The sequence below is a fragment of the Lonchura striata genome, chromosome 3, assembly GCF_050655825.1.
Source record: "Lonchura striata isolate lonStrDom1 chromosome 3, ASM5065582v1, whole genome shotgun sequence".
Classification (NCBI taxonomy): domain Eukaryota; kingdom Metazoa; phylum Chordata; class Aves; order Passeriformes; family Estrildidae; genus Lonchura; species Lonchura striata.
This window is the reverse complement of record NC_140705.1, coordinates 53,365,538-53,834,417: the sequence shown is the minus strand read 5'-3', so window position 1 is coordinate 53,834,417 and position 468,880 is coordinate 53,365,538. Positions and strand designations below refer to the sequence as shown.

The following is a 468,880-nucleotide window of genomic DNA, read 5'->3' as shown; positions in this document are numbered from 1 at the left end:
TTCTCTTTATGATAAAATGTGTGTATTGTCCATGATACAGACCATCTGATGAAGATACTACAAACATGACACTGTTTGCTGCTTTTATTAGATTATGTATCTATAAAATTACTATATTATAACAGTACAAATGCCATTCATTTACAATTCTATTGCAATCATAAATTCTCCTTCTGAGCCACATTCTGCAGAGAGAACCTTGCTGATGTTAGTAGCTCATGGTGAATATCTGTTCTCAACCCTCATTTCTCCATTAAAAAAATTCAATATTAGCCAAACTATGTCTCACATAAATTCTAGCATTCATAATGACAATTGCTGCTGTAGTACACCAGCCTCACAATGGAAAATTGTCTCAGACTACCAAATGCAACTCAATTTAGTCACCAGAATCTTCTTTCGCCTCTTCTCTGAAGTTCTGCCTGCAGATTGTGTTCAATTATGAACACTTCATTCTCCAGGTGGAACTGGATGCTTTTATGTGTCAGAATATGATATGCTCAAGACATCTGAGAGCTCCTATATTCTCCTGACACTTCATCATAATCACCTTATCCATTTTAGAGTCAGTGAACTCTTCTGACAATACTCAAAGTGCATTTTGATGGAGTCTATATTTATATGGACTGTACCTCTTCATTCCATGGAGCTTACTCAAATCCTCTCCCAAGGATTTCGTCTGCAGGCAAATCTCTGACTTCAAAAGGTGGTAGCTCTTTTTCAGATTCTTTACCCATAATTACACCTAATGCACTGCTCCTCTGTTTCAGCCTCACTACCCCGACATGCTCATCTGGCATGCTGAGGTTTGTCAATTTGTACACATCTCAAAGAGGATTGCAAGTGGAAAATGTAAGAACAGGAAAGAAACCTCAATAACTGTATTAAACCAGTTAGATACTGTAAAAAGAACATATGATGATCAGCTGGGAATAAGCCATCTATTAGCTAATAGGATTAGGAATTTATTTCCCTCTTCCAACAGCTTATGCTTCACTTGTCCACTGTGAGTGACCAAATACTTTATCCTGAAAAGCTTTGTTTTCATCTTTAGCATGGTGAAAATAGTGGGCTAAATTTTTAGTCCTTTGAATGATTTAAAATTTTCTGATTTATAGCTTTCTGCTAGAAAATGATGATTAAATCTAAAAGTTCTTTTTGTAGAAAGCTTCTGACAGAATATAAACAAAATACATGTTACCCTCTTGACTACTGAAATACACCTGAACATGATGCAAAAAAAAAAAAAAAAAAAAAGTTAAAAAATGGTATAAAGTGAAGCAATACTGAAACAAAACTTCTGAAGTGTATGTTTTATTTCAAACATTTGGAAGGTCTTTTTAGAAATTATAAAGCAGACTTTTCAGAATTATTTTTTCATGGATAGTTTAAATTCTTGCAGGGAAAAAAGGGAAAAAATGGATATCTGAGATAAATTTTTAGTCTAGCAAGATCACTTAAACATTTTAGGGAACAAACAGTTTGAATTTTAATAGAATTTTAAAGCTACATCAGATTGTTGATCTTTCTGAAAGAAATAAAACTGCTATATGGATAATACAAGCATGGAATTAGCAAGTAAGTATTACTTATGAAACACAACTGAGAGCCAATTTTAAGATAAATATGAAAGGGAGATCATTAAGCAAAAAAAAAAAAAATAAGCCAACTGTGCTAAAGCTGCTCGAGATGAAACACTTTCTCCTTTGTAAAGGGTGTAGAGAGCAGCACGGAGGATGAGAACAAGCTAGCAAGTGAAGGACAAATATTTTGGATTGACATTATATACACAAAAGGAAGTACAAAAAGAATTTATGAAGAGTAAAATAATGGCATTGATGAAACAAGAAACTTGAGGACATGAGATATAAAAACGTATATACAATGAGACAAAAATATCCAAGCTGCAGTATTTGCCCACTACCAAAAAACCCCCACAAACTTATTTTAACTATCTACATCATCTCCTATATGTTTACAGAATCTGTATTCTGTCTGATTCATCAAACCCTTCAAAAATAAATACACTTTTCTCACAAATCTGACACTGTCAAGAATGCATAGACAGAATGGATTAGAGACAACAGGAAACCGCAAAGTGAGTTAAAATTCTGACTCTCTATGGGGATTTCCAAGCAATTCTTTCTAGAAAAACTGAAATAAAATTTACAGTAGCCATCTCTCTTCAAGATATATATATATATATATATATATATATATATGTATGTATGTATATGTAAATGTACTGAATATGTGTATATATAAGCATATGAATATCACAGAATCACAGAATAATGAGGTTGGAAGAGACCTCTAAGATCATCAAGTCCAATCTATGCCCTAACACCTCAACAAGACTATAGCACCAAGTGCCATGTCCAGTCTTTTTTTAAACACATCCATAGATAGTGGTTCTACCACCTCCCTGGGAATATAGGTCCAGTACTTTATTATTCTTTTGGTGAAAATTTTTTTCCTAATATCCAACCTATACCTTCCCTGATGTACCTTGAGATTGTGTCCTCTTTACTGTCAGTGCTGCCTGGTGGAAAAGATTGACCCCCACCTATCTGCAAGCTCCCTTCAGGAAGTTGTAGAGAGCAATAAGGTCACCTCTAAGCCTCCTCTTCTCCAGGCTAAACAATCCCAGCTCTTTCAAATGTTCCTTATAGGGCTTGTGTTCCAAGCCCCTCACCAGCCTTGTTGCCCTTCTCTGGATGTGCTCAAGCATCTCAACGTCCTTCCTAAACTGGAGGGGCCCAGAACTGGACACTCAACAACGCTCAAGTTGCGGCCTCACCAGCACCGAGTACAGGGGATATGAATATGCATATATGTGTGTGTGTGTGTGTGTGTGTGTGTGTATATATATATATATATATATATATATATATATATATATATATATATATGAATCAATAATAGTTTACAGGTAGAAATTTCTAATTTATAGCAAACATTTAAATTGTATCTTTGTGGCACTAAGCTTACTTCCAAGCTGTCCACAGACCCCATATACTTTCTGATGGCTGGAACCATTTCATGTACTGTGGGTTATCTTCATTTATAAGTATCAGTACTTTGAATGTTATTTACACAGTGAAATCCTTCATTAGAGTAAGTAATTTAATCAAGCATTTTGAGTCAGAAAATATGAAATACAGTTTTCTGTGCAAGCTTTTTTCATAGAAGGTAATGTGTGCATTATGAATATCTTTGAATTACACTTAACACATACAGCTTTCTTCAAGAGTCTTGTCTTGTTCAGTGCCCACAGTGGATGCACATGAATGGGAGAATAAGGCTGAAGGGATACTCTTAATTTGGAGTGCACCAGAAATTAAGGAATTCGTACATTTGAAAACATGGATCTACTGTTCTAATCGTTTGTTCTGTGATTATTTCAGTTGATCTTCACACCAATAAAGATCCCAGAATTTTCTCCACAACCCAAACCAAACAGATGTAGAAATTACTTATATGTGGTTTGTATGAGGGTCATTCACTGTAGAGATGAAATGTCAAGAGATCCAAGATCCAATAGTGTTTTATATATATATATATATATATATTTATATAGTGTTACATCAGTTTTTCAGTACCCTTATGGTAACACCAACGATGTTTTATTGCTCCCAGCCTTAATTTGACTGCCTTCTGCTCCAGTCCTTTCAGTTCTTACTGGTAGATTAAAGAACTATGACAAATCCTCCTGAGTAAAAGCTAACACCCCAATCCACCTTTCCTTCCCCGTGCTCTGCTGAGCTGAATGGAGCGCAGACCGGTTTCGTACGGCGAGGCAGGTTCCCCAGGCCAGCAATCACCTCCCTTGCGCCTCGTTTACCTCTTCCCCATTGAGCAGCGATTGAAAGAGGCACCGTGCGGGTCTCAGCCGTGCCTGACGCTGGGACGGGACCGGCACCCACACCGCACCTCGCCGCCCGTGTTCCCGCACGCCCCCCTTCCATCTGCCTGGGCACGGCGCCGGGGGAGGGCAGCGGCGGGGCCGCCCCCGGCGGGCACTGCCCGCGCCGCACCGGCCAAGCGGCGCCGGGGCCGCGGCGCGGCCGCCCCAGGGCCCGCCCCCGCCGGACCCCCGGGCGGGCGGAGGAGGAGGAGGGGGCGAGGTCGGGCTGTCCCGCGGGGCCGGCCCCGCCTCTGCCGGGCGGGGCGGCGGTGTCCGAGTGTCCGCGGCGGCGGCGGCGCGGGCCGGGCGCGGCCGAGGGGCGAAGGCGCCGCCGCCCGAGGGGCCGGGAGCGCTGAAGCAGAGGCGAGGAGCCGCCGGCGGAGCAGTTCCCGGCAGCGGCTCCCTTCGCGTCGCGTGTCCCTCCCGGCCCCGAGGCAGCGGCGGGGAAGGTGACCCGGGAAGATGGTGACCGTGGTGACGAAGCTGGTGCACTACCTGCACCTGAGGTAAGAGCGCGGCAGCCGGCAGGGAGCCGCGGAGCGGAGCGAGCGGCAGCGGCGTCCCCGCACGGGGGAGCGCGTCCTGCCCTGGCCGGGCGCTCCCGCCGCGTCCCGCTCCGCTCCGCTCCCCGCCGCGTCCCGCTCCGCTCCGCTCCCCGCCGCGTCCCGCTCCGCTCCGCTCCCCGCCGCGTCCCGCTCCGCTCCGCTCCCCGCCGCGTCCCGCTCCGCTCCGCTCCCGCCGCGTCCCGCTCCGCTCCGCTCCCCGCCGCGTCCCGCTCCGCTCCGCTCCCGCCGCGTCCCGCTCCGCTCCGCTCCCGCCGCGTCCCGCTCCGCTCCGCTCCCCGCCGCCGCCTCCTCTTCCCAGCCGCTCCCGAGGCGCGTCTTGCGGCACCGCAGGACAGCAAGGCGCGCTTGTGGAAAAAACGCCAGTTATCGGTCTAAAGCTTGGAAAGTCGGTGTCCCTACTCCTAGTGTCGTGTAATTACAGTAGCATGGATTAGACAAATTGCGTATTTACTTTTTTTTTTTTTTTTTTTTAATACGACTTGTGTCAGGGTGCATTACTAAGGCGTTTTCCCCACTATCATCTATTCTAATTAGAATTTAGACGGCAAATACAAATACTTTCGCACTGAGTGGAGGGAAAGCAATAAAGTGCGCACTCCTGGTGATGTTCCACTTGTGTTTTGCTGAATCAGTTTCTCCCCTGTATATGAACACTTCATGTACATCAAAAGAGTTGATCGAAAACTTAAATAATATGTATCAGAAACAGCAAAGAGAAATTTAATTTCTGAACATAATGATATTTTAGTGTAGCCTTTTCACATAAAGCTGCTCTGAGAGCCGATTTCATTACCTATTTTTTTCAAGTTAGCAGTAGGAATGAGTGCAAAAAAGGGCAATCAATTGTACTGTAACTTTTTATTAGTATGATTTAAGACTTGATTCCTAGAATACCTGCAGTCTGTAGATATATTTTAAACAATTATTGAAATAAAAACATTTTGACATGAATTGCATGAGAGAAGTACATAATATTACCAGTTTTACCTGTTTTTTTGGTTGTTTTTCCCTACTGATTTAAGTGCTACCACTGTTACACCTATTCTGTAAGTCTGACCAAAATCACAGCTCTAATTTTATAAATTTATGTGGTTTTATACTGTGTTACTTTGCTGGGCAAATAGAGAAGGAAGTCCAGAATAAAAAAACCCTGCCAATTCCTTTCTCTTGCCTTTCTTCTGTTCTCCTCTTACAGTGGTTATTTCTTTAAAGGAAAATTCCTGCTGATTTTGAACCAGAGCGTCATTACTCTATTTGCTTTATAAACATCAAACTAAAAAAAGTCTCAGCCTCAAAAACTTTATAATATAAAGGGAATTAGGGAATAGCAATTAGTGCAGACAGCTGAATGAATGCAGCAAAGCAAAAAAGTTACGTTCTTTATCCAGTGGCAGCCTGATCGCTGTCCAGTATCTTTTAGATGTCATGAGAAAAGATGCAAAAAGGCTAACAAGTTCAATGAACTTTAAGGATGCTCTTCTTACACTGGATGAGCATTGAGAAGGAGTGAAAAGCATATCTGAAAGTTTAATAAATGTCCTGGTCAGTGCCCTGCCTGAAGGCAGAATTTCAGTAGTCTATTTCCGGGTGAAAGAAGTCAGTGCAATAAGGGAAGATGTTAAGAAGTCAATGAATTTGCTTTTATATAAGAAGTAGAGCTGTTGGAGATACAGCTGAAGAGGGATGCAGTAAATGCAACATTTGAAAAACTGAAGGGTATTAGTCCTAAATGAGTAGGGATAAATTTCCATTTGTCAGTGCTAAACAATAGAATAGATACTTCATACTTCACTGAGGATTGCTGGAGTGGTAAATACTGGCAGTATCTGTCAGGATATAAATGAGCAAAAGGTGTTCCCTAAAACCACTACCCATCAGCAGGACAAGGAAGTTTTGCACGTTTGCTCATCATTAGTGAGTCTGTAGGCTTAAAGTGTGGATTGATTTTAGCAAGATCACATAATAGTTTTTTTCCCATTCATGTCACAAAATCATGATAGATAGGGGATGGATGTTTCAGTCAATATCTGTCAGACATAAACAGCTATTTTTATTAGGTATTACCAGGTGCTTATTATTTTCCTCCCATAGTAAGTGCCCAGCAATATAAAGATGAATCCAGGAAACAGTAATGTAGAAATGAGTGCATACATATGAAATTGTCTGACATATTTTTGAAATACTATGATTTTTGGTTAAGTAATTTTAATAGGCTTCTGGATAGCCACACCATAATATTTATTTTACTACTCATGAGAATGGAAGTAGCTGAAAACCAATTAACAGCAAGGAACACAAAAAAATTCAGTCAGACTGAGTTAAGAGTAGTTAGTGTGATGGGAAAAATGCTTGTCATCAGCATTAGGCTTTTTTCTCACCCTAGAACTCTAACCCTTGCTATGCGTAAGTTGTAACTCCTGAATTCTGTTTAAATTCTCAGCCATTGAGTCCCAGTCCATGAATTTAATTTTAAGGTTCTGCCACAGTTAAGTGAGTAAATACTATGCTTATACACATTAATAAAAATATATTTAAATACTAAAAATTGTACTTAATAAATTTCTAAGAATAGTTTGTGACAAGATTGGACTATGACAGTAAAATAGTACACTGGGCAGCACAATTACTATAATCAGATCCTTGGAGTATAGTAACTGTGCCCTTAATTAAGGTTTTACTGAGAAGTAGATAATTAATTCAAATCACTTTATGACTTGCACAGTTAGTAGCAATGTGGACATCATAGGAACCTGTCTTTGAATCTGACACCTTACAAAAACTCAGTATCCTGAAGCTACAGGGGTAATACCTTAGGCACTATACAACTGTTCCAAAAAGTCCCCTTTCTGAAAATCAGAAGTAAACACACTGATGCAATAGTCATGATGGTAGTAGAAATCATGTAGCAGCACTTGGTCTTATATACTTACCTCAGCTAATTAACCCTCATAGAGCATGATTCTGTACCATGTAAACCCCATTCTGCTGAGTCATAAACTTCTGATTAGTTTCACTCAGACAAAAAAGCAGGGTCTCTGAATAGGAATGGATCAGCCAAGAAACTAATTGTAAAAATACTAAATTAGGTTCTCAGCCAGGCGAAATGCTTCCATATAAATATACTTAATGTAATTAGCTTTGCATAAGTAAAGATTGTGCATCAAGTGAAAGCAAAACAGTCCACAAAAAGAAAAGAGCAGTGACTCTTAAGAACAACAAAGGAGATGGCAGCAGATAGAGCAGTTTGCAATGACAACACCAGCCAACACAAGCAAACTGAAGACAAAGATGTAGACTTATGAATGTAAGACATTCATGGGGAGAGTGAACATTCAAGCTACCAAAGAGATTTCCATAGTAAATTGTATTGCAAAAATTCAAACATGGCTGGTGTAGTTCATTTAAGGAAGTGCAAATTCTTAAGCTACAAATGTGGAAAAGCACTGTCCCAGGCTTGAAATGCTATTTTGGAAGTTCAATGTTTTAATTATTCGCTTTTACAATCTGTCTCTGAAAGTGCTCACATGAAATGCAACAAGATTTTTAGTTGAAGCAGCAACTAATAATACTATTTTGGAGCTGTCATGGCATCCCTGCTTTTTTATAGGAAATTTTTATATCTTTAAAAAATTGTAATCAAATAAAATTACTTCTGTTGACACTGTCAGTTACATCTGATTCTAACACCTTTACAACTCACTAAAAGATCTCATGTAGGTTGTGCAGCTTTGAAATTTATGTGAACTTCACAATCTACTTCTTAAAAATGCATAGTTTGGGTCTTCATGGTTTAAGATGTGGCTGATGGACTGAATCCTGCCTGAGCAATGTTCCTAACTGGCCTGGCACATTTTTCTCAATGGAGTTTTGTTTCAAGAAGTTTTGGCAAGACACTATACTGATGCTACTCCAACACCTCAGCATGTGGTGGTGCATGGTTATCTTGAGGAAGAAGCATCTTCCCTTATCCCCTCTTCAGAGAGGATGGAGGTGCAGAGGAAGGACCACAGCTACCTCAAGCTTAGAGGTCATTGGCTGGTCTTGTATTCTTACCAGCCCTGACTCTCCCCTCAAGCCAAAGGTATACTTGTAAATGATTTTCTTTGCTTTGTAAAATTATACATTAAAAAAAAAAAAAATTGGACACACAGAGCTGATGTTGTTGACTTCTGAAGTTCTTGGATTAATTTTCTTCTAGAAGCTTAACGTATCCTTAACATAAGTTTTTTGTTTTTTTTTTTAATATCTAATGTAACCACTCTCCATTGTTCCTTATATCCTGGTGCAAGAGCACAAGACATAAAGATGCCAGATTGAAAAGAACTTTCTATCTCTCTGAGTGCTACCTTGCAGCTTACAAGAATGCCACTGTCTTTAATCCACTTTATAAACATATGGAGCTTTTTTAAAGATTAGGCTATTTGTCCTTCTTGATGTGTGTGCTGGAACCATGCTTCTCTTAAAATTGAGAAATGAATTTCTAATTTTCTACCTACAGTTGCCAGTGGAAAGTTTCTACGTATTTCTTTTGCATTGACATTGTCTGTGAAAGGAAATTGATTTTCCCACCTAAGATATATATGTTCATGAGTACTCACATGCAGGAATTTTGTTGTTGCTTCTTAGCTGCTCATGATGAGTAGACTGTTCTTTTCCACGACTGTCCACATTTGACCACATCTTTCTCGATTATGGGTGATTGAAAGTGACACTTACAGTTTTGCTTAATGTGTGATCAATGCCTGTGATATTAAAAGTCTGCTCTCTAGCCTGATATAGCTAGATGTACACAAAACTGCCTATACTTTTTTATTGCTGTACAACACTGTGTTTGATGGCTGCCTTATGACCAATTAGTATCTGTCATTTAAAACTGATGAGCCCCCTGGTTTATAGCATAAAATGTATTTATTAAGTCGATTAAATTCATGCACTTGTGCATGATTTTTTATTTTTTCAGTCCTTTCATTAATCAGTTTTTCCTGTATAATATCCTGGACTTTCTCTAAATTCTTTCTGTGCCAAAGTTATGCATGAAAATATCACATAATAAGATCATTAGTTGGAGGGAACTCAGAGAAATCTTAATAGGAATACTTCCCCAATTCATTGGTTTGTTTTTCAATGTAATGTATTGCTGTCTCTTTTAAGATAAACCTTTCCCTCATTTACAAACTTGCACTCTTCCCACTGTCTTGTTTGTTTAGCTCTGTATGTGGTTATAGTACTTATGTGTTCTAGTATCAAATGCAATTCTGAAGGCCATATAGGATTCATCTACTGCAGCCCCTGCTCCTTAATATATGTTATTTTATTATTAAAATCTGTATTTACCTTGGTAAAGGTAAATGATGCCTTGTATTTTATCCCAGTTTTCCATTTACTGCCACATCTCAAGATATGCTTTCCTTTGGAGCTCTTAAAAAAGATTTGTACACTGTGAAGCTCAGAGTAACAGATGTAAAGTTGCCAGTTTTTCAGTTGTTTCTGAATTATATTTGTTTTGCCTATTTTGATATTCTCTGGTAATATGGCATCATGAGGTGATAGATTATTGTAATCACTTACCATTGAATTCTTAGGGAAATTATTTTAATATCTAAGACAGATGATTATCTGTTCTGCCTGCTTTAATTTTACCAAACCTTAAAAACTTTGCATCTCACTTGAATACAATGTAGTGTTACCACAAATTTTTCAGGACTAGTCTGTCTTTTTTATTATCCTAAATATCCTGACAGAGTATTGAGTTGGGAAGTTTTGGGATGGCCATGCCAACATTATCTTTGATCTCAACTTCATTCTTATTGTGCAGCAAATTCATTGCCATTTAATTTCTCATTTTCTCCATACTGTCCAATAGTACTATACATAATTTAATTTATATTGCTAGCTATCATGTCAACTGTCAGGAGGAGCCTGCTTGACTTTTGGCAATTTTTACTTTATCCCTACATTTTTGACTTTTAAGACAGCGCTTTCTTGCCATGCCCTGCTGCTCCTTCCTCCTTTCTTCTAGACTTTTTGCTCATACCTTATGCAGTGGTTAGATAAATCCATTTATTTTTCTCAACTGAAGATGCTATGCACTTGTCAGTGATCTTTATGGAGCTCCCAACCCTTTTCCTTCAGAAGATACTGAACATCTGAGAAACCTGTGGTGAGGCTGTGGAACAGAGAACTCAAGGTCTTTAGGCTTGGGAATCCTCTGTGTGTAAGCCTGAACTCTTATTTTTATTTAAAACTGACATGCAAATTAAAAAGCATGGACTCAGCAAAATGCTGTTAGTAACTACATGCTATTTAAAGTTGTCAATTCAGCTCATTTTGACTAAAAAGGATTACTAAATGATTGTATTTCTAGGTCTGCAAAGAAGTCACCCTCTTCCAGCAGCACTTTTGGCTCAAGAAAAGGGTATTTGTTCATCACTGCTTTGAAACAGCTTAAACCACTTTCTGACCAATTTATGATAAATGACAAAAAAATTCTCAGAATGAATGAAGAGTTTCAACCTAGCAGTTTTCTTTCAATTGAATTTAATTAGATCTTTGACTAAAGGCCATTACTGATGTTTTGTTATCATTTAATTTCTCACCATTCTGCCCCATGGGATACCGCCTGCAAACCATACAAAGACAGGAGGATTATCAGAGCCCAAGGAACAAGGGACACTCACCATTTCAGCTTCTCACTGATAAGAAAGCTTGCCAGATGCAATAGAAATGGAGACACTTGTACTGGTGAGGTGGAAGGTGACTTTTGCCACCAAGGAGAAGGATGGTTGGCAGATATTTTCCAGACTGCATCTCCTCTCCCTGATACTACCTGGCAAACCAGGCATGGCCTTGGCTGGGTAGCCCACATGGTGGATTTTCCAGCACTGAAAAGGAGATGGCTGCAGTAACTGTGGGCTTGTTTTCCTCATTCTCTTAGGGAGTACAGCAGTATGTGTGGCATACACATAGATCTTAATTCCCTCACCAATCCTGCTCAGACACTTATTTCTTTCAATCCTTCCTGACATATCATCTCAGCAAAACTGACTGCATTAAGAATTGAAAAGCATAATATTACCTTTTTTTTTTTCTGCAAGAGTGATCAATAGAATCCATGGATACTTGCTTTCTATAGTGTAATAAGTATAATTTTTTACCAACCTCATTCCTCTATTGTACTTTCAAAACTTCCTTCATAATCTCTGGATTAAAAAAAAAGAAGCCAATGTGGCTATCAGAATCCATCAGCTTGGAGGGAAGGGTTGCATCCCTTCAATAATATTTCTTTGTGTACCATAAAGATGAAAATAAGAAACAGTGCTGTATAAAGTAAGATTTGAGATGTCAGAGATTTAAAGCAAGAGCAGTGAAAATTAATAGAAAAATCAACTCAAGAAAATAATATAGGCAAGCACATTTTACATACTAGAAGACAGCAACCTAGAAAGAGCTTTTAGGCACTGTGTGTCCCCCTGAGCTGCAGAAATGTGAATTTGAATCTGATAGAAGAATTAGAAATCCAGGCATTTTGTGGACTTACTGATACATAAATCAAGCAATGTCATGGCAAGAACTTGGTTTCTTTGAGAAAAAATAGTATATAGTTGCATTTGTAAAAAATATTTTTCCTAGGGAGCATAGTAACAAATAGTTACAGCAAACAAATGCATGCCAATGCTATTAAAAATGTCCACCTATACTGAAATGCAGAATACAAGAAAAAACAAAAAACTAGTCATGAATGCCATTTGGAGGCAAACTCAACACAAAAATGTCCAGCAGAAAGGAAGTAGTCATAGTTATTCAATAAATTTAATGTTTTTAAGAACAGAAATGCTAATACTTCATGTCTGCTGAAAAATAAGCTTTAAGTCAAGACAAGTATCATCTATGAAGCTAAAAATTCTGTTTAGTTCTATTTTGCATCAAGTCTGGACAAAGATATTTTTTCTTATTGCATTTGATTCTGCTCTCAGAGATGAAATGTCTGTAGGTAGTGAAGTGGTGAATCTCCTCGTGCTCGTGGCAAGGGCATGCATTGACATCGTGGATTTTATCATAATTTCTGAGACAGAATCAAATGGCCTAAGAATTTACACAAAGTACTGAGAGCCAGACCAACATTCACTTGTTTACAGGTATCCTTACCTTAATTTCCTTTCTGCAAAATTGACAATTCCTCTAGCAAAAATTAGAGAATCCCTGCCCCTTTCTACAGGTGCAAGCCAACCCCTTTGGTCCAATATATAATGCTATCCAATTTTAAAAGTTTTTTCCAAACCCCAGGTTTGGGGACACTACAGCAAAGGGTGGGTACAAGAGGAGAAATGACCTATCATATATGTTTCCTGTAGGAAATTTTAATTCTTCTTAAAAAGAATTTTGGTCCTCTCTGCTCTTCCCAGCGGAGAAACATAGTGCCCTGCATTTGGTGGCCAGCACTAGCAATAGATTAACATATCCCATAAATTCTACATTTTGCCATTATGACAATAAATGTTATTAGACCTGGGCAAAATGAGACAAGAGATTTCATAGCCACAGAAAAGCACGTATTCTCTATGAAATAGGGACATGGTATTGATTTATAATTACCTATATAAGATAGAATGGTTTATATCTCCAATAATGTTTAAAGGCTGCCATCTGCCTCTAGACAAACTTAAGAAGGAAACCTAATTTGGATAAAAACCTGCTTGGATAGTTAATTCAGTTAAGGGATCAATTTCTAATAAAATTGAAGGATTGGGCTGTGTGATAATCCTTTGAACTACCTGCAGCAGCAAATTCGTCCTTAGCTTTTCTTTACCACAGTGCCACACTGGCTCTCAACTTTCTGGTAAGTGAGGTAAAGGTGATTTACCCAGTAAGGTAAATAAAAACTGACTAGAAACAAAAATGGAAGAGTTTTAAAACTACTGCTGTTGTAATATGAATAAAAGCAGTAAAACTCTTCAACATATGATAATAAAAAAAGAACATTAAAATATGTAGTAGTGATATTAAGTAAGTAGAGGTCTTTAAGATTTATTTAAATGTAAGAATTATGAATGCATGCTCATGTACATGTACTCACTAGAAATGAGATCAAGAAAGGCCTTCAATGTTAGGGGACAGACAGACATGAAATGGAGGTGTTTATGTAAATATCACTTTGAAATGTCTTAATCTTTCAGAACTGTGTTTCTGCTCCTAAACAAAAGTGGTTTCCATGCAATGAACTGCCTGGTGTTTACTGACTTCCCTTGCACTCTGTGCCCTTAGCAATTTGCCTTGAACTCTTTTACATAGCAGTGTATAAGGTCCAGATCAATTTGATAATTAGGAAATCATAATGAGCTGTTTATAATAGATTTAAGTGCAGTAAAGGATGTTATATTTTCTTTCAAGGTGTCTTTAGAGCTAACATAGAGACACCATTTTAATGTTTAGGGCTTCATGGTGTTGTCAATTTAATGACATCAGATTTGTAACTTCTTCATGACATTTTTATTAAAGGAAATATTACTTCATCTACTACGCTGCTAACAGCAGCACTTAGTTTCCCTAGTTAAGTGAGAAGTTCAGACCAGTGTCAGAGCTTAGCTACATTAGCCATTTGTGGTGAAAGAAAAGCCTCTATTAATGCTTATGCACTAGAATTAAGATGACCTGAATGCTGTAATTCTTCCTGTTCAACTATTGGCATCATTCTGCCATCTGACAACAGCTGTTTCCTTCTTAATCTGATGGGAAAAAAATGGTGATAGATTTTTACTGGCACCATTACAAGCTCAGTTGTTCCATTTTATGTTGTAGTAAATATGAACAGGGTTTCGTAATAAAACCCTGTTTAATCCTCTTTAATGTATCCTTGTGTTACATATAGTATAGTCTTGTTTATTTTTGTCCTCTGCTTTAGTAAATATCCAAAGAACCAACAGACATTGTTCTGCACCAGCATTTTGCTTTTAGTTCCATAGTTAGGAACAGCAGGATCCAAAACTTGTCATGAAGAAAAAACCCCAGGCATTTGGGGCACATAAGAAAAGTGAGTAAGCATTGCATATAATCTTTGTAAACTTCATAATCACCACTCTTGGCAGAAAGCCAAGCATGGAGTTTATAGAGGCTTTTGAAGCTACTGGAGCTGGAGATGGATATCATCTCCTGCCTTGGAGATGGATATCAGGTTGACATCTCTGCATTTCCTGACAGCTGCTACATTCAAAACATAAAAATACATTTGTCTCACCTATTCCCTGAGCTTCAAATTATGGGGGTACTTAGGTGAATCTTGGAGTTCCAAAACTTGTCCATGAGAATCAGGTTTGAACACTGCTGGATCACAGTCCCATTATAGGTGCTGGTTTGACTGACAGCTACTGGTATGGCCACATATATTGAATGCATTTGTAACTGGAGATAAAAGCTTGCTAAATGACTAAGTATTCCTTGAAAGCAAAAGACTGAGCATTTGTATTTTTTTTTAACACAAAAATCTCCTTTTGAGCTGGTGATACACAGAATATTGACCACTGTTGGTTGTGAAGCTGGAGAATTTGACTGAAGAACCTGTCCTTTATGTGTTTTCTGAGTTTAGCTTGGGAACACAATGGAATTCAGACACTGATAAAGGGGAGGAAAAAAAGGGTCATACTAAAAATCAGGCAAAATTAGGCAAATAATTCTCTACCTTTCGAAATTATGAACTTTATTTTAATTTCAGGTGAAATCTTCTGAATAGAAAACACAGATGACAATATTGACAAGAACAATGGAAGCTACAGAAGGCAGCTGGTTTGCACCCACCATTACCCAGCACTGTGTGTATGTGTGCTGTAGATCACCCTGAGGGTACAAATATCTCTGATACACAGGAAAGCGGGGAATGATTATGAGATTGTCAAATTAGGAACTATTTTTCTTTGATCCGGACAATTATTGTGAACAATTCTAATTATTGGTGGAAGAAATACTCAGAGTCATCCCAGAATTTTCCACAGCAGATATCCCAGCTTCTGGGAAAAATAGACTTATGTCCAAAATTGCCTAAAATCCACCTTCTCTAGCCCAGCAACTGTTGAGGGAAGTGAAAGCAAAGCTGCTGTCTAATTTGCAAAACAGAAAATATTGCAGCTAGCAGGATAGAAAGGAAAAATGGTCATACTCTTCTGCCTACTCTTCCTATCAGATATATACTCTGCGAAACAAAATTCCTTAATGTTTGTGGCCGATGGTTCCTCAGGCTGGAACACCCACCCCATGAACTGGCTGCACAGAAAATGAACTGCTCACTCTTTTCTCTGGAATTTGTGCAACTATTAATTTGTAATTCAGAGGATCTCTGAACCTACTCTTGTATTAGCTAAGAGCCATGCTGAGATTGTTAACTTAGCAAATCACTTGATTCTGCAGTTCTCCTTTGTGTTAGCTGCTTCCAGTAATGAGACTTTGCATGCAAAAACAAATTGTTGGAGCAAAATGAAAAACTCTAGGCCCTAATAGGTAAAATTAAATACTGCAAGTTTTTTCATGACACTGCAGAATGTATGAATAATGATCAAGTGTTTTGGAATGAAATGGAAGGAAACAAAAGATGTAATTCTTCACTAATATTAAAGATATGCAATGTAAACTGTATTTAATACCATGTTCAAAGAGATGAGTTCTTGGGAGTATTCTCAAGGGGATTTCTTTTATTTGCTCCTTCTACCTTGGTTTAATCTGAAGTAAATAAAGTTTATTTAAAATACATTCTTAGGTTTCTGTCCTGCTGACTCAAACATAACACCAAAACTAAACAATCAGGACAGTCTTTGGGCATCAGTATGAACTGGGTTATGAGCTCTAGCAATGCCTACAAATGTAATTTTTCAAAGGACATTGATTTGATAATATATACTGACATTTTACAGTGAGAACAGATCTTTTTTTAGGGAAGTGCTCTAATCCAGAGGCTTTCTAAATATTTTTACTTTTTGCTGTAGCAAAATGCATTTGACAGTTTTTATTCATTAACTCAAAATACCACTCAGAAATTCAGAGTGATGCAGATGTCTTTCTCTTTGTCCACTGACATTTTTGATATTTACATTTCCAATCAGGGTATAAACACAACAGTTTCACTGACTAAAGTGCACTGTTAAAATTTAAATGCACGTTTATTTTGTGAATACATCATTCACTGAATTAAGATAACACTGAACATCCACTATGAGCAGGGAACATGGATTGCAATTTAGAAAAGCGCCTGTGTTCTGCAGATAAGTACACTGTCAGTGTTACTCTGTGTTTAAAATGTTTCAGCTACAGGGGTTAGAGTTGGAGAATTGCTTCATTTCTGCAAAGCTGGAGCAGGCCAACCTGTACATCACAAGATCCACGGTCGGAAATGAGTTCCTGGGAATTGCTTGTGACAACTCTATGTTAAATGTGATCCAGATTTCCTTGAAAGGTGATGGTTTTAAACCTAATCAGGAAGTTGTATCCTCAGAAAATTCAATAAATTAAATAATAAATTAAATAGGATGTGTTACTTAAAAAAAACCCAAAGATTAAATAATGCAGTGTAAATAAAGAGACTTTTATAGTGTGTATTTTATAGTGTATTACTGAATAGTAACTTCTATTTTTGTCATTCACATACATTTACATTACTTACATTGTTGCAAGGACCAAGAATTATTTTAAATTATGGCCTATTTGAACATAAAAGTAGCTCTACTGGTTTGGACAGGAAGTCTATCTCCCTGGTATTCTACTTGTTTAAAAGACACCCATAAATGAGTTTTAAGGAAGGGGCAATATTCCCAATGTTGCTACCAGCTTGCAGCCATATGCTGCCAGGCAATTCCTGAGCCAGATGTTCTTTCTGTGTGTTTAGCAATAGTCCATGGATAAATTTTCCACAAACATGTCTGGTCTTGCCAAGAACTCATGTAAGCTTTCAGCTTCACCAGTGTCCTGTGGCAAGCAATAACACGATAATGACACATGATGTGGAATGCTACCCCCTTCAGTTTGTTTGGAATCAATTTCTTCATTGTAGTTACTGTTAATTCCCCTTAATGTTGCTGTTGGAAGAGATTGATTGAGTGGAATATCCATTGATGCAATTCTTTTTTTCTCCCTTGAGGTTTGTGTCACACAAATTTAGCTCCCTGTCTTTACCTGTAGACCACCTTCTCTGTTCTCTGTAAATGTTTGGTGGTGTCATTTTTTAAAAACTGATCTTATAATTACAGTAGCCTGCAGTCAAATCACTACGATTGCTTGTATGAGCCAGGCATATTCAACTAAGTCCTGAATTAGAAATGGTATTTAATATAGTTTAAATCAGGATATTTTTATAACATAAACACAGCTTTATATTGTGTTTGGATGTTTAGGAAAATCAGCCTCTTAATAGAAAACCTGATCTGACTGTACAATTTAGGCGAATATTTATTTTATTATAAATGTACATTGTTTGCTTCTGTAAGAATATGTTATGCCAGAAGAGTTTGCCATGTACTTTTATGACTTAAAAGTCTTTCTGACTTACAGCCAAGCATAGTATAGTAAATGATATTGGGAGATTTGTAAATATATTCCCAGCATTCTTCTGTACTTTGCACTATGTCTGTAATTTAAGAATGGTACTTAATAATCTATCCCAAAACTTTTGTACTTTCATATCCTAAATGTGAATAATACAAAATCCAGTACATGTAGTGGGTCCTTGCAAAGCAACTGCGATGAAACTTTATTTTAAAATTTTGTTCATGCTTTTCATTAAAGTACTTATCTGCAGCCAAGAGAATAGGAAATTAGGTTGACTAAAATAGCTACAATAATCTGAACTGAATAGTTAAAAGTAGAGAATTCTACTGATTAAAACAGGGTACTTGAAACATGGCAATATCCTAAAGTTATAACTATTTCACAGCTTGTTGGCAGCTCAAAAATTATGTACTTGCTTCAAGGAAAAAACAATATTCCAGTTTTGTTCATATGACTAGTACATTAGGCAGTGCTTAAGACATTCTAGACTATTATGGTTATATATTGTAATATATATTTCTCCATAATGTTGCAGCACATGTTATACATTGGGCTGATTCCTTGTAAAAATACCTTCCTGTGATTACTGTAATGAAATGCACTTTGGATAGATAATAACCTCATGCTGCCACAAATAGATAACTCTGAAACTCAGGCTAGGAAAATTCAAAATATTCAATTTGAAAACTTCTCCTACGAACATTTAGTCTTACAGTAGCGATAATCTCTTATAGCAATTTTGTCTTAATTTTTAGTGATGATCCAAAGCAACTGAAGGGAAAAAAAAACAGGCTAAGGAAAAAAAAATATTATTTTGCTGAACATTCAGCTTTTTTCCCCTTAACTGTTTATTCATGGCCAAGATCCCCAAAACCATCAGGGAGACGTGGTGTTTGTGAAACCAGTCTATTTCTGTTAGAAATGTGGATTTTTAGAAATAATAATTATACTAAGAGAAGCCCTACTGTGGCTGCAATAGAAAAGCACTTTACACTACTAGAGTCACCTAAATACCTGAACAGGTATTAAATGTCACAAGTACTCTTATATTGGTAAAATTTATCTACACTAGTATGTTTTCTCTGTACCCATTCTGGAAGAGTCTAGCTGGCAAAATTGAAGTGTAGAAGGTCGTAGTGAGAAAGCTTTCATTCCAAAATTCTCCTAATTTCTTTGGGATGTGCTCAAAACTTGGGTGCTGTCAGTGCCCAGCCTGAACTGTAAATATCTTTCTAAACATGAAAGGGAGAGGGATCTGCCACTTGGTAATCACATCATTTTGGTGGGAGCTGTACAGGGAATAATTGTAAATGAATTCTTGTGGAATTTCACACTGCAGTTTCATTCTCCTTTCTGTTCTGGGTTTTTTACCCAAAAGAAAGAGTGCTCTATTTTTTTTTACCATTGTGCTATTTCTTAAAAGACCTCTTTGGTGCTAAGAATGATGTTGAAATAAATCAGAAAATAATCTAAGCAAAAAATGCAAAAAGAAAGCAGAATGAAGAAATATTGGTTGTCCTATAATTATCCCCCAATGAAAAAAAAAACCAAAAAACAAACAAACAAACCACAAGGAAAAAGCTATTTAAATACTTAAAATTGAGAATCTCTTATGAATCCAAAACCCAGACAGCAAACAATTCACTCATGGATATATTTATTTGTTTCTCAGAGCATTTACAAGCCCAAAGCCAGGCTGGTGGATCATCCAGCTCCAGCAGCAATGGGCCAGGGGACTGAAGTCATGGTAGGAGCTACCCTGGTGCCCGTCTCTCCTGCATCCCCTCAGAGATGAGTGTGAAGGAGCCCAAGTGTTGCAGCAGGTGCTGAGCTCACAGGACAGCTGGGGCTGAAATATTAGTCCAGGAAAATCAGAAGAGGCTTAGTCTCTGACTTTGATGGGGTCACCATTTTGCTTCGTGTGCTCTGGCAGCAGAAAAACTTCAGTATTCTACTGCCCTGTCATTTATAACCCCATTTCCCAAGTCTTTTTCAGCCTTTGATGGAGTAAAGCTACCTTCCTCACAATACTGATGATCTCAGCTATGGAATAATAACTTCTTGTTCTACAATGTAGTCATTTACCTTATAATTTATCAATTTGCCTTTTGTCTATTTATCAATCCTTATCATCTGTTGCCTTAAGAAGAGAACCTCAAACAATTTATGGTAGTCCTATTAGACAATTAGAAAATTTGGAGTGCTGATCATTATATATCTGCATATATGGGCAATGAGGGAGAAAAAAAATCATATTTGTATAATAGTTGAAGTTTTCTTGTTTGTGGCCTGTGTGCTGGTTTACCATGCTTCTGGTTTGTCCTTCACCTTGCAGCTTGAGAAAAGCAAAACACAAACAATAGGATTTTAATATGAGTATTACTTGATTGTTCCTTACCAGAGAAGCTAACAGAAATGTGATTTTATGGTACTTACTCAATTACACTTATAATTCTGAGAAAATTGTAAAGATTTCTGGAGTGGAGGTACTTGTGTATAGCTGAAGCTTTTGTACATCAGCCAGCAGGTGATGAAAAATCCTACAGATGATTATCCCCTTGTACTTCTGTAAGATGTTCCAAAACACAGGTAAAATAATTAGGTTATAAGTCTCCTCAAGAATATAAGAACTCATGGTATTAGAGATATCTTCTTTGTAATACTTTCTACCAAATTTCATTGTCATTTATGCTTACATACAAACTGAGTCCCCTTCTCAGTGAGAATTGTGAAATAATCAAATTATTGAAAGTGCTCACTGCTTGTATTTCAGTTTTAAAGATGATAGAAAATGTGCTTGGAAAAAGTGGTGAAACCAGAAGTTTATGCAGCTGATTTACTATACTGGGATTGTTAAACTGTGTAATTACTGATAAAGAGATGTTAGTCAGGCTGGAAATTATGTGGCCCTTTAAAAATGTTACCTTTCATTAACACAAAATGCAATCCTCATCTCTGTGCTTCTGCCTGTCTCTCATTCGCAGTACATAAAGTAGCACAGCACAAGAAAGAATAGAAAAGAGATGCTGGTGATGCTTTGATATTTTAAATAATCTGTCCCATTATAAGAGATAGATGGAGTAATTTAAATTCTGAGATGGAAATATTACTGACCAGATTATAGTGTCTTCTTCCAATTTGCTTTTGTATTTAGTAAAAAATACTCTGCTTAAAGGAGGCTATTGTCCCACTCTGCTCTGCACTGGTGAGGCCTCACTTTGAACACTATGTACAGTTTTTGGCATAAAAAAGATATTGAGCTATTAGAGAGCCATGAGGGTGGTGAGGGGCCCTGAGGAGAGGCTGTATGAGGAGGGCTGAGGTCCCTTGTCTGTTCAGCATGGAGAAGAGGAGACTGAGGGAAGACCTCATTGTATTCTGCAGCATCTTCGTGAGGTGAAGAGGAGGGGCAGGTACTGTCATGATCAGGCACAGGACCTGAGGGAATGGCCTGAAGCTGATTCGGGAAAGGTTTGGGTTAGGTGTCAGGAAGGGTTTTTCACCCAGAGGATGTTTGAGCACTAAACAGACTCCCCAGGGAAAGGGAGAGATAGTGTATAAGGAATAGTATTCCCTGATTCTGGGAACTGCTTTCTGTCCCTGACAGAAATGCATTCTTCCACTGATGCAAGTTAGTAGCACTGCTCCGATTGATTTTCAAGTGTCAAGAAGAAATCAAGGGCAGCCAAGAGCTGCAGATGGTCTTTCTCATCAAAGACCAAACACCAATGCAGCTGTATGTTGTTACTGCTCACTCTGACCCCACTTCCCTGTGGCAGCCATATGGCTTGGAACCATTCCCTGGGTACTCTTCCCTCTTGCAGGATACACTTGTGCATCCTACTCCAAACCAGCCCCAATTCCCTGGATGGTTTTGTGTCATTCAGTACTGTTCTGATTTTACTTGTGACTGTATTAATTTCTCCCAGTAAATCTATAATTATCTTTGTTAGATTAAAATTTCCCGAGACTTGGTCATAGATGTCCCCACAATATTTATGTTTAGATATATGTAAATTTGCATTGCCTTACATATATGCATCCTCATTGAAAAGTTACTTCAGCTTCTCTCTTTTTTTTTTCTTTCTGGACATATGGTGAACAGTATTGTACATAGCATGAGTTATTAAATAGTAAGACACTAGAGTAAATCAAAGTAAATCTAATCACTATAACATAAATACAGTTTTTGGGGGGTGAATATCTTCCAAGAACTGCAAATGTTATGTTTTTCCTGCAGAAACTATACTATAGTATCTTGATGTAGGCAACTGTTCAAGTTTAGCCTTCTATAATTCCAGCATTTGCTTCCAAAATACACAGCAGTGGTAGTATATTCTTGTTTTGTAATTCTGCAACTCTGTCTGAACCTTGCTCTACAAATCTAAAACAATTTCTTTGCAATCAAAGATGAGCAAATTCATGCAAGTTTATTAAATCTAGTCACTTGTGATTTTAACAAATGTACCCTTAGAGGACTGAAGCCCTGAAGGCTACAGATTTGACACATTGTTTAAAATTATTTGTGACTTGCCTGTGTGGCTACCCATCAGTCTAGAAATACTCATGAACTTTATAGTTATTGCTTGGTACATGGTACTACAGAATAGCTGTAATAGTGCTGTGAGTTTTTATTGGTGTATTATGGGTATTTTTTCAGGTTTCTAACTGGCTTTCAGCCAAAAAGAAACAAAACCTCAAATATTTATTTCTTGTACAATTTTTTGCACAAGTATTCATGCTAATTTTCTTTGCAGTTGTTTTTGAGAATTACTTTTGAATACCTAAGAAGAGTAAATAAAAAGCATCAGAAGTACTATCATAAAGAATCAGTTTTTTCTTGAGGCTTATATTTGTAAATTTTTTCGTTCAAAATTTGTCCAATCCTTGTTACAATAACATTTCCAAGCCCAAATATCATATTACATTCATTTTTAAAAAAAATTTGCAAGTGCTAAATGTCATTGTCAGAGCTATTTTACACAAAAGATCTCCCCCAAAAAATTGGTTGTATGAAAAGCATGAAAGCTCATTAAATGGGCAAGACAAGCAAGAATGTGGGAACTTCCATTCCTTCTTTCTGATTTGTCTATGATACTTGCAGACATGGTTTTAAAAGATATTGTCTCATTAAGATGGTATATCTTATACTGTAGTCAGGACCTCACATATGGTTAGGTGGCCTTCTTTTGGATTTAAAATTTTTGGAAAATGCTGTTCTGAGTTGATATAAATAATTTTTAAAATCCATGTTGAATTCAGAAGATTGTTTCCATTCAAAATAGCAAAAATAAGACTGGCATCTTGAAATACTCTCTATTAAGAGTGGCTGAATTTGATTGCAATGTAAAATGTGAGAGAAAGAAATACTTTTCTAATATTTGTTTGGGATGAAAGAAGATGATGCACAATGAATATTTTTGTCAGCAAGAAAGACCTAAGAATATTTTGCATTGTGTTAACTTGAAGTTTTACTGGGTATTCTTCAACCCTTAAGTGGTTTTCTTTCTCACAGCCCGTGACTCATGCAATTGTTTCTTTCTTTGTTCTGAAACATTTTTCCTAGGCGCATAATGACATTTCTGGATAGCTCTGGCTTGCTCAGCTTAGGATTGTGTCACAATTTTCATGAGCTTTTCTGACTGACTAAACTCTCCTCCTTTGTGGCTGCTCTGTTTTATTTCACCAGATGTTTTTGTGCTACAACTTCAGCTGTGATCAAATCTGCAGGCAACAGCACAATCAGAAGGGTAAGGAAGCTCCCAGTCAATGTGCTGACTGACTTAGTTAACATGTGTGGGCGAGAGCTTGGTTTCAACTTCCTAGCCAGATTCAGATTGCAAAAAACTATCCCAGACCCTACCGAAGCCTGATCTAAAATGGGGGGTGTGGATGGTGGCAACTGACACAGACCCTGAACCTGAGCAATGGATTCAGCCTGTCTTTAAAACAACAAATCATATATTTACTTCCAAGTATCTTCTCTGCACTTGCTAGCACCCCACCATCTTTCTTGATGAAACTGTAGCTGATGAGTTCATCAGTTGTTACATCCCAAATACTGGATAGAGGGGTCTATTTCCTCACCTGAAGAAGAAGGGTGGGGGCAGCTGTTAGCGACTGGATTCTTCTTCACTCCTGCCTCTTCAGTGGTGTTGGTTGCAATGTCCAAGAGAAGAGACAAACCCAGGATTTCTGGCTCATGACAGCAGCCTCTCAAGAACAGAGTAAATGCCCCCTTCCACTCAGAAGCATAGTACATGTGCCTGAAGAGACCTTTCAGAAGGAGCTTCCTCTGTGTGCTTTGATGTGCAAGCCAGTCAGCAGGCCTGCTCCAAGTGCATCAGACAATGCATGATGTTGAGATCAGTCTCACCAGTGTGAGAAGCAGCCATGTGAAAAGCTCATGTTTTCCACAATACTTTGCCTGTGATACAGTCAAGAAAATATCTGTGATGTACAAGGTCCCAGTTGCTCTACAGAGTTCAGGGACCTCACACTCAAGAAAGATGAGTTCAAAGTGAACAAGATGCAGAAAGAGTCAACAAAGAGTCAAGAGGATGGAAAATTTCCCTCTGAAAGAAAACTGAAAGTGTGTTTAACCCAGAAAAAATATTTTTAAGGATTATACAGCTGTCTTGTATAAAAGTAAAACATGATTGAACAGAAAAATGAGATACTATTCTCCAAGCTTTTTATTTTATCAATCTTCATTTCATTATCATATGCTAGTAGAGGGTATCTATCTCTCCAGTGAATCCTTTCAGTGTGCACCATATTTAGGTATTACTTTGGGAGAATTACGAAGGGGCAAGGTGATTATATTCTGATAATACAATCACCTTTTCATAATTAGTGGCATATCTGAAGTCATAGTTTATAAAATCAAAGTTGTATCAGAAGTAGTTAAAGAAAAAGGGGTCATTCAGAGTTACCACTGAAAATCCCTTTGTCTAAAACACTCATGCTGACTTCTCCTTTCCCAAAGTGGCATAAAACATCAGTTGTGGTATTCAGTTTTCCTCAAAAGTCCTATACATCATGTGGAGATGCTATACAGTGCACTAGATTTATCATCTGTTCTCTATGCCTGTGGATGCAGAAATCCATGCAATTTTATCCCTATTAAATCATGCACCAAATGAAAGTAAATCTAGTGATGTAACAGGAAATAATTTTCTGCATATTTTGGTACCTTTCAATGTAATTGGGCATATGGTGAATACTCCTGAAAAACAGCAAGATATTATTAGCCCTGTTATATGGATTCCCTGTTACAAAGGGAAACAAGAATTGATCTGAGGGCTTGATCAAGGTCACACTACAAATAGATGTGGATAAATAACTTCTACAGAAACAGATATACCTCTCTTGGTAAAATTCAGCAGCTGTCTGACCATGAGCAAAAACATAAGGCAGATGAGAACCTCAGCTGCTCAATCCCTGCGCTGTGATTTACATAAGGTAAGCAGATGGGCAGCAATGGGCAAGATCTGAATTTCTCCAGAGAAAGCATTTAAGAAGAAACAAACAGGATAAAACAGAATAAATTCACGTGCTCATTAGTCTTCATATGGATAATCTCAAAAGCAGCGCTGGTAGTTACTGTTTCACCTTTTGCGAAGTCATGGAATTAAAAATTACCTAGGCAGCCACCAGAGTGCACCAGATACATTTTAGAGCAACTCACGAGAAAAGTGAACAGCCTAAGAACTGTTACTCCCTTTTCTTGCGGTCTTTTGTTTTTGTTATGCGAGACGAATGATCAGTTCTTTAAATATGTGTGCGGAGGGCAGTGAGGAAGAAGGTGAAGACTCAGAAAGCTAGGAAGGCGTCACTGCTTTCTGTGTACACGTGTGACTTCATCCCCACCTTTGCCATTTGGGGATGTGTAAGATGATCTGAAACACCTCCTACATATCAGTACTGTACATTTTGAAATACTGAGTACTCCACGCTGTGTATGCCATATGGTGCACATTGTAACTGAACATTGCATCTTCCATACTTTGAAGGGCAACATAAAAGCATTAAAAGTGAAGTTTACCAGACAGATGTGCACATCTGCGTGTGACCTACTCATGTAGTCAGCCTTTCTAGTCAGTGGAAATAAATGGACAATTCTGGCACAGGATTTGTCTTTTTGTGCTAAAGTGGAGGATTTTACCCTCTAAAAGATCATTTCTTTCACAGACTTCTAGTGGAATGTAAAACCAGTTGCATAGCTCTAGACATCAAGAATTAAGTACCTGTAATCTACATTTTTGTATTATTCCTAGCATTGTTATTAACAGCTGCAGAACACTCTTCACATATGTTGTTCTTTAGGTAGTGGAGTGCAGCAATACATGAAATGTGAAGCTTAATAAGGGTTAGATTTCATCTTACAGTGAACAAACAACATTCCGTTTAATGTATTTTCTGGCAGCTGGCTGGAACCCTGGAAATATAATTTGGACAATGGAAGTGCTGCCATTTTATTTCAATGTGAATTAGATGAGTGAGCTGGTGAGACATTTTCTGCTCAGTTTAAAACCCATCTGGGCAAATGCTGGAATAGATAATAGAAGGGAAAGGTTGAAACTCCCCTGCATTAAAAATATTCTTTAAAATTCAGTTATACTTTTACTGCACTGCAGTAGTTGCCAAAATGCTCTTGGACAGGGGGATTTCTAGACCTCAGCAGGAACAAATCCATCTACTGCCACTGAAGTCAGCCTGTGAATTTAAATTTGTCAGCTGACCTGTTACTATTTCCTCGAGCCAATTCTTCTCAGTGGGTTGCATTTTTATCTGCTGATAATTAACATCATTAGGAACTGGAATGTGAAAAATTACCTAACACATATTTAAAAAGAATAATCAGATATTTATACAAAATATGAAAAACAGTGTGATTTATTTTTTTACTTGGGAAAATTTTAAAAATGAAAATAAATCACTTTGCAGTGAAGAGACAAAAGCACATGTTGAACACATGCCTATTCAAACCCTGTAAAGCAGTGATGAAGGATGGCACTGATGAGAAGTTCTCTTTTTAGCAGTTGTTTTGTAAAGAGAGCACTAAGCATGAGTACTCTGCGTGGTCTGCTTGGCTTTGGTGACTGAGTATATTGAGCGTAAAGGCAGCGCATGACATCTTAATCTAAATATTTAAACTCCTTCAAAGAGTCTTGGATTCTGTAGCAATACAGACTGATTTCTAATCTCCTTTCTCAGTTATATCCTCCTTTTAGCACATAAACCTATAAGCCTCAAATGGTGCATTCTCATCTTGTTGACTATAGCGTTATAGAACAGTTTGAGTTGGAAGTGACCTTAAAGATGATGAAAGGGATGAAGATGATCAACAGGCATGCCACTCACTAGATCAAGTCCCCCAGGGCCCCATTCAATCTGGCCTTGAACACTCCCAGAGATGGGGCATCTACAAGCTCTCTGGGTAACGTGTTAACCACCCTCTGAGTAATGATTTTCTTCTTAACATCTAATCTAAACCTGCCTGCTTTCTCTCATTGTCCCTTGTACTGTCTCTATCTGCCTATATGAAAAGTCCCTCTCCCTATTTTTAAAAAAGCCTCTTTAAGGTACTGAAAGGCCGCAATGAGGTCTCCCCCAAGCTTTCTCTTCTCTGTGAACTACCTTTACAAATAAGTATGTCTGGACCTTATTAAGAACAAAAATATTAACTGAAAACTCAGGAATTAATGACTATTTAGTCAGAGTTAGGTAGAAGATATATACCAGTGAGACAGACTAGTAATATTTCTGTCAATTTACAGTAATAATACATCTATAGGTCAAACTTATCTGTGTCTAGTGTAAACTGGGAATCATTTAATCAAAGAAAACCTTTCTGGTTTATGATGTCACAACAGGATTTGCTTTGATCCTCTCAACAGAGGAAAAAATGTGTCAAGAGTTAGCTCCTAAATTTACTTCTGTGTTTGAAGTGCATCATAATAAAGTCAGATGTAAGAAGGGAATCAACACATCTTGTGATTTTATCACTAATTTAATCCCTAGTCTCATTTTTAATAGGACTTTTTTTCTTTCTAACTCCTTTTCTCAATTTCCTTGTTACATGCTTATAAAAACTTTCTTAAGCTTTCTTACTTCTTACTCTCCAGTTGGCTGGTAGAAACTCATTCTGGGTTTTGCATCTCATAATCTCCCCCCAACCCTAAACAAGGCAGGCTCTTCCCTTTCTCCATTTGCAAGATTGTCTTTTGAGCAGCCCCTAGTGATGCCACATTGACTATATCTTGTTTCTGCATTCTTCTTTTAACAGCGAGGATGCAGCATTGTGATGTGTTTTAAGATGCTTATCAAAGAAAAAGCAGTTTACATTTTTGTGTTTATAGCACCTAATATATATTTAGTTTGGGCAAAGGGCTTTGGAAAGCACTCATTAGACATGGAATTCTCTAAATATTTTACTTTTATTTCTGTTTTATTTTAATTATTTTTAAAGGAAGTTTTATAACTAAGTGGTGTATTTGGCATGCAACCAGTTAGCTGAGGCTTTAGACAAGGCCAGCTCCTAAGGACCCTGGTATTTACATTTAGTTTTTCTAGTTTAGTTTAAAAGGAAGAAAATGGGTCCTTCAGAAAATAATTTTGCATTCTGCATATGCTGTTTAACAATTAACCACATGTACATTTAAAGAAAGCCAAATGCACTAGCAGATAGGAGTGCTAACATACGTTAATAGGTTAATAGGATGTTTTCTCACCTCATACTGATGTATTTCCAGAATTCTTGTTTGCATGCTTGTGTGAGAAGTTAGGCAAATTTTTGCTTTTGGGACACAGCATGAGATGTAGAGAGAGTGCAATACCTTTGCAGTGGGAGTAGAGTGAAATCTTTCCACAGTCCTAGGTTTTGCAGTGGTTTCATGTCTTTGTTTTTGTGAGTCTGTAGGTACATGCAGACAATTTGTCTCAGTGCTTTTGGTGCATACTGCTAGCTAAACTGTTGTAACCATAGTACTTAGCTATTGCTGAAGCTGCACTGAAGCTGTCCCTTTTACCCATTCCCTTTGCAGAAGGAGAACACCTGTGGAGGTGAGGCAGCATCTTTTTTATGCATTTTGAATATTAAAAAATTCAAGAATCACATAGTTAAAAATGGACCTGTTCCTTTTTCTAATGCATAGTGTATTTGTTGGTACTAATGTCTTTTTAATAAATTGGGTTTTTTAAATTTCATGTGAAAATTTTGATTAAAAATAAATACAAAATATATTTTAACCAAAACATCTTGGTTAGCTGCCTACAGATAAACCATCCAAGAAAACTTGACAGAGGCAGGCTTTATCAAAACGTGCCCCCCTTTCAATAGTTTATATGCATTTAAAACTAAGGCAGCACATGACCCTCAGGTGTGTGAGAAATGAAAAGGCAACTCTGTAATGGTTGGCCTATTTAATGACATCCAAGTTTTCTTGTGCTTGTAATTTTGTTGCTCAAAATTTAACGGCAACTTTATACCCTTTTTAAAGAAATCAGGACTTCCTGTTTGGCACTCTGTAGAAGTCCATAATCAGTGGCAAAATTCTGTTTTTCTGACTATTATCCCTCCAAAGGTATCATCTGTAAGAATCAAGGACTCTAGAGGATCTTGCTCAAACATGACAAGAAGCTCTGCCTGTTTGCCTCTCTGCTGGGACCGACTTCATAATGGCTGTAGGACAAGATTTCTGTGCTGCTCATGCATGGCATGCTCATGCAGAACAGAAACCTGCATGGGCCATCCACAACCTTGCATACAGTGTTCCAATTTAGGTACAAAGTTAAGAGAGTGAAGGTTCAGAATTCGATACCCATGCACTTCAGAATACTTCACAGAGGCCAGCACTGAACTTTGCAGATTTTAACTGCAAGCAAAGCAGTTGAATGATTTGGTTTGAAAGGAAAAAAAGTATTCACAATGAAAATTACACTCATCTCAACTGAAGTTGATCCATTCACTTACAGAACAAACTGATAATAATTCAGACAGATCATATGCATATGTGAATGAGGGCACAAATTACAAACATAAATAGCATATGTTCATTGACGTGTTGCCATGGAAAAAAACAAACAGGTTTGGGTGTTGCGTTACAGGTCTTGCCTACCATTTCAAGACTAATACTAAGGCAGTGAATCCCATCTGATCAGAGCCAGGCACAGAGGAAGATTTGCCCACCAAAAAGGCCGACCCACTGCTGCGCTCCTCTGGCTGTCACTGATAAAGCGTGACCGTGGAGCTAATGGCGTCTTGTTTAAAGCCCAGCAGCTCCGAGGCAACTCAGTCAGCAGTGCCCTTGCTTGGCATTATTCCTTGTTGTGATTTTCATTATGAGAGCTTGTAATCTAAAAAACATAAACTTTTTGGTGTGTGTATGAAAAGTTAAAGCCATCACCGAATACTCTTGCGATTCAGTGAAATAGACAAAGTGCGAAGCAAACGCTGAACACGTTCTTCGTTTTTCTTATTGCCGTGCCGCACTTGCCACACCGCAGCCTCGGGGCGCGGCAGTTCGCCCGCGGCAGCTGACCCGTGGCCGAAAGGGCAGCGACTTTTCTTTAATCGACGGGTTTCTCAGCGCCGCCTTCACACAGACGGCAGCCTGCCCGCAGGACGCTGGTTTCCCACACCCGCGGCGTGAGGAAGCGCGCAGCGCTGCGCAGCGGGCGCGGCTCGGCTCCCGCGGGGCTCCCGGGCCGGGAGGCGGCGCACGGCCCCGCCGGGCCGCAGGAAGCGCTGCCGTCACCCGGCCCTGCCCCGCTGCGCTGCCCCAGGAGGCTGGGCCGCGCCGGGCCGTAGCCGGGCCGCCCCGCTCCGCCTCGGTGTTGTCTCCAGAAGGGATGCGGCGGCCAGCGCCATGAGCTGGCGGTCCGGCTCCCGCGGCGTGGTCCTCACCGCCTACCACCCCAGCGGCGGGGCCGGCGACGCGCCCGGCGGGTGAGTGGGGCGCGGGCGGGCGGCGGGAGGCGCGGAGGGCGCTGCCCGCGGCAGGTGCGCTCGGCGCTCGGCGCTCGGGGCGGCTCCGCTGCCGCGCCGCGGAGGAGGAGCGCAGCCGGCTCAGCGGGGACCTGCTGCGCGGGAGAAGGGGTTTTCTCCGGCCCCGGGGCTAAAGGGTTTGCCCAGTTTTCCGCTGTGTCCCGTAACTCCCAAACGGTTTTTCCGTAGTTGGTTTGGGTTTTTTCCCACCGCTTTCTTGGATACGCTCCGCGCGTCGAGGAAACCCCGGGAGTTTTGCTGGTCTGCCGAGAGCTGAGTGCAAACGGCAGCCGCCGGCTGTTGTTAAGGCGTTTGTATCCAAGAAAATCCCGTGGCCGCCCCGGGTGCGGTGTCGGTGTTAAGCCCGAGCTATTCTGGCCGGTGTGGTTTTGGGCTCGGAGAGGTGGGGGGTTTGTGGGTCGCAGCGGTGACTGCTGTCCCGTGGCCGCGGGGGCACTGGATGTCAGAGATTTTGGGATCAGACTATCGGTGGGATGCTGTGCATATCCTTGGGGTTTTCAACTTTGCATCTTGCATCTTTGTAACTTGCTTTTTTTTTTTTTAATTTTTTTTTTTTTTTTTTTGGCCTTTTCATGTGATAAGCGGGACGAAGGGGTAGATAATAATGCGACAAACTTTAAAAGCATTTGTCATTGAAACTGATAATGGACAAGAAGCTGGTTTCACATACAGCTTGATATAGGCAGAAGTCACTGCTGGCTTTTCCATAGCAATGACCAGAGGGACTACTGTATGATGGACTGACTTGTGTTTATGGCCCATTCAGTCTTGCCTCTTCCTTGCTGAAATTGTCAACAAAGATCCCATTGATAAAGATGGGACTTTTAATAATGCTGAGAAGCCAGCTGAAACTGGGAAGGTATTGAAACTGGTACACTGTTTCCATGTGTGCATAGGAAGAGCGTGTGTGATCAAAGAGATAATAGTCTGATTAAAAGAAGATAGCAGGCAGTACAGTGGGTTGCCCTGGAGAAAAGATAACTATGACCTATCACACCAAGAGTCCACAGCAAAAGCAAGGATTGAACTGAGAAATACTTCCTACCCTATGTTAGAACCACAGAGTTGTCTTTTGATTGAGGTACTTCCTTCTCCATAACTAATGTTATTTATCAGCCTCACTTGAAGTCCTGATGTCATCTTAGCTACACTTATAAGGGCCCTGCAGACCTGGCCATTTCCAATGGAATACAAAATATGTATATGTTTTCAAGAAGTCACAGAATCCAAAAACTTCTCTGTTATTGTTTGTGGTGTTCCTTTGCCTCTCATAACTCCCGTCAAACTCCCCATGGATGTGGAGAGATAAGTTAAAAAAGTGCTCTCCCTGCTCCTAGGGATAACTTCTAAGTAAAGATCTGTGTTTCTGTAGACTGTTATGATTGGTTCCCCTTTTTTAACATGTAGCTGTCTGGACACATGGCTCTAAGCAGCAGACTCTTAGCCCCTAGAGGCCCAGGACACATGAACACAGTCCCTCTCTGTGTCTTAAGAAACTTGTCTCCTGTGCTAATGCCACACCATTAGGAACAGCAATCTCATGAAATTCCAGCTCCTCTGCAGCTGCTTCTGCAGACAGCTTCCTGGGTAAGCTGGGACATTGCCAAGCAAGTAACAGCAGTCCTTCACAAATTCTTTTGGTTTGGGATTAAGAGAAGGGGAAATAAATGGGAAAAGTGGTCTCATTTCTGTAATTACAGCAAACAAATATGTGCATGTTTCAGCTGTGCAGAGCAGAGGATTCCCACAATTAGTTTTCCTGAGTTCCACCACAGTAGTAGTGCATTTTTGCAGGCCATGTGCATATGGCACTTTGCTCATTACACTAAAATCATAAGTACCTCTCTGCCTTTCTCCTGTGCTGCTCTAAATTTGAACCTTAGGTCTGTTTCTGCTCTTTTTATTAACAAGGACCTCAACCCAATGGTCCTGGTTGACCCTCTCCCTTCTGCTGTGCATCCCCAGTGTCATCCCACTTCGGGAACAGAGCGGGAGGGGAGTGGCCACTTTTGGTTCTCTTTTGGTCTTTTTAGAAACAAACAAACAAAAATTTCCTGAACTGTTGTAACATTTCTGTGGGATTTCTCTCCCATGCGCTTCCCCCTGTTTTTCTAGCTATTTTCCTTCTTCATCAACATTCCCAAGGTGTGCAGAGATGCATGATACTAATGATATGCCTAAACCCATATAGTTCTGAAATATTTAATGGAAATATTCTCTTCTGTTAGGCTTTTTACACTGTGCAAGTGGACCAGTTCTGTGGTCCAGATTTTGTATTTTGTTGCTGATGTGAAATTGAGCTTACTTTGCCTTAAAAAAAATAACAAAATTAGAACGATTTCAATATCTAAGTTAGCATCTTGCTACTAATTTGAAAACTGTGTAAATTTTAACAGGGATCAGAATACTAGGAAGCCAGTATAATATGGTACCAGCTGTAATGAAGCAGCCCTTTTGGAAAGATTAAGAGAGAAACTATGTTGAATTATTTTTTTAATAGGCATTTAAAACAGTGTGTGTTTGCTTTATCTTTGGAGGGAAGTGTGACACTGGTACCTCCTGGAAAAAGCAGAATGTTGGCTGTGCTCCAAACAAAGTGACATCGTAGGAAAGAAAGAGCTGTTCTTCCTACCCATGTTTTTTTCCTTCAGGCATATGAGAACTCTTGCTTCATAAGACTTAAAATTTTACTGGTCTAATAGATTGTTGAGCTACTTGTCTATTCTGAGGTTTTTTTGGCCCTTTAAAGGCACAATGAGTCTGTGAAATACTTTTTTTGGAAAGGGAAGTCTTACCATTGGTTCAGTAGGCTAAAATCTAGAACAGCCTCAGTGTGATTACTTCCAAGTTTGTCAATTTAGGAATATTGCCTTAACAGTAGTGATGCATAAAATATCATCAGAGCTGCTGTCTTTGCACAGAGAAGTTTATTTTGCTGTAATGTAGCAGTTAAAGGATTATATGGTGTATTGGTATTGCACATTGGTATTGATTTGAGTGATTTCTGTGGTCTACCCAAATATTTATTAAGTTTGAAAACTTTCTTGGAGAAATCAAAATGGTAGGATACACAGTATTCAGTTTTAATAACATTAAATTTTAATAGTAACTCTCTTTTCCATATTGCCTTAATTCACTTACTTTTAAGTTTTAACCTGTTAGATTCAGTAATGTCCTATTGGCTGTCCTGCTATTTGCATTTTGGTGTCATCTACTTTTCTTCATGCTTATCCATGCACAAAATTTTAAATAATTTGTCTTTCTGTGGGACCATTTGTTATTATTTGGGCTGAGGAAACCAAGAGCAAATCAGATAGGTTTCAGTCCAAAACTGTTTCAGTGACTGACTGTAAGCATTTCACCCTTGTACATGAAAAATCCAAACCTGTAAGCATGGGTTTCCAGTGCCATTTAGGTTCCTCAGGAATTTTACCCCATCTCCTTTGGCAGAAAGCACCACAGGTCCTGTGTCATATTTGCCAGCCAATACATATAAGTGTTTTAGATATTCTCCTCATATGGCTGTGTGGGCTTACCCTCAGGAATCAAATGCCATCCAGAGAGTCTTCTACAGGACTATTTCTGTCCTGAAGAGTGAGTGAATGTGTGTGTGTATGCGAAAATGTTTTTTGAATGTGATTATAAGGCTGAGACCAAGCCTGGAGTATCCAGTGCATGAGGAATAGATTTCTAAAAGTGAGAGGAATAAATTTCTAAAAGTGAATGCATGCAGAAATAACTGAACTGCACCGACACACCAGTGCATGAGGCAAATAAACTTCTGCTGCATGGCATTTTCAAGAGCCGAGCCTAAATTGCAAATCGAGTAATAGATAAATGATTCTGAATATGTTGGCCACTGGAGGTAGAGTTGTTTTCCTCTCCATACCTCTCTCCTATTTGGGATGCTACTGTTCAGTGTTGTCTCCTGTGCTACACCAGCTTGTCACAGTCTCCCTGTGTCTGTTTCCAGTGAGTCACCGTGCTTGCTCACCAGCATGTGCACTTTGCTGCCACTTCAGTGCACTGCATTAACTTACATTGGAGGACCAGTTTCCATTCTGAAGCTTTGCAAGTCAGTGCCTGTTCAACTTAATATATTTCCAAAGAGCTTGTAAATCTTTGTATTGCTGATAATTTAATAAAGACTCCAATGTTTCACAGAGCCTAGGACATGTCTGCTCCTCCTCAGAGGCTCTGCAGTTCTGTGCACTCTCTCTTCTTTGCCTTTTTTAAATCTTGCATTTAGTTTGCTGATACTAATCTAAATGCAAGATTTAACTCATTTTGCTGATACTAAACTAAATGCAAGTTTAGAGAACAATGACTTGAGTTTCTCTGAGATGGAACTAAACCCTGAGCCAGTTCTGGAATAGAGTGTTGTAAGAGAAAGGATTGCTGCCACCTCAGATCTCCTTTTTTGAGTGGCACCTGCTATTTGGGGCTTGCAGCCTTTGGGCTTCACTGTCCTGCTTTGTTGCTGAATCTACCTGACTCTGGGAGATGCCAGCTGAAGCTTGAGTCTGTGTGGCAGTGAAACTAGGCAGTCTCAGTTGGGTTTTGTTGTAGAGAAGTGCCCCTTTTTGTGGGTTAGTGTATAAGTCTGCTTAAACATGTTAACATGGGCTTTACAGACTTAATAGTGGTAGCATGTGTTCAACTTTGGGGACAAGCAAGGGACATAAAATATTTGGTGTTTTCTACAGACAACTGTAGTCTAAATCACTCGCTGTTTGATCTCTTAGTAAGAAACTCAAATTACAGATGTCCTTTGAGCATGGAGAAATAACAGATTTCTGTTGTGAATTGCCCACAAGATATGCTTTTTTCGAACATTGACCATAGTTGATGTTGAAGATCAACCATGAAAGTGGAGTTTATTCTTTTCTTACTGGAATAATCTGCCTGATTCTTTCTTCAAATGTTTGCTCAGTTTAATCTGAAGTCTTGATAGTTTGTATCTTAAGTCAAGAAAAAAAAATCTAGTATTAAGTGCAAAATCATGCCCTTTTCCAAGGTCATTTTCCATCTCCTTTATTTCAGAGAAAAGTTTTTATTCCCCTTCTTTTCCTACTAGTGACTCACTCTTGGAATTGCAAACCAGTGAAATCCAGTATAAAGGAGTAGAGTACTGTGAGGGATACATATAATGCTCAGTGTACAAGCAGCAAACTCACAAGCTGATGACTCACAACCGCCTTAAGTTGGTGGAGCATTTTGCAATTTCATTTGCAATCTGCTTGCACAGAAGGGATTCCAGGTCCCTGCCCCGTCATCACAGCAATTGTTGTTCCTAACTCCTGTAACCTTTCATGATGCTAGTATATGGATGGCTCAGCACAGTACTTTCCATGTGTTGCTTTGTGTCTATACAAGCAGAAAGAGCTATCTGCAGAACAAAGATCTATCCCACTACAGCTGACTTTACAAAACCATCACAGTATTTTAATCTGCTACAGGTTTTGTATAAGCACAGTCCTCATCTGACTGCATTAGAAAGACCTTTCTTGCCCTGGCTTTGCCTGCTAATTTGAATGAAGTTCATTGTCCAGTGCTTACCAACATCTTCAGGTAGCGCTGACAGGCAACAAGTCATTAAGTTGCTTTATTTGTGTCTTTTGTACTTCATGCATGGACTATATGGCAGCCCCTAATGTGTTGCTCAGTTATTGATGTATTAATCCCAGTAATTTGATCTAATGACCGCAAGATGTGGTATCCTAATATTTCCTGTTTCCTTGTGCTGGATTCCTGCTTCATGGGGTTCCCCATCTTCCAGTTTGCACCTTATTTCTGCTTTGAATTTATCTTGCTCCTGCCTTTGGTTCTTGCTATGTCTTGCCAACTGATTAAAAAGCCCTCCTAGTTCCAGTTACCTATGGTCTGCTTTCCACTCGATTTTAACTTGGTGGGTGGAGCAAAGGATTATCTTTGAGCCTTTGTTTCTTCAGTCTGAAAATCTTTTTTGTGACACTTTTCTTCATCATTTTAGCACCCATCTTTACATTTGCCCTCCTACTTTGCTTCTGCTGCTCACTATTCTCTCTTGTTTTGTGACTTCCTGATAAAGCATCCCAATCCTGTTAGAATAGAAATGATTTTTTGATAATTTCAGATGTTTTATCTGTCATCTTTCTACAATAGCCTTCTTTCCTAGGGAGGCTTCTTAGACCGAAATATGACAATAAAAATTTGTTAAAAATGTTTCCTCTACAAGGCCCCCAGTATGCTTGGGGAACTTAAAACTATTTGGGGTGAAGTATTTGGGCGGGAGCAAATTTGAATGTTTTTATATGCTTAGAATAATGGTTGAAGGTACAGCATACAAGAGAAAGCAACACAGTAAGAAGAGCGTTGTCTTCAACAAATAAATGAGTACCTTGTCATGCATACTCACTGCCCAAATGCAGCAGATTAGTTATCACTTTTGCTTGCTTTAGCATCAGTAGGAATTTCGATTTATCACTCCTCCAGCTCCTTTTTCTTCCAGTCCAGCAGTCCCTAAACCACCCCAACAGCTTTTACTCTGGCTTTGGGAAGTCAGGTATTTTGAATTCATATCCCTAATTGAAAAGAAAGGAAAATAATTAGGATGAAGTGTGAGAATTGTTTGGTCAATGTTTAGCAGTATATGTTTAGTAAGGTGCATTGCTCAATTTTTAGTGGTTTTAATCAGTTGATGGTTTTTAGCAGATTTTTATGTAATTGTTAGAACAATGCTGGGACTCAAGGGCACGGATGAAGTATCACCTCTGTTAGAAATACTTTGTCTTTAATATAATACAACTGCAAGGTCCAGGAGTATACTGTATCCAGAGATGAAAGGGAGCTTTGCTCCAGAATAGGAAAGTGCAAAGTTAAATTTTAGTTGCACAAATAAAGCAAAAAGTTCTTGTAGGCTTGAGGTAGCCCAAGAATTCGTGTAACAATTGTGGTTATAGCTGTATTTAAGAGTCTGTTATTCCAGATACAAAGAGGCTTGGAACAAGAAGCTTTGGCTACTGAACAGAGAGGAAGCTCTGTCACTGCTGTCACATGCACACAGTTGTGACACAGCTGTGTCTCAGTGACAGTCACAGCTGGACAGCAAAGCTATGGTTATCACAGACCAGTGGAAGATGCTTTCTGTCTCAGCATTTGCTAAGAGGATGAGAGGTCCTACAGATCTGAAATGTAGCTTCTCGGCCTGCTTGTCTTTGCCACAGCTAGATAAGGGAATGCTGATAATTATCCTCTTAGTGGCTTGCACATTGTGGGATTGATCACCAGGATCATTGTAACTTCATCCAGAGAGTGGGTTTTAATGTCCTACTAAACTCATTTGAGTGTCTTGCCTGTGTTATCTTCTTCTTAGAAGCCTGTATTTCAGGTAGACTTGAGGAATGTCTCCAAGTTCTGTGAAAAGAGATAATATTTGATGAAACTTTTTTTTTCTTCTCAGTGTTTCCTAAGGCTTGTTCTGAACCAGCAGAAGTTTTGATGTGCAGTGATGGTGGGTGCAGGTCATAGTAGGCTGAGATAAATGGGTGCTGAAAAGAGTGGGGAACACCACTGAAAGTAGAGTTTCTTTCCATCTCTTACACCTTCCTAATATTTTTATTACTGTGGTATTGGCATTTCTGAGTTGACTGAAGTAGGTTGAGCTGGATTAACAAAAAATTCAACTGAAAGCAGTATTTTTTTTCTAAGTGCTGGTTTTGGGCAGATTAGTTCCTTAATCTAACTCAGCAAGTTACTGCATCAGTGATGGTGTTGGTATAAGGGGAGTGAAGGAAACTCCCAGGAAAGGGAGTTTGACAGAATCCTCTGGCAGTAGCCTACATCTGTGCCAGCTTAATGTGATGGCTGTGGGGATGTGATTTGACGAGTTAACTCATTTTTATGAGTCCTAGTAGTGGCTGTGGCCACATCCTGTGGGAGGCTCATCTGAAATAATTTAGCTCCATTGGTTCAGTTTTATTGAAAAGATATTTGGTGGTGTAACTTTGTACTGGCAGGATTTTAGTCAGTTCAGGTACAACTTGTCCTTTAACAACCTGTCTAAAGCTTGTGTAAGCTTAATCTCCTGCTCATGTTGTCCTGACTCATGCTATTCAGTGGTTCAGTCGTATGTACAGTCTCTACCTGCAAAAGGCAGGCTGTGATGTGAGAACAGATCCTTGGAATCCAGGTGTGTTGCACTTCAGGGAACACTTGCACTCCTCCTGCAGAGCTGCCTCCCCAAAAGAAACAAAAGCCCAGCTTGGATTCGCACAGACTCTAATGAGGTAAATAAAAGTACAGTTTCTAAATTATGGTTGGTCATCCACTGATAAGCTCTTAAAAGCTTGCTGATCTGTGCTTTGTTTAAACACACCTTTCTTTGCTCTGAACTTTGCACTAGAGAGATTGCTTTGGTTTCTTAGTGCCCAAGGTATTGCATAAAAACAGTATTGGGAATGAGAAGTATAATCAGAATAGCTTGCATGATTTCCTATAGGAAACACAATCTAACTTTGAGTTTCAGTAATATTTTCTGGTTTAAGAGTGAAAAAGGCTAAGATATTAAATATCCAAGATATTTTACAAATATAAATAATTAATAATACTGTGTACTAATGAAAATGTCCAAGCATCTATCCAGTGCCTCTCTTCCCTTTTCTCAAAAGGGTATCTACACTGTGATGCTTGCTCTCCCTTGAAGTGAAAGATAAGAAAGGGACTGTATTTCTTTGAAATCCTTACTGTGGACGGTACATACAAGAAAAAACTAACACAGAATCTATTTTTCTCCTAATAAGTAGGAGCTGCTTATGAAAGTTTATGGGAAGCTATGAGCTTCATGCTGTGAAAGCTGGTATTTGACACTTTGGACTTGAAATTAGAAAACAGCTTATGAAGATGTATGGTATTAAAATTCATGTGATTTGTCACAGTGTTTAGGTTTTTTTTGGTCTTGCTTGAGTTTTTGAGATAATTTCAGAAAGGTTTGTCATCCTGTATTAGGGAGTATAAGGAAAACATTAACTTGGACATTTTTGCTCATGCCTATTTGCAGAATTATTTGATATATATCTCAGTAAACACAGACCTCAGTATAGCTTGTTAAAATTTCTCTTAATTTCAAATATATGTGTAAACTTAATGTCTGACATTTAGATTAGGTATAAATTAAGTTTTAGTTGTATGATTTTGCAGAATTTGCTAACTGAGATCAAGTTAGTTAGCAGGTGAGAGTTAGCTAGGGTGAAAAAATGCATCTGGAGCCAGACTGTTGATCAGCACAGGGCTGCGCCAGCGAAAGGTGGGGCATGGGACACGATGGAATAAGATGAAGTGGGGTGACAAAGCACCCAGGATGTGCAACCTTAAATGACAGTTTTTTCAAACCTTTCAAACAGAGTACTGTAATCTTAGCTTGTGTGTAAAAGTTTGTAGGAGCCTGGAACCAGATTTTTGTCTGTCTTTTAGCAACAGGAGTTCTCCTTCCTTATGAATGCTGGGTTTTCTCCTGGAATACAGATTACTGGGCTGCGCTGAGTGGTGGCACATCTGCACTGCACTGTGCTCCGACCAGCATCACCCCATCAGATAGCTGTGTAGCTGTATTCATAGGAGTTGGAGCCTAGACTGAGAAACCTTCCCATCATCCTACCTTGGTCTTTAGCTTTCTGATTTCATTTTTCCCTCCTGTGTGTGGGAGGGTGTGGACACAGGTGCACAGCCTCTGATTCTGGACAAGGTTGCTGCCTTTTGTATTGTGCTCTGTTATGTTAGTCGCCTGAGGTTTTTTTAGCCCGTTTCTTTCTCACCCTCCAAGTTGTCACATAAATATAAAAACGTATAAAGTATAAAAAATATAAAAAGCATAAATATGTAATTCAGTTTTGATCCAGAGGAGCTTCAATAGTTAAGAAGTATTTCTTCAGGTAGATTATGTTGCATAAATCACTAGGAACAGATACTGTTCTTATTTTGATAGATTACTTATTTTTTAATTGAAATATACATTTATGCCAGTATAGTCTTTGCATCTTAGGGAATGATTTTCAGTCTGGTGTTAAGAACTTTTAGTCACTTGCCTATTGTTTAAGTTATAGCAAGATTCCTCTGAAGACTGATGAAATTGATCTGAATCAAAATATTAGTATGAAGTTAGATTTTTTTACTTAAGATGGAAAATTAAAACTCCTCAGGTAAACATATCCTAAAAGCATAAGATACTTTTGCAAGTAGAATGAATACTTCACACAGTAACTAGTAAAAGAATGGTAGTATTTTAAAGCTTTGCTTTTTATTGTTAACTATTACTTTGGTTGTGTGCCTTGTTGTTAGGTAGCCAGACATGAGCCTTTGTCCCATTTCAAGCTGCTGCTCTCACAAGAAACCATTGCTAGTACTTTAAACAAGAAAATTACTTAAAGTAAGTCCCAACGTGCCTTGTCATCTTCAAGAAAAATACTTTAATTTAGTGATATGTGTGGTGCCCTGTAGCTGACCTCACTAGCTCTGGTGGTGTAGAGCATGAGTTTCCCAGGTCTTTTTCCTCTCCCTTAGTACAATGCATCCATCACTGATAGCACTCTGCCTGGGTCAAACAATTGTTTGTCAGTTTTACCTCAGGAAGTCCACCGTCACCAAAAAACTTTTCAAGCTTTGTAAGTCCATGTGTCATCCAGTTTGCTTCAGCTGGTTGCCATCAGAGAAGAATGTGTGAATGGGACTACAGAGAGTTGTCATGAGATGTTTAGCTGTTCTAGGCTGCTAATAGGAGATTCATATCTATTTAGTTTCTTAAGGAGGAAGCTTGTGACCCTAAGAGCAGAAGAGGATATTGCTTTGTGTTTTTCCGTTCTGGAGGATCTCTCATGCCACAGGTTTTGTTTTCTCAGAGCATCTGCTTTGCATGTTTGTTGCAGTACAGGTGGGGGTTTGCCTGCTTGAGTGAGCTCTTCATAAGACTGAAGAAATTGTTAAAGTTGAGGAGATACGAGTACCACGTTTTGCATGTTCCTTCAGCTGGGCACACCGGGGTCTGCTGGCTTCTGATTTTCTGGGTTGATAGCTTGGAAGAAGGGCAAGGATGCCTGGCATATCCAGTTATGGCAGGCTAGTGGATAGATGAGACCATGTATATATACTCTGGCTCCCTTAAAGGATGCCTTGCAATAATTAGGATACTAATTACCTCTGGGATTAAATGGGGTTAAGAAAAAGCTAATTACAAGGTCCATCCCAATTCCTTTGTACAGTTCTGGGAGTTCAGGTTTTCTTCTGTGTCAAGATTAATGAGCACTGTTTTTTGGGAAGTAGTTTAACTACTCAAAAGATGACTGTGCTATTTTGTATGTCTGCTGGGGGAAGAAAACCTAGCCATTGGCTGGAGGTGCTGTGCTGAGGTGATGCTGATGCTTTCCATGGATGTAGACCCAGCACTACCTCTGAATAAAGAATTCTCTGCTGTGGCCTCAGAGAGTTAACTTTTGCACTGGGCTGGTGGCATGATTCAGTTGTATGTTTAGTTGGCTCTGCTCAATGTTACCATGTGATCTTCTGTGAGTCCTGGTAGCAATTTCCCATATAATCTCTTAGTAAAGAGACACCTTTGCCCTTCCCTTGGATTGGATTGGATGTACAACAGGCTGGCTGCCTTACTGCTTGTGCTGATTTGGTGGAGCCTGCCAGTAAGGACAGGGAGATCCCAGGGTCTGGCACATGGTTGGTTGGGTTTGGATTTAGGCTGCTCTGAGAAGTGTTGGCCTTATATGAGGTGAGTGACCTGGAGATGTGCTTGGGAGCACCCCCTGGGGCACTCTGAGATTGCACATGAGTGAAGCTTGTGTGGCAAAGAAGGAACTGGAGCCAAAGCAATGCTTTGGCATTCTTGGTGAAGAGGCAGCTTCATTATGTCATTGTTTAAAACAGTAGTGTACATACTGGTAGTAAAGGTCATATTTATTCTGAGAGGGCATTGTACAAATAATTCTGATTTACTTCCCAGTGAGGTGCCATGAGACAACAATAAAGGGAAAATTAAATCCATTGCCTAGGGCGTACAGTCAATGAAAATATCCTTAAATTCTTCACTGGACCTTCCTAACCTTCAAAAATGAAGGAGATTAGAGCACCTCTGGTGCAAACACTCAACAAGGGTGGCAGAAGCTGTAAAGTACACACACCAGTTTTGCATTTAGAGAACTGAGAATTGGGAAAATCATATAATTTAGGTATATGGACATTTGTCCTTCTTTGAAAGTCTCCTTTTCATCTTTATGTTAAAATGTGTTGTAAATTTCCTGTTACAGAGTTTCTACACCAATTGCTATTGCTCTGTTGACTTTCATTGTAGTTTTTAAACTATTTTCATGCTGACAAGTGTGTGATTCCATTTCTGTGTCAGTCTGTCAGCACTTTTATAGTTCTTTACAAATGACTTTGTCCAGGTGCTTTATTTTGGCAAAGGAATTATTCCTTATCCTGTGAGATAGAATTGGCTGCTTATGTGGATACAAGAAATATTTGATCATATAAAATTTTAGGACTGCAAGTGTGCATTTTCAGTGCAGACAGTATTAAAAAGGAATTTACTTTAATATCTCTGGTAGGAATGGATGTAGCTGTGTCACCCTGCCTGAGCTCAGAGCATGTATTTGTCACTCAGATACTGCCCAGTGTGGTGAGGTGTCATGAGGGCTGAGGACAGGACAGAATGTTTAGGCAGTGCAGCTGGGAAGCAGGGAGTGAAGGACTCGTGGGGTGCCCTGCAGCTTCTGCTCTGGTTTGCCTCACACCTGGTTCCCTTGGCTGCCTGGAAATGTCTGTGCTGTCTGCACCAAGGTCAGGTCCATTCAGGGTGCCTTCCCTTCCTCCACCTACCCACTTCCCGCCCTTTCCCCCAAATTGCAGGCTTAGGTCACTGTCATAATAGGATGATTTCAATTTAATTGAAATGGAGTTTTCATATATTACTTAATATTGCAGGCAGCAAATGTTTTTTATTTCCCTGTGTACGTATTATATCGTATAAGAACATATGGTATTCATTTGTAGATGTGTCTCATAATGGGAAGTACAGCTGTCTAGCATGAGGAGCTTGGTTCTGTAACTAAAAATCATAGATAGCAATACTCAAGAGTGCTTTAACATTGCTCTTGTTTTTCTGTACACAGTGTGTGTACACATGGCAAAAGAAAATATGAATTTGTATTTATAGAAGCATCTGCATATGGATTGTGCCTTACTTCAGGTTTAATGTGCTACATGTATTGTATTTCATTTGCCTTGGTTATTACTGGGATCGGTAATTGTAGCTACTTAGTATTACAAATAAGTGTTATTTTTGCCCTGTTTATGCAAAGGAATATGTCTGAAGTTAAAGGTGAGGATAGAACCTCTAGATTCATAGGGAAAGTTAAGAGTACAATGCCATTTTTACTTGCATTTTTTGCTGGCAGTTAGCCCTCCACTGAAGTATTTTGTTTGGGAATGCAGAGTAAGAGGTATGGCTAATATTAGTGACACAATGATGTTGAAAAGCATCAGTCATGGTGTTTCACATGACTGATCAATTTCTTTCAAAATAAACTGATTTTTTTTTTAGAACAATCACAATGGAAAGTGTTAACAGCTGAAAAACCACGTAGGAGGTTGCATGTTAACTTAGAAAACAATATCTTTCATGTTTTTAAGATGTTGGTAAATAAAGGGATGTTGGTTAGGGAGGAAAAAAAAGAATTTTCCTGAATAATTTGTATCAAGAAACATCAACTAGATAATTTGCAAATCTAAAACTAGACTTATTTTTTTTTTAACTACCTGTGTTTAATATAGAAATACTATAATTCTTGCAGACTCCATCTGCATCCTCTTTGATGAGTGTAATTTAAAGTAAAGTTGGTAAGAGCTCTTTTGGTTTTCTTTTTCTTTTTTTGTCATTTTACTAGCAGCCCTTTTTCTTTTCAGCTGCAGAGCAAAACCATATTAAGTTTTCCTGCACTCTCTACCTAGGTAGAGACTAGGAGAATGGAGACTGCTTACACCAAAAAAAAAAAAAACAACCACATTTAAAAGTAAAGAACAAAAAAATGGAATGCTGGTAGTGGAAATGAGAAACAAGGACTACATGTGTGAAACTATGATCAAATAATAATAAAATACATACGAAATGAGGTTTTTAGGGTTTGGTTTTAATTTTGAATGGTTGTTTCTGTTAAATGACTGATATTTAATTTGCATGTTTTGTTTATTTTTTTCTTAATTTCCAGTTTCATGTCTGTTTCATGTCTGTTTTTCCTCTTTTGTTTGGTTTGTATTATGTTCTCTTTCCCCTTCCGTCCCTCTTCTGGAACAAAGCAAAAGCACTTTCAAATCCTTTTCACTGAAGTTTTGGTTTTGTATTCAAGCCCTGGAGCTCATAGCTTGTGGACAGGTAGCACAGTGGTGAACCCTGTGGTAGGCTACCTTCCAAATTTGCACACGAACACATCTGTATATCCAGACTGGTAGCTCTACATCTGTATTTCTAATTTCTAGGTGAAGGGACATACCTATGCATACAAATTCCAGCAAAGCTTTGCAGGGCCCTTGGTTGAAAAAAAAGAATACACATTTTTATGTCTTTTCTGCTGATGTTCAGAAAACAGATGTGGCAACAAAGGGTGAGAGAGAAAATCTGTGATCCTGAGCTGCTTCCTGCTTACTTGGTTGCCTACAGACATTTAAGAACTACCCAAGAAAAATGAGGAGGGAAGGAGTATATTAATGTGATTTTGTTTTGCTTTGTGAGATCCTTGCTTGGTCATAGGACGAGAAGCCTTTGGAAGTGCCCATTAGCATAAGTGAAGCCTTTGGAAGTGCTGTTAGCTGGTAACAGAGCACACGTTGGCATGGGTTTGCTCTTCTCTCTTCTGCATACAGTTCAGCTGTTGCAACCCTGGAACAAGTATTTCCCAGGAATATTTGCTTAGAAGAAGGAATTTGATAGGCAAGGAGACATTGCAAAGACTCAGAGCTTTAATGGTTGCCCTGAAATATATAAAGTTAGGATTGCCACGGGGTGTACTTTTCAGCCTCTTTTCTTTCTCTGAGGTGGGAATGGGCTTCTCCGCTGCCCTCTTTGTGCAGTGCATCTGTGAGGAGAGGGTGTGGAGGAAACAGCTGGATCAGAGCACATCTGCATTGCCCTTTGCTCCTGCTGTGGCATGTCCTAGATGCCTCCTATTAAGGAAATTTCTCAGAGCAGGTTTTCCTCATGTGCAGAGGCATGTGCAGCATTGTGCATTATCTCCTCTGGCCGTAAGTGAAATCCCAGGCACCACTTTTGGAGCTGTTTGCAATGCCTCTTTCCGTATGCTGAGTCTGAACTAAACCCAGATGGTCCATTCCTTGCAGCATCCTCAAGGCCTCCCTCTCTCCTATCCCCTTGCTGTTAGGCATCTCTCTGATGTTTTGCTTCTGAACAGACCTGTATTCAGAATCTTTGAGTGCTGGCCCGGTGCTCTCCTCAGCCCTTACTGTTTCCTCCTCTCCCTCTCTTGTCCAGCTTCTCTGAGACCAGTTTTAGCTTCTTTGTCTTAGTGAGTCTTTGTTGGTGGTTTGTTTGGACAATGAAAGTGGTTTCCTTACAAAACATCTTTAGATTCCTGCATGAATTTCCTTGTTTGTGAATGCTCATAAAAATTCATTTACAATTTATTCTGAATGTAAGGATTATATTGTAATATATTGCCTATGTATGCGTGCCAATTCCCTTCAAGCATAAACAAAATTACTGAATTGTGCTGTAAGCCTTATATTTGCAAGTAACAAGGTTATAGGCCTAAGAGGTCCTTTAAAATGGTAAGAGCTAATGATTTTAGAGAACTAATTGCTTTTAAGGGCACAAAAGTAACTCCAGTATAATTTCGTGGCTATAACTGTACTTTACTAAATGGTCTTCGTATTTGCCAGGATATCTTGAATTGGGCTTTGTTGCCATGCTTATTTTTTCCAGTGTGAAAAGAAAAATAAATTATTTAAATCTTTCCTCTCTGCCTCTCAATAATGGAATTACAAATACTGTATCTGTTTCACTTCCTGGTTTATTCTCTTTGATATTTGTGGAGCCTGAAGTGATCTCACACAGGCTTTATTCTCTTCTTTGGGATAAGATTAGTTTCAGTGGTTCTCTTGGAAGATTACAGAAAAAAGTGTACTTTCAAAATGTGTATTATATGCTTGAGTATTTTCCCAATAAGCAGCATGAGAGTGGTTACAGGGAACATATTTTGCTCACATTTTTGTCATTGATATGAATTGTAGAGAATAAAAATAATCAAAATTACAAATGAAAACAGCTGCACGCATATGAAGCCAGGTGATATAGAAGACATTTGGAAGGAATGAGAAAGGTAGGTCAGTTGACTGTAGGACAGTGCCAAAAATGTGGCAAAGGAGACTCATATGAGTCCCCTCCTGTTTTTATTTTCCTAGCTGTAGGCAGTTTTTTTTTTAACTGTAGCTTTAAACACAATTAGGGTTGACTATTAGGGAAATATACTGAGTGCTTGTGGAATTTGGAAACTGACTTCTGTTTTCATTCACTGGGACTTGGGACAGGGTGAGCTGTCCCAGCTTTTCCAAAGGTGTACATGACTTGCAAACCAGCTCCTAATGTGGTGCCACTTTTGTGATTTTACCTATACAGGTCTCCCACATTCCATTGTCCCCCTGTTTTCCCTTACGTATTTTGTTCTCCCAGGAATAGCTGCTTTTCTGAAATGTGTTATTTGGAACAGAAATGGATAAGTATGTGCAAAAAATAGGAGTGTGAATCCTAAGCCTCTGAGAGTCTTCATTCAAATAGGAATTAAGAGGGTCAGAATGTCAGGACCTGAGACAATGTGGTTGACTTCATTTTTTCAGTACAGAAATACAACCAAAACAAATTTCTCCGCATACTTCTCAGTATAGCTAGATTGTTATAATTTCATTGCAAGTATGTATTATTATTACATATATTATGTGTCTAATAATATATAATGTCATCATGTTTTTAAGTTTTAAATAATCTCCAAATCTGAGTCCCTGAGAATCATCTTTTTCTAAAAGAAACAAAGAGGCTTCTGCATATTATGGTTGTAGAGTTGAACAGCTTGGATGCTGGAATGCAGCAGTACCTCAAAACCCAGGAAACACAGCTGATGCAGTCATCTTGTGGGGAGAGGCTTTATGGATGTACTTGTCAGTTCTGAATTCTTTCTCGCTTTTTGTAGAGTGGAACAAGGTCATGTTTTTCCTGAAACAACCTGAGATGGCTTAGCAAATAACTCCTTTGGCAACTGTTCAAATGTGTGTATGTTATTGTTCTAGCACCTCTTTTCATTCATATCATACATGGGGTACCAATGATCAATAACAGAACCACAGAATCACAGGACACGCTGAGTTGGAAGGGTCCCACAAGGATCATTGAATCCAACTCCTGGCCATGCTCAGCACCATCGCCAAGAGTCACACCATGTGCCTGAGAGCCTTGTCCAAATGTTTCTTGAACTCTGTCAGGCTTGGAAGTGACCAAGTGACCTTCCCAGGGGAGCCTGTTCCAGTGCCCAACCACCCTCACCACCCTGGGTGAAAAACCTTTTCCTGATACCCAACCTAATTCCCCCCGACACAACTTCAGGCCATTTCCTCAGGTCCTATCACTAGTCACCCCAAAAAAGAGATCAGTGTTTGCTCTTTCTCTTCCCCTCACCAGGAAGCTGTAACTGCAGTGAGGTCTCCCGTCGGTCTCCTCCAGGCTGAACAGACCAAGTGACCTCAGCTGCTCCTCATGCAGCTTCCCCTCAAGCCCCTTCACCAACTTTGTTGCCCTCCTTTGGATGTTCTCTAATAGTTTAATATCATTCTTATATTCTGACTGTGAATATGTTCTGATTGTGACTGAAACTGCACACAATATTCAAGGTGAGTTTATTATTCATTTTAAGTAGAGTATGTAAATTTATTAGCTTACCATAATTGTAATTTATGTCATTGGAAGTAGAAAACAGAGTCCAAATGTAGGAACATGAGGTCCTGTCAAAAGAAATGTCATGAAATATTTTAATCTTCTTAGAAGTGCTGCATGTAGTTCAGGCAGATTAAGTTTTGGCATCATATCTGGAATCTTACATTTCTGATGCAGTGGATTAGAATGTTAAGTGTAATAGCCTGGGCCATTGCCACAATTTCTTTCCTGTTTTCTTCAGTGACAGTCTGGGGTTGGGAAAGTAGTAGGGGTATGTGCATGAAGGAAAAAAAAATTATAAATAGTAATGAGAATGTGGCTGGAAACAGTATATATATATATATATATATATATATATATATATATATATATATATATATATATATAACTTTTTGAGCTTAGACTCTGGCAACCCTAACTTTGGCCTATTTTGAATTTCTTATTCATGGAGGGGCTTAAAATGCCAGTTGATGGTGTTTTTTGGATTTTTTGTTTCGTTTGGTTTTGGTTTTCTTTGTTGTTTTTTGTTGTTTTGTTTGTGGTTTTTTTTTTGTTGCTGTTAATTTCCAGAGCAGTTTTGAGCAGGTATTAACAGCAGCTGATGGTATTACAAAAAAATCCTGAGAGACCTGATTCTCTTTGCTCAGCCTTTTTTGTGTTAATTTAGAAACTGAGTACTGTTTTATGCCTTCTCTGCAATCACTTTGTACTCTTTGGAAAAACAGCTTTGCCTCAGTTCCTACTTCTGGCTTTTCTTTGGCTTAAGGGGGATTTTGGGGAAGTTTGATTGCATTTGACATTCAAAATGTTCCATAAGGTTACAGAGTAACCAAAATGATATTATTTAATGTGGGAGAGAAGAAATGCTAAGTGTCACTTGATGAAAAATACTGTAAATTATGTTGCTTCATTACTTATTATTTTTCCATGTTCTGTATAATTCTCTTGAAAAGACTGAATTGCAGGAGAGTTTGCAGTCAGTCATGGAAAGAGCATATGTCACAAAAGGTAGAAAAGAAAGGATGCAGCTTTTACAACACGTGACAAGATTTGGGAGGTAGAATGAAAAGCAGCCATACAAGCCCAGAAGTTTCTCTGGTGCCTTGTAAAAGCTGTGAAGCACTTTAAGGGTGGTAAGAAATATTTTTGCATTGCTCTGGACACCAAATGTCCAGACTTGGTCTTGCTCAAGTGTTACCTTTACTTACGAAAGGTTGTGATACTAGCTTTTGTTTGATGAGAAGTTTTAACTATCAATTAAATTAAAAAACAACAAAACAACCCTATTTTAATATATTATGTATTGTAAAAAGATGACATTTTCATTTTCAAAAATTTATTTTCATCTAGGTAGTGTCAGTACTCTGTGGCTTTATGTAAAATTCAATTGTTTTAGGACAACCTGCTTTGATAGCCACATCAATTCCAACTTGATTTATTTTTTTTTCCACAGAAGAAGTTTTAAAAAAATGCTCAAAACTCCACTGCAAAATGGTGGATAGTCTGTGAGGGGGGCTTATGTTAAAAGTATCTCAAACACTGGGTTGAAACCATTAGGAAAAGTGATTTGGTAATAAAAAAACCCTGCAGCTTTTCCTAGAAATCATGAAAAATCAAGATGCCCTTCTGGTAGGCACCATGGCTGTAGGAAAGTCTGGCAATCACTTCCCAGTTCAGTGATCCAGCCAAGAACGGGCTGCAGCCACGTGACTGCTGTAGCCATTGGATTAGAGCTTTATTGATTAATTCAGTTAAGAAGTTTTTGTATCTTGTGGTGCTGCTTGGGTTCTTAAAAGGAGGGGAGGGATGGGGAGAGTTTTGGGTTTAGGAGCTTGACTTATTCCCACACTTCTCAGAATTCAGAATGAGAAGTGGGATAGGAGATCACACTGTTTTCCTCTCCTTGTCTGCTTAGTTTAGATTAGAGAGGACTTAAGAAGTCCTGTATTTATGTTTAAGGGCACAGCGTCTCATGGAAGTGATTGCTCAGTAAGTAGTTTTCAAAATGAACGAGTACTAGTGCTGGCATTTTTTTTGGTTGTTTCAATTTAGCTAACCTTTGTACTAACTAAACTTAAAATGACTTACACATATTACTGTACTTTGTAACTCCTATGTCAACAAGATAATTGTTGTTTGAAAGTGCTGTTTTATTTATAGCACAGTGCTGGAGTCGATCACAAACCCACAAAAGCAAAGCGTCCTTTTATGTGTCTTGCAGTATGCCATGGGGTCAGATCTCAATCTTTAACACTCAGTGGTCCAGTGGTGAAAGGCTCCAGAGATCTGAGAATTATTGTTGTTTCTGTCACTGATTTACACTATGAGTTTGAGCAGCAGGCTTCACCTCTCTGAGCCAAGTACCCACCCTATTTTTCTCCCCCTCTCTTTGTGTCTTGTTTATCAGATTAACACATCTAAGCATGTGTTGGTGTGATGTCCAAAATCAGTGAGCCTCATTATCAACTCGATGTATGGCTGCAATAATACTGACAAACAGCTTTTATAACTCGCTTTGCATGGACATTTCAAAAGTTGTTGCAGTAATGTAGCTGTAGTCATATATGTTTTTGTTGCTTTGTGTAACTCTAAGTAAAGTGCTAGTTTATTGCAACGCCAGAAAATGTGTCTAAAGGGCAGCAGTGCTCAAGACATTGCCTGTACAAGAATTTCAACAGCAATGGTTAATGGCTAGGATTTAAACATACTCTTAAGGCCAAACATTGTATTTTCAGTGTACAGTTTAAGGATATGTAGTAGTTCAGTTTGACAAATAACTGCATCGTTTGATGTTGTGGTTTAACCCCAGCCAGCAATCAAGCACCACTCAGTCACTCCCTCACCAACAGGACCAGGGAGAGAATTGGAAGCATAAAAGCTACAAAACTCATGGTTTGAGATAGATGCAGTTTAATGGGGAATGCAAAAGCCATGCACCCAAGCAAAGAATAACAAGGTATTAATTCCCTGCTTCCTGTGGGCAGGCAGGTGTTCAGCCATCTCCAGGAGAGCAGAGCCCCATCACCTACAATGATTACTTGGGAAGACAAACTCCAAACTCTGTTGAAAGGTTATATTCAGATTCAAAATTAGTGGTTAGCACTACAAAACTGACAAAGATTATATTTTTTCTCATCACTCACTGTTTTAGAACACAACACAGTCTTTCATTCTCAAGTGAGAAAAATGGGATTAAGGACAAAATTAGCTTTCTGCAAAGCGAATTTATTCAAAATGCCAGTGGAAGTGCACCTTACAAACTGATTCATCTCTAGCTGTTGCAGTTTAGACATGACAAATGTCAATTATGAACTGCTAAAAAGGCAGTGGAACAGACGGGAAATTTAGTTTTCACAGGGAAGAAGATAAGGAATAAAGACAGCTGCACTGTTATAAAATGTTTCTTGAGGAAATCAAAATCAGGGTGACAGAACTGGAAAAAAAGCACAATTTTATTATGGCATAAATCAATGATTAATGTAAAGAGTAATATTTCCTTAAAGGCTGAGAAAGGATGCAGTTGGTCACAAAAGGAAAGGCTGGGAAGAAAACATTTTTATGAAAGATAGGCTGGAAATAAATCCCCATAGACCGATGTCTATAGAGCAGGTATTTCTTTATTACAGAGGTGGTGGTGAGGGGGATATTTCCTCTTAACTCACCCACCGTTGTCAAGTGCTGTGGTGTATTTATACACTAAGTATTGCTTAGTATTACTGTGTCACTACAGCATCATCATATATGTGTCAAAACTAACTTACATAGTATGATCTCAAGGTTATTAGATCATTCTTTTGCCCTACGCTTGCATCTCCCCAGTTTGGGGTTATCAGGGGTCTTTGATGAAGGCTTTCAAGGTCTTTGCTTCTGAACTTTTCAGCTTTGTCTTTGGAGCATGCCCAGTTATGGTGTTCCTTGGTCTGTCTACACTTACCTGGCCTAAATTCATTGTTTTGTGGCTAATTTGGTTTGTACTTGCTAAGTTTTCATTAGCACTATACTTTCCTATCTCTAAAATGATCCACCTGGTGAGGTTTTCTTCTTTTTTTGTCTATTCAGCATGAAGAAACTAGTTAACCATATACTAGCCATTACATTGTATAAAAAGTTATTTATATCAGGTTATATAGGTATCAGGTTATATAGATATCTAAAAAGTCATGATTTAGGGTATATTGATATTAGGTTATATAGATATATTAGGTTATATTGAAATCTTATAACTCAAACCATATAAGCACCTTGTAACTTTCGTCTAAGTTATATGGGCATCAATTTGCACACAGTTCTTCTCCTTTAACTTGCCACAACATGAAGCACATCAGTACTTAGTAAAGTAATCCAAATCTATTTTTTCCCTTGTAAATGTAATGAATGGTGTTCATTACAGGAATTGTTTTTAATGGCTTCCTTCTGGAAGACTTGGAGTGCTTTGTCTTGCATCCTTGATGTTTCCAATAAAAAAAAAGTATCTCTGGTGCTGGGTCAAGAATATTAAATCTGGTAAAACACTGCAATAACTATATTTAAGAATGAGTTTTATGCTTGGGGGCTCTGTTTTGTACTGAGATAAGCAGGCAAAAATCTCATCAGCTGCAAAGGTCAGTGTCTGAGTATCAGAGGTCAGAGCTGACTGTGCCATCTGGAAATGAGAGAATTGCACTACTCCCTGTAAAGCTATTTGAAGAGTGAACTATTTTGCAAGTGGAAATAGATGTTAATAAGATTTTAATGGAGTTTGAGTGTGTTGTTAGTTGAGACCTTAATAAAAATATGGGTTTTCTGGGGATGATGAAACTGTTGGTGAGTAAGCTTGCTATTTAGTAATCTGAAATGCCTGAAAATTGCTTCAAGTGACTGTGTGTTAGCAGTACCTTACATTTTCTAGGAGAAAAAAAGAGATCTCCTTTAAGATCCTTGTGAAAAACAGCTGCATTTTTCAAATTTTAAGTACATAAACTGGACACCTGAAAACAACAATGAGAAGTTACTAGAGAAGTAACCTATTTTCTGCAACTGCAGTAATAGCTTTTTTTTTTTCATATTTATTTCCTACTGATAGTTTTTTGTAAATCAGTTTTCTACAAGATTTCAAAGTTTGTAACATGGGGCATTTGAAATACTTCTAAAATAATTTTTAATGAGTCTATAAATGTGGCATTAAGTATATTTAAAAAGATCTCTCAGCTCAGATTCCTTATATTATTACTAAGACTGATTACTTTTCCCCTTCTCTCTGTTCTTCTTGGTCTTAACATTTCCACCTCTGCATTGCTATTGTGGAATATGCAACAAATGCTTACTGAGGATAAGTTTGGAGAAGGGTTGAATTTTGTGGAAGGTCACAGCAGAAAACCCATATTCTCGTTCTTGTCAACAGATATCTAAAAATAAAAATATTAATTGGCAGCCTATTTTCCCATATGCTTTGAATTTTTTTTTTTTTTTTTCTCATCTACACCAAGCCTGTGGTATGAAGACTGTCATCATTATCTTCAAAAGGTCCTGTTTGTGCCTTTTTGTACCCAGGGGAAGGTTCATACGAGAGACAGAGATGAAGATGCCTGAAGCCATTGCTGTGCAGATTATGCACCAAATACTGCTTCACCAATATCTTTATCTGGTGCAGTATGCAAGGCAAGAAACTCTAAACCAAGTGAAGTTAAAAAAGGATCTGATCCAGCTCTGTCAGCTGGAGCTTTAGCAGTTGTTCTCTCTGAACCTGATCTCTCTGTCCTAACCCACAGAAATGTAATTGTGGCTATGAACAAATGTAGATGGCTTTGAAAAGGTTTGCAGTCTGAGCAAGTACTGGGGATAGGGAGTTGATTGAGTCTGATGAGGTAAGACAAGGAATCAGTGAGTGGAGTGGGAGTGGCGTAGCACTTGATTCTTGAGGAGCTCAAGCATTGCTGGAGCTGGGGTTGAGCTGGGCAGCTGAGAACGGGCCTAGAGCAACACAGATAGTGGAGGAGAGAGTCCAAGTTCACAGCAGAGTGGTGAGGTTTTTGTGTGAATATTTCTCATCAGGATCCCCTAGTCACTGATGTTGAACTGTCTCAGAAGGCTTTCACAAGAAGGCATGGCAGTACTGCTGTTCAAAATTAGAAGTTACTGTATTGGTTTGTTGGTGAGGGGTGGAAAGGTCAGGCCAGGAAGAGCCTTGCAAGAAAAGCTACTTATATTTGGTGGAGCAAAGCAGCCCTGTGACCAGAGCCTGAAGGGCAGGATGCTGTCTGAGAGTTAATGGAGTGTTTGTGATGTACAGCAAATGTTCATAGGACCCTGAAAATGGCCTTGAGTGCTCTGTGCTTAGTGTCAGCTCTGCATTTCAGGACACAGGCTTCTCTTCTCAGAGACAGAATTTAGTCTGGAGAAGGTAACAAGCCTGGCTTTTATAGAAGGATTGGAGTAGCTCTGCCCTGTCAGTGTGGCACAGAGCCACAGCATGTTGGAACCTATCCCACCCCAGCCTGCCAGGGCTCCTCAAAGTGCATGCTTGTAATGTATTAGTCTGTTAGCTTGTTTTCATGGTGTGTGGTGGTGGTTAGATTTCAGCTGAGGTGGATCAGTGAGAGCAGGTTGTTCCAAAGGTAAAAGGCCACCCAAGAGCTGCTGAGCAGCTCCACAGGGTTAAACTGAGTGACGATAAGCTGAAATTTGACCTCCTTCAGGCAGCAGTTCATGTGTCCAGAGTGTATTTCTGAGAGAGACCCAGTCTGCTCTGAGCACCTCCAGCTGAAGGAGGAGGGAAGGCTGGTCAAGGGCTGGGATGTCTGTACTGCTTTGATCACACTCAGCACCCCAGCTGCCTGATGGGGACACTTACTGTGACTCCATGAACATCTTTCTGCAATAATAAGTGCTGAGTTTGCAAGCAGCACAGGTCACACATGGGACACGCCTGTGAGAGGAAGTTTAGGAACTGAGTAGCTACACAGAGAAGTTGTATTTACTGGGTAATGTGCACTATGAGCATGATGGTGTTATTGCCATTGATGCAAAATCTGATCAGTCCTTAATGTTTTTGAATTTTTTTCCCCTGAGCTTTCAAGTAAGGGCAGGTTAAGCAGTGGTGTTGAGGTGCACATTAGCTCGGTGATTAATTGTAATTTATTAACTTACACTTGGATCAGAGAGACAGGGTGTGTAGAAACTCAGACTCCTTCTATAAGGCTCTTTACTTTTAAAGGCAAAGTCCATATGGTTAGTATTTCTCATCAAATAATCAAGCATGTCTGGTGTGAAAGGATTTGTGACTTGGACACACAAGGAGCTTATCTTCAGAGAGAAAGGCATAGCTGTTTTACCTAGAGGCAGCTGACGAGCGTCAGTTGTCCTGAGATAAAATGTAAGGATGAGAGACTTTCATTTTAATACTATATAAACTTGCCAAGTCAGCTAGATAGGAAGGTAGGATTTAATTTACCGTGTTTACATTGTGATAAATCCACAATGCTCGGTCTTTGATATGTTTTTTTCTCCAAGAATGAGTCATATTTATTACTTAACCCCAAACTGTGTCTTCTTTTTTAGAATGAGGAGACAGATTCATACAGTACTTTGAGGCTCTTCCTGAAATACAAAGAAATTGCTATTTCTTAATACAATATTGTTACAGCAGTAGTTTAGAAAAATATTATGGAAAATCATCAATGTCCAGTCTTACCTCTACAAAAAGTAGGGATAACTCTGAAGTTAAATCAGCTACTACTCATGTAATCAACTGATAATCTGAATCAGTTTGTATCTTTTAATTTAGTATATTTAACTGTAAGGGTGATATATAACTTCAATGACATCATTAAAACCTGTCACCTTTTTAAGCTGAATTCTTTACTAGGTCAGTGGCCATTTTTGCCAGTGACTTAATAGGTCAAAATGACACCTAGAGGTTTCAGCTTGTTGGTTTCTTTTTTGTAGTTGCTTTACTTAAGATGAAAGATCCTTTTGGAAGCTTTAGCATTATATGTTTGGCAAGGTGAACCAAAAACCACTGACATCAAACTATAAAAATGGTAAGCATTCAGTCAAAGAGGTGGCAAGATAGAAACAAATAGTTTCTATGGTCTTTATTAAACATTTGGACTTGCCAGTTTACTTCACAAAGTGTAACTGCAGTAATTCTACTACAGTTAGAATTACTGCTGGTCAGTGATGACCAGCTGTAATTAAGGTCATAGATACCAGAGTAAATATTAATAAAAAATAAAAGCAGAATAGCAAAGGGAAACAGTAATTGTACTGTCAAGCTGTAAGAATTTACTCAGGCAGAAAGGCAAATTAAAGAATTTGAAAAATTCTTTAAGTGATGATTCTGGGAAGACATGTGCCATGAATTTTGTGGACCTGACTCTTGAGAATTGAATTGAAGGTATATGTAATGAGGATTACTAGAATTTGGATTCATTTTTTCCTTTTTAAGACTGACTCCTATGCTGTTCCAGATTGGGAGATACCTAGAGCAGAAATATTAAATTAAAAATACATTTTAGATACTAAAACTAATGTGTAATATCTTGGTTTGCTTGTTGCCAGTGGTTTGCTTTGATACTTTGACACAATTCATGGTGTCTTCATGCACATTAATACATTCTGTATCTTAAGATATTAACCAAAAAATTCTTTTTGATTTATGTTTATAGCCGTCGGTCTGGACAGTATACAATGAACCATGACCATTCCAAGAAGATTCCTGATGGAGCATCATTTGACCGCTCAGGATCCCAGGACTCCTTGGATGAACTGTCTATGGATGACTACTGGAAAGAACTTGAAAACATCCAGGAAACCAGAGGAAATAATAACGAGGAACGAGTAGCACTTGTAGTAAAAGAGCCAGATGGTAATGAAATCTGTTCTGTCAGTGTTCATCAGTTTGCTGATTTAAGGGTTTTTCTTCAAGTCTTATTTCAAGACATGGCACCTACCTAATGCAGATCAAAAAAGGAGGTCACTTTCCTGAACATCTGCTTTGAAAATTCTGTTGCCTCTGATGCATATCACCAGAAATGGGCAGTGCTCTTAAAGGCAGTTTTATTAGAGACAAGTAAAAGGTTGATTTTTCTTTGAATGGTACTTGCAGAATATCACAAAGGTGCCTGTGCTTGCAAATCACAACTGAGCTCTTTGCAGTTTACTGTTGAACTAACTTACCCTTTCACTCTCTGTGTATGTTGTTCATTATTGTAGCTATTGTGGATAGAAACCTCACGCTTTAGAAGACAAGCCAATGATTAACCGATTTAAGTTTAGTGAGTAACTTTCTATGCTTGTAACTGTTGTGATTGTTCACTTGTACTATTTGTGTTTCTCAGAAGCATGAATTATGGGCCACTCCTTGGGGCATAGTCTTAGAGGCTGGGCAATTTTTTTTTTTTGTTTTGTTTCGTTTTGTTTTCGTGTCCTCTTAGATAAAAGAGGAGTAATGTCCTTAATTTCAATTTTCGCTCAAAAATTATTTTTTAACAATGCAATAGCTGCCTCTCTCCCATTCTTAGAGACCCACAGTCTCAGTAAATTAAAACGATCAATTTTGCATTATGGAATGGCCTCCATATGAGTGAGAAGAATGTGCTCCATGAGCTTTCAAAGGGAATTGCTCTTCTGCCTCCCTCAGCACTTTGAAAAGTCATTGCTCTGAAGAGCATAACAACGAGGTCCCTGGAGAAAGCAGCAAGGCTCCCAACTCTTGTGACTGGCAAGCTGGGGGGTTTTCTGATGGAGTCATGGGGCTTTGTCCAGAGCAGCAGAGCCCCCTGTTGTGCAGTACACAAGCCTCTTCTCTTACTGCAGCTCATTGGTGCGGCTGTGCCTTTAGGCTTTGCACCCCCAGCCCCACCATTTCCACTGGGTTTATATGTGGCCTTCTTCCCCCTGGTTACTGCAGCTGACTCTGGCGTGAAGCCCGAGTGAGTCAGCACAGCTGAGTTATCAGCTCCAGCACGTGTTGCTGTGCCCCACACCTTGCCTAATGTGCAGCCCCTCTCTTGGGCACGAGGATTCCTGAACATGTGGGATGCTGCAGCTGGCTGATGGACCTGCCTGATATTCAGCCAGGCAAAGGCAGGACAGGGGAGAGAGCTTGCTCACAGCTGCTCTGGGACATGGGTGTAGCCCTTCTTTCCAGCCCTGATAACAAAACCTGAGAGTTTTGTCAGAGGCTCAGGATGTGGCTGCACAGCCGTAGCAAAATTCATACTTAAATTTTGGTGTTTGTTTTCTGGATGCTGTTAATATTAAGGTACCCACTTGGATGTGCTCTAGGCACAATGGTAAAATAAAAAAAGCAATAGTGAAGTTGACATGCCAGCTTTGGAGTATTTTTAGGTATCTGATAAATGGAAATATTGCTTGAACATTTGAGAGAATTGTTGGCATTCAGCACAACCTCAACTGCTACAGAGACAGAACTTAGTGTTTATAGAAAATATCATTAGGGTGATACAGATTTCAGAAGCAGAAGTTTTGCCATTGGTGACAATATTTAATAGCTTTCTTTTCTTTCATGTGCAGTGATCTGTCAATAAAGGATACCTTATCAGCTCTAAGACTAAAGCAAAAATTGTTCTGTGGGCTGTCAGCAGGCTGGAGATCATGTCATAAGAATTGATGAAAAAATAGCATTAATCTGGTTCATGTAGGCTGGTATGTCCTTTGTTAAATTGAGCTAGTGGAAGGTTGTAGAATTAATGTATCAAGAAAAGTGGGCAGAACCATGTCAGTAAGAGAGCTAAAAAGAGTGAGCATTGAACTAAAAATCAGTGGAGCAGCACTGATCTGGTTTTCAGGCTTCCCCATACACATTTTTATTCAGGTACATTTATAAAATGGTATATGATTTTAATGGAAGTGCTGTAGATTATTATAAAGATTTCCACATAGCAATCTGTATTGGATTAACTACTTTAAAAGCTTTGATATCCTATATCAAACCTTTTGAGACTCCTTAGAAACAATAGCTTTTTTCTGAGTCATGAGAGTGTAAGTAATTCTTAATTGTATATCCCCTTGGTACTTTTCTGTGACTTATATTAACTGTGCCATGTCATTAAAATCCAATGTGCTTGGCAGTACTAGAAAGCCAATGTTTCTGCTTTTTTCTCTTCAAATTGCTCAGAGGGAGAACTGGAAGAAGAATGGCTGAAGGAGGCAGGTTTGTCGAATCTGTTTGGAGAGAGCTCAGGCGACTCCCTGGAAAGCATGGTGTTTTTATCCACCCTGACCCGAACCCAGAAAGCGGCGGTGGAAAAGCGAGTAGAGACTGTCACACAAACCATGAGGAAGAGAAACAAACAGCACCAGATTCCTGATGTCAGAGATATCTTCAGGCTACAAAATGACTCAAAGGGAAAAGTGAGTTCCTGTCGGTTGTTTTGTTTGATTCTGGCAGAGAGAAGAGAGGGACACGTACGGATGGGGGAAGAGCAGAGTGGCACATGAAAGGGATATTTCCAAAAAATTTGTGCCCAAGTTCACTGATTTCCGAGGGCATTTTTCACTGAATTTTCAGGGATGGTGTTTGTCCAGATTCAACATCACATTAAGCAATTTTAGTATTTCTAAAGAAGTATATTGGCCTCATCTTACTTAAAGGTGATGAATAAAACAACTGCTCATTTTAATTAGAATTATTTTTCACATGGATGTGAAACTCATCACAACAATCACCCAAAGTGCTACCACAAGCCTACCTTTGAATGGTTACCTCTTACTTACTGGTGCTTTTGTTTGTTTATTTACAAAAAAGGGGGAAAATGGGGCATTAGCATAACCTTCTTGGTTTTGGCTAGGTTTTTATGCCTATCAGCTTGGGGTGTAAACCCCTACTAACTTCCAGGGCTATGTGTGTGTTAAACTGTGTATGGGAAGTTACTCTGACAGGCCCCGAAGGGTCCCAGTTTCCTGTCATGGGATATTGAAGACAATTCCTTTCCCATATACAGGAAAGGGGAAGGAGGGAAATGGAGACTCTGATTAGAATTCCTTTTCCATGGAGAGGGATGTGTGTCTTCTCTGCTCCCTCAGAGCACTGAGATCTTCAGCCATGAGACCTTATGGCATGACTGGGTTATCTGACCTCAACTCTGTCCCTTGTTCTCACTGCTGACACTGCCTTTCAGTGCAGTGGTTGTGATGATGGAAAGCACGGTGAATTTTGATGGGATTTAATTTCCTCCTTCCCTCAACAGCTTCCTCTCCTTCAGCAACTCCTTCTAAATTCAGTTGAAGTGTAGTGGGGGAAGTGGTGTGCTCTGGAGGCACAACTTCCTTTTCACTGTTCTGCTTTGCCTGTGGTTGCAAAAGAGATATTAACTCCATAAAGGCTCCCTGGGATCTGATTTGTAATTGACTCTGTCTAAAAATTATAAGATCTAATAGCAGAGCAATTTAGGTAAAATATCATGTAGCTTAAAGCAGTATAATTTATCTTTTTTTTCTTTTATTTCAGTAAAGCACAAGAAATATTAATGTTCCTACATAAGTAAGGACTACAGTAAGCTACATACTCTAATGTTTGAAAATCCTACGTCACAGTGTTCAATAGCTTTTCTTCTCTTAAACTACATGTTTTGATACTGAAGACTCTATTGACAAGACAAATTATTTTAGGTATTTAAGATGTATAAAACAAATGGTTGTTTATTAAATATGGAAATATTGCTGGGGGAAAAATCCTTCTAAACTTGTCTCCTTGACAGAAACAAAGTAATGCAAGTATAGGTCCTCAAACTTGTACTTCATTCCTTTCTCCAAAGCAAGATAATTGTTCAGAAATCATTGCTTCTGGTTATTCACCAAATTTGTCACCAAAAGGCTGTGGGAAGTAGCTTCCGCTACCTCCCTAGGTAACTTGTCTCACTGCTTTGTTACTCACCCATCATTAGAAAGCTTTTTATGTAACAAAAGAGGACTGAAGCCACCTGCAGCTGTATGAAGTCATTCCAGTTTAATAATAGCCTCTTAAAATCCTGTAGTCTCCCTTCATCTGGAGGAAAGCAGGAGGAAAGGTGAAACAATAGTGTTGATGTTTTGCATCAACACAACAATTGTGTTAATATTTCTCCTGAATTTCCTGCTATATTCCCAAAGAAAAGCTAGGCTTTTGGTACCTTGACAGCTTCCCATTCTGCTTCTGCTGCTTTGTGAACAGACATAATTTTCTCAGCAATCATGGTAACTTCTTCCTCCTCTCAAGATACCCGATTTAAAAAAAAAAAAAAAAAAAAAATAGGTGAAAATACAGATTGTGCCAGTTGGATAAATCTTTAAAACTTGCATTTGTCTTTTCAGTAAGAATGGAGTTATAAATTGATTAAGTAAAATACAAGTAGAAACACAGTGTGCTAAATATTCATTGTTAATTTGTGTTGCAAAAAAGTAAAAATTGTATGTGTGTAAAAATGTATATGAGTCTACATATACCCATTTATATGGACATAGATTTTCTACATGTTCTGAAATATTTTGTCAATAGTTGGTGTCATCCAATTCACAAAATGCCAGATCTTGAGACTGGGTAGGGCAGTGTTACAGAAAGGAGAGGATGGTTCTAATTCTTTCCCATTCTTCATCTCTTCAAAGTGTCCTGATTTTGTTGTTGGAAATCTAAGCTGTAAACACAGATAATGTCAGGCTTCCCTGCAAAAGGAATGGGATTGCTCGCTAGGGGAGGAACCATTTAAGCTTTTTCAAGAGAAAGGAACTTGGTCTAAGTCAGTCAAAACATCTCCTCCAGATTCCCATTCCATATCCTTTCTAGTGCAAACTACAGCTTCAGGTCAGACTGCGTTTTCTTATTCTTGGCACTCTGGAAAATAGTCATTTACCCACGTAGCCTTCTAGGAAGAAGAGGAATTGACTAATTACTTCTTTTAATTACCTAGGTTTCAGATCCCCTTAGACTTTGGCAAGGGGTTTTCTGTTGAAACACAGAGATGTGTTTTTGCATACCCCTGAGTTGCAGAAGTGTGTGTTTTAATCCCACACAGAGTCAAAAGAGTTTCTACAACCATGCACTAGATTTTTATAGCCGTGCATATTTATTGTTCCTTTCTTAGGTCTGTGATGGAAGTGAACCTTCAACTGTGAGAACAAGTGAAAACAAAAATGAAACACATGATGGAACAAAAGGTAATGTCAAATTTCTCTCTATTTTATTTGTTTTTCTTTTGGTTGATAGGTGTTCAACTACACAGGACAGTACGTATTTTAAGTAACTTTTCAGCAAAATAAAATTATAATGAGTAATCTGTTCTGGACTGAATTGTTGGTGTGTAAAATTTGAAGTGTGCCTGTAGGTCATATCCTTTGAGCCACCTGAGAAACCCTGTTTATTATCAGGGATCAAGCTGTCTGAGAGAAATCTTCTCTTGTAGCTTATGCTCAGGTTTTTTCTGATGCTTAATTTATCGCTTCTGGTCTGTCTCTGCTGTACAGTACGGGAATTGAAGGTCTATGCATAAACTCATCAGTGCATACAAAAGAATAAAACCACATGGACTATAAGCAATAATAAAAAAAGAGAACCGGCTGGACTCAAGCATCTAAAAAATTGTGAGAACTGGCTATATACCTGTAGCTTAAGGGAAAAACAGGGATTAAAGAAAAAAGGTTGTTTACCTTTTCAAGGAAAATGGAAATGTGTGCCTAGGTTGTGTTCAGTGGCATGTTCTCACAAAAGAGAGGTGCAGTATCCATGGAAGACCCTTTCCTCTCACTATAGGATAGTACATCACAGAAGTTCCTTAGCTGTCAGTTTGTGTTTTGAGAGTATGATTTCTGATGAAAGACTTTGACAGAGCTTTCTGCTCTTCTTCAGGTCCAATAGTAAAAGGATAACTGTCCTGCCATGTTGGGTTTCTTCAAAGTAAGGGTTGCACTGTATCTGTTGTATCACCCTACCTACCCTTGTAGAAATCAGATTATTTAAGTTTTAAGATGCTGCAGTGTTTTTCTGCTTTGTTTATATATTGGGGTTTTTACTTCTTCTGGAGGACTGGATAGCACATAGATGTTACGTTGAACCCTATACCCACACTGAGCAGGCAGGTCAAGTTACCTATTTCAAGTTAGTTAGCTGTAATTAAGCCACCAAATAAAGTTCTGCTTCAGTTGTAGAATACCGACCAGTAGTATTTTGGAAAAATTGTTACTTTATAATTAGACTTGGAAGACAGCAATGGACAATACAGAATGTGCATGGCAGTTGAAGTGGGAGACATGACTATAAACCAGCCCTGAATAACACTGAATCTGTGTGTTTCCAGAAGTGTGTATTTCCTTCCCACCCTCTCAGCAAACCTCACTCCAATAAGAACAGTAAAAAAATTGGGAGGACTGCCAGACTGCTGGTTCAGCACAAGGGAAGGAAGAGATGCCTGGTGCTTGTGTCAATAAACTTCACTGTAGGATTCAGAGCTGGAAAATTACCAAGCAATTATTACAGAGTTTTTATCACATCTGGTTCTTTCTTTCCCCGTGGCCCTGATGAACTCTTCAAAAATGGGAAGTTCTGAAACGCAAATCCCATATGCTAGCTCTCCTCAGCACAGATGGTGATGTGGATGGCAAATGCAGCCTGCTCACATCCTGATAATACTCCTGCTCTAGTCAACGTGCTACAGTGGGCTCTGCTCCTGAGATTGGAGCAGGAAGAAAAACTCAGTTCCATCTGCAGTCAAACCATGCAAGCTTGGTGGTGTTAAAAACATGCATCTGGTTCAATGCTGTGCTATGATCTTTCCTCCAGAATAAGTACATTAGTGTTAAGCAAACAGTGAATGAATTTAAGGCAAAAAGTAAACAGTGCCTGATATTTCAGAGGTACTAAATATTTATGAAATCCAAATCCAAGGGCATTATTTTAAAATGGAAACCCTGTTTGACAGAGAAGTAGTCCCAGTTTTACCTGAAAAAATATGAACGTCATCTTAGACATTAAGGACAAAAAGCCTAAATTGAGACATTTAAAAATTGTTATAGTAAAAAACTCTTTTTGGCCATACTGCAGAGGTGATAACTGTTCCTAATGGGATATTTGAATGCATTCCCAAGTGCTTCTGCCAGACTGAAGTTGTTAGTAGTTTGCCTTTAGAGCATGCTTGGGCTATGTGAACCCGTTCCCATTTCTCCTTTCTAACCAGTCCAACACACCTTTTTTCTTGACTAAATAGTATAGTGCCTTTGTTTCATGTAGGTATGAAGTGTGTCTACAGGAAACAAAAAGAAAATTCAGAGTAATTTACTAAGCTCTAAAAAGGTATTATCATTTTAACAATCCATGACACTCACTAAAGGCCTGCAAAGCTAGGAATATGTTCAATAGATACAAAAGAAAAGAAGTAATTTTCTTTGGAATCCTGTGAAAAGAGTAAATAACTGTGTTAGTTAAGACCACTCAAGAAATAAATAGGAAATAATAAAACATATGAAAAGCTAAATACCTACTAGCTTAAGTAGGGTAGTAGCAAAAGTCAGTTTACTATGACTGTGGTTATTTTTCTGAACTTAGGATTTGCTACAGGGGAAGAATAACAGATAAAATATCTGTATAAGAGCAGATTCAAAACATAATCTAGAGAATGGATGAACAAATTGTGTGTACTGTGTGTAATATGAGGGTAAAGAGCAGTAATGTTTGCTTCTTATAGGGAGAAAAACTGTAATCTGGTGTTTTTTAATTAAAGAGTTTGGTTTTGCTTTTCATTATACATGATAAATGAGGATCCTATAGCCAAAGTAATGCTGTCAGTGAAATGATTACAAGATTTTTTATTTTTAATTTATAACCATCTATGAACTAGCATTTTAGAGAAATGCTTTGTCAGTCAAAGAAAAATTAAGTCATAAATTAAGATCTGTCAGCTTAGCTCCGTTGTTGTATACTCAAGAGTCCCTTGCAAAACTGGGATGTAGCACAGTTGATACTTGCAATGTTTCCTAGTTTTATTCCTGAAGAATTCCCATAATTTTATGTAATCTTTAAATAGCTCTGTGAACTAAGGGAAGGGTACAGAATTAATGTAAAATATGGTTTCCACATCCTCATAGACAATATTTGCATTTTTCTGTATCACATTTGCATTTCTCTCATTAAATATAGCATGTGGTTGACAGGTTGGCAGAGCACCAAGGCTGCTTCCTCTTACAGCTGCTTACTAGCTCAGGAATGTACAACAATGGCAGCAAGGCTATACAACCAAGAAAAGACTCCCCACCACAGCAACACTTCTAGAGCTTTAAAATGTGCAGAGCATTACTGAGACATCTGCTTTACATGACACCTTCGTATGACCAGAGGACTGAAATAGGAGCTACTGCTTTTTGCTTGTTAACATCAGATCTCTCCTAGGCTGGTGGGAAGTATGTAGGTCAGGTACAGGCCACATTAGCATGACAAAAGTTTTGGGGGGACGGGAAACTCTTTTCATTCAGTATGGATGCATTGAAGAGTTTACATGATATATACAGATATACCCAACGATGCCAAGAATCAGAGTCAGGGATGAATTTGACCTTGGATGTGTTTGCTTCCTGAGGACTTGGATATCTCTTTACCAAAAGGAGCAGCTCTAGTTTCAAGATCAGCTTAAACTTTAGCGTATGCCCTAGGCATTTTGAGGTTTGTGGAAAGTGAGCAGAAGCCACTCTGGAAAAAACAAGTGATGAGTAACACACAACTGACAGAACATGAAAATGTTCTACTTCTCACAGCATTGCTTAGTTGTAAGTAGTGTCAAAGTATTAACTCAAATCCACCTCTCCCTGAAAGTGTCTCAGCTTAGGTAAGTACTTTGATGTGGGAATGGTTGTGTAAAGCATGGTGCCTTACCAGAAAGTGGCTGTGGTGGTTTCAGCCATTTGCCTGTCAGGTCCCCTGAGTCTTGCCCTGGCTGACTGAGGTTCTTTTCAGGACTTGATCTAAATAGTGTCAGAGAATAGTTTTGTGTTTTTAAATAAGATGTAGATATAACTTAGAAAAATTGTCGAGTTGCTGTAATTTTTTTTTTAACTTCCTGCTTCATATGTTGTTTGGATTGTGTGCTTGCAGCTCAGTTCTATTACAGACCACTGATACCATGGGTGTAGATCAGCACTTCCTTGGCTCCTCTTAATCAGCCTCTCTGCAGGCTTTCCCCTGCTTCAGAATCAGCTTTTGCTGTACCTGTAACTTTTTTCTGGGAACTTTTTTTTGTCTTGGCTTAAGGTAGTTACTCTAGGCCATACAAAAATTCCTCACAACAGTGTAGAAAATTAGTTTATTATGTTGCACAACAGTCTTACACCAAAACATATGCATTGCTCGTGGTTCTCCTTCAGAACTCATGTCCGTTTCTGTCCACTTTTCCTACACTTGTGGTATATTAGCTTTGAACAGTCTCGTGTGAGTAGGAGCCAGTGGCAGAATCATGGTCCCAGGACTAGGGAAGTGATTCTTCCTCTGTACTCAGCACTGGAGAGGCTACACCTCAAGTTCTGTGTCCAGTTCTGAACCTCTCAATGCAGGAAGAACACTGACGGTCTGGAGCATGGCCAGAGGAGGGTAACAGACCTGGTGAAGGGTCTGTAGCACAAGTCTTATGAGGAGAGGATGAGGGAGCTGGGGGTGTTTAGCCTAGAGAAAAGGAGGCTCAGGAGACTCTTACCCCTCTCTACAACTGCCTGACAGGAGACTGTAGCCAGGTGGGGGTTGGTCTTTCTCCAGGCAGCAGCAGGACAAGAGGACACAGCCTCAAGCTGAGCCGGGAGAGGTTTAGGTTGAACATTAGGGAGAAGTTCTTCACAGAAAGGCTGATTAGATATTGGAATGGACTGCCTAGGGTTGTTGTGGATTCCCTGGAGGTGTTTAAAGAAAGACTGGACACACCACTTAGAGCCATCGTTGACATGGGGATGTCTGGTCATAGGTTGGACTCCATGATCTCAAATGTCTTTTTAAACCTTATTTATTCTGTGACTTTACTCTTCTGTAGTATGGAAACCTGCTATGATTCTGCGATTCTGTAATAATCTTGCAAGAGAAACCAATTCCCTGATATATCCTTTTGGATAGATATCATGAGAAGGATGATGGAGAGATTGAAAGCTTTCTTAGACTTATATGTTTTCTAGTAAATACTGGTTTTTACTGTATTATTTTCTTGCTTCTTTCACAATATATTTTAACTTCAGACAGTGGTTGATTTACTGTGAAATTGGGAAGCTTCTTTTTCTAAAAGCAGAGCGTCCTCTCCCTTTTTTGATTCTTTATTCCTTTAACAAAAAATATTCTAAATTTGTCTAGTGTTTGATTCCTTTAAGGAACAAAGAAAGAGAAGTAAGGCCATTGTTGTGTACTTAGTCCTTCTCTGTATCATGGAAACATGTCAAAACTGTTTTGAGGAATCTAGACTCTTCAGACTGAGGTGAGAACAGGAATAATGGAACAAAGATAAGGTCTGTGTACTCCCTGTTATTTCCAGATGTTAATGCTTTGGGTCACAGAGGACATATTCTCTATTGCTTTTGAAATTTTAGCAGCTGAACAATTTGCTGATTTGTTTGCAGGATGTTACAGACTTTTAGACTAGAAATTGATGACAAGAAACTTCTGATGCCAAAGCTCTTTGGCTTTGCAAGATTCTGGGAGTCTGCTGTTTGTTTAAGGTGGATTGCTCTATCTTTTCATAATAGATAAATAGTAGAGAAAACCCCATTCCTTGGCAAAATTATTTAAGAAAACCTACAAAAGTTGAACACTTGTCAATAGCTAAATTTTCCACTGACATAAAAAATACAGGATTAGTGACTTTGCAATCAGAATGTCCATTGCTTGCACAGCATTAATTTCTACTTGGTTTAAAACTTATGTACTGAGTGGTGCTCAGTTGTGCTGCTGTTGATTTTTAGCCTTTTTTTATGGTGTTTTCAGGTCCAAAGTTCAGTCTTGGAACAGATGAACAGAAGAGCCTGCTTGAAGACATGCCATCTTCAGACACTGACATCAATTTAGAGATATCATTTTCAGAACAGGCAGCTAATCTCAAAGAGAGCTCAGCAGGCAAAATGTACAAAGGTGGAGGGGGTGACACTCTTCTCCCGGTAGGTTTCTTATTTATTCCTCTTTATTTTTAGCTAGAGGTACTGTTTAGGTGATATTTAGCTGAGACTGAGTGAATTAGATTTAGAAGAACATTGTCAGATTTAGCTTTGTAGAGATAGAAGTTCTTAAGGTAAATGATTTTTGGGAATAGTATGCTCAATAACATGAGAATAATTATATTTATGCCTGTTTATGTACTTGTGTGTCTGCAAAAACACGCTCTATATGTAAGCAAAAATGAACTTCTAATATTAAGCTGGACTAAGGCTTAGTGGTGGTTGTACCACTCTCGTTGCTTCATTTGTTTGCATCCCCTTTTTGTATTATCTGAGGGAGATGCTTTACCTCTAATAAAAAGCTCTGCTGTAATATAAAAAGGGTTGGTGGATTCCCGTAGAAACCTTATGCAGTTGTCTGATGTGGGTAGGTGAAGGGTGAGAATGAAGAACAGAATTGTCTATAGAATTTAGAGGTCTGAAGTCAAATGGCAGGAAATTAAAGATTAATTTGAACTCAGGTTTTTTTTCCAACTCTTAATAAAAAAAGGCTCTTTTGGAATGAATCCAGAAAAAATCAAAAGAAAATCCTCTAAGGGATTTTGTTATTGATCCTCAGAAATCTCTCTTAGGATCTTTCTCTGCTTAACATTTCATGAACATGCAAAATGTACATATAACTAATGTCTGCTATGAAAACTGTCTTGTTGTTTTTGGTTTTTTTTCCTAACACTGTATGCAAACATGTCTGAGTAAACACAGTTTCTGAAATAATGTTTCCCTGTTCTTCAAACACTTAATTTAGATAAGGACTTGTGCAGTTCTTCAAGTAGTAATTACCCCATGTATCCTAGTTTAAACATTATAAACCAGACACTAATGGATATTTAGAGATGGATTCTAAAGTGTTTGAGTCGTGTTTCTCTAATGCAGCCTATAACAAGGAGATAAAAGCTGTGCTCTAACTTCTGTATATATGCATAATACATACATTAGCTCTACTTCTGGCCAGGGATGTGAAGGATTGCTCAAAGACATGGCTATGGGATTTCTTCTTCAGTTACAAAAGGAGCTGCAAAGTGATGGGAAAAGGAAGAGAGTTACTTATTTAAATCTGTAATATATTGGTTGGTCCTTTATCGTCAGCAGCTATTTTTAAGCAGACGTGTTTGTGCAAGTCAATGAAAGTTCAGGGTGGGGAACTGGCTACTCATCTACCTTTTGTAAATTATGTTTATGTTTTAGCCTGTGCCCTTGTAGTCATGTACCATAACCAGCAATTCAGCTCTGCTATTGCTGGGTTTGCACAGGGTAAGAAAATAATTCATGAGTATAATGTGTCTTTCCAAGTGGAAGAAAGTCTTGTCAAGCTTCCTGCTCTGAGTCATGCATACTTAGAGGCCTGCAGGTGAGAGATGGAGTTAGAAAGTTCAATGAGTTGGGAAGTCTCTCACTCTTTCAACTAAATTCCTTATATCGATCTCTGACTGCAGCCTCTGAATATCTAGTGCAGTAGAAAGGAGCCATGAATAAGTATCCCTGTTCCCTAAATTTATTATTATTTATATGGCAGCAAAATATTTTATTTTGTTTGCACAAATGCAGAAGGATTTCTATACAAATTGTATATGCACAGGATTGTTCATGGACAGCCATTTCCACCACTATCAACTGGAAAAAGATGTAGAAGGTGGAGCGGGAGTATATGGTTGCAAGCAGGACAAATGACAAATACAGATTCTTCTTGGAGGTGTCAAGTAAAAGGACAAGAGTTAATGGACACAAGTGACTAATGGTGAAATTGTTTTTTGCATAGTAAAGAAAGTACCCATGAGAGCATTCCACTGAAACAGGTTCCCACAAGGGTTTACTGGAATTTTCAAAATTCATTTGAACAACAACAATCAGACTTTGAACTTAGCCTTGCTTTGAGCAGCAATTGAATTAAGTGACCTCCAGAAGTCACTGGAAACCTAAATCTTCCTATAATTTTATGATCATCTGCTTTTTAACCTATTTGTGGGATTCTCCTTTGATTTAGACAGTAACAGCCAGCTTCATGATGAAAGTTTGTACCCTGAAAGAAGCACAGCCTTTGAGCTAAGTAATTTGTCATTACTTAGATTATTTACCCTGCTGCCATTCTCTACTTTTAGAATTTCAGACTGCCGAAGGACAAAACAGGTACCACAAAGATTGGTGACCTAGCCCCTCAGGACATGAAGAAAGTCTATTCTTTAGCACTGATTGAATTAACTGCTCTCTATGACATACTTGGGACAGAATTCAAGCAGCAAAAAGCTGTAAAAATCAAAACCAAAGGTAAGTTGATGTTTTGTATTCTGAACCAATTGCATCTGTTTAATCCAATGAAAAAATGCACCATTTTTTTTTATGATCTTCCAGCAGAAAATTTATATATAATATATAAGCAGTAACATAGGCCCTAAACAACATTTCATTTTACACCTTAACTCAAGGCAAGCTTTAAACAAGTTCACTGACATAATGTCTCCAGCTCTTTGTCTAAAATTAAAACTGAAGGCAGTCACTGAGCAGATAATCTAAGGAGTGAAGGGTAACTATTTTAGTAGGATGCCATTGCAGCAAGAGTTGCTTCCCAGAAGTTTGTTTGTACTGATTTATTCCCAAAGGGCATGAGCATGTGCTCTTTGTGGGTATTCTTTTCCTGATACCTGAAGGTAGGTACTGGTTTACTTTCAAAATAGGACTTAATGATTTCAATGGTCTTTTTCAGCCTTTGCAATTCTGTCATTCAGGTGAGTCTACCTGACTTTTGTGCTTTTGTTGCTGCAGGTGGGAGATGCTGGGAGCCTTTTTCACCTGTTTCCTATTCTGTCTGGCACAAATGTCCTGTGTCATATAGGCCTTGCCCATCCAGTATTTTCTTAGGCTATAATGCAGTTGTTATGATGAATGGCACCATATAAAGTGAAGATCTAAACTGTTGCAGAGGAGGCAGACACAGCTGCACCATGTCACTTTCATCTGCAAGCAGTTGGAGCATATATGTAATCATAGTACTTTTCTTGGGAGCGGATGAAGCATGGAAACCAATTTCTTGATGCTAGAGGTTTTCAGTGCTTTGTTTGGTTTTTCTATTTTTGGCTTCTACTAAATGCTTTACAAGAGCTTGAGATGTGTTACCACTTAATCACAAGCCTGCTTTGGCCAAAACTCTGTTGTCAAGGTTCAGTGAATGTGACAGTGCAATAGCTCACTTTAAATAATTGAAAGCAACAGAGAGCATAGAGAGATACACAGCAAGGTACAATAGATTCTTCAGAATATGTTCTTCACTTTACAGTAGTAGTAAACAGCTTTTTTAATACAAAAGGCATACACAGAAACATCAACAAGGCCTTGAATGCATTTTTTTTCTTGCAGAAGTACTTGTGCTGTCACTAATAAACAGAGATAAAGCACTTTCTTCTCTTGTATTTTGGGTCTTACTTATAACTGCTTCTTCTTACAAAATTAATTGTTAATTGAATTTCACTCTCAGCATTATTATCTGAATGGCAGGCATTCATAAAATGGTGAATTGATTAAAAACTTCTTTGAAAGGTAAAAAAAGATAGGCTAGCTCATGGCAATATGTAGGAAGTGGACAATGACATCAGCTTTTCTGCTAAGCTAATCTGCTTTTGCAATGTACTGCCTTCAGTGCCTTGTTGCACTGTCTGACCCTTACCTCCTCACTCCTTAAGTGTTTGGCCAATTGATTCATACAGTGGTGGGTCTATTAATTTTCTCCTTTGTGCTTGAGTATGTAAAGATGATGAAAACATCATTCTTCTGGGGAATGCTGTGCTGTGCCCAGTGCTGCTTTTTTATTGACCTCCTGGAGTTTGTTTCTTCAACTACATTTCAATGGAAACTTTTATTATTTAACAAGGACTTAAACATAATAAAGCTATGGGGTATGGATATTGCCTGTAGGTATGAATCCCTTGTATTTTATACATAGACTTTGTATTCTGACAAGAGGTACAAGAACTTCTGGTTTGGCACTGAAATTGATCTTTCTTTGATGTATATCATATTTTCTCAAGGGCTGACAGTTTTTTAGTAATTGCATCTGTTCTGTGTTCAATATTGGCATGGCATCATACCAAGCAGCAGATTTTGACTACTTATATTGTTATATGTTGCTCCAGAAAACTTGCACATACAGCAATTTTCAATACTTCTGACAGAGAAGTTCTGTCTCAGCAAACTTTGGATTGGTCATTATTAGCATAGCTCTCTTTAAATGGTTATTCACTTCTGTTCAACTGGGCCATAACACGAGTCCCATTTACATGAAGACTAAGGTTAGTTTGTCATCAGGGCTAAATTAGCAGCAACTGAATTCCTTTTCAAAAACAAGTTTGTACTGCTTTGGCCCTATTATAGAAGTTATTTTTTAACCAAGAATTAACTGTACTTTTGCTGTTTTTAAAAATGGACCTTTAGTGAGTTGGTTGTCTTGCTAGTCTGCTAGTACTGTATAATTCAAAAGCACGGGAGTTGAAAAGCTGTTACTTCCAAACTCTTGTAGAGAGAAGTGTTTAGAACAACTCTGGGTGATAATTGTATTTGTCTCATTTTAGTGAGTTCTGGATATTTTACTCATGACATTTCCATCTCAACTATAATAACTTGCATTGAGTGGTGAAGATCTGCATTGCAGGGTCATCATCACATCCATTCTACAAACCAGAACTAGGCAGATGGTTCATTTAAACAGTTTGCTTTACTCTGCTGCAGAATATGTGGATGGCAATTTGAAGTCAAAACAGAAAACTCCCGAGGAAGAGATGATGAATCCTTTTAGCCAGAATGTTTTGTGTAATAACTTGATTGTCAAAGACATTAAAACACTTTAAACGAAAGGTCAATAGCTCTGAATGTATTGAATAGACTTACTGCTTCAGAAATGTGGTTTTATGCCAGTATCTCATGTACTGGAAAAGATGTGGATAATATCTCAGTTTCTTTTGCTTTATTTTCCAGACTCTGGCTTGTTTGGTGTCCCACTGTCACTTTTACTGGAACAGGATCAGAAGAAGGTCCCAGGAACCAAAATCCCACTGATTTTTCAGAAGGTAAATAGGCATGAAGAAGTTCTTCTTACATACATGCAAAATGGCAAAAACATAGCATTTATTCCTGGATTTATTGGTTTCCTGTAGCTGTTTTCAGTATAATACTCTAATCCATCCAAGTTACTGTAACTTTTAATTCCAACTTTACTTACTAATTCTGTAAATGTGATATTTTGCATTGCATCAGACCTATTTTGAATTCAAGAAATAAACTCACAAGGCAGGTGCTTTTCCAGAAGACTTGTTGCTTCAGTACAAAGGGATATGCCTTTGCCCATATTGTGTCATGGTAATGGGAGAGATAATTGGAAAGAAGATGGAGACTCTTGATTTGTTGCCCACGCATAGCACATCTCATTTCATTAGAAGAAAATAAAACACTGTGTGTGGACCTGTCCTAACACTGACAGAAACTCAGTGCTCCATCATCACCATTTCACTCTGTTTGTAGAGATGCTTTTTAATTTTTGAGAAGCAGAAATCTCAAAGTAGTTTTGCATCACAGTCTGAAAACTACCACTGTGTGATTCATGCCAGAAATTGCTTTCTCAGGATCATAAAAACACATTTCTGGAAAAGATACTATCTATAAACTGAGAAATCAAGTTGCAAACAGTGATTGATCACTCTGCTATCCTAGCAACATCAAAAATTCTACATAAACATTAATATCTTATAGATGTGATTTGTTTTGGAAGTTGCAGACATCAATTGGAATACAGTTTTACTTCAAATAAGAATATGAAAATAAAAAGTTTCCCATTTCTTCAGCTTGTTCTCAGCAGCATGTGCTTTCCAAAAATGGGAGATTTAAATAAAGTGTAAGAAAGCAATTTTGTTCATTCTTTTAAAGACATCTTGTTTATCACTGAAATGAAACAAAGCAAGCTAACAGGAAGGCTGCTTAATTAAAAATAAAAATACATCTAGTTTTTATTTCACTGAGGAATTTAAATTTAAAATAATAACATAATTTAGTCAGGGGTTTTGCAACTGGAAAATCTGGCAGTAATAGCAATTCATGTGTTGTCATCAGAATCCAGTCTCTGGCCTGCTGCTAAAGCCATACAAAGCAGCCCTGATAGAGATGGAGAGGGGATTTCCCACAGGCAGGAGGTTGGTGGTGGCCAGAGGCTACCTCTTGCTGTTTGCTGAGGGGAGTGAGTGTTCGTGAAGGAGTAGTGGCCACCAGAACTTGCCTTCCCCAGAAGTGGTGATGATGGCAGGTCACACACTGCCCACAGCGTCTTTGTGCCCAGCAGATGTGAGTAGCAGGCACTGATTTGGTGTAAGCTAGGTACAGGATGGGTTGAATGAGGCCAGTTGGCACTTTTTTTTTTTCTTTTTTTAACCAGGGAAAATGCACTAGGGTGACACTTCTAGTGCTGTTCTCTAAATTTGTGGGGTTTGTTGTCCAATCTTTATTATGACATTTATCTGTTACATAAATGTAGTGGTAGGTAAACTCCCTTTAATTTCTGTAACTGGAAAAAACTCTGTTGCATAATTTTTCTTACTGAAGCACTGGTGCAGGAAGGCATGTAACAAAGGCACTGCCCTAGTTAAACATTGTGGGAACTATTTGTGCTGAAATTATGTCATCAGCTTTTGACGTTTAGAGATTTGTTTTAAATACTCTTAAATCCATCCTTCAGTGAATATTTCTAGGCATATTATTTAGGGAAAAATATGATACAAGTTTTAAGTACTTTTATGGAATTTCTGCAAATTTATCCGTGTGAAGGGCTGCAAACTTTTGAGTCTGTTAGGAGAATGTCAGAATTTGCAAACCAGAGGCTTCTTGAATGCCTAGAAATCTGTAGTTCTCTTCTTGTAAAGTCCTAGAGTATTCATGAGATGTTACCTTAATTATTTTGATTTCTTTTGATTTGGAGACATTTTAACAAGGGTAGTGATTGGGATATAATTTTGAAGCCACAGTAATATTTGAAAAGAATTCTTCAGTCTTCGGAGGAGGCTTGAAGGAGGTAAAAACCATACAGGTTTCTTTTTTAATAAAATAAACAAACTTTTCCTTAATAGTACTCATAAAAATGTGTAAGAACCACATTGAAGTTTTCTTCTACAAGAACTGTAATGCATTTGCAAACTGTGTTAAAACCTCTGCTTGTTACAAATCTGTGTACACAAATGCATATGCACAGAGAGGTAGAAACATAAAGGCTTCAATATATCAGAACTCTCTGCCAGTAATTTTTAACTGGCATCTTTGCTCATGCCAATTTGGTTTGTGTTTGACAGCTGATTGCCCAGATAGAAGAGACAACACTGGAAACAGAGGGACTTCTTAGAATACCAGGAGTTTCAACACGAGTAAAGGTAAAACATTGCACAGGTCCCCCAAATGTACATCCCCCAAAATGTATGTGTGGTTGCTGAATTTATTTTGTCATACAAATTATATTTTAGCATCCCATTGTTATTAAAATCTTTAAAAACCAAAAGCAAAATTACTTTACAAGTAAAACTGAATTATGTTGGCCAGAGAAATTATGCTTTCACTCAGTGTAGTTTTGGGGAAAGACTGGAGTTTAAGTTCGAAGGAGAGTCAAAGCTACATTTCAAATTCAGTTGTGCCAAAATCTTATTAATTCTTGGCATGATATTTCCAGCCTTTTGCTTTTTTCCCTGAACCAGTTTAATAATCTGAACAGTTCATACACAGTCTTTCTACCCCAGGAGGAAGCTTTTCCCTGGCATTGTGAGCCTTTTTTAATAGCTAGACTTAACCTACGTTACAGGGCAAGGCAGGCAGCGTGCACTGAAGAACCTCTCACATTTATTTTTATGAACAGCAATATAAGTACTCGGCTCGCCGAGCGCAATCTTGTTAGGCACGTCTGTGCACAGCGACACTTCGCAGGGCGAGTGCCAGTTACATGCAGACTCTTCCCCAGTATTTGCCTTAATGTAGGGAGCTAAATACACTGTATGATTCATGCCAAGGCTCAATGTGTTAAAAAGACGGTCTGAACTGGCCTTAAATTCTAAACAGAAAGGACCATTTAAGTGGATTCAGCTGTCCAAAGATGTCTGCCAGCTTCTGTTGTGTAGAACTTGGCCCAGCTGCTGGTTCATTAGAAACAACTAAAAGAAGGGAATATTGTGGAAATTGGGTTTGTTTATTTACCAGTAACTAAGATACGATTTTTTTTTTCAATTTTCCTCCATTCTTTATTTTTCACTTAACATTGGTTCTGCAAACCGGAGTGATTTCTTAGTGATTTTGTTTATTTGTTTGTTCTTTGATTTTATTAGCTTAATAAAATTTCCCAGGCAGTGGCTCATTCACTATTTGGCTTTCATTTATTTTTAACCTCTCTATTTGCATGAACTACTTATTTAAATTAAGCAATAGTTTTGTTAGCAAATAAGTTCCTTTAGTTATTCTAATAGAAATTTTTTTACAAAGCAAGGAATTTAGCATCCTAAAGAACTGAAATTTTCCCTTAATTTTCTTAAACAGAAAAAAACATATTTTCCTAATTGTATAGTTTTATAGAAAGACACAGAAAAATACTTTGCTATCATATTCTATAGATTTTAAGGTTATTTTTAAAGTGCATTGGATATACCCCATAGCCAAATATATTTACTTTAAAATGTAGGCATTGGAGCACTAGGACACATAGTTGAAATTTCTGCCTTAGCCTCTCAGTAAGTGCCGTATTAAACATATAGATGCATAATTGTATCTATAGGTTTAATACGGCACTTACTGCAGTGATTTGCTCTGAATGTGATGGAGAAGGTGATGAGTCTCAGAGGGAGAATTTCCATCTGTTTCTAAAGCTTGCTATTTTTGATGATCAGGAAATCCTACCCACTTAACTTTAGACATCTGAATTATGACTGTTGCACATTTGAACCTCCAATATAGTCAGTGGAGACAGAAGATCTCTCTGGAGAACAGTCGAGAATATCCAACTTTTATATCAAACTAACTGTCCACATTTTCTTTGTAAGTAGATCCATTTTTGACTTGGACAAAGTTAAATTTAATGAGAAGGGTGTCTTAAAAATGTATCTAATGTATCCTCTGTTCAATTTGCCCCTCTTGTCCAGATAAATAATTATGCCCATATTTTTCCACAGCACATATTTTACAAAACATGCCAGTGTCTCTGTCCTCCTTTTCTGTCCAGAATATCAGAGATAAAAGAAAGGAGGGACCTGTGAGAGACCTGTGCCTCAGGGCCCCTGGCACTATACTGAGGTTACTTTTCACTCTACCAGACTAAAAAAAATAAATGAAGTGGGTGTAAGATCAGAACTGATACTTAGCAATGGATGAAGAAATACTTGGTCTTTGCAGTGTGTTCCTATTTGTGCATCTGTGAAAGGCCAGAAGGGTAATGTCTGCTGCCAATAGTATCCCATTCTTTTCCAGCCCCAGAGTTATGACCTTCCACTGAGATTTTCAGAGCTCTTTACTGTAAAACTTCATGATTTGCAGGACAGTCTGCTTCCACACAGGACACGTTTGACACCCCATGCTAGGCAAAGCTGTATGTGCCCAGCAACATGGAATTTCCCTGTAGATGGCAAGACATTCAGCTATTCAGTTACACAAATCCTTCCTTGTGTTTTAAAGAGAGAACCAGCCTCACCTTAGTGTATATTTTGATAAGAAGCTGTGTGTCAACACTCATAATTGCTTTATTTGTTTATGAAAATGGCCATGCATGCACTGCAGCACCACCCTTGGGTAGCAGTTTCAGAATTGCTTTGTGTATCAATCTTAAAATTTGGGCGGAGGGGAAGTCATGACCCTTATGTGCTTGAGTATGATACCTGTTTCTTACTGTGTATTTATTCCATATGGCCCTTGCTCAGGCCCATGGGATTTTTTCCCATATGATTTGACTGCTGCCTGTTAATGTGTGTTTGCTTGCAGTACTTCTGATCCCACATTTATCTGTTTTGTAGCAAAAGACCAGCAGCAATTGGAGTTAAGCGATATTTCAGATGTCCTTCCTCCCTTTTCAAAGTGTGGAAAGTATTGCTGTGTGTATAACGTGTGACTTCAGCAGCCAAATATTACTGGTGCTCTCTGTATCCATTGCATTTCAGGGTCTTTGCCAAGAACTGGAAGCAAAATTTTATGAAGGGACTTTCAACTGGGAAAATGTGAAGCAACATGATGCAGCAAGTCTTTTAAAACTCTTCATCCGTGAACTGCCTCAGCCACTCCTCACTGTAGAATATCTCAAAGCTTTCCAAGATGTGCAGAGTGAGTAGTGTCCTTTCTGTCTCTGCTGAAAGAATTGATAGCCGTGCAAAGAAGTGCCTCTTTGCTGAGAAGCAAATTGAATAACAACAATATGAGTTCTCCTGGGAAAAGATGGGCATAATTTTGCTACTGTGCAAATAGCATTTTTCATGTAACAGCTATTTTAATAGCTTACACATACTATGAAAGCACATTTTCACTTCTTAATGTTTCTGATAGTAGTTAAGGGGTATACAAGGGTTACACAGAAAATGTATATTACAGTATTAGTTTATAAGTAGTGTTTGCTTCAAAAGAAAACCATAACAAAGATAAGCAGCTCTTCAGGAAATACAACAAGTGATAATTTATACTGTTTAGGGTCTTTTATCCATTTATAAGAGGAGAAGTTAGAGCAGAATAGTCAGAACTGCTGGTAGTCTGTGATCCCTTGAGATCTGTAAGTTCTTGTGAAAATGCCCTCTTTGCCAACTGGTTACAATACAGCAAACATACCAGCTTTAACAGAAGAGAGTGGGGTTGGTGATAATGAATCCGGAGTGAGAACCCACATACATTAACTCCCCAGTCAACACAGGACTGCAAGTTCTATTTCCCTTGCCTGCAGGCAGAGCAATGGCTCATTTCTAAGAGGAGCTTTCATAGAGAATGGTTCATATGGGGATTAAACCATCAACCTTGGCATTATTAGCACCATGCTTCAACCAACTGAGCTAAATGCAGGATCAGAGAATTCACATGGACAGACAGACTGACAAATATTCTTAAAAATTCTTGACTTCTGTGTCAAGTCTCCCAGGTCTGAGCTGCCTTTCAATGCTGTCAGGTTAGTTGGAGTAGGGGGCTGGTGCTTTGGCCTGCTACACATTGTTGTTGATTTTGCAGTACTGAGTGTCAAGTTAAAACTGGCCAGAACACTTTCAGATGGTTCTGGCAGCAAAGAGCTCTACAAGGTTGTTCCATTTACTGGATAGTGATTGGAGCCAGGTGGGTTTCTGCTTGTGCTCCTGAGCTGTCTGAAGGCTTATGTGGTTTTACTTACCCAGAAGTACTCAGATGCCAGGATCCAAACCACTTTCTATACTGAACGAAAGGACTTGCTTCAAAACAGACACAGCACTTCATAGACTCCTGTTGTTTAAATAGTTTGTCATGTTGGTTGTATGCAATAAGATTAGTGTAGAGACAAAGAACCATCTTTTTTTCATGATACCGTGACTAAGTAGTGTAGTTAGAATTAAATATTTAAAGAACATAAATTGAACAATTTAATTTGCTAATTTAAATAATGTAAGCAACTAAAATTCAGTTGTTACTTAGGTAAGCAGACAGAAACTCTTCATTTAAGTAATGAATTTTAATTGTTTTGGAATTGTATTTTTGCTTATGTTCCTAGGAAGAGATTGATTCTCATTACTTTTTTTGAATATTGTGACATATGGTGTTTTGAAACTAAACTTAAGCCTCACTTTTAATGTATGTCTTTCTAAAGCAGGTAGATAACGTTACTCACTACTTGATGTTTTAAATGGCTATACAATTTGCCACTCATTTCTTCAGATCCTTAATTTTTGGTATGGTAGAAGGTAGTCAGCAAGGGTTTTTTTTATTTCATCAATGAACTTTTATTTTTGTTTGGTGGTATATCCTGAATTGATTTTGATGAAAGGTATTGGGAATACCAGTTGGAATCTCAGCAGGATGCATGAGAACATCCCTGTTGAATTTTGAAATCATGTGATAAAACTATGTTGTGCAATTATCTCCTTCTTCACTTGTTTTATGCATGGCCTGATTCATTGGGAATCTTCTGAGAAGACTTGCCAGAGCTTGTACTCTAAAGCATGACAGGAGGAAGTTTATCACAAGTGACAAATGTGGGGCTTTCTGCAGTTCCAGAATGTAGGAGCTCTTCTAGGAGATGGAGGAGTGTAGGGATGCATTCATTGTGCAGCTTGGGTGAATGATGCACCACTGAGCAATTGGTAAAAGGCAGAAGCAACGTTACTTTTCTTTAATTATAGCTTGCCTCATTTGGTACAACACTCTCTGCTGTAGATACATGTTAAGCTTCTCTGCTCTTGATTTTATCCCTTCTGGTTTGCCATTGCAGCTGCTGTTGGTTATGTCGCTGGAGACCTCCCTTACTCAGTTACATGTGGTATTCATTCTGTGTGGGTGACTTGGGAGATCGTGCGACTCTGAAGGCAACCAGAGAAACTGTGAAAGCAGTGTTGAATATACCCTTTGGTGTGTTGGGGCACAGGCTCAGAAAGGGAAGAACAGTTAGCTATTCCTTCTTGTATCATAGCAAAATTAAGAAGGAATCACAAGGCATCTAGAAAACATTGCCAAAAGACTGCTGAGTCACACACCAACTGAATCCTAAAAGAATATTTGGAAATGAGTATCAGAAAACCAGCATCTGCCAGTCCTTTGTCATGCTATGATAATTAGCCATGTGTATGCATTTAGCATTTCGCAAAAAGTTTCAACTTAGAATTTGTGCTTTTTGAAGAGTACAAATAACAATTTCAAAATCCTGAGGTCTGTGTGCTTTATTGGCAGATCTCCCAACGAGGAAACAGCAACTGCAAGCTTTGAATCTTTTGGTTATCCTTCTACCTGAAGCAAACAGAGACACTCTGAAGGTTAGAATTGTTAATACTGTTTTCCTGCATAAATGTTTTCTCTATTTCTATCAATCTACTGTAATGAATGCTGTTGTCTTTTTATTTCAGTTCAAAGTTAATGCTGAAACTACTGATTCTTTTTATTCCCCCATATTTCACATAACTTTGGGAGAAAAAAACAACTTAGGGACCTAATTCCTCCCAAATGACTTTAAAGAATGTGACTTGACATTTTTCCAGGATTGCAATAGTAATCTCTCTTTTCTCTCAATAGTTTTGCTCCCTTTTTTTTGCATCTGTCATTATTTCCAGTACAAAAAATAAACAATGTTAGAATATGATGAATGTGAGTTTCCTTTTATGAAGTGGGTTTAGCTCTTCATTTTTATGCCTCACTTTTCTCTGTGCTCTCAATAAACTAGACATTTACACTTCCTGTTGCTATTTGTAGCATATTACATGGATTCTTCCAGTTTGTGCTTGTCCTTTTGTAGAAAAGCTATTAATGTTTTTTTTTTTTTTCAGAATATGCTTACTGTTAGAGCTGTTACAATCAAGAATGAATGCAGGATTTGTGTAGAATGCAGAACATCATCTATTACAGGCAAAAATCCTACTAGGTCTTACTGTTCAAACAAGACTTTGAGTTGATTATTGTGTGGAGGCAGTCAAGAAGGTTGAGCTACAAATATCTGGAACCAAATTAATTGAAAATTGCCAGTTTTTCACTGGCTGTCATTCACAATGCAGTGCTTTACTCGTGAATTGCTTACCTTACAGAATTAGCCACTCCATGTTTCCATAACCATGACAGCTGGCACTATTGAGTTCACTTTCAGTTTAACAAATGCCAACAGTAATGTCTTCGCAAGCATCTGTGGGATGCTGCTTATACACCTACATAACAAAGGCTTTGAAACAAACCTTACTGTGCAGGGCCTCAAAGTCGCATGAATGCTTTTGCAAATGCTACCCACAAAAACAACAAGAATGTTTTACTTCATTACTTGAAGGAAACAAAACTTGCATTACTGTTCTGTGGATAAATATAGTCACACTTCTATTATTGATTGCTTTTAATGTGGTTTTATTAGGAGTTAAGAGCTTTTTCAAAAAAAAATGCAACATTGTGTTTCACTCATATGTTCATTTTCAACTCTGCACGTGCTTCACAATTCACATACAGAGGTGGGCTGAAAGTCCTGCTCTTATTTCAGGTACTGCTTGAATTCCTCCAAAGGGTAATTGATCACCGAGACAAAAATAAGATGACGTTGAAGAATGTTGCGATGGTGATGGCACCAAACCTTTTCACATTTCATGGGTTTGGCTCAAAGACTATTGAACAAAGCGAGTTTGTTATGGCAGTTGGGACAGCAAATGTCATGCGCTTTATGATTCAGTACCAAAAACTTCTCTGGACAGTAAGTGTGTTTTTAGGCGGGGGTGGAAGATGATAAATTTCACAACAGGGTATCTGAATAGAGAAGTCATATGAAGTTACATCCATGATTTAGAAAAGGATCAGATGGATCCAGCTGAGTTCTTGGTCATGGGTAGCTCTTATGGGAGTAAAACAAAAATATTACATCTGATGTTAAGCTCTGGTGGTCAGAGTTTTAATATTGTATGTACTACAGGTGAACTCAAAAATAAGTCGTTGGGGAATATGTATATTTGGTCTATCAGTATATATTGCTGTGGGCAATTCTTTTTGGCTTAGAGATATTAGCAGGAAACAGTGTTTGAACTCATTGCCCTTTGGGCCAAACTTAGTATTATATAAAACATGTTTTAATAAAGCATGAAGTTGTGTCATGGTCTTAAGCAAAGCTCTAGCTTGGACAAACTGGACAAGTTGGAGATGTGTTGTCCATCAGCAACTTGAAACAATTTTGACCTATGTTGCATGTGAGGAAAAGTAATTAGCTCCATTTTGCATACTGACAAGTGAATGTTTTTGACTGACAAAAGTAAAAACGCCGTATGATTCCACATCTCTTCCCCTAAGCAGTTATAGAATAGAATATTTTATCACAAATTGAGTGGTTTTAAAACTGATTCACAGTTTTATATTATTTGAATCTACAGTTATTACTGGAAAAAAACACTGTTTTTGAGTTCTACCTGATAATCTGGCCACTTAGAAAATTTTGGTAAGAAAATTATGCAGTTATTCATGCTTACTCTATATTTATTTTATCTAGATTCCAAAGTTTATTGTTAACCAAGTGAGAAAACAAAATGCTGAAAGCCCGAAGAAGGAGAAAAAGGACAAAGCTATGAAGAAACTTCTGAAAAAGATGGCATATGACCGGGAAAAGCATGAGAAACAGGAGAAGACTCCTAATGATGTAAGCAAACATACATCTGAAATGCTTTATGCATAGGATTGTGATTTTTAGTGAAAAAGTGGATGTAGCAGAGGGGATATATACATTTTTTAATTGAGACTGTCAATAGATAGCAACTCAGTGTAGATTTCACAGTTTGTGGGTTACTGACATGACACATTTAGAGGTTTGTACTGGTTTTTTCTTTGGCTTCACAGAATTTTCAGGATATTTCTCTTCTGAAAAATGATAAGCACTGAACACTTTGTCCTAACTAGCTGTCTTTAGCTAGAACATGCACAACCTGCCCAACCCAAGAAACCCCAAAGGAAGAAACAAATGTGAAAAACTGATAAACTGCTTCTTATGCAGCTACTGTCCAAGTGGCTGCTGCCAGCCTACCCCAGTGTATATAACCCACAGTTCAGTATCTCTCTCCTTTAGGAAATTGGCTTCTGCCATACCCATCAGTGATGTCAAGGCATAAGTTTCAGCATAACACTCTTCACACACTCCTTAAAATACAAAAATACTGTGGCAATTGTAGGGTTAATTTTTCCTGTAGTTCAGAAAGATTTTAGTTGAGCTGTTCCCACTGACATCAAAACTTTAAAAATACATCTTGTGCATGTTGAAATTGTTGATAATTTTTATAATTACGATTTTTTGGAAACTTTTTAGCCTATACAATATAGTACCTTAATTATAAAGCATTTGAAATACATTATTCCAAAGTTAGTTTAAATACACGAACAGGTAATACCAAATACGTGTATTCTGGTACCATAATGAAAACGTATCAGATTTGGGTGGTATGAACGTATCCCCTTGTGGGTTGAAATCACAGTGAAGATTCTGGTGAGGTAGAGTCATCTTGTGGTCGCTGGTAGAAATGCAGTCTGCTCTGAGCAGTCTGGTTTTCTTACAAAGTGTGTGTATGTCAGACTGCTACCAAGAGAAGGGTTGTCATATTCTTATAAAGGCATTTTTTAAGCTTTTAAGCCAAAGCAAATAGAATGTGTCAAATGAATATGCTATATATCCAGAATCTGCTGGAGAATTACATTTCAGTGTTTCTACCTTGTTTTGTATGCAGTATTTGACATGTATCCTTATGTCCAAAATTGATTAATTCCCCAGGGATCACTTTGCCTTGCCTTGGTATCTGTCTATATTCAGGAATCTTTACACCAAATGAATTGCATATGATTTTAAAATAATTAAACACTGGAATTTGTTTTTCTTGGTCTAATAGGAAAATAATCAAATTGAATTCACTTGAGTCAATGTGATGACACTTAATGCTGCCATCCTGTGTTCAACACCTAAATAGCAGCAAATTCACTGGAAAAAGTAAATGCCGTTTCAAGTTCAGATATTAGATTTTTTTTTTATATAATTCAGTGCAAAGATATGTATTTTTAATCCACTGGGGAGTTAGGGTTGAGGTATTTTAGAGTAAATTATGCCTTTCTAATCTACTTGGGATATAGAACTGAAGCCGCATGTAATATTCTTATTCAGATGTAAATGTAAAGTTACTATTCAATGATTTTTTTAAGCCCTAGAATTCTGTGGAGATTTTTGTCAAAATTAAATGGTACAATATTTTACAAATCCTTCATACTTATTGCAAGCATTCAGTAATTTTGGGTGCTTGAGAACATATTAGTCTTAAAATCATATTCACAAATTGATAAAGCTTCATTGTGAATGACAATTTATACATTTTTCAAGTAAAAAAATGTCTTATTCTTTCAGAAAAAATTATTTGGGTTTTTCTTCTCCCTAGAGTTCAATTCATACTGCTTTAATTTACAAATGAGGTAAATTTCCCGTGCAGTTCTTGAACTATATTTAACTATCAGGTTGCAAGTGAGGCACCCAGACGTGGTGAATTTCCCACTCCAGGGAAACATGTTTGAAACTTTCATAGAATTTACAGAATCTCTAGGTTGGAAGAGACCTTAAAGATCATAGAGTCCAACTCATGCCCTAACACCTCAACTAAAACATGGCACCAAGTTCCACATCCAGTCTTTTTTTAAACATTATACCTAATTAAGTTGTGTGCTGCCGAATAAAGCTGAGGAAAAATGTCTATTTTCTAACACTTGCTGTGGCACCCTACATGATTAAACATAGATGGGCAGAACCTGAGTCACCTCCATATTCTCCAGAAATAACTCAGTATCTGAATTCTTATTAGCAGCTCATTTGGATAAAATTTCATATTAGCTCTGATGAGGCCTCTCTATCAATCACATTTCCCCTCTGAGACAGAGGTTAAAAAGCATTTACTGCAAACTACAGGTGAGATCTCTGTACAGTGTTGAGAGTGGTTGATATTAGAGGGCTTGCAAGGGTTAATTGCTTTTTGGAATACCTATGCATACTTATGGCCCCAAGTCAGTGTTGGGGATTAAGTCTTTGTGTTGGTGTTGGGCTTGAATAATGCTCTAGACAGACAAAGAAAGATGCCCTCAGGACTGGAAATTTACCTACTGCCTTTAGCCACATTTCTAGCATCTATCATGTATTCCTCTGTATGGTGCAATTGTTCCAAAAAAGGGTGATATCATGTGAGCAGCACAACAGCACAACAGGGCTGAGCTACTGCAGGTTATAAAACCCATTGTATCCCACACCCTTCTTTTGCATGATCTGTTTGAATTTACTCAGAATAACCTTTTGACTTCTGCTGAATATGTCACTCATTGCAGTGCCAGATTATTTACTTTAAAAAAAATTGCTACCTGCTAAATAATTTCTCTGTGTATGGTTTTCTAGTTTTTTGTCCCAAACTAGGTGCAGTATTTTTCAGCCCAAAGAGAACAACTCCTTTGAATTTCTTTCAGCCTTTGCTTTGCATGTAGCAAGAACCTTTTGAAAATCAGTTTTGTTCTTCATAATGTTCATGCCGCATACCTGCTTGGTATACTTTACACCTTTAATAAGTATGCATAATATTCCTTAATTATGAAAATATTGCATAGTCACATTTCTCTCTGCAGCTAGTGTGAAAAATATTCAAGTGGGACACGAAAAATGGATTAGAAGAAACTGGGAGAGACTTACACAGTTTCTCATACCTAACTGGGAGAGATCTACCTAGTGGATCCTGTAGCCAGGCAGCTGCTGTTCTTCTCTGTGATATATAGATTCTAAGCCCCTCTGAAAAGGAAGGGTTTGAAGAAGATTAGTACCTCACAGGTGACTGCTGTTCCTGCTGCAGACTAAATGTTGTAGGCCAATGTATTTTCCATCAAGCAAAGATGTTCTGTCTTCAGTTTTTTTAATAATGCAAGTGCCTAATTCAGCCAGGGGTTGCAGTGTTTTAAATCTGACCTGAGAGGGCCTGTGAAGCAGGGGAGGAAACTTGCAAACTGAGTAGCATTGGTGACCCACTCTTCAGTGGGTTGTCAGTCCTCTTGTAGGTTCATAGCTTAATATGTTGTGATATGAAGCCCCTCACTTGGGTATTTTGGACTGTGCTGTGCAGAGAATAGGCCCTGTCATTCAGCTCTTAGAGGGTTTAGGCCACATTTTCTTTCCCATCAACTTGCACTGTGTATTGGCTAGGGGATGCTAAGGTTCTACTCTCTATATAGTTTGGCAGCATGAACATATTGTGCAGCTGAGCATGATTTCTCCTGGAAATGCAGGTGGTGAAAGTGGCAAAATGCATTAATTAGCTGAGCTAATAATGATTCTCTGTGAATAAACAAAGTAATTATTCTGTTTGATCTGTGACCATAATGTTAGAGCTCTGTGGACATTTCTTGTTCTTTTTCTCATATACTCAAAGTGGACTGCTTTTTAAATAATTTATCATATGCCTGCTGTGTAGCAAAGAAAAAAAAAAGTTATCCAGCTGAAAGTTGGAGAAATTCCTATAAAATCAGCTGAGACACAATTATCAAGAAATGTATACAAAAATGAAAGCTAGTTGAAATTTACCATTTTGAATTTGGTGGAAGACCAGATAGGGACATCTATAAACAATCATTTCATCCTTAAAAATGTAATTTCTTTTTGCCAGGATCCCAAAAGTTTGGAAAGAGACAAAAAAATTTTTAGCAGGATTTACTACCTAGCAGATGGCTATAGACACTGGTTCTATAGGTGGGGGTCTTAAAGAACAGATGTGACAAATTTAATCTATGGGAAATCTCATAGCGATCTCTTGCAATCTTATGAGTCTCTGATTCCACAATTAGTACTTAGCAAATTCTCAGTATGATAATTCATACTGCTTTAGACAGAAATAGTTATGATGTCTAGTATTTTTAAATTGATAAATAATAAGACCGGACACAAAAGGATTGTTTGGTTAAAATTGCTTACTGTAACTCATCATTTGTATAGTAATGAGCCTTCATCTATCTCAGGAAACTGTTCTTGTGATTCTGCTCACGTTTGTACTTGTTCTATACTCATTTAACTCTGATGGTTTCAGAGAAGCTATTCTAGATTCACAGGTGCCCAGATTTATTCATTGATTATGGAAGAAAAAAATGTTCAGCCTTGCAACTGGGTAAATCGAGATGTGTGTAGTGGGAAAGGAGACAATGAACTGTCATAATCAACTTTGAATACAGAGATCCTTACTTTCTTTTCCTTTCAAAATGAGTAGGTTTGGGTAAATGATAATGTTATAGGAATAGAAATGTTTCTAGGAACAGAAATTAGGACCTTATTCACAAATAAATTATGTCTTTTCTAACTTCAAATGTAATGTACCTGCAAGTGGAACAGAAAAGCTGTCCTTTATCCTCCTCTGTAGCTAATATGATTAGTATTCATCATCAAGGACTTGTAGGTTGAAATAAAATACAAATCCATTATAGAATCAGACTATTATATAGGGCAGGTTGCCTAGCTGAATATATTCTGGACAATAAGAAATAGGAAGAAAAACTTGCAGTAGTGAATATCTGGTTTTATATCTGTTTTTAAAAATTAAATTTATGAAAAGGAAAGAAGAATCCTTTAAAGTAGACTGATCCACCACCATCAGTACTTTGTGTGGTTTTTTTTTTTCTTTTTTTTCTTTTTTTTTTCTTTTTTTTTGGGGGGGCAGGAGGTTCAGATTAAATGGAACTGGACAGGTTTCTTCCAGAAGTTTTGGCAGAGGGTTGGTGTGGGGGCACTGCCTGGTTTTCATGCCTGCAGGAAGACATTTCCATATCAGTGTCACATGCTTCTTATAATATCAAAGGGTGTTCTTAATATAGAATAATTATTATTGTTATTCTTAACATCTTTGAAAAATAATTGAACACTATTGCTCCTTTGTTCTGAAGTTCTCCCTGTTGTTAAAAAGAGCTTTGAAGGTCGGATGTAATTTACTGAACTGCTGCGTAGTTATTGTATGTTTGTAGAGAAGTGAAGTAAATAGTGAAGTGCAGAGCACTGTACTTACTTATTCCACACTGTATTTTGAGAAGCTCATCAAAGCCAGCTGCTAGCAGCTTTGTTCCACCACTCTTATTGCTTTGCAGACTGATGTTCCTCAGGGAGTGATACGGGTGCAAGCGCCTCATCTTTCCAAAGTTTCCATGGCAATACAGCTGACAGAAGAACTGAAAGCTGGTGATATAGTAGCCAGGTTTCTCAGCCAGAAAAGGTATAAACACATCTTTGTTTAGTTATCGTGTCGGGAGAAGTGTCTCTTCATTTATTATATCAAGAAAAAAGTTTTAAAATACTCAAAGTCCGGGTCAGTTCATGAAATGTTTGGCTGAATTTAGCCATCAAAATACACGCTTGAGGAATTAATGCTTTTATATGTTATTAAAGCTCAGGAAGCCTTTAGGAATACATGAGTGCTGTTAGTAAAAAATTAATTGTTATTTAATCTGATGGGTCAGGAATAGTTTTGTAATTTTGTGAGGACAAGTCAGAAGGGAACTTCAAGAAAACAGAGGAATGAGGTAAGAAGAGAGATTTTTTTTTTATTTTTTTTTTTAAATAATGAATTTATTATGTAAATATATAATGCATTTATATATATAAATCTATTTAAAATGCAAGCATCATAAAGTCACCCCCAGGACATGCATTTCTGTATAACACCATAATAGGTACTGGAGTATAATGATGTGAAAATGTCACACACATTAAATTATTTAAAACAAAAGCTACATTTTAGTAATTCAAATCCATTTAGAAATGGAGAAATTTTAAGCAATCTTTTGAAAAAAAATAAAATTAATGCACATATTCATCATATCTAGCTATTTATCTAAAGCAATAATATGATACACTAGTTGAGATTAAGAAGCTGCTTTTTCCTAAATGCTGTTCTTAGAGTTTTCCACCATTGTCAGAAAGTTATTTTCTAGCTGGGCTTTAGTATATATTATTACAATTAAGCAGTGAGAATAATAGAATCCCTTTTTAATATAGGGACTTCATTTTTCCACTGTCTGTTTTTTACTTCTTTTAGTTGCAGTACAATTAAATCCAGCAAGAATGTGTTTTTTTCCCACCCAACCAGAATGCTTTTTCTGAAATATGGCATATTTGAGGGAAATACTTATTTTTGCAGCAGCAGTAAAAGAAAAATCAGAGGGTAAATATCAAGCTACTTGCTAATAACAATAAAATTCTTTCCTAAAACCTGCAGCTTCTTAATATTTAACTTATTTTACCTTTTCTAGTGTATTGCTCACTTGCAGGACTGTTAATTTGCACTAGTATGCAAGGGTATTCTTGTTCACTGATTGTGTCAGTAAGGATTTGTGATGGGTGCAGTGCTGATTTTAATTAGCATAACTTGGCTGATCCACAAGCACTTTTGTAATATCATCATTCATTGTGTTCTGTTCCCCACAGTGGAAATGTCCAAACACTCAAGAGAGAAGAGGTCTTTCTTTATGAAATAGGAGGAAATATTGGTAAGAATGGCTTCTGAATGACCTCTTTAGCTAGAATAGGATTCCTTGGCATGTTGTCCATGGGCTTTGCTGTGGTTGTATTTTTTTTCATGTCCCTCATTCTCACTGACACTAAAGCAGACAGTTAACCTTGTGGAGAAGGCAGCAGAGATGTTGGTGTGATCATTATATTAGTAGTATCTTATTGTATGTCCCAGAGGAAGTTGGCAGCTCTAACTGATGTTCCTGATATGTAGGTACAGTGAATAAGCACAGAAACGTTGGATACAAAGGTGCTTGAAGTTCATCTTATTCATCTCTTTGTACTGAGGCATAATAAGTGAACTTAGATTTCTTCGTGTTCTGCATTTGAGTGTCACTTGCAGGTTCTTTTAGGGGGAAGAAAATGCTCAGCCAAAAATATGACTGTGATAAAATTTTCCAGCAGTTAGTCTTTCCCTGCTCTGCTTATTCCAGATCCTTTTCATTAAAGTAAATAGCAGACCAGCAAGGTTAATGCCAAGGATAATTTTTGAGCACAGTTCTAAAGTTTTCTTCCACAAATGCAAGAGTATTTTTGCATTAGAAATCAGTTTCTAATAAAAGTATTTTTCATATGCTCAGGAAAACAAAAGGAGAACTAGAAAGCAGTAGTAGATTGGACTTAACATTTACTTTTTCCTTAACTGTGACCTGTTAAACTTACATGGCATTATAAAATTACATGCAGTAATTTTTCTTTTGCAAGTTTCAATTCTGTGTGTAAATTGCTACTTCTGGCATTTTTCTTTTATTCTAATCACTACTATAAATAATTTTTTGCATGTTTGTCTAAACCAAAAGACTTAATTAAAATAGCACTTACCTATGTTACCTGCAACAGGTATGTTTTAGTGTCTTTACGAAGTCTGGTAAATAAGTTACCAAGATAGTTGGGTGCCAGATGAATGTATTATATGTTCTCTTGTAAATCCAGTATCTACATACATTTCCTATGCCCATTAAAGCAGGTTGCAATCCCAGACTTTTTTAAAAGAGAAGAATATCTTATTTATTCTACAGAGGTGTAATCATTGCAGGAAAAAAGGTTTTGTAACAGAATTCCAGTGAAACTGGAACAAGTTACTGTTACTTTAAACATGTGATAGAAATTGTATTTCTCTTAGAGAAAGTGCAGATTTATTTTGTTTTGTTGTGACATAGTTTAGAAAGATGTTTTCTCTGTCTGAATGGTTTACTTCCAGAGGATTTCAACTTTAATCAGTCCTTGTTAGTTCTTATTAATACTCTCAATTGAAGTAAGAGAAATTCCCTGCCTTTAACCTGCTGTACAGGTTTAAGTAAACCAGCTGTCCTGACTTTTGCCATCTGTCTCTCTTTCCAGTGTGCATGACTCATATAGAGGGAGCCCAAAACAAGAAGACTTGAGGGGCTCATGACACACTTATGTCCTTACACTTACGCTCATAATTATAACAAGCACAATGCTGTGATCTTGTCCTCTAGCAGATGCAGCTGCTGGAGTCTGCAGACGTTTCTTTAGTAGTCAGTACACTGTAGGACTTCAGGGCACTGATGGGACTTCTGCCACTGCTTTGTGCCTGGGACTGGCTGGATGGGGACATGCAAAGTGCTGTCCCCATGCTCTCACTGCCTGAACATGCTGTACTGAGCAAAGGAGAAGACCTAGGTCAGCAACATGGGCAGTACTGGTCACAGAGGTTTGAATTAAAATCCTAGAGGGAGCAGATGGAGTCTGTGCCTGGTTGAGCAGAGAGTCTTGCCTTCTTGCCTGCTCTGTGCAGGGCATCCAAAGAGCTGGCAGACAACCTCAGCTGCAGCATTCCACCTGTGTTTGCCTCCCATCTCAGGAGCACTGGAAACGTCTGTCTGGCATGAGCCATCCACCCCAAACAACTGCATAGCAGAGTAGAAGAGGAGCTGTGATGCAGAGCTGCAAATGCATGAGATAGTGCTTTGCCTGTAGGAAAATGGGAAGAATGTGCAGATCTTGATGGATCAGCATATGCTATTTTCTTCATAGCTACTAGACATAAATTAATTGCATCTAGTGCACCAAGTACAGTGTACTACTTTCCCCTCCAAGGACAGCAACTATTACAAATGCTATGCAGAACAGCTGAGTTAAGAGGAAGAGGATAGGGAGTAACACCTTCTTAGCAAGGAAAAACCTTGCACAAACTTAGCATTTAAAAAGGGGAAAATAACCTGAAATTTTAAAGAGCCTCTATGCAAATGTGAATGTAGTTTTTGGATATAATCATGAGAGGATCAGGACATTGCTTACTTGCAGAGGGGAGTTCCCATCTGTATGGTCTTTGTGAGAAATCTGACCTAGAATGTGTCACAGAGGTAGAACAGCCCCTTCTATCCTTCCTTCTTCCTCTTGTCCCTTCTCCTACGGGGAGGGTAGGAGCACCTCCAACTTTTATGTGCCTTGTCTTTTGTTAAACACCACAGAGAGACTTTGAAAATCTACATGGAGTAAAGCACTAACAGGAACTTTGGAAGTTATTTCATTTTTCTTTTGGTACTGGTGTAACCACGTGTCTTTTCTGTTTCTAGGAGAACGCTGCCTTGATGATGATACCTACATGAAGGACCTATACCAGCTCAACCCAAATGCTGAGTGGGTTATAAAACCTAAACAGAGCTAAGATCATAACTAATAGCAAAACCTCCAACCTGTGGACTTACCTTGTACAGCTGAATGTTTCAAAGGGATAGTGTGTCCTTTTAACATTCAACCATTATGTATATTAATAGAACTTTATCCAGTTAAAAAAAAAAAAAAAAAAAAAAAAAAAAAAAAAGGCAATAGTGACCCAACAGTTATAACCAGTAAACTTTCAGTTTTACTTGCAGAAAAATTTTGGAGATAGCACAGTTTTCCCACTCAAGTTTGAAATGAGCAAAAGTTCCTTATATATTTTATATATAAGTAGCTTAAATATTTTAATGGCACTAAGCTACCTCCCATCTGGTAGGTCTTGAGTCAGAAGAATTTATTTTTCAAGCAGATGTTTAAACTCTTTGTATTAAGGACCTACAAATTGTTTGTGTAGAATTTTGTGTTCATATAGGTTTTTTCAATGCTAGTACAATAGAAAACCGGTTCCTGATCAGCACTTCTGAATGGTACAGTATTAAAAATACCTGACCGAGTGATATGAATTTCCCAAATTACTGTGAATTTCACAGGAAAAAACTGCAATGCAATCTATTTTGTCTTTGGAAGTCCTAATTTAAAGTTTGATGAAAACTATTTAAAAACAACTGTGAAAATGCTTTCTATGCAGCTTTTTTGCTAGATCTTTTAAGTAATTTTATTTTTACTTCAGTTGATTGTGCTCTTGAGATTATTACAAAAAAAAAAAAAAAAGGAAGAAAAAAACAAAGGTCCACATAACAAGGTGAGTCTTTTTAAAGCTCACTACTCTTGGTATTGTCCTTTCTGGCATATTGTCATGCACTAGAAAAACCTTTTAGGTATTTCAGCAGCCATGTTACATACCCTGATTTCAGGTTTTCTGGGCATCTGATTGATTGAGTTTTGTGAACTGCCAAAACTTTTCAGCTACTAGCATAATAAAAACTTTCAGGAAAAATAAAATAACTGTGGAAGGAAACTGTACTCTAAATTCCATAGGTAGCAAACCACTAAACCTTTCACTCAAAACCATTGTAAGGGTCTACTGTGGGTATTACCTACCATCGGCTATGTATCTGGTTTATCCTGGACGAGGCTAGAAATCAAGTTCTGATTTCCCTTATGGTGATAGATGCTGTCTAAAATTAGTGGTCCAACAGAGAACTATTGCAAATCCATCCCCACTCAGGAAAGGACTGAAAGCTCCCCAAGGAATTCACTGATAATGAATTATAGACTGAGGAGGCTTGGTGCAGCACAAAGAGCTCTGTGGCCTGGAGCTCCAGAGCCCCTGTTCTGCAGCGACACTTTGGGCTCACTAGTTTGTGTACCACTTCACAATTTATTTATAAACTAGCTCAGCTGTGCTCAAGTGCTTACACCTGCATGCTGACTATCTGAGGTAACTACTGTGAAATTGTATCCTTGGAATGAAATACTTTCTTTCAATGCACACAGAGATTTATACTGACCTCATAGGGAGTATTCTACATGCAATCAAGGACTGAATTACATTTTTTTACGTGATCAAAGCTGATTAAAGGAATAAAGGACCTTTCTGCTGAGCTTTGGATGTGGGCCCTGTGTTGACAAAGTAACTACTGGAACTCTCCCTTTTATGTACAAGCAGTGAAATAGAACTCTGAAAGATCATAGAAAAATTAGACATCTGCTGATTAGTTATCCACAGCATATGAACAATTTTGGGGCCGTGTACATTTATTGTTTCTTAAAGTTAAAGGCTGTCTTCATATGAAGAAAAAGCACTGCACTGGTTGGTTCTAAAAAGCAGGATGAGTAAAAGAGGAAATTGTTCTAATGTGACTGTACTGCCCTCAGTGCTCCATCTATCTGGGCGTTCCCACGTGGTATAGCACCGTGCCACTATGGACACATCGTCTAAGACAAATTACATTTTTCTGTAGAACAAACTCCCTGTTTTTCAAATGGAAGGAATAGAGTGGCAAAGCAGTACAATGCTTAGGTAAACATTTATGAATCTATTGTAATAAATATAAGGGGGTTTTTTTTGACATGTAATGTCACATACGTTATAGTTCTGTGAAAGATTACTTGTTACTGGAACTCTAGGTGTTATTTTAATCAGGAGCAAAGTGCAGATGATAGGAACAGCTGTTCCTAACAGTTTCAGCATAAAATTGCAACCAACCTGTGGTTATGATCTCTTAAATAACTTTGTTTTTGGTTTAGTGCCATTGTTTGGTGTTTTTTTTAATTTAAAAATGTTCTTTTGTAATTAAATGTTGGTTTTTTCTGACTTTTTCTGACTTTCTCATTCAAATACTTATTTTTCTGCGTAAAACATATCCAAATGACACTAAGTGATAATTATTTTGTGATTTCGCATTTTACATCTTTGTAGAGAGCTAGTAGTATTGTATATGACAAAGAGACATTGATAAGTTAAAATCCTGCAAAATGAACACCTGCTGAAAAAAGAAATAACAGGCTAGAAGTTTATAACTTTGCAATTGCAATACACAATTGCAATATAACATTTGCTGGGTACATGCAAAGGAACAGGAGACTTCTCAGCGCTCATTGAAAATACCGGCTCTACATTTTTCATAATCAAGTAATTAAATTAGGGCACAAGTGGGAAGTCCAAAATGCATTCAGGTAAGCTGATAAGACTCTTCTATAATTAAAAATACAGTGCTTCATTAGTTGCTTATTTGGGGTGATTTGGTAGGCCACCACTGTTTGACTGATGACTTGAGAAGCACATCTGCATGAGATTTTTCACCCAGTGTCAGATTAATGCTGTGTGCAGCCCTGTACAGGCATTACAGCAACCAGGACTGGGGAGAGGAAGAAGTGGGGAAGCAGGTGATGGTCCCTCTTACCACTGCCTGGATGTTGTGGAGCGTGTAAGGATGGTTTTGTGCTCAAAAACCCTCTGGTGAAGGAGGAGGAAGGAGGAGAAATGTCCCCAATGCTTTTATGAGGTGCAGACACCTTTCTCACACTGCCTGTTCTTCAAAGACTACAGAGTTTGTACTCATCCTCCATAGCCTCCTGCTCTTTTCTACCTTGTGCAAAGCACATGCACCATCCCTGGATCTCCATGGGTGCCAGGAGGAAAGATGTCATCCCAACCAGCTGCCCCCTGCGTGAACAGCAATGAGACAGGTTTATCTCGTGTTGCAAGTCAACAAGCAGCATCTCTGAGAATTTCAAGAAGACATTAGGGAGCAGGTAGATTAATGGATCTGAATGTGTTGGAAATATTAGCTGAATTTCTATCAGCAGCATGACTGAGATGAATTCAAGGATAAGGAGATGCACTATTTGGCAGTGAGCACCAACAAAGAAGGAAATGTTTGAGAAAGGCCTGCTTTGAACTTTTCCCAGCCCATTATTTCTTTGTCAGACATTCTTTAAAGCAATGTAACTCTCCAGTAAAGCACACTGTCTTCCTAAGTATTGAGTTAAATTGCAGAAGCAAGCTAACTTGGTAAAAGATTGCTAAAGAAATTGTTTCCTTGGTATCACATTTAAATGCATCTTAGGATTAATTCTCTGTTGTGCTACTATCTTTAAAAGGTTGCAGCCATTCAAAAAGTATAAAATGTGTATGTGCTAATCTTGGAGCAATATTTATAATATTTTTTAATGTAGAACAATGCTTTAAAAATATTTATACTACTGTTTGTGTACCACTGTGGTCTGTTGCACATAGACCACATCTGAAGTAGGTAAGTACCTATTATCCCCATTTAGCAGGTAGGAAAAGTGTTCATAAATGGCTGGCTTCTGGCTAGGAGGGATGAAATTAATCTGATTTGTATAAACCAAATAATGATCCTCCAACAATTGCTTTAAGAATCTGCTGTATTGCCAGTAACAGCAGTATAGCAATCACAAGTATGGCTTCAGGGGATTCTTTTAATAAATATAATGCTGTAATTTTTAGCCTGGGTTCCAAAGGAAATTTATCTGGGGTAATCTTGCTACCTTGTGTGTATCTTCTCCTAATTACTTTTCAGTCTGTTGGCAGACTTTAGTAATTTTTGGCAAATGCAGTGGGAGGAAAGGCGTGTGTCAAAAAAATAATTAAGCTTCTACGAGCTTCATAAAACCATGTAGTAGGAGTCCTTTGTTCAATGGGGAGATGACAGCATAAGCTCCACTTCTGTTTAGACATCTGAATAGATGCGTGAGAGAAACCATACACATACTCTGGCCATGGAGGAAAGCTGTGCTTGGAGCTCACAGCCAGCCATAGGGATTTGGCATCAGGCCTTTGGAGGCCTGAGGAAGCACTTGCTTGTGTTGCCACCTGCTTTCTGAATTTTCTTTGTTGACGTAATGTGGGTGATTCTTGCTGGAGCTGTAGTTGTTCTCCTGGGCTGGCTTTTGGGGTGCAGCCTCTGCCACTCCTGGTTAGTACAACTCATGCCCATACCCTCCCTATGGACTGAGCGCCTTTCCAGCCTGAGCTGTACCCACTGCTGAAGGCGTTGATGCAGGTGAGGAGGTGGGTAGAAATACCTCTCCTCTCTCTTCTTGTAGGGCTGTTGGAATTTACCTTCACCCTGGGGAATAATCAGATCTAAAACTAGGCAGTATCAAAGGACAGCCTTCACTTGTAGGTTTTAAACCATCGTGGGAATACAGCTTGCCATTCATGAATCATGGGAAGTGGTGGTGGTTCTAAAGCCCCGCAGATATTATTACTCCTTGACGATCCATTCTGGGATGACTGAAAGGATCCTTCCTTCCCCGTGTGGCGCTGTAAAACCAGTAACTAATGCTTATTTGCATTGAGAGCTGCAGTCGCTGTATTTCACTCATGGAATGAGTTTTGCCCTCTGTGTTACCATTGTGCCTCTGTAATGCGGCTACTCGGGAGAACAAATTGTCTTGGTTCCCGTGAGCAGCCTGCTCACATACTGTGTCGCTGTCCTGCAGGGCAGCCAGTTCTGTGCTTCTTTCCCGTGGGGATTCCCTGTGCCTTGCGAGCGGTGCCCCCGCCGCCTGGTTATCCACACGCGGGGATGTCGGGGATGTGCCTCTGCCGTCCGCTGTCATTCACCGCCTGCCGGGGACAAGCGGAGGCTCATTCCTACGGCACTCGCTTCTCCGTTCCGTGTCGGGGACACGAGTCCCTGGAAGCTGCCACAGCCGGCGGCCGCGGCTCGGTGTCCCGGCCGCCCGCGCCGCGCTTTGTCCGTGTGTCGCTGGCGGGGCGGGGGCGGCAGGTGGCGGTGCGCTCCGCGCTGCGCTCCGCGGCGCGGTGCAGCGGAGCGCCGCTCGCTGGGCTCGGAGCAGAGCGGTGCGTCCCGCGCTCCGGCCGCGGGGGACAGAGCTGCGCTTGGAGCTGGCAGCCAGCCGCCGGGATTTTGCTGTCAGGGAGTTTGGAGATCCCGTTCAGAGAAGTGGTCACCTTGAATGCCTGTCTGCTTTCATGCCAGCCACCCTGGCAGCTGCACAAGGTCATGTATTTAGTTTAATGCATTTTTCTCATGGCTGGTGATGCAGTACATAACTCATGTATCCGAGATGGTGCATCAGGCAGGGACAACTTCGATGTTCTGTTCTCTGAACGCAGCAAAACTGAGAGCAGACAAAGCTTTGCACAACAGAAAAGCACAGGCTTGAGTGTTTTACTGGATATCCCTTGCTGATTATCAAGATGCAGATGTACAACACACTCCAAAATTTCTAGAATAAATTCAGGAACACATAATTTCTTGGAAACATCTGAGGTCACAAACCCTGAGCTGTGTTGGATTAGCAATTGGAAACTGGTCTTTTGCTTATTCACTTTTCCACCTAATCTCAGAAGAATTTTTTGGTTTAATTCTTGCCGCCTTCTCATTTTTGGCTTAGTTAAAATTTCTGCTGTGTATTACCTGATCTGGTTGTCTTGATTATATTCTAATATGTTCCCATATTTTGCTGTGTTAGTTGTAAGGCAAATGAGCTTCTGAGCCCTTGTTCTGGATGCTCCTCCTCTGCTACAGTCTGCCAGAAGTTGTCTTTATTCATAACTCTCCTTCAGCCAGCACAAAGACAGTTTATTCCAGCAGGAACCTGAGTAGGTGAAGTAGTGCTGAGACTGCCATGAGGCTTTGCATGACTGTGAAAGACAGAGCAGAGAGGTGTCCATTGCAGTATTTCTGTCTGCTTGCTGTGCATCAGCCTCATTCAGTGTTGCATTTTGCTTTCATGACAGAAAAATCTTATGATGCAGCCAGGTGATATCCTTTTGGATTACTGTTGATCTTGAAATAAGCAGCATTTCTTGGGCTCTAATAAGGCTGAAACCTTACTGTTCACCCTTGGAGTACTGGCAGAAATGTCTGCTGGTGCTTTTAATGTGCCATTGTGAACTGAAAAAAAAAAAACTTCTTCTCATGGTGTTTAGCAATGAAAGAACAGACAATTCTGACATAGATTCAGTTATGATTTTGAAAAAATAGCTCCGAAAACATACTATGCAGTTACCTTTTAAATGGTTCAATTTTTTCCACCAAGATGGTGTGTTTTGATTTTTTATATATCTTTGCTGAGAGGTTTTCCTGATTTTCCTTACATTTTTGCCTTGGCTAGGTGGTTGAAGGAAATGTGAGAGAATTGCTCTGTTGATATTTGGGGTTTTTACTTAATGAAAGTCTTATTGTTAAAGTATTGTTAAGATAAGGATAGGCCTGTATGTGAACATGAAATGGAGTCCTTCAGAAGAGGATTTTTATTTTTTCCAGTTCCCTACAAGCTGAGAAAATGTGGCAGTCTGTAGACTGAATATGTCTGTCATCCCATGTAGACAAATGTGTCTGTCATTCCGTTCCATTCCTGTTTCACCACAGGTTTTCTAGGAAGAATCAGAAGAAAATACCCACATTCCCCTCCCTAGAATGAGGAGATGATCTGTAGGTGGTGTTGCCGGCACTTATAGACAGGGAGAACAGCATGAGGTTGAGCGGGGTTTTTTCTCTTTCTTATTTTTTTCTTTTTAAATTGGCAAATTTTTCTCTTTGAATGCTGCTGTTGTGGGGAATAATGAAAATTATTGTGAAAGCTCAGCATAAATAGTTTTTTTCTGTACAACTACAATGTGGGTGTTCGGGGTTTATGAATATAATACACAGGATTCCAATACTCTGCTCTGAATTTTTTCTAAATAATTTCTAAGTTGCTTATAACAAATCCTCTTGGGTCATTATAAAAAGGAATTTAGCTCAACCAGTGATAAACCATTGGTAATGCTAAGAACAAACTATTTTTTTTCTGCCAATGCACCTGTGTCTGTGGTGCAGTAAATTCTAAAAACATTTGGTTCTAGGAAGAAATAATTAGTGCATAAACTGTACTACTAAACTGCATAATTAAATATGCTGATGATGACAGGTCTGGGATCCCAGGTCTGTCTGTTAGGCACTGTCTTACAAATCTGTCTGCTGGTGTCCTTAAACTTACAGAATAACTTTCTGAAGATTCCTTGCAGATTGTGAGCAATCCTGTTTAGAGTAACTGTTCTTACCTTACTATACTCTTACTTTTAGGTAATTTTAGCTCTCCTGCTCTTTTATAAAGTCCTTTAGCATAATTCAAGCAGTCAGTAAAAAAAGTCCACCCTTATGGTGTTTCCATCTGTGCCATCGTGCTTTACCTACATTATGTACAGAGGAACAGGCCAGAAATAATATTCATCCATGTAACCTTAGAAGGCAGAGCTGTTCCAGATAAGTATAAGTATACTTTAAAGAGGAGCTGATGCTCTCAAGGGATGCTCCAAAAGGTGTTTCTGAGCACAGGAAGTCTCAGTCTGTGTGTAGAAGTGTTTGCTGCTGGAAGAGTGTCTGTGTGCTGTGTTGAAGGATGACCCACTGCTTCTCCAGCATTGTTGAGTGTGAAGTGGCTGCCTATTTTTGGAGAGAAATTACCTCATCCATGCCATTAGCAGAATTGGCAGAGTGATCGGTGCTGGCTGCTTCAGCATGATGTCACTGGACTTGGAAAGCTTTGTTGAAGTTTCAACTTGTGTTTAGGCATGCGCTTTGACTTGCCATCTCACCCTCTCATCTCTGAATCAAAGTTGGAGTTTTTCGGCAAAACGTGTGGGCTGTAAGAAAGACTGCCTTTGGCCAGGTCTGATTAGTTTTGTCACCTGCGTCTCTATGACGGTGAGTGCTTGAGGAAGTCAACAGTGAATGCTTGAGGAAGGACTGAAGCATAGAACAAGAACCTTATTATAATTTCCCAATACACTTTCTCAGTTAGCTTGTCACTTCCCAGTGTTCCACAGCCATCACAGAATCACAGAAAATCCTGACTGGGAAGGCGTCCACTAGGATCATCAAAATCCAGCTCCTGGTGCTGCACAGGACAGCTCCAGGAATCACACCATGTGCCTGAGGTTTACTGAGGTAATGAGGTTTAATAAGATTTACTTCCACTAATTTTCTTAATTGCTTTTGGATTCCTAAAAATTCATGGCATTCACTACATCCTATGGAAGTAGGTTTCACAGTGTAACTGAATTGTCCCTTAGCAGGGATATCTTTGCTCAAGGAACAACCCTACATGTTTACCTTTGCCATGCTACTTATGGTTTCACAGATCTTCTTGACTGTCCTTGCCTCTGGTCAAAGAGTAAAAGATTTTTTTATTGTCCTGGGTTTGAAAGCCATTGCTGAACTTTCATCATTTTTGTTGCCTTTTTTAAACCTTTTCTTACTCTGTTCTATCTTCTCAGGTAAGGGGAAATCAGAAACATACCTTGCACTCACATCTTAACAGGAGGTGGGAGAGTAATTCTTTTTTTCCTCTGTACCTTGATGACTTTGATGCTTGTTTGGTTTTGGGGCTTTTTCTGGCTTTTTTTTTTCATCTGGTTTTTTTTTTTTTTTTTGTTTTTGTTTTTGTTTTTGTTTTGTTGGTTTTGTTTTTCTTCAGTTTTAATCACTGAGTCAACATTTTCATAGTTATTAATGCAGTGACCTTTCATGTCCAGTGGTAGTTCAGATTCAGTGACTGTGAATGCAGTATGAGACTTTTTCTCATTTTCTCAGTTGCTGTGTACTTAACACTGGATTTAATATGCTGTTTTTTCACCAGTCATGAGGTCACCAGTATCATGAGGTCCCTCTGAAGTTTGTTCCCTTAAAGCCTTCAATAATTCAGTGTCAGTAACCTACCTTATCAGTTCTTTGAGATCACTTGAGATCAGGTGTATGTTGAACAGTGTGGGCTCAAAGTGCTTCACTAGTGACCTGCCTGCAATGCAACTGCATTCTTTCCTTTTCTTTCTTGTCTTTTAAACTTATCCACATGCACACCTTTTTTTATTCTTTTTTTTTTCTTTCTCGTGGCAAGTTAATTAAGAAATTTGATGTTTATTTTTATTGTTTGTGTCTTATGCACATGCTTATAAAATTCCTCAGAAACTGAGTCATGACATTATAAAAGAATTGTGTTATCTTCTGTAATGGGTTATACACAAGCTGTGTCATACTTGATCTCTCTTAATTTGTGGGTAAAGACCATCTGGTGCTGGTAATTAGCCAGTGTTATTTTTCTAAATTTGTGTTACAATGTTTTATTGAAATTCAGTGTGAGATAACTTCTCTGGAGTCACTCCTGTAAATCCTAAAGAGGTAATATATAATCATGGAATGGCTTGGGTCAGAAGGGACCTTAAAGATCTAGTTCCAACCCTCCTATCAAGGATAGGGATGTCACCCATTAGACTAGGTTGCTCTGAGCCCCATCCAACTTGATCTTGAAGATTTCCAGGGATGGGGCATCTCTAACTGCTCTGGTCAGCCTGTTCCAGTATGTTACCACCTTCACAGTAAAGAATTTGTTCCTAACATCCAATCTAAACCTGCCCTATTTCCATTTAAAGCCATTACCCTTTGTCCTGTCACTTTCTGTGCATATTAAAAGTTCCTCTACCTCCTTTTTGTAAGCCCCCTTAGGTATTGGAAGGTCTCAATAAGGTCTCCCTGGAGCCCGCTTTTCTTCAAGCAGAACAGACCCAGCTCTCTCAGCTTATCTTCATCAGAGAGGTCCTCTAGCCCTCTGACCATTTGTGTCATTCCTTGGGACTCACAGGTCCATGTTCTTCTGCTGAGGACCCCAGAGCTGGATGCAGGGTTCCAGGTAGGGTCTCACCGGAGCAGAGCAGAGGGGTAGAATCTTCTCTCTTGCCCTGCTGCCCACGCTGCTTTGGATGCAGCCCAGGACACAATTGGCTTTCTGGGCTGTGAGTGCACACTGTTGTAGATGATGCAACAGTGTGAAAGATATATGCAGAAAATTAATTTAATTTTTCTGTTGTGGTCTCTTCTTCAGTCACTCCATTTACACATTAATTATTGATCCTATGAATTTGGCAGGCCTCCTACTAACTGAGAAAAGAGTAACTTGGTTGCATGCTAGTTTAACAAGTTATGTCTCAAAAGCCTGGGCTGGTGTGCTCACTGTAATCATACACCAAATATGACAGTGAGTGTGTGGGCTTGGTTTGATTTTTTAAAAATGTATTTCCTAGATGGACATGTCTTTAAATTGTCAAGGAATTAATTCTTTTGTTAGAATGATTGAATAACAAAAGGGTTTAATATATTAATTCATTTTGCCTTTATTATAGTTTTTGCCTCTTACAAACACTTTAACTGTTGACTTATATCTTTGAAGTTTGTTTTTTTTACATAGCTGTTTTTTTTTCCATTTACATTTAGTCTCACTCAAAGAGAATGCAGTTGTAGATATGTGGGAAGGTACTGTTGCTGCTCCTGCAGTTTGGTGTATCTGAGGAATAACAGAATGATCTCTGTGGCATTTGGAACCAGATACTGCACATTCCTCAGAACCAAGACAGGAATCGCTTTGCCTCTTGTGCTCTGAGTAATTGCTCTGCTCTGCAATTACTCAGAAATTATTTGTGTTTCAATGTATAGCGCCATGTCTTACAACACATAAACTTAGGAATAGTTGGCACTCTGATTATTCAGCTTGAAGCCTCTGACCTCCAAGCCTCTTTCAGGACATGACTCACACTTCTGCTTATGACTCATCCCATGTACCACAATCTACTTCTCTCTCTGCCTAGAATGTGAGTTCAATGAAATATGTTGTTTCTCAGTGCATGTATCTCACTCCCTTGTGCATGCAGTTTATCCATTACTGTCCTGCAGCCTATTGGTCCCTACTTCCTGGTGTTCAATATAACTGTCATAGTAATAGCCTTCATCAAATCCATTTATGTGTGTCTATTAAGACTTCTAGTCATCTTTACAGAGTACATCTCTATCCTGTGTTCCTCTCAGCCTGGTCAAAGAGATTGTCTTTTTTGTCTCTGTGCATGTCTCACTTGGCCCAGGGCAGAAAATTATACAAGTAACAGTCATGCAGATGTCTGCATGGGAAAACTTCTACCTCTGGATCGACTTTCATCTTCATTTTGTTTTGTGTGAGATCCAGCAGATGTATTCAGTTTCTTCCTCTCTTTCACTGTGACTGTGGCTTATTCATGATGAGAGGGGGCTGCAGTCATGGTGACTCCATGTATTGCTGTTAGTGTTCAGCTGAAGAACTCTCTCAGCACATCAAGTGGATTCTCAGTTTCTAGCACATGGATAAAACTCCTGTGACACACAGGCTGCTGCTGCTTATCGGTCTTGGGCAAGTTAAGCCAAGGAAGTCACTGGTGCTGACACTGTCAGATTGCCCTGGAGCGAAGCTTCATGCCTAGCTCAGCCTCTGAGTCCTGGTGCCCTTGAGGAATCACTGTTACTTCAGGCCTCTGAGCTGTGCCTTGGCTGCTTTTCTCTCTTTTGCAGTATATGAGGTATTTGTTTTGAGGCTGATGCCATTATTGGCATTTTGGATATTTGTAGGATGAGCAGACTTGGCCTTTTCCTTTGCACTGTTATAGCACATAGTACACAGTGAAAGGAGTTAAAGAGTGTCCAGATCCTTGTTGAGTCTGACTTTGAATGCAAATGCCTCTACTGCTACTAAATATATATATATGTAAATTTTGCTTCAGCAGTATCAGTGCAGCTTAAAAACCCTTCTATTCTCTTCTGATACCTTCCCTGTACTGTGCTACTCAAAGGATCTGATTGCCACATGTGGGCATCTCTGCTTTTCTTTGCCTTTTAACTATTTTGCTTTTTAGCTTTGCTGCCAGTCTCTGTTGGGCTTCTTGATGGAGTAGCTCCCACTTCACAAAAGCACATCAATTCTCTCTTGGAATTCAGGTAAAGAGAAAGTATCTGGGGCTCTGACACCGTTGCAACCTGACAGTTTAATGTCATGGTGTGCTTTGGTAAATCAAGGCAGGAGCATCTGTGCTCTCTAGATACCATTTTATAACCATTTATCATGGCTAGCAAAGTACATTTTTTTTTGGTTTTATTTCCCTTCCCCCAGTTGTGCAGTTACGGTGACTCGAAGTGGAGGATTTTCTGGCTTAAAGGCTGTATTGGAAGAGCCAGTGTGAGTAATGAGGCACTGACTGCTCTCACGCCAGTTCACATTCAGGGCCCCAGGTCACATTTGAAACTGCAGAAAAGCTTCCCAGCATCCCTTCCCCCACCAAAAGCCTGCCCCAGGGTCTCTTGCATAAGATCCAATGTGCATGAGTAAAGTAAATTCCTGTTTTCTGACCGATTTTTAAGAAGAGCAAGTGTCACTGGAGGGTCAGTGGTGGGCCCAGGAGGGTGAGTACTGTCTCCTTCCAGGGTGTGTGTGTTTTGGTGCACTGTACCTCAGTGCAGCATTTGAGAAGCTGAGCCTCATTGGACTGTCGCCTTTCTCGTCAAGGTTTTGCTCTGACACTGGTCGTCTCCTTCACAATTTAATCCTTAATTACTATGTAAAAAACCCGTGTCTAGGTGGAATCCAACGCTCTCTCTTGAACTGTTTGAAACCTCATGTAGTATTTCTTTGTTTCCCTCCCATTTAGAAAGAGTGTATTTTCTTTCCCACCTGATTTTGTTTTCTGTCTTTCTTATCTTTCCACCCCTTTTGTTGTGTTCCAGTCCATCGTGCTGTTTCAGCATCCCAGTGACCCTGAAGGCAGCCACATGATGTGAAAGGAGGAAAGGCAGCTGTTATAATTCCTCAGTTAAGCTGCTACAGACGTTCAGGATACTCAGAGACTGCAATCAATCAGCAGTCCTTTGCATTTAAGCTTTGTCTCTTCATTCTCCTAAAGGATCATCCAAAGAGCTGCTTAGAAATGTTAAACAACTGCTGTAATTACCCAGTCTTTCTTAAATTATTTTTCCTCTGTGTCTAACTTCTCACAGATGCCATTCATTTCTGAATGAAACTGCATAGGCACAAATGATCTGTCCTTGAGCTATTAATTTATTTCTCCTCTGACCTTCTGTACCACTTTTAAGTATTTACGGTGTCAGGAATGCCCTGGCTCACTGGTTTCAGTGTGGCTTTTATCTGCTTTTGGCTTCGCTCAGTTTAATAGGTCCCTTATCAATGCACCTCCTGTCTACCCTCTAGCAAGGGCGTGTGAGAACAAGGAAAAAGTAGTTTTTAGTGTTGGATACAGATACTAATCTCAGAAGTTATGGTAATGGCCAGGTCTTCAATACAGAGCCCTAGTTTTACCCATTGGTTTAGTGTAGAAATTTGGTTTAACTGGGAAATATGCAGCAATTGCAGAAGACTGGGGACAATTTGATACAAAGTTTGAAATTGTTATAGGTAATGAATGGTAAAGCCGAATTATTAATAAAAAACATAGGTTTTTATTTTGCAACTGAGATTCGGTCTCTGATAGCCACAATCAAAGCACGAATTATTCCATAACATATATTACAAAGTTAATTATTCAATTTATTTAAAAGACTCTTTCTAAAGTAGAGACCTCTGCAAATTTACCCTAATAGAGCAAATCCTTGTGTCCATTATCCCAAGAACAGATTGTTCTTACTGCCCTTCAGAATGTCCTGAGTGTAGCCAGCTGCCTGTGAAAAATAAAAAAAAAACCAGCAAAAAAATGCCAAACCAAACCTAAAAATTAATACCCACAAAAAGTTGACTAATCTTGTATCAGAAGAAGAGAAAACATGAAGTAAGCAGAATTATTCAACTTAGTTGTCTTGGGTACTTCACTGAAGTTTATTAAGAAAGAGAACAGCCAGTCATCAGGTATTCTAAAAAATTTAGTATCTTACTAGCTGTTTTCTTAATATTGCATATGTCACACTGGAAACTTGTTTCTGCCTGTGTGTTTTGTTCCTGTTTTCCCTAAAACTATGATCCCACACACTCATTAAACAGTGATATCTAAACAGTGAGAGACTGGTTGGCAACCAGTCAATTATTCTTCATAGCAATCAACATATAGTAAATAGCACCTTTTCTTTTTCTCTCCTTGTCTTTAGCAAATCATCTGGCATAATTTTCTATTAGTTTTCCATTAAAAAAGTTCAAACTTCTTATTAATTTGCTTTTATAGTTTTCATGTGGAAAATACTTCCTTTTTTTGTATTGTATTGGAGTGTCTTTGGGAGCTGGAGGCAACTAACTGGTCAAGCAAGTTCTAAATAGACACTTAAGCACATTTTTAAATCGTTACTTTTTCAAACTTTCTGTGCCCTTGTTTGGACTTGACATTCTAGCAGAATCTATTAAAAATCAAAACAAAAACACCCACCTGTATTGAACAAATATCCATCCTGTAGTCCCAAAATATGCACTTTGAATAGCTTGCATGGCAGAATGAGCTTCTCATTTTCTTTCCTCAGCATAGTAGAAAATGAGAATGTCTCAGTTCTGTAATCCAGAAAAGATTTAGAAACAGATTTATGCTGTGAAATGTAATCCATAATGAAGTAACCCCATTCCTTGTTTTATTACATGGGTAGAAGGAAACATTATGTGAAACTGAACACTGTGAAATCAATAACAATCAAAATGAGAATTTGAATATTTTATAGAAATAACAAGGCTCTGATTAGTAGCAAAGGAAGGAAAATTTTAATTTATTTATTACATTGTTTGGACTGAATGTTGGTTTGTTCAGCTGGAGGTGACAGCAGGCTGACATTGGACCTTGTTTGCTTTGAGGTGAACATGATCAGCTTCTCTACATATCTCTGAAGAGGTGCAGGTTTGGTGTAGTTTGTTCTGCTGAGAAGGGGCTCTCCCTGCTCTCGCTGGGCCCCACAGACATATAAGGTGCACCAGGCTGGCAGGAGCAACTAAGAAGGAAGTAGTTTTGGACAAAAGCTTTGGGCATAATAAAAACAGCTGGGAAAGGTGCACATAGGTTTCCCTCTGTTTTTATAAACTCTCTTGTGTTACACGTGTCTCCCAATGGGGATAATCCTTTCCCTGAAAGGCAAAGATTTTTTTTTTACATAATTTCCATGTCTTAGGAAAAAGTGGGAGCAAGGCCAATCTGTGAGAAATTCTGCTGTGTTGAAAGCGTGCTGTGTTGAAGCTTCAGAAGAGAGCTCCTTCTCCTTGCTCAATTGATATGGGCCATTCTGCAGCTGCCAGAGTCATAATTGAGTCAGGTCACCTGTGGGGGACCCAGGAGTTCTTGTCAGCTTTGTGCAGTGTCCTTAAACCTTACATGGATCTATCAGCAGCTGCCTTCTATGTCCACCTGTGGATGAAGCCTGACTGAAAGTGACAATTCCTGGGTCCTAATGAGCTGCTGATGTCTCACAGGCCGAGTAGCTGATAGAAATAATAGACTGTATTGGCAGTGGTGACAGGAGAAGGATTAGACCTTTTGGAGTAACATGCCCTAGGTACAGCCTTTGTGGGGCTCTTGAGCTGCGGGTCTTGGAGGAGTTGCAGAGGGCTGGTGGAGGCACGAACTGCCAAAGGCTCACAATTATGGTAGAGATGGAGAAAGCATCTACTACTCAGCACATTGTAGAACCTGCAGCTTAGAGGAAAACATTCTGCTCCCCATCTCCCACCCTGCCAACGATGGAGCAGTGCCATTTATCCAAACATCACAGAAGGGAAAATCATTCAAACCCTCCAATAATAAAAGTATCTTGTAACAACATAATCAGTCACTTCTTACTTCTGCAGACAGTAGCAGCAATATGCATGAAAGAAGGGAGATTTATGAAATGCACACTGTATAGGACTATGCTGAATATTAGTAACACTTCCAGATCTTTTTCATTAGGCTGGATCAAGCAGCAATAATATAGATGATGCCATCAATAACATCCTTTCTACCAGTGACACATGGTCTTGCTGCAATTGTAGTTCAGAGTGGGTTGAATTACAGATTTCTCATCATAAAAGGGTTGAGATGCATATTGAAACTTGAAATCTCTTTCTGCAAAGATTCAGAGACATCAGCTTGCTTAAAAATGAATACAAAAGAGTTAGAGAGTTACATTTATTCAGGCTTTTAACATTTTTCTCATGAATAGAATATTTGCCGATGTCTGCCAACTCTGTACCCTTCATGGCCCTTTCAGATCCTTAGGAATAAAAGGTTTTCTTAGGAAAGTAAGAAAAAAATTCTGTTCAAGTATTTGGAACTCATTCACACAAGGGTTTACCTTTGCTTTAAAGAGATGAAAGCTCTGCTAGCCTTTAATTCTGCATCTGTGATGCCCTGACTTGCAGCAGGGAACAGAGAGATTGTATAGATCAAATTTTTTTGTTAATAAGGAGATTCTCACCTGATACCACTGAACACCAGACTGAGAATCAGCCATGGAACATCTTAAAGAAGGAGTGTCAGTAAAAGGTGTTTCTGATATGATATTAAGTGGAATTATTTAAATTTAGAAGTTTACTGTAAGTCAAACATGTTGAGGATGCTCTACAGCATTAAAGTTGTTTTCTGTTTCTACTTGATGTAGTCCATACTATCCTGTCAGTCTCTGTGGGTGGGGATCTTTGTCATAATTCTTACTTCCAGCTGACAATCTGGTATGTTTATAGTACAACACTGAAGAGAGACAGATAACCCTATTTGCTGTTCTATATGTTAATTCTATTTTAGCAATGAAATATGCAGTGTACAAGTGCAAAAAGCTTTCTAGTAGCATCTGGCAGTTTCCAAAAATTGGGTAGGGAGACAGTTGGAAAAGAGTATAATCAAAATGTTTGTACATCTGGAGCATTTAATCTTTTTTTACTCCACAAAAGTGTTCCTGTCCTTCTTATCCTGTCACATAGTTATTTCTGCAGTTAGGAATATGAAGTATTTATATTTTATATAGTATATTTTATGTAAAGTATTTATATTTTACATAATTGATCTTTATTCAGTAGTGTCTGGCCATTCTGGTTTTTCATATGCTTGTAATGCAACTCTCTCCACAGTATCTTTATCTGCTTTCATGGTAAAATGACAAGAAGTTTTTGCCTTCTTTCTACCATTCACGTAAAGTTTGCAATGTATTAAAAAATTATTTTCACTTGCTCATAGTCACTACTAGACAAAATGTATTAGACTATATATAAAAGAAGCATTGAGAAGATACTGCTTGCAGACTACTTGCTAGTTTGTTTTCTGCTGGTGAAAGAGATGGATCTTACTTGTTTTTTCAAAATGCATTTATATTGCTTTTAGCAGCAGCAGCAGCTGTAAAAAAGCCACTACTCATTACTACCTTGTCAAGCAGAACAACTTTCTTTCTTGTTAAAAAATAATTTAATTATCTTTCACCTAAAATAACTGTGTGAGGACTAATGAATAGTTCAAAACTTTCACTCCTGTACATATATAATCCAGAAAATAGTTTCTTATTTTCCACTATTATTTTCTTGGTTCTAAGTACCCCTTCCACTGGGCTTGTGAGGCTGTTTGCAGAAAGATTGGAGAAATATAGCTAATGTGATGATATTAATGCAAACTGACATGCACAGAAATTTATGTCAGAAGAATGAAGCAGGGGACCTTGCTGTAGGGTTATATGGCAAGCAAATCCATCTTTCAAACTATGGCTGAATTTGCAAAGTGTGAGTGGTAATTAAAGTTGGCTGACTTGGTCCCCAGAGCAGGGCACCTCAGAAGGATGTGGGTTTTCAGTTAGAGCAGGGCCCTCCTGAGTGTGTTTTTTCACTGTTTTTTAATTGACACCTCTTGCTGTGTCCCAAGCTGAGGATCTAGAGGCAGTCACAGTCATTAGTTGTTTATGAAAAGCTTTACATCCATGAATGAAACCACGGTAGATGTGCTGAACTGTGTTTCTTTGGTGACAGAGAAGGTGCAAACAGAAATGTCAAAAATTTTGATGCTGAAAGATGAATCTTCTCCATAATATGCTGGAATAAAGAAGTTAAATATACCCAGAACACTGAACCATTCCCACATGACTTTTATCTCCTCCTTCTAACCAGCTAGGATAGGTTTCCAGGTGATCAGCCCAGAAGACTTATGTGGATTCCCAGGCTTTGGGAAAGGACAGAAGTGTGCCAGTGGTGGCACCAGTAAAGGCTGTCCTGGGGGAAAGTCAATAGAAGGACTTGTTCTCCTTCTTCCCCTCACACTGGTGTCACCCAGTTACAGATTAGAAGAAAAAGCCTGGTCCCAAGCATCTGTGGAATGGAGGAAATGAAGTTTCAGTTCCGTCTTGTTTGTTGTGGCTTTGGCTTTGTCGCAGTGCACTTGGAGAAGTGCCAGTGCCTTGCCTATTCCCTTGCTCCAAGTCTGAGCAAGTTCAGTCAGGCAGATAAACAAAGTTTGCATTCTGTGTATCAGACACAAGATAAATTACCTTCTCCTTCTGAAGGGGCTAAACAGTATTTGATTTTTTTATTAATAACTAAGAAGGAGAGATTGATCTAGCAATCTCCCTTGCAGGTGGGTAAAACCCAAGCTGTGCAGTGCCTGGCTGCACAGTTCCATCCTAATCCAGCCTCTGATGCTTCCAGAGAAAGAAGCACTGTGACAAGCTTAACATGTGCTGTACATACAATAAGTGTGTTTTAGTCAGCTGGCATTACTTTAAACAAACTCTTAGAGCAAAATAGGGGGATTGAATAGAGTGTCTGATAGTGCACTGCAAGAGGACAATTTAGAAAGGCAGTAATACAATGGTTGCTACTGACTGGAGTCTTGCTCACAGTGAATTAATTCTAATATATTTGCCTCTTTATTTGATTCCACAGTGTTTCCTCTAATTGCATCATTGCCTTAGAGGGACAGTAGTTCTTCATCAGCTCCTTCAAATTTGGTCTGCAGACAATGTGAAAAAAATGCTGTGTCCTTTACAGTGAAAGAAACCAACTAGAAAAAAACACCAGTCCTTTAATGCCGCTGCTCATTAGCTGTGAAGAGAATGATTGTAGCTGTATTGCTGCAATGGCTGACTCCTCCATGCCCCTGCCTCTCCAGTCACTCCAAATGGGCTTCAAGGCAAGGGAGTGAGTGATGAATATTTATTCTGTTTATTACTTTGAAACAGCACTAACCATAAGCAGATCGGCAAGAGACAGACTGACAGTGTGGGTATGTGTAACTGCTGTGAAAAATGAAGAACATGCACCATGGCTAAATAAGTTTGTTCTTGTTTGTTGCTGTAGACACGGATGTCTGATTTTGAGGGAAGTCACAGGAGGAAAGAGGGGCTGAATTGGATTTAATGAATTTTCGTTTTTAAGCCACATCACTATGTACTGTACAAGTCTAAGAGGGTTTGCAGGGTATGTAAGCCTTCTTTAGAGTCATTTGGCTGTCAGCTCTCTTCCCACAACTGGAGACAGGAACGTGAGGTTACATTTAATTTTTGTGTCATATGAGGTTACATTTTTATGTGATGTCTGTGTGGTTGAAGAACCTGTGCATCTGATGACAGCATGGTAATCACAGGTGTTGGCAGCAGTCCAGAAGGAAGAAATAGTATACATACACACACATACCCCCCTCACTCACTTTCCCTCTCACTCCCACACATCCTCCCTGGTTTCAACCTCCTGAAATCTGCAGTTATATCATCTCTTTGATGAGATGGTGATTTTTGCAGATGTACTCAAGTGTCTTGTCTGATAGATGCATCACAGCTACAGAATATGCTCCTTTAGCAATTTCCAGCCTCATGATGTACTCGTAGATCACACAGCACTTTAGCCTCTAGTAGGCAAGGTAATGCTGGTGGCATACACTCTTGAGGAGAAAAGGAAGTGATTAGAACACTACAGCTCTTTTTTTTTCTAGATCTTTGTGCTTTAGGTGAACTGATTTTGGACAGGGGACTTCTTAGAGTGGTAACTGGTTTTCCATAAAGGACGGAACAACAGCTGATGGATTTTGATAAACCTCTGCTTGTACTGGAATTAAGGCGGTAACACTGCTCTGGCTTTCTTTTTGGCTTTGCTTATTCTTTACATCACTTATTTCCTTAGGATACAGAAATTTAATGTGTGAAATTCCTCTAGTGCCCAAGCTGTCCTAATTGCAAGTGACATATATCCAGAATTTAGTATTTAAGATGTGGGTCCATGAAAGATGTGATTAATCGTGGATCTATTCCAGTGGGTATATTGTAGTATACTATTTACTGGACTACAATTTCCATATAAAGATAATGAAAAATAAGAGGGAAGCTCAGTATAGAAAAGTAGTACAATTTCCTAAGAACTCTTAAGTAACTAAAGTTACCAGACCTAGACCCAGGAACTTCTATTCACATTATTTAGAAATCCTGTCCTCCATAATTTACTAGGAAGAATCTTGCTGAGTAACCTGATTGGGATTTGTGTGCCTTTTATACGCAGGGCAGACATAGCAGTTATTAACTGGAAACTTAATAAACAAAATAAATTAGGAGATGTGCTCAAACTTCCTAATTTTAGTGTTTTGATATCTATAATTTCAGTCCAGCAGACAGAATTCCCTCAGTGGCTGCTGTTTGAAGAGATACGTTTATGAAGCTTTCTCTGCTGTCACTCAAAGTTGCCTCCCCTGTTACCTCCTGCTCCCTCACCCACCTGCCTTTGCAGTGTCCCTTTCCTCCTCTTTTTAATCTCGGTTGTTGGGCAAGGACCTGTCATACAAAAGATTGGCTACACACACAAATCTTTACAAGAAGTGTTGCCTTTTGGCATTTTTTTTTTACTACCAAGGAAGGATGTGCATTAATCCTTAACAGAAATATTTTTAAAAAGTAATAGTAGTTATACAGCACTGGCAATTCCCAGAACCTTTATGTTCTTGTCATCTGCAATAGAGAGAGTGGAGAACCGAAGCAATATTGAATAATTTCTGCTACAGGACACTCTGTATTTTTGCTATTCAGGGCCAATCTATATGCAGCTGCACCAGAGCTACTAAGGCATGTTTGAGGAAAATCTGTCTTTGGTAGATCTGTACATAATTCTTTTACATGTTATATTGCAAACCACAAAAGAGTCTTGCTTTTTGCTTTTTTGATGGAAATTAGCAGACAGGGAAGTGAAGACAGACATTTCAAAGGATAAACAAATAAAATTGAATGGTGTCATTATTGCATCGGGTAACTTAACTTCCTGGTTTTATGGGTTTCCCATAGGTATGGTCTTTGTAGTAAACCCAAATTATGACATTTGGTTATTAATAGGAAAACAGATGAGTTAATATTCCTAAAGCATCTTAAAGACAAGTACTTAATAAATACTATGATTTGTTACTATTTTGTGTTTAAAACTTAGTTTTTATAGTTGTTATCAAAGTTAGTCTGCATGTTTAAGACTTTCAGTTCTGGCTATATATTTATTTTACATATATCAGCAAACAAATGTTTAATTCTCTTACTAATTTTGGTAAGACTTTTTTTTTATGACAACTAGATACACGAAGTTTGAATTTTAGCTCAGAATGAACTTGGATATTTAACTTCCCTTGCATCATAGCTTGAAGGTGTAATCATGGCAGTAACTTCTGGTTAGACTACTCAGTCTAGTTACAACTGCCCTGCAGTAATAATTCTCCATATCAAAACAACCATTCGTATGTGAGGTATCTGCCACTCAGTTCTCATTCCCAATACTCACAAAACTTAAAATACTTTTAATCCAATAGTGATTTTCTCAATATGATGTAAAGTACTAGATGCTGGCTTCCATTATGTTCACCACCATTATATTTAAATTGCAAAGCCACTGAATTAGTTTATAATAGTGATATACTGGAGGTAGGCTCTGGTGCAGTAGATCAGAGCTTTCAATTCTTTTTGGGTGGATCCTGGTTTGGGCACCCTTCATAAAGAGGCTGAATGCCCTCCTGCCTGATGCCAATGTGTTAATTTTTTTAATTTTGCAATTGCAAATCAATATTCCTTTCTAAGTACCAAGTCAGGGCAGTTCAGTTTGACTCAACTGTAGTTGCACTGCTGTATAAAACATGTGGTGACACAATGATTTTATGACCTTTTCTGCAAATGGATCCCATGTGCTAGGTGGTTGAGAGCTTTGTGGTTGAGAACTTTGAGGCTGAGATTTTTGGTCTAGCTAACATACACATTAACAGGGATATTCAAATGTATCTTTCTTCACTGGTGCCTTTTCATTACACTGAAAAATGAGCTTTAGTTGCTTTGGTTGCAGTGCTTGACAAGCTATGAATACCTCTTGCCCTTCCATTTAGAGGGGAAAAAACATTAGAGCCCTCAGACTTTCTAATAAAATAGAGGAGAAACACTGTCATTAGTAGAAGTGGTGGTTGGCTCCTGAGCCAACTCTTCCACTGTAAGGAAGCATTTGATGCTCTTAGGAGACTTGCTTATTTCAGTGATAATGGTTCTGCTTATTGAGTTTGCGCAAATGCATTTGATTTAGTCAATTTAGGCTCTGCATTTAAGCAAATTACAACTTAGGACTCGATCAGCAAGAGGTAAATTAGTTTGAACGCATATAAAAGGATCTTGCTGAGGGTAAATTTACAGTCAAACCATTACATGGAAATCAAAATGTGCAGTACATGTCAGGTTTGATAAATGAAGCAGGACTGTAAATTGCCCTTATCTTGAAGTGTGCTTGCATTTAGCCAGTTACAGAGTTCAAGTGCTTGTTATGTCTGCTGTCTTGAACTGGCTCAGGAGAGAGAAATCTCTCCAAAGCTGGAATTACTAAATTAAAAAAAGACAAGCTGAATCCTTGCATACCCAGCTTTTCTTCCTCTGTTCCTTGGTCTCCTGCTCACTGGAACACTTGCCAAGTACAGGCATGGGGTGCTGATGCCTATTAGGGAAAGACATTATCACAGGAGAAACCTTGTACACAAATAAAAATGTGTAATTACTGCCTAGGCCATTGCTCTGCAAATATGAGAGAGTGAACTAGGCACCCTCTTCAAGCTTTTTTGACTGTGAGGTGGAGGATTCTGATGGTTAGGGGTTTTCTTTGCTGTGAGATTGTTTACCCTAGAACTAGGGCCACACATCTTCCAAGATTATCCCCCATGGTACAGGAAAATAGTTATTTTACTTCCTTAATTGCCTCAAATCAGCCACATAAATGGTTGAAAAATCAGGAAGGCAAGTAGTTTTTGATTTGTAACTAAGAAGTTTTTAAATTTTGAAAATATACTATATCTGTAAAGAAAGAAACCTATTGATATTCTTAAGGTCTCTGATTATTTGATCATCAGTGCAAAATACTACCAGAAAAAACTGTCAATTTTTATATACAGAAAAGCAGAATATTACAAAGATAAATGGTTTATTTAAAGCACCATGAAAAAGAGAAAGGCCAACTAAACAATAAAAATTTTTAGTTTCATAAACAAGGAACGGAAGACTGTCCATGAACAAGGCAGCTAAATGGTAAACTTAATTCTCCATCTGTTCTAGTACTTTTAACAGTTTCTAAGCAGCAGCAGCATCCAATGTCTTTTATGGAATCACATTTTAGAGACTTCACAACCCAACATGCCACTGCCAGCTGGTGTTTGAAAGCACACTCCTGCTGCAGTTCAGTTTATAAAACTGCTTGGAGGTTTAAAATAACAGATACCTTATGGACAACGTGTACAAGGGTGTGCTTGTGCATTGTGGCCAGGCTTGCCTCCGTCTTGCACTGAATATATCAGCACCTCACAAACTTGGCCTTAGAGCTGCTGTAGGGATGAACATCGAGGCTACAGTTTCGCTTTGAACCTTACTTGTCAGGTTTAAAGGAGGTATGTTGGATTTTGACCAGTGATGACTGCTTAAACCTTCTTTAACTAAACTAGAAAGCAACACTGCTGTCTTTACTTTGTATTTTCAAGTGTAATGTCTGGATATAGGAGTATTTTTCCCTCTTCTGTTTTCCCTTTGTAGGATGGCCAATAAGCAACTCAATAGCATAGGAAGCAACCTTGAATTTTCTGGCCCAAAGTAATTTAGAAACACTGTTGAAAACCTACTTAGACCCATAACCATTAACTGCTTGTTGAATAGTTGTAATCTTCAGGAGAGTAAACTGTATACAAATGTACACAGACACAATGTGTAGAACTTTTTTGGGTTTTTTTTTACATTCTTTCATTTACATGAGAAAAGCCAGAGGAAAACCACAGTGAGCTATTTTGTATCTGGCCCTGGTGCAGATTTGCAGATGAATTACTCCTATCTGTAGCAACCTTTTTCTCAGCCCTGCTGTAATGACATTCCTGACCTGTTTCACTGCTGTCCCTTTGGCTGCATGAATACCACTCTTGTATGGAGATGTGATTCCAGTGTTTTGCATGTTGTAACCTTTTCCTTCAATGTGCACCAGCTGGACACAGCATCGGCTGAAAGCTGGGTTTTATAATTAAGGACAACCCACAGTTGCAAGTAGGTTTTGTCTGGGGATTTCACTCTTCTGCCCAGCTGATCTCCTTCATGGCCTGGAGGAGATACAGTAGAATATTAACAATACCCTGGTCCTTTGACCTTGAGACTTTGCACAAGGCAGTGGTTTTTAAAAAGCAGTCAAGAAGTTAGTAGATTTTCCTACTTGCCTCAATGTCAATGAATTTTCAACCAATCTAATAAGTTATTCAAGCCAAATTCACCTCATTTGTTAAACCTTCTATTACTTTATGGGAAGATTTGTTCAGATTGTCAGAATTGACTGAATAGTAGCAATAATGCAGCCATTAACAGAAAGAAATGGGCTTAAGGGAATACATGTGCAAGGTTTATTTTCACTTTCTTAATGCTGCAGATCTGTGAGAAAGATGTAAGAGGTTGTACTTGGTTGTACTTGCAGCTTGGGTTTAGTAAGACTTTTTTTTTTTTTTTTTTTTTTTTTTTTTTTTGTGGAAAAGGAAAGTAGCCAGTAATGTTTGATATTACCCACATCTGGAAGTTTTTCCCTAAGCTGGGGTTCTGCAGTATTCCATGAAGAGTAACCCTAATGCTGGGTGCTGTAGTGGATTGCAGCGGAGCTACTAAGTGTAAAGGTTTCAGCAGTGACATTAAGTGAAACAAAACACCCAGGGTGGCAGCAGGCCTGTCTGCAGCTTCTGCAGTGAGCAAAGTTTGCTGCAGAGTCAGCCCATGCTGTCCTGCTGTTCAGTTGATGGATCAGGCTCATAATTTTGATTCTGGGGCAGTGTGGGCCAGAGGAGCTCTGGAGGTGGCATTTGCAGACACAGTGAAGGACAGCTTGTAGCTTCCTCTGGTCATTTGAAGTAGAAACTCTAGTCTGTGTCTCAGTAACAGTTTGACACGACATCATTTGTTTCTAAGCAGGAATATGTTTTTGTAGTTGAAGGTTTACTCCTCTCTCAACATATTTGTCCACAATGCAGACAAAGAACAAGCCAAGAAAAAACATAAGAAGAGCAATAACTTCCCCTTAAGCAAATATAGCATAAACCCGGAATCTTTAAATAAGGAATAAAATAAGAGCTGTTGCTTGAACAGGTGCTAAATGAGAAATACTAGAATGACCTGTAATACTTGCATCTTTCCTGGATCTTCAAGTGGTCTGAACTGGTGCAAACTGTAGAAGAATCACTCTCTGCTGTCTTAGGCCAGTCTACGCCTCCAGGCACTTCAGTACTTAGGATGACTCTGACTTCATGTAATTCAAAGTTGTGGAGAAAAGAGCTCTGGTTTATTCCACCTACCCCTCTGCCTCTGGGGTCATAGGAGTCCTCTCACCCTACATGCTTCATTCCCTCAATTCAGAGAGATAGGTAGTTTTTCATCTCCCAGAGAGCCATTCTGTTGACATGGAACTCAGTGAAAGAGTGAGGCCTTTGGCTGTTTAAAACAAATTCACGTTGTATTGCAGTACAGAATCATAATGAAGAAAACCACAGGAAATGTAGCTACTCTAGGGCCTCAAATGCCAGTCATCCTTCCTTGCTCATGCCAACTAGAAGAACTAAAGTTGTCAAAATAAATTATATTTGAAAGGGTAGATGTCACCGCAGATTATTCAGCCTTGCAGAATTTTTCGTAATACTGTATATCATAAAAAATAGTCTTTGAAATTCTAGACACCTACTTTCATTATCATCATTACAGAATGATAGATAAATGCTGGGCAGGCAAGAAGCATCAGTTTAATATTATGCAAATGTACTTTAAAAAAAAGATGAGGTAAAAGGAGGGGACTAGCATTAGGAGAGTTTTGTGCAGTTCTCTTCAAAATAAGTGAAGAGTCAAGTCCATAGTCAAGTGAAAACTGGGAGATGGGTGTTAGATTTGGCCTAAAGAATGATGTTGGTCCTGTGGGAGCATTAAATATGTATGAGAGCACTGACTGCTGAAGATTTTTCCCATGGGTTTTCTTTCTTTTCTTAAATTAGATATTTTAGTTTCTGAAGTGCTGTCATTTTATGCTATGTTGAATACTAAGTTTGAACAGAAAAGGATTTTTTTTTTGAGCTAAAACAGATGGCTCATATTGGGAATTATGTGGTACTTAATTATTTTTACCCTTGAGTATGAAGAATAACACCACAGAAATATATAACATTGTTTACATTTCATGACATGACACATTAGCAGTGTATTTAAGAAATAGTTTTCAAGAAAATTCTGTATGGTTTTGTGTCTTGGTATGAAGCATAAAATGGTGAAAGTGATAATCCTTTCTATATATTTGCAGCAGACATTCAACCCATGTGTGTGAACTAAGACTTGATGGACGACTGGTAGACTTTTGTCACTAGGAAATGCAGATGATAAAAAGAAAGAAAAGGTTAAAAAAACATTGAGGATAATTTCAGAAGAGTTTTATTTGCTTTCATAAAACCTTAACTGAAAAGTCTTCTTAAAAGTTTAAAAACTAGTGTGTAGGTGGGGATTGGGAACTTTTGATGGTCCTTCAATAAATGTGTTCTTATGAAAGGTATGGATTACACTTTTCTTCTTGGTCAGAAACAAGTCAAGGAAAAATTTAACTTGCATGTACTGAGAAACCCTTCAGTAGGTATCTCAGACTTCCCAGAAGCTGAACAAGGGAAGGCCTAGAAAAGACATTCCTGATGGTTTCTACGATAAAAGAGAGATGGGAGAAATGGTTTGGGTTTTTTAGCATTTTAAGTTCTTGTGCATTCTAAAGAAAAATACTAAGCCAGAAACATTCTCTTTACAAGCTTCTATAGAGAGCTGAATGTATGATTTAATAGAATAAAAAAGAAAATTATTCTTTGCAAAGAGTTTGAGAACTGCTTGTATTCAAAACTGAAAACACAACCTTTTTCAACATAGCAGTTGGCCTAATGATGAGGGATTCGTCTTATTCAGAGTATGTCTGTCATAAATGTCTAAAAGTAACAAGACTCAACAAGATCAATTTTAAAACAATTTAAAAACACCTGGATGTGAATTTTTTGTTTTGAAGTTTAGCAGCAGAGTATTTAGACTGTGAGGGGGGAAAATGGCAGCAAAAACATCTGTATGCAAAATATCCACCAAAAAAAGGTTTTAAATATTTGTGGCTTGTAAATATGTATTAGAAGTTTTGAATTGGAAAGGTATTGCATTGTTCCCAGCACAGTCAGCAGTGGCATGATCTCCAGCAGCTGCATATGGCTGTGAAGCTCATAACCTGCTGGTTTCAAGCAATTTTAGTCTTTATCTGGAATCTGACCTATTAATCTCTTGTATGGCAAAAGGGAGTAACAGGGAGCTGGGATAATTCCCAGATGCTCTGCTGAATCTTCAAAGGCAGAAACTTTACTAACAGTACTCGGTACATCCACTCACTGATATATGAAAACAAATTAGTCAGGTTTTTCTGTTTCCTTTTACCTTATTTGCTGAAGTAGCTGTTGTTTTAGCCTACTGAGTGTATTTCCTTCAGCAGAGGATAGCAGATGGTTGATTTTTTTTTCCCCACTTGAAAGTTCAAGAAATGCAATAACGTGCATTGTTTCATTGTTTTTTACTGTGTCCGACACATTCCTGGAAAGTCACGCAAGAGAGAAATAATTCACAGAGCTAAGAACATAAAGGCTTCTCTTTTTCTTTTTTCCCATTCCAGTTCTTTTATATAGAAACTCCAGTAATTGTTTTGAAGGCAAGGTCATATTTATGTGAAAGACCATTGCTGATGCAGCACTGAGCAGGGCAGTGGCAATTTCCTGCCTCTGAGGCTGGGCAGGATTTAACTCATGGAGCTCTAGACTCCGTTGTACAAATTTCCCTTGTGTCTTCAAGTCTGCCTTCAAAGAAACCCCATAATCAACTCCAAAACCTTTGCAAGCATGTTTGGGTTAAAAAAGAATTGAACATGTTGAATTGACTCTAGAGGCTAGAAAATGTGCCTGGGTAGTGTAGTGAGACATTGATAACAATAACATTGTCTTGGGTCTTCCTTTATTTATATTTTTTAAGACTTTTGGAAATCCTAAACTGTGTTTGAAGTGTTATGGCCTCCTTTTCTTGAGCTGCTCAAACTACCATGAAACTTTATAGACATGAGAATAGGTAAATACATGAGGCATAAAGAATAACACAGAAACGCATGAATATTTTACAGTGTGCTTGTTAAAAGCACATCCATGTAGAAGTTGAAGACGGTACATGTCCAATAATTAGATTTTTTCAGAGACAAATGCATGCTTTACTAATTCTTAGCACTTTAAACACTGAGCAGCCATTAACTGTTTCTTAATATTAAAGGCCAGTTGCAACTAAAACTAGAATACTTGCTGAAGGCAATTACTTCAAGATTTCACAAGAGTTAGATGTTTTTTCTTCAGGTGTAGCTGATTGATGTAGACTCCCCGACAGAGTAACAGTATACATATTTATTACCATCTCCTTAATGCATTTTCCCAGTGTAAAGGGTTTTTTTTTTTCCTCCCATGGCAGTTTAAAGAAATATTGTAAGCCAAAAAGACCTTTTGTACAAAACAAAGCACTCCTGCAGGAGTGCTCGCTGGCAAGCACAAATTTTGCAGCTAGACTATGCACAAATTTTGCAGCTGCCTTTCTCTTAATAATGTCAGAATTTCTGAAAATGTGTATTCAAGGCTCTTTGTGGACAACAAAATAGTTTTAAAAACTTTTTTCATTTAATTGCATGGTTGTGCTACCTTAGTGCCAGGGGTTTTTGTGTTGTTCTTTTTTATTTTGCACAGGTAGGTTTTTTACTTTCCTACAGCATCTGCTCTGGAGGTCCAATCACAACCTTTGCAAAACTACAGTTTAACAACTTGAAACAATCCACAGAAAACATAACCCACACTTCAGTGAAGATTTCACAGCCCTCTGAAACATACAAAGCATGACGAAAATAACTAAGATTTGGCATTTTACAGAGAATCTAGGAAGCAATTTTCCTCTTTCCATCTATCTATCCACATAGCAGTTATCCACAGTTTAACTTCCTTAAATTTTATTTAAGGAAGATTTGGGGTAGCTTCTGCATTCAGTATTCCTTACAAACTGACAATAGGCAGAAGCAGCAGAGTTGAACTTTGGAAGCTGCCATTATGGTAAGAATTTCATTAATAGAAAACAGCAGAGAGCAGTAGTAGGTGTTGCATTAATAATCTCTGGAATATTCTTGCTTCACCTCTATTCTGCTCTAGGACTCAATATTTCATCTTCCTTTAGAAAACTGGTTAGAAATTTTTGCTATGTGTATCTTCAGAATCATGTGGGAGAGAGCAGCAATGCCCAACTTTAAGGATCACTTAAAACTGTATTTCAAATTAAGTAATAAAATCCAATTCAACTCCCTCCATTAGAGACTCAGTGTCCCAACAGCAAACAATGTAACCTCTGTTAAAATTCAATGCTGTTCAAGTGATATAGCAGGGATTTTAGTGCAACATACTTTAATCAATAATCCCAAATAAATTAACTAAGTACCGACATTTTCCTTCCTGCACTCGGTTCCATGACAGCAGCCATATAGAGCACATATAATTTCTCAGTGAAACTTCATGGGAAATCGTATGACCAGAAAAGTTTCGTAAAAGCTCTTGGGTGTTACCAAAGCATAATTTTTTTGAAGCAAGTTAATATGCTAATGAAGGATAAGATGGTGCATGCCCACAAGTGCATTGTATTTAGGCTTGTAAAGGAATACAAGTTTAGAGCTCTACCCCACCAGAAAGCAGTTAGGGAGCATTTCAGAGAGTTGGACTCGATGATCCTTATGGTTCCTTTCTAGCTTGCGGTACTTTCCGATCCTGCATTCCATAGAAAAGAAACAACCTGCAGAATATATGGTCTCACTCATCAAAAGAAAGATGAAACATTTCCATTTCAAGCTATAAGGAAAGAGATGGATAAAAACTATTGTGTTACTCCATTAATGAAGGTGGTGGGGGGAAGGGATTACTTCATGCATTCCTGGGAGGTACACTGAAAGAGCCATTGGAGTATACAACAAACACTACTCAAATACTTGCACAAAGACATTTTATTATTAATGCAATTAAGATATAGTTTTTTTTTTTTAATCTGAGGTGCTTATATAAACAGACCAATACTGGCTGAGTGACTATCAGTCTGCAGGGCACGACAGTGGCTGGACACCCTTCAGCTCCAAAGCTTTGCTAAAGTTAATCTCTTGAGGTTTTGCAGTACCCTTGGTGAGCTTCAGAAATCGAATACATCCTTTAAAACGGATATTAGTAGTCAGCCCAAACTGGGTCACACCATCTGAAGGAAGGAAAAAAATTAGAAAGGAATTATGTTAGTTTGAGTTGATACTTAATTTTGTTCTTTGAGAGTTCTGCATGAGAATAGATGCCCCCAGCAATATGTGAATGTTTTATTTGCTGTATATATTCATTATTTTAAAATTACAAACATTATGAGCAAATGCTTATGTTAGATGACAATCCAGACTTCTTTTCTTTTCTATCCTACTAAGAAAGTGTCAGAATCTGAACACATATAAACTGCCATTGTAACCCATGTATGCAGCTTGCTAACTACAAATGGTGTAGAACATACACATGATGCTCTGCAGATATTCAACTTCTCTGTTGAACTGTTCAACTTCTCTGAATATTCAAGCTGTTTATCCACAGAAAATAGAGGGAGAAAAATTTGCCCAAATGAATGCAATTCTCAGTCGTAATGTCACAAAGAAGCCAGTTCCTCAGGATGGATTTCAGATGTCATTGACAGACTGGTTTTAATAGTTCTCAAGTATGCTTTATTTTCCCTTGCTGATAGTAAAGCCAGGGGTTGGAATATATATCTTGCACTAATGAAGGAGGGGATGGAAGTGAGGGAGGTTTGATTGGGAAGCTGGAAATATTTCTCTCAACTGCTTGAAATTCGTGACTCAACTTGTTTCTCAGTGTTCTTCCAATTGAATTGCAGAAGTAACTCTACACTTGTAGAGACTGTCTGGCCACAGCATTATTCTGTTTCACAGAGGATAACATGGCTGAATCCATCTGTCTCTCCTTGCATGGAGAAGAGTGATACCAGCAGATGAATTCTAGCTTTTATGGGTACACAGGAATCTCTATTCTTGTCCACACTACTGTGGTGAAAATTTTCCCTACATATGAAATTCTCCATCAGCTAATTCTAGCTGATTTACAAGTGTTTTGCTCTATTTATGCAGCCTGAAGAGGACTGGAAAATACAAATACTAATTTTACAAAATCCCATGGTACTGTGGTTCAAATTTGTGATGCGGGTGTCTAGGTATGAGAATGTTAAAACAAATCCTGGATGAGCTAGACTAGGCAGCAAAGGAAGAAGAAAGTGTTTGCAGTAGGTTTATTAAATAATTTAATAACTTGCCATGTGGCTGAACTCACGAATATCCCTTCAATGTGAAGTAAGTATAGGTTTGTTTTCTACAGATTGCAGTGTTACTGTAATTTGTGTCTCTCCTCTTGACATATAGTCCAGAACGAGATAATAACTCCATCTGCAGTGTTTCTTCAGTGCTGGCTCCTATGCTAGAATCTTGTTTTGTTATAAAAAGGCTGCCACAAAGCTGTTTTCCTTCTGGCACAAAGTTGTTGGTTTTTATTGATAGTCATTGTGACTAAAGTTCAACTCTCATATGTCAGTACCAAGGACAATTTTTTAAATGTTCCAAAGCTTGAGTGAGAAGGCTTTTTAGATACACTGTATCACACATTACAAGGGTGAAAAAAACCAGCTTCCAGAAAATAATTTAAAAATTAACTAACTCAGAGGTGTCTTGCCATTGACCTCAGTACGTGCTAGAGCAGACACATACTACAAACATACTTCACTTTTTTTGTTTTGGTTTGCAAGCTAGAGGGAATATTTATTACAAATGCAACAAAATTGGTACTTTGCAAACATATTAACTGTAATTTCATAAAGTAAACCTGCTGTTAGAAAATTTATTGACTGTCTATGAAGAGATGAATACTAGCATTCATTATCAGCTTAGTGGAAAATGAAGCCAGCTACAGACCTCAGCTCAATCCTCAATACTGTTCAATTACCTCTGCATAAAACAAGCTCTCTAGAGGGCTTCCAGAATACTGATTAGCAAATGTCTATTATGGGTTTTTTTCCTTTAAAACCCAACAGACCACAAGTAAAGGCATTAATTAGAAAGAGATGGTGCCTTCTTACCTTTCTGTGCAAGCTGTTGTTCTTATTCCTCAGTTCCTCAGGTTTTACAGGCTGATTTACACATACACTGCCCTCCCTCCTCAAAGGCATATATACATTCTCTGGTTAAAATCTGCTGTTTCTAAGTTAAATTTAAATATGCCAAATGCTGTTACTATTGCAACGTAACTATTACACTATTGCAAAACAAAAAGTTTTAAGAGAGGCTGTGTGTGTGCGAGCAGCAGAAGGCAGAAAACCTGCCTGATCCCTTGTGACAGTGCCTACATTTGAAATGGGGCAGGGGTATCTGCAAGAGTCTCTTGTTGCAGAACTTCTTCTTCTGAAATGCAGCTGAATGCAGAAATGAGCATCCACGCCAACTGATATAAACTCAACCTGTCTTATCAATCATCTTTAGCATACTAGTCCTACTTACAGTTAAGTCATTACCCAGGCAGCATTATTGGAGCCTATGTAAAGCAAAATTTGTGTGCTCACCAGGATAGCCTCCGACAAAGAGAGGGTCATTTGTGTCTGCTGAGGTTGAGGCCCTGTTTGGGCTGTCAGCCACCACCTGTCTGCCATCCACGGTCAGCTCCAAGCGGTGTTTGATCTTGTTTGCAAAAACCTTGTGCCACTCCCCGTCACACAAACTGCCTGGTGCATCCGGCTCATAGACAGCTGAGAATCGGCCTGCACCATTGTCAACGTGAAACATCACCTGAAAAGCACAGCATGAACATCAGCAAAGTTTGCAAAACAGTTCAGTTGTTTTTGCTTGTTTGTTTGTTTTAAAGTCAACATGGTTTGACTGTATGCACAAAAGACCATTGCTGTCCCTCTGGGATCTGCGTTCTAGCACTGAGTTAATACAGGTGGAAGTATGGAAAATTGCTAAGTTGTCATTTTCCCATTTTTTGGTCTTAGTTTTAGGATGATTTACACTCCTCTAAAATCTTTATAGTGATAGAATAATGACTGGTTTTCCAGACTGTGAACCAAAAAATAACCAAGAGAAATTAGTATTATTAATGACAAAGCCTTTCCTCAAAACTTCTTATATGATCACTAATTTAATACTTGATTGCAGTTTTAGGAGACTCAAGTGTTACAGAATCTTTTAAACTATCTTTTAAAAGTGTAGGATCCTCTAGATGTATGGAAAGATCCAAGTGTGGCTCTCTTTCTAGTGCCCTGATATTGTTTGAGACATCTTGAGATTGGGATAGTGACCTTGCATTTAAACTACCTATGCTGTCTAAAACCAGTTTATGAAGAAACAAAATGGCTTTGCTACTCACTTTTCCATCTACTAATTCAATGCCAAGCCCATCCATTTTCTGGCTGCTGACTCCTAGGAGAACACCATTCATTCGTGTTGTGCGGAATTCAAATTCCACAAGCAGATCTGTTCCCACTCTGTATGCACCAACTTGGAGAGAAAAGGAGAAACACAATAAAATGAATATAAGCATCTAATATATTATTCCTAATAATCATCACACAAATTGTGCTGAGTGTAAGGCAAAGTAACTAACTTGGCATTGTTAATGCACTCCCTTTCATGTGAAACCATGTAAATAACTTTTATGGCAATTGTACTTAGTGCAAGACCTTGCTAGGATGTCACACAGTTTCTCCTCAGGTGGGATAACTAAAAATTATTATCAAGAGTTTCAAGTACTGGTCTCACTCTGCCTCTAGCCAACAGGAGTTAGATAACACTGGGAGTTTTTGAAAGCAGAATCTCCTCTTTCCCTGTTCTTTGACTATCCCCAGAATTGTTGTTCATTACCTGTTTTGGCAAAGCCTGTTCCATCAAAGTACGTTCCCTTCTGTGCAGTGACAAAGCATTTTCCAACATTGAAGCTGGAAGTTGGATTATTCAGGTCAACAGGTGATTCTGTCATTTTAAAATTCCTGATGCAGCCATCAATGCTATGAAGGACCTGCAGTCAATATTTCAAACAAAATGTAGAACTATGAGAAGCAAGCCTAAAGTATGCAATCAACGAGTGCATTTTCTCTGCTTCTCTGCTGGATTTATGGAGCTGAATAAAACTTGAATTTTACATGGCTAATCCTTAATATCTGATTGTAATTGGAATCTACTCTTAATCATACTGAGGATGAATTACATTACTTTTCAGGGATGTTATCTGAGTCACATCTCTTTGGCTTACTGGAAAGGACATAAAATAATACACCACATAATGAAACATAGCAAATTACATCAGCAATGCAGGAATTTAATGGCCTATACTTTGCCTTTTTAATTGACTAGGTTATGAGGTTTGCAAGTAGATGTAAAGAGTGGATATAGTTCTCTGGGCTGCTGGTAATTTTACTATGTGGGTTTTCTTTTTTCCCTTCCTTTAATCACTTTACTGTGGGACTAATGTTGCGTGGTAAGACAGAGGTAGGTAGGATGCAGGTAACATCACTACTGAAATGAACAAAGTGTGAAGGCACAGTCTGATGACTCCGCTGATGAGGGCCATGCAGTCGGCCAGAGAGGCAGGTGGAGGCAGGGAATGTGCTCATGTCCACGGAGGCTCCTGTGCAGGGTAGGAAACTGCACCTCCAGTTTGGCTCCTGCACTGGGCACACTGTGACCCCCAGCCAGGGGTCTGGGCACACTTAGAACTGTGCTTCGAGTATCCATGAATCTGCCTGGGGCAGGGGTTGTTCTGGATGGGAGCAGGGCATCCCAGTGGGACCTCTGAAAACCATTGGCATCTCCTCCAGAACTTGCCCTCACTTTTTCTCTCCAAGGTCAGCATAAGCTGCATTTTGGTCCTCAGATTCAGAGAGAGGCTTTGATCTTTGACTTAAAGAGTTAGGAAAATCTATCCTTGATACCAGTGAGATAGAGGAAAATGATACATCCTACACTTAGAGGAAGAAAAATAAGATCTATTCATAAGCAGTGCAGTGGAAAGGAGGAAAATAAACATCAGCATATAAAATTCAGCCTAGAAATACATACAAATACAAAAAGGACAAAGGCACACCTGCAGAGAGAAGTCTTGACTCTGCCCATTACCCCCTCTAACAATATTCTGACCTGTAACTGGAAAGAATTTCCAAGAATTTATTTTCTTGTAAATCAAAGCTGTATGTACTATGAAATTGTATAGCTTATTACAACTAAATACACCTGTGCAATATTTTAATGAGAACTTTAGCAATACCAGTGAATAAATTCAGTTCTGAGATGAACAATGCTTTCTGTCAAATTTCTCATAAGTAGTTCTTTTCGTAATTTCTAAGTACGTCATCTCCAGATAACAAATCTTGTTATCAAAAAAGAGAAATTCCAGAAAACAAAACAAAACTTCACTGCAAGAATAAATCACAGAAATGCAAGATTTGTAGATGATTCAATAACATTCTCTAACTTTACAGTTTTCTTTTCCCTATGGAAAAGCAAATCTGGTTATACTTTAGCACGGGAACAGTAATAGGACCTCTTTTGCTGAAAGTAGAGTTTTGAGTGCTCAAAATGTGACATCTGCAGAAGCTCAACAAGTGGCTATCAGTCTTCTACACTGAAAAGGAAGCCAACCCACCATGGTTATGTAATACATTACTGTCTAAAAATACTAATGTGTGTACAGAAGAAGGCCCTGAAATAGCACATCCTTTCAACTTGGTTTGCTTCAGAGCCTCTACATGAAGCTACAACCCAACACTGTCTCATATATCACAGTGTATTTTACTGAGCATGACTGGAAGGCAAGCATTGGTTTTTAAATGACATTTGAAGTCACGGCTTCATTTAAATCCCAAAGCACATAAGGCTGTCAGGACCTGGCATGACTGTTTTTGCCAGACTGAGCCATTTATCTGTATGAGCTCCCTCCATTACCTTTGACAGATAGCAATAGGTAAGGACACAGTGTTATCTTGCTCCTTAGATTAGTATGTATAAATTGCAGATATATTTCAAAGACCACAAATTGATAGTACTAGGAATTATATATTGTGGGTAAAATATTACTTTTGGTTTTCAGTGCCTCAGATTTGGTTTAGTAAATCCTAATGATTTAGACTTGCCTCAATTTGGGCTTTCTGCACATGAATTTTTTACTAAGAAACATGATCTTACAGGTCAGTTTTCTTTATGGAATACAACTCTCAGATATAGAGTGGTTACTCATCCCCTTCATTCCCTATGCATGAGTTAATACATGGACTTAAGCAGGATCTAGGAATTCCTTTTCTGTATTTATCTTATCCACTTAAAGAAGCGAACTCTTGCTTGTCTATAAGGGTATTGGACACTGGGAAATGGTATTTTTCATTCCAAAAAGATCTTGGTATAATGGTATTTACTAATGTACAGTTTCTTTGCTAGTCTGTTTTGTTTCCTTACCAGGTTAGTGCTCTGCCTGTTCTTCATGGGTTCTCTGTATCTACCCAGGATGAAAGCAGACATAGCTCCTACTGACATTCCATTCTTTGTGTGTCTGAATTGTGCTGTGCTAGAGGCCGAATTTGTTCTTTACAATCATAAAATTCATTCAGGTTCTGGCTTCTGCTTTGAAAGAACCATCTTCACAGAGAGAAAAAGAAAGCATGGAAGAGGTTTTTCTCCCATTCTGATACTGGTGTAGCTTGGGAGGCTGGAAGGGCATCAGTAAGATGACTGGCATGGAGTTGTGCAGACAGATACAGTAAATGGTCTGGGTGACAGAATACAGTGTTCCTAGTTAACTCTACAAAATTTGGGACAAAATGATATTGATTTCTCTGGGCTCACTGTTACCTTCCATGTAAGCATGGAAGCCAGGCACTCTAACCAAAAGAGTGATATATTGATATAGCCACATTTAAATTGGAAACAGAAAGAGGACAACAGAATTTGCACAACCTTCCCTCAAAACACACTCTCTCCTCTTTTAGTAATAGCAACACAAAACTGATTATTACAGTGAGCAGCAGTATACTGGGTACTTTGTCCAGGTTAATTTTGGCTTCTGCTGCTCCTTGTAGGAGATCCTTTCACCGTTTATTAGCATTTACTGATAGATTAATTACAGCCAAGAGAAAGGACAAGTGGTACTCAGGAACCTATACTCTAGCTGTGCAGTGATCCAAGTGGATTCAAGTGTATGGAACTTTCGTCTTTTCCAAAACAGTAAATAACTCTGCTATTTCAATTTTTTTTTTTTTTTTTTTGCATTAACTGGATTCTGAGTCAGATCTTTCCACTGACAGAATGTTGTTCACCTCCACTAAGGTCCATTTTATCCATATCTTTGATCAGTCTGAAGCAGAAGAAAGACAGACCAAAACTAGGAAGACATTTGTACAAATCAAGATATACTTAAAGCATGTAAGATAACTTAAACAAATTTGCTTACCGGACCGATTCTCCTGGTTGTGTAGTTAATGGGCAATCCTCCCACATACAGCATTCCTACAACATCCAGTATATCAGCCTTCTTGGGGCTTACAGTCCCATTAGAAACACCATCTACTATGAGGTTTCCTTCTTGCTTCATTCGACTTACTTTTACCTAGAAAGACACAAAAATGCAATACAATTACAAATCTTTTTCTGACAACCAAGCACTTTCAGACTGTAACTAGTGTTACAGTCCAAAATATATAACAATACACAAGCAAGTAATAGGAGTGGTTACAGAAGTACCACAGCCGCAGCTATGGATAATATTTATAGAACAAAGCTCCTGAGCAAAGTTTTGTGCCAACATCTGACTGTGTTTTACTTGCATCTGGGTCAGGAGGCATCATGAAAATTATTTACTAGAATTACTGAAAAGACTTGAGATGCCTTTAAAATGCTTCATTGTTATGTTATAATAGGCACGGCACAGTATTTTTTTTCCTGGAATCAGACAGCAATTTTGAGTGCTGAGAATAGATAAGTACTTCAGAATAAATGCTGAATGTTATGGCACTGGTTGCAAATCTTTATAGCAGCACATATTTGCAGAAAATATTGAGTTTATGATTCCACTAGCTTGGACATGCCTCAGATCATAGTTCATGCTAGAGTAATATAATCCCAACTATGTTCTGTTGGTATTATGGCTTCTGTTCAGACAAATGGACTGTGAATCACATGGAGGGTGTCCAGTTGCTGAAGAGTTGAGAAAATTCTAGGCCAATGTCTTCCTAAAAGTTTATATAGAAATCTTTACAACTCAGTATAATAATGGTTCTGCATAAAAATGAATAAATGCAAAATGCATCATGCATGTTAGCAGATTCCTAAACAGTGTAGGAGTTGGCTCACCAGAATAGCAAAGAGAGACAACATTTTTGGCTTTTCTTTAACATGGCTGCTTCTGCTCCAGTGTGGCAGCGTTATCTGTCATGCAGTGGGAATGACAACACTGCCAAGGATGCCTGAAGGTGAGGGTCTGAACTTGGTGTTTACAGGCAACTGTAAATTTGAGATGGATAACTATGCCTTGGGCAGAAGGATGATTAGGTGAGTGAGACAGGAACAGAGAACAGACATTCTTACAGAGGACCTAAACAGATAGCAGGATCGCAGCAGCACCAAGTGGCTTCTGTAGGACTGATGGAAATGTTTTTAACTTAAATCATTCCAAATGGAGAAAAGGATGACACCAAATGATTGTTTTAAGGAGAACCCCCTGCTTTATCAGAAACTAAGAATATGGCCTACTCCTAAAAGCATTTCCTTCCCTCCTTCTAAATTTTTTTTTTTTTGCTTTTTGGGAATTGTGACTTTGTCTCCATTCTCCACTACAGAAACAGGATCTGCAAAAACAGGCCCTCTCTTGTGGAGTGGCAAGCTGCATGCCCAAAGAGCACAATCTTCCATTAAGAAATATATGCTCCACTTAGTTCTCTTAGAATAAAGAGTAAATGGCTAAAGAAGCAAAAGTACCTCTTCTGTATGTACAGAGGGAGTAGCAGAATGGGGCCTTGGTCTGCTGCCAGTGCTTACAGGCATTATATGAAAAAGATAAATGATTAATACAATTTCATTTTTTCCCTTTCTGAAACACCTCGGTGTAGAGCAGTTGCTATAATAAAAAACTTCGTGATGAAAAACCTCATAAAAATAAAATTCCTGGAGAACAGAGTGGAAATGAGGCAATAAAGTGTAAGAGAAAGTGCAATTCTATTTTTTTCTCATTTGGGGATGAGATGTGGATGCTGAATTTCTAAATATCTGTACAAAATTCAGTGTAACTTATAGCATATAAATTCAACCCACAGTTACATATATACTTTGCTTCTCTGTCTTGAGTGGTGCCTTTCCACCATGTCACCTGATGAATATAATAATAATGTGTGTCTGTTGTCCTTGGCCCAGTAAATAATAAATTTCATGGCTGTGATAGCATTCCTTCTCTTAGCATCCAAATGCCACAGGCGTTGCATATAATCCTCCCTCATAAAGTCACAGAAGGTGATGCTAAATAAATCCATGAATATCATATTTATTCCCTACTGAATTAATAATCCAGGGAAGGTTTACTTACATGTTACTTTTTTTTTCCTTTGTTCTCAGCAATCTGCCTTATCAATGACATTATTAATGTAGAAACAACTGATTTTAATGATGTATTTCATCATCATGAGCTGATACTCATATGAGCCCTATTAAGCAGGAAGGAACATTTTCTGTAGTTCCTTACTATACATGGCACATATTTTAAATATGTTCAGAAATATGTGTTTCCTGAAGGATAAATTTCTTTGTACCAGTGCATCTGACAGAAATTTTTTGCTAGATTGTTTTCTTTTTTCCCCAGAAAATACTAGCTGTAAAGTTTGGCTTGTGTGGACTACATTGCAAATATCTCAAAGCAAAACAAAGCTCACTCTTACCATTACAAATAATTTAGAATTAGACTATTATACCTGGTGCCACTGGCCATCATTTATTTTGTTGGTAATCATTGTGCTGGTGTTTCCACTTCCCAGATCATAACTGAAGTAAGGCAGACCATTCTTTATCTGAACTGTAGCAAAATCAGCATGGTTGATGCGGGCCATATAAAACAGCAAGCCAGAATCAGCTGTTGTTCGGACTTCAAATTCAATTGTAAGCCTAGGAATCAAACAAGCAGGAAACAGTAAAAAAGGAAAAGATATTTGGAGTCGGGTACTAGGCAAATCTGCTTTACCTTTTTGTGTTTTTTCTAAAAAAATTTTATACCACCAGTGGCCAATTTTACTTGTCCATTACAATTCAAGAAAAATAATCTGGTTATATGCAAATTACATTTCACACCTATCTGACCCCTGACATGTGAGCATTCATTAGTTCCCTTGCTATGGACATACAAAACTACAGTCTTGGCATAGAATTTCAAGATGTAATTCTCAGCTGCAGTTGTAGCATCTAGAAAATCCCATCACTTGTAAAATTCCAGCAGCATTATCCATCATCCACACACATCCTCACAAAGAGGAGAGAGCTGTAGTGACAGCTGGCAAATGTTGAGTTTCTAATGAATTGTATTGCCTGAAGACAGGTTGCAAAGCTTTTAAAGATGCAGACAGAAGAGTTCAAAATGAGGATATAAAATACTTATTCTGATTTCTCCCAAGAGAAAATGAGGCTGTGTCTCAGCAAACCTAATGACCCCTTGGACAGAATGTCAACCTAATGTTGAGAACCTCCTCTACAGAAAGAACCTTTGAAGAAATTATTTAGATGTTCTAATGCTAAAGTTGTACTGGCAACACATCACTAAACTTGCTCAAGCTGAGCTGCAAAGTCAGTAGCTGAAAGCAGCTGATAATATAAATGAAAAATCATTGCATGAAAATGATCAGTCCAGGATCATTCCTGGACTGTAATTTTTCTAAAATTACAGTATGTGGTACAGCATCTTTATAGGGATAAATAAGTGTGGGGCTAATGGATTTGGCAACTATAAGCAGCAAAACTGCTTAGTGGTGTGACATGGCACATTTCTTAATGACCATGTGCCTGCAGAGCAAAAAAAATAAAAACAGCTAACAAGTTCTATCTTCACAAATCCATTGAAAAAAGCTGCATTTTTATAAACAGTTCATGGAATTCCTTTGCATGCCAACAGTTATATGTACATAATGTTATACTTTGAGGTAACAATATATTTTTTCCTATTTACTAAGCAAGATTGATCTTAATTATTGGAGGAAAGGGGAAAAATTCCTTATTAAAAGAAGTTATCAAGTTACTGAACAAAACCACCTTCCTCTGCAAAAACTATCTTTGAAGTCAGTTGCACAACCCGATTCCATTACTCTGGTTTTTAGCAAATCAGTCTGGGGTCTGTGTGTGCCCAAACCTTTACAAACAAAGAGGTAAATTGTTTTTGTGAGAGCTCCTTAGGTGGGCATTTCACTGCCTAGATTTCATGCTTTAATGCTTTTTTAGGTTTGGTTAATGAAATTAATTAGTCATATGATCTTTTCAGATTATGACCACAGTTTTCAGAGGTACTTTTGAGAGAATTAGGAGGGGCATTTTATTTTGACACTATTCCATCATTACTCATTGCTGAAACAAACAACATACCTGTTTTTCACTTTGGTGTCATCAAATGCAACTGCAATGTGGCTGTTCCTTGAAAGACCAAACTGCTTGCCACCTTCTAAAATGGCTGGCTCTGTGTCAGCAGCACAGGAATCCTGCAAAATATACAGCAATCATGCAAACTTCATATTTTGTATCTGTCTCAGCTGTGCATATGCTGGGAGTCTCTCAAATGTGCAGGACTGAGAATGTTGTACCTAGTCTAGAGACTGGCCCTGCAATTTTCCAGTGGGCTGATGTCTCATCACACCAGCTAAAGTTATAAACCAGTCTGACAGGAACTTGGTGTAAAAGAGGTCATTAAGATAGCGGTAAAAGCAAATAAAAGTAATATATGAACATTGCTGCTTTCATGCTTTCACCAGTGGGCATTTACAAGAGTCTTAAGTGATTTCCAGGCAGTTCAGTGTCTCTTAGCTCACATAACTGAGTTTTACACAATAGGATGCCCTCTTACAGAAATGAAACAAGATTTAAGCTTTAAAGGGATGCTTTGTTGTCAGCTTGAAATCCAGTCACCTTAAAAATAATGAGTTAAAAGTAATTTCAGATCTTGCAGGTGTCAATGAGTCCTTCATTTTACTTCTTTATATTGTTTTACAACTGTATTCTTTGCTTAATGTGCTGTTGTTTCCCCTGGTGCTGTTGGAAGGCCCCCACAAACAATCAGGGAATCTGAATAACTGGTGGATAGATATAACAGCTGTTGAAATCCCCCAGCTGTCTAACCTAGAGACATTATCCAGGTTGTAAAAAACGAAACCCCTCCCTGTAGCTCCACTTCCATTAATCATGAAGTAGTGCAACAATGCAAGGTAAAATATCTTCTGTCCACTATAATTTTCTCGTTTTAATTTCGCCAGGTCTTTTAATCTCCGGTCCTTAAAGCTCTTGTATAGGCGTGCCTGGGGCAATGTGAGACCATGGTAATTACCAGCTTCTACTCATGTCTGGCTTTTGCCTCCCACTGAGAGTATTGTGAGGAAACTACTCAAAGGATCTAACTCAACAAAATATTGAACAATACTGCTGGGAAAGAAACAAACTTTGATAGCTGCAAGCTCTGTTTTTAAGCACTGTGGCTGCTATCATTTTGGATTGGTGACAGTCTCTTACTTGAGCCCTGACTCAGCAGGGGCCTGCAAAGCACAAGGTGTAGTGCATTGCTGACATTGTTCTTTCTCGGAAACATTTTGAAAATGTTAGGAGTGACTTTAGCCCTGAGATTTCACCTGCAAAGAGGAAATTTATTTCCCTCTCTCACTCAGTTTTTCAGTAATATTTTTTGCTTTTATACATCAATAAGATCTTCACAACAGTATAGAACACCTCTAAAATATAGTTTTGCATAATAAATGCTCTAGTTTGAATATGACAGAGTAGAACACCATGCATTATGACAGGAACAATTGATACATCAATATGCAATGGGGGGGGAAAAACAGGGAAAATTCACCAGGACTAAACAGGGTTACGAATGTATAATGCCAGTCTTTCAGTGATCATCAAAAAGAAAAAAAAAATAATATTCTCATAATGCAGGGTAAAATTCTGAATTATGTTAAGTTTTACAGGCTTATCTAGAAGTCTAACAAATAAGCTAATGAAAATACCATGCATATAATACCTTCAATTACATTTGAGCTTGCTAAAATTTAAAGATAGAAAATAACAACTGGTACTGGAAAGAATTGAAAAATACATGCACACACCCTTTCTTTACACACTTCTACATTTTACATTGTAAAAGGATATATTCTGACAGTAAATTTAATCCTTGGCTGGTAAATGTTAGTAAAGGGTCTGACCCTGACACAAGCTGCTCCCCAGCACCAGCAAACACTGTAGGTTTTCTTCATTACAGCAGGGTGACTGTAAGAAAGGGCAAGGAGTATGGGAGAGTGTCCAATACACCATGATGGCCGGAATCATAACATACACTGATTGTTTACTAATAACTACTTATAATAGTAAGCATTCATTAGGAAAAGTCAGCAAAAGGAAAAAAAAAAACCAGCAGAGCATGTTTAAAAAACATCCATATTTTATTTACAAGCCTGTGTCCATTTTTGTTTTACCTAAGGACAGCCAGCTTTACAGCTTTCATCAGACTGTGCACTGAGCATGAGTCATAAGCCTGTATTAAAATATCTCAGCTTTGCTTTTTGAGTAAGGGCCTTAATGTGTCCTGGCTGCTTAATAATCTCCCACATTACATGAAAGACTGAACTCTTTAGCTGCACTTTACTTCAGTCTTGTAAGATGTCAGGGACATGACCGATAGGTCAAGATGTTCAGTGTGTATGGCAGTGGAAATGAAAACCAGAAAAGGCCACTGGTGGACTGTCACACACTCTCCATATTCTCATTTGCTGCATTAATAATTACAAAGAAAGCAATTAGTAGATAAAGCACTGAAGCAGTCCTCACAGTTCACTGGATACTGTTAATAACACAAGGCAGAAATGCATGGGTCAAAAGAGGGAGGTACCGTCATGGAGTCAAAGGCAGAAGAAAGGCTGGCGCTCTTTATTTCAGCGGCAAGCGGACCCTGAGGAGCAGGGAACAATGTGAGGCAGAAGCAGCAGTTACCCAGTGTTGAGGAACATTCTGGCATTCACAGCAAGCAGCAGCAGACTGGTGGCTGGTGTATTTTCCAGCTGTCCTACTCATGGATCTCGTCTTGCATTTAGTATGGGTAGGTTTTTTCCTCATTTGGGATTCAACTGCCCTCCCCTTTTACATGCAGATGGATATATGTAGATAAAAAAGGTCCTAAAAGTACTCAAATAGAGCATATCAGTTATTTAAGCCTCCTATGTGAAAATACATTTTTCTGTTGTACATTTTCCATATGCAGTCCTTCTACACTGAGATTCTGTAACATTTACTGTAGTATGATTACCACCTTATATGAGTGCCACCTCATTACCAGACTGTAGCTACTTTTTTGAACAGTCCCCTTAAAAATACTTTGAAGAACTCACTAATATAAATGTAACAGCTATCCAAAAGCTTGCGTTATTTAAAATATTTTCAAGTCTTCAGCATACTAAAACAGTTTCATTATTTCCAGGAGAGAAGTGGAGTAGTGGTGTTTTATTTAGAATTCCTGATTTAAATTGTCACTGATTTAAATTGTCACTGTGATATACAAAGCTCACCTAGTTGGAAAGGGGCTAGTTTCTGATATTAATGAGTAGATCTATTCCTCTCAATTTTGCTATTTTAATGGTGTTTATAGTCTTAAGAAGTGTGCACTTGCTCTTTCATGCTCTTCTGTGGTTTGTTTGTTTGGTTTGTTTTTAAGGCTTGATCAAGGGATACTACAACTGCATTTGTCACAACAGTGAGCATTAAGCTGGATAATTCTTTTTACCTTGTTGCCTGGTTCCTTATCTTTCTATAGAAGCCTTACTCTACTGCAAATTTGCTTTGAACTCCAAACAGAAAAGCTGCATGGGAGCCCTGGTGCTACAACTACTCCACCTTGTGGGAACGAGTCAAAACCACTGCCCTAGAGCTTGGAGAGCCCGGTGTTTGTAACTATGGGGCTTGGGGCACGGTAATAACTGAGATACAGCTTGCCTACCTTGAACCCAAGGCTCTCATTTCCATGCATGTGAGGCGGAGATTTCAGTAATACGTGGTAAGTCCTTTTAGCTAAAGCTGTGCCATATATACTGGCCAACAAAGATGGTCATGTATCTCAAATAGAATTTGGGTCTTCTTGAAACTATTTCATTACTATTGAAGTGTAAATTCCAAGAATGCAAATAGGTTTCTAACTGGGGAATGTGCAGACTTTTCACACATTTTGAAACCTCACTCATACTAAACTATAGACTGCATAAACCTGTCAGTTATATTCAGGTCTAAGAAAATACAAATAATTTTCCCCTCAAAGATATCTTCTGGTGTATGTATTAATCATTTTAATATTCGTATGTGTAAACCTGTGTTTGTGAACAGTAAAATATTTTGTCAGCTTATAAAACTACTACACTTGTAAGAGAAGGAGTTTCTTCCTTAACTTTTGTTGTACAAGACTGCTTGCCACTATCTCACTGTTTATTTCTGGTAACAACAGTTTAGCTCAATTTAGCAGTGACTGGGGTTTCATTTTGTAATTCTCCTGACTGAACTTATAAAACAGCAGTGGAGTAATTGCTATATCAAATAGGCCTCCTGGTTTATCTCTTTTTTCATCACGTCACGTGACATGACTGTTATGTGCATCAGAGACCAGCACAAGAAATATCATAATGAAATGGATTTCCTGTGGGAAAGTTTCCCTTCCAACCCCGAGCAAATATTGCTTGGTTTACACCCTGAAGTGTAAGGGTTTATAGCTAAGCATGCAAGCCAAATATATTTCTAAAGCTATATCATTCTTTAAATTACTGTTGTGATAATTCAAGCAAATGATATCAACTAGTTTTCCATTATCCACAGGTTTTACTGACCTGCAACAAGATGTTCCATTTACAGTATCATGCTAAATTGTCACTATTTTTGTGGCAAAATTCTTCATTATTCTTCATGAATAGCCTTTCAATTTTGCCTGGAAAAAAACTTTTCAAACTCTACCTGACCGAAGTGATTTAAACTTACAAGAGCTAACGATAGAGATGGTGTTGGAGGAGGAGAAGCAGGAGGGACTCTTGGCCCTTCTTTCTCCCCATTAGTGTCTGTTTCAGGCTGGACCAGAACTGTTGCATGAGTTGGTTTGTCTTCATCCTCAGTTGGCCTAACTTCTGGTTCTAGTGTGGGACACCGGCCAATATCTGCATTTTCAAAGGACACAGGTTGAGCAAAGTCCATGGGGCTGAGAACACACAAAAAGAGTGATGTCTGTTATTAGTTTTCCTGCCTTTTTACCACCCATTTATAAAAAACAATTATATGCTGCAGAGTAATTTCACTTCACAGGACACAAAAGCCACCCTGTACAGGTAGGTACAGGTACAGAAGCAAGACACTTGAACTAGAGGTGATAGTGACCATTGGCTTTTCTTCCTATGGTCTGTGCAGAGAGACAGGCATCATCTTTGGCAAACTTTACAGGTCTACATATTTTCAATGATATTATAGAGAAGTCACTTACTCTGATGTGGAGTGATAAAATCCTAATTTAGGTACGTCAGATATGAGAAAGGAAGATTTACATAGAAACTTTCTATAGAGGTTTGATTTTATTTGCCATTGTGTTTCCTTTTACTCAAATGCTCCTTGCAGATTACTGCACTTTCCACAAAGTAAATTGATTCCCCATGGTGGTTCTCAGAATTTTGACTTCTCTTGGAAGTCATCCTTACCTAAAGAGTTATAGTTCACCATAAATACCTATTGCTGATGCATATCTTACTGCAGCATTACCGCTGAATTTCTCTGATTTCATTGATAAACAGACAGTGTTGGCTTGTCCGTAAAACAGCTCATTAATAGCATAGCCTATGGAGCATATACTGTAGACAAAAGAAAGGAATGGCATATAAAGAAAACAGATCATATTCTAGGATTTGCTGCTAGTATGATTAGCTGCAACAATAAACTCTCTTCTGGCAACCAAGGCAGTTTAACCAGATCTCATTAAGTGGATGTTTGTTGGCATCATTGAGACTTACGTGGCATTTATGACAAGATTCCATATACAGCCCTCAAATGGTGGTATGTTTCTGAGAGGGGAAATCTGAAACGGAGAAGATGTACCCCCCACAAAGAGTTTCTTAACAGAGATGGGCTGGTCTGATGGCAACCTCTGAGTCTGGACTTTGTCTTCATCGACTTGAACACTGAACATTCTGTGGAAAAGATTTGAAAGCAAAAAAATATATATTTTACACTGGTTATTGCTTGTATTGAAATCACCCCCTTTCAAGTCCTGTTTACTCCCACACCAGCTGTAACAATGAGCAATTCAAATTATGTAATTGGCAGCTCACATTAAATGCATATTAACCACTAGAAGGGTTTCAGCTGCTGCTGTGCTTCCCTGGTAGTTGTTTGACATAGCCTGGCAAAACTGTGCTGTGGAGGGGTGATAATGTCAGACACTGGCTGCATAGGAAGAAGTGGTTTGTGGTGTGGCAATACAGACACAGTAAGGGCTGAGCTGGCTGGACTGTCGTGGTAGATATAATCATCTAGAGCTCAGCAGGATGGGAACAGCACAGGGTCACATTTTGTTTGGACTCCCTATTTCCTTATTATCTTCTTGCTGGGGCACAACCAGACTGCTCTGACTGCAGGATCAATAGCAGACATACAGTACACTTTTTAAAGATCTCACAGCTTCTTCTGGGGGAGGTGGCGGAGGAGGAAAACTGCTGATTATTCACAGTGTACCAATACAGGAGCTATAATTCATTCCAGTGGGTATTTCACATGGTACAAGCAAAAGACAAAGCAGTCCCATGTTTACTGTTAATGCTGAAGAGAAGAAGGTAGGAGCCTCTGCAGCACCACTGGCTGACTAATCAGCCTCTGACAAATAAATTCCCTTTTGTCAACTGCAAAATTAGATTGAACTCTGATATTCTTTCTTAACTATAATTACAAATGCAAGCAACTGAATATTGAAAATGCTTATTGAAAAGAGACCTGTTTCCAAAACCAAAATGCTTGGCTTTGTTATTTACACACATCCTAGACAAAAATGGACAGTGACTTAAGCACTGGCATTTTGTAAGTGCTGTACTATGTATAAATTGTCCAATTTCCTCATAGTTTTGGATGAATTAATTTGGTTTGGTAAGCTACAGAGTAAGAAATATTAATTTTTCAAAGGGTTAGAGAAAGCAGTTATTAAAAGACTTATCTTTCAGGACAATCCCTGTATCTCCCAGTCCCTTCAGCAGTGGAAGCAGAAGGAGAGAAATTTCTCTGGAGGCAGTTCAGAGAAAAAGACTAATTTAGGTTCCATGAAGTGTCTCAGAGAGGACATTTCCCTTCTCTGCCTTCAGAAGAAGTGTAGTGAAGTCAGATTTTCAAGATTCAAGTTATACTTTTTGCTGTATCTTAGTCATGGCTAATCAGTGTATACATTTTGGGTCCAAGCAGAAGCCTGCAATGAGGTTAAATAGTCTTCAACAATATCATTTTTCATAATTATATGGACAATTATCTCTGGAGAGTTTTCACAGGGTGTTCCTCACATTTAAAAAACATAAAGCTTGAGTTCATGATGAGAAGAGGAAGGGTTAATCTTAATTTATGTCTTTTCATATCTGTTTCAGTCTACAGGAACTTCAGAGTTCAGGCATTTGTTTTGTAATAAAGCTACTTTGAAAACACAAGAGGTTTCATCTGAACAAGCACCATCACTGGATGGCAGTGTACAGCAATTTTGCCTTGATATACTCCCACATGTACCCTCATAAGGTCAAGCTAACTGGATAAAATAATTTACTTTGTTGTTTAGATTTTTTTATTATCATCTGCATATTTGTGTTCTGTCACAGTGACACAAAATGTATCACAAAGTGCAGTCATTAATTTCCAAAAAAACCTTTTTTCCCAAAGCATTTACAGTATGACTTTGACCTAGTCATCGAAGTAGAGGAGTCTTATTGACTGTAGGCATTATTTGTGAGAGGCTTTTTAGCAATAGAATAGAAATTCAGTCAGAAAACTATACAGAAAGGAAAGCAAATTACAGAGAGGACAGAAGGGCACCTGGGGACTAGACAGGAATGGCTGGTCAAGAAGGCTGCATTGTTGTGGGGTAAGAGGGTGAAGTGGATAAGTGCCTTTTGTAACATGCTGGATGTCACATCTTCTTTATGATTTTTTTTAACAACACAGAACATTGTGCATAGTGCACTAATCCAACAAATGTCTGTATAGAATGTACAGAATTGTATGTTCAAATGTCCATAATAAAGTTTGCTTGGAACAAGGGCTATTCCAGGCCATAAATATTATTGGCTGCCTGAGTCCTACACACTACAGTAGTATTGTTTTTAATCACTTTCTGAATGGTGAAGTGCAATAAGAAAGTTTTAAAATGTCTGAGAAAGGGCAAAGGAATTCAAGTGAAATTCAGTGTAAAACAACATGGTCTGAGAAGGTCTGTGATGGCTTTTCCAATAAGAAAAGTGGGACTGTGTTTTCACTGTTTTGCTACATTTAGCTGGGCACCACTGTGTCCAGCATATGGACAAAAAGGCTACAGGCTGCTGTGCTGCTGCAGTTTGAACCCTTTGAAAATGGTATTTTTCTATATGTCCTGAAAAGGAGATTTATTGCACCCTGACAGAATTTCTCACCCACAGTTGTTTTATAAAATATATTTGCAAAGAATCAGAAGGTTAAAGACGCCATTCCAAGCAAACACAAGTCTGGAGAAACAGGCTGGTAGCCTACAAAAGCATGTAAACCCAGCTCTTCAGAACAATAATGACCGTCAAACTTCTTTGGAAGAATTTCTGGATAATGATCGAATGAAGCTAATTTTTTTTTTCTCAGAAGAAGCATTTACATGGATTGACAAAGCCCTTAACACATTTGCTTTGTTGAATTAGCTGTGCTGTGTGGTCTGTAGCACTTGTAGGTATCTGTTACCCTCTAGCTCGCTCTATCCGGATGGAATGTGCTCTGCCGTCATGGAACTCGCCAGCCTCGGGTCTGACGGTGATTCTGTGGGGATCCCGGATCCCAGTGGAGACGTGCACTTCCAGCCGACCTCTGTTCAGGAACACAGCATAGTAGGCCTGCAAGGCACATGTTGGAATGAGTTACATTTGGAAAGAAATTATTTCACTTGGTTTTGCATTTTTATTGTCTTACACTGGCTGTTAATGTGCTCACCATAGACAAGACACTGCTGTTTCAGTCCTGCTGCTGCTGCTGTGCTCAGAGTCCAGCATTTTATAATGAGGAAAGGGTAAAATGAGGACATGATGGAAAATGACAACAGAAGATTTAACTCTCTATCTATTTTCAGGGAAGGATGGAGACTTCTAACCTACAATGCTTCTGACTTTTGTTGTTAAAAGACCTGCTCTTAAATGCATCAAGCCCTGAAGTGCATTCATCTCAGCTTGAGTTCTGGGTTTGGAGGCATGCAAATCACACCAGTATCATATTGTGGTAGATTTCAGGATCTAAACTCCAGTTAGTATAGCAATAAATGGTCATGTTCACCTCTGTGACCTGAAGAGCTGGGAAATGATGAAGGAGCCCCTAACCTGAAGTAAATGTCATCCAGGTGAGCCATTACAATGTGCTGTCCCTGGAGTGTGTTACTCTAGGTCACCAAGAGCTCTCTTCCAAAATAGCCAGAAAGGAGAATAATGAAATATCACTTCCCAGAAGTCCTGAACAAAGAATGCAACAACACAATCTGTTTGTTGCTTTTGTAGTGTGCCTGTCTGTCAGGATTTTAATCAAGATTTAATCAAGAGTTGAATAATTTCTAACAATTTCTAGTAATCACACTTTTACCAGTCACTCAGACACTCTGGACTAATACAACACATTTGTATTTTATGATACAGAAGATGAGGCCAGAGCACTCAAGTGTTAAATTTCACATTGGTGATGCCAAAGTAGTGGCTTATCTTCACTGTGTTCCCCAGCTTTTTTTTTTTTTTTTTTTTTTTTTTTTTTTTTTTTTGTTTGGTCTCAGGGAAATTAGAATGATACTCATTTATGTTTCTATGAACAGAACTGAGAGAGTTTCCAAGTAGTCCTCAAAATGAGTGAAGAACAGTATTTTCTAATATTTGGGTTTGGTTAAAAAAATAAACATGGAATATAATAGAAAACCAAATCTGCTGCTTAGCAACAAGCAATAGATACATGACTATAAATCTGTAAGAGAAACAATTTCTCTAAGACAAAAAACCAAATTCTGAGCTTCTATTAGATTCTTCATCAGATAAAGGATGACACTAGAAATAATTTATTCCAAATACCTGAATTTTAACTTAAGCATAAGCATCTGACTGTCTTGAAACAAACTGTGTCAGTTCAGTAGAATTGTAGGGTTCTTTTTAATCTTTTGCCAGGTTCCTCTTACCTGTCCTGTCTGCCTGCGCTTTCTCTTCAGAGGAGCAGCTTTCCTTGCAGAGTGCCTGCGCTTTCTCCTGGGGGGGACAATTGTGCCACTTGTGCCAAACAAAATGATCCCAGACTCATTCCTGGTGCTAAAGGAGAGATTGATTTCTGTGCCCACGTCAAAGGAGACCGGCTGCAGTTCCACAAAACCTGGCTTGGAGAAGCTGACTGTATGAATATTCTGTAGGAAAGAGCATTAGTAGAATTAAAAGGAATATTATGAATGCACAGGAAGATTTCTGAACTAAAATAATAAACTATGTAAATATAAATGGTGTGAAAATATGGAAAGTAATAAACATTAGCAATTTACTCCTCAAAGTCCTCTGCAAATACTAGTTTATCTCTTTACATCTGGCATCATTACTGTATTTGTAGAATCCTGCCTAACAGGAAGGCAAAGTTCCAGTTCTATGTCGATATATCCTCTTGGATTTAAAATAACTGCTCAGGGTTGTTCTTATTTTATATGTGTTTACCATTGAGTTAATACAGTTGGAGTTTGCTTTTAAATCTATACAACAGGTAATAAAACACATTATGAATGTAAACTAGATTCTATTATTTGTCTGATGAGCTGAGAAAATACTTTTCATTAATCTTCATTACTTCACTAAGCACCACTGCTTTCTTGGTTACTCAGAGTCATAAACAATGCACATGTTGCATGTGGCCCAACTCTTTGGACATTGGTAGCCATTAACACAATTTAAAGAGTAGAAGATGTCATCAAATTAGAAGTCAGTGCATACTCCCAAAGATTTTCTGTCATCACTTCCAACTCATGTACTCTTCCAGATGTGAAAGACCAATCTATAGAAACAGTGACTTTTTATAAAGTAGCTCACCATTTTTTTCAGTACAGCAGAACTATTTCCAGGTCTAGAGACAAAAAATTATGCTAGATAAAATCATTGCTGGTGGTACCCACCTTTCTCTGAAATCTGAGGACATCTAAATGATTGAAAACATATCCACTCTTTATCCTTTACTTTTGCTTCACTTCTTTTTAATTTTCCTGTCTTGTTTTGTGCAATCAGAATATTTTATTTATTTTCCCAACAAAAGGATTAATCCAATTAGATTTCATACTCTGAAACCTCAAGTGTTACAAAATAACGTGAAAGGCAAAGTACTTTCTAAGATCCATAGCACCAGAAGAAAATGAACACAACTAATTTTCTTTCTTGTTTCAGAAAGAATATACTATAAGGAAAAATAAATATGAACTTGTATCAAATTTTTTCTGAAGCCATATCTGTAAGATTTAAAAGCATTGAACAATCTGCTTGTTTACAATTTAGTTTTGCTACAAACTTGAAAATACAGATCTCATAACAAATCTAGTCTAATATCCTGTCTGAGAGTCCTACTATTGTGTAGTTTTTGCTTTGATGAAGACTAAAGGTACAATGGATAAACACAGCAAAATAGGGCCCTTGTCTTTATTTTGGCCCAGCCAAGTTCCAGTTGCTGTTCAAAGTAAAGTTTTAATGTTTTGTAGAAAAAAAAAATGGAGAGCATTGGATTAACAGCAAGTCACTTGGATTTACTGTAATGGCATCTGAGATGGAATATCAGATATATGGTATATATGGTATGTGAAGGATATTTTCCATCTGCTTTCAAAACTATCTTATATAGTAGAGATTACATTGTAGAAGAAATACAAACTATTGATTGGGACACAAATGTCAGTGGAAGTACTTTTTTGTATAAAAAATTACTAAATTCTCTCCCAAATTTCACATCAGATTCCTTGCATTCTATATACACTGAAAGGCTGTTAATTGCAAGCAGCAACAACTTAAAACAGATACATTTAAAGCTAAAATAACAACACCAGTTTTGCACATTCTTAGTGATCAGTAAGAAATGTGTCTTCCAGCTCATGACAGTAAGTATTCATACCTGAGGTTTTATGTAGTGAATGACTTTATAATAACAATTTTAAAAAAATTAAATCCTTGTGTTTTATGTGCATCATATTTTTTTTTTTTTAGTTTTTGCAGTGTTGTCAATGCCTATCTTCATTAATGTCAATAATTACCATTTTAGTGAGCTGAAACAAAGCTAAACCACTGCCAAGCAGTTCAGAAAATCCTACTCTTTAGGGATAGGGATATCACCTGTGGCCAGGGATACTCTGCAAGAAGTCAAGATTGGAGGAAACGGATCTTCTTGCTGATCAGATTTACTCACCTTTCTTTCTCTTAAATGTAACTGTTTGGATTCTAAGGTTAGATTCCTATCTAAGGAATATACCATATATAATTAATCTACTACAACATAAAATCAGAAACCAGAAAACATTTATAAACATTAAGGCCAAAATACATGGAAATCAGACTAACCTCTAGTGTGCATCCTTTGGTTAGACCAACAAAGTCAGGACTGCTCAATATGTTATAGGGTGTCCTTGAAATTTCAATGTCTTTGAGGCAACCTGTGTATTTCTCCAAGTTCACTTCAGGCCTAAAAAACATTTAGAAGTACAATGTGTTTTCAAAAATAGAATTTAGGGAGAACAGTCAGCCAGACACACGTATGTACAGTTTCAGTTGCACAGATGCTTGATTTTGATTTTTATTTTAACTACACACATACACTTGAATATGTATTGCCGCCTACAATCTATCAGTACGCATTGCACTCTGCCTTGCACCACTTGAAGTTGTTACAAGAGGTTCATCTCAACTCCAATTGACAACAGTCCCTTCTCAATTTTTTCTTTAAGGGTTTATGGTTGGTTGCTTTGTTTCCCATGTTTTTCCTTTGGTAAAGGAGAACTATCACCTTTGGTGTTAAAACACAATGAGCTACAAAATAAGGAAGTTGTTGTTCCTTAGGCAAAGCAGAAAGATGCAAGCTAGGGAATCGTAACAGTAAGGAGAAACTTTAACTGGAAGACATTTTTTGTTCCTCTTTTTGCATGCTAGATCCAACGAAAAAAGAACTTTAGCAGTGTACAAATATTTGAGTAAAGTTTTTGCCCACACACTTCAGGAATGCAATCAGGTGGATAGACATTTATTTTATATTTCCATATATTATCCTTCTTATGAAAACTGCTGCATGTTTTCTTAGGATACAACAATTCATCTGACTTTTTCAGGCAGTTAAACAAAACAAAGTCCTTGGGTTTGTTACAGAATGTAACTATCCATCCAAAACAGGAAAATATTGTAATGGAATTCAAGTTCCATGTTTGACTCATCAATTGGCTGATGAGAGGAAATGAGAAACCCCTTGAAAGTAATATCAGAGCTATCATGTTTGACTGCAAAAGTATGATTTCCTAAGCCTGGGTACACAAGATGAGACCATAACTGCTGGTAACCTCTGAACCAGGCCTTTATAAAGTCACTTCAGAAAAAAAGCTGCCATTGATACCACAGAGAGTAAGAAAAAAAAAAAAAAAAAAAAAGCAGCACTATTTAATTCACGAAAAAGAATTATCCATGAGTGTTTGCTAGAGCATCTGAATAGTATGAACAGCTCAAAGAGAGAAAAATTAATTTGGGAAATAAATAAGGACTTAAAACTGGGATGGGGTGGGGAAGGGGGGAAGCAACAACCACTTCAGTTCCCTGGAAGGAAATAAAACATTTTAAAGAATATTAATTAAAAAATAAAACAAATTTTCACAGATACTAATCAGCCGCATGTTTTGGCACTGAAGCCATTTTGTATTATAGCCAACTGAGCAAGCATGATGTATTCTCTGGCAAATTAGTACTCTCTGCATAAGTTAAAGCAAGCATCTGGTTAACTAAAATGATCCATATGCTACTTTATTTACATTCAAGTAACTGTGTTCACCTTTCAGTTTATTTTCCCTTGCTCTTCTACACTTTCTTTATGGATTTATCTCCCAGCAGAAGAACAGTTTTGCTGTTGTCATTGTCACTGGTACCCATAGCCTTTGCCATCTAGAAACCATTCTCATAATACCCCTTCCTGCCTTGTCCAGTGACATACTGTCCTCATCCTGTCCTGCTACAAACAGCTGCTATTATAATTTCCAACTCATATCACCAAATCAGACAATGGGTAAGGTTGGAAGGGAGCACTGATGGTTGTCTGGCTCAATCTCTTTGAAAACACTGAACACTTGCTTGATGTTTTCGCAAGACTTCTTTTTTCCTTTTTCCTTTCCAAAATACACCAAATAAGGTCTGAGTTCACTAAGATATTGCATAATTCTTCTTTTGTTTTTTGGGTTTTTTTGTTACTTTTATTTTGCCAAAATAGGCCAGTTTTGAGGGAAAACAAACAGCAAGTTCTGGAGCTTGAGAGGAAATAATTTTTCTAAAGTTCAGGGCAGGAATGTGGGGTTGAAGTTGTATTTTTCCAATTCAAGCCAGGAGTTAGACTGCAAAACACAGCGAAGATCACATCATATCTGAGCACACCAAAGCAAAAGCAATGGATACAAATAGCTGCAAACTGAAAACGCAGTCAGAAATAGTTGACCTCGTCTCTCTGCCCCTCATACTCCTGTTCTTAACACGAGAGGCGGCAAATTTCACAAAAAATCTCCCGCTTGTTGTTATGCTCTCCTCGGTAACTACTTCACTGCCTCTGAACAGGGCACTCCCCACCTCGCATGGGACTGGAGGTCGGATCCAGTCAGCCACAGAGCTGGCTGGAGCTCCTCTCCAGAGGCACTGCAGGGCCACGAGCAGCACAGGGCTGAAGGAAGCAGGTGCGTGAGGAAAATGAGAGTTGCTCGTGTAGGTGTGTGCACGGCGTGGAACGTGGTGGTGGTGAGTGCTTGGGAGCAGCTTTGCTGGCTGAACTAAGAGCCTGAGCGTAGCAGCTGCTCTAACACTGCCCAAGCTGCTGCTGCGGGGCCACCCGTGCTTTCAAGCTGCACTTTAACTAGACACATGCAAGTCATGCAAATAATCTGATTGTTTTTACCTTGCCTTCATACTGGGGTGAGAAAGACAGACAAGAAAAGAAAACAACAACATGGCATTAATTGTAGCAAATAGTACTTCTGGTTTTGTTGTATTTAGTAGCAAGGTGTACCTTAGTAGCAACTTTGTTTTGTTGTAGCTTAGTAGCAAGGTTCAGCTATTTCGCAGTGAAGCAAGTGTACACCATTTACAAAGAACATATAATAAAAGGTCAGATTCTATGTACACTATCCGGCTATAACAATTAACAGGTTTACTCTGCAAGCAGCTGCCTTAAAGCATAACACATCAGAGGGTTTTTGTAACTTGATACTCTATTTGGTCATGAGCAAAAGCAAACCATGTAAAAGAATTTGGCAGAACTGACATGACCTGATAATTACAAAGTCATGGATACCTCAGTGTCTATTGTTTGCAGTAGCTCAGCTTTGCCCTAATCCCCCTTTCACTACTTTTGATTCCAATTTACCATAACGTTAATCTTGCCTCAGGCAGTGACAAATCATAGCTGTAGGCAGAACGGTTACACAGGTCAAAGTAGCTGTGGTACACTGATTTTCTGGGCAGCCACAAAGGAAGTGGAAGATAATTGCTCTAGACCTCTTGTTATGCACCGATGTGATTTCACAATTACATAATATAACGTTATATTTAATGAGTAAAATAGATCTTAGATCTTTTTGTTGCTGGGTGATTTGACATCAGAGGTCAATTATTATCCTAATAAATTAACAAATATGTCCATTCTTTCAGTGGCAGAAGGGTCTGTGGATTAAACACAACAGTTCCTTGTGCACAAGACCACTTCAAGGCTCTCATTATGCCATGTAGTTAAAGCTGACATAGATTAATGGGCCTGTTTCTGTGTTGCTCATCTGTTCATTGTAGCACAGAATTCTCTTGTTCTTGTCATTGCAAAACTGCTGAATATTCATTTAAACTTTAAATAAGTTTTTTGGTCTATTTAAAGCCATGAAAGAAAGTCACTAAATTCAAGTATTTGTTATCCCATTTCCTTAGCTTATTTGCTTTGAAGTTAACATTTCTGAATATTACTATATAATATTTTAAAATAATTACTGAGAATTTTATTTGTGTAGGAAATTCAAGATCAGACTTTGAAGGGAAAATATGTCATTCTGCTTACATTAAATATATGAAGAGTATCATATACTATACTTTAAGTCCTGAATACAGCGTGAATTTTATCTAAGGAGATCAGGAACTAAAATCTACAAATAATTTAAAATAATATTAAAGCAAAATAATTCAATACATATTTAAAGTATACTGACACTGATTATGCAAGAACATAAGAACGTGGGTACCCATTAAACAGTAATCCCATGTGGAATAGTCTGTAGGTAAATTTTTGATTCATGAACAAAGTAAACACTTTTCCTTAATTTTGTGAAGGTATCGAGCCAATTCTCTGAATCTGCAGTCACAAATTCTGTGCATCAAATAAATACTTAAAGAATCAACTATATCATGGTTCTTGCACAGAATCAGAAAGAGGTACTGCACTGCATGCGTCATTTCCATTGTATCTGTGTAAGGTGAGCTGTGTGAAATACAAAACATATGCAAACAAATCACTATTCTGCTGTGGCAGTACAGGATAGATTGGGAATTCACCATTCACTTACTGCAAATGAACTTGAGAAATAAAGGCAGGGAATAAGATTGTATTTACATCCCCTTACCAAGATTAAAGAAATTGGTTTGAGCCACGTTACCTTAGATTCCTCAGGGTTGGCAATCCCCCAAAATATATTTTCTCGTGCCCTTTTAAGTTGAGTCCAAAGTGGCTGCCTGTAGAAGTTGTTGCTATGGTCTCTTCTTCATTAGTGTCTATGTCTACAATTGATATGTTGGCTAAAAGATATTTGAGATTAATTACAAAATATCCATCCTGAACAATGATGTCTTAATATAAAAACCAACAGAAAAATATTTGGTGGGTTAGCAGGTGAGGGAAGAGGCAAGGAAGGCTGTATTTTGCAATTATGATACTGGATTTCCACATTATCAATTATAGGCAGGGGAAGAAAGCTGCACTTTCCTCTGTTTCCATAACAACCTGAAAATCTATAGCAATTCTGTACACTTTATTTTTTATATATTCTCTAAACCTGTTTCAATTTGGTGCCTTCTTTGTGTCACTGTAATTTGGAACTAAAACTTCAGGACATAGTCATGACAAGAGATCATTTTACATTTAATTTGTGATCTCAGTCCAAAGATTGCCTCTTGAACAGGATTTTTAGTGTAAAAGTTTGTTAAGCACTGTCATTATGTGACTTAGAGATTGGTGAGCAGTCACTCTAAACCACTTTCAAACCCAAAGCAGTCAGTTGCTGTCATGTCCAATCTCAGTCTAGAGTCAGTGATGTGCTACATACAACCATCCTATTTAGATGCCTGTTCCATGTATATTTTTAATGTATGGATTAATACAGAATATAAAGTTCAATAAAATAAATAAGATTTGGTGAAAGATGTTGAGCAGGCACCAAGATATATAGGGATCAAAAAAAACAGATTTCTTTCCTTTCTTCCTTGAGAATTGAATAGACAGAATTTCTGCTACACCCCACCAAAACCGAATTAATTTTCGTTTCATTTCTATACCTGTATCTTCTTTATAAACAAATGATGTTTGAATGCTATTGATACACTACTATTACATTACATTATATTTTATATTAATACCTCCCAGGTTAAGTATGAACTATGACAACTGGCTAGCAATAAGACATTCCTCCCGTAAAGGTCCAGAAAAATCAGCAAATGAGATGAGCAAATTATTTTGGCCACTGTCCCAACTTCCAAGTCTCCTTCAGCCAAATGACACAGAAGAGGGAGTGTGTGTGAGTTGTGAAGGCCAGGTAGAGAGCTGGCACTGCAGGGGGCAGAGGCAGAGGAGTGGGTTTGTGGTGACCCTCAAGATTCACAATGCAGTAAAAATTCTAACTGCAAAAGCACAGAGTATGTCACAGTAGCCATAAACAAAACTAATTTGGCTCAGGTAAGATTCTACCAGCTCTATAACCAGACTACAAAACAAACAAACAAAAAAAGGTTTTGCCAACATGATAACCAGTAGTATGTGTGATCTTATAAAATTCCACCACTTCGCATTTTGTGCCAGTAACATGTTGAAGAATTAGTAGAACTTCTGGAGATGTTCCCAGTTGTTTCCATGCAGATTCAGTTCACGACACAATACACATCATTAGGGAAGATAAAGTTAATGGTGTTTGTCTTGTTAGATACTATCAATATTAAAGTCACTGGTTTTTTTAAGCACTTTGGTATATGCTGAGCATGAGAGGACTGTACAGGATAAAAGCAATTGCTGTCCTAATAAAAATCACACGTGTGTTTCATTATTTGGAACAACATCAGGGACCTGATGAAAAGACTTATTTTTTCCCCAGTCAGAAGAATTTTAGAATGAAATTTATGACTGTATAAAGAAATTATGCCTGAAAAATAGGCTACCTTTATAAAGTGCTATTTGACAATGCAATCACTCACATGCAACTCAACACAATTATAATCTAAACAAAAGAAATTGCTAAATCACCAGAACTTGTAAATCCCACATCACCATCCCTGTGATTAGATGGTTAGGTGTACTGCACAGATAACTGGAAAAGTCATGCTGCTGACACCACAGGAACTTACCTTGCTTTAGAATTCTTGACAAGGTGAAAGATTTCCATTTGCCATCATTATGATTTTGGTTGCTGATAACCGAAGTTGTACCTGAACCCAGGTCATAGCTGACCTTTATACGCCCACCACTGAGTTCTACACTCATGAAATCCTTCTGTTAATGAAAAGGGTTAAATAGATACACCATTATGATTCTTGTCCATTTTGGTAAGAGGCATAAGACACTAAATAAACACTTTTTAATCGCAGGTGACTACAGACAACATATTTCAAGGTTTAAAAAATGCCACAACTTGTGCATTTACTACCCAGGACTCTCATGTAGAAAAGTCTAATGCCAAGCTCTTTTTTCCCCTTACATTCTCTTTTGTATTGCTAATTTAGTTGGAATTTTTCTGTCATCTTAGTTGCAGTTTTGATGGGGTAGTTGCACTTTTATTTTAGATTGAAGATAAAAGTGTACATTATAATTACCTGAAACTAATACTCAGCTTTGAGTATATGTTTGTACTATAGTGTATTTATTGCATGCCTCAGCTAGATTTAAACTTGAAAGGTAGAAAAAAAAAATAGTGGGGATGTTAAAATGGGCATGTTCTACCAGATTTCCAGAGAGTAATCTACGGAAGCAACAGAGCAAATGAGAGATGGAGACAAAGAGAGCTATGAAGGCTCTTATTTTCATCAACCACTGACACCAGTATCCAAGCAGCAACTGGAGATGGCTGACTGGAGCAATGATATACGCTGCACTATCTCCAGAGCTGGCAGGATACAAAGAGCAAAACAAGAGAGAACCAGACAGCATGAAAGCCATTAGGTAAGTAATGGTGGAACTATGACCCAGGATGTAAATGTATCAGAGAAATTTTTATTATTTTGCTCATGGCCAGTTCCACCTCTTCTCAGAGTAAAACTGAACAAACTCAGTATTCTACACGCTTAGGCACATCTATCAATGCATCATTAGAAAGAGCATCTCCCAAGTTTTTATGTGGTGGGACAGTACCACAAAAAACAAAATATACCAGGGACCAGTTGCTTGTGTTTTTGAGATTTCAATTAAATATCTTTTTCATAGAAAAATATATGTCACAAATAATGGTATAAAATAATATAAAATAATCACTGTAATTTTGCTTTTGATAATCAGTTATAAAAGTTCATTAGAAAAGCTACATAAATATTTTATTATCATAATAAAATTCTAGTTTTTGCTGCAGTCAATCAGGAGGAGCACCCTCCTCCTTCATAATTCCAGCTATTTTGATAATTATTTCCAAAATACAGGAATCTGAAAATAAGACTGATTTAAAATCTTATTTTTTGTAAAGTATCAAGTGCTCAGTAATTCTTCAAGACATCAGTGAAAATTACTGTACATAATTTCTGCCCCATATGAAAATGATAAGGGAAAGAATCTGTTTCATGTCAGTCATGCAAATCAATCTGAATCACAGATACCAAAGGTGAGCTATTCAGATCTGGACAGGTGCCTTTATAAATAATTTCTCCTGTTATCCACATACATTTGATACTGTGTGTGAATTAAAACCTTGAACAACTTTAAAACTAATATTTCTATTCTCTGTTTTAGCTGTCAGAGATATCATATGTACATATTGGAAAAACACAATCTTATTTGTCACACCAGTCCCTCTTTAAATCCACTAAATAAAACATAAACATTTCCTTTATATGAGTAGGATTTCTAGATAAGACTCATCTCTTTCCATATTCTGCCTGCCATCAAAGTATGATATTTTAAACTATGAATAGACAAAACCAACTGAAAATGTTCACACACATAAACATCTGGGATAAAGGAAAATTAATTAATCAATTCAGAAAAAGCTGGAATTCTCCCCAGACCAACATAGTGATCCCCATCAGTAAACATTAGGCAGTCAACCTTCCACACTACAACTGTCTTCAGCTGTCTTCAGCTGGTCTGCTGTGAAGCACCATACCAGGATAGCGGTACCTTAAATTACTAATTGTTTTCATGATCTGATGAATTCAGTGAATGCAAAGATGGCCTGAAAGCTACAAGGAGCATAGAGATTCACTAGCTGTTCTTACCAAGTCATCAGTAGCGAGATACATCAACAGAGCATTTGATGAGAAGGTCCTGAACTTGAACATGACTGTGGAAATATTGGGGTTCCAGCGGATTGGGCGGCTCACCATGGCATAGCTGTCACCATCAAACTGCACCGTTCCTTCACCATCTGCCACCTGTGGGCTGAAAATAACAATTCCAACCATTTTCTTTTGCTGTGTGAAGTTAAAATAAAAAGTGCAGGGCTAGGAAAATGTGGGCACAGCTCCTGGGAGCCTTCCTGAAATTGGTTTGATATCTTACTGAACCTCCCACTGACAGGGACAGGATTTCCCATTCCATTTTGAGAATTCAAATGCCTTTCTTTTGTGGGGTCTTTGCTCACTACCCTGGTGGCTGTGAAAGCCACCTTGAGGCACTGGACTCTGCTCCATGCCATCTAGAAGTGCTGGCACCCTCATCACGGCTGTCCATGAGCCACACCCAGTTCACTGTGGTTCCCATGCTCTCTCACGCTTTGACTGTTTCTGGTTGCTGGCTGTCAGGAGCCTTTCTATCACAGCCTTGTCACACCAGCTCACTTCTGGTAACTCAATGACCACACTTACAACCCACACTGACTGCTTCCCCTCTCGGTGGAATTGCAACCAAACTTGTGTGGCATGCATTTTGGAGTTTGATGGCTGCTGTGGAAATTCCTGCTACTTACCACCGAATGCAATGTCACTGCAGGCAGGTTCCCGAAAGAAGCACGAGAAACAGTTTGTGCTTTACCTACCTAACAGCACACCCTTTGCAGTCGCCTTCAATATCCCTGAAATTCCAGAGTCCGATTGGTTTGCTGTCTAGAAAGGTTTCACCCATGCAGCCAGTGAAGGTGGTGACTCTTACAGCATCTGACTTCTGCAATAGCGAGCACAAACCTCCTTAGAACTGAATTTAAAATTATCTACTGCATCTGAAAGCATAACTGGTGCAACAATTATAAAAATAAATACTATATAAAATTCTATATAAAATCTATAAAACCCCCTCATAAGATGTTTTAAATATCAAAAGTATTATTTAATCTGAGAAGCCCTCCTACAGAACAACTGATCACTGAAAATGTGAACTGAACTTTGTATCAGCCCAAACAAGAAATACCTTTTAGATTTGAGACTCTCGGGAAAGCCAAGGGAGAACAAGTCCTGAAGAATAAGGAGCTGCTTTGGTTTCCACCATCAGTTTTCCTGTCTGTTCAGAAAGTTGGCTGCTCTCACCTGTTCAAGGCCTAGCTGTGTTTTCATTTCAAGAAAGGACTATGAGCAATCTTGCCCACAATACAATAAGCAAAGTGTTTCTCTTGCAATGCTTGAAACCCTGGAAATCAAGCAGACTGTCCAAGCTAAAAGACAGGCTGAGAACTCAACTGTTACACCTGTAAAGTTCATGCTGAATTTTGGATGTAGAAAAAAGTGCAGAGGGCAAAGCAATTAAAACACGTTTCCCATCAGAACGCATTAAGCTAGGGTTATTCACATAGAGTAATGCTCATCAGAACATAACATGGTACCATGATGAAGGTAGTAATAATTGACAGTACACAGAGTACTCCACTAAAAATTGTGCTTCTAAAAATACCCTAATTCATTTAAATTTCAGTTCACCAATAGAGCTGATTAAAAATCTATACACTCGGCTATTTGAGATAGACAAGCACCTGCTGTTTTTACAGTAATTACAAATATTAAGACCTTGCAAGAGAACATGGAGAAGTGCAATTTGAAAATACTCAAGGAAAAGTATGACTCAAAAGACTTAATATGCTACTGATATCTCCCAAGGTAATTTTATAGGTTTTAATTAGCAACAAGTATGAACTTAATGTCACTTCTAAGAAATTCTTGATATCTAAGAATCATAGTCTTCTACAAGTCAGATGAAAGATGTTTCTAAAAACTGAAATGAACTTTCTTATTGAATACACTGCAGAAATGCATGCAAAAAAGGGATGTGGACAAACTGTAGGACAAATCTAAAGCATTCCAAACCCTAATAATATGAAAAAGCAGATTTCTGAGTAGAAATAGATATACCAGTAACCTTGATTAAATGTCCAAAGAGCTGCACAGTTTTAGAAAAGTCTTGGTTAAGGTCTTCATTTTGTGAGCCTTACAACTGTACTACATGAAGACAGAAATTCCCAAAAAATGGAAGTTATATTTTAATTCAGAGATCGTACTTGAACAAAACAAGTCTGACAGTGTTTAAAACTCTACATTGCAAATATACCAGCCATACCAAACTTAAAAGAGACTGTCTTCCTACTGATGCCCTTGTCTTTATTTATCTGGAGAGGAAAAAATAATTCAGGAAGATTTTCCTGAATAAAATGAAAAAATAGAGAGTTCTTCAGATAATATTTGGACAACTCTTACTGAGGCTGAAAACAGCTGTTCTGACATTGAGTTTTGCACTTTAATTTTTCTGCATATTGTGTTATTTTAACACCTGAGCACATATACTAACTTGAGAGTAAAAAAAGTTCAGTGAGTTCGCTATTTGGGAAAGTCTAAACTTGAGCTTCTTTTCAAATGCTAAAATATTGATCAGGAACAGAATACTTAATTTAAATTGTTTTGTAAAGAATGTTTTGTAAAGAGTGCTAATTAGCTTTTGTTGGAGAATGATTTCTTCAAAGTTTTCCATCTATTCTATTTGGCATACATCTTCTATTCATCCCATGAAGTTTAGCAAGGTAGAAGATATCACCAGATAAACAAACAGACAAAAAAAACCCAACCAGAAAATAGATCAAGGGTACAATGTAGATATCTGTAGGGGAACAGGGAGGGAAACTGGAACAAAAATAAAGAAAATAAAGCAGAAACACCAAAAGCAAACTGCAAAGGAGGAGGTGATACTGTGGATACATGACAAAGGAAAAACCCCAAATGCAAGGAAAAATATACTCATATATGTTGTTAGGAGACCAGAAATGTATGGAAACAGAAATGAGTTTCTGTCACTCAGGAACCAAAATCCTGTCAGGGCAGCAGTGTGTCCAGGGTAAAGCATCCATCCATCCAGCAGGAATTAGTTGTTTGGGCTAAATATTCCATCAATACAGCCAGCTACAGGGCTTCTGATCAGAAGGTAACACCGTGTGCAGTGAAATCTCACATCTGTGCCCTTGGTCTAGGCAAATCCCAATGACCTTTGAAAAGTGCAAGTGTACTACTTGCAATTAAAGCATCTACTACAATGACACCAGCATATTAAAATTTACAATTTCTATTTTACGCAATAACAAAATTTGTCCACACAAACAGCCAGCTAACACAGTAACACAGAAAAGGCATTACCTTAATTTTTTCTGTTAAACCACCAACAAACAGCACAGCGTTAACATCCACATCCAAAATGGTATATCCAGGTGGGGAGACTGCACTGAATGTGGCTGGCACGATGCTGGCTTTAGGACCATCCAGAGCTCGCACTGATATTGTGCCATTTTTCCCAGTCCTAGAGATTTTAAAAAATTAAGCAAACAAAGTCAGTAGTTACATCAAACATAGGAAAACTCCATTTTAAATGGTGCCTTTTAACAGAAGCACACATGACTGACGTGATTATGCCTCATTTTGATACAAATGAACAAACACTTATCCTTGTGTAAGCTAAAGACATCATCACAGAACCAGATCTTTTCCTCACCTGAATGTCCTTTTTGAACAAAATTCACTATACACATGACATGGACCTTGCATTGACAAAACAAAGAATGTTTATTTATTTGAACTGAAATGAAGTGATAAAGCACTTCAGTTTCCTTCACTGTGAGAAACAGAATTCACATTTCCTGCAGTGAAGTTGTCAGGATGCTTTTCAAACAGGTACAAAACCCCATTATGTTCAAGAATTGTCCTTTATGAATCACTTCAAATATTGATGGCAACACAACAGCAATGGACTTTGCCATTTATTAACAGTCTCTGCATCAGTTTATTTTCTACTCCTTTGATTATATTAATATATTAACTGGCATTGAAGTAGTTAGCTGACATATTTAGCTGGCACAGGAACACACTGTGGGGAGATATGATTCCTGAATCCTCCTTCTGAAACTTCTTATAGATGGGTCTCGCATTTGCCAGTTTGCAGCCACCTGAGATGTCCCCAGCTGAAGAGGACTGCTGGTATATGATTGAAAGTGGCTCCCTCAGAAGTCTTGGGTGGATTTCATCCCCATGGACTTGTGTGGGCCTAAGGTGCAATTGGTTTATAGCAGAAGGTTTACTGATATGAAGCCCTTAAAGGGATAAAAGTAATAATTCTTGAAAAACCAAGAGTCACTGGGCAGACTGACACTTTTTAGGGTGTCTAATAATTCACAAATAGTATGGATGTCTTTCATCTTCAAACAGAATGAAATGCTCACAATGGAGTCTCTTCTATAAATAATTCTCTCTTATTTAGGGAGGACAATGGAGCTTGAAGACTAACTTGACAGCAAAAAGACATTGCTACCCTGTGAATGACAAGTTATCAGGTTGGAAGATATTGTTCTAGTGATAGTCAGTTCTGTAAAACTGGAGGATTACAGAGGTTGCATCAGCACTATGTTGCTGATATGCAAAATGATACTGAAAGAACACTAAATTGGAAAAAGTTTGCAACCTCCTTGAGGACAGACAGGCCCTGCAGAAAGACCTCGACAAACTAGAGAGATGGGCAATCACCAACAATATGAAATTTAACAAGGGCAAGTGCTGTATTCTGCACCTGGGATGGAGTTGTGCGTACAGACTGGGGAATGAGAGGCTGGAGAGCAGCCCCATGACCTGGGGGACCTGGTCAATGGCAAGTTGAACATGAGACCTGGCAGCCAGGAGGACCACCTGTGTCCTGGGGGGCATCAGGCACAGCTTGGCCAGCTGGGCAAGGGAGGGGATTGTCCTGCACTGGGGTGGCCTCGCCTTGAGTGCTGGCGGCAGTTTTGGGTGCCCAAAAAAAAAGACATTAAAGTATTAGAGAAAGTCCAAAGCAGGGCTGGTGTTTAACGTTCAAAGCAAGAATGTTGAAGAGTCTGGAGGGGAAGCCTTATGAGGAGTGGCTGAGGTCACTTGGTCTGTTCCGCCTGGAGAAGAGGAGACTGAGGGGAGACCTCATTGCAGACTTCAACATCCTCATGAGGGGAAATTGAGGGGCAGGTACTGATCTCTTTAGTCCTGTGATTAGTCATAGAACTTGAGAGAACAGCATGAAGCTGAGTTGGGGGAGGTTAATGTTGGATATCAGAAAACAGCTTTCCATCTAGAGGGTGACTGAGCCCTGGAACAGACTCCCCATGGAAGTGGTCACAACACCAAGACTGCCTGAATTCAAGAAGTGTTTGGATAATGCTCTCAGGTACATGCTGTGTCTCTGGCAGGTGTCCTGGGTAGGGCCAGGAGCTGGGCTTGATGATCTTGATGGGTGCCTCCAACTCAGCATATTCTATGTTCTACGAAAAGTTTATGTAATGAAATGCACTGTTTTCTCCTGAGGAGAAACTTTAGCATGTCATCAGCATTGTATTAAACTACCACATAGTAAACTCTGCTCCTTGACTCCTTGAAAGCACAGAAAACCTTCACGGAAAAGCATGGCTTATATTTGCTACAGTACTTTAAGACTGAATTCTTGCTGAACTAAACTGGATGTGTCTATAGTGAACTTGTGATTCAAGTATCCTTTGTTCTCAAAAGAAGGGCACTGCTTAAACTCTGTCACTAACAATCAAAACAATGGCAATACTTAAATCACAGTTGACTAAAATCACAACTAATCAGGTTCTGCTCCTAATTGAGGCCTACAGGAGTCAAGTAACACTGATCTAGTGAGTCTCAAAAATATTCTCTCATCCACCTGACTGTCTCACAAAATTGACATTATTTGCATGTTGTAAATCTGCTTTAAATAATTTTGTCACATACTTTTATGCTAGATTTTTCTCTGTTAATTGATACTTGGATTGATTGCATCTTGATGCCAATCAGATTTGCTTCTGTAAGCAGGTAAGTAACTTGTAAATGACATTTGCTATACTCCTGTACCATCAAATGATAGAGAATTCCTTTAGAAAGTCCTATAGGAATAAACAAATTGTACTTCAATTCCATTAACAAAAATTAATGGTATTTCCATTATAACATCTGAATATACAATAAAATGCAAAGGATAAGTATGCTTTAAATAAAAAAGGTGATGAAAATTAAAAGTGTCCCTGGAAAAGTGATGCAGTAATTATCAATTTAGTCTAACTAACTGGAAATTTTGGTGCATGCATAAACTGACCATCTCTGATCATAACCCAACAGTCAGATTTTTCATTTTTAGATTTAGATTTAGAATGCTAAGTGAACTTGAGAATTTTCAAACATCTGTGCCACATCTTTTCTTTCCAAGGCCCTTTGGGACTCTCAGGAATGGCTATCAAACTATGGTGGGTTTAACACTATATCATTATTATTGTCAATCCTTGTCACCACTGAAAACAATGGCAAAATTCAGTAAGGCCTGAATTTCATTTTATATCCTCATGCTAAGCAGTTGACCTGCTCCAGCTGCTCAGGCCATTCTGTTGGGCTGAAAAAGTCTGTAGCTGGAACTGAGCAGAAATTTGGAGAAAATATGTGGGGGAATAAAATGAGTAAAACTCTCCAACAGGTTAGGAAGGGAGTTAGAGTAGAGCTATCAAATGGACTAAAATATTCAGAGTTGAAGACTCTTCCACAGGGTATGTGATTTGTGAAGTCTGCCTTAAGAATGCAAAATCAGTCCCTAGCTCTTCATCTTAATCCCACAAATCCACCTAATGCCTCTGTAATGTAATTCTCCTAAACACTGCTCTGTATTTCTGATTTGTGCAGCTGTAATCATTCTAAATTGCTGATCCAGCACTTTGATCAAAACTAATGGCTTGCACATCCTATATATCCAGAACAACCAGCTAATAGGTAATGGGCTTTTGTAGGATGTGTGAATTTTATACCATGTTCTGGCTACATATTCTGCTGAAGCAGCTTTCTTGTAAATGAAAGCCTGGCATTACTGTGTCATGAAGCTGCTTTGGTATGCATAATGTGAACTGGTGAAGATTTCAATAATTTGTATTGTACCCCAGTTTGTATTTTCCTAGCAGTAAGGTTTCATTAAGCCAGCTTCTGGAGACCATGCCATAATTTAATTCTCTGCTCTGAATGGCTGATTTCTGTGATTTCATTAAATTATTTAAACTGAATGCCATTTCCTCTTCTGGGAGCTATGCATGTTAGCAGAATTAGAGTGCTTTGTTTTCTTCCTCCTTCGTTCTCTCATTTTCTAACTATATTATCCATTCTGTGTTTAATACTATGTGAAATTAACTGTAATGATGTGGGAGAAATTACTCAGCTTTCTATCAAATTGCAATACAGCTGATGTTATCTAAATTACTAAGATCTATTCAAGATACAGGCTATAGAATTATGCAATCCTTATGCTGTGATTACTACACCATATGCCACGTGTTTGCTATTTGAATGAAAAATACAAGCTTTGGCTAACAAATCTGGGATTTGAATACTTATGCATCTATATTTATAAAGTTCAAAGGCATTAAATAGATTAAATATGTACAAAATATATTTTAACTTTTCAGAGGATCTCCACCTTCAATTTTCATGAACTGAATCTTTCATAAATATTTCCAGTTTGATGAGACATTTTGCCTATGGGAATGACATTCTGAATAAGAATCAAGATACTCCTGTGTGACAGACCATTCACTACCAGTACTGTATCAAGACCAGAAATTCAGAAAAGCCACTCCTCTTTAAAATTCAAGTAGAAAAGAATAGTAGTTATTCAGGTGCCAAAACCTGTAACTGATTTTAAAAGTAAGCTAGTTAAAGAAGGAAACTGATAGAAGGCAATGATAAATAAACAAAAGGGAATAAATATAAGGAGTCATAGATTGTTGATGCTAGAGAGGAAATGTGTGATTAAAGTAAATTCTTGATAGAGGACAATTGACATTTCAATAGGAACTGTAGTGTACACATTTTTGGTACTAACGGATGCAGCTCCAAAACCTTTTGTCAAACCAGACTAGAATTTCTTATAGCAGCCATTTTTTTCTAAAATCTTGGAAGTGAAATATTTACTTACCTAGAGGCTTCAATTCGGTACCAAAACCCATCATCAATGGTCAGATCTGGATATTCTACCCGTCCAACTCCAGATCCTACATCCCACAGGAAGCTCACCTTGCCTTTGCGCATCTCTATGGCCAAGAAGTCAGTCTATATGCAAAACATGAAAATAAAAGTGATCTCATACCTTAATTAAGGAATTCGCTTTTCCAGAACTTTCACTTTTCAGAAGGTCTAATGAGGCATCAGAAACCCACACATAGAGGGTAGAGAATTAACACTGATTCTCACATGGACTCTCTTTTTCCTGTTTTTATTGGTTCAAACAAGGAATCTTAAGCTAAAGACAGCAAATTATTTCTCTCAGTGATATGCAGCAAATGGCTGATAGAATTACAAAATGCTAATATTGTAGCCATCAATAGAAGGATTTAACTCAGAGGAAAACTGAAACATCCATTGGATGGCAGAAAGGTGTCAAGATACATGATGCCATCTAGCCTTTTCCCTTTGTATTAGGAAAATAAAATACGTGTTGAAAATGTTGAAAAATAGAATACTTTTCCCATTTACTGAATTATTATTGGTTGTTCTAGAAGTCTGTCTGCTATAGGCCTCATGGGAAACTGAATCATTCACCGTTATTATGCCTGAAATTGTAGTCTTGATGTAAAATTACAATAAATAGGAGCTTTGACAGATGCAATATGATTAGCTACTTCATTCCCTGAGGAAAACCCACAACCAACTCCAAAATTACTTTGGTTGCACTGTGAATTTTAAAGCTCTAATGTAGTTCATGTACAAGCCTGCTATTTCGTATGCAGTTAAAATAAAGATATATGTAAAAAAATTGCTGGTCATATTTTAGAAATCTCTATATTAATACCAAAGACAGGAAATGTCTAGATTATTTTAGATTCTCTACGACTGCTTTGAACCTCTGGGTGAAAAAAAAGCCTTTCTCATCTTCTTTATTTATCTACTGTCAGTAGTCTGATTGGATCGAGCAACTGTGACATGAAAGGCAGGAGACAGACTCACAAATTTGGCACTTCCAAGGTAAAAAAGCAGATTGTCAGCAACTACAGTCTTCACATTGACAATGATGGTGTTGTATGTTCCCTTCTTTATTTCTGGTCTGTATGTGCGAATACAATTGCCTCCAGAGGACACGGACACTTTGATCTTCAAAAAAAGCATAACAGAAAGAATTCAGTTCATTGCTTATTATTCCAGAATTAACCACAGATGCACCCAAATAATTATAAAGCTATTACACTTTTTTTTTCCCTTCATATTTTTCTATTACCTGTACCAGGAAGTGACTTGGATATGCAAATAAGGTAGAAATCGAATTTTCTTTCTGGGATTGTTTAGTAAAAGGAAGTAAAATCTCTTTTTAAAACTCGCATTTAAAGGGAAAACTGTGTAGATTAAAAATATCTAGAAGTTATACTGGTTTAATGCTAATAACAGTGGAATTCTAGCAGTACAGATAGTCTATTAGTAGAAGATGCAGCTAGGAAAATAAGCAGCACTCCTGAAGGAATTACTGCATATTGCTGTTGGGTAGTCATAATTATCTAATTTTCCCTTGTAATAGTTTTGATTGTGCCAATTTAAGACACCTTTTCACAATTATTTTTAAACCAACACTTATGTCTATTACTGCTTTTACATAGTCCCTAATGGAGTTGGCATTAATAACTAAGTTTTATTTCCACAGCTGAGTGACACATGCATTTGGATCCATGTATTGGTTTCCTCAGACTCTGAGCACAGTAAAAACATTTTACTGTTTGCTTTCATAATGCCAGCACAGACATAATGACAGTACAATGGTGTTTCAATCCCAGCTAGACATGTTTAAGCATTTGAGAAAATGTACCTAATGGTATCACCTTATGCTGACGGCAAACTCTTTTAAAAAGGAGATCCATTATAGGACCAAACTCCTAATTTCCTTATCTCAGAATTCTGAGCAGTTAAGTACTTCAAAGCCCTCAGACAGAAGATGAATGTAACAAAACATATCATTACTGTAGCCTGCCTTTCTGTTCTGCACAGATTTCATCACATATGTGCTGAAAACTTCTTTCACCGGTATCTCACTATTTATCCTATCACTTCTTTCCCAGTATCCTATTACTATGTTGATTATTTTTTATAATTATTTTTCAACCATTTTTGAGGAAGATTTCTTAAGTATCATCTACAAGATTCTTTTTCCTTTGCTATTTAAATCAAAAGCTGAATAATCTCAGCATTAACCAGATGATCCTAGAGTTGACAGTATTACTGAATCAGGGAGGTGGATTCCAAACTCACTGACTGGATGAGAAATACATTAAGTTCAAGCCTTCAGTGCTGCTACTGGACAGATAAAAATCAAAAATATGGGAAAAGGAGATATACCCAGCAATTTCAGTGAGTCTGCAATGGTGTAATTCTTGAGAAATGTAACTTCTATGAAATGAAATCAGGGGCTTAATATCAGTGCTGAAGCAGAAAAATACATTTTTGTTTTCACAAAAAAATCAATGATATTGTGACTCTTCTGTACTATCACCTACAATAGTTCTTAAAAATAAACTTTTGAAATCCATTCCTACCTATGTTATTAATTTAACAAGTGCATGTTTTAAACGAAGAAACAAGACACAGAATGAAAATCATCAGAATACTCTCTTATTTTCTGAGAAATTATACTCCATTATTTGCTCTCTTTATGCATGTTTAGAATTAGGAAAGATTCATACTGTAGAAAAGAAATACCAAAAGTAGAAAATAAAATCCCATCAATACTCAAAAGGTAGTTTTTGTTTTTTTTTGAGAAATGGCACTTACCGAATTGGCTTGCTTCCGAGCTTGGTTTATCAGCTCTTTTATCTGAGAAATGTTTTTCCCTAAGTTATCCTGGAGTTCTTTGATTGGCTTGATTTTATCTAGCAAGCGATCTGCCTCCTTTTCCAGGTTTTTAATACTGGAATCTGCATCAGCAACTTCATAAGAAAGAACAAGGCAGAGCTTTAGAGAATAGTGTCGGAGACTAATTATACATTGCAATAATAAAATCCAAGAAAATTCTGCATACACAATGCTCAGGAGATTGTATATGCAACTATGAGGTACACACAGGCCAGGAAGACACCTGAACAGAATAAGGTAATTTAAGAATGTTTAGAATCAAGTTAAAGTAGCAATAGCAGCAAACACTGGTGTTAAAGCAGGACTTTGAAGATGTAACTACACTTCAAGTCAGGATGATAGTTATGGAAAATATGTCCTGTAGCAAAATACATTTTTGAATGAAATATGTGCTTTCTGCTTTAAAAAAAAAAAAAAAAAGAAGTAAAATGATGGATTAATGAAAACTAGTTGGTTTCCATAGGTAATTTCTGAAATTACTGGGTTAAAATTAACTTGAAATGAATTCTTGAACTGTAATGGACACAAATAGAAAAAGGTTTTATTCTGGTCACAAGCTTAAAATTCTGTATAAGTACTGAAAGAAGATTTAAAAATAGTGACAGTAAACTACAAATTATTACTTTTTTTTTTTTTTTCAGATGAAGTAAATATTTTTACCACAATATTTTTGCCTCTCTTTTTCTTTAAGTATCAAATTCCATTTTTCCCCCTCAACATACACCTAGTGAATATTACCCTCTCTTTGAGAACTCATGAGCAGATCTATGGATTACAACCCTTGGTTCACATAAAGGTGCAGGTTTTTGTGAATGACACTGAAAGGGACAAACATGCATTTACCAGAAAGATGTATATTACATGAAAATAATAGTAATAATAACAGCAATCAAAATAATGCTTAGACAAAGCATTAAAAACTGAATATCTAATTTTTTGAGCTAAATACTCATACCAAAACCTTCCAGATACTTCTTAAGATTTCATGTGAGTTAAATTAGCTACTGAGTCACTTTATCCCAAAGTTTTCAAAAAGTAACTATTTAGCTATTCCAATGAACGAGAAACACAGAGGACCATGCAGAGGCTTTGGTGGTAAGCAGTGAGTAATTGTTTACTGGAAAATGCACACTATAAGCTGCAAGTAAGAAAAAACATACGTACAGATTTCTGCAGGCAAGGTATGGAGACAAAGAAAAGAGAAAAAACAGAGAATAACATAAGAGAGAGAAGATAAGAGAATGTTTTGAAGATCTAAACAGAAATATAAAATAAGGTAAGGGACAGGATGAGTCTATAAATAACTTTTTACCTTTTAAATATTTCATATCAATCAAAAGGAGAATTCAGCACCTGAATTTTGATATAGCAAGGCTATGTCTACTGTTGCATTTAGTTAGGAGCACCAACCTACTCACTTCTTACATCTGGAATGGTTCACCCTACATTACTTTAATCTCATTCTGTAATCCGAGTATCCATTAACATTTGGAGAAAGACAGAAGTGTACTTCTGGAGAACACCTCACAGTTCAGCTTTATCTGACATGAGACGGTTTGTAAGTGTTAAGACCACTCTTCCATGCAAAGAAAATAATGGTGTCTGGGGACAATCAAGAGATTGAATTTTAAATTCTCATTCCTAATCTCAACTAAAGTGCTACTGTACACACACAGGCTCAGAATACTTGAGCTGGGACAGGTGGCCTAGTCTAGATTCAGCAGTGCCAAGAAACAGCTGCTTTAAGACTGCTTCGCAGTTGTTTCCCACTACTCTGAAAGAGACCTTACAGATGTGCTAGCTCTACAACCTGCTGTAATCTATTTCAATCAACAACTACTTTTCATATTGTCTAAACTTGCATGCACCCAATGGGAATTGTACTGTCACACATGTATCTCAGCTGATGAGTGACAGGGAACTTGCTATGGGCAGGCAGTGACAAACAGCCATTGGGATTAATTTCTTTCACTTGTACAGCAACATTGTCCAGCAACAATTGGCAGAGGATATTTGTCCACAGAATGAGAATGACAGCCTCCTAAACTGTATGGTTTTAGGTGTCCAGCTTCATCAAGCTGAGCACAACCTGGGGAGCCCAGAATATCTGAGAAATTAGCCCTTCAGTCATTTTCTAAAGACACTCTAAATTTTGTGGCTGTATACTCCTAGATGAGAGATGGTCTAGCAATCTACCCTAAAATGTATTGTGATATAGAATTCATTTTTATCCATCCTAACCAAAATGCAAATGCTAAAGTAATTGTCACTTTTGATGACAGAATTCATGGGAAAAAAGAAGAAAAATAGCAGATAAAACCCCATTCCCAGAATATTTTTTCTTTTTATATGTGTCTTCAGTATTCTACCAAAAATAGTAACATATATGAAAGAAGCCATGCATTTCTCCCAGGACTGATTATCTGATTGACTGAAGACAGATTTAGTGTGGGGTATTTTTCTTGAATCAGGCAGTGAATTGTCAGTCAGAATCTTTGATTAGTCATCTCCTAAATACTTTAAAAAGTAATCTGAGGAACAAATCTATCCATTACATGTACATCCTGCTGACATTAGCTTTTCTTGCAACTACTAGCACTAGTCTTTAAGATTTAAAATTCTTTCCACAGAATGGTTAGCTTTCAAAGAGACCTCTGGTCCCTTTTAATATATAAGAAGCCCAGAAAATAGAAGTGATAGAGAGTCCTTTTATCCTAGCATACTGTAGTAATGCTATATAAGTGAAATTCTGGAGTATCTCTGTTTCATTTTGACATATGAAATGAAAAGTACAAACTGAAGAAAACCACCACCAAACGACCCGAAAAAGATCTTACTGTTCTTGACTGGATCCTTCACAACTGCATTTGTTTTGGCCACATCATCTGTAAGTTTACTGTAGTTTTTTCTTAAGCCCAGGAGATTCCGATTGAGGTCTTTAATCTGGGCCAGGACGTCATTTGCAGTATCATTGGCTTGTCTTGCTTTGTCTTTGGCTGCCTGTACCTTTATGGCTGTATCTGTAGGCAGAAAATGATGATGAAAATGATTGCCCAAAGTGCAGAAGTAACTTTTTTTAGAAATGATATATATCTGTGCTCCAAAAAACTCCACTTTATTTCTGCACTTTTGGCTCTGGAAAACCCCTCAAATGTAACAGCACCTCAGAAATATGACAGGAATCTTTAATAAACCATTAGCATTGTCAGTCCTGACAAGAGAAAGAAAAGAGAACCCTGATTGCCTTTTTTCATCATATTTAAGTAGTTTCTTTTGGGTCATTATTAGAGGTCATGCACCTTTCTGGCTGAATGAAAGTTGGAGTTACTGTGTTACTTCCCTCTATTAGTCCCACAAATTATTTTCAGCCATACCTTAAATTATGACATCCCTGCACATGTTTGTTTTTGTCCCATGTGAGCTCTATCTCATTCAGAATCTTTCTGCTTTTATCTGACTATTAGTATAGCAGGTACAGAAGAATTATTAGTTTAAGCTGCTCTCTGCTTTCTCAAATCCTTGAACAAGATATATGACAGGGTCATTTTCTTTCCCTTCCTCATTTGATCAATTTCCTGTTGGACAACTAATTTACTCCATTTTCTTATCTATGCCATTTATTGCTCTGAATTTTATTCTTAATACTCATCTGCTTGTTTTTATGAATGTTCTTGTGCCAAGAGTAAGCATCCTGTAATTCTAATCTGCCAAGAGTTTATTACATTGCTAATGATTGCATAATTCATATTACTTTTACTTGTTCCATATTTAGTATTCTGTGCCCTAAGGTTAACAAGCCTTAGAGGTCCATTTTGGTTGACTGAGACATCTATCTGTGCTCAAGACAGATAACCATGTCAGTATCTTGACCAAAACCCAAGAAATGGTACATGATGAGCATAAAATATTAAACCACTTATTTTGTGAGTGCTGATTTCAAGGATTATTAAATCTAAACCAAAACTTTTCAGTCAGCTGGAATCTTAAAGCCACAAAAATGTACAAGATGAATACTAAATTGTTTTTAATGCTAAGGAATTACTAGCAGTCTGAACCTTCTAGATCATCAGAAATCAGACAGAATACAGATTTTCTACAGAGACTTTTCTTAAGGTGAAACTTCCATTTATAGAGTGCTCCTTGGAAAAAATTTCATAGTAAAATAGAATGATTTAAAACATTTAAATTTTAAAAACATTAATTTTATCTTTCACTATTCATTATAATGAAAGTGAGATGTAGCTCCCTGTCCCTTGCTATCACAATGCAATGTAGCTAACATCCCAGGACTTTGGGATTTTAATTAGTATTACATTTAAAAAAAATAGTCGATAAGAAATGACAAATGTTCATATGTGAGACGCTGAAATGTTGAGGGCTAATGACTCAAGCAATGGTCCATTGGCAAAAGCAGCAGGTTGCTATGCTGAGGTCAGATAACTCCAAAACTAAGGAGAGGAGCAGAGTTTTTGGGTGTGTGGTGATGAAACTTCTGATTTACATAAGCACAGCCCAGGTGTCTCACCCATCACCAGAGGATACCCAAAATAAAGCAACCTTTGTTTAGCAAGGAGATTTTTTTCTTTTGAGCCAGATTAGGAAAAAGGTCAAAAACAAGCAAATCCTGTGGAGCTGGGCTAATGCTTTTTATCCCGTCAATATCCTCCCTTACACCACTGATTTGGGGCATGTATCAGGACATTCACACACAGGCCCAAAGGTGTTCATTGCTTCTGGGGATGGCCCAGAAGGGCCCAACTACACTGGTGGGAGTAACAGAAATCATGTCTTAGAAGGGGTCATAAACCACCAAAAACCCCAGACTCATTTCTGGGGCCTTCTGCCAGAGAACAGCACATGAGCCACAGTGTTGCATCAAACAGTGTAAAACCACCCTCCAGGGAAAGTACCTGGGAGTTCCCACCTGAACCTGAAGGCACCTTAACCCACTGAACCTTATGTTGTGTGGGGTTTCCCCCACCCTGGAGGAATCAAGACTGTGACCATTACTTCGACCAAGGGACATAAAAATTGCAACAACCAAGTCTTGTTGATGGATCCACATGTGGATCTTCCCTTCCCTTCCCTTCCCTTCCCTTCCCTTCCCTTCCCTTCCCTTCCCTTCCCTTCCCTTCCCTTCCCTTCCCTTCCCTTCCCTTCCCTTCCCTTCCCTTCCCTTCCCTTCCCTTCCCTTCCCTTCCCTTCCCTTCCCTTCCCTTCCCTTCCCTTCCCTTCCCTTCCCTTCCCTTCCCTTCCCTTCCCTTCCCTTCCCTTCCCTTCCCTCTTCTCATTTTTATACTTTTTATAGTTAATACCCAAAATGGCTACATACCTCCTTTCTACTGCAACCAAATTTTTTCTAAAATTAACCTGCCATAGTTATATGTATATATACATGTACATATACATCTATCTATCTATCTACACTGGTCATTCAGTGTCATTTCACTCTAATTCACCTCAAGGGATGTATTAATAAGAACCTCAGTCACCCTTGCCTTCAGGGTGGGTCACAAGAGCACAGCACTTCAGAGTCCACTGAGGACAACCTGTTCCAGTTCTAAGCAATTCACAGGCTAAAAAAGATGTACAACACCAAACAGTGGCTGGAAATGTTGAGAGTGGGATAGAAATGTACGACAAAACCCAGCAAATTTCACCCTGCTTTTTCTGTAAACTCAGTAAGATTTCTTCTTGGGTTAAATTACACTGGTGAAATTATAGTGTTTCATTAAAGATTAATTTCAAAAAGACTTTTCACATATAAACAGAAGACTATTTGTCTTGGAGTGTATAATAATTTCTGATATCATAATTATTTTCTTTGAGAAACCTTCTGCAAACTGCAGAAGCATGGTACTTTTTGCCATCCCAAAATTCGAACTGATACTATGTAAATATTTTCAATTCAATTTTCTCTCTCACATTGCTCAACTTTGTCTTATAACAGACTGTTGTAACACCTTTGTCTTATAACTGGCTGTTACCAGTGGTCAAAGTAGAACCAGTGTGACACAGACAAAAATTGATGAGACAAATGTTAAGTGATGGAAAAAGAAACAAAGGAGCACAATTGAGTCAAATGTTACAACACTTTTCCAACTTACCGTTAGGAATAGCTGAAAGCTTTCCTAACGTTTCATTCAAAGACCTCAAGAGAATGGAATTCTTCTCATCAGCATCTTTCAGCTTGTTCTGTGTGCTGTCCAGATTATCATCATTTTCTATAAAAAATGCATATGATACAGATGCTTTAGCTCTTTATTTTCTTTATTCTTTCTTTGCACATAATTTAAAATGCATAATAACAAGCAATTCATTTTTCATTAAGATATCAAATTGTGTAAATAAGGAAGTCCAGTAGAACTTGTTCTGCTGATCATCTTCTCCAGTTTCTTTAAGTTCTCAGCTTGCATAGTATCTAAGTGCATGAGTTCCTTGAACTGTTGTATATATTTAATATGGGTTTTTCAACTGTGTGCAGAGGAAAGAATTTACGATGTTATGATTTAGGCAAATTCACACAATGATCCACTGATAGATTCAACAGTTGTGATGTCAGTCATAGTTTTGATTCCTAGATTAAGCTACTGTCTTCTTAAGGTGGTTGCCTGAGCTGAATGAGTTGAATGTGGTGCGAAAGAACCAAGACTCACTAGGCCAGGTTGCTCTTGCAATTAGAGTGGCCAGAGCCTAGTTCTCTTGGATTTTCTCAAAGATTTTGAGATAACATCCAAGGAAATATTCAAGATCACTAACTTTCAATATGAGATGAATACAGTAACAACAGGCTATTATGAAATAAACATTCTAAATTCTTTGGGAAAACATCCACCTAGTAAATAACATTCATAGTTAAGAATTGGTTCAAATCAAAGGACCAGTACAAATCAATGGCGCAGGTGTGTCATATTTAGTACATCACAGTTGAAACTTGTGTCTTCATTTACAAGCAAGTTCCTATTTTTCAGCATTTACTTTGAATATAAGTTATGCAAGGTCTTTTGAACCATATCTAGCAGAGCAATGAAACTATCTCAAAACTGAGATCCCGGCTAAGCTTTATGGCTACTGAAACAGACATTATACCAAAATTCAGAAGTAAAGTTTGACACAAAAAAATGTAGTTAGTGCTTTAACTACTATTGTAGTGGGCAGTTTTCATTATTTCTCTGTATCAATATGAAGCTCTTTGGAACAGACAGCTGGTAATATCTTACCTTAAAGGCGTATCCTACTGGGAAACTAATTTAACATCACCGAGCTTGGCAGCCGGAAGAGAAGAATAATTTGTAGAAAAGAAGTTCAGGATGACAAGCTATGACTGTGACCTTCAGGTATGTGACAGGTTATTGAAAATAAACACCTATGTGGTTCACATTCCACAGATTCTAAAAAGAGTATGGTTTCTTAAAATTAGATGTGCAAGAAACAATTTGTAAGGAGAAAAATCAAGCAAAATTCATATTGCCTACAAGAAATTATTAATTAAAATTTGAAGGCTATAGCAAGGCTGAAACAGCACATGGAATTTAAATGAGAACTACTTTTGTTGTTAGACCTTTTGAAATGTCGTTGAGGAAGAAATCTGTTTGCTTTATTTCAAATAGAGCAACACACTGGACTGCAGGAGTACCTGGAGATGCAAAATGTTCTGCAGAAGAACAGGACATTTGTGTGAAGTGTGAGAGGCACAGTTAACACTAGAATAAAGTTTGGAAGAATTGCATATATTATACGATCATTCTTCTCCTTAAAAACAGCTCTATTTTTAAGTGATAGGTTATGTCCCCATTGCTGAAGGAGGCTACTGGTAATGTGATATTTTTAAACCAGGATGAATTAATGAGATTCTGGTCTTGTATGCTTTGAGATTTTATCTGAGTTCTTTCCTGTTAAGTAATAATACCAAAAAAACTGCTTTAATAACTGCTTTAATTTCCAACATTTAATTCTGAAATTATGGTCTGCCTGATAATTTCTTGGTGTTTCTAGTGAAATGCTAGTGTTTATAAAGTGTGTCAATATTTCTGAGAAGTTTGACTCATTTATAGTGATGGTGTTCTAACTTTGTAAGATACTTTTAATTAATCACTTTTTCTCCTCTCTACTCTGCCTATCCAGTGTGCTAATTATCACCTGATTATATTTCTGAAGAATCACGTTTCCAGATTTCTGTTTTCAGCTTTGTAACCATAGCAGCAAACTGGTTTTTTATGGAATTTAACAACGGAAGTTTCCCTAGAAGTTCTGAAATTGAGTATTGAGACTCTACCTGTTTAATATTTTTTCTTTTAATTCCTCAACTACAGTTTTACTGTGGGTGGGGTTTTTTTTTAGTTACAATAATAAAGCCATAATTAAGTGTTCCTAGGGATGCTCTTACACAATGAGAAGTGGGGAGATACTATGTCCTGTGTCAACTTTTCAAGGAAATTGTTTTCAGAGAAATATTAAGTTTTATTTTGAAGTAGTTTCTTATCTTGTAATCCAGATGGCATCTTCACTAAGCACTGGACTAATCTCTTGCATAAATCACAAACTGAACTGACTTCATGTCAGCTTTTCTACATGCTTTGATTATTAGCATTTATGAAAAAAGCTGTTGATTTGAAGGCCTAAGATCCTCCAGTTGACTACTGAGGTTTGTCAAAATGCAGGTAGCTACAATCTAAGTTTTTCCAAACTGCAGAACCTATCTGACTTGGAAGAGGTTAGTAGGTCTGCACTGAAAGATGCCAGGCACTGTCAACTCTCATTAAAGTGTAGGTTGAGCAGTATCATGAGAAATTTATCTCAATCCTGTTTTTACTTAATCAGCTCTGCAAAGAGATGGCACAAGATGCCAATAAATGCACTGTTTGTTGTTCAAATCAGCAAAACTAGTCATGCATTGCTGAAACTAAACCCTAAAGAGTAACCGAGAACCTGAAGGACTTTGCATGTATTGGCCTTTGCATTTGCTGGCTTGGTTAACATGAACAAAGATTTTCAATTTCTGTTTATATTAAACAGAGCATTACAGGATAAAGCATGACCCCTTATTCCTCTGAATGAATGGAGTCAAATGAAAACAAACAATGCTGTGCACATATATTTCATCTTAAGATGAACTCAGGAATTTAGTTACTGTTTATAGAGAGTCATTTACAAGAGATACACGGTTTTACAAGACTCTGCAGATCACAGAAATATGTGTCGCTGGTTAATTGCTGATGATGTGCCACCATCATGATGGAACAAATATATAGAGGAACATAGTGGAAACAGGTAACATTTGACAGTACGGATAAATGCAGTTTTTTCCTCATGAAACTGTCCAAGGAAACATCAATAAGGCTATGCTACCAAATTCATGTATCCCAAAACCAGACTAAAGTTGGAAATACACCAAGGAGCAACAAATGCATCTGTTTTTATTGACAGAAATTAACTGACTGTTACATACATCCTTTTCTGTTATCTTTGTGCTACTTCTTCCAATTAGCATTCCTGCTCCCCACAGTCTCATCCTATAAAGAGGAACATGGGTCACAAGCTGATTCTTTTTTTACTAAACCAAGCAAGACTTAGAAACTGGCATTAGGAACAAACAGGAGAAAGAGATGTAACTAGAGAAATGCAGCTAATCAAGTTTAACTTTTTAAGGAGTACCTTCAGCACTGACTGCCATAATCTGGTGAAAGCAATATGCCAGATCAGCAGAAAGACAACACAGAGGAGAATACACAAACAAGGGATCTATCGGCTGGATATGCTGCCTATCAGCTGGAAAATGTTTTAGTTAAAAATATTCACGTGTTGTCTGACAAGATATCCCCCTCAAGCTGTCAATTCTTAAGCAAAAAAAATTACGTTAGCAGAATTTCAGTAGCCACCTGACAGCCGTCTCTAGCTGAAGAGGAGTTTATGTATCTTATTTTAACTTTTCATTTATCAGCAGCATTTATACACTGGTAGCCCAAATTTCAAAATTCCTTCATAGCCACTGTACTACATACAGATTTTGCTTCTTACATCAGGTTTATTTTTTCTAACTCCTAACCCCACAGAGAAAGAAATTACTAAATCTCCATTTTAATAGCTTTTGTCACAAGCTCTGCTTTGTAAGGACTGTTTCAGCAGTCTTTGGTGGTAATATAAAACATTTTCATGATTAACAGCCATTTTATAACTCAGGTAATTGGCCACAAATCAGGGGACTGTCATAATATAGGAAGAAAACACTCCCATCTCTATCATGGCCCAGGCTGAATTTTTGGAGGGTATATTAGTTGAGTGGCTTATGTGTCTTCATTACTTAAACTAATGTACTTCCTGTAGTGCAGACAGAGAAATTTTAAGCTAGTGATTAGTTCTGTCTATGAGATCTTTACAGAGTACCCATTAGCCACACTGCACTTCCAGCTGAGACTCTGAAAGGGTGGCTTTATAAGGATTCTAAGGAAATATCTTCCTATTAGTTTGACACTGAACTCTCAATTTCTCTCATGGGAAAATCAAGACATCCAGAAAGGATTATGTTCATAATACTAATAACTTATGTTCTATGTTATTCACAATACTAATAATATCACCACTTTGGTGCAAAAGCAGAGTGGGGAATACAAGTCTGTAATTGCATTTTTTTCTTACACATCTGCATTCTGGGCACAAGGTTAACTGATCTCCAAGGGTCTAGCTGTGGAGCATGGACATGTTTTACTAGATGTAAAAAGGCATACTGTTCAAGTTCAGAATGTTTGTCTTTATGAAGCACTCCAAGATGTATCGGGAAGCATTAAAAAAAGCTCCATCTCATTACCCTTCAGTTTGGGACAAAAACATAGACAAAGATTTAATATGTGCATTTTAAGCATTGCTGCCTGCTTGCATTAAGTTTGCTTTATGAATCTTTAGGCTGTTTGGACATTTTCTTCTGAATTATGAAACCATTATCAACTTAAATTTTCACTGGTACAATGGGAAAATAACTTTTTTCAAAATTCTCAGCAGTAATGGTTGCAATATATCTTGTTTCAGGGTTAAATTGAACAGTAGAGGCACCATCTTAATTTGTCCTTGAAAACAGGGCACTGTGCTTTACTGCACTACACATGCCTGGGGGGTACAGAGAGCTGTGGACTCCAGGACTCCACTCTGAGGTGCTGAGTCTGCTCACTGGAGTGCTGTGGCTGGGGAGAGCCAGCACAGCCATTTCAGCGTCTCTTAGCCATGGTCAGCTACAGCAGTTTGCATTCCAGAAAGAATCACTATCTTTTTTTCCCCCCCTCAGCCATGCTACTGAAATTGCACATTGGCCTCTTTCAATAGTCTTGTGATTTTCTATAGCATATTTCCTGAAATATGTTCTTCCAGCCCTAAATCTCTACTGAATCTGGAAGTAGAGAGTTGCAATAAAGAAGACCCTAAATATACACCCAAGATTTACTAGTAACTCAGACACATTTCTTTCCCTCAGTTCAGCTACAAGAAAATAGTCACGGTTTTCACTTTCAAACAGTGTATGACGATGAAATGCACTTAATGACCTTATGAAACATTATGCTTTATGACCTTATTAAACATCATGTTTACTTGTTAACTAGTTCTGCAGTTGGAAATCATAGAGCTGCCAAAACTAAATAAAAGTGCAATGATAGCCAAAAGATGACTAAGGTGTATGGATCACCTCCTTTATGCTGTATGTTCTTCTTAATGTATCTCCCAGGAGGCAAAAGAGAATTTTGTATACAAAAACATAGAAGACAGGGATCTATTATGAAAATCTGTCTTGACTGTAATAAGAAACAAGTTTCTTATTAGTTTCTTAGTTTAACTAAGCTAGCAGGATGGGGAAGATTCATGCATCATCTCTGTGACAAATTTAAAACTCAGCCTTGAATATTTACTGTGTGCACTTTTTCTTGCCCTTTTTGTAGTTAGCAAGAGAATACCTAAATTCCCTCCTTCTCAGCCTTCTTATCCAAGAAAAAGAGAGGGGACAGGAATTCCTGTATTATGTCTGGACACAAAACAGGAGAATCTTTTCATTGATACAGTGTCCAATTTCAGGTAATGAATTCTAATTTTTTCCTATACGGATTCTTCATATCAGAAGCATAGCAGTCTCACAACAGTTTTTTTCCCCTCTGTTTAGTGGGGCTGAATGCCATATACTGCACATACCTTTGACATCACTTTCTAACATCTTGGCTCTGTTAAGGACCCTGAAGCTCTTCTTAAGAGAGCTCTTGGCGCCATCCTTCAGTGATCCTTGAGGACCAGATGTCTGTAGACAGAGAAGAACAAAGGGTCAAACAGGTAGGAAAGTCTGAGTCCATAAAAGACATGTGATCATGATCTAAGTGAAAAATCAGCTACATTTTATGTGCACATCAGTGGGCTCTGAATTACATCCCATAGCCATAATATTAGTCTAAGAGAACCAAAATTTAAAAAATCTAAAATTTTCTAAGAAATATTTTTTTAATGGAATGTCAGATCCCCTTTGGAATATGAGAGATTACTTCAATAAAGAGATACAATGCTTACAGTTTTAAAGAAACAGAAACAGATTTGACTCTAAGAGCAACACTGTCCAAAACCAACAAACAAAACATATTTCACTTAAATATGTATTTATCCTTCCAGCTATGGACAGAACACCATGAAATACAGTATTTCTCTCTAACTGCAGCTACAGAAACTCTACAGAGGCCAGATGACTCTAATAATGTCAACTGAGATTCCTCTGTGGTTAAATTAAAGAATTGTGATTGCTAGGCGAGTAAAGAAATAAGAAATAGAGTTTTAAAAGAAGGGCAAACGGAAGTTAATCTGAAAAAAAATTATTACTAAGTAACCATCCTTCATCATATCATACTACTTAAAGATCTCCTGAAAAGCATCCATCTCTACCTTCAGTGCAGAGACTGATCAATAGATGGAATGATTTTTCTAAATTAGATTAGTTATTTCAGTCAGTAGGAAATGCTCCAGGTTCTGAACCACTTACTGTTCAGTTTGTAAGACTGAACTCAGGCCACACATCATACTGAATACATTTTTTGAGAATACTCCTGACAGCCAGATAACATTCTATATTAGTCATGGGTCATAGCCTTGTAACTGGTATGCAATTAAGAAGCAGCTACTTTTCATTTTCCAGGGCAGATACATATACTCAAAAATTAACTTTGTGTCAATGAAATGACACAATTATTATTGCTATTCATTATTTTTATAATGAGCAAGCCCAGAAGTGACATTTCATGCATTGCTGAAGCTCTGATGTTTTTCAACAACACTGTACAGAACATATAGTGAACTTGCCGTTTCTCTTTCTTTTAAAAATCTTAGTGAATGTTTTGGATACTTTCAAAATTCAGAACCAAGCTTTTTGTTATGGGGTATCTCATGGTATATATGTTGCCATGTCTCAGGGATGGAGCTATTAAAGAATTCCTTGTATTTAGATGGGATGTAAATATAAGCTTTTATGTGATTTTAAGAACTATGGCACACATCACTGCCATTTTCTAAGCTCACCTGAAATATTAAGCTGTGTACACATTCCTTTCAACAACAAAAACATATACATTCAAAAGATGAAAAAAATTAGTTTATATCTTATAGTTTTTCTCTACTATATAATAACAAGCAGCACTGGTAACAGAAAAATATTTAAAAAAACAGGAAAAAAAACCCCCCAAAAAACCAAAAGTACCCAGTGAAGCAAAAGACTGCTCCAGAAGGAAGAATGTTTGGCCAAATTTTGGGACAGATGCACCTGTCAAATCAGATAATACTTTAAAATTTCTTTTCTTACTAGAAACAGAACCCAGAGTAGCTCTGTGACTACAGACTTAAAAAATAAGGATTGTTGTTATTGTTATTATTATTATTACTACATAACTAGGCAGGGCTGACTGGCTGTTGGAGAAGCTTATAGTGAAGTTGTAAGGCCAGATTTACAATGCAATACCAAGAAGTTCATCAAATCAGGGACAGTAATTGGGCAAGCGTTGACAATTAGCCAGAAACAGATTTCAGCATAAAGTTACTACCAGAAGAGCCCTTTCAGAGTGAAATAAACTTGTACTTATTAAAAGCCTTAAATTATATTTTTTAAAAACAATCTTGAAAATGACAATTAATTAAGATATCTGATAGGAAATCTGATAGTAATTTTTTACTAGTTTTTCATGTGGCTCATGAGATGACAAGTTATGAAGAAGTCAGTAATTAAAACCCAGACATTTTACAACTTTGTGTAAGGTGAGTCTGTATGCTTGTGGCAAGCATGGGTCATGGTGAACCACTTTATAATTGAAAAGGATTTACAGCCAACAGACTTTGGCATTGTTTTCTAAATTAGGACAAACCCTGTTAAAAAAAACATAAAAAAGGGGAAAAAAGGAAAAATAAGATTATGATTCAAAATAAATTTGAAAATTGCAGTGTCTCTAGAATATAATTTGTTCTAATTCTGTCTCTTCCAAAATATCAATAATCTGCAGTTAGTGTCTTCCTCTCCCTGTGCCTTTCTTCATGGCCTCTGTCCTCCCCATGCAAAGCCTGTGCAGTTTGAATCTCTGCTTTGTCTTCTGGCAGAAGTGGGACCATGTTATGTACCCAGTCTCAGTCATGGTTTAGAGGCATAAACACACTGGGGCAGTGTTGAGGATCACTTATACAGGTACAAGGTTTTAGCCTCAGTGCTAATTCAAATCATTGAAAAATAGTTCTGCCTTGTTCTTATTTTTTTTTCTTTTCACACACACTTACATTGTGAAGTTTTCTCTTATGCAAGAGATAGGGCTACTATTTCTACCAGTCCTGAAGATGGATATCAAAAATTATTTGCACCTCAGGGCATCCTCACAAGGATGTTGAGGCAGCTTTATGCTGGAAATTCAGACATCAACAGAACTGCTGGGGTACCACCTACAAAGAAAGTCAAAATCAAAGAAGAAAGCAGGACCCTAAACACTCAATGTGTCCCCTGTGCTTCCTACAGTCCCCAGCCTAAAAAGCCAAAGACTAATCCACTTTTTTAATATATAGTGTACAACTATTATTCTGATCAATGACATATGACCAGAATATGTTAACCTAACTCCTATCAGTTACTACCTAAGTAATGGAATGCTGAAACAGACTGAATGCTAAAGATTTCTCATTTCTGATGAATTTATTTTGATTTCAAAGGGGAGAGCAAATCCATCATAAAAACCTCAGGAGGAATTTTTCTGTCATATTTTTAATACATTTTTTCCAGTCATTTATCAGGCATTCTGTAATCACGATGGATTTTGAGCATCTTTTCATTCATGCTTTAACAACATCAGATTAATTTGAAAATTAAGTCTTTTTCCCATTACAAACCAAAACCCAAAAAACCCTTGAGATATCACTAAGGTTCTTGTAAATAATTTGATCCAGTGATGTACAGGATAGAACCTAAACCCAAAACCTGTCCCTACTGTCTCTGGTTCAAACACCAGCTCATTGCTGTTGGGAAACCTTTGTCCCTCTGCCCCAATATTTTTCCTGCAAATATGAAAGGTGAAGATCAGAGATGCATAGTGAGCTACAGCACTTCTCTCCATTATCTGTTCACCACTGGAACCTGGAGTCTTTTACAGAAGACAGACATCCACAATAGCTCTCATAGAGAAGAGAACATGGCTCCATCTTTCAGAAGAAGGGGAAAGACATAATCTCCATCATGTCACAGGGTCCCCAGAGCAACTTTTCAAAAAGTTTGCAACACAGTTTCTAGGTGATTATGCTGCCTTCTAGGAGCAAATTCACCAATACTGCCTTCTAGGAGATTTTTTGAGCCATTGTGCTCCAGACCTAGTCCTGACTGAGGGTACATTCCTGGTCTTGTGCTGAAGCTCAGCTAAAAGCTCCTCGGAACCTCCAGAAAGTGGGACCCTGATTTAACTGGTTAGCAGTTAAATTCCTCACCTAGCCTGAGCAAACATTCAATGCTCTTTAAATACAAACAAGGAAATAGAATAAAGAAGTTATGACTGTAGTTTACAACTGACATATTTTTAAAATCTGCCTCAAAACCCTGAAATGATCATTTAAAAAATAACAGCTAAATCTATTGCTCTGCAGCAATTTCATGGCAAGCCACCAATGACCTCTATATCAAGTCAATTACATTTAAAAGGCATCAGCTGCCTCAGTTTTCTTCCTTATCAACTACATCCCCATTTCACATATACTGCTTATAAGAAAACCAAGCTCCTTCTAATGAATACATGCAAAGGAGATGCTGAAAACATCACCTTTAATATTTTCGTCTCTTTCCTTGCTACTCACTTGCTTCTACTTACACCATGTTGTCCATGTTGACCTCTATCACTTAAATTATCAACCCCCTTTCTCTTTATGCTATAGTCATCCAGTGATATATTCACTTCTGTCACCATCCTGTAATTTCTACCTTTGTTTCTTTATTGCTCTATGTGTCCTACTTTCCCCCTTTTCAATCCCTGAAACAGATGCCTGTCTCCCTCATTCCAAGTCATCAAAGGAGAAAAAGACAGCACATATTAAATTTTAATGAGAAGGAAAATACTAAAAGGGCCTGGCCCTTATTTACTTCTGTGGTGTAATTAGGCATTCTGCTGAAACAAAGAACTATTTAGGGAGAACTAGCACATACTAGTATGTGAGGTGAATTTTCTTCATCAAGAGAGAAATATAGTAGTTAGTGTTATTTGAAAAAAACACTAAAAATGTAAACAGCATATAAAAATAAAATTTTTTGTGCAGTGGCCTCTTTTTTTTTTTTGTGCTCTTTATCCCTCTGATGAATAGAGAACAGACCTTCACAGCACGTGATTGATTTTGCTATTCTCACAATCCATTTGACTGAAGTAGCTCTCTGTAAGCTACCTTTATTAATGTACAAGTGCTGTAACTACAAGCTGTTTCTGCTCATCTACATGTTTTGTATCAAAAGTAAGTTCTGGCAATCTCATATTATGCTGTCACTGCTGCACATTTCTGTAAGCATGTGAAGTGCATGTCTGTTGGTCTCTGACTGATTCCCACAAATTAACCATTAACTCCTTTGATATCTGACCTAAAAGATAATTTTATGTTAATGTTTTCTGCTCACAGTATATGCATCAAGGAGCCAAGATCCTCATTGTGACCCAGAATGGAGAGCTGACCTTACCTTACAATCCTATTTTTAAAAGTTCTCTTCATTTTCTCTGGAAATTTACATGTGCTACCTCATACTGAGAATAATATTTCTCTGCAAAAACTGGCAGAAGTCACAAAGTGAATAAAAGTTCCACTACCCTCCTACAAGTCTCTGTTTCTAGAATTCTGGCCAGGTGCATGCAGTTAATCTGATGTGCAGGGAAGTGTCTCCAAGCATTTTCAGGGAACGAAGTTGAAGAGTTAATTAAGGTATGGAGTTCTTTATATTTAATGAATGTATTACCTGCATCTAAACTAGAACTTCTGAATATCAAATGGCCTGTACTCCTGACTCAAAGCTGTTGGCTTGAGCCATACACAGGGACCAAAAGGTGGAAGACAGAAGGAGGAAGGATAGTAAATAAAATGGAGAAGAAGTAAATAAAATGGGGAAGAAAAGCAAGGATGATGAGTTAGGAACAAATAGGGACTGTCTGAAGGTACACATAGCTCTGACAGAGACATAGCTTTCTGATCACAAAAACAAGAATGTTTGATGGCAAAGGTCCTCACATAAAGTTTTAAGATGGTAAAACATGAATCTGAGATCAGATGTAGCACATTCCACAAAAAAATCTAAACTTTCTTCTCGATTTACTCTTTTTTCCTTACCTCTTGCATAGCTTCATTTGCAAGAGCCTTGGCTTCCTTGGCAACTCTTTCAGCTTCATCTGTGTAATCCTTGATGTTAGTATAAGCATTGAAAGCACGTGTGGCATTGAAAGAGAGGTTTTTTGCTTCAGTAAGGATTCTGTTGGGATGAGGAAAGTAAACACACCATTAAACCTGCTGCCAGAGCTCAACAGAACAGAGCATCCTACATTTTGAAACACAACAGCCTGTATTTCTAAGGCTGTTTCTAAGGTGTTTAGAGAGCAATGCTACATTTGAGATTTCAGGAGATCTGGCATCATGTGTTTAATGGATTCATATTTCATCTGGGCAGAAAGACATAAAGAACAATGTTTGCTAAAAGAGGAAGCTCTATGAGATAAAAATAGATCAGTCACTGAGAAAAGATAGCACTGTGCTTAATGCTCTAATACAAGTAACATATTCATCATGTGCGTTTTTAGGCTATGTGGTGAGCCAGGCAACTTGAGGAAACCTGCACTATATGAACATGAAGGATCATCACAGACATGTTTTAAAGTAGAATCTCTGAAAAATTTATTTTTTGGTCTGGCTGTCAAACACAGAATTGTTTGTCTTGAAGGAGATCTCACAGTCTAAACCAAATCCCAAATGTTAATTTTGCTGACCAAAATTGAAAACATAGGTAGTAATGGTTCATATTGAATGTGATGTTCAATTTACGTGAAATACTTCATTGTGATAGCTATAAATAGATTAAATACAGTTAGTATTTGCTGGTGCAGAGACAGCATTCAGCTAGTCTCCTTCCTACAGGAATTTCTAGTCAGCAGGCTGGGGAAATAACATTTCTTGCACTCTCTCTGTATGATGTATTAAAACATTTTCTACAAAGAATTGCTGCACCTACAGAATGAATTTGAAGACAAATATCTCAGTAGTCATTATGACCAATGCCTATGTTGATTTTACTGAATAAAGTGTAAATGGGCTAAAATCCCTTCTTGAACTGGATAAGAATGGATCGGAAGTTGTATTTTTGTCTCTCTGGGAAATTCTCTAGCCATACAGGTATATGGCAATATGACAGAGATAGAGACTACTCCTGTTGGACCTGTTCCAGCTTGTTTAAACTATTAATTGAGAAAGTGTGTGTGGAAGAAAGGAAAATTCATCCCAGTATGTTCTCTGGAGAACTGTGATAGCTGGGCTCTGATCCTCGCATCAATTACTTATTGATTTCTACAAAATGCCACAGAGAAGACAAAGCGGACAGAAGGTGTAGAACCTGGAATCAACATGAAGGAGAGAGATTCTCTTTAGGTTACTGCAGAAATTGCATGAGTGAGCTGCCTCTGCATCACCCTTGGAAAAGTGTATCCCTTTCCTCAACTATGGCTGGAGCTCACTAGGCTGCTCTAAGTTTCTGTGATGCCCTGTTAGACAAATGTGGAGCCCAGAATAGCTACTTAGCAAGTAGCTCAAGAACTACTTAAAAACATGGCTCAAATCCCTTCTGGTTAGGAAAAACCTAAACTGAATTTGCCAAATATCAATGGTGTTTGCTCATGAGCAGGCAATTAGCCATAAGGGAGAAGCCTGCACTAATGCTTCCTTGTACACAGCAGAAATAACATTTTTTTTTCTAGGTTAAGTTCATGAATGGTTCCATGTTCTAACACTCAAGAGAACATCCTCATTGTCAATCAATATATTATTTGAATCCTTAGAGGGTGACTGGAGAGGCAGGGCTCTCCCTCTATTTCTCCTGTAAGAAGAAACAGCAATCTATACCAAATTCAGTACTGTCTGACAGACACTCAAGTTCCAGTTGTGAAGATAGATGCACTTTTTAATTCCTCAAACTGATAGAGACTGTATATGGCTGTAAAGTACAACTATTTATTGTCAGTGCATGAAGTAAACAGCTTTATCCTGATTACACAGGACCATGCTATTTCTTTGTCCTTTGAAAATATATATTATCTGACCACATCAGAAATTTATACTTTGAACACTCTGCTTTTAGACATAATTTTTAATGTCCTTGATTCTGTAGAGTTTATTGTCTTTTTTGAGAAACTGATGTTGATATCTGGATCAGACATAGGTATGCATGGTGCTGTTAAAACATTTAAACACTACCCTAAGCTCCTTAAAGGCCAAGCTGTCACCTACATTAAGACAGAAGCATGTACAAACACCCATAAAAAGGTCTCTTTTGAATAGTAAAAATTTATATCTCAAAGCCTGTCTTGCCTACATCTGACTAGGAGGCACTATCTTTTTTGCTTACATTTTCTCTCTTAGTGCCTTCATGACAACCTTCCATGCATTCAGATATTTATGCGTGGTTGGGTGTGACACTAAAGTCACTCATTTTCAAATTCATTTTTACCTAGGAAACCATAGCTATCATTATTTTACACATACCTTAAAGCATGTATTACATTGGGTGTCTAGAGTAGTGTAACTACACTGTAAATGAAGCCAGTAATTTTGCAAATATCACAGCTAATTTCCTGTATTTTCCTCAAAATTACAGATGCTGGTAAGAAAAAAATTGTGTTAAGCATCTGCTCACAAGTCTTTGCGATATGCAAGTCTTCAGGTAAATCTAAGCAGCAAAAAGTAGCAGATTGTTGATGTTTAAAAACCCTTTTTTTTCCATGCAGTGCTTCTATAAAATAATGAAACTCTGAAGCTATGCTGGGAACAGGTCCAACAGGCATAATATCCATGGTCAATTTCTGAGTATTACTATTGTAAATTGCATTTGCTATTTATGGCTTGCTTTCTTAACTGCACAGAATGCAGTAAAACAAAAGACACCCCTCTCTTTTTCCCCAAAAATTCCAAAAAGCCAACAAACCCTTGTTTTATCTTCTTTCCAGGAAACTGTTTTCATGATGAGTTATATAGTATCATTCTTTTGAAAGAGCTGTGGTCAAATAAATGAAGGGCATTGCAATTCTCATATTTAGGACTATTATAGCGGTAAACAGAAACTGAAGTTTCTGTTCTTGGGTTTAAGCATTTTGGTCCTACTTTCTTAGGAGGGAGTTTTGAAACTGGTAGAGTAATTACTGTCCATCACTAAGGGGGACTTCTGACAGTAAACAATTTAGTATCACAATAGTTGTCTCCTACCAAAATGTTCATCTTAAAAAGGAAAACACTACTTGTTTTTAACAAATGCACATGGAAACATGTAGTGAGCTCTTTAAGAAGAATTTCTATTTTTTTTCACAACATAGCAGTAAGCATATGATAAGTTAAACTGTGTTATCAGTGCATCTGAGGGCACTGCTGTCCATGCAGCCTGTAAGAATCACAAGATGTAGGCAACTGTTTACAAGAGATACATAAATTGACTAACTCAGTAGTTGTACACATCACTGGTTATTTGTACACCCCCAGTGACAGATGTCAAAGAAGAAGAATGCCCTTCAAGTTCTGTGAAGCAATTTTTCTTCATTATTTTAGCATTACCAGTGAATATCTGCCTTACCCATCCAGCACTGCAGATGATTCATTCAGCTGGCCTGCATGGTTCTCAGCTTGCAACACCTTTTCTGGAAGCATCCTGTCACGAATTTCTTGTGATAAGTCATCTATTTTATCTTTCAGCTGATCAGACATTGGCTGAATCTCATTTGCAACACCTTCTACATACTGAAAATGGCAAAACAAAAGCTTTTGAATTTCTGATTGCAAGAATTCTGTAGCCTTATCTATATATACAGGTGTTTCTTCTTTCCTTGTGGGCTATTATCTCAACTTACCCATGCATTAAAATTTCAGGGAACTAGTATAGAAAGAGAAACAGGAATGGCTAGACTGGAAAGCAGAAAGGAGATAAACAATATTCCAAGAGCTACTTGTCTCTCTTGAGCTTAGTAGAAGCTTTTCTTTTAAAATTAAGGAATTGTACAGTTTAAAAGCTTATATACTCTAATTTGGATTTGTTTCCTAAACGTAGATGCATGTATAGCTATATGAAATTGTTTCTCTGTTCCACAGTGATTACTAATAAGTGGCAGAAGTTTCATGTTTCAGGATCCTTTGAGTGGCTATAATGTCTTTTTGCTTGTTAAAGCTTCTCAGTAAGAACCATGCTTTTTGAAGACTTGCCATTCCTGTTCCAAAAAGTTGCCTCACTGTGTCTCCTTTTCCATTTCTCCAAAGAGCATTTTTCAATTTATTATGGCAAGCTGCAATGCATGCTGGAAATTTCTTCAGAACCAATGATACTTCAAGATACTTTTTTTTTTTTTGTAGTTATGACACTGATCTCAAACTCTGTTGATATAACTTCTAAGGTAGAATTTTCAAAAATATTATGCAAAATGAGAGTTCAATCCTCTCCATGATTCTGTCTAGACTTAAAATTGTGGCCACAGGCAACAAATTATTTCTGAAGTTTCCTTCTGATATATACACAGTTTTTGTGCAGATAAGTCTATACCTAGATTACAGAGTTGCAGTGAGACTGTGAATGGATCTGCTGCATCTGTAATTCTCAAGATAACGTTAGTACCACAATCAGAATACCACATTTATAAATGGCAGTGTCCCTAAAACATTATGAGCTAGCTCACATGTAATCCAATGAATCATTTGAAACTCCAAATTATTAATTTTTATACACCAGACTAGTTTTTCTGTTATACAGCAATGGAAAAAATAATTATCCCATGCAAAATATTTCAATATAGATAAATACAATGAAAAAATAGGTTTTACTTTATTTATCTATTTTGCTTCCATAATGATGTTTTGTTGTACTAATTCTCTGGTAAGGATGATAAAATACTCACCTCTACAGCTATGCTGATGTCATTTGCAAGTTCATCAGCTTCATTAAGGACATCATTCCCTTCCTGAAGTGTCTTTTCAACATCTTGTCTGCCATCTTCTACAACTTGCTTCCTTTTCTATAGGATGAGTTCACACAAAGAAAAAGAAGAGCTGTTTACCAGAACAGTTCAAATGCCAGCATCTCAGTATAAGACTGCATTTTGTCATCATGCCACAAGGCCTCTTCTGCAACTCTCTGAGCTCTCAGAGCTGAGAAAGTGACAGCCATAAAGCACATGTAAGGTGTCTTTCCTTTGTCCTCCTATTCCCAGCTGGGTATTGTCCTCCCACAGGGCAGGGTTTTTGTGGCTTTCTAGCAGAGGTAATTGGCTGAAGCACTATTGCAAAATGAACACAAAATTATAAGACCTAATAATTAGCCAGATGTTTAAGTTCCTCATGTTGTAAATCACCGCTGGCAATGAAGAAAAAAATTATAAAAATATTCTGCTGCTTTCCTACTTCCATCCACTGGTACTTCATCAACTGCTGAATGCAAAATAAAAGATTTGGAGTAAGCTACAGATTTCTGGCTTTCCAACTAGTAAAACTACTGCATATTGTGTGGTAAGAATGGACTTCTGAATAAGGAATTAGCAATTTCCTGTGCAAGATCCATTGATTAGTTTGATAGGAGGCCATGGCTGCCTTGTGGGCAGGACTGCTGGAAAGGCACTCTGCTACAGTGATGCAGAGAATATTTTTTAAATTGAAATAGCAGGCAATTTGTCCAACCTTTATTCATCAACTTTTGGGAAGAAAATACACAGAACAGAGATCACCTAAATTCATCAGAACACTGCATTTCCTTAACTCAAAGAAGAGCACCGTTCTCTGCTGAGAATGGAGGTCTCAGAACTCTAACCTCATATTGTACTTGAGGTGAAAGCTCACCGAGATACAGAGCTGAAACATTTGTCTTCATTAGGTTGACTCTGCTCTTTATGTCTTGGTTAAATGCTTGTTAATGTACAGTATAATATGCTCTTTAAGTCTCTGCAATTTAAATTAAATCACAAGCAGACCCCTTTTCTATGAGTGAGATAATTTATAACAGCTGCTAACTACCAAGGATAGAGTTTGATTTATTACTCTGTAATATCCACACACCCCCTTCAGTCTTCTTCCCAGGGGTTGGAGAGGGAGATGAAAGTGTAAGTTTTCTAGAAGCAAATATACGACAGCAAAGATTTTAGCAGAAATCCTATTTAAATATTGAGCACATGCTTTGAATTTTACATGACTATTTATACTGGGATGAATTTAATTTCCCACAGAATAATAAATCCAGTGCACCTTCCACAAAGCAGATGGTATTATTTCAATAAAGCAGGTGAGTAATTCTCCTTTTAAAAGCCAGTGCACTTCCTCATTCTGAGAAACATGTTCCCTTTAAATTACACTAGATATGATTATATTTTTATCATAGTTTTTTTTTTTTTTTGCTTATATTTTTGTTTCAATATTCCATCATGCAAAGGTTCCATCTTTAATCAGAATCAAAGTAATTGAGGATAAAACTTGTGAGCACTCACCTCTAGCATGGTCATATTTTTTTGGTTGACTGCAGATAAATGATTGGCCTCCCAAATTTTACTTGCAGCTTCTTTTAGCAGATCTTGAGCATCAGCAACTTTGCTGTGGTAGCTTGCTAGCTTGTCCCGGACCTCATTTTTGAGATCCTCATTTTTCTCACTGGGCTCACCAAATAATTTCTTCACCTTGTCCAAAAGATCTTCTGCACTCCTGAAATACATTACCACCATTGAAGACACTGAGTTTATATTCCCTACACCAAATAGTCTGAATAGTCTCAATAATATGCAAATGAAATAAAAAAAAAAATTAGTCTCAAAGAAAATTAAATTAAATTAAGTCTCAAAGTAATTTTCAAGATGACACATGCTTAATAAAGTGCAAGAACAGCTGTTCTTAAGCCCTTTCTTGAAAGAGATTTTTAAATTCCACTAAGGTCCTACTTATGAAACAGAATATATTCAAATATTCTCCATTGAAGACTATATTTTTAAAATTTTTTTGGTTAATTTCCATTCTTGAGATCTGACTGGCAAACTGAGGTTTTCTGAAACATTTCAACTTGTCTAAGACTTCCTTCACTCACAAAGTAGTTTCCTACCTTGAACGGAGGAGGATTTGTAGATATGACCAATTTCAAGCTGTCTAGAAGCAGACAACTGCTTTAGACTAGACAGTTAAAATCATAAATGCTTTCTGGTGAAATAAAAAAACCTAAACCTAGATTCTTGGATTTATGACTTCCAGTAGTCAAAAAATTTTGCTTATCTAAAATACACCTTGGAATATTTTTAATGGATTTTGCTGTTTTAAGGGACTGGAGAACTGTCATCTGCCTGCCTCAAATCAGTTTCACCCAAGGCAACACCACTGTGTTAATACAATGATATGTCAAGGGCAAGGGGAAACAAAAAAAAACAAAAACAAAAAAAAAAAAAAAAAAAAAAGAGACACTTCAGGCATTTCCAAAATGATGCTTTAGAGATAAGAAAAATCCTAAGTAAACAGGAATATGTAGGATAGATAATAATTATGGAAGATATTTATCACGCTTCCACCTAGGACAGATTAAGTTTTGCTTCCTGTTTCATTATGCTGAAGAGTGGAAAGCAAGAACTGTACTTTCTAAAAAATGACTGCAGTTTGGTCTGCCTTTAGTCAGTTCCATTAGTAATCTTCTAAAAATAAACATATAAATAAATGCACACCAAAAGATATAGGGAAGGAGGAAAAGATATGCTGACACTGGACATAATTGAGATGAAGGGTCTGAAGTGGAGCTAAGGGAAGTCAAATTGTTATCTTAGTTTTGGGATTTTCTCAGATGGATTGGAGTTTTTATTTCCCATCAATTCTGCCTTTGGTTTTGATGAAAAAAATTATTCACATAATGAATTCGCAACTTCTGAGGATAAAATATTTAATCAAAAACTAAATCCCAGTATTGACACCTTGTCACAGAAGTGTAGAAAGGAATTCACGATTCTTCTCATACCTCCTCCATTATTCTTCTGTTAAGAAGCTCCTGTCTTACACTTCTGGCAAATTTTGACACCATTATGACACTGCAGTACTGGAGGAACAGTACAAAACAGATGGATTTTCCTTTTATTCCCTTGCCTCATAGCACAGTTCAAACTACTTATCAATCCAGTAGTCTACCTGAAAACTCCTCCTTGGTGCTCCTAAGATAGCACTTTCATATTGATCTGTTGTGCATTTCCCCTCTGCTCTTTCTAATGAAGTATGAGGCAATCTGTTCCATGTAATCCCTTGCTTTAGAATTTTTGTGTGACTGGACTGCACCACATTTCTTGAAATATTCTCTTGTACACATAAACTATGCTATTTTCTATATTTTATAATATGCTATATTTCTATAGCTATTATATATGCTATTTTCAGTGGATACCATCCTAGAAAAAGAATAAAACTACATAAAATGCTTGAAGTTTTAGAAAAAACAATCACAGATCTGGCCTAACACATGGAATGGGGAATGGTCTGAATACTCAAAATGAGTGCAAGAGAACAAACAAGATTAGAAACTCATGACAAAATTATTAAAACCTATAAACTGCATATGAGAGTCTAAATATGTTAGAACTGTCCTACCAGGAGAAGAAATAAGGATTGTAACATCATGAATAGCATGTATAAGGTGATCAACTGTCCAATGTCTCTTCAAAAACAAAACAAAAAATATCAGGAAGCAATGTCAAAACATAGGAGGCATATCTTCCAACACTGTATGGCTGAGTTGTGCAATTCATTCTCCTAGGAAAGTGGATGATAGAAATTCACAGAGGTTCAGAAGCCATCAGACAAATTAGTGGAAGAAAAAAATCACACAAAAATAAAGCTACTCAGCATACTAAACAGAAAGAAAGAATTCTGGCTCACAGCATCCCTTGATAGCAACTCAATGGCATCTGAGAAAACATGAAGGAATGTCATAAAACAGTGAGAGATATACTTCATAAATATTAAAATAATGGCACTTCAGAACAGCAACTGGTGTATTTCTCTATATGCTCTTTTTAGAGAGAAATTATTGACTAATATGCCATTTCAGTACACTAAGGCAGTAAGAGCTGAATTTGAAAAATTTGAAGGAAAATAAGGGAAAAAACGGAATATTTAAGAGAAGCTTTGCCATCTATGAAAACAAGCAAACTTTATTTGTCTTCTTCATTTAAGTTTTGAGAATTCACTGGAAACATAGGAGAGAATCCACTGAATTTTGCCATTCTGTTCTTGGACAAAATTCTGAAAACAGAATACAATCACTGACAAAAGACAACTCACCAGAGTGTAAGCACGATTAACTGCTTCAGAGTGATCATGAGGCTTGTAAGAGCCTTACTTTATTCATAAGTAAATATTTCAAATGGGTCTGTAGATAATACATACATGTGTGGAGCACAGCAATCCACACCCATGCACCTGTACCTCCAGAGTTCTAAGAATGATTAATTTCTCTTCATTTTTCTTCCTTGCAGAGTGTAGCCTATCCACTATATTACTCCACTATTTAAAGAGTTTTATAACATTTTCCTTCAAGAGGCATTTTCAGAAAACACCTCCAGTGTCCTTTCCTCTCTACCCTGTAACACACAGTGACTAATTTTCCTTTTGCTGAGTTGACTGCCAAAATTTCCTGGATCTCAGTGACTGCCTATGAAGAGGTAACCTTATCCTTAAGATAAAAGATAACACTTTATTTGAAATCAATGAATATAGTCATGTATCTCTTGGTATACAATGCATTCCTATATCAAGAAATTTAAACACCTGCTTTGTACATTTCAGAAAGAATAGAGGAAGGACAGAAGTTCTGTCCCTCAAAAAAAAAAAAATCAAAAAAACCAAACCCCTGCTGCATTTTTTACTCTAGCTGTTGGGCTAGAGTGGGAAATTATTTCATCATAGTCAGACAGTTTTATGTTGTCTGTAGCATTTGAGGACTAATAACACCTTGTTTGAAAGGACCTTTTCCAGCCAGTCCTAAATTTGCAGGCAGCGCTTTCAAAGGTTCGGCTAAATTCTTCTATTCTCTGCTTTTTTCTGGTTTATTTCTGCGTGTGTGTAGAGAAGGCATTGAAGAGACTCAGTGGAATCAGATGAAAAAGCAATAAAACATTGCTCACAAATAAGTTTGCAATATATTCTTTCTCAAGAGAATAGAAAGAAGAGCTATCAGTTATTGGAAGAAATACTGCACTAACAGGATTTCCAGAAAATGATCTGGTTTATAAAGTCTAAGATAGGCAGAGAAAATCTGATTCTAAACTGCTTGGAATTCTCAGCTAATTTTGTATTCCATTTACATCTCCTTACAGTATGCACGCATCTGACAACTGAGATTTTCAGGCCCGCATAACTCTATCCCAGACAGTTTTCTGATCCATCACAACTTCAATGGACCATGTCACTGCTCAGCTGGATTCCCTGCTAGTTCTTTGCACTGGTGAAGAGCTGAGCAAAGTCCAGCTCTACAAATATGCCTGGTCTTACTCATACAGACATAACAAACTACCAGAATTTTTAACTTCAAGCCAAGTATTTTTCCCAATCAGGTAAGTTTTCAGCATTTAGCATATTGCTTTTTAAACAGCTGACAATATAATAATATATATACATTTATTTACAGATAATTAAATAATAAAACAGCAGGCTTCTGAACTATGCCACAGAAATAGTTTATTCTGACCTACACCATTCTAAACATGGCAATATATTCTTTATAATGTCTACACTATTGAACAAACTTTTCAGACAGTTATTATTTTTATTAGACTAACTAGTTTTCCAGGAAAAAACCCAAGCTTCCAGATTAAATTTTTAGTACAAAAGCCATTCATCAGATCTGAAGTAGAAACTAAAAACAAACTGAGAAAAATTAGAATTCAATTAAAAATGTTGATGGTACCTGTGGAGCAGGGAAATAACTTCCTAGGGATTTCTTTCCACATATGTAAGCATTTTCAAAAATGCAAATGCTATATCAACAGATCTTTGCTTTCTTTCACATTTCTGTAAGCCTCAGCCATTAAGCTTGACTGGCAAACATGACAATCACATTTACAAGAGTCAGACATTGTCACTAGAGGTTGAAGACTGGGGTCTCTCTACTCACTTTAACTCATCTTGAGCTATTTTTTCTTGTACACTGAGGTCTCTATTTCTCATCTCTATGACCATTCCTTCAGCTTCACTCTGCAGTTCTGGAAGACTCTTCTCCAAAGTTTTATCTTGAGTTCTGAGTGTCTCATTTAGCTTTAAAGCATCTTCTTTTGCAGCTGCAGGGGACCAAAATACATTTATGTAAGGAGCTAGTAATTAAAAATAACAGAGAAGCTTGTCAACTCTATCAGCAAATGGAACACAACTTGCATTGGTTATTTCTGCTGTGAAATATAAAGGATGGTTAATCCAATGGTCAGCAACAAATCAGATGGTCAAATCAGATGTAACAAATCCAATGGTCATAAAAAAATGAGAAAGTAATATATGTTTCATCAAACCTTTTATTATAGTTCACTTTTCAATAATTAAAGAAGTCTTTGTATCCAGTATTATAAATACATTTCTCCCTTCTTCATCCCCTTGAAAGAAAAAATTTGCACTGAACCTTCAAAACAAGCAGAAGATAGTTTTCTATATTGCTTGTAGAATTAAGGAGCAGGCAGGACAAGCAATGAAAATTAGGCTTAAATTACTTTTGGAGAACCTCAAAATAAGTAATTTTTAGCATGCAGACTTAACAGTGCTAGGAAGAATAAGCAATTGTGAAATTTTAGGAAATGAAGCAGGAGTGAAAGATATCCACAGAAGTCTAAACTCACTCATGTGTTTAGAAGAAGATACTCAGAAATGGAAAAGAAAAATCTGGAGGTTGGAATATATGAAGGTACACTGTAAATGTGTTTGGAACAGTTGAATTATTCTGAACAGATAAAGCTGTACACACAACATCATACTCACGGATGGACTAAAATCTTTCTGCCGTAGTACATGACAGCATATTAGAATACCCACTTTCAGAAGCAGCTAGGTAATTTATGGCAACCAGTTCCATCTTCAATTTTTAAAAGCACAGCTGCCCTTCCATAGGTACAGAGCTCCCAAGTAACTGATTTCTCCAAAATGGCACTGTTCCTGGTCACAGGGGTACTTATGAGTATTTAAAATTAAATCTTTAATTTAAGAAATGAAAATCAGTCTTTCAAACCTCAATAAATTACTATTTCATCTACACATCATATTGGTTTGGAGCAAATTATGAAGAAAATACTAATCTAATGTCTTTGATTAGCTGGTGAGAACTGAGATTTGTCTTTAACAATGAGTGGTTTTGTGAGGTCTGGAAAAAGACTACACTTTCCTCAAATGGATCATGGATGACTCCTCTATGTACTATATTATGTATCATTACTAAGGTACCTCAGGCCAGGAATAGATCTATATTAATATTTTAAAAATTATATTAAAAAATAGGGAGTAACCTCCCTGAATATTGACCTTAAAAGAGGAAATGAGTATGTTTGCTAAGCTTATCTTAGGTTTGTAAAAACTTATACCCAGTTTTATCCTTCTCTTCTAACAGTGTTTTATTTTGTGTCTTGGTAGAATGCAAGTATCAGAGTCCAATGGTGGTAAAAAATCTGGGTGAACTGACATAGAAAAAGGCTAGGGACTGCAAAGAAGGGAAATCCCATAGCTAAGAAGGAAAATTAGTTACAGCTACTCAGAAGTTCAGAAAGTCGACAATCAGCTCAGTAGAAGTGGATAAGTATTCAGAGAATGGTCATTAGAACCAATCACTACAAACTTCTCACTTTTAATGAGGAGTTTTGTCAGTGAGGTAAAAGGTGTGAAATGAGAAGAACACAGCTGTATTATGAATCACCAGTGGCATCCAGCTGTAAAAAAATTATTGAGACATTATTAGGAGATCTGACATAGGCAAGTTTTACTCCTCCTCAAGAGCAACACTGAAGAAATCTCATTTAATGCGTTTTACCTGTGGTTCAGAAACATGGATAGAATTTTCAGCAGAGGAAGGAAAATTACATGAAAGTGAGTAGGAGATTTGGGAGAACACTCTTTTGTTTGATTCAGTCTAGAAAAAAAAGGGACCAAAGTTGAATATGATTCCTCTCTGCAAATATATTTGGTGCTGGGGGAAGGAGGAAAATAACTAGGTTATGGAAAAAACACTCTTTTGAGCTGAAGAACAAGGCTTGCTAGGGAACATGATGATAAACTAAACACAAATATATTTTTCTAGAAATGTCAACTATGGTAATTATGAAGAGTACTGAAACTGCCCCCTATCTAGATCATGTGTATTTGTAGAAATTACTTTGAAGATGAGCTTTAGAAAGTTTTTGATAGTAGGGGAGTGGATGCCTTAACCCACAAGGTATCTCTCAATCCTGTGCTCTTGTATTTTATGCATTCTTAAAATGTTAACTTGGCTACTAGGCAAACACATTGATTTTAAAGTTTTTGTCTACTTCTAAGATACTGCATAAATTTATTTCACCCCCTCAGTGTTTTCTAACTCTGTATTTTACTGCTAAACCTGTTTGAGGAAATTTTTATTTGGGCTACAAACACTGGGCCTAAACTTAGGAGAGTCAAAGACCTTGTTTTGTTCATCATCCCAAATTCATCCTGAAATAGGAGAAACATGGTTTTTTGTTTAAAAAAAAAATCTCAAAAAACTGCTCACTTTTTCTTGTTGCTTTTCCCACATTTTTTTCTTGTCAAAGTTACAAGTCCTAAGGCTATCCTGAAGTGCTGCTCAGTTCACTTCCAAAGCACATACTGGGATGTGTTACATAAAAGGCAATATAAAATGTATTTTATAGCACTTGGACAAAAGTGGAAGCTTTCCCTTTCAATGACATAGGCCTTCAGAAGCATAGCTACAAAAATCAGTACTGCAGTGAACATTTGGATGACGATGAGGAAAGAAGTGAAAAGTCTTTTTCAAGTAAAAAACACATTTGTATTTGCCTATTATTTAAATATTTTTCAGCCATTTAATAGCTTTATGAAATATATAGGTCTTAATTCTTAAGGCCATCTAGAAACTACTTTTCTCATAAGTATTTACTGCAGTGTAAGTGCAGTGAATCAGTCTGTGGAAGACAGGGCGTTGACTTTGGCTCCATGCTTAGGTTGGGTTAGGAGTCACTTGCAAATTCCAAGCAGTAGATGTCCATTAACAGCAAGAAATAAGTGCATTTTTGAAGTAAAGTGTTAATGTACCAAGTACTAAAATTGGATCAAACTTTTTTGCCAATACATATTAACTGCTTTGAAAATAAACAAAAGCTAAGCCCTGTTTGTCACTTCATCATAACAGCTCTTCAGATAACTGCAAAAATCCTGAAGGAACATGCTCCGTTTTCTTCTGGTCTTTGTTTGTAATTACCAATACACTAAGTGTTTATATAAACTCTATATGCAGATTTGAAGAAAATTTGAAGACTGTGTACTGCCTTTCCTTCATCAACATTTTAAGCACATGACATTTCTTAGCAAGTAAAATTTTCCTCACTGTCTCTCAGACCCTCTTCACCTACCATCCTCCAGTTTTCCTGAGAAACAACTCAAGTATTTTAATTTTTTCCAATACCTTCAGCAGCTTGGAGAATGCCTCTGACGAACTGTCCAAGAGATTTTGCTCTGTCATTAGTCCTCTCGGCATCCTGCCTGGTCTGCTCACCATCTGCTGTCACCTTGGTAGCCTGGTGATACAAATTCAGGGAAAATATAATTAATGAACAGGACAAGGCTGCACTGTGTTATATTCCTACTGGCTGAATACACGTACAAAAATTTCCTCAGGCCAGAGGCAATCAATGAATTATTGATCAGATGCATGGGAAATGAAATGCTCTGTTCAAGTACACAATTAAATTTTATTACCTTTTCCTTTAAATGGAAATTGGAAGGCTTTGTTTTATGTTCTTAGAAACCCTACTTGTGTACAGCAGCACATCAATGGAGACAGGATGAAATTATCCACTGACTAATAATATCTTTGCTTAAAGAAATGCTGTTTGTGTCCTTTTAATAGATTCTTCAGGGAATACTTTCCATAGTTTCACAATTGTGTACTTTTCGATTGACAAAGTGCAGCAGGTATCATGACATCTTTGCTTCTTCCCTGGAGGTGTTCTCAAAGAGACAGTTCATTCCAACAAGCAAGAACTTTAAATCAATACATTAATTTGGCCAAAAAAGAGGGAGAAAAATAAAGAGTAGTTTTATTCAGCTCTAGTGCTTGAAGTAGTTTATAACATATTGAGGTGCTCAGTAAAATTTAAGCTCTTTGTCACTAAATGCTTTATAATTGCATTGAATCACAGCAGCAGCAAAAAGAGAGACATCCGCTGCAGACCTGAAAAACATACCGAGGAAAGGAATCACCTTAGGACATTCTACTTGCTCTTGAGGTCCCTAGTCAGAAAATGGACCCTTTTCTATTAAAAAGAAGCTAAACATTTCATGACAGAAAACTTGAGCTGTACTGCAAAGCAAATGAAACCTGAAAAACCAAAACCCCAAAAAATCCCCCAAGAAATAAAACCAATAAACCCCTAGCTTTTTTCTTTAGGGATTACTTTCCCCCAAAAAATCTTGAAATAACGCATTATGAATTTCCCAGTCTCTGTGAAATGGCTAGAAGGTCAATAATTCAAAATAAGCTTCGGTTTTCCCTGACTTGAACTGCACAAATTGTTTCTCCCTTATAAAACCCCCCACAGTTTTCAGTAATAGTCAGAGAAATAGTAGTACTTAAACACATTTATTTCTGCCTGATTAGCTTCTGGATGGCAGCCCTCAAGGTACTTTACATCTGGGTTTCTGAAATGAAATCCCTGGCATTATCACTCCACTTACAATTTTGGGCTACTTTAGAGTAGTTACACTGAAAGTAATTTACACCAAAAGTAATTTATATGAAAAGGGTTCAGGTAAATAGAAATACACAGGAAGAATTGAGACCCATACAGACGGTGGGGAGTTTGCTCTATTCCATACCTCTATCAGTAGAATATCAGATGTCTTTTCACACTTATACAGCTTTAATCATAATATTGGTTACTTCCTCTAAGATTTACAAACCGTTTTTACCTGCCTGGATACAAAACTAAAATATTGCTACAGTGAGCTGCAAGAGGCAATTGGTATAGAAAAAAGGCAAAAATTCCAAATGTTCTTGATGGACCACGTCTCTAACCCTGCTTGGCATTTCTGGTGCTGTTTAATTTTTCATGTAACTGAGAATAACTTATTTATTGTCAAACCCTCCATGAGCAGCCTTTTATTCTTTGAGTTTTATTTGTTTGGAATATTCACAATCAGTTTTATTGTACTCTGTAATATTTCTAGTCCTTTGCTACAAATGGTGTTTTATAACTTACATATTCATTTCTTAGTTTTGATTACTTTTTCCACATTCATGCTAATTCAAGTTGGCCACCTTAACCTCTCTATTTATGACTGAATAGCATGTACCACATTTTTGTGAAAATTTATCTGTCATTGAACAATTTTCATTTCCTTTCAGTGACAGCTCTCTTTAGTACTTAAATCCCATTCAGGTCCACTGAAGGCCTTTTGTATTTTGACAGAATTTCCTTTGCTGAAAAATAGGCTTTTGCTTCACTATCTAGTCTAGCTTTAATTCTGTAAACCATATTAAATGGCGAACATCCTTCATACTGTAGCTGGCCATTCCATGGCTAATTAAATGTTTTCATTTGTTAATAAAGTCCTAGTAATTTTCTACATATCCAATTTACTACAGATCAGCACTTCTACAAGGTCAGTTTCCAGCATCTTCTAACAGTTTAAACAGGCCCAACGAACTCTTGCTGTGGGAGCAATAGCGGTGAGGCAGACTGGATGCAGAACAAGTGTTTGGAATCTTGAAGAAGTTATTTGGAAACAAATAAAACTTTTTGGCATAAAGAAGATTCCTACCACTGAAATCAGTAAAGAAAGTATATTAGATAAGTGAACATGCGTCAGTGATGTCCACAGCTTATACTTAGTGACAGAGATTCCATGAAAGGCTTTGCTCCAGTCTGCAGTACCCACCTAGCAATTTAAATGATAAGCAAGTATTACCAACTATGCACACTTTTTTTGTTTTGGCTTTGTTTCCATGGTTATTTAGTCTGAGGACTTAATCAAGCCTTAAAGAACTCTAGATAGCATCTGGAGGATGTCTTACAGGAATTTCTCCAGCTATTGAGCTGCAGACCACAGAATGAGGTGTAAACACAGACATATACAGATGGAAGTTCTTGGCTCTCTCTCCAAATGTTCTCAGTTATTGCAAACTAAATTGCTTCTGCTACTATCAGAAATTTTTGAGTTAGAAAAATTCAGTACTTTGGGAGAAAGGCAAAAGAAGCATTTAAATCAAGATTAGTGATTCTGATCCCTGTCTTTCTTGAACACTCTAAAGGTACCTAATTAGAAGGGAAGTGGGGATTTTGATGAAAAACAGTGAACTGAAAGGAACTGAAGATATCCAACCTTCCTCTGAAGGTGGTAGGTGTGGGAATGTGCATGCAAACATGTGAACATAATGCAAGAAACACATGAGTATCTTCTATATGGCAAAGTAAATGAAGCACAGAATAATGTAAGAAAAGAGAAAGGAGTGCTGCACTGAAGTAAGAGATCATTAGCAAAAAAGAGACCACAGGGAAAGAAAATCCCTGAAACTTTTGCAGTGACTAAATACTATTTTCTTCTATATTTTATCTTAAAATTATCAGATTTTTTTTTATGGAAATAGATTCCTCACCAATCCTCACCAGCTTTTTTCTTCATCAGTACTGGTTTGACTTTGAAAATATAGTGAGCTTGAAAATCAGATACAGAGAAAAACTTTGGTATTTATGGTAGTACTCTGTAGTCCATGTGCCAGCCATTATGTAGTTATCAGCTGTATATTCATTTGGAAATGAGCCTTGAACACACAACATCAGGACTCATACTTCTTTTTGGAACACTATTCTTATTTACAAATACAGGAGAAAGGTAGGACCTGCCACCAGTTTCCAGTCCCTAAATTAAAAAAAAATAACAAAAAAAAATCCAACCAACCAACCAACCAAACAAACAAAAAAAAACAACAACAAAACAAAACAAACAAACAAACAAAAACCCAACCCCCCCCCCAAAAAAAAACCCCACCCCAAACTGCTTCAAGCCACTCTGTAAGGATAACTGGAAATCATAAGTCTCACAATGATAAAAATCTGCAAAAGGGGAGTGAGTGGTGATAATGTGGCCACCATAACAGCTCCCCTAAGATAACACTTTTGATACGTTTTTCTTCCAAGAGTTGTCTACAGAAGGTCAGAATCTGCATTATTTTAGATAATTTCTATGGGGGAAATTGCAAAGGATATTAAACCCAGCAACTTTACAAGAGGAAAAAAGCCTGTCTTAGGCTAAGATTGAGAAATATTAATAGATCAAATATAATCTTCCCTGCTTGTAGAGGTGACATGGGTTAAAATTCCAGCTAGACTTAAAACTACTGCAGTTGCTTCTTGCAGAAAAAGAAAAGACCAAACAGAAGTGGAAAAGCAAGCTTTCTCACAATGCCAGTTGGTACAGACAGATACTGGTGTATGCATGTACATGTAGGTGCCTACATTCACAAACACACTACAGATGCTTTCTCACCCACTACCCATTTCCAAATTGCATAAAAACCACAAAAAGAAAACAGTTTCTCTGAGAATTTTGGTTTCTTAAGCCATGTACAATTTAGAGACATTATGCTAAAACTGCCTGGAGTTTGTGTTTCTCTGCAGTGTATATTGATCAGTACAGTACTCCACATCTTTCTTATTTGGTTCTTCCAACTCACAAGCATGACTTTTGGTATTATTTATACTTTATTTATACTGAGGCTGGTTCATGTCCCTATTTTTCTCCACTAGGTGGCACAATTTATATTATTTTCTTAGACATTGTCTTTACTGACCAAAAGGAGGTCAATTTTGAAATAAAACTTTTATAATAAAAAGAGTACACAGCACATCTATTGAAATCCAGAAGCTGATAACTATGCTCATCAATAATATGACATAAATATATGTCTTCTAGATTTCAAGAAGACATATTTAACTAAAATCACACTCTTCAGTGTCATGCTTTCTAGATAAAATCATTCTTGGGTCATCTGTATGGAAGTGAAAAAGCTTACTTACTTCATTAGGAAGTTTTGCAGAAAATATGTGTCAATATATTGGCCCACAAAGAGAGATTTTTAGAGGACTTCCTGTCACTTTAGACACTGAGACTGAGAAGCATCTTATAATTCATCTATTCATTCATGTTTAATGCATATTCACAAGATTTCTGTCATTATGCAGCCTCAACCAAACCCATAGACCTCAATGTGATCACAGACATACTCTTGTCAGTAGTTCATCCATTTCTGTCACCAAGGTATCCAGATTTTCTCGCGCTAGCTGAAGAAATCTCTCTGGTGCTCTCTGAGGTGAAAGCAAATGCTGTTGGGAAAGAGATGGGAGAGTGAAAAATCTGTACATGATGAATGTTGATGCTTCCAAATATTGAAGAGAAGAAGTATCAAACATTTCATTACAATACATAATCCTTTTTGTCATTGACTTGTGTCACATTCATCCAACATGTTTTTTTTCAGGAAAGTTGACAACTTTGCATTACTTGTAAGTATGGTAGGGAACATAAAACATATAAATATATAACATACAATATAAAATATATAACCATTTTATAGACCAACAGCATGAAAACTATTTTATTTGTACGCAACATTGCTTTTCTATGCCTGAAGTATAACTCCTTGCACATATGATCAGAAATTACTGTTGCAAGATTTATTTATTAAAGTAAAAATAAATAACCATAATACTTATTTATCAACCAAAGCAAGCCTGAAATAATTAAATCTTGAATTTTGCTTCTTTCCTGAATGTACTCACAGCTGTGAGGTTGAACAGAATCAAGTATAGTTGTACTGAAGCTCTGTTATTTATGTATGTGAATACTGCCAATGTACCTTTAATTCCTGTGTCATGTTCTCAAACCCATGTAACATTTTATATGGAGCAGGCAGTGGACCACTAAGGTTAACACTCAGGATCATCTGGTTTAGCCGATCCAGGTCATTGAGAAGGAGTCCTGTGCATTCATCATCACAAGCTGGAGGAAGAACAACAAAGCTGCTAAACATTTAAGACATTTGATTTAGCTATTTTATGGCACATATGCAACTCTGTGGGAGGTAACACTAATTTCATACATACTACCCCAGTTGTGTAGGGTTAGAAAAATGGAAACAACAACTAGGGAGTATGAAAGACATTATTGCTTAGGATTTAGTAATAGACAGTTTAATATTAAACACAAAGATCAAAATTGATAGGCTTACGTCACAAAAAGAGGAAATAATTAATTTTGTCCACTGTGGACTAGCCAATATAAAATATTAAATTTTACAGGTAATCTGGATGAAGTTTGAGAAAAACAGATGGGCAATTTGGAGAATCTAAGGAGCTCTGTAAGAAAGATAGTACACCTATGGATTTGAATACAAGAAAAAAACCAAAAAAACCTTCCATATAACAGCATGGCCAAGCATACTAAACCTGTAATGCAGATAGCTGAAAGCATCCAGGTAGAAATCCTGATTTTCTTTTTAAAAAATGCTTTTCTCTACTTCTTTTCACTAACCAGCCTATAAGCTTTTTGTGTATGCTTTTCTTGCAAATATCCTTCAGGAGGAAAAATATTGTTGTGTGCTGCATATATCAAAAGAAGTTTGCATTTCCTCCCCACCTTGCTTTCGATTAACTATCACAAGAAATTCTCATCTTGTATCATTTATGCAGCAGACAGGAGAATTCTTCATCCTTTAGAACAGAGTTGTGGGAATACCTTTCTGTTTCTCTGCATAAAGAGCTAGCAAACCCAAACATCTCAGGAGATGAAGAAAACTGTGAAACAATGAATTCACTGGTGATGTTAAGAAACATGGAGAGTTGTACCTAAAATTTTACAAGCGTGTAATTATTTATTTTAGCAAAGCAAGGCAGTTTAATAGCTAAAAAAAACCACACTAAGCAAAGTGTATGCTTTTGTAGAAAAGAAAAGGATTTTCAAAGGAGAATTACTTCTTTTTTTCCTGAAATCTGTTCTTCATGTAGATGAATTCTTTTCTGTTCATTAAAGTTTTCATAATTACCTAAATATTGTTATTATTCTGTTGACTGTTCAATATACCAAAGACAAAGAGTAGAGTCAAATACAGAGAAAAAAAGAAGCAAACTATTTCAATACACCATGAAACGCAAGTGGTGACTGAAAAGGAGACATGGTAGATGCTGGATTAGTGTAGTAAGAAGTGGGTGCAGAAGGCTAGCTACTACTGTTATTTTAAGACTTCTTTTTGCATTTTCATGGCTTCCATTTGCAGACTTCTTCCTCCTATTTCAGTTTGTTACATAAACTGAACTGCACTGGAACTGCAGTCAATAACTGTAGGCATGATACATTCTGATTTATGCTCCTACATTAAATTTTACCTCCCCCCAGCTTCTTATCATCCCTGTTCTTGCCATCTGTGTGCTTGCCTTTAGAAGCCTGAGAGAATTAAAGGTTTTAAAGAAAATAATGTTTTATGTAACAAATACTTGTTCTCTAGCTGATCAAGAAGGTAAGGAGACCTATAATCATTTTACAGGATGAAAATAAGTGATCTTGAACCTGAAAACAGTTTGCCTTTATAGTTCAGTTTTTGTTGTGGTGGTGGTTTTTTTTCATATATTATTTCACTTATGAAACAAGTGAAATCTATTCACTTTCAAAATTTTCCTAGTGGTTGGTAATAAATTGCTAAAAACTTGTTATGTACTAAAGAAAAACTCAATTCACACCAATAAGAAAAAAATGAAAATAAGAAAGCCCAAGAAGAGATGAAGTATTCTCAATGAGTGTGCAATCAATAAGGGAGTGTTCAGTATAAATTTACACCTCTTGCAAAATAATCAGGTTGAAAAGAGGAACTGCATCAAGTGAGTCCACAGCTGAGTAGATGAGACAGGACTAAGTTACTCCCTTACACAGTCTGTAATATACTGTAGCTATGGGAAATATTTCAAGAACGTGATTATATTTTGCAAGACTAAATACTTCTGTGTCTATCTATAAAGCTGTCAGGATAAATTTGTGTCTAATATTAACAAATACAGCACTAAATTCAGATCATTACAGCAGTGCAAGCATGTCAGAGGCAAATCATGCAATCAATATTACAATAGTTCAACAAGCAATTAATGCAAATGACTGCATTTTCCATTTTCCCCACACTTTTCCATGCACACTAAGTCTCTAAGGATTTTAACTTACCTCTTGTTAGAAACATGCCCAAAGTATGCATGCGAAAAGAAATTCTTTTAAGTTTATTCCATTTTACGAAGAAACATAATGTGTAATAAAAGGAACACATCTGAGTCACAATGTGTTCCTCCAGAGTGTATATCTGACACAATTTTGCTTTAATTCATTCATTTCTGTGAAGATTCAGAAGACTGATATGACTAGGAAATTTTTGGTCGAAGGGCAACCATGCAGTCTCTGATGGGAGGTGGTATCCTATGACAGTCAGTGACTCTTCAGTATCATCTTCCTGTCGTTTCAAACTAAGTGTTGAACTACTGTTAGCTCAGTAATCTATTGGCTACTACCTAATTTTTTTTATTTCCATGCACTACTTTCACACCAAATAATAAAACAGCCTTCCTGTGCCTTCCAAAACAGAACCCCAGCAGAAAGCTGAAAGCTTTATCTTCCTTGCCACTGCTGCTGGTTTCAGGTAGCTTACATGATCAGTATGTCTTCAAGACCTGGGAAAATTCATAAACAAATCAGGGTCTAAAACATCTACTTGGGTTTATTTCTGATTTTTATTATCTAGAAATCCTCATCTGCTGGTTCTGATACGTACCAGTACTAGTTGAGCTTAAAGATTGCTTGAGTTGGGTGAAAGACAGGAGCATGGGTCTAAACTCAAGAGGAGATCACTTTCTCACAAAAATGGAGAACGACAGCTTATCGGCTTCTAGGCCAAGCAGGCATGGTCTAATTGAGCCCATGCAGGCTGGGAAGCAGCTGCCCAAGAGATGCAAATTTAATTCTCACAGCTGAGACACACAGACACTCAGCAAAACTCAGAACACCAAAGAAGCTACTCCAAGGCTTCATAGATGCAGTGCTACTCACAGGGTCTTTCTTTTCAGCTCACTCTGCAAAGGTTCCCAGCTCCTGCTTAATTAAGCACTGTGTAAGAGCTGGGAGAGCCTTCGTTTCACAGATTCTACAAGATCTACCTCTGACAGAGACAGCATCTCTGCCTAGTTCTGAATTTGGAATGGTTGAGATCATGGAGCTCCTCACTGTTTTAAAGGGAAAACCTTGATTCTGCCAGGACCAGTGGCTGGGAACTCCCTTGCTGTTCTTGGTTTAGGGCTGTGATGAAGCAGAGATTGACAGCTGGGAGAAAAAAAATCCCTCTCATTGCAAGCATCAGTCTTGAGTGCAAATGCTTAAATGCCCAAGATCTGTTATTAAAGGTATCTCATTATATAACTTTCTTCTTCTACCAAGACCGAATATTTAAATACATAAAGATGAAAGTTTTTTTACTTCAGCAAGGCTGAGGATCTTTTTCTTTTTTTCACCCCAGAAGACTGAGTAAAGGAAAAATTCCTAAGAATGAAATATCTACTTGATCTCCCTGTACCATGACTGCTTCCTGTTCAGTCACATCAATTGCTTAAAATTTAGACTTTTGCTTGACCCCAAGGAACATTTGTGACAGGAGCACACATCCAAGGAAGGGTTTTATAGTTTGTGTTGCAACACAGCTCAAAACAGCTCAAAACACTGAAGACCTTTTTTCTGAAGTCTCTACTGTAGTTATGACAATACCCTGAAAGCATTCAGAATGTGAGTTCTGACTTGCCATATAATGTACAGAACCACACAACAATAAAGCCTTGAAGTTCTCACCAGGATTGTTTTGTTCCATGAATATGGCACAGTGGTGAGCTGAGTCACTGTTCCCATAACACTGCCATCTAGGCTTCTTCATTTTATGTACTACAAACTCTACAACTGAAGTGCAATGTCACAAAGTATAACAAAAAACACAAGAGGATTACTATTTCTAAAAAAATGCATGATTGCTGCAGGCTTGATTCAAAATCTGAGAGAAGATTTGGAACAACTTTTCTCATACTTGACAGTATACAAGGATGCTGGCAGCATTATTGAAATTACCTTCCAACCACCACTATATATTCTTTGGGTACTGACTTTTTCAAAAGAGAGGGAAAGTGAACCTACAAAGTTACTTGCTTAAGTCCAAAAAATTGTAAGAAAGTATTCATCAGCAGAGTATTGTGAATATCTGTATAGGACAGCCTAGGTGGTTATTTTAGCAGGGAAAATAATCCATTCACTAGCCATTAGAAATTTTCCTAATGTGTGGTAGATGATACTCTTACTTATTAAAATAAAATTTACTTTTTTGATATAATTTTTCATTCTCTGATGGCATCCTAGAGGAAAAAAAATTGCTGTTCTAAGCATATAATGGGAATGGAATTCTGTCTGTGCCATGCACCTATGATTAATAGATCATCATTGTTAACTAACAGATAATCATTGTTATTTAGCTGTAAGTGAAACCTTCCCCTTTAGGCAACAGCTTTCAAAATGAATATATATACTATTTTACCTGTATCTCTCTAAAATATAACTGGTAAAACACAGCACTGAACAGTGACATGCAGTAAGCAACTGAAAAATGACACATTATGAAATAAACCTGCAAAAACCCAGTAAAACAGATTATCAGCTATATCAGAAATAGATCACTTTAGTGAACATGCTTCTTCACTTTCCTCCTCCTAACCTTTTTACTGAAAATCTTCACTTAAAAAAATCTTTAGAATACTTATGATAAGAGGTATATTAAATTCTAAATGTTATATTTAAAGAAGACTGCATTACAATATTTTGGCTAAAATACCTCTCTGATCTGATGTAAATATGCATTATTTGGTTTTCCAGGTCATACTGTGTGATGACCTTTTATGGAATTTGCCAAAAATTCATTTTTTAAACAGTTATTCTTTCTTAATTTTTCAAAATAAATTTTCACTTTCTTAAATATTAACTATACCATACTAACAGAACAGATTAGTCACTATGTCTTATACTACTTACAAATATTCAAACATGAGTGACTGTATTTGAATGTGTTTTCTTTAGGTTAGACCACGTTACCACCCAACTAGGGGTTGTCCATACTTCTGACTGGCACAATGCAATTGCAGTAGTTAAAATGAGCAAAAGTAGTACAATTAAGAGTAAAAAGTAGTACAAAGAAGAGTACAATTTTTTTTACTTTCAAGGTTTTGTTACAATTGAAGCTGGTCAGAAGGGAATTTACTGAGTATTTTGCAACTTATTGATATATGAAAGCAAAAAAGTACATTGTATACAGAACCAAATTCCCAGCTGCATTAAACTCAGATTGGAACAGAATATCAGTATTCTGACAGCAAGGAAGGAAAACTTCAAGGTTGCCCCAACGGTGTTTCTAATGGTTCTTTGACAGGGCAAGAACCATTAAAGCACATTAGCACACAATCCCTGCCAACAGCTGCACTCTGAAGCCTGTGACATGGCAGACACAGTTTGCCACAGGCAAATTCCCACAAAATCTAGGCTTGCCACACTCTCTTTGACACCATAGGCTACAAAGGTTATTGATCAGGCTTCTTTTCTACCAGGTCAGGGGTATTGTACCACATTAGCAAAGGAAGGTTTGAAGTAATATGGGCATCGAGGAACCTTTAAATGAGAGGAAGACCATACAGTAAGACCTAATAGGCACATAAAATGTCTACTGAAATATTAAACTGCAGTTTTTACAATTTATGATACGATTATAATTGATGTGGTATCAACGGTAAAAAACTACTTCCTGTGACAGGGGGATTTAAAGTACATCCCATCTGCTCCTACAGGTGATTCTTATCTTTGTGACTAAAGAAAAGAAATCTTTGCATTTGATTCCCCACTTATAGAGGTCAAATAAAATGTCCATATGCATATGTGAAGAACTGTTTTTATGGTGAAAACTGATTACTTAGTTAAAGTAAAAATGTCACTAAAGATAGTGTAGGTACATTTCAACATGCATTTAAATATGTTGCAGTTAAATCAGAGATCATAGGAAATAACATCTTTCAAAGCAAAAAGGTGGAAAATATAATTTGCCTGCAAACAGCTTTTTCCATTCACAAGTAGGATTTTTAACCTTATAATCCACACAATGAAACAGCCTGATTAACAAATTGGAAAACCATTATAAATGATAACTTGCACTTAGGCTGTTTTGTACAATGAAACTCTGTCCTCCTGGATACCCAAAAGACTTTTTCAGAATACTGATAAGGTAAAAGACTAATGAAAAAACATACTAAGTCATGCCTATGACTGGAAAAATTGGATAATACTGGCAATAATGTAAGAGCTATTCAGGATATTGAAAAATGAAGTAATTTTCATGCAGATGGCACTCTGTAGAACACAGTCCTTATTTTAAAATTTTGTAGCTGTAACACTTATGAACTTAACTTGCAATTACAATTCTCCTTGACACATAGACCACAAAATGGAACTCAAATGGTAGTTATTTCAGCAAAGGGAGTACTTACTTCAGTTGCAATCATTTGGATGTTCAAAACAGAGCTTAAGGTAGTAAGTTCAGAATTAAGTCCTAAACTATGTCACACTGCAGGACATTAGAAATTTATTTCTCTTAAGTACACTACACTTTTAATAGATGAATCAATGCCATGTTGTTAATAGCGAAGAAATAGAAGCAGTTATATCTATATTCCCAGTAATTTATAATCTCTACCTGGGAATCAGGACTGATGTAAAAGCACTTATTTCAATGGACTTAGAAGCTACATTCTGGTAACTGTTTGAGAACTGATCACAACCATTAGGTTGAGTGAAAAAATGTTTTGCATTGTGTAGTTCCTGACTCTATGTGCCTAGTATCTCCTCTTTAAGCATCCAGGAAGCCATGCATTCTATTCTTGTATTATATGATGCCTTCAGACATTTAAAACACTTGTTTATATTTTTAAGTTTACTTTTAAAATGTTTAAAATGTTTACAATTTGTTTTAATACTGGAGAGGTGTGCACCTCTGTGCACCAGTTATATCTTAGAAATGAACAAAAAAAAAAATAGATGGTACCTACTGTTATTGATGTTACATGTCCCTCACACAAAGAGCCCACTCTCCATGGAAAAGTTCCAAGATAAAACATTTAAAACAGTTCACTGTGCCTAGCCAATATTTTCAAATATGCAAAGGTTAATAAATATTATATACTGTGGACTTACTGGAACTCTACCAGTATTCTACTTTAAATTTAACAAGCGTGGCATCGAAGGAAAAAAAATCACAACAAGGTTAGTCCCTCTACATCCTGGAGGAGATGGGGAAGAGGAAAATGCCTTACTGCAGTCAGGGCTGACCAAGAGTTCTAGAAAGATTTTGCTACATTTTTTTATAAGATACAAGCATGCAGCATTATGTGGTATGAGACTGTTGGCCTAAAACAAGCACTATCCAATATAATGAAAAAAAAAATCTAAACAGAAATACAAGATAATCACTTGGTATGTATCAAAATTGAGGGTAAGACAAAGATACCAGTACTGTAAAATATAAATTGATGGTTTAGGCTATTAGTTCTATATTTTTAACAAAAAATGTTCTTTGCTGGATGTAGTGTACTGTCATTCCTTATATCTTTTAAATTTCAATGGTTGTTGAATCAGCATGACCAAGTAAACCTTAGCAAAAATTTTGTGTGTGCCTTATGGAATAGAGCACTGAAATTGCTAATTAAACATTTAGGACAACACTAAAAAATCTCCAAGAGAAAATATTGTCACAACAGTAGCAAAAACCTTTGGCAAAATTACAGACTCCAAAAAGAATACCTTCAAATGTATTTTTTGTAAATTTTCAATGATTAAGAATATTGATTGAAAATATTGAGAGTTTTTCTTGACATCTCAAGGCTTGTGAAAAAAAAAAAAAATCAGACCAGATGCCAAAGTAATAAAAAATGCGGCAATTCTTTTCAAACAAAGCCATACAACTCCCCATTACACATGCAGATTTGAATTTCTGAAATATGACAGACACAATCAGAAGCAATCCAAAATCCCATTAGTATACGTACAAATGCATCTCGTGCCATGACGCGCATGCCGATGCTCACAGCCAGCACACTTCCACCCCGTGAATCCAGGCTTGCAAGTGCACTGCCCAGTGACAGGGTCACAGGGGACAGGCACAGAACCATGTGGATCACACTCACATGCCTGGCAGGACCCTCCTGGAATCTGTGGGTTTCCTGTGTAGCCAGAAGAACATCTAGACATTGCAAACACAAAATAAGATTTGTCCAACTGAGATGCAGTGCACAAAGAATACTTGGCAGTATTTTAAACATAATTTACATGAACATCCATGAACCATTAAAAAAAAAACTTTGTTGCTTCATGATCAAAAGAGAAATATTGCAAGCTGTCCAACAAAGCTACTTCTAATCAGGACACAGAACAGTCTGGATGGAGGAGGTATTCAAAATTTATTCCATATCCTTAACAATTTTCAATTAAATTTCTATTAAACTACAACACAAAAAACCCTCCACTATCATTGTGTGGCCTATGGAACTAGCCACTTGTGTTTTGTGTCAGGCATGAAATCTCCTGGTAGACATTTGCCAATTTTGATCATCTTAATCCCTCAGTGTTTTTGATGGATGGGACAACAGAGGCTGTTTAGGTTATTAATTTACTATTTGGCATTAAAATGTTTATATGTAACTGTTTTTTCACAGCCAATGCCCATGAAGGCACCACAGTCACTAAAACAAAGGGTATGAGTGACATCAAGACATACTATTAGTATGGCATCTAATTTTAGATAAATTTTTTTGACTTCTGAGCCCTGGAGGAAAAAAAGCCTCACACATCAAAAAGTAAGACTAGGACAATACCTGTGATATAAATAACATTGATTATCAATTTACAGTGGTGTATATAAAGATTGTCTATGTTGGCTGAGTTTTAACAGCATATAAAGGATGTATTTAAACAGCAGTATTTAAACAGCAGTATTTAAACAGCAGTAAATACACGCTTGCAATATTGAAAAACATCTATCTCCTTCATGCCTTTTCCTCATTTTATTATTCCTCCTGCTTTTTCCATTCATCCTACCTTTGGCAGTACTGGCCTTCGTATCCAGGTGGGCAGGCAGTACATCGGTAGTCACTAGGTCCTTCAGCAATACAAGTAGGGCTAAAACTAAAACAAAAGTAAATAAAGATTTTTTTTTTTGTACTCTCTTGGGTCATTTTACTTTGGTCAGCAATGCAAAAAGGTCCAAGAAGTTCCACTCTTATTTTAAATAGCAGCATTTTCTTATCTGCTTATAAAAACCTGTGAGAGGTCTCTCCTTTCTATTGTAATTTTTGTGAATGCCTTGCTATGACACTTGCACAGTTTGGCCAAGGGCTCTAAGGGCTGTGTCCAGGGGGCTGTAGGCTTCTGTGATTGAATGGTGCTGTCACTCAGTGAGCACTGGGAAGAATGTGAAACAAAAGATTTAGAAACTGAGCTAATGAACATTCAGCCTTTCCAGTCTGATTTAATCTTATTTTGAATGAAATGAGATAAGGTGGGAAGAGTTTACTTGAAGGTAAAATATAAAGAGGGAAAAGGAACCAAAGTCATAGGTGTGTGGAATCTTCCAAAAAGGCAGCACCAGATGATCTGTTCAAGGAGTTATGAGAAAAGCAGTCCACAGAGAAAATAAACCCTAAAAACTACCTCCTTCATGATCAGGGAGAGGTCTTATTTTAATCACTGAAACCCTGTATTATCTTTTCTATGTCTCTTTACAACTGACTATAGTGTAAGCAAGGTAGCACTTAGCTGAAATGTTAGTGTATTAAGTGCCTGTACAGGCAGTTAAAACAAGCAAAAAGGGTGAGTAGGGTAAAAGAAAAGAACTAAATATCAAGACGGTGTAAAACCATGGAACTTTTTCAGCTCTTTGTGGAAGAAGAACTTGAAAAGCACAGAGATGGCTAGTGGTGAGCACACGGCTCCTTGGTACAGTACAGTCAGCATCCTCATCGAACTTGCTTATAATGCATTAAATCAATAGTGCTTGAACAAGTATATAAAATTATGCCTTTGCAAAAAATGTAAACAAATTGATCTATTACTCACAAACTCATTATCCAACACATTTTCAACTCCATAAAAATAGATCCATACTAGGAAAAATTCATTCTCTGTTCTTTTTTTTTTTTCCCAGCTCATCATGTTTGAAACTGACTGCTGATTGTACAGCAGTATAAACACAGTATTTAGAACTTTAGTGGAGTTTTATACAACTTCATAAATAAAAATAATTGCACTGTACAATTCACAAATACTATCATATCAGTCATGACATAGCAAGCTAATGAGATAACTCATTAGCCATCTGTATTTCATGTAGATTATGATTACTTGACTACCATAAAATAGCTGCAGGTAGACTTTTTCCTTAATAGCATCCTGAAGAGCTTTAACTGATCTGCAAAAGATATAAATCTATGGCCTGATAATCTCATTTTCCACTTAATACTGTGGCTTTATGGAATGAATCTATTCCACTCTATCCATCTAAAAGTCAGGCATTTAGTCTAAACAAGTTGCTCAGGCATCCTCTGTCAGCACTGGAAAATGGACATGTACAGACAGACTTATACAGACATTTGAAACATCTCCTTCCCTGCCCTCTCTCCAATGGTGTTTTCCTTTAGGTTTAACATGAGTGAGATGTACAGTTGTCAGTCTCTATATTTACTATACAGCTACTGAAGTTGTTGATGGCTGTGGCTAACAGAAATAGAAATCCCTCCCATGATGTCTAGAGACAGCTGAGTTAAGCTCCATAAAACACAAGCAGCTCTGTTCTTGGACATGCTCAGAACTGACTCCTTTCTCAACATCACTAAGACATTGGATGACTATCTCACGATTAAGTGTTTTTATTAAATTCAGACTAGATGTTATTCTCTTATCATCTGTGAAGTTGTATGAAACTAGGGAGTCTCATGATCATTTCCACGTGAGCATGACACAAAAGGCTGTGACAACACCCACAGCCATGCAGGCTATGGACTAAATGAGGTTCAGGCACATTGCTTTCGCTCCCTCAGGCAGCTCAGCAATTTGGGCATGCACCTAGGACACCTAAAGGGAGCTTTTAAAAAAAGATGGAGATAAGACAACAGGGAATGATTTTAAACTAATAGAGGGGAAACATAGATTAGATGTTAGGAGGAAATTCTTTGCTCAGAGGGTGGTGAGACACTGGAACAGCCTGCCTAATTAAGTGGCAGATGCCCCAATCCCTTGAAGTCTCCAAAGCCAGGTTGGATGGGGCTTTGAAAAACATAGTTCTAGTGGAAGGTACCCCTGCCTATGGCAGGAGGGCTGGAGTTAGATGATTTTTAAGGTCTCTTTCAACCCAAACCGTTCTATGATTCTGAGTTACACATACTACCTACAGTCCACACATTTCTTACTTGTAGAGCACTTCAGCAACACCCACTTCCTGAGTTTATGTTAGGTTTTAGATAAGACACTGAAATTATCTCGGAAGCACAGTGTGGAGAATATGTCTAAATTCTTGTAGCATGGTGCTATAAACACCAGGTGAAGAGCCCTACTCATTTTCTGATCTGATACATGTATTTCTAGGCAACCAAAGGTTCCTAAGCCTCATGAAAAAGATAGGTGGAATATTTGCAGCCCTTCATACTGCCAGTTAGTAACATAACATTTTTTCCAATATTTGCTGATTTGCAAAACTGAGAAGTTTGGTTGATCTTGCTCTTTGCAACTTGAATGTCCTTTTCTGATACTAATAGACAGAACACATAATCAAGTTGTAACAGAAAGCACTCATGAAATGGGTAAACCTCAGAAAAACCTGTAGTTAAGAATGCATTATAGCTTCTGAGATAAAGGATATTTCTTTAAACACCTGATTTTGGAAGTATGTTTAAAAACTCATGCTGTGGACTATGATGTCTTTATCTAATAATGTTTGAAAAAGGACTTCGCTCCTTCAAAATAAACCCAAGACCAATACAAAATGATAAAATGAAGTAAAAAGAAAACCCCTAAACTCTCAGCTATACTCACTGAAATCCTCACTAAAACATCCTAAAGGCCAGACAAAGTACAGAAAAATGGTTTTACAGAACACTTCCAGCTTTTCAAAAGCACAATCATGAAACACAGACCTGTTCATTGCACTACTATGGTATGATGCCAAATATCATTAAGAGCTTCTCAGCAAAACAACAAACAAATCTCAAGTGCTAAAATATCATCTGTTGGGAACACATGCAGAAGCATCATGGAAAGGCTTATTAGCATAAAACAACCAGTAAAATTTATGCTGCAATAACTATAATGCTTTAAAATTATTCTATTTTTCACAAATTGCCTAAAACTCATGTAACATTAAATAAGAAATCAATAAATTCCTTAGTGGAGCAAGAAAGGCACTGTAACACATTTACACCAACGTAATATATAAGACTTTTTGTAGCTCCCTTGTGGGTATATAGTACTTGGGTTCTGCTCTGGCTCCATTTATGAAACTACCTTTATAACACACACTCATTATCTTGAGTACTGTATTTTCTAGCACTTATTAATTTATTCATCACAAATTAGCAAGGGAGCAATTTCTGACTTTTAAAGGAAGATCAATTAGCAAAAGTAGATAAGAAGTTTTTATTATCACTTCCATGAGGCAATTCTCCTGTAGGCAGCCATCTGAGAAAGGACACAGGGAGCCCAGAAGGAAGCTCTGGCTTGCTGGAAAGGCAGTTCTGCACCCTGAGTTTGCTGACTTACTTGTTACCAGGAATGGACAGGGGACAAGCACAAGGCTGGCAGTCATCCGGAGAGCCTCGGACAGTGCCGTAAAATCCCGGAGCACACCTCTCACAGTGGTGACCAGCAGTGTTGTGCTGACAGTCCTGCCGAGGAAGGAGACAGAATGAAAGCGGCATTTGATAATTACAAGAAAGCAGACAACATTCTGCTCCTAGCCCTAGGGATTCAAACCTACTTCAATACATAATTTCCCTGATATGATTCTCAGTGGGAATGCTTGCTTTAAGCTTCTATCAAATGTCTGCTGTGTAATGTATACAGGCTTAAAAGGAGAAAGAATACAGGTCTGTAGCTACCTAGATGTATCCTACAGAATTTCTTATCCCATTCATCCTTTCTTCGCTCCTTTGTTCCAGCCATTGGAAAAGGAACAATAATTAAAATTCAGTCTTACTGTACCAGGTCATGTGTATTACTGCCTCTAAGAGTAGAATTGTGTTTACTGTATGACACATGGCACATTGTTTCTCTGTTTTGAAGCTGTCTAGCTTTTCTTTTTATGCAAATAGTAATTCAGGGGTGAAAAAGCACTGCAAAATCTGAACTCGAACAGAAAGCTTCAAAAGTTTGCTTTTATCACTCTCCCTGAACTTTGACACTTAAGCTATTTAGGCAAAATTGTATAAAATATTGTCTTCTATTTTTTTTAGATTAGTAGCACAACTTAGGAATTTTACATTAACTGCTGCAAAGGTTTAAAAGTGTAATACCTGACAAATTGATGTTTCAGAGTCACACATAGTGCTGTGTCCATGACACTCACATACAGCACAGGTGCCTAAGGACTGAGCAGGTGTCCATCCCGCAGGTGGAGGTGGAAGTCTATAAAATCCTGGAGAGCATGACTGCAATAAAAAAAGATGAAGAAGAAAACAGATCATTACAGAGTGGACTGTGTGTGGGGAGCATTGCAAGCTCATCTTTCCAATCACCAGTTTTTACAAGTTGTGAAAAGAATCTGACAGGCTTCCAGCCGTGTTACAAACAATATACAGTACTTTACAGATAACAAGAGCCAGCCCTAATTGGAAACATAGCTGAAAAATCCCTGGAGCACTCTACTGGCATCAGGCTTTTATATTACAGCTTGAGAGATCTTTCATTCAGATGCAGAACACCTTTCTGTTCTCACTGTGCATCAAGCATCATTCCTTTCATTACTTAAGAAAAGAGTTTGTTTTCAAAATGATTTTTTTGTGTGGACTGTAGAGAGCAAGCATGATGATTCTGTTTCCTTCATCCCTGCTATGCTTTGCAGGTTCGACAAGCTAGTATCTGCCTACACACTACCTGATGGATAACAAGCAAAAGCTGAATAATAAACAAGAAAATGGCAGCATGGCTGCATTATTTATAGCTATATAATTTTAACACCATAAAAGTACAGAATTCAAAATGTTAAAGGTTTTCCATGTCTTGAATCTATCAGCCCCAAACCAAGTTAATCCATCACTGTTTCCTCTACTGCATCTTGGCAATAAAATTTCACGAATAACCCAAAAATTGCTAGCAAAGATGACACATGCAAAATCAAACACTTGATCTTTATTTCAGGCTTATTACACAGTTCTGTGGATGCCCTAACAACTCTCAGAAAGCACACAGCTATGGCAGCATAAAAACACAAACAGGAACGTTTTGACAGTTGAGACCATTAGAGGTGAGTGCCTACTTGTCCCACGTATAAATCCCACCCCCTAGTGGTGCCAGGAGCCTGTGAAAGCCGGCTGATGTAATTTCCTACTGATGACCACAATTTCTGCTTTTTGGAAAGGATGGTACACTTTTCACACAGCAATAGAATGGATGAAAAATAAAATAGAAGAATCTGGAGTAAGTAAGTTTTGTGACCAAAAGCAGGATTTTTTAATGAATCCCTAGCTGACATGCTAGATTTATTCATATATCACCACTCTGACAGTTTTATAATCATTGCTAAAACCTCCAGGAGTCTAAGTTATGGAAAGAGTATAAACACAATTATTTTCTTTAGAATCACAAAGAAATTAATCTTAACTCATTCTGCTTTTCCCCTTCTATTTTGACTTAGACCACATTAAGTTCCCTGAAGCATAGAAACAGTCTATCTTCCTTTTCATGGTTTGTTGAAGAATTCTAACCTAGATAAATAATCTCAAATGAAAGTAGTTCTGTTTCTTTACTAAAATATCCTTTTTCCCCGCCCCCTCTATCCCCACAAGTATGCTTGTCCAAACAAGGTTCAAAACACAGCTTTACAAGTTCTGAATGACTTCAGAATCAGATTGTATATACATGGTACATCCTCAAAACTAATATAAGGGTTTTTGTTTTTTTTTTCTGACATACCATTGACAGTCTTACCACCTATTTTGATCGAAGCATTTCTGAGATGAAATGAAACACAGACAAAAGATAAAACAGACTACATTTTTCAGTTGCAATTTGGAAGCTTTTCAGAAGTAGCCATTAGGAAAATTCTTACCATGCTTCTGCAGCCTACAACTAGTTGTGGAAAAAAAAATGGGGGGATATAAATGTCACTTTTAGTAAACACTGCTGTGCATAAAGTCTTCACAATATTATTATATGGATAAAGCATGCACAAACACATACACCATGTTAACACCTGCTTAAAAAATGTCAGGGTATCAGATATTTTTTTCCTGCTAAACTTCACAGAACACACCTTAACCTTGACTGAGCACACTAAAAATAAACTAAGTTATGAGTATGTGAAGATCACACAATTAAGAGTGATGTATGAAGGTTGCAATTGAGATATTTATTGAGCCCCTGGTGGGTGTGAATGAAAAAAAAGTTCTAATTACATTATCATCTATTTTTCTTCAAAAATCCAATTTGCTACAGTAATTAAAAAAAAAAATGTACTTCTAAGCAAATAGAGTCCATTAAATTCTCATGTATTTACACAAGTTCAGGTGTATTCTCTTATTGAAATAGTGTGCAAAGAAAATTCATTCACTCTCTTGTACACCTTTCCCACGAACATACTGTTTCTGTTGACTTATTTACTGCATAACACAATCATGTATAACATCCAAAGGTATCAGAGTTCTCACAGATAATAAGGTATCTTTCCCTTCATTTACTTTAATTTTTTTCCCATTGCTATTTTGGGGAAACCCACTTAGGACGTTTGAGGCATTTGCAAAATACTCAAGATTTTGTTCCCTGCTACCCCCATCTAACAATTGCAGTGAATTCAGAATTGCTTGCGCTGAATAAAAATGAAAACACGGTATTCTGCACACAGAAAGATTGGCAGTCTCATCATCAAGAGCACGGACAGTCAGAAATATTAACTTACATTCTGCAGCCAATGTATTATATCTTAAACAATTTCTCTGGTACCTATCATGAAATCCATTTTACAAAAACACATACAAGTCAGCTGATTCACTAGAACACTTCAGTACTTTTGGAATATGCAATCTTCAGCATGAAATTGTAAGGAAAAAATAAATATAGTGCATGTCTAAGGAGCACTCAGGTCACTTAGCTGACCAACATTTTTCTCCTGTATTCAGCAAGTTAGTATTTTACTATTACAAGAGTACTATACCCTTATATGTTTAAAAAGGCTTGATCTGTTAGCATCAATCATGCAATTCACCCTCAGCAATGCTGTCCCAGTAAAGCTCACTCCTGTATTCTAAGTATTTGAGTCATTGCCATGGTTTCAGTGGCATATTTGCCTACAGCAATAAATAAAAGGGCTGAAATTCCCTGTAAGAGAAAATACCTGTGAGAGAAAATAAGCAATTAAATTAAGGGAGAGTTGCTGCCAGTTAAATGAATTCATACTCAATTACTGTTCACACCTTGCCAATGAATGGACCAGAGAAGGTACAAATACTTTTCCTGGGAATTAGGTTAGTACTGTACCTCACAGGACAGACCAGAGTAACCCAATGGGCAGTCACATTTCTCTATCAAGTAAGCCTGAGGAGCCATCCCAGACACAGGGCCGCCTTCAGCAACTTCCAAGGAGATCTCAGAAATCCTGGAAAAAAGGAGCAAACACCTCCAATGAGATTAGTCAAGCACTTGCTCAAACCCAGTTTTTTTTTAATCGGTTGGCACAGGAGGAAACAGTTTCATTTGGCTGTTTGTAGGATTCTTGATCTACAGCAGACAAACAACATTGGTTTTTTGCATATCCTAAGAAACTACAAAGTTAACACCACCTCTGGTCTTATCTTCTAGTTCTAGGCAATAGTATAACTAACTAAATCTCCAGCTTGATTCTATCTCTTCAATCTCTTTTCAGCCAAACTAGCAAAAGTTAACATACAAAAATTCATATCTGGTTCTTCACTTGGAGGAACTCATTAAGAAATTGATGACTCTCAGGGGGATGGCAGTAAAATTGTCCTCTTAATGAGCTTTTAATGAGGCAATTATTTAAAAAATAAAATCAATCCTAGTAATATCCTTGCCTCCCAACCATTCCTTGTCTTTCTAGCATGAATGCTGACCTGCTAAATAGGCTTGAGTACATAATGAACAGACAACAAATATAAAATCTAATTAAATACACTTAATCCTAGTGTATCAAAATGCTGTACTTTAAGCTTACTTCTTCATTTTGGGGATTTGTTAGTTTGCTTAAATGAATGCTATAATTTGGAACACCTGAGAAACCTGGAACACCTCAGAGGAACAAAATGTGCAGAATAATGTGCATTTTAAAACTTCGAATATAATGCTAACCTAAGTTAAAATGTCAAAAATTGTCTGACTAACTGACCAAATAAATGTCAATAATGTGGGTAGAATCTATTCAGTAAGTGTATGAGCACAGTGTTAATGGAGAGGAGCTCACAGAGCTGCTCACCTCTCCTCATGCTCAGCCTGTTCAACTTTTCCCAGACCTTGATTCCTCTGGGACTGAGTGGTGCTGTTCTGCTCTTTGGCATACAGGTACCAATGTCAGGGTGAATGGAGGAAAAGCAAATGCCCACCCCTGAACGAGATGAGAGTTTTGTGACTGAGCTCACATGACCAGACCCACACATCTTGATAACCTTGCATTGATATAAAAATCCCCAAAACAACCTAGTGACTTGAACCCCATGCTCTCTTCTTACTCCCTGAAGAAAGGGGCTTAGCCAAACAGGGAAACAGAACAAAAAAACCCAAGCAAACAAAGCTAGGTCAAAACAGAAGGCTGAAAATCAAGAGGGCAAAACCATTCAGATTTTATATGTCAACGTAAAGTTACATTAAAATCTCTGTACATTTAATGGGAAAATAAAAATGAAATATGTCTCTCCATCATCCTCAAAAGTGAGGGCACAGTTGAAAAACTGTTTACTGTCATAAAGCTGTATTTAGATAACAATACACTCTAGGACCTCAAAGCTACCTATTGTTTGTGTGAAAATGTTACTTAAGGAAGGTCAGGCTTGGCTGACTTTTGGAAACTGTCTATTAAGCAGCAGCCAAACAACTGCTACCTGATCACTGTTGGGAATATTGAAATAATTTGCAGTGAAATTGAAAGCATACTTCAATTCAAGAAATTTATTATCACAGCCCTGTTGCAAAACAAAATCTAGTAACTGCAATGTTTCCATTTAGAGTGTTGAATGTGAAAATGAGGGCAACAAAATGAACAATACAGAAGAAAAATATTTGGGTTGGGATTCTGAGTAGAAACCTCTAAATCACTAATAATGCTACATCTTGGAAGCAGAAACAACATTAGCATTGCTACTAAACTGTTTAGTTAATAGAGTGCTAACGCTAGACTGAAGCTATTTTTATATTCCCAATTGCTGCTGCTACTTTGACTTTATTTCAAAGTGTTTTCCTGTAGTTTATCACTTACCTGCAGCTATTAAACTTTAAACAATTTAAATTAAAGCACTATTAAAACCTAAAAAAAAATGTAAAAATACTTCTTATGCATCTTTTCCTCCTCCCATCCACAGATTCTTTAACTTTATATATCTTTTTCTACTAGGCACAGTCAAGTGGAAAGAGAAACTTTAGTAGTTTAGAAAAGGGCACTTATTTGGGAAACATAACACACTGTATTTAAACACATATTTTATTGTCACTTAATTCAAACATATGTTTAAATTTGAGTATAAATATTGTTCTAAGGATAGGTCTCAACTTATTTTTAATAAAAGCCTTAAAGTCTTATGCAATGTAATATTCCACTAACCTTTAAAAATATTTTTGGGGATTTATATTTTAGTCTCATGCAAAATTTCAAAACTGAAATCATTCAAGGTGCTAAATTGAAAAAAAAAAAATAATGTATTCCTGCTATATTCTACCTAAAGTCTCAGATATCATGTGACAAATGTTAACTTTGTAACTAGACAGATCATAAAAATCCATTGTGACATAACCTCCTCCAAAATCAAATACAAAATTATATGCAAGGTTATGACTTCAGATGGAGAGTTACCAGAAAGACCAGATGAACTGTTTGCTAAGCTGTCATAAAATGTCACATTCTGAAATGCCATGCTGTAAAAATATATTCTGGTTCTTAAAGTGACACCTTGCAAACCTGCCTTGGAACTGAAAAGTCCTCCCCTGTTCTGACTGCCTCACTACTGGGCAGTCTTGATAAAATGCTGGTGCAGTGCAGGCCTAGTGCAGTCACAGGAGTCACACACACCAGAGACCGAAATCAGCTTTGCTGTCAAAACTTTCCTTTTGATACTCCAGCTGAGACAGTACTCAGTTTTTTCTTCCACAGCTGAACTAAGATATGTACTGCTTAGAGGGAAGGGAGAAACATACATGAAACATGAATATGCTTCTCAAATTTTCCACATTGCATTGGGGTTACCTTCATAACTCTTTTCCTGGGAATCCCCTTGCTTGTAATACAATATCCTAAATGGACTATGCCAAAAATAAATTAAACCAATGTTAAACACTTATGGCATCTGTTACTAATATTTAGCATCTAGCCAGTGCAAGCTATATGAATACTTTTCTGTAAATTATATACTTTAAAGAGAAACTATAAACTATAAATGACTATGTTTTCTGTCACACAGTACTGTGAAGCTGCACAGTGTCTGCCCCTATTATTCACCTTCAAACTCCAAAGGCCTGCAAACTCTTAAAGACCTATTTGTACCTTAGAAACCTAGAAATAATTTTAGTTTATCATTTCTATGACAGAATGACAGAATGATAAGGACTTCTGGAGATCTTTGGAGCTGATTATTCCCATCCCTTTACCAATAAATTTTGATTGCAAAGGATATTGTGTATTAATTATTAAAAACTTTGTGCAATAGTCTATTAAGCTATTCTAGAACTTCTCTAACCCCAGCAGTTTATCTTTCATGTCTAATGTGAATCTTTCTTGCTAAAGTTTAAGTTCATGTTTGTTTTTGACTTGACCACCAAGGCAAGAAAGAAGTCATTCTTTCCATTTTCTCTGTGACAACATTTAAAGCATCATAAAGCAATTTCTAGTTTCTAGACATATCTAGTTCTTTATATCTTCTTTCACATGTCATATTTTCTAACCTATGATGATGGTCACTGATATCCCCCGAGCACTGATATCCCCCAAATTATTTAGCAAAATGTTGTGGTTTGACATGGAAAGAGAATTTTTTCCGGAAGGAAGAGGTCAATTTGGATACCAATTGAAGGTGGACAAGCCTCTGAGAACACAGAGGGGTTAAAAGCAGAATTCCCAGGAGAACTGGCTCTCTTTGGTTCCGGTCAGACGCAGTGCAGCCTCTCCCCTGCCCGGCCGTGGCTGGGTGGGGAGGGGAAGGCTCATGGCCTGACTGAGGTGGACCCAAGGGTGGTGGGACTGGAACCAGGCTGGCCCCTGCAGATGGAAGGGTGGAGAAATCTGGGATGTCTCCGTTCCCCCCCAGAGTTTCTCTCCCGAGAGGGAGAGAGAAAGAGACAGCAGCAGTGGAAGAGCGGGGCGGGGGGGGGGGGGGGCTGGGGGGGTGCTGCAAGGTGCCTAGCCGCGTGGGAGCTGGAGTCTGGGCAGAGCCATCCAGGGAGTTTGGACTTTTAACCCTTCCTTGAGAGATGAAAGCTTTGTGAATTTTCCTTTCCCCTCCTCGGTTTGAAAGAGAGGAAGAGGGACACCTTGGACCCTGGGATGTTAGAAGGAGGAATTCTAGATGGGAGGGGGACAAGGAGTGGCTTTTGGCTGGACTTTTCTGTGTTGGCCACAAACTGAACCAATCTTCTCCTCCAAGAGAGACTGTATTTTGGGAGGATGCCAGTGAGTCAAGAGACCTGCTTCAGCTGGGAAAAGACAAAAGTGGAGTGAATGGAGAAAAAGTTAGGGGATTTGTGGTGGTTCCCCCTTGTCCTCAAAGGAAAGAGAAGAGAAGAAGATCTCTGTTCCTGAAACCCTCGGCCCGAGGGGAAATGGAAAAATGGGGGGGGACTGTGGTCCCAAACAATGAAAAAACTGAACTGTTGTTTTCTCCCCTCTTGGCAGGGCATTCTTGAAAGGAAAAATCCTAAAAGCAGTCTGTCCATCCATGCATTGGTAGTGAGAGCACTGTGCATGGAAAGGAGAGGGTCACCATGGCAAACTTTTCTCTGGGCGGTGCCATGTGTGACATGGAAACAGAGGATGTGGAGCTGTGTTTTCTTGGGGGGTCTGTGGCACAGGAGAGACTCTGTTCCCTTGAAGGGGCTGAGTATCGATTGTCTGGAGGGTGGAAACCTGATTGGGGTCCAGATTGTGTCTCACTGTGGTTTGTTGGAATTGGGTGGTGGTGGGAGGAATGCTTTGCAAGGTTTTCATTTGATCTTTGTGTTTTTTTTTTTTTCCTTTTTTCTCCTTTCTTTTTTTTCTTTTGTAGTAGTAGCTTAATAAAGTTTTTTTTTCCTGTTATTAAGCTTGGGCCTGCTTTGCTCTGTTCTAGATTCCACTTCACAGCATTCAAGGGAGGGATCACATTTTCATGGGGGCACTGGCATTGCGCCAGTGTCAAACCATGACACAAAAATAACTATTTTCTTGAATTCCATTGACCTGAACTTCATTAGGCTTTACTCATGTTGGGTGAAAATAAAAGAGGTTGTGTTTTTCACTTTGCAGGCCATCTCTATTTATACATGCAGATAGAGAATTAGCATTTCTCAACAAGAATATTGTTACTGAATCCTGTTCACCTGGTGATATGCTGTAAACAACAGACTTCTCTTTGAAGAACAGATAACTAAGCAGTTGTTCCTTGTTTGTTCAATTGACTGCTACTTTCAGACAACTGACCTTTAGATTGCAGAGATTTTTGTACTGTCCCTGTTAAGTTGCTGCCTGATGTCCACTTCAAATTTAGTGATATCTTAATTTCCTTGCATAAGTGATTCATTAATAGATGGAATAGAAGATGTTGAATCTGACACTAATAAATTTAACTTCCCACTCACAGGAGAAAATTCCTTTATGCACTAACATCTATATTTAATTACAGCATCATGCTTTCATAAAGTAGACCTTTATTCAAAAAGTACATTAGGTTTGTTTCGGAATGTGTGTGCCTACATGTGTTTGCTGTTCTAGGATCCTGAAAATAGAGATCCTATTTGCCTAGTGTGATTTAAATCTTCTAGCGCATAAAACTTCCCTCTTCTGTGTCTTCTGCTCTGCCAAATGCAAATTCCGTCTGCTCTTTCTTCTCAGCAATGGCTTACAGCTGGTGTCATAAATACAAATTCTGCTGGGAGTAGCTGAGAGGTCTATGAGATTATCTGACTACTGCACTATTTCAGATCACTGCATGAAGGAGTTACCTGCTCTGCCTCATGATATTGCCGTGAGTCGCCTTGATAAGAATGTAATGAACATCATACAACACGTTCATGAAGTCTTCCCGGGATACAGTTCTACTTGGTCTTGAGTCATCTCCATGATGTTTCCAGGTGAAATCTGCCTGAGACATGCTCCTGTTGAGACCTGGGTTACCATGATAATATTCCCAGGGTCCAGGGTTTCTTTGGTCATCACCATAATATTCCCATTCATGCTGAAAGACAGAAACACAAAAGACAGATTATTAACAATATTCAAAAGACACATGTGCGTAAGTTTTGGGCTAAAAAAACAGATGGAAATGTTACCTCTGTCATCTCTATTTCATGCCTTGTCAGCTGACCAATCAGAGGGGCAGCCATATGCCGGACAATAATTCTTGTATTTGTGGGAGGCCCACCTCTTATGATGACTTGTGGGGAGTAAGTAGTAAAACCTGTCTCTTCTCGTGCTTCAAAGTAGATGGCATATTTCAGTTTTCCTCCATAAGCGGTCAGCTAGCAAAGCACAAAAAGAAATCTCATTTTCAGTTAGCTAAAAATAAATTTCTGGTAAGGAGATAGACGTGGTCTGCACCTATGCGCAGCCTGATGAATGCATGCATGGCAGAAAATAGCAATATGTACTTGTGGAACTATCTGGGGACAAGAGCTGTGTTCAAAAACACTCATCCACAATTTGTTATTATATTACACTAAAACCAGTATATTATCTATTTCCAGTGTCTTGGTGCTCCACCAAACCAAGAAGTATCAAAAGTGTAAAATAAATTGTCACAGAGGTGCATAACAACATCCAAAAGGATGGTTCTTTCAATCATTTTCTCCCATGTAATCTACAAATATCATGTATTTTTTGCTAAAAATGAGAGAAACAAAAAATTGCAAGAGTGTTATATTAAATTTATTTAGCTTTATTTTTCAAAAAACATTTTTATAGGAAAACTTATCCTGTGGAGAAATAGAACATAGATATTTTCAGATATTAAGAAGTAAAATATTGTTTGTGTTACTTTATGAATTTCCATAATAACAGAGCAAATAATTTTTAATAAGAATTAAAAAAAAAAAAGCCACATCAGTATTCAGTAGAGTTTTAGGTTTACCTTCCGTCCCTCAAACTGCTCTGGAAGTCTCCAGTAAACAGGTTCTGACCGAAGATCCTGCATCACCTGTTCTATGTTTGCTACTATTTCAGGAGGCTGGAACGCAATCCCCAAAAGAGTGCTACGCTGAAGCTTTTCATCCACCAGTGGCAGAATCATTTGCTCTGGCTTCAAGGTCACCTATGCATATTTGAAAAAATTGAGAAGAAAATTAACTCTATTTTTTCTCCATGAAATGTTAGTCTTTAAATTCTAGCTCTTTAAAAAATTACTTCTAGGTAATTTCATTTCACATCATCAGCAATTTGTCACAAAGCAGTCTTGCTACTCCTTCAGGTATGAACAGTGCTAATAATGACTTTCCCCTTGAGCCTTTTGCACATTGTTCTCAATGTTAACAAAGAATGTAGCAGTACTGGTTAAAATACTTTAATCAGCAAGTGATTCCACAAATTTTATCAAAGTGATTTTCATAGTGCTATTTTTGTCTCAGGCCTCTTTTGTTCAGATTGTGAGAAATGTTACCTTACAAAGAAGCACTTTCTCACCACTTATAGATCATTGGAGCTGTAAAACACAGTGTCTCATGCCTTGATATCTCTATGCAATAGTCAAGCTAAATGTTCTCCAGGTAATTTGCAGAGAGTGAGGCTTCAGTGAAGGTTTCTGTAACTCTAAATTCAGCTTTATTAAAAAAATACAAGGATGCCACTTAATGTGCTTGTAATTTTCTTAGACTGGTTGACAAAGTCTCATTAGCATTATATTGAAATCATTATTTTGATCAAAAACTGTAGTAAGAGTTTTAGTAATTCTGTGCCAATGGAAGCACCTCAGGGAACATGTGAACAGATGCAAAGAGCTGGTATCAATACTGCTTTCTCTCGAAGAGTGAAGAAGATGAAAACAAATGCAGGTAGCAGTCATACCATCAACAAACTGGTGATGAGATATAAGTCAGGTAATAAGGAATCAACCAAACCCTGGACTGTACTTTCAGTATCCTGGTATTTCCATTTACAGCAGCATCTATGGACTGATCAGACATGGAAACACTCCTAACACTGCCAGCCCTGAGAGAGACTTACTGATTTTGTATCAACTGTATTTTACTATTTAATACTTTAGATACCAAGAAAAGAGTCAACACATATGAATTTTAGATCATTCATCATACCTTATTGTCATATAAATCTGGATTTGCTTGTTTAAACAAGTCTAATGTAATTTGAAGCACCTGAGAGTATCCAAAATAGCCTCTAGCAGCTGGCAGTCTAGCAGTCTCTAGCAGCCTCTAGCAGTCTCACTTATTTTACAGTTCTGTATCAATTCTGAAATGGATGAGAGTACCGAAGACTAGATGTGACATGGACATACACTTCTTTAGATATGAGCATAAATACAAAAGGAAATTAATCAAGAGAAACAAAATAATCAGAAGGTTTAATTTTTTTCTGCTTTGTGCTGCCACGAAGGTCAAAGCACAATTATCCAGAACTGTTGCTGTTATGGAACTGGATCAAATTTTATAAATTTAGCCTTCTACAGCCTTTCATCTCCAGTCTAGCAACATATGATGGGCAAAACTGAAATAATGATAAAAACTGGGTCAGCTCATAATAAATCACTTCATCCACCGGGAAGGGAAAGGGCTGCTATGGGATTGAACAATGAACGGGAGAATAAATGCTATCCATATTATAAGAGATTAACTTGATTTCAGCCTAAAGTATCCTTATCTAACTGATGCTTGTACATGACTAGTCTGGGGCTTTGGCTGATTTAGTCAGACATTCCTTCTATGGTTGGCATTCTTTCAAGCAGAGCTATGACTGACCATAGATGGGGACAGAACAAATAATTTTCCATTAAACATCTTTCCTCCAGAATGCAACTGAGGGGCTGGTATAGCAGCAGTCTCAATGTGTATTTTGTGCTTGTTGTACAGATAAATGGAGACATCCAGTTTGCCTTATTTATCAGTCCAGCACAGGTCTCAAGACCCTCTTCCACAAACAGTTGTAGAGCTCTTTGTTTACTCTGATGGATTGTACTTTCCGTGCGTGAATTTAAATATAGCTTCAATAAGCTCTTTTTTAAAAATGAAAGAACACCCCACCAAAACAACAAAACCAATAAGGAAAATAAACAGATTAACTGAACTAGGGGAAATTTATGCTGGACAACAGCATCTGTGACCCTTGAATACACCTGGGTAAACTGTGTATCACATACAAGGGATTATGTTGCAGTGCATTAGACAGCATAATTTCCCCCCATGACCAGCTTGCCCTTTCTTGGGGTTTAATAGCTTTACTTTGGCTGGATGTCAGCTATCCTATCACTCATTTTCTTATCTACTTATTTCCTTTTAATGTCTTGACCCTGATTGCCTAATGGAACATACCGCTCTCACCACTCCTCAAAGCATAAAGAGGAAAGCGATTGCTTAAATGTTTGGCCATTTTCTAGCTACCTCTCAGTGCCTGACTAAAAGATGCCAGCAGGAAACAACATTATCACATTACATGGCTCAGCAGTTTTCTACTCACCCACACACGGATCAGCCCCCTTGCCTCGCTGCACTGTGTAGTGAGGCCAAAGCAATAGCAACTGCTGCAGCCAAGTGGGTTTCTGGCAGAGAGACCAAATGTACCAGACTTGCACCTGTCACAGTGGACACCTTCCACATTAACCTGGAAGAGAGAGTATTTTTAAAAGGAAAAAAAAAAAAAAGTTTTATTTCAAGGTAGCAATAGAAATAGAAAATCCTACTGTAATGATAATAACAGGGTGCAGCAAGAAATAATAATAAGCTTTAGGAAATATTAAGCTTCTTATCACGTGTGTATGCAAACATATGTAATTAATGTAATTAAGGCATTTGCATTTGTATCCACTGAGTAGCTCTGAGCAATAGATGCTGGCTTCACACTGAAAGTCGTAAGCACAGAAAAATTAAATGGCACTTTGGGCATGACATGCTCAATAATTGATTGATAAGATAAGAAAAATAAGTTGTTCTGAAATTGCCCATGTTAATCAAGCCTTCTGTTTAATAGGAATTAGCATTGACATGTTCAGATAGTTAAGGTACAGCACTAAATGTTCTTGCTGAGAAATGTATTTTAATGGAAATTCTGAAGAGAAAAGCTTTCCCGTCTTCTTGATTGTTTTCCACATCATTGAACTGTATTAACAAGGCTGAAATGTTTCACTGCTGTAATGTCAGTGCTTTTATTTTCATTTTTCAATTAGTCCAAATAAAAAGCTATTCCAGATAGGGCAGATACACAATAATTTATGCAGAGCCTTTTAAAACCATTTTCATACAGAGACCAAGGTATTAAAAAGAAAAAAAGTCAACAATATGAAAATACTGGTTGGCTTTTCCTGTCCATAAACCTTTTTTGTTCTCTTGAGACTAGTGTGAAGAAGCCAATCTAAAAAAAAAAATAAACTTTCCAAAGCTTATACAATAAACCAACATTATCTCTCAGGATTTACCAGTTTTAACCCTCATTTCCACATGTTCTATCAACAAATGTGCGTACACTGTATTTAGCTTAGATTTTGCTGCTTTTTGTCAGGGCTGACAATGAGGCTCCTGAGCCTTTGAGAGCTCATTTCTGCAGCTGTAACAGCAGGTTTAAATGGGAATGATTATAATTTTCTAAAAATCTAGTTTCTTCAATGTACAACGATTAAAAAAAAAAAAAGCTACACAAAAGATTAACCAACCTTAGATTTAAATGTAACCTCAGATTAAAATTCTGGGAGGAAAAATGCTTACTTAATTCAGTATTATTTTCCCATTTTCTCTCATAAGCGGCAATTTTTAGTTGCTTTGAATTTTGTTTCATGTCAATTGCACTTCCTTATCATTAATCATAAGCTAAATATACACTGTTCATTTGCACTCAGAGAAACACAAGCAACTATGTTATTAGCCTTAAAAGAATCAACAAAGAAACACTTCTATTTTAAAATGCCACAAGCCCCTACTCTTTCTACTTAGTGCTTACAAGAGCTGCAAGACAAACGACCCAGAAAAGTTGTGGAGTCTCCTTTTCTGGAGATAGCAGTCTGGACACAACCCTGAGTCATGTGCTCAAGGGGACCCTGCTTGAGCAGGGGAGTTGGGCTAGATGACCTCCAGTGATCCCTTCCAACCTGACCAATCCTGTGATTCTGTGACATGCTGGACCTAATCCAGAAATGGGGAACTGAGATGGTTAGAGGGGCTGCTGCTTGTCATGTATCAAGAGAGGATGAAAGAACTAATATACTTCAATTGCTGCATTTCAATGGCTGGCACAGGGCAAATAGCACTGAGTTTTATTCAGACAGTCCATGTGGTCTACTCACTTCCATTTTCTTATGGTGTCATCATCAAATAAATCAGTACTTGTGAAATAGAACCTAATGCTCCCTGTTCAAATATACCTGAAAATGGGAGGGTGTTCAAGCAGTTTGCTGAAAGAGGTTGTGAAATCTCTCCCCATGCTTGGAAGTACTGCCTCAGCAGTGTCTTTCAGACAAGGTGCTGGACTAGATGATCTCCACAGGTCACTTCCAACCTAGTTTGTTCTACAGTTCTGTGTCTTGAAACTCAGAATTAAGTGACTGTCGCCCATTTAACAAAATAATTACCTGGCAATTCAATTATTTAAATTCATCCTTCCATTTTACTATCTCTTTGTGTCAATACAGACCTAAAGAAGAATGAATCCGAATTCCAGAAAGAATCTCTAGGGGTCACTTTTAAAAACCTCCTTCCTAGAAGTACAATATCACCAATACTAGGTCACATTACGCAAGCATCTTTTTAGCCAGTTCTTGAAAATCTCCTAGAGTGGACATTTCACATGTTTCTGGACAATGTGTACCACTGCTGCATAACTCTGATTTTTTTTTTCTAATGTCCAATCCAATATTCCCAAGCTCTCTTAGGCAGCTGTTGTCCCTTGTTACATCTGCCATCGTCAGAAAGGACTTTATTCCATCAATTACTCTTTGAAGTGGCTAATACATCGTAATTGCATTTCCTCCTATTAACCTATTTTTTCAGCCTAAGAGAGAGTCCAGCTCTCTCAGTACATCCTCACAGATCATCTGCTTTGAGACTCTTCTCCAGACCCTCTTCAATTTCTCAACAACACTTTCAAATCAAGCTCTAAAACTGGACAACATTTCCAAGTGTAGTCTTACCATCACCAGCTACAGTAAAAGTAGAGCACTGAGTAGATAAAGCCTTTCCCCTGCTCACCATGCTCTTTGTGATGTCCTACCTTGCAGCTGCATTGACCACTGAGCTCACTGCATCCAGATCAGTGGGCAGTTTTCCTTATTTACCGTAAGATTATACAGTGGGTTTATATTGTGTTTTCCTGCAGGATTGCCACTCAGGCTTCTTCCTCCCAAACTGTACTTATTCTTGAGGTCATTCCACTCCAGTTAATGACCTTTCTATTTTCCCAGCCATCAGGCTTTTCAAGAACCCTCTAGACAGTAATTCTACCGTTCAGCACATCAACCTCGACCTCCTCCAAGTCAGCAGTATTTTCAAATGTGCTGATCGTGAATTCTGTCATCTGTGTCGCTGAGGAAGGTATTGGCTCTGGGATAATCTGCTTGCTGGCTACCAACTGCATATCAAACCAATTAGTGCCCTGTAAGCTCAGCAATGCAGCCAACTCTCAAACAACCTAAGTGTGCTGTTCTACCAAGCACAATTCCAAATAAGAATGTTGTAGACGATGATGCCAAAAGTCTTTGCTTTAATGATCCTGAACTGGATGAAGTCTACTTCAAACAGATACTATTGCAGTGAATTCTACTCATTAAATTATGAATATTGACTCCATCTAAGTCAATGTACTTTGAATTAGCACTGTGGCATACTGTGGTTACTGATGTGTTTGCTTTTATTGTGCCCAGAATCTGAATAAGAATTGTATTATGGGGATGAACTGGCAACAGTTCTGTAAGAATAGACAGAAATAAAAACTGGGGGAAAAAGAGGATGCTAAGGATCCTCTGTAGAGTGTCAGTATGTGGAAAAGCAACTAATAAACCCTTAAGTCTTTCTTTATGTTGGACTCCTCCCACATCAGTTCCCAAATGCACTATGAAAACTAAGGAGATTGTTGTGCATATACTGTTTGAACAAGTAAGAGCAAGTGCCAATGAAATCAGAAATAAACTTCTCAGCAGTTATAAGATCAGTTTACAGCCTTATTGTCCTACCTTGCAGCTGCATTGGCCAGAATGATCGATGCATGAGCACTTTCCCTCTGCATCACAGCTCTGTGGATCTGTGCCAGCCAGAAGGCACTGACAAGCGACACAATGTGGATAATTCCAGTAACCCAACCTGCACTCAGTGCATTTTTCTCCAGAGAATTCAGGACGGCAAAAGCAACAGCCTGTATTTAAGTCACACTGAGAACTTAAGGCTCCAATGAGGCTGCACTCACAGGGCTAAAAAGGAGAGAAACAAGGTAATTGTAATTGTGCTTCTGAAAAAAAAAAAACAACAAAACCAAAACCCAACCAAAAACCAATTCACCTCCTTTAAGTATCTATAAATAAAATACAGCAATGAATTTCCACTGTCTAAAAATAACATAATTAAATTATAAAGCCAGTAATGTATTTTTATTAACCATGGGTCAAGCATTTACACTAAATACATTTACAACACTGGTGGGATTTTTTTTGATAGATATTACTTACCATATATAAGTTAGGCATTGAAAACAAATAAACCCAAAATGGTCATGGATATTGGATTACTTTGTGGACAAAATTAACTCAGAAAATACACGCACTCTCTAAGAAGTATTTTGTATGTAAATTCTCTGCAGGCATGTTCAGAACACTTTCCTAAAATTGGAATTGCTCAGGAGCAATGGGTTCAGTAGTTCCAGAGGAATCTAGTTCAGTGTCTATTACTCATCCATCAGACAGATAACAATCCTCTTAGTACAAACAAGACTCCTAGATGACAGTAATTTACACAGTAAGGGCTAGAGATTTAGTCATGTGATATATTTGGAAGTAAACTTGCTCACAGAATAAGACTTGCACAGGCAAGTGAGGATAGAAATAGGTGATTTTCCAGGGTGTCTAGATACTGCATTCAAAAGTAGCAGGGAAAACTGCAGATTTCCAAAGAACAGAAGAATCCCTCAGTGCTATTACTGTGGCAGCACTGCACAGTTAATACAAGACATTGGCTGTAATCACTGGTGTGACCAGAATATCATATGGAGAAGTTCAGCTTACAGCAAAAACTCCATGCCAGCAGTACAGGTTACCACAGTAACTGACATGGATAGACTTGCTAAAATTACAGACACAAAGCTGAAAAAGCGAGGAAGAAAATGTGGATTCAGTTTCTAAGCAAAACTGTTTATTAAATGACTACTTAAAGCATCTTTCCTCTGATCTGAAAACACCATTTATAAAGGAAATGAATATATACAGGAAGTATACAGATGCAACTTTCACTGAATGCCAGAGAAACTATTTAACCACTGGTTAAATATTAGTCTGCGAGATGATTACATAACTTAAAAATAAAACTTTCTGACAGAAAGAACTTTATTCTACAAGATACATTTGAACACAAAGCTGAGAAAGAAAATTGTTCACCATTCTCTGAAATATCATAGTGTACATTATCAAAACCTAAATTATAATCAGATGCTATGTATGATATATGCAGTTTTCTACAATGCTCTATATCCCAGACTTACAACAGCCTTGGAAATCTTCTACAAAGACTCCAAAGCAGGAGATTCACTTCTCACTTTGCAGAAATTAGCAACATACTGATGTGGGCTGATCATCATTAATTTAGATGGTGCCATGGAACTGTCACATAATGTGCTCACATAAAAGACAATCAAAGAATACACTTCAGAGCTCAAACAGAGGTCTTCAACCTCATTAGGCTGGTTTCAGAAGCCAATAGTCTATATGACAGCAGCACTGCGGAGGTTTCACAGGAGTTTTACATACATACCAAAATGAAATCATTCTTGTCAATTGCTTTGCAGCCTGAGCTACGTGACTAACAGCCTTTTAAGAACAAGTATTAATGGTGTATTAATATATTCCAAAAAGATATAGTTTTCTGGAGTAATTGTAGCAGTACTATTAAATCCATTATCATCAATGAGCACAGCAGGGAGGAAGAAGGCATTTGAACTTTGCACAATGTCCACTGTCACCAGTTTTCAACCTTAAATGAATACTGCACCCCTCAACTCAAGGTCATTAGCAACAGCTTTCATGACCTCCTCATTATTCCATCATTGTTGTCCTATTTCTTCTCCCTTCTCTTCAGATAGTTTAACTCCATGTCAAATATTGGAATAAGAAGGATTTAAAGGCTAATAATAAGGTTTGTTTCCCCTTAAAGAACATGGGAATAAAGTGCAATTTACGACTAAGGTGGATGGTTCTTTTCTATCCTCCTTGCTGTCTTTTATGCAAAAATTGAAGTCTTCCTCAAGCAAACTTCGAGTACAAATTCCCAGTAGTGTCACCATTAAGGCCAAAGAAAATTTTTTCCCCAAAGTCACTGCTGATTACCCGTAAATATACATCTACATACATAGTTCAATACTGTGGTAATCTCCTCATTCATGTTAAACACAGCTATAATAAAATAAAATCAGGCTCAAGCAGGACACTGACTCAGTGTGACAGCAGAACCAATAGGGTGTTTTGTGTTACAAGCTGCATACCTGAGACAGAGGATCTGTAGTGTGGTAATGGTAACAGATTGCCAATATTTACACCATAGTCTCACACCAAAACTTGCAATATGGAGATGAGCCATGATTTACAAACCAAAAACCGTGTTCCAGCTATAAATTACTGTGAAAGAGTTAACACACATAGAGAAAATAAAAATCCACTCACCTTGCAGCCACTGACAATGTTATGGCCCCAGTGATTTGGCGCACATTTGTCACACATCTCTCCAACAGTATTGGGAGGGCAGATACAGCGTCCACTGACAGGATCGCAGTTATTGCCAAAACGTGAACACTCACAGGCTTCATGGGAGATGGAAAAAAAATAAAGCAGAGGGAAAGTTATCCCTTTATATGACACCTGGAGAGCAGACCCTGATGGGGTTAGCATAATTCCTTTACTGTACAGTGAACTCTCTATCTGTGGACATGATGGGACAGAAAATGTAGGGAAAACCCCAAGAAACCAAAACCAGTAGTGGCCAAACACAGGTTAACTGTGGTTGAAGTAGCAGCATTGAGAACAGAATGGGAAAAATAAAGGCACCAACTGCAGAAGTGCACAGGTTTCTGAGATGGTGCACTCTTGTGACATGACTGCAGGAGTGCTGCTATACAATTTCTGGGTCCATGCTGTCTCCTCTAAGAGGCCACCTGAGGGCCTCTGAGCCATCTATGCAGGGAACTTACAGCTTATTTAACCTTTTATACCAAATTGATACCTTCTGAAATTTCTGCTACTCTAAAGAGACTTTCCTTAAAGGGCAAAAAAGGTGTTAAAGTTTTTTTTGCCCCTTTCTATTTCTTCTTTTTCAGCTTACATATCCACCACCTTGGGAGGCCATCAACAAACTGATGTTTCCTCTCTATGGGAAACTGGTATTCTTTGCAGATTGTACCAAATTAAAAACACCTCAGGTTTGGAAGTGCTTCCAGAAATGGTCTTTGCTCTTAAAGTATTATTAAGTGAACAATTCATTGGTGGCAAAAACAGACACAAGGTATGTAAGTGATAAGCAGTTAAAGGGGAACAAGACACAGAAGTGATTGAAAGAGCAGAACTGGTGTGTGATTGTTTTCACACCCACCATCTACATAACCCATGAAGTCAGAGAAAAAAAAAACATAAGCAAATTAACTCTCTGTGATAGCATGTTCCTTGGGGTGTTTAGCAACTTTGTTACTGAGGGCTTCATTTATGCTCATTGCCTTTACTGTGAAATACTTCAATTCAGATTGAAACTAGAAAACAAGGGATGTGCAAAGATAGAACTCCTATCTATAGTTCAAATAAGAATCGACCTTTATTTTTCTCCATCAGTGCCTTGAAGATAAGGTAACTGATGCAAAGAAGATAGCAAGTTTTGCCTCCATCATGGCAGGACCACAATGTGTTACATGCTATTTAAAGTATTTTCACACACTGTAGCTTGAAGTTTCAGAATACATCTCATTGGGAGATTGAGGCTTTCACATGTGACAGCTCATCTATGGGCTTCCAGGTATTACAAAAAATTGGCTAAAAAGTCATGGAGGGAAAGGAGATACACAAATGTTTTTCCTATTTTTACTTTTATAATTATTTTTCAAATTAAGAGGGAAAATACAACACAGTTGTTGCAAGCAATAGTGAAATAGAAACCTCTTTTGTACCTTTGCTGCTAGAATGTCAACAATGACAATGCTTTCAGGGTTTTTCAGGCTTTATGGATTTATATTGCACAACCAAAAATCAATTAATTCTCCTTTTGGATAAATGCTAGATAAAATAGGTCCAATATTTTATTTGATACACAACTGTCACAATGAAATTAATTTTTCTGTACTTTTCCTTCCAGTCTGATTTGATATACTTCTGTTAAATTTCTGATTTTCTTTGTTATTCATAATTTAATTCTTATTTTTTGTCATTTGAAGGAATACATAAGAAGCCTACTAAAAATAAATGTGGAAAAACCAGCACATTGAAAACAGAACTCCTCTCCACCTGTTCTATTAACTTTGGAACTTTAAAAATTCTGGGTTTTCTCAACATCTATAGCTGCTGCTGTTGCTTTAAACATTTGATGAGCAGAGGCCAATACATTTATATGCAAAATCTTACTTGGATCTACAGTATTTTATCATTTCATCACTGTTTCTTAAACCCTGTCATTTAAAAGTTTGCCAAGAGAGCAATTAAAATTTTAATGTGCAATTTTATTAATAGCCTTCTCATTTTCCTTCCCCAGCTGTAGTTATAAATATTTTGTTGTGTTTCACAATAGTGATGTGCTTTTAACCTGTGGAATGTTAGAATAAGATGCTGATCATAAACGATAGAATTTTTTGCCCTTCATTTAAATTGCTAAAGGCTTTAGGACTGCAGTTATCATTTGCATTTTATTTCAAGCTCTCTCATCAGTAAGCCTGGGAACAATCTCTCCCTATTCCGAGGTGCCATTGTATCTGAATTTTTCACACCTGTGTTTTTGAACCCTTCATTCCCATGGGAGACAACACCATAGAGCAACATTTTCAAACATAACCTATAATCCAGCCTGTATCAAGGTTTATCCACACTACAGGTAAAATTGAATTTTGCTGCACAAATATGGGTCTCGAGGCCTTGGTGCTCCTTCCCTTAAAAAAAAAAAAGGAAGAAGAAAAGGTAGAGAGCTAAAACTTGTTCCTTAGGCTGCTGTTCTGGATAGGAAAGGAGGAACAGGCTATGAGACATTGTGATTTCTGCTTCTGGAAAGAATATCTTTTATATCTGAAGAATAATAACAGCATTCTGGCATAGCAGAAGCCAGTCACATTAGCCAACTATCTATATGTCCTGTGATTACAGCTAAATGAGTCTCTGAGACTTGAAAAACACAGTTATATCAGGAAAGACAGATATTTCCCTGTGAAGAAACCTATTGATTGTTTTTTTTTGATATAGCAGTCTGTACTACTTCAAGGATAGAAAGCATTCTTTTCAGTCTTTGACCTGATTTCCAAAAGGAAAAAAATAAAGGTAAAGAGGTGGCTGGATATTTGTGTCTAATGCTGGAGTTTCAGCATCTAGAGAAGGAAATTTTTCATCTGTTTACACAAGGGATATAGCAGTTTTACTTAAAGATTTTCTTTTACACAGAACATTCAATTAAGTGACTAAATATTACTGTACAGGAAAGGATTATGGTAATGAAAGAGGGTCAACCATATAAGAACAATGGAAAGGGATAAAACTAGAAGCAAAGGGAGTTTTTGTGGTTTTGTGGTTTTCCTTTTATACCCCTACAAGTTGATGTGATTTGGCAAAAATTTTAATCAGAGTTCTGTGATACTCTTAACTAAATTATAGGAACTTCATGGAATTTTTTTTGGCAGACACTACATAGAGTAAATGACATTCCTGTTCCCTCTAAATAAAATAAAACTCATAAAATCTTCATAAAATAGCACAAATGGCTTGGGTATTTCATTCTTGCTAATCACCATCCTTGTCAAGTGAATGATGCACAAGGCTGTCTATGAAGCACCTGTCAGGAAAATTTGTTAGGCAATACAAAATTAGCCAAACTAGAATGTCAGGAATAAATAAATAAATAAATAAATAAACAAATCAATCTGTGCTTGGGTGGAAAACATTTACATACGAGTACAGCCTCCTTCTTCAAAGTTGTAAAACCCATGTGCACAGCGGTCACACTTCTTTCCTGTCACTCCAGGCTGGCAATAGCACTGTCCGTCTCCATCACAGTCGAAGGACTTGGAACCAAAAGAGTTGCAGTTGCAGGGAACACATCCTCTGGAAGACTGTAAGCCGAATGTTCCAGGCTGCCACAGAGTGAGGAAGGGCAGTTAGTATATGGAATGATTACCAGGAGAAAAGAGGAAAAGCTGTAGGGAGATCAGGGCTGCTCTCTCCTCTTCATCACTGAAATACTGCTTTTAACAGGTTAAATTGCAGTGGTAAAACCCAGGAGCAAGGACACTAAATGCCCTACACTGCTGAGAAAGGATAATGGTTTGAACGTTACCTGAGGCTATAATGAATGTTCTGCAATGTAATACATTTCTTATGAAGCTGTTTCCCTAAGTACAGTTCTCACTTGGAATGAAAGGTATGTCAGCACAAAATACACACCCCATCTCTGGTTGTAAGACTGTGTCAGGCAGAGTATGTAGCTAAGAGAGTGAATTCAAATTCTTAGCTGTGAATGGACATCGATTCAACTAGAAAGTCTCTGAATTACATTTTATCTCCTCGGAGCAAAGGCAATATCTGTATACAGTAACTTAAGGGCAATTCTTTAGAATGATATATAGGAATAACTTCAGAAGAACATAGAGATAGTGTATTTGTGTACAATACAAACAAATAATGGGGATTTTTTAAAGATAAAAAACTCTGCCTTTGTATTAGGCCTCTGTTTCTCTTCTATTTTCTTCCTTTTCTTTCTTTTTTGCAAGTGATCAATATAAAGTTTCTACAGAACCAGAGTAGATGTTATCAGTTGTAGTAAGAAATTTCTTTCTTAACTTCATTAGTGGAGTGCAAGAAGTAAAGAGGGGAAGACACACACTCATTTCTATACTGTGATACGGAGTTCTGCACAAACCTTTCAACCAAAAGACCTTGTGAGTTTCACTGCATCAACCCACAGAGTGTCTTTGGAACAAACCAGACTTGATATTCAAATGACAAACTCAGTCTTGAGCTGCTTTAAAATGGGAGTACTTCTCTACCTGTTTTTCAAGCATGATAATTTTCAGTGAATACTGAAATCCAAATCATATTAATAACTTCACTTGAAATTGATATTACAACATTAATAACAGAATCTATCAGTGAGTTTGATAGAATAGCAGAATGTTAAAAATGATATATTAAAAAGATCACTGCTAATGAATATAAATGGAACAAAGTGAAAAATATTTAATTTATAATGTGCTACTTTGTGATCCAGGCACAAGGTGTTAGATTTTTACCAACTATAAATCAGTAGATCTTCAAATCAATGGAGCTGTGTTGCCTTTGACCATGGCAGTGGTTGTCCCTCTGTACTAAGCGCTAGAGCTGTGTCCAGTTCTGGGCCGCTTACAAGAAAGATATCAAGGTGCTGGGGCATGTCCAGAGAAGGGCAATGGAGCTGGTGAAGGGTCTTGAACACAATTTCTGTGAGGAATGGCTGAGGGGACTGGAGAAGAGCAGGCTCAGGGGAAATATTCTCTCTACAAATCGTCAAAAGGAGGATAGCCAGGTGAGAATTGGCTTTTCCTCCCAGGGAACCAGCAACAGGACAAGAGGACACAGCCTCAGGCAATGCCAGGGGATGCTCAAGTTGGAAGAAAGGAACAATTTCTTCACTGAAAGAGTGGTCAGCCATTGGAGCAGGCTGCCCAGGGCAGTGGTGAAGTAATTCAAGAAATGACTGGACATGGCACTTAGTACCATGGTCTAGTTGACAAAGTGGTGATCAGCCAAAGGTTGGACTCAATAGACTTGGAAGTCCTTCTCAACCTTAATGATTCCATTACTACTATTTTATATTAATTTGTTCCACGGTAGAACCCCTAACTAACCACTTGAATTGGTGAATTCCCTGAAACTTCAGAACTTTTCCATTGAAATGTCCTGAAATCTGATCTCTGAGGTTAATACAGAAGTTCCCCACTCATACAGAGAAACTGCTGATAGGTGTCAAAGTATAGGATCACATCTAAGGTCAGAATTTGGCTGATAAATCATACAAACCAAAGCAAATGCTTGATTATACATGTAATAAAGAATTTCACTGCTTTTCATTTCCAAACTATATATTGAAATGTTTTGCATTTCATACTTCTGCCTGAAAAAAAAAATGACATATCAGAGAGAAAGAGGTACTCAAACTCACTTAATTAAACTCAAGGTTCAATAAAATACTTGACTATCTCTAAAGATTTCTTTTACACAGGAAGAAACACAGAAATGTGAATATGCACAATCTCAGGACAAACATTCAGATTCATGCAGTGAAGTAACCAATGCACAGCATGCATCCCAGTTCTCAAGATAAAGTTTGCTAGGATCTAATAAATTCGGTTTATATGGGTAGCAGTCAGAAAAAGTCTGATATCAGCACTCCACACTGTGTTAAGCTGTAAAAGACTACCACCATGCTGGGTTTCATTCTGTGAGGAGGGCTGCACACAAAGTCATTTTGGTCAGTCATGCAAACTTTAACTCCAAGTTAAAGTTCTCAGCAAAGTTTGCTTACACACAGAAATTCTAAGAATCACTGAACAAGAGATAAGATCTTCTATTACTATTAGGAAATACACTGAACTTTCTGAGTATGTCATTATATTGTGTCTCCATCAGTGTACTGTGCGGGCAACACAGTAACCTAATACATGTTTAATTGGAAAAAAACTCATTTCTCCAAGTCTATATGGACAAATACAGCATGGGTCCCAGAGTCAAACTGAGGATGAAAAACACCGCCAGGTATTTTTCAAACAGGGTGTGGTATGTGTGGGGATTTTGAGTTGCTGGGAGAACAAACAAGATTCCTAAAATACTGCTCTGTTAGAAGCAGTTGTATCATAATTACTCAATTTTAGGAAATAAGTTGCTTTGTTGGTCTGTGATAAGGAACAAACACTCCTATCATTTTGCACGTTACATTCATTTAAGTGGCACTGCACTGAGTTTAAAATGGCTCAGATAACTGAGAACTTTTCACTAATATTTGCTAATGAGAACTTTTAACACCAGTTATGTTCAATATTTTAAAATTAGATCTTAACTCTTTGCCTCAGGGGCTGATCCTTCTTGCAACCTCCTTAAGCTATTGATTCTTGAATTGTTAGAAAAGCAAGTTTTATGCTGCAAAGTCCAAGAAAATCCCACTGATTCCATTGATTCATGTACATCTCCCATGCATTTTGTGCATACTGCTGTTGATGGTGCTGTTTTGGGACTTAGCCTGGTATTTAATTTCTTGCTGATATCATCATTTGCACGATGAAGCCCTTGGGACTGGGAAAGCACCCTAAAACACTGTTTGTCTCCTGAGCCTGTCTTCTTGAGACTTTCTTATATTGTAACACGGGTATTAAAAATTAGAAACTCAAGCAATCTGTGTGAGCTCCAAACACAAGTGAACAGGAGACTTCAGCCCATGCGAAGCAGAGTTTCCCATTACCAGAGCTGCAGGGCGGTAAGCGCCTCGTGGGCACCCACCGGCACTGCTGGTGCCCCACCTCCGCGGGGGTACTCGGATCTGATGACTGCTTCCCGTATGTTCTTGCAATTTAGGCACCTGTCTGCTGATTTCACAGTGTCTGCCCATAAATCCTGATCTGCAGATACATCTTCCCAACGTATCACACTGCAGTGACGCAGATCCTAAAGCACTGCAGCCACAGGGTATACAAAACAGCTTTTCTGGGGCCCAGAAGTAGTTAGGCTTGAAGAATGAAAAGTAAACACTGTTAAAAAGTGAAGATAAGGAGACTACACCACGTAAAAGGGTATAGAAATAAAGTCACGAGTAAACACTGAAGTATACAAAGATTAAGTCCAATTAACCACCAGTATTGTATTAATGAGCTTGAGATGTTTGCTGGGTACCTTATGAAATCTGCAAATTCCACTGATACCAGCAATTTTTCTTTGAACAGACTCTTTAAACACTGTTGAAAATGGAGTGTGAGTAAACCACTTCAGAAATTACATAATTTTAAAAGGAAAACATGATCCTTTTGATTTCTGCAGGATTATTTATGTGCTTTAAATTACACACAAGTGAAGGTGTTCTGAGGACGTAGGCCTAACTCTTGAGTCCTTATGTTGAACTAGAGAAATGTGCAGCCAGCTATAGCATATTCCTTAGCTGCCTGAAGACAACTCTGTGAAAGTTTATGAAACAATATTTCTCTGCAGTGATTTATGAGACAGGAAAACAATGTCAAAGCAAAAAACCCTTTCACCAAATAATAATACATTGTTTAGACACTACAAGAAGAAACCCTAAGAAAAAAACATAAAGGCAGAACATTCCAGCAGAACTAAACCTGCTTTTTAAAAAAAATAAACATCAGATACTATCAGACATTTTGCAGCTTTCTTCATAGAGGGGTTATCTCCCAAAGCTGCAATGTTTTTAACTCATTTTTTATATCAAACATTCAAAATATAAAGTGTATATACTCTGTATACAAATGTATTTATAGATACAGTGAGGCTTAAAATGCATTCATTGCATGTCTTGTGTTCTGTTCTAGAAAACACTTAGAAAAATATAAAGATCAACAATTTTACGTTTCTCTACATAAGAACAATCTATATATGTTCTTTAAGAGAAAATTAAACAGCAGAAAAAGCCTATCCATAACCAAATGATATTTAGTTGAGACAAACAGTGAAGATGGCTAAAAGGAAACCCCATTTTTGGTCACTCACTTTGCAGATATCACAGCGGCGCCCGATAACGTTGGCTTTACACTGGCACTGGCCTGTCCGAGAGTCACAGATCTCTGAGAAGGAGCCATTCATGTGACAGTGACAGGCTGCAGAGGAAGGAGGAGATGTCAGTGTGTTTCCTGAAGGTAAATCTATTAGCCAAATGTTTACAGTGCAGCTTTTGCCACCTTGAGAAAAGCCCAGCCTGGGTCAAGCCAGGAAGGTGTTGCTCCCATACACTGACATATTAACCTGCCCATATTAATGAGGAATTTTTCTCCACATTATTACAGTCATAAATTTTGCCTCAAGTTCATTAAAAGCTTGTTTTAGATGCTCCTCTCAGATCAAAGCAGGATCTGGAGGGTAGATTACTAAGTACATGCCCAGAGACCTGGAGTGGGAAGGGCAGTACTGAGAGAAAAATAGAAAAAGAGTACAGACCCTTACACAGGGTGTGTACAGGATGTAGCTCCAACCAGTGGGAGTGTTACTGCTCCACATGCTGGTTCTGCTGTCCTGGAGTTCACTCCCTGTTCACGGAGCTGTCAGGAAATGCTGTCAGGCTGCAAACCCAGTACAAGGTTGACACAGTACAGGGGCATGCCCCAAGCTGCACTGGAAAACATACCAAGGATTATCTGCTACCATGACTGTCCAGGATTTCTGTCTCAGCAACAGCACCATAGTTCCCAGAGGAAATGTAACCCAGCTGACCAACCTAACTGATCTCAGTGCTCTCCTGAAGATTTAAAAAGGCAGTGAAAATGCTGTTCCCTGAGGAAAACAGCAATGCTTCTGGCTCTTAAATTCTTACATTTTAAGAGAAGACAAATTTTGGGGAAGATGTCTGTCACCTTTTATGTTCTTCAACCACAAGAACCTTTGTGTTCTTCAATCCTTTTGGCATGCAGAGTTTTGGAAAAAAACCCTTAGCACTCACAGTAGGGAGCAGGGATGTGATTACTGTCACAGGGACTATAACCTTGCAGTCACTGGTGATTATGCATGAGCTGGTTACTGCACATCCTTTCTTTTTTCTCTCATAGGTGAATGAATCCACATCTCTATTATCAATCTACTCTCTGATCTGGGGCTCCACCCCACATTTTGCCTTCTTGCAGTGCCCTATCTGCATATGTTGCTTTTTTTTCCCTCAACCTGACACCTTCATTTTAAGAAACACTTAAGAGTCCCAGCAGTGAACAAATGACAGTCACATACTTGCATGTCAGAAGGTGCTATGTGAGACAAAGCAGTTATATTTTTCTTATATATAGATCATTACAACAGGACCTTCCTGATTATTTCATTGAACTTGCTAATTTACAATTTCCAATTATAAACTGAAAGGACTGGTGTGGGGCTTTTCTCCCTGCTTTTGAGGTATTCTGCAGACGTTCCTCTTCTTAGTGAAAGCAACTTTATGACTTGCCATTATGTTCATGGCATTGTTTCTCAAATGTTTGCAAAAATTCTGGGATAAGTAACAAAAATGTGCTGGTTCTGCTGTTCATACCAGTTATGTAACACCTCCAGAGATTTCAATCTCCTTCTGTTTTGCAATATATTTTGAAAAAGTAAAAATTAAAAGACTCATCTGATGTAATTAACATTGCTTGTCTTTTCCTTTCAGCTTTCAATACTAAACAAATCTATAATTTACCTCTTTCATCCTATATACAGACCTCTTTAACCTGATATTAATGTTTTAAAACTGATGACACTCCAAACCATACATGGTGATAAGTATCACATCCATATATGTTTTGAGTATATATTTATATAAATTGGTCAGCAGATAAAGAAGATGCTCAAGCTCATATTCAGCAAACTACAATCCTCAATGTAAATTAGAAATGTTTCACCAACCTTTTTATATAGACCTCAAAACCCAAGCTCATTCTGATTTGAATTGCTTTGCTTATCAGGCATATGACAACACAAGAATCAAAAAGAAAACTTACGCCAATGTTATAAACAGATTAGTTTTTCCTATTTATATTACAGCACTGCATGGTGTCACAGATGACTGAGTGCAATGCAGTAGTAAGGGAGAATTTGGAATATCAGGACTTTGATTGTTTTTCTTGGCTCTGGCAAGAAAAACAGTATGTACATAGATAAGAAACATGCAGTCGGGGCTATCCATCTAACAAATTCTTACTCAATCTGATAAATTGCACTTATCTCACCTAGAACCTTCCAATTGAAAATTAGCTCTTGTCCAAACCTCCAAATGGTTGTTATAATACAATGAAAGAAATTTGAAATACAAAGAAATACAAAGAAATTTGTCATACTTTCTTCCCAAATGACACTGGTCAAGACTCTTCATTTGCTCTACATTTCTATAAATATTTATGAGTTTGTATTTATGATCAAGCTACACACTTATGCTTCTACAACAGTAGTACCTATACAGTGGAACATAGGCAGACTTGATTATTTGCTTTAATTCATCTTGTGACACTGAGCTTTATTATCATCAGCTCAATCTCCAGGTATTCGCTTCAGCATACTGTCCTGTTTCACTCCAAAAACAACCTACTAGAATCAAATCAAATAAGCTTAGGACATTTGCTCGTTGTTCTTAGATTTATGGTTTTGTACAGATACACCAAAAAATTCAGAGATGCTATGATGATACAAAGCTGTACTGTCATTTGAAATGGTTAATGCACACAACAGCATGGTACTGAGAAAAAGCAAGAGACATTTCAAACAATAATTTGAAAGCAAATTCATGCTTTGCAATACTCTTGGATTTGGCTTTTTAATAAGGAACAAAATTGAAAACAACAAAGTAAAAGCACAGTCCCTCTGATATTGTTGCTGCAGGGCAAACTTCATGGAAGTTTGCAAAGGAAATAAAAAATCATATGCAAAGAAGAAAACCCACATGAAAGGCAGAGAGTAGATGAATACAAGGTAACTGCAAGCACAGGGTATGGATACATTAGGGGGCTCTCCCTGTCAATGATATGAACAACAAAAGCAAATCTTATAATTCAACATTAAACATACATTTCTTTTAAATATTTTTTTTAGTTGTATGTTTTTCAAACTCTCCTCTTATAAAACCTTTTTCTCATGGACCTATCACTACTGTGGAAATGGTCAAAGCACCAGTCCTATTGATGACTCAAGAATAGTGAAAAGGTACTGGAAGCTGTAATTTTTGACATACCCTTCTTTTTAAATCACTTTACATATTTAACATTACAACTTATATGACATCATTCATCATGACCTGTTAACTTATGGAGAGAATATATAGGATTGTCCAGTTTTTTTCTGGCATTGTGTAAAGTAGGTACAGAAAACATTTACACAGTTATGTCTTCAGGGTTCTCTATGACTTCGTGTGCATCAGTGTTTATTGCCCTTAGCTGAGAAACTTGGTGATGTTCTGCATTGTGTTTGCTCCCATACACTCTCTGGAGGTCCAACATAACCTAGGATTTTCACTTTTAGAAAAAGGGCAATTTCTGGAAGTGGATGACTTCTCTGCTCACAGCACATACTGCAGACATGGCCCCCATGTTCCTACACACAGAGCAGTAAGGCAATGCCCCAGCTCTTTTACTTGTGTAATTTTATCCTGCTATAACACCTTTGTACTCAGTGAGTTTACTCTTGTGTTTATTATAATGGGCCAAACAGGAATAAATCCTTGTGACGGTGAAATAAAATGCTTAGCTTTTTCACAATAGTTTGTAACTTGTTTTATTCCACTTCTCAGAATGTGAAGGAAGAGTACGTGAGGAAAGTTTTTAAGTTAGAAGCACTTGATCTGCATTCTGAATTGTGCCAGCAACAGCTCAGAGAGAGCCACTGCCTCCTATAGAAAGAAAAACTCCTGTTCCTACCAAATCTTTCATCTTCACTGAATAATTTTTTTGCAATCACTAAGGGGAAAGATGTGCTGGGGCTGGTAGTTGAATAACACGCTGCCGCTCAGCTGAGAATTGATAGCTTGCTGCAGTGCCAGGCATCTTCCTTCAGAGCACTTTAGAAAAATTGTCCGGAGATTTTAGGGTCTGATTGGCAGGTGGGAGAATCTTGACCTGCAAGCAGCAGCACCTCCCAACTCTTACCGAGGTTATATAAGTGGGAAACAAGTTACAAATGCTGCCAGAGCTGGGCCCTGAAACTGAAACATCACTCCCTCCTTTCAATCTTATAAAAGAACAGGATTTTTCTAGGTAGCTTATAGCATTTTTTAGTGATTATTTTCCATTTATTTGTATTTATTTTTGTAGATCTGACATTTAGTATAACCTTTGTACCCATGCAATGCTCCATTGTCTTCTTCCCATATCTGCTTCAACTAGAGCTTTTTTTAATAAGTTCTTCTTTCTGTTTACTTTAAAGCCTTTCTAGATGCAGATGCACAGTATAATTTTTAGAGCTGTACCATTCTCTTGCTCGCACATACAGAGGCACAGTCTTCCTCTCAGGAACAAAGTTGTAAGATAGATCAATACTGTCAGGAGCTGTAAAACTTCGTGACTTACGCTGACAGTTCCTTGCATGAAGAGCATCACCAAAATATCCATCAGCACACCTCTCACAATATTGGCCTGTTGTACCTGGCTTACATATCAGACAAGCACCAGACAAGCTGTCACAGCTGCCAGGAACAGAGAAGTCAAGGTTGTCATTACATTGGCATGGTTGGCATGATCCTCCTGGTATTAGAGGTTGTCCAAAATAGCCTTCTGCACACCTATGGTAAAAGACATCATCAGTTAGGACCCTTAAACAATCCTCTCATTAGAAATATTTAATTCTGTTGCCTTCCTAATCACAAAAAATTATTTGATCTTCTCTCAAGTGTGTCTTAAGCATCTTTTTTCTTTCTCTCTCCTTCTCTTTTTTTAACAACACTGTAGGTACAGTACCAGCTGAAATCCTGCCAGTTCTGCCAGTAATTAGACTTCAGTGGGAGAAAAATCTTGTCACTGGCACTGAAGGTGACACAAAGCATAGCAAGAAATCTTAGTGGAATGCTAAAGGAAGGGGGGTTGGACTAGATGACCTTGAAAGGTCCCTTCCAATCCAAACTATTCTATGACTCTGTGTTAGATATACTTTGCATTTCAGCACATTATGTGTAGATGTTCTGTACTCAATCACCAGCAAGTCTGATGATGTTTTTTCCCCTCTACCTTAAAAACGTCTTTAGTTTAGAAAAACACCTTTAGAATGTAATACAGACATAATTTTTTTTTTTTACCTAACAAGATCCATCCCCTGACTTAGACTTTTCCTGATCTACTGCATGGTCAGATTTGTATAATTAATGGAATTCTAGTGTATGGGTGGGTAACAAAAAGATTGCTCATGAGCACAGGAACTATATTGTTGTGTACTATACCTTTCATATTTTAAGAGAATTGTTTGAAAATATCACATCCTTTTCCACCTTGCCTGCCTGCAAATTTCTGTATATGTATATGCATATGTAAAGCAGGTTAGTGAATCTGACCTAACATGAGTCTGTATTTAAAGCAAATTTCTACTCATCTCGCAGCCTATTTCCTATTTATATTCTGGTCTGCTTTCCTTTTCTGTTATATTTGCTCATGCTTCATAGTAAGAGCAACTTGTAGATAGAAAAGAAAAAGAAAAGAAAAATTGCACAGTTCTGGCTAATGAATTTATTCATGCGCATCTCAGATGAACTCCAATTAATATAACAAAAACAGAAAGTACATAAAGCACATTGCACAAACAATTTTTCCTACTATTTTAAAGTCAGTCTAAATGCAGTTTTAATGTACACAAACATCTTCTCTACTTTGTAGTAGTACTGGAGAGCACGGTTGAGGAAAGATTTTGTGTATCATTGTAAGAAATGCAGAAATGCAGAGCTCACTATGCTGTCACTCTTGTGTGCATCAAGTTCATTTTCCTTGCTTCCAGAATATCTCACAATGCTTTTAATTGGATCTTAAGCAAAACTGTCTAAACATGTACTAAATGTTATTAAATATCATCAGCAAAAATCACAAAGATTATAAAAACTGGATAACTGAGAGCAGGGAGGAAAAACAGTGGGAATTAATTGATCAAGTTTTTGTAGTTTTACACAAAATAGGATTTTTTTCCATTCTCTCAAAATATCCAAGATAGAGCCCATAAACCAGTAATATGTATAAACAGTCCAGTGGTTTGGATGCATGTAAGCACTCAGGACCATGAGCAGAATTTCCACAATCTAGCCCACCCCTGTAGCACAGTCATCTCCCAAAATTACCTCCTCATAGCAATAAGACATCAAAATCTTGTTATTAGAATAATTCAGGTATTTTATTTTCAGAACCTGCCATAAAGGTAGCAATTTATTGTATTTCCTGCAAAGGAAGAGATTATTTTTTTCCTTGATGGAGGATATCTCAGCAACAACAAAAGACTAATTTTTAGCTTAACTTTGCCAAAATAAATAGGCTTTTTTCAGTGACATTATCTGTTACAAAAGCTAAGAATGTATCTTAACATGTAACAATTAATAGCCACATTTTATCAAAACCAGAGAGTATCTGGATAATTTATGCAGTTACTTTAATTTACCTAAAGTAGATTACATCTGAAGTTAACTCATGCTTTGCTAACATACTATTGGTGTGTTTATCATAAATCTGTATCTCTTGACCCTACTAATCTTTTTGACTTCACTTAATGTGTGTTTGTTTTCTTCTTTCACTCTCATTTAGGGATTAATTCTGTATTTGACAGCATTCACAGAAACCAAGCAGTTCACAGAAAGAATACTCTAATGTTTTATGTGAAATGTACTGCTAATAATTTCCTCCTATTAACAGCAGGAGACCCCTGTAACTCTTTGTATTCTCATCAGTTTACACTTCAATAATTTAAATTAGAAAAACCCACTACCATCACATAGTCATATTTTACTTATGCACATGCATAATCTTGAATCCAACTGAAGATGATCCTGAAAGTAGGGGTAAACCAGTTAAAGCTGAAAAGAGAACTGTGTACATGTATCTATGTAAATTCTTCCTATTTTTCTACCCCTTCTGCTGAACTTGCAAGGGAAAATTTAAAAAATCCACTTAGTTCCATCTTTATTCCATTAGTGACATTCCTACTTCAGCTTCTTTTCTCAGGTTCAAAACATAATATATTTGGGAAGGTTTAGATAAAAAACACCAATAAGTATGCGTCATGGAAAATTACTTCTATGCATTACAAAAAATATATGTAAGAAATGACTTCTAACTACACCATAACACCTCTGAGATTAAAAAATAAGCAAAAACAAGAGTAAAAGCAGCAAAAAAAAGATTGTGTTCATATATTTATTTTCTATTCTCAGATGTAGGTGTGTCTGTGAGTGACATTGCTTTTACTTAGCATAAGTGGTGCCAAAGACAGGGCTACTATTAAAAAAATATGTATAAGAATGTGTGATGAGCCTGGTCAGTATGGGGTTAATATTCCTCATAGCAGTCTGTATGGTGCTTTGTATATACACACACGTATGCACAGAAATGCAGGTCTATTTTATACATTTCTTTATATTTACTGGGGAAAAAAACCCTTGAGACAGAGTTAATTAAGCCTGCAAATCCAAACGCTTTAAAGTCTGAAAATACTGTTTTTATGGAGTCTTTGAAATTTATGTGCATTCAACCTGTGCACAAAATCAGGCAAAAGCCCTGTGGAGAAATGGCTTGTGAGCATGCATTGAGATATCTTAACTCAGGTGCACAGCACAGATGTTATTGCTGTGTGACCAACTATAAATCTTGCATTTTCTAATGTCAGAATGCCTACCTCTGCAAGCTGCAAACAATCCTGTGTAACGCATTTGTTGTACCAAATCTCCTGAAATGTTTGACCCTTTTCCCATCAGTACTGCAACACAGACTCACTGCTCTGGCACGAGTGGAAGAATTATATTTGCTACAGTGAGCAGCAGTTTGAAGCCACAGTGCTCATGAGAGGCTGTGGCTGGTGGCACTCCGTGCTAGAATTCCAGAATGGGGGAGGTGGGGGCAAGGAAGGACATGGGTCAGTTGACCCTTCTCCTCACACATGAGGGATACTGACCCTCCTTCTAGGAGGGAAAGGTCACTGGATCCATGCACATAAATCATGGAGTCCTGCAGGAAAAGCTAGACTCTCATGTATTTTACTTCTTTTCCCTAGCAAGATTGTATTTGGAAAATGGATATGATCGTCCAGCAAACGTGCTGGGCTAAAAAGACAATCTTTTTTGTCATTCTCATACATCCTTTTTACGAAGTTAAGAGAATGTCCATCCTATTTTATATGCCTTTGGAAAAGTGAGCAGTGAGCAAAGGAAAGAAAACTTGTGCCTAATTGTTCGGGAAAAACATTACATAGGAAAGCTGAGCTCTCTCTACAATTATAGATATGTGATAACTCCCAACACAGTTTATATCTTCAATTATCTTGATGACTTTATGGACTGGAGCCCTCAGAATATTGAGCAATTATGGCACCATTTTCCTGAGAGTTACAGTGAAAGAAGTAACAATTTTTTCTTGAGATTTTACAAATCAGAGAGATGCATGTATCTCCCTAGGGGAGAGAGGATATATTTTTAGGCCAAATAAGCACAGTGCTGCACAGTCTCACTTCATGATACTTATTATGTCATGATAATTTACCATTGTTCAGCTAATGAATCACGTGGCTAAGATCACTTGTCACTTTGTAGTTGCTAAAATGAAAGAGAATTTCATGCGAACTCTCTCAGCAATTATACAACCACTGCTAATAGCACAATGCAACATGCTTTCTCCTGATCATTATTATTGACGGCTGCAGACATTTTAAAACAACTTGTTACAATTAAAAGCAAATAGTTCTGTGAGCTTTGGAATTAATGGCCTAATTTCCAGTTGATTTATATCTCATGGTTACAAGGATAAGGACTGATTATTTGCTGCAGGATGTTACTACTCAGCAGGGAGTACCCTCAGGGTACAGCAGCACTTTTTCCTTGCCCTGTGAAAGTTTTCTTATGGGCAGAACATTTAGCAATCTCTCTTGTTCTCTCTCTATCTGTTTAATCAGGTGTGAGTTCACACAGTATTCTCCCCCTTAGCTATGACATGTCCTGATTTATTAACCTCTATTCAGCCACTTCTTTTCATAAAACCTTCAGGAACAATTATCATCTTTGAGCCCTCCTACCTTCCACCAAATTTAGTTGAAATTGACCTACAAGTGCAGATCACTTCGCAGGCAGCCAGAGAGATGTGCACAAAAAGATCACAGAAGCCTCATTTCCTTAGGAGATCAGGCTAAAATCAAATTTAGCCATTTATTCAGACTCTGTCCTACTGCATCTACAGCCTCTGCTCCACTCAGAAACAGCACTTGTTGCTAATGGAAGCTGTCAATGACCCTGCATTGACAAACTGCCACCAAAGTGCTCTTGATGTGATTTATTCCTGCCGTCATTAACTTCACAGCCCACTAGCTGAAAGAAGGTGATGACTTCCCAGACAGACAGGAAAAGACAGGCAGAAATAGCAGCAGCAGGAGCAGACTGGGTGATGATGGGTGGAAACAGGTGACAGCCTGCACTCTCACTTCAGGACAGATATAGCACAACAGGCGATTTAAAAGGAAGTAGTTGTAAATTGGAAAGAGGGGACTATAGGGAGATTCACAGCATATGGTCAGGTTTCTGCTTTTCTGGTTGTCTCTTACTCTTGGTTTATTCCTACTTCTTCTCATCCCAGCCTGAATATTTTAAGTTTTCATTCAGAAGCCTTACCTTATTTTAGGGTTTGCCTTGAAAAATCCTTCAAGCAATGGATTTCACAACATGGAAGTGCCAAATGGCAAGAGCTTACTAAGCCATGTTTCCATGCCCCTTAACTGTCTAGCTAGGTGTTACACAGTTATCTGGCTCCCCAAGCCCCTCTTGAATAGGTGTCATTGGCAGGGTCACAGGGCATTGAGATCATGGAGACAAAGCCAACACTGATTCATCATGACCTCCAAACAGCTAGTAGAAGTCCCCTGGCACACTAACTGCTCTTGAAATCTGTTCCATCCATGTGAAATCCCAAGGGACCAAAGGCATGCAGACACAGTAGTGATATCCCTTGCCTATGCGGTCTCACCTCCTGTGGAAGGGGGTTCCTGGGAGCTTAGCACTAGAAGTCACACCAGCTCTTTGTTTCATTTAAATTCTCCACATGATCCCTTCGGCATAATGCCTTTGTAAAGCTAGCAATAAGTGTAGGAAATACATATTGAACTTCTTAGTGTATTTCACCAAGAATTATCTTTTTTGGTCATTAAAGCCCAGTTTGTTCTACTTGCTAAATAAAGACTGCAACAGAAAATGAGAAACAAAAAAAAGGAAAATATTCTTTTAAAAGAAAAATTAAAATCTACGAATAACTTATTAGAAGAACTGTATTTTCACTGCATATTAACGTCTCTAACTGAAACATTAGTAATTTACTGCATATTTGAATTGCCATGCTATAAACATTCAAATGACAAAAGAGTCAAAAGGTTTATAAAAATCTCAGAAGAGTGACAGAAAAGCTAGAAGAAACTTTTTTAACAAAGACTCTTACTTATCAGCAAATGCTTCTTGGAAACCTGACATTTTACCTGAAAATAATAAGCATAAGAAAATACAAGCTCATGGATCCAATATCAGAGGAAAATGCAGAGGAACTTTTTCAATGAATTTCAGAACAGGAATGGGGATGAGAAGGGTAGGTAATAAAAGGTAGAACTGTTCCATGTGATCAATACCTTTGTTTCAGGTCTCATATGACTAAAAGCATGGTGCCTGCTTACCTCTCACAGCGTGGTCCCACGTAGCCAGCTGGGCATTCATCACACATTAATCCACGATGTCGGTCAAAATGACACGTTGGGCTAAAGCTGTGTTGTTGATATTGAGAAAGAAGAGGGACAAGGAAGAAACATAAAGAAAATAAGGTTAGCAGCATAGCTGTCTTCCCACTTCAGAGATTGTTAATTTGCAAAACAGTGCTCAGGAAAAGTGATTCTGCTCTAGGACATGAGGCTTAAGTTCGACTCCAGCAAATTGAATTTGGAATGACTCTGCTATTTCTGCGACACTGAATATAGAGCAGTGGATGGCAGCATCCCAATAGCCTGTTATTACGGGACTTGAGCCTGCCACTGAGTGGTCTGGATACCATTAAAAAGGCAGGAATGTACAGCTGCTTGTTTGTGCCCCCGAGGGCCTGGCAAAACAATCCGTGCCATAATGTGGCCCCTATATAAATCTTTCTGAAGGACAACTGATTAAAAGCTCAGTTAACTTTGTGTATAGTCAGCTGTGAAAGGAACCCAGTGAACAAGAAAGGGGAGGGGGAAAATGGGAAATATCTGGTACAATTTCCCAGAGAGTGTATTTGAGTTAATCGAGTGCCAATGACCTCAAGCAACAGGCCACACAGGCACGTTGAAGTTTAAGAATAGCTTGCAGACTAGAAAGCTTTACCTCTTCGTTATGCTCTAATTATTTTTGGCTGGTTTGGGCTTTTTTCCACTTTTTTTTTTGTTTGTTTTTGTTTTTTTTAATAAATGAAGACACTGTAGCCATTTGCAAGCTCCACAACACAGCCTGTGTTTAATTCTGAACTGTGTTCCTTCACTGTCAGCATCTTCCTTTCCATAATCTTTCTGTCTTAACCCACTTTTCTGAAGAAACCTCCTGACACACTGGAAGATACTACACAGAAGAAGAGGTAATCTGTTCTTATGTAACTCTGTAATGATTATTAGAGACAGAGACATACCAGCATTTTTATAAAGCCTTGTCTAAGTAATGGCAATCAATTATGGTCAACTAAATAGAAAAATAGAAAAAGGAAAAAAAAAAATTAAAGAAGGCAATACCATGACAGTTTCTGGAAAGTAATAGGCCCAGGGAGGATAGAAAAGTTTAATTGGCATCATTTGAAGTGATTAGCTGCTGGTGACTAGACCCCACTTCTCAGGAGTCATCCATTCTGTGATCTGTCCTCAGTTATTCTTTATTCTGTGTTATCCCACAAATATAAGAGATCAGTAAGAAAAATGTGGGATGGTCAGGTCCAATAAATATAAACAGGTGCTGGGATTTTTCTCTTTCTTATAAGGTTTGTGTTATTTTGAAATGTATTTACTTAATAATAGATTCACAAATGGATGAACAGTCAGTTGGGGAAATGATAATTGTTCATTCTATTATTTAATAGCAATTAAAGCACACATTATCACTGAATATATTCAGCTGCACCTGACTTATTTCAAATAAGTTCCTGCTTGTCAGTCCCAATCTCACTCTTTCCAAGAGCTTCATGGGAAACTTTGTAGAGATGCTATCACAGCTCATTACAGCATTGTACAAAATTGACTGTACCAAAGTTCCATAAAGAGCTCTGAATTTAACTGCATAAATTTAAAATATAATAATGATAATAATTATAAGGATGATTGTTATAATAATAATGATAATGTGTTTATTATTACTAAGTAATAATGATGAAAGTAGAATTTCTATGTTTTAAGGGTTATGCTCAGACCTTGCCTCCTTGATTCTTTCTGTCACTTAATAGTTGGACCACATTGCAACACTAAGCATTAATATATTGAGAAATTCCCATCTGCATGCTGCAAAAGAAATATATGATAGCAGGCTGAGAAAAGAATTTACCTTCCTGAATATTGAGAATCACATTACTCACTAGCGCTAAATACTAATGAACTGTGAGTATTGATTTGTCAAAACAAGCATCAAAAAACTGTAGTTCCCCTCTTGATTTATCATTGCTCTTTACGGTTTTCCCATATGGCAACAACACTAATGGGGGTCAGGACACAGGACAAGGATGAATATACAGTATGGGAATGTACATGTTAAGTCTGTGTTAGGAGACAGGGCATCCTAAAAGCTTCCTAGTGTGTTATAGAAAACATCCCCTGACAATATGTTTGTGATTTTATCTAATTCTCCAAGAAAAATTTGAAATTCTTATACATTTGTACATACAACAGGTCACTTGTTCAGTTACTCAGAAAGGACATGACATATCCTACACCTGTACTGTGCTATGAACTTGGTAAAAGTATTTTTTACATGAAGGTATCTGAATTGTTTGCAAATATTATCCCTAGCATAACAAACTCATTGGCAGCTAAGTAAGAAAGCAAAGAAGTATTTTAACAGTATTCAGATAACACATTCAATCTTTAAAACTTCTTTTTTCATCATAGATAAATTTAATAATTGGTCTAGACTGTAACACCATGAGAACTTGAACCTTTCAACAAGTTCTACAAAATTCTAAACTTTGTAGACTTCAAGATTCAGAATTTCACAGTTCAAAGAACATTTATACTGTGTGTTTGTTCTGTACCTATTATTTTTCAAGAAAACTAAATATTAAAAAGGGGACTGTTAACTTCACAGAAGGAAAGTAAAGCACCCAGAACTATGATGACTATGTAATGGAGGCCTCCAGGCATTTTGCCAATCATAACCTAAATCCAATCTATTTGACTTGGTTTGTTGCACATCTGTGCAAGACAGAAATGTGATAGTGTTTTTCCTTCTTTGTCAGCACAGTGCTCTCAAACAAGAGAAAGATAATTGACTACTGAGGCAAGGAAATACCAAGTAATGAGAATGTCAGAGCAACCATGCCTTAGCAGCAGTTATAATAACCCCATATATATGTATCTAATAAAGCCAACTCAAGAGCTGTGTTAACAGGAAGGCAGGCTCCCATTCTACAGTCCCCTGAAATTTCCGCTCATAAGTGCTTAGATTATTCCTGCTCTGATCAGTGCAATTTTAATAGGATGCAATGCCACAGATAAGCTTCAGAACAGTTTTATTCAGGTACATAATGTAAAATGCTTTTGGTACTATTATTTTCCAGGTACTCTCTGTGACAAAACCAATGACAAGATGTTCAAGACACTTGGTTTACCTATTAAGATAAGTGATGGATAGCATAGACAAGCTTTTGTAATGAAGGAAAGTTTGATTCTTAGAACAGAATTTTTGAATCATTTTTATTTGTATTTTTATTTAATAAGACAAATTTACAGTATTTTTCTGAGATATGCTGACAAAATATTTTCAATTACAAGATCTAAGGATGAATTCAAATTCCAAATAAATCACCTAATGTAAACTAAGAGAAAAGGAAAAGTAAAAGAAGAAAAAACTCACATGTCAAATCTCCAAATTCAGCTTTAAAACTAGAAACAACTACTCTTAAGGAGGACAGAAAAGCAATTGCTAGTTATTAATTTGAAAAGCAATTATCCAAATTCTGACTTGTGCTTTCTGTCTTAGTCTCATCCACGTTTTGTCTTTATCTACCTCTTTAAGCACTCTACAATCGTAAAAATAGAAGTTGCAGAAAATACTATTTGATTGAAAGGAAAAAAGGTATCTCAAGCATACATGTAAAAATATAAATTTAGAAATTATGCAATTTACTAAGGGGAAAAGAGCAATATGCAATAAATGCACAACTTACTTGTTAGAAGGTATATTTAGGGGGCAAGCACACAACTGACAATCTTCAGCTGTCCCTTTAGTTGCATCACCATAGAAGCCAGGCAGGCATCTATCACAATATGGACCCCCTGTGTTGTGTTTGCAGTCCTAAACAGAAGATGTAAGTACAAATTGACAATTAGACAACTTGCATATGGAAAAAGATCTGCAACATCTATCCTTATTTTCTTCTGCTTGTTAAGCAACAGCTCTACAGGTTATCTGTCAAAATCAGATATGTTCTTATGGATAACTTTCTTCCATGTAAAACAAAAATAATATTTAACAGAAAACCTTTAAATTTACACCACACAACAGCTGTATTATTGTTTTAGCTTGCTTAAAAAAAAAAAACTTTCAAAGCAGCATAAAACAGGTTTAGTATTGCAGTCTTGCAATAGGTCGTATTTTATGTCAAACTGTTTTCAGATGTTGATTCCAAAAATTCAGCCAAGATGATATAATTTATAAAAATTAATTATTACTTTTGACCTGTATGTGCAGTAGTTCATTTTAAAAGGTATATGGCTAGCAGTATTTGTAAACAGTAGCAAAGCCTGAAGTACTTAATTCTTACTTGCTAGAATAGAATCCAGCCTCTATTTCATGAGTAGAAGGAAGGACAAGTATACCATGTATAGGGTGCTATCCAACACTTTGTGTTCATCTATGTGACTGCATAATAGGAGAGAAATTAAGCTGAACATATGAAACATGCAGTATAAAAATGGCAGCATTACATTTGCATTTTTGTATACAGCTTTTGGCTGATCTCAAGTTAAACAATCTTTTAGTAGAATGGAAATAGATCCTGTAAGTAAAAGCTTCACATCATGACTTGTAAGAACCAAGTTTTAAAGAGTAGTACCCTTTATATTCTTTTTCCCTCTTGCCACATAGGATTTAGAAACTCTACATAATTTTACGGAATCCATAATAGATTCATAAAAATTACTTTTCCAGCTTAATCTGTTTCTTTTCTTCACCCCACATTACTAGCACACCACAATATTCCTTTTACTGCTATTTCCCACAAAATACCCAAGTGCAGCCCTTTCACAATGCAGAAACAGAGAAAGCAGTAGGAATGGTTTTGGATGTTAAATGCATGTGCTTGGTATAGACTGAAAAAAGGACTGAAAGCATATGTCAACTTCAAAAGGCCAAAATGAAAACCTAAGAGAGATTTTTGTTAATGGGGTGTGTTCTGCTATTTTAGACTATGGGCCAGATCAAATCTAGAATGTTTCATCTGAGCTGCAGCTTAAGAACTCTGAAGGTTTCTTTTCATTTGGGTTTTTGGTTTTTTGTGGGGATTTTTTTGTTTGTTTTGGTTTGTTTGTTTTTTTAAGTGTGGGCACTTTCAAATGTAAGATTTAATTTAAAATTGTCTTTTAGAAACACTTTAAAATTATTTTATTATTTTAGTAATTCATGCATATGGTAATGATTGCTATTTGAGAGCCTTACTGTCTCTGGAAGACATAATTTATCCTCAATAAGGAAACAGACAATATTCTAAGGGACACTGATTCCTTCCTCACAGCTTTCCAGGATTGCAATGATTTGCACAAAGCTTTTTTGCAGTGTGCTCTGCACCTGGGCACCTGAAAAAACATAATATATTTTTAGTCATGCGGGCATCAGCATCAAAAGCATTTGCCTTCAGAAATACTGTTTGCTGTTTTAAAGGTTGTTTTCTTAGTGTTAGTGCATATAATCAGCATATATTTGAAATGAAAACTTCAATCACAATACTGTATTTTAACATAATTGTTATGTTATGGAGATTGTGAGCTAATACCAAATTACTGAAACACTTAATCAATTAAAATTACAGCTTTAGAACAGTCAGCTGGGTTAAAATCAACTTCCATAAATTAACAAATCCATTTGATTTGTATTTCAAGCATTGGCATTCAAAAAGAATCTACCAGCCATACAAAAAGTAGCCAGGAACAATATGCTTCTTCAAGAAGATGTGACAAAAATAATTTAAGTGTTTCAAAAGAAAAATCCTCTGCAATTCAACTTTTTTAAGACATCATGTCAAATTATTTGTACTTTTTCTGAAAAATAATGGATTCCTCTTTTGTGATAAGTTTAGCTTTAAATATCCTCAGACATATCTTAACAGTTTTGAAGAATATGAACAGTTTATATGTCAAGGATGTTATTAAAGTGAGAGAAGCTAATACACTACTTTAAAGCTTCACATCTCTTGTTGAGTGGTACTTGCAGGTTCTGCTTTTTTAAAGTAAAACACCTGAAACCTTCAATTTTGTAGGAAAACATTTCTTGTTACAAAGATCTGACTACCTTCACTTTGATGAAGTACTTTCTAGCACTTTAACATCAGTCATTTCCATGTATTGTGTCTAATCCCACTCAATCCAGACCCCTGGGTTCAATTCCTCACAATCACAGAATGATAGAATATCCACAGATGGTAGGATCGAGTCTAACTCCTGTCCCTGTGCAGAACTCCCCAGGAGTCTCACCACATGCCTGAGAGCATTGTCCAAACACCTCTTGGGCTCTGTCAAATCTGCTGTGACCACTGCCCTAGGGAGCTTGTTCCAGTGCCCAAACATCCTCTGGGTAAAGAACCTTTTTCTAACATCCAACCTAAACCTCTCCTGACACAACTCCAAGCCATTCATTTGAGTCCTGTCACTGGTCACCACAGAGAAGAGATCAGTGCCTGCCCCTCCTCTTCCCCTCACAAGGAAGCTGTACCTGCAGTGAGGTCTCCCCTCAGTCTTCCCCAGGCTGAACAGATCAAGTGCCTTCAGCCACTCATCATATGGCTTCACCTCAAGGCTCTTCACCATCTCCATAGCCCTCCTTTGGACACTTTGTAATAGCTTAATGTCTTTTTTATGTAGTGGCACCCCAAACTGCACACAGTATTCAAGGGGAGGCTGTCCCAGTGCAGTGCAGAGTGGAACAATCCCCTCCCTTGCCTGTCTGATATCATACCCTTCACTACAACCCTCTGCACCCAACCCATGAACCAGCTGAGTACCCATTGCATGAGGTGTTTATCCAGCTGTGTGCTGGACATTTTTTCCCAGAAGGATCCTGTGAGAGACAGTATGAAAAGCTTTACTGAAATCCAGAAAGATTACATCAACTGGTTGCCCTTGATCATCTAAGTGGGTTACCTGGTCATAAAAAAAAAATTAAATTTGATAAGCTGGATTCTCCCTTCATGAAGCATTTCTGGCTGTGATCCAGGTGTTTTACAATACCTCCCAGAAAAATCTTCTTCCTAATTTTATCATACACTGAAATGAGATTGACAGCCCTACAGTCTACATGCCATCCTTCTCAACCTTTTTGAAAATTCAAATGTTAGCCAGCTTCCTCTCAACTAGGGTCTTTCCATATTTCCAAGGCTGTTCAAAATCATTGAGAGAGGCCTCAGGATGACATCAGCCAGCTCTTGTAGTATTCTTGGATGAATCCCATCAGACCCCACAGGCTTATATGGATCCAGTAGATGCCACGCTAATTCAGGGTACACTGAGAGTTTATTGTGCTCACAGCCATGGTCCTTCAGCTCAAGGCCATGGGACCCCTTTAGCCCATCATCAATGTTGGAGACAAAGGCAATATATCCCTGTTTGTGAGAGGATCATTTTCATCCTGTAGCGGGCTGATGTTATTTGTGCACTACCTCATGCTTTTAACTCATTTAAATCACTTATATAATTGCCTTCCATGTTTTTGTCCACCTTCAAGTCCAGCTGAGCTTTGACCACACCATTTTTCCTCTAAAACAGCAAGCAACATTTCTGTATTCCTCTCACATCACCTGACCTTGCTTCCACTGCATGCACCTTCCTTTGCTGCCTTATCTCCAAAAGAAGATTGCTGCTCAGCCAAGCTGGCCTTCTGCCTGTTTGACTTCTGACATTTTTGGAATTGCCTGCTCCTATGCCCTTAGAAGGCAGGGTTTAAAAAGTGGCTAGTACTGATGGTCCCCAGCATGTTCAAAAGCAATTTATCAATATTTTAATTTAAAAACAAACAAACAAACAAGAACCCCTCATATATAGGACCAAAATCTGAACATACCATACTGTGTATGTTAGTCTATCTGAGAAATAATGATCCTGTGCATCCTGTACTTTTCTCCCTGAGCCAGTTTGGACCTTACAGGACAAAGAACAAGGATTATGCATTACGTAGATGTGATCTGATCTGCCTGTTCTCTTCAGTGGTGCATTAAACATACTTCTTGCTCATCTGCCACATTTACAGATCAGTACTATAAGAAGTATACAAGTCCTTCTAAAAATATTATCAACACTCATGAAAGATTTGTGCTTTCTTGATATCAATTGGCTGAATTGCAGTTTGAAACCTGACAAGTATACAGCAATGGTTTTGAACATCATCTGGTTTAAGCAATGTCTAATTATACTGAGATTATTTCTTTAAAGCATCCTTAAGCCTCTGATGTCTTAATTTCATGTTCACAGGAAAACTGTACTATTTTTTTTCATGTCATGAGATTGGGTATAAAATAGATTATGATCAACTTCTCTAACCTGCTCAGTACATTATATCTGCTTTCTTTTTATTCCCATAGAAAAAGAGGTTGTTCCAACACATTGATCTAGTGGTTCGGGAAAATCCATGGTTTTTTTACACAGCTCCATAGACTTTATGGCCAGGAATAATTTTATGTCCAAATACTTGTGCTTTCAATTCCAAAATAATTTCAATACAATTATTTCAATTGTATTTCACACTATTTTGAATGCATTAATTTTCTGTACCTCTTTTACCTCTGAACATCTTTAAACTTCAGTTAGACAACCTCTGTGTAATTAAAACTGTAGGATTTATTTTTTGTCCAAAAGTTTATGTACGACTCAGATCTTGTTCCGTACAAATTTCCTTGCTGAGTCCTTGGAGTGTTTTCCACTATTTCCTACTGAGCCAGCTCTTCCCTTTTTGGAAGAAACCAGATAAACTTCTTTATGCCCAATATCCGGGAACACTAAATTCACACTGAAAACCACCCTAGCATATACAGCTGAGTGTATATGGACATGGAAAGAAACATTTAGAAGAGAATGTTAGTGATGAAAATAAAACCTTATACAGGGATTATGACAGAGTCCAAGATAGCACATTTGGCATGCTGCTGCCCTTCCTCAGGATACCTGTCACAGAGACAACCAGGGAAGCTGTTAAAGTCAGCTAAAGAAAGTTAGTCTGGGTGCCTATTTTAGTATATGCCTGCTGTCTAGACCCGACAATAGTATTCTGCCTTTGGAAGCATGAATAAGCTCTTCTAGCATTTTCAAACCACTGTAATATCAAAATGAACACACAATTCCCTTTCCTGGTGTAACAATACAAATGTAATCAGGACATTGCAGAGGCTTTACCTATCCTCACTTGAGAGACAGCCTGTACTGCATTTAGCTAGGACATAGCATTTTGTTACGGTGGGTATGGAGATGGGTAAAGATATTTTGTCGCTCTGGTGATGAACGCTGTCTAAAGCACACATCTGCCAGCACTGACACCAGCCTCATTCTACATGGTATATGCTGTTTATACAGAGAGGAATACAATATGAAAAGGATGCCACTGGAGACTGCCTGTTTAGGGCAATTTGACCATATCTTTGGAGAGAAAGATCTACTTTCTCTGGGCTTACTAAGAGCAATATAGTATCCTGCAATGAATGCATCACCTTGAAATATGCTTGCTTTTCACAAGGTTTAGGTTTAACCAATGTAATGAAGCTACTGTAAATATGTGTGTGTAATAGTACAAAATAATATTTCTGAATGTTCCAAATTGCCCTATGTACCAAAGCAGTTACGTATATCACAGTGGTAACGAGAACAAGGTATTGTGCAGCTCTCTATGGCTGCTCTGGGGATCAAAGGGCTTTGCAGGTTACTGTGAGATATATGTTAAATTGAGCTTTTTATACAGGCTTCTGTCGAAGCAGATGATTTGAGCTTTTATCACGAGTCAAAACCACATTTCAGCTTCTTTTCAACTACATTTCAAAGCTAAGGAAGAGCAAAAAGAAGTATTATATCAGTAAATTAGATGCCTAAATTGTCTGTTGTATTACTGAGGAAACACCATGAATAATAATAAGGAGGCCAAAAGGCTGTGTAAACCTCAATAGAAAGAATGCCTTTGATGTGAAACATTTCTCTTTTTCAGCACTCAGATTTCTCTCTCTTTCACTTCAAAAGGTTTATGATCCAAATTGAATAGCAGCATTTAATAGCCTGCATGGATACTAACTGATCTGACTTACAGCGCTTTCAAAGTTGTAAGAAAATCCAGAACTGATTTTAAGCTCCCTGTGCACCTCTTCTCTGTAGCCTGATCTAGTATAAGCTACAGAACACATAAAATGCAGAGTGCTTGATAACATGTATAGATGAAAGTGCATATTCAGCTGGTTATTTTCCACTTCCTTGTCAGCGCTGCGTTCTCTTACACCAGCACCCTTGAAACATCAGAAGGGGGAGCTCCTCTGCCTGAGTCAACAGCTCCCACCAGCCAAAAAGCACAAAAAGCAATATGCAGCCTGCGTGGCCTTCTCTTTTATCCAGGCTGGCGCTACAGACAAAAATAAAGAGGGGAACTGCAAAAGGGTTAAAATGTGAAGACACAGAAGCCAACAACCTCAGAACTTACATCTGGCTGTGGACCCCTAACACCTAAGCAAAATAGTCAACAGTTACGGCATACCTTAAACAAGATTCCTCCTTTCCTTTTCTCACCTGTTAATTCATTTTATCCCACACAAATATTATAGACATTGTAGCTGGAGAATATGGTCATTAATGCAAAAAAAAAAAAAAAATTGTCAGGAAACACAAATCCATATTACCCTAGTGATAAACATTTTCACTGAGTATTAAGTGAAAGATTCAAAACATGACAGTCACATCAAACATGTTTTTCATTCTAGGTACTTCTTTCAGGCTTACAGTGTAATTAAATTGAGAATAATTTTAAGCTTCTATTCATGAAAAAGCAATTTGAAAAATCCACTGATCCACACATTAAGGATATCTTGTTTTGCACTGCAATGCAATTAAACATCTTCTATGAGCAAAACAGGAAGAACAGTAATAATTCTAAGTGCCAAATTATATTTGAAAAAGCTTGACTTTTCATTTTGGCATTTTCCCAGCAGGATTTTCTTAAGGGAATAAAAGGGAACATTTAGAAACATGCACATTACAGAGTCTGAAGTTCTGCAGGGAAATGTGAGTATATCCCACGAAACTGGCACTGGCTTAAATTGTGCTTCTGCAAGACTAATGAAATTAGACATGTTGTTTCAAGCTTTATGCCATGTCAGACAATATAAAACTAAAAATGCCCTTGAGTCAATCAGAAAAGTATATTCAGCATAATTCACCCATTCCAAAAGGCTGCTGAACAGGTGGGAAACAGTGGTGTTCTGGTAGGCTTACTATAGATAATATCACAGATTTAACTCCTGAATTGGTAGGTAACTACATAAAATCTCTGTAGTCTACAAGAAAAATAAAAAACTGATTTAACTGAGATCATATGGTTATATTTTTCTGAAGTACATTGGTTAAGTGTTCCTTCAAGGCCTACTATGAATTTAGAAGAAGGAAGGCATTAACAAAATCTTCTCATCAAACTAGAACAGAATTTATGAAGTTACCTGCTACATACTATAAATTGAATATACTGCAGGAGACAAAATGGGAGGGCAAGATAAATCTTGCACGAAAAAGCATTCATACATTTGCTGCTTTCTGCATGCCATACCTTAAAACTATTGTATTTTAAAACACAGATCCTATGTGATAAATAACATATTTTATTTTCTTAACAGTTGAAGACACCATATCTTGGTGTGAGGGGATCCTTAACCTCAACACAAAGATCTCCTCTGTTACTCACTGGCTTTTTATTTCTTGATTATTCCAGGTCTCAGAGGTCACTAATCTAATTGCACAGGAATATTGGGTTGATGTTGGCCATGTCCATTGTTTCCTGTAGGGACACTTACCAGGCATGCTCCTGTGATATCATCACACACATCTGCATGGCCAAAGCACGTACATGGTGCACAAACCCCACCAAAGATTGTGCCATTCACACGCCTGTGTCGAGGCCAGCATGACTGCAAGAGAAGTTAGATGAAAAGTTAAACTCTTGTTTGAATAGAGGAAGGAATGGGTTTTTAAAAATTCTTGGATTTGATGCTTGCACACACAACAAACATACTTGACAAATGAATAAAAATCTCAAGAAAATTCTTCTTTCTGGTGCTGTGGCTTTGCACTGACCTTAGCCTTAGTGGCAGGTGTGAGATTAGAGGAAGCTTTAACTTGATCATTCTTCTGAAATGGTAAAATAAAGGAGAGAAATGAAGAACTGAAGTATGACAGCATGAAGGTGAGAGGTACAGACTGAAAAAACAGCCAGAAGGTGAAATACTGAAGGAGAAAGGAGGAAAAAAAACCTCAAAACAAAAATATTCTCTGAGAAGTTCAGGCAAAAAGAGCAATTAAAATATCATTTAATTTTGTTAGGACTCCAGAGAAATGCTAAACTGAAATAAAGCACAGGCTGAAAACTAGGCTATCCTTTTATTTACAAATTGTGCTACTCAAATTATAGCAATTTCCCTTTAAGAAACTGCTCTGATATTTTAATTTTCTTTTTTAAATGTAAAATTCAAATCAATATTAAACGTATGGCCAGTAATTTTGTAGGCAAGGTGACACCATACAACTGTGATTCATCAGCTAAAATTCAGTTACTCCATTTGCTCATAATAAGATGTCAAGCAGCAATCTTCCTTACTATATATCTCACAAATGGCTTTATAGTTTTTGCAAACTATCCTTCTATAGTAAGACTGCTCATGTGATCCAATAATTTTACTTAAGATAAAAAAGCACGTGACAGATTTATGACCTTCAAAAGCATCTGGATAACACAAAGAGAAAGTTTTGCATTAACAGAATACTAAAAGTATCATTTAATAAAGAAAATCCTTTCCCCTTCACATACACACTCCGAAAAGGTAACCAACAGACTCTTTATAAAAATAAAGATGACACTTTTTGTCTTACTCTTGAAAAATTGAAAGTAATCTAAAGATTAATTGAAATTATTCTTTAAAAATCATTCCAAAACCTGAGATATTATCCTTATTTTTTCATTCTTTACATTCTTGGTTACACATTTCTAAAACAAATCCTGTAAATACAAATAAGTAAAAATCCAAAACCTAAAAACAGGTTAAAATACATCGCTGTATTTTTGTTTCTGTGGCATGAGATGCAAGTGATTTCTGCATAAATCTATAAATCTTTTCCCTCTTTTGGTGACTGAAAATAATCTGTTGTGCACAGATACAAATTATATTGCTCAAGGCTCCAAAAGTCACTAATATTAAGAGCTTAGACATGAAATATCAATGATAAGGCTCAAAACGGTGCTAAAAGATTACAGATTGAGGTCTTAAGAAAATAAATTATTTAACTGGCAACAGTTGTGACCATCATAGTGATGCAAGTTAAACTCCTTCTGGAGCAGAAGAAAAAGAGTACAGACAATTGGAACAAACCTGAGGGATAAGACCAATTAGATGTGAATACGTTGACAAGGGCAAGAGAATTCATGAGTGAAGCAAAGTAACTATCACAAAGGGATCCAATTGGTATTAGAAATTTAAAATTTTATCTGCTTTACCTGTCCTTATGGAATTCTGTGTTCCTATACATACAAAAATGTGCAGAATTTTATTTTGCCTGAATCTTGTAAAAAAATTAATTCTGAATTTATATAATGGAAAATCTTAAAAGAGACGGCATAATTTAAATTGAGTTGGTTGTCTTTGGAAGACTGATCATGTCAAAACATTCATAGCACGAAAACAAAAAAATAATAGCTGTTTTTAGTGCGGCAGCATCTATGCCAGGTACCATATCATCATTATGCAGGAGACAAATACATACATTAAATTAAATAATGAAGAGAAAATGGAACTTAAAAACTTCACAAAATCAATAAAATATGGAACTCTGCTTGGTTGAAACTGGCAGAAGTAAAATGAACAAGGCAAGTATTCAGAAGAAGAAACAAAAATGGTAACTGGGGAAAAAAAAATAAGAGATTTTCAGCTTCTCTTTCCATACTTTCTTAACTAATGTCTGTCTGGAAATCTTAAACGTCACCTTTTTTTATTCCTATGCCCACTAGCATGAATAGAAGCTTAAAATGTGCAGCTATATATATGTGTCTTTTCTCTTGTGGAGTATGGTATTAAGTATGTATCAAATTTCAGGGACTGTTTTGATTGAAGAGAAGTTTTAGCACTGAAGGACATAATGTTGGACAGACAATTTCAGCAACACCAAGACAGGAATTCTACCCAAGCCCTTCAGCTTCTACAAAAAACGTAGATACTGAAATATCTCTCATCAGGGTCTTTCCAATTATTCTCTTGGACATCAGGCTTAAATCTGCACTGGGAAAATTAATGGACAAATAAAAAAAAAAGTGTAAAACACAGTGGTAATGCATCTAATATGTTTCTTAAAATAATTGAACAGACAGAAAAAGGCGAGGCTTTAAAATTATTTCTCAGCTGAGATAAAAAATATTCTTCTCCACTTATTTTCTATCTGTACCATTTTGGAAGTGATAGGAATAGCCATTAATTCCTTCAGGCCTTCTTTCTATGTTAGTTCATCTAGCCTCAGCAACAAACAATCACACTTGGCATGAGACTAGACTCTAAACCTTAAATATCACATATAAGCATGAAAATTTTTAAAGAAAAAGAGAGTTGACAAGCAAATGCCTAGAGTGCCTGTGTAAATGGCATACTATTTGTAGTTTTGTGAAGCAGAGCATCTTGGTGTTTGAAACTATTTCCTTAGAGGCAAAGCTTTTAAAGAATGTTTTTTTGCTTCTATTTACCCCAAGCAATGCCCACGTGAGGTAGTTAATAATATGTATACTTGTATGAATACATTCTGTGTGAACTAATGACTTAGGGATGTGGTTATTTTTCTGAGCATGTGTCTACATTATTGTCTGTTACAGGAGCAAAATAATGTGACACAATCCTCAGAAGAACACATGCAATTCTCAACAACTCCAAGGCAAATGGCAAAGCCTTGGGAAAACAAAAGATGAAATTAAACCCTATTAACTTAGATAAATGGATCCATCTTTGCTGTGCACAGGTGAGATAACTGCCATTTTCCTTCTAATTGTGTTCACCCATTTGTGTTATCATTTGGCTAGAGAGTACAAATAGTGTTTCCTCTTCCTTTTTATGAACCAAAATGTCTTTTTGTAAGTTAGAAATCATCACAGAGGTGGTAGAACTTCAGATTTCAAATATTATCAGATATAATGAACCATCTTCTGGAAATAATGGTAACTAGTCAAGCCATGGCAAATTCCTAAGAAGGACAGCTGTCCTATTATTTTTTGCCAACACAGGTCCACTGTCTCCTTCCTATCACAGTGTTAGCAACATTGAACTAGAGTGCATCATGATACTCACCTCACAGGAGGTACCATCATAGCCTGGAGGACACTCACACAACTCCACTGCGGATGCTACTCTTCTTCCCCTTGAAGTGTGGTCAGCAGATTCCATGATAACGCTTCTTAGTCTGGACGTAACAGAAATTAAATGGGCAAAACAGCAAATTAGATGGGTATGTGCAGCGGAATGCAATGAACACTATAGGGACATATAGTTTCTGTTTTCCTGATTAGGAATAAGGAGATTTTCATATTCATCTATTTCTTCCTAAACTATATGTCTGTAGGCTTGTTACTATTTTTGTTCATCACATGAGGGAGACTATGGTCAAATACCCACTGATAAAAATAGATCAAAAACATCTTACAGCACTGTACCAGGCTATTCCTGGCCTGCAAGCCACATGTGCCAACTTTCATTGCAGCTGCATATAGAGCAAATCTGACACTAAGCAGGGTCATCAAAATTTATGAACCACTAGTCCAGCTTTCTAAAATATTACATTACTAAGTTTTGGATATAGGGTATTTTTACTCTGGAGATTTGACCTCTGGCAAGGATGTCAGTTCTGTCCAGGAGGACTGAGGATCTAAGTATTATGTATATGAAAGAAAAATGTATGAAACAAAAAAGAAATCTTTTGCCATGTACCCTGGTCTCCCCAATGCCAGAGAAAAAAGTACTTAACAGATGTTGTTTAGGTGAACACTGACCATGATTCTTATTTCAAAAGTATGGAAGTAAGCTGAGAGAAACAACAGAAGCCTTTTGATAGTCTTATAGCTATTATCAGAAATAGATGTTATTTACCTCAAGAGTATCTTTCTGTGGAGAAAAACTGGGATTGGGGAGTTTAATTCTTATGAGAATTCTACGGAACATTAATGTATTACGTTAATATATTACTTCTATTTTCACCCAGTAATCTTAACAGAGTGTTTGATAACTGAAGCTACTTGAAGAGCTTGTTTTGAAGTTGTCTTCAGCAGAAAACACTTTTCATTCATGACATACATTTTATTAAAAAGGGTTTTTTCCTGTTCATAATAGGGAATTTATGTTTTGGCTGCAAAAAATTCCTGAAAATTATGTGGATGACCTTGGACAAGAAAACATCCAAGAAAAATATTTTGTTGTTGCTACTTTTTTGGAGGAAAGCTTAAGACAGAATATCTTCCCACTCAATTTTATGACTACTCCAAATAAATTAAACATGAAAGGTAATGGGGGAAAAAAGGAAAGATTTCTTAAATTAAGATAGAAGCTTCAGAAAAACAGTAATTTTACTACCTAGCACTGGACTTTGGATGGACTACCATTGCATATAATGCTGTTAGAAACTTCAATCTGATTTGGTTATACTAGAACCCCTATATAAGGTTCTTGATGCTATTTTAAGAGAAGGATGCTTATTCTTATCCAGATCTTCAGTAAATTCTGTCTGACTTTTCAGTATATCCCCTTTGCTCCATTTATTGCTCTACATTTATTTTGCAATCATTCATTTGAATTTTCTTTATGATAAGATAATCTCTAGGATATCAGATATAAAATAGTGATTACTTTACAAGTAAAATAATTAAAATTTTAAAGAAAAAATCAGTAAATGAAGAAAAAAAAATTAATAAAAGGTCAAGTTTTATTTCTCCTTTGAACTCCAGCTAGCTCCCTCTAAGCATTGATTTTGGAACAAAGAGAAGCCCTAACACACAGAAACAATCCACCCAGTATTATACCACATTTGTATTCACTGAATTGTTCCAATTTTCATTAAATTCTGCTATTTGCTAAATAGGATTTTAATGTGTTAAACAGTTTTTAGCATTAACAGTTACTCAGTGAAGAAAGTTGCAGTGATTTTCTTTTCTCCCATTTTGATGTTGCAATTTTGATTCCTCGATGACATTCTGCATTCATTAAAATACATAATGCTGGCAGTAATGGGGAACTGGATCCTGGAGATGCATGAACAATTTGAGGTTAGACATCGAGACCAAATATTTATGACTGTTACTGTCAGCAGGCAACTGTTGACTTCTAAAAACAAACAAGATTAAAAGGGAAGGGGACGTTTCAGGCAGTATCAGCACAGTTTACTGTCTGCTGTGCCAGGCATCTGAATCACACTGGCTACATAAGGCACATGAAGTAGTGACCAATCGTTGCTCAATTGTCTTGGAGCCAATTCTGCATATTAAAAAAAAAACCCTGGCCCTTTCTTCCCTCTTTCTCCTCGTGCCTGTCACTGACTCCTCTCTATGTGGTTGCAAACAATCTATTCTCCTTAGCACTCCAATTTCCAGTGCCTATCTGCATGTTTGCAACACTTACATCAGTGACCACTCTGAATATTGAAACTGAATAAACAGTGCTACTAAAAAACTGGCTAACAGTTTTAGATCAAACAAAATAGTAAGAGAAAGTTATCTTCTCTTGGCCTGTTGTTTCTACCACAGATGGACTTAACTACAACCATTTGGAAGATCTTTCAAGTTAGAGGAGGATTAGGTTTTAAACCCAGAAGCTGGCCTGACTTCCATGTTGAATGCTGCACTGTATTTTCAATTTTTATCTTACTTGATCATCTAATTGCCCACCCATATAAGAAAGCTGCCTAATTACGCCATAGAGCAGTAATGACACTGCAAGCCTAAAATTACCTAAAAAATGTAAACAAAACCATGCTTGAGTCAAATCCCATTTATATTCTTTAGTGGATACTTGAAAGCATAACAGAATAACTAATATTTCTAGCAGGTTAAGCTAAACAACGGTAAAAATAGAACCTTTAAATTAAAGCTCTCGCCAACTGGAGATGGTTCCATTGAATTTTTAAGTATTTTTTTACATTTCTGCAAGAAAGTTACTTTATGCCTCCATTCTGCTCTCTTTTTAAGCACAGATTGTAAAAGCACCTTTGGAATCCTTACACATGTGGCAACATCCGTTTTGAAAACTTTCAGTACTTAAATGAACTGGTTGCTTAATATAGCAATCTCTAATTAGTATGTTGCATAATTCTGCGGGTGCTTTGAGGCAGAAATTGTCATTCATGATGGATCTAATAACCCTGTAATATTTCTGTCTCTCTGCCAGACCCTCTTAACCCTCTCAGAGGAATATCCATCTGTCCACTGCACATACCTGTTTAAAGACAATAAAAACCTTTTAATTCATATCTACTTATCTATTAAGGCTTAGTTCTACAGTATTTCTTTTCAAAAATGTCTTTCTTTTGAGACCATCAGCTCCTTTGGAGTCCTTAATCAGCACTAGATATCACTAAGAATATCTTCTTCATTGGGTCTACATTTTCTCTGAAGAGTTAAATGGGCAGAATATGAAGAAAAGGGCTATTTTGCATTATCTTAAGAGTGATGAGCACAGCTTTGCATCTAGTATGTTTCAGCAAAAGTGAAAGTCAAAGAGAATATAAAACAGTCAGTAATGAGGCACAACCTGAAAATTAGTAATATCCCGACACAGCAGATCATAAGCTGGGCTGGATGGCAGTAGATGCTGTTGCTGATGCCTGGAAGGGTGAACTGTTCTGAGAAGACTTCACTTCATAAATCCCACCCTAACAGATGAAACTATCATTGCTACACTTAAAGATGAAAAACTGAATTTGTTTAACTGTGATTGAAATTTCACATCCTCTCTTCTGTCACGCTAAACTACAATGAGCACCCTGAGAGCACTCAATACATTTTTTTACTTTATTACACAGTAATACAGCAACCACTGCATTCTTCTCTGGCAAGAGACATCAGAGGGACAACTAGAAATGTACCAGCAATATAAGACCATTTCTAGCAAACAAGATACTTTTCAAAATCACTTCACTTCCTTCCCCTAACCCCTCTTTAAGGGACCAATCTTCACAACTGCAATGCCACTACACCTAGAAGCTGAAGCCTACCAACATGCAAAGGCTAAATCATATGTATGTGACAGAGTTCTTCTCAGAGAGCATTTTTTAAAAATGCTTTCAGAAAATTATCTTTACTATACCTCTGAACTGTTCCCAAGGCTGAATATGAATAAGACTGTGAAATGGTGAGGCACCACACAGGACCAAGTGGCTAAAGCAGTAATCTGGGATGCAGGCAGTGACATATAGTCTTCCAAATTTGCCAGACAGCTCTGCCATATCTTACTTACAAGGCACATTCTATAGATTGTGCCAGTTCCACATGTGTGTGCTTACCTGAGCTCTACACTGCTGACCAGAGGGGATCTCATCCATCCCACCCACACTGCTCCACAATATAGACAGGATGGAGCCCTTACACGTCCAGCACTGCACTTTGTTCACAACTGCCCAGCCAAATTGCTTTCTGTGGGAGAACCCCCCGTCTCCTACTAGAAAAAATATCAGTACTCAAATATATGTAAACCTCTGATAAGTGAAGTCTGCATTTCCCATAATACTTAGTAACACCTTTGGCCCAGGGAAAGTCAATCATACATATCTCCTTTAGAAGTTTGCATTTTCCATAAAACTCAGTAAGACCTCTGGCCAAAAGAAACCTTACATATCTGCTTTAAAAATAGCATAAAAGCCCGTATTGTGCACCCCAAAATTGCTCCTGCACTCCTTTAGTTTGACAAATTCTGAGTAGTGGTTTGGGGTTTCTTGTTTGAATGAGAAGAGAGCAGAAGATCATCACTCCCTCAGCTCCCACTAGTCTCAGCTGTAAGCTGGGAATTAACAACTCATGCTCTGCTCATAGTGCATAAGAGGTGAGCACTGGCCTGGTGTTTTGGCTCTTCTCAAAAACCAAGGTGGGAAGCTGAGGGACCATGAAAGACTTTCAAACTGGATGCAAGGAGACGTAAAAGAATACAAGGCTGATGACTGAATGAGCAAATTAAGAAGCAGTTTGGCCCAAACTCAAGCTAGTTATGATTCACAAACTTACTTACAGAGATGTAATACATACTAATTAACCACAGGAAAAGACAGAGATCGAAAAGATGAATTCTTTTGCAGGGAAAAAATTTACACTGCTAAAGATCAAATCAGAAAACTGTATGCTGTTGACACAACCTGCCTTTCAATTTAGGATAAATTTTAATTACATAAGTATTCAAATGATGGTTAGATTGCTTAAGAAATTTCACAGCAGCAAAAACTCTGTCTGTGCTCTCAGCAAATAATCACTAAATGTGCTATCAGCTCCCTCCATTCCAAATTGGCTTATGCTACTGAATCAACTGATGTGTAGATTAGAGAGTATTTCAGGTTTCCTGCCTTGTGAGTAAAAAGTACTATGCAATCAATTCCATTACATATTTTAAAAATATTACTTATGCCACCTAACTATTAATGTTAATCACACTGTATCAGGAGAGATGTTTTCTTCACCCCATCTGGAGTATTTGTTCATGCACTTAGGAAAATTTGAAATGCAAGATGAGCTTTACAGTTCCAAACACACTGCAGCAACTGAAATAGAACTGTATCATCTCATATGTCTTTAATTTTATCAGAGGACTCAGAAGAGTTCACATCAAATCAGTGAATCTGAGCAGTCCACACAGCATCCTGACATAAATCAAGGGAAAGGCTTTGGGATTAGCCAATTCTGTGTGTGGTACTGATTAAAAACATAGAACATTCCCCTTGAGGCACTTTTCCAGCTTGGAGACTCAGAATTTTATTCTCTAGTTCACTGTTCATGTTGCCCTGTATGGTCATTAAATGCGAAAAACGATATATAAGCAATATATCATTTCCTACTTCAACATGTTATTACCATTTTACATGATTTACCATGTGCATGGGAATTACTGTGTTCACAAAATAAACATATTTATAGAACTGTCATTCATGCTTTAATAGGCCATGTAGTTTTATTTTCTTAAAAGGCTGCTTCTTTCTGCTGCCTTCCTCCTCCTGTCTGCCCAAAATGAAAAACATACTAACAAAAGTTTGAAAGTGTAAATGAATGCTATGGATTTCATGATAATAAATTAAAGTGTTTTAAATTACATCAGCCTTGTTCTCTGAAGAGACAAAACAACTCTTTTGAGAAGCTGCCTGTAGCAAAGGGACCTGTTCCTCACATTCACCTGTAGATGGCATTCATCCCATTGCTGTATGTGGCTCTTATGAGGATCCTCTTCACGTTTGCAAGGATAGTCATGAACTCCCTCCTGCTGACTGGAACATCACTGCCATGCACTGAGAAAGATTCTGGTTTCAGCATAATTTCTTCAGTGTGCTCTTCTGAAGGCTGCAGGTGAATTATCCCTTTTGGAGTGCTGATTTTCAAGTCACCTCCCTAGAGAGAGCCATGAAAGAGAGAGATTTAAACATGAAAAAAGTATTGAAAAAAAGCCCATTGGGGTACATGATTTATTGAATAATATATTTTACAAGAATAACAAATATCAGGAATAATATTCACTTTTCATAAACCTGGAATGGACTTGCCTGATAGAACTGAAAAGCAGTGGAAAAGAAAGTTTGGGTTTTTCAGATAAAACCTACTGTCATGATGCGTGGCTCTACATAGGCAAAAGCAAATTAATATAATACTGAGGTGGAAAAGAAGAGATCTACTGAAAGAATGTCAAAGTGAAACCTCAAATGACCAAACATTTTACTTCTTCATGGATGAACAGGAAGCATTATAGTTTTCTAAGCTACTTACAATAGCTGCAATAGTGCCAGAGACTACTTAAGATATTGAAGCTTTTAGTTTTATGAAGTATGCCCATTCTGTCGCACTACAAATTAGCTGAAAGTAAGTGCACCTTGCTGTTTTGTGACCTCCAGACTTCACACCAAACATCTGAAAAATCAGGCCTTTTTATCTTTCTCTCTTTATTTTCTTTATTTCTTTCTTTGGCTGAAAATACTTTACCTCTATGATGACATCAGATTGAACCACCAATTTAGATGTTTCTTCCTCTTCTTCTGTGACATCATAGGAGACTGTAAATTTCAGATATCCTCCAGCAGCTGCTACCTGAGGAATAAAAAGACAGAAAAAAATCTAATTAAATAGAAGAAAATGGTCCTTAATCACCTTGGGGGCAGTTTTCTTGAGCATCATTAAATTCCTTGTTTTGCAAAACCACATACAGATCTTTGAGGATTACAGCTGTTGAAGGCTGCGAAATCCTTAAACCAACAGACTAACAGAAATTAGAAACAGACTTGAAATCTGTGCAAATTTCCACTAGATACTTGCATTAGATTTTCAGAGTAGTTTTTCAGTTGTATGGTGCTCATTTAGGCTGGCCTCTGAATCAGCAGCCTTAGCAACCTACAGAAAATTCAATAACTTCGGTTTCATTAATGGAGCAAACTACCAAAATAGAAAAAAAAAGGCTGAGATTTTTTTTTTAGAATGAACCATAAGCTAAAGTAAGAATTTTCCCTGGACTCAATTCATTTAGTGGACTCAAATGAATTTATTTTAAGTGAGTGTTTCAGCCCTTTCACTCAGTTTGACCCAGCCTAGAATGTGAGAAGTCAATGGCCAGGCCATTGTGTCATGGTAATATATTTTTTCCATGCTCATTCAGCCCCCAGGATCACAGCACTGACACAAGCTATTCCATTATAAATGGAATGTAGTAGGATGCAAATCAAAAGTTGCAGACTTGAATGACAGAGTCCAGCACAGGAATAATGCTTTCTGTTAATTGACTGGAAGCAGCGTAAGTAAATAAAATACTGCAAGAGCTACATTTTGGGTTTTAAATGTGTCTGCCTCATACTTCATTGCAATGTGAACCTCCTCCCTGAGAACATTAAAATCACAGGGTTTCTTCTGCACTTCCAATGCCTGCTGCTGAGCACAGAGCAAATCTGCAAGTCTTTCAAAAAGAGAATATCTCAAAGACACATTCGTTCATTATACTGGATGCTTTTGCACACAGTAACAGAAAGCAGTGGAAGTCAACACTTCATTATTTTATGATGAATCTAGTTCAAGGGTGAAAGTAATATTCCAGCATTTAAGGCTATATCTGTGGCTGTAGAGCTAATTGTTAGGTTAAAGCCAGAAAACTCCCTCCAATTCATAACCTGGATCTTGAACCATAGAATCATAGAATATCTCAAGCTGGAAGGCACTCATACTAACTTGGTCACTCTCCTCTTGACATATTTTAATAATCTGATGTCCTTGAGGTGCCCAAAAGTACACACACTGCTTGAAGTGAGGCTGCCCCAGTGTAGAGCAGAGAGGGACAATCCCCTCCCTTACCTGGCTGGTGATGCTGTGCCTGATGCCCCCCAGGACAGGTTTGGCCAACTGCTGACTCGTGTTCAACTTGCCATCCACCCAAAGCCCCTGATCTCTTTCCACAGTGCTGCTCTTCAACCTCTTACCTCATAATTTGTGTGTATAAGTAGGAGTACCCAATCTCAGTGACAGAATCCAGCTTTTGTTATATTTCTCTCTAGCCTGTCCAGGTCTCTCTCTACCCTTGACAGAGTCTGCAGCTCCTCTTAGTTCAATCACTGGCAAACAGTGGCATAACATGTCTATCTGCATAGTGCCCAAACCTGCTGGGACCAATGCAACTACTTAAAAGCCTTGACCATAACAACATGAAAAGACATTTTTTTCCTTGGATACAGCTGTTACAGCATTGTTTTGCCTGTGCCTAAGTCTAAGCACTGGTTTGTAACTGCTAGAGGAATGTAGAAAATTTAGATATCTGAAATGCTGCAAGAAGTACCCAGAATTGCTTTCAGCTGTAGAAAAATATTTTAGAAGAGCAACTTTTGCAGAATTTTATGATTTCAATTCCAAGTTCAGACTGACAACAAAGATTCAAAAAAGTGAAAATAATGGGAAAACAAAGAATAGGCAGTTGCAGGCAACCCATAAAAATTATGGACCAAGACAGGTTTTACTTTTTCCAAGCTACATAACCTTTACCTTGGTATATAAAAATCCAACATGGGGACTCATAGGTCACAGAGCAGGAAAGAAAAAAAAAAAGGAAAATTAAAAAAAAAACATTAAAGGAAAAACAGCAAGAATGGATTACAGACTCCTAATATATAACCAACAGGAAACACAAGAGGAAAGGGGTGGGTTGCCTAGTCCAAAAAAGAGAACAGTCAGAGGAAATAGGATAATAATTTACCAACATGTAGAAATCTGGAAAAATGTAGTGGCCATTTTTATTTACCTGTGGCAAATGGAGGGAAGGCATGAAGAAAATTCAGTTTGACTATAGAGAAAACTGATTGTAAGGATGGTCAAATCAGTATCAAATCACTTGAAAATGCTATTGAAGTAGTTGATTAATTAGCAGCAGTTCAGCATGCCAGAGGTACTCTGGATATGATGCCTAAGAGCTGGAATATGACTAAGTCTCCTGAGGTCTCTGCTAGCCACAGCAGTCTTGAGTTTCACCACTGCAATTGGCAAGATTTACATTCACAAACAGGATCACACACTGAAGACGAGGTCCCCAAAAGGCACATATTGTAGAGAATACCTCACAGTTCAGAATATGTATTTACCTTGTATGCTGTATAATACCAATACAGATTAGAAAAAAACCCTCAAACTTACATAAACCAAAAAGTACTACTTCCTTTTGTCATTGTTTACAATGGTAATTTCCTTCCTTTGCATATTTGAAGTACAAGTTCATTCACAGACAAAGGAATTCAGAGGTCAATCCATGTACTGCATGCCATCTTGTGCAAAAAGTACTTTTCACTGAGTATTAAATATAACTGAAATAAATACAGAAATTAGGCACCCATGAGATCCCTCTACTTTCATGTTTTTCTCTATATCACCCAAAAATTCAGAGTTCTGCCTCAAGGATTGTCATCTGAGACCATCAACACCAAAGAGAACAAGGCATAAAAGTTTGCCTGGCTGGTGGCAAATGCATGTATTGTTGAGACAAGAATAGCTGTATAAAAATGTCAAGGAACTTCCACAGAGCTTCTGTTGTCTCTCCCACCTGTTTTTAGATTAATGCATCAAATATTTCTTCCCAGCTTTGGAGGCAGAATCTACACATTCAAGAAGAGTCGCAGATTCCCCAAGAAATAACAAGCATAGGAAAGAGAAAACACAGCTATCTTAATTCTAATCCAAGAAGTTTCTGGCAGATAGGTTTTTGAGGCTTTTTGCAATTGTCCATCGCTAACTGTATTCTACTATTACGTTACATGCTCTTAAAGAGAGCTCTTAAGAGAGCAGACAAGACTTTTTTACAACACCCTAACAGAGTGTCAACCAAAATGGAAGCAGAAAAGATGGTTCCTTTCCTGTGAACAAATGCCTCTGCTCGCCAGCAAAAGAGCTAGGGGTAGGAGCAAGAACCCAGTATTACCCTGCATGTTTTGATGTTATATGCTTGTCCCACTAAAATTACTTATAAGCCAAGATAAGTGATAGTAGACCACAAATATTTACATCACTGAAAACAAACAACATTTCTACACATATTAGCAAGGCTAGAGTTGAGGAAAGCTTGCATCTCTTCATATGGAAATCAAACTTTATAAGTCTTTCTCTTCCTGCACTTAGTGAATCTGCTGCCAATGCTTTCCCAAGGTAAGCTGTCAGGGTCTCTCCTGCTAATGTCCTTGGAGAATATCTCCTTCTTTTACAGATTTATATTCTATTTTGTTGTTGAGTTACTATATGAAGATTCACACTCTGCCTCTCCAGTGCCTCTTGTAGCTCTGCCTGTAAAGGTTTAGCACTTAGTCCACTGCACTGTGGGCTGCCTCGTTTCTTCTGAACATCTACCAAATGGAACTTCAGAAGATTAGGAGCTATCTCCATTAAATAGGGTGCTGATTACAGTCCTTATCTCATTAAGAAGTAAAATGGTCTTCTGTCAGTTGAGAAGAGACTCAGTTTGTGATTAAAGCACCTAAATATGAACTGGCGCACGAGATATGGCACTACATGGTTCCGTGTAGGCAACTGGAAGAAGTCTTTCATAGAATTAAAGGAAAGTGGCTGGTCAGTGAGCCCACCAAAGGACGACCTTCAAATCATTCCACTTTGAATTCATATTAAAAAAGCAACTTGGAAGACATAAAATTCTGCAAATGAATAAGTAATTATGCACTGTGTTATTGGAATATAACAAATACATGTTGCTCAGATATTTGGTAGTAAAATCTATACAACAATGGATTTAACTAATAAGGGCTTGGATATCAGGCCTAATTCAAGAGAACACAATACCTTCAAAACCAAAATTATATTACTGCATTAAACTAGATTTAGACCAATACTCATACAACACCAGACTTTCAAAACCAGTGAATTAAAAGGCATCATAGAATCCTAAGACTCTTTTATGTTGGAAAAGAACTCTGAGATCCTGAAGTCAAACCATTAATCCAACACTGTCAAGTCCACCAATAAACCCCATGCTTAATCATCAACAAATATCAACACGAACTATATCAATAGAACTATCTTTTCCCTTTTCACTCTTAGTGGTTGTGGCAGAAATATAGTCACTGACATATTGTATTGGAGAGACAAGCATTACAGAACGTTAATATTTTTATTAGACCAATATAGCTACAAGACAACTACAGGAAGGTAAAATTATTTGGAAAAACATGAATTCTTCCTGCTATTATATAATTATATATACATGGTCATACAATTGGAACTATTTTCCCATTTAAAAATGGGGGAAAAAAACACAAAGGCTACAAACATGAACGGCAGAACATTTCTGTGGAGAATGTTAACTCACATACAGTTGAATAAAAAACCAAGGAGCCTCACAGCAAGTTGCTAATAGTAAATCCAAGTTGTAAGAGATAGTAATGTTGTCTTATTCTGGAAGACATCCAGAAAACAAACATCCCACTTGTTTCCTGATACACCTGTGAATGTTATTTCCTTCCTGCCATGATTATGAGAAATTACACAGATATTCACCCAATCTTCCAGTGGCTCTGTCATATTCCTATGGCTCTATCTATCATTACATACTATGCTTGAAGGTAATGGAATGATAACATACACAGCTCAACATTCCCTGCTAGCCTTCTTGAATTTCCATGAAATAGAGCTGCAATGAAAAGCTGAAGCAGATTTGAACTTGCTCACCTTCACAAACTCTCTAGGCACACATTTATTTTATGAAATAGATTTCAGCCAGTGTAGAGATATCTGCCACCAGAATATCAGCACTAACCATGTGAAAGAAATCCTTTAAATAAAATAAGATTTTTCCCAGTTTATTTGTGGTGACAAAGTTGGTCCATAATTCATTGGCACCAAAGCAGTGATGAGGCACTGGATAATGTACCACCTTAATGGATGGCTAAGTGCACATGTTGTTCTAGCAGCCCACTCAGCGCAGAAGGGAATGGACCGAGGGTTGCTTTTTCTCCCTTAATTTACTTGTGTTGAAGGAAATACTTCACTGGTAATTCGACTCTCATCTGGGTTATTATCTTCTTTGTGAAAAAGTACCAGCTGTAAATTTATGATATTTAATTGGATTTTGCTGATCCAGTCTTTGAGCTAGTTGTAGTGTGAGGGAAGGAAGGGACTAGAAAAGAATTCAGATAGAACCATCACCAAGAAGACATCAAACCTTTCTTCATTTAGTAATAGCTCTCAGTAAAGATTGCATGTGTTAGTTCTACTCCAGATCCAATTAGAGATTAAATAGACTCTCCTCTCTTAGACAGATTGAATTTAGATAGGATATAAAAGCTCTTCTGAGGCATTAGAGCAATATTTCAGATAAAGCAGGGAGCAGAATAATCATGTTTTATTTGAATGACAGTATAGTTCTGGCTAGCTTTAAAAAAAAGTCAGTTTTCTTTATAGAGAAGTTAAACTTTTCCCCTGAAAGAACGGACTCCTTCTCCAAGCTCTTTGCCATCTAGAATTCCTCCAGCTCTATGCCAGCTAGTTCACAATCCCAGTTTCCCCACTCAAGTGCACTCAAAATTCTTCTGTATAATTTGATGCTACATTCTATTTATTTTCACTTTTTCAGAACACCGCTTCCAGAGAAGTAGAGCAAATGTGGGAGTAAGTTTAAATAAAGTAGCCTGACTACTTATCAGCAGTTGTTTCAATTGCTTTCCATGAGAATTTGTCTACAATATTGATCCATTCAAAGGGAAAACTTAGAATTTCAAATCATTCACTGTCATCTTCAGTTTCTTCAAACAGACCACTTCAACAGCCAGGATTTCCAAGTCATTATTTCCTGGAATCTTATCCAGGATGTTATGATATAGGCTCTTTAATTTTTACTATTTCCTCTGCTGATCCTACACTAAAGAATAAAGAAAAGTAAAAGAAAAAAGACTTTTATTGCAATTCCTATTCAAAGGAGTTTTATTCACAAATATTGTGAATACATTGTTTCATTGGACCATGGAACAACAAATTCACAATAAATCTTACTATTTAAAATTTTCCCAGCAATGGAAAGAACCATCAAATCTGTGGGTTACTTTTTTCCCCCTAAGTGAATGTTTTTTGCTTAGGAGACAAAACCTGTCCAAAGGGTAAGCACAACTCATAAGAAACAACAAAAAACTATGCTAAATTGTATTTCTTATGTACCTTGACTATGTCTCTTCCCTATTTTATGGTCAATACCTGAGAAACCCTTCCGGAAAACTTATTAGTCTGAACTAAGCAGTCTTTCACAGCATCTGATCACTTGGCCATAGAAAGAATACTCTGCACCTACCAGAGATATACCACGTATTCAGATTCAAACACAATGGAAACATGAGTGAAGAAAGAACACCAAAAAGGGAAAACATTAAAATCTAGTGAGTATCCCCTTAATCATTCCCTGAAAGTATCCCTTACTTTTGCTAGAATATCAGTAGATCAAGTGTAACGAGACAACTTAAACCTTTTTGATTTTTGGTGTTGGTGCCTTTTCCTTCTTGATGCTGAAGTTCAAGGCATAATTTTGGTATAGTGGTTGATAATGTCTGCCATCCTAAACATGACAATCTTATGAGTATTTCCATGCCCTTTATATTTAAAATAGTTTGTCACAAACAATTTAGACCAATTAAAATACTGCACAATTCCTTTAATTCAATATATCTGCTAAGGAGCATTTAAATGGGAAATATTTTTTTTTAATCAATAAGAAGCTTCTTATATTTTTCAAAATTATATCCATAAACTCAGCCCAGTCTCACTGTTACTGAGATACTGTATTAAAGTTAACATTTCATAACCCTAGTTCTCTTCTTTCTTGGATGAACTAGACTGTATTATTTAGACTGCATTATTATTTGGATGTCTAAATAAAATAAAACTGCTCATTGTGTTTAATATATACTGTTGAAACATCCAATTATGTCATGGAATTCTAAAATGAAAAACAGAATAAATCTCAGTTCCTAAGGAAGACAGGAACTGAATAACATCAACTCTCCTGTGAGCCCTCTACTGCCACTCCTACTTAACATTGAATGGTTGCTCCTCCTGAACTTAGCACTGAAGAAATTAATGCAATCAGTAACTGATTGAAAAATTTGCACAGTAAGATTATATGCTGTCTCCTGAAATGTATTTATGAATGTTGACATTTACTCTACAAATTCTCGAATGTCTACCATTAATTCCCAGTTGTCATTTCCTCTCACTGGAGAAGAAAAACAGAACTCTCCGGTCAACCACTCCTGAAGTCCAAAATTGACTCTTCTAATGATAAACTGTTACAAAATTTAAAATATGTGATTGCTTTGTTACAGTTACTTAACCATAGTAACCAAAGCACATAACCTTAAAATGGTTACTCGTTTTCTTTTCCTTTGCTTTCCATGAACTTAACTGTGCCTTCCCAGCCACTGTTCCCCAAACTGCTGTAACTAGATCAAGGATTCAAAAACAAAAATCAGGGGCGTATTCTTCCAGTAGTGATGTGATAACCTAATTCATGCAAAATTATTGCCCATGTCTATTACTGTGGTGGCAGGTAAATATCAATCTTTGGAAGTCTACCAATATGGAAAAAAAGGACACCAGAAGTTGTGACCCTGTAGCATATGTCAAGTATGTCAAGCAGGCATCATAGAAGGATATTTAAAGAAATTAACCTTGTATGCCATCACAGCTGCAGACATTTTCCCCTGACTGAATACAGTTAAAGTGAAGAAAAAGAAAAAACAGAAACTATTTAATACAAAATCAACAGCTGCTGCAACTGCTGCTCTGATCATTATAAGCACCAATTTAGCAGGCCAGAGTGGCCAAATTGTGTAAGTATGGGTAAAAATAACACTTTTTATTCAACTGTGGAGATGTTTCAGACGACTGGTGATATTGTAATCAAATTCAATATTTGAGCAACAACTCTGAGACATGATTCTAAGTAACATATCCTCATCAAAGGTTTCTAAATAAAAACTGTTTACTGCTGGTCTTGTAGCTGTCAACAATCTTATAATTGAAAGTAATTCTTAATTTTACTGATTAAATGTTAGTCTCCCAATTCCATGGTCTATGGTTCCGAAGGGGCAAACCGTAATTGCAGTGGTCATATTAATAAATGCCTTCCTGTAATATTAGAATGAATGACTAATTAGAACATTTATGTCAAAGTCCAGTTCCATTAAAACACAAGAACCGACCTTTTCCCTCCCTTCTCTAGCTATACTCCTTCATGAATATTTTAACAAGAAAAAGAATTTGCATAATTTTGCAAAACTAAAAGCTGATATTTCTATGGCAACAAAATCCCAGCATGCAAGTACTATTAAACACAAAAATGTAGGACTGTAAAACAAAAGCAACTGTTCAGGTCCAAATTAAAAGCTGTTCTTCTTAAAAATATTTTCCTCAGCTTTGCAACAGCATTTTGGGTTATTCAATATTTTGCATGTGATATTGCTGAGGACATCTCACTGCTTGATGATCTGTGAATGAAAATCCACAGATGCCTCCTAAAGTGTTTACTTTTTATTGAAAAAGCTTAAACAGTGCATGAAATAGTTAAATTCTTTGTTAGAATCACAGAATTACTAAGGTTGAAAAAGAACTTGAAGATAATTGAGCCGAACCATTAACCCAACCCACCTCATTCATCACTAAAATATATCTCCAAATGCCATCAACTGGTACAATCAACTCTTACTACAGTTCACCAAGTTAGACTGTAAGTATTCTTGATTTCAGGCTTTCTTTTGTTTCCATGTTTGTAAAGCACCAAGCAAAACAGCCAGGGATATTATTTCTCAAGTTTGTCACGAAAGAAAATGGAAAAAAAACCCCTTTCACTTCTAACCAACCAAAGGTTATTTTCCTATCTCCTTCTACTTAAATGGCTTACAACATTACTATTGACAATACTGAACCACAATGACGGCTGCACTAGTAATTCAAAGTAAAGTATGACATAAGAAGCACTTTGGGATCCTTTAGGAAACTGAAATATATCATAATGGTTTAAGCTTGAAGGAGTTTTGTAACTGGAGTATCTGTTGGGCAAAATTATTCTGACAGGAAGGATTTACTGCTTTTAATAACTGCCAGTGATTGATTCTAAGTAGGAGATTTTGAATGAAATAAAATGTAAAGAAATCAATATTTTGAAAAAAAATCCTTTTATTTTCTAAGAAAAATGCAAGGCTTTGCAAAGCCAAATACCTGCTCTTCAGAGGTGGCTTGTCATTTGATATAACAAATGCAACAATAACATATTCTTATTTGGCATTTTGCTGCATATCATGGAGACCTCTAAGGATCACATATCAAAACAAAAGCAGTAAAAATAAACATTTGAATATTAAAAAAAGATATAGATGTGTATAAACTTGTCTCTGTGTACTACAATTCACCAACATTAATGATAGAAAAAAAACCCCAACAACTCCTTGCATTTTGCTTTCATTTTTAGGTAAAGGGAAAAACAAAACAGTGAATCAGAACCCTGTGATTTTTGTTGATTTGCAGTCAGTAAAAACCGTATTTTGAATTACTTTGTCTCTGGAGCCAATGCTTTCTCATGATTAAGTTCCTGGCCACTTTCCTGGCTTGCTAGTTTTGCAGATTTCTTCTGCTAACCCTACTCATGACAAACTAACATAGCTTTGAAAAAATACCTATGTTTTCTTTTAGAGAAAGAAATTTGTGTTTGATGTTAATTTAAATGAATGCTAGTTAGCAGTAACTGGATGTATGTATGTATCACACAAACCCTGAATTTTAATGCTGTTTTACTCAAGGAACAAAGATATTTCAGAACAGTACATACAGCACTTAATTAACAAATATTCTTTAAGACAGATTTTTTTTTAAAACAGTGTAGATAAAAATCTATCTTGCCATTTTTTATTGCACCCTTGAAAGCAATTCTGCACTTGTTATCACCATCATGGTAATCCACAGATGATTATTACTGGAGGCAATGTGCTCATATACAGGAACACGCATACACAATGTAATATGCACACTGTGAAAATAAAACTTGATATGAACTCATCTCTGAAAACCACAAAACTGTGCTGCTGTTTTAAAGGGTACAAAAAAACCAAGCTTGTTTCAAATAACCTTAAAAAAAAGGTCATTTCTGAAAATCTTTTTAGGTATTTTTTTTTCCTTCAAGTTCAAAGTCTTTATTTTCTTAGATATGATTTTTTATGAAAAAAACCCCTACATTTCTTCTTAGAAGGCTGAAGGAAGGATAAGCAATCGAGCTAATGAGATTGGAGAGCAAAGGAAAGACAAAAGCCATGAACTGATGCCCAAGACAGAGAAAACAGAAAGGGCATACCTTAAGTCCTCCATAAGAAAACTTATTCTTTCAACTTCAAATTTTTCTTAATGGGCGGCAACAAAAACATCCTTTAGCCATAGCAAGGATAATGCAGGTGTATGAACTTCATGGTTGCTGCAACAATGTGTACTCTTTTTAAGATGACTTTATGATTTTTTTCCCCTTAAATGAAAAATATTAAAAAATGTGTTCTCCATGTATTATCCCGATTAGAAAAAATACATTACTCTATAGCAAACTATATAGGTTTACACTTTTTACTTGTTCCTAAAAGTACAGTGCTTTCTGTTTACAGACTTGAAGCAGTATCTTTTCTACCAATTATTATATTATATACTGTATCTTCTATGGGAAGAAAAAAAAAAAAAGAACCCTTATATTCATGAGTTACCTCTGCTTTAAAGGCAGAATGATGGAGAAAATTTGCTTTGGATGAATTAATAACTGTCAAAAAAAGAGGGCAAGTCTACTGCCCAAGGGTTACATGTGCTGAAAGAATCAACATCAATCTTACACTGGCATAAGCTCTATGACTGTCATATAGAGAGTCCCATTCAAAGGATTCATCATCAAAAAACATTGCAGTTCCATGAGGTATGTTAACATAGAGTGTGTGATTAATATAACATGAATTTGAATTCACACAAGCAGGGAAAGTTCTACTGAGATTAAATGTTCTTAGGCCTGTCGACTTTAGACACTTAATCATGTAGATATTTTGCAATTTTTCTTTTTTTACAGAAAATGCTATGTGGATATAGGTGAAAGTCACATATTTCAAAGATAGCCTTCTATTCCCTTCACAAATTCACTTTTCAAAATGTCAGAAATTCCTTTATCTTTGGCTATAAAATATAGTGCACAGCAAATTGAGCAGGAAAACCATGGGATAGTATTGTCCTATACACACCTCATTTTAATGTTCTGAATAATAAGAGGCACCTAAAAAGTAATAAAACACTCACAAGCTTGGGGAATAAATACATTAAGTCAAGCTATGAAATGATATCCAATGTGATCTTAATGAATGCACATGATGAACACAGAGTAAGTATCCACAGATAGTAATAAAAGAATGTGGAAAAAACCCAAAACTATTTCTACTGAAAAATTATCTTCTTCATGTCCATATTAGTCACGTAACTCATCTAACTATATATTTTGTACCTTTCCAGAAGATATACTTGACCTTACTTGCTCAAAGAGATCCCCTCTTTTTTTGCTGCTTTTCCTACAAATACTGACACTTTTCAATTCAATGGAGACTTTTTAAAAAGAAGTTCCTTACCTTACAGTACAAGGGCACTGTGTATGTTATATCTGGCTGCTGTTACAGGAGTGGATACTACTCACCTTTGATGACTGGCAGTGGCCTTTCTTAAAAAGATTCATTTCGAACTTCACTCTTTCTGAGTATGGAAGATGGAAGGATAGATCCATCTCAGACTGTTCCCTGAATAAAATTCAGCTCCTATTTTCAGGACTGAAAAATCTTTAGGATGCAGAAAAAGGCCATTGGCATAGTTATAAGGAAAAAAATCTACACAGAGATCATCAAAGAGCAACCAAGTTAAAGGAAGGGGACACTGATGTTTTAACAGATCATTAATTGAAAACCAAAAGTTTAGTGATGGACTGAAGTCTTTTTCCTGACTCAACCTAAAAGACTGAGTCCAACCATTAACCCACCACACCTATCCTTCACAGAGCTGCTGCCTTTTAGATATCTTAAAACATCTGTTTCAATCCCTATAATTATATTTATATCAATTTTTCATTAAATAAACTCAGTTCTCCATGTTTTTCTTTTCTTAACCTCAAAAGAGAGTAAGTCTAACTCTCTTTTGGGCTATCTCCAGTTGACAATAAAGCCCTGGACACATCAATATCCTTTTATGAGGGCCAAAGTGTCTTCATAAAAAGTTAGAATTGAAACAGTGTCTTTTGTAGAGAGAAAAGTTTAGATACAGAACAGTGAACAAGATTTGACAGACCAACAGTTTCACCTTGAGAGAAGATGGAGTCTGTGTTTATGTGTATACAGGCAAATATATGTGTTTTTATGTATATAGCAAGCACACTGTATTTAGATATCCTAAAAGGAGAAGATACACAAACCCTCATTCCAGGTGCTTCAGAATATCTCAGGAAATATCCCGCTTGATTGTAATAGATGTTCTCATATGTCTATTTTCTAAATAAGGAAGCACTCCTTACTCTAATGTCAGGATAAACATATATAAAGTGAAACAGCTATAATACTCAAATAATGAAATATTATTTACAAAAACCACTGAAAATCAGTTTAAGCTCATTATCTATTTCTGTCAACCTAAGTTCAGTTTCTAGCAACTGATTTATTCATGTTTCCTCATTTTTATCCTTGGAGAATGCAGAATGACATTATCTATGTGCATCAAAGCCCAGAAGAAGAATGAGAAAATCATGCTGAGTTTTGGTGTTGCAAGTAATTGTTTGAAAAATAATTGTAATTTTACAACCTTAAACATTAAATCTCAGAATTTCATCATGTGCTCTGGGATCTTTAAACTATATTATCAGCATATGAATCTTGAATCTAATATAATCTAGGATTTTCTTTCTTATTCATTATTACTCAATATTTCCTTATTACTCACTTGGTTTCAATGGCTTTTCAAAAGTTACTCTGAATTTCAACAGAGTTTGGAAAACCTCTACTTAATTTTATATTTTATCCAGAATAACAACTTTTAACTTCCCTGAAATGTCTTTTGAATTCTTGGTGTAACAAAAAGCTATAAAGCTCATAAAGAATCAACCTCTGCAAGTAGTTCATATATAATAGATAAATGCAAGGTCTTCTGAGTGTCATTAATGTGATTTATATACCTGCAAAAGTTTCCTTTAATTGAATGTGTTCCTTCCTTCCCTGTTTCTGTCGGCAATGTATATTTTCTCTCCATTTCTAACATAAGCCAGGCTGCTAGGTCCTAATAAACCAAGTTTTGACTAACAGTTTAAATTTTCTGCGTTCATCTCAAATTCTTTAATATTTAGCAGGGTTTCATGCTGCCTTAGATCTAATGCAAATGGTGTAGTATGAACCAATGATTAACCTTATGGCTCCAAGATAAAATATGAGTAAAAAAGCTATCACTTCACAATACCATTAGGAAAAAAAATTATTAAAAATGTTAACCTTAATTTAGTGCTGTTTAAAATGTGTCTTAAATAAAGACTTTCACCTACACAAAGTTATGCAATCTCCAGACACAGCCAGAACACATCAGAAACTCCTTTAAAAATGTTAATCCCTATTTAAATAATGCTCATGTATCAAGTATGCTCATGTATCAATTAAGTAATGCTCATGTATCAATATATCAAGTTAATCACACACAATCAAAGAGTGGGTTTATTTGCTATAGCATCGCTCTACAGGTTGCAAGTCATTGTTTTGGCTCAGCAGTGTGCTTAAGACCCTATTGCATTTGGTCATATGAAAAATTAGCTTTGCCAGTGTTGTGAAATTTCTTAGATCTACAATTGTTTGAAATTTGGAATAGACAGAGATTAGATCCAACACTATCTGTCAGTCCTCCACTGCCATTATGTCCTTCACTAATGTATGAATTCTGTTTTTTCATCTGTCTCTTCCCACCCTCACCCTAGCTGCATTGGCCCTTTTGTTATTTTTCAAAATCTCTTGCATTAACTACCAATTATGGTTTAATTATATAAGTAAATCACCTTTTATTTAAAACTGTCTATTTTCTAATCCATTCAACATTTCTTTCTCTTGCCTTGACTGTAACAGAGACATTCCCTGGCTTAGGAAATGAGTGCAAATTGCAGTATACTGGGTTGGTGGGCAGGACAGCATTGATGTGTGCTTGCATTCTTACACTAATCCATATGCACATGGTATTAGCCACAGCTGGAGACGCGCAGACCTTTCCTCAGGACTAACTGCAGCTGCTCTTACTTTCCCATAGCTGTCCCAGAACTGATCCCCTGCTGACAGAAGCTGCTGTAGCTCCATGAACTTAATTGATTTCTGAAAATTTCTACTAACAGGGCATCTGTCTTTTCCTGTTGCACCAAATGCCAACTTAGGTGTTGACACCTCACTTCTGAAGCGACAAAGGTAGTTCTAACAATCTCTGGGGAGTGAATAATTGTCCAAGGTCATTGAGCAAGAATTACCATTACTTAACACTTGAAACAAATACCTTTCCCCTACTTTTCACAGCAAATCTGCTGCTATATCCACTTAAGTCTATGAAGAATTTCATAGTCAATATATTTTATTAATCCATTTCTGAATGTCAAGCAGAAACCAGGTAGCTAAGGTCCACACTCAAACATTAAAACTTCTTATATTAGGTGAAAGAAAGAATAGAGTGTGAAACAGCAGAGAACATATATTAAGCCTGTCCAAATCCATACAGGCCATCATGTTTTATTTTTAAAATGTAAGTGTGCTGTACTTGGGAAACAAAGCATGCAGCCCCTATGTGGCATATGTAACAAACAACCTGTGTACTCTCACATTAGCCTGTCTCATGTCTGTGTCACTTTCCTGGCCTGGCAATAAATTTTGTGCCTAAAACTCTGTGCACCTTCTTGTACACCATTAAACAAGTCATTAATGGGAAAAAATAGATTTTTACGCATATTTAGGAAGACTGTAAAATTTCACAGTCCTGTGCAATGTGCATGGAATTCCAGTGCATTCTCAACATGATTCTAAAATATTTTAGCTTAAGTTAGGAATTGGGTTGTTTTCAAATGTTTTTCATAGTGAAATGTAACTTCAGGTGCACAAGCCTTCTGTACAAATAATTGTGGTCAGAAAGTTGCATCAGGGCCCATCGTTTGCAATATGTAGAAACTGTATTTTGAAAAATTCAGATAAGAGCAGGGTTGGTCAAAGTACGTCTTTCAAGAACTACTGAAATTGTAAATGGTTAAAGGTTCTTATAAATCTTGCATTTAGTTTGTAATAAATATTTAAGATCCAGAGATTCCTTTAGCATGTGAGACACTAGTAAGTGATCCTCATAAAACTTTTAGTTTATATGGACTGCAGCCTGAATAAGCCTCAGTTAGTCATACTTTTCAGATCCTTCTGCAGAGAATCTGAAATCTCAAATTGTTTCCTGGTTATAGTTTCCTTTAAATATAATTAAAGATAAATGGCATCAAAGGTAATATCAGTTACTTTAGTATTATTGTGCCAAAACCTAAAAGATTTGTCACCTATTGACTTTATGTTTTATTCTTCAATGTTTTCTGTAATACAGTGCATTTTAGGTTATTGTGTATAAGTGGTGAGATTTTCATAGCAGGTGGATTGCAGGAATGACCACTTTGGAGGGTGGTCAGGGGCTCCCATGAGCAAGGCTCAGCACGGTCCAGCTGGCTCTGCAGTGGACACACCACAGCCCATCAACCAAGCTGGTCATGCTTCTGCAGAAACATATGTAAGAAAGGGGAAAAAATATGTAATGAACAGAGGTGGAGGGAACAAAAACACTGAGAACCATCAGAGAGAACACCTAGGTCAGAAAAGGAGGAGGTGCTTTATGACACAGCAAATATCTCTGCAGCCCATGAAAAACCCATGCTAAACACATTTTTCCTGACAGAAACTGCAGCCCATGCAGAGCCCAAACTAGAGAGAATTTTTCCTGAAGGACATGCCAGAGCGGGGGAAAAGTGCAAGAGAGGAGTGGCAGAGTGGAACTGCTAGGTACTGACCACACCCTCCGACTTTCTCTCATGCACTCCAGTAGTGACAGAGGAGTCAGCAGTGAAGGGCTAAAGTTCAGCCTAGGAAATGAAAAGTATTTTAATTTTTTTCCTGTATTTGTCACTATATTAATAGGAAATAAATTAAATTAATTTTCTCCAAGATGAGCCTGTTTTGTCAATGACAGTGATTGGTAAGCAATCTCCCTGTCTTAACCTCTATGCATGAGCTTCCTTATCCTATTTTCTCCCCTGCCCTGCTGAGAAGAGGGGGAGATTGAGCATCTTGTTGGGAGTTTGGCCCTTAACCACAGTTAACCCACCATATCACCTCATTTTTATTCTGAAGCAGTTGATTTGAGATTATTATGTGAAGTGTGCAAACATCAAGATATGCCTACCAGAAACAGAAGAAAATGTCTCAGTGATATTTTTAGTTGCAGTTTTAGCAAAACATCCAGTCTTTTTATAAATACCTGAAGGTAAGGAATACAGTCTATTTAAACTCCAAGATATCTAAAGTTTCACTGAAGTCAATGCAGGGAGCTGGATTTCAATAATCTGAATTGAAGCTATGGTATCTAAGGTTCAAGTATTTTTCCCATGTTTTGATCCATGTACTTGATCCATGTTAAGCTATGGTGTCTGAAGTGCCTAGCACTTCACAGATGTGCCAGAAAAAATATAATTAGAGAAGGTCAAAATATAATACACCACAAAAAGCTTTTCAAAGATTTTAACTTGCTATTAATTCAAACTCTTAAAATAGTTTAACCATATTAGTACATTACTTTACATCTAACAAGTTACATAAAGCTCAGTTTATTTAGATACTGGTTGAATTGATTAAAATGAACAGTAAATGAATGTTTCTGCAACTAAAAGAACTCCTAACTTGTAGTGTGCCAGCCAGACAGCCACAAGTCTTTAATGAAAAACTAGACTTACATTAAGTCCATATGCCAGCTATGGTACATGTTTGTCACTGTATTTTAGACCCTGTGGATCTATCTAGTCCCATTTAACTACTGTGAACAGAGGCACTCATTACTGGCAATTAAGATTTCTAGTACAATCCTTAATCTCTGGGAAAGGTCACTGAACTGTATTTCACCAGAAAGTAACAGGAATGTCTGAGATTAAAAAACAGAAGTGCAACACAATAGCTTACAATACAGTGATTTCCAAATAGTCAACTGCATCTCTGTGATATAAAGTAAGTTGCAAAGAAATTTAATTTCTATAGTTTTAAAGTAATTACTGGTACTTAACTGCTTGTGGGTTTGTAACTAATACAGAATCATCAAATGGACGGGAGGAACCTCTGGAGAGGGAGGGGAGGTTGGGAGGAACCTCTGGAAATAATCTTGTTCAATCCCTAAATCCAACCAAAACTTTATATGAAAATTTTTTAATTTAATTGATACCTATATATTTAATTTAGCTTAGCCTTATAAGGAAAGAAGGAGTACAACTGTAAGTACATAAGACCTAGAAAAAATGTTCTACTTTACCATTCTGGCTTTGAAGAGCTTAGTATCCTCTGCAATAGCAAAGAGCTTCTAACTTCAGTTTGTGAGAATGCAAAAGAAAAGAGGGAAAAAATGCCAATATAACTAGATGAATTGAAGCTTTGAAAAAATATTCGCTATGACCTCCACTATTCCTCAAAAGAAGGAAGAAAAATGAACACATAAAGAATGGCATATTGATACCACAAAACTACTTGGAATAGAAGTTGAGTTGAGGAGTTGTCTTACCTTTTAATAATGAAGCAATTTCACTTTTAAAATGCTTTTTTGTTTGTTTTGGAACTATTGAGAAAATCTGAAGAAGTTTGCCTGACAGTTTAATCCAAAAAGTATTTCAGAGGCTAAACTGACAAAACAGAATTTACTAGTCATCCACAGATGTGCTGTTAATTCTATTTATTTTAATAAATACCTGCCAGGCAAAAATATCTGCTCCAGGACAAATGAAACCTCTCATATGTAATGAAATCCTTCAGTTTTCCATTTTAGTGAGACCAAAACAAGTTTTTATCATGAGTTGATCCCAATAAATTCCCACTACCTTTCTCCCAGACATTTTATGAAAGATGGATTATCCACCCAGACACACTTGAAAATTATTTCCATATTGCCAGAATCCTTGCTCTTCACTCATGGTTATATCTTCTCACCCTTAAAATGAATGCACATGAATTATTTTCAGTGCTAATTATGACTAGCCTTTTTGAGATTAAAAATCTAGCTGCAGTAGGGAAGAAGCAACTGTGAGAACATCAAGGTGCAGAATAAATATTTGAGCTAGATAATTTAAGTGGGTCTACAACTGACTGTTAGTTGGCTACTTACCGTAAATCACAGGTGTCTCCACTGGCCTTTTCATCAGTGGTTTTCTAAGAAAATAGGAGTTTCTGCTTGGTAAGAGCAGGCCCCCAGGACACTACAGAGTGTGTAGCTAAAGTTCAAAGGAGGTTATGGAAGCATTGACTATGCATCAGGACATGAAGTGCTATCACAATCACACTCTCCTGGGTGGCACAAATATTTATGCAGCTTTCAGCACATTTAATTTAAATTAAATCCCACAGAAGTTAAGTAACTGTTTTCCTAGAAATCTATCTAGGCACAGGATGACCTTGTTTTTACTCAAGTTCTTCCATGTGTTTCCATTCAATTAAACTTCCCAACTCAGTTATCTCCTTATTTGGATATGCTGACTCTATATTGTTTTTATCTATTACACAAACACTTCCATCCAATTTTTTTAATCGATGTACCAGCACCAAGTTAGTGTAAAATTGTACAAAACTTTGTGAATTGTTGCACTGACATTTTTTTATATTCAGGGTGCAAGGACTGGAAGCAGTCTGAACAAGAGAGGTTGGGAATTCAGTAATTAATACCTGACCTAGATTATTAGAAGTTATCTCAGAACATTTACAACACCCTGCTGGTAGCAGTAGAGTTAAGGTAATTATTTAATAAACACCGCTTTAGTCTGCTGAGGCTCTATAAATAACTGACTGGTCATGTGCTGCTGAGAGGTTTCCAATTACTTCATCTTATGCAGAAAGCTAAAATATATAAATATTTCATAATTGTAATTATATTTTGCACTGGAACAATATGCAGTCACGACTGCATGGAGCAGTAACCTTTGCAATCATGAGCTGATTCTAACAATGTATACAAATTACATGTTTTAATTTAAAGATTATAGTTTGGAAAGCTAGTGTTTTATAACCTGCCACATCAAGCATTTTAATTATTTACATATAAACATTTCTGTCATGTGTAAACCATTATTTACAAATTATATTGACTGTAGTTTTCTTATAGTTATGTTACACACAGGACACTGTATCTTAGTTTCATTTATAATTGAGAAAAACAACAAGCTATTATTTTTTGTGAGCAGTCTCCCTGATTGGAGATCTGGGAGTTATTGTACAGGATATCTGACTTGTCTGTACAGGCTTCTGTCACAAATCTAGTACCAGAGGGACAATGAGACTTCCTGTGTTTAAGCTTCCTTTGTAGTGTCAAACTAAAAAAAAGTGTAACTGCACAGTAAACTGTACAGTGCAGACTGTCAAAGAGATTTCCAACATAAGTTACAGCCTACAGTACTTCTCATGAATGGGGTGGGATTTAGTCAAGCTTTTTGATTTTATCAAGCCTTTGCCAGCATTTTAAAGCATTTTTCTAAACAGAATATTTTCAGGTTAAACTGGGAACTGCAGGGACCATAGCCCCATCTAATGTTATATACCTTATTTCGCTTTAGGCTTGATATTCCCATTGTTCCTTCACTGTCAGTGGAGAAGCAGAGGGCATCCCTAAATTCATGTAGAGCATAAGTTAATGCTATGAATCATTCTCTGTGGGAATTTGCCTCTCCTTCAGTTACACAGGGAGTGATCAAAATTACCTTGTGAACTTAACACATCAGAACAGACCTAATTATTTGGCAAGATTTCTGCATTTCCCATTTAGGAAGTTGATTTGATTAAGTCTGTGGTGAGCCAGAAAATCACAATTGTTTAAATTGTTTACAACAGTTTTCTCTAGTGACTCTCATCCTGCCAAGCAATTAATGTGGTTTGAAGTTTTTGCACACTCACCTAGATGTAGGTAGACTGCAATGAAGTCTTTCCTCAGTCTCTTCTTCTCTAGACTGACCAAACTGAGTAATCTCAGCCACTCTTCATATGTCTTCCTCTCAAAGCCCTTCATCACCTTCATTGCTCTTCTTTGGACACTTTCTAGTAGCTTTATATCTTCCTTATATTGTGGCATCCTAAACTGCATGCTACTCAAGTACTCTTTAATAGTTTCTCCTAATTCAACAGCATGGTGTTTCAATAACATGTCAATACAAGCGGCCTCAAAACTAGAGAACAGAGCAATTCCTAGATTAATAAAACAGACATGTCCTTAAAGTACCCATGTGAATAATAACCCTGACAGTGTAGCTCAAAAACTACTTTGCAAACTTTTGTTTTCAGTTTTAGTCATCTGTGTATCCAAAACTCATTCAATCCAAGTGCCATCATATGGCTGAATAAAGAATTTTGTAATTTGAGTTTTGGCCCAAGCACCATTTTATTACCTTGGTTTCAGCCTACTGGAATGAGGAGCTCATGAAAATTATTATTATTAAGTGCTTAGGCCCTCATTTCAGTATAGTTGTAGCTCTTGACTCAATAGAGTATCATTTTACAGTAAAATAAGGAAGTATTTTATACTTTAAGAGCATTTAAAATTGTCTAAAGTAATAGTTGTAAGTCCTAATACAATGTATAAGACTTTTAGCAAACTAAGAAACAGACATAAATTACTACCCTATTGTACACATGTTGATGAACATAATATCCTGCCGAGAATGAAAATGTCATCCTAAAATAGAAAGCCACATTTCCTCAGGATATTGATCTAGCTTAGCTAGTCCCCATAAAAGAGAGAAAAGTGGATAATGTAACTTCAGACATGAGAAGTTATTAAGTGAATTGACTGTTGGAGCAGGACCTAATCCTGAGTCCCTACAGCATGAGAATTTCTCAGGTCAGATTGTTTTTATAGCTCTATTCTAATGCAGTGCACATTTGGGAAGGAGGAGGAACTCTGAATTGAGTTACTTGCTGTGGTGCCTGTGTCATGTATTTTTGTACAAGTATTTGCTTACTTGCCTTACAAAGTAATAATTTTTGTTGTTGTTGTTGTTGTTGTTGTTTTTTGTTGTTTTTTTTTTTTTCTGGAACTCCACAATACCCTTTGAACATTTTTGTAAAGACTTTATTTCTTGTCAAAGTGCTCTAGCAGTAAATTCTGCTATGAAGGATTTTGTTTTCAAGTTCATGGTGTTTTAATACCTAAAAGGTTTAATCAGCAACTTAACAGACGTGAAACAAGATACAACTAACAATATTTAAAAATTACATTAATTGTTAGACCTTTATATGCTGGATCCCACATTACAAGAAACAGCACAGTTGCTCAGTTGAAATGTGTTCAGCGACCAAAAATTGGCCATCTGCAACTTGTAGTGTCTACATGAATACACAAAACAGCATCAATGCAGAGTTGCTACTGAACCAGTATGCAGTTAAGAGCAAAAAACACAATTCCACTTTGAGGACACACACTGTCATTCCTATGGCCTAGAGAAAGTTGTTTAAACTTTAGGACAAGACGTTAGAAAATGAAGTACATCCTATCTGCCTCATAACTTATGTTGATAGTATACAAAATATCATTAATTGGTGCATCTTTAAAGGAGGATGGTCAGCATTAGTCACCAACTCTACCACAGCTGAGGAGCTGGTGACTAAAAGGGATGAGGGCATGATCACATATAATTTTCTACCATGTAGAATGAAGTATTGACCTCATTCCTTCAATAAAACTGAGACACCATAAGCTGGGAAAAACCTTTTTTGTACCATTATTTTTCTTGCAAGGGCCCACTCAAGAGAAACCAGAATATGCCTTGAAAAGTAGTTACACTAATTCTTTTTCTGTATCCTTCTGTGATTCTACTTGGTCTGATTTATTGCTTCCTTACTTCAACCTCATCTAGCTATTTTAGTACTGGCTCATATGACTTTCCAGGGTTCACTGCTTTTGATATACTCCAGTACAAAAATGGAGAGTGTGATGCAATCACATAAATTAGGAGATTGACAAAAATATGTTGTTCATTTACTTTAATAACAACCTGAATCAAAGATATGTTTAAAAATTCTTAAAGTGTTAATACCAAGGATATATAGATTCTAATCACTGCTAACATAATTGTTTTAAACAATTATCAGATTATAATATGACGATAGAAATAACTCATCCCTGAAAAAGAGACATTTCAAAGGATTTTCTTATGATAAAATCACAAAATATCTTCCTTCTTTCTGAAGAGTGTCAAATGCAATAGACACGAATGACTGATGAGAAGCAAACAGTAGTTTGTGCTTGCAGTTCTTTTACGAAGTACAGGTCATTTTGCCTCCAGGCCACTTATCTGAATTTCCAGTGTAAATTTTTCCTAGATTTTTGCATACAAGCCATTTTTAGGGACCTCTCAAAATCAAATAACAATAGTAGATGGCTGGGCACACAGTGGGCTGCCACAGAAGCAGGCTTGATGTCTCAAACAAAACCTTACTTGTGATAAAAAATTTAATGGGCATTTAGGATGAATAAAGACCATATCCAAAGACAGAGGTACCCAAGCTACAGGCTTGAGGTTAGGTGATGAAGGATCACTACCTCCTTACCAGCTTACACTCTTCCCTTGGCACTTACAGACCATTGTGATTATAAAGAGGCTGCTGGACTGGTTGGACTTTACTCTGGTGAAGTTTATATACTGTTATATCCTCAAATTTTGTCTTTTCCTAAGAAATATACCAATGGTTTATGATTCTATACTGAGAAGAATAAACCTTTGTTTCGGTGCCTCGTGAATGTAATAGCTACATGCTCAGAAGGTAACGTATTAACATGTATCTCTGAGGAAAAAAAAAACCAAACTACTTGGCAGATCTTGCTCTAAACCTGAATTGGTGATCTTCCCTCTCTCAGGACAACCTCTTCAGATCTGTTTGCAGTTTAATGGTTTATTGCAGATTGTGCTTCCATTTCTTTCAGTATTGTAGGTGAAAGTTCTACAGAGCCACTGCAGAATACTTTGTACTGATTCACAGAATACCTAATACAGATCCAGATCAAAGATCTGTAATAAAATAACAACTGTGTGTAAGTATACCCAGTACTGATTGAGATCCAATGGGAGAATTTTTTCCTTAGCAGTCTTAAGATACAAAAAATTGCCCACAAAATTGATATGTACTTAAAACTACACTTCATTTTCTTAGTTGGCCACATGAGAATTAGATCACATGAAAGCATGGATTTACATTCTTCCTAGTCAGAATTCCCTTCTGAATTCCACCTTTTCCTTTCCTACCTCCCTAAAAGCAAAGAACTCAGTGGGCTCATGTGATATTTTTAGACCACTTTTTAACAACATAATTGTCTCCAAAGCTTGCAGCAATTTGAATTTCCCTGTGGTGAGTTGACACAAAAACTAACACGGAATAAATAAAAAAGTTAACTTATTAATTAATAAAGAGAAGCTACTAAAAGTCCTTATAGAGCTTACAATTCCAAAGTAGCCCTATGGACAACTGTAAGAACCTTGGGAAGTTCGAGATCAGTGAACATGCCATGTACTTCTGGTAGGAGCTACCTGCCTGATGGGTGGTTTTATTCTGGCTCCTAATGGATGCTGAATGGTGTCCCAAGCAGAAGTACTCATCAGGGTAGCTCAAGTCACTGACTATTCCCATTTCTGTTCACACAGTCAGGATAATAAAGCACACCAATTAAAAAATGTTTGCTTAATTGCCATTGTCGTACTGCTGGGATTTCTATTTCAGATTCTTTATACACAGGAGAAAAGAAAGTATTTATGGCCTCTTGAGCAGTATTCAGGCTATTTTCTACTTTCAGTATTTTACATAAACCATATATATGTATTTCTACTGAACTGGTTAAGAATGCTTTTGCCACTGTGATCAAATTTTCCTGAGGGTCCCAGATTGCCCAAAGCACATGCACAGTTAGCTAGGATATGTACATAAATCTGTGGTACTGATTATACATTTTTACTGACTGAGTTAATGAATAAAATTTAGTTTTAGTGTCCCTCCTATTACTCATTCATTTGGTATTCATTGTTTTAACACTGACCATAATGATACCCATTAGGTTTTAAAATGGATGTCATTTATCCTTCCATAAGAATTCCATCATAATTCAGCAAGACAACAATATACTCATTATGATGGATCTTTTCATTAATAAGGTGAATTTGTGTTGGCATTATCCAATATAATATCAGCTGTATTCAAGCATTAATTAACATGCACTTATTTTAAAGTGGTAGTCACCACCTGCTTAGAGCAAAATAAATCCAGAATTGTAAGCTTAAATTCTTCACCACATTCTTCAAGCAAAGTGAAGACATTTCAGTAAATATCCAGTGCTTCCAGTGCTTTATGAAATGCTGCAGTAATAGCATACGTGCCCTAGTATTTATGAAAACTGGGCTTTCCCATGATAGAAAGCAACATGCTGTTAACAGGCGAGAAACCCTGGGACATCATTTTCAAAGACACAGTTGACTGTAGACACTTTGCAGTTATTTCTGCTGCTGTTCTGAGCATTGCAGAACAATCTTAGGTACCTAAACAGTGAATGAGAGACTGGGCTTTCAGCTCTCTGAAGATTTTTATATTTGAATATGAAACTACAGTTATGTTGTAGATATGTCAGAAGGACTTCAATAGGTCAGATCAAAATCTCTTTAGACCAAGGGCTAGACTTTTCTTTCTCATTGAAAAACACAAGAAAAATTGCATAATGTTACTAAGGAAATAATCTGTCATCTCCAATTCAAAAAGTTCTAGATGTATTCAAACTGGCCCAAATTTCTGTACTTGAAAAAATACAGTCTTCTGCTGTGTGGCAGTGCAGAATATCACTACATGTTCTAAATATCTTTAATGCATAAATGGATGTAAATTAGCAAATTTTAAATGTAAATCAAAAATAAAACATGCAAAATACATACAGGAAACCTACAGAAGAATTTAAATTAGATTTTATGGGTTAAAAACACCAGGAATCTTTTGAAGAAAACAAAGAAATACTTTTTTTATGGGTCTACTCTAAGTTTTTACTTTAGCTGCTTGTCATGAAGCATTTCATAGATCTATAGAATAACCATTTTCTAAATGCAGCATTTAGCTATACAAAGTACCAAAAGACAGCCTGAAAGAACTATCATGAAAAAATCTCAAGAGGAAGTCAAAGGTGCATTACATTTTGGAACGTATAATGTGATCAGAGTAAAGTTACTTCTCTGTACAATATATCTACAGATAATTGCCCAGAACTATCTTACTTCTCAAAAACAAGTATATTAAAAAACCTTCAAAGTCATGGGAATCAAAGTAGACAAAAAAAATCTAAATAATGATTTACAAGAAAAGTAGCTCAATCTAAGTTATTCATATTTGCCTAGAACAATGCTCTCATAGACATCCAAGTATATAAATGGCAGACTGAAAGCACACTGTAGTCAGTATTTATAAACACATATAAAATAGGTGAAAAGCTGCTGCTTTCATTATTTTAAATAACGAATCTCATAACTTTTCTACCACAAAAACTTGCACTGAAAGTTAGGAAGCTTTTTTCTTATGTCATTTCAATTTTGCCCGTAACTTTCAGAAAAACATTATATTTGTAACTCAGTAATGTGCTATGTCATATATTTTCAAACAGGTTTCACAGATTGATGAGGCCACCCCTGAATGGTGAATTTGATTCAAAATTTAGACAGTGCAGGGACAGTCAAGAGAAACTCTGAGATTTGGAGAGCTCTTTTGCCTATCCCAAATATTTTTGGCTATCATTTATTTTCCTTGAATACTTGAAGCAAAACCATGTTTTGTTGCATGCTGCTCTGGGAAGGCCTGCTAATGAGTCTGGTGATTTACTGATAGAATCATCTATTTGATCATCCTTATGGTAGGAGTAAGAGATTCTGAGTTATCCTGGAACCATTAAGGTTCGAAAAGACCTTTGTGATGAATATAGTTCATCAATGTAATGCTGCCAGGTCCACCACTAAACCATGTCTCTAATCACCCCATCTACACATTTTTGAATGTTTCCAAGTATGGCGATTCCACTACTTCCCTGGGCAGTTTGTTCCAATGCTAGACCACTCTTTCAGTGAAGAAATGTTTCCAAATATCTAATCTACACCTCCTCTGGCATAACTTGTTGCTCTTTCCTCTTGTACTGTCGCTTATTACCTGGAGAAAAGATCCATGGCCACCTGTTAATATCCTCCTTTAAGGTGGTTAAAGAGAGCAGTAAGGTCCTCCTGAATGTTTTCTCCATGGTAAACAACTCCAATCTGTTACCAAATGTTAAGATTTTTACACTACTCCAAGTGTCTTTTCAGAATAACAGGAAGAAAATTGCAGTGACATTACCTCAAAGGCACACTGCAGTTACTCAGCCAACTCCATTAATGCCAAAGAGGATCACACTTTCCAAATTCAGAAACAAAGTATCTCTCTATGATGTTTCTAATGGAAAATTTGAGAATGTTTAGTGAAAAAAAAAAACAAAGCAGTATTTTAATGAACCATTGCCAGCTAGCTCTAACATAAAAGCTTGAGAGCTTTTTGAGAAAAGTTACCCTGATCATTCCTCTATTTAATTTTCTGTAATTTTTAATCTCATGTGGCAGTTCTTATTCTCTTTCATCCTTTGTATTACATGTTCATATTTTTGTTCAACAAATGACATGCATGTATAAAGTGATTTTTATTCAAATGTATAGGTATACTTATCACCTATTTGATATAAAACAAAAGACACAGAAAAATGACAAAAATTGATTCTGTGCTTCTACCTAACTGAGCTAATGCATCACCTATGAAAGAGAGGAAAAATTCACTGGGCCTCATAGGACTGAAGCTGAAACTTGGCAAAAAAAACTGCAGAAAGTTCTTTCTCAAAAAGAACTTTTCATCACAGCAGACTAAACAGAATTAGCTCACACATTTAGATAATAAGACACATCTGACCAAACAATGTATCTATTTATTTGCTTAGCTTTAAAGGCATCTGTTGTTACAAATCTACTTTCTAAGTTAAAAAATGTGGCTTTGGTCCACTAGTTTTATTAATTCCGACTGCTCAGGTTTATTAACTTAGGAAATCTTTCCACACCTAATAAGAACAGAATACTGATCTATTATTTTCTTTTTCATGTCACTTTTTTAATTTTTCTGTCGGTGTTTTTTTTAAAACTTGGCAAATATTTACAATTACTAGGTATGTGTACAGCTCTGTATTGTTGCATTTAATTTAAAATATGTAAGAAGAAAAATTTCTTCTCTAATATGACAGACTTTGATCATCTAAGCTTCAAATAACTTCAAAGTAAATGAAATACTGTGTTGTGTTTTTTCTGGAGCACAGAAGATAGAATATTGACAGAAAACTACAGATTACTATTCACTGTATTTATATCCATTAATATTTCTGCAAACAAGCTACCTAGTTCATGGCACAGCAAACTTAGAATTGTGTTATGTTTTGTCTTAGTAACTTCATGGTCAAGTACGTGCTGCAGTAAGGGAGAGCTCACCAGGACATGTGTCAGGAAACCTCTTGGCACGAAGAGATGCACAGCCATGGAGAGGATTGTACTGACTGGCTAATTGCACAGCCTAAAGACTTTTGTTTAAAGTACTGTTCACTCCAGGTCACACCTTCAGAGCATGCTGGAGCTATCCTACAGATAACTGAGACCCGGTTCAGGAATATATACAGCTATTTATCTTCTTCAATTTCAGTTTAAAAACTGAATCATAACCAAAATCATCTTCTAGGATTTTAAACTGAAGGGATGTATCTCTGGCCCTGTTATTTCTAATAAATAAAATATACTTGAAATCCTCAACAAAAAAAGCCTAGAATAAAACTGACACAGAAAGTTGATAAAATGGCTGCCTTCACTGTGAAAAATTTTCCTGTCTCTAAAATGAATTGAACTAGCCAAGGAATTGATCCAGAAGTGCCAAGTATTTAATGATATTTGATACTTACAGCTTCAAAATCTTGTAATAAAATAATGAAAAATATTGGTAATGTTACAGTTCTTCTATTCTGTCCATTTTTCTGAGGAAGTTAGCGCTGGAAAACAAAGTGATAGACCTAAGAGGGCCATGTGGCAGCAGCTCCCTGGCCGTAGAGATCTTCAGACAACTTTCCCAAGCCTTTCTGCAAAAGGCTGTAAGAAGACCAGAGAAAAGAATGAGAAACAAATCTTATCTTCACTTGCTGCACCTGTTGTTGTGAACATGTGGATTATTTTATGGAGATTTGTTTACAAAAGGGTGGTTTCTTAACTGGCCAATGGTGATGCTGTTTGGATGGAAGGACCAATTGGGTCCACCTGTATCATGACTGTCTGTAAGGGTGAGGGGTTTCTTAACAAGTATAGTATAATAAAGTGATTGATCAGCCTTCTGAGAATCATGGGGTAAATGCTAATTATTACCTGGCTGGGGACCTGTGACAACAGGGCCAAACATATATCACTCTCTGCAATCAGAAAAAAAAATTATTAACCTGTATTGCAACAGAGAGTGCCTGTGAAACTGAAAAGGTATGTAGATACCAATCACAAATTCATCCAGCCAGGGGTGGTACTGCATCTATTGTCGGGAACATTCTAGCAAACTATGGAATGTTAAGGCAGGCTCATGAAAAAACCCACAAAAACACAAAACAAACTCACCAAAAATAAGTCCAAATCCATTCATTTGAGTAAAATAATCATCTATCTCTACTCATGCATGCTATCTGCTCTTGCTGCTGCCACTCCTGTCAATCTAAAGTTGATAGGTAATGGCCCTATGATTCAGGGAAACTGCTGAAGTGTGTACTCAGGTTTCAGTTTGAGAGATGGGTTCATTTATCATCACAATAAACTATTACCATTGATAGGTTACAACACATTGAAGAGACAGTCAGCCTAACTCGCTCAACTCAATTACCTCTGGAGGTGCCTCTAGGAGACGAGCACTGCTTTGCAGGTAATATTCCATCATCCAACAAAACACTTGTTCAATAATTCACTGCAGTTCAGCTTAGGGTTCTAGCACATGATTATCCCTTCCATATACCAAATATTGATGTCTTAGCCCTTTTGTATCTTGGGTGCAAGAAGACAAATAAAAAATCATTCTACAGTTATGGTAATCCACACTTCTAAAAACTTATTAAATATTTTAAATTCCCACTTTTTAAAGAAAGATATTGTATTAAGCTAGAGTCTCTCTGGAAAATAAAACCTCTTCTATCATCATTCTCTTCTATTAGATATCATCTTACAGTATGCAAACTTACTAGGAATGTTAAGTATCGGATCTCATTTTGCTTTCTAGAGATTTCACAAAGCAGTATGAGTCCATTCAGAGTAGTCAGGGTATATGAGACATGGGATAGGGTACATGAGGCACAAGATCTACAGGAGTTAAAGAATGCTTCATCCTCTGTTCAGGTATTAGATCAAAGCATGATACTCAGTATTAATACTATTAGAATGATGACTCAATGAAAACAGAAGTTACAACTAAGCAAATAATTCAAGCTTCTGATCACTACTGTACTACTTACCTGTCAGTTCTGGTTGCCATTTCATTATTCAATTCCTTGGCTGTTTATCACAGCCATAATGATTACTGCTTCCCATAAACTAACACAAAAAATCATTACTTCACATACACTTTGAATATCAGTTTGTGTTTTCTTTCACTAATGTCTTAATTGAATTAGTATGATTTTCAACCATTTATACCACCTTTACATCTTCTGTACTCTTATTAGTAATGCTGCTTTTTATTTGAAAAATCAGCAACTCCTGCCAATATTTTGTTTTATAAACAAACAACATTTTTGTTAATACAATAGATGTAAAATACTATTTACCAAGTTAGTTGGATTAGGTCTCCCAAATCTGTGAATTCATTAAAAATTCCCGTAACATCCATACAATAAAATATGAGTCCCATAAATCCACCACACAGACTTCCTAATTGCATGTACACATGGATGATTAGCACTTGGATTTGGGCACCTGTGCTACACCTGTTTGATTTTAAAAATTCTTAATGACACAAGGTAGCGTGTCAATCCAGCTTAGGTACCAAAACATAGTTTCTAAGGACAGATGTAGAATAGCAAGGCTAATTCCTATATGTAAAATGGAAACAACAGAATTTATCCATCTTGTAGAGAAGCTGCATGTAAGGACAATTTTGAGATTGTCAGATGCTACTGAGCATGTCAAACTTCAAAAAAAATATAGCACAGATTGAAAATGCAACAAATGGTTTGTGCTAAAGGCTGTTTCCCTTGAGCACCATCAGAAATTCTCAGTATTTCTGCCCTGCCACATACTGCCTTTCTGATATGGAAAGCAAAATTGAACACCACAAAATACAAAACTAAAGCTCAGTGGTATCATGCAGTGTTACTAATGAGTTATTTAAATTCAACAATTTAAATTACATTTTATTTCAAGATTTTGTAAATCATTTAAATTTGACGTAAATTGGGGGGGGGGGGGCAGGTAAATCAGACATAAATTGTGGTTTATTTATTCATAAATGGAAATCTGGAAACTAAACATAAAACTAACTCTTTATGGCTCTCAACATTTTGAGAACAACTATTCAGTAGTTCCCAAGTATAACCTTTTGGTGATGGGCACAAATTCCTTCATCACATCCTGTGTAACCCAATATGAACTAGATGTTTGGACTATAAATTCCCTCTGATTAATCTAAGTGAGTAAAACTTGATTAAACACAGGTACTCCGTGATGAGCAAGGAACTCTAAATATAGTTTTCAAAGCAAACACTTATTTGCTAGTGAAGTATTTAGCATGCACTAAATATATATAAGTATGTATATAAGAGGAATGAAATATAAGAAGAGCAAAACCCCTACATATTCTTCCTTTCATAAATTTCAGTTTTCTTTTGCAGTCATTAAGTAACCACTGTTCAATCTAGCTATCTCTAGCTAGGGAATCATAATCACCATATAGGTTTGCATGGTGATAAGCCCTCACTACAAACAACCAGCTATATAAATTCTTCCTAAGTCAAAGCCTTTTTTTCTTTATCTTCCTCTTCTTCAGATCCTTCATTATTTTAGTATTTGTGATCAAAGAAATCAGAGAGTAAGACTTCACAAGCTGGAAAGCATATTCCCCCAATTTACTTCCTTCTTCATTATTTCCTATCACCCCTCAGTGCTCTCACTCTAGCATTCACTTCCCTTCTTTTGTGAAACTGCCTTATTTTCTGCTTGTTTCTCCATTTTTCAACTGCCTCTATTGATTGAAACCCTTGCCTTCAAGGCAGACTTGGGTAAGCAGGTAACACAAAGGACACTAGAGATTTATGAAATAATTTCACCAACAGTAAATTTTCTCTTTTATCTAGGGTAGTGTAAGATGATTTTAGCACTAAGAAATTAAATGTAACATGGGATACATGAAATACTGCAGTCAGTGTTCTCAGCTAGGCAGAGTCTGAGCCCTGTTTCAACCCATTTCCAGGGCGCAAGGAGGCTGTAACAGTCTACTGGGTATCCTTAATTTCCTTGTAATCACAATAATGGCTGTACTTGAACCATCCCAACAGGCTACCCAAGCATCATTAAAAGCATTAACGAGGAACAAAGTGTGCAAAATTTACTTATCTCTTGGTGGTTCTTTACAGTCATGGGTTGCTGAGCCCCAGGTAGGACGGTACTAATATTGTTGCCCTTTTTACTGGGAATCAAGACAAATTTGGCAAGCCACAGCAGTGAAAGAATGAGAGACCTACCCCTGTCCATTTCACGGTGCCAAACTGAAACAATATTTCAAGAAAAATAAAGACTCTAAACCAAATAATGAAATACAAATTAAGTAAACTTAAAGAAAACATCAGGTGTGGTTCAAATCCTTAAAATATTTTCCTCTTCCCTTGGATGTCTGCTCTGTCTCATCTTTTCCATACCTGACTCTGCCTATTATCTCAATTTTTAGAAGCTATATTGAAATAATAAATAAAATACTAATAAAATAAATGGCCCATTTGGTATAAATTGAAGACAACTCCACACTGTCTACTGAGTCTGATTACTATGGTGACTTGGTTTGGTCAGGTCAGTTTAGATTGTCATTTAAAATAAAACAGCATTATTTAGATCAGTTTAATGTTACTTGTTATAAAACGAAAAACATCAATAAACTAAAAAATCTTTTTCTTAGAAGAATGCATTCCAATGTGAAAGAGAGAAGATACTGAAGTAGCTGTCTTTAAAAAAATTATTTTTAATTTATGTTTAACTGAATTTCTTTAATTTCCTGCCATAAGTTGGCTGTTGACTATTTAAAAAAATCTGAAATTTTCAGCAACTCTGAATAACTTCAGGGGTGTTGGAAGGACATTTCTTGCATACTATGTACTGCTGATGCTTATTACTGTTTCTTTTCTAGATATGGATAACATGCATATAACCCAAGTATTACATCCTACTCATACTTACAATAAATATATTAAGAATCATTAAATGTCCCTACAAAATTGGTTTTGTTATGTTATACCTTACACTTGTGGATCACATTCCCTACTCTGTTCCCAATTCACTGTTGCAAGCTTGGTGATGTGCTTTGCTACACATTCAAAACTGGTGATGACACTTTCATGTTCAGATGGTATAAAAAAGGCAAATTCATCACAAAATACTGGCCTTACCATCACACAGTGAGCAGACACTTCAAGCACTACCATTAAGTCACTAAAGGGTAACCTGCTTAAATTTGGACAAACCATATACATTAGGGAACAAAATCTCCTACTGATGGCCTAAACTGTCCATACAACCTGAAATAATGTGTTTTCTTGCAAAGATGCAGAAGTAGACATCATATCAGCCCACCTAAGCTGCAATACTTTGCTTTCCTGACAATAGTATGCTTACAAAAATCAGTCTGTTGGCTGAATTTGACAAAGCTGAGTGTTGGAATTCTCTAGGCTAGATTACTTCCATCAGGCCAAATAATTTCAGAAACAACTGATGGTAAAAACAGTCGCTTCCAACTACAATTTAATTTGTAGTAGTTAAAAATTTAACATCCATTTATACCAAAAAGTATTATGCTAGATTGCTTTCCTTTTTTAGGCAGGCACTAAAAGTAAAGGAGTTGTGGGTCTTTGTAACAGCATCATGTCCTATGAACAAGAAAATCTTGAGATCTGAAACCATGACAAAACCATGATGAAGCTTTCTGGGCTTAGATGCATTCATAATTCAGGACAATTGATCCCAGCATTTCAGTTCCAGCTGATTATTGTATTATTTATGCTTCCTTATATTTTGGGTCTCAACTCCATCCCTTCCCCCGTGAGAGCCATAGATTGCAATTTGCTTGCATTATTCTGCCTTTTGTATCAGAATTGCCTAAGAAATGAAAACAAATGGAAGGAAATAAACATAAAAGCTATGAAGACCTAGTTCATTATTATTTTATAATTCAATTTTTAATCCTATGAGGTATTCTAGGCAGTCTGTAATAGATAATATGTCACAAAACAAACTGCTCACTCTATCCCAATCTAGTTTTCCACAAGTGAAGTACTTTTAAAAAGCTGACAGACTTTTAAAATTTGTATGAATTGACTACAGGCTTATTACAGTGTCTTCATTTCTGGACTCAAAGAAACAATGACTTAGTGAAGTCAGCAAATAGGTTATTACCAAATAGCTAGTTATAAAATAAAAGGAAAATAAACGAAGGGACAGGGTCAAAACCTTTCCCCTCCTGTTCTGTATGCACAGACTCTACATAAACTTTCAGCTGCTGTCTTGGTTTTAACTAAAAGTCAGAGAAAGAACAATACCTATCATATGACTGCTTTATGTCTATGGAATTGACAAACATGATGTCCCAGAACTTTTCCAAGAGATAACAAAGCTTAACATTGAAACACCTTTTACTTTAATTTTCAACATGCTCTGACTTCACAAAGGATCAGCGTATATTAACCTTACTTATAGTGAATGGGATCATACTGTACAACTAATTTAAATTATTCCTGTAAAACAGGGTTGGAATCAAGAAACATCTCAATCCAAGTCTGCCAGTATGCATATAGTGGTCTGGAGAAAATGTGGTTTAGGGTTTCCATCATGTTGTTTGCAGTTCGAGTAATGGCAGCATTAGTGGCTGCTCAAAGGCCAGACAGAAAAGTGGGAGGGGTATTATGTGCTGTGCATTGAGACCTAACAATGTCCAGAGATTTGAATTCTAAGATGAAATCCACTTAAGGACTAAATTAACCTGCAACTGCTGACACTAATGATCTGAAAAAGGCAAGGTAAATCTCCACCTTCGCATTAAAGCTTGCCCTTGGCAGAGAAAGGAAGGTAAAACTTACAGCTGCAGAAAAAAAATAAAGCATGTACCCAGAGATGGAAGTTTCCTCACAGAACTTCAAGTGGCCTCAGCCACCTCTCATGCGTGTGTCATGGAGGGGTGGGAAGGGGTGTCATATGTTTAGATATGTTGAATATTATATTTACTTTTATCTAATGATAGGGAGCTTCTAGTCATCATACAAATTATCAAATTGCTTTATGATGAGGTATCAAAAAGGCAGTGTGTATACGTAACGTTAGACTTTCAAAATACCCCACACACCTAACACTTCTGAATTGATTTTAAAGAAACAAATGTTTCACATTATCCTGCTGAGTTGGGTATCTAATTTTTAATTTATTCTATACTTTCTTTTCAGTGCTCTGATCAAACATTATCATACTATAACTCATAACACTTTCAGGCAAATTAATAAAATATTTTAGCATGGACACATGTTTAAAAGAAACTTAGAGATCCATTGTCAAAACAATTGAAGAAACTGCTTACTAAAAGAAAATGGGGCTTTCAAATACCTACAATGTAATTAGAGTTTCTAGAATAATGCAATTTTTCAGATTCTAGAAGGTCTAACACAGCCCAATTCCTCATGATTGCTGCAATTCTTAGTTCAGTAGGCTATGAGAAGGTAGGCAGGCGAGAATATAAACTGCTTTATGATACCTACTAAAACCTTAATACTAGCCATTTTAAATCTGTTCTCTCAAATTATCCACTAGGTATTTTATTTCTACAAATTAAATTCCACCAGATTACTCCCAAACGTATTCTGCATCAAAAACATTGTTCAATTTTCCAGTTCAAATGCATATTATATGGCTTTTTAAAAAATTATACAATGAAGTTTAAGTTCTGGTAACAGCACATATATTTAGAAGACTAAAAGGGCATGGTAATGTGGTATTAGTTTGCTCATGTTTTTGTCCCACTCTGACATAAACAAGAATTCTGTACCATCTACAGCCTCTTGTTATTTAGAATGTCTCCTTCGAGACACAAAGACCAGTATCACATAGCCTAGCACCACCCAGATTTAAATGAAAAAGAAAAAGCTGAAAAGGCTGCACAGGGGTATTCTATTTATAATGTTTATTTTCTTTCAAAAGAGGCAGTGGGAGATGGATGTAAAACAATCAGATAGCACACATATGTCAATCAATACTGTGCAGGCACACACATGACATGTCAACTTCATATTAAAAGAAATATTTGATATAAGTTTTTTGAGCTATATTTGAAAACTAGGAAATGCAGGATGGTTACTACCTATATTCAATTTTATTTTGGGGAATATAATTTAAAAGAAATAATTTTAGCAATATAGAGGAGAGGCAGCTTTCTGTGATACAAGATTTATAAATTACAAAAGAAGTGTACATCTTGATAAAAGATTTCCTCAATTTTTTTATATGTTTCTTGAAACAAAAATTCTTAAAGAATTTGCATGCTTTGACATACCAATTATTCTACAGCTAGCAGTTATTCTCAAGAAAGGATGTTTTTATCTAGATTCAGCTATTTGGTTTTATTCAGTTTCAGCTATTTAGAGAAATGTTTTATTGAGTTTACAAATAAGGACTCTCAATATTCTATTTCCATTTCCCTTTCCATAGCATAAATCATCTGGCCTAGGCATGTCATTACTACTATAGTTTACATGATGCAACATGACAGTTAAGATGTACTGTGGTAATTTGAGTGCTTTCACTGTTATTGTAGTATCAAAAATTTATATGGTTCAGTTATTAAGGCAAATTGCTTCATTCATACAGTGATATCTGACAGTAACCACAAAGGACCTCCAAATTACACTGAAAAAATATCTTCCACATTCAAATAATGTGTGCATATTCCTACCATTATTTCACTCACTGACTAGAAGCAAGATGGAATTCTGGAAGGAAAAGTATCAGTTCACATTTCATGCACTATCATAGAAGAAACTCCCCCTTGCCCAGCTAAGTGATCCTGACTCTCTTTAACAATTTATGAACAGGATGCCCAATTCTTTGGAATGATGTTATTTAATTTCAATGTGCTCACTTACCTTCTGTCATGTTGATTTTCAGCCAACAGGAAGAAATAAATAAATAAGAGATTGACTAGCCTGAAGAGACTACAAAGGAAAATGTGCTCAAATACATCAGTGTTAGCATTTCTGATAAGTTGTAGCATAATCAGGTAAAGAAGATGGAAAGCTGTTAAGCTTTCTTCACATTTAAGACTCATTCAGTCTTCAACTGTACTCTCTGGAAAAAAATGAGATTTTAATGAAAGTATTTTGGATTTGATATTAACCTGTGGGATGTGAATATGTGTGTACATACACACTTACATACACACAGACTTAAATAAACACATTAGAACTGTCACAAAGCTCACAAGAGCATTTTCTGAGTTCCAGGGCAGAGAGCTCCCCACACACAAGTTTCCTGAAAAACATTAAACACCCCCACAACATCTGATACACAGCCTGCATCTCTGAAAAGCAGATGAGGGAACTGGTTTTCAAAGCAGAGAACAAGGTGGGAAGAGAACAGGCCAAACTGAACCACACACCAGCTAGTTCATTCAAAAACCAATACTGTGAACCAGCTGCACTTTTCTAGCACCTGACATCAAGAGACCAAAGAGGGCTCAAGGTAGAAGATACTTAATTAATTTTTTCTAGGTAACTTTTTGCCTCAAAAGGTGATTCCTTTCTGCTTGCAATTTTGCCAGTCAAATAGCTAACCAATTTTATCCTCCCTCAGTTCCACCCCCCTTCAAAGCCTTACATTTTTTCTCAATAAATCAAATTACTGTTTAGGCAAGTACCACCTGCACTTACTTTGTTGCCCAAATAAGAACTGGGAGCACTCCAATAGTAAATCTGTGGCAGTACTTTTTGCGCAGCCACGTTGCTGATGCTAAGCTGCTGATGCCCATCAAATCTCTTTTGCGTGGGGATAACTCTGATGTGACCTGGTAAGTCAGTCAGATACCAACCATTCATGTCTTCTATCTAAAATGATAGGAAAATAAATAAATAAAACCTTAATTTCAGTAAGAATCAGAGCATAAATAATTTCAATAGTCACAGCCTCTCATTCTTCCATTTTTTAAAAAACTGATACGGTTTAACAGCAGTGTATGAACCACCGAAAACACAAAGTAAAATCAGCAAACATTTCTTATTGTCTATGACTAGGAATTTTAACTTCTCAGTTTGAAAGAACTGCAAGTATTTGCATTCTGTGCTTCATGGTTCAGAGCAAGAAGGAAATTCCATCATACAAACATGTGTAAGAATATCTACAAATATTTTGCAAGTTTTCAGTAAATAATATCAGTCACCAATTGTGCAGAAAATGAACTAACAAATGGATATACATTTTCTGATTGCTGTAGGCAGCATAATTTATAATATTTTTCCATTCTAAAACCTTACAACTTACAACGCCAAATATACTTTTTATACTTTTATATCTTTTTGGTGCTGGAAAGCACCAGAACTTGAAATCCCATAACTAGAAATGAATCATCAGAGAAGAGCACACTGTTCCTACAAAGATGGTTTCTGGAGCCCGGATACAAGCAGAGAAATAAATGAGCTCAGCCATGGAATGGAAAATTTTCCAGTTGCTGGCATGTAAATGAGAACATTAGACATATATGATGTTACTTGCAGACTTCCAGCATAACAATATGGCCAAAATCAAGATCTAGTAGACCTGGAACACATTTCCCAAACTCAATCTACAGGCATGAATATGTAGCAAACATCCATTTCAGTGGCATCAGTGTCTGAGCTTTGAGAACTAATTTACAGTTTTGAGTACATTTGCAGGCTAAAGACATTTTTCTACAGTATAAATAAGAACAGCAGGTTCATCTCCCTCTCACATCCTTTCCTAGGAACGCAGCATACAAAAGAAATGCATTCAACATGCCCCCTGCAAGGCATTCTTTTCTTACTTAAGCTGTGTGTTGTACATTTAGCATTTCCAAATTCTTAATTACTTCAGGTCTAGAAATTTAATAATTACCTGGAAAAGAGGCCTATGGATACGGAGCATTTAATTAAGGAGTGGCTATGTACACACATTCCAGGACTGTGTTTATGCACATGGCTTCAATTTCTATTGTTATAGCTCCTTTTGTGCTTTTCACTGTTCTAATTGCTCTATTTCAGAATTTTCTCACAAAGAAGAGAGACAAAGCTTACAGGCATTTTCTTAGGGATAAATGGAAAATAAGGGACATGCATGATTTTCTAATAAGAAAAAACCTAGTGACAATGGTTACTGACAGCACAAAAAGCACAAAGCAATGACATGTATTGGTATGGTATGATTTTTCTTACACTTCTGTAGGTAAAGGGAGAGTGTCTGCAGATGTTTGTTTTCCCAGAGCAGAAACATTCCTCACAGCCTTCAGGATTATTTTGCTGAAGATTGAAGAAACCCGGTTTACAGCGGTCACAGTTTTCTCCTTCAACATGTTCCTGGAAAGGCACATTAGAGTATTGCTTCAGTTGCATAGATGAGAATCAATGATCACTGGCTTTTTATTCTTCAGGAGGACTCTAAAGACATTTATATTAAAGACTTTCTTATTTATGAATGTTAGTAGCAAATCCTTTACACAGTAAAATGTGCTTTGTGGCTGCATGTAAATGATAGGACATGGAATTTAGACATTAAAAGAGTTGTCATTTCTCATCTCTGTGAATGGACATACTTAATTTCAGGTAATAATCTAATTTATATCCTTTACACTTGATAGCCACAGAAGAGAAGGAAGTATGGCACAATGTTATGACCTCAACAACTGTAGGTAGGGCTGGCAAAATCCATGCACATCCAGCTGATGGAAAATACAGGTATGTGGCAGTAGTTGTCACTCAGAATATCAGTTTTTCATAATCTGTCATTAATAGATTAAATCAGGATAAATACAAGTGGTAAACAGACTGCAATTCTTTCCAGAACTACATGTGTTTGCCAGCCATGCAGCCAGGTTTGGAAACTCTTCCCCTGCAGGAAGACAGGCAGTAAATATACATCAGCTATTCTAAATTTGGCATTTTGTAATTATATTTTTCATAGAAATCTTATGTTGTGCATTAAATCCTACTATTTTACACTGTAAATCAATATGTCCTATAGGCAAAATTGAAGCTAGGTTTTCTATGCAGTGTGTGGCAGGAGGCTCATGATATGGTGCTGGCTTAGTAATTCAGTATTTTCCCCAACAGAGCTCAGAAAATTCTTCCCCTTTCAGAGGTATTATGCACAGTCTCCTTAACCCTGGAGACAGTGCTCTGTGGAATGCACACAGGACTGAACTGTTGGCTCTACATCAGCAGAGAACAAGCACATCATAAAAACCCTGCCTACACTGTGCAGTCTAGGATAGCTCAAAATACACAGCTCCAAAGTAAATTCACTGGGAGCCATTTGATAGCCTCTGGGTTAAGATGTAGCAAACCTGGCAAAAACGGGGCAAAGCAGGTGGAGGTATGGGGAGAAAGGATAGCACACATGAATTAAGAGAAAATAGAGACAGTGCACAGGAAGGGGCAACTACCTGATAAAAGTGAGATACAATGAAAAGGTAATAATGTTTTCACCACTAATTATACAGTAAAAATATGTGTAACAAAGTGTCTTTGCTCTGTCTCTACTGCTGTGAGCTATGCTCCTCTTCAATAATATCACACAGACTATTAAACAAACCACAAACATCTTTAATAAAACTCAAGCTTATAAGTCAATTACATTTAACTTCAACATCTCATTAATGTCAAGACTCACATTTTTACATTTTCACCAGAAATCTTGGGATTAATCAATGCCTATTACCAGCATGGTTATGTCAAAATGAGCTGGTTACTCATGCTTCATGTGAATAATAATGTGGGCAACATCTGGACACAGAGATACTCTCACTCTTTATTTAAGAAACTACAATTATGAACACTTTTCCCAAAGGTTTCATACTGTATTGATGTACTTAGTGTGTGCAGAGCGGGAAGAGAAAAATAAAAAGAGAGCTGAAAACCAAACGTGTTAAAATGCAAAGTTGCCTGCTCTGCAGTCACAAACATCATCTGTGAGTAGAAATCCACTGAGCAGGCAGCAAATTCAGTGAATAATAGATAAATAAAATTCAGAGTTGGAAAGGAGATCTAACCTATCCCTAAGCAAATAAAACAATGTTTATCCAACCCCATGTATTTCTCAATACTTTTCAGTGCAGTATTAAGCTATCCAAAGATGAAACTTTGACCACATACCTTCATAAAGTCACAAAGCCTATCCAGTTAGGACTGTTTTCAGTGAAAAGTATCTTTAGCAAATGTAAAGCTCATCACAGGTAATTGAAAGATGTGATTAAAAGGGAAGCATTTCCTAAGATCTGCTATTAACCAGACATCCCACTTTATTCTTCATATATAGCATAACTAATCTGATGATTTCAGTGTCCCTTTGACCATATTCTGCTTTGATTTGAATTTGAAGATTGCTAGTGAATTAAATGTTTATGTATCACTATCTCAGCTTTCTACAAAAGGTATCATTTTTCTCCCACAAGCACTTAAAAAGAGATTGGAGGAGAACAAAGAAGACAAAAGATGAACACTGAGGGAAAAGTGGATATAATGAGAACTCTCTGGAATAGGAACAATTATTTCTATTCTTTATTTGTTCATTTTGGTCTGCATGTACTAACAGGTCAGTTTGGCTTTACATGAATAACATCATAAGAATCATTAAGCAGTATTTATCTGGTATTTAGCATAATACATCTTCATCAAAGCTCCATTTGAAGCCAGCACATTAAAAAAAATCACCCTTTTATGATCTTCTAGACTTGATGGCTAAGTAATTAGAAATATGATGTGGATGATTTTATTTCTGACAGAGAGCATGTGGCTGTGACATAAAGTGAGGATTAAGTTAATTCTCTGAGTAGATTTCAGTGCCATTCAGCTGTCAAACCAGAGGTCTATGTGTGTCCACAGCATGAAATTGAAGCATTTTTGTACATTCCTGTATTTAAGAATATCATGTAAGTATTTTAAAATTCTCATTTATTACTAATTCTGTTAACTAAATTTTGGAAGGGAATTCCACAAATACAGTACAGTAAAATTGTTCCACATCACAGTGAGCTGTCCTTTGGGCATATTCATGGTCACTTACTATACTGTAACTTAGAAAGCACAACCATTTCTAAAGCCTTTCTGATAGCTAGGTATTTTATAACTGGATGTATCAGCTTAAAATGTTTTTCGTTTCTACATATCAAGATATAGTTTGGGAGAGATACCAAATGGCACACAGATAAAAACCCTCTTAAATTTTCTTCCTAGAAAATAAGACGTTCATCCTACAGAAAGGATAGATTTTGTTTTTTTAAACATGTTAGAAATTTCTAAACAACCATCCCAAAGCAGGGAAGAATGTCTGCTCCTAAAAGGCAGCATTTTTGTTTTAATAGATCATCAGTTCTCTTCATTTTCTCTTTTTGAAATCGCATTTACAGGTTAGTTTTAGAATCCACAATACTGTAAACATATAATTTCTGAGTAGATGAGGATGGGTCTTGAAACAAATGATTCACAGGCTTTGTAAGTATCCCATATTTCCAAGGACTTGTATGACTGCGAGCACACAAGGCTACAAGTAAATATGTTGATTGAAGTGAGTTTTGAGATGACACAAGACCATGTAGGAATTTGTAGGAGCAAGACCAAGTGTTCTGTGAGAAGTGGCTAACATAGATACTAACACAGCTAGGTAGAACAGTGGAATACTCAGGCATAATGAAAGGACATACATGCAATCTTTCAGCATCGTGAGTATCTTTCTATGGCTCAGAAGAATTCAACACCCATACCTTGCAGATGCAGGGACCTATGCAGGGGTCATCATTTTCACTGCCCTCAAGGGAGCAGTTGCATGGCAGACACTCAGGATATCCTGTATAACCCAAGGCACATCGACTGCAGCTTTCTCCTGCATAGCCGGTCTTGCAGTGACAGAAACCAGGCAACAAATCTATGAAAAGAGGGGGAAAACATGAGATATATTTCATTTGTCATTATTATTGTCAGATATGTGTGTTAGAGTGTTCAAAGCAATACCTTTGGTAGGTTTACTGCTGCTCACACCACACTGTATAACTCAGAGTCATCTGAGAGAAGCTAGAATGAACAAGGTAAGAATAGGGCAAGTATACAGTGATTTGAATGCTGACTTTCCAGAAATCTGTGTATTAGAAATCTTGAAAATTGAAACATATCCCAAATTCTTTGCATCTAACAATCCCTAAAAACCTTCTCTTCCATTAATTCATCTAAAGACCTTTCAACATGCTTTTAATTTCAGAATCTGTAAGGCTCCCTAGCAGGGAATTTCACATTTAGCCTTGTATATTGTGAAAGAAAATACTAGTGTGTGCTAAAATCTCTATTTATTGCTATCTAATTGTTATATCATAGAAAAGAGAAAGTAACCATTCAATTTATCCATGCCATCTGTAATCTCAATAGACCTCTATCATATGCTACCAAACATTTTTAATTCATATGCCATAAACTCCTAAGCCTACTCAATATCTCTACGCAGAAACTGCTGTTGTCCTTCTCTGCACTGTTTCCAGTTCTAATAAATTATTTAAAGATGGTGTGCATACTGTAAATTGGTTTGATTTGTTTTCCTGATGGTTTTTTTCAGTTGTTTTTTTTTTTAAAACAGTAGGATGTCCTAAGGACCTGTAGATGTTTTTGACTACTGCTGAGACAGAACTAAGATGACAGACCCAAGGCACAGTCCAAGGTAATTCCAAGAGCTGATTCACAATTGATAGTGCTTAATACAGAAATCACTGTGCAAGTAGAACCACTTTTCTCAGGGTTCTACTTTTCCTGTAATTGCTACAAAAATTCATCATTTATTTTACTACCCAGCCACTGACTATCTTGAGATCCTTCTGAACATTTTGCAGTTCTTTCATTTTTCTATGCTGAAAGATTTTGTACTTGCTAACTTTATCACCTTCCTACTCATCCCTTCTCCAGGTTAAATATGAGTATTTTCAACATTTCATATTGATCATCACTGTGAAAATGGTCAATTTATTCTTTTAACCAAGTACTAAGCCATGAAAGAACCTTTTCTCCTTATCCTATTACACTTCCTTTTGTGGATTTCGGTAAAAGATCTCATCAAAACCTTTTGAAAATCAAACTACAGTATTAATCAAATGAGCGCTTGTTCACATATTCATTTAATCCTTCAAACAGATTCATAAGGCAGGCTGTCCTTTACATGAAACACCTAGTGTTGATTTTTGCCCATTTTTCCCATATTTCAGAAATGGTATAAATCCTTTATTGTAGTTCTAGTCATTTCCATGGAATAGAAACCAGACCTTCTGATTCTAGTTTCCTGGAACATCTTGTCTTCCTTTTGGATAAACAGTGTCTATTTAATATTAATGTCTGTTTTAAAAATATTATGAGCTATATTTAATGCCTCAAGCAACTCAATTTTCCCCTACTCAACTCATCCTGAAGCTATGGATAAATATGCCATATGCCTGACAAATTTTGATTCTGCATTTATCAGTTCACTTTAAACCTGACACTACTGTTTGAGGCAGCTCTTCTGACTTGTCCCCATGAATGAAGACTCTCAAGTGGGAAATTCCCTGAGCAATTCTACTCACTATTAAAAAGAATTAATATAGTTTTCAATATAGTTTTTCTGCTGTGTCCCTTTCTTTCTTGAGATGTCCATTTATAATGTGATTACACCTAAACCATATTTAACTCCGACTGCATTTGAATCTCTAGCACTCTGATTGCAAAAGCACCTCTTAGCAACATCTAAGTCTTTAGAAAATTATTCCTTAAAATATGTGTATTTATTATTAAGAGCATGACTTTCTCGAATATGTCACAATTTATATTTTTCCTATTATCCTCAGTTAGAAATAACTTCTGATTTTCAGTGAGTTTTTTTCTGTTGTTTAAATAGATGTATCTTTTTTTTTGTTAGCTTAATTGCATTGCTTGAATAATTTTGAACCAGATAGACATTCTCTGAATGTCTAATATGCAGTCTATAAACCTTAAGCTTGCCATTAGCAGTCTTAGATTGCTCATTTTTATTTTCCTTTTATAGATTTCCTTGTTTTGATTAGGTTGTTTTTCAAGGAGGCTTTCTCATTCTTACAAGAACGTTGAATTTGACTGCCCTTCAGAAGGAGAGTTTTAAAACAGCCCCTCATGCATAAATCCAGAGGTGCTTCTCCTTTTTATGGCCTCTCTAACTAGCTATTTGAAGAAGCAGCCACCTATAGGAGTTTTAAATTATATTATCTGTTAATCTATACAGAGGTGAAATTCAATCTGTCTCCTCTAACCTTGAAGCCTCTTTGATCTCCTGTAGCACATCATACTGACTGACACCTTCTTGATCTGTCCTAATTATACACAGAATTTCAGTGCATGAAATTTCTGTTACTTACTATCTCAAAGTGATGTGCTCCATGGCTTTTGATGCCCTTGGCTCAGCTGATTCTCAAATTTCTGAGTTATTCTCCTCTCAAACAGCTACCATCAAGGCCCCTACAGCACAGCAGGACACAAGCTCTTGTAATCTGGGTCAATGCATCCTAACTGGACAATCTGGAACAGAGAAACTTTTGTTCCTTCCAGATGAAAATAGTTGGCTATACTCCAGGGTTCAGCAGTAAAAGACATAGGTAAGCCTACACTTTAGAAGTGAACTCACCTCATCTGAAAGCTTCAGGAACTCATACCTCACAAACCAAGTCTAAGTGAGCTCAAATTCAACTACATGTCTCAGTATGGAGCTCCCAAATACTCATTTATATCTATAGTCTCTCCCCATTGCCCACTCTGTCAATTTTTTTTAGCTCCTCAACAAAAAACATCCCTTCTCCTCCTTTTCCTTTCTATGCAGCTATTGAAAACTCTACTTTCACCAGTGCAGCTCAACCCATTCTTATATAGCACATAGATAACCTCAGCACATCACTTATCAAGAGATCTCACACTACACGTGAGAGAGAGGAAGGCAGGAGATTGCTACCTGTCATACATTCTTCCAGCTCTCACACTTGTTGATGCAGTTAGTCTGTGTCCTTGATTTGGCTCCATGCCTTCTCCCATTTACAGCCCTTGTGAGATCTCAGCTCTCCCTGTGTTTCACAGTGTGTAAATTCCTCTCAGGTCCCACTGGTTGTTTTTGATGAGGCTGCTGTAGTAATGTACAATATGTCAACAGACTAAATACATTTCAATTTAAGGCAGATGTTCCAGGCTTGCCTCTTGTTTTTGTTGTAATGAACTGGTATTTCAGAAGAAGGACATCTTTTGCTTTTGGTCTATGACTTCATAGGTCTTGTTTGAATGGGGCTTTATTTGATGAAGCTTTATTTGATTCTCTGCTTTCTCCCTGAATATTATCAGTTTCTGTCCTATCTTTCAGCATGCAGAGGCTTTGAAAATGCACCCTAGAGGATGAGTCATCTTGAAATACGAGTTTTACCAGTTAGTTTTTCCTAGCCTAGCAGTCTTTCAAAACTGCACAAAAATAAATGCATGCAAAAGCATGAACCAGACCTTTAAAAAACCTGCAATCCTAGGAATGGCCTCTTGTCATTTTCACTCCTGTTCAACAGCATATAAATTTCAAAAATAATTTCATGGAAGTCAGTGGTACTGCTTGCTGAGCAAAGTAGTACAAAGCCTGAATAAGGATAGAGATATCTGGAACTTACTTATCCTAAAATGTCTGAGGACTTTTTCAGCAAAGATACACATCTGTCATTTGGATTACATTGTACGTAAAGAGGCAATAGGGGGGAAAAAGACAGCATGTTCTGAAGACTGACTCAGAAAACTCTGCCAGGTTCCAAACCTGTCAGTTCTTGAAGGTGCTTAAGAGCCAAGTAAAATGGCTATTTGTTAAAATCTAGCCATTAGAGCTTGAAACAAGAGTACCAATTCATGGAGAAAGCCTTAATTACTGGAGTACAGCGTACTTCTAGATGGTTATCACTTCTGTATGGAACACTGAAATATCAGCAATGGTTAAGTTTAGCTATTAGGATGAATTGAACACAGATGGAAAAGTTCAGTTTTAGAATTACTGCCTTTCAGTTACAAAACCTAGAGGAATCTTCATCAGTTTATCTTATGATTGATCCTAAGCTTTTCTTTTTATATTTCTCATTAACTAAAGATATAGGATTGCCATGAAAGAATATTTAAAAAGCATTCTTGAAGATTCAAAACCAAAGACACACTTTATGAGAAATAATAATATTTGATTTTAGACTACTGACTGAGACACATGAGGACAAAGAGATCAAAATGGAAATTGTACATAAAATACAATAATACTTCTTTCTTTCCTGAAACAATGAATTCTCTATTATAAAGCAGCTTCTCTTATCTAGCAAAACTTGATTATGTCTACAGGATACAGTCAGTTAAATCCTCTTGATGCATTTCATCAATGCACCAGTTATTGTAGTATTTGCTACAATTTTCAATTTTAATTGCTGCTTACCTACTGTATTCAAGAGCAGAGAATGTACAGCCTCCAGCTTTATTTTACTTGAGAACTCTTCACAGTGACTATATATCCCCAGTGATGTTCCTTACTATCTTATTTCCATTTTCATTTAATGTCTTTTACTCACTAAAAGCATTTACTTAGCACACATTTAAGAAGCATATTCCCATCCTACAACAAGCAAACAATTTATCCTCATACAACCAGCCAGTGACTCTTTAAGATGTATTTCAACCCACCCAGAGTGTTCATTTTAGTTCACTGGTGAATAGATAGATTCCTTCAGACAAATCATGCTTTCCAGCCTTTCCTTTATGAACACTCACCAGTGCTTCAAACCAAATTGCTGCCCAGGGTGAGCAGTATGCAGTAAAAAGAATTTTATCAGTGTACTGAATACAAATGTGAGAGGGAAAAAAGGGAAGAAATTATCTTGTTTCGGGATAGTTTTATGCTAAAAATTATATCCAGACTCACTCTTTATTCTAAAACAACCTCTTCTGTAACCACAGAAATCTTTTCTTAAGAGTAATATTGAAAAGGCTTTTCCTTTCAACCCACATTGTTGTGTCTTTTTTGTTGAATATGGCATTATGGTCACAAATATGTGACTGGTTCAAGGACTACAAACACAATGAGCAAGAAGAAAACAGTTTTCCTAATATGTTGGAAAATTATTTTGTACAAGTAAAAAAAAAGGCAAATAAACAGTAATAATAAAGAGCAAAGAGCAAGTCCATTGTAGGCAGAACAGCTTTGATGCCCAGATACATGTAGAGCTGGCTTGTTGTTATTGTTGTGGTCTTAAAATAGAAAAATAATAAGATAGATATCAAAATTATCCTCTGGCCACTGTCCAGACAGAGCAAAGGGTCTACTTCTCACTAGACTTCCAAAACTGGGCAGGACACAGTCAACTGGTCTCAAGAACAAATGCATGGACTACTTAGGGGAGGGAATTCCATACATGATGACAGTTATCTAAACACCAATTTTGCTTGTCACATATGAGAATAAATAGTTTAAATGCAGGGAATAACCTCTACAGTAAATAACTTGGAAACAGAAGGCATCAATGAGTTTAGAAAGGAATAAAGGGAAAATATTTCTTTATGTGTCACAAATAGCAGATTCAATAGAGATTAAGAATGCTCTAACATCCTCAAAAGCAACAGGCCTTCAGACAACTGCAGCAGCATGAGTTAATTTCAGGTAGATGAGGAAAAACTGGTTACAGTCATAACAGAAAAAGATGTTTTCATTTTGTGAAGAGAACAAAAGAACTCTGATTCTCAGGACTGGAGAACTAGAGCATTCAACAGCTTATTTGAATGCCTGGAGCCAGATAAGCAGGACTGGTTACCTGCAATAAAAGTAAAACGTGGAAAAGAAGAAAAAAAAAATCGAAGATGTTATCTTCAGCATGTTAGTATGACTTTCTTATTGATTTTCTAGAAAGACACAGTTAATGATCCAAACAGGACTTTAATTCTCTCCCTAGAGATGTTCAGAAATGACGCAAGAGAAGAATTTGCCAGAAAGAAGATCAGAGCACTAAAAAGGCAGGAGACATAGCAAGGTGTCAAAGTACAGTGCCACCTTGTCAGATCCAGAAAGTATAAGCAGATTTAGAAAGCAACTATGAGATGGTTTAGATCTGCTGAATGCTTAGAGGCATAACACATTTTGAGAGCTCCTAAGGACACCATTACTGACAAACAAGATGGAAAAAAGTCTCTATCTTTTTGCTTTCCTCTTCTTGTGAGAGAGGAGCTGTCAGCCTGCTAAATGCTGATCAGCTGCCAGGCCCCAGGAGGATGACCCACACCAGGGGCCAGAAAAGAAGGTGTGAGAAGGGAGACTGCAGCAACAACAGGAGTCAGAGACCAAGCAGCTGCGTAACATGCAAGTGGGACATCACATTTTTTTCAATTAATCATTCCCCATCTCAAAACCACAGCCTGAGAGGTTCCCTTGTTGCATTGTCTGTCATCTGTAACCTGTTTTAGTCTCACCCACAGGTTTGGCACAGGCATTGAAGAGTCTTGCTGTGTTTTTGCCAGCTTTGGGATTGATCCTCCCTTCTGCTCAGACTGTTTCTTATATCACTCCATGTGATACACTGCACTGAGTATCCATGCCCTGTGCTGGGAGCAGGGAGGGGGCTGCGAGGGCAGCCTCTGTGAGGAAAAGGCTGTGCCAGACATGGCCAGCTCCCAACAGGGCACACAGCCCCTCAGCCAGACAGGTCAGGGAATGAAGAAGGGGAAGGAGTGGAAGGAGAAGCTCCAGGTCCAGAGCACATATACCCCTGGAGCCTCTGGAGAAAATCAGGCTGGAGCAGATATCCACACTGCAGCCATGAAGGAAATTTTGGATATTTCTTGAAAGAACTACAGCCCATGGAGAACTGCTGGTAGAGAAATTTTTTTTCATGAAGGATGTAGGCCCATGGGAAGCACCCACACTGGAGATGGGGACAAGTGTGAGGAGGAAGTAGTGTCAAAAAAGAACTATTATGACCACTGCTATGACTCCTGCTTGCTATCATCCTGCATCACATTGTGGTAGTGGGGAAGGAGGAGCAGTCTGGAATGAAGAAGTGAGGTTGAGTCTGGGGGAAAAAAAAAGAAGGTGGAGGAAGAGATGCATTCTTAATATTTATCTTTGCTTATCACTTCCTGAAACGACTTAAATTGGCAATAACTTAACTTTCCCAAAATAAAGTCTGTTTTTCCCAGGATGATAACAGGAAAATGATCTCCTGGTCATTACTATGGCCCATGAGATGCTCCATCTTATGCTCTGCCCCTGTCCTGCTGAAAAGGGCAGTGAGAAAATGGCTGGGTGGGCAGCTTCAGCTGGCCAAGACCAACCCACCAGAGATACCACTGGGACAGTAAATCATTATCATTTTATTGAACTGATGCAATCAGTACATGGTTATTACAGTAGATTATGGCCCCTGTCTTTGCATCTCTGCCATGTTGCTTTTATGCTCTATTGATCTGTTTTAAAGGATTGCTACATCTCATAAATTGATTGTAATTAGCCCAATTTATAAATCTTTTAAGAATCGACCTCGAGTTCTGTTGTCTTCCTACAATATTTTCAGATGTTTTACAATGAAAGAACCAAAAATTATGTCAATTCATTGTTTCAAAAGCCCAATGAACATTCATTGTCTACATGAAGACAGCTTTCACAGAGCTATGGCAAGCATCTTGTAATCCTACATGAATAACATAGAAAGCAAGTAAATACCTTTCAAGAATAATTTCTAGATTTCAAATGGAAATATGCTTAGATAGGAAAAGATAACATCACTGTTGCATAAGTTTTAATCTCTGTGGTAAAAGAAGAAAGCTCTTCAATGTCAAAATCCTTTAATATTTCCCACTGGGATTATTCTTCCAAACATACATAAGTTTCCCAGCCACTTATCTGAAAGAAGCCTGAACTAACTGGGAATATGATTTTCAAAAAAGAAAAAAGAAAAAAAAAGAAAAAAAATCAAACCAATGCAGGTGAATTACTGTATGCATGAGTAAAATTAAAAAAAGAACCACAATAAACCAAAACCAAACCTTTTGGTTTTTTGTCTTGTTAAAGATACCAAAAGTGTGATTCAGCACTTCTCTGGCCATTGCTGAACTTCATCTTTAACATCCCTATATTTGAGGGATCTTACCTCCTTCTGTATGTTTCTCATCCTTGACACAGGTATCATTTAAAGATCCATTTGGATCGCAGGAACATGGCTGGCATGGATCTGGGTTTTCTGGCAATACCTATAAAAATAAAGATGTTAGATGAAAAAAACCTTACCTTCAATAATTGGAAACTTTTATTTAAAAAGTAGGAGAGAATGACTTCTGTATAGGTGGCTTATACTTGAAGAAAAATGAGACAGATGATAAGTTTAGTCTATGCAGACTATGACAAGAAGAAAAGGCCTCAAAATGCACCAGAGATTGGATATTATGAAAAATTTCTTCACAGAAAGGTTTGTCTAACATTGGAATGGACTGCCCCAAAAAGTGGTGGAGTCACCATCCCTGGAGACATTTAAAAGAGTTAGATGTGGCATTCAAGGACATTGTTTAGTGTTAGGTTAAGGGTTAGACTCAATCTTAGAGGTCCTTTCAACATAAATGATTCTAGGTTCTGTGATTCTATTAAAGTTACATTTGGGATTTTTATTTAGAAATATGTAGTGACTTAGATGCAAATATGTCTTCAACTAAAAAAATACCAGGTGTACAGATAGTAACAGAACCTTATATAATTAAAATCAAGAAATGTAATTAAGTAGATTTTAAGCATTTTCTACCTAAAGGAATATTGACAATATCAGTTCTGGTCAACGTGATTCAAAAACTAACTAATATTAGTTAGTCAGTAAGGGAGAAAAAAGGCAAATGAAGAAAAGTGAACATTAAACAATGGAAAAATTTTTTGTTCTTGAGAGGTTACCTCAACCAAACTTAAACCTTGGTCTAATACCACACTAGGAATATAAATTAGAAATTCTGCATGAACTAGTTACATACACATAGTATGGATATACTATACAAACACACACATATATATCAAATCCCTTTTAGCTGGATGATAACTTAAAACAGAGGTAAAAATCAAGCAAGTGCCCTGCTGTTGAAGAAATTGTTTCTCAGTACTCCTTTTCTCAAGTTGTAAGGCTTAATCTAGTCTATCAGAGAAAATGTAATTACTGCTATTTGCTGATGTTTTCTCTTTGAGGATTGAACACCAATCAGACTAAAGGCCATTATTTACCCATCTGAAAATATACAGATGAAATATAAGCAATTCAAGCACACACTAATAGTGTAGCTGTCTAAAGCACAGGAATGGCCCATATTGACAATACAACCTAATATAAGATTCATCTTTTGACAGCTTCCACTTAGATGAAAATACAGTCTTATACAATGAAATACAAAAAAGCAATTTCCACTGCACTGAAATTTAAAGACATTCATGAAACACTATAGAATTTCAGTGGTTATTAATTCTACATTGCATTTAAAAACCAGAAATTGCAGTCGCTCTTTCATCAATACCAAATATAGCAACATTTCTTTGAACTGTGATAACAAAAGTTGAAATTCATTACTGAGGCAGAAGTTCTGTTTACAGGACCACATCCTCTTTTAAATTAAATTGAAATACTAGCTGGAGGCCCTGACCTCAAGTGCATTCCCTCATATCAACACAATTCACTTCCCTATTTTTCCGATCGCTAATTTTATACATTCCCAGCTGTGAAAAGCAACCACTGCACCGCCAGATTCAGAAGTTAACCTTCACAAAATGGCAGTCCAAACTCTGTTTAGCAATGTAAGCTTCTGGAGCAATGGTTTGAACTTTGCTTTGCAGCCAAGGGAGGTGGAGCGGGCGTTTACCCCTTTTGGCCTGAAGTAGCCGTCCAGGCAGGTCTCGCAGTTGATGCCGCTGGTGGAGCCCGAGCAGTTCACGCACACTCCGCCCCCGAGGTACTCCCCGTGGATGTTCAAACTCTGATTTCTGTCTGCCACGTCCTGATCGTAGTAACACTCCTCAGTCTTCCCGTGACAGTTGCATGCTAAAAGAGAAGGAAAGCGTCAGCAAATACTTCCCCACTGCGGATGCCCCACTGTTACTGAGGTATTAAAAAGAGCCATTCAATATTTTATCATTGGTTCTGTGTATGTTGTAAAAGCACATCCAAACATTAATTTACTACTTTGTTTGTGAAAGGCAATGTGGTCCCATTACAAGCACAGCCTGAAATTCTATTGAATTAAATAAAGTTGTATTTTTTTTCCCTCGATATTTTGTCTTGGGGAGTACGGAAGCTGACAGACACAGTCTAATTATGATGTTCCTGGTTTATTTCAGTTTGTTTGATTTTTTTTTTCTTCTTTAAATTGATAGCTGAGAAACCTTTTAGTGGTTGCATACACATACAGCTCATGAAAGGGTTATCTAAATTAAAATGCAAGAGGAGTTGTAAGAAAAGCAGCACAATGGGATGAGTAAATTAAAGTGATTCAAATAAAAGCTGAAAGACATCCTAAAAACATCTCACTAGCACATATGCATATAGGAACTTGGGCAGAACAAAGGGATTCCCAATCTTAAATCTTCTTTTGACATTTATATCTGAACTCTAGACTTCAGGTCCAAATACAGGAAAGTTAATCTAATACTCCATTGCAGTGAAAACGAGGTAGTTCACTGGCCCTTTCCCTGTGGTATTACAACATTCATTTCATCGTAAAGAGAAATTCAAAGCTTGTCAACATCGTGGAGAGGCGTTCTCCTTACATGTGAACCAGATCCCAGGGAACTGTTTCCACCGAGACAGCACAAAAATTCACTAACAGTTGAATAGGGTGTAAGTGTCTCTTAAAAATTAAACATGAAATTAAATGTACCCTGCCTTCATTCCATAATGCATTCTCAGTGCAGACACAGTCCCAACTAAAACAAATACCTCTGTGACCAAAGTTTACAGGACACAAATAAGCAATGGCTACTCTAAATATGGGCATATCTCCTCTTTTTTATTTATTTTTAATCACTCATGATAAAATTATAGCTGAAATCCTACAAATGAATAAATATTGAATGTAATGGAGCATTAGATTTTATTATGTTCAGAAATATAAGAGGTATGTGACCTTTGGAAGTAAGATGTTGAAGTTCAACTATAACTACCCTTACTAAAATAAATCTGAAAATTAAATTTCCACCCTGTGGGAAGTTGATATCTCAAGGTATGTTTTCATTCCATGTTGGAAAACTAGATATGTTGTATTTTCCATTAAAAAAATATCAGACATCAGCTTGCATTTTGATAATACAAAAATATTTTTTTTCAGGAAAGATGAATATTATAACATATAAAAGTGCCATTTATACAGAAATCACACCAGTAAAATTTCCTATAATGAAAAACCTGTAAAGAGATACTTTTTACTTACCAGTATATAACCTTGTTATTTTATCAAAACAAAACCATAATGATTATAAAAACTATACAAGACAATTTTTTTATATAGCGTTCCCCAAATATCACTATATTACAATAAAATACCCTGAGTTCAATAAAACCACAACTCTACATGTAATTTTTTCTGCAAAGTCTTTTGAGTCAGTCTAATTAAGTGAATAACATAAAATCAAATGTTATTCATAAACCAATGTGGTTAGAAACCAAATTAACTGCAAAATCACGTCGGACCCAATTTCAGTTTTCAGTAGCAGTTGCAAGAAATTTTCTCCTCTGTACTGTTTTAAACTTACGTTCACATTCATGTTTATGCAGGAGAGTGCCAGCATGCCAAGGCTTTTGATGGAAACCAGGACAACACTGATCACATGTCTCTCCGCATGTGTTGTGCTCACACTGACAGACGGATTTCTAATTTAAAGGAAAAACAAATATTTACACAATGTGATGATTTGAAAAATCTGTCCATGTACATAATATGCATTCCAGTTCAAATTATGAAAACATTAAGGATGGCTCTACTCTGTAATTCTTTTGTTTATTCATTTGTATTCGTTTATGCATCCTGCATTCACGAAGTGTGTTTAACATCTATAGCTCTATTTGAAGAAAACAGCCACAAAGCAAAAGGAAGACAGCTGGCCAGATAATTTAAGGAGAGCCTAAGAATGCAGGAAAATTTAATTCCAACAGGATAAAGAAAGGATGATGGGAAAGTTTCCCAATAAAACAAATAAGCCAAAGTACAGGTAGCCCTTGGATACAGAAAAACTGATCTGACCCTTGAAGGAGCAAGCCATTCTCCACCCTTCCCTTTGATGCATCAATTCTGCTGCTGCAGAATGAAATAAATTCCATTAGCTGATCCAATACAAATTGCCTTTTTTTTATATTTTGACATTATTTTTTGACTGGATAAGTCAACTTACCATGTAACCTTCCAATTTTGTAACTAATTCTATGGGAGGGATAGCAGGAGTGTTTAAAGTAATAATAGATGAGCACAAGTCCAGCCTTTTAGTCACTCTACAGTTCCCCACAAGACCACCTTAGCCCAGCATGAAAATATTACTGTAAGGAACACCAAAACTCCCTGAAGCCACAAAGGCAGCTTGAAAAAGGTAAAAAAACATGCAGTTTGGAGAAATAAGAAGCAAAAATTGCCTTTCCAATAGTTTAGTGAAGGGGATTCTCTGTGGTCCTTGTGAGGCCATACAAGGTCGAACCAGCAAGCCAGAGAAGCTCCATGGCTCACAGGACAAAGCATAAATCTTGCAAAACAAGTATAACTCAAGCACTACTTCTCAAAAGCATGGCAGTGAGTTCCAGTAAGTTTATTCCCTGCAATGCTAAGGGAAAGATTCTTTCTGCTAAAATGCTAAGGGAAAGATTCTTTCTGCTAACAAGTACAGTCATAATGTTTATAAGCCTATTTTGGCATGGCTCAGTCTAAAGAATATCCCTGGACAGCTAAACCTCCAAATCTACTCTGGCTCGAACTGTTTCACTTACACTATTTTTTATGCTGGTCAGATAGCAAATACAGATTTGATGTCCTACAAAACAGGACCTCACACTTGTCAAAATGGCCTTATTTTATCAAGTAGCCAAATTATCTGAAGTATGATATTAATCTCAGTAGCAGCACTTATTTTCAGAGGCAGGCCTGATTCTAACAGATGGCACAGAGACAATGCTGCAGCTTCATCACTAAGGGCATCTGAAACAATAGTTCACCACTTGCTGTACATATCATTACAGAAAATTCTCAAAAGGATTAAACCAAGACGTTTGCTCAATTTTTACAAGTATCCACAGAAATTGCTTAGAACTCTAAATGTATTCTCTGTAAGCTTTTGTCATTTCTTTAAATGATTTCCTACATAATGGCTTAATGCCACATACAAATAAGATTTTCAGTTAACTCCTATAAAGCTCCTACTTAAGCGAATAGTACATGAAGAGATCCCACACTGTGGCATGTAATAGTAAACAGGAAATTCACTGTTTGTGACAATGAGTGCATAGAGTTGGACAATCAGTAAAAGATGATATTTCTGTATTAATTATATTTGTTATGCTTTGATTATATTGGTTATGTGCAAAAAAAGAGTTACAAGTTGAAAGATATTATAAACAGCCCATGATTTTCTAGATTAGCTTAATTGATCATTCAGTTGATACTTGCTACATTGCCCATGCACCATTCCAGAGCCATCATTTGTTTGTATCAATTAAATATCTGACAACCATTAAGGAAATATCTTGATTCATATCAAGAAGGAAAAGAAAGACTGACAGTGCTTATTTCTACAGCTACGTAGTGTTACCAAGATTTCTGTTTTTCCTAGGAAACTTCCAATATGAATTATCTGAAACTTATTCTTTCATTTCAGGAAAGTCTCAGCTGACACTGTATGAATGTTCATTATTCTGTCTGCTAGCACTGTTTCATTCTGGCACTGCTTCTAGGTGAAAAACAGAAATAAATTCACAGAACTCTGAAGAATATCAATATCAGGGGTTTTTTTTCATTTTTTTTTTTTCTTTCCTCATGTTTCACCCTATAAATAAGGCACATTAAAAAAATACATACATTGGTCATTGGATCCAGTGGACAAGCCTTCGCATGGCCTGAACATATACACATGCCTCCAACGGAGATGTCTTTTATAGAATAGTAATACTGTAAGACAAAACAGAAATTGAATTGCTAAGTGGATTCTAAAATGCAGGTGCCAAATTGCAGAATTCATTTCTTGTGACAAAACTGTCAGGCCCTGTTTTATTTCTTTTTTGATCTATTACAAATATAGCAGACAGTGTAACCCAAGCCGTGTCTTGATCAACAGATTCAGGCTGAGTGAAAGAAAGGGTGTAAAATTGGCACAGTTCCATTTGTTTGAAGTCACAAAAGCCATGTCAATTTATACACAGCATACAAAAACATGAGAATAGGAAAAAGCTATATGCACACTGGATAATGAAAAGTCAAATTCTATAGAATTTATTCTCTTCAGAAAATATGAAAAGGAAAAGGCATGATGATGGGAAGAGGAGAAAAGCCAGGAAAAAACCTATGAAACAACTTTGTTCACCTTAGCTGGGTCTAATTTGGGCATTCACTGAACTGTGGAAAGAACTGTTTTTCACTATTGGCTTTTTGAATGATCATGAAACAGTTTTTATTACTGAGATTTAAGTACTTTTGACCAGTTTTTCTGCCATTTGGCCATTTCTCTTTTTTTCTTTGGTGAGGATTAAGAGCCCTAAGCAGAAAAGAAGCTAGAATGATATTCATAATCTTATATTACAAAGCCTGTGAAAAGTGAATCTCATTCATTTTCTTCTGTTTTGACAAGGGTCTTGCAACATGATCACAGCTGGCTAATCAAATGAAACATATGCTATTTGCAAATTTTGCTATTACAGTGTTCAACCTCTTTATCAGATCATGAATACATATATCAAACATAATGAGAACCCTTATCACTCCTAGTTAAACTTCCAACACAAAGAAAATGTATAATTTGTGGCTACCCTTTGTTTCCTGACAAGGGTGGCAAGTTTCAGTTGCTCCTTGATCCTTTGAGGTCAGCCTCATGGAAAGATGCCACACAGAAGTTACGGTTCTTTGTTGGTTTGAGAAACCAGTGTATTGTCCTGCACTCCATCTTCATGAGTTTAGAATAATTTTTCAAGTGCTAATTCAATTTTGCACTTCTACTGGCTTAGAATCAGATTATGAAATATCCACTTTTACAGACACACAGTATTCACGATTAGTGAGGCTGCAATAACTGCACTCAACTGGAAGGGATTCTAGGTTTGCAATTCAAAACAAAATGGCTTGTTCCAAACTTTCAGCAATTGCCAGCACTCTCTATTTAGACAAGGAAATGGAAACAGAAAAAAAAAAATTTTCTTAGCACTTAGCCATCACTAACAAATTGTATTAACAAAAAAATAATGATAAACCCCGCTTCAAAACAGGACTTATTTTTGTTTTGGAGTGTTAGGCTACCACTATAATGCGATGACCAACACGAGAAGGAAGTGATCAAAAAAAAAAAAAAAAAAAAAAAGGAGTATTATATATCCACCAAACAAGTTTTTGAGAAGGCTTAGTAGAAAAATCAGAGGAAAACAAGAATAACATACAAAATTTGATCAGCAGGACAACAGGGAGCTATGGCTTAGAAAGGAACTAAAGACTGCAGAAAGAAGAGACAGGGGAGTGCACACACAAGGCACCCAAATGGAGAAGACCAGACTATGGGTATGGTATGAGTTTAAATGCTGTATCCATTCTTTTAAGTTAAAGCAAAGCACAAAATGCTTGCTGCTACCCTCAATCATATGCAAATGCTAAAAGTGTTGTATTCAGACCCTACTACTACTTATAGTACAATTAGAAATTTTACTCAAAGGGAATGTTCAAGCCATGTTAAAGGTAACAAAACAATTGAGTAGCAGAAGAGGAAAGAGATACTAAGAGCAAACACTTGCCAAATACCTACATCCAAATGTTTGCAGCCAGAGGAGCTGGGTGTTTATGTTAGTAACACCATTATGCAGAAAAGGTAAAATTGTTAATTCTGCTCTAGAGAAGATAACAAAATAGAGTGCACAGGGAATTCTCCATCACCAGGATTTTGAAAGACTACAGCAGGTAATCAACTCCCAAAATTTCCTATGGCAAACAAAGGTAAGTACAGCATTTACAAATAAGTAAAATAACTTCTACACCTGTCTTTCTACTGTCTTGCCAGAACTTACCCTCCTTGTGACAATGGGATCAATTTCAGCTGGATCTTTGTGTGCAAACATCATTAAATCAGCATTTAGTGTCCGTATCCTCTGGAATCTCAGGCGAATGAAGCGAGCAGAGGTGAACTCCAGTAATTCACGTGATGGATCGTCGGCACTAGGTCGTCCATTAATTAGAGAAGTGTGAATCTGAAGAATTATTAAAGCAGTAAGGAATTAAATTATATCAATTTTGTCATGATTAGGCCAACAAATATCATTACAGGCATTGTGTTAATGCATTTTTACATGCATTAAAAGAATAACTTCTTTCCTTAGAAAGTAGATGTCCCCCAAAATATTCCATGTGTCAACTGACCTCAGCTATGAAGAGTCATTATAATAAAAACATTTAGAGCAAAGGAAAAATCATCAGCTAAAAAAAGACTGCATCACAAACTGCATACGTGTAACCCAGGCCGTAAACCAGTGTCCATGCCACAGGCAATTGACTTCTCCTCCCCCAGTCTGAAACTAGGTAATCATACAACCAAATGGTCTCAGAAATTTTGAGTTAAGGGAATGTATACTTGCAATGGAATTCAAAATTCAACAGGGGTCAGTTTGCACCTCTTAGAGTGATCATCAAAAGGCTTTTGAACTTTTGAAATACTGAAAACTACAACAGCTAGATAAGACAAAATCAGCATCATAAGCACCTCTCCTTTCCCACTGTCTCTTTACACATCTCCTTTGAATTTTGTTCTCAGCAAGGTGAAACAATTTCCTGGCTTGCAACTGTTTTCATCTGGTCCCAGAGGAAAGTCTTTATCACTTCTGAGAACTTTGTTTGGCATTTGTTTTTCCAAAGACACTACCACTCTCTGACTACACTATAGTTTCTGTAACGATTACCTCCCCTTTTCTCTGTCTGCCATATCCTAAAATCTAGAAATCTAGCTAAGCTCTGTGGCTCCTTCACAGAGACTCTCTGACCCCAATTGACGCATCAAGGGCAAGGCAACAAAAAACAAGACATCTTCTTCCCCTCCTATCTTTGTAGCTGATCATGGCACACATTAGCTCTGAATCAACTAAATAAAGCAGATGGGCTGCTACAGAACTGTTCTTGGAAAAGGCCTACAAGAAGAAACATGTCAAGTATAGCAAAATACTGTTAATGAGCACCTAGAGGGAGAGAGGAAAGAAACCATTAATTTTCCTGTATTCTCAAGTGTTAAATTTTAATTGGGGCATTTTTATTACAGGCTGGTACACTGAAAGAATGTTCAGATGCTAAGCCAAATGTGCAGATCATTGGAATGAATAAGAAAATTATTTATTCTTTGCAATGAACATGTGTTGCCTCATACCTCAGTGCTCTGAATGAGAGGTCAGGCCACACGGCCATTTTCTGTCATTGAACATGGTCATATCAGTGCTGGCTTAGGCAAACAGCTGCACTAGAACACCAGCTGGCACTCAGCAGTGGCTGCCTCGCACTGAGGAAAGAGACTGTAAATCTACTGCTCCCAGGAAAGCAGCAGCGCTTGTTTGCTGGAGTTTTTGGAGGTGCTGGATAGACTTACTGAACAACTGCTTGACTTGCATTGCCTATGTGATACTATTAACTCAATTATCTCAAAGGCAGGTGTCAAGAGGATGGTGCCAGACTCTTTTCACTGGTGTTAGGACACGGAGCAAGGTCTCCAAACACAAGTTTCACCTCAGTATTGAGGAAGTACTTCTTTATGTTGGCAGTGGCAGAGCACTGGAACAGGCTGCTCAAGGAGGTCATGGAATCTCCCTCTCCACAGACATTTAAAAGCCACTTGGATGCGTTCCCATGTAACCTGCGCTATGTGAATGAGCTTTGGCAGGGGGCTTGGACTAGTTGCTCCTCAGAGGTCCCTTCCAACCCCAAAAATTCTGTGATACTGAGATTTTTACTACCAAGAGGGAAACTGTATACCTCATCATGTCCAGCGTTCTGCTCCACTGTATCTACAGGTACACCAAATCACTGGAAACCACTCTGCCGGGAGCAGCCATCAATTATATCTTGCCTGTTTATGAATCAGCACCTCTGGATTTCTGCCATGTTACCTCCAGGAACAGGTGATATCATTACCTCCTACTCAGATCACAGCAATACAGTCACTGAGCTCTGACTCAGTTCTGCTCCTAACTACAAGTAACTAAAGGACACATCTGGAAACAAACAGAATAAAATGTTGTGAAAAAGACATGGTGCAAACAAAAGGTTATAAAAAAAACCCAGAGGAAGCAAGGAGGAGGTCCTGAATGAGAAATGTCTGGCTACAAATAGGACAAAAGCACATGACCAGAGAGAGAACTGCTCAAATCCCTGATGAATAGAGAGAGAACATGTGTGGAGAGAAAACTTCAAAAGCCTGAAGAAGGTGGCAACAAGTCAAGTGGAAATTGACAGATCTTTCCAAATGAAGGAGAATTTTAGCAAAAACACATGCCTGAAGATTTTTTTGCATAATATTTATTTGTGAGTAAGGAAACATATTTATTCAGAGTATTTTTTCACACCATCACTGCCTTCCTTTAAAACAAGATGCAAGAGATTTCTTTTATACTGCCAGCAAACATACATGGGTTATGGTTTAAAGCAATAGAATGCTAAACACTGAAGTTTGATATTCCAGAGATAAAGAAGAAAGAGATCTAAAATAGTGCCTTGCTCAGTCTGGTAGAACAACAGCACCATGGCAGTAATAAGCAGCATGGCAATCTGACTATCTCTTCAAAAAAGGCAAAAATAAAGATTTTGGGGGTGGGAGGACAAAGATGCAGGTGAAATCCCATGTATCAAACGAAGCAAGTGCCCACAGAGAGTTAGAAGTATTAATCACAGACACAGCTTGACCACAAATAACACAGTTGACAATCAGCAGTCATACCTTTTGATTATTTTAAAAACAACAAATTTAGTCTTCAGACACTGATGGGGGAAAAAAACCACATCTTTGGAATGATAGTTTTACAGAACTAAAATGTAAGTTAACAAAATAAAACCAGAGGCTTTCATTTCAGAATAGATCCCATTTTTGAAAGGATTACCTGCCAGCAGTTCATCTATTTGGCAAGGCTAATCTAGTAAGATGATGACTTCCATTTATATATATTTTTAAGGCTCGTCTTTAAATATTTCACAATTTAATTTTAAAACAACAATTAAGTTCACATAATTATTGAAATGCAGCTATGTCCTGCGTGAAATATGGCACCTGCTCAAGTATGTACAGCAAAATGGCACTGAGACTAGAAAATTCAAAATTAGATCATTTTATCAAAATTAATCTTAAGTGAAAATTTTACACTAGCAAAATTACTCTAAATTATTTCTCCTCCTATAAACATCTGTGATGAAATCATTCATTTCTTCCTAGAAACATTTAGAATCAACCTGAAAACTGTCCAACCAAGTTGTTCCTACTCCTTGAAAAGAGAATAAGGAAGAATAATTAAGAATCCTTTAGGAACATCTGTCATTAATCAGAAAAGAACCCAGTAAGAATCTCAATTTAAAGAAGTTTAAATAGGTTTAGATTTACAATATTTTCAATATGACTCTCCCAATGAGACATCACTGAGTTTTTCCAGAGCACACTTACTCTTTTCATCTCTGTCCACTATCTTGCACCTGTTTGAAAGGCACTGTTCCCAGGACAGTGCATTTTCAGTCAAGACTCTAATGTAGCCCCGGCCCTCCAAGTATTTTTGAATCAGACTTGGAAACTGTCCCAGTGAACACAATCCTCACGAAGCATCTATCCCTATGCCATAAAAGATCATCACAGTATTCCACATACAGCTCCTGTGAAGATTAGTCCCCCTTCCACACATCAGCTACAGCCTGCGTTAGCTGTGCCCACGCTGCATTGTGAGCCACTCCACAGTTCCACAGCAGAGAAAAGGTCCAAAGCTCAGTCTTCTAGGAAAATATTAATACTTTAATCCACCCACTGGGCTGCTACAACTTGGATAATTTAAGTCCCCATGAGGGAATAATACCAAATCTTGTTCAGGTTTTATGGACAACTTTTATTTACCATTTCCCAGACTGAAGTAATAATCATAATTTTTAGTTCTAAATGAAAGATACTCCAATTTCAACTAAAGAATACTTTTCCTTAACAAAGCATTTGTCCATTATTATATTCTAACAATTGGAATATTTAAGACTCTCCAAGAGGGGCCAGAAGAAAACAGTTATGAAAGACTATAAGAAACAGAGCATTTCAACACGATCCCTCTGATACAATATGATCACTTCCTCTGACTAATCAGTCTAAAGGCTTCCTGAGCTACAGCGTGAATCTGAGTCATAGTGTTTAATATCTACCAGTTGCCCTCTTCTGTATTAGAGTTCTATTCTCTTTTTCAACCATTATGTTTTTCATCAGTACATACCTTTGTCCCAATCTGAGGAAATTTGCTTCTTAAAAAAAAACAACACACATAACTGTCACTGTTGTGGTTGTTCTTTCTTTGTTTTCTTTTCCCTTTTAAACCTGAAATTCATAATTATTTAATTGAAAGTATTCTAATTTGTCATTTGAGAAAATTGTGAGCAGTCAACATATTTTCATTTTTAAAATTCAGTATGATGATAAATCAACTTTTTCTTATCTGAGAACTGTGGAGGATGCTACAAGTTCTTTACCATGAAGAGAAATTTAGTCTAAAACTAACCCATCAGCATTCATGCATAATTCTTTTTTTTCTTCTTATATTTATTACTCTGCTTTTAGAAATCCTCATTTCCATATAGTATTTTTCATGTAGTATCATAAGTTGCTAATAGAACAAATTATCTTAAATTTCACATTACCTACAAATGCTGCTATTACACAGTTTTCTGATTTTTTAGATTGCCTGCAAGAATGCTGAACAACAGGGACATTACCAAATATATTCAAAGGACATCTCAAGTACATTAGAATCTCTGGACCATGTCAGAACCAAAAAACCTATCCAGCTTGGCAGTCTGCCCCATACAGCATCCAAGCCAGCATGCTAACAGTAAGATGAAGGCAAGCATACATAATACTTCCTCAGGGATTTGCTGAGCTATAGGTAGTTTCTATACATCTGGTAAGCCTCAAAGTATTTCTATGAACTCTATCTCACCTTAATCCAAGTCACCTTTCAATATCTACACCATCACTTAATTAGGATTTTCTCATCTCATTTACATGTTTTAGGGAAAGAAATCCTTCCTTTGGTGGTTTTAGGTCTGCCTCATACTAAACTTGCTTAATACTTCCAGTTCTGAAATTGGAACAAAGAAATGTATCTTTCTACCAGTTTCATTTTTCATTTAATTTCTTTAGAACTAATTAGCTTTGCACAGGTACCAGGCTTCCAGATCGCTAGTTTCCTTGGATAACTAAGGAATTCTACTAAAAAAAATGGCATTTCATTTGATGGTCCATGCTCCTCAGTTACTGAGAATATCTGACAGTGAGGAGTTAAATAAGAACTGCTATAATTCACCTGTTTTAGCTTTGAGTTCCTTTTCACTACTCAATTTGTCCATTTTTTCTGCACCTCTTCAGTTAACAATCCAGTTTGCAACTGTTTCTCCAACTCCTCTACTGTAAATAATGTTTCCAGTGCAGAAACCCTCCTGACAGTCTCTGTAGAAAAAAACTGATTCAAATAATTAATTTAGTTTTTCAGCAATGACCTTATCTTTCTTGAACACTCTTTGATCATCTCTCAGCCCAGCAATTCTCTGGCAGATTTCTTGAATCTGATGTGTCTGAAAAAAGGTTTACTTCAACTCAGTCACTCAGAATCTTTATTGCAGTTTAACACTTCATCTGCTGGAACTTATTTTCTTACTTCTTTGCCTAATTTGCAGGAAAAGATACAAATAACACCAGTTAATTTTGATATCTATTATCTTTCCTTGTTTTATGCTTTAAACATGATTTGTGATTTCTGGGACCATTCTAAAATGTAGCATGCATATGTGTGTAATTACACAGTTATTTGACAGTTAATTATTTGGACCAGGATCTGTGCTGTGTTTTCGACTAAACTATCTCAGCTGCACTGAGAACATTCAGGCTTTTAAGAAATACTCTTTTGCACTCTTTTTATTGTGACACCTAAAGAATCTGCCAAAGGGTTGTAGAAGGTTGATATTATATTTGTAGCCTTCCTTTGACAAGAACAGCTCAGTTCCATATCTCTGGGCAATTGCTGATACAACATTAAAGCGATGCTGTCCCAGTTTAGGTGCTGAATTTTAGTTCACAGAGATCTCATACGCCATTTTATTTCTACTGACTTTCTAATTTTATTAAATATAGTGCCTCTCCTCTATAAGTCACTCAGTCATTCCTAAACAGCTCCTTGTTTCTGTCATGTCTATAGTGTCACATTTCTCCACCACCCTTTAAAGGCTGGTATTAATTATCAAGGCAGCATTTCTCAGCTGCTGGGTCTGGATACTGGGAAATACTTGGATCCATCCAATCCCAGCTTCTGTAACAAGGACACCTGAAAGGGATTGCAATGTGCTCCAGCCAAGTGATGATGGGACCTACAACTAGAATTTTGCAACACATTTCATTGGGTTTCTGCCAATGAAGAAGTGACAGACAGCCTAAAAAACTTTTCACTACTTCTGGCAGTAGACAAGTCCCATATACTGATGATCAAGGACTTATTTACAATTTACTTGAAATAGGTCTTCAGGAGAGAGAACCTGCACCCCATCAAATACTTTTTAAATGTTAACAAAATCTCCCTTGGACTTCTCAAGTCTAAGCAAACCCTGCCCTCTCAGTGTCTATTTACAAGACTGACTCTCCAAGTCCTTATTTGTCTTCCCAAACATTTCCTGGACTTGTTCCAATATGTTCACATCTATCTATTACTGAGGAGTTCAGAACAGGACTCATCTCTTCACATGTGCTCTCATCATCTCCCTCAACCTGCTGGTGACTGTCTGACTAATGTAGACCAGGATACTCTTGGCTTTCATTGCTTGCAAAGGCACCTTGCTAGCTTATGTACCACTTAGTGTACATCCCTACTCTCACTCAGCTTCCTCCCAATGCTCCTGGGTTACATAGGCACAGCTGGCTCACTTATCACTGAACAGAGCTCTCAGCCCACTGCTGCTAGTCTGCATGCTACCAGGCACTGAATTGTCTTTAGCTGCCCATCTGCGGGCAAAGAAGGGGTTAGTTACTCTTAGTTACTCACTTTTGTCACCTCTGATATTGCACAGTCTAATGGATGTCTACTGACATCTTTCTGCAGTCCTTTACTTGGTGACACAAATACCCAAACACATTGCCCATTCTGCAGGCAAGGACACTCTCTTTCTCCCTCAAGCTCAGCATGGTCCAGACAGTTCTTGCAATCTCAGAGATTAAAATCTGCATCCTGGCTCTGGAACTTAGCCTGAGCTGAGGGCTCTGCTGTACCGGGGCAGTTGCGGCAGCCAGTGATGAGGACTGTGCCTCACCACCATGGCCGAGCACCTAAAACCACTCTTTCCACCCCTCCTTCTGTGTGTGTTTCTGGCACAAACTGATATCCAAACCTGCATCATGTTAGCTGCCTCTGTTGTTAATGCAACAGTGAAAATGCTGCCATTTGGCATTAATGTTTATTAACAACTGCTGAGTTACTTAAAATTAATGCACTTTAACAAAGTTTTTAAGAATTTTAAGTATGTACTATGGTCTCACACAAATCTAAAACACCCATGTATGAATCCAAGTGGTGTATTTTTCTACTTAGAGCTTTGGTATTTGAAGCCCATTACTTTGCCAAGCAATTTGAGTGCAATCAATCTCAAGCTGTTTGTAGGATATAAAAAACCCCAGCTGTGTGGCTGTGTGACATAGAGTTTTTTGCTCACTTTTTCTTCAGGAAAACAGCACCACTAGCCAGTATGCTTATCACTGATGACAAACTGGAAGGCTTAATTCTTTCATAAAAAGAGAAGGCTACTTAGTGTAATTTGTTATAAGGATGGACTGGAAACATCATCCTACAATAATTTTTGGCTAGTAGTGGTAAAGAACTCCCTGTGTTCAAGTACTCAGTAGATTATTTTGTACATTATATCAAGACTGTGGGCTTCAACTTTGCCACTCTGTGTAAGGCAGTGGTCTGATCCTAAACTATTGTCAAGAAAGGTCAGTGTCTAACTAAAGTTTAATCTCGAGAGCAGCATACAAGAAAGAAAAGTTTCTGTCCTGCACAAAAGGTCTTGCAACTTAACAATCAGAAGTGGAGAAGGCAAAAATGTCAGCATTAAAATGATCCAATGGGAAAAGTAACCCATTATTTACATTCTCAAGTTATGCAAGCACATCAATATGAACAATGCCAAAAATAAATTTTTCAACAGGTGATCCAGTAGCTCTCATAATTCTCCTAAGAAATACCACCTTTAATTATTGCTTGCAAATAGCTCATTTGCAGTAGATGGAAAATTACTGCTGATTAATTAATCTCTTGGTATCTCATATTTAATCCCCAAAGACAAAATTTCAATGAGTTTTCTTAGTGCAAAACCTAATCTATCATTAGAGTTGATTTCACAACTAGAATAGTAGATGGAAGCATACGCCAGTACTCAGTATCCAATTTTTCTTCATAAATACATATTTATAATAATAGCATATAAGAAATGGTATATTTGGCAAGTTTTACTATATTTCTAATAAACATCTCACTATCTTAATAAATTAGTGGTTTGGTAAGTGAAAGCACGACTCCCTTCTGTGCCTCACTAATGATTACAAGAGCTGCTTGAAATGCAATGCTTAGACTTGCATTAAAATGTCAAGGGCTATGCATGTCAGATTGTATCTCAACTAATTCATTCCCCTGAAGAATACAGGCAAATGTCAGTTTAACAAACTGTTTAGCAAATACTATTGTGTCATTGACAACTATACCCTACATCTTAAGCTAAATAGGGCTTCATTGCTTCAGTTTTCATTAACTTGCTTTTGTAATTTTTTTTCTTTCCAATTTCACTTGCCTATTCAAGCCACTGCTTTTTTATGGCTCCTGAAATTCTCATGTTTGTCATTTTTGGACAAAAACAATTTGTCAAAGACATCGTCTTGAATACTTGTAAATAGACTGCTCACTGTTAGAGCAATAGTTATTAATAAATCACAGAATAATAAGAAATTTGTTTACCTTGAACGTGTATTTATATAATGTCAAGTTTTTATTTTCTTGTTGTAACTGTCTTACTTAAGTAGAAACATTTAATTGAGCTGTAGTTTCAGCAACAGTTATGCCTGCCACAGTCTATGAGTGACTCAGACAAGATGCAAGGCTTGGAATACCGTGCACAACCATGATGGTTTGTACTCTCCTGGCTATTCTAAGAAAGAAGTAAAGCGAGCTGACATTACAAAAAATAAGTATATTTTTTCTTTACTACTCCTCAAAGTAGTACACTTTTTCATAAATAAGACAAGTAATTTCAAATAAAGAACAAAAAAGTAAAATTATGCTTTCTTGGACATTATAATAAAAAGCATTCTGATCCTCAGATTTAACTTAAAGGTTTCTAAGTAAGCCAAACCAAACAATATTAAAAAACTCACCCAAACAACACCCATCCCTACTTTCCTACCAAGATTTTATGATTTCCCTTATTCCTTGTATGATTATCCTAAACACTCATGGCGCTTCACACTATATTTTCCCTCCTGAATGAGATACACTGTGGAGTCCACTGTGGAACTGCAGAGAAATTACTGCCAGTACAGTATTGTGACCAGTAGAAAGAAAATCCACAGGAACTTTTAACAGCTGTAAGCAGTTGCAAACTGCTGCCAAAAACAACTGCTGATGTAAAAGAGGGGGAATGTGAGGATTTAAGCTGTTCAAACAGTAAACAAGTACATCTGCTCCTGAATGTTATCATTAAATAAACTGTGGTAATATGCTTTACATTGATGCAACATTCTTGTTTTGAACCACAACTCTGAAGAATTTTAGACTGAAGCAATTTTAACAAAACTTTTTTTGGGTTTTTTTTTGTGATGGAAATTCATGTGTGAGTTCATTAGAAAAGTTCATTACAATTACTGTATAGTGTTGGACTCAAAGTTCCAGCAAAACCTGTGTCATGTCATTTGGAACATAAACTGATGAATGCTTTTGAAAACCAGATGGGATCCATGTGAATGGTAAGCATTCATTTCTTTTAAAACCATTTATAATGATTTAAAAGGAAAGAATAAATAGGACATTCACTTGTAGAATATGACAAACTTTAATATCTCTCCAACTGTGAACCTGACCTGCTCAAACTTCAGAGATATTTTAGAGCAGCTACTAGAAGAAAAGTCAGGGGAGTGGAAAAACCCATTTCTAAGTAGCACAGAATGAACAGTCCAGGCCAGGAATGTAATCAGAAATCTTCTGTAAAACACAGGAGATTAAAGAACTATGTGCATGAAATGTGCTTTTTGTTCTTTGCTAGAAACATGATTAATTATTGGAAAGTTACAAAAATAGTAATGCTTTTTACAAAAAACTATACTTGGCAGAGTTTTGTCAAACTCTCAAATGCCTGGATTTTTCAGATTTCAGTTATGATACATTATATAAAATTATTCATATACTCAACTATGGTGCTGGTTTTTCCTAGGACTGAGCTAATTTTCTTCACAGTATCTTGTGCGAGGCTGTGCTTTGGATCTGTGACCAAAACAGTGTTGATAACACAGAGATATTCCAGCTCCTTCTCATGCCGCCTCCCTTGGTGAGGAGCGTGGGGGTGCTAAAGGGGTCAGCAGGGGACACAGCTGGGACAGCTGACCCAAACTGACCACAGGGATATCCCCCACAATGTGATCAGCAATAAAAGTTGGGGAACAAATCTGCCACGGCCTTTAAACTGTTATTTTGGATCTGTGTTTCCTTCAGAAGATCCTCCAACTTCAGAAACAAAGAAAAGCTCTACTGTGGCTACTTTGTTATGCCCCTCTGTAGGAAGCTCAAGCCACAGAATCCACCTGCTATGGATTTGCTGTCCTTGGCAGTCCTGTTGCATCTCATTTGGCTACCAGCTTTATTATTCTGATGTGCTTGAAAAGGCTTCTCTTTGGATTTTTTAGACCTCCAGCACAGACTTTTTTTTTGTAGGAAAGTGCAGCAGTTTGCTTCTTGACTCTTCTTTTGCCTTACACAGTTTTATGTTAATTCACAAAATTCCTATTTTGCTTGCTTTTATATGATATCTTTCAGTGTCTAATGCCTATTAACACTCAGGTATTTTATCCTGCTACCTTTTTGGATAGTCTAAAATCTATTATTTTTTTGCAAATAGCATGCATAAACTCCTACATATTTAAAAGAGAACATATGAAAATATATTTCTACCCTCAGAGATTGCTTTATAGTTTTTTACTCTCTTTCTAAATTTTCTTAATATTAAACAGTGAGAATATTATTGCCAATTTACAGAACAGTCTTTAAATTACAGTATTTTCAGCCATCCTGCCTTGCACTTCTTCTCACAACACTGAGTTGCATCCCATAATCTCAGTTCTACTATAACATTGCTTCTTAAAAGAACTTTTAAAGATATTTAAAAATCAGTCTTTGTGACAGTTCCCAGCTTATGGGAAGCTAAGAACAGTTTATTTTTTAATTATAGTGGGGTGTTTGCCCTTTTTTTTTTTTGCTTCAGAGCTTCCTTACATAGTCTCACCACCTTGATTAAGTAGTACTGCAGTCCTAACTTTTCCTACTCCTCCTCAGGCATGATATACCAATTTTCTTCGACAGAGTTGTTTGCTGAGGCAGTCTGTCTCCCCACCCAGATTGTATCTTCTCCATTCTTCATTTAAATATTCTTAACTATAGACCTCCATCAAATAATTGAGTAATTTGATTTTTGAGTAATTTGAATTTTGAGTAATTTGTCCATTGGTCTACAGTGTTTAATTAACTAACTCTCCTTCTATTGAATTTCTGTAACATTTACCATTTAAACTGAAAATTCCAGGTAAACAACACTGCTCAGGTTTTCTCTTCTCTTCTCTTCTTTCTCTTCTCTTCTCTTCTCTTCTCTTCTCTTCTCTTCTCTTCTCTTCTCTTCTCTTCTCTTCTCTTCTCTTCTCTTCTCTTCTCTTCTCTTCTCTTCTCTTCTCTTCTCTTTTCTCTTCTTTCTCTTCTCTTCTCTTCTCTTCTCTTCTCTTCTCTTCTCTTCTCTTCTCTTCTCTTCTCTTCTCTTCTCTTCTCTTCTCTTCTCTTCTCTTCTCTTCTCTTCTCTTCTCTCTTTCTTTTTTTTATTTTTATTTTTATTTTTATTTTTATTTTTATTTTTATTTTTATTTTTATTTTTATTTTCTTATTTTCCTTTGCACTGACATGAAAGCATACCTACATTTGGTCTCAGGCCGATATATTCATATCTCCCTGCTTCAATGAGATTTTAGTGAATAAGGTTACTTCTTTACATAGTCCACCTGGCTTTTAATGAATTTGTCCTTTTAAAAAAATATTTTTTTTACAATTAAGCTATCCTTTTGCCCAGTAATTTTTGATGTTAAGATCTAATTAAAAAAAAAAAAAAAAAAAAGGAAAACCAACCAACGAAAAAAACCAAAACAAAAACCAACCAACAAGCAAACCAAAAACAAACAAAAGAACCAAATGAAACAAACAAACAAATAAAAAAGAAAAAAACTCACCCAAAATGGATCTTCATTTGTTCTAATCAAACAGAAGACAAAGAACCCTCACCAAATACCCACTACTCTTGTTTTGCTGTCAGAATGAAACCTATTACTTTCCAAAACTCTGCTGCCAACCCCAAGAAGAGAAATTTGGGTCAGTCAAGTAAATACCAACACATAAGCATACTGGCTCCCTTTAGAAAGCTGAAAGAGTATGTTGAATTATAAACTACATTTACAGGCACAAATTGTCCTTTTAAAATTTGTGAAATCTTTCACAGATCTATATAAAGATGCACAACACTTCTCTTTTCAGTAAGCATTGTGGTCAAAGAATGATGGATGCTAAAGAAAAAAGGTAAATATTCTAATAAATTTGACTTCAAACTGAAAGACTGCTCTATATATTTTTTTTTGCATATGGCAACTTCATTACTTTTTAAGTATGATGATTCATATGATTAATAAGTTTTTATTTTCTTTCAAGAAATGATAGAAATTACAACATCAGTTTTTGCTCAGGGTGAGAAGATGGGCCAAGGTAGAAAAGTGGGCTGTCTAACTACACAAAAGAAACTTTCATTCCAACTTGGCCTAGATGTACCAGTAAAGATCCTGTCTCTTGTTTTCACAGTAATGGGAGACCGTTTAAGTGCCACTTACACTTAGCTTTCCACATTTTTTTCCTCTTTGCAGAATAATGTAGAAGTACATTTCATATTTCTATATCCATTCTTTTTTTCTGTAGTATTAAATATCAGAAACTCAAGTTCAGTATGAACTATCAGCTTGAAAATATTACTTATGTTTCCTTTTTCTTAGGCAAAAAATGGCCTTGAATATTGCTATAATGTTAGTATCAAATTATCACCTTGCAAAATTAGTTATAGAAGTTTTGAATAAATTATTGCAAAGATAATTCTCATTGTGCATAACAAAATAATTTAAAATTCTATGTTTTCAATACTTTCCTATGATACTGAGTACATATGTCAAATGTTTCTCTTCCTTTCACATATCTTTCAATGTCTATTAGAAAAACAGGAAACATTAATTTCACAATTGTGAGGCAATATACCATTGTGTAAACAGAATATTTAAGATGTATCCATTTATTTGGCAGTCATTGTTAAGGGTCTTTTTTTCTCAGATCAGATACTCAAATTTAGTTGTACTAAGTCCAAATAACCAAATTTTAAAAAGCCCAAAAGTGACAAAATTAAGTACACCCAAATCTTTGTCCAAACCTCTAATCTGTTTTATTTCCTTTTGTAAACCATTTCATTTGAAGTTATTCTCACTGGAAAGTTTGGAGCAGCTGAAAGCTTATGTGCCAAAATTCTGGAAGAAAATCAGTATTCTATCACTTCTTGGTACACACAAGTAACTTTCTAGGCTGCTACATCCTTTCAAAGCACTTGAAAAAGAAGACTTTCAAGTGGAAGTTATCACAGTCATTTCACTGAGACCAATCATATATAAACAGTATCCAAAAAACGGTATCCAAAACCTGACTTGAGCAGAAGTCTTCCTGAAGCTGCTGTAGCCAGAAGGTGGGGGTGGGAGGGAACACAAAAAAAAAGTAAAACAAAATCAATAGGGAGTATGAGTAATCCAAGAGTGTTAAACAGGGACTGTTCAACCTCTGAAGTGATGCAACCCTAAATAAAATGAGATTAACAGCCTTCATGGCAGATCTGATCTGAAGGTTACTGTTGACTTCAGTGGAAAGATCTTTAACAAGCACCATTTATGTGCAGATCCTGTTGGCTGTCCCTACCACCAATCACTACAAAAAACTACCTGTGCATCGTAAGATGGAAAAACAGGATGAGAAAGATCCTAAACTGATGGGACACTTGGATTTCAGTCAAGAGGAAACTCAACTCCTTATTTCTTAGAAAATGAAGCTGTGCCACCTAGCTCGACAACCTAACTCAAAGTATGCTAAAAATCTGGGAAGCAGAAGACCTTGGATGCAAGAATTGCATCTGATAAGATCACTACTTGCTGAAGTTTTCTTTTGCATTCTTTTGCATTCACATGTCCTCCATTTATAGTTTTGTGAAATTTGTTTTCATTGTCTTTGCATTGAAAAAAAATTAAATAATCAAATAAAATGTTTTCATTTTGCATCACATGGAACAATTTTTATCAATCAAAATAAAAATTTGCCTTTCACTATTTGAGAAAAAATTGGAATTATTGAAAATTATTGTTATTCTTCCTCTACAGACATCAAGCAGAAAAAAGCTGTTCACAGATCCCTATTTTAGATTCTGAGTCAGACTGCATTCATTAGTCTTCACCTAATGTCTTTATCTAAACTGTGATGCTGTAAGTAGAATCCACTTAAATTTCTGAACATTAATAATAGACTGTTACCTATTTTTTTGATATGGTGGGGTTTTTTTGTTTGTTTTTTTTTTTAGTGAAAATATAGCAACACAATACTGGTACAAGACAACATATGCCATAACCACAGGTACTGTACTGAAGTGTACAGAAATGCAAGTCAAATATATGGAAATATAACATACTCATGAGAAATGCCAGGGTGGTTGCAGTTGAGGGCAGGGACAAAGATATTACTGGCATTAATATTTACCATAGATGCCTTTTCTATATCTTATGCATCACTGTTACTATCTCTGTTACTCAAGGGGAAATAAGAAACTTTTCAGATTTTAGAAAATTATTTTGCAATAAAGACAAGATACTGAATACGTGTTAGAAGCTGAGAAGATCAATCTAAAAATAGGAACTATAAAGGCAACACCAACACTGTAATTCACAAACTCTTAGGCAATTTTTTAAGAAACTGTGTAGCATCTGTACCATTAATAAATAAAAAAAAAAGGAAATAAACTCAACATTTTTAGTCTGCAACTGAATAAATTTCAATTTTGAGTACTTCCAAAATTTGGACTCTCTGTCCCCTCAGCACTGACATTCTCAGTCTAAATTTATTCTAAGTCTCTTTTCCTTCCCGTCCTCGCTGTGAACCACTGAGACTGCACCAAACAGGACAAGCACTATGGTATGAAGAGGAGAAAACTAGCATGCAAACATTGGGAAATACTAGAGTTCAATGTTCATGGTATCACTGGCCTGAGGCAAGCTCAGCTAAGTACTGGGACACTGGGGGAGGTTCTAAGGGACCTGAGACATGTATTTAAAAAGGGACACAGTACAAGCATTCAAGTGCTATGTCAATAAGTGAACAAAATTTTAAAAAAATACTGTCAAGGCACTTGTTTCTATTTATTTTTCTTCTTTACTTGATAAGTACACACTTTGAACTTCCACTTGACTGAAGAATATAAAGACTAATAACCATGCTTATACAAGGCTTGTGTTTACTACCACAGAGTATTTTAGGGTTTTTTTTACGATACAGTTACATTTCTACAATCACAAGAAAGATATGAGATTAAGCACATAAAGGAGCAGAAATGAAGCATCACCTTCACGGCAGTATCATTCTCACCACTGTAACAGCAGTGATAGAAAGACTTACTGCAGAATATGAAGGAGATAGGTTACTTAATTCCACCATAACTCTCCTCCCTATCAGTCCTTTGCTTCAGCCTCAGCCATAGAGGAGACAGAAAAATTTTCCTGTTAAAGGACACCAGGACTGAGAGAACCTTTGACTTCATTGTTCACACAGACAGCTCTTGCCGAAGTCAGTCTCTAATTTTTTTGAACATGGAAATACCATGCAGTTTGCAATGGAACATAGCAGATGTGCAACTATGTTACCTCCTTAATAATAAACCAATGGTCATTACCATATTGTTTTATCAACCATCTGGTCACATTGAGTGCTTCACAAATGCTTCTTGCTGAAAAGAATCAAGCAACACCAAGTGCTGTGTTTGATATGAGGAATACAGATAAAATGTTTTGGAAAGTTGGTCCACTTGGTATACTGCTATTAGGTGTCATTCCCATTTCTACAATCAGATTACTTCCCTTCAAATACAAGGCTTCCTGCATCCTTCAATTTTTCTATGTTTAAATGTCAAGGTAGAGCATTCTTAGCAAATGAAAGTAACATATGAAAAGCATCTCACATAGGACAATCAGAGACTGTTTCTCTTACTCTCTGCAAGTAAGAGAGAGATATTTCCTCTACAGAGAAATATTTCCTCTACAAGAGAAAAATATATTTCCTCTACAAGGAAATATATACTGAATCCTGAGATTTTATCTCTCCACTGTCACTGTATAACCCAAACTCTAATCAACTGCAGAAATATCCTTTGAGGCAGCATCTTATGACAGCAGATTCTACCTGCAAAGAGGGAACGATTTCTTATCCTTGAAAGTTTGCATACCTTCCACACCACCAGAAATAATAACAATTTTTTTAAACCAACTTTGACAGAACAACTCTATCTGATGACAGACAAGGGAGAAAATTGGATATTTCAATTAAGATTTTAAAGTGTGGGAGTTAAATTCACCATCTTACTCTCAATTTTTAAACTTTCAGAAAGGCTTATTTTAGAGAAACTCAGTGTTTCTCAGAATATTGGTGGAGGGGTGAGGCAGGAGGTGGTAGGGTATTTTTGCCTTCTTAGTAAAAGGAAGTGCTTTCTTATCCAATTAAGCTTTTCTTCCACCGTCTTTATTACATGTGACTTTCAATATCTGCTTGCACAAAGAACTATTTGATACTGAAGAAAAAATGGAACAATCTTTTAAAACTTAAATATTTATTTTCTCCTAGCCTAAACCAAACACTCTAAATCCATATATGTTTGAAGAATGCTGTTTCCAAGTGTAACCTCCAATTTTAGTTCCTACAAAACTATGTGTCCTTTTTCATTGAAAAGATATATATTTTCATAGCATGTTATAGTGATCCTGTTAAATCCATGCTATAGTTGCATCTGAAGTTTTAAGATGGTCCAGCTTTGAAACAACTGCAAGCAAGAGGGAAGATTCCAATGTATCAAAATACAAATAACCTAGATGTGCTAATTCAAACAAGCATTTGCTAAGAGAAATCTTTCAGCATCTCACAGAAAAGAAAATAACAACATTGAAGGCTAATGTTCAGAACCTTACATTCACCTAGTCATCAAAGTAAAGAGGCTGCGAAACAAATTTCAGTCTAACAGAAGAACTATTTCAATAAAATGGTGCAAACTGCACATAAACATCAGCGCCTCCTGTGTAAGCAAAATGAAGTAAAAATCACTGTGGTAACCCACTAACTTTTAGTTCTCAAACTAATGATCATCTGAGGAAATAAAAAACCAAAGAAATTACATTCTTATACAGTGTTTAAGTAAAGATGAAAATAAAATAAGCATTCTTATTTACCTGAAAATACCAGACTAACATCACCAGCTATTATTCCTTACACAAACGAATCTTCTTACTCCATGTAAAGAAATATTTTAAAATACTATTATAGCAAGAAACATCAGTTCAGTAAAAGTTAATGAATAACTCATTAAGTGAACTAATCTCTTCCCTTTATTTTTCTGGCATAGGGAGACAGAAGAGTTTTGTTATTTTTTGTTTTGAAATACTGTTCTGGGAAGTTTTAGCTCTTATATTTATTTGGGAACTGAAGCATTTATCTTATGAGGATAAGCTGAAGGGGGTGTGTTTGAGGCTGTGTTCAGCCTCAAGAAGAGATGACACAGAGGGTCCTCACTAATATATGTATGTATCTGAAAGAGGGCTGGCAAGAGGATGAACTCTTCTCAGTGGTGCAGAGCATCAGGGCTAGAGGCAACAAGCAGAAACTGATACACAGGAGAGCCTATCCAAACACTAGGAAGAATTTCTTTTCTGTGCAGTGACTGTGCCCTGGAACAAATTGCCCAGAGAGGTTGCAGAGTCTACCTTAATGGAGATATTCAAAAACTCTCTGGATACAATACTGTGCCATGTCCTCTAGGGTGACCCTGTTTCTACAAAGAGCTTGGACCAGATGATCCATTGTGGTCCCCTCCATTCTTACCCATTCCATGATGCAATGAAACAGTTTTGTTGAAAGTCTACCTTAGCCAGTATGATATAGAGACCTACTGTTTTTCTAGATATCACTGATAGCTTAGTATGGAAACCAGAATGCTAGGAATCTTTCTGCATTCAAGTCTTCACTTTTAGAGAAGTTTCTTTGAGAGTTTCTTACTTTTTTCATTTGGAAGTTGTCATTCTGCAATTTTCCATTAACTCATTCAATAAAATTAGTTTTCGCAAATAATCCCTGGCCTATAGATTGCTTGTTCCCATTTAAATTTGTGCTAATTACACAGATTTGAAGATAAATCACATGAGGTTTTTGTTTATTTGTTGTTGCTTTGTTTACTCTGTTGTTCTAGATGTTATTGGTTCTAATTTTGTGACTGGCCAAGACAATATTACTGGTGCAAATAGGAATAGTATTAAGAGACAAAAAAATACTTGGCTTAGAACGAACATTTCTGGAAATATGTTAATGAATCAAGTAATTGACTAAAATGTTCATTGAAAGTATACATGAGGAGAATATTTTCTGATTTTTCTGAGGTGACAACTTGGACAGCTTTTAACTTCAGACAGTATTGCAGATGTACATTTGACATTGGCACTGGCTTCCCAAGCATGTTCCTTGCGCACTTCATCAGGATTTCTAGGTGTACACCAGAATGGTGTGCCTAAGTAACTCATGGGGTTTGAAGCAAAGGCACTTTATTTACATTTCATAACCCGGTAAGTCTTACAAGATGACTGCAATATCTGATTCACAGACAAAATTACTCTCCTGGAACAAACATAAATTATATGCAGATGTAGTTCCACTGAAAGACCAGGAGCCAAATACCACCATCAACACAACTGCAAGTAAATATATTGGTAGAAATGTTATTTTTCATGTTATATGTTTGACAAAATAAGAAAATTAATTAACCTGGGTTAATTCTCTGTAAATGCCACTTCATAATGCAGCCTTTAGCTAGTCAGACAACTGAAACTAGTGGTTTACTTATGAAAAAAGTATTGTTAAACATGTAAGATAATTAGTTCACGTGGAATGATACTCCTCCAATCACTATAAAGGTTAATACTTAGGCTTTCCATTTCAAGCTGTTCTCTCCCTATTACAGCCACATCTCAGATTAATAACTACCTTCTGGAGGTAAGATCAATTTAGGGTTTATCCTATGCCTTTCATGAGTATGCCTGTATCTAACAACTCCCCTTTGCCAAGTGGAATGGAACAGATACATTCCTCCCTTCAAAGACATCCAGATGTAGGTGATTTAATAAGGAAAGGATAGAGCACATCAGACCTGGTTAAAAATTGTTAATTGCACACTTAAGATCAGAATTAAGTTCAACTCAATTCAGTAGGCTTTAAGCCAATGTTTCAGTCATGGACATATACCAGTGTGCAGAATAAAGTTCTTTGCTGTGCAGCTCAACCAGTGAAGAACACAGAGACTCACTGGTTTAACCAAGAAGACAGCAACTACTGGAATCAATATCTGCCTGTGAGAGAAGTGGATAACCAAATAAATGGAAAAATGTGAATTAAGTTAATTACTGGAATAATTACTTTTGCATTATATTTTCAGTGCAGACATGTTCTCCCAAAGAAACATTATAAAATTCCTTTGCAAGTGATAAATTGCTAACTCATGCTCTGTTCACCCATCAAAAAGCACCCAGTTAGAATCAGTTTAAAAATACAGCACCATTTCTTTTAATATCACTTTATCTGCTCCTGCTAGATTTTAAAAGAACAAACAGCCATGCAAATGATACAGCACCAATGATACAAGTACAATTACAAATACAAAATACTTGCCATTTTTCCTAGAACCAAAAATTATTTCCCATCTGATAACTCTTGATAATCTGCGACTCTCTTAGATTCAAGGTTATAGCTTTCTAAAGTGTATCTATAGGATATTTTCACTGAAAGATGATTTTTAAAATTTTTGCAACTGGCATTGGAAATTTTCTGAGAACAGAAACAAACTATATATATCTATAAGCAGGACTCAAAAACAACTGTATTAACAATTTTGTATGTGAACATTACTTTGTTTACGGGAACAGAAGAAAGTAATTTTGTACTTATTTACACAAAAATAAATAATTAAAAAGTGGAACAGAAAAAATAACAGAGGGATAAATATTGAGGCTAAAATTTCATTTGCAGAGCAACTGTTGGAAACAAATTGTGAAAAAAAAATGCAGTTGTACTGTGGTACACATTGGCTTTCCCTCTCATCATTTTAAGTGACTGAAAGAGCTGCATTTTCAGCTACAGGTGTTACATTTGTCTTGCTCTTTCAATTACAGATTCTCATTCTCAAGTCCACCACATCTCTTCCACACCTTCAATTAGAACAAATGACTGGTCCGTGATTCATGTGCTTGAACTTGAGTAAAATAGTAAAGATCTCTAAAAGAAGAACTAGGCATAAACAGGGGCAGAGGTGACCCTGTAACACTGAGGGTCACCTCTTAAGGGATTAAATTAAATTCTGGCTAAAATCATTATCATTTGACATCCTGGTTTATACACAGAGACTGAAAATGCATCTCAAAGAAAAGTGGTTTATGACTTCACTGAGTCTGTGATTTTTCCAAATATTCTCCTCTCTGTTCAAAAGTGACATGGGAACATATTTCAAGCATGCAAACCTGTCTGAAAGTACTAAGTGCCTACCTGATAAACTCTTTCATTTCTTGTTTTACTTGGTAGAATATTCTTTATTAAAGTGAACCTTGTGTACATTTATATAGGACCATGTAAGATGAGCTTTTAAAACTTGCAAATAGATTCTCTCCACGTTTTTCAATTGTACCAAAACACTGAAGGCAGATTTGCCAATCAACCAAAGGGGGTTTTTCTTTCTGACATGTTACATATGGAACGCCACCTGATCTTACTTACTTCTCCATTTTCCAGAGGGTGAATTTTGGAATAATAAGAAGTGCATATGACTTCATCATCTTTTATGTAGGATGGGGTTCCAGGCCGGGGATGAATGTTGTAGCGTGTCAGGCACTCGCTGTCTGTGATGGCATAGTACTGCCACGGCTGATAGTCCACACCATCCAGTGAGCGCTCCAATATCCAGTTCCCAGGACGAGGGGAATTGGCTGCTTTCACAATAACATACGCGATCTGGAAAACCTGAAAAATGCAAGAATTGTTAAAATGCAACTACATACACAATTACAAATTCATTCCAATTTCTTCACAGTTGCCAAAATAAGTACTGTAAATATGCTAATGCTTGACTGGTCTTTCCTCTAGAAATGGTGAATGGCATTATGGCCTTGGATCACATAGAAACTCTAAAACCACATAAACAAATTCTCCACCGGCATTTCTGAAAAAAAAAATAGTTGCATTAGGCCAATAGAGACTTCAAAAATAGAAGAACAAAGCACTATAAGTTTCACACAGCTTAGTAGGTAACTGCTAAACTGCCATTTCAACCAAATGTTTGCAAGGTTTCTTTTCAAGTATTTTTCTATTTGTATGAGTGGTATTGTTTCTTTATGTGTATTTATAGACATACACTTTCCACAATGTTTAAGAGTTGCCAAACTATTACAACTCTATCTCTGTTAAAGAAAAATATAATTTTAAGCTATTGAAAGGTAATCACATCATGCTGAAATAATTCTTTAAAACATTCTTGTTTCAATCACACAACCACGCCATGTGACCATGAATAAGCTTTACAGGACAGAGACACATCAAATATCACTACAAACAGAATGCAAGCAGATAATCAATGCTCATTAAATCCATTTTACCTGCCTATTCAATTGATTTCAAGCTTTATTTCTATGTATATGCTTGCTAGAATTCAAACCACAAATATATTCACAATTGCAGAATGACACACATTACTGATGCAGGTCTGGTATGGTTTGGTTTTTAACCTACTAATAGCCATATGCTGCAGAGGTAGAACTGAAGCCAAGAAAAAGAAGCAGCTATTTCTGTTAGAAAAGCAGAACACATATCAAGTTAATATTTTTAAGATGCAGTGCTGTGAGTCTGAACAGGATGATGCCAGAGGGTATAATGACAGTGTTGATTTAATACTTAAAGCTTTTTGTATTGGATAGTCACTGTAAAGAAGCTGCAAGATTCAGACTTAGTCCACACAAAATCTCTTATGAATGCTTAGATGATCAGTAAAGCTACCGAAATAATATCCAGCAATGAACAATGAAAGAAACAGTAAGAAGATTTGAATTGGTGTTTATTATTCACCAGTATTACTGTAAAAGAGAAAATGTGTTAAGTGGCAGAGTACAGCAAGTATTCCTGAATACTTTATGATGGAGACAAGGAAAATGTTTCTCTCCAGTTATCCTTCCTGACTTTTGTGCAGATGCTGAGAATGTGGTAAGATTCACAATCACTTCAGTCAAGAAAATAAATCACTAGCAGCCAATGTTTTTAAGTGGAATAAAAAGTGGGTAAGGCAGTATTTCAACCTGAAGAACATGTCTGTAAGTGTACCTTCTTGGAGGATTATCTCAATATTTTTCTTCAAGAGCATTAAATAAGCACTCCAGAAAATGAAAAAAACTGTGTTTCATTCCATTGTTCCAACAGGAATCATACAATCACTTGTCCCCTTTTAGAAATCCTCTTTCCCTCTCAACTCATTTACAGCTATATTCCACTGTGGCCACAAACAATTATAGTTTTAACTATGCTAGATCAGTGTCACTAATACTCTTTACCAAAAACAGAGACAAGCAAAACATTAAGATATCTCTCTGAACTGTTTGCCCCCTAGTTAAGCTCTTAGAAATGTAAGAAATACAGACTAGAAATTACATTCCAGAGTGCTTTCAAATACATTTTTTTTAATTTTACATAAGCAACTTACCTCAAATTCTCAGAAAAAGACTGTCCCTTATGTTGACTAGGTAACAACTGAGGTCAAACACATTGCTAGGGCTTCTACCATGGAATATCGGTGGTTTAGGACGTATCTCACAAAAAATACATAACCACATAACACTTCCTTTCTGGAAGTCCTAAAATTTGCAAAACTTCATGTAAGATTCATTGTAAAATACAGCAAAAAAAAACCATTTAGCTCTGCAAATTTCTGGATGCATTGTTTCTGTGAGGCCAAGAGGTGTAATCAACAGGAAGTCTTTTTCTGTGTGCTTGTTTTGAAATACTAGGCAGTGTGGGAGAGTGAAACTTTCTACAGTGACTTTTCAAATTGAAGCCCTCTTCCAATAACATTTACTGTACATTTTGCTGAGGATGTGTTTGAAGTCTTGTTTTTTGCCTTCAGATAGTGCACTGCTTGACTGCAATGAAATATATATACCTTTGGTTTTTATTATTTTTAGCATGCTTTGTAAATGAAACTGCAAAAAACCAAAAAGAAAAGCAGTGGAGAGTAAAGAGCATACTGCACATACAGTGAAATGGATGTAATTTCTCTTAATCTAAATCTTACAAGAAAAATAACTTCTCAATGTAAATAAAAGAATGCACATGAAGAGCTGGTGGTTTTAACTACTATTCCGTTGCAGTTTTCAACCTGATTCAGACTACTACTGTCCCAGCCTCTAAGAGTTCCTTCTGTCACATCACTAAGCTATCTGCAACTGTACTAACTTCCTGGACAGAGAAACAGAGCTGGAACTACCAGAGTTTTTAAATATTGGTATACTGTTAATGCTAACTACAGACAAAGGAAGATGCATCAATAGCATCATGCATCAAAAATATAGCCTGGTTGATATTATTCCTGATCTTTCTAAGGCTAGGCTGAAGACAGTACAGGATGCTAATCCATGCTTCTTAAAAACACCTTTCCTTTGGGAGACAGCTAGAACTTTAGTATGACATGAGAAGATGGTTGCCCCAGCTCAGTCAGCTCCACCAGGCACTACCAGCTCACCACAGTGCTGTGAGGCAGAGAGCAATCATGGTGCATGCCATGTTTTACTGCGCTTTCTCAGCAAGCAATGACAACAGACTCAAATTAATAGCAGCTGTATGATTATTCTCAAAGCAAATCAATGTAATGGAAGCAATGCTGACTTTCCAATCACTTGGAAAACTGTCCTTCTCCAGATAAAAGAGTAACTTTTCTTTTACTGTGGATTTGTTTAGCAAATACAAAACCAGTAAATACTTAGTGGCATGAGAAATCTACTAAACTGTAATGTATCACTGAGTTTTGTTGCATTTGTTTTCACAGTCAAAAACAGTGACATGGTTCAGTATTCTCAAGCCAACCTTCCTAGTACATCATAACACTAAGCTTCTACTCCCCCAGGGTAATCAATGGAGCAGCTTGGTTTACTTCTTCAGATGGCATCAATAAATCAACACATGTCAATTGACAGTAACTGCACCACCTTAAAGCACATCTGGATTTGTACAAGTCCAATAGAATGCAACTTAGGTCCCCTAGCTTGCCTATACAAATGGGAAAATGGAGCAATACCAAGCTGCCTGGTAGTATGCAAAATATCATTAACACAGCTGCCAAAGCACAGGTGGTGCTTTTTTCTACTTGTTCCTGCTCATGTGACCATAGCTGTATAATTATGGGAGTGGGAGCAAAATAGTCTAAATACTCCTTTAAACCTTTCCCAAATTATAGGCAACATAATCCTCAAGATGAGAAACAAAATGAGTCTTGGGTCTCATTTTCACTGGTAATTGTCTCAGCAGTGAGAACTATGAAGCACATAGTGTAGGAACACTTATGTAAGTAATAGCACTGTACCTTCTTGTGAATGCCTCATAAGACACAGAAAAGTGCATCCTACTATAAAGGATAATTTGCTACACTAATATTATTCAGATAGAGCTGAAGTGAATCATTAATCTACATAGGGTTAACTACTGAAGCAGGAAATCTCATTGTGTCCGACTCCCACTTGTGCTTCTATTAAAAAAAAAAAAATCCTTCAGTTACAAAGCATTCATGTAAATCAGAATATCAGCAGAGAAAAAAATGGTACCACATAATACCACAGAAGTATTTCCATTTCATTTTCTCAACAGAAAAATTTATTTGCTCTAATGGAGGCTTCCATCAACAATCTGTTGTAAGCTCTGTATCTACTTGTTTACTGTAATTATGTAAATTTGCTGATTATTATTGCAGTTCAGTGTCAGGACATAAGCAAGGACTAGTTTCCTTACAGGCTGGTATAAATACTGTCACACCACATGACCTGTACCATGACACAGATTTATTTAAGCAGTTATTTAAAAGTGCTAATAGGGGTAGAAAAAGCATTGCAGATCCCCCTTGTCCCAGTGTGAAATCCATTCAGAGGAGTCGAGGCTACCTCAGAGCATCCTTAGGTTAAAGGGGGTTATTAGCTACAGAAGAGAATCAGGGGAAATTCCATGCAGAATTTATTATGGGATGTGTTAAGGGGATTGTATAAATGGATGAGACTTACAGTGGAACCATTTAGGGAAAGAAATAGAGTTAGAGAAAGGGAGGGATCAAGGTGGATCAAGAAGGAACAAGTGTAAGATAAAGGGAAAAGGAGATGAAAGGAACCAGTTGACTACAACTAGCTAGCTGATCAGCATGTTAATCCTGACCTCAATCACTGAATTCTACCCTATTTTCTCACAAAATACTTTTTCTAAATATCTTCTTTAGGTGTACTCTCTCTTTTTAGTGGGTATGTGTGAATAAGAGTTAACTTCAAGCTCAGGAAGCGTAAGAGATCTAAATACCAGCAACTAGAATGGGCCTGTAAATCTCCAAGACCTTCAAAAGATTATCTAAGGCTAGCTACTCAAGCACTGCATGCCTTGGTTGCATCCATAGATATATACGCCCCTAGCAAACATTTATCCTGATCAGCTGGAGGGGAAGAAGAGGGTGAAGCAGACTGTGCTGTGTATGTGTTCATGTGAGTGCTGACAGGGCACGGCGGTCTATTTGTTGCAGTGCGCAGTCATGTGTGTGTTTTACTCTCTCAGGAGTATTGGCTCTGCCTTGCTACAGTCCAAATTTGAAAACAGACATAGGAGCCTGAACTTCTAATACCACTGTTGACCAAGAATCAGAAATCACATATCTACAGATTCTCAATGCAAAAGTGCTCCTCAGTCATTAACTTCTATCTTGATACTCACATACAAAAGCTATTGTTATATATGCAGAATATCATACATCTTAAATACCACATTTTCATTGTTTCTCATTTTGGATTGGTCTCTCCTAAAGGTTTAAGACATGAAACAGTCCAAATTCAACTACTCATGAATTGAATCAGAGATTGTGCGATTTTGAGAAACAGTTCCTTGTGTTCTCAGAGGCCATTTTATGAGGTCAGCAATATTTCAGTTAATGGATACTGTTATGGATTATTGTTTGGGTCTACTATGTAGACAGTTTTGACGCAAGAATTTTTATACAATCGCCTATTTAAGAAAAACTGCTCTTCTATTAGTTTCACATCCAACTCTGACAGAGAAAAAGCCTTCTTTAGAAATTAAATGTCTTTCCAGAGTCCTCAAGTGGCCATCTAGCACATATTTTACACTGTCCTTAGAGACAGTAGCCATGATTTCAAATTTTCTGCTCACAGTTAGAACTTCTGTAATTGAAAATGTTGGCATGGGTGGAAAAAAAATTATGCTTAGCAGGATTCCACTAATATCAGCTTAGAGAGCTGAACATCTCCCACCATGCAGTTTGCCTTTAATGACAATGTTGCTCCTGTTCCTCTCAGCTGCTTTCAACTGAAATTCTGCTACCAGATGGAGAACTTGGGCTTAAAGAAACACACGCTTGATTCCAACACAGATTTTTTTTTTTTTTTCCCAGTGTTGAAAGCAATTTTAGAAGAGCTTCATTGGTCCAGAAAAATTTTAACTACAAAAAGTTGCAGCTACAAATGTCATGCAAATTAAGGTGTCCACTGCACTTGATGGGTAAAACTGAGAAAGATTTTATCATAGATAATCTTGAAAAGCGCTAAGGTGGGTGTCTCCAAACCAGTTACAAATGAATCTTTTCTAGTTAGGCAAAAATTCGCTTTTGTACACTGCTCAATCCTATTCAGTTAATGCCTGCAGAACATGAGTCTTAAAAAATATATAAAAATACCTGATCTTAGAATAAGCTCATCTTTCTCCCTTCCATGAATGTAACTGCTGGAGAGGCACAATTTCTTTTAAGAACACTTTCTTCTCTGTGACAAAAAACCACATCGTTCTAATACTACTCAACTTTTGTTCATGTTCTAAGAGGTCATTAAAAAAAAAAACAAACGAAAGCAAAGTCTATTGAAAGAATGCACTTTATACAATGTCAAATTCTAAAGTACTCAAGTTGTCCAGCTGTTGAATATCTGAGACACATTAAGCCAAATGGATGGAGTCAGAATCTATAAAGTTTATGTCAATGTCAATTTTTTTCTTTGTAATTTTCTCAGTTGGCTTTCTCCATTATCAACTGTTCAGCTGTTTGTGAAGGCCTCAAAAAGAATAACTGCTTTCTCTTGACTATTTTTGCTGCTCATCATTGGCCTGAATAGAGGCCTGAAGTTAATAATATCTTTTCACAATACTTTCAAATAATAGCAGAAAGCAATTTACTTTCTAAAGTTTATCACTTCTTTCCATGAAGAAAGACTATTTTGAGAAAAGGAAAATTGATGAAAATGCCAATATCCAAACTCTTCTTAAAACCTGGACAAGAGAGGAGGACAGAAATGGTTGTACCTCTATTTTGGTACTTAAAACACACAAAAAGAAAAAATCCTTTTTTAAAAATTTTCTCAATCCAAGAACTGATGCTCAGCCTGTGTCTGTTAGCATTGAGATTACTCAGAGTGAAGTGCTCTTATTTCCTTCAGCGATGTTTCCATGGAGTGTCCTCTTACGAGCTCTCACTTACTCATACCAAATCTGTATATTTTAATGTGCCTATCACAACACAAGTGCTATTTCAAAACCAGCATCAGCTGCAAAACTTAATTTTTCAAGTAAGCTTCTTATTCGTCATAAACTATTTAAAAACAACATATTTCTTCAATATCAATAACAAAATCTGCTCAAGACTGAGAATCCTACGAACCCCTCACTTATCACATCACCATTCTCCCAAGCCCCACATTTTTTCTTTAGAACCAAGACACCTAACAGCACAAAATCAGAACACAACCTCATATTCATGTAAGAATGAATGTGTCACTGGATTCAAAGGAGAATAGCTCTCTTCCTTAAAACCAAAATCATCAAAGTGGAATGTATATGTATTACAGTCATCCGGGGAAAATACAAGGCAAGTTACCTCAAAAAGAAAATGTACAAATTCTCAACACTCTTCAAAATCTTTGTGTGTTATGAACTGAAGCTGGAAGGATTTCCTCACTTAGAAATTTATCTGACTAAGCAAAAAGCAATAAATTTATCGTCTGATTTAGTGGTGAGCATAAACAACTGGGCAAAAATAATCCTATGGATATTTATTGTTAATACAACTCTTTAACCCAACTTACAGCACTTTGTTTGGTGGGTACTACAATTCATCTTACATTGCAATAATGGGTTCTTAGCATTTCAGGATGCATTTGAGACAACTTCCTCCATGTACTATTGAATGATTCATGAAAAACTTTCTCTTTTTAATGCTGTGGGAAAGTCAGCTTGAGCATCTTCATCTTCAAACATTTGTTTGTTAGAACACCCAGAAGTTCATACAGCAGCCTCTTCAGGAATTATGGCTGGCATAGGGGTGCAGTCTCATCCCTTAACTGGGGAAAAAGATAATTTTATTTTCCTTAGTTTTTTGTCTGAGTGACATCAGTGGGGAAAGTTTTATTCTGAGACAAAAAGGGAGCCCTGGGAAAAATCTGTTACTTATTAGTGTGTGAATATTCTTGCCTTCCCGCAAATGAAAATCAAGGTGGAAAGATACATAATCTAAAGTAAATATGCTAGTAGCATATAAAATAGGTAGTTCTTAAAAATGTTTACTGTAATGTCAAAATATTTGCTACAATTCTGTTTGTTTTCATGATAACAAATAGGTTTTTCTAGGTATATTTGCTATAAATCCTTACTGGTATATTTATATGCATTTTTTTCTTGTTTTTCTTTTTGAATTTTTAAACACTCTTTATAATCTGACTTCAAGTCCAACAGTCTTACTTTTAAAAGATTTTAAAGTTACATACTAATTAATAATGTAAAGTAATTTAAAAGTTAAAATAATTTAAAAGAATGTCAGTAATATACCTAAATTACTACTTTTTTTACCCTATAGATAACTATTTAGTTCATTACCAGCAAATTATAAAACCAAAGAACTTAAGGGAATCACTAAAATGTTAAGATTCAAGCCTATGAAGGTAATGAAAAAAAGAAATAAGAAAATAATGAGTATTGCAACTAACCTACCTGTCTAAAATTTGGCTGTGGACTTTATTAAAACAGAACACCTAATTCCTTTTTCTCTTTTAATTGATTCAACTGCAATTTTCATGGTTTTAGTTGCATCTCTTTTGAGCTGTCACTTCAACACTTCCTTTACTGCTTAGGGGTAACTGAGCCGGAAAGCTGGCTCAGTTTTTAAATAATTTGTCTTCTGAATTCTCAAATATCTACGTAACTTCAGAACTGAATGATTCATGAGGAAGAAGTAGTAAAAACAAATATTGAGGATGACAGGTCTGTGTTGCAGGCTTGGATTGTAGCTCACAGATCAGTACCATACACTTGGAGTTTTTACAATGTTGAAGCCAACATGGAGTGCTGGCTGACCCCTCCCCCAAGCTGGCAATAAGACCTCACGCAGGCAAGCCAAATCAGTAAATTGATCCGGCAGAAACCATACGCCAAAAAACAAAACAAGACATAATTTCCAGTACCTGAGTACATCTGGTTTCCTGCATGGCAACACAAATACTAGTGCCAGCACAAAAAGTACAGAAACATCTCCCTTTCAGCAGGAAGCGGAAGAGCGGCAATCAGGGAATTGCAATGTGATAGTCTCAACATACTTTCAGTTTTTCAACTTTTTTCTCTTTAGACAAATATTTTTGAAGATGAACTGTTGTCTGTTGAAGTAAAGTCCAAATTTGGACTAAACATTTCTGTTAAACTACTTTCTGGTTTGGGGACAAAGAGAAGTTTTAAGACTTACCTTTACAAAAGAAGTTTTGAAAGCATTTTAAGCCCACAGTTATTGGTAAAAGAAGGATGAAAAATATTAATTGAATACCTAAACAAAATGTTTGCACATATATAGAAATTTAGCAAATAAATACCAAATGGCATTTCATTTTGCTAAACTGGTTCTTATATTCCAAGACTAAACAGTATAGTTAACCTTCTCTTAATTCCTTTAGCTGTTCTGATATTTGCTATGAGCAGGTATTCAACAGAAAGCTAGCTGTAATTTTTTTCCCCAATGTAAAATGTACTTGATATTCCAGAGAAGAGAAAATATAACATTAAACTAAATATCATATTGCTATATGAATATGCAGCTAATGTGTAAAGACTATTTTAATATGCCTTTGTTGCTCAATATGTTTTGATTCCTTAGCCACTGTCCAGTCAACTGTCAGAAGTTAAAACAAAGAACTACAGTTTTGTATTAAAAGAAGCAATGTTGTCAAATGTCTTACGATTTACGTCTTATTTCACTATGGCTGTAAGATTACCTTCAGTAAGTCTGTAAAGGATTAGTTGAACTGGATCTTATTGTAGGGTTCAACTGTATAAACATCCAAAGAATGAGTTCCACTAGTAATTTGAAACAGGGAGATTATTCCAGACTCCAAAAATGCAACAACTTTGAAATGGCCAGGACTCACAGGACTGGTTATTTCTTCTTTAAGAAAAAAAATATTAATTAGGCAGGGATGCAGATTTAGTTAATTCATGGGTCTCTGCCACCAGTTTGCTGCCACCAGTTTCCTGTAATAATGCCATTGGAAGGAATGGTGACTGCAGTGACTTCTACTTAGAACACAATTTCTTTGACTCCCTCCTCCCTTCCTACAGAAGAAGGGTAGGGGACAGGATGAAAAGAGAAGGGGAAAGAGCTGGATGCTATCAGAGCTTAGGGAACTTAAAACCGATGAAGTGAAAGTGTTTTAGAGAGAAACAGCTACATAGATTAATCAGTTATTCTTGCTCTTGCAGCTTATAAGGCCCTGTAGAGTGCACATTACTTTCTTTTTCTTCAGATACATATGCCTGGAAAGCATACCTGGACACTGAACTGATCCTCCACAGTCTCAAGCAATTATGATATAGTTATTAAATCCAGACATTTTTGCCAGAATATTAACTCTGGGTCCACCTGTGTTCCACACATCTGCAATTCACATAAGATATTCCAGCGTAACTTAAAAAATATGAAGTGCACAGCAAAATCAGAGCACCACCACATTAATATGCTCCTGGCACAAGTATCTGAGCATTACCAAGGATATTGCCAATGTCCTTGTTCCCTAGAATAGTTGGGAATAAATAAAAATGTCCTGATGTGTGTAGAAATCAGAAACAGATGGGCTGACCACTTCACCTCAAAATGCCAACTGCTTTTCCTGTGAATTTGCCAATTTTCTTTAAATACACTCTACTAATCTTCCACATCACTGTGAAATCAAGACCAGTTGAGGATTTAGGAATACCACGACTACAGGGAATATGTTCTCCCTGGATGTCAAAGCATTTCTGTTTTGCCAGCTCCCTGCTCTGAAATCCTTGAAGAGAAGGTCTATTTTCAGTCCTGCGAAACGCGGCACTCGTGGGACCTGCAGTATCTCTGTTGCGCTTGAACCACCCAACACCCTCAAGGCAGAGCAGACAGACCCCCCCCAGCCAGCAGGACTAAGAGCTGCAGAGCAGCAGACAGCTTCTCTTGGTACCCAGCCCATCTGTGAACCACCCCCTTCCAAACTTGGATCTACCAAGGTAGCTCAACCTATCACTCTAACCTCCATTTAAACTCATGTGAGAAACTCCCAAATAAATCTGTATTTTTGACTTTCGATGCACTTGCTGGATGAAAAGCACTGTAAAAATAATCTCCCATTTACATGTAAGAGTGGAGTTCCATAATTTTCTTGTGATATAGATGAGGCTTGTTACAATGGCTAAGAACTGGGGAAAAGTGAAGAGTTAAGAGCAAATAATTAAAGATGATCAGTAACAAATAGTTCCAGTTTTCAACTCACATTTTAATAATATATGGAATAAAAATTTCAAGCATACTTCAATGAATTAGAAACCTAACCTCCATTATAGATAAAAGCTCTTTGTAAATATTAAGGCAAAACTCAACTGTTGAGAGAAAGCAAGAAAAAATACTACATTTTCCCCAGCAGGACGGATAATATTTGGGCTTGTTCTAACATTAAGTAAATGTTACTTCCTATAGTTTATTACCTATTGGTAAACAGTATACATTATTTTATATGGCTTCCCTGCACAACAAAGTTTAAAAAAAAAAAAGTTGCTGCTCAAAAAGGCCAAGCAGTATATAAATGAGGAAATTGTAATTATTTTTCTGATTTTTTTCATGAAATTGGAATTGCTAAAAGCATTCTATGTACTATCATAATTACCAGTAATAACATAAGAACTAATGCATTCCTGCAATTTTCAGTCCATTACTTGTGGATTTGTCATTTGTTATTTCTATCACACAAAAGGAAGTTAAGCATTTTTATACTTAAAGCAAGAATTCATCAACACAAACATAGCAATTACTGAATCTCCTAAAAGACAAAGGTAAAGAATGGAATTTCTTTTAAGTGAGATCCCAGAGATATCTAGTGACCTTCACCATTCATAGTGACTCCTACACAAAACAAAAGCTGAAAGAGAAATTTCATATACTACTGATTACTTTAATAGTCTATAATGCTCTGACGATGAAATTCCTGAATAAGCAAACAAAAACTTCTAATACTTCAGAGAAACAACACATTCCTTACTGAGCATTCCAATAGCCATGCAAATCACAGCAGATCTTTTAATACATTTTGGGGAACAATACTTGCTCTGTTCCTGTACGGTGGTGAGTAAAATCCCATGCATTCCTAACTAGATGGGTTACTCAGCTCATAAAGGGTGTGCCAGATAGCATTAGTGACACAGGGTCTTATCCCACCTCTCTGACACCCACAGAAAACTCAACACTGCTGCTATTCCAGCCAATAACAAATTAATGGGCTTAAGAGCAGGTATCAGCTTTAGAGCTGCAGAAGGACTGCCAAGTTTCCTTTGAACAGTTAGTAACAGGACATGGGAAAGAAACAGGGTCAGACTTGATCCTTGTCTCATTTTTAAGAAATAGTAACAAAAAACCCCAAACCCACGCCACACACAGTGCAGCATTCTCAGACCGCTGTCAGCTGGCACATGGAGAAGACTTTTAAATACATTAGAACAACCCAAATGTTTTCTCCATTATCCTCATTGACCCTTTAGTTGGTAGCTTATATTACATACGAAAACTTAAAACTTTCAGAAATTCACAATTTGCTAACTTCTGATGATAATCTAGATAATTAAATAGCAGGGGGAGAAAACAGGAGTTGTAAAACCCTAGTTTAAAAGACCTGACCTAAACAACTACACAACTAAAATTTCTAGGGTGATGGAAAACAAGGATGAGAATTTACTTTTAATGCCCGAGAGCTACTTGCATATTAACAGGTCACAACCAACAAGAGGCACAATTCTTTGTTGTAAAAGCAAACCAGCAAATAACTCTGAAAACTTAAAAGACATGTTAAAAGACCCCACAAGCCTCTTTAATGCACAGCATCCCACTCTCAAACTTCTGTAAAAGTTTTAGCTCTCCTGTTTGAAAGAGAAATGCACATTGAATACTTTTGCATATATAAGGCCAAGAAAGCAGATGTAGGATTGTTTCTGCCATTAGCAATGCGAGCTCCAGAGCCAGAATGTTAATAACAATTCCAGGATTCAAAGGCTCTTCCAGGTATAAAAATCCCTACCCTCCAAATACTACAGTTTCACAGATAAAAGGTACTTATAACTGCATGACTTACTAAAAATATATATGAAATAATGTTTTTTTTTATTTGGCACATTATGTTACAATGAATAGGTCATTCATTCCCATATAAACAACAGAAAATTATAGGAGAAATTGGTCGTGTCTTCATATAGGAAAGCAATACAGAACAAAAATTAAAATAATCCAGGTGATCTATCATGCAAGAAAGCAAGCCTAGAAACAAACAGAAGTCTACCTGTTGGAGGTCCAATGTAATGGTCACATAATGATATTCAATTCCATTCTGGATACTAGGGCTTTGCCACCAAGTGTTCTTGCCATCAATTGCATTTGCTATCGGGTGTCGTTCTGTTAGAACAGAAGAAACATATAAATACATTTCAAAACTATTAGAAGATTTAATTATTTTTAGATCTTAAATCTAGATTTTAAGGCAATTACAGAACTAATAAGGCAGGACTTAAAAAAAAAAAGAATAAATTAATTTTTCCTGTACTCTTGGGCTAACAGTCATGCTTATTATTACTGGAATACTAATCTAATATTGGTTGTTTAATTTTAGTTATGATCACAAGGTCATTCAGAACATCTAATTGCAGAAGGCCCTCCTTACTACAAAAAGTGCAGGCATTTAAATAAGGTAAACACTTCCTGCACTCTTCCAAAGTTTCGAGTATTGCAAAGTCATGGAATGTTGCAACAGAAACAACAAATCAGAAGCCTCAGATATAGTGTGCAAGAAAAGCAGAGATTAAAGTAATACTGATACTGGCATTTCTAAGACATTTCTAAGCACACCTGGAAATAATTCAGGAAATAATTGACAAATCATTACAGAGGAAATGATTCAGAAATCATTACAGAATATATTCCTCAACTGGAAAATTTTCTGACTCATATACTTGCGTATAAAGGTTTGTTTGGTTATAATCCATATCAAAGTCCAAGATGCATTATTTTTCATGTCTATACTCTGCTGCAGTGTCCCAAATGAATGCTAAATAAGAGGGATATAAATTTATTTACAGAATTGAATTTTTCCTGAATTTCAAGATCTTCTACATTTTCCAAGTTTGCTTACTTAGTACTTTAACATTATTAAACTGAGAAAAATGATACTCAATATTTCCAGGTTATTTTTTATGTTTCTTTCCTGTACAAATAGAGAATAACAAAATCAAAATTTTAAAAGGTACAAGGATCTATATTTTGAAGCCCCTGATTTTCCAGAGCAAGTCTGTGAATTATGAGGAAAATAACCCAAAGGAAATTAATATATGGTAAGTTTCCTCTATGCAAGTTGTTTGCAAGAACATGAATTAGGAGAAAATTCTAGGCCTCTTATTAAGGATGACTTTCTAAAATAGGTTTCCTTGGTATAAAAGTGGAATATGATTCATTACTAGCTGGGTCTAGAATTAGAAATAATTACTTTATGAACTAATTAATTTACTTATTATTTTAATTATTACTTAAATCAACCAGCCAGATTGATAGTCTTTGTATCTCTGGTTTTTTGCTCTATCAACCACCTGTGGAGATCAGGAGTCCTAGCTCATTAAGGGAAGCCAGAATGCCTGAACATATTTAAAGATACAATCAAAGGGCTTTGTGGGAATGAGTGAAGGCATAAATGTTCAATATTGAAAATGCTAAAAGTTTAATTTAAATATTATTCAATGGTATTGGTGGGAAGCAATATTTTCAAGTTAGAAATCTGGTACTACAACTGATAAAGCTATAGGTAGCTTTAACTTTATATTGAAAAGTAAAGTAAAGCAGACCCCATGCTTTACATGCTGTCAGTTCCCACAGCTCTCATCATCTTCTCAAATCTTGGCTTTAAATACGTGGCAGCAAAAATAATCTGTATATCAAATTCAGGGGCTTTCATTGACTGTGACAGAAGTTGTCTCATTGGAAATTTTGATCTAAATCTCTCCAGATGAAATTGATATGAAGGTAAATAATCAGAAGGAGGATTGGGAGATGAATCAACAATTAACCATAATCACTATTATGAAAGTTTAATCATAATTAATTTGAAAATTTATTAATTGCTGGCATGTTTATCTTATTTAAAAGGTAAGGGGGAAAATACAGTATTTGTTAAAAGGACTGGATTTCAAATGCAGTTCAAGGACCAATCTCCCTGATGGATGGCAAGAGGGAGAACTTAGAGAGTGAGCCCATCAAACTGTGCACTTTAATTTGGACTTACATGTGGTTAACCAGGGAATTTGTATTCATTTCCTACTACAGTAATTAAGGGGAAGCACTCCAGACTCACACATTCCAGGGGGATCATTTAAAGTCTGGTTATATTACATGGTTCTCCTATTAACAAGCCATCTCTGTTTAAACAAGGCACTTCCCTTTGCCAAATGAACATTTGAAGGCCTTAAAATGAGATATGATTGTCACAAAAGACCAGTTATTATGAAGCTGGACTGATCCAAGTGTAGTAGATCCAAGAGAGTAGGAACAAGGAGAAACATAGATATAAATCATTCAGATGGGTTTTTTTATATACACACATATATGTCTGTGTGTATACACATATTTTACTGTACACTGTCTGACATCATAGACAAGACATAGCAGTATCTCTGGTTTAGGTTTGTTTTTTGAAATAAGCAAGCTTCATATAGGAAAAAACTTGGGCAATGTGCATATGTCTCTAAATTCCCATCTGTAAAATAGTACAGTCTTTTGCACAGTCTCTCTGCCAGTCGGAATGCTTCCAAAAATTGAATTATCTGAGTGAAGCACACTGCTATAATGTAATTGGATGTGTCTATTGCTAAAGAATCATATGACCTTCCCTCAGAAGATGGCATTTTCTGTAGTTAAAGAAGACATTGAAACTTGGAAAACAATCTGGAAAAAAAAAAAACGTGGTAAATATCTTCAAATAAATTAAGTAGTCTACACTGGGACAATTACAAATAGCTTCACAAATATAAGATGGGGTGTAATTTAGCAAGAAAAGAAAGCATCTGAAGTTTTCAATGGACAACTAACTGTTCTCTCAGTGGTGTTTCACCATTACCAATGGGAAATATCAAAGTAAAATATGTGAACAGGAATGTATGATTATTCTGAAGCAAACCTGGTTCTCTGTGTAGTGCTAGTAAGAGCTCAGGTGAACTTCAATAAATATTAAAGTCTCTAGAGAGAATTCAGAGAATTGCAATTCATGCAGTTAGAGTTCTAGAAGATAAAACCTATGAGGAGAATGAAAAAAAAGATAACTTAGTGTAGAAACTAGAGAGAGCAATACCATCACTCCTCGAATACCATCACTCCTCAAATAATTAAAATACTTTTTTTAAGAAAAAGGAATAATAATCCATTCCTTGTATTCACTGAACTTAAGAAATAGGCAACATGAATTTCTGCAAGGAGATGCAGATTAACTATTAGAAAAACACTTTGTTTTGAGCAATGTAAAGAGTGAGCCACACTAGAAACTGTGGCCATGGGAGATGTTTCTAAGGAGAATCCAAACAAGCTTCTGTCTGGAAAGCTACAGCAACAGATAGCTCATCCTGTCTAGAACTAGCAGACAGATTAAATGTCTTTTTTTTTTTTTTTTTTCTATCCTGTGATTTTTAGCACATGCTTCAATGTCATGAGGCATAAATGTATCTGAGTTAAGTTTTACTGGAACACAATTGGAAAAAAATAATTGTCTTCATGCTTCTGTGTCTGTGGTTCTTCCAGTATTTTATCTATCCCACTGAAAGTTGTCTTAAGTATCCCTACATCCTCTACAATCTACAGTGCCAATATACCCATGAAAATCTAATAATGTTAAAGCTGTTCATGTCTTTCACTGCAAGGTTACATGAAATTAAACCTGTATGACTTGACTAGGAAATTTTCTTAGTTCTAATCTTCCCAACTACCAGAAATAGGCATATCTGAAGTAGATGATGACAAATTTTACTTGAAAACTGATTTTGCTTCCAGGTAATCTTTAAGAAAGCAGCATTAGCAAAAATCAATTTTAATATTAAAAACTAAGCATTAAACCAAGCAGTGCTCTATTACTTTATCTTATTTTTTCTGGCTCAGTGAAACTGAATTTACTGTAGTTCCAGATATTGCTTAGATTGGCCAAAATGTTCATGTTCCACAAGTAGGTATGCAGGTAAAAGTCAGTTATCTGGTTTTATTCATGGCTAATGTATATCAAAAGAATTCAGCAACAGCTGTAGATACTTTATTGTTTAAATCTGAATTTAGGTGCTATGCTTTTCAGTATCTGAATGAAAAAGTTCTGTGGGAGGAGTACCCATATCAGATATGGATTTTTAAATATCTTTGGAAGAGATGGTTAACCTGATTGAAAAAGAGACACACATTTCACAGTAATGAGGTTGGTGAACTACTGTTTTGTTTCCTGAGTATCTACACCCTTTGGAGAAACATCTTTTTAAAGGAACAAAATGAAAATGGCACACATACGATGTGGAACTCGGCTCCTTTGATCGCAAATGCGGCACTGAGGGTTCCTTGCAGGCTGTCCAGGTACATGTTCAACCAGTTTGCAGTACATTTCCCGCCCCTTTTCTCCACAGGTTGCATTGGTTGTGATGAGAGCATTACTAGCCAGGTTCAGCACTGCAGGAAACAGCCCTGAAAATAAAATAAAATAAAATAATAAACAAAAGCAACAGAGGCAAAACCAAGGTGAATTTAGCAGAATAATCACAAATGAATGTAACACCTGTTACAACATTAAAGCAAAAGCCTTCATTTTCAACAGCTATGGAAGCAAAAAAAGAACAACTTTGGTTGTGTATCCAACATTTAGACATCAGAATAAAGCCACTATATTGATGGGTTTTTATCCCCATTCCTCTAAAATTCAAATTGGTACCTTCTGGTTACATCATGCAAAACAGCTGGATGCCAAGGAAAAAGTACAAAAACATACAAACATTATAAAATTTTATGTTTCACAATGAAACCTTGTGTTCCTACGGAATTGGCCACTGCAACACCATACACAATGTACCTATGAAAACTCCTTATCATTCTTATTTTCTACTGATATCTCCATGGACAAGCTTTTCCTCCACAGACTGCAGCACTTGCATCACACTGTATTACTGCTCTGCTTAGTTCTTCATAGACACCTTTGTCATCAGAACAGCTGGGTAATTAATCCAGCAACATGAATAGCGTATGTCATGCTTCCCTTTCCTCAAGAAGAAAATAATATATACGACATCATATCTTTTATCGTAGTGCTATTGCTATTTTTCCAGGTGCACATGCTGAGTGATGTATTATAATTCTCATCCAGCACAGCATTTAAGCACATCTGAGTGCTCTGCTGAGCAAAGTTATGTGTAGCAGTAAGCTATAAAGATTATAAACCATATGAAGAACATTCATTAAGGTGGGTTACTCTTCTTCCCACTAAGTACTGATCAAAACCTTTGAGCCGTAATAAAATTGATCCACAGAGACAAACTGATAGTATGTGTCAAATATATATAAAATTGACCAGTTTTGTATCTTCAAAAGCAAATTTGCCATGGCTACAGGTTAAACCAAAAAGCCCAATACAAACCAACAAACCAACCAAAAAAAAAAAAATAGGCTGATGTATGGACTCTTGGAATCACTTTTAGATTCATTTTATGACAATTTCGAGTGGCCCAAAAGTCACTCTTTTGCAATTCATTCAGCTTCCAAACCTATTAGACTATTATAAACTCAAAATAAGGTTTTAACAAAAACTAAATTGGTCGTTATTGAACTCTGATCAGGCTCCTTTTATAATGGTGTTTCTTTTCATCCTCCTCAAATGGACAACACTCTTCCACTGACTCCTTTCAATCCTTTAACACCAGTCTCCTGCTTGTCTCTGCAATTAACCTGTGTGCCATTTAACTACCAAGCTTGGCTGGACATGGTACAGCTGTCCTTTGACACTGTCAGTTAGTGACTCTCATGGTCACTTTAAAACCATGTGTAAATATACTGTTTGAGCAAGAGAGCCAATTAGTTACTAGCCCATCCAATTTGTGCAGCAAATCAATACTTGAGATTTCATCGATCATGCAGCTTGCTCCTTCTGTATGGATTAAAGGTTATTTTCATCACATTTTCAAATCTATACAGTTGTTCTTGTATTTTTATTCACTGCATTCAGTGGAATTTTCTGCCTTCAGTGATGGGGCCACATGGTTAAAAATCTGTATAAGCATTAACAGAGTAGATGAATTAATAGCTGTGGAACTTCCTATGTTGACTGACAGCCTTATTATTCTCTTTTTAGGCTGTACAAAGTTAATAGTCCAGAAGCCAGTAATCATTGAGTGTTAACAAAGAGTCTGGCATTTGGTTCACAGCTAAGTATTTTAAGCCCTAAAAAGTGAACCTTGTAAAAAGGACAGAATGATCCTACATGCAAAGAAATGCAGTACATGGCATCAGGAGAATAAATCCTGCAAGAAAGAACTGAAAGAGAGCAATGAAAAAGCCTCCAGATTCTCACAGCTATAAAAATATTACCTGTTCTATGTCTATCACAAATCATACCATTATTCTAACACAAAATGTAAGATACGTAAATAAATTAAGAGTACTTCAGAAACCCTTTTTTAGAACAAAACTTCACCCTTGGGTCACCTCTTTAATGCGCAGAGCACCTTACAGTCAAGCTACCAAAAGAGCTTTATCCATAATCAGTACAAACACAGGCAACAAAACAAATACTGGGAATTTCATTGAAGACCTGATGTCAAGATACTAGCACCTCACAGTGGTGCTCCACACTGAATTCCCCACAGGCTTGGAGTGACAGGCAGAGAGCAAAAGATGCACGTTACAGACAGCACTTCACCTTTGCCAATTCACTTTTGCCAACACTTCACCTTTGCCACCACTTCACCAATTTATTAATTCCTCGGCCCTGGGGTTTTAACAAGTAATAATTAACAACTACATATTTGAACGCTTTTTGAAAATCTTTATTTCCAAGGTCCAAGAGGCTGGGCTCAAGAGACCTTATGAATCCCTTCCAACTCAAGATATTCTATGATTCTATAATACCTCTTTGTACAGCCCAAGAGAAAGCTTTGCTTTAAAAGATTTTATGTGCAAGGCTGATAGAATGGAGGAAGCAATAGTATTAATATTGTTTTCTAGCAGTTACATATAGATATATATATTTGCACAACAGAGGCATGACATTCTAGCAATACAGAAGAAGAAGCCATTTTCTTGAAAATTTTAGCTAGGCCTTTTGAATATCTTGTCACATGAGATTCATGTTAAAAAAATCATCTTCCAATAATAAATGCCCATGAAAAAAGTCAAGAGAGCTCTAGATAGCACAGTTTATTTCTCTTTGCCTTGTTTTTCATTACAATATTCATACACAAGAAATATTTAAAAACTGGTGTACTAGTTCTGCACATCTTCAATTCAATTTCCCAATAAATTTTAAAGTTTGTTGTTATCAAACCCACCTTGAATTCTGTGGGCATCCTATCATCAAACACTTAAAAAAATATGAAATTGCTAAAATTACAAATACTTTTTCTTTCTTTATTGTCAATGACTTTTGTAAGCCTTTGCTCCAGTGCAAAGACTGAATAAAATGCCTCTGAGCCACAAAGACATCATCTTCATTTTGTATAGCTCAAGTGTAAGCAGAAAAATTTGACTCCCTTAAACTCCAGCTACATCATTCTTTCCTCTTCTTCGTGTCACTGGCAAAAATCATATTAGCAATAATTTCTGTCTGTTAAAAAATAATGAAATTCTAGCAATTGCATGAATGAAACAGGAAGAAAATACTGGTTTTTAATTAGATAGTGGTTTTTGCAAATTGAGTTCAATTCTGGTTTTCAAAGGACTGCTGCTGTGTGAAGAGAAAGAGGATCCGATTCTCCCCTGTGAAATGGGCAGTCATCTTTCTGCTCTACACTTTGGTTTTTAAGCATGGAACATATTCCTTGAAGATTTTACTGCATGAAAACCCAACAGAAAGCTTGTTTAGTGTTGACAAGTGATTAAACTAGGAAAGGCAAATAACACAGAAATTCATCAAATTATTTAAAGTTGTGTATAATGCACAGGTAATCAAGCATGCTGCTCTAGTCACTAGAGAATTAATGATGATAAGTTTAGCATGCATTTTCAACAGAAACAGTTCCAGACAAAAAAATTGTAAAAAAGAAAGGCAGCAAATCAACAGGATTTTCTTGCCTACAAACCCCGATATACTCAAATTTTACACTACCATTGTTCTAGTTAAGTAGGTGTGGTATCAAGGTACTAGCTACATTATCTTTTGTTTTTTATAATGGATCCTGGATCGAACCACATGTAGATACCTATCTTAAAGATAAAAATAGGGACTGCTTGGGGTCTGTGGTTTTTTTACAGATGCCTCAAAAGCCACCCTTTATTAATACTAAAATTTTCTGGAGACACTGGCAAGCACGTCAGTGATTTAGTAAGTTCAACACATTTCAACTAGTAAACAGGCTTTTACAAGATTCCACAAAGGAAGTAAGCCATCATAACACATGAAGAAATGACCTCTCATGAGGTCAGAATTAAAAAATGGAGAATAGCAGTGGAAAACCATAGCTATCTTTGCTGAATCCTGTTCTATTCCAACAGCAACATAAGACACATAGAAAAGAGGATAAAAATTAAGATTTATGATCATAAAAATTATCCATGAAAATTAAAATAAGCATAAACCACAGAATGGTAGAAAAATTCAACAGAATATTTTGTCTAGGCAATAGAATGGCATATGAAATTAAGGAATGGAAATTGATACACGGGGGAAAATATGATTGCTTCTGCACAAGCTTATATCAGTCCTGAAATAGTTATTAATGATATTTCAATGAAAATATTAGCTCAAGGAATAGAAACAAAATGACATTACATTATTGCATAAATCCATATGTACTGGCAATTCAAATACTGCATGGTATCCCTTACCTCTCATCTCCAAAAGGATATGGTAGAGCTAAAAAAATGAAGAAAAGTGTGACAAGCTGTGTCACAGCTGTGGAACAAAAACTGAATGTGGATATGAATAGGCTATGAGTTTTCTACTGGAAAACAAACAGATTGGGAGATGTATAAAATGACGCAACTGCATACAAAATAATAAATGGCTTTAGTAAGTAAATCTTTGCAGTGAACATAGTAGCTTTAGTTATTCTTCTATCACAAACTGAAGGTGCTGAGTCAACTTATCAAACAGGAGTTTTCTTCACTGATTGGGATATTTTTCCTGTTTATAAATGAAACTGCTTTTCAGCATGATAGCAATTAAATTCTAGAACAGATATAAATAAGTTATATAATAAGATATTTTTATCCCGAAAGCAAGAATGGATGAAAACCTAATTAGATTAATACACAGAACAAGGAGTCATCGAGAGTTGTTAAACATGAATGACTTATGTTCAGTTGCCGATTCAGAACATCCCTAAATCACTAGCTGATGCAGGGTTTTACCCAGGGAGACATCCCTGTACTCCTTCACATTTTTCCTCAATATTGCTGCTGATAGGTATCTGTAGTTTTTTTCTTACTAAGGCTGGTAGCATATACATCCCAATATCAATGTTCATCCAAAATGGAAGAGAAAAATATAATTTTAATTTTGTGTGGTATTTCTAATGAAACTGTAATATTTTTGCCAATATTCAGATCTTTCACCTGACATGGTTCCCTATACTACATCCCATTATTACCTTGCACCCAGAGAGGTTTCCTCAATGGCTACTTATTCTATGGAATAGATCTTGTTCTGTAGATCCTCTATAGAACATTCTCTTAAGCCTGGCAATTTCCTTGCAGTTTTCTGCAAAGCAGTATTACCTAATTCATTTTCTTATGATTTCCTTATTTTCGCTGCATAAAGGGAGATAACAGCCCAGCTTCATGTGTTTTCTTTTATCTACTTTTCATGAGCTTCTACCAACCTTCAGCTCATATAAGCTCCACGAGTATCAGTGGAATAAAACCTACCAATCTGATGCCTGGCATGCTGCCTCGTTTTCTCATGCCCTATTACCTACTCCCCTGCCAAACTAACAGATTTTCCACATGCTTTATTGCAATAGTGGAGATCAGCAGAAGCAGATGAGCTACACAAGTAGCAGGTACAAGACATTTTCATAAAGCCTGTCAACTGTTGAATTCAGTCTCATTCTCACTCTCACTCCCTTCTGGAACAGCACTGTTTGATTGACCTTCAGAGCACACTGAGTTGACTTCCCTAGCTGAGAGAGGATGGAGGGATTCTAGAGGGAAATCAAAGATATTAACTGTGTCTCCAACAGCTGAATGGTGATTACAGGTTCATTATGAAGTGGGGATAGTCACTGGGGTAACCTACTTTTAAAATGTGTCAAGAAGCAGCTACAGCAAAGGAGCGGTACAGGAAACAGATATGAATGTAAACAAAATAATTTCGTTGCACATTAGTGTTCCTACCGCTCACCAGTTCTGACACATCTTTCTTTTCTTCCCCTCATATAACTCATGGGAAATTGTAAATCCAGTTTCAATCACACCACCATCCCACACCTACAGTGCAACTGGTAGGGGTAAGTGTCACTAGAATTACACTCCAGCACCCCAATGGAAGCACAAACAAGGAACCAAAACCAGTATTACAATCTCTATTAGACTTCAGCTACTGCACAGAGGAAAGAGCAGACATTTAAGTAAGAAAGAAGGAACCACCACAGTGGTTGATAGGACATGGAAGACTGCAGCAGAGATCTTTGCATGCAGTTGAAGGAAGGAACTCTCTGAGTGGGGGAGACTGGAAGAGAGAAGAAAATTGAAAGAAAGACCACTGCAAAGATACTCAAAGAGCCTGTAACCCTTCTTTTTTTTTTGCAGAAGATTATTGGCACACTGAAATTTGTATTCAGTATTATTTAATGTCTATATTGAGGTTTGATTACACAGCAATAAGATCAGTATCTCATTTTACTGAGGGTAAAATTAATATAAATAATTGCAGTTCCTGCACATACAAACAAAATATTAACTTTAAAAAATCAGGATTGATTTTTAATAGCTATTTTTAAGTACTTCCAAGATAGAAGACAAACTTTGGTTTACCAACTCTGGGATTCCTTTATGTCTTATTTAAGCATTAGAACAGAAAAAATATTTCTTTCCTTCAAAGAAAGCTCTGTTAAGACCTGCATATTCCTGTTCTCTCTTCTAAACAGACCAGTATTTGGCACTGCATACTTCCTTCAATCTTCTCAAAATATCTAGTCTCTTCAAAGAAGCAAATAAAACAGCCTGCCTAAATATGTCTAACTTTTCAAGCCAATCTTCCTAGTCTATAGAGCACTTTGAAATGTTCATGGAGTCAAGCAGAGCTGTTTGCCACTGAATTTGTACTAAAAAGACAAAAGAGAATATGTCAATTTCCGATGTTCTAAGAAGTGTCACTGGGAAAAGAGAGAGTTGTCTGCTGCAGCGCAGAGCTATGCTAGGCTGTGGGAACACAGTGGGAAGAAAAAACTGGGACAAAACAAAACAAAATGTTGCAGCACTGAATTGTTTCCAGCTGTGCACGACAGGGAGTAACTTAATGCACTCTATCCACGATGTAGATGAATACTTTTATACAACTAGAAAATAAACCCAATTTGAAGAAATAGCTGTCCAGACACAACAGTGCATGCAGACTGAAAAAATCAAAAATTGACACTAGGATCATTTGTCCAGAGGAAAACAAAATGGAAAAGAAATATTTCAGTACCCATTTATGTAAGTTGCGCCAAATCACTGTGCATTGCAGTACTGTTCAGCAGTCAGCCTTTTTTTCCTTGTAAAAGAAGTGGAAAAGTATTTTTTGATGTTTGGTGGTAGAGAAGCCTTGCTTTTACTTGGAGGTGATTTTCTCTATTCATTCTAAGCAACATTACATACAGCATATTTATCTTCAACACAAAAAACAGAGTATGAAACACTAACCTGAAGAAGCCTGATAGCAAATCTAAATATAATCCTTACATAGTACCACATACAGCTGAAAGAGGGAATATTGATTATCTAGTAATATTACTTTGCCTGTCCACAGTTCACAGCACTGAAAATCTGTAGGGGCTTAGCTTATTTTAAGAGCAAAACTCTGTCAGTTTTAGAGATCGGAGACTGAGTGAAAAAATCACTACTGGCTTATTTAATACAATATTCTATTGTATTAAATATATAAGGATCCTCCTTGCTTTGTAATGAATTTCTTTTTTTTTTTTTTCCCAGAGCTGTCACAAAAGGTTGTTTTGCAAAGGAAAACAGGAAAAACACAGGTGAAGATGAAATCCCATCTCCTTGACATCTGTGGCAGAACTCCCACTGAATCAAAAATCCAAAGCACAAATACTTAATGGACATCTCATTTTCAAAGGTATTTACATGCCCAGCCTGAGTCAGACACCCACTGATTTTCAAATGTATTCCATCTGTATTCTGACAAAATTTTGAAGGGCAAAATCCCAATTGTACAAATACCTTATCTGTAGAAAGGGTACACTAAGCATGAAGAAGCAAGCAGCAGTGCACTCTTTACAGTTATTTCCTTTTATTTTTTAATGACCACATGATCTTCATTAAAATCTTTGCAATGCAGCAGTATGGTTCTGGGCAGCCAAGCAGGCCTAACAAGAAAAAGTAAAACAACCTCTGAAACACAACAGTGTTCTGTAAACAGGAATTTATCCAAATCATGTGTCTTCTCTTCTTAGATAGCACACACCAATTTATAACTTCCCCAAACTGCAGGACATGGCTAAAAATGTCCATTTCTATTCCACCCTCATGAATGAATACCAGGGCCTTCATACTGAGAAGACATACTCATGCACTTCCTTTATTTGCAAATGGAGAACAAGACACAGACCCGTGTGATTTGTCTATCCCATCACTGAAGGAGAAAACAAAAAAAGAACCAAAAAGCCTGGAAAATGGAGAAGATTAAATCAGAATTTTTCAAAGGCAGGATAGAGCCTGGGAAAATCAGAGCCTCCAGATGCAATTTACTGATGACTTGTGTCTTGACAAAGTTTTTACTTTATGATAAAAAGCTCTGCTACGCATTGTCTCAAACACTAAAGAATATGAAGAATATGACTATTTTTGCAATAACTTCAAAATCAATGTCCATTGAAACCACACAGAAAAGTCAGAATTAGTTACTGCGCCCTTGAGTCTCCAACACTGTCAACTTAAACACAAAGACTGAGATGTATACTGAGTTCCTGTACAAGAGGCAACAAAAGGCATATTATGGGGCCTAATAAAAGTCATCCATCTATTCACTATCATCTAACTGACAAAAAAACCCCAAACTGAGTCCAACTTTATGAAACCAAAGAGCAAAGGGAAAAAACTGATCTCACCATATGTAAAGATTCTGTGCACTGACATTTACCCTGAGGATTCAGATTAAAATAGTTTGAAGTGTTTCAACTGATGAGCTTGAATAAACATGAAGTTCAATTTTCATTCTTTGAACTGATTTACTTCTCACTATTCTGCTGTAATGCTTTACAAATACATACTGATAAGGATTATAAATTTTCAGCATATTCTGGTAAAAATGTGAAATCGCCAATTAGCAATTTCTATGCAGAGTTCTTAAGAACTGTCTTCAGAGGATTAGAGAATCACTGAGGCTGAAAGGGACCTCATATCTAGCCCAAACCCCTGCTCAAGTAGGGTCATGGGAGCAGGTGGCCCAGGAGCAGAATTTTTAGTATCCCTAAGGATGCAGACTCCACAGGCCCTCTGGGAAACATATTCCATTGTTTGACTACACTTACAGTAAAAAAAAATTGTTTTCTTCTGTTTAAATGGAATCTCCTGCATACTGATTTGCATCCATTACCTTTTGTCCTGCCACTGGGTACCACTGAAAAAAAGTTCTGTACCACCTCCTGACACATACTGATACACATGCTGATAAAATTTCCTTGACATGTCTCAAAACTAAACAACCCCAGCCCTCTCAGCCTCTATTTATAGGACAGACACTCCAATTCCTTAATAATCTTCCCAGAAAATTCCTGGACTTGTTCCAACATGTCCATCTCTCTCTTGTACTGAGAAGCACAGAACAGGACGCAGTTCTTCAGGTGTGCTCTCATTACCACTGAGCTGATAGCGAATGATCACCTCCCTCAATCTGCTGTGGACACCCCATTTGTTTGGGGTTTTTTTGCCACATTGCTGGCTCATACTCAGCTTGCCCACCAGGACAAGGTCCTCCTCTTCAAAGCTGTTTTCCAGCCATTTGACCCCAGATTGTACTGGTGCATGAGGCTGTCCCTCCTCAATTGAATTCAGCATTCAATTTTGCTGAATTTCGTAAGGTCAGTCCATTTCTCCAGACTGCCAATGCCGTTCTGGCACAGCCTTCTGGCATATTAGCCAGACTGTTCAATTCTATATTGTTTGCAAACCTTCCAAGGGCACACTCTGCCCCATCACCCAGGTCATTAATGAAGATGGGACACAGTACTGGCCACAGTATTGGTTGCAGTACTGACTGCTCATGCCTGCCCAGTGATCACTAATGACCCGCCTCCAGGTGAACTTTGTGCCACTGATACAACCTACTCATTCAGTTTTTAATCTACTTTGCTGTCCACTCATCTGACCTGTATTTAATCAGCTTTTCTTTGAGGATGTTACTGAGACGGCATCAAAAGCCTTAATAAAGCTAAGATAAATAACATCCACTCTTCTTCTTTCATCTACCAAGTCTGTTACCCCATCACAGAAGTCTATCAGGTTGGCTTATCACAAACTGTCCTCCAAAAATCCATGTGGTCCTAAAACCATCATTTTAGCTACATGTACCATTCACATTTACCATTTTACATGTATGTGTTACTTATACCCATGCTACACAATATCCTATTGAAATGAGAATTAATTTGCCCTTCTCAAATTATACTGTAAGGCCACACACCTTTGATCTGTTCAATTTCAATGCATGTAAAGTAAAATTAGCAGGATCAAGGCCTTCAGTAATTCAGTATCAAGACAGAATGCAAAATATATTTTTCACATATTAGACTCCCAGGTTTTCACAGAACAGAACAGGTTACCTATTTCATTTCCATACAGATTTTCTGAGGTATGAATTAGCTGAATAACTGAGAAATACTGAAAATAATAAAAAAGCACAATAAATTGAAAAATTAAATTGTATATTTGTGTAGTAATACTACTACTATGCATTGAATCAAGATACATATGAGAATATGATAGAATATTGTGAACACTGACAGTTTTACAGTATTCTTTGTTCTAGTACATTGAAATAGTTCTTGTGTGTCACCTATATTTGTTCACTGGAGACTTTGCTACATAAGGGCTCCTAAATACATGTAAGAGATGTAGTACATTATTCATGTATTTGTAAATTATATATATGTAATACATACAGGTATGAAAATACAATAGACAGTGCATCTGTATCTTTAGCCACAGTAGTTAATTTAAAATTCTTCCTATTTCATGAAGAGAACAGAATATGTCCATGATTTCAATATATTTTAGTATATATTTTGGGAGAAAAAAAATAACATTATCTCCTGAAATGAGCTAATTTCCCTGCCTTCCCCATATTTTGTTCCCTTACTTGAACTGTGACTGAATGGAAAAATCAAATGAGGTCTGAGCAGATGGCTGTCAGCAAACCAGTGACAACATACCATGGTTTAGAATTAGACAAAAAATTTGCAACCTGGTATATAATTTCTGCTTGTAATTGCCAAAGACATCTGCCTTAGAATATAAGCCAGTTTGAACATCCCTACCTTACTTTACCATTCATGAAAATTGAATTATATCAGTATCTCTTAATACTTCTCTGTTAAAGCTGTTAAAGCTGTACCTATCTGTATTAGTGGAAACTCTCCTTTTGTTCTTATAAAAGTAGACTCAGAGCCATCACAGGTGTCACATCTTTACATTCCATTAGAATCAATCAGAACTGCACACACATGAATCCCTGCACATTGCTTTAAAAATGCATGGGATGACACATCAAGGAAAGGAATTCTTCAGGTCTTTGAACAGGATTTTAACAAGTTTCAGCGCTACAACTGTCACTAATATGACATTTATTTGCATAATTAAAGGTTTTAGCAATGGACTCTCAGATGGAAATGGTTTCTTTTTCAGAAGTATGAATCAAATGCACATCTCTTGGGTTTTCCTTTGGCTGTTCTCACTGTTCAGAAAGCTAGCAAAATGCCCCCCTCCCCTCACAGTTTTCGTATTCCCCACATTTATGCATAGAAGCAGCTTTTTATGCAGCTTTTTCTAAATAACAGAAATAGCTTTCAGTCATTCAGGCAAGAGACTGCTCCATTCATGGAGACCTTAGACACTTTTTGATTCTTCAAGAAGTATCCCCTGAAACACACTGAAAAAGTGTCACCTGAAAGTTCCACATTGCACAATGAGACTTCTAGCAATAGTATTGACAAAACACAGATGATCAGCATCCATACAAAAACTATATTTGAAATGTTAAGGTCTTTTCAGACTTAGCAAGTCAGTAACACTCACAAGCATAGCTGGGATCATTTGCTATAATATTTAAAACTAATTCTAAAACTTAAGTGTTCTCTGAATTAGTTGGCGTAGGAAAGAGGAAGGGGAGGCCAAAAAAATCAGAGCTAGATAGGTGAGAAGAGTGACAGGTTTAACTGCTTGTAATTGTATAAATTCACAACCACCAGCTGGAGGATAAAGGCTCCTACTAATGCTTTCCAAGTAACAGTGTTACACTTGATCATCCTTTCCAGGAGTCTAGTTACTAAGGCATAGAATTGAAGAGAATTATTTCTTGACCAGTGAAAATCCAGAAAAAGGGAAAAATTTAGAATAGGCACTGAGAGCTGAAATAGACAGGAAACATAATACTGCAGATAGATAACAATGAAACACAGCACTCCTTTTATGCAAACCGAGGGGGATTTTGATATATGAGCTGAAGCAGATGGTAGAGCAGAAGCTACTTTTACAGACAAAGAGAACAATGTCTTGACAGACATTGTCAAGAGAGAAAGGGTTAAAATTGGGAAGTACCTGAAAGGAAGACGTGAGATACACTTTTATAAGGCAAAAGGATAAAAGAATACTCAGCAGATGCATCTAAACTCTAAATGCCAAGGAAAGGGTGATCAAGAGACCACCAGTTTTGGCACCCCTTCTGCTTTTGAAACCCATAACAGCTGAAGAGGAGAAGCAGGAAGACAAGGAGAGGACTACACAACCCAAGAGTGTGGGCAGTGACACTTGGAGATGCACTGTATTTCTCACATCAGGGCACAGAGTAAGAAAGGCAATAGGTGAAGTGGGAGCAGTAGAGCACAGAGAAATTTTGGGCTGAAAACAGAACATCAATAAGCGCATTTAGCAGTGAGAGACAAGAAGTTGTGTAACAGAGAAAACTCGTAAGAAACAAGTCAAAGGCTACTCCCAAAGAGAGGAAAGATGATTGGAAACTTTTACACAATAAATTTGGGTGGGAACATGTAACTGGTTACTAAGAATACAAAGACTGTAATCTTCTCCTTACACCCTAGGGGAAAAAAAAGTGCCTCCTTTTATGAAGGACAACAGAAATCATCACCCCAATGTCAAAAAAAAAAAAAAAAAAATGCAAGATAGATGTGGTATTATTTCTACAGGCACAGTGGGAGAGACTGAGAATTTTCTTCAGAGTAATTTTCTGTGGAAAGGGCTTCCAACTGTGCAATGGCCACTGTAAAATCAGCAAAGAACAAAATGCCTGAAGCCACATCTCTTCATTTGAAAGTTTTAATTCTGAAGTTTTGTTTGCATTTTCTAACAAGGAAAGGATATTGATTCTTATGTATTTTTTTCCTATAACTAGTGCAGTTGTATCTACCAACATATCTCAGATTTTGTTATGCACTAATAGTGTACCCTCTCCTCAAAATCCCAAGTCTAAGAGTCTAAGAGAACTCCTTTTACATTTCTATCATAAATCCTCAGACTGAAATTCCTAAAAAAAGTTAACAATCAGTACCAAGTCTCTCCATTCTTCTAGGATAAACTAATAATACAAGTACTACCTTTGAATCTTCATGAAATCTAACAGTACACATAATTATTAATTAGACTCTGAATTCTTTGAGTGTCACATAAAGGAGCTGGAAAAAGATTTTTTAAAAGAATATACAAATTATTTCCCTCTGAAAGATTAATGTTTGAATTTTTTTCAGTATGGGACTCTTATCACAAAGATAGGACTATTAGAGTTTAATTAAAGGGAAGAAATAATAAGTATATTTTTATTTTAATCTACATTTTACATGTTTCCCATATTTTTTATTACATAGGGAAACTTAAAAGTTGGGTTGGGTGTGAAGTAGCCATTTTCATGCAATCTATGTCCTAACTGCAAAATTCAGGTACTGATCCTTGCATCTACTTAGTGTCTTTCTATATAACTATTCCTTTAAGGCAGCAGCCATTTCCACTCAGCATTACCTAGCATAAAATATATATTTTTCTACTCCAAATATATTAACCATAATCTTGTCATCTTTGCAGTACATTCAGATGTTCCTAGACTAGGACCAAGGCAAATCCACTTGAAATTTGCTAGAGTTCTCAGGCAGCACACCAGCAGGAACCAGGAAGGCTTTGAATAACACTAGGGACAAGCACCATATTTTCCACCATTTAAATCTTATAGCATGCCTAAATGTGTCCCTATTGATAAGTTTTTATCTATTTGTTGAAAAAATTAAATTTGTAAGACAGTGGAGATCAGTTTAATATCCTGTGACAGGAAATTTTCTTTCATTAGAAACAGAGAAGCTATCCAGTTATTGGAAAGATAACAGAAATACACATTTCAATTAATTCTTCATATTACAAAAGAACCCCTAGGGTCATCTTTAGCCAACTACTCAGCTCAAATTAGAACTATTCACAAATATTCCTCACAGATTTCTACTCAGCTGCATGCCCACTTCTCATATAATCAATATCTGAGAGACATAGCACACATGGGTTGGTGGATTGGTTTTCTGTGGTAGTGGTTTCTCTCTGTAAAATGATATTGCTGGTCTTTATCCTTCCTTAAATAACAGTTCAATTGTACTGTCAATGCAGTTGAGACCAAATAAAAGTACCCCTGTTGTCATGTAGCACAATTCCATTTTCTGCTGACTCTTGTGGGATGTTCATACTTTATTCATCTTGCTCAAAGCCTTGACAAAAACATGTAATATGTCACTATTTTATCATCATAGAGTTTTCAGTTCTTTTAATCAATATGCATTCTAACCCTTCTTCTCTATTTTATTTAGATTTTACTGACTATTTTTATCACACACTTGATCACCAGCAAGCAAGGGTACTGTACCATATGGGATTATAATCTCTATACACAGGTTAGACTTGAGTTCTTGAACTCTCATCTGAAAGAAACCTAATGGAGTAATCTGAAGGGAAAATATGTAGTTCCTGCAGAGTGACAAGTCTCCAAAGACAGTCCTGCAAGAACCTTAATCTCTCGTTTAAGAGAGACCTGGTATTAAAAAGCCAAGGCTATCTTTTTTAAGTATGGCTCCCTCTCTTCAGACACCTCTATGAGAATTTATTTATAACATTCTCCTTGAAATATACAAGGAAGGGCATTGGAATTCCCACTTTATATGCACATTCATGACACTGATTGTGTACAGTACAATTTAATAGTCTGATTTTAGATGATTGTTAAACTGATGAGGCAACACATACGGTAACTTCCAAAACAATGTTATCAAAGAAGTTGACAACCATACAAGTTCCTAGCAGTATACTTTGAAAATTTTTCCTACTGGGATTCCAATGGCTGAGGGCAACTTCTCACAATAGAATCACTCTGCAACTGGATGGGAAGTAAAACTGGAACAGTCTGTTTTAAAACAAATTCCTCTGGCATTTAGCTCTCAAGCACCACTTCCCTAAGCTTTTGTCCAGTTCTTACCAGACTATATCCAATAAGGGAATTCATTTCCCTATTATAATTGCACCTTCTCTCTTTTTTTATTTCTACAAACTACTATGCTCTCAGTCTTTTTGGTTCTAAAAAATTACATATCTGAATGACCAGATGGCTTTCCTACAGACAAGACACTGAAATAACACAGGCAAAAAAATATAAAATAAAATACCCATTTATGAGAAGGGAAATTTTGGCAAGCAGAATTATTAATGAAAATGTGAACATGTAATTATGAAGAGGTATAAATAATACATATGAACCAAAAATCTGTAAGATAAACCTCTGATCTGCCAATACCTAGAGAAAGAGGCTCTGAAGTTAGGGAAGCTGAGGGGTGTTCCTTCAGGTCAAAAATACCCATTGGTTTTAATTGGAAGAACTACTATACCTGATGTAGATAACACAAGGTACTGGCAATGTAACAGCAAAAAATTCATATATGGTTTTCTCACACAATTTCCATGTTACATTTTATTCATTTCCATTTTTACTATAAGCCTGCTTTTAAGAGCATAACATTTTTTCCCCATTAGAGCATTGTGCTTGTAAACAAAGACAAAACAAAACCCATTAATTTCTTTCATGTGGCAGTCCATAAAGGATGGGATTTGCTTCTCTCCATTTCTGTCACTTTTGTGAGGTTTAAGTTAAAAGAAATGGAAATAGCTTTTAAAAATTCCTCTGCCATGAAGTATACACATATGAATCAATCACAGTAATGTCTGGAAGGCAAAATATCAAAGTTCTGCTTCAAACTCTACCACTGATTTATTCTGAAATCCACATTAATCCTTTTTTTCCACATCTGTAAAATAGAGATAATATCTGCCCTGTTTTATAAAAGATATGGAAATTATGTTGGAAGAAAAAGTCTAGAGGTACCAAAAAATTAAATATATTTACATATGTACTTTTTTATCCTGAGGTTGCAGCATCTAAATTTATATTTTATTATTTCTAATAAACAGGACAAAAAATGTACCTTTCTTTTTTGACATAGGACATTAAAGGAGGTCAAAGGGCACCTTGCATTCTGGAAAGACACAACTTACCTGGTTAGGGAAGAACAAACACACATATATACACACACGTAAGTAAATTAGGGTAGATCACCCCACAACACTTCTCATTAACATAATGTTCAAACATTAAAATGAGGTAAACATAATGTTCAAACATTAAAATCTGACAACGGGTTTTGTCTTCTTTTAAACACAGGGAATCCTCTCTATGTGTCTCAAGCATGAAAAAAGATAATACCGATTCTGATTCCCTTAGTAAAGGAACTTTAAGATCTACAGAATAATTTGTTAGATATTTTATAATCCTCTTGAATTCCCTTCATGGGGAAATTCCCACTCCAGCAGTTACACAGTTTAACAGACACTTAGATATCTTGACAATGAGGGCAGGAAAAAAAATACTGGAAAATTTCAGTCTGAAATTTCTAGCCTGAAAATTTTTCGCACTCAAAAACCAATGCAAGGCTCTTGAGTAATTCTGCAATCTTTCACACTTCTTTTCTGTTAAGCACCAGGGACTAAGGTCTCTTTTTGCCCCTCATCACAGAACCATCTTAAATCTACATATACAGTTCCACCATCTATTTTGATGTAACCAACACCCGGTGTGTGCAGGGGAAAGCATCAGCTACTTAACAGAGACAATCTAATAAATTTACTAACTCCAAGTATCATGTGACAGAAGCTGACAGACCAACTGAATACAATGCTGATAACTCCAAGTTTACTCAACACAGTTAAGTAGCAATATGATGTATCAGATAGTTATTTAATTCTACATAAATAAATCTAACATAAATCCACTAAGAATATGTAGGTTCTGCTGTTCATTTTTACATAGAAGCAATAACCTCTGTGAGTAGCTATCTTAAAATATGAAAGAGAAATGAAAAATATGACTTTGTGTTAGTCATTTTAACCGTGAGTTAAAGAAAAATTCCATAAGTAATTCAGGATGTGTATATATGGACATCCAGGAACCTGAAGGACATGCAATTGAAACCAAATTTGGCTAAAACAGAAATGTGGAAAAAATAATGCATTTTAATGATTTTTCATTTTTGTACAGTCTAATGAAGTACACATTTAAGTTGGAAGAAGTTAGGTGTTATAAGTCAGAATTCAGGTGCTGTGTCCTAACTGGGCATTGTTTAAAACTTTGCAAAGATCTGCAAAACACGGTAGAATTCTTAGGCAGAGTCTGGATTCTTTGTCTCTTGTTGACAAAAATCTTCTGATGCCAGCTACCAGAAGTCAGATGAAGTCTGACAAAGAGAAACACATATTAATTTCTTCCTTTGATCAGAACTGCCTAGTCCAACTACTATCCTCATTCATACTGTGGTTTACTTCTGCAAGTTTATCCTGCTTCTGCAAGGCACATACTGAGGGCATAATTAGTGAATCTTCTTGTAATGGCCCCGGCTAGTCCTCACTGCTCTGTTGACTTCTTTATTGATACTCATATTAAGTAGTTCTGCGTATTTTGCTGACATAAGCATTTATGCCACAGAGGTAAAGAAATCCTGGGGTGTTTTCTGACTATAGAAGTAATTTTTTCCTCCAAATAAAGTAAATTCTTTTCAGCAAAGTGGTAAATCCCACAACCTTCTCGTTAAAGACATTCTCTGTTGCCACTTTATTTCATGTACATGGATGTGTAAAGGATGGAAATAAACATCAAATCAATGCCAAAGCGTGGATGATGTATTAAGATAATAAGTTACAGAAGGCACTGAAAACTACTGTGATGTAAATTATTTCAGAAACTATTGAGAATCCTCTCAAAATGAACTTCAGATAAGCTATGTGAAAATTTCAAGAGCTTCATCAATATGTAATTAGAATACAGTGCTATGTCTGTTTATGGGAAACAACATAGCATTTGTATCAGAAATTAGTTATATGAAATATAGTTAGTAGACACACAGAGAGTAGTTAATTAATATAGTCATATTCAAATATACATAATTATTAATAACACTGCTAATTTGAAAACAGGGTTACTAATAACAGTATAGGCCAGCATATCTGGTAAACACTCCTGATTCAAAACCAGCCTAAGATGACAATTTATTAGAGTCTGTGGTACTTATGTGAAGTAAATGTGAACTCCTCATGACTTGAATGATATCAAAGACAAACATTTACATTAATGCTAAAAGAGAAGGATCCTCCCTTGATTAAGAAAAAAGAAAAAATATAAACAGAAGAACCAGGAACACAAGAGTCTGAGGTAAACAAGGACTCATGAATACTCTGAGCCACAAGAAGGGGTAAAGGCTACAGATTTCATTTTGATATGTTCAAACTGGAGACCAAGAAAAACTGCTCTTGATGAGTAGTTTAGCCCTGGAATAGGTTTCTAGTAAAACTGTGAAATCTCTATCATGGCCAATTTTTAAAATTTGGCTAGATAAAGTCACAGCGAAAACTGCATTACTCGAACAATTAATATTACTGTATTAATTATAGGCAGGTCATATTATGGTATTTGAATCACAGAAGTTAAGATTCCAGTGGTCCTTTCCCACCAATATTTCTATGGTTAACATGTGATAGAGAAAAGAGAAAAATAAAGGGGAAGCATACAAAAAACTCTTAGGTTTAAAAAAACCAACCAAACAACCAAAAATAATCCAAATCCAACAGAAAAACCATTCCAGATCCACCTACTATTTTTAGCTTATTTTTAATGTCTATCTTTAGCTATTTTAATGGCCTGTTTTTAGTAAACATGACATAAAACAAATGCATGAAGATTCATCAATTCATACCTCTTTTATTCAGATCATACATTTAGATCAATTGGACTTCAACTTTCCTCCTCTTTTGGGGAGCTGTTTTTTTTTGTTGTTGTTGTTTTGTTTTTGGTTTTTTTTTTTTTTGAGAAATCACCAGTGTATCTCATAAGCAGATGACCTTCTGTGATCATCAGAAAGGATACAAAATAATAGGGAAACCTCTTCTTTCTGTTTCTTCTTAGAAAGAGATGCTAGAGTATTTACTTACTGACTGAAGTTGAAATTATTTTTTAAATCAACTTGTTTCAAATAATGCATTTCCTTGCTTCAAAGACTTTATTTTAGGATTACTGTTTTATTCCATGGTTTCAAAGACTCTCCCTCATTATGTAGCCCATATCCATCACAAACAAAATGGTCAGCTTTATGTCGACATCAGCAATGTTTCACTTAACTGAGAAAAAGGAAAGTGGCAGCTTTGTCTCTCAGTAATCTTTTATTTTGCACGTTTCATGTTTCTACTCAGGTTAGCACAGTTTCACAGCTGCCTTAAATCAGTCTTGAGCATGTCCCACCACTGAAAATTGCAGATTCCACTTCTGCCTATATCCACACATTTTTTCCATACTTTTGTCAACTGAGGAAATCATTTGGCTGCACATTAAGCTGGAATTACATATTCACCTGAAGAAAAAAATTAATATCTGATAAGAACAGTGACCTAACTCACAATATGACCCCAAAATCTGTAACAACCACATGAAAGAAATGAGGACAAACCCTTGTGGGAAATCCATGGGAAGGGGTAGGGTCATCCCTTTCTGTAACTGCACCTTGTTACAGACCCATCAGGCCAACTACATAGCCACAGGTGTTTTCCACCTCCATTTATTTATTTATATAGTTGCAAACACATATAGTCACAGCCCCACTGTGGGCACTTACTACTAAAAAATCAACCATCAGGTCTTTAGAAGGCTTAAAGCCCAAAACTTGAAAAACTACTGAATTAAATGTGGCTTTCCTTGGGCACAATTCCACCAGGACAACAATTCAGCTGCCTGTCAGCACTGACACACTCCCATCTATGCTTAAGCACACTCTTTAGAAACTAATCCATGCCAGAAGCCTTGCAGTTTACAAACACATTTGCTGTCAGGAATGGCATGTCATTTATCTCAGATGGGTGGCTGGCACTACCACCCAAGTAGTGCAGCCTTGCTCTCTTCCCTGTTCCTTGCTGTGACTACAGACTTCAATTTATGAAGCCTTTTGTAAAAATTGAGCAATGGAAGACCACCCTTAAAATTGAGATGCCATTCTAGTTTGATACTGGTTACTGGTTCCAAATAGAGTGAGTGTACTCTCTGTAGTCTGTCTGTAACCCCTCTACCCAAAAATCTCCAGCTTCCCTCCATTTTGTGGTAATCTTCGTAATACTCAACCACATCAATAGGAATTCAGTTAAAACTGAAGGTCTAACAGCTGCAGAAAATTATGTTAGTTCTTAGTGAGACCTTTTTCTTGTTCAAAGGCGATAGTGCAAAATGTCTTAAGAGACTTGAATGGTGAACTGGACATGGCACAAAAGAATTTTTCTTCATTTACATATAGAGTAGCTACCAGATAAAGACTAATCATAGAAAAGCTGGCTAAGTCAAGGGAGTAAAAAGATAAAATTACTTAGGAGGAATACAAAAGGGGCATGGGAATGGAAGGCAACTGAAACATAAAAAATTTCAAAGATTATTTTTCCACTTGAGGTCTTTTCAAACATTACCATGGGCAAGTGACAAGGGTGGAGACCTTTAAATAAGTAACAGAGATTTAGAGAGTAGATTGTCATTAAAATGATAAATGAAGTTCGTAAAAGTTATTCTTAAGGATGAGATATTTTATGCCCTGGGATTTCTAGACTTGGCTAATAAGAGAACAATTTAGTGGCAGAAGAATAAGCTATTCAAGAAGGATGTAAAATGAGCAAGAACAGATGTGGTCTTGCTGAAAACTAAATACGCATTTCTCAACTTCTAGCAGTACAAAAATATCACTTTCCTACTCATTAAAAAAAAAAAAAAGTCAATAAAAAAGAAAACCTGGTACTATTTCATCAAAACATGAGATTTGGGGCTTCTTCTACATTTCATGAATATATCACTATTGGCCACTCCAAAATGCATAGCATGGGATCAGGCTTTGGAGTTTCCTCCAGGCAAAGAGACTTAATTTCTTTTCTTTAAACAAAGTAGCAGAATCAGCTCTTACTTAAGAACATTTCTCTTTCAGTTCCTGCAATCATATGAAGACTCCACCAGAACAATAAAAGTTCTGACTTCGTCTGTGACCTTCTAGCAGTAACACTCATACTCAAAACAGAAAAGAGAGATATGGTGCCTAGTTATTCTCCAAACTTATGAAAACATCTCTGAAATTGCACCATGAAGACTAACTCCAATATACAAATTATTGACCAAATAAAATCTTATGTGTTCGAGGCATAGAAATGGTAAGGAATATCACACAATAAATCACTTCCATCTAGGCTGAGAACTTATATGTCAGAAAAATATTTATTCTGCTTGTTTGCTTTAGTGACTTCTGATTTTTCCTCACCCCCATATGATACAGACTAGAAGAAGAGACTTTGGTATGTGCCTGAAGATTGCATGTGTTTTCCTAGATACCTTGGTCCATGGCTGTATGCTGTTTCTAATTTAACATTAAAAATCATCCAGATATAACAAGACTTACATCTTTTAGACAAAATTCCTGAGTCATTACTTGGAAACTTATTTGCTGTTATTGTTATCTTGCTCATGACTAATAAATCTGGAATAATCCTGAACAGCTTTCAGCCAACAGGTGCTGCTGAGTAACACTGGAAGAGCATGCCATGAACTAGAATCAATTTTGTCTCCTTCATCATTACAATCAGTCTAGCAGAACAATTGCAGCATTTTTAATATTATTTTTAATATCCTGCAGAATCTTAGTTGGGAGATGAAAACTTACTGTAAAATTAACAAAGCACATCCTACCATAATTACAATTATTACAGCTACACATTATATGAGATTTGAAGGGAAGCTACAGCAAAGTTCTTCCGCTGTTGCTGAATGCAACTGATAGGCAGTGAGATGAACACAGAATACACAAAACATTCTTGAAAATGGTGTCTTGAGTTTCATTAAGTCCTAGATCATGCAACTCAAAGCTAGCTACACATGACTCATAACTTATCATCAAAACTATTTTTAAGTTAACTCTTTTTGTGCTTCAGGACTTTCCTTGAACTTCACTGACAGACACTGAGAAATCAAAGCCCATGTAAATATTGATTCTGTATCTAACAAAGAGATTGTTCACAATATTAGATTTTTAATAATGCAATACTGATGTAAATTTCTCTGAAATCACTCTAAAATTGTTCTAATTATTCTTATTAAATAAGAAATGCTGTAAACAAAAATTGGAACTCTAGTACTATTTATAAAAAGTACTTTCATAAAGGAATCTATCTTTGACTTCAGGTGGAAGCTTAGAGTGGAACCCTATTATAGCAGCTGACACACATAATTTCCATAATAGAAGAGAGAAAAATTTGATTTCTGAAAGTTAGGTATTCTCCTGAAACAAAATCAGATGTAAACAACTCTTCATTTATTTAACTGGTGCTTTGATCTTGCAAATTAAACACATCAAAATAGGAATTGTTATATTCCTGACAATAAAATACTATGATTAATAGAAAGTTCTGAAGATTTTCATAGAATTATCTGATTTGAAATGCTAATATGTAATGCATTATGTGGTCAGACTTGTTAAGGGGTGTTACACAGCCTTGTTATATCTGCACTCTTCCCAGTTAGGTAGTCTCTCAAAGGTCTTCAACCTTGTTAGCAATCAGACTTTATTGTTCAGCTTGTCAGGCATGTACTCTGTGGGGACCCAGAAACCAGCCAGTCAAGACAGTGCTATAAATATGCAAATCTAAATAAACCAACAACCCACACAATTTTCACCCTTTTTTTCCCCTAAAGCTCTAGCATTATTTTGATGAAAGGCATAGTCCAAGGAGACTGAAAATCAACCTCTTCAACTGACACAATCTCCCTTCTTTCATTGAAACTAAGAACCACATAATCAAATATATATTTATCTAATAATTGTTTCAATATCCCAATAGGCCCAATATTACTTGTCAATTAGGGCAATTTTGCAAGTTCTGTGTGACACTTTCCATCACACACAGTTGTGCAGCCAAAAAAGTAACATCAAAGTGGATTTCTCAAACAGTCAAAAAGCAAATGATATATATATTATATATATTTTAATTTCTCAGCTAGCATAATTTTAATAGATGAATATCTATTTTTCAAGTGCTCTGTGTCTGAATCTAATTAAAATATCCTCTCTTCAGATGCAGAGTGATCCAAGAGGACACTATTTTCAAATTTTTTTCTTTGTTTTCTGCATAAATCAACTTTTCAAAACTAAATTTCCACAGAAGACAGGTAGAGTTATCTGCATAAATATTATGTCTTTTTCCATTAAGCTCTGTCAATAGGCAGAATTAAATTATGCCCCTCAAGAGATACCGCCTAAGTAGCTAATACAAGCAGGCTGAATCATACTATGGAGATGTCTAACTCTTGCCTAAGTTAGATGAGGAAAATACTACAATAATACTTACAGTAGGATTTTCTTCAGTAATTGCACTAACAAGTTTCACACTATTTATATACAAGTGTATGGCTAACCCTAATAAAACCAGAGTGGGTAAAACTGCATCACACACAAGCAGTCTACATTCAGTGCTGCTTGAATATTTATTTTCAATATCAAATTACTTCAAAAAGTCTAAGAATTTCAGGAAAACTAGTGAAGTGTGATTCAGTCTGAAGAAAAATCTGAGATTTCATATTCCGGACCACAATATCCTAACATCAGAGCAGGCAGGTTGCCAGGGCATCTCCTGACTAGCGGCTGAAATATTTTCATCTTACAGCTGTACCAGGGATAGGGATCAGATAATTATCTCTGTCCCTGCCTCTTCCTCCTGTTTGGAAAGCCCTACTTCCTCTTCATCCCTCATTATGTGAACTGATTTTGTCTTAAATATCCTCTTCTGTGTAGGGGCAACTGCTTGTGCTGTTCCTCTGGTTCAGCTGCAGTTTGAGCGGCCACAGTGCCTGTTGATCTGCTTTTCTCCTCTTCAGCACTCTCCAGTGATGAGCAGTGTCTGATAAACACCAGGACCCAGCACACTGCATAACTTTGCTTCTCTCTGAAACTGCCTATCAATTTTCTTTCAAACAATCTGCCACTTTATCAGGGTCCTGTAGATGTTCAGGGGTAAACCTCCAAACTATATTGGAGCAGAATAATCCTTCACTAACAGGCCCACTTTCCATGACTGGCGCCTCTTAGGGAAGATCTCTGAATGACCCTCCAAAAAAATCTCTTTTTCAACACTAAACATGGTGTAGATCACAGTGAGGTGACCTGGCAGACCTAGAACAAGGGCATACTTTACTTAACATCCAAGGGAAATTCAAAATCCTTGAGAGTTGTTGTAATAGGCCTGAAAGAGGAAAATGGTGTGAAAGCCTGAGGAAAATAATCCTCTCCTGTTTTCTCTCAGACTGGGTATGATTATTAATGGTGTTCCAAATGTAGCACCTGAGGTACAGGTATGACAGCAACACTGAATACACATCCCAAATGATCCTCACTGCCCTTGATGTTGCCATATCATAAACTGATATCCCACAGCACAGTAAAATTCCTGATCCCTCTTCCTGCTCCGGAAAGAGCACTGTGATGGGCACATAGTGCATATACAGAAATATATACATGGTTATGTGTCACATCCACATGAACAGACCAACCAACATAGTGACCAGTGGCTTCCTACCTACTCCCACAAATGGCTAGTTTGAATTTGTTTCTAACATGTTCTGGGCAGATCTCTTGTTATCTCAGCAGAAACTACACTGGGTACCAAATAAGGCTGTCATAGTTTAGGAATCCCTCAGGCAGGTGGCTGGAAAGAATTGGAGGCACAAAAGGCAAACATTATAGGTTAAGAAAAATTTACTGGCAACAGCAATGAGACAAGAAAGCAAATGACAGCAGTAACAATACTAATGACAGAGGGTACAAGAAAAGAAAAGAGTCATGTGGGTAACAAAAACACCAAGAAAATATCAATAATAAACAATACCAGATGGCTTCCCCCACCACATTTTCTCAACCAGCAGGAAACCCTTCTCCCTAGAAGAGTCCCTTTTCCTGCCCCCAGCAATGACTTGAGGTGTTACAGAATAACCTCTGGTGTCTAACCATATTCCCTCCTATTACCAAACAAAAAAAATAACCCTCCTGTCCCAGACAGAACCAAGGGATGCTTGGCTGGCACATTTGCAACTTGTCCACTAGGCTTCCCTGCGCTTCGTAAGGTTCTTGGCAGTCAATTTCCCCAGCTTGTTGAGGTCAGCCTGTCCCTCTGAATAGCTGCACAACCATCTGTATCATCCACTCTGTCCAACCTTGTCACTTGCTGAGGTTGATCTCTACCCCATCATCCAGGTCATTAGCAAACAGTTCACAGTACTGGCTCCAGTACTGATCCTTCACTAAGATCCTGCCTACAGCTGTCCTTGGAGCCTAGCAGTTCAATCTGTTTTCAGTCTACCTCACTGCCACTTATACAGCCTGTATTTCATCTGCTTATAAAAGGTATCAGGGAAGACGTTAAAAAAGTCTTGTTTAAATTAAGGCAAGCAATATCAACTGCTGTCCTCACATCCATTGAAGCAGATATCCTGTTGTAGGTGGCTGTCAGATTGGTTAAGCATTTCTCCTTCACAAATCCATGGTGACCACTCACAGCTACTTTCTTGTCCTTTATATGTTTGGAAATGGCTTCCAGCCTGGGAAATGGTTTTAGCCTCAACTTCCCAGGGATTCATATGAGACTCAACAGCCTCTAGTTTCCTAGATCCTCCTTCTCATGCCTCCTGAAGACAGAAATGGCAACCAGATCTGTGGAGTATCTAATTTTCATGGGGAGGGGAAGTGTAATACTTGATCAAAATACACAGCACAGACTAGATCTTCAAAATCACTCGTCATAAGTAACCAAAGTGACGCTGATCATGTAAGTTGATTGGTGCCTGAGCATCTCCACTTGTGGTCATTGCAGCAGCAGACTGTAATTAGCCCTGCATAGCAGATGATATGCCAGTAACACACTACAAGTATTTCAGGTGACACAGATACTCCTCACACAATCCAAGAAATAACAAAAGTATGCAATCATATTCAGCATTATTTTTAATCTTCGGCCATTTTGTATATTCTTGCCTGACATGCACCTTTTATACAGAAGTTTGGATTCCTGACAAAGGTTTCTAGAAAATATGTTTTAGGCAGCTTCAGAATTTTCCATGAGGCCTGATAGCTTCATTACTGTCTGCTAAGAGGTGAATAAAACCCACATAGTGTAATACATTACACTTAAATTCCATCATCCTCTCCTCTTGATGCCAAAAAATCAACTAATTATCACAGCCAATTTCATTGTCAATCTTACCTGCTCTTGTTAAACAAAAAGAAGGAACTTATTGGATAGTGCTGAAGTAATAGGTTTGTGGATAAGTGATATTCTAAGGCAAATTTACACAGATTTGTATTGTAAACTGATCACATTTCACTGAGCTCTGTAACAGACATGTAAAACTCCTATTTGTTGCATATTAGATATTCAAAGCAGACCCTAAACTCTAGGAATTGTCCTACTTCTGAATTTACAGGAAAAGCAAAAATATAATGCCATGCCCTTTGTGCTTTCATTGCAGCAGATGAGAAGTAAACAATAGATATTAATGGTGATTCCACAGATTCCATAATTATTTCCACAGTGAGCTGTACCAAGGTACCTTTGAGTTTGTGCCTGTCATATTCTCAGGAAAGAGCCTAGAGATCATATTGCTTTTTCCAAATGCCAGTTTCTTCCACTGCAGACACACATATGCTCTAGAAAGGCTAATATCTATTCTTTCAGTCATGTATTTGTGATAGCTGTCAAGGGTTGCCACTTTCAACATATTAGATGCTATTTATGAATCCCACAATGCAAATGCCATAAGAAAAAAATCAAATTTGTAATGCTGAGGCAATACCCCATCCTCAGGAATTACAGAAAAGGTTTTCATATATATATATATATATATATATATATATATATATATATATATATATATGTTTCAGAAATCTGCCTTGTTAGTAATGAGCTGCCAATCTCATAACTTCTCACATGTAAAACAATAAAAGAAGGAACAAAATTTTTTTTAACCAAGAAGAAATTATTATATATATTTTAGCTCTCCTCTTATCACCCTAAATTTATCTTCATAAGAAACAGTCAATGCCAGGGCATCGTTACCCTAACCTAACCATCTTGATATTACAGTGTTAGATATTTCACACAGTACCTCCTACATTACAAACACATTTGGTAACTTCTGTTAGACAGTCAAGAAACACAGTTAATCCCCAGAAAAGGGCATCAGTACTTGTAATTATTCTTGTTTGATTCTGATAGCCACTGTCACTGATTTCAATTTGAAATACAATAAAAGGTACGCATATTATGCATATATTCAATCTTCACTCCGATTACTAGGCAATGATACTTTTTCAACATATAGTAAGCATACAACTTTTAAGATGAGGAAGAAACCATAAGTAAAACTTTAAGATCTCTAAAGAATTATGAATTGTTAGATTGTTGAGAGCAGTAGAGCAATTATTTGCTTTGTTTTGTTTTTAGTCAAGATATGAGCTCTCCCATCAAGACAGCCACAAAGTTCTTTTGCACCAAGAGACAAGAAGTCAGGATAAGCCTAACTACATGTTATCCCATTCAGTAACTGAACTAAATGTCTAAATCAATATAGCAATTTTTGCCATCATTTTTCCAGACTTTTCCAGAAGGAAAAATGCCAGTATTTCTATAATGAAAGATGTTTACATCAAATCCATAGATAGAGTTGACATATGATGAAGATTATGTTTAGAGGCTTGCAACATTTGGGAGATGTGGCTAAAAATTTTACTTCTTAAGGTGGCCAAGATTTTCAGTTTTAGAGAGAAGCATTCATTGCATGTGTTTGCAAAACATTTTTTTAAAACCTAAAGTGAATAGCATTCACCCAAGAATTTATTAAAAAAAAAAATCTCTCATGTTATACCAAAAGAAGTCAATCATGAGATGGTTGTGACTCAATTTCCAAACCGATCTGGCAGCACCATGGGAATCTGAGTCACTACAAGTGCATGGAAGAAAGAAAGGGAAAAAATGTTTCAAAAGCAATAGGGAACAAATAGCATCAATTGCACTTGTAGTTATTCATGCTAACACAAAGCACAATTCTGGATGATCAGCAGCATCTTTTAAAACAGCTGTGATTTTGAATTATTAAATTCAGATAAAACCATTAAATTTTTATTATTTATTATTGTTCCATAATAATAACATTTATATAAAATGTTTTATATAGTTAAGTAATTAATTTATTTTATTTATTTATTTCTTTATTATTTTATTTATTTTATTATTGAAAAACTGAGGAATTAACCTCCTTGTGTGCCCTAGGATTGCAACTGTCCTGAACTTTGACTCCTTTGAGATCAATTTCCCAGTAACTTCAGAGATGCCAGGACTTTTTCCCATTCGTTTGCCCTTCATAATATACATGCTATGTTAAATAATATCTCCTGAAATAATTCTGAGAGTAAATCAGGGGCCTGGTGTTGCCCTGCTGAGAGGAAGAGAAATCAGTGTATTTTAGGAAATGTTGGATTATTTTAAATACAAGTGCCCTTGTTCACATGGCCTCAGAGTTCAGCTAACCAGCAGGAAATAATGAACCCTTCTCAAATCAGTTAAGTCATTCCTGAAAGGTCTATTACCACTCTGTAGCATTTCCATCAGGCCTCTTCTTCAGACTGGTACCAAAAGGGAGCTCCTCTTCCAAATTTAAAAGCAGCAGCAGGACACACTGACAATTCCCAGACTCACGATTCTTCACATCAGTGTATCCCAAAACATACAAAAATATCATCTCTATCAAAATATTCCCACAGGATGTTAAAATGAAAGGCATCCAAAAGGATCCTTAGTGTCTAGAAAGGCTGTATTGCCATGTGTGCCTTAGGCATTCAGTCACTTTTTTCTGAACAAACAGGTTTTGATGTAGCTAGTGACTATGGGGAAGATATATTCCAGAGCTCACAGCACCACAGGAAAAACCAGGTCCTGCAGTTAGACCAGGATTGCATTTTAAGTTCACAGTTGGTAGCTTAATGCCCTAATTCATCAGCACTGTTCCTAGTTAAAAAACATATTCAGAGAAGCAGTATGCTTAGCTAGCTGGAATCAAAGAATGCTGGTGCAAAGGTGACACCTACCAGGAAGTATAGCAGGCCAAAAATATATCTTACAAAATACCCTCACAGTGGCATCCTGTGAGAGCTAAGGATACAGACAGATACAACAGAGCAGCACCACAGAGCTCCAGAAATCTTCATATCCTCAAATAATATCCACTATCTGTAACTTCAAATAAGCAACAAATTTATGACTGTTTCAATCCAAAGATCCCTTAAAACTCTCCCTACTTGGTCTGTGTCTGCTGTGTGGCACACCTCCTGTAGTTATCTTCTTCACCTTGAATTTTATACAGCATTGTTAGCTAGTCTTTTCCCAGTGACATTTAAAAGTTTAGGAGCATTCTGATGTTCTAATTATTCTGCAACTAGAGAAATTGCACTGATTTATCAAAAGTCACTTCCTTGAGACCTTGGTCTGCATTTCACCTGATTTTTTTAATCAAAGCAATCAAAACAAAAAAAAAATAGGTTTAAACTTCAACATGGTAACATGAACCTATGGTAGGATTTCCAAGAAGGAAAGTATTTTTCAACTAGAAGGGTGGAATAACAAAGAATAAGCAAGCTGCTGGTCTGAAAATTATGAATGGAACTGAGGCATAGAAATCTACTACATGGTACTGCAGAAAAATTTATGAGCCCTCAGTTAGCACAGGCACCTTAGATATATGTGCTAGAAAATCCTGTTAATTGAATTGTCCACTCATTGATTTAGGTCTTAATGGGACTGGAACAGATTTAGGGAAGACCTTAAGGTTTAGAAAGACTGCTTTGAGAATAAAACACAGTAAATGGAGACAGTCCTTTGAAACAGCAGTTTCTCCCAATGAAATGGCTAGTGTAGAAATACCACAGCAGAAGCTTAGTCATCCAGCTCCTGGATATCAGTCTGTCTCCTGAGGCAAGCAGGGGTTCCTTGAAGGCTCAGTGGTTACATCAAATTTACACAGCACATCTGCAGACACCAACACACACCTCATCCCAGGTGTCAATTCAAAATGTGAAACCCACCTTCTGTATTAGTATAATACTAGATAAAAAAGCAACAAGCAAAAAACTAAAATTCCAAAATAGAATTATCTATTTACCAAACATACAGTTTCCATTCATCTCAGATATAAACCACTCTTAGACCTTTAATGTGGTCTATGTGTCTCTTGGAAATTACCTCCTAAAGTCAGAAACCTAGAAACATCCAAATATCACTGAACAGATATCTAATGTTCAAGAGACTAGCAAGCTAAAGATTAATTTGACTTCCCTAACTTCAGCTGCCTCCTCAGAAGAAGGCTTCTTCAAAATGTCTCAAATGCAGTGTCTCAAAATGCTATATATTATTATCCAGAATCATGATCATTTGTCATGTGACAGAACAAAGCAACACATTTCTGAGTCCTATTGCTCAAGAACTGCAAACTGTACATGCAAATGATACAGCACTTGAGTCCTTGAACACAGAGAAGAGTGAACACAGAAAGAAGAAGTGCTTGAACACCAAAAGGATTCTCCCAGTGCGTATATCCAATGTATTTTCAGGAATGTCTGAGACTACATAACAATGTTTCTCAGCTGACGTCCTACAGTATGAATTTCTAACTTTATTTTTCATATAATTTTTAGGTGTGTTGCTTGATAATAGTGTTACACCAGAAGATTACTTTGCAAGCGACATATCTACAACTACAAATTCGTTTACTAACAGCATACCAAGAAATTATAGGGAAACTATTTTAATTTCAGTAATCAAAAGGGAAATACGAAATGATAAGGGAAGTAACAGTTACACAGGCTCAGAACACCTATGAATAAAAATACTGACTATGTGTAAATGTATTTAAACTAATTTTTTTAAAAAATGGTATCTGCTCACCACTCCCAACGTCTTTAAAAGAGAACTCTCATGAGAAAGGACCTGACCATGAAACTAGAGAACCAGCAGAGCCTTGAAGGCATTTCACCTGCTGGAAATACTGTCACTTTTGGTGGGTAAATATTTTACGTCTGATTTCTACAGACAAGAATCTAAAAAGGTATCATTCTTTTTTAACCAAATCTGCACAAGCAATTGACCTATTTACATTCATAGGGATACATTTTGTATTCATGGCCATACACATGTAACAGACATAAATCAAAAAAGGATGAAATAGGTTATGAATAAATGGGGCTGGTGAGGGAGGAATGAGCAGTGAGATACTTACAGGTAGTGCTCTGTGATATACTTCAAAAGAATAAAATGCAATATTCTGTCTTTGAATGCCTAATAAAAACAAGTATTTCAGACCTGCCAAGTAATTAATTTGTAGAATATGCTACACAGATGAGGCAGTGAGACAGTTTCTCAACAACAGTGAAATATTAATACTTTACATTTAAAATTCCGTAGTGCTTCTACAAACTCTACTAAAGCAAGTCCCAAAGTTCAGGAAAGCAATTTATACTCTGTAACAGTAACATGGGCACCCCCAGCTAGCCCTGTAGAAAATTAGAACGCAGCAGAAAACTCATCTAAAACATGATTGGCTGCAGCAAGCAACTGGTTCTTGTGATTAAACTAGAGTGTAATTTGGAAAAGGAATCCAATAGCTTGAGGTTAAAACATCATGCCCCCACATCAAGTCTGCTTCGTTTTAATTGACATGAAATAAAAAAAGCTGTTTGGGTCTTCCCTCACAGAGCTGCTTTAATGCTTACATCCCAAGGGTTGGAGGAAGACTCTCATGTCAGAATAGGTTCTCTTTGGACAAATAGTATAAAATAAAAAGTTACAAGAAATAAACCCATGTTCAGTCTATGAAGCAGCCCTTTCTGCTGAAAGAATAAGAAAGGAGAGAGCACTGCTGAAAATGATTTTTCACTGATCTAACAGGTAAGCCCAAAATCAAATTTTAAGACCTAAGCCCCACCATTCTACAGAACAAGAGAAAAATCCCATGGACAAGAAGGAAATGTAGACATTACATCAGATTACAGAGAAGATGAAATTAGAAATTCATGTGTATGTTTGCAGATGTCTAGAATATAAGAAGCATCTAGCATCTTTCCCCTTTGCTGCTGATTTATGCAAGAGGCTTTCCCTTTCCTTTCTGTAAGAATTGTAGAAACTTTGGAGTCAAAATCAATCTAGAGCCACTTGAAATTACCTTTTGTATGTTTTCATGTACTATGAACATGAATTAAGAAACTGAAGAATGAATGGTCCTATTCCCATTAAACCACAATTATCTCCCATTACAGTTGAAAGAGATTTTGTTAATTTTGCATTATTTTAACATTTGAATCTCTCATTTGGAGCTCTTAATTTTCTTTCTCGAGGAGAACATTATGACATTTTATGAATCAGACTTACCTTGTCAATCAAATGTGTGTTTGATCATTTATTCAGTAATGAGTATCCAAATGTGATTCTTAGCTCCATTAATTATGAATCTAGAATTCAGTCACATTATTTACTAAATTCAAAATTACTTTCAGTATTCAGAAGTTCTCTTCATTGCACTAGCACTGATCTGTAGAGTAGGAAGACAAGTTCTTGTATATAAGAACAGACTTGTACTAATCTAATATTAACTGAACAAACTTGATTTTAAAAAATGCTCTATTTTTTTCAGCAGTATATAGAACCTACAAAATCAATAACAATTCAAACAAGTGCATTAAATTTAAGAAGGGAATTATTTTTAAGTGAAATAGAAGTAATTTTCATTATATCTTGCTGGAGGACAATTAGTTTATTGAAAGACAGATAGTTATTTAAAATAAGAGCATCAAAAGAACTCAAACTAAGAACAAGGTAGAGCTTTTTTGATAGCAAAATACTTCACAGTGAGGGACAGAAAAACCTCTAGAAACATGGAGTTTCCTGCTCCTTTGCAATAGTTTATTGTGCTCATAATAAGACTGAAAATTCACAACATGCCCCAGTACCAAAAGCTCTGTATTAGAATGTGGACAGTACAGAAAACTAACCAATTATTTTGTTTTCAAAAAGCATATGAACACAGACTTAGACTTCATGCTCAGATTAGATGACATTACACACCTAGGAAAAAAAAAAAAACCAGGACGTTCTTCTTTGATTACAAATAGTCACCAGGAAGCCAAAATGGACACAAACATTGAACAAAGGACAAATATAGACAGTTTCTCAGGTTCAGAGACACATAATCCTAATCACTTCTGCTTTTACCTCAGACTAACCTATTTTATTGATACAATAATTTGTTCACATTGCTGACTTCCTTACTTAATTAGTAACTTGGTAATTGAAATGTACTATGCATTTTGAATTCAAAGAAGCAATGTGTGATTCCATCCACAGCTTTCAGGTTCCAGTGCTCTTTAGAGCCAGTGGACAAAACCAGTCCCTGATTCAGTATCTGTTCAAAATGCCTGCAGTCTGGAGAGGAGCCTGGTGGATATTTCAGCCATAGCAATTACCCATCCGTTAAGAATTTATTCCTGTTGACAAAGGAACTTGGTTATCTCTCCCATTATTCAACAAGTTCCTTTTTTTTTTTTTCTTTTTTTTTGCCTTCTAACAGCAGAATTTCAATTCTCATCCACAAAATTTTAACTCTCAAAGTATTGCCAAATCTACTAGAAAAACATGAGTAAAATGCACAAAAAACTCCAAGCAAACAAAAAAAACTTCACCAAACAAACAAAAAAAACCTCAACACCCACAAGTGTTTTTTTAAATAATCACTGTAACCAAAATGCTCTGAGATAAGATCAGTGTAGTGGATGATGGCAATGGGCATCCTAAAACCTAATTCCAAAGCTCCTTTAAATCTGTGACAGCCTTTGGATCAGACCTAGTTAACAGCAATTAATTACCACAGACATCAGTTTAAAATCTTCCACTAATATTACATTCATATTAATTTTAAAATAAATAATTCCTCCCAAATAGTTTAAGAGTGAATTTTTCTTTCATATTTGCATCCTTCGAGCCCTAGAAACATCCCCTACAGCCCCAAAAACAGAAAAGTTGTGGTCTTGCAGATGTATGAAAACTCATTTAACATCTGAGATATTAGAGATAACGGGGGATGCAAGGAAAACACAGGGTTTTTTAAACAGGAAGACTGAAGTGACAGTCTAAGGCAAAGCACGTGTGCAATAACTAAAGAAGGATACTGCAGATGGCCGTGACACTGTTTACATGAAATCTGATTGCTTCCCTGATTTTTGGCACAGCATATAAAGAAGCTTATTTTTCCCCTACATGTGTAATGCTTTTACCAGATACATTGAAGAGCTCAACAAACATATGCTTCCTATGCTTCACCTAATACAACCCACTGTCCCTTGGGATAAGGTCCTGCTGGGAAACGAAAAATCAAGAAACATTCAGATGGAGGAACTCATCCAACATTCAGGTGCTAATGGTGTAACAATGTTCCTTCAGTCCACAGGCTTCAGAAAGAAACCACAGAACCATTCAGCACAGCATGAGGGTTATTAAGACAACATCAGATGGAACAGCATTTCTAGGCAAACACTTGCTATGACTAAAATTAAATTATTTTCCTCATTTTTTCCAAACTAATTCATTATGATACAGAGTAGCAAAATTAACTACTCTGTTACTGTTCTTTGTTACCTTTTCCTGGAAAATGGTGCATGTCAGTATGCAGTTATTTTAATTAAAACAAAACAAAACAAAAAAACCACAAAAGATAAATTAAAAGTACAGTCATATTAGTTGCTTTAAATAACTATTTTATGAATTATAATATGCTCAAGTAGACTGGTAATAACTACTAGAGCTCATAATTGCTTGTAAGGCTTACCCTTTGTTCAAGAAAATTATGAAGTATTATCTGGAAGGTTGCTTTTCATTTTTGTTACTTGTTTCTTGTTGATATTCTAATGTTTGTACCAGAAAATGGAAAAACTGACTTGGTCTAAAGAATCAACATACAGAGAGTCAAAAGGCAGAAGCACAGAAAGTAACTAAAATGCTGAAGAAATTTTTCTAAAGTCTACAGCTCAGAGAAAAGTTAAACCCTGGGAAGAACACCACCACATAAGCTGCAGGATAGAAAGTGTAAATACTCAAATGATCATTCCCTGTTTTGAACCATGTGGAGCAGGAATAATTTGCTTATTCCAGTGACAGAGAGTACTGCTCCTTAACACATACACTAGCTTAAAACCCAGTGTTGAAGTTTTATTAGAGCACCTTGCCTTTGACCAGATTTGCTTCGGGCAGGCTCTGAATCCTGAAATACAACATCCATTATTCTGCAGTGAAGCAGAACAGCAGCATAAGGGCAGTTTCTCACATATTGCACACCCTGGACATCATTAAAAGATACTAACAATAAAAAGGGAAGTAAAATTAAAAAGTTTTCTCTTGGGTCACTACTTCTCCCATGGCTGCAAGAGAACAGGCTGCACCAGAAGAGAACACATGTCTATTCATGACTACTAACAGAGTAAAACAAAATACTTATGTCTTTTGCCACCCACCAGAGAGCCCAGATGTTTTCTGTCAAGCTAGCTGGACAACAGCTTTCTAATGTAACTTTCTCTTACAAAAAGAAAGTTAATGTCTCCTTTGTAAAAGTTCACCTCTCCTGGGACCTCTGATTTTAGAGGCATCTTCATAATTGTTTTGGTACTCATACCCCTTGGTAATCTGCAGATTTATTACTTCATTTCACCTTAGAGGAAGATTCTTCAGGATGATCCTTCAGAAGGCCATGCATATTTCTTTTCATGCTGTGCAAGAAGCAAAAGAACCTCACTTGCCTCCACACTGACTTCATCTGCTTCTAATTGTATGGAAAGGTGCTCATGAGTATATGCTGGTGGTCAAAATTTTAAGAATGCTCAAACGAATTCACCTGGGAAAGTCAGAAGATTTCATAACTTCAAATTTAATGTAAATCTGGCACAAAAATGGAAAAGCTTTCTTCATCTTACAGCATTACAAAACTCATCTCAGACATTCACAGTAGTAGACATTTCATATCTACTGTGTCATGTTATGTCTCTATGAATTAGAGACAGGATATTCATGATAACAAAATGCCAAAATGGAAGGTGAACACCAGGACCCCATTCTAGATGAACTAACTTGTTTCCTCACCTTGCGGCTTAGATAGACCTTCTGAACAAAGATGTTGGAATTACTTACATTGTTCTCACTAATTTTCCTGAAGTTTTTTGAGAGCCTGAATGCTCTGAAGTGGCATGTTTTACATTATCAGCAACGCCTAGAATCTTTCTAAATGCCTAATCAGTGCAGATAAACAACAGGGAACTCCACCAGTAGATATTAAAGAAAAAAAATAACTCACCAAATCAAAGTCCAGCCATCTACCTAGCACCATCACCATACTCACCATCAACATATGCACTCAAAACACAATCCTGATCAGATCTCAAATGCATACAGAGTTGAATCATAAACTTGGGGACAGAAAAATCTTCATCAGACAGACAAAAATATGAAACTATACCTCATAAAATGACAGTGGAAGGTTCCACAGAATTACACCTTAAGCTATGAACCACAGGCTATGATTTAAAAACCCTTGCAATGAATATGGAATAGAAACAAAGGAGTAAATACTTGTCATGACTAGATCAGTAAGTGATATGCTGCATATTGAAGAAAAATTATGAACCAAAGAAAGCAAAGCTCTATAGAACAACTTCATGGCTCCACAGAACAATTCAATGACCACAGCTCAAACGTGCTCACACTGTTGCAGCACCATCATTCAAAGGCCCAGGGGGAGATTCTGCCCTACAGAAGCAGTGTGGAATCAGTCCAGTCAGGGACTGTTATGACTTTACGTAATAATTCTGGGTTTTTATTCTGACCTATTATTTAATCTGTGCACAAAATCTTGCCCCTGCCACAGAATTGCAAATTTCAGTCTTCCACATTTCATATCTATGGCTCTGTTCTTCACATATTGAGGTGTTATTTATGTGCTATACTGCAGGGATTACAAACAGCTGAGTATCCAGTAGAGAATTGACTCCGAATACCTATTTTGAGACAATAATTTTGTCAGACATTAAAATAACAAGATCTATGACATTTAGTCCCTTTTGAAGCCAACCTTAAGCATTAACAAAAAAAAATGCTCCAAAGTAGGAGATGTCACTATGAAAGAAATAAACCCAAAGATTTTTCCAGATGAAGAAAGGACACAAGAATAGTCTTGCTTCTAGGACTGCATATGACTATTAATGAGCTTTCAGTGTGCATACGTAGTCCTCAGAGAACCTTTCATAAGCTGCTCCCCAGCTGGGGGATGCTTGACAGCGCAGCTCCACAGGGAGCCTCTATAAATACTCCAAGGCCAAAAGAAACTGTGAGGATGAATAGCTTGCCCTTCATATAATTTACATGCTCAAAGTCACAAAACACTTTGCATATATCTGCAAGGCTCATGGCCTTAACTTATGATTTCCTATGCAACGAGGGAACAGCATCTCTTTTCCTGAATTTGAATCAAGGAAAATAAAAACAAAGTGTAAGGTAATTTATGGATGCCTGCATGCACAAGGCCACTGAGGACTACCAGAGCTAGCCCTGCTTAAACTACCTCAGTTATCAGTAGTGCTGCAGTTGTACTGAGTTGTCTCATAATCTGGAAACACTGCTGTCAACACCTGAGCTAGTTTTTTTCCTCTATACTAAGCAGCCATTTCTTGTTTCAACAACACAGAACTACACCAAGCCTGTAACAGCTAATGAAAACATCCCCATGTTCCTCAGAGGCTTTGGCTGAAATTCACCACTGAAAAGTAAATAAAACACTAACTTGCTGTCCCAAGGATTTGCCAAGAAATAAATAGAGACAATAGATTTAGATTATAAATAACTCCTAGAAGCATCAGAATTAATCAAATCGTAAGAAAACGGAAAATGTAGGAACTGGGAAAGACAAAAGGTTAACCCTATAAAAGCTGAGAGAATCATCATCAGGGATTTTTGAAACCTCTTTTTCATAAGGTTCCTGTCACAAATGAAAGGATAACTTATCTGGGTGACAGTACTGCTTTACATTTTTCATAAGCGTAAGCCAGGAAACATTAATACATAATTAATGGCACATTTTTATTTATTTATGCAGCCATGAACCTAAGAGAAACATGTAGAATCTATGACTGAGTCTTAGGAATAGCTTTTGGAAGGCACCTAAATTTCCCAAGAGACTAAACTCTTACAGCAGATATTTGATAGCTATTGCTTTTGGTCCTGGCATGAGGCGTAATGAGTCTATATCTCATTCACATGCTTAGTACTACTGTGACCTTAAATGAACATTTAGAAAACTTCTGGAAATCAACTAGACCAAAATAAACTACTAAAAGCTACATAGTGTGCATGTAGACTGCACAATAATCCTTAAACATAGCATAGTTTATCTATGTCTAGAGATGGACCTTTGATTACATGAAATGTTGCCTGTATAGACAAGATCTTATTTCAAATAAGATGATGCATTTTGAGAATTGCAAACTTATTTAAAAAAAAATAAATAAAACAATTAACACTGGAACTGATTTTTTAAAAAAAGGGAACTGTCAGCTTTAAGCTACATTTAAGATTTGAGACAAGAACAGATGAGCATCAGCCTGTTTTATTGCTTATAGAAACATAGTTGTGTGCAATTGGACACTGTGTAGAATTCAGTCTTGAGACAAAGCAATTGTAGATATGAAAAGTGGAAAAAATAAATTTCATGCAACTGTTTTATGGGACTTAAAGAGAACAAATTCCACTACAGGGTGTCAGTTTTATCATTTAATGTCTTTTTTTAATGAAAAATTAAAAATTACTAATTCAAAAAATGCTACATGACAGGTTCCTAAATCAAATTTGCTAGACAAAAAGAGGTACCAGTGGACAGTAGAAGTACTCACAGGATGAACATTTGTCAGCATTCATCAGTTCACCTGGAACTGGAAATGGTCATTTCTTTTTATGGACATTTTTGTTTCTGGGGCTCATTAAGAGGAAGAAGCCTATACACAAGAAGCAACATGGTCAGACACTGACTCAGGTATAGCCTGGAGTTATTTCAGTGCTGTCTTCAATCAGACACATTTAACTATCATCTACTAACAGTATTAATAAGAAAAAACTGTGGTTTGCAGTGAGACTGCAAACCAAATGAATCCCTGATGCAGCATGACTGATATCAGCCTAGTTCTATCAGGATTACTGCACAGCCATAGCTAGTTTTTTACTTCTGTAGTTTATCAGCAATGTACAGGAACTGGCTTTAAATCCAAAGAACACTTAATGCTTGCTTCAGTTACACTGAAGGCAATGAAATTAAGCCTATGTCTAAAGTAAAGTGTACACTTGGATACAGTGATGAAAAGTGACCTAAATCACTATACTGCTGTAACTGGATCAGTATCTGAAAAGTCTTCAACTAATGTCAAGCTATGATCATAGCTTTTTCTTTCCTCAAATCCTATCAAGTCATTTCTCTATATACTCAACAAGAGCAGCTTTCACCCCAGGAAAGCCTTTGTTTAATGTGGTCTGTGTAAAATAAAATGGGAGTCACCACTGCATTTTAGCACGATACAGCTCCTGAAAGTGCACACTGAGGTGACTCTGGAGTACCTGTAAAGGAAAGCAAGAATGCCCAACTTCTGCATCTTTGCTATAGGTGTAGCCTGTTTGCAAGATCAGGATCAATGAAGCTTAGAGCAAGAAGAAAAGCAAAGACTTTAGAGTTAAAAGGTGACATGTGTATGAGGTATAAGCAGGCTAGGAGAACATCTAAGTAATTTTATAAAATATGATTTGCTATGTGTATGAAAAGAAAAAAAAAATGGATTTCATCCAATTGCATGGCAACATCATATGCATTAGCCACAAAAAAAAAAAAAACAGTTCCAGAGTTTCCTTACCATTTCATGCTACATCTCAAACTGCACCTATGAATAAAAGCATCAGTCTTTTGAGTCCTTTGTACAAACAAAAGTAGAGACAGAAGTACAGACAAAGTAAGTAATGCGGTAACAGGACTGGACTGTCACCACTGGTCTTTCACATCTGCTTTAAACCAGATATATTTACTGTTTTGTTCACCTGGATAAATTCAAACTAGCTACAAAGAATAATATTTAAAAAAATAAAAACAAACCAACTCACCTATTCTGGTCCAATAAAACAACTGTTAATATTTAGAGCTAATTAAAAAAATGCTAAATCTTACCTTTATATTGGATTTAATTATTTGGCATATTCATCTAACAGGAGGATCATTTGAACCCTAATATAGCTATATTAATTGGAATAGAAGTTTCTTGCCCCAGCTTGGGTTTTTTTTTAAATGTCACTAGGACAACAGACCTCCAAATTCTGCAAATACATAAGAATAACACCAATCAAATAAGTATGCTGACATCATCTGGTGTAAGAATCACAAATTAGGAATCACAATATTTCATTTGGAAAGAGCATTTATTTGTTTTTGTGCTTAATAGGTAAGAACATCTTAAATGATCAATAGTATAGAATAGTTTTTGAAATGTTTAGTTTTTCAAACAATATACATGTTAACTAGACGAGTCCCTACTGACCTTAATGAAGACTATCAAAATATTAGGAGGTTGAAGCAGAATTCTTTTTTTAGTCATGCTTAATCTTCACAAGCATTACATTTTTCTCATTAAATGATTCTTCTTGCCTTTAATCAAGCTCTAAGGTTCCCAGTTTCTCATACCCAAGATTATAAATAACCTCTCTAATAGCTCAACAGTCAAATAAACCTACAGCTTTTTGGGAAGTGTTCTTCCACATCAGTATACAGTCTTGCCCTTTACTTACGATGGACACACTTAATTGATTTCACACTTCCTCCCCTCGGACTAGTAACTGATCATCTTCTAACTAAAGGTCACCACAATGCCATGAGGGAAAAGGAAGGTAGATGAAATTTAGAAGCTGTTTGTTTTTATATATTTCTTGCCAAATGAAGAAAATTTCACAGAAAAATCATGATGGTACAAAAAAGACTCAGATTACTTTACATATGGCTAAATTCTAAAAGAGACAGAAGGATACAAGAAGAAATATTCTACATGTGAATTCTGTTCTACATTCAATACCACTTAATATGCTTATTAATTACAGAGCTAGAACAAAGAGTATGCTTGTTACCATACCAGACAGTTGCCATAGCACTGTCTGGAAAACAGGTTCAAAAGCAGCTAGAGAAGACTGAAAAGAAGAGCTTGAAATCCAGAAAATTTGAAACTTAAACAAAAGGAATAAGCAGCTGTGGAGTTGCGTTATGTATATGTTTTATTATCCCTGTATTATGTATTGGTTTATTCCTTTGTACCCCCGTGTGCAACTTGGTTTATCCCCAGTTTTCCCGCCTTGTCCTCCCTTCCCGCCTTCCCAGTATCTATCCATCACCCTGGAAGAGGCATTTTACCCCCCCCGGGTGCCTTGTCTATCACTCGGTGCCCCTTCCCATCCATCCAGAAGCTTCTACTCAGGGCACCGGGTGATTGGGCGAGGACCTGGGGCTCCCCCCATATCCTTCCCCCATTGGACCCCACCATATCCCCCCATCCCGGAGCCACCCCCTATCCCTATCCCCATTGGTCGTTGGATACCCCTCCCTTACAGTTTATAAGCCAGTGCAAGCACCTTGTGCTTGTTCCTGTTGGCTGGCATCGTTCTAGGACATTTGGCCCCGTTGGGCTACAATAAACTCGGACTTAGCTCCCAGCAGGATCTGCTCTTCATTTACCACCGCGAGGCTTGCTAGCGCTGCCCGGGACCCACAAAGGCACTCTCCAAACCCCAGCTGAGAGCGGCGGAGGGTGCCTCCATCGCCCGCCCTCGCCCCAGGATGAGAGCTAGCCGGGGCTGAGACAAAGGGAACCGGGGCGGGAGCGCGGCACTCTTTGCAACTCCATTTACTGGCTGGAGGTAATACTTTTTGCAGCTTGACTTGGTAGGGGATTCTCACTTCCTTTGATTATAAAATGCTTTAGTACTAACTACTATTATAGAGAGTATTATCAAAAGAACACAAAATCGTGAAGAAGGAAAATAACCACTTTTTGTGTTCAAGACAGGGTACCACTGGAAAACAATAAGACAAAAGACCACATCTGAGGATTAAAAGAAGACTGGAAAAATCTTACACTTTCGTAATACCCAGTAATAAAAAAACAAACAGGATGTGACCAAGAAACAGAAGATTATATTGCAAACAGATGAATATGGTTAACACATAACCCTTTTCTGAAGATCTGAACTCTAGTTTCCAGCTTTTAAATGCTCATTTCCAGTGCTGCACATTTTATATGCTGGGTAAGGGAGCTGATTTTGATGGAAGAAAACCAACAGTGGAAAATGGCTATAGATACTACAGAGAGATTATACAACTAATGTGTTGCACTGTACATGAAAACTCAATTTGAATACTTCTAAAATACTTAAAAGGAACTAACTGGCAAGCCTTTAACAGTATTGGCTGATGCAAGTATTCTGAAGATTCATACTTATACTTCCTTTTGCTTATTTACTATAATAACACATACAAGTAATTTAGTGACTCCAGTGAAAACTTGGATTGGCATTCCTTTAGAAGCGAAGAAATTTTCAAGGGGATTTACTTATATTAGAGGGAAATAATAATCTGTATACAATATTGTGTCTTTTAACTGTCATTTATCAAAAATCTGAACAAAACAATTATATTAAAAACAGCTATGAACAGAACCACCCTATAATTTGCTATTTGTGATATGAAATCCTTATATGCCCCAAAAAACAAACCTGAAGAACATGTTACTTCTTTATTCCTTCCTATTTCTGACACCCACCTAAAAGCAAAAAATACCTCAGGTTTACCTAATTAAGCCAATAGGAGGTTGAACTTAAACCACCCCAGTGGATTGTGGTCTTTCAGCTCTATACCTTGATATATTCAATATTCTAATAATATTTGAATTTTCCAAAGACTCATACTGATAGCATTCCAATGAATGCTTCATAAATCAAAATATAATAATTTAACTATTATTTATATTCTTCCCTTTAAGACAATGGCTGCTAAAAATCAGCTGACTTCTCAGCATCACTGAAAGCATAAGTGGATTAAACAGGCAAGCATTATGATCCTACTGAACTGTGGAAGTGACACATAAGTTGCTGCTTTACTGATGCTTTGAAGACATATTACTTTGTCATCATTATCAAAACTTGATTTATTTGATATGTTCTATAAACAGATTAAAATATTTCTATCAGTATCTCCTTGAAAATCCTATCCAGTTGACAGAGTGAGCAAAAAACACTCAAGATTAAGCAGTTTTAGCCTTTAATCTTCAGTGAATCATTGCATGGCCTTGAACAACTGACAAAGTATAATCTTCAAAACTGACCAAGTAATTTAAATTCTCTTGCAGAATTTAGCTATCTAAAGAAAAAAAATTCATAATTTGTATGGATTCTGCAAAATCCAAAATGTGTAACATTTTGAGACTTTGCATAGAGAAGTTAGAGGTACTTAGATATTCTGGATATCTCACTGTCTAGACTTTCTGTAAAATACATTTGAAAGAAGATATTTTAATTAAAACATAAGATTACTCTTTAAGAGTTCAGATATTAAGCCAAAAAGTTGTTCCTTATTCAATATAGGTTAGCAGACCTCCCTCTTAAGAGCATAATTTTCAGTGGTGCATGTTTGGCTTTGCTCTAGCAGGAGCCACAGTGATATGAATGGGAAAACATCATTTTTGTAAGGGTGTCAAGTCATTTTGTGCAACTTAGTTCCCGTATATAATTTGTACTCGATGATCAAGCTTAAAGCAGAGGCTCTTCCACCTCACTTTTATCTTCTTTGGAAGATCCTTATTTTTTCATTCCAGGCCTAGTTTGACAGAATCAGTAGATTTTCTGAACGTGGTGCTCTGCAGACCTGTAATGTTATCCAAATTTCATATTGTATTTAACCATGGCATTTCATGCACCTATAAATTCATAATTTTATTTCTTTATGCTTTGTTTGCATTTTAGCAGTCACTGGGGATGAGATGACTTCTGTAGCATTGTAACATTACAAATGCATGAATAATTATTTTCCTTTATTTGCCTCATATGAAATATGGTAACAGTCTGTCTAACAAAGGGAAAAAAAACAACTGAAGAAATATGAACCAGACAGGTGAGTAACTTTAAAAATTAATTATGTGAATGACACTTCTCTTCCACCTTTTAAATAAGAAACAACCAACAGTCAAATTATGCTATCAATCAAAAACTAGTTAAACAATACACTACTTCATCAATTAAGCACAAAAATTAGAATAAAGGAGGGAGAGAGGCTTTGTATAGTTTCAGTGTGATACCTGTAAAATCACAGGAAAAAAACAAAAGGAAAATATGCTAAGAAGAGTCCAAATTAAAATGTTAAAAGTACTTTGATCTATAACAAAACCACAGAATCTTAGAATATCCTATATTGGAAGAAACCCACAAGGATCACACAGGGCAACCTAGAAGATAAACCACAGCACTTCCCAAACACCTCTTGAACACTCCAGACAATGACCATTTCCTAGGGAGCTTGTTCCAGTGCTTGACCAGCCTCAGTGAACAACTCTCCTAATACCCAATCAGAACTTCCTCTGACACAGCTTTAAGCCATCTCCCTATGGCCTAAGCCATTCCCTTGCATTCCCTTCTTAACAAAAAGAATGGGCAGTTTCCCAGGATGCATTTGAGAGAGAAGGTAGTGACACTCATCCCCACACCAAATGAGTAGTCTCACCTCAAAGGCATAGGTAGCTTTGCAAGTATTTTAAGTAAGCAGCATATGCTTCACTTGAAAGCTTTGTATAACTGGTTCAAAAATGAATTGGGATAAATCAGGGAGCCAGATTAAAACATACAGCATTTTCTCTAGAGTTAGAAAAAATATTTAAGAACATACAAAGATCACAGATATCTCCCTATGTCTAGTTTGCTGTACCATGTGGTTCATAGACAACAGATACCCTTCCTGTAACCATCTGTCTGCCTTACTGAACATAAAGAAGGGAATTCAGGGGGAAAAAAATCCATTCAATTCTGATTTAGGAAAAAAAAAACAAACCACACAACATGCTATTGTTATAGAACACATATCCCACTGAGTTAATCTAACTCAAGTTTCTATTTGCATAAATACACTTGCATTTCACCAGCAATTTTCCTGCATATCAGAAAAAGAACAGAGATATCAGAATAATAAATAATTCATAGTAAATTGCTAAACAACAGCTGAATGACAGATTCACCATCTTTCAGCTGCAATACAAATAACTAGTATTTATATAAAAGCTCTAAGTTTGATTCAATTCAGCTTAGGCTCCTGCTTACAAGAATTTCTGGCACAGTAAGATTGTTTTGCAGGAGGACAAGCAGCAGATCAAATCCCATAAAGACACTCTCATAACCAATCTCTACAACCAACAGCCTAGATTAATGTGGCTTCCTTTGGCCCTTATCATTTACCTATCACCACAGAATCACAGAGTATGTTGAGTTGGAAGGGACCCATCAGGATCATTGAATCAAACTCCTGGCCCTGCACAGGACACCCCCAAGAGCCACACCACGTGCCTGAGAGCATTGTCCAAACAGATCCTGAACTCTGGCAGGCTTGGTGCTGTGACAACATCCCTAGGGAGACTCTTCTGGGGCTCAAACACCCACTGGGTGAAGAACCTTTTTGCTAATATCCAACCTAAACCTCCCCTGACACAGCTTCAGGCCATTCCCTGAGGTCCTATCACTGGGCCCCAGAGAGGAGAGATCAATGTCTGCTCTTCCTCTTCCCCTCACAAGAAGTTGTAACCACAATGAGGTCTCCCTTCGGTCTCCTCCAGGCTGAACAGACCAAGTGACCTCAACTGCTCCTCATGCATCTTCCCCTCAAGGCCCCTCTGTTGCTCTCCTTTGGACACTCTCTAATAGTTTAGTATCTTTCTTACATTTGGCACCCAAAACTTCCCCCGGCACTAGAGGTGAGGCTGCCACAGTGCAGAGCAGACTGACAAAATCTCCTCCCTTGCCCGGCTGGTGATGCTCCCCAGGACACCATTGGCTTGGATTCCAGGGCACTGCTAACTCCTATTCAACTTGCCATTGACCAGAACACCCAGGTCCCTTTCCATAGCTCTGCTTTGCAGCTTCTAGTTTCCCAGTCTGTATGTACACACAGGGCTGTCCCATCCCAGGCGTGGAATCCAGCACTTTCCTTTGTTGAATTTAATTTGGTTGCTCAGCCCTCTCTAATTTGTCTGGGCCACTATGCCCTCAAGGGAGTCAACAGCTCTCAGTACGGCACTGATAATACAATTCAGTATCATCAGCAAACTTGCTTAGAATCCCTTCCAGTCCTGTGTCCCATTTGTGCTGAAGAGCACAGGGCAGAGGATGGTGCCCTGTGGAACCCCACTAGTGACACATTGCCAGTCTGAACTCACTCCATTCACTACAACATTTTTTTATGCTCAACCCATAAGCCAGTTGCTCACCCATTGTATGATGTGTTTATCCAGTTGTGTGCTGGATATTTTGTTCAAAAGAGTCCTGTGAGAGACAGCACTGAAAGCTTTACTGAAATCCAAAAAAGATTACATCAACTGGCCACCCTTGATCACCTAGGTGGCTTACCTTATCATAAAAGGAAATCAGGTTTGATAAGTAGAACTTTGCTCTCACGATCATCTCTCTCACTGGAATTTTGTCTCACTGTGTCTCACAACTTCCCAGGAAAAATCCTGGGAGAGAGAATCATGTCTCTCTCTGTTCAGAGAATGTGAATACCACAATTTTGTGTTGTACAAATTTTGTGAGAAGCAAATGTAACTAATTTTAAATTATTTTGACAGCTTCCTTGAAAAGAACAAGAAGAAAAAAGTACATTTTCAAAATCTCTAACGTTTTTCTAAAGATAGCACTTTCAAACTTGTGTATGCTTGACTTAGAAAAACAAATCCTAACAGATGTCCAAATTTCATTAACAAAAATGGTCTGGCTGAAATTTTACTGACTTAACTTATTCAATATTCTTTTTGCTTAAGAATATTGGAAAGATTCTGCGGAATTGAACCTTCCTTGCAAATTCTGTTCCCATGTTACAGGTACAAGGTATTCTTTAAAAAGTTTTCCCAGAAAATCTAAAGGACAGTGAGATTACCTTCAGAAGTAAATCAAATGCATATATATATATATATATATATATATGTACACACATAGTAAAAAACTCTTATGAAGATTAAAGAATCCCATAAAGACAGACTATAAAATTCAATATTTAAGTAAGGGGGGAAAAAGTACCTTTCAGAATTATCTCTTGGTTGTGTCCTCAGAAGCAATGCAATTTCCATTAATTGTTCTAGATAATGCCAAAATTAGATTATAGACCAATACAAAATCCTAAAATTTAAAGCAGAGAAAGCCCATTTTCATCTAATGGAGTTACATGCAATGCCTAGCCTATGGATTTTCTCAAAGAGATTCCTGTATTACATTACCTAGCTGAGCTAGGAAAATATTTCCAAGGAAAATCCACAGTCATGACTAGGCTCTTGCCTTGTCCTAAAATATTTGAAAAGTAGGACCTTATGTCTGCTGAACTAATTCTTAGAAATTTCATTTTGATATTGTATTAATTCTTTTACTTCAAAATGATGTAGATATAAAAATTGTGCAAATAAATTTAAAGCCTTTAAAACAAAAACAGGTAAAACTTTTATTTTAGCCAAAGATATATGGATGAACTTTTAATGGGGAAAGAAATCACTAAAAATCAATTCACACAATTTAAGTCAAAAATCTTTTGAAGATGTCATTACTAGAATAAGACAACATATTTAAAAAAAAAAAAAACAAAATAAAACAAACAAACAAACAAAAAAACAAAACAAACAAACAAACAAAAAAAAACATGCTAATGCCAGTGCAGTAACAGCTGCCTATTCTTCCTTTGGTTTTTCTCTGAATTACAGTAGAAGCATTACTGCTCCTGTGGCCACCAATGTGCATTATGGACACTTGGCCATACATAGCCTTAAATTCTTTGCTGCATGAATTCAGTTCTCTGAAGGGGTCTGCACAGTACATATGTACGCATGATTTATACCATTTAGTCACAAATGCATACCCTATTTAAGCAAGACTATGATACCATGCAACCTCTGCTGTGCTGTAAAGCTCTGTTGGATTTTGATTATTTTAATGATTGCTTAACCAGTATTTATGATATCTGTGATGTTTAAGGGAAACAAATACAGGTTTTCATGAAGATATGATATACTGATGACAAACAGTCCCAGAACAAGAAAAGCTCTTTTGGACCTGGCTATAACCTCATTACCTGATTTTCTGTTTACCATCTCTCTGGGATATCAGTTATCATTAAAATTGTGATACACTGGTCTTTGCAGAGTACTAGTTTTAATGAGGTTTGATTGATCAAAGAAAGTTAAATAATTTAGAGCACTAAATATGTCAACGTTTTTAAAATGTATCACCTAATAAACATTTTATTACAGTTGTTTCATGAATCTATTTTCCAGCACTGGATTTCTTATTGGCTAATTTCTTCCTAACTAATCCTAAAAGTATCATGCTTCTTGATTGTCTCTGGTTATCACTTTTCTCCAGGATTTTTCTTTGGATTAGTGTAATGCTAATCTGCCTACCACTATCTGAAGCATCTTGCTTCTACTTCCCAAATGTTGCTCAGACCTTCAAGATTGCCTAATATTGCAATATTCTAAAAATCATTTTATCATTTCCTATCCAATGGTTACGTAGATGCTTTACTGTCTCAAAAAAATTTTATTTTCCTTATCCAAAAATACCAGACAGTTAATAGTTTCTCCACAAATTTATTTCGCTTTCAGAGATCTACTCATAAATTTTAATTACTATCAGATATCTTCCTTTTTTTATTTATTATCTATTCTTTTGTTTATATTGCCATCTTCATTTATCTTAACTAGGTTTTTTTAAAAAACTTTGAGATTAGCTTTTCCATTTAGAGAACTATGTTTTTTCAAGTATCTAATGGGGTTTTCTTTGAAATAATGCTCAGTCATATACATTGCAGTGGTGTTTTTTTAACATTTTCTTCCCATATAATTTCACAAGGATAAAATTTGAATACATTAAAACAATTTATTTTACAGCTGTGACACATTGGTATTGAGAAATGCTTATTTTTCTATTAGAAAATAGAAATATATAATTCTATATTATAATAAAAAATATATATTATAATTATATTGTAATATATAAATATATAATATTTTTCTATTAAAAATAAACTGTGCAGTGTATCTTTGTACAGTAGGACTAGACAAATCAGGCAAGGTGAAGGTTTTTTGAAACTGTTTCTAAGATTCTGGCATCACTATACTGAAGGAAAACACAGGTGCCTTCTACATGAAAATATGAGTTTGGGATTTTGTTTTCACTGGATTCTGAATCCAGGGGAAAATAAACTTATAATAGGAAAAACTAAGAAGGATGCAAAACTGTTTTTAGAAAGGGAAATCTGAGAAGTGACAACAATAAGGCAGAGACAGATATTCTGAAGTCTTATTACTAGATGTTTTCCCTCAGATTACTTATCCAGTATGTTCATCTCCCCTATCACTGTATATATCAGGTGAAAACTTTGCTATACATTTCAAATAAAAACAACAAAAAACTAATTCCGTGCTCTGAAGTGGTCTTGTGGTACAACTTGTATAATAATCATGAAGCATGTAGTTCTTTCTGAATGGAGCTAATTCTTGGAGTCAACTAGGCATAGATGGTATTCCCAAATACTTTGTGTGATTACCCACTTGCAAGTTTACCAGCAAAATGAAATCTCTGAATATCAGCCATAGTAATGGCAATTCAGAGTAAGCAGATTGCTATCCTAAAACTGAAATTGGTAAAAAATAGAGTATCTGAGAGAGCTGCCTACTCACTTAGTATTTGTTCCATATCATGTTTATTTTTAAGATTTTGTTGTTTTGCTTTTTTGTTGAGATGCATTGAGCAAAACATATTCCCAGCAAGTTCAGCCCTGCTGATTCCTGCTGGATTTACACACAAGATTAAGATTATGTATCCATAATGTCCCAAATTTGCTTTCTTCTGCATAGAAAAATTTAGCACATAATTTAGGATTTTTTCTCCAAGTTGTGCAGTACACAACAGCTCCAAAGTGCAATGGAAGCATGCACAATCACAAAACAATTTTCATGTCTTCACATCACTTAGCTGTATATTAGAGTAAGTGCTGGTATTATTTTAATGTTCGTTGATGCTTTTATTTTCTAACAGCAAAAATGACAGCTGTTTTTCACAGTGACAATTAGGCAAAAGCGCCACTCCAAAGCACAAGGGTTTTTTTGCAAATTAAGCTTTGGATGTCTTCTACGATTATTATTGTCAATATAGTATTGCTTCAAAAATACTTCTTTAACACAATTCTTTATTCTTGAGTAATTAGAATACATTACTATGGTGGACAGTGGGACAAGTTCTTAAATTGAGATGAGTGGTAACACTACTGGTTTCTGCATTAATGATCTCTTCAAATAAGCAAATGCAATACAAAATTAGGATTTAAGCTTGAAAGAAGCACATAGTTTAAGATAAGAGCCCACACAATTTAATATTATAAACAGACTACCTTAAGGAAAGAAAACAACAAAAATTGGCATGGATAACAAACCTTACAAACTTTTGAATTATTAAAGTTTTAAAAGAGTTATGTTATTTTGCTACAGTTTTGCACTTCTACCCAGCTGTAACTGAATAAAGTACATACAATATGAATGTCCATTAAGCTTTTAAAGTGGAGTAAATAAAATAACTCTGCACTACAAAAGCACTTTTATAAGAGTTACAAGGCAAAAATAATTTAGTTTGATGGATACTCAGAAAAGAGACTATAGCTAAAACAGATGCAATAAGAAACTTAGATGAATGTGTTTAATAGAGTGTTTTTAAAAATTAAAACTGCAACAAAATGTTAATGGATGGTATGACAGTGGTACTCAGAGTAAATATTTTTGGAAAAAAATCTGACTCTTATATGAAAAAGAGATTGAAGTACTAATCTAAAATTTAATGAAACAACAATAAAGCAGAGAACTGAATTCCAGACCCCCAAGAAGTGGAAGTCCACTGATAGTTCGATCATTATTGCAACTCAGGCCCAAAACCAGTCATTTTATCAGTTTCATTTTTGGTTTAATATTAGCAAAATTAGTCAGATAAAACTTTGACAGATCTGCATTTCCGCCAGAAGAGGAAGCCAAGGAGCACAGCATCATGGTGTCTTATTTGTCTAAGGTTCCATTACTCCTAGAAAAGCTGAGAAAGATAAAACAAGGGTGGCCATCAAGATGAACAAAATGACTACAAGAGACTGCAGATTGTAAAAGTACTTCCCAAAGATAAGAAAGGCATGAAGATGACCTTCTAGAGATTTGTCCTTCCCTGTGAGCCTTCCTCTATCAAGAGTTAAGGGAAGACCTGAAATTCCCCCTCCCACAGTCTTACCCTACATAGGTATGAAACCAAAAAGGAAATGGGTATGATGGACCTTATCAGAGTCCAGATCCATTCTTTCCTAGAAAAGTGTAGAAGAAGCTGCTGTGGGCTGAGTTACAAAAGGATGAACTGATTGTATCCAACTGGTTTATTCCACAGAAGAATCTGAAAATGAAGAAACTGAAAGATTACCTTGCTTCAGCATTCCCCTTTAGTAGTTGCTCTGTCTCTCATCCTTTGATGCAACAAGTACTCCACAGGCTAACTGGGATGCTTAGAGATCTAATTTAATCATGTATCCTTTCACAGCACCCTGAAGGCACCCAGAAACATTTGATTCTGCAAATTACCAGCCACACTTTTTTTCACTTTAAACCACCATTTGAATGTTTAAAGCCCTATGGCCCAGAGCTAGTAGCCAGGCCAAATTTAAAAAAGACTTCCAATTTATAAATAAACCTATTTCATTAGCAATGAATGCTTGCTTATTCAGGCTTGCAGATATATTTTCACTGCATTTTTAAACAGAGGAAACAGAAGTAGAACTTCAACTGGTAACTGCCAAGCAGCTAACTTTCTCAACCTCAAAGCACCTAATTCAAACTACAAATTTTTGTGGGTAAATGAGAATTATTACGAGCAATATTAACAATTTACTTCATGTTAGCAACATCACAAAGAAAACTCTCTGTAACCATTTTATAAACAGAAAAAAGTTCCTTCCCTCCCAGGTATAGCTAATGCAGGAATAAATGCAATAAATACCACAAGACATTCAATATTTAGTACAACATTGCCTCAAATGATTGGCAAGAGAATCAAATATTCTCATTTAGGCTTTTGACCTCTCTTGTGTGAAAAAGTACAGGCATAGCTTTTTATGTCTAAACAGTGATTGGAGAAGAACCTAGAACCATGAGTTAGGCTGCATGTGTCTGCACATTTATTAATTTACACATTATCTATCCTTCAGGAGTTATTGTTATCACCCTCATTGTGGCTACAAATGACCTTGACTTCTGCTCTGCCTCTCCGAACTCAGTTGTCCCAACATTACACCAGCTTCCAGCTAGGAAAAGGTATTTAAAACAGAAAATAAAACAATTAAAAGAAATTAATATAATGCAAGATTATCCCCAAAAGGAAGTCAGGATGTTGGAGAAAACAAGAACAGTCAGAAACACCCATATACCCATATTAATTCTAGCTTTTTCATAAACAAGTTCACCAGTGATATCTAAAACTGATAATGAGTTTTTAATACCTTTGTAAAAGCTCACACATAATAAAAAATAATGTCCTCTTTGGAAAATAATTAGTTTTTTACTGTTGCTTGTTGGTATATGTGATTTTGTGTTTTCATGTGGAATAAAGATCTGAACAGCTCATTAGAAGAAAAATTATTACCTGAATTTAAAAAGGAGGTGTTCTTTACTCTGCCAAAACCACCATAAATCAATTTAGCTTTGAATATTGATAGTGACATGGACTCATACTGAACAAGAGTTATTTTTAATGTAGCTGCAGGAGGAATGTAGCTCTGCTACAGATCATTACTGCATACCTCATATGCCTCATTCATTAGCCCAGTCAGAGGCAATTACAAGAAAGCCATTCAAATGCAAAAGGCCTTTTTAAGAAGGCTGTCATGTACAGTTTTTCTGCCATGAGGGAGAATTCAAATATTGATATATGGCACCAGGACTATCTCATTTCTCAGTTATGGTATTTCTTCCTATTTAATTTTAGAGCACTGTTCATTTGCATGAAGTACACAATAGTAATCAAAAATAGCACCCAGGTTAAGAAAAGAATGTGACCTTCAGGTCACTGAGTTCAAAGACAAAAGAAATATAAAAACTTCCTTTGATAAGACTGCCCCATAGACTGTCACATGGCTTCCTTCCTCTGCCTTCTAGTTCCAAGTCACAAACAAGGTTTCAACTCCCTTTTCCTCTCAAAGTCCAACCAAACTCCTTCCAAACTTTAACAGCTCTTGCTGAAACCGTTAATTTTGTTGTTTTGTATTTCAGCTGTGGAACAGTCAGAGTAATGCAATTTTTCATTATTAAAGGAATCTTCTGAAGTCCAGTGCTGTGACAGGTTCCTAATACAGACTTATGATTTCACACTAACAGGGCAGAGCCACAAGTAGGTGTTAAGGCAGTTATATCAAATTGTGCTATCAGAATGCCACCCACAACTCCACATTGTATTTTTTATCTGTAAATTCAAATTTTGTTTTCTTTACAGGCTATACTTATACATTTCTTGAACTTCAGATAAACTGTTGGATGGATGGAGAATAGGGAAAACAGATGACAAAAACTCAGAATATTCTCAAGGCAGGCATAAAGACTCTTTGAAGTACATGTTGCTGAAGTTTCAGAAGCTTCTCTTATTGCATCTTCTCCATTGACACAATCTGACACAATAATCCACATAGCTAAATCATCCTGAATCAGCTGAGTTTGGCTCAAACTCACAATTTAAGAAAAATAGGAAAAACACTCTAGCACAAATGAAAGGCTGGCTGGCAAAAAGTAACAATACTTCTCTATGAGTCCTTATCCCTTTCTGGAATGGGTTAGTGTAACTGTATAGAATGAAATTCAAACTACCATGTACCAATTTCTCTCTGGTTCAGGCCTATAACAGTATCTGAAAAAGACAACCAAAAAAAACCAAACAAACAACAAAACAAAACAAAAACCCCAACCCCCCCCCCAAAAAAAAAACCAAAAAACTAAAAACATGGGAAAAAAAAAAAAAGACTGATAGAAAAAATGAATGGTGTACACAAGATTGGTTATGAAATGTATGAAGCTCTCCACAGTTTGCAAAGTTTTAGGGTAGTTTGGGATCCCCCGGGATCTCTGCATCCTCCCAAAATAACAAGTTTTATGAGAACATCTGTCTTTTTCATTCGTACAAACTGGTAATAAAAAAAAAGAAAAAGAGCAAGTGGTACAATATATACATATGAAGACAAGTTAAAATTTACTCTCTTCTTGTATTGCAAAGGGATATTTCATGGCACTTCGTGATTTCATAACCATAGATTTACTGATTCTGAGTAACCATTAATTATGCAAAATTAATAATTCATATTATTCAAATTTAAATTCAATAGGATATGGCAGATAACCTCCTTGAAGGTAGAATGGCTGATATTATCTGAAAACTGGGTAGACAACTTGCAATTGCCAGAAATTAATTTCTGTACCAGAGTATTGAATTTTCCTGTATCACTTTATAGATCAATTCTTCTTTCTAGGGAAAGAATTTTGTTGCTTTCTTGTCCAAATAATGCACTCATTCATCTATTTTTCTCACTTTACATTTACAATTATGAAGAGTTCCCCTATTAGCTTTTAGGTGTGTGCTGTTGGTTTGAGTTCCTACATAATTCTAGAGAATTACTTATTAAATGTAGAATTAATTTATCACATTTCATTCAAAGTAGAAACAGTGTATTCTTCCATTCTTCAGGTTCAATTAATTTTTTCCTTTTATTCACCCTTTCCTTCTTCCTGCCTACCTTCCTTATGACTTTTTTTCTGACAGATGTTACTTCAGGCATTTTGTTTATATTGTTCAATCAATACTGTCCACTTTTCATGGTCTTTTTTAGGCTTCACACCCTCTCTTAATTTACAGATCACATCTAAAGGCGGTATTTCCAAGACACATTGAATATAAAGCCAAAGAAAACCTTAATCTCTAAAACAAATCAAATGAAAATAATATTGACTGAATATCATTTTTTTTTAAAGCTTGCCTGTGGAGTCGTGTAACAAAAAGACAGTTGATTTGCAATCTTCCATCACGCCTCCCTTCTAGTAATTTATGAAGCAAAGAGAGGCATTGCTATTCAGATATGAAGTGCCTTAAAACAGAGACTTGGCTCTTTTCAGTATATGTAAAACCCACCGAATGAGAGACAAGGATTATATGCACTGGCAAAGATCCAAGGATAAGAAAAGAAAAAATTCTTTATAGGAACCATGCACATCTTCATAGTAGGATGAGCAGGATCGTTGAAAGGCACATTAGAACTCTCCATGTTCACATTACCATGGATCACACTAAAATATCTCATGGGGAAAAAAATATGTTAACAGAATTGGAAAGAAACATTAATTATTACCATTGAATACTTTGATAGAATTCCATAAAAAATGGTTCTACTTTCTTTCTTCATTACATTGATTCTTAAATAATACTTCTTTTCTATCATCCTAATGACTGCATGGAAGCTGATCATCAGATGGTCTTCATTTAGGTATTTTTCTTCTGCTGCTTAGCAATTGATTCCTGCTTTTCAGTAGCAGACCAACAATATTGGCAATTATAATAAGCTTTAGTAAAGACTTAGACATAAGGTAGTACACAAATCTTTCCAACTTACTTGCAGTACTTGAGCTTTGCATGCTTCAGCAGCTTTGCCAACCATTTGTCAACATTCTTGTAATCATTACTAGTCTTGATTTATTTCACAGAAATTAGTCAATTTATGATCTAAGATTAATTTTTGTTCTTTCTTTTGCACTATGCAAACATAAAATATGTAATACAGCAGACATTGAATACTTTGTCTGTTCAGGGTTTACCTGTAGACATTTTCTGTGACCATAGGAGAGGTCTCATTTGCCAGTTCATCTATGAGTTTGCCACATGCACAGGACCAGCACAACAACAGCAATTTTCACTCAAACATTGGTACAGTTGTGATGACCACCTATTTTATGCCACAATGCAAGTCTGAACTCTTGTAAATTCAGGAAAAGGAAAATTAAAACTATCTTTCATCATGTTCTGCTCATCAGGACTAAAAGGATGATCTATGTGAATTCTGCTGTCTGACTCTCTGTAAAGGCACATGGAGTGCTATGGGATGTAAAAGTGGAAGGCAAGGCAGTCTAAAAGGAATGTTAAGACCCTGTTCTCATTTTAGTGAGCATCCCTATATTTTTCACTACAGAATCAGTGAATAAAATGTACAAAATATGTAACTGTATTTAAAAAGTATGGGAACCAAGGCATATATATGAGATACATTCTGTTTGACAAAAGAAGTGCCTTACCACTACAGATATCCAGTTTTCCCAAAAAAAAAACTTGTACTCTTCATCTGACTGGTAATCTGGCTTTAACAGGAAAGTTTAACCCAACCATACTGTCTGATATTGATGCACAGAAGATCCTCTTTTGAGATGAAACACCTCTGACTGAACAGAAATAAAAGCTTAGCCCTCATATGAGAAATGAGAGACCTATTTCATAAAAAAACAGACACTGTCAGACACATCCTCTAACACCTGACATTCGGGAGAATGGCTGCATATGCCAACTTCACCCTGAAGAACAATACAGACACAACAAATTGAGGACTACACCAGGAATCTTTAGATTTGGACTGCAAGTCAGCACCAAATGTGCTCAAAAGATACTGAATTTCATTTTTCAGTATTGTGCCTTGTCCTATTCATTCAGGATTCTCTCTTCCACTCTCTCATTTTTCCCTTGTATCCTTTCCTGTACTACAAAGTAGTCAACCTTCAAGGTAGTGGTGGGAAAGATTGGATTGCACAAGAGGATGCAGAATGACCACTCTCCTTCATCCATCTCTACAAGAAGTTACTATCAATCATTATGTTTAAACCAAATTTAAACAAAATCCAGTCTTATTATTGATAGTATTAAAGTGCTTATGGTGTTTGGTGAATACTTAGTGTGTTCTAGTTACCTGAAATCTGGAGGTTTTTATATTATAAAATATATAATTATATTGCACATAGCAGGGTAGTTTGAAGATTAAAATTATGTTTGTCATTTGCTCAACAATGTAATATCTGTAGCTCTTCACCATGAAAAATGAGAGTTATTTTGGTTTCTATTCTTTTGTAATTTTCCATCTCTTTCCCTAATTGTGTCATCCCCCATACAATAATGATTTTCTCTGTGTAACATTTCTAAACACCAGCAGATCCCTTAGTAATTGCACAAAACCAAACAACTAACATTTCAGAACACTTCAAACTAGAAGACTTTTTCACAGCAAGGCCACTGACTATGAGATGCAAATCTCAAGCACAAATCACTTGAAATTCTTCCAAGCAGTAAATGAAATATTTTACTTATGTGGCATTTGATTGAAATTTGCACTTACAGATATCACAATATAATTTGCTGCCTTCAATGCTTAATTTGTGCCTTTAAGTTATACTGGATAAGCAAAACCACATCTTGTAATCTACACAGACATGGCACAATCCTTACACATACATTTCATAATGCACAGCAGGTCTGTGGGGTTGGTGAAGGCAGAAAAAAAATGGGAGTTAAAATGAATAATACATCAGTCCTCCAGCATGAGTGACATTTTGAGACAAGGTGAAGTCAGGAGGTGAGTAAAGTGAAATACAGACACTTGGCTTGTTTGCTGCAAACTTTCAATCATTTCACTTGCACATTTCAGTAAGTTACATCATCTACAAGATGTGACAAACTCTACAAGTGCAGACCAGAAAGACCTTATATAACACTGAAAGGCTGTTAGAAACATTTTCCTTCCAACAGCAAATGTACTACTGTATTTTAAAAATTATTAAAAGGAAGTGATACAATGCAAATCTTGTAGAAACATATGGAAAAATTATGACACCTGAAATTAAAAACTACATAGAGCAAATTTTAATATAAATTGCATAAAATTATAGATTAGATGGCAGGTAGATGATAACCTGGACTACTGGCCCTGATAAATTGACCATAACCTCAAAATATGTACATACTTCTTCAGCTGAATTGTATTTCAGTGTAACTGTATGTATCTCCTGATTATATCCATCCAAAGGCACAATCTGGCAGTGAACAGAAACACTGCAGCTTTAAGAATTTCTATACTTCACACATAAAGTACAATATATCACAGAAATATAACAGTATTAGAGAATAATTAAACTGTTCCAAGGTGTCAATCATGCACTGCAAGGTGATAGGATTTAAGAAAAAATAGGTTAAAATCACAAATTTCAAAATTACAACCTCTTGGTTAAAGCTATTTAAAATCAAGACCAAAATATTTTAAAGACTGAAGGGAGATTAAGTATATATCTGTTTGAGAAAACTAAGTGTTGTTCAAAATATCTTCCAAGTAAACTGTAATTTACTTCTGTGCTAAAGACATTGGAAAGTGTCAGAAAAGGAATTTATATGTTTGTGATCTAGGCCATGCAAAGGTTGCTTGAGTCCTGCCGTTCATCTTGCCCCTATATCTCAGAGAACAACAGCTTTTCAACTTTGTATGTGCCTATCATCATCTTCTGAGTCAGGCACTAAATTAAATTAAAGTTCCCCCTTTTCTAGAAGTTCCTAAAATTTAAAACACAATTGGTCTTACTTGCTGATTTATTCTATGAAGAGTTAACAGTGAGATAAGCTACCCAGAATTTCTGTCTATTTCTCTCACAACTGAATGGCAGACCCCTTCTGCTGATTCAATTTCAATTCCAACACAATATTTAGCAGATCAGATTTCTTTTTTTTTTTTTTTTTTTTTTTGCATAGATAAAAATGTTCTAGCGTACTATGGAAAACCCATAGGCTGATACATAGGTTCCTCCAATTTAATTTACATACACTATTGTGTACTTAAATGGGATTTAGGTAGTCAAATTATTAGTTTTGATTCTGAAAGCAGCAAAATGGCACCTTGACACTGGTCTGAATGCCCCCAGTTGCTGGTCAAAGCAATCAGCATTTCAAATTGCACCATAAACAGAAAAGAAAATATCACGCTATGATATTTTAAGCATGCCTGCTTTGGGCTAGTTACCTGGCTGCTGGGCATTAACTGAGTAACACAGCCTCAATGCACTTCATAACAAGACAAGCACAAAATCACAGGTCTTGGATTTCAGCCTTTTAATTGCTCAGGAGTTTTCTTCCCCTACACCTTCACTATCTATGTAATACTGGCAAGCAATTGTCAGTCTTTTAAAATAATGTTACCATTACTTAATGTAAACTACAGTAATTCTCTGAGTACTTGACACTTACAAGAACACCTCAAGAAATAGATTAGGCTTTAACTAATACATACTTTGTTTTAATTCAGTTTGCTTAATATAGCAAATATCTCCACTATGCCTTGAATACAGTGCTTAATAAAATGTATTATACTTGAGCACATATTGAGTCTCTGTATAGATTATACATAATTATATAAATATACATTTACACGCTTACTTAAAATTAATATGATTTTATAAAACACCACAACTTTTAAGACAATATATAGACAATAAAGACAATATATTGCCAGAATACTGCTTGTGCATGCATCCTGTTACAAATGAACACACATAGTTTAAACCAGAGCTGTCATGTATCAGTAAAGTTATCTTTCATACAGGAGTACCACTGAGATCACATGCAGAGAAATACACTTTATCTGTACTTTCACAACAAGCTTGCACTTACCACCACTCAAATACAGGAAGGAAGGAAAGAGATATCTGTACTCTATTGAATTGTTGATTTTGTCAAATGCAGCTTAACTTCAGTGGAGTTCAGCTATAATGTTCAATACTTCATTGACTGTAATTGCAGTCATTCCATGCTCCAAAAAAGCCAGTTTATGCAACATCACACATAGCTCAATATTCTCCATGACAAAGTCTTTCTATTCTAATCTAAATTATTATGTGAGTTTTAAAGCCTAAACATTTTTTACTTTATGAATATATATGTCTTTGCAGAAACCACAGAAAAAGTTATCCTGTTTTCTTAATATGGAATTGAGTGTCTTATATTTTTTAAAAAGCTTTTTAGAGTACCTTAGATACAGCCAAAATATATGAGACATCCCAGATAGCACATATAGCAATAGCACCCAGAGGAAAAATAATCACATATACCTGATACTTAAATGTCAAGAGAGATCTACAGCATACAATAAAGGTAACTTCTGTCCATAATAGACCTGTGTCATTATTCACAAGCCTTTAAGAAGATTTCTAAGTTCATGTTCCTGAAATTTTTACTTCTCCACCAAACTACAGCCATTCATCTCTTTAAAGATCTTGCCTACCCTATACGGATCACAACCCCAAGCTGTAAGTAATTTCTCATGTTTTCCTGAATCGAGTTCTGCATCAAAGGAAAGTGGCTATTAGCAAGTTCTGTACCAAGGGAAGGTGGCTATTAGCAGATCACAAATGTCATTTCATAAGAATTTACTGGTGTTTCAAAAAACAAAATTCCTTACAAGCTGCAGAAACTTAAAATTTATTTCCCTGAGTCTTTTGATGAGATAAAGGTATTATCAAGGTACCTTATTTCCATATCTAAACAAAGAATTGGGCACCCATGAAGCTCATTAATTTTTCCCTACATAAACTAGTTGGTCTATTCAATTATCTCATCCCTCTATATCTGGCAGAGTCCAGCAGAATAGAAAGCTTGAAACCAGACCCACAGTTACAGGGATTTGCCTTATAACATCATCTTGACAAATCTTGCCCAATTCATTCCCTAATCTGCAGGCAAGTCAGTGTAACATCCTAGATGCTTCTACTGTCTCCCTGTTTCACACTCTTGTTTTCAAGGAATGAAATATCTAGCCTAGTGAATATTCTGGGCTTAAAAAGTAAGATTTATGGTTTCTCCAACCTCATATTTGAATATATAAGATATTTGAATATATAATGTAGGATTTCTATAACAAATAATTTTCAAGTCAATTTCAGATAGTAGAGATAGGGAAAAGAACATCATGGGGAAAAAAAAGAGAGAGAAAATTACAGAAATATAAAGATGTAAGCAGCATTAATTTTTCATACTTTGGTGTTAGAAAATAAGTTGCCAGGCCAAAATCTAATAGCTTTTTAGAAAGTATAAGAAAGTCAAAAGATTAAGGGTAAAATCCTCTTGAATTTGATTTCCAATGCAAGCATAACAGACAGTCTTCACCTGTTATTTCCTTCATGCCAAATGCTGAAACATCACAATGGACCAGTGCCTAAAGGACTCCAACACCATCACTGATGCATCAAAGCCTGAATTTTTCTTCTTTGCTGAAGAAAATTATACCTGTTTCAAATTCTAAGCCTAACTACATTAACTGCTGTTATTCATGAAAAGAGACCACATTAGAAAGTCAGATCCAGAAATGCTGCAAGCTTCCAAAATCTTAAAACAGCATCCAAACTCTCAGAAGTGCAAACAGTAAATGAATTGTGCACAGTGGCTCATAATGCCCACTAGGACATAGATATTCTTTAAAAATAGAGCTATGGCTCTTTCACCTAATTAAAACAAGCATCTGGTGTTCATCTGGTTTTCATACATTCATTAAAAATGTTCACAGTTCTCTGCTGATCAGGTAACCTTATGTATGTTCCATATGCTGCAGAGAGCTTAAGGAAAGGTGCCACAAATACTGTCTCTCCCAGTTTTCAACATCTTACTCAAACCTCTACAAGCCATATATTGAGGAATGCTGAAAAGGCCTTTAAATTTTGCTAGCCCACTTGCCACACATACTGAAAGAACCCTCTGCAGTGTATGTAACATCAATGTTTACCTCTGGGTCATGCATAATTTCAATCCACATACTCAAAAGGCCAGGCAGACTTCCCAACAACAGTTGTTTGTCATGTCTGATGCTACTGAAGGAAAGAATCTTCTGTTGGCTCAGCTTTCAGTTAGAAAGTACAAAAAAATCTCAAAGGAAAATAGCTACATTATATTTGATTTATTAAGTTTCAGTGACAAGATTTCCAAATTCCTTTCAAATAGAAGTACACAAATCTAGTGAGGTAGTAAGCATGAACCACACCTATTCTCTGAAGGTAACGGAGATCACACACAGCTGCTCTTTTCACAGTATTTGGGGTTTGTCATGCTACGCAAATGAAACACAACATTTCCATTTTACAACGTAAACTCACATTTTCAAAAACTCTCATCATATCCCGTGCCTTTGAAAAGGAGAAAAGAACTGAAGAAACTGAAAAACCTTTACCTCAGAAAATTTTATGACGTGTCAACTTGTTAAAACACATTTTTTTTCAATGAACTTGTTCTAGATCCTACATACCATCCCTGCTCCCAAAAAAAACTGCATAGTGAAGATTCCACTGGGAGGGGGGAAAAAGAAAACTATGGGAATAGCCATGAAAAATTCTGTACTGGTGATGTGTGTTCTAGGAGATTTGGTTTATATCCCTGTTTTTGCAACTTCAGATGCCTTAAGACTGGTCTCGTAATACAGAAAACCTCAATATTAAGACATCATTGCCTGGCATTAGGTACTATCTTTTGCCTCATAAATACCGAAGCCAAGTTTCAGATATGATTCTGATTTCTTGGGTTATTTATTTTTCAGAAAAATAGAATTAAATTAGTTGGGGAAAAAAACTAATCAGCAAACTTTACACATTGGAAAATTTTTTCTGCTGCTTTGAGTTCCTAGGCATGTGGTTCTCTCTACATCAAATCTGCCATGTTCTTATGCTGTCTTCCCTGACATTTTAATCCTGATGTATGGAATATTTTACAGGCTTTGATTTCCTGACAGGCATGCAGAATTCTCTGCTCTATCTAGATAGGTCAAAGTAAATTATTATAGGATGAAAAATAACATTTTGACACTGTGCCACTATGAGAGGAACAAGGATTTCCTGTTCTTATCTTATCGTGGGTTTACAAAAGTCACAATCATACCTATTTCTTGAATTCAGCTTACATGTATTTCAAAATGAAAGCTGGAAATATGCTTTCTTTTCCTTTCATAATAGCAATCTTTAACCACTGTCACTAAACCAAGTAGTACTTTACAGATGCAATTTCTTCACAGAAAACCTGTGTTATACAGCAAATTAAAACCATGTCTTTTTAATTCTCAGTGAATATAGCTGTGTAATTAAATGGCTACGGAAGACATTGATATTGGTTTCTATTGACAGTTTTGTCACTGAAAACTTTAGTTCTGTGTCTTTGTAGGTTGTATAAACTTTGTTTGCCTGCAGCACTTGTAGCAAGCTATAGACAAACTATGGTCAACATGCAGTACTCAAAAATGACAGCACAAAAGAAAAAAAGGAAGTTTTGAGTTTTTCAGACTAGGTCTCAGCTTCTGACTTGTTCTAGTTCTGGCTATTTCAGATTCACTCCTGGCAATACTACAAGTATTGGTCATTTTCTAAAACTTCAGTTACTGTCACCTCCACCAAGTAGTACACGACTGTGAATTTTTAAACTCTTCTACATCTAATAAGGCATCAGAAATATAATTTTTGAAATAAATCAAATAGCTTCAGGACAGAGGACTGATCCATAATTGTCCAAATGGATTTAAATATGTGATTTTCAACTCCTAGGACACTGGCCAAATTCCAAACTGCTTGAGAAGGAGAGGAAAGGAGTAGGATTTTTCACACTTCTTACTCAACCTGTTCTCCTGAATTCTTCACTATTAATTTGATCCAGAAAACAAAGGGAAGCATTTATCAGTTAAGCAGACTAGTCTAGTCTAGTCTTTCAACATGAAAAGTATACTGTAATGTTAGCATCAGCAATACTTTTTCTCATTACTATTCTTTCTTTGCCCTTCTATCTAAACAATATTGGTCTCAATTGCTAATTACATAATCCACTATTCCATTACATTAGCTCTTTCTTCATGACCTTCTTTTTTTCTAACAGTACCAGGCATATGGTAAGAAAGTAAAGCCCCTAAATTTGGGGCAATTAATCTCTCTATTTAGATCCGAGCAAGCCTTCTTTAGAAGAAAAATGAGAATACCCCAAACTTGTACTCTGATGTCTGTATGAAACAGTTGTTCTAAAACAACTCTGTCAATGACTGACAGAACATCTCCCTAATCAAGCCACATGCTGATGCTAACTTCCCCCAGCACTTCATGTCTCAGTGGCTTAGGTTTCTGAGGTAGCTTTCTTTTTTTGATTATGTTCTAGAAACACCATATCGAGTTAGAGAAATACAATGTTAAGAAACTTGTAGCATAAGACAGCAGCAACACTTTCTTGCCTCTTTACAAATGTGAAAATCTTTAAGTGAAATGGGGGGGGACTACTGTGTAATACTACATATTTTAGAGCACAAAACCATGAAAACTCTCTCATGTAATTAGGATGTAGATTTTGGAATTCATGTCTAAACATCTGATGGAAGTCTGCCCAGACAGGGAAAAAGGAATGAAAGAGACCAACTCTTAGTATTTTTATTTATAAATTCTACTTAGCCCTCAGAAAAAGCAAAATTATTAATTTTATTTGTTCATACTAAATTTTGCTGTTGGAGTTTAATTCATCATAAGTAATCTATTGTATACAATTTCAGCTAAATTTTTAAAAAGCTTACTTTTAGGATGCCAAATCATGATAATTACATCACCATGATGAAAAGTTTTACAGCTAGTGAAGAAACATGAAAGCAGTTGGTTACCCTGAAGATGCTGCTTTGAATAAAAGTATTTCTGCACAACATAACTGCACTTGAACTAAACAGTCATGTAAACAGCAATTGCTTACCATTTGGAAGCAAATCTACACACAAAACTGAATATAATAATATTTTCCCTTTTGTGATAGTGAACAGTTAATCACAGATTACAGGACAAAATAGGGGTAATAGAGAGCATCCATTTATAACAGAGGTTGATTTTGGATCCAAGCTTGTTTTATCTGGCATATCAGCAATACTACAGGAAACCACACTCAGATTAGAATGCATAAGGTTGAAAGATTCACAACGTTATCAGATTTCCCATGCAGTATGCTGTTGCATTGGGCAGCATTCTAAAATGGTAACAAAAGCCAGATGCAAATCTAGGGCATTATATTTTAACCTTTATTTAAATTTAAAACTTCCTATTTATGTTGTTCAAATATCGAGTTTACAGGAGTTTTTTATCAAGAGCAAAAACATAGGCTGTGACCTGATTTAGAAGGCCACTAAACTTCTGCATCCTTCATGCATTACTTGTCCTTCTGGGGCCTGACTCTGCAAACACTAAGCATTCCTCTAAAACAATAACTGGATAATTTTCAAAAATCCCATACTGAGCATGTAGAACAAGATCACTGAAAGTGTACCACTCTTAAATAAAGGACAGTATCTCTATTTACACAACTTTTTCTAGGGCCTCCTTCACCATTCTCTCCACACCACTGAGGATCGCCTTAACAGAAAGACCACATTTTAAACCCACAGATTCACCATGTTGTTATTTTTCTGGTCAGCTGATATATGTGGGGCTAATAATCCATATTCATCAGGACTAGAGTAACAGAATACGTGTGAAATGTGTATATATAAGTATATATATATATATATATATGTACTTATATATGTGCATCATGGCATGTATTGCTTAAAAAGTATCAGCCAGGAGAGTTTCCGGGAACATTTTGCTTGAATACTCCTATCTGGGAAGGAAACCTGAACCCAGATTCTCTCAAGCAGATTAATTGCAGATTTTAAGGAAAACAATAATCCCTCATCACACAGTTCAAATAATTGAATGCAACAATATCCTGACAAGAGTCTCTTGCTTTGCAACAACGTATTTCCAAGAGAAGAACTACTACTGTTTCCAGACCTATTAAAGCAATTCTCTTGAGCCTTTTTTATGAGGCTGAAGACTGATGCACAAATAAATTATTCAAGGTATGTCCACCTCATCTTTCCCTTTCAGGTCTTGTACCAAAGTAAGCTGCCAGATCCAAGGAAAAGTTTGTGGGCAGAGGACACGAATGTGTTATATTTAATAATATTACTAGAATACTAAAATTAATTCAGTATTCCATTATACATCCACTATATCAAAAGCACAATGCACTTATGTAAACAGCAGTTTACAGACCTCATTTATGAATGTGGAAAGAACAGCTTAGCTCACCTTCCAAGTTCACATCTATTCTAGACAGATACAAAAATTGCAATTTAATTGAAGTTAGGCAGAAACATTCAAGAGAAAGGGGATGTAGTATAACATATATTGGAACACAAAAAGGCTTCTTCCAAGGGTGGGAAATATGATCTGCTTCAAGTCAAGGATGTTCTTAAGAAAATTATTTTAAAAAGCAAAGTGCCTCGGAATAGCTACAAGTTCCTTACTTGCTTCTTCTTACAGTCTCTATTGCCACAGCTAGGTGATGTCTAAGGGCCACCTGTCAGATTTAAACTATACGCTCTTTGTCTGTCCTACACCCATAGTCTACTATCAAAACCACAGATTTACCCAAACTTGTTTCCAAATTCTGAAAGCCCTAGATAATTATTTTGGTTGGAATTTTAATGCATCTTGGCAACATGCAGTAGTAATTCTAACCATTATATTACATATATATAATGGTTACATATATATATATATATATATATATATATATATATATACATATAAAACCATTGCATCTTAGGTAGAACAACATATATTGTGATGAAGCTTAAGTTCTCTGATGAATAGTAGAGCACACCAGGGACAAAAATTCAGTTAAGATTTTACTAAGAGAGAACATCCAATAACTACAGATAAAATAGGTTAAAATGTCAGGGTTTTTTTAAGAAGAAAGCTACAAAGATATTCAGAAGAAAACAGCTTGTGTGTGCTTGCCAATTTAAAAACAAGTAAATAAATGTAAAGCAAATATACTAATTCACTTTCATGCTAATTATATTTCCTAATGGAAACTAAGGATGAGGAGTATCATATCTTAAAATCTCTTTAGGCCCAATAACACAAAATACACTCTTACACATTAAATCCACCTTAAAATCTAATAAGGTGTCAGATACAATTAGCTCTGTTAATAAAAATTAATCTGAATTCTTTTAGAATAAGCCCGTAAAACCTTGAGCTTACTTCTTAAGACACTTTATCCAATAAAGGCTGAATCCTTTACTGAAGTTCCTCAGCACTGGTAAAATTTACAAGAATTATTTGTACATAAAGAATTATATTACTGTTTCGCATTACTCCTTGTCAGGTTTTTCATAAAACACAGATACACTCATAAGTGCATATGTAGGAGTGATTAATGTTTATGAAACAGAACAGTGGGATTCCAGAAGTACCATATGATGACATGTCAATATTTTGATCCTCACAGACTTAGAACAGCTGCTTCTTCAGCCCAGCTGATACAGTGAAAACATCTCAAATTCGACACAGGTTTTAATTCTTAACAAAAGAAACTACTATGCATCTGTATATGTAATTTTAAAGAACATACCATTTCTAGGATTAGTTTATCTTAAATTTTTGGTTTGCTGTTATGGTATTGCTGTAGAGTCAAAGGAGCTGGCAAAAAGATAGAAACACAGCCTCATTTAAACAGGAAACAACACTAAATGCTTCTTAGCTTCTTAATAGCTCTGTGTAGCCACTCACTCCCTAGTTTTCAACTGCAGTTAATGCTTCAGTTTAACAATACATTCTGACACCCCTGGGACCCTCCAGCCCCTCTTGTTCTTCCAGACACTGTGGAAATAAATGGCTTGCACACAAATACGTTCAGCAGAACAGTAAGACAGAACAAAATGTTATGTTCTCTGTTGTATACTTCTTCTATAATGACTTGGACTTGAATTCTTGGCATGAGGAAGCCAGTAAGAATTTCACTGGAATTTCAAACAAAACAAACTTTCCTCTAAAATGAGTATATATCACACAATTTTACTTAGATTATTTCAACTATAAGCCATAAAGGAAAACTAGGTAGTGATTGAGAGAAAATTGTTTCATTGGACTCTCTGTGGATTTGGTTTAACAGGGAATATGTAAGTTCGGTTTTACTTCCAGAAAATAATTGTAGAGGAACTGTCATACTGTAGACAGATTTTACATTTTTAAACTAATTCCAGAAGCAATTTGAAGGTCTTATATGCCGAATATAATGGCTTTTTAATGCTAAATTTAATAATTACTTGAGTTTATTAAACTGATTGAAGAAACTAATTTGATCTCATTCTAGATTGTCATAATAATGTTGACTTACTTTGAAACCAAATGATGTATTACAAAGATACTTAGGTCAATTAGTGGATTCATTCATCAATGAATTTTCAGATAATTGGAAGTACTTATTTTCATACATTTCACCTGAAATTCCTTTTAATTCCCAGAAACCACTCTACACTATGGGACAAGAGTAGCTTTAGAGAGTGCTCACCTTTTGTGGACCATGTGTGAAGTCATGCACCTGAGCAGTGTAAAGGCTCCTACAGGCACATTTTACGCTGGGGGTATGTAAAGTTATCCTAGGCACACACTGCTCAGCCACTCAGCTTCTTTGGCACAAAACTGATTGAGCCCATGCAAGAGTTACTGGGAAGCAAACTCTCTGTTGTCAAAACAGCAACATCAGTGCTGCTCAGCCTAGAGCAGAGAAGCTTGTGGAAGACCTCATAGAAACCTTCAAGGATCTGAAAGAGACCTACAGGGAAGCCAGGGATGGACTCTTCAGGACGAGTAATGGGTTCAAACAAAGAAGAGAAATTTGTTTTAGACAAACTTCTTTACTGTGAGGATGGTGAAGCACTGGAACAGGTCGTCCAAAGAAGTTGCAGATGCGTCATATCTCTGTCAGTGTTCAAATCCAGTCTGGAAGGGGCATTGAGTAACCTCGTCCAGTATCCCTGCCCCTGGCAGAGGCATTGGAACAAGATGATCTCAAAAGTCCCTTCCAATCTTAGTCATTCTGTGATTGTTACAGCAGAGGAAGGGAGGCAGTAGTTGAAGGCCACATTATGTGTGTTAGAGCAGAAGTTATTTCCATTTTGCAACAACTCATACAAACTTATATTTATATAAACTATAAATCTCTTTAAGCCTTACTCTTCCTAACTTATTGTCACTGCCTATTCAGTGACACTTTCTGTGCTATGCTTCTTAATGTTTCTAGGCTTAAGTCTTTCCGTGAACATATCTACAAATAAAATTAAGGAAAAGTGAGACTGAGAATTTCTTGCATGAGAAATGTGAAACAGGTTTGTTTTAAAAATACACATAAGTGAGGTGGATTATTAAAGCACAGTCTATGTTCAAGCCACAACACATTTCACCATTTTTGAAGCAGACTGCCTACAAATTTTTCCATCTTCCACAGTGATGGTGAGATACACATGAAAATTGATGGTCTATAAATGATTGTGTGTAGAACTGAAATTCTTGATCAGTCATAAAACCTTAGATAAGGCAGAACACTTGCTACTTACTGGATCTTTAACAACTGAGATGTAAGAAACTAGCTGAACCCTGTTTAGCTGAATGCTGCATTTTCTCATGTTAAGTGAATAAGAGCAAACCAGTATAAGAATTACAAACAATTACTGAATAGCTTCCAATGAAACTGATGTTCACATCTATTAGTTCAATTTAAGACTAATTCCATCCTAGACAGGCATGCAGCTTGTCAAAACCTTTATGAATTTTTCCATAAACTGAGTTCTTCCTTTTTCTCTGTGAAATCATAGTTCATGATACTCAGACATATTCTCAACTGCTCTTCTGAAAAGTCAGGTCTGCTACTATAGCCCTTATTAATATGTCTAATACATATTCCTTGACAGTTTTTTTCACCATATAATATAAAAAATCCCACTTTAGATCTTGCCAACAAAACACATTTATTCATGTATTTACTAATTCTATACTTTAATATGTCTTCAAATGTGTTCAGTTCTAACTACAGTTACAAGTTTACCACGGGAGGCCTTTTTAAATATGAGCATCATATTTGCTGCCTTCTATTTCTCCTCTAATGAGGCTGTTCATATAACTTGTTCAACAATCAGTTGTATAATGCCATTATTTTATCAGCATTTTCACATGAAATTCTTTACAACCTTCCCTAAGCCTTGAATTCAAATGCCTATTTCTCTTAGAGCTGTTGACCTGAAAGCACTCCTCTGCTTTAATTTGTATCAAAGTTGATTTCACAAATATTTTCACATTAACAACAATTTCATAAATCAGCTTTTCTAACGGCTCCTGTATTTGCTGTTTAGATCAAAACCCCAAGGATATTATCTATGTTTTCTATAATGCTAAACACAAATTACTGTGTTTAGAAATTACCGTGTACCTTTCATTAGTTTGCTCATCACCACAATTTTTCTCATCAACTATTTTATACATGTTATCCAGCACCCCACAACCTCTGTCTATATGGCACTACTATCTTTGTCCCAGAGCGCCTGGAATATAAAGACAAGGTTTCATGTCAGTAAAGGTTAATTCCTGAAGCAAAAATCTTCATTTCTTAGCAGTAATCTCACAGAATATCTAATTAGTTTTTATTTTTCTCTTTACAGACATGCATAAATAGTCTTGCCTCCCAAATTTTTACCCTCAAGAAGTACATTGTGTTCCTCAGTTTTTTAAAATGACCACTGACAAGCTATATATGTTTCTGTAAGCTCACATGTATCTGTAAGCTGTGTTCAAATGAAAAGTCACAAATTACTAAAATAAACCCCAAATTTTATAGATAATGAAAAACAGAAACACTGTGCAAAAACTATATACACAGTTTCGCACTCTGTCCAAAGTAGTATGGTAAACCAAGCACTGATCTCTCTCTTGCTTGTGACACACATGCAATACTTTTATTTTGAGTGACATTATGGGACTTAATTGAGGTGCAAGCCAAAAGCAAACCAGCAGAACAAGTAGTTACATAAAAACCTCTTTATAATAGAAGTTTTAAATAGATCTTTTGGGACAAATATACTGCAAGTGGAAGCAAAGTACTGTACAAACAGCCTTCAGACATGTATCATGAAAAACCCAGACATTAGAATGAGGTGCATACATTGATTCCTTTAGATATTATTCTCCAAGAAATACATCCAAATTTGAAATCATGAGTGTACTAACCCTGACCAAAGGACAAGGCTTATCCTCAATGAATAAACAAATGACTCAGTCTAACATCTTGATTTCCACTTTATTCTTGTGAGACAGTGCCTCATTTCACCAAGAACTGACTCAAGCTCTTGATGATGATTATTGCTATTGTTGCTTTCCCCATCACTTTTACATTCCACAAAAGTTCTTTTACTAATTAAACTATAAGCTTCAAAGTCACTTTTACATAACTTCTACCAACATGGCAGGCAGATTCAGTACTTTTTCTCCTCTAGTTAGCAAGCTATGAAGTTGATACAAGCATTTAACTATTAATTTTTCTGGCAAATGACTGTCTTACTGTCTATGTCAAAGCTCCAGTGGGGCGAAGAAGCTGAAGCTGCATGCATAATCAATGATTATAGGGCATGCATGTAAAGGCTTCCCACTTACTCTGAATTTAGAAAATATTTCTCATATTTACTACATAAGCATACCAAAAGTGACACTTACAGACCCTAATTCCACACAACACACAACCTTAATACAATGGAACTAATTTAGAAGGCTGTATCCAGCTGCAGAAAGACATTGTGCTTAAGAGAATAACTCAGTGTGCATATTACAAATATATTATTCAATTAAATGTGTGGGTGTTTTTCCCATGGTAAAGAAAACATTTTTGTGTGAGGGCTCAATCATCTTTAAGAAGGAATGAATGATTAATATAAAATAATCTCCAATTGTACCAAAATAAAAAATCAATGAGAAATATACTCTGGTTTATGCCATGAACTACATGTGGGAATCCCTATATTCACAATTGGGGTGTTGCCACAATTGTCATAGAAGTTGACTAAAAAAGTGATCCACAGGGATGAAATAGTATCAAGAATAGGTTTTTTTTCTGGTAAGATTAACTAATTCAGGAGTATCAATGATGGCTGAGAGTTAAACCTAGAAAATGTACTTGTGGTGGTCTGCAATCTTTTCGTTGACATGACAAAAATTTATGCATAATTCACACAGCCAAATTAGATGTGCAAGTGCACCACATTCCAATCACCAGCTCTGCAGTTTGCACAGATATACTTTTCCATTCCTGGTGGTTCCACATACCAAATTCAAAAGCCCTGTATTTTTTGCCATGTCATTTTGAACTCTGAAAGTTCAAAATGAAAAGCTTGGATTTCTTGCTCCGTAGAGCTTTGTGGCTTTCAGAGAAATCCAGACTACTCACATTATCACCATTGCAGAAGTGCTCAGAAAATGCACAAAACAGTTATCACTGCCTCACAGTATTTTATCACACATATTTAGAAACATAGTGATATGTAAAAATAATGCTATTTCTTCCTTTTCCCAGTCTAAAAGCAATTCAGCAACAAATGTATAGCAGTAGTTCTGGATTTTCAGGGCAGAATAAACACCAGGAAAGTTAATATATAATGCAATTCTTTACAGTTGCAATTACCCAAACATTTCTGTGGAACAGGATTACAAGCTGTTGATCCGTTACCATAAAGACAACAATAAACTGCCACATTCAGCATCTCCCATCAAAACCTAAAGGTATCCTGGGTGAAAGTGCCACCAAAAATTCTCAGGGTTCATCTAAGAAGCAGGGGTGTATGTAGAAAACCAAACTAAATGCTAAATCAACTCTCACTGTGACTGGAAGTGTGCAGAAAAACAGGGGTTCTGATTTCTTTTTCTTGCACCTCCAAACTCCTGATTGCCAATCCCCAGCATTGGTCCGTTTTCCTGTAGCAGTGGGAAATACATTACAGTATGTTTAGAGGCATTCTTCTAATTCTTTCTAATTGACCTTGAGGAACACCCCCACTTACTGGGTTAGGTGAATAATGAGAATATATAGTAATGTGCCATTAAAAACAATTTATATAGCTATAAAAATAAATTTTATATAATATTTTGTTAACTTTTAGGTAACTTTCTATTTTATCACATCTTAAGTCCATGAATCATGACAGCAGTGCATACACGTCAGTTGGGACAGAACAAGGCATTATAATGGTATTTGGATAATCCACTCTGCAGGAATGTTCATTATTCTTCCTAAGCTTTCACAAGAGTTCCCTGGCATAATGCTGCTACAGCTGCTTTACAGTCTAATGTTATTACAAGGTCTGATTCAAAGATAATGTCTGCTAAAGAAATCTGGCTGGGTGCAAGAGTCCTATGAAAATCCTTGTGACACTAAGGTGTAACTAATGGAGACTGAACTGCTGAAAAAAAAGTGAGCAGTAACAGTTATTTGTTTTGAGTGTTGCAAGAATCCTGAGAGATCTTTGTTATTTGTCAGTACACAAATCACACAAATCCAAGTTATTTTTTCTGGAAATCTTATAATTTTTCTAATAAAAATAAACTATTAAAAAGTCTAATCTCAAACTTACCAACAGTACAGAAGCAGTGCAAAACACCGTTTTCTCCAGAACCTCTCTTATCTACATGTTTTGGATTGAAGAAAACATGAACTGCAGAAAAACAGAAACTAGGAATTGACTATCAACTACAGTAGCTGGTAAAAGAGAATAAATAACATGTAGTCATCGGCAAGAGCCAGCTCATGAAATAGCTTTATTGGCAAACACAAGGAATTCCCTTTCCTATTTCAAACACATGGAATCAATATAAAGTTTTGTCTATATTTTACAATCTTGCAAGCAAGATTTGGCCTGTATGATTGCTAGCGTGGCCTGAGTTGCTAGTGTGGAACATACAAGCTCACATATTCTAAACAGAACTCTTGCTTAGGAGAAAAATATCCAGAAATTAAGCAAATATTAGGTATGAAAAAAAAGTTAAGAAAGAAAAGGAGATCATCAGGTATGCACACTGGTTCACATTTGCATTTATTTGTGTCCACAAGGCATCACCACCATTCCTGACCTGTAAATATGAGGAATCTGAACTTCAGTGGGGGGAGAAAGAAACTGAAAACAAAAAGAAAAGAAAAATCCATCCTGTACCAGGAACTCATGCTGCCTCTTATTCCAAAGTACTATAATCTCAAAAAGCTGTCAGTCCAAGTAGCTGGATAAGAAATTAGAACATGTGTGGGTGGATTCCTTCCTCCAGCCTGAATTAATTAAAAATGATTGTTTGCTGTATTATTTTAAAGCAGATTTTTGGAACAGGTTAAAGAACCACTGTTCTGACTTTAGCATTTCAAGCCTAATAAGAATGACTCATGTAAAAAACTCAGAGGAAAATTAATAATAAGGAGGTTAAATATAAAGTTCCATCCATATAAAGTACCATCTTATGTTCTTATTTGTTGCTTGGAGAAATTCACACATTCTTGTGCAAGACCTACCTCGTTCGTTTTGGCTGTGGGTATTTCTAATTAAAGCATACACACAAAAAACTTACATCTCCAGTCAGTCTGGGCAATTCTACCTATTTCTAACACCTTAGGCTGGCCCTTTACTATTTCTTACATTCTAAACCTTAAACACACACTAATTCCCTCTGCTTTCACTTTCTCAGCCAGTTATTAAACTATAAGAAAGTGATACAGACAATAGCTTTGGACTAAAAAGTTAAAAGCTCTCACAATTTGAGATTGTGATTGAGATTGTATATTTGAGAGCAGCATTTTGGGGCTGGTTAATTCCTACTGATCAGACAGCAGTAAATACTATTAACAATTGCTAGAACTGATTATGATCTTGTACACATACATGTACATAAATAATAATAATAAAGGAAAATAAATCATAGTTTCCAGATCACCAAAAAATTTATCTGCCAAAACCTTAAACAGCATACAGACTGACTGTGAAAAGGGATCATATAGAATGTACTACACTGCAGTACACCAGTGAGCCAGGTTTGTTACTTGTTATAAAATCCCAAAGCAGGATTAAATAAGTCCTTTAAAAAAAAAATACACAGAATTTTACGGATTCTAAGATGCCAGCCCTCCACAATGGATGTATTCTCTTTTATATTTTTGAAGCTAGAATTTTACACATGTTGATTTACACGGACTGCATGGGAAGGATAATGGCTAAATTCAACCTTTCTTCTTGCAGAAGATAAAGTACTTCTCTTAAATAGCCATTGATTTTCAGTGATTATATCTTATAGATTTTTGCATTATTTTTATATTTGCTGATATTGGGCAACAGACTCAAAATTTATTTAGGTGAGAAGAAGCTGATAAACAATCATCTAAGCTTTGTTTTCTCAGGAAAGTAGAATGCAAATTTACCAACTAAATCTCCTACAAGCTCTGTTCTCCAAATACAGCCAGCTGAGTGCTTTGAATGTTTAAATGCCATCAGCCATGATGGAAACACTCTCCATTACAAGATTACAGTTGGGTGGCGTTGGTGAGTTTAGAAATTGACCTTACTGAAAAAAAATCCCTATGAAGAAAGAGGAAACTTGACTTCTGTTTTTACAGATTACATAAAAAAAGCATCTGGAGTGGTTTTTGTCTCAAGAAAGAGTGTATCTAAGTCTACACACATTCTTCGTTTTTAGGATCTGAAATACTAAACTTATGTCCTGTTACCCTTTTCTCTTAATTTTTCAGAGTATAGGATACAATATACACACAGGTTTGTATGTGGGAAGGAATCTTTTAAGTCCTAGTTGCAATGACATAACACAGAGAACACAGTTTTGAACTAAACTCTTAGGAAACTTCTTTTAAAAATGTACACTTACAGAGAGACTTAAAAATACTGACCTGCCTGACACCATCCACTGCCTAACAGACGGGCACTAGTCATACCCTGCTGATGTTCACCCCTCATGTCTCTTTCAAGTGAGAAATCTCACTTTGACTTTATAAGCATCCTATATACATCACCACTTGGAGTCAACTTACACTTCCTTCCACACATGCTAAAAGCATCTGTACTCCATGAATTATCTCCACTCAGCAACTGACATTAAAGATCAAGTTACTGTGCAGTCTATGTTCCTTAGCCCTGTCCCTTCTATTCACACCTTTCACAGACACATAGCTTCCGTTCTCTCTCATAACAGATATTGAGATCCTTTTAAAAAATGCACAAATTCAAGATCAAAAGAAATTTTACATTACCTTCTAAATCACTACTATTTTATTTCTCTCCCATTCCACACCGAATAGGATGAACTGAGGTTCAAGATTCAAAGGAACATTACAACGCTCTTCAGCCAGTTTACCTTAACTGCAAGTTAAGCACATCTTTAAGAAACCCTGTTCAAGAATGCACATGTTTTTCTGGTTCTAATTCTTCCATTTTCTGAAAAATTGCACTGGTTTCAGCTTGGGTAGAGTAAATTTTCTTCACAGTGGTTCATATGGGGCTGTGTTTTAGATTTGTGTTGAACAGAGTGATGACAATACAGAGATGGTTTTGTTATTGCTTAGCAGGCCTTATACAGAGCCAAGGCTTTTTCTGCTTTTTGTACTGCCATGCTCATGAGGAGACCAGAGGTGTATAGGAAACTGGAAGGAGACACAGCTGGGACAGATGACCCCAAATAACCAAAAGGATATTCCATACCATATGACATCATGCTCAGTATATAAAGTGAGAGGAAGAAGGAGGAAACGTGAAATGTTTGGAATGATGGTGTTTGTCTTCCCAAGTAACTGTTATGTGTGATGAGGCCCTGCTCTCCTGGGGATGGCTGAACACCTGCCTGCCCATGGGAAGCAGTGAATTAATTCCTTGTTTTGCTTTGTTTGCCTGCAGAGCTTTTACTTGACCTATTAAATTGCCTTTATATCAATCCATGAGTTTTCCAGCTTTTATCAATCTTATTTTCTCCCCAGTCCTGCTGGGACTTGAAGGAGTTGAAGGAATATGAGGCTGTGTGGTATTTGGTCAATGGCTGGGGTTAAAACCATCACAGAAATTCTGCATGACTATTTAGTGTTCAAACAACAAAAGAACAGATAATACGTGTAGCTAAAAAAAACAACCCCAACAACAATAACAAAAAGCAGCTTGAAATTAACTCCAGGTTTCTGACCACAGTAAGTCTTCTAACAACTTAAAAAGGAAAAAAAATTACCCACAAGAACAGAAACAAAAAAAGAAATACAGACTGTTCCCATCTTTGAGGTGCAAAATGTTCTTGAAATGTTCTGTTCTATAAAACAACATGGGAATTCATTGTGATGTCTCAAATACTGTTTTTCAAAGCGTTGCAGCTCTGTTACATAATTTTGTCCACAGACATCCAACTGGTGCTAACAATTAGTAAGCATCCAATGTTATGGTTATTACCAAATAACATTTAAGTCGAAAAACAAAAGCTGTAAGTCTAAAGATACAAACCATGAGACCAGTAACATTCTTGTACACATTAAAAAATCCCCCAGGACTTCAGTGAAGTCAGACTTTCCTAACTTTTTGCATTACAGAGGAGCTCATTATCTCTTTGTCTGTAGTGGGCAACACAGTGACATCTACATAGTGCTAGCACCTCCTAGCAGCTGCAAGAGATCTTAAAAAGAAATTTAGAAGACAATAAATGGCAGGCCAGGACTTGAATTCAACTGTTAAGTTTAGAAGGCCCCATCACTACATTAACATTTAATTAAAAGATGCAGGATTATTCATGGAATTACCAGAACTCACTTTTAAGTGATGCAGTAGATGAACATCAAACACACCCACTTCTAATTTAAAAGGGAAATAATTAACATGTCCCTTCACTGTTGAGGTTAAAGGAAACCATGATACTGCATAAACAAAAGGACATTCTCTAAAAGCGTCCCTGTGTTTATGCGTATGTGAGAGAGAGAGAATACTAAAAGAAATGCCACATCAATATTAAGCCAGAAAAATTAATTAAGGGGAAAAAAAAGAAGAAAAAATCAGCAAGAAGAAAATGCATTATGTACTGCATTTTAAATGCTCTACTTTTAAAATCCCAGTCTTCAATGTTTACCAGTAAGTCATCACCAAAACACAGGTTGAGTTTTAATCTACATAGACATTTGATCAACTGCCTTTTATTCTCACACAGCAAAATTCATATTAAGGAGTCAGCGCATCATATTTTCCAAAGTAAACCCTGAATCGTAAAAATACCTAATCTATAATGTTCACCCTATTATGTGACATCAGGGTCAAAGGAAAGATAGCTTGAATTAATTTTATTTTGACACACCCAGAGTATCTTCTAACTGAATTCATTTCAGCAAGGCTAAAAATGTTAAGAGTACAAATGTAAGCCCCAGAAGGAATATTGCAGGCTGACTGAATATTGCAGGTTTTAAGGATTTCCTATGAGAGATGAGAAACTGACTAAAGTTTATTTCTCCCATACCTGTACAACACCCTTTTTGATCTTTCCACAGAACACTAACTCAAAAAGCAAACAAACAAAAAAAAAAAAAAAACCCTTGTAGTGTCAACACACCTAAACACTGTATAATGCATGATAATGGTATGTCTAAGGCATTTACTACCCATGCAGGATACAACTGATTCCGTTCCCATTCCCGTCGTGTTCGTTTTTAACAGAAAAGCTTTGTGATGGGCTAAGTACATCAAATTGCCACCTGAACTAAAAGCAGTGCAGGCAGCCCACACGTGTTTCAACACAGCCTATCAAGTTCCCCTGTCACAGCGATGCCAGCAGACGGGCACATCCCGGCTGGAGGAGGGATGCCAGCAGTCAGCCCGTAACGCCGGTGTGACGCTTCGGGGACGGGGTCACGTCCTCCAGCGGTCCCTCACCTACGTGATTTGCCCCTGCCCATCTGCCCTGCTCCGGGTCATTAAGCGCTCGTGTCAGGGGCCGGGAATTGCGGCTGGGGGCGGGATGTGCCGGCCCCGCAAGAGCAGCCCCCGCAGCGGCCCCTACCCGGCCCGGCCACCGAGGTACCAGCGGTGGTGCCGCCCGCCGAGTCCCCTCTCTGCAGGCTGGGGGTCACTTGTCACGCTCGGTCCCTGTCCCCTCGTCCCTCCGGTCACCAGCAGGACTCCCGAGCCGGTGGCGAGGTCGCCTCCCCCTCCGCACGCTCCGCGGTCCCGGCCGGGCGGGCGAGGCGCGGGCTCCCCGCTCCCCTGTACCTCTTTGCGGCGGCGGCGGCGGCGACTGGCCCCGGCTGCCGAGCGCCGCCAGCAGCAGGAGCAGCGCCAAACTTTCCCGAGCCATGGCTCCCGGGCAGCCCACCCGTCCCGCCGCGGGACGGCCAGCCGAGTGAGCCGCAGCCGCCGGGAGAGGAGAGGAGCCCCGGTGCCCCGGGCAGGGAGCAGGGGAGCAGGACACACCCCCGCCCCCCCGCACACACTCCCCGCCCCGCCGCCGGCCCGCGGAGGAGCGAGCGGGGCCGGTGGGCAGCGAGCGCCGGGCCGGGGGCACAGCGCGGCTCCAGGATCCAGGATCCAGCTCCAGCGGGCACGAGGCGCCGCGCGAGCAGGGCGGCACGTGCCTGCCCGACGGCCGCTCCCCGGAGCCGGGAAGCGTTCTCGCCTGGAAGTGTGCTGCCCGTTTAAATTAGCCTTTGTCAGCTTATCCGACAGGGATAAAAAAATACCTGCGCTGTGACGGGGAGGAGGGTGGGGGGGGAAATAGCTTTCTGAGAAGGCACTTGGGAAACGAGGATTGCGACGGAGTCAAGCACATTTTTCCTGACGTGCCCGGGAGTGGTGTGTCAGGGCTAGCCAGGTATGACAGGGAAAAAACCCATATTACCGCATAAACGAAAAATTAACCTTGCACTAAAATAAAATTTGGATTAAAACTATTGTGTAGTTCTCCTGAAAAAAAAAAAAAATTGCTTTAAAAAAGTCCATAAAAACCAGGTTCCATCATGGAACAGCAAGGCTCCCAGCCTGTGTGTGAGCACACAGAGAAGGGACGTCATGGACTAATAGAAAGAGTGAGTTGGGCTCAGTTCACTGTATATTTGTGGCATAAAACCAGTTCTGACTTGGATGGTCATTTTCATAAGTCTTGTACCACTGCACTTCAAATTTAATTTCTCTTGTAATCCACATCACGATTAAGCAATTCTATGTATTTCCCAACATAAATATTTCAGTATCTGTGTGCTCATTGCTGTAGCCAAAAGGATAATCATGTGTTTATTACAGTGTCTATTTCAGCTCTCAAGCCACAGCATTTTCCATTGGTAAATTTGCCTGTCATTCCAAACCCAAAATTCAAGGAATGCAGAATTATGCACATAATAGACTGTTGCATCCAGCCATACAGCCAACATGACAGTCCCTGTCATCCCACTCCAAGCACACTAATTCTTTCTCTTCTGATGCACTTAACCTATCACAAAAAACTTCTCTTCTGAGGTTTCTCCGCAAACAATCTGAGCTCTGCTGCTGGGAGTCCTGTTACTGGACAGTCAGTGCTTCCATGGCCTTTGGGAAACTGCTCCTCCAGCAAAGGACACAGGACAGCAACAAGAATGCTTTTGTATGGCTCAGCCATTTGTCACTTGTAAGTCAATGGAAAATACTCGAGTCCTCTTGCCAAAAAATTATGTATGTCTGGTCTTCTGCATTTCTTACTGAGAAACCCAGGTTCAAGGTTTACCTTGCTGATTTTCATCTTGTCAGCTATTTGCTTTATTGTGGAAGTATAGATAATCAGGGAACTGTGAGGGACAGAGAAGAAGATGGCGTTTATGACTCTATCCACAGTTTTATCACTATCAATATTTATTTACTCTGTAAAGTGTTTCCCTAGTAACAGTCACTACTTTCTTCTGGCTGCTTCTCCCTTTGCAATTCCTTTCATGCAAAAATTCTGACTTCCAGCAATTGTGTATATGTGCAAGAGGAATAATCTAGTGAATTAAGTACAACTTAAACACTCCAACCCAAGTATATCTCAGTAACTTGGAGTATTTAGTGCCAGTTTCTTACTTAGGGACAATATAGGTTTGACACATTTATTGGTTGAATCTGGTCAAGAGTAGTGGCAGCTGCTACATAAAAGCCATACTAGCATGGGTTGCATACTCCCCCAGCTGGAGAAATTCCTTCCAGGACTCCAAAAGCTGCAAGTGCTGTGGTTGAGTTTCAGGTAATACTCCAGAAGCAGATTGTAGAAACTGTGAAGTGGAGACGTGAAGGGGGGAATCTCTGCTGTTTTGTGTTAAGGTCTCATCAGATCTGATGAAAATATCTCCATGACTTGTGATCTCCATGTATTTGAGGTCAAGTGGAGATTCATTGTAGGGGGGTCCCTACTTTCCCAAATATCAATACTAGAACAATATTAAATACAACAGATTGTTTACTGAGCTTTTATTTGAATCAGTTTATCCTGCTGTTGAGCCTGTATAGTCTGTAATGTGAGGATATGTTGCAGGAATTCAACCTAGTTTCAGTTTTGCAGCACTGCTGGCATACCCAGGTACATCATCACCTGTCAGAGCCAATACTGACTATCTGTGCACCAGAGATGCAAACTTTTAATACTTTGGGGACACCAAGAGGCAAGAGATGCCAGGAAGACCTGCTGACTCATTCAATGATTTTTCACATTTGAACTAAATGAAATAATTCCATATCATAAAACGCCAAGCTTTTCCATATCATAAAACGCCAAGTATCAAGAAGCATCAAGACCTGTCTGCTCCAGAAAGAGAAGCACGTTAGAAGATGAAGTGACACCATTGAGGTAAACAGGGCAGTGTCCTCCTGCAGTCTCTAAAAGAAGGAGCAGATCTGGGGTTAATAACAAGGATCAAACAAAATTACAGGTCTGCAGACAAGTTCATAGGCAGGAGACAGATCTGAGATCAAGTCTGCAAATCGGGGTTAGGACCAGTGAGGTACAAAGTGATGCACAGGTGTATCTGCAATATAAAACAGGCTGGGATAGGGGCAAGGGCTAGAACTTAATTGCAGCATCCACTCCTTAAATGCAGGAGAAACCAACAAAGTTTTTCCAAGTTCTTCCTCCTATATCAAATGTGTCACTACTGGCTGACACAAGGTTACATGGCTGTGAAAGGTCAGAAGTGGCCTTGAGCACAGGCAGACAAACCCATAGGAGTGCGAAGACAAGACTGCAGAGTCTGTAGCAGAGCCTGTAGCTGCACCCAGGGCCATGACAAGCTAGATAAGAAGTTTTCCAGCTATAACAGTGGCTAAAGGGGCATTCATGCTAGTCTGTTCTGCTGGGCTTAGAGGAGGATGTGAGTAAAATCAGATAAGGACTCATCTGGGAACCGATATGATAATATTTTCATGATTTTGCGTTAAAGAGAGGGGCTTTTAAATTAAGTCTGCTGATAAAATGGGACTGGGAGGACTAATGCATATTTTGTAGACTTTTTGCATTTATGTATACAAATATACATTGTGAGTTTATTCAATTTTTATTCTCAATGATTCAAGTATAAAAAATCAGAAGATCCTAAATGCTATAAGATCCTATGTCATACCAATATCAGTGACAGGCTATCAGTGACAGTTTCTTATAAGAATGATCAATAAAGAATATAACCCCAAACTACTGGGTGGAAGTCAGTGAGTCACAAGGCATTTTCAAGTCACCAGAATGATGCAGCTATGAAATAAGAAAGTAAAGCCTAGGATGCATAAAGCCTAACATCAGGGAAAATATTTCCAGTGAAGATATGAAAATTAACACTGCTGCATCCCACCTAGGATATCACAGGGAATTACAATCAGACATGTTCAAGAAGAATTTATTCAGACTTAAACAGAGCAGAGGCCTCTGGGGAAGGGAGAGCTTATCTGAGACAGATTAGAAGGGTTTGATTTGTTTAACCTAGGAAAATATGATGTGAGACATTTGTAAGTGTAAGAAGGATGTTAATGGATGCAATTGTCATAAAAGGAAAGAGCATAAGCAAGACACGGATCATTATAGGCTGGAAAATGGAAGATAGTTTCTAATCATAAGGTGTGGAAACAGCTTTTGTTAGGAGAGCAGAGGGGAAAAATAATCAATTTAAAAGTAGACCTTGGCAGATTTATGAAAGTAATTTCATTACAAACTTGCCTGCAAAAGGCAGGAGGAATGGATTTGATAACGTGCATGACCCTGTCCTGTGTTAAGTGGACTGCAATCAAAGGATAAAGAAAATAGACATTAAAAACAAGCTTTAAATGATTAAGAGAAGATTCAGATACAGCACTTAGAATGAGTTGAAGTATGTGAACCACAAGAATCAAAGAATTAACCTATTTTAGAGGCAAGGTGAGACACAGTCTGTGATTTGGACCCAAGTCGGGAGTAACCAGGATGTCCTCATGCCAGGTTTGTGATCGCCCAAAGCAGCTGTTAGGGATGGGCAAAGTTAAGTTAAAAGACAGACAAGGGATAAAGAAATGAGGTATGTGACTAGGAATCAATATCAAAGTAGAGACGAGAATTAAAGATCAAAGTAGACAAAGGACACATGAAGAAAAGAGCAAATCTAACACTGACAGAAGACTGTTCTTGTGAAGCCCTCTGTTGCCAGGGTCACCGAGTATTGTCAGTTTAAAAGCTGATGCAGATAGCTGCAGGTCAGAAAGCAATCCTGTAAAATTAAGGGGGAAAGAAAAGAAAAATAATCAAAAGAACAGGGGAGGATAGGATAGGCCTGGGCCTAGGTAATAAAGAGAGGATAGCTATAATTTGGCAAGAAAGACTGTGAAGAGAGGATGACAGCAACAGCAGTCCCTGCATTCTGAGGAAGCTAGAGTCAAGAGCAGAGTTGTTACAATTTGATGAGCTACACATGGCATCAAGATGGAGCTCATTTCAAAATAGAGCTCATTTTATTTCAACCCCTCCATTTTGCCTTGCTCACCACCCCTGTAATTAGTCAGATTAATTAGTACACACAACCCACTTACTGTCATTATTTATCATTAACTCTTATAAAAGCCAAATGCTCTTCTGTTAGTACCTCTGTATTGTACTTACACATAAGGAATAGAGAAGAGTCATGGTCTTGCCTGATATTGGATTCTGTGGGCCATTGGAAGTACCACTTATTTCTGGTCTTGACTTCTAATAACTTCCTTTATGCCTATGCTGCTATTTTAAGTGGCTTTTGTTTTAATTTTGATCCTGTGAAAACAGAAGAGCAATGTCACTGACATTATGTTAGCTTATGTTTACCTAAGAATATGAAGTAGAAACAAATAGTTTCTCAGCCCAAAATTAATTGTTACCACCTAAGTCTATATGTACTCTCCATAAATAATACGCCTGATGCAAAACCTTTTGTGGCTCTATTTTCAGAGAACCAGATAGCTGCTAAGAAGGGCTTACTGATTTTAACAGTTACTCATTACAAAGAAACTAGAACTTAGTCTGAAATGACACATAATTGTTTCAGTTTTAGAGTGGATTTTAAAATATTTTCTACCATTCATGTATTTAGGAGGCCTGTTGTATGTGAGAAACTGTCATAATTGTTAGATCCAATTAATAAGAAAAGTTAACATCTACTAATTTTGCCCTGAAGTATAATTTTGCCTCTCATGGAGTGGAAATGAAAATTATTTGGCTGAATCACCAGTGTGGGTTTTATGTTTCCCTGCCAGTCATTAATGAATTGTAAAAAAATAAAAATTAAAAATAATAATAAAGCCTGAGATTAAAACAATTCTGTAGAATTAGATTGACTTGCCTTCCTAAAAATGGATATTACTGCAAAACATGCAGATAGGGAGAGAAACAGATGGGCAATATCTGACAAATAAAATTTCCAGATACTGCCCCATCTGTTTCCTTCTACACAGTTCAGCTATAAGCTTTTTAGCATTATAGGGTTGCTTAGGTGATATTCCTCTTTGCAATGACATCACACCCAGAGACTAGCAAAAACAGGTTGGTACAGTGATCTGAGAACAAGGATCAGTTCACTACATGGTTACCATTTTATATTCTCAAACGTACAGGCATTAGATTTCCTTCTTTCATAGTGGAAAGATTCTATCTTCCAAAAAAATTTTGGTAAACTCTTTGGCTTGTTTTTGAAATTGTTTTGCCTTTCCTGTTGATCTGCTGTAGATTTGAAAACCATATTACTTTGTCTGGTAAAATCTAAATTTTTGGCTTCTCTGCTTAATTTTTATTATGTTGTCTTCGTGTCCAAATACTTTGCTAAACAAAGTTTATCATTCCTCTCTGAGGCTGATGCCTTAATTTATGAAAGAAAAACATGTCATCATCAATATTGCTACATTTTACAAGACCAGAAATCATCATGACCCTAAGGAGATAGCCATACAGAACTATCCAAAAGTCAGCACAATTCCCCACGCCTCCCATACACTTGGGTGGGCCTGGAGACATCCAAAATTTTGAGTACAGAGTGTAATCAGCTGCAGGGTTATAGTTGATGATGGTTGTGTCTTAGAATAGAGAAGCTTATGACTAACATGAAAGAAAATTATCAGAAAAGAAAGAAAGGAAAAGTAAGACAGGAAGAAGGAAGGCCTGAACTCAGGAAGGAGGGAAACATTGGATCTCTTGAACTACTGTTGAGGTTTTTCTCAGCTCATTTACTGCAAAACAGAAAGGGCCAAGCAAGAGATCTTCGTTAAAGACTTCTTCCATGCAGCTGCTCTGCAAAGTGGCAGATGGTTAGTGTATTCTTCCTTATTTTGATAAAAAGTCAATTGGCACACTTTGTTCATTAGGAAAACCTGGAGAATTTTGTAAAGGAGCAGTGAAGGTCACAGTTCTGTCAGATTACATGTTTGTATACATGATCATAAGTCCAAGTCTTCATTTAAGCTATAGCATAATTTTCCAATCAGTAAAGAAGCCTCCAGATCTCATATGCATCCTTAAAATTGGGTTCTTAGAAGTAGTTGCAGAGTAGATTTTTATGACTCGCTTGAGTCAGTTGTGAAAATCTAGAAACTGGAAATATATAAAAGGAAGAATTTTGAATGCAATATCCTCTTTGAGAGAAGAGTATATCATGTACTAGTTAGGAAATGCCCTTGTGTACATCTACCAAAACATCTCTCTAAGAGTCAACTTCTGAACTGATAGAATACATTGCCTTTAGCAATCTTAAAGTATAAAATTAAGAGATGTTTCTAACATGCATGTACATCCTCAGAGAGAAATTGTGGCTTGGTGCCATCAGGACATTGCTTATTCTGTGAAATCATATTTTTGAAAAGAATTTTTAATGGCCAGATTAGGCAATCATCTTTCATTTAAATAAATATCCAATTGCACAGTCCTTAGTGCAATTAGTGACAGGCTCACTGTATTACTGTTGGCTGGACGATTTAGTCAAATAAAACTAGTCTCTGTCATGAACTCTAAAAGCTTTTGTTCATGGTATACCTGCCCATCAGTTAGCCTGCAGAACCATGTACACAATACAACTATGTTCTAGGCATCCACAATAATACCACTTCTGCACAGAACCAGTAAAATATAGGAAGAAAAGACACATATGGAAAGTAACTGCTAATGAAACAGTTGATCTTGTTCTATATTTATAGACAAGAAACAGAATATTTTTCAGATACCTCTCATCAAGCTTTACCTTGACAGGTTGACTACAATAAATAAAATACATCCCTAGATTCATTTTATATGAGGCTGGTAACTTGGTGGTCAGAAGAACAGCAGGCTCTTGTCCTCAGTCCAGCATTGTAGACTATTAGAACTTGTTCTGAAATCTGCTTCTTTATTACAGAAATAACAAATCAAATTGATTTTCATTTGACCTAGACAATAGAGTTCTGTATATTTTATATGATAAATTATTTTTTGTTGAATTTTCAGGGTACTATTGCAAAGATGTTGAGACAGCATTACTTGATTTCTCTGCCATGTACAGTTGCTTTGAGAAGAGTTCATTCGCTCATGCAATTGTTTCACTTTTAGGCACTGACTTAATTGTTTACAAAAAGGAAAGAATGGTTTGACATCTATAAGAGAAACACAATAAAATATGACTGGTTTGCACTGGGCAACTGGGGTACATTTTACTATTCTTTGCTGTTATTTTTTGTTGGATATAATATACCTTCCTTTAGTAAGAATTTTGACATCATCTCCTTCAGGGAACTCACTGGGAACCAGAAGACACATGAGCTGGATGAATCAACTGTTAGATAGGCTGAGAATTAGCTGGATTGCCAGGCTCAAAATGTCATAATTGATGGCTTGGCAACCAAATGGTATCCAGTAGCAAAATGGACTAAAGGACCTCTGAACATCTCATCCAACCAACATTTCTGCTTGTGACACATCTGTGGCATGTTTGCTATTGCTCCAAGGATATGATTTGCTCCTTCATAAATTGTGAATGATCTTATAAGGAAATCAGTAGATTCTCATAAATTCAAAGAGGTAGAAAAAACAGTTTTCCTTGGCATGATTTAGGTAATGTATTGCAAGCCATTGCCTTTATAGCTAGTTTTCAAACTTGTTTTTTACATCTTCTTATCCAATTACTGCGGTTATTAGATACTTGTTTTTACAAATGGATAATGAGGTATTTGGCATAAACTGTTTGCTGTGTTTGGAATATTAAACTCAATAAAGTCTTAAAATACATATGAAATGAATATTAAAACCATGCATTATGCTTTAATAACATTAAATATAACATTAAAATAACAATATTGAATGTGTACATATAAATATGTTTCTAAAAGTTGGTATATATGGTTTTAATTTTCTGCTGGTATACATATATATACATACTCACTGGATATTAAAGACTCCTTTTTAATGAAAGACATCCATTAATATATGTAAATTAATGATATATATCTCTCACAAACACTCTCCATACTATTAATTTTTAGTAATACAATTGTTTTAAATCTACCAAAGGGAAATTTGAAAAAAACTTTGAAGTTATTTGAAAATTGCTTGTAATTTCAGACTTTAGGAAGCTGATAAATTAATATTGGCAGCAGTTTCCTCGCTCCATATTTTGATTTTATTCTACTATAAATTTAAGAAACTCTCACTAGGGACTTATCAAGATTAATCTATTGTTAATAAAAAATACTTAAGTGTTTCCCAGTTCAGAATATTAAAGATATATAAGCAAAAAACCCCAATGGAATATGTTAAAACATATATTAAATTCTACCTCAAATCTAGAGGAGGAGATAACTGCTCCCTTACTGCTATGGCAGAGGATACTGTAGTAATGTTTATGATGTCCTGTAGGATAGATATATACATACAGAATATGCATACATACAGGACTCTGCCAAGTCAGTTCAGTTTTCTAATCTTCACGTTAACATAAAATGGGTTCATACTCCAAAATGAACTAAATCAGTTAATTTCCAGGACACCTGGGAATTACCAGCATAAATCCTCCCCCATCCCAGGAGTCTGTCTGCCTGGACAAACTGTGATACATTAAGGGCTTTGGGGAGATAAATGAGGAGCCTTCCCCTAATTCTCCAGACCAGGACATAAGCTCAGGCTGTCATCCTGGTTCTGTGCCTGATTATGCTGCAAGTATGATTGTTCATACCTCCCTGATTCTGCCTTCAATCCACACACTTGACTTTCTGACCTGCTCCCTGAGCTGTCTGAGCACTACAGACTAGACTGGCAGTCACTGGGCCACGTCCAACCTTTGTTCCAGTCACCAGACCTGATCTGCTTTCCTCATTCAGGTACTTGGCT

General features: G+C 36.9%; 2 protein-coding genes across 7 annotated transcripts; one reads left to right on the top strand and one right to left on the bottom strand.

The window, feature by feature from the left end:
- The first annotated feature begins 4,216 nt into the window (after positions 1-4,216).
- On the top strand, positions 4,217-96,214 carry ARHGAP18 (Rho GTPase activating protein 18). 3 transcript variants are annotated; one of them, XM_077782212.2, is made up of 15 exons: positions 4,217-4,413; positions 57,620-57,819; positions 60,094-60,329; positions 63,035-63,107; positions 68,887-69,056; positions 71,210-71,375; positions 74,073-74,164; positions 76,427-76,504; positions 79,259-79,418; positions 81,987-82,069; positions 83,269-83,475; positions 84,259-84,405; positions 89,889-90,013; positions 91,225-91,286; positions 93,852-96,214. In XM_077782212.2, exons 1-15 carry the CDS (start codon positions 4,370-4,372, stop codon positions 93,941-93,943), a joined length of 1,935 nt encoding a protein of 644 aa, XP_077638338.1. In that variant the 5' UTR covers positions 4,217-4,369; the 3' UTR covers positions 93,944-96,214. The 3 variants fall into 3 exon arrangements, with proteins under 3 accessions (XP_077638338.1, XP_031360235.1, XP_021402790.1); XM_031504375.3 differs by lacking the exon at positions 4,217-4,413 and adding an exon at positions 30,763-30,946; XM_021547115.4 differs by lacking the exon at positions 4,217-4,413 and adding an exon at positions 58,167-58,228 and having other exon boundaries at positions 57,678-57,819.
- A 28,481-nt stretch (positions 96,215-124,695) lies between these two features.
- On the bottom strand, positions 124,696-459,486 carry LAMA2 (laminin subunit alpha 2). Of its 4 annotated transcripts, none has more exons than XM_077782207.2 (64): positions 459,328-459,486; positions 378,984-379,154; positions 374,746-374,858; positions 361,412-361,654; positions 339,803-339,982; positions 337,620-337,709; positions 335,317-335,434; positions 333,432-333,610; positions 331,697-331,796; positions 323,291-323,451; positions 319,749-319,889; positions 318,234-318,407; positions 280,194-280,298; positions 279,397-279,608; positions 273,334-273,445; positions 269,812-269,925; positions 261,742-261,869; positions 258,032-258,118; positions 251,719-251,930; positions 247,199-247,305; positions 245,940-246,203; positions 242,403-242,583; positions 238,940-239,076; positions 236,252-236,485; positions 232,555-232,698; positions 230,003-230,182; positions 229,206-229,394; positions 228,879-229,111; positions 223,005-223,122; positions 219,827-219,961; positions 219,075-219,199; positions 215,364-215,450; positions 214,316-214,509; positions 206,032-206,174; positions 205,400-205,498; positions 200,581-200,692; positions 197,068-197,230; positions 192,428-192,638; positions 190,853-190,969; positions 189,544-189,707; positions 186,051-186,189; positions 180,393-180,495; positions 174,332-174,448; positions 171,062-171,244; positions 168,144-168,298; positions 166,338-166,481; positions 165,310-165,443; positions 160,482-160,641; positions 157,913-158,037; positions 157,155-157,317; positions 155,082-155,226; positions 153,128-153,266; positions 148,818-148,938; positions 146,426-146,644; positions 144,967-145,115; positions 142,029-142,205; positions 141,016-141,229; positions 136,384-136,496; positions 134,733-134,922; positions 132,227-132,382; positions 128,653-128,806; positions 128,159-128,289; positions 127,356-127,578; positions 124,696-124,955 (listed from the first exon to the last, which is right to left on the bottom strand). In XM_077782207.2, the coding sequence occupies exons 1-64, from the start codon at positions 459,410-459,412 to the stop codon at positions 124,798-124,800; spliced, it is 9,774 nt and encodes a 3,257-aa protein (XP_077638333.2). In that variant the 5' UTR covers positions 459,413-459,486; the 3' UTR covers positions 124,696-124,797. The 4 variants fall into 4 exon arrangements, with proteins under 4 accessions (XP_077638333.2, XP_085432651.1, XP_077638334.2 ...); XM_085576525.1 differs by having other exon boundaries at positions 214,454-214,509; XM_077782208.2 differs by lacking the exon at positions 245,940-246,203.
- Positions 459,487-468,880: the final 9,394 nt, after the last annotated feature.

Coding starts and splice junctions, on each gene's coding strand:
- ARHGAP18 (XM_031504375.3), top strand. CDS start 30,867: ATGAGCTGGCGGTCCGGCTCCCGCGGCGTGGTCCTCACCGCCTACCAC. Junction 83,476..84,258: donor ACCAAAAACTTCTCTGGACA/GTAAGTGTGTTT, acceptor TATTTTATCTAG/ATTCCAAAGTTTATTGTTAA. Junction 90,014..91,224: donor AGGTTTCTCAGCCAGAAAAG/GTATAAACACAT, acceptor TGTTCCCCACAG/TGGAAATGTCCAAACACTCA.
- LAMA2 (XM_077782207.2), bottom strand. CDS start 459,412: ATGGCTCGGGAAAGTTTGGCGCTGCTCCTGCTGCTGGCGGCGCTCGGC. Junction 261,870..269,811: donor ATATCACAGGAGCATGCCTG/GTAAGTGTCCCT, acceptor TCTTCTGTTTAG/GACTGCAAACACAACACAGG. Junction 190,970..192,427: donor AAAATATGACCATGCTAGAG/GTGAGTGCTCAC, acceptor CTCATCCTATAG/AAAAGGAAGCAAGTTGTAGA.